The sequence below is a fragment of the Maniola hyperantus genome, chromosome 12 (assembly GCF_902806685.2).
Source record: "Maniola hyperantus chromosome 12, iAphHyp1.2, whole genome shotgun sequence".
In the NCBI taxonomy this organism is placed as follows: domain Eukaryota; kingdom Metazoa; phylum Arthropoda; class Insecta; order Lepidoptera; family Nymphalidae; genus Maniola; species Maniola hyperantus.
The window spans coordinates 11,781,423-12,246,099 of NC_048547.1; the positions used below are offsets into that span (position 1 = coordinate 11,781,423).

General features: G+C 37.7%; 16 protein-coding genes, 2 long non-coding RNA genes and 1 pseudogene across 47 annotated transcripts in view; 9 read left to right on the top strand and 10 right to left on the bottom strand.

Moving 5' to 3' along the window:
- The window catches only part of LOC117987101 (tachykinin-like peptides receptor 99D), an 81,344-nt gene extending 61,677 nt beyond the window's left edge, over window positions 1-19,667 (top strand). For 2 of the 3 annotated variants that reach the window (XM_034974059.2, XM_069502335.1), the window contains exons 2-11: window positions 2,375-2,522; window positions 3,190-3,343; window positions 5,170-5,344; window positions 10,588-10,743; window positions 11,008-11,067; window positions 12,161-12,311; window positions 14,284-14,480; window positions 14,746-14,882; window positions 15,500-15,623; window positions 16,128-16,213. In XM_034974059.2, coding sequence (XP_034829950.1) covers window positions 2,388-2,522; window positions 3,190-3,343; window positions 5,170-5,344; window positions 10,588-10,743; window positions 11,008-11,067; window positions 12,161-12,311; window positions 14,284-14,480; window positions 14,746-14,882; window positions 15,500-15,591 — 1,257 coding nt within the window. In that variant the 5' untranslated portion in view covers window positions 2,375-2,387 and the 3' untranslated portion in view covers window positions 15,592-15,623; window positions 16,128-16,213. Of the gene's footprint in view, window positions 1-2,374; window positions 2,523-3,189; window positions 3,344-5,169; window positions 5,345-10,587; window positions 10,744-11,007; window positions 11,068-12,160; window positions 12,312-14,283; window positions 14,481-14,745; window positions 14,883-15,499; window positions 15,624-16,127 lie in introns of all 3 variants that reach the window. The other variant, XM_069502336.1, reaches the window with a different exon arrangement.
- A 31,752-nt stretch (window positions 19,668-51,419) lies between these two features.
- On the top strand, window positions 51,420-54,201 carry LOC117987233 (cytochrome P450 6B1-like). The gene is made up of 2 exons (XM_034974190.1): window positions 51,420-52,770; window positions 54,020-54,201. Exons 1-2 carry the CDS (start codon window positions 51,420-51,422, stop codon window positions 54,199-54,201), a joined length of 1,533 nt encoding a protein of 510 aa, XP_034830081.1.
- Window positions 54,202-55,708: 1,507 nt separating this feature from the next.
- On the top strand, window positions 55,709-59,391 carry LOC117987099 (cytochrome P450 6B1-like). Of its 2 annotated transcripts, XR_011237403.1 has the most exons (3): window positions 55,709-57,097; window positions 57,775-58,718; window positions 59,251-59,391. XR_011237403.1 is itself a non-coding variant. In XM_034974057.2 (2 exons), exons 1-2 carry the CDS (start codon window positions 55,747-55,749, stop codon window positions 57,963-57,965), a joined length of 1,542 nt encoding a protein of 513 aa, XP_034829948.1. In that variant the 5' UTR covers window positions 55,709-55,746; the 3' UTR covers window positions 57,966-59,026. The 2 variants fall into 2 exon arrangements, 1 of the variants encoding a protein (XP_034829948.1); XM_034974057.2 differs by lacking the exon at window positions 59,251-59,391 and having other exon boundaries at window positions 57,775-59,026.
- A 29,952-nt stretch (window positions 59,392-89,343) lies between these two features.
- On the top strand, window positions 89,344-96,445 carry LOC117987100 (sorting nexin-4-like). Its single transcript, XM_034974058.2, has 10 exons — window positions 89,344-89,527; window positions 89,609-89,715; window positions 91,717-91,855; window positions 92,320-92,497; window positions 93,257-93,395; window positions 93,667-93,794; window positions 94,546-94,708; window positions 95,315-95,476; window positions 96,048-96,162; window positions 96,303-96,445. Exons 1-10 carry the CDS (start codon window positions 89,450-89,452, stop codon window positions 96,351-96,353), a joined length of 1,260 nt encoding a protein of 419 aa, XP_034829949.1. The 5' UTR covers window positions 89,344-89,449; the 3' UTR covers window positions 96,354-96,445.
- A 4,516-nt stretch (window positions 96,446-100,961) lies between these two features.
- LOC138403059 (uncharacterized) lies at window positions 100,962-102,166 on the bottom strand. The gene is made up of 2 exons (XR_011237349.1): window positions 102,039-102,166; window positions 100,962-101,093 (listed from the first exon to the last, which is right to left on the bottom strand). It is a non-coding gene; the product is annotated as an uncharacterized lncRNA (long non-coding RNA).
- A 1,737-nt stretch (window positions 102,167-103,903) lies between these two features.
- On the top strand, window positions 103,904-106,803 carry LOC117986812 (uncharacterized). Of its 4 annotated transcripts, none has more exons than XM_034973718.2 (3): window positions 103,904-104,337; window positions 104,509-104,742; window positions 105,242-106,803. In XM_034973718.2, exons 2-3 carry the CDS (start codon window positions 104,566-104,568, stop codon window positions 105,413-105,415), a joined length of 351 nt encoding a protein of 116 aa, XP_034829609.1. In that variant the 5' UTR covers window positions 103,904-104,337; window positions 104,509-104,565; the 3' UTR covers window positions 105,416-106,803. The 4 variants fall into 4 exon arrangements, with proteins under 4 accessions (XP_034829609.1, XP_069358169.1, XP_069358170.1 ...); XM_069502068.1 differs by having other exon boundaries at window positions 103,904-104,108; window positions 104,302-104,742; XM_069502069.1 differs by having other exon boundaries at window positions 103,904-104,108.
- A 449-nt stretch (window positions 106,804-107,252) lies between these two features.
- On the top strand, window positions 107,253-201,204 carry LOC117986807 (uncharacterized). 2 transcript variants are annotated; one of them, XM_034973712.2, is made up of 7 exons: window positions 107,253-107,634; window positions 193,510-193,706; window positions 196,274-196,402; window positions 198,595-198,714; window positions 199,433-199,595; window positions 200,329-200,457; window positions 200,916-201,204. In XM_034973712.2, exons 1-7 carry the CDS (start codon window positions 107,564-107,566, stop codon window positions 201,130-201,132), a joined length of 1,026 nt encoding a protein of 341 aa, XP_034829603.1. In that variant the 5' UTR covers window positions 107,253-107,563; the 3' UTR covers window positions 201,133-201,204. The 2 variants fall into 2 exon arrangements, with proteins under 2 accessions (XP_034829603.1, XP_034829604.1); XM_034973713.2 differs by lacking the exon at window positions 107,253-107,634 and adding an exon at window positions 135,030-135,178.
- Window positions 201,205-209,808: 8,604 nt separating this feature from the next.
- On the top strand, window positions 209,809-294,706 carry tmod (tropomodulin). Of its 11 annotated transcripts, none has more exons than XR_011237404.1 (12): window positions 237,897-238,295; window positions 273,493-273,645; window positions 276,427-276,594; window positions 276,856-276,979; window positions 279,352-279,467; window positions 280,539-280,643; window positions 281,610-281,861; window positions 282,351-282,498; window positions 284,678-284,933; window positions 285,636-285,720; window positions 288,556-288,610; window positions 289,972-294,706. XR_011237404.1 is itself a non-coding variant. In XM_034973702.2 (11 exons), the coding sequence occupies exons 1-10, from the start codon at window positions 209,911-209,913 to the stop codon at window positions 288,596-288,598; spliced, it is 1,443 nt and encodes a 480-aa protein (XP_034829593.1). In that variant the 5' UTR covers window positions 209,809-209,910; the 3' UTR covers window positions 288,599-288,610; window positions 289,972-294,706. The 11 variants fall into 11 exon arrangements, 5 of the variants coding, with proteins under 5 accessions (XP_034829593.1, XP_034829588.1, XP_034829591.1 ...); XR_011237405.1 differs by lacking the exon at window positions 285,636-285,720 and adding an exon at window positions 286,704-286,756; XR_011237406.1 differs by having other exon boundaries at window positions 237,898-238,295; window positions 284,678-284,888.
- On the bottom strand, window positions 257,090-259,853 carry LOC117986809 (uncharacterized). The gene is made up of 2 exons (XM_034973715.2): window positions 259,603-259,853; window positions 257,090-258,537 (listed from the first exon to the last, which is right to left on the bottom strand). Exons 1-2 carry the CDS (start codon window positions 259,775-259,777, stop codon window positions 257,867-257,869), a joined length of 846 nt encoding a protein of 281 aa, XP_034829606.1. The 5' UTR covers window positions 259,778-259,853; the 3' UTR covers window positions 257,090-257,866.
- LOC138403055 (uncharacterized) lies at window positions 257,090-260,114 on the bottom strand. The gene is made up of 2 exons (XR_011237344.1): window positions 259,847-260,114; window positions 257,090-257,543 (listed from the first exon to the last, which is right to left on the bottom strand). It is a non-coding gene; the product is annotated as an uncharacterized lncRNA (long non-coding RNA).
- On the top strand, window positions 257,181-259,240 carry LOC117986806 (uncharacterized; annotated as a pseudogene).
- On the bottom strand, window positions 291,997-302,659 carry LOC117987234 (terpene synthase-like). Of its 2 annotated transcripts, none has more exons than XM_069502340.1 (9): window positions 302,513-302,659; window positions 299,867-300,021; window positions 298,967-299,108; window positions 298,395-298,515; window positions 297,654-297,793; window positions 296,863-296,898; window positions 296,619-296,718; window positions 295,662-295,789; window positions 291,997-295,300 (listed from the first exon to the last, which is right to left on the bottom strand). In XM_069502340.1, exons 1-9 carry the CDS (start codon window positions 302,561-302,563, stop codon window positions 295,232-295,234), a joined length of 942 nt encoding a protein of 313 aa, XP_069358441.1. In that variant the 5' UTR covers window positions 302,564-302,659; the 3' UTR covers window positions 291,997-295,231. The 2 variants fall into 2 exon arrangements, with proteins under 2 accessions (XP_069358441.1, XP_069358442.1); XM_069502341.1 differs by lacking the exon at window positions 302,513-302,659 and adding an exon at window positions 300,309-300,412.
- A 3,115-nt stretch (window positions 302,660-305,774) lies between these two features.
- On the bottom strand, window positions 305,775-319,344 carry qm (geranylgeranyl pyrophosphate synthase quemao). Its single transcript, XM_034973714.2, has 8 exons — window positions 319,185-319,344; window positions 318,559-318,713; window positions 317,021-317,165; window positions 315,120-315,240; window positions 313,325-313,464; window positions 312,668-312,770; window positions 311,939-312,066; window positions 305,775-310,608 (listed from the first exon to the last, which is right to left on the bottom strand). Exons 1-8 carry the CDS (start codon window positions 319,227-319,229, stop codon window positions 310,513-310,515), a joined length of 933 nt encoding a protein of 310 aa, XP_034829605.1. The 5' UTR covers window positions 319,230-319,344; the 3' UTR covers window positions 305,775-310,512.
- Window positions 319,345-320,002: 658 nt separating this feature from the next.
- Window positions 320,003-322,470, top strand: LOC117986805 (uncharacterized). The gene is made up of 3 exons (XM_034973708.2): window positions 320,003-320,383; window positions 320,850-321,051; window positions 321,418-322,470. Exons 1-3 carry the CDS (start codon window positions 320,134-320,136, stop codon window positions 322,214-322,216), a joined length of 1,251 nt encoding a protein of 416 aa, XP_034829599.1. The 5' UTR covers window positions 320,003-320,133; the 3' UTR covers window positions 322,217-322,470.
- Window positions 322,471-338,143: 15,673 nt separating this feature from the next.
- Window positions 338,144-422,363, bottom strand: slo (calcium-activated potassium channel slo). 12 transcript variants are annotated; one of them, XM_069502301.1, is made up of 28 exons: window positions 421,473-422,361; window positions 370,324-370,385; window positions 369,267-369,363; window positions 368,741-368,852; window positions 367,568-367,719; window positions 366,894-367,061; window positions 365,945-366,036; window positions 362,529-362,639; window positions 360,918-361,023; window positions 359,393-359,545; window positions 358,506-358,661; window positions 356,872-356,984; window positions 355,881-356,036; window positions 354,854-354,930; window positions 354,458-354,493; window positions 353,499-353,564; window positions 352,895-352,945; window positions 351,442-351,504; window positions 350,576-350,611; window positions 349,534-349,666; window positions 347,255-347,320; window positions 345,035-345,206; window positions 344,468-344,692; window positions 343,901-344,192; window positions 343,160-343,296; window positions 342,635-342,771; window positions 342,041-342,266; window positions 338,144-341,406 (listed from the first exon to the last, which is right to left on the bottom strand). In XM_069502301.1, the coding sequence occupies exons 1-28, from the start codon at window positions 421,785-421,787 to the stop codon at window positions 341,320-341,322; spliced, it is 3,597 nt and encodes a 1,198-aa protein (XP_069358402.1). In that variant the 5' UTR covers window positions 421,788-422,361; the 3' UTR covers window positions 338,144-341,319. The 12 variants fall into 12 exon arrangements, with proteins under 12 accessions (XP_069358402.1, XP_034829565.1, XP_069358403.1 ...); XM_034973674.2 differs by lacking the exon at window positions 352,895-352,945; XM_069502302.1 differs by lacking the exon at window positions 347,255-347,320 and having other exon boundaries at window positions 421,473-422,359.
- Window positions 422,364-423,340: 977 nt separating this feature from the next.
- On the bottom strand, window positions 423,341-427,832 carry LOC117986810 (protein CutA homolog). The gene is made up of 3 exons (XM_069502348.1): window positions 427,554-427,832; window positions 426,415-426,572; window positions 423,341-424,563 (listed from the first exon to the last, which is right to left on the bottom strand). Exons 1-3 carry the CDS (start codon window positions 427,660-427,662, stop codon window positions 424,399-424,401), a joined length of 432 nt encoding a protein of 143 aa, XP_069358449.1. The 5' UTR covers window positions 427,663-427,832; the 3' UTR covers window positions 423,341-424,398.
- An 11,051-nt stretch (window positions 427,833-438,883) lies between these two features.
- LOC117987235 (uncharacterized) lies at window positions 438,884-444,658 on the bottom strand. Its single transcript, XM_069502053.1, has 6 exons — window positions 444,555-444,658; window positions 444,343-444,403; window positions 443,451-443,590; window positions 442,307-442,414; window positions 441,254-441,354; window positions 438,884-439,961 (listed from the first exon to the last, which is right to left on the bottom strand). The coding sequence occupies exons 1-6, from the start codon at window positions 444,615-444,617 to the stop codon at window positions 439,781-439,783; spliced, it is 654 nt and encodes a 217-aa protein (XP_069358154.1). The 5' UTR covers window positions 444,618-444,658; the 3' UTR covers window positions 438,884-439,780.
- A 3,379-nt stretch (window positions 444,659-448,037) lies between these two features.
- Window positions 448,038-452,163, bottom strand: LOC117987236 (neurotrophin 1-like). Its single transcript, XM_034974193.2, has 4 exons — window positions 452,044-452,163; window positions 450,983-451,102; window positions 450,328-450,431; window positions 448,038-449,383 (listed from the first exon to the last, which is right to left on the bottom strand). Exons 1-4 carry the CDS (start codon window positions 452,059-452,061, stop codon window positions 449,209-449,211), a joined length of 417 nt encoding a protein of 138 aa, XP_034830084.2. The 5' UTR covers window positions 452,062-452,163; the 3' UTR covers window positions 448,038-449,208.
- Window positions 452,164-455,700: 3,537 nt separating this feature from the next.
- Window positions 455,701-462,076, bottom strand: LOC138403115 (uncharacterized). The gene is made up of 5 exons (XM_069502344.1): window positions 462,009-462,076; window positions 460,315-460,457; window positions 459,548-459,661; window positions 458,958-459,058; window positions 455,701-457,919 (listed from the first exon to the last, which is right to left on the bottom strand). The coding sequence occupies exons 1-5, from the start codon at window positions 462,046-462,048 to the stop codon at window positions 457,742-457,744; spliced, it is 576 nt and encodes a 191-aa protein (XP_069358445.1). The 5' UTR covers window positions 462,049-462,076; the 3' UTR covers window positions 455,701-457,741.
- Between the last annotated feature and the right edge of the window lie 2,601 nt (window positions 462,077-464,677).

Sequence of the window (464,677 nt, forward strand, 5' to 3'; positions counted from 1 at the left end):
AGGTAACGGATGACAGCAATGCCTCTAGTAATAGATTTATCATAACAACTCTCTGTTCCCGTCAAATCAATGGAGCCATAGCTAACATGCGGTAACGATCACTTCCCATTATGCCGACAAACACAAACACTTGCAATTCGTAAACAAGAGATCAAAGGAGCCGATAGATTGGTTTCACGCAACCAAACGTTGCGAAAATATTAATTCAGAACTAGCTGGTGAACATAGTTTTGTCTACGTGGATTTAATTTTTTTGTAAACCCCGTAAGAGTGCCTGGCAGGGGGTTGCCACGACACTAAAGGTCTGTACGCAGTTGCGCTGCGCTGCGCGTCGCTTCAGTCCGACTGCAGAAAGCGTCACTTCAGGCCGCTCACGGTTTGTTGTAGCATCCTGGCATACATAAAGGTTCTATTTGTAGAGAACCTATTAGGGCTATTTACTTATATAAAGCTGTGATAGCCTAGTGGTTAGCACGTCCGCCTTTTAATCGGAGGTCAGGGGTTCGATCCCAGGCATGCACCTCTAACTTTTCGGAGTTATGTGCGTTTTAATTAATTAAATATCACTTGCTTTAACCGTGAAGGAAAACATCGTGAGGAAACCTACATGCCTGAGAGTTCTCCATAATGTTCTCAAAGGTGTGTGAAGTCTACCAATCCGCACATGGCCAGTGTGGTAGACTATGGCCAAAACCCTTCTCACTCTGAGAGGAGACCCGTGCGCTGTAGAGAGCCGGTTATGGGTTGATCATGATGATGATGACTTATATAAAAGCTGTAATTATGTTTGTGTTAGCCTAATTGCTGAATGTCGTGGTGCTAAAGTGAGTCTTATTGTTTAATTAAAGTTCGACCGTCAAACTTAGAGCCTTTACACACAGCGACATTTTCTGGTCCAAGCACATCACTGGGTCCAAGTAAACTTTTCACTTTGTTTCCACGTTTCGGCTAAAATTCTATTTAACTTTTAATATAAAAAAACCGGCCAAGTGCGAGGCACATCTCTAGTTATAACAGTACGCGGCAGAAAGTAATGTACATCGGCTTTTAGAATGACATTTCGGCTTTGTTGAGCGCTGTCTTTGACACTCATACCTATGTGACGTTTTGTCGGTCTCAACGACAGCGACTGTGCTCTACAAATCTGCTGTCTCCTTCTAAAGGTCGATGTACATCACTTTCTGCCGCGTACCTACTGTACAACGTCACCACGAACGTGTGTAAAGGCTCTTAGGACAGGCAGGACTTGGCACAGATAGAACTTTGTAAACATTTGGTCTATCAACACAAGGGTCAAACTGCTAGGCTTCTAATGAGTTCTATTTACTTATCTATCTTGTTAAGTCAATAGGATTGTATGTAGAATGTCCCTAGTCTAGAAATTAGGATGACGACGGTTCCTATGGTCAATGTTTACCAAAATACGTTTACAAAGCAAACAAAATTTCTAGTTGTACTTACTTAATATTTTATTGATACAATCTCCAGTCTAGGTATCTAGTTAAGTACTTCTTTCTAACTATCCGAAAAGGCGTTTTAAGTAGGTAATTAATTATCACTTGCTCTACTCTAAAGGAAAACATCGTGAGGAAACCTGCATGCCTGAGAGTTATCCATAATGTTTTCAAGGGTGTGTGAAGTCTACTAATTCTCTCTTGGCTAACGTAGTAGACTATGACCTTATTGTGAGGAAAGACCAGTTAAACTGTACGCCGTCGATGGGTTAAAATCACAGACCCCCCACCTATAGACACCTAGCTAATAGCCGGACACCCCCGATCACCACGCTTATGCAGTTACTTAGCCAACGCCCGTTCAGTACCTACCCTCATTCCGCACATTGTCTTGATTACGTGACTTTTGCGTCCACCAATCACCGCAAAGCCTCCCCTGTCCCCCGTCCCCCCCCCGCCAACATTTTACGATTTTTTTTTCATGCAAAACCTTGTATGTATCTTGAGGCTGAATTCAAAATTTTAATTATGATTAAACTATTGGAAGAGGCAAAAAGGTTTTTATTATTTTTTGGTATCCTTTTGATATCCATAGAAAAATATCCACCTTTGTTCAGTACCCTGTATTCTTTGCTATATTCGTAAAATGAATTGTGAGGATGAAAGATAAAAGAAAACAATAAAGCCAACGCTTTCCTTCTATGAAAGCTCTATCTCTGATTCCGTATGAATTGAATGAACGTTGTTCGATACAGGCTTTATTAATATAAATGGCCAAGCGTGAATATCATATAATTTGATACGAATATTCAAGGTCTGTTCTAAGGTTATAGCGGGACAACTATTGTTTATATTGAATTTAGTACATAATACTAAATTGCCGCACAGATTAATAATAATGAGTTTTTTTCTGTCTACAGGCATTGGCAATCTATGATGCTGGGCGAGTTGGGTCCAACAGCAGCCACCAACTGGACAACCACATACACCGACTTGCCGAACTACTACGTCACTTTCTACGACGAGGCCAGCAACAAATATGTTAATACTACGAGAAATATCACAGAGGTGAATAGTCCTTCTCTCTTATGATCATGTTCTTACTTCTATCCCTTCATTGTAGTCTCAACCGATCACGATATGCTTAGCTGGATAAAATCTTGTTGCGATTTCATCAACCCAGAGTCATACGCCGCCGCTTGTATCCAGTGGCCCCAACTTTTCGAATGGCATTTGTCAAGTCCGTCAAGATGAAAGGGGTATATAAACGATGCTGTAGCTGCACTTTTCTTAACGTTCTATCCAGTATCCTTGGATCTGACTCAAATGATGTTATGGTATGTAACATTGATCTATTAGAAGAAGAAGCTTTTTCCGTCTTGGTGACTCTTACACCTCGGGTATCTTCAAAACAAGAGTGAAGTTAGAATCTTTGAATAAAACGCATTCCGTTTTATGCGGCATGAAGGCGTGGATAGCTATGCCTTTATTTATCAGTCAAGAATAAATGTCATTCGAATTTTAATTGATGAAGTACAATAATTAAATGGGAAGCCAACGGTATACAAATAATTTTTTTTTAATATCTAAATTAAAAAAAAAAAAAAAACAACAACATTAAATTAGAATATGTCTATACTAAAACTAAAACCACTGATTCGGAAAGCCTTTTGCACCAAGTATAGAGCTGTATTTAATATGTAGAGCATATAAATAATTCTTCCTTTAATTTTAGGTATACCAGTCGTTCATCCTGCCATGGTGGCGTCAGGTGCTGTGGACGGCGCTATTCGCGGGCATGGTGGTGGTGGCCACCGTGGGCAACCTCGTCGTCATATGGATAGTTCTTGCCAATAAGAGGATGAGGAGCGTTACTAACTATTTCTTGGGTGAGTTATATCTCTATTATCCTGGTATACCAGTTCTTCAAAAGAATTCTTTAATAAAATATCTACTCCAAGATAGTTGGATTAGATCCAATCAATGTCGTCAAATTATCTTTCGGGGAAAAACAAAGCATGAATCCAATATTGGGAAAGGACTTATTGGAAAGAGGATTTTTATCGGCACTTTAAAAAATGTGAAATTTCCCAGACGAGAAATGCGAAAGCACTTTCAAAAATACTTTTCTCGGAATTCCTACCAAATTCGCTTTCACAAATTCCTATTTAACGCGTCTCTTATTATTTTAGGGTAAAATTTGCAAGCTGTTCATGCTGTTACAATCAACATTTAACACGAATCATTTTCCATTACCTACCAATGAATGTAAATTAATGGCTCAGTCCAAATTAATGAGCAATTTTCTCCACCAACCAACCACCGCTAATTACTGGAAGAGCACTCCAATTGGAGCCAAAACGGGCCATTAATAATAATGATTGGGGGTTAAATTACTTTGGCACTGAATCTCTGATTTTAAAGCCCTAAAGTCAACTTGGGGTTTCTTGAGCGCAACTCACACGTGTAGAGGGGAGTGGAGGAGAGGTTCAGTTTTTTTATTATTTTGCTATAAACACGGTAGAGAACCAAAAACTCTGACCCACTCTGTTCTAAAGAAGTCATCATAATCATCATCTCAACCCTTCGTCGGTCCACTATTTAGCTACTGGTTTAGCGAGAAGGGTTTAGGTCATAGTCTATCACGCTGGCCATAAACGGATTGGCAGACTTCCCACACCTTTGCAAACATTATGACGATATGCAGGTTTACTCTCCATGTTTTGTCTTCACCTTCAAGCAAGTCTTATTAAATCGTTTAAGGTCTTGACACGGGTCTGCCCGCGAAATTAAAATTTAATTTGGTTTTCCACAATTTGTAAACTAATGCGACACGAAACGAAAGCGAAGCGAAACGAACTATGTAGAAGTGAGTAATAGGTACGCCTAAAATAATATTCTCTATGAAAAGACTGCTTGAAGTCATCGAAAAATTCATAAAACCCAAGCAAAGTATTTCAACAATGAATACGAATACCGAACTTTCGTATTTTTTATAGAGCATTCTTTCATCTTCTATTCGTTTTTCATAAGACAAAAATAAAATATTATTTTATAAAAAGATGTGAATTTTTTGCCATCTCCTTTAAAAATGTTCGACATCGACAATAGAATGCTGAATCAAATATTCAGTCATTCATCAATATCATTCTTTTTTTTTACTTTCATAAAATAAAATGTTGCTCATTTTTAGGGTTCCTTAAACGGAACCCTTATAGGATCACTTTGTTGTCTGTCTGTCTGTCGGTCTGTCAAGAAACCTACAGGGCACTTACTTCCCATTGACCTGGAATCATGAAATTTGGCAGCTAGGTAGCATACAATAGGGGAAAAATCTGAAAACCGTGAGTTTGTGGTTCAACACATAAAAAAAATTAAATTGTGGTCATGAACTAAAAATTAGTATTTTCAATTTTCGAAGTAAGATTACTATATCAAGTAGGGTATCATATTAAAGGGCTTCACCTGTGCATTCTAAAACAGATTTTTATCTATTTTTATTATGCATCATAGTTTTTAATTATCGTGCAAAATGTCGAAAAAATACGACTGTAGTACGGAACCCTCGTTGCGCGAGCCTGACTCGCAATCGGCTGGTTTTTTGTATTTACCTAACTTATCAATCTGGAGGTAGGCGTCAACAACAGTAACACAGTTTCTAACTATCAAAAATAGATAATATTTCTTTGACATTAAAACTCAATATTCTTTGCAGTGAACCTGTCAGTGGCTGACGCAATGGTGTCAACTCTGAACGTGACCTTCAACTTCACCTACATGCTATACTCAGACTGGCCGTTTGGTCACTTTTACTGCAAGTTCTGCCAGTTCATCGCAGTGCTCAGCATATCTGCTTCTGTATTTACCCTCATGGCTATCAGTATAGACAGGTAAGTCCAGCAATATAGACAGTAAGACTAGCAGAGACACTGACAGACGGAATGGAGTAGAAGGAACTGAGTCCTTTTGATCACAACTACATTGGCGATAAATAAGACGCAGGCGAAATTGCTCAGTTAACAGCATCAACTCAATGTCGCCTGCATATCGGTCTTGTATCGTAAATACTTTGGAGCTTGTGTTCAGGAATTTCACAACCTTGTTTGTTCTTCAGCGTTCTTCCACAGAACGAGAAAACGACCTTAGCACCTTTATGTCGTCGACCTCCAATCTACTCGTAGGTACGAAATGTTTTTACTCAAGTTTCTGATGCGAACTGCATAATCACTTACCACCAGATAACACCGCAGTCAGTGGCTAACTTGTATCGAAATAAAAATAAATAAATAAGTTGATCGTTGAACAACGTATATGGACTGGTCAAGCAGTCGTTGTAAATTGCTCGAACAGTCGTTGTCAACTGCGCAAGTGTTAATAAAAGCAATGATGAGGTCTAGATTGTAGCGCGCTTGCCCAGAAGATGCTATTCACTCTTGCCTCGAAGGTATTTTATAGATTACTAGCTTATGCTCGCGACTTATAAGACCACAGTCCACTGCATGCACCACTGCGCCAGGGAGGTCGTCAACATAAACCAATAAACAACTTTAAAAAATAACTGCTTAAGCTGCTCGTATAATTTGACCGCTTTAATAAAGATGTGCCGATTGTAAACTGCACCAGCAAACATATCCGCTGGAGATTGGAGAAACTACAAAAATATTTCGAAGCATAAACTAAATCATAAAAAACATAAATAACGCCTACACAGTACTTATTAAGACATGTATTAGAGTATTTATACGCAAAATAGTTGTATACTGCGTCGTAAACTAGCTAAATATAAATAATATAACTATGGATAATGGATCCTTATATATTACAATCTTATGAAGAATGCCGGGGTAAAATCTCCCTAAGAAATCATAGATTCAAAGGGACACATGAAAATATGGGATCATTTTATAAGCTGCTGTAGGTAGGTAAATTTAAAATATCATGTGTACCTACCTATCTAACTTTCCTAAAAAATAAATTAAAAAAGACTCCCTACAAATTATTTTGTCTCTTCCTTGTCCCTTATGCTCACTCTCTCCCCTTGGGGGGTAGACGTCACAGCCTAGATGGTGGGAAGTAATAGGTAAGACTTCAGCCAGCAGTCTCCTATTCGGGAGGACTGGACTTGATCCCGTGTACGTACCTCTAACTTTGATTGAGCGCCATGAAAAACTAATTAATAAAACAAAACAAAATAAAAATAAAAACGGAAACAGAACCGTTCAGTCGAAAAAATTGCTACAAACAATTTAAAAAGTATCCCACGGCCCACCAAAAACGAATTTGATGAAGATAAACTTTGATGTAATTGGTAAATGTTCGCTGGAAAGCCTGAAGTTGTTAGATATAAAGTAATTTATAAAAAACAGATTGTTTCCAATTTATGGCTTCACATCTTTTGTATTAATAAACATTCACCGACAGCGAGATATTACTTACTAAACGTTCTAAATGTATAATTCTCTACAATAAACTATGATAATACTTTTGGAGGCCATCTTAGCGTGGTGGGCGTGGTACACCTACTAGGTATAGAATTCGTGAAACCGACATTAATCTGCGGGTTGCTAAGACAAAGTGGCAATGGACAGAGCACATAGTTCGAAAAACCGATAGACGTCGGGGTCCCAAGGTGGTGGCAAGGAAAGCGTAGTATTGGAAGACCCCCTACTAGGTGGATAGACGGCGTTGTAGGGAACCGCTGGATTCAGGCGATGCAAGACCTTGGCGTGCGGAAGTTTCTACAAGAGACCTATATATGTATATCCAGCAGTGGACCTCTGTCTGTTGGTGATGATAATGATGATTTAAAATCCATCCATAGACCTGTATGCGTCTACAGCTGGACATAGGCATTCTGAAGAGCAAGCTCATATTATGTCTTCATTCTTCCTAATCCACTTCTCACTACCTTTGGTAATCGGTTCAGCCGGCTGTAGGTCGTCCCACACTGCGCTTATTAGTACGCGTTCTCCACTCCAAAAAGTGTCTGCCCCAATGACCATCGGTTCCGCGACAGGTACATAAATTGCCTGCTGCCACTTCAGCTTGCTAATCTTTTAAAGTTATCAGTTACTTATATTCTCTAAACAAATTCTTTGCTGCTTTATCCCTCAAAGAGATACCCAACATGTTACACTGAGCAGTTTTGAATTTGTTGAGTATGCCAGCTCCATATGTTATCATGGATAGGAGGCACTCGAAAAATTTTAGTCCTAAAATTGTTGCTGAAAAAGACTTGAAAATTTAGATTGGTCCTCATTGTGTGAAATGTGTCCACAGTTTTCAGAACGACCTCGCCGATCCTCGTTCTAATTTCGTTAATGTAACACTGTGCAAATATTAATCACCATGATACATTAGCAAATACTCGTAGTGTAGTATGTCGTTATCGATCACAGTAATGACTGATGGTTGGATAATATTCTACTTTATTTGTACAGGTACTACTTTAGCTATTTCTGGGACAGATATCAGTACCGTTGCTATAAATTCGAAAGTGTGCTCGTTTGTTGGTTTGTCCTTCAATCACGTCGCAACGGTGCAACGGATCGACGTGATTTTTTGCATGGGTATAGATAAAGACCTGGAGAGTGACATAGGCTACTTTTTATCCCGGAAAATCAAAGAGTACCCACGGGATTTTTAAAAACCTAATTCCACGCGGACAAAGTCGCGGGCATCAGCTAGTTTAGAAATATTTTACTAAGATAATCTCTAAATTGACTGTGGTCTGATCCAACTCCTTCGTTTAGATTTTAGTATAATCGTGTCTGTAGTATCGGCATACCTATTATAGTGATTCAAAATTCGAATCAAAGTCAAAATCTCTAAATAAAATTGAGTTACTTTCCAATGGAACGACTGTGCTAAAATTGAGTCCAAAGTTTAAAATTTCAATCACCGAATACTTTGAACTCATTTTAAGTAAAACAGCTTTTATTTTTTAATTTATTTTATTAGATCAACCAACAGAATTATACATATAATTTTTTTACAATTTTTTACATAATTTAAGACTTCGGCCGCGTGGATTTAAGTTTTAAATTCTCGTGGGAACTGTTTGAATTTCCGGGATAAAAGTAATCTATGACTCTTTAACTATATCCATGCAAAAAATCATGCCGATCCGTTGTTCCGTAAGTTTATCGTGATTGAAGGACAACCTAACAAATCACTAAATCAATCAACCAACAAATATACTTTCGCATTTATAATATAGGTAGGTACCTAGTGATTCACTAATAATTAAATTCCGCCATCAAAACAAATACTGACACGATTTATTTACACAGATACTCATATAACATTAATTAACTTCAGTCGCGTGTAAATAATATGTAAGTAAATTTAATTAAAACCGTGGTAGCCTAGTGCTTAAGACGGCCACTTCGTATTCAGGAGGTCGGGGATTCGATGCCGGGCACGCAGTTAACTTTTCGGAGATGTGCGTTTTAAATTGCGTTTTAATCAATTAATTAATATCACATCTTTAACAGTGAAGGAAAACATCGCGAGGAAGTCTGCCGATGCACAAGAGGCACTTGGCCAGCGTGGCGGACCTAAACCCTCCTCATTCTGAGACCCGTGCTCAGCAATGGGCCGGCAATGGGTTGATGGTGATGTGGTGAATTAAATTAAATACTTACTCAAAATTCTAACAGAACTTCGTAAATAATTCATCAATTGAATTCTTTAGGTAAATTAACGGTGGCTCGGAGAATTCTCGAGATGAAACCGTCCTGGAATAATGCGCTTAAAATCATAAAATTATTTCGCATAAAAGAATTTCGCTGTTCATTTCGAATGTTAGGTCTAATGGTATTATCTTTTTTACTGACAATCGCAGTCCTAATAAGCTTTTGCCTGCTACGTGATTAACTGTAATTTATAAAAGAAGCCAGCAAGTGTATTTTATGTTTTCCTTGATAAAACTTTTCTATTTCCAGAGGCATTTTAAATCACAGTTTTGTTCCGCCAAAAATTTTTACAATACGTGTACAATTTAAAAATGGGTGGGAAAAGTTAAAACAAGAATTTATCACCGATTTTTTTTTGTGTTTATCTACGATCAGTGGGCTGACATTAAGCAGATGCGTTAAAAAGATAAATTGGGGTTGAAAATATACTTCCCCAGTGAGGCACTCCAAACTACCAAAATATTATTTCATGATTCCATATTACTCTTCATGACAGACTAGACAGATACAAACTACATACACATAATATACAGACTAGACCCGTTCAAAATATTCTGATAACGATATCTTACAGCATGTTCAACCCATCGCCGGCTCATTGCAGAGCACGGGTCTACTCTCAGAGTGAGAAGGGTTTGGCCATAGTCTACCACGCTGGCCATGTGCGAATTGGTAGACTTTACACACCTTTGAGAACATTATGGAGAACTCTCAGGCATGCAGGTTTCCTCACGATGTTTTCCTTCACCGTTAAAGCAAGTGATATTTAATTACCTAAAACGCACACAAATCCGAAAAGTTAGAGGTGCGTGCCTGGGAGCGAACTACTATAGGCTATCACAGCGTATACTATATCTTCACTCCAATTTCAGCTGCCTAGTGGCAACAATAATTTTTTAAATTGCGATTTTTGTACTGAATGCTGGCAAAATTAATGTCAATCGTCATCATTATCATCATCATCACATCAGTGTACAGGGGTCCACTAGGCCTCTTGTAGAGACTTTCACACGTCACAGTCTTGCGCCGGCTGAATCCAGCGACTCCCTGCGACTGGTCGGATGGACGACCCCAGAATCACTTAGCGGGTGACGGAGAGAGCTAAGCTTAGAGTTTCTCTACGTGATTAAATCAGATATCAGGAGATCCATAGGAGAACCAGAGTAACCGACATTACTCAACGAGTTGTGAAGCTGAAGTGGCAATGGGCAGGGCATATAGTTCGAATAACCGATAAACGTTGGGGCCCCAAGGTGCTGGAATGGCGACCGCGCAGCGTTGGAAGACCCCCATGGACAGACGAAATCAGGCGAGTCTCAGGGGGCCACTAGATTCAGATCGCGCAAGACCGTGGCGTGTGGAAGTCTCTACTAGAAACCAATGTCCAGCATTTGGGCCTATCGATAGATGATGATGATGTGTGTGTCTTAAAACAGGTATGTGGCCATAATGAGTCCCCTCCAGCCACGACTCGGCAAGAGAGCCACTCTGGGCATCGCTGCAGCCATCTGGGTGGGCAGCTGCATCATCAGCAGTCCTAACCTTATCTACTTCACCACTGAAGTGGATCTGTTACCCGATGGCACTACCAGGTATAGCTTTTTAACTTTTACTTACTGCTTCAAAGCAGCGATAGCCTGATAGTTGGAAAATGAGCATTTTGAAAATCATTTCTTTTTGCTTAAAAATTATTTGTCATTTCACAATTTTATTCTTCTCGGCCCTATTCGGGGGGTCAGGGGTTCAATCCGGAGCACGCACGATCTTTTAAAATATTGATTAATCTCATTATCAAAAGCAGGAGTGGAGTTATTTTGTTATAAATCAGTCTCAAATTAATTTTGTTTGTCTAACAGACGCGTATGTTTTCCTGACTGGCCAGATGGTATCACCACGGAGTCACGGCTCGAATACATGTAAGTCACAAGCTTAGTACACGTTATCAAATTGATTTTAAAGTAAACTAGCGGGGAAGACGGAAGCAGGAAAGGATTCTAAACAGTGGCGGATTTGCCCTAAGGCCCAGTAGGCCCGGGCCTAGGGCGGCTAGATATTAGAGGCGGCTAATCATGACAAAAATAACTTTTTTTTAGTAACAAAAAAAAATTGCGCCTGCTGCGCTCGAGCTCCTATTTGTCATTGGATTGTATTTTACTGACAAATCAAAAGGTAAATTTTAATCCCCCTCCCCCCCCCCCCCCCCCCCTCAACTCATGACTACGACCATGATTAATGGGTGTTGAGAAAGGGGCGGCTGGTACTTACGAAATCCTGGGGCCTAGGGCGGCCAAGACTGAAAATCCGCCACTGATTCTAAATTCAATTATGGATAAAGAACTAAAACTATTTTGAGTATCGTCGCTGCGCATGAAGATTCTCCTATATGGAAAATCACAATATAAAGTTTTCAGGAAATCCTGTTAAACCTAAAAGTGAAAAATTGGCTTTACTTTTAGATCAAAATCCCATAGATAAAAAGTTATCTCTTGAAGTAACACAGACACTAAAGAATAGGTTTGTGCGTGCACACGCGCCTTTTAAAACTAATCTGACATATCAAAAACTATTATGTATAAAAATTAATAAAAATCTGTTTTAGAATGTACAAGTAAATCCCCTTCATATGATAACCCCACTTGGTATAGTAATCTTACTTTGAAAGTTGAAAATACCAATATTTTCTCATGAACTCATTTTAATTTTTTTCTTGTGATGTAACTACAAATTCACGGTTTTCGGATTTTTTCCTTTACTTGTGCTATAAAACCTACTTAACTGCCAAATTTCATGATTCTAGGTCAACGGGAATTATCCTATAGGTTTTCTTGATAGATACGACAGACGGACAGACGGATAGACAGACAGGAAGACAGACAGACAACGAAGTGATCCAATAAGGGTTCATTTTTTTCCTTTCCTGATTAAAAACTACGCGATTTTGAATGTGCAGCGATGGTATGTATTGTAGGTTAGTATGTGAGTTCCTTAAAGAATATTTAATTTCTACAGATACAACGTAACATTCATGGTTTTGACATACTTCCTGCCGATAATTTCGATGACGTACACCTACGCTAAGGTTGGTGTGGAACTGTGGGGGTCAAAATCTATTGGCGAGTGCACGCAACGGCAACTGGACAACGTCAAGAGTAAACGGAGGGTAAGCGTATTTACTTTGTTCTACAGTCTATGGTCAATGCTTTTTTGCGGCTTTTTCATCGACAAAGGTTTGCATAATAGCCCGGTCAAGTTAGCTCAAAAAGTAGGTATGTTAGGGTTACAATATTTCGCATCGAGCTAAAAATTGATATAAATGAATCGTGAAAAGTCCCTATCGATCCCAAATTTGCAAAATAAAATATTCATGGTTCGCTATATCTCAGAAATTGTGATTCTCAAAAAAAGTACAATTTTAGTTTTAGTAAGAACAATTTTTATAGATAATTGCCCTAGACCTTTTAATAATTAATCTAAGATAATTGCATGATCTATAATAATTGTGTGACCTATTTTATGATGAAACTTACTGTTTAGCTGGAAAATACAAAAAAACCCATTTCACCTTCAATTTTCATTATAATGGTGTTCTGAAAATTCGTATAAATATTTAGCTCTGCGAATTAATGTAACCTTGAATGTGTTATTTGACTGGACTATTTATTTCGTTTATAATTAATATTATGTAAAAATGACTTTTTCAAAACGGACCAAACGCTCCTTGTGTTTTTCAAGAAAAATGTGTCATTTGCGTCTTCTTGGCTGAGTGTAATTCGTGAACGGAACCTATTAGGCAAATTAAAAATTAAAACCAGTTACTAGACGCGTTTTTTCCTGATTCTGAATATAATATTATGAAACTCACTATTGCAAAAGTTGGCAGATACGCCCTTTTCTTTTAACGGCAGCATATCTTTGTTATACAATTAGGTACCTATTTGAAAAATGACATGCCATAGTGCGACTCATCTTGACTCGTAATCTCGTAATTGAAATTTTATACGACGCTTATTTCCATAAAAAGCTAATCGCCCAGCAATTTTACTCTGCTCTAATTACAAAAGCCCTTGGTGCGTCCTAAAGGATTGTTGGATTTCGTCTGCGCCAGTAATATTAATGTAGTGTTCTTAATTGAAGGATCAGTTTTATCTAATTCAATTTGTATTTTATATTTCTCTGACTTATAACTTTCTTTTCGTCGTAATGGAGCTTCTTTAAATGAAACCGCTCCCAAACCGCTTTATAAGCTCTTTCTTTTATTTCGTTTGTCAAATATTATTCCTTCATCTTAGCTTTTGTCGTCCATCAATTTGTTTAAAATTCCCGAAGGATCCTCTTGTTTTCGTGGATTAGTTCAGATCACTTCTTTTACATGCCTAGTATTATCCTTTTGTATGTATGTATGTTTGTATGTATGCCTTAAATTCAGTGAAACATTTTTTTTTAATCTATAGGATGAGACCAATATTTTATAGGTCAAAAACGGAAATATTTTAAGTAGGTACATAGTAGTAAGTAGGTAGTACTGTACAGGATGATAAATTTAATAAAATCATTGTAATATTAGGTTATACATTACAAATTTAGCTATTGTTATTGGTTAGAACATAACTTTAATAATTGCTTAAATTGTTAGTGTGGTTAGTAATTATTAACCAATTTTGTATAAATTATAAAGTTTATATTCTGTTTGCTTTGTGAGTGTAGTTGGTAACTACTAACCACGTTTGTATTAGTTATAAAGTGTATATTATTCTGTTATGAAATATGAACCTCTTTTTGCACGTACTGTTTTAATTACTTTCTCGTAATACCTACTTATTTGATTCATCTTAAAATCTTTATTATGGTTAACAAATAAACTATTAATAAACTTAAATCTAAAAAAAACAACATTAAATTAAAACTAAAATATATTAAATTAAATCTAAAACCTCATCGAGACCACCGCAGCGAGGCATTGTACCCAAGATGCTGGCAGCATTACCCCTTTGGATGGCCAAACTAATTCTTTGACCAAGGTAGCTGCCAGCTCTCGGGTCCCCGGTTGACTCGATAACTCTTTTCGCAATTTCTTCTTTAATTCATGTTGTACATTTAAATCAACATTATTTATGTATATTATTATTTCATAGGTTGTCAAGATGATGATAGTCGTGGTGTCAATATTCGCGGTGTGTTGGCTCCCTTTCCACGTCTACTTCGTTGTGACATCTTACTACCCCAGCGTGGTGAACTACCCTTACATACAAGAGATCTACCTCGCCATCTACTGGCTTGCCATGAGCAACTCTATGTATAACCCTATCATTTACTGTTGGATGAATTCCAAGTAAGTTTTTAGTATATATTTTTCTTTCGGTTTTAACTTCTTGATTTAGAATATTAAAATGAAATGAAATAAAATAATTTATTTGTATGAATATGGGAAGACAAGGAGTTTAAAATAGAGAGTTGAGCCAAAACAAACATTTGCCAATAAATCTGAGGTCTTTAAAATTTTCCTTTCACGATAGCTCTACTAATTTGTATTGGACATTAATTTGTATGTAGTTGTGGATTTTTTTACAAGTGTCAATTTAAAATTTTCATCGTAGGTTCAGGAGAGGGTTCAAACAGTTCTTCTGGTGCTGCGGTGCGATGGATCCTGGTATCAGACGGCATCGTGGTTTCGGACCCGACCGCCTCGATCGCTCCATGCGGTCACTCTCTCCTACCAGAAAGAATGGAACTAGTAAGAACCGCTTTTCATTTTGTAACCAAAACGTTTTATATTTAAGATAATTTAGTTTCTTATCTTCAATTTAATAGTTTTCATCTGAAAAGGTTTCATGTATAAAACAGGTTTCACGCCTAAAACAGACTTTAAAATATATGACCTAATGTAATTTCTTTAAGAAATTTCAACAAGCGGAATATTTTTGTTGGTAGTTTAATTTATTTTGTCATCATACCCTGTAACTCCTGATAAAGATTCCTTTTGAATAGTGAAATATGAAAACTTCACGTACAAATTTTATGATTTTCAACATAAATTCAGCTTCATCGATGAATACATTTTTGACTTTAAAATAAAATTCTGTTTTGAGGCACTGGATGCACATGGCATGTTTCTTTAAGCATTTAATAAACAATCTTTTGTAAATAATTTTCAAATTTACTCTCATAATCCTACTATCATTCACGTTTTCTACATTGTATATTTTTTTTCTTAATAACGCCATTTTCTCAAAACTATTATTGGTTTGTTCTTTAACATCGTTTGCAATATTTGCTTCTTTCTCTTCTTTTATGGCTTGTTCAACTTTACAAAGAGTTAAGATCATAGACAAAACCAATTGTTCTTCGTAGGTTTATTCAAGACCACGATCAAAACCACAAAATTCACCAAAAATCCACCCGGCTCTCCTCATTTGCTACACGCAAATAAAATACACAAGTAGGAGAAGCGCGGAGGCCAATCCTGACTATTTTGGTAAACTCTAACAATAATAAGTGTTCTAAAAGCAAGCCTCCCTTGCATTGCGGATTGGAATTAAATATGAATTGTTGTAGTTAGGCCCTTCTCACTTGCCCGCAAGTTACGTCGTATCGTTCGCTTTTTACGTAACAGCTTCTTCTGTTTTTAAAATGCTTTACTTGCTTAGCTTTTTTCCAAATTGATGTGGCTTACAATAAATACTAACTCTTAATTTCTGGTTTCGTTTGAATTGATGTAATAATTACGAGCAAATGTCTTGATTACAAGAATGGAATACTTAGTAACTTTGATAGCAATTTTTATATTTAAAATAATAAATATAGTGCATGACGTAATAATTAGTTTCTTTTTTTATTTGCTCGTAATTTTACTAAGTTTAATATGTGTAAACTCCAACTTAATGTTTTTCATTAAAATAAAAACTAAAGTAGGTACCTACTTAACGTTAAAAAATCTATACTTATAAATGGTGAGATTAACAATTTTTCATTTTGCTAGGTACGATACGCATATCGTTGCACAGCACGTACAATAATCCGCTGATGACCAGCACCTGACATCGGCGAGGGGCGTGCGGTGCCCACAACAGTCGCGGTGCAAATGACGCAGCGGCACAAGGCGAAGAGCGCACGTGGATTTGACGCGAGAACCGCCCGCGCCCCGCTCTTACCCCTCACGACCTTTACGGTTGAACGGACTTCTGATTCGTGAGTTCCGTGACCAATCAGAGCTTACCCTTCAAAATTCGAACGTTATTTTTTAAATGTTGAAAATACTCTTGAAACATGTTTTATGTGCTGCCTGGTGATTAAGGTGTTTAATTTAAAGTGTGTAATTACAAATTACGTGTCAATACATAATCATATCTCCTAGTCTTTATTTCAAAGGACCAATGTAAAATATGGTAGTTTGAACTATAAAATAATATTGGATAATTTTATAAAAATAAAGATCGCAGACTACCGCAAGATCCCGAAAAGGCGCATGCAACGTAGATTATGTCGTAACCTTTGATGACGTCAATATTCACTTCGATGCGATCGATACAGCTGACTATCACACGCATTTCAGTACGCAGGTTGGGCTCTCTTGGTTACGTGACCATGTAAAATAGCCAATAGAAAGAGACTCGTTTGTTAAATTTTAGAATGCAGCTGAGCAACCTGAATTGCAGTTTATTGCGCCGTAACGAGTCGCTATTTACTTAAACGTCTCTGAGGAGTAAGCTTGTCCACCTGTTAATGTATTATTAAGTATTCTGTGGTTGCATGCCCTTTACGCGGGGTTTACGTGCCGTCACTTGGTATGCGATCACCTTAATTCAGAGGAATTTTAACCGAATAATTTCTTTAGTAATTATGATCTACGTCCGCATTAAAGATTCCTACAAAATGAGAAAATTCCTCCGAGACCCAGGCCCCAGGGTATAGCATTTATTACGCGATAGTAATAAAGCTTTATGACCGTGATAAATGAAATCATAGGTTAGTTCAGATATAAGATTAATCTGGTCCAAGCTCGGCTTTCTTGGTACCTACTCTTGAAAGATTTTTTAAATTCCACTACAAGTTAGCACTTCAGTGCGATCTCACCTGGTGGTAATATGATGATTGAAGCGGGCTAACTTGGAAGAGGTATGGCAGTTTCATTAAATCTATCATACCCCGTATCGGATCCTAAACGGCATCGCACCGGAACATTAGTATTATACCTACAGATTTGCTGGTAGAGTGGTAACTAGCCTCAGCCAAAGCCTCCTTCCAGACGTAAAGAATATTTTGTACAAGTCCCGAAAATTGTTAATGCGCGTGGCCGCCATTTTAGTGACGTCAGCATTAGACTGAAGTTTCGAGTTGATGATAGGTATGTTTTATTTCGGCTGACGACATTTCGATGTTAATGAGACATGGCTCCAATGCAATAGCAATTTGCGGGACTCATATCTTGATGCAAGCTACCTCTGTATTTTTCATCAAAATCGGTTAAACGGATGAGCCGTAAAAAAGTAGTATCAGACGGAAAGACAGATACACTTCCGCATTTGTAATTAAAAGTGTAAATATATAATACTCAATTAAAAAAGTTACTATCCTTTATGTTTATTGGCAACACATAATAAAATTGTGAAATACTAGTGTAATGTAAGTAGGTACCTGTGATGTAAATATAAAGTTATTGTACTGAACTGAATGTGGACGGAAACACACTTTAGAATGGCGACGCCATCTTTGAATAAGTTTCGAAGCTATCATTACTATTTTCGTCCCGTATTGGATGGCGAGTTTTATAAGAAGTGTTTCTCACATAACTTCATATCTAATCTAAGACCTGTGCACGAAGTATAATTATGTAAACAAAAATACATTGTTTGTAAAAAGGTTGTATACGCCTTACCACTCTGCCACTACCTTAGGCTGTTTTACTGAAATGGATATAATAAACAAGTACGCTAGAAGAGGTATGCGTGTGCCAAACAAAATGTCAGTTATTTTTATGCCGATTTGAAGAGCAGCACCGAGCGTACCTACCGGGAATTATGTGTCAAATGGTCTTCGTATTGACACGTTGACAGATGTCTCATCACTAACATTTAGTTCCTGCTGCTATCAGCACCAAAATGACGAAAATCAAGTTGCTTGTAAAACAGGTTGGCGATTGCAAGTCCAGGGAGGTGGCTCAATTCGACCCGTTTTCACCGATATTTCGAGGTTACTAGACCGATTTGCAAAATTGTTTTTTATCAACAGGGGATGTTTCCGTGGTGGTCCCATAAAAATTTCTGGATCCAACTCCTCAATCCTGATGCTGCAGAGTTACTACCCCTACCCTGTCATAGCAGCGTATAAATGATCGAAGGTCTGTTTGATTATTTGTGATCTTTTATCTCTAAAATTTCAATACAGTTTCTATTCTGTATGATTTTCACGACGTGCTGTGAAAGCAAACACCCACAGACTATACTCGGTGGAAACGCCAAACGTGGAATTATTCTAATATTCTCTTTGGCGAATGTGAAGCGGAATCTCTTGGGAATTTTTACAAAGTGATAAAATGTTTCTCTCAATATGATGCTCTTATGAACGAAAACCGCACGTAGCAACGTGTTGCTTAGTTTCGACGCCATAAAGCTACGTTCACATGGCGACTATTCGAAACGATTTTATCACGTACTACACGATGCCCGCGACTTCATCCGCGTGGGTCAAGGTTTTTAAAAATCCCGTGAGAACTGTTTGATTTTCCGTGAAACCTAACCAAAGTCTCGCAAATTGCTAATGCGCGTGGGCGCCATTTTAGTGACGTTGTATATTTTATTTTGGCTGACGTCAAAATGACGTATATAATACTACTCATACCAACAAAATTTATACAGCTGGAGGGTACAATTTCACCTTTTGTTCGCTTGGCTTGGCACAATTAACTAGCCAAGTGGACGGGTTGGTTAGTTGATTGTGCCAAGCCAAGAAGAATAAAAATCGTTTTGACTGATTTCCAATACAAAAACTGTCAAAACCAACGATCTCTATGTACTCCACTAGACGGGTCATTCCGAACAAAAATATTTGCGGGCTGCAACTCTCTTTTGCTTATTAACTTGACGACCAGAGTCATACTAATTTAGGCAGCTTCATTTTCATTCGATTTTTGTTCTGGATGACCCATCTAGTGCTTAGTATTTGTATAATAGGTCGTTGGGCAAAATGTGCTTATGCCTCAATTAAACATTATTTTAATTAAATTAGAATTATTATTATCTGGTACTTGTTGAAAATATTTGGATTTTATTATTAAAATATTCAGAACTCTAATTTTAAATAATTTTTTATTATTCGTATTTTTAGAATTTTATTGGTTTATTACCTACTGGAAGCACTGCAGGCGTATTGAATTGCGTTCTTCATTCGAATCTCATTTTAGAATCTAAGATAAAAATAGCCCCAGAAGAACAGCGATGGTGTCTACGACCTTTTTACCATTAAATAAGGGGGCACACGCTTCAATTTGTAAATACCTTTTGTAATTTGTATATTTATTAAAATTAAGTCTACGTGTGACATTGTAAATTAAATGTTAAATATAAAATAAATGATAAAATCAGCTGTTTTTAATTTTCATCTTAAAGCCAGGATCTGTTTTTATGGTGGAAGGCTTCGGCCGTGGCTAGTTACAAGAACGACGCCACGTAAAAACCAATTAAGTGTATCAAGTCAATCCATTGACGGCTGGCACTCAGAAACAGAAGCGTTTAGACTTAGACTTCAGACACCTTTGAAAACATTATGGAGAACTCTCAGACAAGCAGGTTTCCTCACGATGTTTTCCTTCACCGTTGGCAATAATTGATATTTAATTGCTTAAAACGCACATAATTCCGAAAAGTTAGAGGTGCTTGCCCGGAATCGATGTCTGATCTACCGAATAGAAGGCCAACGTCTTACCACTAGGCTAGCACGCTATTATTTTTTACACTTACATAGCTGTAATTATTAAGGAATGCAGTCCTGGTATAATATTCCGGATGAGTTTTGCAGGAGTCCTCTAAGTAAATCGAGCAGGCTTTGTTCAAACAACTGAAATATCAATTTCAGAATACTACTCTGTTCATCATTTTTCCGTGCATTTTTCACGTCACGTTTCGGTTCGCAAAAATACACGACCAATATCTACTGGTCATGGCCAACAGAAATAGACTTGACGCGAATGTCAAAAAAGATTAAAAAGATTGCACCGTAGCTTTGGCTTATGAAATGTGAACTTATACCTACCTCATACTTGGCGGACTATGGCCTAACCGCCCTAAGCCCTTCTCATTCTGAACGGATTCATAATGATAATGATGAAGTGTAAATAATTTACAAACTAGAGACAATTTAAAACTACGAATTATCAAATTGCCCCTGCCGGGAATCGAACCTGAGAGCTCCAAGCCCACAGTGCTCACCACTGCGCCAGGGAAGTGGTCAAAAACGACATACGGAGTAACTAAGTGCATAATAATGTTTTCACGCTGAAAAGCAGCGCAAAAGTCAATTTATATCACCTATCTATTGACATGGCCTTATGAAAATAAATTCGTTATCAAATAGAACATGTCTGATCGATGAAAGGGGATGAAATTCCATACACACACCGAAGTGCGCGGAGCGGCGCGGATGTGAAAAAGTGGGTTTTTATGTCATAAATCAGATGTCGACCAGAGGGAAACCTAAACATTATGTTCGCCGGAAAGAGTTTTGGCAAAATGCAACATGGTTCCTCTGATATATTTTTTATTGTACATACCTACCTATTGTTTCATTGCACATGAGCACTGCTGCTTATAACACGGGTGTACATGTACAACTTAGGCATCAGTGGCTCAACCTAGTTTTGGATGTGGTGAAACAATAAATTATTTATTTACTAGATGATGCCCGTGACTTCGTCCGCGTGGATTTAGGTTTTTAAAAATCTCGTGGGAATTCTTTGACTTTCCGGGATAAAATATAAAATAGCCTATGTCCTTCCCCGGGATGCAAGCTATCTCTGTACCAAATTTTGTCATAATCAGTTGAATGGATGGGCTGTGAAAAGCTAGCAGATAGACAGACAGACAGACACACTTTCGCAATTATAATATTAAGTAGTATAGATTATAGGCACACGCTTGACCATAATCACACCTGATGGAAAGTGATGATAACTATCCTCTATATCTATTTTAAAAACAGGTGATACTGTATCATTTCTATTACCTTGTTCAGAATACCGTAGGTTCGACCGTATCATAAATTCAGTTAGTTTTTACAGTGATCAGGTCACAGGTGCGCAAAACGTGTACAATTTTCTTTGCCATTATGTAGAGCTTTGCTCGTTTAGTAATACAAAGAGACATTTTGACATGACAATATAATCCTTCGTTATAATAGGAACCCACCTTAAGCGCAACATTCACAGACCGCGTGGAGTGGCGCCGAGATCGGCATTTAAACTCAGCTTATTTCAGAGAAAAAAGGAACCATTATCTAGGATCACTTTGTTGTCTGTCTGTCTATCGGTATACCCTGACTGTTTGTCGTGTCTGTATAGACCCGTCAAGGGAATAAAACCTATAGGGTACTTCCAGTTGACCTAGAATCATCAAATATAGCACTGTAGCATTGTTTTGTAGCACGAATAAAGAAAATCCGAAAACCATGATTTTGTTGTAAAAAAATTGTGGTGCATTTTAAGATGTGTTTGTTTGTTTATTTTTTTAAGATGTGTGTGTGTTTACCTTTCGTGTGCGAGTCTGACTATACCACTCGACGCGTCTCTTCTGTACTCACCGCCGCCGTTCGCCGCGTATTGACTCCACCCGCTGTCACTCAACTCACTCGGTCCGCGTTGACCCTAAGAATTAATACTGTACGTGGAACTTTTGTTTTCTAATGCCATTTATTTTCTGACAAAAACATGACGTGTATAAAAACGAACTTTTTACGAGTAATGAGGCTTGTTGAACGTGACTTATTCCCCTTTCTGCTTCAATTAAGAGTAGCTTATGCCAGGAAATAGGTATGATAATAAACGGATGCGATGTAAACACTGCGAAAGCTTATATACTCTATCTCTCTCTTAGTTGTAGATTTGTCTTTACACTTTCAAAAAGGTATGAAAAGTATGCTCCTGAAAAAAGCACACCTACCTATTATACAATTGAAGTTGAAAATTATATAAATGATAAAAGAGCGGGGATTTGACTTGCAACCCGCTCCAGCAATGCGCAGGATAGCACGCGACATAATATATACCTAGTACGCGACAGGTCGTAATGGCAATCGGGATATGAGGCGGGGGACGAACCGCACACCAGCGTTTGACCGCACCGGGTTAGCGCGGGAGCTATGCGGTATGCGGGGCATTCCCTCCGCGATTGCCATCTCGACCTGTCGAGTACTACTATGACCTGCACGCCACAGCTGTTAATTGGCTGGACACAGTTGACTTGGTTCCCGTAGCCGCAATTAGGTTAGGAGAACAATATTATTAGCGAACATTTCTCACAGCATAGGTATCATTGTTAAAACTGCACGCCAATTGCACTCGGACTGCGTTGGCTGTCGGCAGTTTCTGTGTATTTAAATGTCAAATCCCATCCTATTGACATCCTTACATCCGTAGGGATGTCATAAGTCCCACTTGAAAATACTTCAATCACACTTAAAACGGGGCAACGGATTAGCGTCATTTTTTACATGGAAATATTTAAAGATCTGGAGTTTGTATTTTGGAAAAATCAAAGAGCTTCCACACACATTTTAAAAATCTAAATCCACGTGGACATAACGCGAGCATCATTGCCAAAGTCACTGGTAGTGATCTCCTATAGAGATAAGTCCTTCCCTATCAACTTTTTAAATTCTTATTTTAACAATTTTTGGTACGAATTAATAAAATAAAAAAGATATTTAAAACTAAGTCACGATTCGTGTTTGTCACGACTGTGTATTTATTTAACTTACTTAGTATCTTCTAGTAGATTTAAATGCAGTTTTAAACATCATTCACGAGCAACCTTCAATGAAGAAATTGAGCAACACTTATTATTTTATTCGTAGGTACTTACAATACTTTCACAGCATTCACCATCAGTCCAAAGAACAGGTAAGCTCACCTGGACTAAGCCGAAGGAGTTATCTAGTTTAATACTAAAAAACGATTTCAAAATAATTTGCAAAACTGTTTAAAATCCGCCCCTAGGCAGAGTTCCAACTAGGCGGACTGCATTTTAAATTCATGGCGACATCGCCCGCACTTTTGCTCTTTGAATACCGCCTCTATGGAAACTGCTATATAGAAACTGCTCTAGATACCGTTTATAGAGGACTAGCTTATGTTCGCGACTTTGTCCGCGTGGCCTACACAAATTTCAAACCCCTGTTTTGCTCTCTTAGGAGTTGAATTTTCAAAAATAATTTCTTACGGATATTTACGTCATATTGATTGCTATCTGCATGTCAAACAGTCCGATCCGCGAATAGTTTGAGCTGTGCGTTGATACATTATTCAGTCTTTCTAGTAACTATAGAAATATACTTATAAGCTCATCATCATCATCATCATCATGACTAACCCATCGGCGCCGGCTCACTCCACCGCCGGAGCACGCGTATCCTCTTAGAGTGAGAAAGGTTTTGGCCATAGTCTACCACGCTGGCCAGGTGCAGATTGGTAGACTTCACACACCTTTGAGAACATTATGTAGAATTCTCAGGCATACAGGTTTCCTCATGATGTTTTTCTTCACCGTTAAAGCAAGTGATATTTAATTACTTAAAACGCACATAACTTCGAAAAGTTAGAGGTGCGTGCCCGGGATCGAACGCCCGACCTCCGACTAGAAGGCGGACGTCCTAACCACTAGGCTATCACAGCTTATAAGCTCACCTGTATAAATTTAAAGCACGCGTCTATGTGCAAGTGTGAAACGTAGATAAGTCAATGGGTAGATTCATTATTTTCCTGTCAAAGCACCGCCAAGTTATTGCATTCAGGCGCAATGTACTGGTTATTAGATATCTGACACACATCTTATTGGCTAGTGCACTCAATCTTAGACTGCATCGTACCGTGGTCGCTTCAGTTTACTCCAATCCAGTAATCCAATAATTTCATTCCAGTAAATTATTGGACGGCGTCGTCTGAATTATTAGGAAGGTGTTCTAGATATTTATGACCGCTAGAAGTTCCTCTAGTGATCAAATAAGAAATGAGAAGAATTGTAGGAGAACCAGAGTCATCATCACCACCAAAATTAACCCATTCCCGACCCACCACTAAAATTAAATTATTTTAAAAAAAGTATTAAAAAATATTAATTATTCAAAAATTCACTAAATAAATAATTTTGTTGATTTTTGCTAATTATTTTGATTTCTTGAATTATTTACTAAAAATATTACAATATATCGAATTAAAATCATGCCCGCGTGGAATGGTGCCAAGAATACTGGCTGAATTTCTGCGCTGGACAGTCAGGCTGATCCGTTGCGCAAAACATGAGCCAGTCCTTCTTTCTTGACTTTTGTCGCAGAACAAAATAAGTATAGAGACCTTACTAAGCTCTCAACTCTTCGATACATTTCATTCAATTCCACTCTCGAACTTTATACCAGCGTAGCAATATTGGCAACAAAGTTTGTTTTTTGCACTAGTTTCAAGTTTGTATTAAAAAACTTACCTAGTTCGATAACTATTTTTCACAACCAACAACACTTGCCCTACATATCTTTTACTTGGGATGATAAGCAACTTTGTTCCCTTATAAAAATCATCCCTTCTTTTTCGAAGGATTCTTTAAGTAACCCGTACCAATAAAATTGTAAAAGCATGTCTGTCTGTTGTGTCCCTTTTATCTTTTCATAGCCCATCTACTTGACCGATTTTGATGTTTGGTACAAAGATTACTTGCATTGCGAAGACGAACAATTGATGCTACTTTTTTACTAGGAAAATCAAAGAGTTCCCACGGGATTTTTAAAAAAACATCCACGCAGATGAAGTCGCGTATATTATCTAGTACCTATCTAATAAATTTTCATCAACATCATGATCATCGCGGAATCATTACAGAGCACGGACACAAATTAAGATAAACGGGTTTTTTTAAAAGGACAATTAACAGGTTGGTTACAAAGAAACTTAAAACTACACAAAAAGAAAGAAATACATAATATAAATGTTATTTTGTAAACCCACTTAGTGATTGCCACAGCTTGCGATGAGAAACTAGATAGAAGGAGAAAAAACGGAAAAGGAAATAGAGACAAGAGAAGAGGTTTCGCGATAGTCTACCACGCTGATCAAATGCGGAAGAGGTTTCGCGATAGTCTACCACGCTGATCAAATGAAGACTTCACACACCTTTGCGAATATTATGGGGAACTCTCATGCACGCATTCCTCACGATGAAGGATGAAGTAGTAATGAACAAAAGTAAATAAATTATTTACCGAAGCGTACCCCGTAAAAGAAAATGTAGTGACCATGAAAGTCTGAATAAAATTGTCAGTGAAGCTGATAAATTATTCGTTTTATCCGAGCTGTAAGATATCTGTGCTAAGATTGAGCTCGGATGAATTATGCACAAGGACTTGCGGTACACTTGGCGCTAGATTGAAATGTATGGAAATGACAGACCTTACGAAATGTTGGAGTGTTTGGAGTAGTATTATTTGCTTTATACTTGATTTCATCCATACTAATATTATAAATAGAGTGGTGCCTGGGGGGCGGGAGGGGGGGGGGGCAGGGTTCGATCCCGGATGCGCAACTCTTACTTTTCAGAGTTAAGTATTTGCGTTTTATATAAATATCGCCTGTTTTGAAAGTGAAGGAACACATCGCGAGGAAACCTTCATGCCAGAGAGTTCTCCATAACGTTCTTAAAGGTTTTGAGAATATTTTGAGGGTTTTGAGAGCCTCAATAGCTCAACGGGTAAAGGACCCTGCCCGTTGCACTATTGTCGTGCCTACCCTTGACGCTTAGGTGGACAGGAAAGGGGAATATTAGTCATTTAACTTGGCTAATATACAATTGATATTCTAAACGATGATTAAAGAAAATAGAAATTTAAAGTCTAAGCAAAGCTAAAGTATGCTATACATTATATATAAAATACATGTCAGCCTGAAAGTAAATTACAATTATTTGGAATCCTATGTCAACGATTAGACAATTAACTTACATGTTACTTGTGCTCTAAATTTGTAACCTAACCTAACAATATTCCAACAAAATATGAAGACTGGGTTGGATGGTTCGCCAATAGTTTAAAAGTACAGCTTTTGTTGCAAAAATTCCAACCCACATACATATTCTCAGTGGTCATATAGGTATTCCAATAGCAGAATCGACAGTAATATTTCTACCAACGATTTATTTACCAATCCTTTGAACCGAAATATTCGAAAACCGGGTATTAATCTCCCAAGCTTTGTTGCCATTCCGTTCATTTTTCGCAAATTGTAGACAAATTCGCCTTTTTTCGCCAATCTGTCTGAAACTGTTCGATAAAGGAGATTTTAATTTGTCACACCGAACTGAAATAAACCCAATTTATGACGATAACCATTTATTACCAGATTGATCTAATATTTGGTAAAAAATTAGTATTTCCAATACAATATTATGTATCGGTATAAAGCATAATTAATGGACAGCGTGGTAGACTATGGCCAAAACCCTTCTCACTCTGAGAGGAGACCCGCGGGGTGATTACGTATCTCGCGACAGACTTGCGACAGTCGTAAATCTCGCGATCATTGCTGTCACAACAGCAAAGCAAAACAAGAAGAAGATGAGAGACAGCAAATGAACTATCGCATTGCTACTGCTGTCGCGTTGCTGTCGCTACTGCAACGGTTTACGTAATCACCCCGCCGCGCCGCGCCGTACTCTGAGTGAGCCGGTGGGTTGATCATGATGATGATGATAAAGCATAAAAAGGTATGATCAACCCATCGCCAACCATTACTGAGCACGGACTCTCTCTCTAGAAATACCACGCTAGCCCTGCAGTGCGGACTTTGACAGACTTCACAGACTTTTGAGAACATTATGAAGAACTCTGAGGCATGCAGGTTTCCTCACGATGTTCCTTCACTGTTAAAGCAAGTGGTATTTAAGTGTTCACATAACTCCGAAAAGTTAGAGGTACGTGTCCGGGATCGAATCTCCGACCTCCCGAATAGGAGGCGGACGTCTTAACCACTAAGCTATCACGCTATAATGGTCAGAAAATTCCACGAAATAAAGCACTGAGCCTGAAAATTGCTTGTGAAAAGTCCAGTTACCGGCGAACTACGTGATATTTTTCTTTAATGTTTTAAGGGTTCCGTAGCTCAAAAGGAAAAGGGAACCCGTATTGTCTTCCCACTTTATTGTCTGTCTGTTTGTCATGTCTTTCAAGAAAAACCTATAAATTACTTCGCGTTGACCTAGAATCATGAAATTTGGCAGTAGAGTAGGTCTTACAGTACAAGGTATTTTAGCACAAAAAACGAAAACTATGAATTTGTGGTTACATAATTTTAAAAAATGTGTTCATGAGCTTAATTAGTTTACTAAATCACATATAGATGGCGCTGTCCGTCATTAAATTGAAGTTTTGAAGTGTTAAAATATCTTGTACGATGGTACGGAACCCTTCGTGTTCGAGTCCGACTCGCACTTGACCGGTTTTCCCCCTTTTAGAAATAGCTGTACTCTGCACGATACAATGGGCTCTGTGTCTATTGTGAACTCGCTAAACTGTCATCGTTTATCACAGATTTAGTTCTGTAACAGTACGAAATATTGGAAAGGTTTTTTCGAGTATGAAACATGTTCTTCGAAAATTGTGATTTAGAATATTAACCTTGAATGCACTCATAAAATATGCACTCATAGCTTTGAAATATATAAAAAAAAAGAATATTAACTATACTATCTTGTTTCCGTGGAAACTTGCTGATGAAAGTGAAACTTGTTGCCGAAACTTGTTGAAGAAACTTTTTGCAGAAACTTGTTGCGGAAACTTGTTGACGAAACTTGTTGCTGAAACTTGTTGCTGCAACTTGTTGCCTAAATTTTTGCACTGGGATCTTCGACTTGTACTTACTTGTTAACACTTGTACATGCCGTAGTTGTACATGCTTCGCTCTGTAATGGTCCTGCAGACGAAACTTGTTGTTGAAACATGTTGACTGAACTTGTTGCGTAATTTTACACAATAACAAAATATGACGACGTTTCTCGGGTCTGGCTTACTTCATGTAAATTTAATTATTCTTTCAACTTGAGATTATGCGTTTGATGGCGTTTTCCACACCATTTAACTTATTTGATGGAGTCTCTCAAGGCGATGCTAAATTTCCAGGGTCAGTTTTGAGGGCCATCGATACTCTCGGAGTAAGATAACGAGATCCTTTTCAAATGGCTGAAACTGGTAAGCGGCGCAAGTATGCCTCTCTTATCGAGAGTTACATTTTTGTTCCGTTTTCCGTGGAGACCCTGGGGTCCATAGCCTTAGTGCTAAAAAAAATTACAAGACATATCTGGTGACAGAAGGGGTCGCGTACTATAACCTACACCACTAGGTCGATTTCATAAAACCCGTTACAATTACAATCTCAATTGTTGTGATTGGCTGAATTTGTGCGATTCTTGTTTGCAACAATGCAATATAGCCAATAGTGAGCGAGCGTCAACCAATCAGAAGTGATTGCGATTGTGATTTTGTAGCTGTCATTCTACCGCATTCGAGCAGCATAATGTCTCATCGTCAACGTTGCCAACGTCACAGTGGTAATGAATTCCTGAAACGCTGGTTTCGGCTGTGTACGTTGGTCTCACCCATTCATGGGTCCCGTGCACCCACCGTGCGCCATATCCAATAACACAAAACCGAAGTTTACGACATCGAACATGGAACACGTTACATTCGATAGCTAATGTTATCGACATTTCATCATATCAAAAGTTTATGAGCTCGATCGTTCATGACATCGAATGCTTATAAAATCGAAAGTCCAATAAATCGAATTTATAAGATCGAAGATCGTGATATCGATATAGCTTTATTAGGGATAGGTAGACATGGCGATAAAAAAATGAAATAAAATGATCATACTACCACCACACGAGCATCTACTCGTGTGCTACCACTGCCGGCAGAAACTACAAAATTTGATTTAAAGAATAGTAGATTTTGATATAGTACGCGACAGGTTGAGATGGAATCGGGGTGGGGACGCCCCGCACACCCGCACAGCCCCCGTTGCGGGATAGTGCGGGTGACGTGCGGGTGTGCGGTGCGTTCCCCCGCCTCGTCGCGTATTATATACTATTTCGTTGAAATTACTTTTGTAAAATCGAAGGCTAAATACATTAAAGGTATTACACAGATTTGAAAGGGAAGACGGAAAGTTTTCGTCGAATTTGCAGGAAGGTTTTCACTAAGACGTGTAAATAAAATAAATTCTATTTGTAAAAGGAAAACGCTTTGTGCCAATTGCGAGAATCGCTCCGATTTCACTAACAATATTTTTATTTGCTAAACTTATTTCGAAGGAGGTACGAGTAGGTAAGTACTAAGGGTAGATTTGATAGTTCGTAGCGAAGATTATTATAAGTAACTAGCTTATGCTCGCGACTTCGTCCGCGTGGGCTACACAAATTTCAACCTCTTAGGGGTTGAATTTTCAAAAATCTTTTCTTAGCGGATGCCTACATCATAATAGCTATCTGCAATGCCAAATTTCAGCCCGATCCGTCAAGTAGTTTGAGCTGCGCGTTGATAGATCATTCAGTCAGTCAGTCAGTCAGTCAGTCACCTTTTCCTTTTATATATATAGATAACGCTAGCTTGACTATGACGTAGGCATCCGCTAAGAAAGGATTTTTGAAAATTCAACTCCTAAGGGGGTGAAATAGGGTTTTGAAATTTTGTAGTCCACGCGGACGAAGTCGCGAGCATAAGCTAGTTTAATTACTATACAAATCATGCTCACGCGGAATGGTGGTGGACAACCAGGCTGATCCGTTGCTCAAAAAATGAGCCAGCTCTTCTGTCACGGTTAAATGTCTCGTAAAAATGTTTTAGCACTAAGACTCCAGGGCCCCAGGGTCTCCACGGGAAACGAAACAAAAATGTAGCTATCGATAAGAGAGGCATACTTGCGCCGTTTGCCGTTTTCAGCTGTTTCTGCTGCGGCTCCCGGTCTTGATGCTGTCTCCCTGATATGACACAGGGCAAATGTGTCATGGGTATGGTAGACCCATTTTTCATCGGAGTATATCCCAAAACATAGAATAAATTATACGCGTGTAAAGCAAAAGCTTTCACGCGGGGTCTAATTTTAGGATGAACGAGTAAATGGCAGTTCTGTAGAATAATCTCGGTAACCGTAAAAACTTCGAGACGAAATCTTTTGCACTTAGCCTGATCGTATGTGGGAGTCTATTATCGCAAGAAAACTCCTACTTATCCGTGATTACCACTTTATACGTGACTAAACGTTTAAATCAAGTGTCCATAACTACATGGATGTGGATGTACATGTACATGGGTTTCTTGTAGGGGCTTCCACACGCCACGGTCTTGCGCGCTCTTGCCTGAATTCTAGAATACCTATGTTTGATGTTGTTTGTCCACTTAGTTGGGGTGTTCCCACGCTGCACAGTCCGATGCGAGGTGCCATTCTGGCACCTTGGGACGCCAACATCTATCGGTTTTTCGAACTATGTACCCTACCGTAGAGCGGAGCGAGACCAATAATAATTAATCTATGACCCTACCCATTGTCGATTCAGCTTCGCAACGCGTTACGCCTGTTTAAATCGCGCCTTAATTTTTTTGTCTATATAATAATTATAATCTATGTCATAAATACTTGGATTAATTCTACACGATACTCAACTATTTTGTCGTCCATCTTACCTTTATTCAAGTGCAACATTGTGTAGGAGATAATAGTGTCGCATCGTCCATTATTTTCCTCACCTTTTCTTAGGATTGCAGCGTAAGATTTTTCAATTCACTTACTTCAATAAGGGCTAAATCACATGAGCGATAACAATAAATTGAATTTCGTCGTTTCAAATTTCTAAACTTGTCCTATAAGGACTAAATCACACGAGGGACTTGTGAAATAAATTGCCCCTCGCCCCTGACGTCATAACACCGATGCAATTCTGTCAACTCCCGATGGATGTGGACAGTTAGATGCAATGCCGTCGAGTTGACCCGCTGTCGTGTACAACGGAAACTTTTTAATTAAAAATACATAGCACTCCTCTTTTTCATTTCTCATACTATTCGTGTTACGTTTTATAATACTTATTTTTATTCTACACTGTACAAGTTGGTACTATTATAGTAATACTCTTATCTCGTCTATATGGTAAGTATAGTGGGGTAACTTGAAATTGGTTTGAAAGTTTTTTATTAAACCGATGAAAAATATTATAAGAGTATGTAACTGGGAAGTAAAACAAGGAGAAATTAAGAAATATGTAAAAGAAGTAAAATTTACGAACGTCACATACATCATCTACCGCTTTTTGGTCACATGTGTAGAGCCCTATCTCTTTTTTTACACGGCGTTTTCTTTTTATATGTTTTGTAATGTGAACTGTTACGTTCTTCATAGATTTTCTAGAGAATCCTAAGAAGCCAGAAACCAGCAGGAGGTTATCGTAAATGTCTAGATTAAGTGTGAGATGGATATCCAAAATGGAGTATAATACGTTGTGAAAGGACTTTCCATATTTGCTCTATTTGTCGACTGTCATGACTCATGTCAAAAGATTTGCCGTACTTGAATCGTACCTTTGACATGACAGTTGACATATAGAGCAAATATGGCGAGCCCTTTCTCAAAATTTACGCACTATATCAACTTTTTGTCGAGTGACGTGTCGCTAGCGAGTTTTTCACTTATTCTGACAAAAACAATCTATCACAGCACTTATTTCTCTTTTACTCGCAGGTTGCTTCCGTAGCAATGTGTATTCCTGACAATTATAAATGGAAGAACCAACGTGCATTCCGCGTTGATTTGTAATACATCTTCAGTACTATTTATCACCCTTTTCTTTTAAACTTAAGTGTAAAAATTTTCAGATAGCTTTAGAATTAATAGGTAAGTAGGTACACTGTTTTTCAATCGTGGTTCAAAAATACCTGAATTACTTTAAACTCAGCAACTTGGATGAATTCTAAATTTTTTAAATAATTACGTCTTCAGATTTGTGCTTTAAGGACACCGACCGTAGGAAGAAGACAAGCCATGTACGCGATAGCGAAACGATTAATGTTCTGAATCCTAAAAGAGTGTACTTGCTGACCTCCTAAACTTCTATATTCTTCTTTCTTTTATTTTGCCTCTCTTCTCTTCTTATCATTATAGCCCTCAGCATTTGGCTATATCATTGCCAGGCGTCTTGCGTTGCGACAGCATGCGAACTATAAGGTTACGGGCATTCACATCCTCCGAGTCGGTCGATCCTAGTGCTTATGACCTTCACCTAGGTCGGCACATCCAGGACATTCAAAGATTGCGTGTAGCCACGTACGTTGCGTTGCGTAACATGTTACTTATCTAAATAAATAATTTGACTTTGACTTTGATCGTGCGAGAAATCTACTTTAACTGAGCCGTACCTATCTAAACGTTTGATATAAACAACAAACTGTCAAACACTAAAACGTTGATACGAGTAGGTACAATAGTGCTATGGACACCAATTCGCAATTTGTGTACTTGCCTAGTATCTAATGTAATCCTCTCCGCATTCACTAGGGTGTGAAAACATCAACACTAATTTCCAGTACATAATATTCAGACACGTATGCTAACCTGTTACGTGACATACTCTCATTAATCGGAACCAAAAATAGACTTTCTAAATAATATTAATTAAAATACAACGCATGTTAGCTACAATCTAAAAGCAATTTGCTAATTAAAATTTATTATTTCTCGCCCGATGCTCAAAACAATGGTGCCTTGATATTATAACCTAAAAATATGTAAGAGACAAAGGCGCGGTAAACAATATTACCTTTTTTATTTTCCAAATCGTATAATACCTATGAGACTCAGTTATTTTAGTATACCTACGTAGGTACTTATCTATTCCTTTCTTCTTATCTTGTATGCAAGAATTCTACTTTCCAAGACATAAGCTGTCCAGTCCTTAATCACCGCAATACCGCAAAAATTCGCAGATTTAGTTTTTGTTTTTTTTAAACTACCCTCTTTTACTAACTGGCTCTAAACTTTATCGAATAAATTATCTTGGTAGTTTTGTATTGGAAATCTGTCAAAACTCAAAATATCGAATTTATACGTCAGATAAAGTATTTTGGTGATTATGAAACAAACAGGCACATAACGTAATAAACGATGCTTATGATCCACATTAAAGTTTTTTAAATCCTCAGTACTTAGATAAAAAGTTGAGAAAATTGCTGCAGTCGCGAGCCATTACCATCGTGTATTGCAGTACGTGCTTCGGCAGAGATCTACTTTCCCCCCCCCCCCCCCCCCCCCCCCCCCCGATAAAAGAAGCCCTAAGCACGTCCTTAACGATCCCGACGATCAAATCATGACCGACAATGCTCCCTATCTTGTAGGGCTACACAATACAACCTCTTCACAGTGTCTTCGCCGGCGAAGACGAGGTCCCCGATTTCTAACGTCACCCGGACGTGGACTCACGCCACGGCCTCGGGGGCGTACGGACTAACCAGTAGTCCAACAACTCCACCCATCCCAACGTCATCCTAAGCCGTGCTCGGAGTCTCACAGGAGGCGCCCTTAGGAGGATGTTGCCCCCCGACCTCTCGAATTATTTCTTCGAGCCCTAGGGCTCACCCCCAGGCGGAGCTTCGCGCTCGCCAACCCCCCCGGTGACGCTGTAGCGGCCAGTAGGGCCTACGCAGCATAGTCAATCCGAAACAACAAAAAAAAGAGATCTACTATAGCACAGAATATATGTATACTTAATCTACTAACGTATCTAGAGGACGTAGGTACCTACTTTGACTTTGCGCAGACTAGAAAAGTTAAAACGAAACAGATTTATGTAGAGTTACAGTCATCCATACTTACTTAGGCCACATCATCACTTCCCATCAGGTGTGATAGTGGTCAAGCGTGCGCCTATAACGAATAAAAAAAAAACTTACTATACTTACTATAAGTAGGTATACTGTAATATGATATATGCGAAAGTGTGTCTGTGAGTCCGCCTGTCTGTCACTCTGTCTGCGAGCTTTTCACAGCCCATCCATTACCCGATTTCAATGTTGGTACCGAGATAGTTTGCATCCCGGGGAAGGACATAGGCTACTTTGATCCCGGAAAATCAAAGAGCCCCACAGGATTTTAATAAACGCCACGAACGAACCACGCGGACGAAGTTGCGAGCATCATCTAGTATTTAATAATACCTACCTACTATATTTTAAAAAGTACAGTCTTTAATTTTGGGAGTTTTTTCCTTTTAAAATTTATGTCACTCTTTTAGCGTTTAAACTACCGTGAGTGATTTCCATTATAAATAACTAGCGTATGCTCGCGACTTCGTCCGCGTGGACTACACGAATTTCAAACCCCTATTTCGCCCCCTTAGGGGTTGAATTTTCAAAAATCCTTTTTTAGCGGATGCCTACGTCATAATAGCTATCTGCATGCCAAATTTCAGCCCGATCCGTCCAGTAGTTTGAGCTGTGCGTTGATAGATCAGTCAGTCAGTCAGTCAGTCAGTCACCTTTTCCTTTTATATATTTAGATATCTGTCCCGGCTTTACTCACGTATTTAGTCGACGTTAGGCCGACTAGTGCTAAGCTTTAAAGGCTTAACTTATCTGATCGTATAATGTGGAAATATTGAAAAACTTTGTGAAAAAGCTAGTTGAAAATTCAATTCAGGCTGAACTGAAATTCGGAATTTCATAAGTTCAATTTTCTCTAGTCAGGAGTTACTTAGTTCTGATTGGGTTTTTGGGTGCTATACCACAAAAGTCAAAGGTTTGTGGATTTGATCATGATCATGATCAATCCATTACATTACGCCGCACAAAATAATTTACATCGACTTTTAGCGGATGGGTTCGAAACTAGTCGAGCTAGCGTGGACTAAACACTTACGTTAGTAAAGCCGGTTTCTTCTACATTATAATGTAATATTCCTACATTATAAATTTTAGAATGTTGTAAAGATTTTTTTTATGAAAATTGAAAATATTACAATAAAACTTAAAGCTAGCCTTATTTAATTACTATACAAACCATGCCTGCGTTGAATATTGCCAAGTACTGGCTGCATTTCCGCGCTGGACAGTCAGGCTAATCCGTTGCGCAAAAAATCAGCCGTCGTGTTGTAAATGATGTTATATGGTGAAAAAGTCCATCCTAATTAATCTAATGGTGACGCAAAGCGCGCCTCCACGACGCGACGGCCTCGCGAGTTGCTAACCGTAGCGATGATAAATTATAGCAGTAGTCTCTACAATCATTTATCAGATTAACATCTGAATGCGGAATATAAATTACTTCAACTTCGCGACATTTGCTCGCTACCCTTTTTCATGTCGCACGTTTTTATTACAGTAATTACGTAATGGTTATCTAATCTATCTCATTCTGACATACCCTTTCCATAGTAATTAGCCCTAGCAGTGCCGCCCTTTCAATGTTACCTATGTTAGCGTGTATTGTCACTTACCACCAAGTGAGATCTTGGCTAACCTCCATTTTTTTTAATTAAAAAAAGGAATTTCAAGTAGCTATCACTACCCCTATTATAAATGCGAAAGTGTGTTCCTTTTTCACAGGGACTCCGTTTGCGAACGCGTCGCAGTTGAGACTGCGTACCGCACGCGCCGCGTTCCGCACGGCCCGCTGTGAGGGTCCTACACATATCCTCCTTCCTCATCCACATCCTTTACACCCTATAAAAAAATGTCGATTAAAATTTAATCATGACTAACATTCCCCTCCATTTAAGAGGTTGTGCTAGGACAATACGACAATAGTGCAACGGGTGGGGTTTGAACAGCTGACCTTTCGGATTTCAGTCCGCTCCTATGTCCGTTGAGCTATCATCTTCAGAATACCATCTTCAGAATAGTCAAAGTCTCAATAGACTTCGACTATTCTGAAGATGTGACGGCCTAATCTGAATCCATCATTAAATACATAATACACAAAAAGTTTTCGCGTGGGCGTTTGTGCACTCATTCAGTTCGTTTTCGTGATTCGTGAAAATACGATTCGAAGGCCGTCATACAAAACGTACACGTACCTACGCGTGTACGGTACGTGTACGTTAACTTATTCGATTCGTGTTTGATAAATCCGTCAAAATACTAATCGAATGAGTGCACAGTGCACACTCGTACGTTCGTTTTGTATGATGGCCGCTTCGAATCGTATTTTCACGAATCACGAAAACGAACCCGAATACGAATGAGTGCACAAACGCTCTAAGTGAAATAAATATTTCCAATGGCAAGCGGCAATGAGTTTCTGGACAAAGTAAAAAAACGTGAATAAAGATACGCCTTTTTTGGGTACGAATACACGGTGCATGTTTTTTGGCTACCATCCTAACGAGGCCAGATGGTACCTATTATTTACGCTTTCACAAACAAACGTAAAGGGAAAATTGTTATTATGCTATTTCAGAACCATTGTAAAATGAACACAATAACGTATCCAGGGCGAAGCGAATATGTTTTCAGTTCATTTTTCCATCAGCATATGAACTATTCCGAAGTAAATTTGATAAAAATGTATGGCCAGTTCTCTTGACCGCACCGGAGCCAATGCCAACGCAGAACAGAACATTTCGACCTGTCTCTAGCCCCGGCTAAATATAAAGATAAAAAAAAACCTTGTTACCACTGCACCGCCAGACGTCGTGGGGCAAGTTTCCATCCATCTAGCGTTTGAAATAAGCTCTTCCGAGATTACTCACTTTACAACAACATAAGTACCTACACTTGAACTTCTAGGTAAAAGCGTCCCCCCATCTTGGGTCACATATCCAACACCACATACATAGTAGTTGTAGTAGGTATACCTAATAGCTTATCGAAAAATAATAGTTTTTTAACAAATTCAAGAACCCAGCTTTGGCAGCCATGTTCTCGAAAAAAATTACGCAAGCGATCTTCAACTTGCCAGGAGCGTCATCTTAAGTTGAATAGGGTTACGACCCAAGACACATAGAGAGAGAGAGAGAGAGAGAGAGATAAGAGATATAAAAGATAGAGAGAGGTGAGAGAGATAACAGATATAAAAGTAGATATTTATTTTAATTTGTCCTTACCGTTACACGTAAAAGCTCTAAACCAAGTCGGCTTTAATGAGAGCGCGACGCGGAATTATTTTACGCTGTGACAAGACTCGGTAGCTTTCTAAGTTATTTCCCTGACTCATATATAAGCCTTTTTAGTACCACGAAATGGCTTCAATGTAGTGAAGATTTGCACCATTTTCAACCTATCTTTGCATTTATTTTGTCCGTAAGTACTAAAGACCCGATCTTATAATATGCGAGCAGGTGAAATTATTAAACTTTACAGAAGGAGTAAAAACTGAATAAAAGCTGTTGAAACTTTACTATAGTTGTACCGCAAAATCACGAACTTTGTACTCAATTTTAGAACAGGTTGTAGCCAGTTTTGCTTAAAAAAATCAATGCTATAATATAAAAATGAATCACTAAATGTGGTGGTCATCGCAAATCTCAAGAACAGCTGAACTGATTTCGCTAATTCTTTTTTTATAATATTCCTTGAAGTACGAGGATGGCTCTTACGAAGAGAAAAATTTAAAAAATTTGAATCTCCTGTTAGGCGGCACAAAGTTCGCCAGGGCAGCTAGTTTTGAATAAAACATTTGACTTTGACTTTGAAAAATCACACATCTAGCACAGGAATTTTATGCCGATACTTTGAACAAAAAACCTATAGTTAATTGCCATACATAATCGATAAATTTTAATATTTTAGTATACAAAATTAAATTTTAACATTTATTTCTCATCATGCCCATACATAGAGTTAGACTTATAAGTTGGTCATCATCGTCATGATCAACCCATCGCCGGCTCACTACAGAGCACGGGTTCCTCTCAGAGTGAGAAGGGTTTGGCCATAATCTACCACGCTGGCCATGTGCGGATTGGTAGACTGCACACACGTATGACAACATTATGGAAAACTCTCAGGCATGCAGGTTTCCTCACGATGTTTTCAGCAAGTGATATTTAATTACTTAAAACGCACATAACTCCGAAAAGTTAGAGGTGCGTTCCGGGAATCGAACCCCCGACCTTCGATTGGAAGGCGGACGTCCTAACCACTAGGCTAGCACAGCATTTTTTACAAGTAGGTAAAATAACTAAAATTGCACGCGGATTAAGTATATCGTTTAGTAAATGAGGCTAGAGGTAGGTAAACTCAAGATAGTTAAAACAAATGGTCCTAAAGCTACATCATTAAAATTCTATTTTCCAACCTATTCATAAGGGTACCTAGGTACGGGAAGTGCGGATGTTTGCGTGAACCCTTAGCAGTAATGTTAATCTTTTTAGAGGTATAGTTCGGCCGGCCGGCTAAAAACTAAAAGCCATAAAAGTTAACAAATTAGATAAGATATTCCAAAAGATCATAAGTCACTACTTACACATTCAAAACTTAAATTAACTTAAAATAAACTTAACGTTTATGTATTTGAAGAAAACAAAAACGTGGCAAATTCCTAGACTAATATTTTTTTGTCGGAAAAGCAAAGGCATCAAGCTCATACGGCCTCATCGGTTTTCGTAATTTTATTTAATAATCATAACTGCATAATAAATGCGTATTCCTTTTTCAGAAAGATGTATAATGCTCAATGGTGTAAACACATATGTATAATGGTAATGGTACAAATAATGGTAGTTCAGTATAAACGGTAAGTATTCCAATTTTAAATCTCTATTTAAATTTGGAATTTTCCCCCTAGAGGATGAATGAAATTCAGCACAATTTTCTTTCCTTGTTTTTAACAGATTAAAAATGACTGTTGTTATGTTCGCTTTTTGTGGCATAGAATGTCACTTTTTTGAGCAAGTGGTACGAAAAAAGTTTTATTGCTTCTAGCTCTAAGACGAAGTCGCGGGCATCAACTAGTCTAGCTATAAATACACTACTGGAATCACAACCGAGGATCGAAGGAGAACCTCATCTAAAACTAAAATGAAAAAAAATCATCAGTGTAAAAATCCTGTATTCATAAAACTACTTGGAGTGTTCATTTCTACGCAACTACCTAGAAACAAGATAAAACGAGACGGTTTAAACCACACGAGAACACTAAAGGTGAAACAGTTTATCTCTCTTTGAGAGCTTGCTTTAATGTAGACCCAGGAAACTTACTCGAAACGACCACAAGCAACAAAATAATGAGACTGAATGCGGTTGTAAAGTGTTACGAGTTGTTACTTATGTGTAAGTAAATGCACATAAAACATTTTCTGCACATTTTTCTTGATAGATTCAACCTTGTGAACCATAAGAAAATTCACTACCAACATAATAAGGAATAAAACTCAATCCTTAAAGCACCTAAAGACTGCAGTACATAAATGATTTTTTGTGTTGTTTCGGATGGACTATGCTGCGTAGGCCCTTATTTTTCGAGGGGTAAATCTTCTGAAGATACCCAATCGGGTTATGTGGGATTTCTACCCACTAAAACCCCCTCGGTGGCCTTCTCAGCGCGTTATTGAGAGGCTACGGGAACTCTAAAGAACGTACGCAGATGCCTCTCTCGCGCGACGCCCGTTGCACACATCTTGGAGAAAGTGCAGCCACTCGCGACCTCGAAATGCTGCGTAGGCCCTACTGGCCGCTACAGCGTCACCGGGAGGGGTGGCGAGCGCAAAGCTTCGCCTGGGGAAATGTTGTGCCAAGAGACGTATTTATATACTAACTAGCTGATGTGGATGGATATAGGTGTTTTGCGTCCAGTAGGTAATTTTGCGCGAAAGAGTAACAGTAACACACACACAAACAAACAAACTTTCGCCTTTATAATATTAGTGAGATGAACCAATATAGTCAAGTATCTTAGGCCGCGCCCTTTGCCTTAGTAGGTACCTAATATCCTCAATAGCCCAATGCATTTTTAATTGTTCTTTTGTTGAAGTAGTAGCTATAATAATCAAAACGACCATTGAATTTATTTTGAAGCTAATCTATAAAATATGCAGCACAATATGCAGTATTTTCTTAAAAATAATGACACTAAAAATAGCAAAATAAATCGAATTATTGCGATTTCCACATTTAATTTCCTACGTTTTGCGAATGAAAAATGCATGAGTCACGCTTTTACACTTTGCACAATTGTATTTACTAATGCACAAATGTATTTTAATGAATTCAGTGACGAACGAATTATCATACGGTATGATGAATTCATAAATAAGTAATACGAATATTTTACAAGAACTGCCCCCCAATTGTGTAAGAATAACCATTTCATGGCTATCGCAATCGTCAAGAATTCTGCCCTTTGATTGGCTGTGAAAAACTGTAAACAGCGAATCAACCAATCAAATGGCAGAATTTCTTGACGATTGCGATAGCCATGAAATGGTTATTCTTACACAATTTGGGGGCTGATTTAAATACCTATTACTACTACCGGAGCACCTGCTAATCCGCACAGGATTTTTGTGTGTGGGGGAACTGGGAACGCCACAGCTGACCGAGGTATGTTGAACGGGACAAGGACTTTGATAAATAAAATACTAAACTGAATACCATATTAAGAACTTACTACTCAGGAACCAGGAATTTTTAGGGAAGATTATTTATTGTACTAATATCCACTTAGAAAGAAAGAAAGAAAGAAAAAACGTTAATTTTTAAAGCTGTACCACACATTACCAGATTAGATAATTCTAATCTATCTATTCTATCTTGTACATACAATGCGTACCTACCAAATGAATTCTCACGCGCCATTTTTAACTTTATGCGTAAACTGTCATGTCAAAAGTACGATTTTAGTCCTTATTAATATTAATTTAAAGGTGAACCGTCAAAATATGGTCTGAAGGCTGCCTCACGCTGAGAGCTCATTCAGCTACAAATATAGTATGCACGTTTTAATACTTACTCCGGTTGATACAAATCTTAAAAAAAGTTAAAAAAATATATAAAAATATAGTAAAAAAGCAAATAATGTAATTTCTCGTTCAAAAGAGCTTCATTGTAATATGGGCCTTTGAAAGTAGTTTCGATAACTGCAAAGTGTCAGTACTAGATGGCATTAAACAGTCGCTTCAGTACTGAGAGAACATACGTATCACAAATTTCGTCACTGGCGGTAAGCGAAACCGTGGCCGAGTTGGTCAAGGCATCGGGCGCGAACCCAGAAGATGCAGGTTCGATTCCTGCCGGTTAGGCAATTTTTGATATGTGTTTAAAATTATTTAGTATAAAAATCTTGTTAAATGTAAACGAATAAACATAATGCCATCCACTCTACAGGGAACGTAGCAAATATAACCGTACTACTTGATCAACTTTTCCATCATTGATATTGGGATACAAGTAGATCCCACAGCGGATTTCTGTAAATCTTTTGTCAGTGTCTGTGTTGTAGAGATAAATTACTACCTGCGAAATTACAAGTTTGAGCTGTACCTATGTTGATATGAAACATTCAATATATTATATTAAAAACAGGGCCGGCCTAGGTTAGTTGGTGCAAGATTTCATTTTGGGGCCCCCCAGGCTCTCAATGCGTAACTTTTTTGCTCCATTTATTATTTAATGTACTTTCGCGATTTATACCTCCGATTTATTTTACTATTTATAGAGAAAAGATTGTTGGAAAGTACGTAGTGGTGGTTGGATAATTTGGACTACTTTGTGGTGCGGGCTCTGATGTCAAATCCGGGTGCATTCGCATCGCTCTTACCATACCAGCAAGGTGATTAGCTAACTCGGTGACCAACTCAGTGACTCAGTGATGATAGTCATTTGACATTGGTTGGTCATACATTGCTGCTGCACTGAGTGATACTTAAATAATTTTTCGTAGAAAACCTTTGATGGATAAAAAATAAATGTCAAATGAGCTCAGTGGCTATCATTCATTGTTGATGACTGAGTTAGCGAATCACCCCGCAGGTCCGGCCCTGTTTAAAATTATATTAATAAATACTCGTATGATCACAAACTTTCTATCGCTCTGTTCTAATAAACTTTGAAGCGCAAAAGGTAGGTACGAGTATTTTCCACAAAAATTCCACATGAGATGAAATTGGATTTCATTCGTGTGGGGGTTTTTCGCTTTGCTCGTGTACTTTTGTCACCTTTTTTTTTTTCAATTGAATAAAAGTGAAAACATGACGACGACGATTTAAATTAATTGTTTTTAGTGTTCCGTACCTCAAAAGGAAAAACGGAACCCTTATAGGATCACTTGGTTGTCTGTCTGTCTGTCTGTCGGTCTGTCAAGAAACCTACAGGGTACTTCCCGTTCACCTAGAATCGTGAAATTTGGCAGGTAGGTAGGTCTTATAGCAGACATTCGGGGAAAAATCTGAAAACCGTGAATTTGTGGTTACATCACACAAAAAAAACTAAATTGTTGTCATGAACGAATAATTAGTATTTCCAATTTTCGAAGTAAGATAACTATATCAAGTGGGGTATCGTATGAATCTTCATCTGTGCATTCTAAAATTTTTATTTATTTTCATGCATCATAGTTTTTGAATTAGCGTGCAAAATGTCGAAAAAATACGACTGTAGTACGGAACCCTCTTGCGCGAGCCTGACTCGCACTTGGCTGTTTTTTTTAATTATTTTCGTATTGGAATGATACCGTGCTGGAGGAAAATCGTGCTTGTATGTGGAGTTGTGGAGTAGGACGGGGTCGGGCTTGGTAACGTTTTGAAAGAACTTTTTAGGTTCCATATTACAAGGCACCCGTTTTGTTATGCCAGTTTTGTTTTGTCCACGCGTCTGTCTGTACGCAATCTACATATTTCAATCAGAAACTTTCGTGCGAATTTTTCGCGTGGATTTAGGCCCTTTAAAAATCTCGTGGGAACATTTTGATTTTGCGGGATATCTCTACATAGTAGGTATAAAATAAAGTCGTTTCCCGCGTCTGTATGTATGTATGAACGCATAGATCTTTTAAACTACACAACGGATTTTAATGCGGTTTTCACCAATAGATAGAGTGATTCAAGAGGAAGGTTTATAGGTACAGATTAATTCTCAAAAAATTAGAGATCCCTAGGGAAATTGAAATAATGTGAATTAGGTCGGAAAAAATCCTCTCATTTGAGAGTTTCCGAGGCGTGCGCTGCCTAAATGGTCAAAGTTACACGAAAACAATATATTATGGTAAAATTGTATCTCTTGAAAAGTTCTACAAAAAAGTCCGCGATGGCATATATTATGTATCTTTGAAGGTTGGCTCACAATACTCGATTTTATGATTTTCAAATGTGATCTGAAACAAAGCCTTAGTCCAAATCCCAAGTTACTTTCGAGGGTGTTTGTACTGACATACTATTAATTCTTATCAAAATAATAAGTTAATCATCTGTTATATTCAATTTAGACCAAAATTGCCCTTTTACATCATTTAATGTAGAATAATATCTTACGAGATATCACAAAATTAAAACAATATGAAATATCATAAGATTAAGTTCCGTTATTAAAACTAACACGCAACAAAACGAGAGGCGGCGGGGCGGTGCCGCGGCGCCTATAATCTCCCTACTGACACCACACGAGTAGATATCTGACACCACAAATTAGTATCTACGTTGCACCCATGCGAAGCCGGGGCGGGTCGCTAGTAATGTATACTATATTGGTGATAAGTACGGTGGTGGTGGTGGTAAGGGTTTTCATGGTTTAATAATATGGTGAGCTCACGCATCCTTCCGGGTGAATATCTATGTAGAGAAGCTGTGATTAAATTTCAAAACGCTTCGTATTGTTTAATTAAAGTTAGCATTAGTATTCGAACTAAGACGAGCGTTGAAGTATTGACAGGCCGCGATAGCAACTTGTACCGCAAGCTGGTGCCCTATTTCTAGTTCAACATTTAAATGTATAGGTACCTAGTCCGCGACAGGTTGAGATCGCAATCGGGGTATGAGGTGGGGGGACGCCCTGCACCCCCGCACGTCACCCGCGCTCGCCCGCACTGGGTTAGCGCGGGGGTGTGCGGGTGTGCGGGGCGGTCCGCTGCCCCATTGTCATTTCAACCTAGTGTTATAATCGGGGGCTTTAGATTCGATTGTAAGCAGGGTAAATACCGAAAATTATAAATTCCCAAATTTCCCCTTTCGGGAATCGAAACTGGAACCTCCTGCTTATAGGACCACAGCGCTCACCACTGCACTAGGGAGTTCGCCGGAGGGGCAGGTATAGTATGCGACAGGTCGAGATGGCAATCGGGGTATGAAGCGGGAGTCGCCCCGCACACCCGCACGTCACTCACGGTCCCCCCCGGCGCTGGGTTGGCGCGGGGGCTGTGCGGGTGTGCGGGGCGTTCCCTCCCCGATTGCCATCGCGACCTGTCGCGTACTATATATTATTATGGGGTCATCTATCTCAAACTGCTATTCATCACACACAAGGTGAAATCGTATTTAAGTATAAAAATTGTTTTCGTTTTAAAATTAAGCCGATTAAATATCAATCTGCCATTTACAATACAAACATCAGCGGTCAATCGTCGAATGGGAAATCGCACAATATTTATTTACGAAAAATCGGAAACCTCTTATTAACTTTTATACAATGGAGTGATGAAAACCTATCGACCATTTTTCATAATACGAGTCTTAAGGAGCATACACATTGGTAAACTCACGACCCTATACCCTGCATGTATTTAGATGTATGCAAATTAGGCATTTATATTTTATTTATGCCCGCGACTTCGTCCGCGTGGATTTAAGTTTTTAAAAATTCCGTGGGAACTCTTTAATTTTCCGGGGTAAAAAGTAGCACATGTCCTTCCCCGGTATGTAAGCTAACTCTGTTTCAAATGTCATCAGAACCGGTTCTGAACGGTGCTGGACCGTGAAAAGCTAGCAGACAGACAGACAGACAGACATACACACTTTTGCATTTATAATGAAAGTATGGATTTTATTTTAAAGGCATTTAATTTGTATGCAAAGGCACCTAGTGTCATCAAGTGAGAGCACAATAAACTTTCTTCACAAACAACGGTTCTTGCGCGTTCGATACACCCATGTGTATTCCACATTATATTAATGCGATCGTTTTACAGAGAGCCGATAAAGTGGCTTGGACCCTTTCCTATTGTTGACAATCGTAAACAAATACCAATATCGCTGCTAAAGTTGGGATAGTAAAAAGCGTACTTGAATGAAAAGCCTCTAAGCTTAAATCAGATAAAAATCTTCATGCCTTTATGAAAAGGTCAATAGAATCATAATTTTCAGCGAACGTAAGACTCGGAGTTCAGTACCTATTTAATTCATCATCATCATCATCAACCGATAGATGTCCACTGCTGGACTCTTGTAGGGAATTTCAGACGATACGGTCTTGCGCCCTATGAATCCATTGGCTCCCTGCGACTCGTCCACCTAGTAGTGGGTCTTCCAACACTGCGTCTTACGGTGCGAGGTCGCCATTCCAGCACCTTCCAGCAACGTCTATCGTTTTTACGAATTATGTGCCCTGTCCGTTGCCACTTCAGCTTTGAGCTATGTCGGTTAAGTACTCTAGTTTTCTTACGGATCTCCTCATTTCTGATTTGATCACGTAGAGAAACTCCAAGCATAGGTCTCTCCTATCTAATTATTATCAAAAAATAATAGACATGATACGGCAAAGGTATCTATTTAAAAACATAGGTACGTTTACCTCCGTTCGACAAAGTTTGCTACACTTTGCGAAATACTTCGCTAGTTGTTAGAATGTTGCGAACTTTCGATTGACATAGTTAAGGGAGGGGAAACGATAAAAGTGCTTCGTCATGGCTAGTTACATATCTAAAGAAAAATATCCCTAGATCAAGTTACGCTTGCTTACATTGTTAAATTTTCTTTTTTGTTTGATTGGTCTGTCCTTCAATCAGGTCGCAACGAGGCAATAGATCGGCCTGATTTTTTGCATGGTTATAGTTGAAAACCTGGAGAATGACTTAGGTCAGTTTTTCTTATGTCTACTTCACTTCCCACGGGTTGTTTACAAACCTAAACCCTTGTGGATGTAATTACGGGTAAAATTGTCCTCTATCAAATTAATTGATTCTCAACGACCTCTGGAAAGTACTATATCTACTTATTCAATGTTGTTAGATTAAACGCTTATAGTGAATGAAGTCACCATTCGGTTTCGCAGTTCGCACGTAATCTGATACAGCGGAGGTTGGTTTCATTTCCTAACCAATATTGACTCTGCCGCAATTAGTATGTGTGGGGGCGATTTGCATACGATTGATATACCTACCTCACGAGGTCATTTACCAACTAATGCGATGCCTGCGATCCCGGTCGTACCTTAAAAATTTAGTTCTAGAATTCGAGAGAGAGAAATATTAGAGAAATTTCCTTCTAAGCCTTGTTTATCTTTTTAAACTTTTAGATATCATTATACATGCCTCACACCCCGCTTTACTCACGTGTTTAGTCGACGTTAGCCCGCGACTTCGTACGCGTGGATTTAGGTTTTTCAAAATCCCGTGGGAATTCGTTGATTTTCCGTGATAAGAAGTAGCCTATGTCACTCTCCAGATCTTTAACTATACCCATGCAAAAAATCACGTCAATCAGTTGCTCCGTTGCGACGTGATTGAAGGACAAACCAACAAACCAACAAACAAACACACTTTCGCATTTGTAATATGGGTACTGATTGTGAGTGGGCGAGGATAGGTCCATGGGGCGAGGATCGTATTTTTTTGAGCAGAACTCCCGCGAAAACGCGCCTTCATTATTTTGTCCCTTTCATTTTAACCACTTATACCGCATTACGAAATTGAAAACGAGTGAAACCCAAATCTGTTTCCACATACCGACAGCCTACCCATTTTCAATGGGAATATACAAGCTACCCCTTTTCAGTTGGGATTATAAATTATCTGAGGTGGCCACTCAGTCGTGATCCTGAATGACAATAGATATAGATACCTACTATATTTTAGGTGATTACGTTCTAGTTAAGATTGTACGGTTTATCTATATATATATAAAAGGAAAAGGTGACTGACTGACTGATCTATCAACGCACAGCTCAAATTACTGAACGGATCGCGCTGAAATTCGGCATGCAGATAGCTAAATAATATCTGTCCCGGCTTTTCTCACGTGTTTATTCGACGTTAGCCCGACTAGTTTCGAACCCATACGGGGTCCTTTTTTAGTCACGGTAGTTTAAACGCTAAAATGCAGATAGCTATTATGATGTAGGCATCCGCTATAAAGGATTTTTCTCAATTCAACCCCTAAAGTGTCAAAATAGGGGTTTGAAGTTTGTATGAAATTCTGTCAGTTTTGAAGTTAGAATTGCGAAATTTTGCAATTTACACTAATCTATATATATAAAAGGAAAAGGTGACTGACTGACTGACTGACTGACTGACTGATCTATCAACGCACAGCTCAAACTACTTGACTGGTGGTGGGTAACGCTAATGGTGTTTGTAATGTTGGTCGTTTGAAATTTGTGTTGTCCACGCGGACGAAGTCGCGAGCATAAGCTAGTAATAATATGTACTTAGATAATAGATAATAATTTAGCTCAGCTTTTAATCATAATAATAATAATCATAATCATTTATTTATTGCTATTAATTATGCATATATTTATTTATTTATTAAACCTTAATGCTACATGAGCAAAGGACATTTTTCTTATCATTTTTATATTTTGTGCATGTTATTTGGAAGGAGATAGCTTCTAAACGCAATCGAATCGTGATCAGTCCTTACACAGTTTACATGAGCACAACTACTTAGTACTTACTTTCTATACAGTCACCAGCTATATCCATATCATGTAATTTTTGTTAACGATCACTCGTCTTTTAGGCGCCATAAATATGACAACCACTCAGCGCAGGCAGAGTAGCATATTTTGGCTTCAGAGAGTTGCCCTCTATCCTATTGGAACCCAGCAAAATCCATATCTGTGATGTTTACCAAATTTGATGTGACTCGCGCCGGTCTAATATATCACTGGTAATAATAATCCTTTATTTACCTCATATTTCAGAAGTGCCACCGGATGCGATTTCCATGTTTGCAATTTATTTCAGAATACTTAACATGTGAATAAAGTTGAGTGAGTGCTTTTTAGAGCTAGAATAACGTTAGTGTAACTTTCGCAAACCATTTTTAGGGTTCCATAGTAAAACAATAAACCCTAATATATTCTTTAGACCGTCTGTAGATACTTAGGGGGAAGTGGGGCTAGTAGATGAAAGGGGCACATTAATATACCAAAAATATAATTTTGTTGTCAAGCGAAAGCCTATCTCGCAAGAAAAAAAAAGATTATATTTAAACATCTACACTCGTTGCGTACATATATATCACATTTATGTAAATTAAAAACAAATCTACAACGTATAGTCCGTGACAGGTTAAGATGGCAATCGGGGTATGAGGAGGGGGGACGCCCCGCACACCCGCACGTCACTGGCGCTCGCCTGCACCGGGTTAGCGCAGGGGCTGTTCGGGTGTGAGGGCGTTCCCTCCTTGATTGCCGTCTCGACCTGTCGCGTACTTATAGGTAGCTCGGTTTATCGTATACCCTTCACATTTTTTTAGTATAAATGACTTTATCGGTACAAAGCTGACAGGTCTGACGGCTTACCGGCACGGAATTTTTACGTGAGTGTTTTTAGTCAGCGCGTCTCGTTTCCAATTTTTTTTTTAGCTTCGAGGCTTAGCTTATGTATGACACCTCTATCTAGCACAGAATACTTATAGAATACTTCATCATCATCATGATCAACCCATCGCCGGCTCACTACAGAGCACGGGTCTCCTCTCAGAGTGAGAAGGGTTTTGGCCATAGTCTACCACGCTGGCCAAGTGCGGATTAGCAGACTTCACACACCTTTTGAGAACATTACCTATGGATAAATCTCAGGCATGCAGGTTTCTTAGGCACCTTAAAAAGATCTTTCGAATTGAAGAAAATTTGAAGACTATTAAACTTAAAAACACCTCAAAATTTAAAAAGATCCTTAAAATTAAAGAGACATTTAACACTTCAGAAAGCCTTAAAATTTAACAGTCCCTTAAAACTTAAGAGAACTTTAAATCTTAAGGTCTCTCTGTCTTTATAATTTCTAAAACTATTTTTTTAAAAACATCTTAACTATCTTCTTGAGACTAGTTTATCCTCGCGACTTCGTCCGCGTGGACTACACAAATTTTAAACCCCTATTTCACCCCCTTAGTGGTTGAATTTTCAAAAATCCTTTCTTAGCAGATGCCTACGTCATAATAGCTATCTGCATGCCAAATTTCAGCCCGATCCGTCCAGTAGTGAGCTGGGCGTTGATAGATCAGTCAGTCACCTTTCCTTTTATATATTTATCCGCACATTCATTTTGCCGCAGTCCTCGGTAATTCCCGGAGCATAGGTATTAGGTACTAACAAAATGCAACGTTCGGATATTCATGTAATCTGAAGATTTATCTGATATTCTAGGGAAGCGGTAAATCTTTGCCAGGATTATATGGGAGACAGATGGTACGAGCGGTCGAATTATCCAGCAAGTCATTAATATTGGTCTTGGTTCAGTGCAAAACTTATTGCTGGCAAACTTGAATTTCCCTGCGGTTTCAGGTTTTTAAAAAGATTTTAAAGTGTTATTCAATTATATTGTACTAGCTTATTCCCGCGACTTCGTCCGCGTGGACTACATACATTTCAAACGCCTATGTTACCCCCTTAGGGGTTGAATTTTCAAAAATCCTTTCTTAGTGGATGCCTAAGTCATAATAGCTATCTGCATGCCAAATTTTAGCCCGATCCGTCCAGTAGTTTCAGTCAGTCAGTCAGTCAGTCAGTCAGTCACCTTTTCATTTTATATATTACTTAGACTAGCTTATTCCCGCGACTTGGTCCGCGTGGACTACATAAATTTATAGGGGTTCAATTTTTAACCCTTAAAAAGAGCTCGCCCGCACTGGATTAAGCGTTCCCTCCCCGATTGACATCTCGAGCTGTCGCCGACTATATAGGTACCTTCGTGTGCGATTCCAACTCGAACTTGGCCATATCAGTATTATTATAAATGCGAAAGTGTGTTTGTTTGTTGGTTTGTTGGTTTGTCCTTCAATGTCGCAACGGTGCAACGGATCGACGTGATTTTTTGCATGGGTATAGATAAAGTCCTGGAGAGTGACATAGGCCCTTTTTCCCGGAAAATCGAAGAGTTCCGACAAGATTTTTAAAAACAGCTAGTTATAAGATATTTAAATTTAAGTTTAGGACTTCAATTCCCCGGTCGCCCTTTATGTAGAAGATAACAAATACGTTATAAGGTTAACAAAACTAAAGATAAGTATACAATAATACACCAGATTATGAACTTAATTCAGTTTAAAAAAATATTTCAAGTGCGAGTCCGACTCGCACACGATGGGTTCCTTTTCATCGTACAAGATATGTCTAACACTTTTATTATATTACTGGCTGATGGCCGCGACTACGTTCGCGTGGAATTAGGTTTTTGAAAATCCCGTGGGAACTCTTTAATTTTCCGGGATAAAAAGTAGCCTATGTCACCCATGCAAAAATCACGTTAATCCGTTGCACCGCTGCGACGTTATTGAAGGACAAACCAACAAACCAATAAACCAACAAACAAACACACTTTCGCATTTATAATAAGGGTACTGATGTAGAACAAGCTAATGACGACAGTGCCTTATATATAATATATTTAAGGGATTTAGTAAATTAATTATTTTTTTATTACATTTTAATTTTTTTTATGTGACAATATACATATTATGTGAGATCGATACTCGCAGTCCAAAGCGTGAAATTAGTAAACATCTTTCGCAATTTTAATCGTAGTATCGTAAGCAATTCGGTCTTCAATAATTCCTAAAAAAAATTGGCAATTTGGCTTACGGACTCTTATGAGATATTATGTATTATGTAAACCTCTCGATAAGACAAAATGAATTAATCATAACGTTCTTTTTATCGTCGCAAACAACTGTGCAAAATGTTACTTCTTTACGTGTTAGAACTGTTTATTTTATCCGTCTGCTTAATTTATTGTTATTTCACAAAAAACTTTAAGTACTGGAAATCGAGGAATATTCGAGGGCCACTACCATTGCCATTTTTTGGTAATGTTAAAGATTTTGTTCTAAGAAAATCGAATGCTGCAGTATTAAATAAACAATTTTATGATAAATATCCGAACGAAAAAGTTGTTGGTATTTTCAGAATGACATCACCAACCTTGATAATAAGAGATTTAGATGTGGCTAAAAATGTGCTGATAAAAGATTTTGAGTATTTCGAAGATCGTGGTATAGAATTTAGTAAAGAGGGTTTGGGAGCTAATCTTTTTCATGCTGATTCGGAAATCTGGAGGCCACTGAGAATTTTTTTTTCGCCGTTGTTTACTACTGCCAAATTGAAGAATATGGTCCCTTTAATTGTTGAAAAAAGTGACGCAACCATAAACCACTTTAAGAAAATTACGGAGTTACATAAAGATCAAGATGTATATTCACTTGTTCAAAAATTCACAATGTCATCTATATTGACTTGTGCTTTTGGACTAGATATCGCTATAGACAGCGAATTACTTTTGCAGAAGATGATGAAACTAGATCAATTATCTTTTTCAAGGAACATTGCAAGTGACTTTGATTTATTGTATCCTGGTGTGTTAAAAAACTTAAATGCTTCGGTTTTCCCCAAGGAAGTAAGTAAATTTTTCCTTGATTTGGTTAAAGATACTATAGAATCCCGGAATGGAATACCTTCTAACAGAAAAGACTTTATAGATTTAATTTTGGAAGCAAAAAATCAAGGCACCATTTTAGAAACAAAAAAAAGTGATGATGTAGGAAGTACGATCAAGTACGTGAAATTGACTAATGAAGTAATAGCTGCGCAAGCGTTTATTTTTTATGTGGCTGGGTATGAAACTAATGCGACTACTATGGCATACATGATGTACGAACTTGCCATGAATCCTCAAATACAAGAAAAATTAATTGCAGAAGTTGATGAAGTTTTACACCGACACAATGGAAAGATAACGTATGAGATAGTTGGTGAATTGACTTATATGGAAAAAGTACTTAACGAAACTCTTCGAAAATATCCTGTAGCAGATATACAACGGCGTGCGAAAGCAAATTATAACATACCCGGGACAAAAATAACTATTGAAAAAGGAACAACTATATTTGTGCCAACTTTGGGTATAAGTTACGATGAAAAGTACTATCCAAATCCTGCAAAATTTGACCCAGAGAGATTTTCCCCTAAGAATGAGAGTAATAGACATCCTTGTGCGTTTATTCCTTTTGGTGTCGGTCCTCGGTACTGCATTGGTAAGGCCCGTTATAAGGATATTTTATTATAAATTGTTTAATGCATTAATATAAATTCATACATCTAAGCACAATACAATAACTGTGATAGTGTCTTTTCGTCTGTCTGTTATTTTTACAGTAGGTATATCTGCTGATTTAATGTTTAACCTAGAAACGATCATTAAACTTTTCCCGGGAAACAGAAAAAACAGTTTGAAAGAACGTTTGAATTCCAACAAGACGGTATCGTACAATAATATACCAGACTAGCTTATGCTTGCGACTTCGTCCGTGTGGACTGCACAAATTTCGAAGCCATATTCCAGGTTTCTTAGGGGATGCCTACGTCATAATAGCTATTTAGCTAGCTATAGCTAGTTTGAACTGTGTGTTGATAGATTAGTCAGTTAGTTAGTCAGTCAGTCGACTGACTGACAAGGTGACTACCTTTTCGCTTCATGTATTTAGATTATGAACTTATAATTAATTCACTTTTGACATGACCAAAAAGTACATTCCATGAACACAACATAGTAAATATTTATTGAATATTAGAAATAGAAAGATGAATTAATACGTAGTGTTTAAGCTCTCTGAACTTGTCAGTTTTAATTTCAAAATAATAAGGAATACAAGATGAATTACTCAACTTCCGCCATACTGTACCAAAGAGAAATCTTTATAAAATAATGGACGTTCGAAGTATTATATTTTAAGTCCATTCCCACATTCTGCAAAATAATACATAAAACGGAACGCGTTTTACGTGTTTGACAATGTCTATGTCAAACGTCAATGTTTATGGTAGGCTGTTTGATTCTTGGATGAATGTTTGATTGCATTGCCGTTACTTTGTTGCGCTTGCGTTCGTTGTACCTACAGTGTGTTTGTGTTTTTGCGATTATCTTCTAATATTTTTGACCCCTGCTTATCTCTACGGACCACCACCTTCTACCACTCGATTATCTTGCTATTAACACTGGACTCTGATTCACATTGCTTCTGTTTCGAATTTGTTTTATGGAGATCATTACGGCCTATGGGGTGTATAAACTGCGGAGACAAGACAACTTGTTGTAGACAAGTTCAGTGAGTTTTATTTATACCAATTTAATGTCCTTATAATCACGAATTTATGACACCAAAAGTCATTGGTGTACACTAAGTTACTAACGCCCATACAAAAGTTGGCCATGTCATTTGTATCTTTAGTAAGTATTTAGGTACCAACGGACAGATATAAGGTAACAATGCAAAATTGTTTCAGGTATGATGTTTGCAAGAATACAGAGCCGTGTATTCTTGATGAAATTCCTGTCCAACTTCCGTGTAGAGACATCCAAAAATACACAAGCCACCATCAAATTTCACCCAGGGCGCGTCCTTTCTTCACCAAAAGACGGAATATATTTAAATCTTATTCCAAGAAAAGTCACAATAATATTATGATAAGAAAAAACAAACAAATTGACATGAAAACTTTTTAAGTTCATAACAATTCATTACTTAACATCGATTAGCGTTTCCCGGCCAAGAATAAACTTCAGTATGTTCAAGGAAAGAGTGAATGGGCATCTTTTAGGCAATCATGCTCAAACCCGTTCCTTCATGGACCACCCGGAACTTCATGGTTCCGTTATTTTCAATCGCAAGCCTATGTATACTTACAATAAAACTGTAACTGGATGATTTCTGTACATTATAATATATTTTGAAAATTTCAATCGGAGGAAGCATTATAATCATTTTGAAACCCAAAATAAATTTATTTTTTATTTTTGTAATATATGTCTGTGCACACTTAGTGCTGAAACGAATGAATGGATTTTGAAGCAATTTAGTATAATAACAGCTAATGCTTCGGGGGTCAACTTAAAGGATAATTGGTTTTTTTTTCACTACATATATCTTCTAGACACCGCCTAGATCTTATCATTAACTTCCATGACATGAACGTTGTTACGGGGAAGCTTATCTCGTAATCAATATCAATCATCAATCAATACTTATAATAAAACTGTAACAGGTCAAATTCTGTACATTGAAGATATTTTGAAAAAATTTTTTCGAGGGCACTCTATAATCGATACTGAACCCAAAACTGTAATTTTTTTCATTTTTGTCTGTCTGTCTCTCTGTCTGTCTGTCTGTCTGTCTGTCTGTCTGTCTGTCTGTCTGTCTGTCTGTCTGTCTGTCTGTCTGTCTGTCTGTCTGTCTGTCTGTCTGTCTGTATCACGGCCGCGCATCACGCTGAAACTACTGAATGGATTCCAATGAAACTTGGTACGATTTGAGGTCATACTATGAGGATACTTAGGATACTTTTTATCCCGAAATTCAGCATGGTTCCCGTAGGAGAGGGGACGAAAGTTAAAATGTATACTGAGTTGTAATTCATTAACGCGTAGTCCGATTTCATTCATTCTTTTTTTGTTAGAAAGGGGATATTTTAAACATTGTTCCGTAAATATTTCAAGGTCATCGGTTTTTAACCGACTGTCAAAAAGGAGGTGGTTCTTTTTTCTACATCGATTTTTTCGAGGTTTCTGGACCGATTTGCAAAATTTTTTTTAAATCAACTAAAAAAGTTTACGTCGTGGTCACATAAAAAATTCTGGATTCAACTCTTTAATCCTGATGCTGCAGGGTTACTGCCCGCCTGGGTCATCAAGATTCAGGAAGTGTTCATAGTGAATTCATATTGTAGGTACCAAGCAACGACAACAATCCCGAAAAATCAAAGAGTTCCCGCGGGATTTTAAAAAACGTAAATCCACGCGGACGAAGTCGCAGGAATCAGCTAGTGAAAATATATGTCTGGATCATTTGGACTAAAGAGGTAGGTAGGTATCTAGTATTCATTATCATTTTTTTTATAAGCCAGTCAGGTTATTATCAGTTTTGAGATAGGTACGTATTAAGTAAACTTCTAAATGCATAAGGCTATCTACTGAATCAGTACGTCCTGTTCATCATCGCAAACAACTGTGCAAAATGTTATTTCTACACGCGTTAGTACTGTTTATTATATTCGTCTGTTTAATATATTATTATTTCACAAGAAACTTTAAATACTGGGAATCAAGGAATATTCGAGGGCCACGACCATTGCCATTTTTTGGTAATATTAAAGATTTTGTTCTAAGAAAATCGAATGCTGCAGTATTAAATAAACAATTTTACGATAAATATCCGAACGAAAAAGTTGTTGGTATTTTCAGAATGACATCACCGACCTTGATAATAAGGGATTTAGATGTGGCTAAAAACGTGCTGATAAAAGATTTTGAGTATTTCGAAGACCGCGGTTTAGAATTAAGCAAAGAAGGTTTGGGAGCTAATCTTTTTCATGCTGATTCAGAAATCTGGAGGCCACTGAGAACTTTTTTTTCGCCGTTGTTTACAACTGCAAAATTAAAAAATATGATCCCTTTAATTGTTGAAAAAAGTGACGCAACTATAAACCACTTTAAGAAAATTACGGAATTACAAAAAGATCAAGATGTATACTCACTTGTCCAAAAATTCACAATGTCATCTATTTTGACTTGTGCTTTTGGACTTGATATTGCTGTAGATAGTGAAATACTTTTGCAGAGGATGATGAAAATAGATCAATTGTCTTTTTCGAGAACTATTGCAAATGACTGTGATTTATTATACCCTGGTGTGTTAAAAATAATAAATGCTTCGGTATTCCCCAAGGAAGTAAGTAAATTTTTCCTTGATTTGGTTGAAGATATTATACAAGCGCGGAATGGAATACCTTCTGACAGAAAAGACTTTATAGATTTAATTTTGGAAGCAAAAAATCAAGGCACCATTTTAGAAACAAAAAAAAACGATGATGTGGGAAGTACAGTCAAGTGCGTGAAATTGACTAATGAAGTAATAGCTGCGCAAGCATTTATTTTTTATACAGCTGGGTACGAAACTAATGCGACTACTATGGCATACATGATGTATGAACTTGCCATGAATCCTCAAATACAAGAAAAATTGATTGCAGAAGTTGACCAAGTTGTACATCGACACAATGGAAAGATTACATATGAGATGATTAATGAATTGTCTTATATGGAAAAAGTGCTTAACGAGACTCTTCGAAAATACCCTGTAATAGATGTACAACGACGCGCGAAGGCCAATTATAATATACCCGGGACAAACATAGTTATTGCAAAAGGGACAATTATAATTGTGCCAACCTTAGGCATAAGTCAGGATGAAAAATACTATCCAAACCCTACAAAATTTGATCCAGAAAGATTTTCTCCTGAGAATGATAGTAAAAGGCATCCTTGTGCGTTTATTCCTTTTGGTGTCGGTCCTCGGTACTGCATTGGTAAGGCCTGTAATAAGGAATATTTAATAATAATACTTGATGCGTTATGATAAATTCATAGTTACATACATAATACTATAGCTGCTAGTGTCTTTTCATCTGTCTGTTATTTTTCAAACTCAATCTTGATCCTAGAAACGAACATTAAAACTTTTCCGGGAAAATAGAAAAAAAACAATTTGAAAGAACATTTAAATTCTATGAGGATGAAATTCCAGGCAATAGTCAGCAATATAACAACATAGTATAAAACAAAGTCTTCCCACTGTCTGTCCGTATGTATGCTTAGATCTTTAAAACCACGCAACGGATTTTGATGCATTTTTTTATAGATAGAGGATGATTCAAGAGGAAGGGTTATATGTATAAACATGCATAATATAATAGAGGAACACCGATAATTTTAAAGGTTTCTAATGTAATGTCGTAAATAAACATGATGTCTTCATCTTTACTATTTAGGTACCAAAGCTCGTATTTGAAGATAACAAGGTGAAATTATATATATATTTTTTTTTGCAAATTTGTGGGTAAATAACAGATAGGTAATAATAATTACAATAGTTGGACCCGAACACAACCTACTGCCGCAGACAGTGTGCAAAATTATTATAATGCAGCTATATTCAATCAGTGATCACTGATTAATTTAAATTACATTAAAAAAATTGTTTCAGGTATGATGTTTGCAAGAATACAGAGCCGTGTATTCTTGATGAAACTCCTGTCCAACTTCCGTGTAGAGACATCCAAGAATACACAAAGCACTATCGTATTTAACCCAGGGCGCGTCGTTACTGCACCAAAGGACGGGATATACTTAAATCTTATCCCAAGAAAATCGCAATATGACACGAAAAATAAGTAAACTAATGTAAAAACTTTTAAATTAACATAGGGGCGGTAGAAGTAAAACTCGAGGATGAGTAGTAAATCTATATTCTCCCCTTACATAATAATTAACATATTAAACGTGAACAATAAAATACGAATCCTAAGCTGGAGGTGGAAGAACGGACTGCAAGCACATATCGCGTTCGTAACCTCGACTGATTGTCGGAGTTGGCTACAGGTAGCTACCGCTTTTAATATAAATTACGGATAGATACCAAGATTAATTTGATGTTTTTATTTGTCGATATTTCAACCTAATTGCACTGGTCGTGGTCCCGTCGTGGCCACGGTTGAAAAATCGACATATAATAATATCAAATTAGTGAAATGAAATGTGTCGTTAAACCATGAAATAAGCTTAAAATCATTAGTTTAAATTAACAGTTTTATTCATAATAACAATTATTATTATAGTGATAGCTTACTGTTTCCTGCCACTTATCTGCAATGTTAGATATGGCTATTCCTCACGATCAGGGTGAACAGTTACCTCTGTAATTTGAATTGAAGAGTTGGAGCTCGGAGTTCACATAACTGAAAATAATAATCGGTTTAAGGGTTGAAAATTACGTCTAGTTGTGGAAAAAAATCCAGGAATGAAGAAGAAGAAGAAGAAGAAGAGAAAACGGTTCAGGGGGAGGGGAAGATTCGTGTGTGAAGTTCCATAACTTTATCAATCAGTAACCTTATTATAAATGCGAAAGTGTGTTTATTTGTTTGTTTGTTGGTTTGTTGGTTTGTCCTTCAATCACGTAAGTGCAACGGATTGACTTGATTTTTTGCATTGGTATAGATAAAGACCTGGACAGTGACATAGGCTACTTTTTATCCCGGAAAATCAGAGTTCCCACGGGATTTTCAAAAACCTAATTCCACGCGGACGAAGTCGCGGGCATCAGCTAGTTCATTGTAAGTCATGGAAATTTTCTGTTGCTAGCTGCAAAGATTTTTATTATGTTTCTTATCAGTGTTTTTCTTAATAATTGTATCTTCTTATGTTATCTACCTTATGTCAATATAATATTTTTATTATAATTTTTTTTGTGTAAGTGTTTTTGTGGGTGTCGGGTGGACATATGATATTATGACGTATCTGCATGTGTGTTAGTGTTTATGAGTGTGTTTGATTTAAAGTTTATTATACAACTAGCTTTATTTTTATTTTTATAGCTGATGCCCGCGACTTCGTCCGCGTGGAATTAGGTTTTTAAAATCCCGTGGGAACTCTTTGAATTTCCGGGATAAAGTAGCCTAGGTAGGTTTGTTGGTTTGTCCTTCAATCACGTCGCAATGGTGCAACGGATTGACGTGATTTTTTGCATGGGTATAGATAAAGACCTGGAGAGTGACATAGGCTACTTTTTATCCCGGAAAATCAAAGAGTTCCCACGGGATTTTAAAAAACTTAATTCCACACGGACGAAGTCGCGGGCATCAGCTAGTTATTTTATAAGGCCGCGATTACACCTGTAAGCATTACTCACATAAGTATCTAGCTTGCGTAATTAATTGACAACTTACTATTGTAAAATGTACTTACTTATAAAAGTGTTTACATTAGTATAGATTTGTCATAAGTTAATCAAGTAAGCTACTTACGTGAGCAAAACTTACAGTCGTAACCGCGGTCTAACATCTACATCAATTAAAATTTCTAAAAGATATACTTAGACAAAACGATAAGCGAGTAGGTAAACACCTAAGATAATAATATAATATAGGTAAACACCGCATGCAAATAGAGAGTGGTAAAGATATCTGACAATTAAAAATAGCTCATTTGCACATCGTTCAGCCGATTTTTTTATTTTATTCAAATACAAGTTAGCCCTTGACTGCAATCTCACCTGATGGTAGGTAAGTGACGATGCAGTCTAAGGTGGGAGCGGGCTAACCTGGAAGGAGTATGGCAGTTTTTATTAAACCCATACACCTTTGGTTTGTACACGGCATCGTACCGGAACGCTAAATCGCTTGGCGGCACGGCTTTGCCGGTAAAGTGGTAACTAGCCACGGCCGAGGCCTCTCACCAGACCAGACCAGAAATTTGGAAATTATAAAATTCCAAATCCCTGCCAAGAATCGAACCCGGGACCTCCAACTAATAAGACCACAGCGCTTACCACTGCGCCAGGGAGGTCGTCGATTGAGTTGAAAACAATGGTAGGTATCTACAGTTCTTGCAATTCACGAAGGCGAGTGGACTTTCTTGTAGTCGTCGGATAACGCGGACATTGCGTAAGTGTGCGTGCATGTCGGACCAATCAGTCGCGAGCAAGCGCTCGCAAACGCACACATTTACTTTACCTTACGTATAACGATACGACTTGAACACAAGCATGAGTCACTCGCCTTCGTGAATTGCAAGAACTTTACCCAATTTGAATAAACGTTATTTTGGCACATACGACGAAGGGTCTTCTCGATCGATCTCCCAGGTATGAACCACTCCAGGGGACACAGTCAAAGTCTTTAATTGAAAGCTGCCGAGAAAGTACTAGCGCTTAGTAGGAAAAATGTATGTACTCCAGTACAGGCATTAACTTGACGAATACTTGCCTTTAAATGTACCTACTATTTTGCACTTATATTATTATAGTACTTACATCTATTTTGTAAAAAAAATAACATAGTATGCTCTTTGTTTAGTATTTTTTTCCATCTTAAAGTTTTTAATTAAAGTCGTATATTTTGTAAGGACAACGTTCGCGCTTGCTGCGCTCGCATTTTAATTTGGTGAATGTATTCATTTTGCTTTTTATCATAATATCTATTCCGAAAAAAAATTACAAAATGTATAGACATTTTCCAGCCTTTACCTGTCCTCAACTTTAGGAGTTAAAGGTAAAATTATGCCTCCCAGAAAAGAAACAAATAGTAAAGTTATATCTATATATATAAAATTCAAAGTCCTGACTGACTGACTGACATAGATATCAACGCACAGCCTAAACCGCTGGTCTTAAAGACATGAAATTTGGAGGGTCTATTCTTTGTAAAGAGTAAGTATCTACTAAGAAAGGATTTTTCGAAATTCCACCCCTAAGTGGGTTAAATGGGGGATGGAAGTTTGTATGAAAGTCCGTCATTTTTCAAGTTATTTGCATGAAAATTGGTATTTGGGTTTTCGGTCACAAATGAAGAAATACGTGTTTCAGGATTTTTGGAAAATTTGCCCATAAGGGAAGGGTGGTAAAATAGGGGATGTAAGTTTGTATGGGAATGTTTTAATTATTGATATTATTTATTAACTTGAAATTTGGAAAGTAGGTTTTTTCTTGAGGTTAGGTGTCAGCTAAGAAACGACTATGAAAAATCCCGCCTTAAGGGATGAAATGGGGGTTGGAAGGTTATATGTGTTATTCGGTGCTGTTCAGGGTGCGCGTCCTGATGTCATAATGTTTGTTTCTGAAAAAAATGCCATTTGTTTTTTTGTAGACCACGCGGGCGAAGCCGCGGGCAGAAGAATTATTTTACTTCTATAAAATAATAATTCCACAATATCTGTTATCGTTAATACCTACTGAGAAATAAAATGCGATACTTACGCAATAAAAATACTAATGGGAAAAATATAAGCGTTAAAAGATAAAGGAAAGTTTTCTGCGGATTTCGCAAAAGATTTACACGAAGATATTGTCTGAATAAAGTGAATTTTGTGCTCAAATCGAGAGCTTTGTAACAAAAAGGCGTTTACGCAAAAACAATTCACTATACCTACTTCTAAGAATTGGAACTAAAAACTAGAAAGAGAGAACTAGAAAGAGACATGTTCCAAATATGTCTATAGTTTTGATTTTAGAGGAGTTTAAAGCACTCGAATTATATAAAAATGCTTCTAAGAATTGCATTGAATTACAAACATAGTAATGGTTTACAAAGGTATACCTACCATACCTACAATTATTGAAAATTAAATTGAAAAGTTTAACGAGATAGGAATGCATAATTTCGTTTATGGAACAAATTAGTAATTTCAGTAAATGCAACACGAATACACTTTCCAAGTTCATTAAATGTGAATGTTACAGGTGAGTAGATACTAATTGCATAATTTGCTTTTGCATGGCCATCTCCTTAATTAATCATCCATTTAGGCTGACCTAATATTATGTAAGCTTTTAGCTTATTTTTCATATATTTTTAGGGTTCCGTACCTCAAAAGGAAAAACGGAACCCTTATCTCACTTTGTTGTCTGTCTGTCCGTCTGTCTGTCAAGAAACCAACAGGGTACTTCCCGTTGACCTAGAATCATGAAATTTAGCAGGTAGGTAGATCTTATAGCTGACATTTGGGGAAAAATCTGAAAACCGTGAATTTAGGGTTGCATTACACAAAAAAAATTAAATTGTGGTCATAAACCAATAATTAGTATTTTCAATTTTCTAAGTAAGATAACTATATCAAGTGGGGTATCATATGAAAGGTCTTCACCTGTGCATTCTAAAACAGATTTTTATTTATTTTTATGTGTTTTTGAATTTTCCCGCAAAATGTCGAAAAAATACGACTGTAGTACGGAACCCTCATTACGCGAGCCTGACTCGCACTTGGCCGGTTTTTTTATTTATAGACTAGCGCTTGGCTGCGATCAGAACTGGTGGCAAGTGATGATGCAGCCTAAGATGGAGCGCGCTTGCCTATATAGAAGATGCTTTTTCACTCTTGACTTGAAGGTACCCATAATATTATAATTGGAGGGGAAAACTGATGGTGTTCCAAATCTTAGCAGTTTGAATTCAAAATGAGGAGGCAAATCGCTTCGTACGTATCCATGGAATCACTACGTAAGGGTGCAGACCTTGGCGATGCCTTGCAGTACGATAGTAGAAAGGTGAAGGAGGAACCAGGTGGAAAAGTTCTTCGGCACACTCACAGCTAGTTATATAAGTATGTATATGTAGAAACACAATTTCCGATCCGTCTGACACTATCATTAATTCACGTCATTTGTCAAAGGAGTTATTTCCATGAATCAGGTCACTGCTTTTACTAATAAGCTGATATCATGAAGAATAGTCATAAAGGGAATTATTATTAGAGACTAGCTGCCCCAGCGAACTTCGTATCGCCTAACATTCGATTCATTTTCAGGATTTTTTTAAATTTTTCTCTCCGTAAGAACCATCCTCGTACTTCAGGGAATATTATGAAAAAAGAATTAGCGAAATCGGTTCAACTGATCTCGAGATTTGCGATCACACACATTTAGCAATTCATTTTTTTATATATAAAGATGCACACTATTGCTACTTTCGAATCATTTAATTTGGTTAAATCATTATTTCCTTCACAGTGATTTCACTGTGAAATATAATTTTACGGAAAATATGTTTTCAATTTTCACACTTAAACCGTTTGCTACATTAATTTAACTCGGGATGATGATCAAAATCAATAGCGCTGAATTTTCACGGGTGGTTCTACATGGAAACGGATTTCCCGATTTTCGCACTTACATCCTTGTTACATATATTATTTTTCTCTTTCTAACACGCCCAAATGTGTAGTCCACGCGGACGAAGTCGCTAGAATAAGCTAGTTGTCTATAAATAAATTAGCATCCACTTTATTTGTCATCAAATAAAAAAAGGAACCTGTGTTTGTCGACAAATGAGAACGTAGGTGGTAGGTTATTTGTTCCGTTTATCTTTCACGGGACAAATGCGGGACATCGTCCCGTGAGCGTAATAAATGAGCCGGTTTCAACTGAAATACCCATTTTAGCATATTATCTATCTATCGTTTTCTACTTCTAGCAGAGATTCTTTTATGAACGTGACTAGCTGATGCCCGCGACTTCATTCGCGTGGATTTAGGTTTTTGAAATCCCGTGGGAACTCTTTGATTTTCCGGGATAAAAAGTATCCTATGTCACTCTCCAGGAACTTAACTATACTTACCCATGCAAAAATCACGTCGATCCCTTGGTCCTGAAGTAATATTTAGTAAGTATTTTCAATTTTCAAAGTAAGATAACTATATCAAGTGGGTAATCATATGAAAGGTCTTCACCTGTGCATTCGAAAACAGTTTTTTTGTTGTTGTTTTTGATTTATTGTGCAAAATGTCTGTAAAACAATGTCAAAAATACAACTGTAGTACGGAACTGACTTGGCAGGTTTTTTGAGCAAAAGTGCGATATTTTTATTTTTACCAAAATACGAATGTAATATAAATGAAATGTAAATGTAATAAAAATACTATCCTGTTTATTATTCCACATTGTTAGATTTATATGCGAGAAAACATTTTCCGGAAAACGATTTCATTGTGTCCCTTATCCCTTCTCTCTTTTTTCTCGTTGCCTCTGAATAATTTTCCTAACCTTGCTTGCAAGAGCACTTTACTTAAATAAAAATCTTTCTATTCTATTCTAGTCTATTTGTTAGGGTTCCGTATCTCAAAAGGAAAAAAGGAACCTTCACTCACTTCATCGCTTTATCTGTATGTCTGTCTGTAAACCTATGGGCAGATGCCTATTTTCCGTTGACCTAGAATCATGAAATTCGGCAGGTAGGTAAGGCTTATAGCATACGTAAAAGGGAAAAATCCGAAGTTACATCACAATAAAAAAAAAATGTGTTCATGAAAAAAAAACTTTCGAAGTAAGATTACTATACAAGTGGTATATCATATGAAAGGGCAAGAAGGGCACATTCTAAAACAGATGTTTACTTATTTTTATGCATAATAGTTTTTGACTTATCGTGCAAAATGTCGAAAAATACGACTGTAGTACGGAACTCTCGGTGCGCGAGTCTGAGTCGCACTTGGACGGTTTTCTATTTCTATCAGTACCCTTATAATAAATACGAAAGTGTGTTTGTTTGTTGGTTTATTGGTTTGTTGGTTTGTCCTTCAATCACGTCGCAACGGAGCAACGGATTGACGTGATTTTTTCATGGGTGTAGTCAAAGACCTGGAGAGTGACACAGGCTACTTTTTGTCCCGGAAAACCAAAGAGTTCCCACGGGATCGTTAAAACCTAAATCCACGCGGACGAAGTCGCGGGCGTCAGCTAGTTATTTAATACTCCTATAGCATTTAATATCTTAATATATAAAAGGAAAAGGTGACTGACTGATTGACTGATCTATCAACGCTCAGCTCAAACTACTGGATGGATCGGGCTGTTTATCATCCATATAGCTATTATAACGAAGGCATCCGCTAAGAAAGAATTTTTGAAAATTCAACTCCTAAGGGGGTGAAATAGGGGTTTGAAATTTGTGTAGTCCACGCGGACGAAGTCGCGAGCATAAGCTTGTTTAATATAAAATTTAATATTTAGCATTCCTTCCCTAATAACATGACAGTCACACTGGTCAGTTAGTTTACAAAGTTTTACTCCTTTTTAGGGGTCCTTAGTCAAACAAGTGTAGGTAAGGAAAGTTTCCCCAAATAAAACTCCAACATTCGATAACTACTTACGTTTATTTGCCTTCGTTGTTCTACGATCTGATCAGTCCCCCGATTTAGTAAGAATAAAGTTTTCATCGTTATCGAAATCGTCAAAAAATTCCGCCCTTTGATTGGTTGATTCGCTGTTTACATTTTTTCACAGCCAATCAATGGGCAGAATTTGTTGACGATAACGATAACGATGAATACGTTTTTCTTACACAATTGGGGGGGCAGATCTCTTTACAAATATTCAGATCATGACAATGTATCAAAAGATCGACTTGATATTAGATGGACATAGTTGAAGACCTGGAGAATGACATGACAGCTCCTGGGTATCCGTAATCCTAGGGGCTCCTTTTTTGTCTGGTGGAAAGCTTCGGCCGTGGCTAGTGACCACCCTACCGGCAAAACTGTCATCAAACGATTTAGCGTTCCGGTACGATGCCGTGTAAAGACCGATCAAGGGTATGGTTATCTCCCAAAGCTACCATGATTCAAACAAACATCCAAACAAACGTTCCTCCCGTATCGGGGACAATACGCAGATAAACTTTCAGCTTTTTATAAAATAAGGAAGGTCTGGCACGCGCTGGCTCTCTCTATTAGTTTAAAAGGTAAATGAAAACCAAACTACGTTTGTATGTAGGCTTACCTCTCATAATCCTAAGTCCACGCGTAGGTACGAAGTCGCGGGCATCACCTAGTAATCAAGTAAGAGAAGCAAACTTGTTCCACTTATACAAACTATTCGTGTATCGATGATTGAAACTGTCTACACTTCCCGAAGATATTCTGCAATAACGTTGCAACTTGCAACGAACTCAAATAGAGAGGTAGGTAGCTGCAACTGCGACCAATTTATTCAAAATTCAAATTGAAGCACAAATAGATGAAACGTGCAAAGCAAACTGTACCTACACCACTACACGACACACGTTCCATACCAACTTCTGTAAATTCTGCATGTACGCGTGCAGTTTCCGTCGCACTTTGCTGATCGAAGAAAATTGTAGCTTCCTACATACATACTTGTAGTATACAATAGATCAACCTAGGTATACAGTACAGCTCAAGCCTAGTGGTTAGGACATCCACCTTCTAATCGGAGGTCAGTAGTTCGATCCCGGGCACGCACCTCTGACATGAAGGAAAACATCGTGAGGAAACCTGCATGCCTGCTAGTTCTCCATAATGTTCTCAAAGGTGTGTGAAGTCTACCAATCCGCACATGGCCAGCGTGGTAGACTATGGTCGAAACACTTCTCACTTTGAGAGGAGACCCGTGCTCTGTAGTGAGCCGGCGATGGATTGATCATGATGATGATGATGATGTGTAGTTTGCGACAGGTCGACATGGCAACCGGGGTGGGGACGCCCCGCACACCCGCACAGCACCTGCGCTTTCCCGCGGGCGCTGTGCGGGGCCTCCTCAGTCTCCACACGTTTCACACACTCCACACCGATTGCCATGACGACCTGTCGCGAATTATAGGTTATCACTTATCACTCTCTATAACCATAATTACAGTCATGCAAGAATGACTCTATCTCTACACAAAATGATTGATGCCTAATGTCTCCTTTCATTAATTATTATTTGTAGGCGTTGTAGGCAATGTTGGCTGTTTCCATTTGTAGCCCTCAAATATCTTACAACGACGACTGTCTTATCTTGAACGGCAAGGAGTTAATGGCTCGGGATAAATCTAATGGAATTCCGCTACATTTTGACATATTAAAATATCATTACGGCGGTTACTCACTCATCCGATCGAACACGTCAGAGTCCGTGAAAATACGTTCCTTTTTTAACCGATTTCCAAAAAGGAGGTGGTTTGCAATTCGGCCCGACATCGATTTTTTCAAGGTTTCTGGACCGATTTGCAAAATTTTTTTTGAAAATTTCTGGTTCTGGTACCAATAGGTTAACCTGTATTTAAATAATTGTAACATAACTGTCGGGTATCATTCATCTAAGGTTTCACATTAATGCATTATTGTCAGAAAATGACATGATCAATGGGAAAAGTTACGTACGTACGTACTACATTTTCTGCTTCGAATTTCAAAGTCAAAGTCATGACTTCTTCGCTCAATTATCCCGTCTGTCTCTGTACAGGAAATGTTAAGCCGGCTTCCCACGGTGCGTGATATTGCGAATGGACGCGGGCCAGCCCGTACCGCCGCACCGGGGGAAGACTATCGTCCGTGGTAGCGCAGACACATCCGTCGCGGTGCATCCAATCCGCGGCGAATTGGTAACTTCAAAGGTGCAGTGCGAGGTGGTGCGTCGTCCGTCGTGTGCATAAATACACACGAACATAAAACCTGTCCACGCTATGGAATTCTGCAGCACAACAAAAACGATTCATATGATGAATGGAACCAAATAAAAAGTATTTATAAATACCACAATAGCCGCAGCTGCAGGGATACGTTTTATTTTCACTTTGGAATGAGAATGAAATGAAAATGACTCCGAATCTTGAGATCCACACATACTGGCACGTTCGTTGGAAGAATCTTGTGCGCGTGGGTGCGTGCCTGTCCGTACTCCGTAGTCGTCGTTCGTTGATAATCCGCAGAATCACGCACCGTGGGAAGCTAGTATTAAACGACGTCAGACAGTCGACTTTATCCAATTAGGCTACTTAACTAGCCCTCTAAGCGAATTGAGTTACTCAAATGAGCTCATGCTGTTTCCTTTACCTATTCGGGAGAAAGATGAAATTAATTTACATTTAATGGCAATTGCGCACATTTTTATTATAAGCTCCCAGAAGACATTATTGGAAATGTCTCTCAACAAATTCAAAGTTTTTATAAAACCAAAATATAGGAAAATCCTGTTTAACATTAGGTACCTAAACGATTATTTAAATGACGAGAAAGCGTGAGAATGGGTTGTTCTGACTTCTGACCGCTTTAATAATTAAATGATATAAAATAATGGTGATAATAAAAAGAATATTCGGTTGAGTTTGCTGTGGGCTTCTTCTCAGTGGCTCGTAACTTTAGTGCTAAGTCTACGTAGTTAATTAGGTCCTCGTTTCCTGTCTATACGTCATCACAGATAGAGGACACACGTCTGGTTGAAGACTTTTGTTTTAAGGCTATCGACGAATCCAAGATCTGAAGAAGTCCTGACCTTGTGGTATATAAGGACAATAAAATTTTCCTTTAGACTTCGTGGCTTTGAAGTTCTTTAATAATTTGCTACAAGCTAATACTGAATTTTGTAGACGGAGACTCGCTGCAACGGTTCGCCATTGTAGCGAAGTATATAAAGGGCCCCATATACGGTACGATTCGTCGCTTCGTCGAAAATCGTGACGATCTATGACGATCAAAAATGCCGTTCACACACGAAACGATTGATCGTTACGATCGATAATTTACTTGTTTGAAACGGAACGATAAAGATGTGCCCAAATAATTCAATACATACCTACCCTAAATTCTTTATACTTTTACAATGAGATGTTTTTGAATAGTTTTCACTCAAATAGCACCTAGGTACCTCTAATCAGCCGCTACATTAAGATTAAAGTTACATACCTACCTAATAATGGAAAATGGCGGTAACTTTGATTTGGCACAGAAGAAAAGAAGAAAACCTTGAAAAGTATGGGTTAAGAAATGGGTTTTTAAGCGAAATCAGTTGATCGCATACACTGTCGATTCATCGGTACAATATTCATGATTGCATGGGTTTTTGTGGCGATTTCCGAATTATCGTCTTCGATTAAGTAAATCACTATCAATCTTGACGTACACTATCGATTCGTCGTTTCGATCGGTCTAAAACGACGAGCCATAAAGATTAAAGATCAATCGTATCGTAGTAATATATTCGCATGACTGGCTCCATACACTGTCGATTCATCATTAACCGACTTCAAAAAAAGGAGGAGGTTCTCAATTCGTCGGAATCTTTTTTTTTTTTTTTTTTTTATTTTTTTTTTTATTTTTTATGTATGTTCCCCGATTACTCGAAAACGCCTGGACCGATTTTAAAAATTCTTTTTTTGTTTGAAAGGGTATACTTCAAAGTTGGTCCCATTTCAATTTGGTGAAGATCTGATGAACATCTTCGAAGATAGATACTGGAACTCCTCAACGGATAAGAGTAAATTGCTCGCGATCAGTGTAATAGCTTAGTAAACAGTAGATTTTTAACCAGTCAGCATAATTCCATGGAGCCACTAAAAATTGTGAAATAAAAAATTTTTACAAAAAAAATAAAAACCGACTTCGTTACACAAACACTAAAAATTGAAAAATAATTTAATTTATTACCGAATATATTATGTATACAAGAGTTAATATAGTTCCATAATAATATTTTTTGGGGTCGGTGCCAATGAGGTGCCATTGTGGAGTCCTATAAAAATATGAAGTCTAGACGATTCGCGCAGCTAAAGCTAATTGGCACCGGAACCAAAAAATATTATTATGGAACTATATTAACTCTTGTATACATAATATATTCGGTAATAAATTAAATTATTTTTCAATTTTTAGTGTTTGTGTAACGAAGTCGGTTTTTATTTTTTTTGTAAAAATTTTTTTCAATATACATGATTGCGTGGATTTTTGTTGCAATTTCCAATATCGTCTTCGATTAAGTGAATCACTATCGATTCGTCGTTTCAATCGGTCTAAAACGACGGATCGTAAAGATCAATCGTACCGTATATGGGCCCTTTACTCGCATCACAATGAGCCGTTGATTGAGTGTATTGTGTAAAATGTGTATTGAAAATTTAATAAGGCAGAACTTGTATAAGCTTCTTCATTTATAAAATACTAGTGTAGGATTACGTGTAGGAACCGATGGGATAAAACTGCCTTCATATTATCACTTCCAGGTTATCCCAAAAAGGCGATTTTGTTTTTGGAAAATATCATAAGTACAACTAAGTAATTATAAAAATAATTAATAACTTTTTATACGAAATTATTATTGGACAAAAAATTATTTACAGAAATACTTAATTTTGGTGAAGAAAATGGGTGCTCCCGACATCTTTCTTACGAAGAGATGCTGTCATTCGCAATTAGTTCATTAAAATTTTAATGGATTTTCCACAAAGATCGCCCCAAAGTTTTCTTGTCACGAACTTTATGACCTGTCACTTATCATGAAACCTCGTATATAAAACTAGCTTATGCCCGCGACTTCGTCTGCGTGGACTACACGAATTTCAAACCAATATTTTACTCTCTTAAGGGTTGAATTTCCAAAAATGCTTTCATAAGGGGGAAAATCGCAAAACCGTGAATTTAGTGTTGCATCACACAAAAAAAATTAATTGTGGTCGTGAACTAATAATTAGTATTTTCAATTTTCGAAGTAAGATAACTATATCAAGTGGGGCATCATATGAAAGGGCTTTACCTGTGCATTCTAAAACAGATGATTTTTATTTATTTTTATGCATCATAGTTAGTGAATTATCGTGCAAAATGTCGAAAAAATACGACTGCATTACGGAACGCGAGCCTGACTCGCGCTTGGTCGGTTTTTAGTCGTCTTGCGACAAAAAAAGCGTCTGTTATATATCTAATACCTAACATTAAGTTAACTCATTTCAAGTCTGTTTAAGTTTGGTAAATGAAATAACTATCAGTGACGTTTAGGTATATTTACTCAATCTATCGACCTCTCTAGACACTCGTAGACGCCAAGTAATTGGATACACAGATTGTTTAAACAAGATACGGAGCCTTGGATGAGTTGGATGAATTAAAGACTACGGAGCTTACCTTTCCAACTAATTACGACGCAATTAAGTAAGTAATTATACCTACAATCTACATACTTAAATGTACGAGATTGTATTTAAGATAATTATTTACAACAAGTGTTTTTCAAAATCTAAAGTGAGTGAAGCCTATGTCGAAACTGTCGAGATCTGTAGGGAAACAACAGGAAGAGTAGATATCGGTCACGCAAATTGCTAATGCGCGTGGCCGCCATTTTAATGACGTCAGCACTAGACTGAAGTTTCGAGCTGATGGTATATTTTTATTTCGGCTGACGTCAAAATGACGTCATGTTAATGAGACATGGTTCCAGCGCAATAGCAGATTGCGGAACTATAACCGACATAGCTCAACCATGCAATTGAACAACGTCATATCACTACCCATAAATACACAATACACCGACGCCAAAAAATATATTTATAGACTGGAAGAGATTCTCTCCTTCAACACAATTGCCCCCTTCCAATCATCAACGCGCGCGGGCAGGATGTTTAGTGCAACTGCACTAAACATTAGAGCGTGCGAGGCGTCAGAGGCGCGGGGTGCCAGCCGACACCTGTCTTCGCGTCGAAACAAGAAGCCATTCGCGGTGCAGTAGTCTTCGCGTAATCGGGGAACATACATAAAAAATAAAATTAAATAAAAAGATTCCGTCGGATTGGGAACCTGCTACTTTTTGAAGTCGGTTAAAAATAACTAAACAAAGAGTTCCTCGATCAAGTACGATTACACCCGCAATATAGTTAAATGTGGTTAAAGCATAATACCTAGCTAAATTGTAACTTGTGACAATCGAGTTTGTGGAACTTGGAATACCAGGTACCGTTGTTTGAATATTCCCGGGGCCGGCCTGTCCATAAAGGCGAACTAGGCGATAGCCTAGGGCGCTCAAGTTTATATGGGGCGGCATCATTGCGAGGGTACAGAGCACAGGCACAGTATAAGGAGACACTGTAGTCCGACGCCTTTGATCTCGTGGTAAATGTCCCGGCATTACTATAGAAATCCCGGGTCGCTTGTCACCCCTTACCCTACGATTGCTCTGTCTAGACGGCAAACCTCTGAATAACATACCATCCTCGCACTGTGGTACAGGGATATGACAGGCATATTAGGCACGAGTTGACAGGCTAGTGCGAGCCGCTAAGTTGCTTGCTTCTTTCAAGCGTCATAGTATATCCGCCGCCCTAAGTAGCTAAGTTTGTTGAGTTACAGAAAATTTGCGCACCCACTTCGCTTGCGCTAAAATATTCCATGTTCAAAATTCGTTCTCGCACTAGGTCGTATCTAAACATTTATGAGAAATCAAGCTTGCTTGGCTTTACATATTATTCAGTATTTGAAAATGCCAATATAAATCAACGCTAGCGTGCCGCCCTATTGGACAATAGAAAATTTAACTTTCAGGATTGCGTCACCCTAAAAATCTTTAACCTTTGTTTAACTTCCTTGTCTTAAAAGTAAATTATTTGAAATGGTTATGTGGTTGGTTAATATTTTTGTTCCATTTATTTTGCAGAATTTGTGGTGCATGCCATACAGTAGTTTGCCTTGGGTGCCGAATTTGCTTGGGCCGGCCCTGAATATTCCTAACTCGGAACTGTTTCGGGAAACGTTGTTGAGGAACTCAAGTGTAACGAAAACATAAACATAACATTTGTGCTACAAATTCTTTAGCAGGAATACGAATTTCATACAAGTATTCACCAAAAGGGAGCGACATAACTTTGTAGATTAGGTACTAGGAACATTAGAATAGTTGGAAGACCTGTCTAGAAAAGCTTTTCGTTTTTGACAACCTCCCTGGCCCAGTGGTGGAGAGCCGGGTTTCCCAAAAAAGGCAATTTGAGGATTTTATCATTATCATTATCATCATCAGCCCATGGTCGGCTCACTACTAAGGACGGGTCTCCTCTCAGAATAAGAAGTTCCGACGCCAAAGCTTTAATAACCCTAAGAATTTCACTTGAAGATTCAAGGTGATTATAATAATGTTTTTTTTAAGTTTATACTGATTGTTGTCGTTTGAACTTGACATAAATATTAACACTTGGAAGTTAGAAATGATATCAATAAAATATAATAATACTAATAAAATAAAAACACTACAATAAATAATATATGTTTTATTTTAATCCCCATTCGTTGACAGTCATAACAGTTCCTTCAATTTCGGCGCTTGGCTTGACTTCGGCCTAGTTTTGGCCGAAGGCGGTCTTTTTGGTCGGACACTAGGTGCCAGTCTAGGATTTACTTTGTCATGGAATAAAATAATAATCTACACAGCAGTTTGCTCAATAAAGAAAATACCTTACACCCACCCTCGAGATTCTCAACATAAAGCGATAGATAGTGAGGACAAAAACCATTTCTTAACGTGAACACAGTGAGGCAATGAAAGCCCGTTGTCGTTTTTCCGACCCACATTTTTATTCCAAGCTACGGGAAGCCCCTCTTAACTACCATACTTACGTGAAATATGAACAATACCTATTATCCTGCTTTACAAATAAAAGTATTTATAGTGACTAGTGATATTATTTGAATGAAAGGTTTTCTAGTTTTAATTTCCCTTTCTACCGCATTAAAAAAAAATTAAGCTTTAATTTACCTACAATTTTTGGAAAATTTTAATTACTAAACATCTACCTAGTAGATTAAATAGCTATATAAGCAGGCAAAGATATTATCAGATAATTATAAATTTATTTATGCACTAGGCGATGCCCGCGATTTCATCCGCGTGGATTTAGGATTTAAAAATCCCGAGAGAACGCTGCTTTTCCGAAATAAAAAAAAGTTAGAGATGCGCGTCGGAGGGCACCCATCCTTAACCTTTCGGAGCTATGTGTGCAATCATACTATTTATTATTATATGTCTGCTTATCTACTTACAAGTTCTTCATAAAGGTCTCAAAGGTGTGTGAAGTCTGCCAATCCGCACTTAGCCAGCGTGGTAGACTATGGCCTAAGCCCTTCTCATTCTGTGAGTAGTCCCGTGCTCAGTATCAGTGGGCCGGCCATGGGCTAGTGATGATGATGATAAATAATTATAGTAGAGAAATTATCTTCGAGAATATTGTAATAATTCTTAAAAACGTAACTTATATAGGGCAGCCATACATCCCGGTACACCGGGACAAGTCCCGGTCTGAAGTGTTGTGTCCCGGTCAGTAAGTTAGTTGTCCCGGTTTGGCAGTTAGGGCGTTTGTCCACAGCACCGCCACCGTCTACGCGCCGTCAACAAAAAATTTTGCGCTCGCTTCGCTCGCGCTTTTATTTTGCATTGGTTAATGATTGTAGCTTCGTTCACATGGATTAAGTTTTTTAAAAATCACGTTTCCAAGTGAAGACAGACAGACTCCAAACCGGGACAACTAACTTACTGACCGGTACACCGGGACAAGGCCCGGTCTGAAGTGTTGTGTCCCGGTCAGTAAGTTAGTTGTCCCGGTTTGGCAGTTAGGGCGTTTGTCCACAGCACCGCCACCGTCTACGCGCCGTCAACGAAAAATTTCGCGCTTTCTTCGCTCGCGCTTTTATTTTGCATTGGTTAATGATTGTAGCTTCGTTCACATGGATTAAGTTTTTTAAAAATCACGTTTCCAAGTGAAGACAGACAGACTCACACTTTTGAATTTACAGTATCAACTATCATCAGTATAGTATCAGTATGCATAAGGCTGGATGTCCCGGTCATCCTTTCAGCAATTATGGCAGCCCTAAACTTATAGTAGATAGATTCTATCTACCAAGGAAATACGAGGTTTTAACCTTGAACCGTTTTATGTTAACCTATAAAACTGACATCGACATTTTTGTATCGCAGAAACTCATAAACAGAAAGATACGGGCGTAAAGATGGCGATAAAAATACGTGGTACGCTACGAACTATTTGCAAAGTCAAATCTATCGAAAAGCTCAAGAAATGCTCAAGACATTATGAGACTTTCACAGTAAGTGACTGGGCTGGCTACAATGATGATTTAAAATTGCATCAAAAATTAAAATCCACTTAAAAGTTTAAAAACTACTTATAAGCGAAATATAGCTTGTTTGAAATTTTAAAATTTCTCAATGGCATTTCCTAACTAACTAACTACCTAACATAGAGGCTAGAAACTTAGGTTATGCAAAATCTCAAGTTTTAGACATTATGGACCCCGTCCAGGTTATCTCCCTTCCATCTGGACTGCATCGTCACTTACCACGGTGAAAATAACAAATCTTTCATCTCATAAAATGGTGAACGTGAATGAAAAGGGCTGCTATTGCGGCAAAAGTCAACTCAACCGTTTTGTTGGTTATCACTGCAGCGGGGGTCGTAAAAGAGCTCGAATCTATTGGATTCGATTCTTAACTCCTATGGGACGACGCATATATAAACTGGGTTGATGTGACGGCCATTTTATGCGACACCTACGCTTGCTGTCAGACTATTTTTGCTAATAAAACATCAAATACTTATACGTAATTTAAATACACGCAGGTCAAACCATCAGCAACTTAAAGTGGGCCAGGCATTGATTTACCAAAAATCGATAACAGGCAATGATTTTCATAGGAGCGTATACCGCGTATACGTATAGGAGTGGGTGCAAAACAAGTGGTCCAATCTGAAGTTGCAACTTGCAACATGGAGGTTTGTGCAGGTCATAGACTATTAAGGCTGGGCTTTTTAATAATTTCTTTTGTACAATCATCAACATAACAAAAAACCATCGCTGGGTTACTAAGTTGAAAACGGGTCTCCTCTTAGATTGAGAAGGGTTTAATTATATAGTCTAGCTAGCTGATGGCGAATTGTGGATTGGCAGACTTCACACACCTTTGAGAACATTAGGAGAACTCTCAGCAGTGCAAGTTTTGTTGGTATATAAACCTTTGAACCACGTATGTATGAAAAGCGCAGGAAAGCACGGTAGGAAAACTTGTCTTAAATGAATCGACGGAACAAGTTCCTACAACAATCTCATAAAATCTCAGCGAAACACTTGAAGCCATTTCACCGTAAATTGTTTGACAATATAAATTGTATAGAGGAACTGTGTACTTGTTCTCGTAAAGTAGCTCAATTGGCAATATTGAAACAAAGGAGGCAATCGCGAAGAGAGAACTAGAAAGCTAGAAAAGATTGGATTGCACCAATGCACTGATGAATTAATCCAATACAGCCTTTCTATGAGCGTACTAGTTGAGTTGCCCCATATTGATTTTTTTAAATTATAGCCATTAGCCAGTGTTAGGGATAATTTTTAAGAATTCAATTTTTTTTCTGTGATGAAACGACAAATAGGTACACGTTTTTCGGATTTATTCCTTTATGTATATAAGACCTACCTATCTACCAAATTTCGTGATTCTAGGTCAATGGGAAGTACTCTATAGGTTTTATTGACAGACACGACGAACAGACAGACAGACAGAAATACAGACAGACAACAAAGTGATCCTATAAGGGTTCATTTTCCTTTTGAGGCACGGAACCCTACAAAATCATAAGTGATGCTGAAAACTGTATTAAAACAATAGTTAGGTATATCATCATCATCATCAACCAATAGACGTCTACTGCTGGACATAGGTCTCTTGTAGGGACTTCCACACGCCACGGTCTTGCGCCGCCTGGATCCAGCGGCTCCCTGCGACTCGTCTGATGTCTTCCGTCCACCTAGTGGGAGGTTAGGTATATATCTACCTATTCATATTATGTAGATCGATACATTAATAACCGTAGTATACAGTGCGACATGGCTCTTTTGGCGCATGGCGAAAATCGGAACCATCGTTGCCGTCAAGTGTCCCCTTTGGTCTTGTTATAGTCTAAGCCTTTGTTCTCCAACAGCGCCCCCCTGTCAATGTCATTCAAGTGCCAAAAGAGCCTTGTCGCACTCTACGTAGATGCTAGATACCTACTGTGTGACGTCCTTCCTTTTTGTTCTGAGGAGGAGGAGCGGGGACCCTGAGACACAGGTTTATCAAACTTACTTCAGGGTTCCCGACACTAAACTGTAAACCGACTTAGACGAGCCATTTTAGTTTAGTTTAGAGATTGTATACAACGGAATTAGCCACATTGTTGTCATAAATAAATTTTCATTTCATTTCATTTCATTGCTGTACCACAGCCGCAGCCTGTACATTGTAACTTGTAGTGTGTTATGAACTTGTATTAAGTAGGTAGGTATGTATATCTATTGTGAAGGTGCAGAGGGCTTATCTTTATTCATGGGCTTGTAGCGCTCAGCTTTTATACTTCGTATTCACACCGACCACAATATAATACGACCATAAGCGTTCAAAGACTTCACGAGAGATAAAAAGGAGCGATAAATTAGGTAGAGGTCATCGAGCATAATATAACCCTTAGAGAAGCGATACTGAATCACTTCTGTCAAAATCTCGATGCTAGCACTTACACCCGTATTCACAATCACTACTATGAGGTCTAGTCATGATCATCATCATCATCATCATTATGATCAACCCATCGCTCACTACAGACCACGGCCTCCTATCAAAGTCAGAAGGCTTTTGGCTATTGTCTACCACTCCGGCCAAGTGCGGATTGACAGACTTTACACATCTTTGAGAACATTATAAAGAACTCTCAGGGCTTGCAGGATTGAAAACAAGTCATATTTAATTACTTAAAACGCACATAACTCCGAAAAGTTAGAGCTGCGTGCCCGGGATTGAACCCCCGACTCCCCGATGAGGAGGCGGACGTCCCAACCTTCGTTGTCTGTCTGTCTGTCAAGAAACCTACAGGGTACTTCCCGTTTACTTAGAATCATAAAATTTGGCAGGTAAGTAGGTCTTATAGCAGACGTTAGGGGAATAATCCGAAAACTGTGAAACTACATCACTAAAAAAAATTAATTGTGTTTAAGAACGAATAATTAGTATTTAGAATACTATATCAAATGGGGTATCATATTATTATGAAAGGCCTTTACTTGTATCTACATTCTAAAATAGATTTTTATTTATTTTTAGGCAGAATAGTTTTTGATTTATCGTGCAAAATGTCAAAAAAATACCATTGCAGTAAGGAACCCTCGGTGCACGAGTCTGACTCGCACTTGGCCGCTTTTTTAGGGTTCCGTACCTTAAAAGGAAAAACGGAACCCTTATAGGATCACTTTGTTGTCTGTCTGTCTGCCCGTCTGTCTGTCAAGAAACCTACAGGGTACTTCCCGTTGACCTAGAATCATGAAATTTGGCAGGTAGGTAGATCTTATAGCTGACATTTGGGGAAAAATCTGACAACCGTGAATTTAGGGTTAGATCACACAAAAAAAATTAAATTGTGGTCATGAACTAATAATTAGTATTTTCAACTTTCGAAGTGAGTGACTATATCAAGTGGGGTATCATATGAAAGGTCTACACCTGTACATTCTAAAACAGGTTTTTATTTATTTTTATGCATCATAGTTTTTGAATTATCGTGCAAAATGTCAAAAAAATACGACTGTAGTACGGAATCCTCATTGCGCGAGCCTGACTCGCACTTGGCCGGTTTTTTGTAAATTATATAACCTCGAGGTTGTGTAGGTACTTACAGTAAACAAAAACAATACAACCGAAAATATTACCTATACTTATGACATTACTTTGTTATGGGTAAGTTGGGGAGGATCGCTAGTATAAAATAAGAGCAAGACTGTATGAGGAGAAGTTTTGGGATGCGATAATGTCTTTAATTTGTTTATAATTTATGACCCTTGTTATTATTACATTTCGGAAGTTACGCTTCCCCTCAGTCAATCTTATTTAACGTTACAACTAAAATCGCTTTATTACTTTGGTAGTGACCCCATATTGGCGAAACTTTAACATAGAGTCACCCACCAATTTAATAATATCAGAGTCGTAAGGGCCCCATATACGGTACGATTCGTCGCTTCGATCAGTCTTAAGAAAATCGTGACGATCCTTTGCGCTATCTATATGTATGTGATTTAGTAAATTTTTTTTCGTGAACACATTTTAACTTTTTTGTGATGTAAGCATAAATTCATGGTTTTCGGATTTTTCCCTTACTTGTGCTATAGGATCCATCTACCTGCCAAATTTCATGATTCTAGGTTAATTGGGAGTACCCTATACCCTATTGGTTTTCTTGACAGACACGACAGACAGACAGACAGCAAAGTGATCGTATAAAATGAAAATAAAATATAAGGGTTCCTTTTTCCTTTTGAGGTACGGAACCCTCAAAATGAAAACGATATAGTGTTATATCTTCAAAACAAAACCCTTCGTGTGCGAGTCCGACTCGCACTTGGCCGGTTTTTGACCTAAGTTAGGTATTTGTAGTTCAGTACATTTGCCCTATATTTTCATCGAAATTTTAAGCACAAATTCGAACAATTTATGAGTGTAGGTAAAGTTGTTTGCGTAAATAAATCATTGTACATAACACTAAATTTATGTAATCAAAACATTCTCACCGAAAAGTTTAGATACCGTGAAGTACATAAATGGCTTTTTGTCACGAAGTCACCATAAAGTAAAGGTAAAGTTTTATCTATATCTTTTTTTAACACGAAAGGCTAACGAAAGCCTTTTAATGATATTAAATGCCAACAAATTGATTGCTGATGTCCAAATAATACTAAACTTTCGATCTTGTGCCTGATCTCTCTACGGTCGTGTCGGATTTCCGTCCCATCGGGCTATGAAAGAGAAAATAGAGTGTTATTGCGGGCGATGCGATGGAGAGAGCTATGCTTGGAGTTTCTTTACGTGATCAAATCAGAAATGAGGAGATCCGTAGGAAAACTAGAGTAACCGACATAACTCAACGGGTTGCAAAGCTGAAGTGGCAATAGGCAGGGCACATAGTTCGTAGAACTGATATACGTTGGGGTCCCAAGGTGCTGGAATGGCGACCTCGCACCGGAAGACGCAGAGGACGACATCAGACGAGTCGCAGGGAGCCGCTGGATTCAGGCGGCGCAAGACCGTGGCGTGTGGAAGTCCCTACAAGAGACCTATGTCCAGCAGTGGACGTCTACCGGTTGATGATGAAGATGTATTTGTGCACACACTCGTGGACTTTAAATTATCTCCCGCATTGAGACAATAATAGTAAAACGGGTAAGGTTTGAAGCGCCAACTTTTCTATTTCATTCCCTTCCTTTAACCGTGAGATATTTATATACCTAATTGAGGCTATAAGATGGCCAATCTCTATGGAGAAATCGACCGCGCGCCGTGATCGTACTTCGGTCCGATTCTTTACAGTCTACTCTACTTCGTCTCAGTACGTGTACTTACCAAAAATAGAGCTTTATCATCCAATCTTCAAACGAGAGGCTGTAATCACACTTTCAAAACACCTTCAGAGTGTCAGGTCAAAGGACACTTTGCATGCTAACGATTTGCGACAAAGAAAACCGAAATAAAGGCTGCAAAAAGTTTTCCCGCTTTAAAAATGTAAATAGCCTGCCGTGCTTTCATTTTTTTCTTTTGTAACATTTTCAATTTTTTTATTTATGAAGAGTTATGAGAATCCTTTTCAAGGCACATCTGAGTTTTCTTGTTGCGTGTGTGAGATTTATGGTAAAAAGAAGTTAAGACAGTGGGCTTTAATAGTGATGATAAATTAAATCCAATGATTACTAATGAAAGTTATCATTTATCAATTATTTGTCAGGTAAGGCCAAATACTAAGTAATTAAAAATCAAGCAAAGCATCTGCCGTATTATTTCAAAGTAAGAATCCTAATCATCTAAACAGGCTTCTATAGTAATTAGAAGCTAACAACCTAGTGTTTACTTTTATCTCAATGTATAAAATAAATAGCACAAGAGGGTAGGTGATAAATACAGAAGTAAAACCAACCAAGTCGAATAATAACTGAATTGTATTTGTTCAGCATTGATCTATTTATATTAAAATGAATCTACCACCCATTTCGCTAAGGTGTTTAGTCATGGAGAAGAAAGGGCAAAGAAACTCCATAACACACATCTTTTAAAACATTATAACGTTGAGTAAAGTAGTAGGTACATATTTGGTACACAGTTACAACAGGTAACCTATAAAAGGCAAATGATTATATTACATTATAATAAAATATAAGAATACTTAACTTCAGTAAGGTCCGCTGTGTTTGCTCTGGGCTGTCGATACAAGAATGTCCCCTCTCTGTCGAGGTAGGGTACTTTTATAACACTGCCATCGCAAACAAGGCGGATATCGACTATCACATGATCTTAATATTAATCATTATTTATTTTAGGTTTGTTGACAAAAGGTATGTTGACACACCCAATTTACAATAATAAAATCAGTGACATTGATGGTCTACGTATTAATAATTTACAATAATAATAAGCGACTTAAATTGTCAGTTTACACAACATTATTATTTCACATAATAGCTATTGCCAACTGTATGTTGACAATAGCTTAATATAATGTCACTCTTAGTATATTGACAATATTTAATTTACAATGAATAATTAGTGACATGTATTGATAATTTATATAATATTATTTTTCATATTTTCATATTCCTAGATACCAAATTAAACAAGAATAAACAATAATAGTTTTACACTATTGTATTGTATGATGACAGTAAGAAACTAGGAACATTGACATTGGGGCCGATTCTCTAGTACACAATCTCTAAACTAAACTAAATTAACAGGTCTAAATCTAGTGCTTTCCTTTTCCGCAAGCAACATTATGAAAGGGATAGCAATAGATTTAGACGTGATATTTTAGTTTAGTTTAGAGATTGTGTACAAAGGAATTAGCCACATTGTATCCGGAAACGGAATAACGATTCTGTTTTAAACATCACAACAAACATTTACTTCAGACTCCCAAGTTTATGATTAGATGAATTTTAGCATAATAATTATGTATCCAATTTTATCGTAATATAACACGTGTGACTATATTATTATTTGTAGGTATTTCTTTTTAAGAAACTTTTTGTGAAGTTTTCTTAGGGCTTAGAGCAAGGCACACACCAATCACAACGAGTTACACAGCAGAACTTTTTATTTAAAGCCTATATATTATTTTATTTACTGATGCCCGCGACTTCGTCCGCGTGGATTTAGGTTTCAAAAATCCCGTGGGAACTCTTTGATTTCCCCTATGTCACTCTCCAGGTCTTTATCTATACCTACCCAAGCAAAAAAATCACGTCGATCTGTTGCTCCGTTGCGACGTGATTGAAGGACAAACTAATAGACCAACACACCAACAAACCAATAAACTAACCTGGAGAGTGACATAGGCTACTTTTTATCCCGGAAAAGCAAAGAGTTCCCACGGGATTTAAACCTAATTCCACGCGGATGAAGTCGTGGGCATCAGCTAGTAGTAGATAATTATTTCAGGCGAAAGAGTTAACGACTAAAAAGATTATTAAATATCTCATACCTACTTATCTCACTGGTTAAACTGTACTAAATTTAATGACTAATTTAAGCCTACGGTATTTATTCCTCCAAGCCTACAAGATATTTTCCACGACGTTAAACTTAAAAAATCGGTCAAGTGCGAGTCGGACTCGCACACGAACGGTTCAGTATCATCGTACAAGAAACCTTTATATTTTTTTCATTTGCGGCCGTTTTGGAACTTTTTAGGGTTCCGTACCTCAGAAGGAAAAACGGAACCCCTATAGGATCACTTTGTTGTCTGTCTGTCTGTCTGTCCGTCTGTCTGTCAAGAAACCTACAGGGTACTTCCCGTTGACCTAGAATCATGAAATTTGGCAGATAGGTAGATCTTATAGCTGACATTTGGGGAAAAATCTGAAAAGCGTGAATTTAGGGTTAGATCACACAAAAAAAATTAAATTGTGGTCATGAACTAATAATTAGTATTTTCAACTTTCGAAGTGAGTGACTATATCAAGTGGGGTATCATAGGAAAGGTCTTCACCTGTAGTTTCTAAAACAGATTTTTATTTATTTTTATGCATCATAGTTTTTGAATTATTGTGCAAATTGTCGAAAAAATACGACTGTAGTACGGAACCCTCATTGCGCGAGCCTGACTCGCACTTGGCCGGTTTTTTTTATAGCGGCTATAGATATACTACACATTCTGTGAAAATTTCACCTCTTTACCAGACGAACACGGACGGACGGACAGCGGAGGCTTAGTAATAGGGTACCGTTGGCACCCCTTGGGTACGGAACCCTAAAAAAAGTACATGCTTTACTTACAGCCTTTAGCCTCAGCTGGTGTTTCTTCCAACGCATTTTTTCAGTCTCCCAAAACTTTGATCATGAATAAAAGATAAGCAGGCTGCTGATACGGTAGGTAGGTAACCATTTTAATAGAGCTCCAGCCTACTAAAAGAATTTTTATCAGTTTTTATCAATACCAAGAAATAAAAGAACTTTTTGTGAAACAAAAATTACATTTTATTAAAATAAATAGAATCTTCCTACACTAGCGGCACGCTATGATGGCCGGTTTGACACATTACAATAGTGATGTGGAATGTCAATTTATTCTCGAACAAAAAACAATTAAGTTTTGTTTTTGTACCTGATTAAATAGGTTTAATAAAACAAAAATGTATATGTTTATTTAATTTATTTGAACGAACTGAATATTTGAACGAAAATGAATATACATACTTTATATGCACACAAGAAACATATGAATACAAAAGATACCGAAAAAGGTGCCACAAAAGGCCATAATTAATCAGATTCGTCCATACTACTATTTTCACTGTCGTCACTGCTATCATCACATACATTAATAATTATATGTTCGTTTTCTATAATATTATCTATTTTCACATCTCTTTCATAATCTTCCCTTATTAATTTAACAGTTCTATTCACAACCTTTTCCCAGTCTCCTTTAGTCACATGTTCACAAGCTTCTTCTAATAATTTTAGCATTTTTTTTGTGGTAAATGGGGGTTCTGTATTGTGTCTTGCAGCATATCCCTTAATTTGAGCCCACACCAACTCAATCGCATTATACTCACAATGGTAAGGCGGTAACCGTATAACTCTGTGCCCATGTTCTAATGCTATTTCGTCAATGACGTATCGGATCTTGGTTGGTTTGTTTTCTTTTAAAAGACGTACTAATTCCGCTTTTAACATATTCATGTTTGCATCTACGCCATTTTTACGAAGCCATGCGACGATATCAGCTTTCTTTTGGGATTGGGCAGGTGGCTTGTCAATTTGCATCGAGTGGTATGGGGCGTTGTCCATAATTATAATAGATGGTTCAGGGAGGCTACACAACATTGAGGTAAACCATTCAGTAAACTTTTCTCCATTCATGTCTTCATGATAGTCTCCAGTGGTTTTTGACGCAAAAGCCATGAGAGAACCTTCGACAAACCCGTTGATGGTTCCGGCGTGACAAATTATAAGTCGCGATCCTTTTCCTACAGGAACTTTGGAAGTAGATGCTGCTGTGTCATCGTTCCAAGAACGGCCTACAGTATGGTTAGCATTAAGCCATGTTTCATCCAAGAACACAACATTTTGCCAATTTTTGATTTCTTTCACTTGCCGTAAAAAAGTATACCTTGCCATCGCTATATCAAATCTTTCCATCAATATTTTGCGTTTGTTACATTTTTTGTATCGAAATCCAATGGTCTTCAAAATCTTCGTTAAAGAACTTTCCCCACCGAAGAATAATCCAGCTTCCTTCAGTGAATGCACCAACTTTTTTCTTGTTGGATACTCCTTCTGTAAATAGTAGCCGTAAACATGTCTTCGGATAGCATCGGCATCAAAGCTATCGATGCCTACGACTGGTTTTGCTCGTTTTCTCTTTTTTGGTGTGTGAAGTTTATTTTCTTCTGTGCCAGTCTCGCCATATTTTTTTTTAGTTATCCGTCTAACAGTTCGTTGTCCAATATTAAGCGCATCAGCTACGCGTTCAACCACTGACGTTATAGGTAAAATTGGCCCTCCATTTTGAGCTTCACGATCGAAATAGTTACGAAGGCGTATTAGGAACTCACGTGTCTGACTATTTAGAACAGTTCTCTGCGTACGTTCGGTCATATCGACGAAATCCACAACAAAGGGCTTGAACAGAGTCCAAATTAACGAGCAAGGGTCAACAGTAATGCAGTATCAATATTTGAAATCCAAAGCCAGGTCAAAACTATATCACAATCGCATTGCACTGACAGTTTATACTTTTCGAAGCAACGTCAATTCGAAACTGCTTTGTTTTGCATTGAGCATTGACGCGAGTTTGCCGGAGGTAGTAGTTGTGCTAGCCAGCGATCCTATGTGACGATCGTATTAGATTCCATTTTTAAAAATTTATTGATATTTTTTTGCGATTTCAGAGGTTTGTCCACATAGTGAAAATTGTTCATATTCACAAGTACATTCACCCCTTAAATGGTGCAAACTGATTTTTCTACACTTGTATACATTTAAGAAATCAATTTAATAAATAAATTTTGAGTCCTAAACCTAAAACTACATTCGATAAAATTTATGAATCTCTGCACATCACTATCGTCAATAAAGTAATACAATTATTTCCTTCAAAGTCGTTATCAATTAATACGGAACTTCATGAGCGGACAAACGTCAAACCGGCCATCATAGCGTGCCGCTAGTTTAAATACAAAAGGCGGGCTTTGAGAAACGAGGAAGCATTCTCTATGCCCTGTTATCTTATGGCAAAATCTTTTTTCCTTACTTTTGCTATTTGAATTTGGTTTTTTTTTTTTTGGAAAACAAACAGCTGTCTAAGTATACATTTTACATAATCTTAACCTCAGTCTAGATTATTCCACTAAGCCAGTAAAGTTTTCACAATAAAGTAGGTAGATTTATAAATTACCTACTAGTTTTAAAATTTTCCGATCGGGTAGAAATACTTTACAATTTTAATTTTGGCTCGCGTACAACAGATAGGAAACGGCTTGCAGCTGCCCATAAAGGGCCAGCTTTACGGACTTTTGTTACGGACTTTGATATAACAAGCTCGTGCCACCTTAATATTATGAAATCAGAAATACATTAGGTACTTACCTAATAGTTAAGAATGTTGGTATTTTATATTTCCCGCATTTCAATTATTATTTAATTAAGTAATTAAATTACGATCACTCTCAGTTCAAAGAACAAGGTGCAAGTGTCAAAGTACTTTGAACCTTTAGACAATCAACCTGTTAAACTCAGAAATATCTCAAGGGCTTTCGAGCACACAGGGGTTTCATTAATATCTTAACAGCAGACACCTGTCAGATCTGTCTGTTACCTGCCCCGAACTTGACTGGGTTTGTTTTTCTCGTCATTAGTAGGTAAGTACATAAAATGTGATAAGGGGAGGAATATTTAAGTAAATAAGTACCTAGGTAATTTTTTAGAATGTTTTCTGGATGAAGGGTTTTCTTAGAACGATTATGCAGTGGGTTTCCATTACATACAGGGTGTACCTTGTACCAGAACGCTAGCAAAAACTTAGCGTTACTACCTACCTAAACACAATCCAATACCAATAACCATTTGCCTCATTTTGTAATTTTAGTGATTTAGAATTTTCAAAACCACAATGTATAGCATGCAAAATTCTGGTCAATGCCCCACCTACGACGTGGTATTGACTCCGAATGGCCTACTTACGCAACGTTCGTAGACTGCTTACAGGGCGACAAGCCTCTTTTGCCACTTGAATGAAATTGACAGGGGGGGCACTGTTGGAGAACAAGGGCTTAGAATATTCAAACAAGAACAAAGGGTACACTTGACGGCAACGTTAGTTCCAATTTTCCCCACGCGCCAAGAAGCCTTGTCGCACTGTACGTTACGTTGTTTAATTAAATAGATCATTAGGTGGCATTAGGCAGTTACATAATGTTATTTATTCACGGCACTCAGGTTTATGTGTTAATGTTTGCTTTGAACACATAATATTTTGTCGGACATCAAAATATATAACTATATTTTGATGTCCGGCATTAATTAGGTAAAGCCAGACAGTGTTTTCGTTTTTTCAGAAGTGTTTAGCGCAATACCAGTAAGTACTTACTTAAATTTATATACATATTATAAAATTCAAAATCCTGACTGACTGACTGACTTATATTATATCAACGCACAGCCTAAACCGCTGGTCCTAGAGACATGAAATTTTGAGGGTGTATTATTTGTAAAGAGCAGGTATCCACTAAGAAAGGATTTTTCGAAATTCCACCCCTAAGTGGGTTAAATAGGGGATGAAAGGTTGTATGAAAGTCCGTAATTTTTCAAGTTATTTGCATGAAAATTGGCAGGTACCTATTTGGGTTTTCGGTCACAAATGAAGAAATACCTGTTTCAGGATTTTTGGAAATTCAACCCCCACCTCGATTTTCTAAATTCCACCCGAGCGAAGCCGGGGCGGGTCAGCTAGTATGTAATGTATTTCCGTCTTACCTATCAAGTTTTGACATATGAGAAATTATGAATGTAGATTGTAGTGTAGGTACCTATGTATATTGTATGTAGGTGTATAGTTCGCGCCAGGTCGAGATGGCAATAGGGGTAGGGACGCGCCACAGCCGCCACACTTCCGCACAGCCCCTGCGCTACCCCGGTGCGAGATAGCGCGGATGACGTGCGTACATTTCGAGGTATAATGGGGCCGATTCTCTTATACACAATCTCTAAACTAAACTAAATTAACTGCAGGTCTAAATCTAGTGCTACCCTTTTCCGCAAGCAACATTATGACAGGGATAGCGATAGATTTAGACGAGTCATTTTAGTTTAGTTTAGAGATTGTGTACAAGAGAATGGGCCCCAATGGCGTTGTTTCGCTCACTCTGGACAGTGTACTGCAGGTCCGTTACATAAAAATTAAAAAGCCTGTCACAGGCCGGCCAAGTCAGTATTACTAATATACTTTACTCTATGCTGGGCATGACCGTAAAAAACCAAAGATGTCCGTCTAAAGCCGCACGCATGGCAACCCTAACGTGGCCCAACGTTCTAAATACAACGTCATAAAACGTGGATAGACGATCCTGCTAACGTATAATACCTACTTCGTGACGTGCGGGGTGTCTCTACATAATTTTTAGGGTTCCGTACCTCAAAAGGAAAAACGGAACCCTTATAGGATCACTTTGTTGTCTGTCTGTCTGTCGGTCTGTCAAGAAACCTTCGGGGTACTTCCCGTAGAATCATGAAATTTGGCAGGTAGGTAGGTCTTATAGCAGATATTAGGGGAAATTTTTTATTTATTTTTTATGTATCATAGTACGTAGGTACTGGGTACTAGGTACTGTTTTTGAATTATCGTGAAAAATGTCGAAAAATGCGACTGTAGTACGGAACCCTCTTTGCGCGAGCCTGACTCGCACTTGACCGGGTTTTTTTCCTACCTATAGCTCTAACATACACCTCTAGTAGGTACATAATTATAACAAATACGTAATATAACTATAAGAAATTAATACTTATTATCAACAAAAATAAATAGAATAATTGCAAAGCTACGATCCCAGTCTTGATAATATTTTCCCAATTAAATCGTTAATTTATTAGCGGAACACGCACGCTTAACTACATCTTTGCGACCCAAAAAACAATCACAATGCTTCCAAATCATATTAATCAGAGATTATATTTCAAACTTTCAGTAAACAGAGGAAAGATTCTGGATTCTCATTTTCACTCAGTCCCTGGGTGAATCATAATAAACGTAAGTAGTTAGTTAGTTAACTAGTAGATAGAGATACAGACCTACTAGGTAGATACTTACACAGTACCTACACATTCTAGTAAATTAACGTCTTATTATTTATAATAATATAAAACTGATAATTATGAGAGTTGAGTTGAGACACATCATGCAGTTTACAAGGAAGATAAAAAATAATCAAAAAATTTCATCAGTATCAAAGTTACCGATAAGGAATTAACTAAATATAACTTGTAAGTTTTTAATTATAGCCGCTAAATAAACAAAGGTAACTAAATCGATTCTCATAATTCAAATGAAGCAATACACGAGACCTTGCACGAGACATTTAAATTATACACATTTAAGTTTATAATCTGTGCATAAGAATACATTTTTGTGCTCTGTGAAAGTAACATAACCTGTTAACTGTCAACTTTCACTCACATTGACAGATGGACAGCTGACACTTGACAGTGACAAATAGGAGTAAGTTCTTAGTTCAATTCAAAATGGCAAATTGCAAAAATTCACAGATTGTAAATTGAAGTTATTATTTTGAATATTTCCATATCTTTTTCTACACAAAACAAAGTATAACTATAGTGAAAAATGTCGGCCGAGGACTCGCCGATAAAATCATCGAGATCTCTAACCAAAATAGAGACTGTGGAGGACTTTGAGAACCAAGTACCTACTTTATTTGTTGTTTTCCCACCGCCTACTTTTGTTCTTACTTCCCATTAACAAAAATTGAATGTTTTCTTTTAGGATACGCTATTAAAACATGTTGATATATCGATTGTGGAGTCGGAGAAGCGAGCTAACGGCACGTTGCATGTGCGAGACCATTACACTGTTTACTTGATTGATTTGAAGTAAGACATTTTTCTTGTTCCTTAACTAGACTGACTGCACTGTCTTAACCATCGCGTGAGTGATAGTTGTTCGGGCTACTATTTTATATTCTATGACAATCTAGCCCTTGACTAATATAATATTGTTAGGCCAATCTGCAAGTGGTATGTCACAGTTTACCAAATAAATTCCTCAAGTAAATAACGTACCCCAACCTGTAGCCTCCCACCAGCACAGACTTGAGCTAATTCGAAAATTAATCTTTTGATGCAATTTGGTAAATAAATCTACACTTCATGATGATGGTATAACTCATGTTTTTTTCTCTTAATCTCTGAGATACTACTAACACCCATATTCACAATCATTACTATAACGTCTCACAGTGCACTGAGTGTACATTCCACTAATCAGATGACTGTGTCACAAAAATTTCCAATAATCTGATTGGTGGAATCCACACTGTTCAAGCGCACTGTAAGATCTCAAAGTATTGATGGTGTATACAGGTGTTAGTATGCCCAAGTAGGGTTGCCAGGCGTCCTGATAAAGATACATAGGTAGGCTTTTTGATTGTGTGTCCGGCCAACATACACGGTGTCCGGCTTGTCCGGCTTTTGTTAGGCTTTTTACATTTCGCAAACGAGAGTATAGTCGACGCATTTTAAACTGAGTCGTCGAGTTATCGAAACAGACATAACTCAACGACTCAGTTTAAAATGCGTCGACTATAGTAACTGTACAGACAGCATTAAACTACTTACCTACAAAAAGAGAAATTAGAGCATTACTCATTATTCAGTGAGACTAATTAGTGTATTGTCTCGTTAAGAAGCCAAATGGTTGAATTTTGTTACTAAAATTGCATGGTTATCGTAATAATTAATGCTTAGACGCGTAAAAAGCATAAATTAATTTAATTACAAGGGACATTTCTTTTATTTTCGAGTTTTTTACATAGAGAGTATCAATAAAATTAATTAATGACCAGTTTGTCAGAGGACGGCCACAGAGGAGATGGGAGGATGACCTGCCAAAGGGTTGGCGCGGACTAGCGTTAGATAGGAAAAAATGGAGAGGTCTAGAGGAGGCCTATGTCCAAAGACGACAACCTGAACTGTAAATTGCTGGTGTTACTAATTATTTTTTTTAGAATAAATTATGTAGGATAGGATAATTAAATAATAGGAAATAGTTAGTAATATAAGATGTATAACTAGTGTATCAGTGAATAAAGGCTATTTTATTTATTTTATTTCTCATGGATTTTAGGAGTTTAGTCTATATTTCAAATGCAAATATTATAAACCGGAGGGCTGGCAGTTACCTCGCTCAGCATATTAGTCTGGCCATTCAACGAGGTAACGCTGCCAGTGTTCTGGGCACCCTGCCTCGTTGCGCTGGTTTAGATGATATTTTCGATCTGTAATTTTTACGTTCAATTGCTTAGGATAGGTAATAAATTAAATTATTTTTCAGTAAAAATATTATAATTCACATAACCATGATTAACATAATGTTATTATAGAATGTTAATATTATTATAGAATACATATTATATTAAAACTTTAAATTTTGTGTGTAGGTTTTCTCTCTTCTCTCTTACGTAGACCACACTAAGAAAGGGTTTTAATAAATTTCAACTGTCAATTACTGTCATCTTATTGCAAGTTGTAACACACCCCCTGCCTTACAAGCTGTCTCAGTCCTATTATTATAGGATATATTTTTTACATAGTTAAACTAGGTTATGTTCGCGACTTTGTCTGCGTGGACTACGCAAATTTCAAACCACTATTTCACACCCTTAGGGGTTGAATTTTCAAAAATCCTTTCTTAGCATATGCCTACGTCATAATAGCTAATCTGCATGCCAAATTTCAGCCCAATCCGTACAGTAGTTTGAGCTGTGCGTTGATAGATCAGTCAGTCAGTCAGTCACCTTTCCTTTTATAAATTTAAGATAATAAGTAATTTGGTTCTTCAGTAGTGTTATACTATAACAAAATTGTTAATTTCAGGGTAACAGATCCAGATTACAAGATTGTTCAGTCAAAGATAAGTACAATATGGAGACGGTACACAGAGTTTGAACAGATTCACGACTACCTGCAAGTCACATATCCACATGTTGTCATTCCACCACTGCCTGAGAAAAGAGTAATTATGATTTTATTTTTTATTATTTTACTAGCTGATACCTGCAACTTCGTACGCGTGGATTTAGGTTTTTAAAAATCCCGTGGGAACTCTTTGAATCGCTCGTGGTTATAAGTGCTTAGCTGATGATTATGTACTTTTAATGTATATGGGGGATAATAATCTTTTGTAAGTCTAACTAAGTTATAAAGGTTCTTATAATATGAAAATTTACCTATACCTGAACAAAATAATATGAAAAAATTCAAATTGAGCCGTCTGGAAACTCGCACCGCAAACTAACTTGGGCCGGCTCTGATTGTTTACTTGTTTGTAACTATTAAAGTTGACCCTTATAACTGTACCATTAGCCAAGACCCTCAAAAACATTTTTTGATCTTGATGTTGGCTCTCAACTTTTTCTATTCTGTCTTAGTGAGCCTTCTCACTGAAACTGTATTCCTACAGTAATTGGTATTTTCTAGGTACTATATGGATGGCGTAAATCAGACACCACTGATCCAGAGTTTGTAGAGAGACGCCGAGCCGGACTGGAGAACTTCCTGCTTCGAGTGGCGTGTCACCCGCGGCTGTGCTTCGACGATCAGTTCATCAACTTTCTGCAGCAGGAACACGGCTGGAGGGAGACCATCACTGACAGTGGTAAGTTTAGATAAAAAGAGCCTCAGTCGATCTTCAGAGGTGATTTAGGACTTGGCGTTGGCCAAGTTGGCGTAGTATGTTGATACTACAGTACGCGGCAGACAATAATGTACATCAGCCTTTAGAATGACATTTCGGCTTTGTAAAACGTTGTCTCTGTCACTCATACCTATATGATGTTTTGTATGTCTCAACGACAGAGACAATGCTCTACAAATCCGCTATCTCATTCTAAAGATAGATGTATATTATTTTCGGCCGCGTAATGTACATGAGGGACGAGGGTAGGCAGAAAATATTAATACACTGGAATCTTGAATGTGTGACAAAGCATGTTTAGAAGAATTAGGCTTGAAGATCTTCCAATCGGAGCGCATTTGAGCTTCAGCATGCCAAAACTATACTGGTATACACGAATTGTGCCGCTTCTTAAAGATTTCATCCCTAAAGTGGTATCAATCCCGGCTGTACTCACGTGTCTAGTCGACGTTAGCCCGACTAGTTTCGAACCCATCCGGGGTCCTTTTTCAAGGGAGTCAGTTCGCGCACGCGCCGCGGCTGTGACTGCGGGCCGCGCGCGCCGCCGCCCGTAGAGCCCGCTACTACCGTACCGAAGCCGTACCGTACCGTATAATGGAAATCATTCACGGTAGTTTAAACGCTAAAATCCCTAAAGTGCCCTTCGCATTTTCAATAGGGGTAGTGAGGAAATTATTTACGAAATCAGTTGTTTAAATGACGATTTTTTATTAATTGCAGGATATTTGCTTCAAGCAGAAAACAAACTAAAGTCACTGTCAGTGTCAATCAGACTGAAGAAACCTGATCCGGAGATCGAAGGCGTCAAAAACTATGGAAAACAGCTAGAAACCAATTTAGGAAATTTTCTATACACAAGGTTCCCTTTCCTCCAATCTCTTAGCATAAATTATATTCAAGGTTGAACATGGTGACATACTGATTTTTAGCTCTGGGAAATACATCTTAAATACTCAAAAAATAAAGTTTTAATTGCAATCAATAAAAGGTTTAAGTTTGAATAAGACATGGTAAAATAATTCCATGATTGAACTTGCCAATAAAAATTGAAAAATTTCTCAAAAAATAGAGTTTTTTTAAAATAAAGAAATGGCCTAGTTTGTTTTTCTCAGAACAATTATATGTTTCAGATCCAAAATCATAGAGAAAAATTATGCGCTATGTAAATTGCACGCCAACTATGGAAAACTATTTAGTGAATGGAGCGTCATTGAGAAGGAAATGGGTGATGGATTACAAAAAGCGGGACATTACTTTGGTAAGAACTTTATAAATTACAAGCTGATGCCCCGAATTCGTCTGCGTGGACTTATGTTTTTAAAAATCAAAATATGTGGCAAAAATTGGAACTAACGCCGCCATCTTGTGAAGTGTCACGATATCTCCCATATGCGGTGTTGCTAAGAAAAAATCTGAAATTTAATGTTTTTGTTAACATAACATCACGATATATCCTGATAATATATACAGCATAAATGTGTCTGCATCTTATAGCTATATTTAGCACTAGGTAAATATAGTATTTGAGCAGGTAAACATGATAAGTTGCAAGTCTATGGCCTATAAATGCTTTTTTATTATTCTTTCTCGATTTTGAAACAGGGACGGTTTTCCCAATTTCTCATACAATTAAAATTAGATAAAACTTACTCGATTTTCGACATTGACATTTTCAATATATGCCGTTAAATTGAGGAGATTTTATTTGCTGGCAGCCTTTGTTCGACAACTACCCTCCTGTCAATGTCATTCAAGTGCCAAAAGAGCCTTGTCGTATTGTATTTACAGTGCGACAAGGCTCTCTTGGCACTTAAATGACATTGACAGGGGGGCGCTATTGGAGAACAAAGGCTTGGAATATTCAAACAAGAACAAAATAGACACTTGACGACAACGTTAGTTCCGATTTTCGCCACGCGCCAAGATAGCCTTGTCGCACTGTATTCGCTTTGCTTGCCTTCGCTACTTGGTGTACAGGGCCTTACATTGTGAGGTATGTTGTTCGACAGATTCAATAGCGGATTCCATAGAATCGGTGGCAGAAGATGAGGAACAGTTAGCGGACCAACTCAAAGAGTATTTGTTCTACGCGGCCGCCTTGCAACAGCTCTGCGCTAACCATGAGGCATTGCAGAGAGCGTTAGAAAATGCACATGATGCACTAAACAATCGGTTAGTGTGTACCAATACCAACATCATTTAGTTTAATGTCTATGATCGTCATGTCATCAATCGATAGATTTCCATATGCAACAGTCTTGCGCCGCCTGGATCCAGCGGTTCAATGCGGCTTGTTTTATGTCGTCCATCAAAACGTGCGCTTTTTAGAGCGAGATTGCTATTTCAGCGCATTCTTGGGATGTTAACAATTACTCTAGTTCTTTTTCAAATCTCCTCATTTCTGATTTGAACATATCGAGTGAAGGCTCTACGTAGAGAAACTATGAGTATAGAGCTCTGCCTATCGCCCGCTGAGTGACTCTGAGCTTTCTTATGAGGTCCATAGTTAGACCATGACCATGTTTCGGATCCTTGAGACATACAGTTTAGGTCCCACAAATTGCTAATGCGCGTGGCCGCCATTTTAGTGACGTCAGCACTAGACTGAAGTTTCGAGCAGATGGTATATTTTTACTTAAATATACGGCAAAATGACATCATTCCGATGTAAATGAGGCATGGTTCTAGCGCAATAGCAATTTGCGGGACTTATAGGAATTTTTTCGTGTGTTCCAAGAAAAGCTTGATAGAATTTTTTAAATTTTTGTGTGTGAACAGAATATCAGAACGCAACAGGGCCGCGGCGGGCAAGTCCGGCATAATGTCGCGTATCTTCGGCACCACCGACCCGGATATAGTGCGGGATCAGAGCACGCGCGCGCTCGATGCCAAGATCATCGCGGACAGAGAGGCCATCGAGAAGGCCAAGAGAGATCTAGAGTGAGTAGACTACACTTAGAACATAGAGGAGATAGATGTGTGTGTGTACAGCCTTGGACTCGTATTCAATAGTATTGAAATATCTCTTCACAAACGCACACATACACACAAACATTTTAAGCTTGAACTAGTTTAGTAAAGACCTGACACAGGCTACTTTTTGTCGCGGAATTTTTTTAAATCCTACATCCACGCTGATAAAATCACCGTTATCAACTACAGTAATAAATCCATCTCATGTTATAATTGCGAAAGTGTGTCAGTCTGTATGTTCGCTTTTCACGGCCCAACCCTCTAACCGATTTTGACGAAATTTGGTACAGAGATAGCTTGCATACCGGAGAGGACATGGCTACTTTCATCCCGCAAACTGTCTGTCTGTCTGCTAGCCTTTCACGGCTCATCCGTTCAACCGATTTTGACGAAATTTGGTACAGATAACTTCCATCCCGGGTACGGACATGGCTACTTTTTATCCCGGAAAATCAAATAGTTCCCACGTGATTTTTAAAAACCTAACCCCACGCGGACGAAGTCAAGGGCATCATCTAAAAAAAAATTCTTGTTACAGAGACTTCACAAAAAAGACATCAGTAGAGATTGAATATTTCCAGAAACAAAAAGACAAGGACTTGCACGAATCACTCGTCGGTTTTATTACTCTACAAGTCAAGGCGGCGAAAAAGGTAATTTTGAAAATGTTTTCTCGATCGATGCTGTCTGTTTCTGCTGTCCTTTTCATATTACATTAGTAAGAAGAGGATGCGAATACTCTAAAATTTAGTTGTGCTCAGAATCAGTACCATTATCACTCATATCGTTTCAGAACTTGCAAGCCTGGACACAAATCAAAGAATGCCTGCAAAACATGCCCTGAGCTGCCACACACCACGGCTGAACACCAAATTACCTGCAAATTACATATATTATGTATTAACACCATTGATATACAAAACCCTAGATACTATACAGTCTACCATAAAAAGTGTACCAAAAAATAACCCAAGGGCCACGGCTGTAAGCGATATTCGTTGAGCCTATTAGTTTGTCGTCAGTTGCAGTTTTTCGTAGCCTAATTTGTTAATTTTTAGGGTTCCGTACCTCAAAAGGAAAAACTGAACCCTTATAGGATCACTTTGTTGTCTGTCTGTCTGTCGGTCTGTCAAGAAACCTACAGGGTACTTCCCGTTGACCTAGAATCATGAAATTTGGCATTTGGCAGATTTTAGGTAGGTCTTATAGCAGACATTAGGGGAAAAATCTGAAAACCGTGAATTTAGGCTTACATCACACAAAAAAATTAAATTGTGGTCATGAACTAATATTAGTATTTTCAATTTTCGAAGTAAGATATCTATATCAAGTGGGGTATCATATGAAAGGGCTTCACCTGTGCATTCTAAAATAGATTTTTATTTATTTTTAAGCATCATAGTTTTTGAGTTATGGTGCAAAATTTTAGTTCTTGTTGATTGTCACAATACATTAAAGCCAAGTGCCAAGTGCCAAGCCATATATAGGGTAAGTGCTAAAATTCAACATTATTTCTGAAGATTTTTTAATCAATTTTTTTACTTAAAAAATCGGTTGCAATGAAGATTCAGATAGGTACATCTGATAAAAAATCTGTTTTAAGATTTAGGGCGTTTGTGCACTCATCCGTGATTTTACGGATCCGTAAAAAAATACGAATCGAATTAACGGATTTGTATGACGGCCACTTCGGAAAATCACGGGTACGAACCAAACACGGATAAGTGCACAAACGCCCTATGGCAAATTGATATTTTCATGTTGTAGTATGCGAATATAGCCAATAAAATCAGTTTATAGATTTTTTTTTTGCAAAACCGACAGACTTCGGTCATGACCATATTAACATACTGTGCAAGAAAACAATTAAATACTTTTACGAGGTACATTTTTAAGAAACTGTATCTTTGGCTTTTTATATCAATGATAAACCTACTAGATAAGGGCATCTAATACTTTTATATTATCACCATTTTGAATAGATACTATATTCAATATTATTGAATTTTTAAAATCTTTCGTTTCCTTTTGGCTATATTGTTGTTAAGTAGAATCATGAACAAAGAAATATTGAAGCTTTATTGGGGCTAAGATGGCGCTAGGAGTGACGACATATCCGTTCGAATAAATAAACTGGCGAGTAATAGATATAGGCTATTAGATGTTACGCAAAATTCCATGATATCCATGTATTTTACGAGCGGTCAGTGGGGAAAATATAGAAATTATCTGACCCGACCCGGCTTCACTCGAGTGGAATTTTTGAAAACGGTTAGGGGTGGAATTTCCAAAAATCATCCCATTCCAAATTTATTGTTCGCCAGTTTAATTGGGCAGCTATATTTGTTACCTTACAGTATTACCAACTGCCCCCCGATTGTGTAAGAATAACCATTTATTTTATTTTTATTTTATTTTTTTATTTTTTTATTAGATATGCCAACGATAAATTGTAACAACATTCACAAATATTAAAAACATGTCACAAACAATTCCAGTCCTACTACAATCATCAATTATAGACATATACAGCATTACGTAAGTTTCATCGCTATCGCAATCGTCAAGAAATTCTGCCCTTTGATTGGTTGATTCGCTGTTTACATGTTTTCACAGCCAATCAAAGGGCAGAATTTCTTGACAATTGCGATAGCGATGAAATGGTTATTCTTACACAATAGGCTACTTGACAATTTTTTTAAGTTGGTCTTAAATGGTTAATATTTGTCCTATTATATCAAAAAAATTAACACTATATTTTTTTGCGCCCTAAAAACCGTAAAACTTTAATTTAAAAAAATATTTTTCTTAGACAGGTGAAAACACTGTCGGCCATGTTTGGCCGATAGATTATCTGTGCTCTGACGTCATGCATTTGTAAACAACAGTATAACCACAGGGTTATACTGTTGTTTACAAATGCATGACGTCAGAGCACAGATAATCTATCGGCCAAACATGGCCGACAGTGTTTTCACCTGTCTAAGAAAAATATTTTTTTAAATTAAAGTTTTACGGTTTTTAGGGCGCAAAAAAATATAGTGTTAATTTTTTTGATATAATAGGACAAATATTAACCATTTAAGACCAACTTAAAAAAATTGTCAAGTAGCCTATTGGGGGGCTGATTTCATAATTAGTACCGAGCCAATCAGAGGCTGTGCTTAGTATGCGTTGATGTTGATATAATTCGACATCGAAACATAGTAACATAAGAATAAAATAGACCTAAAGTTTCTTGGTTGAAAATTGAAAATTGAGTACCACCAATTTTAATTTCACAACTTTTCCTCTTGGAGCGGTAGCTGTAGAAGTACGGATAAACTTGAGCTTTAAACCAAGTTTCTTAAGGTCTATTTTACTTTAAAGCTGAAGTGTGTGAATTTTATCAATAGGGATGATGACCACTAGTCGAATCAGCAACTTTTTATCAAACGTCAAAACGCTTTCTCAGTATGGGAGCTTGTATGAAATACATAGATGTGACGTCATAAATATTTGACGTACATTTTTAGTTAGATCGATAGTTTAAAATGGTTAGCAAACTTAAAACTAAGAGCGGACGTGGATTTTAAGAATTTTGGAAGACCCTTTATTTATTGATTCCTAAGAAATAATTTATTTTTTCCCAATAATTATTGTGAGATGTAAAATTAGATTCACGATCACTGCTAGCGACATCTTTCTTTTATTTAATAGAACCAGTCCTTTTAGTATACCTATACTGTACAGTTTAAAGTGTAAATTTTTATATTATAAAAACTATTTAAATATAAAATATTTTGTTTCTTTTGTACCTATTTTAGTTTTATATTTACCTTCGAATCTGGATAAAGTTATTTTACATTTATGAAATAAAATTAATTCAGAGACATCAGAAAACAAATTAATTTCATATTCTTTAGCTAGTTTAGTAAAATATCAAATCAAATCAAAATAATATCTTTCATTCAATTAAACTTTTACAAATACTTTTGAATCGTCAAATGCATAAATCACTGGTTCAGAATACCTTTCCTACCGAGAAGAACCAGCAAGAAACTCGGCGATTGCTCTTAAAGATTTGATATGTACTATATTAATTATGCCATATGTATAAAGGTAAAAGTAAATTGCAGTCCCGCGGATTACTGGAACGAATAATAATATTTACATTGTAAAATTGGATTTAATGATATTCAAATTGGATTTTTAATTTAATTTGTGCCAAAAACATCCATACTAATATTATAAATGCGAAAGTGTGTCTGTCTGTCTGTCTGTCTGTCCGTCTATCTGTCTGTCTGCTAGCTTTTCACGGCCCAACAGTTCAATCGATTTTGATGAAATTTGGTACAGGGTTAGCTTACATCCCGGGGGGACATAGGCTTTATCATGAAAAATTAAAGAGTATACGGGATTTTTAAAAAACCTAAATCCATGCGGACGAAGTCGCGGGCATCATCTAGTTTACAATAATGAGAAAAAGAGAGTAAAAGTGGACAGGAAAGCACTTATCTCTATGGGAGATCTCTACGAGTGACCCTTGGCAGTGCGAGAGGTTGTAGTAGTAGAGGGAGTAGAATAGGTACAAAAAGAAGATAGAAAGTTATTCATGGAAAGAATATAATAGATTTTTCTTCCATACTACGACGTGGGACCACACGATATATCTCCAGTTGTGAGAATAAAAAATGTATAGGTTTCTATTCTAAAATTAATAAGTAGATATATTAAGCTTATGACATTTGCAACGGTCACACGATATTAACTTAATCGCCTACCACCTGCTTCTATATTGATCTCATATATCACAAACTAAAGGCTGACCCACCGGCTTTATCATTAGAAAGAGTTCGCCGCACTTGGACATGAACCTATGAAGGGCGTACTACATGATCCTCCGGCTTCCTCATCCATCACTTCTCGCCATTTTTTAAAGCCATTAATTAGGTCCTTCGATAAAAAATTAAAATGTGTTTACGAAAAATAATTTACTAAATCACGTATAGATGGCGCAGTCCGTCATTAACTTGCAGTGTTCTACGTGTTCTATATAAAGTGTTAGGTATGTCTTGTACGATGGTACGAAACACAGACCAATAACATATAGGATACAGACCACCAACTCCATAGACGATGTTTGTTTCAGTAGTAAGGGGAAGTGGGAGGCAAGGAATTTATATAACAAATTGTCATTGTTGTAGTGATCGTCTGTCTCACATTTTATTGGTTTTTACTATGAGAATCCACAGGACCATCTCTTTCTAACTTTATATAATATATAGCAATTATATGCCCGGATTGTCGTAAATTAGGGACGACGTGACAGCAGGAAAACCGTAACTTTTTAGTGATGTCCTTTTTACAGATTTTAACGGTTTTGCTATTAATTACCGATTTTCAGTATTTATCGGTAATCCTACTAATAATTTATTTAGAAATTTAGTTTTTCAAAAAAAAATCAATCAAATTTATCAAAATATAAAAACTTTATTTAGAATAGACAATAACCATGTTCCAGTTGTAATTGACGATAAGTGTTCATCTGTATTCTTAAGCTGTGGGCCACATCTCTGCTGAAGACTTGCGCAGCAAGTTTCACCTGTAATGCATGGTTATTTTTTTATAGATAATTATGTTAATAAACTAAATTTGATAATGCAATTTAGATTTAAAGTAGACATTGGGTTTAAAATATAATTAAAGAATTTAAATGAGTAGTTTGGAAATTCATTAGGATTCAAATTTTTATTCAAAAAATTATCTTTTATGCTCATAATTATACTATCCTAAACCTAATTATCCTAATCCTAATGTTAATATTATAAACTAGCCGATGCCCGCGACTTCGTACGCGTGGATTTAGGTGTTTAAGAATCCTGTGGAAACTCTTCAATTTTCCGGGATAAAAAGTAGCCTATGTCCTTCCCCGGGATGCGAGCTATCTCTGTACCAAATTTCGTCAAATCGGTTGAACGGTTGAGCCGTGAAAAGCTAGCAGACAGACAGACAGACACACTTTCACATTTATAATATTAGTATGGATGTGAAAGTGTGGATGTTTGGATGTTTGTTACTCAATCACACAAAAACAGCTGAACGGATTTGGATGAAATTTGGAATGGAGATAGATTATACCCTGAATTAACATATAGGCTGCTTTTTATCCCGGAAAATCAAAGAGTTCCCGCGGGATTTTGAAAAATGAAAATCCACGCAGTCGCTGGCATCACCTAGTATGCTCATAATTATCTTCGTCACTATTGGGCGCCGACCCTGGTTATTGGTACTTCTTGTTTTTATGGTGTCTATGTGATCACGTGATGAGATTTTTGTACGCTGAAACTTAAAATTGACCAACAACAAGGTCTACAACCCATAGTTTCAGAGACAGTGCTTTCAAAAACGTGATAACATAGACACCACGAAAACAAGAAGTTTTAGTACCAATAACTAAGGTCTGCGCACCATAGTTTTATTGGATTTTTTCCATGGCAAGGACATTATCACAAAGCTATTGTTACAAAACAAATGTTCAGTTACTTGCCTTCAACTTGTCATATCAATTTGGTTTCACATGCTTGTCTGTTAATTTGGTAGACCATCCAACACCTGCCACACCATCAACAGCAAACAGCTTCTCGATGTAGTCCCACTGAGCACGCTGACTCCCGATAAGCAAGTCCTTCTTCTGAAAATTATTGTGGAAACATTTGAGTAAATGTGGGACATCATATATATGATATATTTATGATTCAGTGGTTGAGAGTAATGAGTAATAGAAGTTGTTGGCTCTAAAATAGAGTGCTGAATTAAATCTGGTGACTTCTGTTTGTCAGGAATCGGGATATTTGGCAAGGGATTTACTAAATCTATAGGACTTGAATTAACAGAAGCTTGCTCATTCCTACTTTGTTTGTCTGTTTGTGAAGTCGATGGGATATCGACTATGTTAACATCGAGGGGTTTACCAGTCTGTAAAGGGGATATCTCTAGAAATTTGTCAATTTTAAAATGTACTATACCAGGGTTTTTAGAAGACTGTGTAATATGCAAATTCAGTGTGGGAATTGAATCTTTTGTCAATCTATTATTTACGATATACCGAGGTAAGAAATGGGATTCGCAAATCCTGACATTTTTTAATTGCCTAAGGGAGTACTTACGCAAATACGTACAGTTAATCAACCATGCTTTCCATCTAGTTGTGTCGGTAAAAAGTACGGCGTGTAAATGTAGGGTGCTTTTACACTTAGGTACACTACACTGCCTCATATCAGATAAAAAGGATACTAGGTATTTAGAAACACTAACAATTATTACAAAGCCTAAATTAGGCAGGCAAGTTTAAAGAGCACATCCACTATATCTCTCAATTAAAACAAAAACATAAAAAACTGAAAATAGAAATATAAAACGAATATCCTGTTATAACTGCAGCACACTTCAAGGTTTAAACTCTCGCAATGGATTAAGGAGAAAAATTGAGTTTTTTAGGTTAGGTTATAAAATCTCTCAAAACCGACATGTTTTTATTTCGAAATTCTATGTAATGAAAGCCGATTGGATCTAATCACCGACCAATAAGATTTGAGCAAAAAATATCATAGTGTGCTGTATGTACATGTGCCTTTAATACTGTGTGAGTGGAGCGAGATAGTCCTGTGGATTTCGAAAGAGGAATAGAAAGTGCGAAAGAAATGGACTGATGCATCTTTTATGGCCCTCAGTTGACAGGGCCTGGTACGAAATGCTTCGTGTGCGAGTCCAACTCGCACTTGTGGACGCTGGCGCGAGTTTATAGGATTCTTGACATTTTCAAAACAAAGTCACCCTAAAAATCCTATGAAATCATAAACTACCTTTATGATTTCATAGAATTTTTAGGGTTCCGTACCTACCTCAAAAGAAAAAAAGGAACCCGTATAGGATCACTTTCTTGTCTGTCTGTCCGTCGCGTCTGTCAAGAAAACCTATAAGGTACTTCCTGTTGACCTAGAATTATGAAATTAGGTGGGTCTTATAGCACAAGTGAAGGAATAAATCTGAAAACTGTGGTAACCAGTTACATCACGAAAAAAAATCAAAATGTGTTCATGAACAAAAAATTAGTATTTTCAAAGATAACTATACCAAGTATCATAATGAAAGCGCTAAAATAGAATTTTATTTATTTTATGTACCTATTTGATTTATCGTGTAAAATGTCGAAAAAATACGACTGTTATACGGAACCCTCGGTGCGCGAGATTGACTCGCACTTGGCCGGTTTTTTTTGTAAACTGCAACTCAAATATGAGTATTATAACACAATCTCACAATGGTTGACTATCACTGGCACGTGAATAATTTGTCTGGCGTGTCCACCATGAATCGATACATGGGTCACTAGTCACTACTATCACGTCTGTCTGTCTTTGTAGAACGTTTGGTTAATTTTCTTACAACTGTACTAACTAGCTAGTACCACATTTGAAAATTCTAAATAATATCATAATGTAGGTTTATTGGTAAAAAGATATTTTCTGAATTAAAATTGTTCGCCCACTTTCCGGAAAAACAACGCTAGTAACGGGCAAAAACCAAGTTTCGTGTTTTGTTTTTGCTCTCTCTTTAGGTAAGGCGCGTTCTCTAATCACATCTCTATCTATTCTAATATTGCTTATTAAAAATTAAACCTACCTAACTAATAAAAAGCTCAATTCGTCAAAAAAGAGTTGCATTCAAATCCGTGCTGATATAGTAATTCATGTCGTGGAAAAAAAGTTTCGTGAATTAAAAAAACCCTTAATATGCTTTTTTTTATTCAGACACAAGTTAGCCCTTGACTGCAATCTCACCTGGTGGTAAGTGATGATGCAGTTTAGTTTAGTATACCTAGGGTAACATTCTTGACAGCAAGTTTGATATATGTACCTACTTAACAATACTAAAAACGTTTTTTTCAAAACTTTATTGTAAAACTCATTGGAATTTTTTGTGAATTTATTATCGAAAAACGTAATTTCAAACTGCAGTTAAAAACTGAGATTCGAACGCTTTTAAAAGCTATTAAACTGAGAAAAGGACCAAAAATGAAGCACCAGGAAGTGTCAGTGGATTACTGGGCGATGCTGAAGACGATGTTCACGTACGGCGCGTTGACGGCACTGTGTTGGATAATGCTGCGGCTTTTCCACGCTGTGTTTACACTGCCGAGGCGACTGCGATCCCAGCAGGAGAACATTCAGAACACACTGAAAGATCTACAGGTATGCACCTACATTATATACAACAATGGCTCATAGCTTAGGCTTCCTAGTTCCTAGACATGAAGCCCGGAGCTGCAGTGCAATGCGTAAAGAAATAAAAATCGCACCAGCGCGACGCCGCACGCCGTTCGCCTCCATTCAACAGTGCTACAATGGTACTGGATCTGACTGCAACTAAATTATAGAGTAAATATTCGTATCCTTTTTCTGACCAATGTGATAAGAAAAGGATAGACAAACTTAATTTAATTTAGAACTGAGAGGAAATGAGAAAGAACGCCAGAAAGGTGGCCGGTTCAAATCCCACCCATTGCACTATTGTCGTACCTACTCCTAGCACAAGCTTTAGGTACTTACGCTTAATTGGAGGGGAGTGGGGAATATTAGTCTGCAATTAACTTGGCTAATATTATTTAAAAAAAACTCTGGCTACGACCTTGCAGTATACCTACCTACTTATAATAATATAATTATGATCCTACCTAATTAATATTTTCAGAAAAGATTTCCTGATTTGAACATAACAGAAGAAGATCTGATGAACGCTGAAAAAGAGTTGGAGGAACTTACTAAAGAAAGTGAAGAAAACTCGGAACACCCACCTCAAAATACGAGCGACAAGAAGATACCAGAAATAGTGGAAACTTTAGAAGAGGACAAGAAAGACATTTAATTAACTTATTATTAGAAGTAGAATTGTAGAAATAGCAGTCCGCGTAGGTTAGGTTTTTTGAGATCCTGTTGGACTTGGAATTCATCGAATTCCACCACAGCGAAGCCGGGTGGAACACCTAGTACCTATTAATATAAAAAATACACCGAATTCAGATCTTCCTCTTTTTTGGAATCTATCGGCGAAAGAATTTTCAGAATCGGATCATTAGTCCCGGAGATTATCCCCTATAGTACACGACAGGTCGAGATGGCAACCGTGGTGGGGACGCCCCGCACACCCGCACAACCCCCGCGTTAACCCGTAGGCCGATTGTCTAAAACCTGCATCAATCATTATTACAATCTCAATTGTTCTGATTGGCTGAATTTGTGCCATTCTTGTTGCAACAATGCATTGTGGCCAATAGTGAGCGAGCATTGACCAATCAGAGACGATTGCGATCGTGACATTGTAGCTGTCAAACAACCGCGGTAGGGCCACAGGTGCGGGCGAGCGCGTGCGTGACGTGGGTGACGGACGTGACGTTCCCTCCGCCTCGTACTACGATTGCCATCTTCTGTGCCCCTACATCTAAACTAACTTTACCTCTATATAATATTAGTATCATGTATAATCTAGACCCTTTGTTTTTCCGGGATAAAAAGTACTATAGATCATTCTTTGCATAATAGGTCTGCTTGTCTGTCAAAGTATCATCCAAATCGGTTTAACGATTTCGAAGATCAGCTAGGACCATTTGACCAATCCACCATTTACAAAATGAGTATTTAGGTTTTGACAACTTGTTTGTAAATAATAATCACAGAAGCAAGAGAGTTAGATACTAAGTATTATTACTAGGTATATTGAAAACACTATTTGTCCCTGAGACCTATATCTAAAGATAGGTAGGTAAGTATATAAATATTAATGTAGGTAACTAGATAAAATTTTCTGTACTTACTAAATAGTTTTCAATGTGATAAATTAAAGGTTGTCTTTTACTTAGTACCTACATGCAGGAGAGTACGAGTCTCTTCTATGAATAATAAGGGGTTAGGTCATAGCTCACCACGCTGCCTAAGAGTAAATTCACAGAAGGTGTGTAAACATTCGAGAACATAATATTATGAAGAGCTCTCTGGCATGCAGTTCCTCACGATGTTTTACCTTGTGATTTTTTTTTTTTTTTAATAAAGAATATTAGCCATATTGAATGACTAATATTCCCCTTTCCTCTCCAACTAAGCGTGAAGCTTGTGCTAGGAGTAGGTACGACAATAGTGCAACGGGCGGGGTTTGAACCGTCGACCTTTCGGTTTTCAGTCCACTCCTATACCGGTTGAGCTATTGAGGCTCTAATTTAATTTCTTAAAACGCACATAAATCAAAAAAGTTAGAGGTGCATGCCCGTGATATGACCCCAGACCTGACGAATAGGGGGCCAACCTCTTGACCACTAAGCTATCATCGCTTCTATTAAGTAGTACGAGTCATCCCCGTTGGCCGTAAGGCTTTAAACTTCCCCGTTAACCGTTAAGGCTAAACGGGGGTACGCGCCTCGAGGCGTGACCTCCTTACCCGGGTAAATTGTGCTCGCTGTGCCCCTATGTGCATATTGGATATATCAAATAAACTTGTACAAGTACCTACTTTTAAATCCTCAATAACCAACAAGAAACTCGGCGGTTGCTCTTTTCAAAGTTTAAGGCTGGGTTTACACTGGCCTGCTACTTTTGGCTTGGGGCCCTAGGCTTCTATGGTACCATGGGGGACATAAAAATATACCCAGTTACCAAAAGATGGCGCTAAAGACTTAAATTTATATACCAGGAGCTCGTCCGACCGGGCGGTAGAGGCGGGGCCACATCGCTTTCACCCGGCTATAATCTTATTGATCGACCCATACCAAACGCGACCCAAACACTCTTAGTTACACTCACTTACATTTAGTTACAACAATCCGATTTCAACATTTTTATCATTATCAACATAAATATACTTACAAACCGATATATCGCAGAGTCCTTGATTAAATAGATACCAGTTATCAACTCATAAACAATGGCAGTAGTAAATGCGTATTGTCACATACCAGACGTGTTGAATTAGCATTGACTTATGAATGAACTGATAAGTGGTTAGTGTGTGGTGTAAAGTGGCAAGATGACCAGGTCCAGCTATAGGCCTCTTGTGCCACGGTCGTCGAACAATTCGCTGGAGACCCGGGAAATTGGGTAAGATTATTTTAAGGTTTTTAAGTATCAAGATGACCAAGTTTCGCTATTATAGATAGACCTTCCTTGCCCTTGGTCTTCGAACTATTATCACTAAAATCCAGGATCCTATTCCTATCGTAGTTTTGGTAAAGGAGGGAAATATATTATTTTATTATGGGAGTTTTTCACTAAGTTAAACCCTTTTAGTGTTCTTCCTGTGCATATTGGAAGGATACGGGAATCTTTTGGCTTATCTACTAAGATAAATAATATTTCTACCGAATGTAACCTAATAGCTAATAGTTATGTGAGTGCGAAAACATATTAAAATAATAAACTTTGTACTCTACCTACTGTTTTGCATTAGGTAGTTGCATGTATTTGTAATAGAATAGGTATAACGTTACAAGTGAGTAGGTATGAATAATTACACGCTAATAAGTAATCTGATAGCAACTTAGATGCTTATGTAGGTATTTCTCTATTTTGTGTTCTAAACAGCTAGACGGGAATCAATACGCTGATTAAATAGATCTCTGGATTAGAAATAGAACACTGTTCGCGTTATATTAGTAAGTAACTGACCAGTGCTGGAATCGCTGGAATGGAATGGCATTTTAATAGGTTACTACCTAATGTCAAGCTGTGTATAAGCCTAGTGGTTAAGACGACCGCCTTCTAATCGGAGGTCGGGGGTTCGAACTTCGAGGCCCGGGCACGCACCCCTCACTGTTCGGAGTTATGTGCATTTTAATAAATTAAATAAAGAAAAACATCGTGAGGAAACCTGCATGCCTGAGAGTTTTCCATAATATTCTCAAAGATGTGTGAAGTCTACCAATCCGCATATGGCCAGCGTCGTAGACTTTTGCCAAACCCCTTCTCACTCTGAGAGGAGACCCGTGCTCTGTAGTGAGCCGGCGATGGGTTGATCATGATGAAGGCATCCATTAGACCAGCAGCGGTCGGCAACCTTTTAGCAAGCAAGAGCCATAATATTATTATACAGGCAAAATTAAATTAGAAGCGGGTCGTCTAATCATCATCATGATCAACCTATCGACATCCCACTACTAAGGACTGGTTTTTTAGGATGAGAAGGGTTTTTAGGTCTTAGTCCGCCGCGCTGTGTAGCGCCGTGTAGAAACCAAACGGGCATGGGTTTAATAAAAAGTATTTCATTAAAGCCATGCCCCTTTGGTTTCTACACGGCATCGTACCGGAACGTTTATCGCTTGGCGGCACGGCCTTGCCGGTAGGGTGGTAACTAGCCACGGCCGAAGCCTTCCACCAGACAAGACCAGAAATTTAGAAATTATAAAATTGCAAACCCCTGCCAGGAATCGAACCCGGGACCTCCTACTAAAAAGCCCACAGTGCATACCACTGCGCCAGGGAGGACGTCAACGCTCAGGCATGCAAGGTTTCCTAATAATATTTTCCTTCACCGTTAAAGCAAGTGATATTAAATTTGAATCAAAATAATATAATGCTAATAAAAGCACATAAACTGCAGCCCAGCACAAAATAGTGTCAGTCAGTAAATCTCACTTAATTTAAATGCACACGCAAAGAAAATCGTTGGGAAAGCGAAGCTTAATAAATACAATGTTTGCATGAATTTCCTTTAAGCTTTAAACACACACAATGCGACGGAAATGTGTGCAACGTTGCTTTGAGGCGGAAGGTAGAGAGAGCGTCGCTGAACGACTTTTACTTTAATAGCTCTCGTCGCTACGACAAACTAAGTACTTAGTTGAGGGAGATTTCTCGCTAGATGTGTACACCTTTCGCCGGCTCATTAATAAGCACGGGTCTCGTCTCAAATTGAGAATTTGGTTCCACTTTAGTGGACAGTCCACCACGCTGCACAACCAGTGATCAACTAGTAATATAATTATTACATTTATCAACACGGCATCATACATCGACTGAACGTTTCTTGATCGTGAAAATAGTCGATAGCTAGTCGCTTCCTCGTCGCGGCAGTGAGACAGCTGCCTAAGGGTAGGGCGAAGGATGCGGTCTACCCTGTGCCGTCTAGGGGTTCTTCAAATTTTGATATTCTATAGTAAAATTCCAAATAATAATATGTTCAGTAGGTAAATAAGAGTAAGCTTTGAGTTAGTGTTAGTTAATATTTTGCTTATAAGTACATATTTCTTGATTAATTTCTTTTTTTTTTTTTTTTTTTTTTCCTACCATAAAGCACCATTATAAAATGGCAGCTTTATTACTACTACCATCTAGCCTATGGGCTAATAAGTAATATTATTCTAGCTTAAACTTCTACTTATGATTAATTTTTAAATCTAATTTACAGTCCAATAACTGTCCTTAGTTTATTCTAACACGTACTTACAGTTCACTATGTTCTTGTGACCTAGAAAAATAAAGTAGCACAAGCACTATTACACAAACGCTGCACTTATGTACTTTTTAACACTAATTCGAACGGCTTGGTATCCATGTTATCTAGAAGCTTCACAGCCTCCAAATTAACATGATGGCGAAGTCGATGTTGGTGAGCTTCTGCGTACTTTTGGATGATTTTGTTTACGAACTCTATCTTAAGGTCCCTGTGGAGATCGTGATTTCTTACATACCAGGGTGCATTTGTTATTTCCCTGAGTACTCTGTTCTGGAATCTCTGTATTACTTGAACATTGGTCGGTTTAGTACACCCCCAGAGTTGTATACCATACGTCCATACAGGCATCAGAACTTGCTTGTATATCATAAGTTTATTATGTAATGAGAGCGTGGAATGCCTTCCAAGCAGCCAATACATATTTTTGTAGCGTAATTCTAACTCCTCACGTTTCTTTTTAACATGAGCTTTCCATCGAAGCTTTGCGTCAAGCGTCATACCCAAGTACTTCGCTGTATTTACGTAGGGAATAAGTTGCCGATTTAGATAAATTGGGTGATATTTTGGTAACTTATTGGTAAAATCTATATGCATAGATTTCGACTCGTTTAGCTTAATTCGCCACTTTATAGTCCAATCGTTGACTTTATTTATGGCAGCTTGAACTTTTTCTACTGCTTCTTCGTGACTTTCTCCAGTTGCTATTATGGCAGTATCATCAGCGAATGTTGCAATAGTGTTATTTTCTAGTGCTGGAATATCACAGGTGTATAATAAGTACAGGACCGGACCTAAGACACTTCCTTGTGGTACCCCAGCTTTAATTTCTTTGAGTTCAGAATACGCATCTTCTTGACGGACTCTAAACCATCTATTTGAGATGTATGATTCAAGAATATCTGCAAATGACTTTGGTAGCATATTTCTGAGTTTATAGATAAGCCCTTCGTGCCACACTTTATCGAAAGCTTGCGCTACGTCTAAAAAGACTGTAGAACACACTTTCTTATTTTCTAATGATTTCTCTATTATGTCAGTAATTCTGTGGACTTGATCTATCGTTGAGTGTTTTTCACGGAATCCAAATTGGTGATCTGGTATTAATTTTCTCTCCTCTAGTATAGGTTTTATTCTTTTGAGTAACAGTTTTTCAAATAATTTTGAAATAACTGGTAATAAAGAGATTGGTCTGTATGATGTTGTTTCATGGGGTGGTTTCCCCGGTTTAGCGATCATAATAACTTCAGCAACTTTCCATAACTCAGGTACATGTCTTAGTCTAAATGATGCATTTATGAGATTGGTAAGTTTCACTAAAGCTTTCCGAGGTAGGTTTTTTAAAATTTCTCCGGTAATGAGATCATATCCTGGAGATTTTTTTTTGCTTAAATTGAACTTTATTTCTTCAGATACTTCCTTTGGTGTCACAAGTCTGATATTTTGCAGGTCATCTTGTCTTTCTTCATTCTCACTGAAATCAATTGTATGGCCCTCATTTGGTTGGAATATATCTTCCAGATGCTGAGCGAATCTATTAGCTTTTTGAATGTTATTGATAGCCCATTTTCCATTGATTCTTTAATAGGTGGTATATGTGTGATAGGTCTTTTTAGATTACCTGTTACTTTCCAAAGAGAATAGTCAGTTTCTCGGTCATTGGTCAAGCTTCGTAGGTAATCATTTAACTTAGTGTCATTATGACTTTTGATTGCTTTCTTGATTGTTTTCGCGAGTTTGATCAGTATTCTTTTGTCTTGTGGCGATCTCGAGGCATGCCATTTTTTTCTCTGCTTTCTCTTTGTTCTAATGAGCTGTATAATTTCCTTAGGATAGGTGGTACCCTTACTCCTTTTTTTTATCGATGGCGTATTATTCCAGGCTGATTTTTGTATGTCTGTTATAAATTTAGCTACTTCCATATTGAGCTGGTCTTGGCATTTTAAGGGGACCTTTAGGTTTATAGTACTGTCTAACTCTATTTTAAAGCTTTCCCAGTCTGTATTGTTATTCACTAGAGTTATCTTGGTTTCTTTGAATGCAATGTTATGTTTATTCAATATTAACAATATTGGTGAATGGTCCGAATTCATGTCATATTTTCCTTCAATATTTAGGTACCTTGGTGAGATGTTCTTAGTTATAAAGAAGTCTATCAGATCTGGGGTTTTTTGAGGATCAGTAGGCCAATAGGTCGGCATACCTGTACTGATCGCGTCGCATCCCAAGTCTTTGATCGCACTCAGCAATTCTTTACCTTTTGTTGTTGTTAGTCTGGAGCCCCAGAAAATATTTTTGGCGTTAAAATCTCCACCAATTATAAATCTGTGTCCATATTGTCTCAAGAAACGCACGTATTCATATTTTTTTAGAGAATGCCTTGGTGGGCAGTATATGGCTACAATTGTAATTGGGTATCGTTCTGTTTTAATATTTACTTGATGATTAATTTCTTGAATTATTATTTCCTTCCTTAACTATTGACATTCAAAAAGTGTACCAACATTGAATAAAATATTTTGTCTTTGACTTCATCAGTTTATTCAATATCATTACAGTAACTATGGTTATTGTAATACGCGCGTTCTATGTGACGTCCTCCCAACAGTTTCCGTCGCTCGTTCTGTGTGTTCCAGGCTTCAAAGTTGGCAAAATGCCATGATGGTTTAGCGAAAATGTATCAACCCGATAGCTCAGGTCATGGCTAGCCGTGATTAGTACCTACTTGACCTTTAGAAATATTTCACTGAAGCAGATAGAAGCTATTGGATTATTCTAAGGAATGAGATGAAAGTTACGATGACAATTCGTCATTTTACAAGTTACATCTACCTATGAACATTGATATTGCGGTTTAGGTTAAAATAATAAAGAAATACGTATTTCAGGAATTTTACTAATTCCATCCCCAAAGGGGTTAAATAAGGGATAAAAATTTGTATGAAATTCAGTCATTTTTCAAATTGTATCTGTAAAAATTGGTATTTGGGATTTTGGGCAAAAATGAATAAGTAGGACTTCAGGATTTTTCGGAAATCTCGCTCTCGCCGATTTTCAAAATTCCAGTGGAGCGAAACCGGGACAGGTCAGCTAATCTATTACAAGGTGTGAGATGATAAGCTTTAGATATACTTTCGAAGCTGTGATAGCCTAGTGGTTAGGACGTCCGCCTTCTAATCGTAGGTCGGGGGTTCGATCCCGGGCACGCACCTCTAACTTTTCGGAGTTATGTGCGTTTTAATTAATTAAATATCACTTGCTTTAACGGTGAAGGAAAACATCGTGAGGAAACCTGCAAGCCTGAGAGATCTCCATAATGTTCTCAAAGGTGTGTGAAGTCTACCAATCCGCACATGGCCAACGTGATAGACTATGGCCAAAACCCCTCTCACTCTGAGAGGAGACCCGTGCTCTGTAGTGAGCTGGTAATAGGTTGATCATGATGATGATGATGATACTTTCGAAGATATTCGTCGACAATCTATTCTTTTCGCACAACGACCTGAGCCATCCCACGCCGTGAGGAGGTACATTCTCAGAACATCTATCAAAATTAAAGCTCGCCTAAGTTATCAGGTTATCACCCTGACCTTAGTCTCCTTTATAATATTTAATACGTAGGAGGACGGACTGAGATAGACATTGATTCTAGATGTCTGGATGAAAAAAGTTACTAGTAAAAACTCTTTAGCAGCTGATACAGACCTACGACTTCGTAAGAGGGCATTTACCTATAGGTTTAAGTAAAATCCCGTAGGAACGGGGAATGCTTTGATTTTCTGGAATAAATCATAAACAGTAGGTAGGTACGTAGGTATCTTAACTATATGTATACGTTAACTATAACTGGCTCACCAGTTCGGCGAGAGAAAAACAATGTAAGTATTAATTGGTGTACGCTTGTTATAAATAGATTTAAAAAAAAACGTCTTCAGTATGCAAGCTAGGTTATTTATGCCCAGTGTAAGATGAAGTAGGTAAGGTAAGGAAGAAGGGTCCGCCACGCGCGCCGGCCAAGTGTGAATTGGCAGACCTCACATACCTTTGTGAACATTATGAGAGAACTCTCAGGCATGTAAATAAAATAACGAAGGTCTGGCACGCCCTGGCCACAATATGTGTGTATTTCCTGTATCTCATGTTTCTACTCCAGTGAGCTGGTACAGAGGTCGGCACTAGTATCGGGAATGGAAAACTCACTGAGCACGAGCCGTCGAAATAAAACTCTGAGATAGTGAAGCTTCATTATTATTACTGCAAACCAGCGCTGTATGTTTTTGTTCTTGTGTAAGACATAAAGCATTTAGGGCGGTTTCAGACTAGCGTATTTTTTGCGCGTATACGGTCGTTTCAGTATACGCGCTTACACGCGCACTACATTACGCGCTTCAAAAAATCTGACTCGCGTATACGGGCATATTTCGGCGTGTTCGCTCGAACCGGTGGTGTTGCGCTTATACGAGCTAAGCGCGATACGCTTCTAAGAAGCGTGTCAACGCTCGTACGAGTTGAGCGTGTGCCAAAAGGCGCGCCTAGGCGCCTACATGCGCTTCCAAAAACGAGCTCATACGCGCGTATAAAACGCTATTCTGCAACCGCCCTTATGCTGAGCCGGGACCTTTTTTTCGGGTTGTGCCACACATGACCACACATCTATTTCGGCGCTTCTTCTGCTTGAGGTGTTTTGACTTTACTGCTCAAGTACTTATTAGAGGCGCTGGGATGACCTAACTAGGCACAGGTGTGGCACAGCTTAAAAAATAAACGTTTTTTCTTTCTTTCTTTCTATTATGCCTGGATTACACGATGACAGTGACTGCATCCAGTGACTCGGAATTTCGGCACCAGACGTGCGGGCGTTCCCTCCCCGACTGCCATCTCGACCTGTCGCGTACTTATATCTCCTAGTCATCGCATTGCAATCACGGATTTTGCTCTTTTACTGCTTAGCACTAAAAATATGAAAAATCAAATAATCGTTATCTACGAATCTGATAATATTAGGAGCTCCATGTTTTTACCTCCTATATCTTATCATATCGTGCCTCAATCACTTCATTTTGTTTAATCTATGTCATCAACGTTGTCCTTGGAAAAGTTGCCCTGCATATTCAGTAAACAAATCTACCTGTAGTCTTCATCATCATTATCAACCGATAGACGTCCTCTGCTGGGCATAGGTCTCTCATAGGGACCACATACCACAGACACTCTTGTCTGTTCTGGTGGGAGGCTTCGGCCGTATCTAGTTACCACCCTACCGGCAAAGCCGTGCCGCCAAGTGATTTAGCGTTCCGGTAAGATGCCGTGTAGAAACCAAAGGGGCTTGGGTTTATTAAAAACTGCCATACCCCTTCGGTTAGCCCGCTTCCATCTTAGACTGCATCGTCGAAATTTGGCATGCAGATAGCTATTATGACGTAGGCATCCGCTAAGAAACTATTTTTGAAAATTCAACTCCTAAGTGGGTGAAATAGGGGTTTGAAACTTGTGTAGTCCACGTACGGACGTAGTCGCGAGCATAAGCTAGTTATATATGAAGTGCTTTCGCTCTGATAACATTGTCTGTGCATGCACCTACTTCGTGAAAGTTCGTTGACCATACAAACTACAATGTTTAAACAGTTAATGGATGGATGTATCACATGCCATTATCTCTGTAGCTAATAATTGATACCTAATCATAAAAGTAGTGACACGGTGATATAATATGATTGATATATTTTTGCTATAAATCGTTAGATAAGTGGGTACTTTTCCATTAAAACAACTAGTGCGATTTCCATTTTTTGAAATTTTTCTGTTTACTGAAATATGCCCAATGGCCTATGCCTATCTTAGGGAAGAATTTGGGAATCCACCAAAGCGTACCCGTTATCCTAACAAATCTCCTAACAGATACCCGTACATGAGATACCTACATTGAATTTGATTGAGGAAGCCAAACTATGTATATAGTCTGCGACAGGTTAAGATGGCAATCGGCGGGTACACCCGCACAGCCCCCGCGCTAACCCGGTGCGGGTGAGCGCGGGGGCTTTGCGAGTGTGCGGGGCGTTCCCTCCCCTATTGCCATTTCAACCTATGGCGTAGGTAAATAGTAGGATGTTGATGATGATGAAAATATCATATTCTATTATCTTTATATAGTTATCTTACATGACTTCGAAAATTGAAAATACTAATTATTAATTTCATGATCACAATTTAATTTTTTTGTGTGATGTAGGTACCTAACAACAAATTCACGGTTTTCAGATTTCTCCCCTAATGTCTGCTATAAGACCTACCTACGTGAATGATTCAAGGTCAACAGGAAGTACCCTGTAGGTTTCTTGACAGACAGACAGACAACAAAGTGTTCCTATAAGGGTTAAATTTTTAGTTTGCGTGAGGTACGGAATCCTAAAAATTATGACTAAATCTGAATCAGAATGTTCAAAATAAGCTCGATGCCTGCCTAAAAATACAACTGATTCCGTTAGGAGTCTTCTCATAGGTAGGTATTTATATCACACATGCCTATAAAGGCTACTGTGAATGAACAGTTAATTACCTATTTAACCAACAAACACACAGACCGTTTCTTTTTATGATAGCATGTGTTGTAATTGAGATAATGAGCTATTCTTAGTTAGATGAAAGTGGTACACATGCTCTGAGATGACGTCCGGCCGATAATACACTCGCATGCATGTAAGGATGTTAGATTGATAAGAGAATATCACTATCACTACCCATATTATAAATGCAAAAGTGTGTTTGTTTGTTTGTTGGTTTGCCCTTCAATCACGTCGCGACGGAGCAACGGATCGATGTGTTTTTTTGCATGGGTATAGTTTAAGCCCTGGAGAGTCACATAGGCTACTTTTTATCCCGGAAAATCAAAGAGCTCCTACAGGATTTTGAAAAACCTGAATCCACGTGTACGAAGTTGCGAGGATGCAACCGAATTGTGGGTATGGATTTAATTAAACTGCCGTTCCCCATCAACGTAGCCCACTTCCATCTTATCACTTACCACCAGGTGAGATCGCAGTGAATGACTAACTTGTCATTAACTATAATAAACAAACATGTCTCATACCTACTCATTATATTCACAAAATAAAAAGAAAGAGATGAAAAAGATAGAAGTAAAGTTAATACTTAAGTACTTATATCCTAACTTTTTGTTTGAATGCCCTCATTACGTTCGGTACGGAGCTTCAAAGTCCCTGCTCCTTGTTCACAGCATCATTATTGGACTAAGAGCTCGCCAGGCCCAGACCTTCGTTATTTCATAAAAGCTGAAAGTTTCTCTTGGTGTCTGGCAGGCAGTTGCCACGATACTAAAGTGTCTGGCAATGAATGACGTGATTTCTAATACTATTCCGATACTTTGTCGTAAGATTTTTTACACCTTTGTTACCTGTTATATTATGCCAAAGCCAACATGATCTAAGCTTTATAGTCGCGGATCGTTCCTCCCTGTGTTGGGAATAATACTGAACAATACGCAGAGAAAATTTCAACTTTTATAAAATAATGAATGTCTGGCCCTTACAGGCTCTCTCTCTCTATATTCATTATACAACAAATAACAACGTACACAGTAATTATACACCAGTTATTAAAATAATTATGTTGACGAAACTTCCTAATGATGGCATAGGAAGAACGGATTCGAACATAATAATAATGCTTAATCAAAGAAAATAATGCTTGAGTTTCAGAGTAAATAAATTTTCCAGACACACAGTACTTATCTTATGTTATATAGGTAGCTTATCTTATGTTATATAGCTGTGGTAGCCTAGTGGTTAGGATGTCCGCCTTCCAAACGGTGGTCGGGGGTTCGATCCCGGGCACGCACCTCTAACTTTTCGGAGTTATGTGCGTTTTTAAGTAATTAAAATATCACTTGCTTTAACGGTGAAGGAAAACATCGTGAGGAAACCTGCATGCCTGATAGTTCTCCATAATGTTCTCAAAGGTGTGTGTTGTCTGCCAATGCGCACTTGGCCAGCGTGGTACACTATGGCCAAAACCCTTCTCACTCTGAGAGGAGACCCGTGATCTGTAGTGAGCCGACGATGGGTACTATACTAGTTGATTTCCACGTCTTTATCCGCGTGGATTTAGGTTTTTCGAAATCCCGTGGTAGCTCTTTGATTTTTGGAACTCTTCGTAATATTATGCACTACGAGTCCGAAATGCGAAAGTGTGTTCGTTTGTTGGTTTGTTGGGTTGTCCTTCAATCAAGTCGCAACGGATAGACGTGATTTTTTGCATGGGTAGGTACTAGGTATAGTTAATGACCTGGAGAGTGACAAAGGCTACCTTTTAACCCGGGAAAATAAAGAGTTCCCACGGGATTTTTTAAAAACCTAAATCCACGCGTACGAAGTCGTGGGCATCAGTTAGTTTCGAAATAAATGAACTGATTTGCACCGGACCTTTGCAAACAGGTAGAGGGCATTGCAAAGAGTGATGTAGATTCTAGACTTATACTTTTTATCCTGGGAAAATCGCGGTCAAGATCTAGTTAAATTAAAAAGATATAAGATATAAGTCCCGCAAATACCTAACATTGACTAATCTGTGTAAAGCCAGAAGAAGAACAAAAAAAAAAAGTCCCGCAAATTGCTATTGCGCTGGAACCATGTCTCATTAACATCGAAATGACAACATTTTGACGTTAGCCGAAATAAACATATACCATCAGCTTGAAACTTCAATCTAGTGGTGATTTCACTAAAATAGCCGCCACGCGCGTTAGCAATTTTCATGCAGGAGTCGTATAGCACGCTGCACGACCCTTTATATTATTTACAGACAGCTGTTAATTGAAGAAATATAGGTGCTTCACGGACGGATAATGATCCAATTTCCGAAACCCTGCAATGCTTTACGTTAAATGATGTATTTGTAAGTGTGAGGGAGTTAGACGTCCATTCTAATCGCCTGAGCGAGATTATTTAACATTTCATAGCTACGCTAGAGAATCTTGAGCTTCTGTTTTAGACGCTTTGGCCTTTAGAAGTTTAGAACAACTAGACAGACGCTCAATAGATAGCGGTTAATGTGCGTTTACCTTAAAAGTTATACAGCTTATATTCAAAGATAATTTACAAACTACGAGAGACATACCAATTACCAATTCAATTTTATTAGATACTTAGGTAATTATGTAAAAAAATCTCAGAACTGTAAGTGAGACTGAAAAACTGCGAAATAAAAAAGTTTTTTCTTGTTGGATTCACCCATGCTGTACTACCTAAGTATATTTTATAGGCTGTGACAAACAGACAGGTACACGTTTTACTTAAGACTTTAGTTACAGGGCTTAACAACAAATGTACGAAAAATGCAATACGTAATCTGAATATTTAAAAGGAAAAGGTGACTGACGACTAATCTATCAACGCACAGCTCAAACTACCGGACGGATGGGGCTGAAATTTGGCACGCAGATAGCTAATGACGTTGACATCCGTTAAGAAAGGATTTCTGAAACTTCAACCCCTACGGGGGTAAGTAGTCCACGCGGCCACGCGGATGAAGTAGCAAGCAACAGCTTATGCTGCTAACAGCTTATGCTTGCTCCCTTCATCTGCTGCAGCGTAAGTTATATCATAATTTTACGTAAAGACAATTTTCACAATAAAGTGGCTGTTTTCATATTCACGGAAGTCGATCCAGATTCCAGAGTCATCTCCTGAATGTCTTCGACATTGCCAGGCGTTTACTACGATGTTAGAACGGTAATCTGAGTCACATTAGCTCTCAGAAGTCCAAAGACGAGCTTTTGGCTGCGAGCCAAATTGTTAAATTAAAGGCTGAGATAAACAGAACGCGAGGTGGAAGCGAGTTTAATGGGGTTCGTAAATATTGATACAATACAGGGAATTGATTTAATACAAGGAATTTTAGGTGTGTTCACACGGCAATATACTTACCTTGAGCTGCTGCTATAGTTTTTTTTAGTTTCCGATGGAGTATGCTGTGTACGCCCTACTGGCTTCTACAGCGTCACCGGGGAGAGTGGCGAACGCAAAGCTGCACCTGAGGATGACCAGGGTTCGAAGAAATAATTGGAGGGATCGGGAGCCAACGTCTTCCCAAGTCTCCTTTGAGAGGTTCGACCACGACTTAGGATGATGTTGGGACGAATGGATTGGTTGGACTTGATTAGTCTGTACGTACCCGAGATCATAGCGTGAGTTCAAGTCCGGGTGAATGACGTTGGAAATTGGGGATCTCGTCTTCGCCAATCACCAGTAAAGACACTGTGTTGTGGTTGTAGACGTATATTGTCCTAAAAGATGGAGCATTGTCATTTTTCGGTCATGATTTGATTATACGTCTGCGATTCCAACAGGATGAAAAGCAAAGGTTCACATGCGAACCAATACCGCGACAGTACAAACAACCACTAAATGACCGACAAATCACCTCCTGAGCAGAATGATCAATTTTCAGGAGATATTATTGGCCGTATAGACATGCTGCATTTTGTGTGACCAAGCCTTTAATGTGATTAACCGATTTTCGGTGGAAACTCGCAGTTTTTCTCACGTTATAATTATGAGTAACGAAAAATAATAATCAACACACTCATCTTCAGTTGTTTCAAAATAAGATTGCGTAAGTAGTTATTAAGGTTCGTCTGCACGCGCGCTGGCTTATTTTCGAGATTTGCGCCGCCAAGGGATTTAGCCACGATTTAGCGTTCCGGTACGATGCCATCTAGTAATTAGGTTCTAGTAAATAGGGTTTGGGTTTAATAAAACCGTCGACCCAGACTACATCATCATTTACCTACCACCAGTTGAGATTGCAGTCAAAGGGCCTAACACGCAGTGGCGTGCAGGTCATAGAGGCATAAATGCACTGCTTACCCCAGTTGTAGTAGCTCATGGCAAATTTTACATTATGACCTGCCAGTAAACAGGTTCCTACCTAACTAATGCCTACCAAACCCTGTGCACGCCACTGCTAACACGTCCCTTAAAAATTTGTTCAAAAAAACCGACTTCAATATTTAGCAACAAAACTTAAAATTTTAAAAATCTTAATTTATATTATGTATATACAAGAGTTAATGTAGTTCCATAACTAGCTTATGCTCACGACTTCATCCGCGTGGACTACATAAATTTCAAACCTCTATTTTGTGGCCCTTAGGGATTGAATTTTCAAAAATCCTTTGTTAGCGGATGCTTATAATAATAATAATCTTCATCTTTATTTCAGATATATCATATTAGGTACGTCATATTAGCTATCAGTCCCATATAAATTTGGTGAAGATCTGATGAAGATATACCTTTTCAAACAAAAAAAGAATTTTTCCAAATCGGTCCAGGCGTCTTCGAGTAATCGGGGAACATGCATAGAAATATATAATAATAAAAAGATTCCGACGAATTGAAAACCTCCTCCTTTTTTGAAGTCGGTTAATATTCAAGATTTATTTATTTTCATTCTAATGTTTTTCGTAATCCTCAGTAGTTTTATTAAAGAAAAAAATAGAAGTAGTGAAATATAATATGCAATATGCATATTATATTTCACTATTTCTATTTTATCTGCATTTATCCTACCTAAAATCAAGCGTAATTTTGGTGCTAGTAAAAGTTTGGTAGGCAGATCATATTATAGGATCTATCAAACTTTTTGTTGGTATGTGGGTTAAGTACCTTGTTGATGGTGTTCTTATTTGAAACGCATGGTAGACGACTACACCAAAGTATTTTTATCTTCGGTTCGTACCGGGAAGAACGCATTCAAAAGATTCGGGTCATATAAAAATATACGAGTAGGAATGAATGTAGTAACATTCAATGTTTTCTTGGATTCAAAAGCTTGAAGCGCAAAGAAAGTTTGAAGCTTTGAAGAAGAACGTTTTGTTCTTTTGAGCTAAAAATAAAATGGTTAACCAAGGCCTACGAGCGCAGCGCTATGCTCGGAGCTTAATAAGAGAATGACAATTGGGATGATGACTACGTCAAAAAGAAATTAATTCTTAGGAACTATTTAAATATACGGTCTTCCAAAATTCGTAAAATCTACGTCCCCTGTTAGTTTTAAGTTTGCGAACCGTTTTAAATTATTGTCATTGTCGATTGTTGTCGATACTAAAAAAAGTAGGTATACCTACGTCAAGTTACGTCAAACTATCTTCTGGGAAGCTGAAAGCAAAGCTGATTGATTTCAATTACTTACCTAGTACCTACTTACTTTGCGTTTACGTGTAATTTATTATGCACCCAACAGCAGCCAACTTGAATTGGTTTAAAAGTTAGTTAAGGTCTGTCAGTCTTGCAACAGTTGTAATGGTTTTATTGGCTAAGCTAACATTTAATCCCCCTGAAAACAAAACCGGCCCAGTGTGAGTCAGGCTCGCGCAATGAGGGTTCCGTACTACAGACGTATTTTTGCGACATTTTGCACGATAATTCAAAAACTATGATGCATAAAAATAAATAAAAATCTGTTTTAGAATGTACAGATGAAGACCTTTCATATTATGATACCCCACTTGATATAGTTATCTCACTTCAAAAGTTGAAAATACTAATTATTAGTTCATGACCACAATTTAGTTTTTTTGTGTGATCTAACCCTAAATTCACGGTTTTCAGATTTTTCCCCAAATGTCAGCTATAAGATCTACCTACCTGCCAAATTTCCCCGTAGGTTTCTTGACAGACAGACGGACAGACAGACAGACTGACAGACAGACAACAAAGTGATCCTATAAGGGTTCCGTTTTTCCTTTTGATGTAGGTACGGAACCCTAAAAACAACACTAGTTAAAGCCGACATTTTCATCCGATTTACCTTGTTACCTACTACGCCATAACTAGTCTAGTTTTTCCCAGAACTTTGTCCACATGATATAATATACATTATTGATAGATATTGACAGATATTGTTCTCAAAAGTGTGTGAAGTCTGCCAATCCGCACTTGGCCAGCATGGTTGACTGAGGCCAAACCCTTCCTATTCAAAGAGGAGACCTGTTCTTAGTAGTGGGTCGGCGATGAAGATTACTTATTTCTAACGCAGGGCCTCATGTGTTAGCTTTAAGCACCCATTATAATAACAGCTGTCCTACATGAATGCAAATGAATAAATCCTAATTCTACTAATATTATAAATGTAGTGTGTGGATGTTTGGATTTTTGATTTGGAAGAAATGGAGATAGATACCCTGGATTAACACAGGCTACTTTTTATTCCGGAAAATCAAAGAGTTCCCGCGGGATTTTGAAAAATGTAAAACCACCCGGACGAAGTCGCGGGCATCAGCTAGTAAATGAATAAAGGGATAACAGTATCCCTGTCTATCAGTGAATGAATTTTCAAAATCGGATAATACTAGTTCCAGGGATTACCCCCTACATGTACAAACTAACTGACTAATATAAGTACACTAGCGACCCGCCCCGGCTTCGCATGGGTGCAAGGTGATTATACTATACCTATAAACCTTCCTCTTGAATCACTCTATCTATTGGTGAAAACCGCATTAAAATCCGTTTCGTAGTTTAAGGTGACGCAGGACCCTCGACCGAAATTGGCAGCGCACGTGGGTAACATGTTTGCTTTTCACTTGACATCGTATGAGAAAGCTGAGAGGCACGATGATTTTCACCGAAATCAAGCGCGTGAAAGGGGTTTAGGAAAAGTATTTTTGAGAAAAAACTACTGAATTTATGTTTGCAAAGTAAAGTTATTTCAACTAATGAATAAATAAACTATGTCTTATATTGTCTCGAATTTTTTTTTTTTTTAATTTTCATTTCCCTAATCTTATTTATTTACGTCCAAAGTTGTCATAATTTTAGAGTTAAAATAGGAATCTTTCGAGGCTCGTAACTTTTAAATCAATATTTTTTCCAATGTTTTATATATCAAGGAACCTAGATAAAGACGAGATAAATCGATATAATTCTTAGTTTTGTGCGTACAATATCGAATATTGTTGTATTTTCCCTCCTACGTTTGTATGAAGAAAGCACTGAAGTGAGTCCCCTTAAAAGATCTACGCGTTCATACATACAGACAGAGCGGGAAGCGACTTTATTTTATACTATGTAGAGATAATCCGTATATAAATAGAAGCCGCGTTGTCCGCGTAGCAATCACTCATTCCGGGGTCATTCACCTCCACGCAGGAGATAATGGAATCAACACAATTGTATTGAAAATCTATTTCAAGCAGTTACCTACTTATTTCATCTCATAAATTTTATTACACAAAAATTTTGTATTGACAGAGGATCAGCTTTCAAAATTCTTAACTTTGAGATTAATAAATAAAGTTGAATAAATATTTAATTTTCATCATCATATAATACAACAATTTTTTTAATGAAGATAATTTTATCTAATAACTATACAAATCATGCCCGCGTGGAATGGTGCCAAGAATACTGGCTGCATTTCCGCGCTGGACAGACAGGCTGGTCCGTTGCGCTAAATTGAGCCAGCTCTTCTGTCACCAGATGAGGCTATTAATCACGGTGATGTGTCTCGCAAAAAAAAATTTGCACTAAGACTGCATGGCCCCAGGGTCTCCACGGCAAACGGAACAAAACATATGTAATTCTCGATAAGAGAGGCATGCTTGCGCTGCTTGCGTGCTGCGGCTCCCGGTGTTGATGCTGTCATAAAATAAATTAATAAATAAACTAGATATCTAATTTTAATCATCATCATCATCATCAGCGCATCGTCGGCTCACTATTGAGCACGGGCCTCCTTGAATGAGAAGGGTTTTGGCCATAGTCTACTACGATAGCCAAGTACGGATTGGCAGACTTCACACATCTTTGAGAACATTATGGAGAACTCTCAGGCATGCAGGTTTTACTGCAACAAGTTAGAGGTGCGTGCAGCGTGCCTGGGATCGAACCCGGGTCCCCTTGACTGCAATTATGGTAATATTATTATGGGCCCTTAAAAATCTTGATGCTGCAGGATTACTGCCCGCATAGGTTATAACGATTCAGGAACCGTTGGTGGTGAATTGATATAGTAGGTATAAGCAACGACTTCTTGATTAAACTCTTAAGTTCCAACTCCTGACCCATGATGATGCAGGGTACAAGCAGTCCCAAAACATGATGAAATAAAACTTTAGGTGCCGAGCGTAGACTTTATTATTAGAAATACTTACTTATTAAAAATACTTACTTATTAAAATATGTTTATCAGAACCTTGATATTATTCATATCTAAGTTTAGCTGGGTCACCGCTGATAAGGTGTCTCGGTTCACTTTTTTTACAGTTTTAAACGCGAATAACACTTTAGAACATCACAACAAATTCTACATTCCATGATACCTACTTAATAATAATACAATAAAATGTGATAAAAATTATTCTTTGGATCTTTTAATCTTTGAATTCATGTCTAAAAAGTCTCCTGCAAGGATTTATAAATAATTAGGTAGGTACATCAAATTCATCGCGTTGGGGAATTTATTAAAAGAATACTAAACGTCTTACAGTTCTATAAATTCTTAAGTAGGTATGTATGGGTTACCTGGAAGAGATCACTGTCATGATAAGGTCGCTCTTTGTTTTTAAGTGCGGCTCCCGGTCTTGATGCTGTCTCCCTGATATGACACGGGGCCAATGTGTCAAGTGTCAACAGTCACAAGTTGCGTCCCACACTAGCGCCCGTCCCTGTTCCCAGGGAACCAGCGTCAATCCATCAGGTCTCTTGCCATCATCCCGACCAATCCCTGCCGGCTCAATGAGCGCAGGAATGTCTATGGTGGCAAGAGCCCTTTTGATCGTAATAAGTAATTACAAAAATTAATAGCCCGACAGCGGCTTATATACACTACATCTGTCGGGTGTTAATTAAATCACTAAAGGAAAAAAGGTCATCGCACGATGTCAAAACGAATCTAATGATACCTATTTCAGTGTTGAATCAGTTCGGTCGCCTCTAGGAGAGAACATAGAAACAGACATACATGCGTATGGACTTCGTGCACGTATAGGCTTAAAAACACTATCTAGGCATCCTTTTGAGCTTAGCTTTGCCGCAATCGTATAGAAATAAAATAGCGCATAATCTAAGAATTTCTTAGGTAGGTATCTACTTTATATTTCCATCGAAAACTAACAGTCTCCACTTCCATTATACAGAATAAAAAAATAAAAAATATAAAATGAGTGTAGTCAAGCCAGAGGTTATAAAAAAATATTGATACCGAGAATCGAGATTTTAGGGCATCTCCACACAAACTAAGTATTTTGTAGACAATAATTTTGCAACAACTGTTGAAATGGCTTTAAATTTACGTGAATTATCCGAATAATTATGTCTTATTGATATTGAACCGGCGCGGGCGGTTCGAGGTACTTATTCCTCGGATGTCGATGGACGAAGGACCATGAGCAAGTTCAAGTTCTCTTTTTCTGTGTTTAGAATAAAATAGAGTTAAAACTCGCCATTAATGAAAAGACTTGACAGTCAGTGAGGACTGTTTGCCAATCTCAAAATCACCCAACACGCCTAAATAAATGTTCCCTTCAACAAGCGAGCCCGGCGAACGAGCGGGGCCGAATAATTTTTTTATTAATATTCGCGTCGCGTCGTTTTTACCCGACTGCAGCGGAGCCCAAAAGGAGGGTTGCGTGTTTGATCTGTATGTAAGTATGTCCGTTCCTATGTCCGCTCGTAACTACTCAACTCAACGGTTCAACCAATTTTGATAATTAATGATACATCATTAGATTCGTCTTGGTGGGCGCGAGTGTCACCCAAAATTCACACATTTCAGGAGATAGCAGATTTGTAGAGTTGCCTCTGTCATTGAGACCGACAAAACGTCATATAGGTATGAGTGACAGAGACAAAGCTCTACAAAACCGAAATGTCATTCTAAAGGCCGATGTACATTACTTTCTGCCGCGTACTGTACATAAAATTCTTAAAAATTGTATAAAATTGTTAAAGATGTAGCGCGAACCACAGTCAGGGTTTTTTTTAACTTTTAAATGACTTGTTCGCAGACTTATAAATCTGCATGGTGTGCTTTGGCCCTTATTTAGAAGCGTAGATGTAAAGTGATCCAAGTTTATTATGTAAAATGAGGGTGATGAAGAGGTGTTTTCAAAGTATTTGCTGTAAACACTCTCCAATGAGCAATGGCCGGATATTAGGCTTCCAGAAAATACTTATACAAATAGCTATTACACTTTGTTTCAAGGGAAAAGGAAAATTTCAGATAAGTTTAGTGGTTTAAACATACCGCATCATTTTCATAACCAACCCTTCGAGGAAACACTACTGAGCACGGGTCACCTCTCAGTATGAGAAGGTTTTAGGTCATAGTCCACGCCGCTGACCAAGTGCGGATTAAACATTATGGAGTGCAGGTTTCCTCACGATGTTTTCCTTCAGCGTTAAAACAAGTGATATTTTAATTGCTTGAGATACACATAACTCCGACATCCTTCGCCTTGTTCACTGTGCCTTGTGTCTACTCGTGTCAGAGTTTCTCGCGGAGAAACCTCCCCCCCCCCCCCCCCCCCCCCCCCCCCCCCGAGAGTATTAGCCATGCGGGGTGCACCAGCCCGAATACGCTCTTCCCCTCGGACGCATCCAAAAGGAACCAGCAGCACCCAGGCACGCTGGGAGGTTACCTGACTGGCAAGTGGCACCATGACTAGATCAATGCTAAATAAATAGGTAAATATTTAGGTAAATAAATAAATAGGTACACTGTCTAAAAGAATAGTACCTACCTACTATTACCTATAGCATTACGGATTCTGACGTAACACAGTGGAAACGTGCTGTTGTTACGTAACATAAACGTAGATACGGGTAAAGTGTAAACAACTGCGTTTTATCTACGCATTGATGTGGATTGAAAGCTGCCTTCGATGCGTGAAATAGATTGCATCTTAAGATTGTTTATTGATAGATACTTACCTACTTAAATCATCCATATACCATTGTCATACCCTCTTTATGGATATCTTATACATATCTGATTAGCTTATGCTCGCGACTTCGTCCGCGTGGACTTCAAAAAACCGACTATTTTACTCCCTTAGGGGTTGAATTAGCAAAAATCCCTTCTTAGCGGATGCCTACGTCATTATAGCTATCTGCATGCCAAATTTCAGCCCAAGCGTAAAGTAGTTTCAGCTGTGCGTTGATAGATCAGTCAGTCAGTCAGTCACCTTTTTCTTTTATATATTTAGATTTGTCCCGACTTCACTCGAATGGAATTTCTGAAATCTTTAACTTAGGGGGTTAAAGAAATATCCAAGCAAATTCATAAGTTTCTAGATTGAATAGTTTGAGGTGTGAGTTGATAATATGTTACTCTTAGTTAGGTTATGTTAGTTTAACCTGTTATATATCTGTCGTTCTTTAACTACATATAAGTAAAACCGTTAACGGCAAAATATTTTTCAAAAAAAAACGTGGGAATTTTCAAAAACTAATGTTTTAAAAAAACGTAAGACCAAACTAAAAAAAAACTACCTAAGAACCTTGTTTCTATATACTTAGCATTACTATTGGAAAAAAATAGTTTTGAATACACTCTTTGAAGCTTTTTTGAATTGAAGCTATTTTATTTATCCTCCATTTGATGTGTTTATTTATTTTTACTTTTTATTCCACTTATCTGTCGTCTATTCCTCTCTTATTTACTGTTGTATTTTCATATATATATATATATATATATATATATATATATATATATATATATAGTAAATACACATAATATACGTATATATATATATATATATATATATATATATATATATACGTATATTATGTGTATTTACTTTATTTTTATAATATCCTCTACCCTATGGTTGCCTGGAAGAGATCGCTATTTTAGCGATAAGGCCGCCTATTGTACATGCTGTATTTGTTATATGTCTATTGTTTTTGTTTTGGTGTACAATAAAGCATATTTTACTTACTTACTTACTTACTCACTTTTTTATCGATAACTCAAAAATTATTTTAGTACTTAACGGATTTTTGATATCATTGTAGATATTTTCTAGAAAATCTCAAGTTTGTAAACCTAAGTACTTAGGAGTTAAAGCTGTACTTTGATCAGTTCGTCAATTTCTCTTTACCTACTCGCAGTATTTTAATATACCTACTGATAAAATATTATCCATACTTAGATGGGTAGAAACTTGCAAATTGAGAGTACATAAAATGATCTTAGTAAGAAATGTGTTTAATAACCGGTACATTACGATTAGCCGTCTAACTACTTTCCTTTTTGCTTTGAACGAATCACTCTAACTCATATAGATCAGAGAGCACGGTAGTGCCCTCGCCAAGACGAGCCAAACTAAAGGACGGGGCACTACGTACCTTTTCTCGAAGCGTTTCGTCGTATATTATTTTACATCTATTAAGCAGTGTTTAATGCATGTGCTACTTTCGATATTATCTATTTGAAGTGGGGTGGCCTTATTACCTACTTTGTATGCACTTATACCTAATTTTATGTCCTATACATTCATGTATTGTGAAGTTGAATAAACAGCTGTTTTACTACCCTTTTACAATACAATACAATACAAATTTCTTTATTGCGAATATGGGTAAACAGTGGAGATGTTACAATAACAAGAAGGTACAGCCAAATTCTGCCTATTTATAGCATGAAATATGTTATGATATATTAATAATTGTCATTGATTAACTGTTTGCCTGCGAGTCTTTCGGCTGAGCCTCAATAGCTCAACCGGTATAGGAGTGGACTGAAAACCGAAAGGTCGACGGTTAAAATCCCGCCCGTTGCACTATTGTCGTACCTACTCCTAGCACAAGCCTGACGCTTAATTGGAGAGGAAAGGGGAATATTAGTCATTTAATGTGGCTAATATTCTTTTTTTTTTTTTTTAAGTAGGTTATGTACAGTACGCGGCCAAAAGTGATGAACATCGATCTTTAGTAGGAGAGCACTGTCTCGGTCGTTTAGACCGACAAAGCGTCATATGGGTATGAGTGACAGAGACAACGCTCTACAAAGATGAAATGTCATTCTAAAGGCCGATGTTCATCATTTTCGGTACCTATACTGTATCTAACTTACCCTTCGCAAAAAACTAATTTACTTAAACCAATTTTCGCTAGAACAGTGTTGTAATATATCTATAATCAGTACCCTTATTATAAATGCGAAAGTGTGTTTGTTTGTTGGTTTGTTGGTTTGTCCTTCAATCACGTGGCAACGGTGCAACGGGTTGACGTGATTTTTTTCATGGGTGTAGATAAAGACCTGTAGACTGTGTAGAGTGACATAGGCTACTTTTTATCACGGAAAATCAAAGAGTTCTCACGGGATTTTTTAAAACCTAATTCCACGCGGACGAAGTCACGGGCATCAGCTAGTTGTAGATATAAACAAAAATCAACACTGTGAAACCTTAACAGTTATCTGTTGTTCTATTTGTATTGTGTTGGACTTCGGGACATCACGTTTGTCTATTTACCTACCTAGTACCTACCTACTAATCGAATGAGCCGCCTCGATTGACTGAGTTGTTAGAATATAAACCTATACAATAGGATTTCTTTAAAATACAATGACAAGCCGCTCTGAAGGCTAACACGTGACGAAAAAGGCATCCTTAATTAGCTTAAAAATTATAGTTAAATGAGTTAGGTCTAATTAGTATTTTTGCTGGAAGTTCTTATAGTCCGTACAAAATGACTTCTCACGTGCCATTTTAACTCTATGGGTCAACTGTCAAAAGTACAGTTCACCTTTAAAAAAAATTCCACCCGTTTTATCGACTTTGACGATAGCTTGTATCCCGGACCTTTTTTACCTCGCAAAATCAGAATTTCCTGGGGATTTAAATAAAAACTTGAAAACCTATATGTAGTACTTACCGGTAAAGATTTTCTGCTAAGTACCTAGGTACTTATAGTTTAAAAATTAAGTAATATTACCGCATAGAATACGATTAGGTGTACCTACAGTACGCGGCAGAAAGTAATGTACATCAGCCTTTAGAATAACATTCCGGCTTTGTAGAGCGTGTCTCGTCACTCATACCTATATGACATTTTGTCGGTCTCAACGACAGGGACAACGCTCTACAAATTTGAGTAGGTACCTACCGACCTACCTACTGACTATATTTTAACAAAGTAAAATCCGGGTGCAAAAAGTTCCCTAATTTAATTTCAGTCCTGTTGGCCTACGTCAAACAAGATTATCGACCTTATCTTGTTTAAAACATGTCTGAGTCTGACATTATCTTAAAATAAACAAATAGTGGTGTTATATTGATGGAAATAACACATTCATTTATATATATTTTATTTCACAAAAACGCTTTTAGTGTTACGTAGTTACTGCAGGTAAGATAAAACAATAAGCGACCACAGCCTTCCCTTGAGGGGAGAAACAACGGATCCGGTTGCCCTTTACTAAATATTGGACCGTTTGGTCAGGAAGAATTTTTTGAAAATAGCATTAGGGATGATTTATGCCAGCACGAAGCGGGCGCGGGATGTGCCACGTACGACGCGCGGACGAGGCACGGATTCAAAACATCCGTGCTTCGTCCGCACGCCCGCCACGTACTGGCACAAATCACCATTTAGAGTATCCGTAATATGATATAATTTTTGTATGTATTTGTTGTATTTCTGTGCTGATTTTTGTTTGGATGTAAGAAGTTGCGTTAGTTTAAAAGTTAAAAATCCCGTTGGAGAGCTTTGAATGCTCTGGGATAAAAAGTAGCCTATGCCACTCTCCAATTCTTTAAATATATCAATGATAAAGTCACATCGATCTGTTGCATGGTAATCGAAGAAGAAATCAATAAACCAACAAACCATTCGTCTTTATAATTATTGTGGGTAGTCATAAACGCATTCAGTATGACTCCTGTCCTACACAGCCTGTCGAAGTCTTGCTTGAAGAGAAAATGCTATGTCCTCTCCTAGCTGTGTTGCTTGATAGGATGGAACATCTCATCTGCTGAGTGTTGACCTTAAGATAAACAAACACAATCGATGAAACACGCACTCCTTACCCGTTTCCAAAGCAATCGGCCTACCGAGAAATCTTGAATGTTCTGGTAATAGTATTATCGTAAATTCAGGGCCGGCGGCAAAGGGGGACGAATTATATAGTTGCACCAGGCCTCAGGCATAAGGGGGCCCATTGCTATCTCGTTTACTTGAACTTCTATGAACGAAAATCAAAGGCTTAGAAAGGGGTAGTCATCATATTATTGTCGACCTGCGGACGTCCACTGTTGAACACAGACCTTTTCTAATGAGCGCCACGACATCTTTTCCTCAGCCTTCCTCACCGAGCTGCTTCTGGCTACCTTCTTTATATCGTCAGTTCATTATGCCGGAGAGCGCCTCTGTCCGCTACGCTTGCTAATTATAGGTACGCGATCTCCACTCAGGAGTTTCAGCTGCAACGGCCATCACCACTACGACAAGTCTGCGATTTGGGCTATGTTAAAAAGGTTAAGGACCCTCAGTTTTAGTTTCACACTCAATATTATTAATTCTGCAGCATGTACCTAACATGCTGCACTCAACCAATTAGAATCTAAACGCACCAGATTAAAAAAAATTACGTCCTTAATTGCTAAAATAAATAAATAAAAAATTTATAAAAAATAAATAATAAAAGTTCCTCTGGGAAAACCCAGTCGGCCCCAAAGTATCGGATCTGGCCCTGGGTTTAAAAACAACGAATGGAAAAAACGGGAAAATACGTAGAAAAGCTACCAAGTTTCCTTTGTTGGGATAAGTAAGTAACTAGTTTCAATTCAAATCATCTATTTACTTACTCTGTAATTATTTGTTTATAGAAATTCATTCCGTAAAGCGATGTTCGTAAAGTATTGATTGTGGATAGACTATAGAGTCAATTTGATAATCTTTTGTTCCTTGACTTATATTAATAGTAGGTCTGTATGGTTCCAGTTTCGTCCAGTCCGTCTGACCACCTGTCTGTGTGTCACGGTCATTTTAAAAATAAAATGTAAATTAGACCTGTACGATTTAAATTTAGTACATGAAACTTATTCTTACCGCTATACAGAGAATGTTAGGCCTATCTCGGGAACATTAACATCTTTTGATTTACCCCCACGAGTGATACCTTATTAAATAGGTAATAGGTATATTAAAATCATCATGAGAATCTGACTTTATAAGATAGTTTTTGGACAAAGCAGTTCAACCCGCACAATAGTTGCGATCTAGGATCTATGTGAATGTGTAAAAATTTCCTTCATAGTAAGTAAACATTTTTTTTGCATAATGAAAACAATAGTTGAATAGGTAACGTATTTATTTGGTTTACCTAAAAGGCTAAAAGTTTGTTATCGCCTGGAGGCTGGAACACCTCTGCCATACCTTTTCTATAAATCGAATCTGTCTACGTATCACAAAATGAATGTCGGGATTGGATTGGAAATGGAATTTGGATATACCTATCTATCCCAATCTCCTCGCGGCATTGCAGAAGCGCTGACATTTGAAACCACTTCGAAACGACAAAAAGCCCGCAGCACTGAAAATACGCTTTCAAAACGAGATCAGTTAAAAATAAACTTTTAACGAATGAGAAATATGCTTTTGAATGAGATTTCAATTAATTAAAAGTGGTGCAGTCTTTAGAAAAAAATGATACTTAACATAAATATGACACGATAGTTTAAACGCTAAAATAAAACGACAACGAGTTACCTATTTCAAAAATTTGATTTTTTAAGAAACAAAAGACCGGCCAAGTGCGAGTCTCGTGCACCGAGGGTTCCGTACTCGATTTTTTTTTCATCATTTTGCACGATAAATCAAAAACTGGTATGCACAAAAATAAATAAAAATCTGTTTTAGAGTATACTACCCTTTCCAAGATGTTCCAATATTTTAAAAAAACTTAAGTAACAAATAAAACACTTACTTACCTACCTTCTAAAAGAGGCTAAGTATAGAAAAGTAAATAAAATAGACTTTTAATAATATTACAAGCATCTATTTTTTTATACATATAAAAGTTCCCAAAAGCTCTATTAGAGAAATTTTGAAATAACTAAACTATAACGCATGCCTAGATGAAAACAGTTCTAACTCTTAAATATGAAAAACTTTTTTCAGAAACTAAGGACATTTTTTTTTATAATAACTAATAAGTATACAAAATTTACTAAAATTGTAGAAATATTTAGAAGGAAATTATTGTTTTGAATATCCATATTAATATCATAAATGCGAATGTGTGTCTGTCTATCTGTCTGTCTCACTGCTAGCGTTTCATAGCCCATCCATGAATTTGACGAAATTAGGCACAGAGATAGCTTCCATTCCGGGGAAGGACTAGGCACTTTTGGTCTCGGAAAATCAAAGGTTCCCACAGGATTTTTAAAAACCTAAATCCACACGGATGAAGTCGTTTGCATCAACTAATAATATTAAATATTATGGAGAAAAGTTGCTACATTTCTATTCCCGTATAGATGATCGATCGAGTCAGGGATCAAAAATAAGGTCAACTGAAAAGGCGAGCTTTTTGAGTTAAAACAGTTTTCACGGGAGCGATAAATTGGGAAATAACTAAATTTTCTAACTCACAAAGTTCAAAGTAAAGTCATTATAAATGTAGATCCAGATGGTACAAAATGCATATTTTATTAAAATTACACCGCCAGATGCGACAGTTGACCGCGTCGCACGTAAATCCTAACCTAAACCTGCAGCATCCATGGAAATGCGCCTACTTACTTTCCTCCGCATCTAGTTTTAACACGCGATCGATCCGAACTGTTGTAAACACCGATCCGATACACACGACACACAACTTTTTCTCGTTAACATTAGAGTTTACTTTTAAAAAGCATGCCCCAATTTCAAGCTTCGTTAGAAACCAAACGAAATACAACTTTATATTCGTTTCAGCTAGAGTTACGTTTTCAACGAATCGATTTTACGTTAGGCATTTTGATACCGTAGTACACGGTACGGTATGTAGTCTGACTCGACGCCAGTCGTACGTTGGCTGACTCGGTGAAAAGACGAGTAAAAAGTGTTGTGGGCTTAATTGAATTTTGATCGAGTTTTGTGACAGAGATGACCGATTCGGATTATTTGTGTGTTTGAGGGTGATGCCCCTGTGTTTGGATAACGCCATGAAGGGACAACCGGTCTGGTAAGTTTGTATTAGAAAGCTCTAATCTGCTAAACTTACGAGTAAACGTGTTATGCTATGCGTATGACTTGCTTACTGGAGAAAAGCTTTTTTGTGTACATGAAATAATTCACTCTGAACGTTTGGCTGATTTATGTAAAACTAGCTGATGCCTGCGACTTCGTCCGCGTGGAATTAGGTTTTTAAAAATCCCGTGGGAACTCTTTGATTTTCCGGTATAAAAAGCCTATGTCACTCTCCAGGTCTTTATCTATACCCATGCAAAAAAACTACTATTAGATTTTTAACCCAGTTTTAAATAAAAATTATTTCATTTAAGTTTTTTAAACTTTGTTTTTCTTTTAGAGCGAGAGTAGATCAAAGGTAGAATTTAAAAAAATCATTAGAGATTGGAAAACTTAGATCAGTTTTAGTCTACTATGTAGCATATTATTTAACTAAATATATTAAGTAATTAATTAATCTCATTAATATTCACTATATATATTGAATATTACAGAATTCTCGTAGACATTTGCACTTGTGTAGATACCTAGTTATCTATATAAGTAACATTTAACAATTATGATTAGTCAGTTAAATATTTCATTTTTCATTGTGTCTACTACCTACTTTGGACTATATAAGGAACAACGCTAGAATAGTTTTTTTTTTTTTTTTTTTATTAAAATCATCGGAAATCCTCCGATTTGTGTCAGAGTTCTTTTTTGGGTATTACATTTTGTTATTCTCTTACATTATTTATTTACAGTTTGTTTTTCTATATTAACTATATTATACCTATAAATTTTAATCAAAGTATATACATTTATTCTTATAATAAGCATACAACTATAGATCTATATTTACAAGTATAATATATATTAAAATATTTACAGTTTTACTTAGTTTTATTTCTCTTTATAGTACATTTCGCTATTTTGGTGCAGTATTCTAAAAATGCTTTTTGGCACTTTTTGTCTCTTAGCAGTACTTCCAGCGTTTCTTTCCTTATTTGCACTTCTGTCTTTTGTTCCAGTTCAAAACGTTCCTTCCCATATATGGGACAGTCTAAGAGTAAGTGTAACACCGATTCCTCGTTTGCTGGGTCGCAGTCGCAAGCTGAATCATCCTTGCACTTGAATCTTTTTAAATACTGCCCAAAGCCTCCATGTCCCGTCAGCACTTGAACGTGAATCGGTGTTAACTTAGTCTTTCTGACAACTTTGAATGCGCCATAAACGTCCGGGAAGAACAGCCTAGTCAAGGCCGCCGTTTCACCATTTTGGTATCTTTTGTTCCAAGTCTCTATAGTTGTTTGTCTGATGGACTGTTTTATGAATGACAAGGGACACTGGTCGTAGTTGGGGGCAGTTTTCTTTTTTCTGGCTGCCTCCTTAGCGAGGGCGTCAGCTCTTTCATTGCCCTCAACTCCGACATGTGCCCTTATCCAAAAGAGCCTAATCGTGTTTCCCTTTTCTCTTAATAAAGTCAAATTTTTTCTAATTTTGAATGCCAAAGGGTGAAACGTGCCCGGATTCTTAATGCACTCTAAGGCTGACCTTGAGTCACTGAGTATGTTCACGGATGGTTTGTTGCTTTTTAGGACGTACTCGGTAGCTTTGTACAGTGCGTATAGTTCGGCTTGAAATACGGAGCAGTAGCGTTCCAAGAGAAATTTACTACTCCGTATCTCATTACCATCTTCCCAGCATGATAGCGCTGCACCAACTTTTCCATCTATTTTGCTTCTATCCGTGAATATACTCAGCCCGTTTATGCTGTTCTCCCCGATAGTTTCGGCACTCAAGTCCTCGAGGCAGACGAAATCCTCGATTGCCTCTCTGGCTGGATGTACTGCTTCCAAGAAACACACTTTGGTTTCCACCTCTCTGTCTCCGATAATACTTTGCGGCTTTCCTCTTTTAGCTTCGTACAGCTCTTTCGTCTCTAGAGCTCTCAAGTCGAGTGGTATAGTCCCGGTTAAGACTATCGCCGCGTTAAGGGACACCGTACGGTAGGCCTTGCACATTTTTTGTGCAAAGCCTCGCTGTACGGTGTTCAGATATTTTTGAACCGTTATTTTATTGGCAGCAGGAGCCCAGACATTAGACGCGTAAAGTATTATAGGCTCTATTACAGCGACGTACATCGTCCTAATGACCTCCGCGGACAGTCCCCAGTTAATTTTAGCTGATCGTGCAAGTGGTTTATAAATATTCAATGCTTTTTTACAAATGTATTTTATATGATTATTAAAAGTTAATTTACTATCAAGTATTAGGCCTAAAATCTTAATTTCTTCGACTAGCTGAACCAGGGTGCCACCCATGTGTATGCGTGGGGTGTCGTATTTGAGTTTTTTGGTTATCACCATTGCGCTTGTTTTATGTGGTGCAAACTTCAATTTGTGCGCTACACCCCACTCATACACAAGGCTCAGCACCCGGTTCGCTTCTTCTTCTATCACTGCGGCTGATCCGCCGGAGAACACCAGGACGATGTCGTCGGCGAACGCCTGACAATGTACCTTGGCCTTTTCTATTGTATCTAGGAGGGGATCCAGCAGGATGTTCCAGAAGGTGGGCCCCGCTATTGAGCCCTGGATACACCCTTTCGTTGTTGAAACGGTACATTCATTATCTGCATAGCGAACTCTGACTTCTCTATCATTCAAATAACTATTTACAATTTGCCTGAGATTCAGGGGGCATTTTTCGTCCAGTAAGCGACATCTCACCGCGGGCCACCACGCGCTGTCGAAGGCTCCCTCTATGTCTAGTGATACGACTACATTGATAAGCTTATTATCAAGATTGTTCCGTATATGTTGCACCAAGTCACAGAGGGAGTCCTCGGTACCGCGCTGCGGTACAAAGCCATACTGCCTCGGATTAGCCTTTGGCAACAAGTGCCATCGAATTCTCCTCACGATCATCTTCTCCAATACCTTTCCGAGCACCGGCAACAGTCCTATGGGTCTATACGATTTTACTTGACTATAGTCGGATTTACCGGGCTTCCTTAGAACTATTACCGTTGCCTGTTTCCAGAGTACCGGAAAAAATGATATTTCGAGGCACCTATTGACAATAGCCAAGTATATACTTGCGTCGGCACTTATGGCCTCCGCGCAAATGTCAGCTGTGAGACCATCGCTTCCCGGTGCTTTTTTAGGGTTAAAAGTTGAGATCACATACTTTAGTTCCTGTCTCGTAAAGGGAGGATCCTGTATTTCATTTTCCGTTGGTTCTATTATGCTTCTAGCCCTTTCACGCATTTTCCTGTGATTGGAATTATCGTCAGATTCCACATCCTGGGGAAAGAAAGTACTAGCTAGGAACCTGGTGGATTCAATTGGACTTAAAACGGTTCCTTCCTTTACGAGAGGTTGATCTTCCGATTTTCTGGCCGTACATCTTATAACCCTGTAGATGCCATCCCATACACTCTCACGGTCCTGGGCACTGCAAAACTCTTTCCAACTATTAATTCGCGCTGTGTCTGCTTCTATTGTATATGTTTCTTTTATTTGCAAATACTCGTCGATGACGTGCTGTTTCCTGCTTGGGGCGGCGCATTTAATTCTACGCTTCTTCGTCATCATTTCTTTTTTCAGGTTTTCTAGCTCTGGTGTCCACCAAGGTAAGTTTATTTTAGTTTTCCTTTTAATGGTAGGTATTGCAAGTTTACATGCTTCGATTATGCTGTTTGTATATTTGGTTACTATTTCCTCTAATTGTATCTCTGTTTGTATTTTTTCTATTTCTTCTACGCCTACATTATTCTTTTCTAATTCTTTTCTAAACTCTTGCCTAAATAAGTTCCATTTCGCTTTCTTTGTGTTGTATAGCCGGGTAGTTTTTAGTTGCCTCTTTAGTTTAGACTTATTTAATTTTATTGTGAATACGATTGCATTATGGTCCGAGCTAGTAATACCTTCGTCAACCCTCCACCCCTCAATTAGCCCTAAGAGTTCCTGGCTACATACGGTGATGTCCACATTGCTTTTGAATTCCTTGCCATTTCTTATTGTATAAAAGGTGGGAGTCCTGCCCTCGTTCAACACGTTCAGATTCATCTCCGCGAAAGCTCCGAGTACTTCTCTACCTCGATGGTTCTCTGAGTCACTGCCCCACCATGGACTCCATGAGTTAAAATCCCCCCCTATTAAAATATATTTTGTTTCAAAATTTTCTACTATCTTTTTGAGTTGTGTCAAATATGGGTCCAAGGGGAGGCTGTCCTCGAAGTACACGGAGACGACTCCAATTTCCCATGCATCCGTTTTGAGAATCGCTACAGCAATATTCTCGGTAGTGGCTGTAGGGCATTCAACGATCTGCATTTCATTATTGAAGACTACTATTGCCGCCTTTACTGGCTTTGTCCGGTTTTGCGATCGCTGATATTTAATCCATAAATGGTTCATGTCAAGTGCCCACTACCGGGAGTTGACTGTCGAGCGAGTAGAATTATTGTTTAGTAAAGTAGTAGAAAGACCTAAGTAAACTATACGGTCTATCTGCCACTAAAGTATTTGCTATACAGATAAGATATACAAAGTTAGATAAACCGTGATAGCTTAATGGTTAAGACGTCCGCCTCCTATTCAGGAGGTCCGAGGAACGATTCTGAGCACCATCTGTAGAGGTGAAGGTAATTTTTCAAGTTTATTGGCGTGATAATACTATTTAATTGCTTAAAATGCACATAACTCAAAAAAAGTTAATTGCTTAAAACGCACATAACTCAAAAAGTTAAAAATTAGTTTTAACTTTTTCCTAAGTTGTGTGCGTCTTAACCAGGTCTTAACCAATTAAATACACCTATCACGTCAAGAAACTTGACTTGAAATTTCACACGTGAGTATTTGGGTATTTAACAAAGGGGTTTGTTAAGTAAAAAACCTAAATCCAAGTTAGTAGTCACGGGAAAAGGTAGATTTATGTAAGTTTTTAGAATTAGTCTGGGATCTATAGAGTTTGGAGCATGTGAATACGAATAATAAATCGTATTACTTAGTGAGTGGGTAGGATACCTACGTAAAAATAAAAGTCCCTCAGATGAAACACAGACCACAGAGTCGGCAGTAAACATATAAATGGACATGCAATTAATTACGTCTCTCTACGCATATAAAAGTTACAGGCAGATATCTGCCCAATGTCGTCTTATTTCCTAAATAATTCCGCAAACGTTACGAGAATGTGTCAATAATATGGACGTAACTCGGAAATAAACAGAGATGACCAAGTTTTATTAAACACAAGGCGTAGAAAAGGATGGATTAAAGAGCCAACGAGAGATTGCGTTTTTGACGTTTCGTTGTCAGATATCACTTACTCTCTTGACACTTGAATAACATTGACTGGGGGGCGCGGCCGCGCTGATGGAGAACAAAGGCTTAGAATATTCAAACAAGAACAAAGGGGACACTTGACGGCAACGTTAGTTCCGATTTTCGCAATGCGCCTAGATAGTCTTGTCGCCCTGTAAAATGCGTGCGAGAGGGCACACAAAAATTATTTTGTAATGCACAGTATGTATGTAATGTAACTGACAGATGTCATAAACGCTATCTCGTTGGCTCTAGAATAGGCATAAGTAGTATAGCGCGTAAAATTTAACTCCTCACGCGCCATTTTAACTTTTTGTGTCAAATTTCAATTCCACGGATACGTACGAGGCGTTTTGCCTCCTCATTTTTAATTCGAACCGCTAAGATTTGAAACACCCTTCCAGCATCAGTTTTCCCCTCCAATCATAATATGGGCACCTTCAAGTCAAGAGAGAATAGGCATCTTTGAGGCAAGCGCGCTCCATTTTAGGCTGCATCATCACTTGCCACCAGGTCCGATTGCAGCTAGTTTAATTTAAAAAAAGAACGATTTTAGTCCTTAATTTAAAAGTGAACCGTACTTTTGACATGACAGTTGACCCTTAGAGTTAAATGGCGCGTGAGGAGTCATTTTCACGTACTATACAGATTTAGAATCGTTTCCATAGAGATCCGTCTATCCACTGAACATCAGAGTAGTTAGGTTCGTTAATTAGGTAATTGTAGTTGTAAGACCGTAGACGCTATGGGCTATGCAGTATGTAGAGACTACCTTACCATGTTAATCCTACTTGACTCACTACTATACTAGCGGTAATTAACAGTGAAGCTAAATTAAAGATAAGGAAAAGTACTTAAGCCCCCGCAGTAGTAAAAATATAAGCTACCGGCAAACCCTGTTTATGTTTATAGTTGTATATAAATGTTATTTTGGGTAATGCCACAGTTTAATATGGACTAACGCCAACATCTTTATTGTAAGAGTTGTATTATGTAAAATACTAGCAGATGCCCGCGACTTTGTCCGCGTGGAATTAGGTTTTTAAAAATGACGTGGGAACTCTTTGATTTTCCGGTATCAGTCCAGGTCAGTAAATAATGTACCTAAAACAAACAAGAAACATACGAAATGAAATACAATGTAACATACACCGAGGAGTTGATAGTCTCTGCTAACATAGCATAAATAAGCAAAAACTAAAAAAACTTCGGGTTATGTAGCATTTCTACCTATTAAAGGGGGTTCGGAGGCTACCCTCAGCACATATCGACAGGCTCCAAGATATTATACGAATACACCGGACTGCCAACGCACTGCCAACGCACTTTGGGTTCGTCTCAGAGGAAAATAACCTAATACTTGGGAAATGAATTCATCTGAGATTTTATGCATTCATAGAATGTATCCACGTGGCACGTACACTCAAATTTAAAGTTGAAAAACTAAAATCCTGGAAAACTATTGAAAATACCACTTTTCATCTAAATATATAAAATTCAAAGTCCTGACTGACTGACTGACTGACTGACATATATATCAACGCACAGCCTAAACCGCTGGTCCTAAAGACATGAAATTTGGAGGGTCTATTCTTTGTAAAGAGTAGGTGTCCACTAAGAAAGTATTTTTCGAAATTCCACCCCTAAGTGGGTTAAATGGGGGATGGAAATTTGTATGAAAGTCCGTCATTTTTCAAGTTATTTGCACGAAAATTGGTATTTGGGTTTTCGGTCACAAATGAAAAAATACGTGTTTCAGGTTTTTTGGAAAATTCACCCATAAGGGTGGTAAAATAGGGGATGAAAGTTTGTATGGGAAAGTTTTATCATTGTTAATTAACATGTGGAAAGTAGGTTCTTTATGAGACCTAGGTGTCAGCTAAGAAACGGTTTTCAGAAAATCCTTCCCAAGAGGGTGGAGTGGGGGTGGAAGGTTATATCAAAGTCCTATGTTTTTAAAGATAGATACATAAAATTCGGGATTTAGGTTATTAATTTTAAATAATAAAAACCTGTAGAAGTTATTCTGGAAAATCTCCCCTTAAGGGTGGTAAAATAGGGGATGAAAGTTTGTATAGGAAAGTTTTATTATTGTCAATTAACTTGAAATTTGGAAAGTAGGTTCTTTATAAGACTTAGGTGTCAGCTAAGAAACGGTTTTCAGAAAATCCTTCCCTTCCTTCCAGCGGGTGGAATGGGGGTCGGAGGTTATATGAAAGTTCTGTTTTTAAAGTAACAGACGTGAGATCAACATATTTTAGGTAGTCAGCTTTAAATAATAAAATCTGTTTAAGTGGTTTTGGAAAATCCCCCTTAAATGTGGTAAAATAGGGGATTATTGTTATTGTGAACTTGAAGTTGAGAAGGTAGGTTCTATTTAGAGGTAGTTGTCAGCTAAGATTTTTTACGAAAATCTTACGGATCTAAAGGGTTAAAATGAGGGTTGAAAGGTTATAAGAAAGTCCTATGTTTAAAAAAAATGCCATTTGTTTCCTGTAGGCCACGCGGGCGAAGCCGCGAGCAGAAGCTGGTATTCTATACAATAAGACCTTTCATTTGATACAAAACTCAATAATTATTCATTTATAGTTAATTTTCCCTTCCATATTTAAATTGTCACGTAGCCGTGTTGAACATGACTAATTAGTAATTATAATTACTAATGTTCTCTTTTTTCCTTCCAACTAAGGGATGATTTATACCAACACGTGGCGGGCGCGGGCCGTGCCACGTACGAGGCGCGGACGAGGCACGGATTCAAAACATCAAGAACATTTTATATGAAGCAGTTCATGCTTCACGTGTGGCGTCAAAGACTCCGCGTCTCGGCTCTACCGGTTGGCGTTACCCCTTAGAACCTTCATGCTTTGCCGTGTGGCTTCAAAGACTCCGTATCTCGGCTCTACCGGTTGGCGCTGTCCCTTAGAATCCCCCAGCTGACATCGCGGTCAGTCGCCAAACTGTTCACCCTAAAAAAGGGTTAGTTAACTTGACAAACGACTCGTGTTAAACAATAAATTAATTTAGACCGAAAAGGGGGTTAATAGTTTAGTTCCCGAAGGGTAATAGATACCTAGTAATTTTTATGTAATTTTTTATCATTAATCAACTGACTAATGATACCTTCTCCTAGGGGATTAGCAAATGATGCTTTCAATATACTTGTAAAAGAGAGTAAGCTAAAAGGTAGAGCGGCTATAAGGTTTTTTTTAAATTACCATTTTAGTTACAGCTACCTACATACAATTTAATCAAGATTTCGAAGACTGGGTGTTTGGTTATAAATATAAATGTATGTCAGCTAAACTCACGTGTTTGTCGAAGTATGGCCGACTAGTTTCGAAGCCCTTCCGGGCTCCTTTTTCAATAGGTCTCTGCTCGTGAACCGCGATGTCCAGGAGAATGCGAGGTGCGCAAGGAACAAAGGAATTTCTAATACAGCTATCTTTGTCATAGCTTACTAATGTTCTAAGGGTAAAATTTATAGAGCGCACTCTGACTTAGCTTAGACTTAAGACAGAGTTAAAACGAGACAGAGCTTATTATCTCTCACATAAATCTGTCTCGTTTTAATTCAATCTTAAGTCTGAGCAAAGTCAAAGTGCGTCCTATAGATCACAGCCTAAGTTATTTGAAAGTTGTCACTAAAACGAGAAGTAGCCAATGCGCCGCTTTTTCGTGACTGATGTTGCTTTGTCCTATTTATCAATACAATTTAAAGCAATATCTACTTTTGAAGCACGTGCAAGCCGAACTCCTGTGGGGGCATTAATGAATTTTTAATGAGTGCGCATTTCATTAAAGCGAATGCAAGCAATTATTTAAATAAAGGTCTCTAATGAGTATATTTTGATAAAAAATATCGTTAACTACATATTTTTAAAATTAAATTACATTTTATCACGTTATTAAAATAATCTGAATATAGTACAATAACAATAATAATTATTACTTTATTAGATAAGGATAACTATTTTTACATACCTAATATTACTAATTATCAACAAAGCAGAAACTTATTGACATTATAACAAACTTAATTAATTAACGCAATCTGACCACAAAAATTTATAGGATTTAGAAAACGGTTTTAAATTGATATTGGAGGTAAGTACCAAGTAAAGACTTTTTGAACTCGAAGACTCAACTCCTCAGCCCTGATGCTCTAAGGAATTGCATTCCCAAATCGTGGTGATCCCACGGGATTTTTAGGGTTCCGTACCTCAAAAGGGAAAACGGAACCCTTATAGGATCACTTTGTTGTCTGTCTGTCTATCTGTCTGTCAAGAAACCTACAGGGTACTTCCCGCTGACCTAGAATCATGAAATTTGGCAGGTAGGTAAATCTTATAGCTGACATTTGGGGAAAAATCTGAAATCCGTGAATTTAGGGTTAGATCACACAAAAAAAATTAAATTGTAGTCATGAACTAATAATTAGTATTTTCAACTTTCGAAGTGAGTGACTATATCAAGTGGGGTATCATATGAAAGGTATTCACCTTACATTCTAAAACAGATTTTTATTTATTTTTATGCATCATAGTTTTTGAATTATCGTGCAAAATGTCGAAAAAATACGACTGTAGTACGGAACCCTCATTGCGCGAGCCTGACTCGCACTTGGAAGGTTTTTAAAGAATAATGCGTTTAAATGTTTTTACGAAATTTGGTACTGAGATATCTTGCATATCGGGGACGGGCTACTACGGATAGGCTACTTTTGTCCTAGAAAATCAAAAGTTCCCACGGGATTTTTAAAAACCTAAATCCACGCCGGCCGCGTACATCAACTATATGCAATGTACCTAAAACCATTTATTATCTACGACGGTTTTAGTGAGTTGTAGGTATTTCTAGAAATGTCTCCTTTAATCTATTTGAAAGCTTTCGAATATTTCCATTTGGATTCTAGATGACAGTGGTGATTACAAATGTATGAAAGTGGAAAGAAAATGACGTTCGTTGACGTTAAGTGCTATATACTATGAATTATTGTAGGTATAAACTTGGCACGAATTGGATTCATCAATTTTATATGTAGTCCCGCAAATTGCTATTACGCTGGAACCATGTCTCATTAACATTGAAATGACGTCATTTTTACGTCAGCCGAAATAAAATATACCATCAGCTCGAAACTTACGTCTAGTGTTGACGTCACTAAAATGGCAGCCACGAACATTAGCAATTTGCGGGACTTATATATCATAAAGTATTATGACACCCTACTTTTCCTGGGTACATTATTTCACTGACCAAATAATATTAGTAGATAATAGGTACTCCATACTACTTTTTTAAAAATAAAAACCGGCCAAATGCGAGTCAGGCTCGCACAATGAGGGTTCCGTACTGCAGTCTTATTTTTACAACATTTTGCACGATAATTCAAAAACTATGATGCATAAAAATAAATAAAAATCTGTTTTAGAATGCACAGGTGAAGCCATTTCATATGATATCTACCCCACTGTTATCTTACTACGAAAATTGAAAATACATAATAATTATTAGTTTATGACCACAATTTAATTTTTTTTGTGTGATGTAACCACAAATTCACGGGTTTCAGATTTTTCCCCTAATACCAGCTATAAGACCCACCTACCTGCCAAATTTCATGATTCTAGGTCAACGGGAAGTACCCTGTAGGTTTCTTGACAGACCGACAGACAACACAAAAAAAAATTAGGTCAACGACTGCTGTGTTTCATATATATAAATATATTCCTAAAAAGTGGCACAAGCCACAATTTATGTTGAATATTAATGCTCCATTTGAAAAATTAGGGAAGCCTAAAAATAAAATGTTACTTGCGTAAAAAGTTTTCGCAATTATATACGAGTATGGTATAGGTATATGTACTTCCATTAGAACACTACTTAATATCATAAATGCGAAAGTATATCTGTCTGTCTGCTAGCTTTTCACGGCACATCCGTTAAACCGATTTTGACGGAATTTGGTACATCCCGAGGAAGATCCAAGAGTTCCCACGGGATATTTTATGGAAAACATAAATCCATGTGGACGAAGGTGCGGGCACCATCTAATTGGTACAACACATATAGCTTGCATCCTGGAGACGGGACATAGACTATTTTATATCCCGGAAAATTAAAGAGTTCCCATGGGTTTTTATAAGTCTAAATACACCCGGACGAAATCGCGGGCATCTATATCTATAAAAGGGAACTGACTGACTGACTGATCTTTCAACGCACAGCTCAAACTACTGGACTGAAATTTGGCATCCATCAGATAGCTATTATGATGTAGACATCTGCTAAGAAAGGATGTTTCAAAAATAATAATAAGCGGGTAAAATAGGACTTTGTTTGTGTAGTCCACGCGGACGAAGTCGCGGGAAAAAGCTAGTTTTTAATATTACTATCTACAGAATTTTCCTTTCCAACCTACTTTTCCTTGAATTTTAAATCTCGGTTGATTAGCATAGTTCGCACTTCATACCGCTATGTACAGGGCGTTTACCTCGATGTTAGGAAATGTATATTCCACAGAACAAAGTATGCCCCAGAGAGAGCCGTCAAGGGAAATTAACAAGTTTCTAAGGGAGTTTCTAAAATTTTGCATGCAGGTAATAGCTATTGTGACGTAGACATCCGCTAATAAAGGGTTTTTGAAAATTCAATCCCTAAGGGCGTAAAATAGGGGTTTGAAATTTGTGTAGTCCACGCGGAAGAAGTTGCGAGCATAAGCTAGTAATTAATAAAGTTTGAAGATACTAGGAAAAGCTACTTAGTTATTGGGGCTGATTCTCTTGTACACGATCTCTAAACTAAACTAAATTAACAGTTCTAAATCTAGTGCTATCCTTTTCCGCAAGCAACATTATGAAAGGGATAGCAATAGATTTAGACGTGTCATTTTAGTTTAGTTTAGAGATTGTGTACAACGGAAAGTCATCGTATGGGATCAAGACTGCGCCAGTGCTATTTTAATTATAATTTATAACATGCACAAGTCTGCAGTGCAGCGTTCGAACTTCCTTCCGCTTTCGTTAGCATGCTAACTAATAGAACCTCTTTTTAAGCCTGCATAAATACAATATTTAGGCCCGGTATCCACTCAAGCGGAGCGGAGCGGAGATGTGCACAGCAGGCAAAACAGATTTTTCGATTTTCCGAGGCAGTTTTTATCGACAGATGACATGAGAAATTATCACGTCATCTAAATCTAAAAATATAAAACGATAAACTGACTGACTGATCTATCAACGCACAGCTCAAACTCCTAGACCGATTGAGCTATTATGATATCCGCTAAGAAAGGATTTTTGAAAATTCTACCCCTAAGAGGGTAAAAATAGAGGTTTGAAATTTGTGTAGTCCACGTGGACGAAGTCGCGGGCACAAGCTATTAATATATAAAAGGAAAAACTGACTCACTGATTGACTGACTGACTGACAAATCGTACTGAAATTTGGCATGCAGATAGCTATTATGACATCTGCTAAGAAAGGATTTTTGAAAATTCGACCCCTAAAGGAGTGAAATAGGTGTCTTAAAATTTTTGGAGTCCACACGGACGAAATCGCCGGCATAAGCTAGTTCATCAATAAGTAAGTTACTTATCTCATTGGTCTGCTAAACACCTCCGCCCATCTTTTGCTTTAACGTGAAGGAAAACATCGCGAGGAAACCTGCATGCCTGAGAGTTACCCATAATATGTGAAGTCTGCTAATCCGCACTTGGCCAGCGTGGTAGACTATGGCCAAAACCCTTCTCACTCTGAGAGGAGACCCGTGCTCTGTAGTGAGCCGGCGATAGGTTGATCATGATGATGACATATCCTTCCTATTTTTGCACATTATCTATCCTAAATTCTCCTTATTAGTGTCAATTTCGATGTCCGCATAAAATTCACAAAAAAATAAAAATTTAATTCATCGCAGAATATTAATTTCTGGTGGCGACAGAACAAAGGGTTCCTAGACGAAAATACCTAAATGAGTTTGTTTATCCTTTCCTGATTTATTATACCTAGTATACAAAGTGTCAGGAAACTTCGGTACGTCGACCCCAGAGGTAATGTTCTGGAAAGTTATTTGAATATATTATGGTTTCAGTTTTATGGAGAACAATATTACGAGTAAATCTCGAGACAAGTGTTCTTTGATACGCCGCCGCCCTTTGGAACTTTTATTGAGATCCGACCATTCTATAATTATTTCGGTTTCGATTTCTCTCTCTTTGTTTCTCGGCTTCCAAGTTCCAATCAAACAAGTCATAATAGTACGGGACTGGTTGTGACATGAGATGGCAATCGGTGAATGAGGGCAAGGCACTGTGGTCTTGTTAGTGGGAGGTCCTGGGTTCGATTCCCGGGGCAGGGGTTTGGAATTTTATGATTTATAAATTTCTTTTGGTCTAATGGGAGGCTTCGGCCATGGCTAGTTACCACCCTACCGGCGAAGCCGTGCTGTCAAGCGATTCAGCGTTCCGGTATGATGCCGTGCAGAAACCAAAGGGTAACCAAGTATAGAAACCATACCCCTTCCAGGTTAGCCCGCATCCATCTTAGATTGCATCATCACTTACCACCAGGTAAGATTGCAGGGGCTAACTTGTATCTAAATAAAAAAAAAATCCAATGCTGCGCTTTCTGGTGCGAGCTCGCCATTCTAGCACACGAGTAGCATATTGTAGTTCTAGCACCTTACGACTCCAAGGCCTTTGGTTTTTTGAACTGTGTGGCCTGCCCATTGCCAGTTCATCTTCACAATCCGTTGACCTATGTCGGTTACTCTGGTTTATCTGATTTGATCACGTAGAGAAACTCCAAGCATAGCTCAAGCTCCATCGCCCGCTGAGTGACTAAGCTTTCTTATGAGGCCTATAGTTAGCGACCATGTCGGGATCCATATGTCACTGGAAACGTTTACTTGATCTGATTTAAATACCTCAATTTTAGAATTAAAACAATGCAAATGAAACATTAATATTCCAGCTAGGTGTAAATAAAATCGCTCTAAATTTCTTAATGTTTGCCCATTTGTTTACTAACTGTCGGTGTAAATAGAGAGTTCATATTTACTTAGTCTGCTTTACAAACCCAATTTTTAGAACGTCTTAATTGAAACTAGGTTCAGCCGTGTGTAATCGTCCTAAATATTTTAATTTTCACTTATCTGTTTACTGACTTCTGGCATAATTGAATTTACAGCTCAAAAATTCATCTGCTTAATTTTAAAGAACAGATTCTAAAATCTAGATCTCGAGTATAATGTTTGTCCAACATTAATTCTGATAGGTAGGTACGAACCTCTAAAATCTGGAACGCCTTTGGCACGTATAACCATCGATATAAATGATATGATGGGCGTAAAAAGCTAGCAAACAGACAGACAGACAGACGGATGACAGACAGACTGACAGACACTTTCGCATTTATAATATTAGTATGGATTCTGTATTGTACAGTTAAAGTTGAAAAGTTACACTCATCAGGGCTCTGGTCCAAACCTTTTAAACGAACACTTTTTTAAACACTGGCATAGAAAAATAGAGTCAACGAATTTCTCGTTTGTAAACTGTGAACTGAATTTTCTGGGTCACGCGACACTCGCCAGATCAATCGCGCCGAGAGTTACCGTATTGTATCTCTACCTATAGATAGTCACTTTCTATTTTTGTATCGTGATTAACAATAGCGTGACGTGTTCACAAAATATCGTTCCATATTTCTATACCCACGACGACGGAACAAAAACGGTGTATTGCATTTGGGTATACTTACCAACCAATTTTGAACCAATATTTGTATAGGCATCAGACATTTTTGAAGTTTAACTTTGCGAGTTAAGACCGGGTGCTTTATTAACTTAAAAAACTACCTTCAAAAGTTACATTCAAGGTCCGGACTCCGGACCCAGAGCCTCAGAATACATAATATCAAATCAAATCAAACATACAAAAAGGGAGTCGCTGGATTCAGAAAACCGAGTCGTGTGGAAGTCACTACAAGAGACTACGTCCAGCAGTAGACGTCTATCGGTTGATAATGATTATGATGATGATGAATGGCGCATCAAAAATGTAGAGTCAAAACTGTAAAATGTGTTGTCTAAATTTTTTTTATCATCGAAATGCACTGACATTTACGATCATCTGCTACAAATAGATCTACGAACTTTTCAGAATGGAGCCAATATTTTTTGTAGTTCCTCCACTACTAACCATACATTCTGGCATATTTTGGATCCACCTGCCATTGTAGTTTGACATTTATCAGTGGTCATAACGGTCTATTTTATAAATAGATCTTCGAACTTTTTAGGCGTAAACGGAGTGAACTACATTATACGATGCGATATTGGAGTTATCTCATGCTAGTTAAAGAATATTAATTAAAAGCCCTTAAAACGTTATTTAATACTTAATTTTTATTATATTATTAAAAATGATTAATGGCTTACATATTTTTTTTACTAAGTATGACACATTGATGGTTTCTCGCGCTTTTATAAATAAGTAAAAATCTTGCAACATTTTAGTAAAGATTAATGGACGTTCGAGTTAATGTTTCCATTCTTTTAAATAGATCTTTCAACGTTTAATAGTCTGCTTTATATCAGAGCTTACCCCTCTCAGTTGATTTCATTTTAATTAAGTAAATCATTGAACTCTTTATTAAAGTGTACCCTTCCACCTTTCCCCTTTGCTTTCTCGTTAGATCTTCGAACGGTTTAGTAAAAGTTACTGAATTTTGAAATTTTCCATCTTCGACATTTTTTCATGCTACTGCATTAGAATGTTAAATATCTTTGAAAAATAGTACCTACTTTAAACAAAACTCCAAAATGCAAAACCTTTACTAAAAAAATCGAGTTATTAAAATAGTACCTCCTCTACCTACCCCTAAATTTTTCATAGAGCTGCTGCATATTTATTATTACCTACTATTCCCATGCAGTTACTTTACTACCAGCAGGCGTATTCTTTACCTCATGAATGATGAATGAGAGGATGCAAAGATGTCTAGGAAACATTTTGCTTCCTATAGTTTCTATAGCGCGCATCGTATACTTAATTCTCATAAGAATATCCATGTTTTATAGTAAGCTATTAAGTAAACAATACTGGTTAAGATATCCGTCTCCATTCAGAGGTTCTGGGGTTTGATCCCGGGCACGCACCTATCATCATCATCATGATCAATTAGGAGGCGGACGTTCTAACCACTAGGCTATCACAGCTTATGCAGTAACGCACCTGTAACGTTTCATTCGCTTTACCGGTAAACATCATGATATTTTATTTTATTTTTATTTATTGGACACACAAAACCATCACAAAACAGATTATGTCAATAATTGATAATTGAGTAATACAAGCCACGAATAAAACTAGTCACTCTCCAAAAAAAGTGTGCACAAATGCAGTTATTAGTAACGGACGTGTACGTAGTTAGTAACGGACTCACTATAAAACAACACATATACCTACTATAATAAAAGAACATAGAACTAAAAATTTGTTAAAAATCGAACACTAAATATAGTACTTACGTGTTATTGTGTAAGTTATTATACAAAACAAAAACGTATTTATATAAATTATATGTAAATTATAAGAACCTTGAAAACAAAAATATATAAATGAATTTATTTAATTGAATTAAAAAGTACCACACATGATGATCACATGATGATTACACTGCTAATTACAGCAGACACTAAGGCTGAGAGAATAATTCATCTAAGGGCTGAGATCTATAGAGTGCACTTTGACTAAAACGAGACAGACTTATGACAGAGATATACCTACATCTGTCTTTTTTTAAACAACACACTGGAATTCGGGCTTCTTTAGAGGACGATCCAGACGACATGACGTATCATACACAACCTTAATGCATTGGATAAAGGTTGAATATGAGACATGTCGTTTGAATCGCCCCTATCTTGACTATGAATTCTCCTGTAAGGAGTCGCAGTTTGAAGCGGTCGTGAATCATGAGTAGGTACACTGCTTCAAGCTGCTCCGTACGCTCTCATTTCAAGTTTATCGGAAGTACAGTCACCATCAGAACCAGTTGTATTGATTACAAACGAGATCTATAAGACCGCAGAGTCCATCGACCCGACGTTTTGTTAACGTCAAAATCTTGTTTGTTTTTTTGCCCCAGAGTGCATTTTTGTGCTAGACGAATAAAAATTTAGGTAACATGATAACATTGGTTTGTTTTGTCTAGCCTTTTATTATTAAAGCGGCTATTCTGATTATTAAGAAAGTTTCGGTAATTGTGGTGGAAAATGGCAATTTTTTTCCCTAGATATAGGTAGTAGGTATATACTAATGCTATAAAGAGCATTATAAAGAGGAATAATTAAGTTTATACAGATGCGTACTAACTAATGTGCGCTAACTAACTAACAAATGTGACGGGCGCTAATGTGGGACGCAACGTACGTCGACACATTGGCCCTGTGTCATATCAGGGAGACAACATCAAGACCGGGAGCCGTAGCAGAAATGGCTGGAAACAGCAAGCGGCGCAAGAATGCCTCTCTTATCGAATATGACAGTTACATTTCTGTTCCGTTTGCCGTGGCGACCCTGGAGCCATGGAGTATTAGTGCAATTTTTTTTTACGAGAAATTTAGCCTCATCTGGTGATAGAATGGCTGGCTCATTTTTTTGCGCAACGGATCAGCCTGGCTATCCAGCGCAGAAATGCAGCCATTATTCTTGGCATTAGCCTTCCACGCGGGCATATTTTGTATAGTAATTAAACAGTAGACACTAATTAGATAAGGCTATTTTCAAGTTTTATCGCACTAACTTAATTTTCTTTATTTTCAGGTAAGTCATTATGTCTGAAAGGCCACAATCCTATATTGTATCTTCTTCTATTTCTACAATGGTCCTACGAGGTAAGTGAGAATAAAGGCAAATACCGCAAAACTTATACTAAGCCTTCAATTTGGGAGGTCGGGGGTTCGATCCTGGGCACGCACCTCTAACGTTCGGAGTTATGTGCGTTTTAAGCAATTAATTAACTCTTGCTTTGACGGTGAAGGGAAACATCGTGAGGAAACCTGCATGTCTGAGAGTTCTCCATAAAGGTGTGCAAAATCTGCCAATCTGCAATTGCAGAATTGCTGGCCAATTCGCCAGCGTGGCGGCCTATGGCCTAACTAAACCCTTCTCGTTCTGAGAGGAGAGCAGCTGCTCGATGGCAGCTACAATGTCACGATCGCAATCACCTCTGATTGGTTGACGCCCGCTCACTATTGGCTACAATGCATTCATTGTTGCAACGAGAATCGCACAAATTCAGCTAATAACAACAATAATTGAGATTCTAATAATGTTTTTTTTTTTAAAGAATATTAGCCATGTTAAATGATGATTGATGCAGGTTTTACGAAATAGACCTACTGTGCTCGTAGTGAGCGGGAGATGGGTTAATCATGGCCTAACAAATATTGTTGACGTCACAGCACAACTAAAACAATAAAGAATTTACCAAGAAATAATTTTAATGAAAACCAAACCGACTCGTATTGAAATGCAAATCCACCATGACATTACTGACGAGGGTTATCCAATCGATGTACTTATAAATAAGTATTATTATAATTAATTATATGCCAAAATGTCTGTCCATTTATCAGTCACTTATTCAATGCCAAATGGCTGAATCGATCTTGATGAAAGGCAGGGATCTGAAGCCGGGTATAAGAAAAAAACACTGTGAAAAAATAGAATAGCAAAAATATATTGCAAGATTTATATAGTCTTCCAGTAGCTTGCATAACCTAGAAATTAACGCCTTTTTAATCCGGCTAAAATTTACAATAATAATAATCAATAATAATAAATAAATATAAAACATATTCTTACACGATATCAAATAAACCAATAGGTAGGTAGGTACTTACATGATACTCTTAAATAAATATTATATTATTTCCTTATTTTTGTAGGTACCTAGTTAGGTAAATAACAAAAAACATCTGAAATAAAACATCTGACTGACGCTAGAGGTCAACGAACGTTGCGTTTGAAGGCCACTCGGAGTCAATGCCGGGTCGTAGGCGGGACACTGACCCGAGTTTTGCACGGTATACATTGCGGGTTTGAAAAATACTAAATCATTAAAACTATAAAATGAGGCAAATGGTTATTGATATTGGATTGTGTTTAGGTAGTATAACAATAACGCTAAGTTTTTGCTAGCGTTCTGTTTCTATACACATAGGTGCCTACCTACTCGTACTCACTTAGGTAAGACAGCTTTAAAATATTACAGTACTCAAACTCTAAGCTATAAATCCAGTTCAAACGTCTGTTTGTCATTGAAAGATTTACAAAACTATTATTAATCGGTTATTACAATATTACGTACGCAAATGGGTAACTTACATAACACTCTGGCACCGCTTTAACAGTTAAATAGAGACCCTTTTTCACTTGTATTTTTAGCTGGCTTATTTTTAGAACCCCGTAGTAGGTACCCGAAGGGTGATTGTGCACTCATCCGTATTCGGTTCGTATTCGTGTTTTTTGTATAAGCAAAAAAAAGCGATCCGTTTTTTACCTACATAAAAAACACGAATACGAATCAAATACGGATGAGTTCACTAACGCCAGGATGTCAACGCGACCATACTAAACCATACATCCGTTCTTCAGTCTGTCAGCGGGCAGTATCTCGTAGGTTGAGATGAAAATTTTCACAGAATGTGTATTTCTATTGCCGCTATAACAGTAATGATAAAAATTTCAAAGGTACATAGATAGCTTGCATCGCAGGGATGGACTTGGGTTTTGTCCCAGAAAATCAACGAATTCCTACAAGATTTTTAAAAACCTAAATGCACATGAATAAAGTCGTCGGCATCATCTATATTTTGGTATAGAGATTAGAGATAGCTTGCATTCCGTGTACGGATATAGACTACTTTTATCCCGGAAAATAGAAGACTTCCCTTAGGATTTTGAAAAACCTAAATCCACCGAGATGTCGTCGCGGGAATCATCTAGTACTAAATAAATAGAGTGTACTACACAACCACTGAGAGAATGCAGTTCGCGACCGTTAAAAATTACGTCATAGCCACGGAAAATGGTACGTACGGTTGACAAAAAATAATATTTTTATTTATCACCTAATTATGACATAAATATTGGTATGTAGGTGGATGTCTAGTGAATACCTTTTTATCATAGTACTGTAATACATCGATTGTAGACCTATTTAACAAAGTCTCACAGCGTGGTATGCTAACGCTGAGGGTGTGCGTTGCCGGGAAGTGGGAGTCGCGGTAACTGCATTCTTGGTGGCAAGTGTTTGTGTTGTTTGTGATAAATATAGACTGCTAAGAAGTGCAATGAAAACACCTCTTTATCTTGTTCAGTGAAAATGTCTCGAACTGTATTCTGCACGCAATTCATGTCGCGTTTCACACAAATCACTCTGATATAACACTGCTCGAAAGTTTAGATTGTTATTTAAACTCGCTAACACTTGGCATAGTAACTCAAAATTGATGTGCACTCCATACAGACAAATACACTACATACCCTAATGGGCCTAGCAGTAGAGCTTTTACCGGCAAAATCTTACAACACACATTCGTCTTTTAAAAAGAGCAAAGTGAGAAAAAAAAGTTAAAAAAAAAGAATATTAGCCATGTTAAACGACTAATATTCCCCTTTCCTCTCCAACTAAGCGTCAAGCTTGTGCTTGGAGTAGGTACGACAATCAATAATGCAACGGGCGGGGTTTGAACCGTCAACCATTTTCGATACTCAGTCCACTCAGAGGCTCTAAACCATTTGTACCAAAAACGATTACAGTAAAGAGAAAACGAGAGTAAAAGTGGACAGGAAAGCACTTATCTGTATGAGAGATCTCTACCAGGTTATGTTTTCGTATGTACATACCTACATATAATATTCGAAAAACGAATATAGGGCATAGCGGGTAATAAAATTCCGTTTTGTTCTCATGAGAGTTTGAGTAGAGTGAACGAGAGTGAGTGAACTCCGGCTTGACCTTGAATTGACGTTCTGTCAAAGATCCAACACTAGGGTTTGGGTTGAGCCGTGGCCATAGCTAAGTATAGGTATATTGTGCATTGCAGCCAATAGTGAGCGAGCGTCAACCAATCAGAGGTGATTGCGATCGTGACATTGTAGCTGTCATTCTACCGCTATAGAGCAATTCGACTGTCAAGCTGTCATCGATAAAAGAGGGCACTGAAAAATTATTAAAGTTTAAAGTCAATCACTGCTCCAATTAAAATTGGATTAAATTATTCAAGTTCGGCTTTTGAACGCAGCTCAGCGCGATGCATTTTTATTTTAAACCTAGGCTATAATTTAGATCACATTATGAAATTGTTTTGGGTCTGGCCCAGATCCAGGTCACGTTTAGGTACTCGCTACTCAGCTGTCATTTTATTTTTAACTAGCTTATGCCCGCGACTACGTCCGCGTGGACTACACAAATTTCAAACTATTTCACCCCCTTAGAGGTTGAATTTTCAAAAATCCTTTCTTAGCTGATCAAAGCATCTATCTGTATGCCAAATTTCAGCCCGATCCGTCCAGTAATTTGAGCTGTGCGTTGATAGATCAATCAGTCAGTCAGTCACCCTCTCGCTCTCGGACTCGCACAGGAAGTGTTGTGTACCATCGAACAAGAAATTACACTTTTTAATTTTTTTCAATTTGCATGGCGGCAATTTTGTATTTTTTGTTGTAGCGGCAATAGAAATTCACATTCTGTGAAAATTTCAGCTCTCTACCTATTATGGTTCACGAGATACAGCCCGCTGACAGACAGAAGGACGGACGGATAGACGAACGGACAGCGGAGTCTTAGTAATGGGGTCCTGTTGGCACCCTTCGGGTACAGATCTCCAAAAAATGCTATGTAGGTCCAAGATTTTTAATTTAGTCCTTTTTATGAACATATTTTTTTAGAAATTCCCGTATTTCTTATGTGAAATCATATCAGTAATCATTAGTACATATATCACTTGTCTTCGATTTTGCCAGCGTTCTTGAAAACATTGCATCCTGAAAACTTTTCTGTCAGTCGTAAAAAAGTTCGCCGTGTGCAACGACTCTTTAAATTAATTATGGTGAATAAAATTATTGCGCATACAAATTAAATTATTATTCATTAAGCGGGTAAGTAGACATAATATTAAGTTTTAATGAGGCAAATGTACCAGAAAAACGGTGCTCACTCGTCTATAATAAATCAAAACGTGCGCGCGAAATTGTTTACTTACCTACGGCAAAAATATGTGGTACCTACCTATAGTTACTGTGTTGTTATTTATTTATATTGTTATTTATATTGTTACTAGCTGATGGCTGCGACTTCGTCCGCGTGGATTTACATTTTTCAAAATTCCTCGGGAACTCTTTGATTCTCCGGGATAAAAGTAGCCTATGTGCTAATCCAGGGTATAATCTATCTCCATTCCAAATTTCATCCAAATCCGTTCTGCTGTTTTTGCGTGATTGAGTAACAAACATCCAAACACCCATTCAAAATATATCCTATATATTGGAGGGTCGATATTGAAAGAGTTCTTACTGTCTATAGACTCCGTGAAAAGAAACGTATGAGTTTTACTCTACGGAAGGTAGCCATCTTTATTTTAGTTGTCAGAGTTGGACTTTGACACGCACGAATTTTATTGTCGTTCACAATTTTCTCTCGCGTTAAATTAATTAAGTATCAGATTATAGCTTAGCTAATTATTATTCTTTGAGATAGGTAGGTAGTTTCTTAATCGTGATATTTAATTCGGTGATTGTGATATAGTTAGAACAGTAATTGTTCGATGCTAATGTACATTGTGTTAAATCGTAACATCTAGTGCCATCCGGTGACTTTGTCTGCAAAGCACTATTAATAATGTTCGCGTAGTTGTTTGACGAATATGGAATACTAATTATTGGTGAATATTAGAGTAATTCGTGAGTTAACGTTTGGCTCAGTGGATAGATTATTATAAGGACATCCGTTAAGGTTATTTCTGCAGACGCTAGTGATTTAGAGTGTAATTGGAGATATACCCGCAGTTGAGATAATGATTAGTTTGAAGTGATAGCTTAGTGTGATAGTAACTTGAAGTTAACTTTGATAGTAGGTACCCGCTTTAGAATCGTATAACCCGGTTGGTAAAGAATCATTGATGACTCTCGTGTAATGTTGAAATGGATTAGACAATGAGTTGCCCATGAGATCGAATAGCTTACATTCTAGTTACCTGGTTTCTGTTGTGATCGCTTATTTGGGTGGACAGTAGTCGTGGCGCGTGTGGCGCACGATGCTATGGTGTTCTGTATGCAGATGTGCACAGAGTGGAGAAGGTAGAGCTATTGCGATATTCTGAATTAGTAATGAGAAGTCAATTATAAGATCTGGTTTAGATCGTAAGAGAGTCGATGCAATGATCCTTTTAAGAGCGTTCATGAAGTTGTGATTGATTACCTTGAGATGATTAGATAACGGAGTAGGTCGTGACTTGATTGAGAGGTTGCAATAGCAATTGCGCCCTAATCACACGATGTAGTGTTTAGCTTAGGTTAGCTAGTTTAGAGTGAGGTGAGGGGTCGCTGTGAGGGGTGGTTGGAGGCGACCATAGGTAGGGTTAGGTTAGGGTGATCTGGTTGTGTTACGTTGATGGTTTCCATGTGCGATACGTTACTGAGAACTATTTGTAAAGAACATGGATTAAAGTTCCTACCTATTAATTACTACCTTCTGATGTCGGCTAAAGATGAATAATAATTATCAGCCATCCTCCTGTTCTCCGACATCAGAAGTGGGATACACGATTTATGCCCACATTTTCGAAAATCATTGCAACACTAGCTTTGTTTAAAAAAAAAAAGAAAAAAAAAAGTTACAATTTTTTTTTTTTTTTTTTTTTTTTTATTTATTTGTGCAAGACATGTTTTCAATTTTAATACCCACACGTGGTCTTTCTTGAAAAGCTTGATTTACTTTTGTGTGTTTTGAATAAAAAGAGAAAGAAAGAAGGATTATTTTGTGTAGAGATGCGCTAAAGAGTGGTGAAAGTGGCCGTGATTTAATGGAGTTAAACTCAAAACTCGAATCATTTATTCAAAATAGTTAAGTTTAGTTAATTTACAATTTTGACTGTCAGTTGTTGGAGTTGTGTGGTATGGTGGTGATGGTGAATTGCGTAAGCTTGGAGCTAAGGCTACGAGGGTTCCAAACTACTTGGTTTCCTTACTAAATGGTTATAGCATTGGGAGTGTGATGTCCCAGCACGGTTGTCATCTAATTTAATAGCTAGTGGTCTGATGTTTTCAGCTGCTGAGATTGACTATCTAGCACTCTCAGATCATGATGCTACTTGGGCATTGGCAGTAAGGGTTGAAAAAAAAGTGTGATATAGGTCTGCATGGTCTTAATATGGGAGGGACTACAACGGGGATAATACGAAATAATTTTATTCATGAAATTTATCTTGTCCCTTACATTTTCGAATATTCGGAAAGCGTCGGCGAGGCATTTGATTCCTTTCATGATGTTGTATAACTTTTCTATGTGCTGTGTTTACCCTTTAAGAAGGTGAAAATGGATAATTGTAATAATAAAACGGTATGGTTGACTGAAGGGATTTTTGGTATAATAGAGTCACCGAGTGACACTGAAGCTGGGCTAAGATGAGATGAGGACTGGCTCTGTAGAGGAGTGCGCTATTCGCCTATGCAGTGTATTTGCAGACATAGTGAATCAGTCGTTTGAATAAGGGGTTTTAGGGGTTGCTAGGCAACTTAAAAATTTCTATAGTTACCATTCCTGTAGCCCGTGTTAAAAAAAAGGCGATTGATGTGGCACCGTACTATAACATTGGTGCCAATATTAGCGGGAATGATTGGAAAGGTAATGGTGAAACGTCTCAAAAAAAAATTCGATGCCAATGGTGTGCTCGTGGATGAACGATTTGATTTTTGCAATGACAGCTCCACTGTTGAGGATTGTTTCTGTTTAAGTGGAATAGATAATGATAGCCTGAATGACAGGGTACCTATTGCTATTATTTTTCAGGATGTGACTAAGGCTTTTGACTTTGTGAATGATAAAATATTATTGGATAAATTAGATGGATATGGTGTTGAAAGAAGAGCTTATGAATGGATAGAGTCGTATTTGAATGGACCGAAAATGTGCGCTGGGATTGCTAGAATGAAAAAATGCGTAAGCGACGCGCTTTGCATGGCGCTTAGACATTCTTATAGCGAACAATTAATTAATCCGCAATACCGGACAAAGTAATTATGTTTAAAATTGCAATAGGAAAGATTGTACATAATTGAGACAATGCAAAAAGTGAGACCTTCGTAATTTTATAGTATCCTATTAGATTGGTTAAGTACTCTCAAGTCAACCTAGATTCATTATCACACTCTTCAAGCAAAGCGGAGAGGGGGCGCGAGCGGCTCGAGTCCCGCTATCTCCTACTATGAGCTCTTGAACTATCAGAATATCATTTATAACAATAAATTATCGAGTTATTGTAGTTATAAGTGTTTTCTTGGTTATTATAAAATGACAATAAGAACCTATAAAATATATGCGTACCACTACCCATGCATATATTACAATTTACAAATCATCTAAATATACATATGTCTGTGGTTGCAAAGGGGACAGACCACTGACCTCTACTAATACAAGTCCGCTGGACCTGCGGTTGCTGACCTGTTTTTGACTCCGTTGCAAAGGGAACAGACCACTGACCTCTACTAATACAAGTCCGCTGGACCTGCGACTGCAGACCTGTTGTTCGCGCCGCTAAGAACTAATCGTGTGTGTGTGTGCATGTGTGTGTGCGGACATCTCGCCATGCGAACCCCGATCATTCTTCGAGAAAACTTGTGCCCGCACGCCGGGCGTGCGCTAGTCAAATTTCGCCACTCAGAGCAGTCACATTATGTTGTATATCTGTTGTATATTTTTAATTTAACTCATTACAAGCCATATTTACAAAGTGAAGGTTTCATTTACCAAAAAACACAAACACGAGGAAGCCATCGAAGTTCCCAACACCTGTTTTTGACTCCGTTGCAAAGGGGACCTTCTACTATTACAAGTCCGCTGGACCTGCGATTTATGACCTGTTTTTGAAGCACCTTGGTTTTCGCCATAACTCCGGAATGTTAGAGGTGCGTACCCGGGATCGAATCCCGGACCCCCCTAATAGGAGGCTGACATCTTAGTCGCTAGGCTATCACCGCGTTTTGACGAAACTGTATAGAAAGAAAGAAAGAAAGAAAGAAAGAAAGAAAGAAAGAAAGAAAGAAAGAAAGAAGAAAGAAAATACAGTCATTTGTTGTTGGTGTCACAGATGAAATAGGTATATATTGTGATACCACACCAAATGTACCTACAGCTCAGCATATGGGTTCTTTTTATTACTACGGAACCCTGAAAGTCACAATAAATGGCTGTTTGTATCGATTTAACGGGCGGATTATTCCCAAGAGGCAATTTCTTACGACACCTAAACATGAGTGGGCCAAGTGCCGATAAGGATTTCCATTTTCCGCCGCCGTGGTCGCTGCTGCTTTATATTTTGTACACGCTTGGAAAAACATTTGATTTTGTGTTAAATTCGGAAGAAATATTTCTTAATTTGCCCTAGCCTGCAGTACCTAATAGCCTGGTCTTATATTAGTGAATGTGTTATAGATTTCCATATTTTTTCAATAATGTAGAAAATGTAGTGAAAATATCGATGAGTGCTGCGGAGCATAAAGTTGCATTATTTTCAGGGTTCCGTGCCTCCAAACAAAAAAAGGAACCCTTATTGTGTATGTGGAAGACACTTTGTTGTCTGTCTGTCGTCCGTCGTGTCTGTCAAGAAACCCTATAGGGTACTTCCCGTTGACCTAGAATTATGAAATTTGGTAGATAGGTAGGTTTAATAGCGCAAGTAAAGGATTAAATCCGAAAACCGTCAATTTGTGGTTACCTACTCACAGAATAAGAATTAAAATGTGTTCATGAAAAAATATTATTATTTTCAATTTTCAAAGTTAGATAACTTTAACTATACTTCATATTATGAAAGGGCTTTATTTGTACATTCTAAAACAGATTTCAATTTATTTTTAGGCACAATCGTTTTAGATTTATCGTGCAAAATGTCGATAAAATACAATTGTAGTAGGGAACCCTCGGTGCGCGAGTCTGACTCGCACTTTCTTTTGAATTAGTAATTTAGAATACCTGACTACCTACCTATTTTCATCAAGACTGCAGAAAGGGTAATATTTTATTAGACACGTAATAGCAAACGGAGTTATTAGACAGATCCATTAATAACAAAGCTTATTCGATCCAATAATTTAATTCAGGGTCAGTCAGTCGCGATAACATCTTATTACAAAGCTTTGACGTCGCAAGCTGTGGGGAAATTACCATTGGCATGGGAAATTTGCTAAACCTTACCGTAAATACATAAATGATTATTTTTTTGGCTTCTCCGTACGGTAATAGTCAAATGGTTGACAATGAACCAAAAGCTTAATTTGCTGTAATCCGCTGAAACAGGTCGAATCTGTATGATGCAACATGCAGCATGCGAAATGCACCGCCCGCCCTCCCACTGCTAACCATGCAGGAAAAGCAGCCACTCGGCAAGCAATACGCACCACCACCACGCAGCACCACACAAATCCCAAAACACATCGACGCACGTTTCGCCCCGACACCGGAGCATCCTCAGGAGATGTACACCTTACAATGCACAATTGCAAAGCGGATTACAGCAAATTAAGCTTTTGGTTCATTCTGTATCATGGACTTCCGCAAAGTAACGCCTGCTTCTATACAACATTCAAGTGGATAAGACGTTCGGTTACTCGGGAGATTGGGGGCTATGTGCGTTTTATGAATTAACTATTATACTCACGATTTCGTCCGCGTGAACTACACAAATTTCAAACCCCTATTTCAATGGGGTTGAATTTTCAAAAACCCTTTCTTAGCGGATGCCTACGTCATAATAGCTATCTGCGTACCAAATTTTAGCCCGATTCGTCCAGTAGATTGAGCTGTGCGTTGATAGATCAGTCAGTCAGTCAGCTTTTCCTTTTATACATAAACTAGCTGATCCCCGCGGCTTCGCCCGCGTAGATTTAGGTTTTTAAAGATCCCGTATAGCCTATGTCACTCAGGAATAATGTAGCTTACTACTGGTGAAAGAATTTTTAAAATCGGTTCAGTAGTTCTAAAGATTACCCCCTACAAACAAACTTAACGACATTACCTCTTTATATAATACTAGCTGATCCCCGCGGCTTCGCCCGCGTGGTTTTATGTTTTTAAAGATCCCGTATAGCCTATGTCACTCAGGAATAATGTAGCTTAATACTGGTGAAAGAATTTTTAAAATCGGTTCAGTAGTTCCAGAGATTACCCCCTACCTCCTCTACTACCTCTTTATAATAATATTACTAAACTCTCCCGCACGCGCACCCCCGCCTTGGTGACGCCCACTTCGCAACGGGCCGTGCAGCAGAAATCGTAATATTTTAATTTCGCCATAACTTCAAAACCAAACGTCCAATTTTAATCATTCAAAGACCAAATATTATCTCCATAAACTGTTCTTAGTGATGAAATCATTTATTTTGATAAGGATTAATAGCATGAGTAAAATAAACGCGTTTAAATGTAGTCCAAAAAAATTTCAAGATTTTTAAATAAAAAAATGGTTGCTGTGCCTCACTCGACATAGATGGGTATAGTGTGTCGCGGACTTTTTTGTAGATATTTATAAGATCTACAATTAATTAGAACATTTTATGGTTCTATCTTTTATAGTTTAGGCAGCGTACGCAAAATAAGTAACTTTTCTGGTTGATTTTTTACACCTTGTGTCCGAAAAACCCAAATATCTTACGGAACCCTATTTTTTTCCAAAATAAAATATAGCCTATGTTACTCGTGGATAATGTAGCTTTCGAATGGTGAAAGAATTTTTAAAATCGGTCCAGTAGTTTTTGAGCCTATTCAGTACAAACAAACAAACAAACAAACAAACAAACAAACAAACAAACAAACAAAGTTTTCCTCTTTATAATATTATATATAGTGTAGATAGTGTAGATAATATAGAATACTAGTATGGATTAACATTTACGCCTTTATCCATACTAAACTAGCGGCACGCTATGATGGCCGGTTTGACGTTTGTCCGCTCATGAAGTTCCGTATTAATTGATAACGACTTTGAAGGAAATAATTGTATTACTTTATTGACGATAGTGATGTGCAGAGATTCATAAATTTTATCGAATGTAGTTTTAGGTTTAGGACTCAAAATTTATTTATTAAATTGATTTCTTAAATGTATACAAGTGTAGAAAAATCAGTTTGCACCATTTAAGGGGTGAATGTACTTGTGAATATGAACAATTTTCACTATGTGGACAAACCTCTGAAATCGCAAAAAAATATCAATAAATTTTTAAAAATGGAATCTAATACGATCGTCACATAGGATCGCTGGCTAGCACAACTACTACCTCCGGCAAACTCGCGTCAATGCTCAATGCAAAACAAAGCAGTTTCGAATTGACGTTGCTTCGAAAAGTATAAACTGTCAGTGCAATGCGATTGTGATATAGTTTTGACCTGGCTTTGGATTTCAAATATTGATACTGCATTACTGTTGACCCTTGCTCGTTAATTTGGACTCTGTTCAAGCCCTTTGTTGTGGATTTCGTCGATATGACCGAACGTACGCAGAGAACTGTTCTAAATAGTCAGACACGTGAGTTCCTAATACGCCTTCGTAACTATTTCGATCGTGAAGCTCAAAATGGAGGGCCAATTTTACCTATAACGTCAGTGGTTGAACGCGTAGCTGATGCGCTTAATATTGGACAACGAACTGTTAGACGGATAACTAAAAAAAAATATGGCGAGACTGGCACAGAAGAAAATAAACTTCACACACCAAAAAAGAGAAAACGAGCAAAACCAGTCGTAGGCATCGATAGCTTTGATGCCGATGCTATCCGAAGACATGTTTACGGCTACTATTTACAGAAGGAGTATCCAACAAGAAAAAAGTTGGTGCATTCACTGAAGGAAGCTGGATTATTCTTCGGTGGGGAAAGTTCTTTAACGAAGATTTTGAAGACCATTGGATTTCGATACAAAAAATGTAACAAACGCAAAATATTGATGGAAAGATTTGATATAGCGATGGCAAGGTATACTTTTTTACGGCAAGTGAAAGAAATCAAAAATTGGCAAAATGTTGTGTTCTTGGATGAAACATGGCTTAATGCTAACCATACTGTAGGCCGTTCTTGGAACGATGACACAGCAGCATCTACTTCCAAAGTTCCTGTAGGAAAAGGATCGCGACTTATAATTTGTCACGCCGGAACCATCAACGGGTTTGTCGAAGGTTCTCTCATGGCTTTTGCGTCAAAAACCACTGGAGACTATCATGAAGACATGAATGGAGAAAAGTTTACTGAATGGTTTACCTCAATGTTGTGTAGCCTCCCTGAACCATCTATTATAATTATGGACAACGCCCCATACCACTCGATGCAAATTGACAAGCCACCTGCCCAATCCCAAAAGAAAGCTGATATCGTCGCATGGCTTCGTAAAAATGGCGTAGATGCAAACATGAATATGTTAAAAGCGGAATTAGTACGTCTTTTAAAAGAAAACAAACCAACCAAGATCCGATACGTCATTGACGAAATAGCATTAGAACATGGGCACAGAGTTATACGGTTACCGCCTTACCATTGTGAGTATAATGCGATTGAGTTGGTGTGGGCTCAAATTAAGGGATATGCTGCAAGACACAATACAGAACCCCCATTTACCACAAAAAAATGCTAAAATTATTAGAAGAAGCTTGTGAACATGTGACTAAAGGAGACTGGGAAAAGGTTGTGAATAGAACTGTTAAATTAATAAGGGAAGATTATGAAAGAGATGTGAAAATAGATAATATTATAGAAAACGAACATATAATTATTAATGTATGTGATGATAGCAGTGACGACAGTGAAAATAGTAGTATGGACGAATCTGATTAATTATGGCCTTTTGTGGCACCTTTTTCGGTATCTTTTGTATTCATATGTTTCTTGTGTGCATATAAAGTATGTATATTCATTTTCGTTCAAATATTCAGTTCGTTCAAATAAATTAAATAAACATATACATTTTTGTTTTATTAAACCTATTTAATCAGGTACAAAAACAAAACTTAATTGTTTTTTGTTCGAGAATAAATTGACATTCCACATCACTATTGTAATGTGTCAAACCGGCCATCATAGCGTGCCGCTAGTGTAATATTATAAATGCGAAAGTATGTCTGTCTGCTAGCTTTCACGGCCCATCCGTTCAACCGATTTTGACGAAATTTGGTACAGAGTTAGCATACATCCCGGGGATGGACATAGGCTACTTTTTATCCCGGAAAATCAAAGAGTTCCCTCGGGATTTTTAAAAACCTAAATCCACGCGGACGAAGTCGCGGGAATCATCTAGTTTTGTATAAAAAGTAACATTGCAATTGCGATTATACACGATTGAATCATACATTATTGAATCTACGATGTACAAATTAGTAATGCATACGGACTGTGACCAGACGAAAATAGAAGTAGCAAGTACTTAATTATTATTGGTCAGACACGCGACTTGCATAATTGAATAATATACACACGTGGAAACAAGTGACGTCTTGAGTTTTTGCGCCATCTTACTTTAAAGCAGTGACATCTTACATAGAAGCATTCTATTGTTGAGGTTTTGAATCCAGGCAGTAGGCACGCACCTCTAAAGGTACGATTCCGAACCACGCTGCACGCGGCAGTGCTGCCGCAACAGTGCTGTCGCGGCACTACTGGTCCTCATACAATCTCTATAAGCTTATATGAGATTACATTCCGAGCTAGGCAGTAATGCCGCGACAGCACTGTACCTACGCTGCGCGCAGCAGTGCTTCCGCAGCAGCACTGCTGCGTGCAGCGTGGTTCGGAATCATACATTAAAATTTCGGAGTTTTAAGAGTTCTTAATTTGTGACCGAAATTCTTAATTTGTAACTAAATAACACGTATTTCTTAATTTGTGACCGAAAAATTTTCATCCTCTATTTAGTCTAGTCCCCTTGGTAGTAGAATTTTCGAAAATCGTGAAATAGGTATTTTTTTTATTTAACTTTTTATTTAAAAATTGACGGACTTTCATACAAACTTCCATCCCCCATTTAACCCACTTAGGGGTGGAATTTCAATAAATCGTTTCTTCGTGGATACCTACTCTTTACAAAGAACACCCTCCAAATGTCATGTGTCTAGGACCAGCGGTTTAGGCTGTTCGTTGATATATAAGTCAGTCAGTCAGGGCTTTGAATTATCATAATATAAAGATTTCATGAGTCAAATTTTGCGTAGGTACCTACATGGGTACTTTTGTAGCTTTAAATAGAAGTCTAAATTCTAAGTATTTCATGTTAAATGGTAATGGTCGGTAATTTGTAAAGACGTAGCGTGTGGCTCTTGAAATTAGCCATTTTGCGTGGAGCCATGACCTTAGCCAAAGGTCGGACCTTGGCAGCGGTGGTTTAGATTCAGAAAAGCTTTGGACTGGATTGCTTTCTGCCTTTTTTCTCAACAGGAAGTACCCTATAGTATTGATTCTCTTGACGGGTCTCGACAGACAGACAGATAACGAAGTGATCTTATAAGGGTTCCTTTTTTTCTGGAGGTACAAAACGGAGCCCTTAAAGTTACAAAGACGTTTAGTTTTAATCATAACTTATTGTTAAGTAGATATTATAACGCGTAAAATTTAAACTTTTCAACTTTTTGTGTCAAATTTCATGTCAAAAGTACGATTTTAACCTTATTTTCGAGGTGAACCGTACTTTTGACATGACAGCTAGTTGACCCATAGAGTTAAAATGGCGCGTGAGGAGTCATTTTGTACGGACTACAGTCTCAACTTGACCTTTTGTCCCTGTTCACCCTCTAACTTGGCCTTCAGTTTTGTGTAGTCAAGACACTGACGCTGTTCGATTGAAAAGCGAAAATGTCAACAGCTTTCAAGAAATGCGCACTAAACTCTTGTCGAGAACTTATTCTACTTTAAAAGCGATGTTTTATACTTTGTTGAAAAATCCCCCAGATTCGATTCGAGTTTTAGTAAGACCTGTAGTTATGTAACTGAATAGCAGATTCACGCGCCATTTTAACTCTATGGGTCAACTGATTTTGAAAACTCACCAGTAGAAAGCTACATTATTCCTGAGTGACATAATATGCTATATTTTATTTTTAAGAAATTAGAGATCGCTACGAAAATTGTAATAATTGCGAAGCCGGGGCGGGTCGCTAGTATTGGAAAAGCTGATTCCTTGTTCTGTGTTTGCGAATTTTAGCATTTGCCAGTGTTATGTTTGGTTGGACAGCTATGTGTGTGTTATCGCACTTTTATTTGTCGCCTTTGAAACGGACGTCACGTGATCTGTTTCAGGCTTGTCAGGTGGTTTTTGGGTGGACCGACTATTAAATGCTTTTTGTGTTTAGGTTGCCATATTTTGATTGAGTGGTCGCAATAGCAATTGGGCCCTAATCAAGTTAATATTGCAGTTAAGTTATTATAAAAGGTAAAACTCTCTATAATCTCCTGTGCGCGTCGTGATTAATATTCAAAATTCACTTCTGGTGTGTTTATATGTGGCATGATTTTCGTTCGTAACAGATTATCCTCAACGCTCAGTATAAACGATCAACACGCCACTGCCATTTAAATGATCCGGAAGCGTCCATTAAGCGAGATGAGCCGACATTACGCGTAGATGAGATGATATTTTTGTATCGGAAACTCTTAACCGACTTCAAAACAACGTGGTTTTGCGCGAAATTAGTAGGACTTACTAAAATCTGTAGTTTCAATATGGCGATGGCAGTCAAGAATTAAATAGGTACACAAGCTCGCAGTGATAAGGTCCGTGTTCAGATTGGACTACATTAGCCGGCAGGAAATATTGTTAATCGGCCTTTAGAAAGTGATTTTGGCTTCGTAGAGCGTTGTCTCTGTCACTCATAGCTATGTGACGTTTTGTCGGTCTCAACGACAGAGACAACGCTCTACGAAACCGCTATCTCTTTCTTAAGGTCGGTGTACAATATTTCCTGCCGATGTACTGTAGGTATTTGTTTTGCGCACACTATACAACAAACGCTGAAATAAACTAGAATTTGTATAGTTTATATTATACTTTGATCATCGGCATCGGTTGAATTTAGTATGTATTATGAAAACAAAACATGGAAAATTCAGCTGTGGTACCTCATCGTCATCGCGTGCCTTCTTTAAAACGAATCATTATACGAAAAGCTTTATTTAAAGCCGCCTCTTTGAAACTTTGGGTAACTAGGCTTATGTCCACCGCCTCATATTGTCCAACCATTTGCGTGTTTCGCAACCTCGAGCCCTTTTGCCTTTAATTCTTCTTTCCAAAACTAATCTTGGGAATGAGAATCCTCTCTCCTCCCCTCTGTAAATGTCCAAAGCAAGCGAGCGTCTTTCGTATACCTAGTACAGTACTTATACGTATTTGAGAGACTGAAAAACTTTAACCCTTTGCCGATCACGTTTTGGTTGGCGTGATTTATTTTCTTCCAACCACGGGTATTTACAGTGTAGTTCACAGTGTCTTTATGTAATCCTGTTAGTGTGTATAAACACACCTGTTTCACGTGTTTTTTAAAGGCGCCTCATTGCTGTTGCAACTAAGCCAGGGTTAAGATAATTACTTGTTTCTACCCCACTACAGCGAAGAAAAGAAAACGCGTTGGCAATTTCGGACTTTTAATTTTTTTTATCTAGACGAAACCTATTTTTTTCAATTTTTAGGGTTCCGTACCTCAAAAGGAAAACGGAACCCTTTGTTAGGATCACTTTGTTGTCTGTCTGTCTGTCTGTCTGTCCGTCTGTCTGTCAAGAAACCTACAGGGTACTTCCCGTTGACCTAGAATCATGAAATTTGGAAGGTAGGTAGATCTTATAGCTGACATTTGGGGAAAAATCTGAAAACCGTGAATTTAGGGTTAGATCACACAAAAAGAAATAAATTGTGGTCATGAACTAATAATTAGTATTTTCAACTTACGAAGTGAGTCACTATATCAAGTGGGGTATCATATGAAAGGTCTTCACCTGTACATTCTAAAACAGATTTTTATTTATTTTTATGCATCATAGTTTTTGAATTATCGTGCAAAATGTCGAAAAAATACGACTGTGGTACGGAACCCTCATTGCGCGAGCATAACATCAGCTTACCCTGATGTTACGGACATAAATTCTAACACCTTGTATATTATTTTAGATATGTAGAATTTTATTAAATTAGATATAAAATGGATAAAATAACTGGATCTGAAACCCATAGGATTGTAATGGAAAATGTACCACTTCCTGTACAACACAATTTTTCAAGCATCACTGTCCCAATTTTCCCAACTGTACAGTGTATAGTCAGATCTCAAAATGGCCTTCTTCTTTTCATACCACCACGGAACGATAATAAGAGTAAGTAGGTATTGTGTAAAAGAGTGACACGCGACCTAGCTTTTGTTTCATGTTCACGTTTTACGCGTGCTAGATTTATACACGACGACCAATTTTACTCTACCTAACGATACGACTTACCTATCGTATCCTAATGTCGAAATTAAAAAATCGGGAGCCCCATAATCCAATACTTTTTGTAAATGTCATATCTAGCGAGTAGGTAGGTACCTTATTTAAAAGTTTGAAAAACCCAACTGTGGCTTGCTTGCACTGAAAGTCTGGTGTTTTAATTTAAATAGCCAGTGTCACTCGGAATGGTGGAAGGATTCTAGTGTATTATCTATATTCGTTAGTGTATTATTATGATTCTCACGATACCCCAAAATAAATCAAAATCTGTTGATTTTATAAGTTATTTATACTAACTAATAGCATAAGTTACCTACATTATATCAATATTAAAATGAACTGACTAAAGTTAACGCAGCGTTGAGTGTAGAAACAGGAATTTGATTTTGCATGTAGGTTGTCTAAGGCTTAAAATAGAGGATGTAAATTAGTAGGAAATTCGTAATTTTCTAAGTTAATTTCAAGCTGGTAGGTGACATGGCATGACTTTTTTAACACGATTTGAACACGAATATATGTGGGCGAAGTTTGAGGCAAAAGCTAGTCTGCATATTTTTCTAGTGATTTTTGTCAAAAGCATCATTCTGTAAAAATTTCATACTTTGAATTTCGCATTTTCCGACACATTTCATATCATAATAGTAACTGCAAATTAATTGCGACGTTACTTTAACGTATCGCGTGCGACTTGTCGTAAGTTATAAAAACTTCGAGTATATCACGGTAGCTACTCAAGGTCTAGCAAATATTAGCTGTAGGCCTTATTTGCCTCCATTTAACTTCTGTCCTAATAGAACGGTTAACTTTGAAGAATTTGTACAATATATAAAAAAATACGAACACGTTTTTGCAAAACTAATAGTATAGCAAATCCAAGCAAGCATGATGGGTGCACTAAAATATAATGAAAAAGTAATATAAACATCGACATTTAGAAGGAGATATCAGATTTGTAGAGCACTGTCTCTGTCGTTGAGACCGACCAAACGTCATATAGGTATGAGTCACAGAGACAACGCTCTACAAAGCTGAAATGTCATTCTAAAGGCCGATGTACATTACTTTCGGTCGCGTTCTGTACCTATGTTTAATGCGTGTTTCAATTCTAGAATAGAAGTGGCAACGTCATAAAATAATAATAATTATGTAGGCACATCTTTACCTACAGATTTAATTCATTCGCATTTGGCACCTGGCACAAAATTCAAGGTGCCACGTGTCTCAACATGGACTCAACACTGCGTACCTGCTGAGGTTAATGAACTTTTATCAAGATCGACGGATCTACTTCTTGCGTTGAGCTCTGCCAACCTGCTTTCAGTTCCTTTTTTGACAAATAAACTTTTAATGGACAGATTGCTTCCCAAAAATTAATCGACTCACAATAAAGCACCTTACTTTTGTGCTTGCCTGGGAAATCTAATAAGTAATACCCACAGACCACCGCCTATAGACGCCAAATAGCCGGACTAGGCAGTTGCTTAGCATAAAAGTCGGCCCACGCCCGTTCGGTACCCTCATTCCGTGACTTTTGAGTCCACCAATCACAACAAAGCATTCTCTCCTGTCCCCCACCAACATTTTACGATTTTGTTTTCATGCAAAACTTTGTATATACTACTACTATACTTAAATATTCAGCCGGGCAGCGTTCGGGAAGCTTCGAGATGTCTTCTCGTCCAAACGAGATCGCCCGTGAACGGGCCCTCCTTTGTGGCGCGCCGGGTCAAAACTTAAACTAATTTTTAAAAATGTGTTATTTTTTACGATTATATGTTTCGTTACGTCTTTTCTTTCACTCTATTTATTTATATTGAAAATATCAACAATTACAGTTAAAATCGTAAACATCCATTTATTTTGAAGAAGTATTAATTAAATATAACTTCAATATCGGCAATATAAAAAATAAGATTTCTTTATAACTATGGTGAATAAATGGAAATCGTTTGCAGAATATAAAAAGGTAATTATTTGTCTACAAAATAAAATTAAAACCATGATGACATAACAATTATATTAGGGGGGGCCTAAAGCTCCTAAGAAAATGGGCAATCTCCGAATTAGTGTTCGAAGACCAAAGTTTTTGAACAGAGGATGATACCTAAATAAATATAAAATACTAGAGGATATCCGCAATTACGTCTACTTGGATTTAGTTTTTCAAAAAAAGTAGGTAGTCTATTTCCCTTTCCCTGGACCAAACGGTTGGAACCGAATGGTTAAACGGATGGGCCGTAAAAAGCAAACACACAGACACACTTTCGCACTTTTAGTATGGATTACAATATCATATTATTACTTTAGAATACTTGAATACTTTTTACTTCTATCAATTGTCTACATAAATTATGTACAGTACAAACATAAACTATGTACGCGACAGATCGACATGGCAATCGGGGAGGGAACGCCCCGCCTCATACCTCGATTGCCATCTCCACCTGTCGCATTGTAAACCTACCTAATATGCATAACTCTTCAGTAGGCGCGTTTTAAAATAGTAGGTTGCTGGAATTGAAACAAAGTACCTACCTACCTATACTTTGTTTCAACTTTCAATTCCAGCAACCTAATATTCAGCTACGGGCTGCCTAGGTAGACAGACACTGAGTTTCATATTATACAATATAGAAAATACTCTGTGGTACTTAAAGGATCTATTCTTGTCGTGCATAACTACATAAAGAACATCGTAAGTATGGCTATTGTAGTAAATTGCCCTGTATTAAAGTTTCATATCAGAGCGCAGAATGTGGGCCAGCTTCATTATCTCAATAAGCCTGTTTACTCTGTTCCTATATCTTAGCCTGTGCTAGTTTACGTCGTAATCCTAAGATAATAGGGGCCGGACTCCAGAGCTAGAATTTATTAGGGTGCCGTACCTCAGAAGGAAAAAAGGAACTCTTCGGAGGATCATTTCGTTGTCTGTCTGTCGTGTCTGTCAATTCGGGGGAATCAAAACCTATAGGGTATTTCTCGTTGACCTAGAATGTGAGAGGTGGGGTTGGTGCAGCAAAGAAAAAATCATTTTAGGTCCTATATAGGTACTTTTAAGTCCTTACCTAAAATCTTTAGTATAATAACTCCAACACGCTGAATTATTCAGTCAAAGTCGCATAAAAATGAAAAAGAAGAACGACGATGATGCAACCGCAATCACATTACAAAGGGAGAGGACTATGAGTAATTCAGTATGTACGTTAACTCAAACATAGAGAGTTTTCTTTTGCGTGCGTTTTTTTCGTTTGTTTCATCGTTAAAGCACCGAAAAGTTAGAGAAGCGTGCCCAAGATCGAACCCCCGACCTCTGATTAAGAGGTGGATATAATAACCACTAAGCTATCACAGCTTGACCTAGGTAGATAGTCGTCTTCAAATCTTCAGCTCGCTCAAAGGTGCAGTTCCAAGTTCCAACACACTGAATCACAGTCGCGTAAAAATGGGAAAGAAGAACGATGATGCAACTGCAAATCTCAATCACATTACAAACAGAGAAAGAACCATGAGTATAGTGCATTCAAAATAAACTGGCGTGTTTTCATTTGAGACCGTCATTAACAATAACAATAGGATACACTTAAACAATAGGGGTGATAATACCAAACACTCATAGAGCCCATACATTTTTAAAGGAGCCGGTTCAACCTCATAGTGTTGATACTTTTGAATTCAGCTGCCACGACAATGACGGTTTCAAGTGGAAACACGCCAGTTTATTTTGAATGCACTATAATTCAGTAAGCACCTATGTAGGTTAACTCATACATACGTAGAGAGCTTTCTTTTGTGTTTAACAGAGTAACGAGTGGTTCATAGCGGACAAAGGCGAGCGGAACGATGCACTAGTGCGGAAAGGGAACGGGTTCATCGTACGGTCCCGTTCGTCCGCAACACTGTTCGATGTGAAATGCACTCTTTTATGAGAATAGCTTTATTCACTGTAATATACCTAACTTTCTCACCACAGACAATGAGGATAGCCTAGGAAATAGACATATTCCTATTAATGTAATTAATATTTATTTATTAAGGTTTTAGTTTTAGTTTTATTTTTTAAGATGTTCACTTTTAGATATTTTTTTTTTAATATTACAATAAAACTTAAAGCTAGCCTTATCTAATTACTATATAAACCATGACCGCGTGGAATGGTGCCAAGAATACTGGCTGCATTTCCGCGCTGGACAGCCAGGCTGATCCGTTGCGCAAAAAATGAGCCAGCCCTTCTGTCACCAGATGAGCCTATTAATCGCGGTGAAATGTCTCGTAAAAATTTTTTTGCACTAAGACTCCATGGCCCCAGGGTCTCCACGGCAAACGGCACAAAAATGTAACTCTCTATAAGAGAGGCATACTTGCGCCGCTTGCCGTTTTCAGCTGTTTCTGCTGCGGCTCCCGTAGATTAGTATCTTTTAGTTAGTACTAGATGAATACATTTTGTATATTAAAAAAAAAACTAGTAATAGATAATATTATGGTGTTGACTCAGGCCGGCCCTGACAGGAGGTACCTACCTACTAAACTTAATTTTTTTTCATAGCTTTAAGTTTTCACTTCTGTCGGCAATACTGCCAATTTTTTTTTTTTTTTTTACAAACGCGTGACGATGCTTCCAAAGAGCAAAGCATCCATATATTGTAAGTTTTGTATTGCAAATTTATAGACTGCATCGCTTGCCAGCATGTCTGATTGCAGAAAAGAGCTAGTATATAAATTTAAAAAAAAACATAGGCTTTTGTGAAAAATATCGTTCAGAAATAGAGCTTGTTTATAACTTTCTAGATGGCAGCATATTTTACCGTGTTTGCAAAATCATCGTGAATATCCCATCTAAAGCTATGAATATTTAAACGAGGCGAACTTAAGAGCGAGATAGGTCACGTAACACGGCGATATAATCACAGAATGCTATCGCTGGGAAGTTTATTTTTGCGAAAACTGAAGGCCAATTTCGTAAACCCTGCATCAATCATTATTACAATCTCAATTGTTGTGATTGGCTGAATTTGTGCGATTCTTGTTGCAACAATGCATTGTAGCCAATAGTGAGCGAGAGTCAACCAATCAGAGGTGATTCCGATAGTGACATTGTAGCTGTCATTCTCCCGCAATCGCGCAGCAGAACGCTAGCAAAAATGACGACAGGTGATAGTACTTGATTTTTACTGATATCATATCACAAAAAAAAACGCGAAAGAAAAAAATAAAAAATCCTATATTTTGTAAAAATCCACGACATATTCCAAATAAAATATCTAACTGACGCTAGAAGCTAACGATCGTTGCGTAAGTAGGCCACTCGGAGTCAATGCCGCGTCGTAAGTGGGGCATTAACCCGAGTTTTGCACGCTATACATTGCAGGTTTGAATCACTAAAACTACAAAATGAAGCAAATGGTTATTGGTATTGGATTGTGTTTAGGTAGTAAAACAATAACGCTAAGTTTTGCTAGCGTTCTGGTTACATCCTGTATAGGTATGAGTGACACTAGAACACGCTATACAAAACCGAAATGACATTTTAAAGGCCGATGTACCTACATTACTTTCTGCTGCATACTGTCCGTGCTTGACATCAAGTCGCTTGGCTATCTCGGGAGCCAATTACGTAAATTGGGTTAAAAATAAAATCCTGCAATCTATATTTAGCTCCACACGTGTGGCTTAGAGTGTTGTAGCGGTAATCCTACTGTACTAATCTTATAATGACAGCATTGATCTGTCTGACAGCATCATGGTAGTGTTTATTGAATAAAGTGGGAATGTCCGCATCGAAGCCACGTGAAACACCGAGTGATTATTATTAGCTTAGGGTTGGAATACATGGCTACTTATATAATATTTTAAAGTATTTTTAAGGCTTTTTTTTTTTGAAAATGTTACAATAAAACTTAAACCTAGTATGTACTGATTAGGCACTGTATAAATCATGCCCGCGTGGAATTTCCGCGCTGGGCAGCCAGGCTGATCCTTTGCGCAAAAAATGAGCCAGCTCTTCTGTCACCAAATGAGGCTATTAACGCGGTAAAATATCTCGTATTTTTTTAAACCACAGTGCCACTTTGATTTAAGGCTGAGACAGACAGACAAACAGACAGACAACGAACTGATCCTGTGGACGCTCCTCTTTCCTTTTGAGGTAGGTACGGAATCCTAAAAAAAATTCCTTATAGGATGACTTCGTTGTCTGTCTGTCAAGAAAAGGGAATCAAAACCTATAGGGTTCCAACTTCCCGTTCACATAGATTCATGAAATTTGGCAGGACAAAATCCGAAAACCGTGAATTTGTAGTTACATCACAAAAGAAAAGTATTATTTCTCGTACGATAGAACCTACGGAACCTTTCATGTATGAGTCCAATTCGTTCTTGACCGGTTTTTAAAATTTTAGTAACTATCGAGTTGGAGGTCTAGTATTTTTTATCTATAGAGAAAGGGTAAAAGTTGATGAAAGCGAAAAATAGAGTCGGCTGAATTAGGTTACCGTAGGTCCTCATTTTTAAATAACAAAAAATCCTTTGAAGGCTAAATGAGTCAACAAGAGAATTTTTAAATAGAAATTAAAGTGTTTGTGACGCAGCAGTAAAGTAATTATAACTCGTAACTACGTCATTTTGGAAGCTTTTTGTTGTCTAGCAAACATCCGTTTTGTTACAGTTTACTGTAAATTCAATGAAATTGAAATGGAAAGGTCACGTCACATGATAGACCGGCCCAGTAGTTATAGTCCACGACAGGTCGAGATGGCAATTGGGGTATAAGGCGGGGGGACGCTACGCGGCTACGCACACCCGGTCGTCAGCCGTGCTCGCCCGCACCGGGTTAGCGTGGGGGCTGTGCGGGTGTGCGGGGCATTCCCTCCCCGATTGCATCTTAATAATGTAATAGAAATGATGTCTCTTAATTCAGGCCACTGCGCAGATTTGTCATTAATTCGCCAAAACACATTAATATTAGCGATTCAATAGAATATTATACCAACTATGGACACTGTTGTATAGTTTTTGCATTTCACGAAGGCGAGTGGCTCATGCTTGTGTTTAAGTCGTATCGGTACTTATAAGTAAGGTACAGTAGGTAAATGTGTGCGTTGCGAGCGCTTGCTGACTGATTGGTCCGACGTGCACGCACACTTACGCAATGCCCATGTAAACGACGTTACCACAAGTAAAGTTCACTCGCCTTCGTAAACTGCAAGAACTGTACACAATCTATAATCTACATTGACAGGACCTGATGGTAGGTATCCTTTTCGGCAAGAAATGTTATGAAATGGAAAGCAATACATTTGTGCAACAAGGACAAATATTGGAACAAATATTTCTCCCATATTGAACCAACATAAGCTAACAATGACATATGGCCCACATCTGCACTGAACATACGCATTATAAACACAATAATAGCACGTTGCAGTCACTACTAGCTACTTCTTTCATAATACATGTTACAACAATTACTGTCCACAAGATAAACTTTTGCACTGTTAGTTACAAAATTTGTCAGCAGCCAAAAATCACTCATCAATAATACTGAAATTTCCCACTTTCATGTATCACTAGCCTTAACTCTCCCTCTCCGGTTGTTCCTTCATTGCTGAAGATCGTGGTCCTGGCAACCTGCCCTCGAATGGATTATCTGTTTCCATCGGCTTCTGTCGGTGGCCATTTTCGCAATGTGATAAAATCCACACATATAATATAAGTAAAATTACCTAAGGTAAGGACAAAAGAAATTACAATACCTAGATTGTAGCGCAAGCGAAAATTTCAGGTAGTAAAAAGTGCCCAATTTTGCGCAACTCGGTTAAACGGATGGGCCCGTGAAAAGGTAATAGACAGATACACTTTCGCATTTATAATAATAATGCCCGCGACGTAGTCCGTGTGGAATTAGGTTATTTAAAAATCCCGTGGGAACTCTTTGATTTTCCGGGACAAAAAGTAGCCTAATGTCACTCTTCAGGTCTTTATCTATGCAAAAAAATCCGTTGCACCGTTGCGACGTGATTGAAGGACAAACCAACAAACCAACAAACCAATAAACCAACAAACAAACACACTTTCGCATTTATAATTAGGGTACTGATAAGGGTACCTAGTACCTACCGATTAGTACGGATATCGGCTGTCATACAATAAGGCCCAACAAGCCACGGCGGAGATGTATTTAGTCAACCTATCAGATTTTTAAGAGATGATATGATAATTATTTCACGTCATCTATTAATAATATAATAATACATTTCAGACAAGATCGCAGTCCACTTCAGTCGACGTCTAACTTGTAATGGAATAAATAAACACGGATATAATATAAAGTGAAATCTTCAAAAATTTGAGATAGGGCATGTTAATTCAGTCAATATGACGTGACAGCCCTATAGACTGTACCGTAAAGCGGTACAATGGTACAGGATACAGGCAATTGGTGGGGGACGGTGCTATTTCTGTACCGTCTGCTCTCCCGCTAATGACGGCAAATTGCCCCCCCTGGGACGCAAATAGCTAGCAAGTAGCAACCTCCTACCATCTACTTCATACTTTACAGCAGAGATGTCACATCATCACTAGAGGAACAAAGTGATGTACATCAGCTTTTAGAAAGACATTTCAAGCTTTGTAGAGCGTTGTCTCCGTCACTCATACCCATATGACGATTTGTCGGACTCAACGACCGAGACAGGGCTCTACAAATCTGCTATCTTCTTCTAAAAGTCGATGTACATTACTTTCGGCCGCGTACTGTAAGTAACGTTGACCCAAGTCAGTAACTGCATAGGTGATCGAATTTGGAGGTCCGAATTTAGCCTTTACGTTCCCTCCGTACCTCGAATTTTTTTTATTACCTAACAAATTAAGACACTTAAAATAATTAAAATACACTTTAGTAAATTAAGTAGAACCCACGCCACGAACAAAATGAATTGAACTCTATATTATTAACTCAAATAATCATTTTATTATTCATGAAGTTGGCGGTAAATATTCCAATTTGTTGTCTTGTCTAATAAACCTAAGGTACAGTTCACTCTGCATTCACCATGAACTCTATTTAATAGGTAGGTACTTATTGAAGAGTACTTTATATATTTTTTTTAAATTACTTAGCTTTGCTCTTTTTATCTCATTAACAAGGTGACAAGATGCCTAGGAATATTTTAAAAAAATGATGGTCTGACGAACTGAAGCACTCCATGAAGCATTCGAGCCTGTTCTATACTATCGCTAAAATAGCCACCGAGCCAAGACAATGGAACCAGCCGATCCATTGGAGGTTGGGAGGGATCTTGCTGGGACCACGATCTTAAGTAATGGAGATCTTGTAAGAAGAACCGGAGAGAGAGAGAGGGAGAGATGCATAAGCAAAATAATTAAAATCAAACCGCCTGGATCTAGGAACTTTCGAACTAAGAAATGATTTTCAGGAATTATACCTACCCGATTGAAACTGGGGCGGGTCAGTTAGTAAAGTGAATTAAATAATTAAGTAAGTAATTACTTTAAAAACAATGTTGAAAATCTCTTGAGTAAAAAAAATATAGAGCGAGGACATTGGCGAAAGATAAAACAAAAATATTTTATCTCCAAGTATGCCCTTGCAAAAAATATTATCTGATATCATTGAAAATTATAATACTAATATAGCGAAAAAAAACACAATTAAAAGCAATGTACCTACTTAATAGAATTATTATGGTCAGGACCTATGGATTACAATCACAGAACTTTTATTAATAAGATCAGGTAGGTACCTAATTGTTTCTAAGTGGGTAACTGGATGGCGGCCATATTGGACCAAACAAACGTTCCTCCCAGTGTTGGGGACAATACGCAGACAAACTTTCAGCTTTTATGAAATAACGAAGGTCTGGCACGCACTGGCTCTTAGTCCATAAGCGTACGATGTATACCTAATGGGCAGATTTCACCTACCGAGTACAGTGGCGAGTCAGTGTCCTCGGCCGAGTACTCGGTTCGTATAAACACTTTAACGAGTGCAATTTCGCTGCAATTTCTCAGCCACAGCACTGTCTCGGCCGAGTGACATTTTACTGTCTCGCTTCACTACTCGGTAGGTGTAATCTGCCCATTTGTACTATTATATATTCTGTGCTACTGTCTTTTAAACTTTTTCCGTAAACAATCGCGGCCGCCGCCTCCTAAGGTAACGGATTGTATCGACATGGATTGGCTACGATTTACCGTACAATTTCCGATCCATTGCTCCTGGACAAATGAGTAGCCGGTTAACCACCGACCGTGCACCGTCGCGAATTCTATTCTATTTTATTCTTGTTAGGGTTCCGTACCTCAAAAGGAAAAACGGAACCCTTATAGGATCACTTTGTTGTCTGTCTGTCTAGAAACCTAGAGGGTAGTTCCCGTTGACCTAGAATCATGAAATTTGGCAGGTAGCTACGTCTTAGAGCACACTTAAGGAGAAAAATCCGAAAACCGTGAATTAGTGTTTACATCCTGAAAAAAAAAATGTGTTCATGAAAAAATATTAGTATTTTCATTATCAACTTTCAAAGTAAGATTAATATACCAAGTGGGGTATCATAATTATGAAAGGGCTTTACTTCTACTTTCTAAAACAGATTTTTCTTTATTTTTGTACGTCATAGTTTTTGATTTATTGTATAAAATGTCGAAAAAATACGACTGTAGTACGGAACCCTCGGTGCGCGAGTCTGACTCGCACTTGGCCGGTTTTGCAACTTTAGCGAATGATTGTCAAGGCCCATTCATTGTTGTTAGCTTCCGGAATCTCTGGCGACCCACTCAGGCACTCAGTTTAAATTTTTATGTAATTAGAAAAACTCTTTGCGAACCAAAGATTACCTTTTTCAAAAATCTTCTTTACTTTACTTTTTTTTATAAAAATAAAAAAAACTGGTCAAGTGCGAGTCAGAATACGCATAAGGTATGGCGGTCATTACTTACTTATGGTTACATATGGTAATTTTATTCAAAAAAGAAATGTAATAAATATTTTAAAAGAGAGGATTTTAAACCAAAATTCTTTTTCGACTCTCGCTTTTCATGTTCCCGCTGAGACGAAACCTGTTCCCGCTACACTATAAGATGCTGATTATTTTTTTCAAAAATTTGATATTATAGTACCTATAATATAATTTTTTTTAAAAAACAATCAGCATCTTATAGTGTTGCGGGAACAGGTTTTTTTATCTCTACCTACCTAGGTACCTACTCAACTGTATACGGAACCACCCAAAAAACTCGTACCTACCTAACTTGCATTCGCAAACAAAAAATGCTCTGCTTAGGTAATAGGTTTCCAAGATACAAGTTATCTCTGTGTCAACATCATGGCCTGTTCGGCGGATGAGGCAAGACAGACGAGCACACAATTTCATAATTCGTATTATAATAATACTAGCTTATGCTCGCGACTTCGTCCGCGTGAACTACACAAATTTCAAACCCCTATTTCACCCCCTTAGGGGTTGAATTTTCGAAAATCCTTTCTTAGCGGATGCCTATGTCATAATAGCTGCATGCCAAATTTCAGTCCGATTCGACCAGTAGTTGGAGCTGTGCATTGTTAGAGTCAGTCAGACAGTCACCTTTCTTACCTTCCTACCTTCCTTTTTAACCGACTTCAAAAAAAGGAGGAGGTTCTCAATTCGTCGGAATCTTTTTTTATACATTATATTTAGATTAGTATGGGTTGGTATGCAGGGAACACGCTCACTAAACACAAAAGGGATAAAATTATAATACAATGGACATTGACATAATATTTTATTTATCGTCTTATTATGCCGCCATATTTAGCGCGGGTCGGCGGACGTAATATTTCATTCAAGACACCTAATATACGATAGCCTATCTAGTGGTTAAGATGTCAATGTCCCTAATAGGAAGGCCCGGGGTTCGATCACGCACGCACTTCTAACTTTTCCGTTTTGTAGGTACATAGGTATGCTTTTTAGGCAATTAAAATATATCATGAAAAAATATCGTGAGTAAACCAGCATCCTGCATGCTTCTCCATAATGTTCTCAAAGGTGTGTGAAGTCTGCCAATTTCACACTTGGCCAGCGTGGTAACTTCTCATTCTGAAGGGAAACTCGTGGTCAGTAGTGGACCAGCGATTGGTTGATATGATCATGTTGGTAGATTACATACCTTCAAATTAGGGCTTGCAACTAAAATACTTTCCATAGGTATCTAATGATCATTTTTTCACCTCGTCCGCGCGTCGTACGTGGCACGGCTCTTGCCTGCCTCATGGTGGCATATATCATCCCTTAGGCTGATGGTACCAACTACCAATACGAAGCAATGTGCATACAAACCGGCTATAGGTAGCCTTTCCGTCAAAACGGACGAAAACAGAATAATAAATCTTCAGCACTGAAAATAAGAAAATTCCAAACTATAAAAACGAACTAAATCCGTTGCGATGTTTACAGAGTTAAGTGTTAAATCACGTTTTTGAACATTCGCAAATTTTTCTATTTCAAAACTCTAGAGAAATTTACTAAATTTCTAGATTTAGAGAATTAGATCATTTCAACTGAGCCTTAGCCGATTCGTATCGCCGAGAAGCATTATTTATCAATTATTATCTCAAGAAAACACCTACCACAATTAGGCCGTGTAGAAATACGACTCTACGTCGTCGTAGCAAGATAAATAATTAAATACAATGAACTAAAAGCTTAATTTGCTATAATTTGCTGAAACAGGTCGAATCTGTATGGTGCAACAATCCCCCTAAGGCAATTCATGAGGCCTTGTACGACGTACAGAGAAAAAACATACATGTTATACATAATAATATGATGAGCTCTACCAGTACTCTTCCACTTGAAGGGAAGTAACCTCAGTCTATTTTAATAGAATTTCGCGCGCAAAAAATTTAGTAAACAGCTGTCAAAAGATGAGTGATTTTAGTGTTTCTAACGATGTTTCTCACGTACAAGTATCGGAAAAATAAACTCGGGGAAAAGCTAATGTAATTAGTTATTATTAATAATTAATTATTTTTTACTAATAAATTGGCACAGACTACAGATGGGTAATTATGGAAATATTTACTGCTGAAGTAAATTATAATGGCTATTTTCAGTACGAAAAACTTCGGAAGTTTTTTGTACTGATATAAAAAAAGACAGATTTTCAAACATCTGAACAATGTTATTGAACAACATTTACTTGATTAAGAAATACATAAGTATAGTACGCGACAGGTCGAGATAGCAATCGGGGTATGAGGCGGGGCCCCGCACATCCGCACGTCACCCCGCTCGCCCGCACCGGATTAGCGCGGGGGCTGTGTGGGTGTGCGGGGTGTTCCCTCCCCGATTGTCACCTCAACCTGTCACGTACTGTACTAACATCATCATTATCATCATCTCACTGCAGAGCTCGGGTGCACCCAGAGTGAGCTTGGCCATAGTCTACCACGCTGGCTATGTGCGGATTGGTAGTATTCACACACCTTTGAGAACATTATGGAGAACTCTCAGGCATGCAGGTTTCCTCACGATGTTTTCCTTCACCGTTAAAGCAAGTGACAAACCATGCTCAGTAGTGAGCCGGCGATGGGTTGATCATGATGATGATGATGATATATTACTTCAATAATTATAAAATTTATAACAAGCCTCAAGTCGCAACCTTCAACTTGACCTTTCTGTTACATAAATTACATAAGATACGGTCGTAAGAGCTTTTACGAATAATTACTGGGTAAGTAAGCGGCGCGCGGTGTAGTAAATAGATAACGTTGTTTGAACATGGTAATCAAAATTCAAATACATTTTCAGGGGTTGTTTATAAAGCAATTATAATTAGTGTACCTATTTATTTAGACGAGAGTGCGCCACGCATAGTTAATAATTATACAATACTATATGGGACCCGCAACTTCATTCTCGTGGATTTAGGTTTTTAAAAAACCCGTGGGAACTCTTCGATTTTCCGGTATAAAAAGTTGCCTATGTCAATTTCCGGAATGCAAACCACCTCTGTTTCAAATTTCATATAAATCGGTTAAACAGATGAGCCTTTAAGAATCCTGTGGGAACCCCTTGATTTTCCGGGACAAAAAGTAGCCTGTGTCCTTCCCTGGGATGTAAGCTAACTCTGTACCAAATTTCATCAAAATCGGTTAAACTGTTGGGCCGTGAAAAGGTAGCAGACAGACAAACAGACACACTTATGCATTTATAATATTAGTATGGATGGATAGTCTGTCTAATGGCGTCCCGTATTCGGGAGGTCGGGAGTTCGATTCGGGGCATGCACCTCTAACTTTTCGGAGCTATACCATCATCGATGAGACTTATAATACGCGTTTTAATCAAGTAAATATCACTTAACTAGCTGATGCCCGCGACTTCGCCTCCGTGGGATTAGGTTTTTAGGGTTCCGTAGCCGAATGGCAAAAAACGGAACCCTTATAGATTCGTCATGTCTGTCTGTCAGTGTGTATGTCACAGCACTTTTTTCCGAAACTATAAGAGCTATACTGTTGAAACTTGGTAAGTAGATGTATTCTGTGAATTGCATCAAATTTTTACACAAAAATCGAAAAAAAAACAATAAGTTTTGGGGTTCCCCATAGGTACTTAGAACTGAAACTCAAAAAAATTTTTTTCATCAAACCCATACGTGTGGGGATATATATGGATAGGTCTTCTAAAATGATATTGCGGTTTCTAATATGATTTTTTTCTAAACTGAATAGTTTGCGCGAGAGACGCACTTCCAAAGTGGTAAAATGTGTGTCCTAACTTCACCTGCCCTGTAACTTCTAAAATAAGAGAATGATAAAACTAAAAAAAATATATGATGTACATTACCATGCAAAATTCCACCGAAAATTGGTTTGAACAAGATCTAGTGAGTAGTTTTTGATTTATCGTGCAAAATGTCGATAAAATACGATTGTACTACGGAACCCTCAGTGCGCGAGTCTGATTCGCACTTGACCGGTTTTTTCTTAAAATAGGTTCAGCCGTTCAGAAGATTAGCCCGTTCTTAACAGTTATAACTTTAATTTTGATTTATTAGTAAAGATATGTGTTTGTGTGTGTGTCCGTCTATAACAGCTGAGCCTTATAAGTGATTTACCACTTATGGCGTAATAGCATAGTTGAGTACATATACTTCTAATATTGAACTTTCTACGAATAGAATACGTAATTAGCAACCTACTAAGTATGTGCATAAAGGCGTTTCCCGTACATAAAATCATAATAATATATTGACGTGTAGAATACCTATAGCTGCTCGGTAAGTATTCCTGTGACGCATAACACCATATCACACGAGTAGATATTATAGACCAGAGGGGAAGCTTCACACTAGCTCACGCACACCACGACCCTTCGTGTGCGAGCCCGACTCGCACTTGACTGATTTTATGTTACCTTTTGACCTTATTAAAAATAATCTTTAACTATTTTGCATTTAACTCGTTTTCACATTGATTCTGATTTAATTCTTTGGCAATAGCATTTGTTAGAATTTTCTACCTGGTCTCTTTGTTGTGTAATTTTTTCTTGATTTTATAATTTTTTTTGTAATTTTTTTGTACCAATGGATACCTAACGAAACGTAGATGTTTTTAAAATAATCCGCAGGATAAGTGCCATAGTAATTTTTACAGAAAATTTGCAAGTTATTCAAAGAATTAAATTTAAAAATCGAAAACTTGTACAGTTTTTGGGCTGTAATTTTAAAATGCTTGACGTTTTTTTTAGTTTTATAACTGTTTATTATTAACAAGGATATGTACTAGCAAGAAATAAAAAAAAATCTGCTGAAATACATTGTTCCTATTTTTAATAATTTTTAAAGTAGCAAACACCCTTTTACCAAGAAAAAAATAAAAAAAATGAATAACTCGAAAACGATACACTTTCGCATAAGCACTTTAGGGGTCGTTTAATAGCTAATGTCCTGTACTATAACCCCTTAACGGGATCGTGTCCTCTTTTCCTGTAACCCTGTATATTTAGATAAGTAATCCATACCTAATTTGTTTGTTTGATTCCAATAAACAAAAGAGTATTCCTCAATATAATATTATATTATAATGAAAAATCGTGAGCCGTTTCCTCGCGCTGGCGTGAGGTGAATACTTTCTCAATAGGAACGATATTATTACGGCATTCTTTGTTTACTGCCCATATCTATTTCACAAAGCTTATTAATGACACACACGTTCCGTAGAACAAACAAGTCTCGGTGAAATACTGATAAACAGTGTAGGGTGCCCATGTTGAGAGGACCTTGATGGGACAGGCCCGTATTAATATTATGAAATTCGGCTATGATGAAAATTAATTAATGAAAGTTGGTGATTTATTTGTATTGAGTCATATAAGCCCCCCAATTATTGTGTAAGAAAAACGTATTCGTAATCGATAACGATGAATACTTTTTCTTACATAATAGGGGGGCTGCTTGCTTACATTTAATTTTTGAAAAATTGCATAAATCAATCCCTATTTTGTCAGAATAGAATATAATATGTTTTATTCAAGTAAACTTTTTACAAGTGCTTATGAATAGTCAGGTAGTTTTAATTTACCACTGGTTCGGAATGCCGTCAAAAATTCATCATAACCATTTTTATATAGGTAGGTAACTTATGGTTGCACTCTATATCATATTGTATCAAACACCGGCGCGAGGGTGATTACGTAAAACGTTGCAGTAGCGACAGCAACGCGACAGCAGTAGCAATGCGACAGTTCATTTGCTGTCTCTCTTCTTCTTCTTATTTTGCTTTGTGGCTATTGCTGTCTCTCTCTCTAGCCGCTGTTACGTGTGACGTTTGACAGCAATGATCGCGAGATTTACGCCTGTCGCAAGCCTGTCGATACGTAATCACCCCGCCGCTTTTACAATAATCACCACCAAGTTCATTACATTAGTCGTTTTTTTTCGGGCCCTAAATATTATTATAGCGAATAACTTCTGTTTTTTTTAAAATTCGTAACTTGCTTATTACATACAAACTTCTGTAGTTTCCCCGCCATTAAATATAGGTACATAGTGAAACAACAAGCACTCGGGTGACCTACTATGCGATTACAGCTTACAGCTGCTCATGACCAACTTCACAGCTGTGTAAAGCTACAACACGTCAACTTGTAGCTGTAGTGTTTATAAACACATACAATACCATATAACCCACATGTAATGTAAAACAAACCGAATAATATTGAACAAAGATTTTTAAACCGTTAATGATTCCCCAAAGTCTAAATCCGATCATAGATTTAAATTTAAAACAAACAGCGCTGATTTTATTAGCAGTAGGTAAAATAAATCAGTCATCGAAACAAATAAACGAAAGAATCGTAAAAGTGCCAATCGCGAAGTAACAATGTGAGAAACGAAAATATCTATCACTAAGGCGGCAAAGTAAGGACGAAACTTCGAGGCTGGGTTAAATTACAACACTAGATTTTATCTCCGGTTTTATTTATCTATAAACATGAAAGGATTAACTGACTGACATACTAAAACGTTGAACGTTGAGCGATGATGGGTCGAAAAAATAAACTTGAAATTTTGCATCTAGTTTCTCTTTATAATAATAAAGACTCCCAACTAAGAAAGGTTTTGAGAAATTCCATTGGGATTCTTAAACTGAAATTCTGAATCCATGGTGATGAATTTGCTGGTATAAGCTAGTCTTATGATAAATATTTGTAGGGCTATTTTTACTATACCTATTTTTTACTAAGACTCCAATCTTCCTCTTATAGTTAAAATATGAGTTACTGCCTTATTTTACAATTAATTTTGATGTTCTTGATGCACAGAAAGGTTTACAGAATGGAAGGTTTCCAGAAAATCTAGCATTTTACAATGAATAAATAATTGTAAAATCACAATCATGATGACCTGTCATGACCTGAATGACTCGGTGAATTGTCAGTGAATGATACAAAATGGTTTTTAGTTCACGAGAGTTTCCGCGTTTCACTAAATATAATATTTCATAAGTCTGAATGTCGTCGGTGCCATTGTTCGTCCGTCAGCTCCGCTTTATGCAACTTCCTGTGAACACATTGTTATATTTAGCGGTATGATGATAGAAGGACTATCGTAATTATCGTAAAATTGTTCAATTACATCATTAGTTTTTTTGATTTTTTTCTTTATTGAAAAGTTTAATTGAATAAAACGAATCTAAACAGTTGAACATAAAAATTACAGATCGAAAATATCATCTAAACCACCGCAACGAGGCAGGGTGCCCAGAACGCTGACAGCGTTACTGTAGGTTTAAATATTAAAACTCTACATGAGAATAATATATTTTAGTATCGCAACAATAACAAAACAAGAACCATTGTTGACAAGGATATTTTTCTTAAGTAAGATTGACAATAGGAATGTGTTCTTAGTTCGAAGTTTAAATAAGTAATATACCTGCCTAGTAAAAACTTCACAATCTCCTCCTAACGCATTCCTAAACTTTTGCTTAGGTTAGAAAATCTTTCAGATGGCAGTCCCTTAGTTAAAATGTCGGCCTCCATCCGTTCCGTACTTATATAAACGATATTGACTATTTTTTCTTTTACATATTGTCGTACGAAAAATGTTTTGATGTCAATATGTTTTGTTCTGTTGCTCACTATTTCATTTTTGCATATCTGGATAGCCGCTTGGCTGTCGCTATATATGAGTACACAATCTTGCTGCTTGCATGCAATGCTATTAAATAACATTTTTAAATGTATAGCCTCTTTTACGGCCACTGCTAGTAGTAATCTGAGTGAGCTCAGTTTTGCAACAGGTGCCCATGTCTCATTATAGTCTATCCCAGGTCTCTGCGTGAACCCTTTAGCTACAAGGCGAGCTTTCTTTCTCTGCCCTTTATCTTTTAGTATCAGCTTGAAGTCGATAACATTTCTTTCTTTATCTTTATTTTTAATAATCCATGTACCATTTTTAACATGTGATCTCATTTCTGACTTTATAGCTTCATGCCATTCTTTTTCTGTTCCCGAGACTAATTCAACATCACCAAGGTAAGTATACTCCTCCTCACTTAGTTCGCATACAGAAATATCAGAAGTTTCATCTAGAACAAAATCCCTGGTCCACGTTGGCGGGTGCCTCTCTCTTTGTGGCCTCCCATTTTCAGGTATCTCTATGACCTCTGGTGCATCTTCATAAGTCTCTATTTCATCTGCATCATCCTCTTGATTTTGTGAGGTGATTTCATTTTCATTATGAGTTATTTCAACTTCTATTGGTTCTACCTTTTTGTTTTTAGGCATCTGTGAGTTTTCTTCATCTACAAGTTTATCATAGTTTTGACCTTCTTCTCCGAAATACATTTTATTTATGACCTTGATGTCTCTGCTCATCACTACGTCATCATCCTCTGGTATATAAACTCTGTAACTTTTTGACGTCATCGAGTATCCCATGAATACGCCTTCTTTGGCATTCTGGGTTAACTTACCTCGTTTTTTCTTTTTTAGGACAAAAGTCTTTCTACCAAAAACATGAAGATGATGTGCATATGGTGTTCGACCTACCAATTTCTTGAATGGTATATCGCCATTTAATGCTTTAGAAGGGCTGCGATTTATTAGATAGTTTGCAGTCGCTACTGCTTCTGCCCACAGCTTTTTAGGTGCATTGGCTTCGATAAGTAGACATCTGGCCTTTTCCAACAAGGATCTATTCTTTCTCTCGCTAATTCCGTTTTGTTGTGGGGTATAAAACGTAGTCAACCTTCTTTGGATGCCATGCGATTTGAGAAAATCATCAAAGTCCTTATTGCGGTACTCTGTACCGTTATCGGATTGTAGATATTTTATTTTTTTGTTATGTAAAGTTTCTACTTCATTTTTATATTCTTTGAAGACATTCAATACGTCACTTTTTCTTTTAATAAAATAGACGTGACAATACCGTGTGAAGTCATCTATAAAAATGACATAATATTTAGAACCTGCCAGTGTCTCGCACTCAAAAGGGCCACAAACATCGCTATGTATGATTTCTAGCGTATCTGTTGTGTACAGGGCGGCATGTTTTGTGAATGGCACTCTGCACAGTTTTCCTTTGATGCAGGTTTCACATGTTTCTAACCTTTCGTTTGATAGATTTAACCCATACATAAGGCCATCTACAGCCATTTTCCTTAGGTCTGACTCATTTATGTGGCCAAGTTTTCGATGCCATTCCATGATGTCACTATGCACTTTTGGTGTGTATTGGGCAGTCTCTTTTCTTTCACATTCAAGATAGTAAAGCCCATTTCTTCTTTTCGCTGTCAGTGATACCTCGCCGTCTTTTCCTACGACGTAGGCTTTATTTTGTTCGAAAACGACCTTGTGACCTCTGTCTGTTATTTTGCCTACAGACAATAAGTTCATTGTCACATCGGGAACATACAGAGTGTCATTAAGGTTGTAACCTTGTTTTTCTATACTGACTATAATTCTTCCTTTACCTTGAATTTGGCTTGTGTATTTCTTTGATGCTAACTTTAGACTACCATTTTCAGGGGTTATTGTAGAAAACATTGATTTGTCACCACACATGTGAGATGAGCAGCCGCTATCTAGACACCAGATATTTTCATTAGTATCTGAAACTGCAGTGCTCAGACAAATGTTAAAATTTTGTCTATTGTTTTCATTTTCTTTCTCACTGGCGTTTTTCTTTTTATGCCAACAGGTCTCGGCACTATGACCTTTCTTTTTGCAGATCTTGCAGTACAACCTCCTTTTATTTTTCTTTGTGTAATATGCTTCTGAACTCTCAGGTTTTTCACCACCACTCCTGGCCTGGTATTCTTCCATAATTTTAATTTTTAGATCTTCAGGTTCAGGTAGTGTGTCTCGAGACTCAATGGCTATTCTAAAATTTTCGAATTGTGCTGGTAGACTGTAGAGGAGCATTATGCTTAGTAGTTCCGGTGGTATTTTTATATCCATATCTGCAAGCTTATCCACAATATCCATGAAGTTATTTATATGATCACGAATATCTTCCTCTGTGGTCATTCGCTTTAGAACAAGCTGTTTTAATAAAGTTGCTTTCCTTGCAGGCCCGGTGCTTTGGTAAGTAGCTTTTAATTTATCCCATACCGCTTTAGATGTCGTGCAGACTTTAATTTGTTTTAATTCGGAAGGTGACAATAAAAGTAGGATTTCAGCTCGTGCCTTTAAGTCCTCTTTGTTGTATGCCAACTTCGCTGCTGCATCCGCATCTGGTGGTAATGTTTTTTCGCCGCTTACGATGTCCCAATAATCGTTTTTAATCAGGACCGATTGCGCTTGTAGGCACCAAGTGTCATAGTTCGACTTGGTCAACGGTTCTATGTTGCGATAGCTCGTAGTGGATAACATTTTATTTATTTTTAATTAGAACCACGCTCTGCTACCAAATGTAGGTTTAAATATTAAAACTCTACATGAGAATAATATATTTTATTATCGCAACAATAACAAAACAAGAACCATTGTTGACAAGGATATTTTTCTTAAGTAAGATTGACAATAGGAATGTGTTCTTAGTTCGAAGTTTAAATAAGTAATATACCTGCCTAGTAAAAACTTCACAGTTACCTCATTAATGGCCAGACTAATATGCTGACCGAGGTAGCTGCCAGTCCTCCGGTCCCCCGTGGATTCCGCGAGATGGGATGAAAGGTCCTTAAAAAGGATCTAGCATCCTCGCCCCACGAACCCATGGTCTCCACCCCAAAAGGCACAAATATGAAACTATTTTCTATATTTTCATATTTGCGCCTCTTGGCAAAGGGCCGAGAATTTAGAAAATATCTTTAATCTTTTTGGTTTTTTGGTTTGCTATTACTTTCTTTATATATATGTATATACTTAATACTCTTCATCTTTGTTCTATTTAGGTTGTTCTTTTTTTTAAATACCCCTCCCAAATTAACCTACTGCCATTTTAGACTGCATTATCAGTTACCACTGGATGAGATCGCAGTCAGGAATTAACAATATCATCGAATCTTCTTCTATCTAAATATAAAAAAGGAAAAGTGACTGACTGATCTATCAACGTACAGCTCAAACTAATTGACGGATCAGGCTAAAATTTGGCATGCAGATAGTTGCTATGACATAGATATCTGATAAGAAAGGATTTTTGAAAATTCAACTCCTAAAGAGTTGAAATAGGGATTTGAAATTTGTATAGTCCACGCGGATGAAGTCGCGGGAATAAGCTAATAAATAATGAAACTTAATTAAATTCATCTTTTACAGGACGACATCACCGCCTGGTGAGCCCCTGGTCCGCGCACCAGTGGGGAAGCCAAGATGTCCGCCAGCCATATCGCGGTTGAGGGTGGAGAAAGTGGAAGGCGGCTTGGCGGTAGCCGGAGTGGTCGTGGCAGCCAACTGCCAGATCATATTGCCGATATTCGGTTTCCTGTTTATGCTTGTTGGGTGTGTTCTTACTGGTAAGTTAGTAGAGTATAACTTGGATGATAATGTTTATGATAGTAATAATTATGAAAATAATGATGGACAGATACGAAGTGGTCATCAGATGGTTATAGAATGTCCACTGAACTAGTATATGATTACTTATAAATACTTATAAGTTATAATAATATAATAATAATAAACAAAGCACTGCATGAAGCATGGTGGGATTTGGAAATCAGCTTAGTGATATGAAGTACCCTACGTTAAATATACAGGAGCGCGGCGAATACGCACGCTCTGTAGTGTGAATGCCTTTATACAGTTTATTGTATTACAGCGTACTGTGTCAAAAGCAGCTTCTAGAAGCTGCTTTGGACACAGTACGCTAGCATGTTGTTCTGTCAAAGACTCTAGTTTTTCAAACTTTAACGGGACAAGTAGGCTGGGTACAATATCATAATGTTGCTGTCAATAGCAGAATGAATTTAACATAGTTGATTGCTTCTTTGGTAGACATTTGAATTCAACCCAACACAATGCAACTAACTGCATAATACTAACAGATAAATTGTGACAGGACGAATGTGTTTCTCGATTATTCGTTTGGCTACAAACATTTCAAAAATATTACAAAAGTAGGTAAAATTTATCAGAGAGTGAAATGGATGAACAAACAGAAAGAACCAAAAGATCTACTAAGCGCTTGGCAAAGATCCCTTAAATATCAAGTTCACAAAAATGACAAAATATAAATAGACAAACGACGGACGGACATCTAGATATTGACAAAGCTAAATCATTTCCCACCGAAAATGTACTTGAGAAAAATTAAAATGTACAAATAGGCAGAGGTCAATGTCACAATAACACTTCGAAGCGAAATCATTTCTCGTTTGGCTATAAAGCAATAAAAACGATCACCAATATAGTATGGATGTATGAAATATTGCTTAAAGCCCTTTATCCGTTCAAAGATCCCTTTCGGCGATAGCAATTTTCTTGTCATTCCGTTCTGTGAGGATTTTGTGAACCAATAACTCTTTTCGGCCGCCCTTAAATTTTTTCCCTTTGAAAAAATATTTTTCTGCTTCAATATTTTGGGAAATGTCACAGGTCAGCTATGAGTAGCTAAATCTCTACATGTTTTATATATCCAAAGGCAGTAGTTCTTAACGTGATGATGCTGTCTTCATGAAAGTGCGCTAAATGCAAAAGATATGCCACAACTGTACACATACATGACTAAGACCAGTTTATACGTGAATTGTGCCGGAATGCTAAACTGCTTGTCGGTAAAACTTTGCCTGTAGGATGATAAATAGCAAATGCCGAAGCCTGTCAGCTATCTGGTGCAAGGCATTGGCATTTGGAAACCTAAGCCATGTCCGATCTTCTAAATTCTAAAATCGAATCGAACAGATTCGCTCAGTGTCTTACACTGAATTAGTGAGACTCACCGAGTTCATTTGACATTTGTTTTTAATCCATTGAAGATTTTCTAAGAAAAATTAATTTTAGTCACTCAGTGAAGCAGCAGTGTAGAACCAACGCATGTGAAATAAGCTTAGTGGCTATCATTGAGTGTTAGACACTGAGTTAGTGAATCACCCCGCGATCTACTTAGGTAGGTATAAGGCTATACTGCTATGGTAGACTGGTCATCTATTTCCTGTGCTCCAATTTATTCTACGATGCAAACTAAACTTAGAGATGTGGACATCGAAAAGCTTTCTACTGACTAAAAATATACATGTCTGTGAAAGCATTTTCACTGAATTTTAAAAACAAAAGCTTAATAAAATTCTCCTAGGTTAGACTAAATTTATTTCGACGGATTTAGTGATAGAGAGACATAGCGTGCCAGACCTTCGTTATTTTATAAAAGCTGAAAGTTTCTCTGCATAATATTGTCCTCAACACGGGAAGAAGAAATATACAAAAATTAGGCTTAAAACTTTGACGTAAGATTTTTTACACCTGTATTACCTGTTATCTTCCAACGCCAACGCCTCCCTGTGTTAGAGACAATATTATGCAGAGAAACTTTCAGCTTTATAAAATAACAAAGGTCTGGCACGCGCTGGATCTTAGTCCATGATTCAAATTAATTTGGGTTACCTACTTAATAAATAGACTTGACTCAAAACAACAATCAAAATTAGAAATAACAAAGGTGACGACATCTATTTTCGAATGGAAATTTTCTACGGAGATTATTTACACTTCTCCCTATAAATAAATGAATAAACTTCTATTTCGAGTAATAGCAATTCATTTAATTAGTCTCTAATACAATCTTATTTTCTATGTTAGTAACTGACCTAAACTTAGTATTAATATGCCTACATAATATTATATCATTTGAGGTTACGACCTGATAAGAACTTACTATTTCTGCACTTTCTTACTACCTTGGACATACAACCTATTACGTTGATGGTCAGAAACCTTCACGCAAGTGTTGACAACAACTATACAAAGTTGCAACTCGAAGCGCAAATATGTAGCGAAGGAATGCACATACAAACATCATATTTTTATAATAATAATATGTATAGATATAGAGTCGTTTAGTAATACTATATCTTATTTTTTCCAGCGGCGTCGTACCGAGGTTGTGGTGAAAATGAAGAACCTGACCACTATGCGGCCAGGATCGCCTTCACAGGAAACTCACGGGTGCTTGGCCCCGTGTGCATCGTCGCTGGCGCTCTTATGACGATAGCTGGTAGGTTCAAATTCGCTTAAATTATTCTGAGATACGCCATATGGAGGTTTCGATACGTAGAACCTGACAATGCGGTCAGGATCGCAAATGGAAAACTTCAGTTCCATATGTATCTTGGCGTTGCTCTTATGACGTTGATTAGTAGGCTTAAATTTGCTTAGTAATTGTATCTAAAAATTCGTTAACAAGTCTGGTATGACAGGTGTTTATGTTTTTACAGAAAACAAGGCCAAGAAATAAGGCATTAAATACCTATTTCCTAGAGAATAGACCCTTATTGGGCTTATAGTCATAGTAAACGACTTTAATCAACAGAATCCCAAATCCAGAACCCTAAAGCCCCGGAATCCGGAAATTGTTTCAATATCCGGGTCTTATTGGGACAAATCCGTAAAAATCCGACCGGATGGCAACCCTACTCATTTAATACTCTGTCTAATACTTATCCGGGTTGTATGTTTTCGACAAAGTCGGACTTTATTAGAAACTTGCTGACTTTTCTCAGTAGGTACCTAAAGATAATATTGACACTTTCAGTAACGCTATTAATATTTTAGGTTCAAGTCTTGTTCGAAAGCATTATATCCAAACTCGGTATAGGGGTATGAGGCTGAGGGAAGCCCTGCACACCCGCCCGTCGTCGCCCGCGTTCGCCCGCACGTATGTGGGGCGTTTCCTCCCCGATTGCCATCTCGTCCTGTCGCGAACTATACTTACCTACTATTAAATTTAACTATGGGTATAATGCTTTCGAAATTAGATTTAGTTTCATCTCAACTCTCAATGTTACCAATTAGCTATGACTTCAAATGACTTTCACGAAGTGCAGCTTTAGTTATAAGTAACTACATACTGAGAAAATATTTAATTATAGGTTATTTAATTATGCTTAGAACTATGGCCTTTGTTTTTTATTATGTAATTTTAATTAAGGAATAATAAAGGCTTTATTTATTTATTTATTATGCTCATTAGGGTTCCGTATCTCCAGAAAAGAAAGAACCCTTATAGGATCATTTCGTTGTGTGTCCGTCTGTCGTGTTTGTCAAGACCCACAAATTTAAAGGCCGATGATCTAGAATCATGTTTGGCAGGTATCAAAAATCCACAAACCGTGAATTTGTGGTCAGGTACATCACAAAAAAAAGTGTTATTTCTTGTACGATGGTACGGAACCCTTCGTGCGCGAATCCGACTCTGCGCTTGACCGTTTTTTTGTGAAATCTTTTATAGACCTACCTATGTGCTACCAAGTCGAAGTAATAATATCCAAGGCGCACTAAGCCGCAAGGAATGAGTTTGGTCACGAAACGAGAAGTCCTTGTTTTATTTTGATTAAATGAACCAAGCCTCTTTCCGATAATATACTTAGTTATAACTTGTCAGTTGGTCTTATTTTTCGACCTAAAATGTAGTACTCAGTAATGAAACCGTGATACAAGTTGAAACCCCAACTACCTATATAATTATATCATCATCATCATCATCATGATCAACCAATCGCCGGCTCACTGCAGAGCACGGGTCTCCTCCCAGAGTGAGAAGGGTTTGGCCATAATCTACCACGCTGGCCAAGTGCGGATTGGTAAACTTCACACACCTTTGAGAACATTATGGGAACTCTCAGGCATGCAGGTTTCCTCACGATGTTTTCCTTCACCGTTAAAGCAAGTGATATTTAATTACTTAAAACGCACATAACTCCGAAAACTTAGAGGTGCGTGCCCGGGATCGAACCCTCGGCCTCCGATTAGAAGGCGGACGTCCTAACCACTAGGCTATCACAGGTTCACTGCACACATAATTATATAACCCGAACTAAAGCGTCGGGGAAAGTGTATCGTTTAAATGCCTCGTTTCTCCAAGAATAGATAACTGCGATATTCGTAATAGATATTTGGATAGTTTTAAATTAGATAATATAATGTTTACTTATCAGTCAACTCAGCAAAAAAAGCTAGGTAGCTAATACTTTATTGGTAATGTAGGTACTTTGCGACACGGCAATATGAAGTACAACTTTTTGGCATTGAGAAAATGAAGTGAAAAACTGAATGATAAGTTTTCCAATTTTTCAGACATAATATAAGTACATAGGTACCTAGCCTAAAAATTGTAAATAACTAATTATTTTAATTAGTTAATTGTTAGTCTAATTACATAGTGAATTATGTTTTTTTTATGGTTTCCAGGTATAGTGCTGTGCATGCTGATGCGCTCGGCGCAGCGTCGCCAGCGCCGGCTCGCCTTCCACTGCCCCATCCACGGCGACTTCTATCCGCTCAGCCCGCAGATTGCTAGGAAATATTCACGTGAGTACATAAATAACCTTCATTTATAATTTTTATCAACTTATCGTGGCGTGCAGGTCATAGAGGCATAAATGCACTGCTTACCCCAGTTGTAATAGCTCAATGCATATTTTTCATTATGACCTGCCAGTAAACAGGTTTCTAATTAAGTAATGCCTACCCTGGCTTCAAACACTGTGCACGCCACTGACAGCAGTAGGTACCTACTGCGCTAGAAGTTTTTTTTATTATCTTCATTTATGTTTAAAGGGCTTTTATACAATAATGTACACGACAACCTTATCGTAGTTTATTAAAATCAAATTTTATATACCTAATATTCTATCTAACTAAAGTAACTTAAAAATTTTGTGTATATTCGGATCTCTATATTGAAAGTCATTAAGCATTTTAAGAATAGAAAAAGCTATCACAACGCCTCTGTGCCAGAGGCGCATCGAGTTAAATGCTGAATGGCATTTCGACTATAAGTACTTTCAAATAGTGACACTACTTTCTTCAAAACATCACGCTAGAAGTTAATAATACTGAAGTTTCCATGACTACAATACGTATTTTAACTAAAGGGCTGACTGAAACAAGAAGAACAAGCCGAAATTCAATAGGCTTTCTGTTAGCTTATTGAGGATATCAATCACTAGATATCTATGACCATCTCCTACCAGCCACGCCCACAGTGACACCTATTTTTAACCAAATCATTATAACATAATTCCAGGTAGCCCAGGAGGCCTCTGGCGCTGGCTGCGCGGCTGGCTGGGCATGATCGAAGAAGGAGAAGCCCCGCGCTGTCCGCGCTCTACGGAGCCCGCGTCACCGGCGCGAGCTGACGCGCCGTGTCCGCCGCCTTTACCTTTCCTAGTGCCTAGCGATTCTGTTGTGTGAGTATCATAGTATTGGGTCATACGGCATACGCCTTTGTGTAGAGCTTACGTATAGTGCGTTAACGCGAGTCGACGCGCCGTGCCCGCCGCCGCCCTTACCTTTCCAAAATTCAGAGCAGTATAACTTTTTGATGTTGTTTCACTCCTACCCACATGTGAAAAAAAGTTCTGTAGTGCTTGTGTATATTAGTATTTTCTATGACCGCATTATGTCTGTGGTCTATCGTCTATAGAGACCTGAATCTTGCGTAACACACGCGAGCCTAGGTAACATATTATCTGTCAGCACATTACATAGGCCACGAGAAAGTATTCTAGCAAAGATTGTTCTTGGGCTGCAGCCTGCAGTAATGCACATTCTGATCACACAAGTGATATGGTATAGAGAGTTTTGGTGATACGACGATTAGTGATATAGGTTACCTAAGTTATCTTTGATTTATTTTATACGAGATGATGCCCGCGACTTCTTCCGCGTGGATTTAGGTTTTAAAAATCTCTTTGATTTTCTGAGAAAAAATTAGCATAATAATATGTCACTCTCCAGGTCTTTAAATATACCTATGCAAAAAAACACGTCAATCCGTTACTCCGTTGCGACGTGATTGAACGACAAACCAACAAACCAATAAACAATCACACTTTAATATTATTTTGGTATTATTATAATAATATTATATTCTGTGCTTTCGCATAGTTTATAATATAGTAACGTTATATTTATTTACAGAGGAATGGCGTCGGTTCTGGGAGCGCCGCTAAGTCCTGAACAGACATTCGGCTCAATCAAATCACTAGCGATCTCCCGAGAGGTCGCCAGCTTCCCCTTGTCTCGATCTCCGACTCCGCCACCAATGAGGTAAGAAAAGAAAACGAATTAACCACTAATAACGGCGCAGTGGTGAGCGCTGTGGTCTTATAGTCTTATAGTTTAACTAGCTTATTCCCGCAACTTCGTCCGCGTGGACTACACAAATTGCAAACCCCTATTTCACCCCCTTAGGGGGAGAATTTTTTTCAAAAAACCTTAGCGGATGACTACGTCATAATAGCTATCTGCATGCCAAGTTTTAGCCCGATCCGTCAGCTAGTTGCAAATAAAACATCTGAATGACGCTAGAGGTCACTCGAAGCCAATGCCGCGTCGTGGGCGGGGCATTGACCCGATTTTTGCACGCTATACACTGCGGGTTAGAAAAATACTAAATCTACTCTATGCTAGTATTTTTGGCATCAACCATTTAAAAGCGCCTAGCTCAATTTTTTGTTAGGTTTGTAACAAAAATACAATGTTAAAAAAAGTTTCATTCGTTTCAGTTACCCACCATTCAAGGAAGAGTCCAAAGTCGAGTGTATACCCAACTCAATCCCCCCGCATACCGACTGTGGGCCAACGACCTACAACTACCGAGTAGTAGAGTGCAAATTCACTACCACAGACGAACTCTCCCGAAGCGCTCCGCCTTCCGCGCCGTGTGACCGACAAAGACCTGCTACTGTGTGTATATCCATACCTAATGAAGGCAAAGGCTAGAGATACAAAAAGTCTTTGAATATAGATAAAATAGTAATAATTCAGTGTTCAAATTTGGAATGGCTGTTCGTATTATGATTTTCGTTCGTTCGTGTTATTCGAACCGGAAACATTTATGACACGCCGCCCGAATGCCAAGCGTTCGCTGGTTAAAAACTTGTGGAAGGTGTAAGTCCAGCAAATTGCCAACGCGCGTGGCCGCCATTTTAGTGACGTCAGTACTAGACTGAAGTTTCAAGCTGATGGTATATTTTTATTTCGGCTGACGTCAAAATCACGTCGATCATTTCGATGTTAATGAGACATGGTTCCAGCGCAATAGCAATTTGCGGGACTTATAGTTCTGGCGAGTCACTTCCACGTCACTTGCATTGTGTAGCCCGTAGGTAAATCTAAAACACTCGAAGTGTTTACTGACAATAAAATTTACAAAAGTTTCATATTATGGAATACTAGCTGATGCCCGCGACTTCGTCCGCGTGGATTTAGGTTTTTAAAAATCCCTTGGGAACTCATTGATTTTCCGGGATAAAAAGTAGCCTATGTCCTTCCCCGGGATGCAAGCTATATCTGTACCAAATTTCGTCAAAATCGGTTGAACGGATGGGCCGTGAACGGCTAGCAGACAGACAGACAGACACACTTTCGCATTTATAATATTAGTATGGAGTATGGAGTATGAACTTGGGGGACGCACTAACGTGTGTCTTGATGTCCAAAACGTACCACATAGCTTGGTGTTGGATCGGATGGCGTGTTAAAATGTACCGTACGTAGGTAAACCTACTATTATAGTGTTAACATGAAACTAATTTAGTTAACGTCGAACCTTGGATGTTTGGTTGGATGGTTGGTAGCGATTTTAGTATTTCAGTACGATGCCAAGAAACCAAAAGGGTAGTAAAATATCCAAGAAAATTCCAAACAGAAAAAATGTTGAAGCTGTCTAACTGACACTGGTCATCAATTTATAAGAAAATGCTAGCTGTATTGTAACCATTGACTTATAAATTGCTTCGTATGGATAGAGCTATTGAACAAGCAAAATGGCACCGCTAAATAACAAGATATGCCCAAGTGAACAAAAATTTTCACGGTTTTGAAACCAAATAAATCAGCGGCCACCTCTTAGATACTAATAAACGACCCGTTTGAAATCCAGACGTCACTGTGGTTGCATTAGTGCTAAATAAACATTTTAGGACCAATGAATCGGTGCCATTGTGCTTGTTCAATGGCCCTGTCCTTACGAAGTAATATGTAAGTCAATGACAGTAACTAAATTGGTTTATCTGTTAATAGCATTTGGCAATCGGAGTTCACGATGGAACTTTTTTATTGTTAAAGAGTGTCGTAATGTTAAGATGTGTGTTGACGATTTGTTTTGTCGGTCGTCTCATAACGATCATAACATGGATGTAAAATAGCACAGGGTTATTTTGAAAATACCCACAAATGCTCAAAAATTTAAATACTATGTGACATCTATAAACCAAATATTTTTTGTTCTACACTTACCTACTTAGTTCTTGAAATTGCATGCAAACTGTGGAACCAACTCCCATCGGCGGTGTTCCCACTAGGCGGACCAACAAATTCCTAAAAGGCCGGCAACGCATCGGCGGTTCCTCTGGTGCTGCAAATGTTCATGGGCGGCAGTAATCACTTAACATCAGGTGACCCGACCTGTTCGTTTGCTCTTTTGTCTCTATTGTCTTGGAATAAACAGTTGGACATGTTACTAATCTTTATTGTGGCAAAAATATAGGAGCAAGAACATTTCAGAACCAAAGTTCTTAGGTAGTATATTTTTCAGCATGCAGTATATGTACTCCCTATTTAGGCATACAAATATTTTGATTTTATTGTCTCGCGAGGTGTGAAAAATAGAGTATTGAACTTGGGGGGGTAATACTGTCTTAATCTTGGGTGCTGCTAAGGCCTAAATCCCGCGCTTCGGCTTGGGATTTACCCCGCGCCCGTGACACCCATTACCCCCAATTACAATTATAATTAGTTACATTACCCATGTTGAATAATCTACTATTAATTTTATCAATATAGGTACAGTTATAGATTTGCCGGTATTTTCAACATAACCTTATTTTTTTTTAAATTACATTTATTTCTCATCAGTAACAATAAAATTAAATTATTTTATCTCTAAACGAATAAAATCGAATCTGCTCAATCACGTTGGTCTTCCGCTGTCTCTTATTTACCTACTTCAACCACAGAATAAATAATAATACATCGAAATTCAAAATTTATACTTAGCTGTTTTTGTACGTACATAGATTTTTTTATAGAAAACACCCAATTAACAAGTACAATACATTTTCATTTGTTGTGTTGTATGTTACTACTAAAACAACGCATTTGTAAAGTTGCGATTCAGAAGAATGCTAATAGAAATTTATGATACAAGTGTGCAAAATCGAGGTAGAAGTTTTAAGCCCGAGCCGTAGGTAAGGGTTTCAATAGCGCCGAAAACTCTATTATGTATCCATACACACGTTACATTTGTAAGTAAGAACCACCCAAAAGTACTTTATCCTACAAAGCACCTTGAATTACACACAAAAGTATTTTTATTGCAATTTATCTCCAAAAACTTTTTTACCGTGAGTTTGCACCAGAAAACATTAAATATGTGTAGATTTGACAGGTCGTCGTATGTGACAAATAAACTTATTTCTACCAAATCAATACCTACGTAAATAATAAGTCAGAATAATTAACACAAAATAAGTACTATTTGATTGCACTGAACTACGTTAATTTTATCGATGACTATTTAGTATTAAATACGTACCTAGAATTTAGATACCTACGTAAAAAAATCACAATGAATATTAACAAGTTTACCACAACTTATTATACTTTGTTATGAAACTCTGTCAAATATGCTTTTCATCAATGGAAAGTCAAAATAAATTTCATCAAACATTTTAAACAACTCTGTATCCACAATATTTCAATCAATTCTAATAAAATCAATATTGATCGAAAAACAATATTTTGTTTAATAATTTTTAGCATCCATAAAATAATTTTAAAAGATATCTAAATGGCCACATGCGGTCGTTTGATGAGAAAAAATATCCAGCCACAAAATATTGTTTTATTTAAAAAATTATAATTAAATCAACGCTTGTGGCTATCTAGATACATCCAGTATTTTATTAGGTGGGTGAGGTAGACTGCCCAATTTGTGACACTGTGGTCATGCTGTATAATAATGGGGCCGATTCTCTTGCACACAATCTCTAAACTAAACTAAATTAGAAGGTCTAAATCTAGTGCTTTCCTTTTCCGCAAGCAACATTATGATAGGGATAGCAATAGGTTTAGACGTGCCATTTTAGTTTAGTTTAGAGATTGTGTACAACGGAATTAGCCACATTGTATACCTATTGATATATTTTTATTTTTCGTACACACTAATAAGAGTGAATGTGGAATGTATTTATATATTTTCCACCAACGTTTTTAATGTGTGTAAAGTATGTAGAGCAGTATAATATGTATATTATATACCTATTACACAAATGACATGAACTTTAATTCAAGCTCACATTGAGACGTGCTATACTTTAAACTTTGTATTTAATCCCAATTTTATAATGAAAATATATATATTTTTTTTATATTAATACAGTTTTCATTGAACATTTGTTGGTCTAGTCCATAGTCACTAATTGTATTTTATAAAATCATTAATTAGTAAAATCATCATTAAAATGTAGTAATGTTTGTCGAGTGGTCTCGTACGATTTTTGGCTCAGTAGTTTAATATTGTTCCTAATTTAACACTTTTTTTTAATTACTACATTCTTTTCATTACTCGTTTTATACACTAGTTATTATATTAGTGTTGCCGGATACTCTGTAAATGCCAGTTAAAAAAAAAAACTAAATACTTATTATTATTTTTTAATAATATACGATAAATGGCCTGGTCATCTGGCAACACTTAGTTGTATAAAACAATATAGATAATATTTGTAGCATTACTGTCTTTTTATAAGAATAGTTACATTATAATCCGATAATATCCTAGTTATATTATACCCGAATTGTGATATTTTTCTTAATTTAGCATTGTTATCAACTTTCAAATCTTTAACTTTCATACCCATTTTTAATTAAAGAAGATCCATTAACAACGTCACTTTACTTTACCAAGAGAAAAGGATAAAATAACAATTTCTTGGATGTAATTCATAATGTCAAATATTTTATTAAATTATCCGTTAAATGTTTGTATGATCTAAATAATGGATGGTTTATTCTATTTTGTTTGTTGAAAAATCACTTGTCTCATTTAATTTGGGGAAGGAGCCAAAAATGTTGCCAAAATGCACGATTAATCGCGTCCATGCATATAACCCGTCGAAAATATCTGTGTATGGTATTGTCCGAAAGAAAACTGAAAATTATTGAAAACATTAAATTCGTTTCACACAACACGCAAGTAAAAATTTACATTATATTGTTTTATTTCCGTATATGGCATTAGCCATATAAGGAAAACACTAACGAACGCATACACAGGCATCAGTGATTGTATTTAACAATTTACACTGAATAGGCAGAGAGGCGTAAAATGTGATGGAAAATGATAAGGGAACACAAATATCTCCGACGGGTCATAACTTTTTTGTATTCTTTTTTACTAAAGAAGAATAGTGCTCACAAAAGACAATCGACTAAGAATGTGTGTAGGTAGGTAGGTATAGTAGATCATCCGTGTATACATAGGTGTAATGAATTTATTTATTTTACATTTGAAATATTATTATGTGGAACATCGCAATTTTTGTCTGGTAATGGATTATGCCTTTATTTTTTATCTGTGAGGAATCACTCACTTGAGTGCATTTGTACGATGTTTTAGTTCAAAAGTATTTTTTTATTGTTTTATCAAATTCATTAATTGTAAAATATTATTAAAATTGCTTAAAAATTCGTTACACCCTTGTATTATTAATAGGAAATTTCGTAGGTTAGATATTTAAACAATTTTCGTTTTGTGATGAAGGCATTTACTGGCCGAGTTATTGGATATAATGTTTAAGGTACGTAATTTTTATAATAAAATAGTTAAGTGCCACGCCTAAGTAATCTATTAAATTGTATACATTAAGCTTATTTAATATTGTTATAGATTTAAGGAAGAAATGAAAATACAAATTTGGTTTACAATTGAGTTTGTTTATTGGTGCACCTACCCTACACTTTCCCGCGGGGAGATTACGTATCTCGCGACAGGCTTAAATCTCGCGATCATTGTTGTCTAACGTCCGGCTAGAGAGAGGCAGTAATAGCCACAAAGCAAAATAAGAAGAAGAGAGACAGCTAATGAACTATCGCATTGCTACTACTGTCGCGTTGCTGTCGCTACTGCAAAGTTTTACGTAATCACCCCGCCGGTCTTCACTAGCGCTGCCACCAGCCCTTTTGTTGCGAAAATTGAACTAAATTAATTGAAGTCAATTTCGATAACCAAATCAGTACTACAGTAAAAATCGGTCAAGTGCGAGCGAACTCGCACAGCTGAAGGATTCCGTACCATCGTACAATAACACTTTTTTTTAAATTTCATCAACCGATTAGATGTTCACTGCTGGACATAAGTCTCTTATAGGGACTTCTTCCAATTTTGTCTCATTTAGCAGATTATAGCGAACTAGCTGATGCCCTCGACTTCGTACGCGTGGATTTAGATTTTTAAATATCCCATGGGAACTTTTTGATTTCCCGGGATAAAAAGTAGCCTATGTCACTCTCCAGGTCTTTAACTATATACCCATGCAAAAAATCACGTTGCTCCGTCGCTCGTTGCGACGTGATTGAAGGACAAACAAACACACTTTCACATTTATAATTATGGGTACTATATAAGCTTGTGGTTCCTTGTATGTCATGAACTTCCGCAACGAAACGCCTGCTTCTACTCGAAATCTTCATAGCATCTATAGTCCGCGATAGGTTGAGACGGCAATCGGGGTATGAGGCTGGGGGACGCCCCGCACACCCTTGCTCGACAGCACTGGGTTGGTGCGGGGCATTCCCTCCTCGATTGCCATTTCAACCTGTCACGTACTTATAGGCAGGTAGGTATAGTGCGCGCGAAACAAATAGTCATCTTAGAACTTAGCCGCAAGACGCGTCGCAATGGCATTTTTTAGGCGTCAGTGGGGCGCAACGTACGGGGGAGAGGAGCACACCAACCCGCGTTACACGCCGCACCCCGCATTCACCATCTGCATTAGTGTGAGTGCTATATCCGTACACAGTACACGAGCGCGTTGAACAATACCTGCCCGAGCTTGCACTCGCATCGTGTCAGACGCAACTATTTAACTGCCAGTAACTATAATACCTACTCAATTTGGAGGAACTAAATGAATTCTGTAAACGGATTTAACGGTATGTTTCTTGAATTTATGTTTCCTTCTAATTGTCTTAATCTGTAGGTACAGGTTTATTAGCCTTCGGCTTTAGGTAAATGCTCTTATTTATGGCGAGACGTAGTTGTTCGTGGCTTCGAACTTCTGTTACACGTCAATATGCTAAAATTATGTACTTGCTGCAAGTACTTACACAGATATGTGATTACTGATTAACTGATACCAGTTAGTCATAGCTACCTAGAAAAAATAAGCTAAAGCTAACCTTTTTTGCGGCGCTCCTATACGCGTCGCTTGGCGACTGGGTCACGGAACACCGTAGCAATCAACCGCGACCCAGCCAGCGATGTCGGCCGCGGCGGACCCTCCACTGGGGGCCCACTCCTGAGGTTCGCCCACCGCACGTCCGAGGAACACCGACGAAGTGCGCCCCCCGACGCGGGGACCCAACGGGCGACAACTACAGACCGACCGCCCGGTACTCCCACGGGCGACGGGCGGCGATCCCGCGAACTTCGCTCGCGTCCCATCCTTCGCTTCGTCTACTGTTCCCTCTGCTAGTCAAAGGGACACACGGTCATTAGCCAACAATATCCCCGAAGAGAAATTATTAGTCATGTTACCGGGGCGCATACTGCTCTTCCCCTCGGACGCATCCAAAAGGGACCAGCAGCACCCAAGCACACAGTTTACCTGGCTGGAACCCCGTGGTTATGCTTATCTAATCTAATCTAAGAGAAACTGCAACAAGGGTGATGATGAGGACAGAATGTCGGTACTGCTTCTCACTTAGCTTAAATACCACGTACCGTTCTCCATTTTCGTCTATACTAAAACTTGCAGTTAGCACCCCTAGCATTCCGCGTCTCCTAGGAATGCATGAATGCACCACCCCTGAATTGTGCCTAGGTCCTGGCAACCCTAATTCTGGTAATACAAAGTTGAATGAACTCTATGCCGTGCACAATAGAGTACTTAAATCAAAGTAAAATGCAGTCAAACTGAGTGACGAAGGATACAAATATACAGGTCAACAATGACCGTACAATGAACATCGAGATTTAGGGCATTGTACATCAGTGTAGCTAAATGGTATTCGCCTATATAGTCCGTACAAAATGACTCCTCACGCGCCATTTCAACTCTATGGGTCAACTGTCATGTCAAAAGTATGGTTCACCTTTAAAATACGGTCTAAAATCTAATTTTGACATGGAATTTGACACAAAAAGTTGAAGTGAGGAGGAGGAGGCGCATGAGGAGTTAAATTTTAGGCGTTATATTATACTTACAAATCTTACACTGGAAGTCATAGAACCAAGATAGGGGCTTCCTTGGGTCTTCTTTAGAAAACGGTTCAGACGACATGTTGTGTCATACACAACCATAATGCATTGCATAGAGGTTTAATAATATGACATGTCATTCCATCATTCCAGTGTTAGACACCAACTTGTTGTTGTGTTGTTGTTGTATAAGAATAGCGTAGGTAATAAAAAATACATGTGAAGTTTATAATAATGACTCTAAATTCCGTCACTGAAACAAAAGAGGCCCTGAATGAAAATGAGAATGAATGAGAGTTCAATAACTTAGGTCACGCTGAAACATTTTGTTTATTTTGTGTAAACAAAACGTTTCAGACAACACAAAGAGTGTCTCATCAGATTTAATGCAGTTGTAATAACGATAATGGAAAACAATTGATAAACTGGGTAGGTAGCTGTTGTTGAATATGCTTTTTACCCCAATTTTACAGCTCTTCACAGCGCAATGCCCAATGTGTAGACTATAGACTGTAGAGCCATGAAAATAAGGCACATTAACACTTTAAAATCGAGATAGAGCCAGAGTCGAGACGGAGACAAAGCATGATCGTAGGGCGCGGGCCAGACCCATAATAGGTTAAAAATCTAGGGGTGATCATGCTGTTTCACTCGTGAGTCGTGTAACATATTATCATCGTCCAAAACAAAACAACTAATGGCAATGGGCTCGAGGAATTCTCTGTTCCCCATCTTAGCTTCAAAGCCGTCTCGACGCCGCACTACCTCGATGCTGCCTCGACACCAACTCGATTCGATGTAGTCATCTCGAATCTGCCTTAGTTGAGGAGTTCCTGCCTTGTATTAGCCTGTGCGCCTGTTGAATGTTGATGACCCGCGCCATGCATCGACTCTTGACTCTGTGAGAAATACGCCTGTGTCCCGAGTTCCATCAACCCCAAATCCCGAGAACAGTGTATTCGGGCGATCCGACCGCTCCACGCCAACCGGCTGCCGAAAACTAAAAATAACCGCACACTCCTCAGTACCGCCGAAACTGCCGCGCGCGACGCCCGCGCACCTCGCGAATTGCAACCATGGCGGAGACTATCGAGGAAACTTACGAGAGCGCGGTCACCCGCAAGGTGGTCCGCAAGAGCCTCAAGATAGAGGAGGTGAGGACTGTTTTATGTAACCGACGACACAAATAGACCGCGCACGCGCCGTCCACACACCTGCTCACATAACAGATAACACGTCTGACAGTGAACACCGAACGTAAACACCGCGATAACCACAACCCAACAAAGACACCAACTCAAATCTAGAGAACTACGGATCATACCGCTCAGCTTATGAGCTATGACAAACCGGCTAGTTCCGCTCAATGTAGCTATAACGGTAAATGCTGTTTCCAATAAACTTCACAAACCCGCGAAGGTTCCGTACGTCAATGGAGGAAGTGCGATGCGCCACTAGTAATTTGTGGCGATGTAAATAGAACTGGCGGTTGAATGAAAATTTCCGTACCCACCTTGACGCGTGTGCATCGACCTATCTCGTGATATGGAATCACCACGTGCGACCTTGCAGGACAAACAGAAAACAACTCAACCAACGCAAAATTAGGTACACCACACATTTTTTTAAACTAAAGAGTAAGAAAAGCTCAACCAATAAAACAAAGCAACGTTCTTAGTTATGCAACAAGGCAACAGGCAGCGTCGTTTCTTTTGAACGAGCAGCCGTCTCAGTCATAAAAAACTACAGATATTTCTGGGAGATGACATTAGGATTAGATAACGCTGCATCTCCAGTTTACACGTGTAAGGATTTTAGTGAAACCGTTTATCGCGTTATCGCATACCATGAGCAAACTAACAATGGGCGTCAGGGGACTACTGTCCGTTTCCAAAGCGCAAAATCCAATGGAAAAACGCGCCGTGGCATATTTTCGTCTTGGCTCACATCCTAGTTTATCTGCTACATTACGATGTTTATTCACAATACGAATACGAACATTAATGTGTGCGTCCGTGGCACTTGTGTTCAGGTCTCTGCGAATCAAAGTAACCACAGCAAATATATTGATGAGAGTCAAACAGTCTTCAAGGCGAACTCTTGATAGGTTCGGTAATCGCGTAATGCATTCTGCTCCAGTGATTTGTTTCTAGAGCTTTGGCCGGTTCTATATGAAGCTCGTACTTAAGCCTCATATACATAAAGAGAGTTGACTCTACATTCCACTGTATAGGTACCTACACGACAAAACAGATTTTGTTAAATTGAATTACGATGTTCTGAAAAGTATAATTAACGAGCGTAGACATAGAAAAGTTACCGGTGACTTTTCGGCAAAATTTGGATCATATATAAAATAAACGTTGTTTGTAGTGTAGAATACTAAAGTTTGACCGTAATTTTAGGTAGGTACTCTTGTTTAAAAAACTAAACAATAACCAAGGAAAAGCAGTAGATAATTCGGAATTCGTTTATTAATAAATAGCTACAACAGTTGAGATTTTATTTTTCTTTGATTGTAAACGTAGACACGCTAATCATCTGTAGATTATTGGATACGATAAAAGGAATACAACTCTCACGATATAAATGAGGCTTAAAACACGAAGTACACGAATAATTACCTACATTTTATCTCGAAGTGGAAAATCTTAGGGTGGTGCCAAATCATTAGTTTGTTTACTTGGCAAACACTTGCCAACGTGTGCGTTACGCAGCAGATCTGTCTGAATCTGATGAAAAAGTTATTAAAATCGAGTCAACACTAATTATAAAACTAACAATCATAGTTATACTGAATTGATAGATTTTTCTTCTTAATGTGCCATGATTATTATTCCTAAGTCAATTCAAACAACAACTTCTTTTATCTTAGACTAACACATTTGTTCTATAGAAACATTGAGATAGTCATCAGCTGCGCTTTATAATATTACTAGCTGATGCCCGCGACTTCGTCTGCGTGGAATTAGGTTTTTTAAAAATCCCGTGGGAACTCTTTTATTTTCCGGGATAAAAAGTAGCCTATGTCACTCTGCAAGTCTTTATCTATACCCATGCAAAAAATCACGTCAATCCGTTGCACCGTTGCGACGTGATTGAAGGACAAACCAAAAAACCAACAAACCAATAAACCAATAAACCAACAAACCAACAAACAAACATACTTTCGTATTTATAATAAGGGTACTGATTTCTGTGTACCTACCTATAGAACTCTATTCAGTTCATCATTCAGATCATTGATTTCTCTTTCTACTAAGTGAGCCTTTATTCATTACTAGCTGATCCCCGCGGCTTCGCCCGCGTAGATTTAGGTTTTTAAAGATCCCGTATAGCCTATGTCACTCAGGAATAATGTAGCTTTCTACTGGTGAAAGAATTTTTAAAATCGGTTCAGTAGTTCTAAAGATTACCCCCTACAAACAAACTTAACGACATTACCTCTTTATATAATACTAGCTGATCCCCGCGGCTTCGCCCGCGTAGATTTAGGTTTTTAAAGATCCCGTATAGCCTATGTCACTCAGGAATAATGTAGCTTTCTACTGGTGAAAGAATTTTTAAAATCGGTTCAGTAGTTCTAAAGATTACCCCCTACAAACAAACTTAACGACATTACCTCTTTATATAATAAACTAAAGATTACCCCCTACAAACAAACTTAACGACATTACCTCTTTATATAATACAACGGGCCGTGCAGCAGAAATCGTAATATTTTAATTTCGCCATAACTTCAAAACCAAACGTCCAATTTTAATCATTCAAAGACCAAATATTATCTCCATAAACTGTTCTTAGTGATGAAATCATTTATTTTGATAAGGATTAATAGCATGAGTAAAATAAACGCGTTTAAATGTAGTCCAAAAAAAATTCAAGATTATTAAATAAAAAAATGGTTGCTGTGCCTCACTCGACATAGATGGGTATAGTGTGTCGTGGACTTTTTTGTAGATATTTATAAGATCTACAATTAATTAGAACATTTTATGGTTCTATCTTTTATAGTTTAGGCAGCGTACGCAAAATAAGTAACTTTTCTGGTTGATTTTTTACACCTTGTGTCCGAAAAACCCAAATATCTTACGGAACCCTATTTTTTCCAAAATAAAATATAGCCTATGTTACTCGTGGATAATGTAGCTTTCGAATGGTGAAAGAATTTTTAAAATCGGTCCAGTAGTTTTTGAGCCTATTCAGTACAAACAAACAAACAAACAAACAAAGTTTTCCTCTTTATAATATTAGTGTAGATGTAGATGAGGGTTGATACTCGTTCTGTTTCGAATAATGTACCATTGGTAGAAATAACAAGACAAATAAGGGTTTCGTTTTTTGCCATTCGGCTACGGAACCCTAATATATCCCTACTAGCTGATGCCCGCGTGAATTGAGGTTAATAAAAATCCCGTGGGAACTCATTCATTTTCCGGAATAAAATTTATCCTCTGTCCTTCCCCGGGATGAAAGCTAACTCTGTACCAAATTTCATCGAAATCGGTTAAACTGTTGGGCCGTGAAAAGCTAGCAGACAGACGGACAGACACGCGTTCGCATTTATAATATTAGTATGGATTTTGCGAAGACCAATAAAATATCACCTGCTTTAACGGTGAAGAAAGACATCAAGAGGAAGATCTATTTTCTTAACACCTTTTTAAATCCTTTTTAAGTTTCAATATTTCGTAGGTTATAAGCATCACACTTTATTGTAAGCTTTGACGATTATTTACTTTACTACAACCTCAACCAAACCATTGTAGACTAAAGTGCAACCAAAGATCTATTACGCGATACGCTCATAGCAATCCTATATTGAGGAAATATTGACTGCGATCCTAGATATTATACACCCCTCCTTGATAGTGTGACCCCTTCAATGACATTCACATTCCCGAGGCGAGAATTCCCTAACTCTTTCCTAATATTATATGGGTAGGTTAAAACTAAAATAAGATTCGACCTTGATTGTATTTGTTTTCATCCAAAGCGGAAAAATTATAATAAAACAAACAAACCATTCAATTCTTTAAAAGCGTATGATTCGCTTTTCCATTAAAATTATTAAGAACTAGCTTATTCCCGCGACTTCGTCCGCGTGGATTACACAAATTTCAAATCCATTTTACCGCTCTAGGGGCTGAATTTTGAAAAATCCTTTCTTAGCGGATGCCAACGTCATAAATAGCTACCTGCTTGCCAAATTTCACAGTCAACTTTTCCTTTTATATATAGAAGATAAAAGATGCTATTGTATAATCTATCTTCTTTTTGAAAATAAAAAGAATTGTTCTGTCTGATTGACTGATCTATCAATAGAATTTTGGTAGAAAATAGCGATTTGTTTTAGGATTTTTCAAATTCCACCCCGTCATCGATTTTGAAAACTTTCACTCGAACGAAGACGGAGCAGAACAGATAGGTACATACAGAAAAGTGGTTACATTGCCGTTGTATTTCAGGTCAGTCAACGTTCAATCTTAGGGATTAATCGTGCAATGCACTCCGAGTCGCAAGTGCGTTCCGTCGTCGCGCGGTCCATTGCCACACACAATCCATATCCATACTAATAGTATAAATGCGAAGGTGTGTCTGTCTGGCTATCTGAACTGTCTGTCTGATTGTCTGTCTGCTAGCTTTTCACGGCCCATCCGTTAAATCAATTTCGATGAAATTTGGTACAGAGATAGCTTGCATCCCGTGGAAGGACAAGGGCTACTTTTGACCCCAGAAAATCAAACAGTTCCAACAGGATTTCCAAAAATCTAAACCCACGCGAATGAAGTCGCGGGCATCATCTAGTTGATACGTAAGTAGTAGAGAGAGCCAGCGAGGGCCAGACCTTCGTTTTGTTTATAAAAGCTGCAAGTTTCTCTACGTTTTGTTCCCGACACAGGGAAGAACGATCAGCGATTATAAAGTTTGGATTATGATGGCTTTGGGAGATAACAGGTTAAAAACTTTGAAATGTTAAGGGTGTCTGGCAATGCATGACGTGATTTCTAATACTATTCTGATGAAAATATAAACAAACTACACTTTACACTTTATATGAATAAAAAACTCCAGTGACTATTTTTTAACCGACTTCAAAAAAAGGAGGAGGTTCTCAAGTCGTCGGAATTTTTTTTTTTTTTTTTTTTTTTTTTTTTTTTATGTATGTTCCCCGATTACTCGAAAACGCCTAGACCGATTTTGAAAATTCTTTTTTTGTTTGAAAGGGTATACTTCAAAGTTGGTCCCATTTCAATTTGGTGAAGATCTGATGAACATCTTCGAAGATAGATACTGGAACTCCTCAACGGATAAGAGTAAATTGCTCGCGATCAGTGTAATAGCTTAGTAAACAGTAGACTTTTAACCAGTCATAGCATAATTCCATGGGGCCACTAAAAATTGTGAAATAAAAAATTTTTACAAAAAAAATAAAAACCGACTTCGTTACATAAACACTAAAAATTGAAAAATAATTTAATTTATTACCGAATATAATTATGTATACAAGAGTTAATATAGTTCCATAATAATATTTTTTGGTGCCGGTGCCAATTAGCTTTAGCTGCGCGAATCGTCTAGACTTCATATTTTTATGGGACTCCACAATGGCACCTCATTGGCACCGACCCCAAAAAATATTATTATGGAACTATATTAACTCTTGTATACATAATTATATTCGGTAATAAATTAAATTATTTTTCAATTTTTAGTGTTTATGTAACGAAGTCGGTTTTTATTTTTTTTGTAAAAATTTTTTATTTCACAATTTTTAGTGGCCCCATGGAATTATGCTATGACTGGTTAAAATCTACTGTTTACTAAGCTATTACACTGATCGCGAGCAATTTACTCTTATCCGTTGAGGAGTTCCAGTATCTATCTTCGAAGATGTTCATCAGATCTTCACCAAATTGAAATGGGACCAACTTTGAAGTATACCCTTTCAAACAAAAAAAGAATTTTCAAAATCGGTCCAGGCGTTTTTGAGTAATCGGGGAACATACATAAAAAAAAAAAAAAAATAAAAAAAAAAAAAAAAAGATTCCGACGAATTGAGAACCTCCTCCTTTTTTTGAAGTCGGTTAAAAAATGGGAGTCAATGCCACGTGAGCGTGCAAAACTCGGGGCATTGATCCGAGTTTTTGATCCGAGTATACATTGCGGGTTTGAAAAATACTAAATCATTAAAACTACAAAATGGGGCAAATGGTTATTGGTATTGTGATTGTGTTTAGGTAGTACCTATAACAATAACGCTAAGATTTTACTAGCGTTCTGGTTACACCCTGTATGTGATCGTAGCCAACATTTTCAATGATAAAAACATGACGAATAATTTTAACTGGATGCAAGGCCGCTACTTCCTGAACGTCATGTTTCTGTAACTGCCATCAAACTAGAATTAAACTAACCAAATGATACAAGACTTAGTCTCAGTCTTAGTACAAGATTCAGTCTGGAAGGTCTAGGTTTTCTATTTTTTAGGGTTCCGTACCTCAAAAGGAAAAACGGAACCCTTATAGGACCACTTTGTTGTCGGTCCGTCTGTTTGTTTGTCAAGAAACCGACAAGGTACTTCCCGTTGACGTAGAATCATGAAATTTGGCAGGTAGGAAGGTCTTATAGCAGACATTAATACAGGGGGAAATCTGAAAACAGTGAATATGTGGTCACATTACAAAAAAATTAAAGTGTTTTGAACAAATAATTAGTATTTTCAACTTATAAAGTGAAATTACTATACCAAGAAGGGGTAGGTATCATTCTAAAACAGATTTTTATTTATTTTTATGCATAATAGTTTTTGATTTGAACCCTCGGTGCGCGAGCCTGACTCGCACTTGGCCGGTTTTTTTATCCACAGGATTTAAAATAAAATAAACTAAATCAACGAGGATGAAGTCGCGGGCATAGGTAATAGGTACAGCGTATTTTAAAAAGTCTGCCAAAAAGTGAAAACCGGGTTTTGTATCGTATGTGGTACATACGGTACTGTGTGGAATTTGTCTGTGACCTATTTTCGATAAATGTGCGAACCATCTAGAGCGGCGTTGTTTGTATTGATGTGTAACCATGATTCTTCTCACGATGCATATTGTAGAGGCTTACCAAATATGGGCATAGATATGTTTATTTTTGCTTCATTGAACTATCTATATTATCCAAACTAATATGATATTTATAAATGCGAAAGTGTGTCTGTCTGTCTGCTAGCCTTTCACGGCCCATCCGTTACGTACGTATTACTAGCTACGCGTCTGTGAATGAAACTAAGCCTGCGTAGCCACGAGTCACAATAATTTTCAACCGTGACAAATAATTTTAAACCTAGGCTTAAAATCTGCAAAGCTTAGGTGCGAATTTCTCATCCACTCTTAATCTGAGATCTATAGAGCGCACTCTGACTTAGCTTAGACTTAAGACAGAGTTAAAACGAGACTAAGCTATATCTCTCACATAAATCTGTCTCGTTTTAACTCAATCTTAATTCTTAAGTCAAGCAAAGTCAAAGTGCGCTCTATGGATCTCAGCTTTAGTCTAAAGTCGATTGACTTAAGGTCATTGACCATAACCAGCTGTAAAACATCAATTTCGTACCATAGCTGACCGAATTCGCGCGTTATTCCTCGCCAACGACTTGTCCGACCACATTTAATTATATCCGCTGTGTTCCATTTTCGCGTTGGGGCGAAACGTTTCGCTTCCGCGAGCTGACGCGGACCGATCGTCGATCGCCGCGTCTACACTTGACATGATCGACAATTTGAATATCGAACGCACGCCAATTTGCTTTTTTAAAATTGCATCGCGTTCTGAAAGCTGCATTGAGCTCAAGGATACCAAACACATAATATTTTTTTTTATGTTCTCTTGATCTTCTAAAATATCTCTACAAAAAAAAATGCAAATCGGTCCAGAAACCCCGAAAAAATCGGTGTACATACATTTTAAAAAACAGGCCAAATTGAGAACCACCTCCTTTTTGGAAGTCGGTTAAAAAGGAAAAGGTGATTGACTGCACAAGTGCACACTGACTGATCTATCAACGCACAGCTCAAACTACTGGAGGGGGAGGCATGCATATTAGACATCCCCTAGAAAGGAGTTTTGAAAATTCAACCCCGAAGGGGGTAATTCGATGGAATTACCCCCTTCGGGGAAAAAAAAGGGAATAAAACACTCCGAAAAGTTAGAGGTGAGTGGCCGGGATCGAACCCCCGACCTTCGATTAGAAGGCGGACGTCCTAACCACTAGGCTACCACAGCTTACTATCAGTAATCAGTATAGTCCAAAAATCGCGTCAAAGACTAACCGGCTCGTTGGAAAGCTATCGCCTTTATAATGGGGAGTGCTCTGAAGAGCTTTTAGACCTTATTCCACCCTCATTTTTCTACAACCGCACCTCGCGCCACCGCGAAGGAATTTCACCCTCACCACCTGGGTGTCTGGTGCACTTCGACCGTCCGTTGTGCCACATCCTTCTTTCCACGCACATGCAAACTGTGGAACCTACTCCCATCGGCGGTGTTCCCACTAGATTACAACATGGGGTTATTCAAGGGGCGGACCAACAAATTTCTAAAAGGCCGGCAACGCATTGGCGGTTCCTCTGGTGCTGCAAATGTTCATGGGCGGCGGTAATCACTTAACATCAGGTGACCCGCCTGCTCGTTTGCTCGCTATCTCTATTAAAAAAATAAAAATAAAAATAGCTTGCTTTAATTTACTTCTAATGTAGTGTACCTACCGGTTTTCGTTGGTAAGAAAACATCGATATAAACCCAGCAAGTGTTTCCCGAGTTTATTTGGAATCGGAAATCCGTCACAATCGTAAAATCACGATTCCAATTGGGTCAAACTGAATTTATGACGACGCTAATAAATAGTATTTCGAAACAATACCTACGATTATAGTCCGCGTTTCTGAACTATCCTTTATTGACTGCTTTAATACAGACTTACTGATTTCCGTAACTTCGATGGCGTGGATTTAGTTTTTAGGATTCCGTACTCAAAGGGTAAAACGGGACCCTATAACTAAGACTCCGCTGCCCCTCCAAAATGTCTGTGGTTACCAGAGTGTATCTCGTGATACTTAGTTAGACAGTTGAAATTTTCACTGATGATGTATTTTTTTTTTTTTTTTAAAAGAATATTAGTCATATTAAATGACTAATATTCCCCTTTCCTCTCCAACTAAGCGTCAGGCCCGTGCTAGGAGTAGGCACGACAATAGTTCAACGGGCGGGATTTGAACCGTCGACCTTCCGGTTTTCAGTCCACTCCTATACCGGTTGAGCTATTGAGGCTCATTTCTGTTGCCACTATAACTATTAAAAACAGAATAAAATTTATATTTAAGGGGGCTCCCATACAACAGACATGGTTTTTTTGCCAAGATTCTCAGTCATGACGGACCGACTGGAGAGAGAGTGCAAATCACTGAAAATCACAACACAAAGAGAGACCGGCATTCTAAACAATATCCCTTCATATTCCCATACAAACAACAATGTAATAAAAGCGAATAATAATAGGTATAAATCTGGCGAGTGTTTTATCCCCGAGCTAATAGCCGGCTGGAGTGCGATCAGACGGTTTGTAACGCTCGTCAATTAGGCGAATTCGCACATTTGGCATCCTTCCCGCCAGTTGTTGTGCAGCTAAATGCTTATTCGCGGAATAGACTGCGCCCGCCATGTCCTTATATGGTCCTAACTCGTTTGATCATCAGTACGAACCCAAAACACAGGCCACATTATTTTGGTGTACCTAGTCAAAGCGGGATTTGAATAAAATTACTTATTAAAAACTTATCCCGTTGTCCCAGTTGTCTGTCCTGTTATAATGGGAACAACGGTATTTGAATAAAATGATTGAAAATCAATCCCGTTGTCGGTTGTCCCCGTTCTCTACTCCTCTTTGGTGGGGTCACAATAATTTTAGTAGCGCGTGCGCTATTTCTTTTACTTTCGTGTTTAGTATCTTCCGTCCATGTATATCGATGATTCTGTCTTATTCATCAGCGAGGACGCATTGTACTTAACTATATACCTTATTGTGATAATACGAATGTAACACAAGTATCTATTGGTAACTTGCTGATGGAATTAGAAATATCGTGGGAACTCTTTGATTTTCCGGGATAAAAAAATTTAAAATGGTTCGTAGACAAGGAATAAAACCAGAATTTCCAAAATTTTCTGTATCCACACTACCTAATATTATAAATGCGAAAGTGTGTCTGTATGTCTGTTAGCTTTTCACGGCCCAACAGTTTAACAGATTTTGATAAAATTTAGTAAGAGTCCTGCGAATTGCTATATGTCTCATTAACATCGAAATGACGTCATTTTGTTTGTTTATTGTTATAATGTTTATTCTGAAATCGTTCGAAAGGTTCCTTACTTTGAAAAGCAGTGGTTCGGAAAGTTCATGTATTCTAAAATAACCACAAATCATAATGTTATTAGGGACATCGTGGGCGAGATGAGATGCCTGGCATTTTTGTCCGACGGAAGTTGTGATATATTTCTAGAGTAATGCATGTAATTAACCTTACTGCTGTAGCTCGAAACCTTCTGGTGTATATCATAAATATAATTGGGTATTTGACTCCAACTTTTTTATTACTTTACTATAAACTAGGATAAAAATAATGACATAAACTGAAAAAACTAATTAAATCGATCAAATAATAAAAAAGTTATATCATTTAATTATTTCTGATTAGACAGAGATAGCGCATTTTGACGTCACACCTTACAGTTACTAATGCCATAGTAGCTTCGTGCGGTTTCAGACAAATTTTCGTTTTGCGAGAAAGGGATAGAAGACCCTCCCACTCCAAAATTAAAATGCCTGTAACTTTGTAAATCTTTGTTGGATTTTAATATTTTTTTCAGCGTACGTCATTATTTTTATTCCTAGTTTATAATAAAGTAATAATACTTATCAAATTCAAAAGTAGGAAAATACCCAATTAAAGGGATACCGATAAAATACACTTTATTTAGAAACTAGATGATGCCCGCGACTATACGTCCGCGTGGATTTAGGTTTTTAAAAATCCGGTGGGAACGCATTAATTTTCCAGGATAAAAAGTAGCCTAATGTAAGCTAACTCTGTATAAGTCCCGCAAATTGCTAATGCACGTGGCCGCCATTTTAGTGACGTCAGTACTAGACTGAAGTTTCGAGCTGATAGTTTTTACTTAAATATAGGGTCAAAATGTAATCATTTCGATGTTAATGAGACATGGTTCCAGCGCAATAGTAATTTGCGGGACTTATCCTTACCTTACACTTTACACTTGCATTTAATATTATTTTATTAAAAGTGTGTGTATGTAGGTGTATCTGATTGTCTGTTACCTTTTACGGCCCATCCGCTAAACTTTAATCCGATTTTAACGAAGTGCCTATTAATTAATAATATTAATAATTAATCTAAGCCTTTGAGCTATATCGGTTGCTCTGGTTCTCCGACGAATCACCTCATTGATGATTTGATCACGTAGAGCAACTCTACATAAAGCTTACAAAGTCCTTCGAGTAGATATATTATGTAGATAGGTATAGTACTTTGTACAAGTCATAAACCCTGAATAAATACTAAATACCGAGTGATTCATGTCATCAACTAAACATCAGCTCAACACTCTCTAAATATGTTAATAGGTTCTTTGACTCGGTGAACTTTTTTTTTTCAATGTCACACAAAGTCATTGATAGCCAGAGCTTTCTATCCTAGCTGGTGCTGCCCATACAAACCAACTTCCACCCAAAACCAAGGATCAAGTTTACCCGTCAAGTTTGCAGCGAACTTGAAGCGGCCGTGGCGTACTTGACGGTGTATGGGCCTAGGGTTGCCATCCGTCCGGGTTTCCCCGGATTTGTCTTAGTTAAGAGGGCGTCCGGTGAGCGTCCGGGCAGGGCTTCATATTTTGTAGTCCGGATTTAAAAATGTAAAGTCTTGGGCCGCCCGCCCACGGGCCGCGACACACGCACACGCTACACAGGATTCTACTCTAGAATCCTTCGCTTCACTCTGGATTTCGTTCGGGGGTTAAATAAAAACCCCCTTCACTTCACTTGTGAGACAATCTACTACTGTCCAATTGCGAGTTTATTCATTACCATTACCTACGCTAAGTGTCTTCTATAGTGTTCCGAAGATCCTCATTATTCTCACTACTGAATTTTTTTTCATCCTTGCTAGACAAACTACCAAATCCCCAAATTTTAACCCGTTATTTTCAATAATGCAGGAGTTTTATGATGAGAAGGCGGTTCAGGATGCTCCATCATACTTTATCCATTACTTTATTGGCAAATCATTCATCTTTGCAAAACCAAATACTAAATCCTCAAATTTTAACTCTTTATGTTCAATGATACAGGAGTTTTCACGATGAGTTCAGGATGTTCTACCATACTTTGTCAATTACTTTATTGGATGATGATTGGATGACTCCACTATAATGACGGTTGAAAATCAAGCATTTTGCTATACACCGCGGTGTAGCAGTTTTAACTTTCATCACCTCCACCACAGAAACCAGGCTGAATTTCAGGATAAAAAGTTAATATGATGTTACATCAGTATAAGGGCTATGTCCATACCGAGTTTCATTTGAATCAGATCAGTGGTTTCGGCGTGATGCGAGGTCAAGATACAGACAGACAGACGGACAAAAACATTTCACCGTTAAAGCAAGTGATATTTAATTACTTAAAAACGCACATAACTTCGAAAAGTTACAAGTGCGTGCCCGGGATCGAACCCCCGACGACCGATTAGGAGGCGGACGTCTTAACCACTTGGCTACAAGCTATCACAGCTTTATTCTACTAGTTTGACTATAAGTACTTCCAAGCTCTGAAGTCTAAACAGACAATGCACTGAACAATCACCTCGACATTGGCGCTGTGGTGTCGCCGGTGCTATTTCTGCTCGCGATCGTTTTTCATTTTTGCTCGAGTATGAGGCGATGACGTCACAGTTATGCTTGTCATTGTTACAAGTTGCATCACTGCGTAATTATATTCCGGTTCATTATTTAAAGAGACAAGGAAAAGAAAGAAAAACGTTTATTTCTTAAATTGTGTCACACATCACATCCTATAACTGAGTTGGTTATCCCGGCGCTTCGTCCAGGTATGTAGGTATACACTATACATACCTGGACGATTAGGTATTAAATCCAACATGTGTTTTTAAAAATCACGTGGGAACTCTTTGATTTTTCGGGATAAGAAACCTATGTTACTCTCCGTCGTTAATTATACCCGTGCAAAAATCACGTCGAGCCGATTGATGGATTTATACCTGCACGGATACGTACGTAGCGATTTGCCTCCTCATTTCTGATTCGAACCACTAAGATTTGGAACACCTTCCAGCATCAGTTTTCCCCTCCAATTATAAAATGGGTACTTTCAAGTCAAGAGTGAATAGGCATCTTCTAGGCAATCGCGCTCCGTCTTAGGCTGCATCATCACTTGCCACCAGGTCTGATTGCAGCCAAGCGCAAGTCTATTAATTAAAAAAACCGGCCAAGTGCGAGTCAGGCTCGCGCAATGAGGGTTCCGTACTACAGTCGTATTTTTTCGACATTTTGCACGATAATTCAAAAAGTATGATGCATAAAAATAAATAAAAATCTGTTTTAGAATGTACAGGTGAAGACCTTTCATATGATACCCCACTTGATATAGTCACTCACTTCGAAAGTTGAAAATACTAATTATTAGTTCATGACCACAATTTAATTTTTTTGTGTGATCTAACTTTAAATTCACGGTTTTCAGATTTTTCCCCAAATGTCAGCTATAAGATCTACCTACCTGCCAAATTTCATGATTCTAGGTCAACGGGAAGACCCTGTAGGTTTTTTGACAGACAGACAGACAACAAAGTGATCCTATAAGGGTTCCGTTTTTCCTTTTGAGGTACGGAACCCTAAAAACAACAACAAACCAACACTCTGTCGCATTTATAAAGCAAGGACAAAGTCACAAGCTGTCCAAATAATATAATACTGAAACCAAACAAGCAGGGCCACGAGAAACCCAACGTCCCGTGTTATAGTAATTAAGATAATTAACTAATCAGATCAGAGTAGATTAACTCTACGGTTAATCCTCTTGGCAAAATATCCACCACGTCTACATACCGACAGTGGTGTAGAAGATCCGTTACATATTCTTACTAAGGTTTGCATTGGTTAATACAGGATTATAGATTTAAAGGGATTCATTATAGATCGGTACCTAGTTAAGTGTGCTCTCAAAGAAGCACCAAAATTATGGGACCAGAATAACTACTTAAATAAAATAAAAAATATTTTTATTCAATTAAACTTTTACAAGTATTTTTGAATCATCAGATGAATCTACCCCTGATTCGGAATACCTTTCCTACCGAGAAGAACCAGCAAGAAACTCGGCGGTTGCTCTTTTCAAAGATTTGAAATACAATATTATGCCATGTATAAAAAAAATATTTGCAGTCCTGCGCGTTGCTGGAACGACCTGCAGGTCAAACCCACGCTGTTTGATCATTTAGATAATCTTTCATTGTGTTATATATATGTGATCTAATAATATTATTATGTCACAGCAAAAAAAAAATCAGCGTATAAATACTTATCTGCCTAATCAAAATATATACTACTCGTATCTATGCGACATCTCATTTTATCGTAATATAATACATAATCTATAGCCCATTATAATTAGATTATAGCCCAGCTATAATCGCTTTGTTTATATAATAATATCTCAATTTTGTCTTGATTTTGTTTCTGGGTTGGAATGTTTTTCAGGACATACGTTCCATTTCCTCTAATGAAAAGCCGCAGTCCACACTCAAAACACAAGTCACAGATTTCAAAATAACACTAATTTGACAGCCAACTGACTCGGAGGTCAATGACACGTGACGACGATCACACTTCCTTTAACGCGATCAAGCTATAAATACCTATCTACTATTTACTTAGAATAGAAATAGAAAACTTCAGTATTTATGTAGCTAAAGGCGTTCTTAGGGTCAAAGCAGACACGATTGCTTTGAGCATCAGCGATGAGTTATTTAGTTATTTTTCTAAAGCTTGATGTCGCATTTGAATGCTTCACTTCGTACATCATCAACATCACCACCGTCAACCGATAGACCTCCACTGCTGGGCATACGTCTCTTAGAAATTGATTAAGTTGATTTAGAGAGTCTCGGCCGAAATAGTAAAGAACAGCCTGGTTTAGTTTAGAAGGACACACAGGGAGTGGCTAGCACTCGTCCTTTTAAAATCACTTCGGAAGTTTTGGCTTCCTCCTTCCAATATTACTCGGCCGTAAGTTGTTTTATTTCCGGTCAGGATAGTAATGTACTATTTTCCTCAGTACCTAAAGTAAAAAAAACGTATCGTACTGCTTGCAATATAACCCTTTGCACAACGCGGACTTAGAGTTTTAAAATCCCGTGAGAGTTCTTTAATTTTTTGACGTAAAAGTATCTTTCTCAAAGTCTTTATTCTATACCATTATGATTTCATGCAAAAAATACGTTGATCTGCTGCTCCTGAATTAAAGAACAAACTAACAAAGTAACGAATAAACATGTCATTTTCACATTGATAATGGAAAAAAACCTGTTAAAAATACTTTTATAATATCACGCACATGTCATGTTGTGCACGCCCAATGACGATTATAAAACACTTTTCTGCAGAACTTTAGATTTCTCAATTAAAAGTAGAGATTTTGTATTAATAAATCTGGAGCAACGACCTATTAGAGGTTACTGGAACGTGTTTACAGTTGTTATTAAAATAATGGACGTCTTTGAAATATTAGTCACAGGTCGAAATATATTATCACACAAATTGAATTAGTTCGTTCTATTATAAATCTCTATTGAATAAGGAAAGTGTTGCCTTTGTGTTTTTTATAATTTATCCCGAGTTTTCATTGATATTTCGTACATTTTTGATGATTAGGTTTTCAACATTTGTCACCCCTACAAGGGCATGACAAAACAACAACACGCACAACAGACAGGCCCAGGGAGAAGAAAGAAAGAAGACATAACAACAAAGATCTTTGTCATTAATCGCAGTAACCTAGCAGTAGCGTCTTCATATTGGTCACTCCCAGTACTGGGAAGGGCATGACGTCACGGGCGTCGTTATAGCAATTTTACACCCGACCTACATGCGCTCCCGGGGACGTGACTCACTCCAGAGACCGGTCACTGGACTCATACAAATGAGTGATTGCTTCAGAGGACATTCATCTAGCTGAAGATGAGGATGGTTGTTCAAAGAAAAAAAACCGGCCAAGTGAGAGTCAGACTCGCGCACTGAGGGTTCTATAGTACAATCGTATTATATCGACATTTTTCATGATAAATCAAAAACTATTATGCCTAAAAATAAATAAAAATCTGTTTTAAAATGTAGGTACAAGTAAAGCCCTTTCATATGATACCCCATTTGGTATAGTAATCTTACTTTGAAAGTTGAAAATAGCATTGTTCATGAACACATTTCAATTTTTTTCTTGTGATGTGTCTACAAATTCACGGTTTTTAGATTTTTCCCCTCATGTCTGCTATAAGACCTACGTTCTTACTACATTTCATGATTCTAGGTCAACGGAAAGTTGCCCGCGACTTCGTCCGCGTGGAATTAGGTTTTTTAAAAATCCCATGTGGGAACTCTTTGATTTTCCGGGATAAAAAGTAGCCTATATCACTCTCCAGGTCTTTATCTATACCCATGCAAAAAATCGCGTCAATCCGTTGCACCGTTGCAACGTGATTGAAGGTCAAACGAACAAACCAACAAACAAACACATTTTCGCATTTATAAGAAGAATACTGATGAAGAAACCTATAACGCCTATAACATAACTATCAAAACCTATTTATAAAATCGGTCCATCTATTTCTGTGCCCATTGCATAATGTGTCAGGGCGTACTAATTATATTATTTACGACTAGTTAACCGTAACTGTGTTCGAGGATTTCAAAATTAATTATAAATCTAGATTTTCTAGACGTGTACAATGTTTCGACCTGAATACAAGTGAATGGCAGTTTTTATTTGGTACTAGGTAAAATATTTAGCTCAATAATATTATATTTAGTAGATCCCATTATTTTTTATCCGTGTCGTGGTAGATTGTGGTTGCAATCATAAGATTCCCCAAGAAGGGCTCAGCGGCTAAACTATGAAAAGATAACAGATAGACAGACACACTTTCACATTTATAAAAAAATATAGGCAAGAATAAAAATAAAAACCAATAACAATAAAAAGGGATAAACATAAACGCACACTGAGCTGGAAGTGGGCAAACTGACTCATAATTTACCCAAAAGTGACCCAAAACACGTAGTTTTGACGATTCTGGAGCTTTATTTATTGTTACTGCAGCTGCTTTTCGATTTCAGACGAATACTATAACAAGTTTTTAATACAAACCTGTAAATTATTAATAAAGCATAAGTTCTAATAATGTTTACTTCAAAAACATACAGAAAGGTCGAATATCTTAGGCACGTGCTCAGGTACGAGAAATACGGACTCCTACAAATCATCATGATAAAGATAAAGATTTTGGCGTATTCTTTACAATAACGATATACGAGAAATACGAGAAATACGGACTCCTACAAATCATCATGATAAAGATAAAGATTTTGGCGTATTCTTTACAATAACGATATACGAGAAATACGAGAAATACGGACTCCTACAAATCATCATGATAAAGATAAAGATTTTGGCGTATTCTTTACAATCACGAACTGTACGAACTTTTTAAGGGACTGAATGTTGTTAAGACCATTAAAACTGTCAAGAATGTGATGGGCAGGACATCCGCAACGTACTTACGGACGACACAAGAGCGCCGAAAAAGTTGTTGAACAGCAAACCAGAAGGCCGTAGAGGTCGAGGAAGACCTAGAGGTCGGTGGATAGATAGTGGAGAAAGACATCAGGGTTTTGGGGGTTCGGAGCTGGAAGGAAGCTGCTTCTGACCGGTCCGATGGCGGAGTTTGCTTGACCAAGCCAAAGCCCAATCAAGGCTGTAGTGCTTTGTTGATGATGAAGGGTACAAAAAAATACGATTATTTGTATTTATCAGTTCCAAACATGACATTTTGCCTTTTTGACGTGCAAATATTGTATGATGGGGAAAATTGCTGGGAAAACACCGTAGCTACGCAACATCCGTGAGTGGATGGGAATCCTGAGTCGCCTCACGAGGAAACAGTAGAACAGAGTATTATAGAAAGGACTAGCAATCTTTGCTAGTAGTTACCCCAAGAAGAGCAGGAAATAAGTAGCTGAGACGAACTGTCGGACGAGGTAACACCCTAGAGGATGATTTTTCATTGATTTGGTACGGAAACCTAAAAACAGCCAAGCAGACATTTTATAAAGCTCTGATTAAGAGTTTATTAATATAAAAAGATAGCCCTAAAATGCAATTACACCATAAATAATTAATTACTTATTTTATCTTACCATTTGGTACAAAAAGATAGAAACTAAGTAACTGTTCTAAAAGAAAGTGACATCGGCAGAAGAATGGCGGACAAAAAATCGATTTTTCTCTTTCTCCCCTCTTTCTCAAGAATCGAAACCAGAACATTGAGGCATCATACGGCGGCGTTTCCACGTAAATTCGTTTTTACTGCATTGGCAGTAAAAGATGGTGATAAATCTTTAAAAAGAACCGAAGATTGCGAGTGCGCTCGTAAAATTGCGAATTTGTTGGCCAGCCAAATTCTCTCTAAACTCGTTAAGCCCTTAAAGGATTGTAAACCCGATTTGTAAGACACATTCATTGCCTTTCTGAAATCGGATAAATTTTAAAATTAATAAATTCAAATACTTGGCCCGATAATTTGGGGCAAAAAAGGATTTTAGTGCGGCAGCCTCGACCCTTGACAGCTTTTCTTTACCTCAGCAAACTTACTTTTTCTTGTTCCTTATGCAATGCTTTCCATTGGTACCTACCAATTAAATTCGTTTGGATATCAGAATTGCTTAGGTTGCCTAAACCATTTAAATACGTAAATCGTGACTTCGTCACAATCATCGCTTAGCAATTAATAATGAAAATTAAAATCTGGCTCCATTTCACAATCTCTCTAGCTAGATACATAATGCAACACAGGCAGGTTTGAAATCCAATTTTAAGTTATCTAGTATTGACCTTATATCTATCCCAAAACTTCTCCCCTTTAAGGAGTAAAATTTCTAATTTCTAACATATTTATTTTACTATCCGTCTATTTAATTATGAAAGCATGCATACCTACGTATGGTCAATAGGCATGCATGTATTTCAGTTATGCATGTTACGACATGGTTACGACGTTAGTATTAATCATACGACTTTGGGCGTGTCAATGCTCTGATTGATGGGACGGGAAAGGTTATTGGCACTGGATGCCACGTGGTTTGATTTATAGGGGTTTGCGACACTTTTCACTAAGGGCTTGGGCAGACACAACGTGTGTCGGAAACGTGTCGTACGTAAACGTAGGTTGGGTTGAAAGAAAGCAGCTAAGTGGTTTAGACGTCGTTGGCTTCCTATTTGAAGAGTCTGGAGTTCGATTCCGGGCTCGCACCTCTAATTACTTTAGCACTGAAATATCTTTTGCTTTAACGGTAAAGGAAACGCGTCGTGAGGAAGTTTGCATGTGTGAGCGTTCCCCGTAATGTTATCAAAAGTGTGTGAAATCTGCTAATTTGCACTTGAACTATGCTCTTTCTCATTCTGAGAGGAGACCCATGCTCAGTAGTGGGCCTGGTTGATGAGTTCAGATGGTGATGATGATCATACCAGATAAAGCTCGGCATGCGTTGCAATGCCTCTTTAATTTTCAAGCCGTAATAATATTATAACAAGCAATTAAAATCACTGGTGAAAATGACCTAACTCCAAAAAAGGAAATTTAAAAAAAGGGGATGGTGTTATTAAAATATGTGGTTAAATAGGCATTGGTTACACCTGTGTAATATTGGTGGCTATAAAATGTAAACATGTTGAAAAGATTAAGGTGTTATTAATAATAAACCAGAAATCTCCGTACCTACCTAAAAGGCATCTTTCGAGTGCTTATTTTTTAAACGGGAAAGTGTATGCCGAATGGATTTTATATCATGCCTAATATCTTATATCCATTGCTTTATACATTTAATTAGTCTTAATTAATTAACAGAACCATGATTTTTTTAAATATCTGTAATAAATCAATCACCGAAATTAGAACAACATACTTCGACATGAACCTACAGCCGGTAGTTCATTACCCGCTGGATAGATGGCGCTACCCGTATTAACATCTCCAGTACAGATGGTAATCTGTGCATAGAGCTACACGTGCTGGCTACGTCACTCCCGCGCAGCTGTCGCGAATCGAGATACAATTTACCGCCAATCGCCATTATGACGAGCGACGGTCTTTGTCCGCCTACGTCGAAGTGCAAAGACACTGTTTTTTAACAGTCTCAGTAAAGCTCATTTTGTAACGGTAAATTTTGTAATGTAGGTAGGTGCTGTTTTAGTTTCCGCTATATAAAAATTAAGCCGCTGAGGTAGGTAAGTAGTCACATAATATGACATACTCTGTTAAGGTACATAAGGTACATAGAATAAGTTACATAGGGACAAAGTAGCGCGTTTTCCGCTGTTTTAACCAAGTTCGAGAAATGTACTTACTTCCATACTAATATTATAAATGCGAAAGTGTGTCTGTTTGTTTGTCTGTCTGTCTGCTAGCTTTTCACGGCTCAACCGTACAACCGATTTTGACTAAATTTGGTACAGAGATAGCTAATTGCCTCCCAGGGAGGGACATAGGCTACTTTTTATCCCAATAAATTGAAGTTCCCACAGGATTTTTAAGAACCTAACTCCACGCGGATGAAGTCGCGGGCATCATCTAGTTGAAAATATTTTAAGAGAAGTTTCCCTAGCACGCTCCCCATAGAAACGTAGTTTGGTTTTTCAATTTGATTGGTTTCACATTCAAATGAAACTCAGTCTTAATTGAGAGCCAAACTAGATTGTTTGGAGCGCATTACGTACCTATTAACTCCTCTTAAATATATACCCACCATTAAAATAAAGAGTAATTAATACCTACTAAGACTCACTCATTCACTGACTTGGTTCAACAGTGATTAATTTTAATTCACAGTTAAATATTTTGATTGGGTGTTGAAACGAGGCCGACCCGCCCTCGTAGAAATAACAGAAGAAATTTTATGACATGTATCTAGCGCCCTATATCATTGATAACGAAGCAATGATAGCTTCAGTGTATTACTCCCTAGAGTCAATTAATCTCTGTGGTCATAAACGCCGTGCCAACGACGGATTAGCCAACTCATATTGTTCATAACAAAGAATTCAGTGCCAAAGTAAAAGTTGTACGCAGTTGCAGATTTTTTTTTTTTTTTTTTTTTAATAGATATAGCGAGCAAGCGAGCAAGCGGGTCACCTGATGTTAAGTGATTACCGCCGCCCATGAACATTTGCAGCACCAGAGGAGCCGCCGATGCGTTGCCGGCCTTTTAGGAATTTGTTGGTCCGCCCCTTGAATAACCCCATGTTATAATCTAAGAAATGAAAGATTTGCTGTGGCATGCTCAAAATACTTAAATCCTAATTAGTATCTGTGGTTATTAATTTGCCAACAATGGATTAGCTACCTAATATCGTTCAACATTACAAGAAAAGGGGTGTCAAAGAAACAGTTTGAAGTTGAACGCAATTCCAATACCATTGTGAGAGTAAAATCAAAAATTAAAAATTTTGTTCTTAGGTCACTTTAAGTCTGAAGCCTGAGTATCATTTTGATAAACCGGGGCTAAATAAGAACATAAACGTTACTTTTACCTAAGTAATAATTATTATTATAATTCGTAACTAATTTAACGAATTACTTACCTAGATGAGACAAAGAAATTAGGAAGACAAAGCCATCACATTGCAACCGCAAGAGTTCCGCCTCATTAGCAAAAAAAAAAGATTTTCTTGAGAAAGGCCATGTCATCACATGTGAAAATTACGATGATTGTCTGATTATGTAGGGAACTGCAGATGTTTATAAAAGAAGATATTTTTAGAAGCACAACAAGGAAAACAACTAGCAAGCTTTCAATGAGTCACAAGACTCATAAGCTCACATTCGCCAACCATTCTCCGTGAGAGCGATACGTTTGCTACGTAGGTACGTGGTACCGCGGTGTAGCAATCATACAGACAGTAAATGTCTTAGCCGCGGTCTGTATAGAACCTGAGAGCTTGATGTAGAAGCTAGTCTTAGCGCTGAAACAAAATTACGTAGCATATTCCCCTATGCCATACCTACTTGATTTATGAGAACATCAATTATGTCCACGTCACGTCTTTGCACGCTGGCGTTGACAGTTTTAATCGCGGAAGGCTGCCAACGCCAATATAATGTTTAACTTTAAAAAATATAACAAGCACGAGTTGCAGGTCTAGCATGATTTCATACCATGCTTTATGTACTGGGTTCTTGTCTGAAGTATGTACAATAAAATCAGGGTAACAATTGTGATTTTTTCATCAGTTTTATCTTAAAAACTAGTGCGTGACATGCCCAAAAATCTAAAAAGATGATAAAATTGACTGTCTAAGAAAACTTTTGACGTAATAACTAATTTTCGTATTGTTGGTATACGTAATGTATATTATATATTATGATACTTTATGTTATGTAAATTCACTGGGGTTACTTATTTTATTAAAATTTTGGCCATCGTGTGTAAGCTTCGAGCACACTTGATTCAAATTAATTGCAATCCGCGATGCCCGCTTCGCTTGACCACACCGTTGCTCTACGAAAGTACTTTGACGACTGTATGATTGCTAAACTGTGATATTACAGAATTATACTTACTCGTACATAATATTTGATTTACTTGCTATTTGTCGTAAATAGTCGACGCGTGACACGCTGATAAACGGTCTTGCGGTGGTAAAATTAATTTTCTTCTTAATAAGATAGCACGTAGTTAGTAATAAGATAGCGAAAATCGGAACTAACGTTGCCGACTGCCGTCAAGTGTCCCCTTTGTTCTTGTTTGAATATTCTAGCATTCTCAAGTGCCAAGAGAGCCTTGTCCCACTGTACAAACTTTATATTCACACGGAGATAAATTAATACGGGAGAAATCAACTGCAACAGACCTGCTGAGCTTGTTTTTGTTCGTGCTAATTTCAGAATTACTACCTACCTATAGTGGGAACGCCCCCCCCCCCCCCCCACCCGCACAGCTCCTGCACTAACCCGGTGCGGAATAGCGCGGGTGACGTGCGGAGGTGCGGGGCATCTCCCCGATTGCCGTCCGCGTATACGGATTTTCATACGGTTTTAATCAATAGAAAGAGGTATTATTTTACAAAGTTTTTAGGAAGGAAAGGATATAGTTTATGAACATTTTGCGAATAAAGCTACCGATAGGTATGATGATCACTTGCTTTAACGGAGAAGGAAAACATCGTGAGGAAACCTGCCAGAGACTTCTCCATGATGTTCTCAGAGGTGTGTAAAGTCTGCAAATCCTTATTGGTCCAGTGTGATCCTAAGCCACAGACCACCACCTATAGATGCCTAATAGCAGGACACCCCCGATCGCCAAGCTTAGGAGTTAGGCAGTTGCTTAGCATAAAAGTCAGCCCACGCCCGTTCGGTACCCTCATTCCGCAAATATGAATACTCTAGCTTATGCTCGTGACTTCTTCCGCTTGGATTACACAAATTTCAAACCCCTATTTGACTCCCAGGGGTTGAATTTTCAAAAATAATTTCTTAGCGAATGCCTACGTCATAAAAGCTATCTGCATGCCAAATTTCAGTCCAATCCATCCAGTCGTTTGAGCTGTGCGTTGATGGATCAGTCAATCAGTCAGCCACCTTTTCCTTTTATATATTACTAGCTTATTTCCGCGACTTCGTCCGCGTGGACTACACAAATTTCAGACCCCTATTTTACTCCCGGGGTTGTATTTTTGTAGTGGAAGTCTGCAATGTGGATGTGGTAGAGAATAGAGATGGCGTCATATTATTCATCACTCCCGATAGCAATCTCGAAAGAATTGGCCTAAGTTCAAAAGCTTTTAATTAAAAATAATTATTAACAGTTGTGTTGTTTTTAAAGCGTTTCAGTTTTCAAGTAAGTAATTAAGACCTCAAAAAAGTCAAAGGAAATGACGGATTCCGTTTTTCTCTGGGTATTTATTTTAAACAAACGCTAATGTGCACATGACATGCCAGCTAACCATAGAAAAATCATGAGGAATATTGCGTTATTTCAGAATTCCAATGTCACTTCGGATTTTACAAACATCATCATCATCATCAACCCATCGCCGCTCACTACTGAGCACGAGTCTTGTTAGAAAGAGAAGAGTTTGGCCAAGTTTTTTTTAAATTTATAGACTAGCGCTTGGAATCAGACCTGGTGGCAAGTAATGATGCAGCCTAAGATGGAGCGCGCTTGCTTAGAAGATGCCTATTCACTCTTGACTTGAAGGTACCCAATACAAGCATGCAGGTTTTCTTACGATGTTTTCTTTTTACCGTTAAAACAAGTGATTTGAACATACTTCGCGCATGACCATCATGATAAATTTCCTTCATCATCATGAACAATCGATAGACATCCACAGCTGGTGGACATACTCGTAGGTCTCTTGTAGGGACTTCCACACGCCGCGCGCCGTGGTCTTGCGCCGCCTAAATCCAACGGCCCCCTGCGACATGTCTGATGCCCGTCCGTCTTTAAAACGAAGTAAAACTTTTTTAGGCGAGGCGTGACTTCATAATCTATCTAAGTACATATTACAAATACTATATTATATTTATTTTAAATTAAATTCACAAATAACATGTACCTAGCTGTACATCAATGGCTGGCAGAGATTGATACGCACTCGATTTATCGAAACAAAAGGGTGAAACTGCCTTTTCTGACTGACTGCCATCTCTATGCCATGCCATAGCAGTATATTCCGTGGTCGAGTAGGCTGCAGTGATGTTTTGCAGTGTAATTTCATCGAGTAGGAAAAGTTCTTGCTGTAACATAAATAATACATCAAAATCGCTCTCAATGCAAATGTGGTTGGGAAATCTGTTGAAGTGTGTACGACTTTCCATGGAAGTGAACATCTTGTTAATATTGATGTGACCTAGTATCACGTGCCGATGATTTTCTTACTGTATTAATTAACGATTATGCAGAATTACACACATACAGTGCGTTAGGTTATCTTGGCGCGTGGCGAAAATCGGAACTAACGTTGCAGAGTAGGTACATATAAACATTCGAAGCCTTTGTTCTCCAATAGCGCCCCCTGTCAATGTCATTCAAGTGCCAAGAGAGCCTTATCGCACTGTACCTACACACTACACACAAAATGCGTATCGCGTAAACTGTAAAAAAAATATTTTTTAGGGTTCCGTATATCCAGAGAAAACAAGGAACCCTTATCGGATTCATTTCTTTGTGTGTCTCTGCTTATTTGTCTGTCTATCGTGTCAGTCCGGGGTTCGAGGCTGGGAGTGCACCTCTAACTTTTCGGAGTTAGTGCGTTAATGTACTTAACTTGCTTTAACGGTGACGGAAAACATCGTGAAGAAACCTGGATGCCTGAGAGTTCTCCATAATGTTCTCAAAGGTATGTGATGTCTGCCAATCCGCACTTGGCCTGCGTGGAATGCAACTAAGGTCTGTCAATGCTGCGCTTTCTGGTGCAAGGTCTGGACTCTGGAGGTGCTGGAATGGTCCAATTCCTTGAAAACTCAACATCGAAATGTGTCCGCTCATTGCCAGTTCAGCTTCGAACTGAGAAATGGGGAATAAAGAAGGAATGGAACTGAAAAAAGAGCTATAGACTGAGAAAACTAGTGAATCAAAATCTAAGATGTAGATAGTAATCTAAGATGAATATAATATAATATGAAACTCAGCCTTGTGTTTTTTTAAACACCCACAAATTTAATATTTTCGCAGTTTGCAAGCAAAACCAAATATATTTAACATTAAAGCAAAAAATGAAATGTGGCTTTGGGCAGGTCAATGTCACCAGGTGTAACATATTATTATGAAGTCTCTTAAGACTTCTTCACATTATAAGAACTTCTTACAAGAAAACACTCGCCAGTTAATTCAGTCTGTGGTTTCGTCCACAGTGGTCATTATATGGGTACCTTTTTTTGTTTTTTTAAAGAATATTAGCCCTGTTAAATTACTAATATTCCCCTTTCCTCTCCAATTAAGCGTCAGGCTTGTGCTAGGAGTAGGTACGACAATTTATAGTGCAACGGACGGGGTTTGAAACGTCGACCTTTCGGTTTTCAGTCCGCTCCTATACCGGTTGAGCTATTGAGGCTCTGAGTCAAGAGTAAATAGGCATCTTCTAGCTAGGCTTTTTCCAATATTGGCTCAACCGCACTTTTCTTATCCAGCTCTTTCGCACACCTCCTATAGCGCAGGTTCATATTACGTTATGGATATGCATTGATGAGGTCTAGGTTGGAAAATAATCGCCCAAAAGATACCTTAGATTTAAAGGTGCTCAAGGTTTCTCATCATCGCAAATAACTAACGGACAGAAGTAGCGATTCAGAATAATATTCAGAAAATAGCGTTAAGGAAACGGGCTATACTGAATCGCTGCAAAAAGTCCTAAAAACCTCCCTATAATGTCTATAAAACTCGCCATGGGCGACCTCCCTATAATGTCAAAGAGTTCTTCAAATCTCATAATGTAAAGGAGCTCTTATAAGACGAATGTCTGCCGCCAACGATCCTTCATTTACCTAATACATCCGCTTATCATGAATATTATGCTTACAGGTAAGTCACCACTCACCTTGACTGACGTCAAACCGTAAAATGGATGCTACTTCTGGAGCCCCGGCCCGTGGATTAGCTTTGATTTTTACTAGGTAGGTATCTAATTAATATTTTTGTTTGCAAAACTGATTTACTTTAATCACTGGATCGTGACATCTTACAGTTAATATTATAGTCAATGTTGTACAGGTCATAGAGGTATAAAAACACTGCTTACTTTAGTTGAATGTCTACCCTGACATCGACCCCTATACACATCACTGAATATGGTTAATGACTCATTCATTCACATTCTAAGATGGAACGTGCATTTTTAAAACTTTCAGTTTTACCTGCATAATATCCAGAGAAATCCTCAATTTTCTTTTATTTATCATCTGTTAGTCAGCGATATTACATAAAATAGGATTAAAATCAAATTACCGTTTAATCGTTTACAAAAATGCCAAAATATGGCAGATATGACCCATATTCGAGCGTCCCAAAAACATTTTCCGCTCTAGCACAAAGTTAACAAGATGCAATTTTGTGTTACACTGAACCGTTACTAGGAAATCTTGTAATTTAAATGACTGCTTGCATTCGATAAAGGACTTTATCAATGTGATGCTAGAATTGTTAATCGCATGAAATCTTACGGGAAATGTGGTACAGATTTATCGCGGAGTATTAGGAGAGCCGCGTATTTATATTAAGTGGAGAGAAGCTGTCGACTCCTACGCCGACGCCGCTTTTGGACGGCCACATACAAGATGTGACCCAAGAGTTTAAGGCAAATTATAAAGAAATAAAATAAAACCATGATCTATCCTAACATCACCCAATTAACAATTTGATACGTAGAAATGCTAATACTATAGCTTTAGGGATATGGTAGTTGTCAAAGAATTCGATGATATATTATAGGTGCACACTAAAGTTGACAGTAAGAAGCAATTTCTGTCGCAGTAAACTACGCGTAGATAGGATTCGATAGAGGAGAAACAGTAAAAGCACTTTGGCGTCGGACAGCAATAAAGTATCAATCTGGCTGTATTGTAGAGGCCGCAGCGACACTTCACTCTTTCGGCTAAATCGTCCAACTAATAATAATCGCGCATGTGAAATGTTTTGGCTGGTGCTTTTTGTTCGCCGCGGTTATTTCAGTTTTCCAGTAGGTTTCAGAACAAGATCCACTGTGGCCGTCTCCGCAGTGCTGCCGTATAAAAGTGTAAACCTGATCGATCATTTGCGAATCTCCACCAGAAATGGATGTAAGACACGACGACATAAAGGGACAAAACGAAAACGCATCCAAAAAAATGTATTAATGTTTTAAAAGTGTAGTATTCTGTGTGCTGTGAGTGTGTGAAAATCCTAGCGTATTTGAGTGGAATTAGTGGTTAAAGGATCATTATCTAACATGACGGAATTTTTCGGAGGCTGGAGTGGTGACAACGATGATGCTGACGAGATCGAAGAGTCGGTTGAAACTGTGGAAACAGTTACCAGAACAACCACCACGAGGACGAGGAAAAAATCGATGACTCCAGACGTAAGTCCGAGCTCCCTATAGCTTTGTTTACGCATGAGCCAGGCTACGCGCCCTTGATCGTGACTGGTGCAGGTATATTTTTGCCACAAACGTTTATTTAGCACTGCGCTCTGAATTCCGGTGATAATTTTCAGTCTACCTGGCTTTGATCTCCGGGAATCCTGTATCGCTTCCAACTTCCAAGCGTTCAACATAGAATATTCTAATTTAGGTGGCGGAATTGTCGAGGTGTTTATTTTGAACTAGCTGACCGAGTGGATGTCACGGGCGCCGTCAATGCAAGTGATATAAACCAGTGTCCCGCCAAGGTGAAGGCAAGACGTGGATGTCAACAGCAACTCTTTTATAAATCAACTGACGCACCGTCTCGGCAACTCTAAAAATACAATTTTTCTAATTTAAAATGCTGAGTCTGCTCGTATACAATATTTCTAATTCATGGGTGGTTTCCACCTGTTTCACAAAAGTCTCTTTTAATGTTCTTATAATCAGCACTTAGCGATTGTTTTCTCGGGCTCTTAAAATCTCGTAGAGTGTTTGTTGTGACAGTGACAAGTGAAGAGAATTTAATTTTAAATGACACATAAAGTTGCCTTTGAAAGTTAGTCATGCTAGCTCGTTAGTCGTTAACACAAATGCAATCTTATCCCGCAGTATAATGTGTTTGTTCAAAAGATTTAGCGTCAGCAATAATAATATCTATCATTTTATTTTAACTGCTTAGGTGTTCGAAGCAGATGAGAAAATGACGTCAAGTGACCTTTTCTTCAAAAGTAGAATAGTTATATGTGCTATACATAATATTATTCTTCGTAAGACATTATGTTACAGAAAATTTTAGTACCTACAAACGCATCTTATTATTTTGAATTAATTTCAAAATTCTGAGTGTAAGTTCTGGAATGTTTAAATTATTATCTATCTCTGAGAACTCGGCAGTTTCATCTTAATATGCGTATATTATAATTGTCAAGTTCCACGTAATTTTAATGTTAATGTTTTCACTTAACGCCACATGAAAGTGTCAATGTACCGTGAGACGATCTTTAATGAACGCTGTATATTAAGAAAACAGTTATACACTTAGTTAGTTGGCTTTTAAGATTGTATTTATTTCTCCCCGTGAGAAAAGCAAAAACACACGAATGCGTATAAAATCTCTCATCTATACCTATAGAAAATACGTAGTTATAGTATTTATTACCTTTTCTCTTTTTGCTTAATTCATCGACACCTCTTTCAACTTTAGAGAGTTTCTAATTGCAAAGTCACTTGTTTAATAATAATATGTGAAATTATAGTCAAGCTCATGTCTATCATCAATAGAAACTAAAATAGCTTTATATGACAAAACGTGATTATGCATATCGTGAGATTTTACAATCGTGACAAGATTAGCATTGATTTTAACAACAATAATGCCTTCATTTTGTTATTTGTATTCGTATTCGTGCGGTGATCGTCCATTGTATGCCATAGTCACGTTGGTGCGTTTAATTATTATAGCTATTTATACCTTACCTTATTTCAAAGTCGATAGAATCTCTACTGTGTTTCTACTGACCGTGTTGTTTTAGAAAAGTTTAAGGAGGTGATGAAAGTTGAAAGTTAATGTGATTAATGTTTATTCTTCTGCGTTACCTGATTATGGAAAACTGCTAGCTTGGTTAGTATTGGATTCAAAGGTACCCACCTTCTGTCACCTTTTTCAGTCTTAATGTATGATTCCGAACCACGCTGCACGCAGCAGCGCTGCCGCAGCAGTGCTGTCACCAGCTGTCACAATCCTGTCGCGGCACTACTGGTCCCCATACAATCTCTATAAGCTTACCTATATGACATTACATTCTGAGCTAGGCAGCAATGTCGCGGCAGTAATGTAGGGGAACATTGCTGCCAAGCTCGGAATGTAATGTCATATAAGCATAATATAGAGATTGTATGGGGACCAGTAGTGCCGCGACAGGACTGTGACAGCTGGTGACAGCACTGCTGCGTGCAGCGTGGTTCGGAATCATACCTTTACGCTGCAATTATTGGTACGTATTCACCACTCTAGAACCTGACTGCCCCAGCTGCAGTGTGTGCATGAGGTTTGAAGCAAGGGTAGGAAGCTCTACATATTTACTGGCGTCATATTAGCCATTGCTGAGAGTTGTGACCCCTATCACATGACTAATGCTAGGATTTTTTTTGGGATAATAATGTGGTTGGTTCCCAGATCCTTCCGCATTTTTTACTGAAAGGTCAAGGTAATGCAAAACATCACATAGGTATGAGGGACAGAGACAATGCTCTACGAAGCCGAATTCTCTTTCTAAAAGTCGATGTACAATAATTTCCTACCGGCTACTGTACTTACTAAGTTATAAGTAAAGCTGTGTATTTTAAGTGCAAAATGTTTATGATGATCTGCAGACTCGTTAAAAACTAAATTACTGGAAAATACCTAAATGGTCTTTTGTTTGTATTGAACAATGCTCACGCCTTGAGTTTAAAGAAAGGAATTGCTTGAGAGCAACTTGCATATACATATAAGCTTTATTGTCCATTCAATCTTTGTTTTCAACGTCTTGTGTGTTCCGACTTCGTATGAGCCTTGGCGATTTACCTAATACATTGTTATTTTATGTCATCATCATCATCATCATGATTAACCAATACCGGCCCACTACTGAGCACGGGTCTCCTCTCAGAATGAGAAGGGTTTAGGCCATAGTCTGCCACGCTGGCCCAATGCGGATTGGCAGACTTCACACACCTTTGAGAACTCTCAGGCATGCAGATTTCCTCACGATGTTTTCCTTCACCGTTAAAGCAAGTAACATTTGTTTTGAAAAGTTAGTGGTGCGTGCCCGGGATCGAACCCCCGACCTCCCGAAAAGAAGGCGGACGTCTTATCCACTAAGCTATCACTGCTGTTATATCTAAATCAATACACTATCTATCTATATTTTTAATCCTCTTCTTAGTTTAGATCTTAATCTATTGTTTTTGTATTCGGATTTTGTATAGTTGAAACCTGTTTTGTGTGCCTTTAAAATAAAAAACAATACACAATATTTTTCGAAATTCCAATAATTTACTAAACACATCCATCGATGTACCTAGTTCCAAGAATAATTAATGGTAAAAGGTAACAAAGGAAGTAACAAAGTGTTGCCACAATAGCGTCTTCCGCTCTGCTAATAGAACGACGAGCAAACAACTGAAACATGCCCACTGAACAGAGCCTTTCGATTCGGTTATTACTTAATACGAGAAATTGTTAACAAAAGAATGCAGACAACAACAGGACAGCTACTAGCTAACCCGCCCCACCCCGTTTTAAAATTTCCGGGATAGAAAATTCCGGGGAATCAGATAAAACTGGTTTTCCGTTATCCGGAAAAAGCCTGTTAATCAATTACATCGCTTTTCGCAGTATTATCGATTAACAACAGTGTTCACTCTATACATCGGCATTACTAATCGATTCATCACATCAGTTCTATGGTGCACGCTAGTTCCATTTATGTAATGAAATGTATTTAGGTATAAATGTTTACAAAATCATCTGCCGTAACGATTTGACCTATGGCTCAACAGTGCAGTTTTTCTTTCAAACAAGTAGGGCGTCCGATATTCACTAGCGTGACTAATCTTTGGACAGAATTTGATAAACATGTTAATGGGCATAGAATTATAAGTACTTACTATTTAGTATCTAAGAATTATTACTTCCTAAATCCATGGTATGGTAAGCTGTGATAGCCTAGGCCCTAGAGGACGTCCGCCTCCTAATTGGAGGTCAGGGGCTCGTTCCCGGACATGCACCTCTAAGTTTTCGGAGTTATGTGTGTGGAAACCTGCATGCCTGAGAGTTCTCCATAATGTTCTCAAAGGTGTGTGAAGTCTACCAATCCGCACATGGCCAGCGTGGTAGACTATGGCCAAAACCCTTCTCACTCTGAGAAGAGACCCGTGCTCTGTAGTGAGCCGGTGATGGGTTGATCATGATGATGATGATGGGTGTATTAATTAAGTGAATGAGTTTAGAGATTTTATTTTATTTGTATGGTCACCCCTTTGACTTCAGAATAGGTACCTACTGATTCAGCCTTATCTATTTCTGTTTTTTGTAGGCTCGCCGTTTTTTGTTGGTTTTTATACAAATCTTGGCATAATTTGCAAACAGCGCGTACACGTTGCTCGTCACTTGCCGAACGAATGTGGCGGTCTTCCAATGTATCGTCATCATCATCACCTTAATTCATTACCGGTCTACTACTGAGCAGAATCTCTTCTCAGAATGAGAAGGGTTCAGACTTTAGGCCATAGTAATCCACGACGCTGGCCAAGTGCGGATTGGCAGACTTCATACCTACATCTTTGAGAACAACATAGCGAACTCTCAGGCATGCAGGTATCACGTATCCTCTAGGCTTTCCTTCACCGTTATAGTAAGTGAACACACACATAAGATCACCCAGACGTCATAAACAAATTAAAAAACGACTGCCATGCGAAAAAACTAACTGAAAGCAAAGATAATATATTAAACAACTGAAAGTGAAAAAATCACATGTTAAAATGGCGCCAGTCAGATGTTTTATTAGCAATATATCGTAAACTTTTACAAAATTATAGGATTTATTTTTTCGTGTTTTTTTTGTGTGGTAAGTATCATATCAGAAATCATCACTATCACCTGTTTTCGTTTTTGACAGCGTTCTGGTTACAGCCTGTATACTTAATACGATTATAGAAACCTATTTATCCACTGTGTTCTAATTTCTAAAACAAAGTTTGATGTGGAAAGGCGTGTAAACAAGGCGGTATGATTTATTGAATTCGCTTGTTCCACTTTGCGCTACAGTGTAACATTTCCTTGGACAATGTAGAACAAAACAACTAGTTTTGAATGTGCATTTTGCCTTTAGTCATCGTTCGTGTAGGTTGCCAAAATATTTAGAAATTATCATAGTGAAAAAAATTATAAAGATATGAATAATTACAAAACTAGTCAAGTGCGAGTCGGATTTGTACACGAAGGGCTTTGTACCATTGTGATATAACACAGTGTACTTTTAATTTTATTATTTACTAGATGTTGCCCGCGACTTCGTCCGCGTGGATTTAGTTTTTTTTTAATCCCGTGAGAACTCTTTAATTTTCCAGGATAAAAATTAGCCTATGTCCTTCCTCAGGATGTAAGCTAACTCTTTACCGAATTTCATCAAAATCGGTGCATGAAATTCCTCAACATCAAAATGGCGGATTTTATCTGCGGGCTGAAAAAGGCTGTGGAAACTGCAGTCGGGATTTTCGAAAATTTTTAATGACTTTCCACTTCAATTAGTGCTAAAAAACGACAAAAACATAATGAAACTGTCATAAATCTGCATACTTATTACAAAATGACAAAATACTCATAGCGGACTTCATGGCAACTAAACTAACATTCTACAACTTTGATCCGTAATAATTACTCAAAACAACATATTTTGAAATGTTCTAGTACTGTTTTTGACTGACGATACCTACCTATAACAAAATGTAACAAAAACTGTGAAAGTTTTCACTCGTCATCACTCCAGCAGCCACCGGGGTCGACGCACCGGCGCCCCCAAACGCTAATGTTTATATTTGTGGAAACGCTAGAAATACCCCGGACATAAGGCATTCCACCATTAGCAGTTGGTACTCGCTAACCCACTTGCGCGATTGTCTGCCATTCGTCTGAGTTCCGCAAGTTCAAAGGTGCCGGCTTACACCAATATCGCATGTGCAACTTGCAAATATATTTTTTTCTGCATAGAATATATCAATCAGTAGAGGGGTGGGTGGCCTAACAACATCAATGTTTTTCTGACTCCCCCGATACCATATTATCCGTATAAGATCATAGATACTTACATTCAATCAGCAAGGAGCAGATCAATTTTATTGCTAGATTTTTTTCAGGATCTTCCATTACTTACACAATTTTTCACAAATATCCGTGTTTTCTTTATCAATCCTTTCCAAAACTTGGTTACCTACACATTTTTACATGAACACTAAGATAATGTTGGGCACTTTTACGAGTAAAACATTGTAGTTCTTTTCACCATCTTTGAAGAGTCACTTTTAATGCATTGTCGTAAATATCATCATCATCAATCGAAAGACTAGGTACTGGACGTAGGTCTCTTGAAGGGACTTTCACACGCCACGGTCTCGCGCCGCCTGAATCCAGTGACTCCCTGCGACTCGCCGCGTCGTAAATATCTTAACTGTATATAAGAAACAATTGGAAGATCTTCTAATTCTCAATCCTTTATGCATAAAAGCTCAGCTTCAACTCAGCTTATAGCATTCAGTGGTGTTGCAATTTCATAAGCTTTGTAATGTCTCTGTACATGATCTTACAAAACAAACGGTTACCATCTAACTCTTTACGCCAAATATTTTCTACTAACTCTCAACTAAGGACTATAACTGTCTGCAAGAGCATGTTTCGTAGTTCCCTCTGCACGATCGTTAACACGGCAATTTTAGCACACTATCCTTCACGCAATTCTGACGTCTTTCAGTGCGTGTTACGGCTTATTTTTGTATGAATGAAATTGTATTTTGGTTGTACATCAAACAGTTTCCACAACCCTCGATGACAGGCGATGAATGTGCTAATTGCTTGCGACAACCGAACTAAACACAATGTGCATGTGAGCCAAAATATTGGATTTTATGATTTATGTACGCCTTTGCGTTTTGAGAAATGGTAATTCATATTCGTCTCTTCTTTAAGGTCGAAACCTTACAATGAAAATTTTGGACCTGATGTCTACGTGTGTTTCCGTTGAATGATTGAGTATTTAAATGAATGATATAATATTATACGTACTACTGACTTTTGAAGTGTTTAGTAGATGGATGATAGATTTAAAGACGATTTCAATGGTGATACTAAAACTCTGAATCAGTTTTGGTATCACCAAAGCTGAAATACAGGCAACAAATTTATATCAGCAAAGTTTTTACACTTTTTTTGAGATTGAATGAATAAACCTGACTGGCAAACAAGCAAGAATGTGGACATTGGCCAAAAATATAGAACTAGGATGTACTGCGCAAAGGTAATAAATAAATTGCCTAGACGATATCCAAGCAATAACAGTTCAATAGCATTAACAGTTACTGCGAGAAAAACAATGGCTGCATCATCAAAATATCTGGATGATAATACAAAAGAAGCTTTAAAATTCAAGGATTAAAGTCGAGAATCTGTTGGCCGATTAAAATTTAGTTTCGACTTTGTTAAACCTCCCGCAATCGCATCTAAAATAGATCGCCCCGCTCCGTCCCGTGAGATAGGTACATTTTTGGAAATCAAATAAAACCGACGGCTATAAATAGAGCAAAATAAAACAAGGTTGTGTGAAAATAGAAAAGGCGGGGATTGAACGAAATGATTCATTTTCGGAAAGGTCATCTTTACGTTTTGTTTATCATCATCATAGTAATAAAAGAGAGTGGTCGAGTGTGTGACGTCATCGAAGCTTGTAATGAGCGTGTAACAAACACTGATTCTAACTATGATTGTCTGTAGTTGCGCTAAATCTATATTCCATCTAATACGCGTTCAGTTTGCAACACCTTGTTTGTTCAAACCAAATCAATTTATTTTTTGCAAGTTTTGCAAAAGGTGTTACAAATCAGGGTGTTTGCTTGGGTTTAGACTTACAATAATGATGTTAATAATCAAATTAATCTTAAATAAAATATTTCTAAAATCGAATGATTTTTCTTCTTTATTTTCTTATCAATTTGTTTTGCTTTGCATTAATTTATTGTTAAATATACCTACTGTTTTTTCTGTAAGACCATCTATTTATTTTTTCAAATATGTAGATTCCAGTCTTTTCTTAAAGTTATTACTTATGATCTTCTGAAAAATTTGATCTTCCCTCTCTTCATTGCTGCGTCTTGCTTTTAGGTAAATGTTTGCACTTAAACTTTATCTCGTAAAAATTTTGCATGCCAAGGGCTTTGGACTATTTTCACATCCATAAACACATTCATATAGGTAGATCTGATATTAATATAAGGCGCATTTCAGTACACTTTTGAAAATTGTTAATTTAGATTTAAACCGGTTGTGATGACGCCGCAGCGCGTCAAACTGTATGAATCAGTTGATTCAATGCAAATAATCCGTTGGTAGGTACCTCTTAAAGCCACTGGTAATTTTATGAGTACGATGATTATAAAGTTTTCATTCTTGACGTAAATATAAAGGAAACAACCAAAATGATTTGTAAAAACACTACACAAGAAATTCACGCTTATCGCGCTGATTTATTTGGTTTTTACTTACTCCATAAAAAGTTTAAATTATTATACCTAGTGATAAAATCAGTTTTACAAACAAGCTTTGAGTAAATATTGTAAGATGTTTTAAAAACTCTGGTTGTTCTGACAAGATGCAAAAGTCGGATTGCAAAAATTAACGACACATTCACAGGATCGAGGTAGATGGAGAAATAGACTTGAGTAGGCCCCAGGTCTGTAGCACCAGTAGATGATGATAATTAAAACCAGAGAGTATACTGAATCGAAGAAAGTGAGTAACTTGATAGAGGATTATCAAGCCAGGAATACAAGGTAAGAAACCAGGAAGCCGAATGGAGCCACAGCTGCCTACTCATTCGCTGACTCAATGTCTATCACTGAATGATAGCCACCGAGCTCATTTCACATTTATTTTTGACACATTGAAGGTTTCTACGAAAAATTATTTTGATATCACCCAGTGAAGCAGCAATGTAGAACCAACCAATGTCACAGCCGTGGACTGTAGAAAGAAACGTGCTATGTCGTCTTAGGTGGAGCTTTCACTGGTTGAGAATTGGGACGATAACAATGACGAATACTTGGATGTTGGTAACCAAGATTGCGGAACTGTTCTATTTCTTGTATTATTCAGTAATTTGGGGTCCATTCGTGGAAATTTACTTCTGTCTGTAGAGTTTGCCAACGATTGCCAAATCGTTACAATTAATTTCTAATTTTATGATTATAATAAAGTTGCTTTAACTGCGGAAGTCTGAGAGCGATCGTAAAATATTGAAAACAGTACCGTACTACGTAGTTCCTACCATGTAGTGGTTTGTTGACGAGGTTTGGCCCACGTTCAGTAAAGTTTCCACTTCAAGTACCGAAGTAGTTACCTACGATTAATAAAATTACACTCTAAAATGGACCATTTTGAAATAGACGACCATCGATATTATTTGGTAGAGTTAATATAAAACGATACGTTATGAGAGTTACAGTGCGACAAGCTCTCTTGGCACTTGAATAACATTGACAGGGGGGCGCTGTTGGAGAACAAAGGCTTAGAATATTCCTTATATTCAAATAAGAACAAAGGGGACACTTGACGGCGACGTTAGTTTAGATCTTCGTCATGCGCCAAGATAGCCTTGTCGCACTGCACGTTAATTTGCCAATTGATCTGTCAAAGTTGTATCATCATCATCATCGTCAACCGATAGACGTCCACTGCTAAACATAGGTCTTTTATAGGGATTTCCACACGCCACAGTCTTGCATCATGGTGTTGCGCAGTTTGTATCCAGCTGCAGCGGCTCTCTGCGACCCATTTGACGTTGTCTGTCCATCAACTGGGGTATCTGCTAACACTGCGCTTTTCAGGTCACCTGCATCCTAGCAGCTTGGGTCTAGCAGCACACGAGTAGATATCTGTGCTAGCAGGTTGGGTGACATAGTTGTTACCTAACCTGCTAGTTTTACGAACTATGTGCTCTGGCAATGGCCACTTCAGCTTTGCAACCCATTGTGGCTACTCTGGTTCTCGTCTCCACGGACCTCCTCATTTCCGATTTGAGTACCTACACAAAAAAACTCCAAGCATAGCTCTCTCCATCACCCGCTGAGTGATTCTGAGGTTTTGATGATGATGAAGCCCATATAGTCAGCGACCACGTTTTTAATATGCTTAATCATGACGTTTGCCCATTTTACCGAAACGTTCATGATCTGTGTGTATCATTCATTATAACTTAAAAACTATTTCGTCATAATATTAACATTGAAATAAATGTATCATCTATGTCGAGACTCGAGTGTAGGACAGCAAATGAAGATTATTTCAAGGCTACTTCATGGCTATTTCACATAAATTGTACGAGTAAATAAATACATTTTTCTTCTAATTTTTACAGTCACATAAGATAAACTACACCAATTTATTTTTACGTCATCCGTGAAAAGCGTCCAAATCATAATAGGATATTTTATTGCCTGCTGATGATTACTTATCAGCGCTTTATCATATCTGTCAGTTTCTAGTATTCCGCCAAAATGGTTCCAACTTTCTTTGAAGTCGCATTATACGATTTGAATTACCTCCTATGTAATATGTATACCTAGACCTACATTCGGGTAGGAAATGAGTCAAAATATTTATTATTGTGCCCAGTGGGTGGACTCGACCTTGGTAGCGATCGCGGCCGGCTCGGAATGTCCACTTTATTAGTTTCTTTAACCATCATCCATTGTGATGGATTTATTTCAAACTTTGTACCTATTTGCAACGAAATCAAACAAGCTTGAACACTTCTGTGAAATTTTCTTTGTTTCAATAAATACTTAATATTATTTTAGAAATTAAAGTAAGAGCTGTGTCGACAAACACAGCAAGATTAAATTTTATTGCATAACTAGCTGAAAAATCACGTCGATTTGCGAGTTGCGACATGATTGAAGGGCAAACCAACAAACACTTTTTAGTTATGCCGCACATTTTTGCCAGCGGTGTTACGAATTTTCTTTATCTCAGGATCTCTTTGCTCTTTTGTTTATTAGGCACTTCCCTACATTTAAAACATAGATTTTAAAGACGGAAATATTTCAATTTTTCAATTATTTTAACAGCTTTCAGGTTTTTTAGGGTGCGTACCGGTGGGTGCCAACCGGGTTGACTGGTTTTTAAATTATTTTACAGTACTATTTTAGTAAAATATAAAAACTCGAACACCGCTCGAATGCTTGGTGAATATTCCATAGGAAAAATCTACATAGTTATGTATCTAAATCTAAACATTGAATCATAGTTTGCCTAAACAATAAAAAACATTGTTGCAAAGTAAACAGTGATTTCAGATTTATTATTGAGACGTTATTGAGAATATATTTAAATTTTCTATTTAGAGGCACCATTAAACTTTGAGGTAGGTCCAACATTATTATTATAACAAAGTTGAGAGCTATTAACATTAACCCTCTAACAAATAAACCTGGAATAGCGGTGGAATAGTTATACTGTTTTGTCTTTTTCCTTCAAATGTCAAATTACTGATGACAGAGAAAGACAAAACAGAGTATAACTATTCCACCGCTATTCCAGGTTTATTTGTTAGAGGGTAAGAGGACTTTATTCTGATAAATTAATATCTGTGTTTGTGGCTTTCCAGATTTATTTGAAAAAAATTCTTTACGACGTATACCTACCTATCTATCTATGTGAAGCTATGATAGCCTAGTGGTTAGGACGTCCGCCTTCTAATCGGAGGTCAGGGGGTCAATCCCGGGCACGCACCTCTAACTTTTCGGAGTTATGTGGGTTTTAAGTAATTAAATATCCCTTGCTTTAACGGTGAAGGAAAACATCGTGAGGAAACCTGCATGCCTGAGAGTTTTCCATAATGTTCTCAAAGGTGTGTGAAGTCTACCAATCTGCACATGGCCAGCGTGGTAGACTATGGCCAAAACCCCTCTCAGAGAGGGAGACCCGTGCTCTGTAATGAGCCGGTAATGGGTTGATCATGATTTATCTATCTATTGGGTCAATTTGGAACCAAGTGTAGGCAACACAGAAAACCTGCCATCTGTCACCCGTGAGTGGAGGTGTGACAGTGGTAGCGGCGTCGGACGGACGCAGCGAGAGAAAAAGATGGACGAGATAAAAGTAATTAAGCGAGATATAAGTACTAGGTGATTAATTAAGCTAGATATAAACTAAGTGGATGTTACAAGTGTACCTGAATATAAGACTGTGGACATCGGAACTGCGTTTGATTCATATTAGGGTCATCCCAAGACTAATAAACCCGGATTGGAGGTTAAGTTGTTTATATCAGAAGATTGGATGTGATTCATGCCCAAAAATGCGGGTCTATCCTGGAAGATGTTAAAAGTGCCTGTACAAGACGCATAGCAACATATTTATTAGGTACTTATATCGGAAATTATATGAAGAAACCTACCTGAACGAATAACAAAGTGAATATGAAATATATACAAACTGCAATGGTGCTACACTATTACTTTGGGAGTACTTGAGTAGACCTGTGTCGAGTTGGAGGACTTGTCTCCAACGCAACTACTCAAGAGATTGGTTTGAGGAAAGCACCTTGCACTGTCTGGAACAAGCAGAAGTACGTAGGTCGATGGGTCCAATGCATCCATTGGTTGTATTGAAAGCGGTGAATCTGTGTACTTACCTTCTTACAGTGGATGTTCATTAAAGCATGGGTGAATATTAAGAGTGCCTAATGTTAGATTACTGCATCAAAATACCTAAGTAGGTATTTGATAAGTTACAATATTACCAATTGATACTTTTAGAACAGAGTAAGTGAAGGCTATAATTATTAATAGTAAGTAGATATCAGCATTATGACTTATTTGAGAGTTCAAAGTAAGGGATTATAGTTTTGTTCTGACCGCTTTAATGGATTATTATGTAGGGACATACCTAGCCCAAGATTTGATCTATGAAGTTATAAGTAGTATTAGTATTAATTTCAAGACTGGATGCAACGCACCGTAGTACTAACACCTTGTATTTTAAAATCGAAATAAGGTAATAAGTGATATGAAATACTTTAAACCAAATAGGCACCTACCTATATTAAAGTAGAATCAAGAAAACAATTAGATTATTATGTAGGTAAGTACTTGATACATGAGCTAGTGTAGAAATATAAAAAATAGAGTTTATTTGCTAGAATGTGGTACAATTTGGTCTTAAATCTGTTTTGATCTAACACATTCAACCAATAACTGAGTGTGCAAATTATTACCTATAGTACATTATCATAGCATAATAAAATGTGAAAATTTAGAATGAATATCTACTTAACTTTATCTATCTAGGAAGTAATGTTAACAATATAATTTTATTCAAGTCTTAATTTAAATCATTCAACAATCATTTTAAAAAAAGAAATATGTACATGTGCTTTAGTTAAAAATAGAAATAATAATCTTACAATAACAACGGTCATATCTACATCAATGGGTCAATCAATGGTTTTAGTGCAAAATTTGGGTTATATACAGGGGTCTGATATAATCAAGTAGGTATGTACTTGATACTGGTGTCACTTAAATGAAATATTTCCGAGATTATTCAACTGTTACCATTTTTTTCATGTTTTGACAACTTTTCTGATGATGTCCACGACCCTGTGACCCCGACTTGACGATGAGGTCGACGAATGTGAGATGAACAAGTGGTTTTGGCCTGCATCTGTGGTGGAGAAGTGCACATAACCTTCAAGTTGTGATTGGAAGCAGTCATGTACCTGCATGGATCGGATAAGAACACAGTAACTCTTGGTGTGAGGCCTGTTGTAATGATACAAAAGAAAAAAAAGCCATCCCGGCCTGCCTCATTATGATGGAGGCTGTAACCTCAAGGTATTGTTATGTAATACAGTAATAAGAAGGTAAGAAACATCTGAATACTACTATGGTTAATTGAGGCAAATCTAGTTTACCTAGTAACTAAAATAAAGTCTTAAAACTTTGAATTGAATAGTCTCAATATGAGTAGTTATTCTTCTTTAATTAAATAATTACATACTTAACTATACACATAGTAATATTTTAGTACAATTTAAGGATATAATGCCTGAAATATGTGTCAGGTGCATGTGTTTTCATTACCTACCATTTAATGTAAGATTTTTGGATTTGGGTCTATGGTAGGCATGGTATGGTTGTGAGAATGATAGACAGTGATAGGGAGACTAATAGAGTCGATTGCCAGATGCACCCATTGAATACCTATCTACCGACTGAATAGTCTGTATTATGTACTGACAGACATAGATCAACCCGCAGGCCCTGCATAATCAAATATGATTTGAGTTCTCTACTAAGCTACTACTGGACATAAAGAAAAGATTTTGGAAAATTAGACCTGGGGTGGATCAGCTAATAAATAATTAATTGGTCCACTAGATAAAGTAGGTAACATTGAACCTATTTTGAATCTGTAGGTTTACTTATTCGACCAAATTAGAGTTATTAGATTACTTTGAATACCTAGTAAGTATAGGGTATGAAATATCAGGTTTGAATTAATCTAACTATGTACATACCAGAAACAGAAAGACATACAACACTCATGCTCACGAAAGTAGCCATGTGGATGTTGGAATTTTATTTGATTCTTATACCAATAAAATTTATATTAAGTGCTAGTATGTACTTTTGTTCCGTTTGCTCACCCTTGTGGAAATTATAAATTACATTTGCTGCAACCACCATTTAAGGAGAGGTGAGGTTATGAAAGGAAAATGAATTGAATCATTATTATATTAACCTAAAGTGAATTTAACTGATCAGATCAGATGAAAATAAATAAATGGACTTGAATTAAAATATTTATTTATCAGCATAACAGTGGTTCTTTCAAATGTTCTTAGAGTTTTATAATTAAAAAAGGTAAAATTATGTGAGCTATCACATTCATATAAAGTCACTAGTAGCTGACATCCTCTTATACTAATAGATGACATGCATTCGTGATTTTTAGAATTTGGAAAATAAAAATAATAATAAAATAAAAACACGTTTCCACTTCTCATGCTCGTAAGGTTCTATTTTACGCAGGCTATAAGAGGACTAAAGTGCGTTTCATGCTGTTATACACAAGGTATTTAGAGGTAAACAACAGTCTCTCTGAATGACATATGGATGAGAAAGAATTTATGTAATTTCTATGGTGCCAGTGAACTTTTGCACTTGTATTGAGGTTGCGACCTATACCTACCTACAAACTCATTACAGCACCCTCATTTAATCCCTACTCTTTTCGGTCAATCTATAGATATGTACTTATAGTGATATTATATTGTTACATTTCCTCGCAATCGAAGTGAAAATCAGTGTTTATAACTCGGCTCAAGTGGCTTGTTTGGTGCCCTTGTTGTACAATCTGCTTTCATAAATCAAAGCCTTTAGGTACTTACTACCTCGGAAAAACACACACTGAACAACAGGTTAACTACCAAGTACATCATATTTACTGTTGTTATTATTGGATTGGCTTACCAACTTAATAGATGATACTATCTGCTGTAATAATAGAAATTAGAAAGAAATACTAAGTTACGAAGTTCAATTTTTATGTACGAGTAAAGGAAACTTTAAAACATGTGTCTCTAATAACAAAAGAGAGTTACGAAGGTGTTATTAAATGAAGCGGCAATGACTGTGGCAATGTTATGTATAACAGGGTCTGGATTGTTGTATTTCTTTATATAGCCTACTAACACATAATTTTATCATATCGTTGTTTCTCGGGTATAAATAATGCACGAATAATTCGATCTCTGACTTAGGTTTAGATCTGAAATAAGAAATGAAATTGTCAGTATACAGAGAAGTGTAAATCTTAACCTTGCAAGCCCCATCGGATAAATAGTGGAGAAACGGATTCCCTACCTTTACTGCCCAAATTTTGACTAGCTATTTGACTTTGGAAAAAGGAGCTTATGAGATGCATATTTTTACTAAATAAATAAATTATTAATATAATTATTATAAACAAAAGACGGATTTGTCTCTTGTGTGTGTGCCCTTAAATTATATTAAAATTTCAAACGAGTTGCACAATTATTATCACCTGCAGACATTACACGTAGGGCGATTGTCTAAAACCTGCATCAATCATTATTGTTCTGATTGGCTGAATTTGTGCGATTCTTGTTGCAACAATGCATTGTGGCCAATAGTGAGCGAGCATTAACCAATCAGAGATGATTGCGATCGTGACATTGTAGCTGTCAAACAACCGCGGTAGAGCCCACGGTGAACTAAAGATGTTTACTACTGTAGATACTCCACAAATAGTTGAGAATATCGATTTGAGTGTTGAAATCAATAGTCTCGATAACTAGTCTTTCAAATCATTAATCAAATTACTGAAAGCCATAAAGCAAATTAAGAAGAAGATTAATCAAATGAGATATTAAGGGAGCAAACACTTAGCGGGTTTGCCATAAACGTTGACACTATAATATTCATTCTATTGACTGTACACAAATAATCACTTCTGGTGGCTGTCTTGGGGAAGCTAATAAAAAAAATGGTGTTTAATATTGTTATGATATAACGTGTCATTGTTATGAATGTGATTATTATTTTTAGACTCTAAACGAACTGACAACCAGTGAATAAGAGAAAAGGATACCGACTTATGTATGGACTTAGTCCTGGTGCGATAAGCGGTGATCCCTGAGAATATTAGAAACGAATACCGACTTATGTATGGACTTACTCCTGGTGCGATAAGCGGTGATTCCTGAGAATATCTGAAAAGAATACCGACTTATGTATGGACTTATTCCTAGTGTGATAAGCGGTGATTCTTGAGAGTATTTTATGATAACCTAACGAGCAAATAAGAGAGAAGAATACCGACTTATGTATGGACTTATTCCTGGTGTGATAAGCGGTGATTCTTGAGAGTATTTTATGATAACCTAACAAGCAAATAAGGGAAACGAATACCGACTTATGTATGGACTTATTCCTGGTGCGATAAGCGGTGATTCCTGAGAATAGTTGAAAAGAATACCGACTTATGTATGGATTTATTCCTGGTGTGATAAGCGGTGATTCTTGAGAGTATTTTATGATAACCTAACAAGCAAATAAGGGAAACGAATACCGACTTATGTATGGACTTATTCCTGGTGCGATAAGCGGTGATTCCTGAGAATAGTTGAAAAGAATACCGACTTATGTATGGATTTATTCCTGGTGTGATAAGCGGTGATTCCTGAGAATATTTTATGATGAACCAACCGGCAAATGAGAGAAAAGAATACCGACTTATGTATGGACTTATTCCTGGTGAGATAAGCGGTGATTCTTGAGAATAGTTTATGATAAGCCAACAAGCAAATAGGGGAAACGAATACCGACTTATGTATGGACTTATTCCTCGTGTGATAAGCGGTGATTCCTGAGAATATTTTATGATGAACCAAGTGGCAAATGGGAGAAAAGAATACCGACTTATGTATGGACTTATTCCTGGTGTGATAAGCGGTAATTACTGAGAATAGTTTATGTAATATAACTTGTCCCAATTGTGTCAAAGGTTGTCTATTTTATATGTTCCAAATGAGACATATTGTTATTGGAAAATTTAATTCATGTCCCAATTGTGACATACAGCAAGTGGAAATTTTTGATTTTGTAGCAATCGTGCCAAAGGAGGGCAGCATTGACTATAATATAGACCTAAGAATAAGGAATCAAGAATGACAAATGGAAGGTGGCAATACTGACGTAAACAATGGATCGTATTCCGGTGACAAAAGCTGGTCCTAGTAAGAACCAACAAACGAATTGGAAAACGGCTGACGAAGCGTCTGAAAAATGACGAACAATAATAGTCTGGTAAAACCTGATTCGATAATCCCGATGCGAGTGGACGGTGATCTTCAGTATGAACTTCAGCAACTGATCGGGTCGCGATGGTGACAAGAGGGAGTCTAGTTAATTTGATGGAAAACAAGCAGACTAATTCGGGGTCGGCAAGTGGAAAGGGTGTATCCTTTTTATTAATAATAATAGATTTATCTACAGAATAGAGGTACAGAAGTAGATATCATGGTTGGAAATCACTTTACCTGTTCTAGCAGATACTCACTAATGTTCAAGGGTTACTTAAATTCAAATTAAAGTTCTTATAATTGACGTATTCCGTAATGATATATTAATTATGTCTTGCTGAATTCGGTACGTAGTAGCTAGAAGTTGTATAGACCCTTTAAAGTAGATCTAAAATGACATGCTGATTGTAAATGCTAAATATCGGTTCATGTTAATGTACATCTTCACAGTCACTCATTGTATTACGTTGATGTTTGGTGGAAACAGCACAGTAAAGAGCAAATTCTTAAATACTATTTCAAGTAACATCTATTCCAATAGACTATATAAGCAGTTCGCGCACGAAGGCTTGCTTACTTCACTCGCTAGGTATTAATGTATGGATCGCTGATATGTTATTAAAGCGTATAAGTACACCAATGTATCACGAAATAATTTCCTACATCTTTGTCATTCATTTGTTACACACTGACACGAGACAAGCAACGGTGACCGATGCGGCAATTCACGGCTCAGCATGACGCTGGGTTGGTGCAGCGTTTGGTGCTGTTTGTCCTCAATCACCGTGTTCAAGTTAACCATATTATCATAAGAGGACGAGGGTCTCTGGCATCGTTCGTCCTTACGCGCTCAAGAATGTACAAGAATGGAAGTTTCCAGAAATCAGATTTTATTGTATGTTACATCAATTAAGTCTATAGTGCCATGAAGGACTCGTTGCTTGCGAGACAATAAAATGGGGCAACAAAACGCCGTCTGTTGCGCTCTCTATCGCACTTACGGGGCTTATGGTAGACACAGTTAGGCTGTGTCCCCAGTATGCAAACTGTTAGCGGCCGACTGAGTGAGCCGCAAATTTGTGGCGAACTGAAATTCGAGTGAGCTGCAAACTTTTATGAGTTAGCCGCTTATTTAGGTCGACCGACTGAATTTTCACTTTACTATTGTTATACGAAGGGAGTGGTTGTGTTGGTGACGATGGATATTTTTGAAGTAATTGGTATCTTAGAGGCACTGAAAGAGGATAAAGAGAAGCACTGGGTTCACCCTTTAAACAAGAAAAGATTGAGCATTGGACAATTTCATGTTCTTTACCCAGAACTAAGGAAATATCCAGAAAAATTTTACCAGTATTTCAATATGACTTCTCATACATTTGACGAATTGCTGAACTCTATAACCCAGTACATTGCTAAAAATAATATCACAAGAGATACAATAAGTCCCGAAGAACGGCTTACTATAACTTTGAGGTAAGTAAATAATTGACGCTTTTGAATTTTAAAAATTTTAATATTAAAAATCAGCAACGAATGTAATGACAACTTAATATTTTAATTACTAGTGGGGTGGCCGGCGGCTCCGCTCGCGTATAAAATTTTAAGTCCCGCTGCTCCCGATCCTGTAGAAAATATCGGGATAAAAAGTAGCCTACAATATCAATCACTCATGTTCTATTTTACATATCTATGCTATTTTAGGACAATTGGCTGCGTTGTTGGCTCGCTATAGAGGTACAAACAAACAAACCCACAAACATACAGTCACTTTCGCATTTATAATATAAGTATTATTCTAGTTTTTAATTTAACAATCACTTTTCAAATTACAGTCTTATTAAATTGGATTAGGAACTAGCATGGTAACATTGAGTAGGTAACCAGTCATTCGTCATCCTCAATGTGGTCTGAACCACCTCGCAATATTGCTTCTATGTCTTCTACTTCCACTGAAGAACCTGTAGAGCTATGTGATGGACTGTTTCGAGGACTTCGAATGCTGCTACTTCCAACTGGGTTGTAGTTGTTTGAGGTTGAAGGATAGTTTTGCACATTTGGCGTACTGCTTCCACTCGTGTAGCCGTACTGATCTGGGTAGTTATTGGCATTCGTCCACCCAGTTTGCATCAAAGCACCGTCATAATTATTGTGTACATTATATTTAATATTTTTAATAAGTTTCATCACTTCAAACCGAAATTCAAAGTTCTGGGTTGGGGACATTGTCTTCATTTCCGGTAAAATATTTAGTAGAAAGTTCATATCTGGGTCGGATTCTCTATTTTTATCCATCGATTTAAGTAGTGCCTCCTGAAACACAGTCATCTTTTTCTTTTTTTCATCATACATAGTGCTACTGTTGCTAGACGTCTCGGCGCTAATGTTGCTAGATGTCTGGTTGCTAGCTCTAGAAACATTCAAAAACTGCAACATATCCAAGTATGGCGTCTTACGTTTTTTTGGTGCCCCACTTCCGCTTTTGAGTGAGGAATCCTTATTTTTTTCTCTGGTGTAATAGTCGCGCAACCCCTTCCATTTTTTTTGTAGGTCTTTTACTGAAACAAAATTAACCGGTACTTCATATTCTTTCTAGATTCCTGTCAACTGGATTAAGTTACAGAAAAATTGCCCAAGAGTTTCTTGTTGGAAAATCGACAGTATCGAAAATAATAAATGAAACTGCATGCATTATATGGGATCTTTTACAGCCACAGGAAATGCCGGAACCTTCTGAAGAACTGTGGCTAGAAATAGCAAAACGATATTATAAAAAAACAAACTATCCTAATTGTATAGGATCTATCGATGGCAAGCATATCCGTATTCGAAAACCACCAAAAAGTGGATCTAACTATTTTAATTATAAGAAGTTCTTCTCAATTGTTCTGTTAGCCGTAGCAGATGCAAACTGTTCTTTTATAGCTATTGATGTTGGTGCTTGTGGACGAAATGCTGACAGTAATATATTTAAAGAAAGTGCTTTCGGCAAAAAATTGGCTCGTGGGTCTCTGAATATTCCTAACTCTATTAAATTGCCTAATTCAAATGGATTGCCCCAGCCTTTCGTGTTTCTTGGAGATGAGGCATTTGGATTGCAAAAGCATATCTTGAGGCCTTTTCCTAATAAAAGTTTAAATAAGGAAGAGCGAATTTATAATTATCGCCATAGTCGGGCTAGGAGATGCGTGGAATGTGCATTCGGCATTCTAACAAACAAATGGAGAGTTCTGCATACACCGATTGCTACTAATGTGAATACAACCATCGCTATCGTAAAAGCTGTTTGTATTTTACATAATTTTGTCATAGCAAGGGAACAAGTACAATATACACATCTTTCGCGACGTACCTCAACAACTCTTACAAGCACAAGAAGCCAAATGATTACTGTATCAAATTCTGGAAAGACAACAAGAGATAACTTTAAAAACTATTTTCTTTACGAAGGAAAACTACCCTGGCAAGAGAAGTATTTTTAAGGTGTAGCTACAGGACGAAATGGTGTAACGGAGTTTGTAAAGCCGTAAATACTACGTAGTGATTATGATACTTTATTTTATGTAGTGAGTGATGCAAGTATATTGTTGAATAAATAATAATTTTATTAGAATGGAACTTACTTTTTTTTACTTTAGTGCTTTCTTCTAAGTTTTGCCAATCATCGTATAGAATAACAGCGATTTCATTCCAACCGCTCTGCTTTAATACTCTGTTGCTGTATTCTTCACTCGACAAGTTCCATATGCATGGTCTATTTTGTATTTCCGTAATGAACCTTTCCGTATCAAAAGGCATCTTGGATTTTCTGTGGTGTGTGTGCGTAGAGATTAGTTAGATAAGCGATGCAAAAAAACACGTCCGAACACGTCGATAGCTTCTTTCCAACTGTCCGCATGAACAGTTTGAGGCAAACGGACTCACTACGCCCGGCGAACAAGCATATCGCCGTCGCCGACTGCAACCGGTTTTGCTGTGAGTCGGCCACTACGGCGCACGTAACGCTGCAAACTGCGTAAAGTGAGCGCAAAACTAGCAATCTGTGGACACTCCATTTCAAATATATGGAAGGGCGTACTAAACCGGTACGCCGCAAACTCAGTCGGCCGCTAACAGTTTGCCTACTGGGGACACAGCCTTATGCATGCATCTGCCCCTAGTGCAAGGATGATATGGGGCATCACAGGTAACGAGTTTATAATAATACAATAATACCTTGGCTAACATCATTGTGACTTATTTTGTTATATTAATAATAGTATTTGTTGTGCTACAATCGAGATACAGTCAGAGGCAGTCGTCTCAGTTATTTGAAAATATAGGATTACATTTTACACATTGTAGATCTCATAGTGATCTGTACTGTGTGTATCATTATCAATTAGTGGATTCATGTTTCTTTAAATTTCTGGAATAATATGATTATTGGGGTCTCCTTAGAATACATTGTGGTTTGTTTCGATCTTAGTACTTATTAATAATAACAACTACATTTAACCATATTATTTATCTTGACTTCGTAGACATAGGTTCAATATTCAATAACTCAATTTGATCTTTTATTGTTATTCAAGTAGAGTACAAAATATGGTCACATAATATCTGTGCCGACATCTCTGCCTTTCTGGTCTGCAAAATTATTTTACAATCATTATTCATATACTTACCGATATTGCTTAGTATAATACTACATATATGCAATTAAAGATTGGCATATTGTTTTCTTATTATTTGTTTTACGTTACATACTTATATTGTAATATATATATATATATATATATATTTTTTTCAACGGTGTCAATCAGTAGGTACCACTTGAGAATAATTAAATGTCAATTCACGATAGTCAAATTGGTAATGCATGAAACACTACAAAGACATTATAATCAAGGTCAACTCATATCAAATATTCATCAATTGTATGAGAACATTGGATTATAAGATATTCTTTTAATTTATTTTTAAGTTTAAAGAAATTATGAAGTCTACAGAAGTAGTTAGGTTCATTAGTATATTGTAAAACTTTGTGATTAATTTTGTATAAAGTGTTAGTAATGGTCAATGGGATCCAACAACTCTTACCATATCTCTTAAAATGTATATACTAGTGAAAATATTGTAATTTGTGTTGCATTAGAGCATTATGTAGGATTAGAATTCATGTCATTACAGTGGTAAGAAGGAAAGGGCAAACAAACTTACTTTAATTGAAAACTGATAGTGACATTGTTTAAAATCATAGAGTACTTAGCACTCAGAATTCAAGTTGGTGATAATTCACTATCCTTCTTTTCTTTCCTCGTTGTTGTTTTGTTTAAGGTTGATTATATTTTATTCGCTTTAAATGCAAATTACCAAAGATGTTTTATAATTCTCATAATTAGTATTGCCACATTTGCCATGCAAATATTTATTCACGTATTACTAAATACAAATACAAACTTGAAGAATATGTAGTTCATAATAATATTTAAAAATAAAATTATTGATTTCACTATAATTTCCTTGTATTAAGTATTAACATAAATTGTGTTGATTTCAATATTTGATTATACTATTGTGAATTGGTTGTATACGTATATCACTAACAATAACTAGATCATACAATTTTCTTAATATCAAGCTTAAATCAGAATGACTTATAGTATTTACTATTTACTTATCTCAGTGTGATTTGTTGTGTATTTATAAGAATTAGACTTAAAGATGTTGATTGCAATGTACATAATGATTATTGATACCAGTATTTTGTAGGTCTCATTGGCACTTGTTTTGTGCACTTGTTAAATCTAACAATGTTAGCTTTGATCTGTTAGAGGAATTATTATACTAATCATATTAATTATAATATAGGACTGTTAAGGTATTCTATGTTGCTCCTATTGAGTTATGGGTATGAGGGCATTACCCTCGGTTGGAAGGCCGAGTGGTCAGATATGAGGACATATCTGGAGCAGGATGGACGACTGTAGGCAACACAGAAAACCTGCCATCTGTCACCCGTGAGTGGAGGTGTGACAGTGGTAGCGGCGTCGGACGGACGCAGCGAGAGAAAAAGATGGACGAGATAAAAGTAATTAAGCGAGATATAAGTACTAGGTGATTAATTAAGCTAGATATAAACTAAGTGGATGTTACAAGTGTACCTGAATATAAGACTGTGGACATCGGAACTGCGTTTGATTCATATTAGGGTCATCCCAAGACTAATAAACCCGGATTGGAGGTTAAGTTGTTTATACAAGGTTCAGTAGGTACCTACATTATAAATATTCATTTAAGTAGGTACTTACGCATTTACTCGTATTTAAAAGTTAAAAAAAAGTCGAAAAAAACGGGCCGAATTGAGAACCACCTCCTTTTTGGAAGTCGGTTAAAAAGGACATGAATCTTGCTTTTTTGTGAAAGTCCTTTAAATTTATGTGACTTTCAATTCGGAGAGCGGTCAAGATTGGAATACCAAAGAGTCAAAAAGGTTCACTTTCATTCAATAAGAATGTTGCAATAGGTACCTACTACAACATACAAACATACCCATACCTAATTACCTGCCATTGCCTACCCTATATGTTTTGCTAAATGACGCCTATGACTTCGTCCGCGTGGATTTAGGTATTTTAAAAATCCCGTGGGAATTCTTTGAATTCATTGAAAAATCTAAGAATTCTCACGGGTTTTTTAAAACACCTAAATCCACGCGGACGAAGTCACAGGCGTCATCACAGGCGATTTAATTTTTCGGGATAAATAGTAATCTACTACTACTAGTTACTACTTACTTCATACTATTTTTCTATCTATCTCTGTAGGTAACTAAATTTCGTCAAAATCGGTTGAAAGGATGGGCCGTGAAAAGGACAGACACACTTCCGCATTTACCTATTATTAGTATGGATGTCAAAAAATACCCATTATCATGCGTTTCATCATCATCATCATCGTGATCAACCCATCGCCAACTCACTACAAAGCACGGGGCTCCTCTCAGAGTGAGAAGGGTTTTGGCCATAGTGTATCACGCTGGCCAAGTGCGGATTGGCAGAGCTCACACACCTTTGAGAACATTATGGAGAACTCTTAGACATGAAGGTTTCCTCACGAGTTTTCATTCATCGTTAAAGCAAGTGATATTTAATAACTCAAAACGCACATAACTCCGGAAAGTTAGAGTCGCATATCCAGGAACGAGCCTTACATAGGTACTTATACTTAATTCTATGCATGTTTATCAAATTCTGTCCAAAGTTTAGTCACGCTAGTGAATATCGGACGCCCTACTTGTTTGAAAGAAAAACTGCACTGTTGAGCCATAGGTCAAATCGTTACGGCAGATGATTTTGTAAACATTTATACCTAAATACATTTCATTACATAAATGGAACTAGCGTGCAGCATATAATTGATGTGATGAATCGATTAGTAATGCCGATGTATCGAGTGAGTACTGCTGTTATCGATTATACTGCGAAAAGCGATGTAATTGATTAACAGGTTTATTCCGGATAACGGAAAACCAGTTTTATCTGATTTCTATTAATAATAATTCTTTTAGTTTTTTTGTTGAATGGATTGCGTGAGAGCAGATTTTCAATATGGTCATGCATTGTGTTGACTCCATAGAGGCAAATAGACATTGCTTGAACCAAATTGCAACTGTCTACGACACGTAGATCACTTTCACTTGAAAACCCTAAGGTTAGTTAGGTAACTTCTGTAAAATAATAAAAATTATAGAGATGCGTAGTGACTAGATACCTACTTTATTTTTTATTACCTACTTATACAGTTTATCTATTTCTCTGAGATAAATTTTGCCTTTGCCCATCTTTGCTAAATAAAATCTTTTGAAATACAAGTGACACGGTTTTTAAAATTTATTAAGCTCTCTGACCTTATAATATTATGTAAAGTTCAAATGTTATTTGATAAATACCTGCTTTCTCAATTTTAAATAGCTATAAAAACGTTATTAGATATAAAATAATATTATGTAAAGCAAACAAATTAGAAATCAATTGATCTGAATAAAACTATTTTTAAAATATTAAATGTTTCCTAAGTAGGTACCTACCTAAAGTCAGAAAGGTCGCTTTATGTTTTTGTGACATTTGACAGATAGAGGTCATTAACTTTTTTACTTTGAAATGCATTATTGGTAGGTACCCTCTTTTCGCACATTACGTCAAAGAAACGCACGTTTTTGTCGCAATAAAGACAAAGACTTTCAGATTGTCCGTCAGATATGCCGACCGGTTCTTTTGAACTGGACGCCCGGATACCTGTGGTCACGAAAAAGTTTTCATCTTAAAAATACACTTAGCAACATTCTTTTATGTCCACCATTACTCTCACAACGCAACTTGCTTATTTTAAAGTAAGTTTATGCTGCTGTAATGCGTTTTCATGCTACAAATACGGCATGATAATAATAATAATATAACCACAGAATAATAAGCTTATGCCCGCGACTTCGTCCGCATCTCTTCCGCGTAGACAAGACACATATCAAACCCCTATTTTACGTCCTTTGATTGAAGTTTCAAAAATCCTTCCTTAGCGGATGTCTACGTCATAATAGCTATTCTACATGCCACAGCCCGATCCATCCAGTAGTTTGAGCTGTGCGTTGATAGATCAGTCAGTCAGTCAGCCCAGCTTTTCCTTTTATATAAATAGAGAATACATATTATATATAAATAATATTATATAAATAGATAATAGTAATAGTTCCTGTTTCTTGGTGGTCTGAAAGCAGTAGTATTTTGGCTGACTAGTACTTATCTGAATTTTTCTTGTGAACTGGGTAACTTCGGTTTTAGAATCTAGGAAGGTACATGGTAGACACAGTAAGCTAGTTGTTCCTTGTTAGTCAATTAAGTTTCAGCTATGAATCTGTTGACCTGTGGCCCTACCGCGGTTGTTTGACAGCTACAATGTCACGATCGCAATCATCTCTGATTGGTTAATGCTCGCTCACTATTGGCCACAATGCATTGTTGCAACAAGAATCGCACAAATTCAGCCAATCAGAACAATTGAGATTGTAATAATGATTGATGCAGGTTTTAGACAATCGCCCTACTGGTCACGCTCGGCGACTGCAACGATCAATGATTACACAGCTACGCGTATTTAACTCGTACGTAACGGTGACCGTAAATTGCAATAGTTTATGTGTTCCTGGTATGGTTGCTACTTGCTCTATTGAGAAACTCTACAGTTTCTTGGTGTTCTGAAAGCAGCCGTATTTTGGCTGACTCGTACAATGGCAGGTTTTTCCTTGTGATCTAGGTAACTTCGGTTTTACAATCTAGGAAGGCACATTACTGACACTGTTATAGTGTTTCAGCTATGAATGTGTTGACCCGGTCACGCTCGGCAACTGCAACGATCAATGATTACACAGCTACGCGTATTTAACTCGTACCTACGTAACGGTGACCGTAAATTACAATACTTTATGTGTTCCTGGTAGCTTTGTTGAGAAACTCTACTACTTCTTGTTGGTCTAAAAGTTGACGAGGTTTTTTTTGTGCTTTCGGGGTTTAATCTCTCTGCGTCATAATTATCATTGCTAAGGGACATACCTAATCTCTTTTCATAATCACGTCATATTTTAACTATCGATAGCTAGTAATTAAGTACCTCGAATTTTCAATCACTGGTAAGACAATTTAACTGCTCCATTTTGATTGCGTGTCTACTAAAGGGCGGGTATTTATTGCACCCAGGCGCTACATAGGCTAGACCCGGGTACAGTTCTTGCAATTCACGAAGGCGAGTGAACGTTACTTGTGGTTACGTCGTATACATGGGTATTGCGTAAGTATGCGGGCATGTCGAATCAATCAGCTGCGAGCAAGCGCTCGCAAACGTACACATTTAGTGTACCTACCTTACTTATACCGAAACGAAGCCACTCGCCCTCGTAAAATGCAAGAACTATATCTGCATAGGAATATGAAATCCCAACAGAAGAGTTTGCAATGGTTTGTTTATTGTGGTTGCACGTTGTGGAAAACTTAAGAGAGGGCACCTACGTACAATCTCTTCAGTTTCAAGTCGGCCTCGACCATCAAAATCAAAACCAAGGCGACTGCGAGTGCGTTGCGTCTCCCCTCTGGTATTCATAAACCGTAACAGTACTATGAATAATTGTTATAATACCTATTAAAAACAGGCCAAGTACGAGTCAGGCTCGCGCACCAAGGGTTTCGTACTACAGTCGTATTTTTTCAACATTTTGCACGATAAATCAAAAACTATGATGCATAAAAATAAATAAAAATCTGTTTTAGAATGCACAAGTAAAACCCTTTCATATGATACCCTTACTTTGAAAATTGAAAACACTAATTAGTAAGTTTTATTTTTTTTGTGTAATGTTACCACAAATTCACGGTTTTCAGATTTTTCCTTTTATGTCTGCTATAAGACCTATCTACCTGCAAAATTTTATGATTCTAGGTCAACGGGAAGTACCCTGTAGGTTTCTTGACAGACAGACAGACAACAAAGTGATCCTATAAAGGTTCCGTTTTTCCTTTTGAGGTACGGAACCCTAAAAATGATAAGTAATAAAATTACGTGTAATGTTCCTATTTCAGAGGTGATAAAGTCGCTTTTCGTTGTTGTTTTCGCGAAAAACGTGCTTTTTCCGGTTATTAATTATTATGCATGGTAAGCAAGCACATCGCGATAAGTACCTAGGTACTGTTAATTAATAGGCCGGACACATTTGTAAGACAAAACAAACGCATCACGTTTTCTCATGTCATTTTACCTTTTTTTTTTTTTATTCAGATACAAGTTAGCCCTTGACTGCAATCTCACCTGGTGGTAAGTGATGATGCAGTCTAAGATGATAGCGGGCTAACCTGGAAGGGGTATGGCAGTTTTTAATAAACCCATGCCCCTTTGGTTTCTACACAGCATCGTACCGGAACGCTTAATCGCTTGGCGGCACGGCTTTGCCGGTAGGGTGGTAACCAGCCACGGCCGAGGCCTCCCACCAGACCAGATTAATTAGAAATTAAGAAATTATAAAATTCCAAACCCCTGCCAGGAATCGAACCCGGGACCTCCCACTATTAAGACCACAGCGCTCACCACTGCGCCAGGGAGGTCGTCAAAATTAGATACATTGCATTAATTAGACCACGTTCTCATTTAAACTAATGTCGCATCCAAAAAATAGATCAGTCAAGTTTACCAATCGAAAAGTCTGAAATAATTATAGTCAGCAGAAGTTTATGTTTGTTTTACAGAAAAAAAAAGACTAACGCAGAACGCTCTAGCTACAGTACCTACCTACCTACGCGGCAAAAGCCAAAAAGTAATGAACATCAGCCATTAGAATAACATTTCGGCTTTGTAGAGAGGCTCTGTCACTCATACCTATTTGACGTTTTGTCGGTTTCAACGACAGAGACAATGCTATACAAATCTGCTATCTCCTTCTAAAGGTCGATGTACATTACTTTCTGCCGCGTACTGTATCATAGTTTTTACGTCTACAAACAAAGTTAGTTTTGCAGTTAAAGTCGTTAACAAGTGATTCTTACCGTTTTACTTCTTCTGTAGTACGGAACCCTCAGTGTGCGAGTCCGACTCGCACTTGAGCGGTTTTTTTTACTCGTGTAATGTTGCACATCCACTCTACCGTCGCCTAAGAGTGAGACCGCAGAATTATCTATCTAGCTACCTATCCATGATAATCGATAGGTGCCTACAATACATGTACCGAAGCATCTAGGCAACGATCTCTAATGTAATTAGATAGGTACTTAGGTAACTACTGAGGCAAACTTCATAGAAATTCAAATCACGTCACATTATAATCGTCATGTTTAGCGTTTAGAGCACGTTCACTTTCGAACTGACGTGCGAAAGCCACAAAAAGTGAGTTTTCTCCACACCATAGCGTTATATACCTATCAAGTTGTCGCCAGTTTTAGGTAGGTTACTAGGTAGGTACAATGTCTTTGTCTAAGTACCTATATAACTCGACTGTCTCTGTTGTGAATAAACATGGTACACTTTCTATCATAGGCTTAGTGTTTTCTCTGACTACCTAGGTACTCTTTTATAGCCATTTGTTTGGCGCTGTTAGTCCATACACCGTTAAGTGGACAAGTTTGCAGTGGACTTGAAATACTTGCAGGACTTGACGGTAAGCTTGATCGTGTATGGGCAGCGTAAGTGGAGTACAGCGGAGATGTGTTCAGCAGAATGCAGGCCATATTACGCCGCTGCGCTCTGTTTAAACCTTAAATTGGGACAAATGTCTGTAGACGTTACGTCTTGGGTTGACCTTGGCACTTGAGAGTAGAGACCTAAAACTGGCTGACTAACTGACTGATCTATCAACGCACAGCTCAAACTACTGGACGGATCAGGCTGAGATTTGGCATACAGATAGGTTGCTATTATGATGTAGACATCCGCTAAAAAAGGATTTTTGAAAATTCAACTTCTAAGGGGGTAAAATAGGGGTTTCAAATTCGAGTAGTCCACGCGGACGAAGTCACGGGCATAAGCTAGTAGGCATAGATTAATTATTGGTCTCGCTCCCTAGTCGGTAAATAAATGATTATGAAAATAAATTCCACGAGTAAAAATTACTGCTTTACTTAAAAAGTTCCCCAGTTTCCAATAGGCGAACCGTCTCCTTTTCTTCCTTAGCTATCTTGGCTTTCACTATCGCTATTTCCTTGTCTCTTATTATTTTTCTTTCGGCTTCCTCTTCTCTCCAAGCATTTTCTTGAATGGAATAGATCTTTTGCTTCATGCTTCCGTACATAATTCCCGCCAACAAAAACGCATATCTTGCAGCTCTAATTAATGGTGATACAAGAACGGGTGGGCCGTAAGGCAACATAATTATTTTAAAATATAAATTAAGTAATTTGCAATTTAAAATTTAAAGAATCGACGTTTCCGCTAAAAACGCAAGATTTTAATGACAGGTGACGAGCACAGATTATTAAAAATTCGAACATTTGACAAAAGAGGTCGACGAACTCACGAGTGACACGAAACGGTAAAATGAATGGCACATCCCTTGCTATTAGGTCAAGTGCATATCGCGACAATAAAAATGTTTTTTTTTTGTTCCGGATTCACATTTTATGTTATTCGGAAGGCCAGTGGCCGAGAGTGCAGCTAAGAATACCGTTTGTCTCTAGTGTGCCGACCACCAATTATAGCAGGCTGGCGGTTCGCCAGCGATTTGACTAGCGTAACGTGGTCAATAGGAACTATCGTTAATCGAATCAATCATTTTGTGCGATGTTTTTGAAAGACAAATTTGATTAAAAAAATGTAAAACATGACTGATGTATGTTACGTACTGAGGCATTTTCAAGAATATAAATAAGCGAGCTTCATTTATATATTTTTAAAATAGAAAAATAAATAAGTGTGAAGTAGTTACTTTACTACCTAAGAGAGTGAGGCACGCAATTTTAGCTTTCAGAACAGCTTTAATTCATTGTTTTGATTTTAAAAGATCTTACACTCCATTTGAAACCAGACAAAAAAAAATAACAAATTATTTTGAGTAAGTACCTACCTACCTACTTACCTATTGTAAAAAAACTAAACTAAGTAGGTACCTAAATGCAATATTAAATTCAAGCAATAATAAAGTCGATGATATCACTTTGACTTTCATTATTATGAAGCTAGGCAACTTGCTAAATAGTGCTAAATGTAGACCTCAGTTTACATCAGGTTATGCAAATACGAGAAACTTCAATTACGTAGATATCAGACAATGATAATTCTTACTGTACCTATTTTGATTTCGGAGTTCGGACAATGTATTCTGTTTCAATTATACATTTGTCTATCTAATTAATATTTGCTGCAATTGATTTATGATGGAATTCACAATATTCAATGTAGGTATACCTGTCGTTTAATGGGTACTAGGTACCTTCTCAAATATCTGATTGAAAAACTAAGAGCATACCTACTAATAAATTAATTTATTATATTAATAAAATAAGTAGGTTTTTAGGATAATAATAATGAAATGCAATTTGCAGCGTGGGATTGAACAACGTTGGCAAACATTAGTCAGCACAGTTATAATATATTTATCAATTTATTGACTTGAACCTAAAGGCGAATTCACCCACGCTAAGTAACTAATTTCTAAATATTATAAATGCTAAAGTATGTTTGTTGGTTTGTCTTTCAATCACGCCTCAACGGAGCAACGAATTGACGTCATTTTTGGCATGAATATAGTTGGAAAATTATATACTAGGTTGCGTTTTATAGCGGAACATTGAAGAGTCCCTATAGGATTTTTGAAAAATCTAGTTAGAAATAACTGTAACTATACCTGGCTGGTTGATCATAATTTGTATAACTAGCCGTTTTTAATTTTAACTTATGGCAGACATACATTTACTTACTTGTAAGAGCTTATATTGCTGCTTATGGTATTATTTCTACCTATCAAAGTAACCACAAGCTTTATTTACATAGTTATCTATATTATACTTATAAAAGGAAAGGCTGACTAACTGACTTACTAACTGACTGATCTATCGATACACAGCTCAAACTACTGACTAAACTACTGAAATTTTGCATGTAGTATTATGACGTACACGTCCGCTAAGAAACTATTCTTGAAAATTCAACCCCTCAGGGGGTAAAATAGGGGTTTGGTGTAGTCCACGCAGATGAAGTCGCGGGGATAAGCTAGTAAATTATAGGGATAAAGGACTCACTACACAATTATAAAGCAGTGAATAGTCTAGTTAGAACTTTAGTCTCCTATTTTTTGGGGGCTCTAGGGTTCCCCGTACACGCACCTCTAACTTTTCGAATCACTTCATTAATGGTGAAGGAAAATATTGTGAGCAAGCATGTATGCCTGAGATGTTTCAAAGGTGTGTGAAGTCTGCCAGATCGCACTTAGCCAGAGTGGTGGACTATACTTACGTAAACCCTCCTCATTCTGAGAGGAGACCTCGGTTCAGTAGTGTGCTGGCGATGGGTTGATATAATGATGATGACACAATACTCTTATGTTACTTTAAAAATTAAGTAAGAACTAAATGCACATACCTACAATTAAATTAAGCATAAAATAATAAAATTATCATGTTTGTTTAGCGAAAGTTTTATTAATAATTGTTATGTGAATAATATGCATGCTAATCCGTTAGAAAGCTTGACTTAACATTAAGATAACCAGTTCTTAATCTCCATAGTGTTAAAAAATATTATAATTGAGCGATTGATCACTGTTATACTGTTTTGTTTTGTGTGGACTTCCTTCTTTAGCTCTTTGAAAGGTTTTTTAATTTAATCATATTATATTCTCTTTAGCATTATACCTATATGTAATACTTTTATTACGTATTAAGACATATTAAAATTTCTTCCGTTTAACTTTAAAGTATTATGACTTCCGCATATGCATAAAGGACCTAACTATTTAGTACTTATGCTATAGGAGACAATATTATAATATAGTGCAGGCTTGTATTTTTGTTTTTCTAAGACCAATACTAGATACCTACCTATCATAAAAACTTAAGTACCTTAGGCATAGTAGGTAGGTACCCAAGATTGCCTCTTTGGATTGTCAAACTATAATTCTTTGGCCAAGGTATACCTAAGCCAGCTCTTTGATTCCTAGGAGGCTCGACAACCCCTTTTGAAAGTTCTTCAAAAAGCGCAGGAGCCCAACGACTCAGGTGGGAACATTTCCACCCCAAAAGGACAAAAAGAAGCTTTGTTATATGCGCCCACTGTTGTACATAAGCTAAGATAGGTAGGTACCTATATGCCTTTATTTTGGAGAGCGCACTGGCACAGAATTTATAATCATTGCCAGTTAGTGCTTATTGCTTATCTCACATAATTTAAAATTGATACCTAATCGGAAATTACAATCAATAGAACCTAGTTAGTACCTAGCCACAAAATACCTGTATTATAATAATACCTAGATGTGAAATGCTACCTATTAGAAATACCTGCTAGCAGTAGGTGTTTAATAGGTAGGTTATAGGTGATTGTTATCGGTTAGTTCAATGTTACTAAATAATAAAAATAAGAAAGGTATATGGGTACGTTTTGGCATTGTAGATAGATCGTGACTTGTTAAGTTCAATAGCAACCTATTGGGAAGGCGAGGCATAAAATAGGTTATTACGTAATCTTTCCATTAAGAGGATTTAGTAGTGAAGAGCACACAGAAGAGCATTATGATAGAAAATGTCACGATTCACGATAACGAAGGTAGGTACCTACGGTTGAGTGGACAGTTCAAGCATTGCACTTAACTACTGTATAGTAGGCCGTAGTTCTCCTAACTCCTAACAAAATATATAAAAGACAAACATTAATCAATGCGCAGATTCCGGCAAAATGATATTCAACCCCTGAGTTTGCAAGTTTCAGATTCAGAGATAGGTACCAATGCTCTTAATATTTGCGCAAACCAATTCTAGGTAGTTACTAACAACTCCAAGAAATAATCTATCCAGAAAAACGTTTTTACCCATAGTTCCTATTTCGCAATCGGTTAACTTTATGCTTTAATTTACTCATTTTTTAAATCGGTTAGTCAAATAGGTATAGCATTGTCATAATAAATTATTTCAGCAGGGGGTTCGATCCCGGGCACGCATCTCTAACTTTTCAGAGCTTTTTATATGTGCGCTTTAAGAAATTAAATACCACTCGGTGAAGCAAAACAACGTGAGGAAATCTGCATGCCTGAGTTCTCCATAATGTTCTCAAAGGTGTGTGAAGTCTGCCAATCCGCACTTGACCAGCGTGGTGGACTATGGCCAAACCCTTCTCAGTTCTCATACTGAGAGGAGACCCTAGCTCTGTAGTGAGCCGGCATGATGATGATGATTTATAAACTTGATAAGAAACCGGTAATTATCGTAAAATGTTTTTTGTTTCCATAAAGTAATTGAATGCCCTTCCCTAGACACACTTTATCTCAGTCACACTCGCTGTAATCAGGCGCTCTACCTCTCTTTCATGCTACTTCATTTTTCCATCAGTTCGTAGCTGTCATTCGTCGTGGAAGCTTGTTTTACAGTGCATCTTTTCGAAACTACTTTTGTTCTTTAACCTTTAGAAGTATGAATTTAAGTTAATTTGTTTTGTTAAAGTGTACAGTTTAAGCTGTAGTTGAACGTAACCTATCGAGCCTTTTGTCTAATCTAAGTGCAGTCATATTTTATCGATTATTTTAAGTACCTAGCTCCTTTGGGTGTGGTGTAACTTGTGGAAACTGGTGTTTTATCTGATTACAGCGATTACACATAAAACAAACGTAGAATAGAGCAATAGTATCAGTTGTTATAGTGCTTACTTCTTGAATTTAGTAAAAAAAAATACGAAAAAAGGCTTATGAGTGGGCTGGTCTAGTTATCGATCTTTCCATGTCCCATACTGTGTTATTTAAGTTTTTAAATTCGTTTCAAAGTGCCAAGTGACCGAGTGTTGTGCATTGTGTTTTGCAGAAGTCGTCCACGACGAAGACGACGACAATGACGACACCGGCTAAGTTGTATGGACGAGAGTTGTCAGCTTACGACGAAGTAGATGTCGACGAGCTATTGGCCAAGTTGTCACAGGAGGAGCTTACTATGCTCGCGAAGGAAGTGGACCCAGATGTAAGTAAAATAAGTTTTCTGTATGTACATTGTATACTAAAGTATGGAGCAGAAAATAATGTACATCAACCTTTAGAAGGAGATAGCGGATTTGTAGTAGCCTCGTAGGTCTTGTTGAGACCGACAAAACGTCATATAGGTATGAGTGACAGAGACAACGCTCTACAAAGCATTATTTTCCGCTGCATACTGTAGTTGATTTGCCACGGCCGACTTCACTACAGTTGGAATTTCCAAAAAACTTTTCCTTACATGCAAAATTACAAGTTTCTTGACTCAATAGCTGGATATTCATGTCAGTTAATAAGTTAATCCCTTTAGCTTAATATGCAATTTAATTATGGAGACCATTGGCAAAGTACCTTGTGACTTGTATAATATAAATAGCTATCAAAATTGTATTGTTAGTACTTAATTAGAATTTACGAAAAGTTTTTAGGTAAGTAAGTAAATATATCAAAAATTCAGGTTCAGACACAAATAGTTACAGTATGCAACCGAAAGTAATGTACATCGACCTTTAGAAGGCAATAGCAGAATTGTAGAGCATTGTCTCTGTTGTTGAAACAGACAAAACATCATATAGGTATGAGTGACAGAGACAACGCTCTACAAAGTCGTAATGTCATTCTAAAGGCTGATGTACATTACTTTCTGCCACAACCTGTAAGTAGTTGAATACACAAGAATGATTTAAATTAGTGCTAGATGATTCCCACGATTTATTCAGCGTGGATATAAATTTTAATCTAATTATCAATGGGTAAGATCTATAGAACGCACTCTGACTTTGCTTAGACTTAAGACTGAGTTAAAACGAGACAGAGGTAGGTATATCTCTCACATAAATCTGTCTCGTTTTAACTCTAATCTTAAGTCTGAGCAAAGTCAATATGCGCTCTATAGATCTCAGCCTATGTCCAGTATAAATAACAAATTATAGTAATCGAAATAATCATGTTATTATGTTTTCATAAGTCATAACAGATTATATATAAATTATATGATACAAACAGGATGAAGGGGGAAACCTTGGTTACAATATAGTCATGATGTTTCCTTATTTACTGTTTAGATACATATATAACATTCAGATGACTGTAATGTCAGGTAAATAACTGACATCAATAATAAGAGGAATAAACTGAAGATGAATAACATAATAGACTATAGAAAAATTAGGTACTTATTTAAATAGTATAGAAATAGTACAGAGTAAGCTTGCATCCCAGGGAAGGACACAGGCTACTTTTTGACCTGGAAAATCAAAATATTCCCATGGGATTTTTAAAAAACTCAAGTTCAAGTGGATAAAGTCGCAGGCATCATATTCTAGTAATATTATAATGTTAGAGGTTTAAAGAGAGAAAAGAAAGGAAAAAAAATGTACATACCAGATTATTATAAGCTAAAAAGAATTAATTAAGATGTAGCTTTGTTCAATGTAACACTACCCAACAAACTGCACTTAAGTGTAGCAAGTAACAATAAATTACAGTAAAACGAAAAAAGGAAAAAAAAAGCCATTTGTAGTACCAACCTACAAAAGTCTCCGACCACCATGTTGGAGGAAAAAAGGAAGGAACACATTAAAAAAAAAATTATAATATATCATCACGAGATGTTGAAGGTTAAGTCCATTACAATGTGTGAACTAATTGTTGTTTGCACCTCGCCTTGCTAAGGCCAAGAAGTCACGTTCATTGGGATAACCTTGAACACTTAAAAGTTAAAATACTTAGGAAACATTTTGTGAACTCCTAAATGTTTCAATTTATTTCCTTGGTTATTATAAATTAGACATGATTGACTATAAAATATTACCTTTATGGGTTTTAGAATTTAACCTCCCAGTCACTATCAAAAATCAATTTATTAGTAACTAGCTGATGTCCGCGACTTCGTCCGCGTGGATTTACGTTTTTGAAAATCCCGTGAGTACTCCTTAATTTTCCGGGCTAAAAAGTAGCCTATGTCACTCTTCAGGTCTTTGACTATACCCATGCAAAAAATCACGCCGATCCGTTGCTCCGTTACGACGTGATTGAAGGACAAACCAACAAACCAATAAACCCACAAACAAACACACTTTCGCATTTATAATAGGGGTAATGATTACACAAAGGTACACTACGCGGCCAAAAGTGATGAACTTCGATCTTTAGAAGGAGACAGCTGATTTGTAGAGCACTGTCTCGGACGTTGAGGCTGACAAAGCGTCATTATGGGTATGAGAGACAGAGACAATGCTCTACAAAGATGAAATGTCCCTCTACAGGCCGATGTTCATCACTTTCGGCCGCGTCAATACTGTAAAGGCAGTAACTAGGTGTACCGTAAATTTTCATAGCCATTATGCATAATTGGCTAAAAATTATATGCTCTATAAACTACCATACTTGCCAATTTGTTCCACTTTATAATATCAAGTATTTGGGGCATTTTTAGCATAGTTCTTGAGCAAGTTTTTTGTAATACCTAACTAAGTAACTAGATAGCTACCTTTATAAACTAGTTTGTGTAATGTGGAATACATTAAAACTCAACTAAAATACTAACTTATTCTCTAAAAACCTAGCCTACCTAGCCTCTCTGTTCTCAAAGTTATGTGAAGTCTGCCAATCTTTACTTGGCCAGTGTGGTGGGCTAGCCTGACCCTTCTCATTCTGCGTAGAAACCCATGCTTAGTAGTGAGCTGCGCGATATAATATAACATAACCCATATTATAGTTAGTTACTTGATCTTGTATCTGAATAAAAAAAATATTTCTCTGTTTCCAGGATGACTGTCTCCCTCCCTCACTAAGGAATAACTATGCATGTGAGAAGGGCCCCACAGGTCCCTTGAACCGCAAGAAACTCATAGAACACATCAACAAACAGGCATTAGAAACACCAGATCGGCCAGAGGTCAAACCATATGTAGCAGGAGTGGTACGGGGGAAAAAGGTATGTGCCATTCTCCTTCTATGTTGATCCAAATTAATTTGATTGTTATGTAGCAAGAGGTTTGAAGTCTTTACTCCAAAGGACCATGCACATTTTCATATGAAGTCTGGCCTGATAACCAATAAAGTTCTAATGTATGTTACATTAGCACACCCGCACGTTACCCGCGCTCGCCCGCACGGGGTTAGCCGTCGTGTACTATACCCATCCGAGTCCCGACTACTAACTACATTTTTAAAAGGATTTTTATCTAATTTTCAGTGGATCCCACCACCTGTGTCTGACAAGGTTCGTGACGCGGATGAACAGATCACCATTGACCTCGGTGACGAATATGAAACGGCCCTCACCACCGCTACACAAGAAGAGATCATCGATCTTGCTGGTAAGTGCCATACCGATGAATAGTTTAGCCGAATATCACCATTGACCTCTGCAACGAATATGAAACGACCCTCACCACCGCTACACAGGAAGAGATCATCGATCTTGCTGGTAAGTGCCATACCGATGAATAGTTTAGCCGAATATCACCATTGACCTCTGCAACGAATATGAAACGACCCTCACCACCGCTACACAAGAAGAGATCATCGATCTTGCTGGTAAGTGCCATACCGATGAATAGTTTAGCCGAATATCACCATTGACCTCTGCAACGAATATAAAACGACCCTCACCACCGCTACACAGGAAGAGATCATCGATCTTGCTGGTAAGTGCCATACCGATGAATAGTTTAGCCGAATATCACCATTGACCTCTGCAACGAATATGAAACGACCCTCACCACCGCTACACAGGAAGAGATCATCGATCTTGCTGGTAAGTGCCATACCAACGACGAATAGTTGTGACGAATAGTTTAGCCGAATATTTAGCCGTATCTTCTTTTTCCTGGCCTTATTTAATGTACATCGGCCTTTAGAATAACTTTTCGGCTTTGTAGAGCGTTGTCTCTGTCACCTTTATGACGTTTTGGTCTCAACGACAGAGACGATGCTCAACAAATCAGATGTTTGATGATGTAAAGGTCGATGTACATTACTTTCTGCCACGAACTGTACGTGGGGCCGGCACAACATGTCTTCTTCCACTCACTTCTGTCATCCGTCAACGTATTATCCACCCCTTTTTATTGGTTCTAATTCGGTTGTACACAATCTCTAAAAAAAATTAGATTAATAGGTCTAAAAGAAGCATTGTCTTTTTCCGCAACGAACATTGTGAAAGGGATAGCACCACTCGCTTCGCTCGTGCTTGCTTCAACCTTGGAATTATTCGCTGGCTCAGAATTCAATATAAACTCTCGCGACTAAATAACAATTTTGGAGCCTTGCATAACAAATAACTATTATTCTGCTAGTCTCATAAGTCTGCTTTAGTGTATATTGCTGACTAATGTTTTTTGATGAAATGTTTGTAAATATTCATGATTGAAGGTAGGTGTGTACATTTTGTTTTCTAATTGACTACACCCATGTAATTTATTCCATCTGTACAGTTTTTTGCGTTCAATCAGACTAGTTCCTACATCGATAAAGAAACGGTATTTCCGTATACATGCAATTTGCATTGTATTATTTATAGGGGTTTTACATTCTCTAATAATAAAATATTGTCGAGAGTTTCAGATCAAAAGAAAATGCATCTCTAAAAATCTCTAAAAATAAATGAAATTTTACGTCCTTATAAAATTACCTAGACACTACATCAATTTTGGGCATCCAAAAATATTTTAGTAATTGCGTAGACATTTGTCGACTTATTATACTAGGTAGTTAGTACTTAGTATTTTATATCGTGTAGTGAATTTAATGGTTTTTGCTTTAATGGTTAAGGAAAATATTGTGAGGAAACCTGCATGCCTGAGAGTTCTCCACAGTGTTCGCAAAAGTGTGAAGAGATGGACTGTAACTCCTTCTCATAAGAGATTTAAAAGTCGCACATAAGACATTTCTGAATAATCACTTCAAATCTTTGTATTTGCGTAAATATTTCTTGTAAAATGCACGTAATAATAATAGCCTTCTAAACTATGCGTCAACGGGTTTCGAAGCTGAAGTGGCAATGGGCAGGGCACATAGTTCGTAAAACCGATAGGCGTTGGGGTCCCAAGGTGCTGGAATGGCGACCTCGCACCGGAAGACGCAGTGTTGGAAGACCCCCCACTAGGTGGACGGACGACATCAGACGAGTCACAGGGAGTCGCTGGATTTAGGCGGCACAAGACCGTGGCGTGTGGAAGTCCCTACAAGAGACCTATGTCCAGCCGTGGACGTCTATCGGTTGATGATGATGATGAAACTATGCGTATGAAATAACAAAAAAAATGGAAAACAATAATAATTATATTAAGCATTTTTATGATGTTGAAACGTCTAAAAAACTCACCTTTGTGTTCAACCGTTTGTCAGGAATTCGCGACAATCTGGCGACAATCCAGTACCGTGTAATTGATGGTCTTTGCCGTGACAATCTTTGATATCATCTATCTTGCTTGTTCCAATGTGCTATGATTAAAAAAAAACCGGCCAAGTGCGAGTCAAGCTCGCGCAATGAGGGTTCCGTACTACAGTCGTATTTTTTCGACATTTTGCACGATAATTCAAAAACTATGATGCATAAAAATAAATAAAAATCTGTTTTAGAATGTACAGGTGCCCTCCACCTTGCCTTGTACAACAAGGGGCTCGATAGAAATACTCTCACGGACCTATACGGAACCTAGTTGAAACATAATGTCATCTATTCCAGCAATTCTCGGCTTCCACTCGATGATGAACCAGGACCAGTACCACGCGTCGCTGCTCAATAAAGGACAACCCCTCGGCTTGGGCTGGGACGGCATCACGAAGGCTACCAAACCTAAGGTATACCTATACCTTATTACTAATTAAATGATGCCCGCAACTTGGTCCATGTAGATTTAAGGTTTTTATAAATCCTTTGGGAACTCTTTGATTTTCCTGGGCCAAAGGTAGCCTTCGATATTAGCTATCTCTGTACCAAATTTTGTCAAAACTGCTTAAACGGATGGGCTGTGAAAAGCTAGAAGACGGACAGACAGACACACTTTCACCTTTAAAATATTAGTGTGATGAATGGATATGTTTCATCATTTTGTGCATTCAGTCCCCTATAGATTTTTTTTCATTTATGTATTAGGTTTACCAACAGCTTTATCATCTACTAGCTGATGCCCGCGACTTCGTACGCGTGGATTTAGGTTTTTGAAAATCCCGTGGAAACTCTTTGATTTTCCGGAATAAAAAGTAGCCTATGTCACTCTCCAGGTCTTTAATTATACCCATTACCAATGCAAAAATTACGTCAATCCAACAAAATGAAGGACAAACCAACAAACAAACACACTTTCGCATTTATAATATGGGTACTGATATCAAGCTGTGGTAGCCTAGTGCAAGCTGTGGTAGCCTAGTGGTTAGGATGTCCGCCTTCCAATCGGAGGTCGAGGGTTCGATCCCGGGCACGCGCCTCTAACTTTTCGGAGTTATGTGCGTTTTTAAGTAATTAAAATATCACTTGCTTTAACGGTGAAGGAAAACATCGTGAGGAAACCTGCACGCCTGAGAGTTCTCCATAATATTCTCAAAGGGTGTGTGCAGTCTGCCAATCCGCACTTGGCCAGCGTGGTAAACTATGGCCAAAACCCTTCTCACTCTGAGAGGAGACCCGTGCTCTGTAGTGAGCCGGCGATGGGTTGATCATGATGATGATGATGACTGATATCAAATACAATATTAAAAATACAAAGTTCTTAGAAAAAATTAAAAGCTAATTACAGGTGAACACCGCATGCGAATAAAGAGTGTCAAGTAATTTAGATATAACTAAAACACATTATTTGCAATCGTTTTTTGTTCCATGTACGGAATCAAAACACTCTGACTTTGAGTTAATGCTTGCTGTTTGTGTTCCAGATTTTCCCCATGGACCCTCCCAATGACGCAGACCCAGAACAGAGCATCAGCAGGGTGCGAGACAACGACCAGGCCTTCCTTGATCTCAATTGGAATAACATTAAGGTAAGCCGCATAGTTAAGCTGTGATAGCCTAGTGGTTAGGACGTCCGCCTTTTAATTGGAGGTCGGGGGTTCGATCCTGGGCACGCACCTCTAACTTTTCAGAGTTATGTTGTTTTGTAGTTATGTAACGGTGAAGTAAAACATCGTGAGGAAACCTGCATGCCTGAGAGTTCTCCATAATGTTCTCAAAGGTGTGTGAAGTCTACCAATCCGCATATGGCCAGCATGGTAGACTATGGCCTTCTCACTCTGAGAGGAGACCCGTGCTCTGTAGTGAGCTGGTGATGGGTTGATCATGATGATGATGATGATGATGATGATGAAGCCACATTTGGGGTTCATAGTTAGAACCGATAGACGTTGGGTTCCCAAAGTGCTGGCGATCTCGCATCGGAAAGCGCAGCGTTGGTATATGCTATATTCCTATCTCCTGTATAGCGCTGTTTCTGTTACGTAATATCATACAAATGACAGAGACGAAAATCTCAGGGGACTTAACCATTTTGAGTCACCGACCAATCACAAACATGTTTTCAAAAAAAAATTCGAACTTCAATTCGAAAATGATTTTGTTTGTAACTGGTTGGTGACTCAAAATGGTAAGGGCCCAAATAGATTTGTGTCTGTCGTTTGTATGGGATTACGTAACAGAGCGTTATACTAATGATTTTAAGCTTATTTCTTGGTTTAGCGACATTATTGTATAAAACTGGGATTTATTTATATTTATAGTTATTTATATCGACATACTACGATTAATTAGGCTCTTTTTAACTGCCAATATTTCGAGTCGTGGTCACGGTCATACATGATGGTTACATCTTATATATTTTATGTCTACAACACTTATTCGGGCCCTTTTCGTTGGCACGACATATTTTAGGCGCTGATTAGGTTAAGTTAGATTTTAAGTACTTTAATATGTGTTGGATCAACAAATGAAAACAAATTCATTTATAATTTCAGAACATAAGCGATGAGAAATTCGAGAAGCTATTCGAAGCTTTAAAAACAAACACTCATCTAGAAGTGCTATCGCTCGTCAACGTTGGCCTCAACGACCGCACCGCCCAACTGTTGGCCGACGCGTTGGAAGCCAACCGCTCCCTGCGCGTCGTCAACGTCGAGACCAACTTCATCAGCCCCGGGGGAGTGGTCCAACTTGTTAAGTCTCTCCTAACCACCAACACTGTTGAGGAGTTTCGCGCTTCTAACCAGGTAACTAGACCTACTCAAGCTTTGGCGCAAATGTTTGTTCCTACATTTGACACCAATATCCAATCGAAACAGGTTAAAAGCAAACTTACTTTAATATGATAACAAAATATTTTTATTAACTACCCTTGACATTGGTCCAAATATTGGCCCATTAATCCAACATTTGACACCAGTATGGAATGTTGGATAAAAAAGTTGAAGTGTATAAGAAGAAAAGAATAACGTAGCTGTTTTAACTGTTTTGGTCACTTAACATTGGTATCAAATATTAAATCCAACATTGGGTTTTAGCACGAACATGAACTATAAAAGTAACATGAAATATACGTACGTAACGTGACACTTTAGAATATATATATTTTTTTACTTATCAGTATTTACGCAAGCAGATTGATTTAATTCGTTTTAAGGTTTATTGTAGTGTAGTGATCAAATAAAAAGTTTTCTTTCTTTCTTTCTTCTTTCTTTAAACGATTTGTTTTCCAACAGCGGTCGCAAGTGCTGGGCAACAAAACTGAGATGGAAATCACACGATTGGTCGAACAGAACCCCACACTGCTTCGGCTCGGTCTTCACCTCGAGTACAGCGACGCTCGCCATCGCGTCGCCTCGCACCTGCAACGCAACATCGACAGAAGTGAGTATCCGCCGACTAGTCGCTCGATCAGTTGAGTTGCAGATCGTGCAGATATCTGAACTGAAACTGCTTTGGCTTGGCATCTACCTCGACTACAGTGACGCTCGCTATCGCTACTTGAACCTGCACATCAGCGTCGGCAGGTGTGAGTAATCGCCGACTAGTCGTCCGATCTGTCGAGTTGCAGATCAAGTGTTTTGTGAGACAGAACCCCACACTCCTTAGACTTGACCTTCACCTTGACTACAGCGACGCTCGCCATCGCGTTGCATCGCACCTGCAACGCAACATCGACAGAAGTGAGTATCTGCCTACTAGTCGTCTGATCAGTCGAGTTACAGATGACGCGACTGAAGAAATGAACAAACCCCTGGAAGCTATGCCGTGGCTTTTACCTCAAGTGCAGTTTGAAACACTTGCAATGCAATATTGACAAGAGTAAGTATTCCTCGACTAGTCGCCCGATCAGTCGAGTTACAGATCACGCGACTGAGGAAAGGAACAAACCCCTGAAAGCTTTGGCGTGGCCTTTACCTCAAGTGTAGTTTGAAGCACTTGCAATGCAATATTGACAAGAGTAAGTATTGCGCGACTAGTCGCCCGATCAGTTGAGTTAAGAATCACGCGACTGAGGAAAGGAACAAACCCTTGGAAAGTTTGGCGTGGCCTGCACAGAACAGTTTGCATCTGCAACGTAACATCGACAGAAGAAAGTATCCGCCAACTAATCGCCTGACCAGTCGAGATACAAATTATGCAGTTGGTAGAATATTATAACCCTGTTGTTTACGCTGTTTTGGTCGGCCTCAACATCGAATGCAGCTTGCACCTGCAACGCAACATCGACAAGTGAGTATCCGCCGACTAGTCGTCCGATCAGTCGAGATGCAGTTCAAATGACCAGTGGAACAAATCACCCGACTACTTTGCCTCAGTCTTCACCACAAGCATGTTGTACACAGTACATGCAACATCGGCAAGTCAGTATGGGGAAATCGCCAACTAGTCTCCCATCAGTCGAGTTGCAGTTCACACAGGCAGTGAAACAAATCACCAGACTACTTTGGCTCGGTCATCATTTCAAGCACAACTTGTAAGTTTTTTTTTTTTTTACCAAGTTGTACCCACAATGCAACAACGGCAAGTTAGTATGGGGAATCCGCCAACTAGTCTTCCGATCAGTCGAGTAGGGAGACATGCGGAGCAGAACTTCTCAGATTCGCCAAATCTGTCGAGCAGCTCGTCGCCCGATGAAACAGCTATTGAGTAAAGAAAAATTCGGCATTTCACTTATCTAAAGTTTTTAAAAGATGTATGCATATGAGCTAATGTATGGATAAGTGATGTGATATCAAATAAAAAAATGACATTTTTGAATTATTTAACTAAACGAAGTTTGATTATTCACTACAAAAAATGCTAGAAAAACATTTTTTGTTCTTTTTTTTATTGACTTAATATAAATATGTATAAATTTTTAATGTAATTATAATTTTATCTTATTTTTCTGATTTCCAATATGTAATTCAGTCTATGCTTCGCCCGTATCATGTCATGAAAGCCATACAGCCATACATACATTGAAAGTCTAATTGCCATCCTACAGTTACATTATCAATTCACGGTCGAGTCTGCAGGCGCTCCGGACTACGCCACCCACGCCAGTAAAACACATTTAATGTCGTTCCCATAGATTACCATAGGTGCAAATAGATAAACCATAGCGATTTCACATCCTCGCTTACTAACACTAACTTGAAAATCGATTACTATCGATTATCATCACTATCATGAAACAGAACATTCTATGAAAAGCACTCACACTTCACTACAATCGAGAAAAAATATCGATATGAAAATAGCCTCAATAGTCTAACGTATCAGCGAACGAAATGCAATACGATAGTTCGATTTCATCACGTTGGACTATTGTGGTATCACAGACTTAATATAGCTGTCTACATTTCTTGAGAAAAACATGTCCATAGATGTGGAATTGCGTACGTGCGTACATATCTCCGTATGTGTTTTAGTCTGTGTGGTATAAAATTTATCGATATATCGATAAGTTTGTATTGTTGTTCTACTCCATTGTAAAAACACCCTTAGTTCGTGTGTGTAGAAGTAGAACTACCTAAAGGGGAGGACATAATCGATGAAATGGTATCGATATTGTCAGATTGCCGTTTGCAAAAGCGGGCTACCACGTCCTTAAGCTTGCGGCTGCCCCGCGGCCGGCCGCCCGCCGTGGGGGTCGACAGTAGCTTCTTTAACCTCACACCGCCAAGCGCTGAGACCACCACGCCAACGAGTGAGAGAAGAATAACCGATAAACCGTTACTGGTAACCGATAATGAATCGGTATTGGATGTACCGAATGGCACGGACAGGTTCGTGAGAGCGGCGCCACCCGACATACACCCAAAGCCGCACGCGTGAGTACACTCCACTCACACATGCACACTACGCGTGCTACCCCGTTACCCCCTCTTATTTGTTTAGAGAAACTAGAAGTCGTGGAAAATGAACAATTTATCGATGTAATTTCTTATGGAAGGCTGACACTTTATTATGGTATACATACAAAATTTAAGGCTGACACTTTTCATGAAAATGCAGCATTGAAAAATGCTCCTTGTTTTCTAGTATTTTGGCGAAAATGTTTCTTGAAATTGAAATGTCGAAAAATGTTCCTGTGGTTATAAACTTTAGCAAAATTATTGCAGTTCCATTGTGGAAACTCAAGAAATACGATCAAATACCGTATTTAGTCGAGTAGAATAAGACATTGCGGCTAATTCTTTTGTACATGACCTCATACCATGACCCAGACATAACGCATAACTGAATAGGTTGGTGCGGTAGTGGAGCTGTGCGGGAGGATGTGATGACGTGATACGAGAGCTTCGTGATTCGTTAACTTGTGACAACTGTCACCCTCCCGCACCACTCTACTACCGCAGGAGGCTACACCTGCGCTATACCTATAGTTAAAATCGAGCGAGCTTGTAATGTTTTAAAGTTTTGTTGATCAGTTGTTCAATTTCCCGGCCGACTTGTTTGTCAATGACATACCGTTGTGTGACACAGCACATGTGTATCGTGTTCCCATAGTCACGGTATTTTGTTCCTTACAGTACGGAAAGACCTAACGCTGCGACTTCAGTTCCGATTCTTTAACAACCTGCAAAAGGGGGCTCGTAGTCAGTAATTACTTTAAAGGTATACCCGTGAAGGGTTCCTCAAGTTGGCACGGCAGCGTATAACAAAACTTCGCTTCGAATAAAGCTTATTTTTCTTACAGTGTCGATTGAGTTTCATCACTGACAATTTAATATACGGATATAAGCGCAGACCGAGCTGAAATCTGTGCTTGTATACTCATTCTACGATTAATATTTGCCTTGTTAATAATAGCGTCTATAGCTCAACGGTTAGGTAGCAGACTGATATCCGAAAGATTGACGGTTCAAACCTTACTCGTTGCACTATTGTCGTACCTACTCCTAACACAAGCTTTAGGCTTAATAGGAGGGGAAGTGGAAATATTAGTCGTGGTAAAAGATTATGCCTAAAGGAGATGCTGATGTTAAAATCCAGAATCGATTGGGACAAACTGGGTACCCCATTGATCTCGGCATTGCCACTTGAGGTGAATTGTGCATTATAATGAACCTATTGGTACCCAGCTTTTCATAAAAGGTTTTGGGTTTTTTGGTCCATCTCCATTTCTTAAAAAAAATAGACATCGTCCTTAGCCAATTCAAATAGAGGCGTAAATTTAATGTAAGATCGAATTAATTTTATCTTGCCTACTGTTAACAACTCTATTTTGAATGGGATAAGAGCTATATTTAATTGGCAAGAGTAATCGAAGCACAGTTTGCAGCTCGGTCTGTAATATTCTATCTGTGCAGTTTTATCTATACCATTCAAAATCAATGTAATTTATTTAATAATTCTGAACCCGCATTGTGTATGTATAAAACTGCAACCATTATAGGTATGTTCTAAAAATACACTGTTTTAAACTCGTAGTTAATAATACACTTCTCTAACACTATAATAGTTTTTTGTTTCAAAATTTAAATGTCTGTACTTAATTCTTCAACAGTTAATACACTCAAAACACTTCATAGTTTTTTTTAATCATTAGAATTACATTTTTACTATAATATTTTAACAGATAACAATTTGATTTTTAGCCGAACGGGGAGCGTAGAACCAAATAATGTATAGATTCGTCGTTAAAATACCGGTAAAGGATTCGACTCAATTTGTCGCGAATGCCGAGGCCAAGTAAACTGTGTTATTCGCCGAAAAATAATGGTTTTTGCAGCTCTAAGGCCTGAGACGCGTTTTGCCTACAACGTGCACTTTAGGGCATGTGTCACAACCTTCAGATAAACTTTGTCTAACGATTAAATACGTGAAGACAGTTTTTGTATTTGGAATCTGTCAAAATGATTTTATCCGTCGGATAATAAAGTATACCTGGCGGTTGTGAAACAGGCCCTCAGGCTTTGCTAATCAACAGTTTCGCTTACAATAGGCCTTCTGATTAGCTGAAGGGATCTCAAACGTGAGGATAGACGTACTATCTGATTGTTGTTTACTCTGTGCGTTTGAACATCTTTATATCATAATATGACTCTGTGTACGAATCTCTACTAACGTTCACGCATGAGTGTGCGAACTAACTGAATGCAAAGAATGGATGTTTCTGAATGCACTGCGCGCCTTTGTACGTTTCGACATTTTCGGGTTTGTGAACGCATACAGTGAGTTTGATCTATAGAGCGTAGTTTGACTTCGCTCAGACTTAAGACACAGTAAAAACGAGATGGATTTATGTCAGACATATATGTCTGTCTCGTTTTAACTCTGAGTAAAGTCTGAGCAAAGTCAAAGTGCGCTCTATAAACAGCCTAAGGCTGAGATCTATAGAGGGCACTTTGACTTTGCTCAGACTTAAGATTGAGTTAAAACGAGACAGATTTATGTGAGAGATATACCTCTGTCTCGTTTTAACTCTGTCTTAAGTCTAAGCTAAGTCAGAGTGCGCTATATAGATCTCAACCTAAGAAACCCGGTGTGACTATTGCGTTCACAGATCGTTTAGTTGCTTTTGAAGCACTTCAACCGCGAGAAGTCGTCCTATGCAAAGGTGCAAGTCATACGCGTGAGCATGAAATTAAAAACAGACTACTTTTTCGTATTATAGTAATTCTACTTTCCCGTGTGTTTTTCATAATATGAATTCCTGTTTTAACATTATTTTTATTAAGTGTACCCTGAAAAATGTTGACGATATTGACTTCAGAAGTGACCCGATTTTCAAAATGCTTATAAATCTACCTAAGCCTTGAGTTTCCCGTCATTATAGTGGGCTTTAGTTCTGTAAATTTTTATGGATAGAAGAACGAATTGGTCGTGACAGAATTTGACAACTTTACTGTCAAATGACAGATTATCGTGATCTTCAGTAATTGCTTTCCAACATTGTTGTTTGTTGTTTGATGGACCAATTTTTTAATTTATTTTCTTCTCTAAACTGTCATAATAAACAATCTTTTCTGATCAGAACTGATGAAATCGATGCGATCTTAATAATATTGGTGGGTAAAATGTAGGTCGGTAGGTAATTAATCTAACATCTTCTCTTCTTCTTCGAATTAACGTTTACCTAGCTAGTTGAGGTTTTGAGCAGCAGAACTGCCATACCCCCTTCCATCTTCTATCTTAGACTAAATCACTTACCGAAACTTGAGATTGCAGTCATAGGCGAACTTGTATCTGAATAAAAAAATTAAAAACAAATCAACGCCCAGCTCGAACCGCTGCGTCTAGAGACTTGAGAATTTCCATGTAGGTTCCTTCTGTAATTTAAACTCCTATTAATCAGGATTTTCAAATCTTTGGTTGTGAGGATTGGCTTACTTATATTATGCATCCTCTTGGGTCGCATACTACTGGTCACATGAAGTGAATATCGCTGACAATTTGACGTATGTGTGTATATAAACCATTGACACTGTGCGTGTGTGTGCATTGCAGTACGCCAGCAACGCCAGAGCCAGAGCGGCGCTTAGACCCCTAAACGACACACGCGGTGAGTAGTTCACTCTTAGATTGAGATTTATGGATCGCACTTTGACTTTGCTCAGACTTAAGACACTGTTAAAGCGAGACAGCGTTATATCGCTGGCATAAATGACAGATTTAAGTCTTCTGAAAGTTAAGTCTGAGCAAACTCAAAATACGCTCTTTAGATCTCAGCCTTAGTGTAAAGCCTAAGAGCGATTACGCACTGCATCCGATCCGAATCCGTGAACATATGGTCCGAATTAGTCATAGAACTATTTGTATGGTAGCTTACGCACTAGCTCCGACTTTCGTCATCCAAGTTCGCACTGTCACCCGTGAGAATATCTCGGATGTGCGGAGTCAAATCGGACGTATAACGTAGATATGTCAAAAATGTCCACTGATTAGTTTAGATTTGAATCAGAGATCGGATTATTACGTAAGCAATATCCGAGTTCGATACGAGTTTTTTATATCCGTATTTTCACGGACTCGGATTGGATGAGTCCGTAACTGGTCTTAAGAGACCTAGACATAGGGTCTGTGCAGATGCTCTGCATTTGAACTGCAACTCGCAAGCCACATGTAAAATTGTGGATCCAGTTTAGTAAGAGTTTAATTGAATTATATTACAGATGGATTTATTTACCGGAATATGAGTGCAAAACTAGATACATAAAATTAATAACGTGGAATTTAGAAATTGTGCACAGCAGAAGTAACCACAATGTCAAGTTAGAGAACCTGGGTGAAAGAGTGCTTACATTTGGAGTTCAAGCTAGCTACAAAATTGTAGTTAAATACACAATGTAGTGCAGTTGATATAAAGATAATTTTACTTGCAAGAATAAAATAAGGGAAATAGTTTCTACATTAGTGTTACCTAAAGAAAAAACTAAAATGAATGAAAGTTTAATTTACTGTCCGTATTTTTATAATTAATCTGTTTAAAAAAATTACAATCTTATTTATGAAAATTATTGAGTTAGTTGTGATCGTTATGGGTGACTACGACACCATAAAGTCTATTTATAGGTCTCACGTTGTTTGAGAATTGTTTTCTGCCCCTTTAGTTTTAGTTGTTTAAAATAACCAATGTTTGTGTACCAAAACCAAAACTTACTTTAACCAACTGTCAAAAGGAATACCAAAAACACAACATTCAAAACTGCACTGTTAAAATACATACTGGCAATACAAAGTTCTTAAACAAAAATATTTCATATCTTGCAATAAAAAATAATTTAGTAGATAGTATTATGTATTACTGAACCAATTGGGATGTACAATGAAAAGTACTCATAGGTAGAATATTTTAATTTCATCGTTATGCTGTAATTTATTGTATTAGAACATAGAGAATAGAATATCTGTAATATCCATCAGGTGGGCGAATCCGGCGCTTGATCCAGTGCACGCGCAGCCCCAGCTACGTGGCGGGGTGGATCCCCTGACTGCCTCCACACCACCATGCTTATACCGTTTTGTTTTACCGTACTCTTTGTTACTGTGTAGCCTTTAGGGCGGTTTCAGACTAGCGTTTTATACGCGCGTATGAGCTCGTTTTTGGAAGTGCATGTAGGCGCGTTTAGGCGCGCCTTTTGGCACACGTTCAACTCGTACGAGCGTTGACGCGCTTCTAAGCTCGTATAAGCGCGAGTTGCGAGAGACACCTCCTCCTCCTCGAGCGAACACGCCGAAACATGCCCGTATACGCGAGTCCGGGTTTTTGAAGCGCGTAATGTAGCGCGCGTGTAAGCGCGTATGCTGAAACGACCGTATACGCGCAAAAAAATACGCTAGTCTGAAACCGCCCTTATATGTCCCGCACACCACAAACTTTTCATCGGTTGATAGTGCAGTTGGGTCTATAGACGAAAACACTAACGGCCGCACTCAGAGTCGCTTAATCGTTACTTAAGTTAAAACGAGACAGAGCTATCTATATCTCTGACATAAATCTGTCTCGTTTTAACTCAATCTTAAGTAACGATTAGTGACTCTGAGTACGGCTGTAAGGTCGATTTCGATTAGGAGTATTTTTGGCGCATCATCAATAAAAATCGCCATTGCGATTCGAGTCTTCAGCCAATCTCATCTTATTTTAGTTTACGGCTTTTATTAGTGTTAATCTCATACAAGTGGAAACGCGCATAAAACCTTTTATAAGACCTTGACTCATTGATGTCGGGGAATATTTTTGGCGCGTCATTGCGCGTTCAAAGTCAAAGTCAAATGATTTATTCAAAATAGGTAATAAATTACTCTTTTTGATGGTCAGATGTTGGATTTCTAAGATACAGTGGTGATCGTAAAAGCGCTTGGGTGATCAAGCCTTCGCTTTTGCGGTTTGCGCGAACATGCCTACGACGGACGTACTCGTACATACTCTTGAAAAGCGCATATCCTTGTGTATCAAAAATCCACCCAATGTAGAGCGTACTTCAATTTTGCTCAAACTTTACTTATGGCTAAAATGAGAGAGGATTAAGTCTGATATCTGTCTCGTTTAAACTTTAAGCAAGGCAGTTATATCTCTGACAAAATCCTGTCTCGTTTAAACTCTAAACACAGTGTGTGCAATCATTGTCAAAGCACGCTCTTTAGATCTTAGTGAGTTTCCTATAATAATAAAAACGTGATACGGGAGTTGCCCGTCATGGAATTTTGAAATCACGACGTTTGGCCTTCGATACGAAATAACGTATTTGTCACGTTAGTTCTCTTGGAAAGGTACACTGAGGCCTCTGCTGTTATCTGTCAAAGACCGATTTAGCAAAAGTATTGACTGATCAAAAATTTATGGTCTGTGGGTGCATATTATTATTAGTCTGTTCTATTTTATCTGATATTAGTTTTTTGTGAACTAAATGGATTGAGATGCCACTCAATAAAATAAATGTCAGCGAATAAAAGTGTTGTGCAAGCAGCTTCTTTAAATCTATCGATATTTGAACAAAAGTTAAATTAATCGTGTCTTGCTTGCCAGCGTGCCCTTATTAATAGACTTTATATTTGACATTTTTATTAGCAATTGGTAAATAAATATGTTTATAAATGTATAAATTTTTTGTAGATGAAATTATTTTATGACGCGATAACTTATGACATTGCTAATATTGAGCTTAATGTAAAATTTATATTATTGCATTATCTTAAAATGACGTCAACGGTGCTGTAAGCGTTGCTCTATAGTTAATGTTGAAATAAATATTTACGACACATGTATGATAATTGATATAATTAATCAAAAATTATGACTAATACATATTATTATCTAATAACTTTATGACTTTAGTTTATTGACTACACATTTACAAAGATACGGTATTGACGAAAAAAAATGTATGCTTGATGAAAGAATATTGTGCGCCGACAAGAATTATGATTTTATTTTGTAGCCAGAGATCATGGAATATCGATAATGCAACTGGATGGCAGGCCCATCACTAGTTGTAAATGAAATAGGTGTAACCCATCAGAAATATCTGTGCATCTGTGACGTGTCTGTGACGTCACGGCGTGAGTACTATCAGCGAGAAAAGTGAAAATAAATAAAAATTCTAAAGATACAAAATCAATACATCTTTAATTAAATTTATTTTACATAAAAGAGAACCATTGGTGTTTTTTGTTCAACATAACTTAAGAGACATACCTACATCAGCCATCTTCTAGAAACTTGGTGAGGATGGTCCACGATATCGTCAAAAGCCATAATAATATGGCGGTTGAAAATAGAGGATACGTCTTGCATCATTGATTTTGATGGCGATTGTATTGAGTGGACGAGAAAACCGCAGTGGGCGTGAGATGGACAGATATTCTTGACGAGTTGTTAGTACATTACGATACGTGTGACTTAATTAATGGGTTAATGCACGGCGTGAGTTAGTCATGCATTAATCAGCTATCTCGCTACGCTCGAGCGTTTAGCGTGCATTAATACTTAGATTAATTCAAACCATGAGTATTGTATACTATTTTATTATAGCTCGTGTGACCGAAACAGATTAATGCACGCTTAGGTCACGCAGAGCTATATCAGTTTTTACAGTGGCGATAAAATCATAAATCGTGTTACAAATTGATTGTTTCTTAAGTTTATAATATAATATTAATTCTAATTCTAGTGTGCTAATGAAATCGTATTAATTTTAATCATTAAATAATTAAATAAATTGTAATATATGTTTAGACTGCACATTCCATTAATGCATAACAGGCTTCTCTATTTAAATTTTTTAAACTAATTTTATAATCATAAGTCCTTTTAAGTTTTAACATAATAATACATAATATTTACATATAATATGTTATATGTGTTATCAACAGATATCTGACAAAGATATCTAACATTACTTTGTCCCATTTTTATTTATTTATTAAACCTGTACAAGTTCTCCTGTTTTATTTAACTTTTTTATATTAGCAGCAAGCCTACGAAATTTTGTATATTTAGGAGACAAAAACTGGCCAGAAAACTATATTCGTTATAACAGGATCATCTATTTCACAGATAGGTATAGAGAATCGAATCAAAGGCTCGCTGTATTTGTATCGATAAATGATTATAATAATCGATTATATTATGTATTATGCGATTCGAAAGACAGTAAGGCTGAAATCTATTGAGTGTAATTTAACTTTGCTCAGAATTTTCTTCAGAGCTAAAACTCTAATTAAAGTCTGAGCAAAATCAAAGCCCTATAGATCTCAGCCATAGGCTCAGCCGCTGACCTGTATGTATTACTCACGTAAGTAGCTTGCATTATTAACTTACGACAAAACTACTGTAAAGACCCTTTTAAGTACATTTACCTTAGTAAAATTGTCAATTAGTCACGTAAGCTACTTACGTGAGTAAAACTTAAAAGTCTAATCGCGGCCTTAGACTTACGACAGTTTAAAAAGATACTAAATGTGTCTCAAGTCTGAGCAAAGTCAAATTATCATAACTAATCTATCAATTATAAAAAAATAGTGTGATGGACAAAGTATAGAAAAATGTCATTACTCAAAATACTGCCAATTGATTAACAGTATTGAAGAGAAGTCATGTTTTGTATCAATGGATTTTAATTTTTAACATTTTCAATAAAGCACTAGGTTTTCGCAGTGCGCTAGAATTTCTTTGAAAGCTTTTTATACACTGCGGTTCAAGATTAAAGATAAGTGGTGTAATAAAACTTGCTTAAATTTTTTTTACGTCCACGTGAACTGTTAATCAATTCACGTCTGCGTGAGTTGTAAAATCGTTTACGTTCGAGTTGTTTTACGTTTACGTGTATATTTTACGTCCACGTGAACTATGACAATATTTTTATGCTTATGTGAGTTGGGAGATATGTCCGTGCGACGTGTGTACTATGAAATATATATACGTTCATGCGAGTTGTGAAATATTTTCACGTCCACGTAAGCTGTGAAATATTTTTGCGTCCTCATGAACTGTGAAGTATTTCTACGTTTTACTGAGTTGTGACATATTTTACGTTCATTTGAGCTGTGAAATATTTTAACGGCCACGTAGGTATGCCATAATATATTTTGCCGATGCAACCTGCGTATTGTGAAATATATTTACGCTTACGCGAATTGTGAACTTTTTACGTCCACGTGAGTTGTAAAGACGATGAGTAAATTTATCAATATCATGTCTAAAAGTTTTCTAGCATTACAGTAACCTTTTGCTTTCTTGAAATAAATATTTGCTTACCTTTTAAATTGTAACTGTATGTATATTTGAAGGTGAATCTACTGGGGAATGGGAGAATAGTGTCCGTAACATTGTGATAAACATCATGTTTTTCCATTTAAAAAAAATTAAAATATTGCTTTGTTTTTTTTTTCATTATAGTTTCATTTAAGAGAGATTATTTGTACATGATTTATTTTAGATTCTTAATGTATTTTTTTCATTGTTTTACCGAATGATGGAATTTAAAATTATTCTTAAATATGAATTGTAATTTTTTAAGTAATATTATGATGTAATAGATTTTATTTATGTGAATATAATTATTATGTATGGAGGATTTTGGTCCAACGAAAACCTTGACTAGTAGAGTCGCAGTTATGTAGTTTGTGACAAAAAATCAATAAAGCACTTTCAAATTTTCATGTCTATTTTATTTTTCTTAGGTTATTATTGAATACCCTTGCCCTTTGAAAGTGGAGTGAAGCGGAGATGTGTTGAGCAGACCAATTAAATTATTGATAGATATCGTGAAAAAGTTATCACTTCATCTACTTACCAATAAATCTGACTGGTTTGCTAAACATATTATCTCCGCCTATCTCCACTTTAGTGAACACTGGGCCTTATATAGTGTGTCTTCAATAAAGTGGCCATAATATTATGATATAGGATGAAACTAGAGCCATTTTGTCGTCGAAAAACATATTATCAAATAATCTATGTATGACGATAAAACAAAAGCAAAACAAATAATTGTAAATCACAGGCAAACAATTTAACACATAAAAAAATCCGTCACTCAAAAATAGACTAGGTATACGTAAAATCACAGAATGTAATATAGTAAAATCCGTCGCTCAAATAAAGAGTACGTAAAATAACAATGTATTACAATCCGGTTTATAGTAAAGTAATAAAAAAATTGGTGTCAAATACCCAATTGCGTTAATCTTTCCAGGACATAAGTTCGTCAAGAACAGCCTCCAAGTCCGGATTGCCGCCAAGACGAGCCACCTGAAAAAAAATCAGTGTGGGTAGTTAGTAAAATCACTCTTTACAATTTGAGGGTCCCGTTCCCGAAGGGTTATTACTAAGACTCCCCTGTCCGTCCGTCTGTCTGTCAGTGGACCTGAAATTTTCGCGTGAAATGTGTATTTCTTTTGTATTGCCGCTATAACAACAGTCCCGCAAATTACGTATGCGCGTGGCCGCCATTTTAGTGACGTCAGCACTAGTGCTAGTCACTAAAGTTTAAATATTTTTATTTCGGCTGACATCATTTCGATATTATTGTTCCAGCGCAATAGCAATTTGCGGGACTTATATTAAAATAAAATAAAAGAACGTGCACTATAATAGTTAGCTAGTTAGGTACCTCGGCTCTGGCTGATCGGTCTAGGTCCTCGAGCACGCCTCGCGTGTACTGCAAGCTGCCGGTTTTCTCCAGCAAAGACACGCAGTATTTCTTCAGATATACGTCTTCAGTTCTTTGGCGTAGAATATCTATCTTATCATTCAGGAAATTTATTTATAGAAATCTGTTGATTTCGGAGCCTAGCACTTGATGCTGCTATACCATTTCGTACATACCTACAGAATTACATACCTTTGCGGCGGTTGGCACAGTACAAACTAGATGGCGCTGTTCAATCGATGACGTAGTCCCGAACAAATGTACCGCCGACAGTACTCGCACTAACAGAGTGTTCGGCAATCTGGACTATATATAGAAGTTTCAAGAAACAACCGTCGGCCCAGCTGGCGCTACCGAGCACAACCAACCGCTCGGTGGGAGATCTCCCCTTTGGTACGGTCGAGCCTGCACACCGCCCCCTACACCTTCTATAATATCACAGTTTAACGATATAAATGCATTATTTTTCCAAGAAAGTATCTATACTTACTATAAGGTAATCTATTTTCAAAATGAAAATCTGGTTCAGGTACTGTGAGTTCTCAGTCAAGACCTCTAACTTAATAAATTTAAAAAAGGTATACTTATTATGTAATTGTGTTGAGTTTTTACGTTTGAATAAATGATTAAGTAGATATGGATGACACAATTATCTGTCAATTTAGGCTTTTTCAAAATCCCGTGGGACCGTAAATAGGCCACTCTGAATCGTAGATAGGCATTGATCCGAGTTTTGCACGCTATACATTGCGGGTTTGAAAAATACTGAATCACTAAAACTACTTTTCATCTTGGAAAATCAAAGAGTTCCCGCGGAAATTCAAAAATCTATACTTACCGCGTGGAGAAGCCACGCGGGCGAAGCCGCGAGCATAATTTCTAAAGTAAGTACCTACCTATAGAGTTTCAAAAGGATACGCAATATCTGGTTTCTTTCTGGAGACTTCATCGCGTGTATGATCGGCAAACTGAACTTGCCCTCCGAAATGTCTTCGCAAAAGCTGTTGTCCTTCCGAGCCTTCAAAAGGTTTAGTAAAATTATGATCGACTACGATTTAAGGGGGGCATAGCCACAATCTAAGTACTAAGCTAACTGTGGCTAATTTTAGTTAAAGTAAATATGAATATGTAAAATGAAACTGAAAAAAAATAAGTTACTTACCTGTTTATCTTCCAAGCCCGGCCACTCCTCTAGGGCCTGCAGGTTAAAAAATGGGTCAACAAGAGAATAGAAGTTACTTATGCCAATTTAATAAATGCAAGCAGAACATTTTTACTGGACTTTGAGCAGATTTGGCGCAGTTCGATTGCTGCGCACGATCTCGTAGAAACCCAGGGTGGGTCCTGGGAAATTCTCACTTCAAAAATTGCGAACCGGCAGGAATCGAACCCGCGTCTCCTGGGATCGCGCCCGACGCTCTAACCACTAAGCTACAGCCCGCTTACTGCCAGTGACGAAATTTGTGATGTGTATGCTCACTCAGTACTGAAGCGACTGTTCCGTGGTTTCTGCCATCTAGTAGCGACATCTTTTTAAAATTATTTAGAAATTTCCTTCAAGTGTAGGTGAAACACTATAAAAATTATAAAAATTCTCACTTATCTACTTTGGCTTGAAGATACTCGAGTAAGTCGATATACGATAAGTAATTTACCTAAGTTTTATGACTGGTTAATGGTTTTATGGGGGGGGGGCTTTTCAGAGTTATGTGCGTTTTAAACAATATCACTTGCTTAGCGGGGAAGGAACACATCGTGAGGAAGGTGGGTGAAAAGTCTGCCAATCCACACGTGGCCAATGTGGTAGACTATGGCCAAACTCTTCTCATTCTGTAAGGAGACCCGTGGTCAGTAGTGAGCCGGCGATGGGTTGATCACACGGAAGCAAGTATCCCGGAAAGTATCCCTGTATCCACACCTTAGCGGTACGTATCGGAAAAAAGAACTAAGTACCTCCTGTTGCCTGATATTGCAATAGTCATCTCTAATCTGGAAGTAAAGACCCATGTGCAGGACCAGTTGGCTCAAATCACGTTCATACAAGCTAAACTGCTGGCACAGACGAACCGCCAACAAGAACATGTGCCCAGTTTCTGCAAAGATAATTATATAAAAAAATTGACCGCCACGCCACGGTTGTTAGAATAACTTTAGAAAGATCTACTTTCATTATTTTTTATTTTTTATGGGCACAAATACTTATTTCTATTTACTAAAAATTATTAAATTTTTCTATAGTACCTACCTACCTAGGTATTCAAAAAACTTAAATAAACAGGGAACTCCCACGCAACGATACGACCGCGTCGGTCGTTGTTGGAGATATTTTAGGTACCTACTTACCTAAACTGTAATTCAATATAAGTATTACGAGTTTTAAAAACTAAACCAGAGTGTTATTTCATTTCAAAAGTTAGGCTGTGGTTATACTATGATGATCTCAGGTCTCAGGACTCTTATTTTACTTTGTACTAAGTAGGTACAGTACGCGGCAGAAAGTGATGTACATCGACCTTTAGAAGGAGATAGCAGATTTAAAAAGCGTTGTCTCTGTCGTTAAGACGACAAACATCATATACTTAGGAATGGGTGACAATGAGTGACAGAGACAACGCTCTACAAAGCCGAAATGTCATTCTAAAAGGTAGATGTACATTGCTTTCTGCCGCGTACTGTCACACTGTGCCTACTTACTTTGTTTGAGCATATCTGTATACTCCTCTTCAGTGGGACAGATGAAGTTGTCCCTCCAATAAATGTCAATGCCCTGGCCACGAATCACCTCTAAAGTTTCTTCAGCATATATTTCTGCTCCCTGAAAAAGAAGTTCTGTTTAACCCTTGATATAAAATGGAGAATGTTTGGTCGCTTCGTCTGTCTGTTTGCCACTTGGGATCAATTTGCTGCATGCCTGCTGCAAACTGGTCGTGAAGTTGGTCGACTTTGTCAAACTTTGGTTTGTTTTCATACAAATATCAAAGGATCTTGATTCTTGGTGCGATTCGGAAACACTTACACAATGCACACAATTTAAACACACACACACAATTTAAACGATTACACAAACACAACAATTTAAACAATTCCACACAATTACACAATTTAAACCATCCCACAATGCATTAGTGCTTTTTACAAGTGCTGGATAAAAAGCACTGGGTAAACCAATGTATAAGTACCTATTGGAGCCTTTATGCCATCAAGTATCAAATCAAGCTCTGAAATCGAACAAATCGAATAAATTGCATAGGTAACTAAGTAACTACCCTAGGGCCCAACTTCAAAACTCGCTCCAACACTAGGAATATGACGTGCAGCGATGTATTGATTGTGAGAGGAAGTCCATACACGCAGTGGGCTGACGGTAGGCCTCGTCGCACCTTAGAGTTGTCTTGAATATCGTCGATCCTTGAAAACGGAAAAGTTTCAACAATCAATCACAAATGTCTATGTATATTTAAGTATACTTAGTTGGTGCTAAATCTTGATGGTGCGGAGCTTTTGGTTGCGGTCGTGACGGAGAATCTTTACATTTTTTAACAAGCAAACGAGTAGTAAAAAAGCTGTGTTAAAAGCTGTTATAGCCTAGTGGTTGGGACGTCCGCCTTCTAATCGGACGTCGGGGGTTCGATCCCGGTCAACTTTCGGAGTTATGTGCGTTTTAAGTAATTAAATATCACTTGCTTTAACAGTGAAGGAAAACATCGTGAGGTAACCTGCATGCCTGAGAGTTCTCCATAATGTTCTCAAAGGTGTGTGAAGTCTACAAATCCTCACATGGCCAGCGTGGTAGACTATGACTAAACCCTTCTCACACTCAGAGGAGACCCTGAGAAGATCATGAAACGAGTAGTAGATTAATATTCGAGGATTTTGTTTAAATACGCCCTTTAGTATCCTTATATTAATTATAAAGTAGTGTTAAGGGAACACAGCAGATGGAAGCTGCTTCCACAATTTGCAGACCGTGGCAGACAAGATCTGGAATAACGGGAGGTGGAAACCCCCAGGCATCCAAGTGGGCATGGCTTTTACATTCAGCATTTACCTCCATTGTGCAGCATTTCCATAATATTGACGATATAGCGCAGCCTGTCCTGAAGAAATCCAACTCTGAGGTGGAAGAGACAATTTGCTCTCGCTGCACAACCGCGGTACCTACTTACAGCAGAGTTCCATTGTGCAGCATGTCCACAGTGTCGACGATGTAGTTCAGCTTGTGCTCAGGCAAGCGCAGCCAGTGGTTGAAGGCAAGAACGATCCTCACTCGCAGCTGCTTGCCGCGCACCTGCATCAGGTGGGTGTATGGAGCCAGCAACTCCTGACGATAAAAACAGATTTTTTACTACTTCTCTGGCGAAAGATTTTCGGTAAGAGGTAGAAACGCCACATATCTGGACTTAGCGGAAGACGTGAAGATGCTGCTCATAATATCTGCATCACATAGAAATTTTTAATTGAACGCCACAGAGGAAGCAGAGTCCATAATTTACCTATACATTTTTATATATATTTTTTTTTTAATAGGAAGCCAACGGTATATACAAAGAAAACTAATTACCTATGACGACTAATATAAACTTAGCACTATCATCAACGTATACTCACTTACAAGCTAACTCAACATGTTTAATCTAGAACTTCTAAATAGTAAAACTTAAACTAAGACAATCTTTGCGTAAATTGCGTGATTAAATTAATTACTCAATAAGCTAAAAGTACAATAATTCTTACAACAAACAATAAAAACTACAATTAAGACTAACAATAGTACCCTACAATTTCAAAATTTATTTATTAGATAACTTAAACTACTTATCATTACAGAGCTAAGTTAACTTAAATTATTTATACAAGACTTAAATATTACATACTTTTTACTACATAGATACAACTAACTAACTTAAACTTAAATAACCTACTTTAAATAAAACTTAATAAAAACGTTGTGGCCCTTATGAACTCGCCCAGCGAGCAACTGAAGTAGATATTGTGTTCAAAGTCGCGCGCGTAAGCGTCGCGACGCCCGCTGCAGTGTGCAAGTTAGAATTAATGACATTCATGTAACAATCACTATGGCACACGAGTAGATGGCCCAGACTCCAGTCTTAAAAGTATACCTAAGCGCCGCGAACAGTGTCACCTGCATTAATACCTACTTATTACTAAACAGTTGCTTACCTCGTCCTCCTTCTTTCAAAGTATAAATCAGGCGTGAGGTAAAGGTAAAGTTGGTGTGTTATATTAACCTAAATGGTCGGTAAATTTATGGGCCTCATATGGAAGCTCAGAGCCACTCAGCGGGTGATGGAGATAGCTATGCTTGGAGTTTCTCTAGGTAGGTACGTGATCAAATCAGAAATGAGTGGGTACAAGAGACCCATGTCCAGCAGTGGACGCCTATTGGTTGATTATGATGATTATGAATCTAAATTGTTAAATTTTGTTGAATAACTTTCAAGTTCGAAATTCAAGATTGGGTATACGTCCCTACTACCTACTACCTACCTACTACGTTCTCTCTCTTCACATTTGAATCGCATAGTTTATATTTACACAATAATATCCCCTCTGCTTTATTAGTGACTAGATGATGCCCGCGACTTCGTCCGCGTGGATTTAAGTTTTTTGAAATCCCGTGGGAACTCTTCATTTTTCCGGGATAAAAATGCCTATGTCCATCCCCGGGATATAAGCTAACTCTGTACCAAATTTCATCAAAATCGGTGGAACGGTTGGGCCGTGAAAAGCTAGCAGACAGACAGACAGACAGACAGACAGACAGACAGACAGACAGACACACTTTCGCATTTATAATATTAGTATGGATTTTGGATTTAAGGTAAAGCTTGTTTAACATTAAAAAAACCGACCAAGTGCGAGTCAGGCTCGCGCAAAGACGGTTCCGTACTACAGTCGTATTTTTTCGACATTTTGCACGATAAATCAAAAACTGTGATGCATAAAAATAAATAAAAATCTGTTTTAGAATGTACAGGTGAAGACCTTTCATATGATACCCCACTTGATACAGTTATCTCACTTCGAAAGTTGAAAATACTAATTATTAGTTCATGACCACAATTTAATTTTTTTGTGTGATCTAACCCTAAATTCACGATTTTCAGATTTTTCCCCAAATGCCAGCTATAAGATCTACCTATCTGCCAAATTTCATGATTCTAAGTCAACGGGAAGTACCCTGTAGGTTTCTTGACAGACAGACGGACAGACAGACAGACAACAAAATGATCCTATAGGGGTACCGTTTTTCCTTTTGAGGTAGGGAACCCTAAAAATATTAAAATAACCGACTTTCAAAACCACTACACAGTAAAAAACAAATTTTTGTTTATACCTACACGTGTAGGCTGTAGGCCGTGTAGCCGACTTCATATATACTATACACGTGTGTAAACAATAAATAGTTTTTACTTTGTAGTGGTTTTGGAAGTCGGTTTTTTAATTTATTTTTAAGTTTTTTAGTCTAGGTAGTAGACTAAAACCTAAAACGAACCTAAAATGTCAATTCATCAGCAAAACTTTCCAAATCCACACTGCTTAGGAGTTCAGTATACCTTGCAGCATCAGGATTGAAGAGTTGGGACTTGGAAGTCAATAACAAATGCTCGGCATTTAAAATAATATGTCACCACGAACAGTTTCCGAATCTCTATGGTTTAGGAGTGCTATACACTGCATCATCAGGTTTGAGGAGTATAAAGGATTTTTTTCAAACAAGTAGGTAGGTACTTAGTTAAGTTTTTTTTTAATGAAAATAGGGTCTTAAGTAATAAGGTAATGACACTTACGTTTTCTAAATATAATTCGCTATGCTCGCAATTCGATCCGTTGTTATCCATTTTATGGAAGTAAGAATTACCTAGGTACTTGTCACCTTTTGAAAAAAGAAAAGTGTACTTAGCTAGCTATGCACTTGAGGTATGAACACGAAATGCACAATAAAAACGGACCATAATGATTTTATAATTAAAAATCACCAGTTTTAGGTAGGTAGGTATACTTATTTAATACTTAACTGTAAACTGGTCAAGTACGAGTCGAGACTCGTATAGCTCATATGGTTCCGTAGTCATGTTCTTATTATTATTTACTAGCTGATGCCCGCGACTTTGTCCGCGTGGATTTAGTCTCAATCAGAAATCTCGTGGGAACTCATTGATTTTCCGGAATAAAAAGTAGATGCTACTCTCTGTCCTTTCAACTATACCAAAAATCAATTGGTTGCTTAGAGGGCGTGAAGAAAACGAACGAACGAAGGAACGAACGAACGGCCGGACAGACGGACGGATGAACAGGCAGACAGACAAAGACACTTTCACATTTATAATACTAAAATCCCGTGGGGACTCTTTGATTTTCCGGGGTAAAAAGTAGCCTGTCCTTCCCCGGGATGTAAGCCGTCTCTGTACCAAATTTCATCAAAATCGTTCAACAGATGGGCCGTGAAAGGCTAGCAGACAGACAGACAAACATACATACTTTCGCATTTATAATAGGTAGTATGGAAGTAGGAAGTACGGAGGATTAGTACCTATAGAGTTCTTCAACTTCTGATCCTAATATTGACGACATACCTGGCCCTGCTTGACTTCTGTGGGAAGTGTCGGGTTCGATTCCTGGCAGAGGCAATTTGGGAATTTAAATTTCTATATTATCTCTGGTCTGGTCTGGTGGTAGATTACGGCCGTGGCTAGTTAGGTAAGTACCACACTAGGGGCAAAGCTAGGGTTCCTTATTTTATTCATCATCATCATCAACTGATAGACGTCCACGGGTGGACATAGGTCTCTTGGAGGGATTTCCACTCGCCACGGTCTTGCGCCGCGTGAATCCAGCGACTCCTTGCGCTCTTCTGATGTCGTCCGTCCACCTAGTAGGGGGGGGTCTTCTAACACTGCGTCTTCCGGTGCGCGGTCGCCATTCCAGCACCTTGGGAACCCAACGTCTATCGGTTTTCCGAACTATGTGCCCTGCTCATTGCCACTTCAGCTTCGCAACCCGTTGAGCTGTGTGTTTACTCTAGTTGTCCTACGGATCTCCTCATTTCTGATTTGATCAAGTAGAAAAACTCTAAGCATAGCTCTCTCCATCGCCTCCTGACTGAGGAGTGACTCCTTATTTCACTACGGAACTTTAAAAAGCGAACAAAAACTTTTACGTCATCCGATGAGAAAACGCTGTTGCGCTTGCAGATAAAGTACTTAGGATATTATCTACAAACACTAACAACCGAAAACACGTCATACGAAAACCTGAGTAATGACTACAAAAACCTTCTTCTGATAAGTAACCAGGTTAACAAGGCGTAAAACCGAATTTTTAACCAATTTCCATCCCCAAGCATTTAAATTGTGAGCTTCCACAGATCTGGCTATAATATACACCCACGTCTACATGGTAGCCCCCCCCCTCCCATTGCCATCTGGACCTGTCGCATATTAGTATACTTACTTATAATTAAAGTTTATTCGAATAAGTAGGTACTTAATAAATCTTTCTTAATTATTATAATCACTGCCTGCGTTTTTGCCTAGTCTCCACGGTAAGCACTAATTTTCAGGGTTCCGTACCCCAAGGGTGCCAACGGGACCCTATTACTAAGCCTTCACTGTCCGTCTGTCAGTCCGTCCGTCCGTCCGTCTGTCTGTCTGTACCTATCTCGTGAATCTTGATAGTGCTTAGAGAGTTTACAAAATGTGTGGCTATTGTCAATGTCAATGTCTATTGCTGCTTAGCAACTTATTAACAAATGATAAAAGTTTCAAAATGGCCACCATGAATATTAAAAACCGGCCAAGTGCGAGTCAGGCTCGCGCAGTGAGGGTTCCGTACTACAGTCGTATTTTTTCGACGTATTGCACGACAATTCAAAAACTATGATGCATAAAAATAAATAAAAATCTGTTTTAGAATGCACAGGTGAAGACCTTTCATTATGATAGCCCACTTGATATAGTTACTTACTTCGAAAATTGAAAATACTAATTATTAGTTCATGACCACAATTTAATAATTGTGGCCTAAATTCACGGTTTTCAGATTTTTCCCCAAATGTCAGCTATAAGATCTACCTGCCAAACATGATTCTAGGTCAACGGGAAGTACCCTGTGGGTTTCTTGACAGACAGACAGACAGACAGACAACAAAGTGATCCTATAAGGGTTCTGTTTTTCCTTATGACGTACGGAACCCTAAAAAATTATAAAAAAAATATTGATAGATCAGTCAGTCAAGTCCTTTTCCTTTTATATATTTAGCTATATTATAACGATAAGTTTACTATTATGTAGATACAGTACGCGGCCAAAAGTGATGAACATCAATCTTTAGAAGGAGACAGCAGATTTGTAGAGCGCTGTCTCGGTCGTTGAGACCGACAAAACGTCATATGGGTATGAGTGACAGAGACAACGCTCTACAAAGATGAAATGTCATTCTAAAGGCCGATGTTCATCACTATAATAAAACATTTTAGAAAAAAAAAGCTTTATTTCAGTAAATCCAAACACACTTCTAAAGTATTTAACTAGTTACCTACCTATAGTCCACGACAGGTTTAGATGGCTATCGGGGTATGAGGCGGGGGGACGCCCGCACCGGGATAACGCGAGGGTCTGTGCGGGTGTGCGTGGCGTTCCCTCCCCGATTGTCATCTCGCCCTGTCGCGTAGTATAGGTACTTTATTACTACTTCTATGCATTCAAATTATTTTATATTATACTTACCTACTTCATTTCAAATCAAGCAAGTAGGTAGGATTTTCTGGGGACTGATGAACTGAACAGTGTCACAGCACAGTGCACAACAGTCAGGGAACTTCTTACTCGCTCTCTCTCACTCACTCAAGCCTAAAAATCTAAGCTATACTTGTGATTATTGCGTTGCTTGCTTTTCCAATCACACTGACCGTAATTATATAATATACTTACATATTTATTAATTTATAGATTATCTACTTAGTTAGCAAAATGGTATTGTCATCATGGAAGACTTATGTCTTAAGAAGTCTTTCGATAAAAAATGGGAAACAAAAAAGAAAACAGAACAAAATTATAATAAAAAATATATTTTTAAAAATGGTACAACAAAAGTGTGCGCAAAACAAATAGTCCAGTCTGAACACGAGGCGTATGACTGCATATTGTACAGTAACAGATCTCAGTAGGCTGGGGTTGACTTTGCTTACGCTAGAAGTTTTACTGAAACTGAGATAGATTTATGTCATAACGCTGTCTCGTTTGTATTAAGGGCGGTTACGCACTCATCCGATCCGAATCCGTAAAAATACGTTCCGAAGAAGTCATAGAACGATTTGTATGTTCGCTTACGAACTAGATTTGACTTCCGTATTATGACGTAGATATGCCAAAAAGTCCACTGAAATAGCTTGGATTTGGTAAGAAATATCCAAATTCGGTCCGAGTTTTTAATATCCGTATTTTCACGGATTCGGATCGGAAGAGTGCGTAATCGCTCTCAGTCTGAGAAAAGTTAAAGATCGCTGTTTAGGTATCTAGATCTCAGCCTCAATCTATGGACCTGCGCAAAACGCTATGTTACAACATCAGCTGTTTACATTTTTTCACAGCCAATCAAAGGGCAGAATTTCTTGACGATTGCGATAGCCATGAAATGGTTATTCTTACACAATAAGAATAACCATTTACAGGGGGGCAGATTGGACATGTTTTGCGCGCATTATAGTAAGTAAACCCTCAAAATTAAAAAAAATACATTTATAAAAAATGCAGATTAAGTTCTACACGAAATACATTTTTTTCTTTTACCTTTTTAAAAATAAAATGAGCAGAGAAAAATCTCAATCAATAGCAAAGATTAACATAATTAAGTTAAAATAAACTAGGTACATATAATAGTTTTAATCTTGCTCTGCGTTATCCATCTTCTCTTACTAATTACAATTAATATTATTTTAAGCATGCACTCTATGCTATAAATACGGCGGTTACGCACTCATCCGATCCGAGTCCGTGAAAATACGTTCCTTTTTATTTTGTATGGTAGCTTATGACAAATGTTGTAGATATTTTTTGTATCCGTATTTTCACGGATTCGGATCGGATGAGTGCGTGATCGCTATGCACGGAAACTTCCAGTGGCCGTAGCACCAAACTTGCGATTGTGATCATTACATTGAGATTGTCTCATTTCGGTAATCGCAATCGCTTTAGGCACATTGCGGAAGAGTGACAGAAGCAAAAATGTACAAAGTATATTAAACTTTATGCCCATTACATAAAGTAGGTATATATCACACACAGGTTTCATAACACACACACCTCTTTTATTTTGTTTCATTTAATTTGTAACATTTTATACTTTGCGGCAATGTCTCGAGCCTTATTGGTCGATTTTATGGCAAACTTTCTACAGCCGTGCCCTTTGGCCAATAGGAATTGCGTAATATTTTTATAATTTTAATGATAGTGTTTTCAAGGGTCAAGGCGTCGGGCGCGAACCCCAGAAGGTTCGAATCCTGCCGGTTCCGTAATTTTTGATATGTATTTAAAATTATTTAGGGATTGCGTAAACTGAAAGTTACGAACTATCACACTGAAAAATTCGGCGCTACGCCGCTAGCTGATAAATTGTAGTTATAATTATTGTCAGATAAAAACTAAGTACATATGGGCTTAATATTATAGTTTGTTTGATAATCGATAAGTGGAATACAAAGAAATAACTCATTAGTAATAATTTGCAAATACCAAACAAGCTTTTTTCCATAAATAGCCACCTTGACCTACCTCACGCTACGCATTTAACTATGCTTGGAGTTTTTCTACGTCATCGAATCAGAAATGAGGAGATGCGGCACAAGAGCGTGGTATGTGGAAGTCCCTACAAGAGACCTATGTCTAGAAGTGGATGTCTATCAGTTACGAAACATACAGTACAGTACATAACGAAATGACTCGAAGAAGTTTGCGAAACACTGCCAAACGTAGCTAAATCCTGCTATTGTATAACACAGTACGATTTCATTTGACGCAACAAGCGTCGAATGACGTCTGGTGGTGCGATTATGACTTTATGTTAAAAATGTAATATGTTAACATTCACAATTCACATATTTATTATACAAGCAAGACTAGTTCACCAAAAAACTAACGATAGTTTCAACATAACAAATAGTTGAACAAAACAAAAAAAAATTCACTCAAATCAGATGTTACATCGATAAAGTAAGGTGCAGTTTCAACAGTACGTAATTTCTGTCGTGCTAGAAACAATACGATCGCAAGGACGAGCGGACGAATCGTCTCCGTCTCTTTTACTTTCTAGTATTTAATTACTGAGTGAAAGAGATAGGACGTCATAGCAAGAACAGCGGTAATTTTTTTTAGAGTGGGTCTTGCTGGTATAGTGCGTGTGGCTAACCCTACTGTACACAATCTCTAAACTAAATGACAAGTCTAAATCTATTGCTATCCCTTTCATAGTGCTCCCTGCAGAAAAGGCTAGCACTAGATTTAGACCTGTCAATTTAGTTTAGTTTAGAAAATGTGTGTGTGTGAATTAACCACAATGAATGTTAAATAAAGTAAAAATGTAGTCGAAGACAGAAAAGGCAGTTACAACAAAAAATATACCAAACCACTTATTCCTATTATTTCTAATATAAATGTTAGTTTATAGGAACAACAAAAATACAAAATTGAGATTGCTAACAACAAAATTTCCGAGGCCTAAAATTAATATATAAACCAAATTTCACTTAATTAGAGTAAACTTTTTACAATATTCGTTTTTTTGTAGCAATAACTGACTAGTTCATTCTTCTTTAAAATTATTTTTTTATTAATCTACTAGCTTATGCCCACGACTTCGCCCGCGTGGACAACACAAATTTCAAACCCATATTTTACCCCCATAGGTTGTATTTTCAAAAATCCTTTCTTAGCGGGTGTCTACGTCATAATAGTTAACTGCATGCCAAATTTCAATCCGTCCAGTAGTTTGAGCTGTGCGTTGATAGATCAGTCAGTCAGACACCTTTTCCTTTTATATATTTCGATTAGTATGGGTTGGTATGCAGGGAACACGCTCACTAAACACATTGCGGGAGAATGACAGCTATAATGTCACGATCGCAATCACCTCTGATTGGTTGACGCTCGCTCACTATTGGCTACAATGCATTTTTGCAACAAGAATCGCACAAATTCAGCCAATCAGAACAATTGAGATTGTAATAATGATTGATGCAGGTTTTACAAAAATGACCTACAGTATTTTGATTAACGTAACTGCTCAATCAGTACCCTTATTATAAATGCGAAAGTGTGTTTGTTTGTTGGTTTATTGGTTTGTTGGTGTGGGTTTTTCCTTCAATCACGTCGCAACGGTGCAACGGATTGAAGTGATTTTTTGCATGGGTATAGATAAAGACCTGGAGAGTGACATAGGACACTTTTTATCCCGGAAAATCAAACAGTTCCCACGTGATTTTTAAAAGCCCAATTCCACGCGGACGAAGTCCCGGGCATCAGCTAGTACGTAAATATTTATAAGGCCGCATTGCATGCCTTTAATAAATACTACCTTCAATAAGTTCGTAAAATCAAATATACCCATTTATGTATGCCTATAAAGTCATTTTTGTGAGCATGCATCACCCTGGCTTTTCAACGCAGTTTTTAATTCAACAAATACACTTATTTACAACATAACATAAACTTTTACGAATCCATCATTCGAATTTGAACAGAATCCAAAACTAAGTCGAATTATTACTATTTTATAAGTACAAATCAAAATTTAAGTAAGTTTCATAACAATAAAATAAATTAATTATATTAGTTACTTACAGGTATTTTAACAACTTTTTCTTATTTTGTTAAACATAATAATTTTAATCAACCATACACACCTACTAAAAATTTAAAGAATTTCACCTTTCCTTTGGACCAATTACAGAAACCACAAAAATTCTAGCACCAATAAAAAAAAAACAAAAATGCGTCGATGTGTCATAAATCACAAACTATTATGCATAATAAAAATAAATAAAAATCTCTTTTAGAATGTAAAAGTAAAGCCTTTTCATATGATACTCCACTTGGTATAGTTATCTAACTTTGAAAATTGAAAATACTAAACATTTTTTCTGTGATGTCACCACAAATTCACGGATTTAGAATTTATTCCTTTACTTGTGCTCTGAGACCTACTTACCTAAAAAATTCATGATTCTAGGTCAAAGAGAAGTACCCTATAAGTTTTCTTGACAGACACGACGAACAGACGTACAGACAGACAACAAAGTGATCCTATAAGGGTTCCTTTTTTCCTTTTGAGGCACGGAAACCTAAAAATAGTGCGACTTTATGCTCCGTACTCATCTATATTTTCACTACATTTTCTATATTGAAAAAATATGGAAATCTAAAATACATTCACTAATATAATACCAGGCTATTACTGCAGTCTAGGGTACTTAAGGAATATTTCTTCCGAATTCAAATCCCTAGAAGCCTCGGTTTTAGCTGTGCGTTGTTCCTTTGTCCTTTTGAGATACGGAACCCTAAAAGTCTCCAAAAGCAGATTTTTTCGATCAAGCATTGAAGTGATCGCAAAAAAACAGTTTTCAAAAGGAGACTTTGTTACTTTTGATCCTGAGTTACTGAGTTTCCAAAAAACGTTCAATATTGCCGATGCAAAAAGTATCGTGTAAGTGGGCCTTTAACTAAAAATATACCGCATCGGTGTGGGACCGTAGCCCAAAACAATAGTAAGTAAAGTAAATTTTCTATGAATAGTCGTTTACTCTTCGTTGTTAAGTTTTTTGGAGTCCCGCCGCCAACTTAGAAGTTCATCGAGTAATTCTTCTAAGTGTGGATTGCCTCCTAAACGTTTTACCTGAAAAAATAAATTATTGTTATTGTTATTGGCTGAATTCGTTCATTTTCAATACACTTGCACGAAAAACACACTCACAGTAGAAATGCCAGTAAGATTATGCTATTTCAATGCATAATTATTTATGAACAACGCAAATCAACGTCTAGTATTAGGTTTTAAACAATCTTACGATATTAAGAAGAAAACAAGTAAAGAAATAAATGACTCCACGTTGTTAGTTTTGCAATTTTTATAATTAACTATAGTTTTTTTAAATTATGGGATGTATTTAAAACAAGTGAAAATAAATTCAAATTTTAGGTTTCAAGAAAACTGATTTTGAAATACTGAAATGTGAGAAAACTTGAGGGCGAAAACGGTGATTTAAACCAAATTTTCTACTTAAACCGACCAGTGTTTAAATTATAATATCGCGTTATTTCTATCGTGGCACCAGTGCTGCAGAAACGCCTCAAAGGATTAATGATGTGTATGGCGGCGGTGTCGCAAAAGAAAACGCAGTGCGGTTTTGGTTTCAACGTTTTCGTTCTGGAAATTTCGACCTGCAGAACAAGCCCCGTGGACGGCCGGAGACCAATGTAGATAATGAAGAATTGAAGGCTATTGTGGACACGGATCCATCGCAAACCACGTCCGAGCTAGCTGCAGGCTGCGGTGTTAGTGATAAAACTGTTTTTCTCAAACATGCATGGAAACACATATTGTCATTATTTTCGAAAAAAGAACACGCGAAGTATCCAATTTTCGGACAAAGAAAAGCGCCCATCACATTATCCAATTTGCAGAGCACTAGATGAGTTAGTGTGCTAAATTTGTATAGTGTAAAGGCAGTTAGACAGCTACCCAAAAAAGTGTGCTAAATTTGTATAGTGGAAAGGCAGTTAGGCAGTTAGACCCAATCTAGTGCGATCGCATGGACTCTGCCGCGCTAGCTCATTTCGTATACTAGCTAAAGCACTAAATTGCATAGTGTAAAGCGTTCTAGCGTGCTAAACACTAGCTATGCTATGTAAAACGCGCGTCGACTGCTGTGTTACATTACTCAACCGGCACAATAATGAAGGGATTTTAAATCGTTAAGTTTCGAAAGATATCTTTCACAACTAATGAAGTACAGATCTTATTGCTTGACGTTAAGATTTTAAACAAGAATAACAGATATTCGGGCGTACAAAACATGACACGTAGACAACAACCCATAGCGGACGGACGCGCGCTGACTGGCTGAGATGTTTTCGCACCATTCAAAAATAAGATTTCTGCGCAGGTACATCGGCAGGTACACTGTACTTAGAAGTATAAGGATGTTCTGAAATGATAAGATTACCTCCGCTCTAGCCTCGTCGTCTAATTGTTGCAAGCGTTCTCTCGTGTACTGGAAGCTACCAAACTTCTCCAGCAGGGAGATGCAGTACCTCTTCACTTCCACATCACGAGTCCGCTGTCTGAGAATGTCTGAATTTGGGGTTCAGGATCTATTTTTTGGAAACATTTTTATAATATCCCGGAACATATTTTAGAGATGTCTCTCAACACGTTCCAAGGTAAACGAGATCGAACAAACATTGTTAGGTACACACAACACCAGAGAAAAACATATTAATTATATTTTAATAGCCTCGATAGCTCAACGGTTATAGGAGCGGACTGAAAACCGAAAGATCGCCCGTACAAATCCCACCCGTTGCACTATTGTCGTACCTACTCCTAGCACAAGCTTTACGCTTAATTGGAGGGAAAGGGGGAATATTAGTCAGCAATTTGGCTAATATTCTTTTTAAAAACAAAATAAAAATAAGAGTAAAAAAAATTAAAAAAAGAGTAAAAAAATCATTAAAAAAAATTAAAGACAAAAAAATATGTATTGGAAAGATATAAAAAAATTAAAGAAAAAATAATGATAAGAAATATATAAAGAAGATATCTAATCAAAAAATTAAATAAATAATAACTATTAAATAAATTATTTTAAAAGATTAAAAAAAAATAGAAATTAGAAAAGAATATTTCATTCATAGCCCTGAATGTTAATGATGATTGAATACGAAAAGGATACGCAGTACTTGGTTGTCGCCCTTCTGGTTCTGTATGGCGTGTATGATGGGGAAGCTGAACTTGCCTTCCGTCAGGTCCTCGCAGAAACTCTTGTTTTCTGAATACTAGAATTTCAAAAGTAAGTACAGATAAGTTTTGTTTTTATCTCAACTTTGGACAGTACATCGAGTCCAAAGCAAAAACTGTTGGCAAGAAACTTGGCATCCTCAACAAAGTCAAACGGTACTTCACGCCGGAACAGCTTCTTACCCTGTACCAAGCATAAGTTCGATCGTGCTTGGAGTACTGCAGCCATTTATGGGATGGCTCTGCCAAGTATCAGCTTGATGCATTGGATTCGGTGGACCGTCGCGCTAGAAGACTCGTTGGTGACGAAGCTCTGGTCAATTCTAAACTTCAAAGTTTGGAACATCGGCGCAAAGTTGCCTGTCTATCGATATTTTACAGGATATATTCCGAAGAGTGTGCCGAAGAACTTTTCATCCTGGTTCCTCCTTCAGCTTTCTACTATCGTACCGCAAGGCATCGCCAAGGTCTGCACCCATACATAGTCGAAATTCCACGGATACGTATGAAGCGAAGACTGCCGGATCGACGCTACCCCCTCTGGAGGAGGGCTGGATACAAAGTACAAACACTACAAGGATTACTCTCTCACCTCTTGTAAACATAGATTGCAGTAGTCATCCCTAATCTGGAAGTAGAGGCCGAGGATAGAGGACAGTTTGCTGAAGTCCGACTTGTTGTCACTGAACAGCTGCATCAGGCGGATAGCCAGCATGAACAGACCTCCCGTTTCTGAAAATATTGAAATACTAGGTGATATCCGCGACTTCGTTCGCGTGGATTTAGGTTTTTTAAAATCCCGAGGGAACTCTTTGATTTTCTGGGATAAAAAGTAGCCTATGTCCTTCCCCGACATGTAAGCTAACTCTGTACCAAATTTCATCAAAATTGGATGAACTGTTGGGCCGTGAAAAGCTAGCAAACAGACAGACACACTTTCGCATTTATAATATTAATAGGGGCATATAATATTAGTAACACACTGGTTAGAACGATGCGTTTTATAAAAGCAATAAGCTGAATAGTTAGAGTCATCATCATGATCAACCCATCGCCGGCTCACTACAGAGCACGGGTCTCCTTTCAGAGTGAGAAGGGTTTTGGCCATAATCTACCACACTAGCCACGTGCGGATTGACAGTCTTCACAGAACATTATGGAGAACTCTCAGACGTGCAGGTTTCCTCACGATGTTTTGTTTTACCGCTAAAGCAAGTGATATTTAATTACTTAAAACGCACATAGTTCCAAAAAGTTAGAGGTACGTGCCCGGAATTGGGACCTCCGATTAGGAGGCGGAGGAATAAATAAAAAAGAAGGAGGCGGAGGTCCTAACAACTAAGCTATCACAGCTTAGTTATAGTAAATCTTGGTGATATGCAACACGCACCCTTGCATAAGAACGCACGTTTGCATGAGCTTCTAGTATAAGTATCTATTGTTTCTCTTCTTATCTCCCAATCTTTAAATTAATGGAAGACACTGGGGCCGATTCTCTTGTACACAATCTCTAATCTAAACTAAATTCACAGGTCTAAATCTAGTGCTATCCTTTTCTGCAAGCAACTTCATGAAAGGGATAGCAATAGATTTAGACGAGTCATTTTAGTTTAGTTTAGAGATTGTGTACAATGGATTAGCCACAATGACTCTCAAGATACGGGCCACCTAGTTTGGAAGGCAGTACTATAAATTTACAATAAACATAGCAAATAGCAATACAATAAAAATAGCAATAAATTACAGTCTTTAGACTGTAATTGCTTGACATAAAAATAAAATTTGTATTTTTATTAGCTAGTCGTTTAAGACATTACGTCTTTCCTCTCTGACCTTGTTCGCTACCCCTATTATAAATGTGAAAGTGTGTTTGTTTGTTGGTTTGTCCGTTCACATTGCAACAGAGCAACGGATCGACGTGATTTTTTGGATGGGTATAGTTAAAGACCTGGAGAGTGACATAGGCTATTTTTGTTCCCGGAAAAATAAAGAGTTCCCACGGGATTTTCAGAACCTAAATCCACGCGGACGAAGTCGCGGGCATCAGCTAGTTGGTAGGCAAATTTTTAGTCTTTATTTTATTTGTTTATTTAAAAGTAATCAACAGCGTAATTACATAATTATTATTTAAATCTAAATTTAGTTTTAACAGAAGGCCACAAGAGATTACTTAAAATTATAATGAAAACTATTTTAACAGAATAGATTTAGAATAAATGTATATACAATAATAAAGTTACAGCAGTGTGTTTGTATGCTTGCGCGTGTTGTATGTGTGTGTGTGTGTGTGTGATTGCATACATATTTAGATGTTAGCTATTTTTTTTGCGATGATGTTTTCTTATTTCTTAAATCTAAATTCGTCAACCATGGAAATGGAAACGTACTTTTCATGGTCATGTCGCTGTATTCCTTTTCGGTGGGGCACTGGAAATTGTCGCGCCAGTATATCTCGATGCCCTGCCCGCGGTGCAGCTCCAGCAACTGTTCCGTGTACACTGTTGTAGCCTGGAACAGAAGAAATCCATCTCTAAGCGCTAGTTCAGACATGGCGGGAATGAGTTATATGAGTATAAGTTAGTTAAGTACTTATTTATATGAGTTATAAGTAATCGTTCAGACATACCCGCGCGGTTACCGCATAAACTTTATGGTATGGTATTAAGTAATAATTATAAGCGCTAGTTCAGACATGCGGGAACCGCACGTTTACGAATCGCGCGGTTTGAACCCGCAGAGGCTTCCGAGATGGTTAAGCGGCTTGATGTCGAGCACGTAGTTTTGTTTTGCTTCTGTTGGTCAAACTGCTTGTTCAAACAAACGACACTTTTCTCATACAGGTTGTAACCAGAACGCTGGCAAAAACGAAGACAGGTGATAGTACTGATGATTACTGATATGATACCACAAAAAAAATGCGAAAAAATATAATTAAAAAATCCTATAATTTTGTAAAGGTTTACGATATATTGCAAATAAAACATCTGATTGACGCCAGACGGCAACGAACGTTACGTAAGTAGGTCACTCGGAGTTAATGCCACGTCATAGGCAGGGCATTGACACGAGTTTTGCACGCTATACATTGCGGGTTTGAAAAATACTAAATCACTTAAATTACAAAATGAGGCAAATGGTTATTAGTATTGGATTGTGTTTAGGTAGTATAACAATAACGCTAAGTTTTTGCTAGCGTATACACCCTGTATATCTCGAACACTGTCCGAACGTCGCGTCAAGCAAAAATATAAAACCGGCCAAGTGCGAGTTAGACTCGCACATCGAGGGTACCGTACTGCAGTCGTGTTTTTTCGTCATTTTGCACGATAAATCAAAAACTATTAGGCATAGAAATAAATACAAATCTGTTTTTGAATGTACAGGCAAAGCACTTTCATAATATGATACCCCACTATGCGAAACGACCTTCAAGCTTATCTGCTGATATATGTATTCCTATAGCATTATTATAAGCAAATCTAGCAATGTCATGCATAACCAAGAACAAAAACTTATTATTCGTATATTATAATCTTTAGGTATTAAACCATAACCACAAATGCAATCATTTGAAAATCGCAAGAAATCGGATTCATGGATTTATCATAATAAAAACATTATCCATAACAATATACATTAAACAAATATTTTTCGCACTGTTAACCAAATTTGAAAAATACCTACGATTTCTAGAGGACAAAGCAATTATAATTATTACGAGTACTATAACTAAAAGTTAGTTTACTTTTAAGGATTCGTACCTCGAAAGCAAAAGGGAACCCTTATAGGATCACTTCGTTGTGTGTCTCTCTGTCTGTCGTGTCTGTCAAGAAAAGGGAATCAAAACCTATAGGCAGTGGCGTGCACAGGGTTCAACTCTTTGTTCTTCCGCGATTGACGGACAAAGGCGTGAAAAATGGCATAATATTCTGGGTAGAAACTGTTTGTTTTACCGGGGTAACAAGTAATCTATGTCACTTTCTAGGTCTTTAACTATATTTATGCAAAAATCACGTCGATCCGTTGCGACGTGATTGAAGGACAAACCAACAAATACACACATTCGCATTAATAATAATAGGTATTAGTAAGTAAGTGTAGATGAAGACCACTAGCGCCATTTAATGGTACTAGCGATGAAATTGACTGTGCTACTGGTATGGTACAATTGATTGTAATAGCAATGCCATTTGTATATGGGATGTGCCACTGGAATGCCTCGCCGCAAGATCGAGTTGTCTTCCATGTTATCTACTCTGTGACCTAAAGAATTCGAGAAAGGAGTTACCATAGGATGGCCGAGTTGCAAGGTCCTGTCTAGCGCTATGATGACCACAAAGTTCGCCGCATTGATTGTACTAGCGATGCCATATATGGAGTGCGCCACTGGAATGCCTCGCCGCAGGATCGAGTTGTCTTCTATGTCGTCTACTCTGTGATAACAAATTTTATGGGTTTTCATTATCCATAATTCCATACTATTAATATCTTATATAATAAATGCGAAAGCTGTTTGTCTGCCTGCTAGCTTTTCACGACCCAACAGTTTAAAGGATTTGGATGAAATTTGTTAGCTTACATCCCAGGGACATAGGCTTTTTATCCTTGGAAATTAAAGAGTTCCCCACAGGATTTTCAAACACCTAAATCCATGCAAACGCAGTCACGGTCATCATCTAATGATAAAATAAGTGAAATGAGTTTCTTTTAAACTTTATACCTGTCCCAAGTTTGAATGCTACCATTTTAGACTGCATGAGGTTGCAGTCAAGGGTTGACTTGATAGCAAAAACATTGTTCAAGTACAAGTCGGGCTCACGAGCGGTTCCGTACCATTGTACAAGAAATAGCATCATTTTTAAAATTTCATGGCAGCCATGTAGTAATTTTTATTATTTTGTTATTATAGGCTATACACATTCAGTGAAAATTTCAACTCTACATGTTACGGCTCACAGGATACAGCCCGCTGACAGACAAACCGACGGGGGGACAGTGGAGGCTTAGTAATAAGGTCCCGTTGGCACCCTTTGGGTACGGAATCCTAAAAATCAGCTAATTCAGCAACAAGAATGATACCAAACTGCCTTAATAAAGTGGATTGATATTATGGGTTATCCAAGGCCGAGTTTATAATGCAGGGTACAGAACAATTGATTTAAATTGAAAGAATGTGTGATGAATCATGATTGTTACTGGAACTAATTAAAATAAATGATGTCAATTAATTCACAAGTCCTTGATGATCTTGCAGGCCCCATTATATTCTCATCACTACCCATAGTACCCATATTATAAACTAGCTGATGCCCGCGACTTCGGACGCGTGAAATTAGGTTTTTTTAAATCCTTTGATTTTCCGGGATAAAAAGTAGCCTATGTAACTCTCCAGGTATTTATCTATACCCATGAAAAAATCACGTCAATCCGTTGTACTGTTGCGACGTGATTGAAGGACAAACCAGCAAACAAACACACTTTCGCATTTATAATAAGGGTACTGAGGTACTGGTGTAAAAGTATGTTTGTTGATTTATATTGTTTTGTTCATTTGTCCTTTATGTGGTTTTTTGCTTGGATTTAGTTAGTTAAAGATCTGCAGAGTGATAAGCTACTTTTTACCCTGAAAAACCGGGAAAGAGGTTTACCTGTACTTTCCAAAACAGATTTTTTATTTAATTTTATGTGTAATAGTTTTTGATTTATCATGCAAAATGTCGAAAAAATACGACTGTAATACGGAACCCTCGGTGCGCGAGTCTGACTCGCACTTGGCCGGTTTTTTCCAACTCTTTCTATTACTAAAATAAATAAAATGGTACTTACAGTAAACTGGAATTGTGTAACATCTGCACAATCTCTCCAATGGCTCGGAGTTTGTCATCGCTAACTTTTAACCAGTAGTTAAAAGCTAAAGTAAGCTTTGCTCGGATTTGCTTGCCAGGCACTTGTTGGATATATGTGAACGGCATTAAAAGTTTCTGTAAAAAAATAAAATAAAAAAAAATTAATCTGCTGTTAAATAGGTAATATAGCGGAAATAGTAAGAGCCTTATGACAAGCCATTCTAAAAGTTAAAATATACTTAAATATAATAAATACAAATAAGATTATAAGAATTAAAACTGGTTATAATGTAGCAAATTATTATCTGGCACTGGAAAGTAAACAAATGATAAAATTTCTGAGGTAAAAAAGCATTTTTTTAAAACATTTATTTATTTTAATATATAAGTAGTAGGTACCTAGATATCTAAAAACTTTTCTACTTATACTTAGTATTTAATTTACTTTTTTGGAAAGTCATACAATACGTGTGGGCATGAATGCATACCCATACGTATTTATACTTTTAACACAGTAAAATTATTGAAGCAGACGTGACCAAAAAACTTTTTTTTTAAAAACTCAGTTCGCTATAGCAAAAATTTATTATAATTTATTAGGCTCACCTCGTCCTGGCTCGAATCGCCGCTTCTAGTTGTCATTTGAGACATTTTATTGATTGCTTTTCTTTTAATTTAATATTTAATTTAAATCAATTGAAATAGGTACCTAGCAAATTCACGGCAAAAAGAATAGGTACCTACCTACCTATAATCGATTTTTGTGATTTTTTACTTTTGACTTTGACAGTTGACTGCGGTATTTATTTTTTTTAAATATTTACGGCCCTGGCTGGATGCACTACAATTATTTAATGAAACGTAAAAACCATGAAAAAAAAATATGAATTTTGAATACTTGAAGAGACCACACACATTAATTAATAATTAAAAATAATTTCACGTTCATACATTATTAAAATTAAAATATGCAGAACCAGCTCAACCAGCAGCCAGCTAACTAACTAACTAGTTACTTGTGGGAGGTACCTAAAATATACGTCCTAATCTATGGAAGGTACCGTTTTACTTTTTGCGTGCCACAAGCGCTTGTAAGTGTCGGCAACCATGCAATGCATGCATGCAATTTGCAAAAAACATCCGTCGTGCAAGGCTTGCGATTGCTGTTGTTTTGCTGTTTGTTGCAAGCATGTGGTGTCAACACTACAGTCATTTAAACTTGTTAGGTATTACAAAGTACTCTGTGCTTGTTATTCATCTATGGACAGGGATTTCCGTTAGGCTAGGTCCACATCAGGATTGGGACTCAAATAATTATCGGTTATCACATGTCCGGAACAAATTGACACCGGTTTTTGTGTATTACCGGTAATTTTATTATATTGACTCCTTGACCCTTTTCATTTTCAACCGACTTCCTCACGCTTCCTCTTTTTCAAATGTTAATGTCATTTGTCAAATGAATCGTGATTTGTTGTTGTTTAGGATATTGTTTAAAAATTAGTGGATCTAAAATATGGGAGCTAAAGAAATCAATAGTAGTTAAAAACGTATTATGTCGGCTCGAAATTACATCTCGTCAGCTCGTGAGAGAAATATTAGTAAACTTATTGATTATTTGCCGCAAATAAATCAGCAGAAGATTGGATATCGTTCTGGACAAGAGCTACCGGCATTGTCGGCTAATGGTGGTAGTTTAATGAACAGAAATCTTTTATTTTCCTACAAGATACCATCGTACACGGCGGATAGCTTAGAGAGGGCAAGCACGCCTTTTTCGGACTTCTTCTCTGAAAGTGAAACAGGTAATATTCTTTTCTTATATTAATGATACCTTTTTTTGAATGTTTCATCATTCTAATAAACCTTTTTTCAAAAGATTCATTCAAAAGACCACGGGTGTATTAAAATATCCTGTGTATGTAGTGTACCTATGTTATTCAGCTTCGTGCCAAAGTCCTAACGATGCATATGTTAGATCCTTGTAGATGTATTTAAATATTGATGATGGTAAGTAGTCTTGCAAATATGGTGGTAAGAAAGGTGAAAGGGGTATTCAATTTTTTAAACCATTTGTCAGGTTCAGTTTTATAAAATAATAAAACTATCTAGCTGATCCACCAAAATTCGTTAAGGTGAAAATTTGATATATTACATAATAACAAGCCTATGTTACTGCTGGATAAAGTAGCTTTCTACTGGTGAAACAATTTATAAAATGGGTTCAACAAATTTCTCTTCTTTATAATATTTAAAACTCATGAATTTTAGGTACCCCAGACTTTAATAGTGAAGAAAGTGACAGCAGTTCTGGGTCGGCATTTAGACGGAACACGGCAGAGGCCACCAGGAGCTTGACAGAGGAGTGGAGGAGGATTGAGAGAACCTTGTATGATGAAGAGGGGGAGAAGTGTACCCGGCCACAGATACTCGAGGAGTGCAGACAATGGAAAGAATTACATCCACAGCTTAGGTAAGTGTATTGCTCATTGTGGCAAAGAATGAAAAAAGTGCCCTTTGTATCATTTAATCAGTACCCTTAATATAAATGCGAAAGTGTGTTTGTTTGTTGGTTTGTCCTTCAATCACGTCACATCAGTGCAACAGATTGACGTGATTTTTTGCATGGGTATAGATAAAGACCTGGAGAGTGACATAGGCTTCTTTTTATCCCACAAAATCAAAGAGTTCCCACAGGTTTTTTAAAAACCTAATTTCACGCGGACGAAATCGTGGGCATCAGATAGTTTAGAATGATATCTTGGGGGATATCATAAAATTAAAATAAACACTTTTCTCAAATTAATTTATATCTTAGAATTTTATTAACATGTTCCAGGGTCATTGGCAAAGCTGTACTCCTACCAGAGAAGAGACTTTGCTACCGTCAGATGGATCACGAGGAGGTTATAGCAATGCACTACAGCAATTATGAACAATTCAGTGAAAGTGAAGACAGACTGTCTCAAAGCAGTACAGATGTCACACCACAAAACTCTCCAAGAATACCTGTGACAGATGAAATTCACGAACCAAAGTTGACTAGGATCTCTGTTACAAATGAAATTCATGAACCAAAGTTGACTAGGATCTCTGTCACAGATGAAATTCACGAACCAAAGTTATCACGAGAAAAAGTTTCATTCAAACTTCACGAAAAAATTGAATTACCCGATACCTTTTGTTCTTTACTACATATAACTCCAATACAAATCCGAAGCCCTATATATAGGAAAAAAACAAATCAAGCCATTCTGAGATCAGATTTAGCATCATCCAAATGGATGCGGAATAGACCAGAGTCTTCTATCTATGAACGAAATAGTGCTAAATCCTTTGTTTCGTTGGATACCAGAAATTATTTGAGGCCAGAAAGTAAAATTGATAGTAAAATAGTTAATGCAAGAGTTTTAACGGCGAGGCATAGAGAGTTAGCGAGATTAGAACCTTTGTATACTCCGGAGTCACAAAATGACGGTAGTAAGTTAGGTAATGGATTGCAGCATTTTCAAATAAGAAAAGTATCTCTGCCTCCCTTACTCTTGGAAGAAGAAAAGAGAAAGGTTGGTTCAGCCAGAAAGCTTAGTAAATCAAGGAAGGGGACCTCGAAAATCTATTCAGAGAGAGTGAAACATTGACAGACTTAGTTCTGTAGTAATTTTTTTTTTGTTTTTATTTTCAAATGATTGTTAGAAGTTTTTAAAGGCGAGCTATTTTTGTTGGTAAGTTCTTTATTGTTGTAAATATTGAAAAGGAATTAATTGAAATTGTGCATATTTAACTGACCTCAGAAAATTACATTAATTTTTGAGATAAGTACTTTTTTAACAAAAACTGTCTCAATAATTATACATAATTATTTCCAGTGTTAATTTCATCAAAATCAGATTAGTAGTTGGTGACACAAGGTACCCAAAATTTCAAAACATTCCCGTTGAGTAACACTGTTACACAACGGGAATGTTTTGAACTTGTTGGCACCTTGTGTCACACCTACATAAATACATATTATTGCGCGTGTATCAAGTATTAACTGATTGTGCACTTTTCCGGGATGTTATTTATTTATAAATCCAAGATGGCGGACATGATTTTTTTTTCAAAAAATTGACATGGGTGTCGTTTTCAGGGTTTTCGAGGGTGCTGAATTTGATGATGACATTTATTCTGAAATCCAAGATGGCGGACATGATTTTTTTTTTCAAAAAGTTGACATGGGTGTCATTTTCAGGGTTTTCGAGGGTGCTGAATTTGATGATGACATTTATTCTGAAATCCAAGATGGCGGACATGAATTTTTTTTCAAAAAATTGACATGGGTGTCGTTTTCAGGGTTTTCGAGGGTGCTGAATTTGATGATGACATTTATTCTGAAATCCAAGATGGCGGACATGATTTATTTTTTTCAAAAAATTGACATGGGTGTCGTTTTCAGGGTTTTCGAGGGTGCTGAATTTGATGATGACATTTATTCTGAAATCCAAGATGGCGGACATGATTTTAATTTTCAAAAAATTGACATGGGTGTCGTTTTCAGGGTTTTCGAGGGTGCTGAATTTGATGATGACATTTATACTGAAATCCAAGATGGCGGACATGAATTTTTTTTCAAAAAATTTACATGGGTGTCGTTTTCAGGGTTTTCGAGGGTGCTGAATTTGATGATGACATTTATTCTGAAATCCAAGATGGCGGACATGATTTTTTTTTTCAAAAAATTGACATGGGTGTCGTTTTCAGGGTTTTCGAGGGTGCTGAATTTGATGATGACATTTATTCTGAAATCCAAGATGGCGGACATGATTTTTTTTTTCAAAAAATTTACATGGGTGTCGTTTTCAGGGTTTTCGAGGGTGCTGAATTTGATGATGACATTTATTCTGAAATCCAAGATGGCGGACATGATTTTTTTTTTCAAAAAATTGACATGGGTGTCGTTTTCAGGGTTTTCGAGGGTGCTGAATTTGATGATGACATTTATACTGAAATCCAAGATGGCGGACATGAATTTTTTTTCAAAAAATTTACATGGGTGTCGTTTTCAGGGTTTTCGAGGGTGCTGAATTTGATGATGACATTTATTCTGAAATCCAAGATGGCGGACATGATTTTTTTTTTCAAAAAATTGACATGGGTGTCGTTTTCAGGGTTTTCGAGGGTGCTGAATTTGATGATGACATTTATTCTGAAATCCAAGATGGCGGACATGATTTTTTTTTTCAAAAAATTGACATGGGTGTCGTTTTCAGGGTTTTCGAGGGTGCTGAATTTGATGATGACATTTATTCTGAAATCCAAGATGGCGGACATGATTTTTTTTTCAAAAAGTTGACATGGGTGTAATTTTCAGGGTTTTCGAGGGTGCTGAATTTGATGATGACATTTATTCTGAAATCCAAGATGGCGGACATGAATTTTTTTTACAAAAAATTGACATGGGTGTCGTTTTCAGGGTTTTCGAGGGTGCTGAATTTGATGATGACATTTATTCAGAAATCCAAGATGGCGGACATGATTTTTTTTTCAAAAAATTGACATGGGTGTCGTTTTCAGGGTTTTCGAGGGTGCTGAATTTGATGATGACATTTATTCTGAAATCCAAGATGGCGGACATGATTTTTTTTCAAAAAATTGACATGGGTGTCGTTTTCAGGGTTTTCGAGGGTGCTGAATTTGATGATGACATTTATTCTGAAATCCAAGATGGCGGACATGATTTTTTTTTTCAAAAAGTTGACATGGGTGTCGTTTTCAGGGTTTTCGAGGGTGCTGAATTTGATGATGACATTTATTCTGAAATCCAAGATGGCGGACATGAATTTTTTTTCAAAAAATTGACAATGGTGTCGTTTTCAGGGTTTTCGAGAGTGCTGAATTTGATGATGACATTTATTCTGAAATCCAAGATGGCGGACATGATTTTTTTTTCAAAAAATTGACATGGGTGTCGTTTTCAGGGTTTTCGAGGGTGCTGAATTTGATGATGACATTTATTCTGAAATCCAAGATGGCGGACATGATTTTTTTTTCAAAAAGTTGACATAGGTGTCGTTTTCAGGGTTTTCGAGGGTGCTGAATTTGATGATGACATTTATTCTGAAATCCAAGATGGCGGACATGGTTTTTTTTTTCAAAAAATTGACATGGGTGTCGTTTTCAGGGTTTTCGAGGGTGCTGAATTTGATGATGACATTTATTCTGGAATCCAAGATGGCGGACATGATTTTTTTTTCAAAAAATTGACATGGGTATCGTTTTCAGGGTTTTCGAGGGTGCTGAATTTGATGATGACATTTATTCTGAAATCCAAGATGGCGGACATGAATTTTTTTACAAAAAATTGACATGGGTGTCGTTTTCAGGGTTTTCGAGGGTGCTGAATTTGATGATGACATTTATTCTGAAATCCAAGATGGCGGACATGATTTTTTTTCAAAAAATTGACATGGGTGTCGTTTTCAGGGTTTTCGAGGGTGCTGAATTTGATGATGACATTTATTCTGAAATCCAAGATGGCGGACATGATTTTTTTTTTTTCAAAAAATTGACATGGGTGTCGTTTTCAGGGTTTTCGAGGGTGCTGAATTTGATGATGACATTTATTCTGAAATCCAAGATGGCGGACATGATTTTTTTTTTTTTTCAAAAAATTGACATCGGTGTCGTTTTCAGGGTTTTCGAGGGTGCTGAATTTGATGATGACATTTATTCTGAAATCCAAGATGGCGGACATGAATTTTTTTTACAAAAAATTGACATGGGTGTCGTTTTCAGGGTTTTCGAGGGTGCTGAATTTGATGATGACATTTATTCTGAAATTTATACTGAAATCTGACTATTATGATAATCGTCTTCAAAAATATAACGTATCTCGTAGCTTTAGTTTTAAGTTTGCGTAATAATTATCATCACTATATCTTAGAAATCCAACATCTGACCATCAAAAAGAGTTATTTATTACCTATTTTGAATAAATCATTTGACTTTGAGTTTAACATTTGCATAACAGAACGCATTAAAAATGTTTTATTTTTGAACGCATCCATAATTATTTACATTCCTAGAGAAGTCCATGCTTTTTCTAAACTTTTAATCGATTTTATTTCATAATCGAAATAGATCCAATCGCATGTTAACCGTATAAACTGATGTTAAATATTAAACTAAGACAAGCTACTAACATAACCTGGTGTTACAAAACCCTGAAAACGACACCCATGTCAATTTAAAAAAAAAAAAATCATGTCCGCCATCTTGGATTTCAGAATAAATGTCATCATCAAATTCAGCACCCTCGAAAACCCTGAAAACGACACCCATGTCAATTTTTTGAAAAAAAAAATCATGTCCGCCATCTTGGATTTCAGAATAAATGTCATCATCAAATTCAGCACCCTCGAAAACCCTGAAAACGACACCCATGTCAATTTTTTTAAAAAAAATTCATGTCCGCCATCTTGGATTTCAGAATAAATGTCATCATCAAATTCAGCACCCTCGAAAACCCTGAAAACGACACCCATGTCAACTTTTTGAAAAAAAAAATCATGTCCGCCATCTTGGATTTCAGAATAAATGTCATCATCAAATTCAGCACCCTCGAAAACCCTGAAAACGACACCCATCTCAATTTTTTGAAAAAAAATCATGTCCGCCATCTTGGATTTCAGAATAAATGTCATCATCAAATTCAGCACCCTCGAAAACCCTGAAAACGACACCCATGTCAATTTTTTGAAAAAAAAATCATGTCCGCCATCTTGGATTTCTGAATAAATGTCATCATCAAATTCAGCACCCTCGAAAACCCTGAAAACGACACCCATGTCAATTTTTTGAAAAAAAATTCATGTCCGCCATCTTGGATTTCAGAATAAATGTCATCATCAAATTCAGCACCCTCGAAAACCCTGAAAATTACACCCATGTCAACTTTTTGAAAAAAAAAAACATGTCCGCCATCTTGGATTTCAGAATAAATGTCATCATCAAATTCAGCACCCTCGAAAACCCTGAAAACGACACCCATGTCAATTTTTTGAAAAAAAAAATCATGTCCGCCATCTTGGATTTATAAATAAATAACATCCCGGAAAAGTGCACAATCAGTTAATACTTGATACACGCGCAATAATATGTATTTATGTAGGTGTGACACAAGGTGCCAACAAGTTCAAAACATTCCCGTTGTGTAACAGTGTTACTCAACGGGAATGTTTTGAAATTTTGGGTACCTTGTGTCACAGTGTTACACACGGGGGTGTGACTCAACGGGAATAACCCATAAAAATCACCTTCCACTTCCAGGTATTTAATTATTTCTATGCAAAAAAATATGTAGAATCATTGCTCAGTTGCGACGTGATTGAAGGACAAACCAATAATATATAAACAAATACACTTTCGCATTTATAATGGTATGGGTAGTATGGGTATGTTTTGTATAAGAGTGGAGGTGAGGTTGAAATTTATTCTTTTTAAAAAAAAATATTTTATAGACAATGGGCTTGTACAATAGTACTTATTATCACAATAAATAAATATCAAGTTATTACATCGTTTAATACTTTGTTTTAAATTAATCCTCAATATTATTTTATAGGGTTACTTTTTGTGTATCAACATTTTGCAACATGATGTTATGGAGAACTCTCGGCATGCAGGTTTCCTTTCAATGTTTTCCTTCATCGTTTCAACGTTAAAGCAAGTGAAATGTTAGAGGTGCAGATCCTGGATCGATCGGGGGGGTGATTATGTATCTCGCGACAGGCTTGCGACAGGCGTAAACCTCGCGATCATTGCTGTCAAACGTCCGGCTAGAGAGAGACAGCAATAGCGACAAAGCAAAATAAGAAGAAGAAGAGAGACAGCAAATGAACTGTCGGATTGCTACTGCTGTCGCGTTGCTGTCGCTACTGCAACGTTTTACGTAATCACCCCGCGGATCCCCTCGAATAGGAGGCTAAAGTCTTAACCACTCGGCTATCACCGATTTTTTGAGATTTATAGTAGGTTAGTATATAATATAGGATCAACAAAAACACACATTCAAATACAAATACAGAATTTATTTTGATATTTACATTATTTGCATTTTATTAACAATCAACATCAACAATATTAAATATTTTGTTTTCTGTGGTAATACATTAGTCGTACAGTCGGGGTAATATTACATTATACAGTTCTTGCAATTCTTGAAGACGAAGTGAACTTTACTTGTGGTTACGTCGTTTATATGGGCATTGCGCAAGTGTGTGTGCATGTCGGACCAATCAGACGCGAACAAGCGCTCGCAAAAGCACACATTTCGTGTATCTTACTTATATCGATACGACTTAAACACAAGCGTCTTCGTGAAATGCAAAAACTATACCACATTGTGCATTCGATTCGCATTGCTTTGGTCACAGACTAACTCTTTAGCGCACTGACGCATTCGCACGCGGAGTGCCTTCACGTCATAGACATAAAAGCGATAATCGTTTGTCTACCGCGTGCGGGTGCACCGATGTTCTAAAGGTGTATTAAGGGCACGATTTCACTAGACGTATAGCTGCATCTGACTGTTCTGGGTTTACTCTACACGTCAAACCGTTGCTGTGACAAATTAGACTGTTCGAATCTAAGAAACAATTTACCGTAAAGTGCGTACCTACGCGGTAAATTGCGTACGGTACGGTACGCATTTAGCGATAAATTGCGTACGGTACACACATTTACTGGTGAATTACGTGCGGTACGCATTTAGCGGTATTGCCTACAGTACGCATTTAGCGGTAGATTGCGTACGGTACGCATTCAGCGGTAAATTGCGGACGGTACCCATTTAGCGCTAAATTGTGTACGTAGGCAAAACTGCCGATTTGCTTGACCGTACTCGGCGTACGAAAGCTTTCGATCGGCAGCCCAGAATCAGCCAGAAAACTATACTATAGTAAAATGGCGCCCTATAAAAGAAAAATACAGACAAGAAGGCTGTCATATACTATAACAATGCGATTTGCAGTCGGTGACTATGGTGCAGTATCTGATGCTGATGTCGGTCACGCGTTTTAGTGACGTCAGCACTAGACTGAAGTTTCGAGCTGATAGTATATTTTAACTTAAATATACGTCAAATGACCAAAAATGACAAATGCCATTTCGATGTTAATGAGACATGGTTCCAGCGCAATAGCAGTTTGCGGGACTTATACGACGCAGTACGTGCGACCTATGTACATCAGCGTTCGGAAAATTCAGTCCTTGCCGACTGAATGTTTGTATCCGCGCTTCTTGTCTAACCTTTTCCTTTAGTCTGTGGCTCTTGGTGCACACAGCAACATTTCCGGCTACAAAATTATATCAAGCCGATGAGGCTAACAGCCGAATCCTAAACTCCACTTAAAATTAAAGGTCACCTCAAATCATGTGACGTTAGCTCTACGAACAAAATGCCAGAACTCTTCAATTAAAATTTGAGGGGATCTGAATTTTAAAAAGCGTTTCGGTCTTCAGGGGTTTTTGGTTCCACGCAAATTCGGAACTAAATTGACAGGAACTTAAACTATCATTTTCTTTAGGGAACTTTTATTCTAATACGATTCTACACAAGTCTGTGATCTTTAAAACCGTGTACCTAAACCGATTCAGTCGGTGAACACAACCAGCACAGCTATTTTTAGACCTGTGTGTGTGACCACTAGTACGTGTTCAGATCTCGAAAACTATGGTTTTCTTATAGTACGATTCAAACGTAAATGCGCCCCTGACGTTTGCGCACGACGTTGCGCAGAACACACATTTTGGGTGTCCGAGGAAGCGGGGAGGGTAACTGCGCACGTGTCGCAACTTCACTCAGACGCATTTAAGTTTGAATCGTACTGTACGTTTCGATAATGGTTTCGATAGATATTTTAACGTTAGAGTCAAATGGACTTAAGCTTTTTTTGAAGTCCTACATCTATGTTACCTTTTTTATTTTACAAAAGTTTCGCTAGGAGCGCTAGCTGTAAAATGTAAGGTCGAAATCTACATCGAATTTCGTTTTCGATAACTATAGTAACTCGAATTAGGGGTACTGTCAATTTAGTTAAGCTTTGTGTAAACCGAACAAGCATCTTTAATTGAATAATGAACTCTATTTCTTATGCTGTAAGAGCTATAATATTATTTAAGTTTTGGCAGTTTGTATGGGAAGTGTTGCTATTGTACAAGTGTCAAGGCTTACAATCAATCTTATTTATTAATGCCAGTTGACTATTCTATTTTTGAACAAAGGTTCTTAGGTTTTAAATATTTTTCTAGCAAATATTTATTTTCGTCTTATATTAAGTTTGTCACCGACTTACGCGGCACCACTCAAGCACAGCACACTTTGGATGACTGCTGTGGTTGGTCGGTGCGATACCTCAGTGACGTTTCAGCAAACGTTTGCTACCGATTCGTGGAGTAATTTAACGTTGTTAATTGTTATACTACCTATCGACGGTATTTTAATTTTTAATATACAAACAAGACTAGACATTACTGTTTCTTGTATCTAAGGGTACTGTATAAATATAGTACATACCTAACCAATAACCATAACTCCATTCTCACACGAGAAGAAGTAGATACATTTCTTGTTGCGTGGGCATTGGCAACTGATTTTCAACAAGTTGCGCCGTGTGACAATGATGGCTACCATAAAATTGCGTCACAGTTGAAAGCTGAAAATCTTCTAGTGTGCGAAATGCTATCGTACGCTTGTTCAGGAATACAAAGATAGCCGACCAGCACTATTAAATAAGTTCTACTGTTCTAATTCGGTTGTGCACAATCTCTAAACATTGTCATGTCTAAAAATAGTGCTATCTCTTTCGCAATTTGTCCTAGAGAAAAGGATAGTATGAGGTTTATACTTGTCAATTTAGTTTAGAGATTGTGGAGAACCGAATTAGCACCATTATGTAATATTACGTTAGAACGGCAACACACAAAATTCGACTCGCTAATCATAGGGTTAGCATGAGACTTTACATCTAATCAACGTTTGACAGAATTCGAGCATCGAAACGTCAGCCAGCCAATAACATCAGAGTAAAATGTACTTAAACTTCTTTGATTTAAAGTCAAAAATTCAGGTAGGTAGGTACACCCATTTTAATTTCGCAAGGTTTCCGCTTGGAGCGCTGGCTGTAAATGTGTGTACGAACATGGGATTTAAAACAAGGTGGTTAAGGTCCATTTTACTTTAAGTAAGTAGTTCGACCCAAAGTGTTTCGACGCTCGAATTCCGTCAACGGAGATTTAAAATCTTATACTAACACTACAGGTCTCTAGTCAGATAGTCACTATAAAAGCGATCAAAATGTCCGTCGCCTTTCGATTTTACAGTGCCAGCAAATTGGTCTAAGGGATTGTACAAGTTTCCGTTTTAAATGAGAAATTTGGCTTTAAAAAATTATATTTATACGTGGTTCTATGCGAGAGAGAATTTATGTGAGAAATGGAAACTCGTAAAATCCTTCATTAGGGTCGACACTAATGCAACACGGTCCAAGCGCAGCACAATTCATCATTCAAATATGTGCTTCAAATCGTGACTTGTAGATACATTTTACAATAACAGGAAAACAGTAGTGGTGTGCTGCTTAGTTGCTTACCGCGCGTCTTGTTATTAATAAATTATATCTTCAGAACACGTTTTAAAGCCCACATTTGAATGACGAGTTTTGTGCTGGGCTTGAGCAGTGCGTCGTAAGTCAGTGATGACCATTATGGTTGAAATCTATAAAGCGCACTTTGCCTTTGCTCAGACTTAAGACATTGTTAAAACGAGGTAGCGTTACATCGCTGGCATAAATCTGTCTCGTTTTAACTGAAACTTAAGTCTGAGCAAAGTCAATGTACGCTCTATAGATCTCAGCCTAAGCGTCTCGTTTTTGTATCCAACCGCATAAATGGTGGTTTTAATTTATAAATGGTCTTCTAAAAGCGGTGATATCATTATGGAGTTAGATTATGAGAAATTTGAGCAACTGCGAAGAAAGCTGTGAGCTTGAGTTCCTGGGCTGCCATGAGATAACAATTGTTTATTTCAATCAAAAAGAAACAAAAAGTTTTTTCATTTTCTTATATTTCAGGCCATGAAATAAAATTTGTAAATGATCACGCTTGAGCCAAACAAGGAGGTCGAACGTAATATGGCAACCCGTGACGTGTAATGGCGGTCCAAAATATGGTCAATTTATTGGACTTATTGCTCTGGTCTCGGCACTGGCGATACAAGTAGATTTTATTTAATATTAATATGACATTAAACGTACATAAAGCATTTAATATATTACTTAACATCTAAATTTCATAAGTGGCTAAATATTGCCTTAGGTTTTATCGACCATAATAACGATAGGCAGTCTAGTTTATCTTTGTGGACGCCTAATTCTAAAGCTGAAATCTATAGAACGTACTTTGACTTTGCTCAGACTTTGCTTAGAGTTAAAATGAGATAAATTTATGTAAGAGACATAACTCGTCGCGTTATAACTGTGAGGCTGAGATCTATTGAGTGCACTTTGACTTCGCTCAGACTGAAGACATTATTAAAACGAAACAGCGTTATTCGTTGGCATAAATCTATCTCGTTTTAATTGAAACTTAAGTCTGAGCAAAGTCAAAGTATGCTCTATACATCTGTCTTAGTCTGAGCAAAAGTCAAAGTTCTCTGTATAGATCTTAGCCTAACTACCGTACGTCAGTGCCAAGTAACAGCGTGACCGGTGCGATGTAGCGAAATATTTTCTTACTATTTTTAATATTTTCATTTACACAATATAAATTTAAATTATTACAATATTTACCTCACAGCCATCATTATATATATGATTCTACGTTTTAATTAAGAGAGGACTATGCGTATAACAACACGACAAGATGGCATTTGCTTACAAAAAGGGTCTAGCGTAGGTACATAATATCGTAATATAGAGCGTTAAGATTTTTTATTTATTTTAAGTACGTATATATAATACATAAAAAATTCATCATTCTGTTTCTAAAAACGTTAACAACCTCAAGCTATTAGCAATAGTCAACAATGTTGTTAATTCTAGTTATAATTTCAATGCACACAGAACATGGGACTAATACCCATTATAAGTTGCGAATAGGCATTTACAACCCCTGCAGACTACAGACTACGGTCGGCCGATTTTATAAGTCTTCATATTTCGTAAAATCCGGTTGTGGATCATAGAATATCGTATAAGTCACACCCAAAATCTTGAATTCTCTGAGGTGGTGACGAGTAGCATCGCATTAACAAACAGGTATCGGCGGGGAGCGGGAGTAGAGCATAATACACCCGCGCGCTACGCGTGTTCCTTGCAGGGTGGAGTAGTGCTTTATACTTATTGTACTGGCGTAAACACGCGGCCGTTGCAATTTCAGAGCGATCGATGCACTGACGTTCTTGTCAAGGAATACACAGGGCTTGCGATTTATGCTCTGCTCCCACTCCCCTCCGCCTTTCCAATGACACCTGCTTAATGCTGATGCGACGTTACTCCTCACCACTTCAGAGTATCCAAGAAGTTTGGTGACACCTGTAACTTAACCTAAACAATCGGCCGATCAAAAGTTTGAAATTTGCGAGGGCTTTTGTTGTATAATTTCGATTTTCGTGAGAGTAAGTCATAATCGCAGCACAATACAGGAACTAACACACCACCGATTTAAGTTTTTTTTTAAATAATTATTTTCCTTTTTTTGCTGTCTCTACTGATACTCTTTTTGCGTGTGCACGGGACGCAGTAACCTACTTATTCATAAATGTAATGCAACGTTAAAAATTGCTAGTGAACCCTGGTATCTGTTATTATACCCCCGACACAAATTAAAGTAGGTAGGTATGTAGTTTAGAAATTCCACTGTTTTTTTTTCTTTGCCTTTGGAAATGATGCCTACGTTTTCCGAGAATTAAAGCCCTCGAGCTCGCAAGAATAGGGGACTCACGTGGTTCCAAATATTAAGGCTGAGATCTATAGAGCGTACTTTGACTTTGCTCAGAGTTAAGTTTCAGTGAAAACGAGACAGATTCATGTCAGTGATATAACGTTGTCTTGTTTTAACTGTACCTGCCTGAGCAAAGCCAAGGTTCGCTCTGTAGATTTCAGATTCAGAAATATAAGCCTTTAGGAAAGAACTAGCTATTACCCTCATAATATATTTTAGTTTCGTTGTGTTAAGTATGTAGGTACTAACTCTTAAATTACCATATCAATAGGTAGGCAATTTGGAATGTCGCAAGATTAACTGATCACAACCACGGTACTTGGATGTTATTTTAGGGTTCCGTTAAAAAGGAAAAAGGAACCCTTATCGGAATACTTTTTAATTTTTACTCTGTGCCGGGGGATTTAATTTTTGAATTTAATGTTCAACTAAGTACCTAATTGTTTTTTAATTTTCATTTCGATCACGCATTCATTCTAAGATCCGATTCGTGACTTTTCGCCTCTTAACAATATTCCTGTAATTTATGCTAGTTTCAATATTTTGTAACGTAAATTCGTCCGAAATAACAAATAGGGTAATCTAATAATATAATTTTTATATTTATCTACACTATATTATGCTAGTTATTAAAACTCTGTTAGTGGTGTATCCAAGGCATCTATTGATATGGTGTTTAAAGTCAAGCGATTCGTAGATAATAAAATACATAAAGGGATAAAAAATTTCAAGAGTTAACAAAAGTTTAGAGTGTTCTAAATTTTTTAGATAATATTATAACAAATCGGAGCGTGGGACATTAATACACCTAGACTCGCGTTCGGCGTTGCGTACGCGAACAAGTGACGTCAGTCGTGTAAGGGAGCATACACATTGCACGACGCGTAAACAACGTGACGATAACATTAGACCTCAAGCAATCACACGCAGAAGAACTCAGCTATATTCTCTCTCGTTAAGGCGATTACAATTAGACACTATTTAAAATTGCACACTGAACCACCTCTATAAACTTTTAATTGCGATAAATATTTTGTAATGCTGTATAAAAATATTAAAGGAAAAATCGTCATTTTAGTAATTACCCTTAATTATTAACATTCATAATTAGTTCAAAATACCTATTAGCGTGTATTTTACATTTTTACAATGAGACGTCCGAACACTATACCTATCTAGCATACAGTGACATAGAAGCCTAATTCACAACAAACTACACACGACAGTATCGAATATAAACTTTAAAGCAGCCGTAGCTTCTATTTTTTTAATGCAAAGGAGTGTGTATCTTGAGAAACTCTTACGTAACATACAAAATTACATTTTGACTATTTACAACGAACTAGTTAAATGTTGAATAGAATTTCGAGCGTAGATGATGGCAGTAATCTATTAGTTAAAATAGTTTTGCGTCTACGAGCACCTGTGGCATGCAAGGCTCTACAAATCCAATGAAAACTAATTTTCTTTGTATTATGTGTATTTTGACTCGGTTGTACCCTCCAACTTTGGTAAGTCTTAAAGACTGGGACTTGGGTGTAGCCAACCATCGCTTGGCATTAAATATTCGGGAATTCATATTATACATAAATAAATGTGATTTGGACAGACCGATTCATTTATTAACTATCGTGCACAACCATCTCATTTTAATATTATAAAATTTACGATCGACAATGATTTTATTTTGCGTTGATTAAGTACCTACATTAATTTTGCGAATTTATATATACCTATTCATTTTTTTATTTTGCCAATTAATTTATCTTTTTTCGTGATATTATGAATTAAAATTAATCTTAAAGTTCGTGAATTAGTTTATTATATAATTTTGGCTTCATTGTACAAAGTACAAACCGACAAACCCTAATAAATCGTAAAACTTAGTGCAAAATTATTTCAGTGTAACTTACTTCAATAGTTACATTACTTAGTGAAAGTGGCTCAAAACAACAAAATGAAATATTATTGTTTTCTTGAATTAGGTATTAAAAAATTGGATATCTCTGACTAGGAAACATCTCCATAGTTATCTCCAGTATCTTATCGCAAGCACAAGTAATGTTATTTTAACACTTTGATCTTTTTCGTCCAAGTGTCAATATTATAAGATCGGAGCCAATAGAAATAAGATTTGGTTTGTGTTACGTTTTACTGTTCATTAAATTGTATCTCAGGCTAAATTTATAAATCTTACATACGCTTGTATGTTGTCGTTAAAATGAATCAAATTGCTAAGGACTGTATGTAGGTATATAAATATTCACGTTTTAAATAGGGGACATCTCTCCACATTTTAACATCCCTAATATTTTGCCCAAGAATCTTCAGCGCTCGCAAGCATTTTGTACTTTAGATTTAATCTTTCGCAAGGTTTAAGAAACTTTACAATTATATGGCAGTATGTTTGCACTCAATTCCATTACGAATTAGTGACGCGATTATTTGGACCGTATTATAAATTGGTACGCAGAAAAACTGGTTTCGTTAACCTACGTGTAAGGCCGGTTTTGCCTAACCTATTTAAATGACCACAATTTCAAAACTTGATGAGCCGTCGATTATCACAGCTTATCATTTTTGTAATCATTTAACCAATCTGTATAGAATACTTATTGGTTAAAAGACAAAAGACAAATTAATAAGAATGTCAGGCCAGATTTTTGGCGATCAGATAGCGTTTTAACCATCAGTGTAAATGCTCCTTAACTTCCAAAGCTTTTACTTGTATAAGTTAGACGGGTCAATTAACATGAGACAACAAATTCCAACAAAAGATTTGTAAACGGTTTTTTGCTTTCATCTACTAAATATAGATGACATCGACAGACATGAACTCTACCAAAATCGGACTAGAAGTAGGTTATTTTTCACATGACCGCAATTAACATTGAATTTTTTTTCTCTCGAAAATTGACCCACTTATTTTCGTTTGAGTTTCATTTTTTCTTATGGTGTTTCGCTTACAAAATGAAGAGCTCCAATTAAAGTTGTTCGATTAAACGGAACCCTTATAACGCGAGGCAATAAAGAAACGAATCGAAACGAAGCGGCGCTAATCGTTCCGTCTCACTCACATACTACACAATACTGTGCAAGCGAGATCGAATGATTGACGCTGCTCTTTTCGATTCTTTTCTTTTTTGCCATGCATTATACCTCCCCCACACAACCAACCAAAACATGTACAGTCAGCCAAAGATAGATTTTCCTCTTTAAATCGAGGCAATATCAGAAGCTGAGTGTATGCCTTGGTCCTTTAGAATGTTATCAGCATCACTCATCACAAACCCCGATAGTTTTCTTTATACAGGATGTTTGACAAACGACAATTAAAACGTTTTAACAATTATAAAAACAATTAAGTATCTACGTTTTGAGGTATTTTATTCGTTAACAACTAACGGTTGAGTAATTAGTGCAAACGCGTTTAGCATGATATTGTGATCCCTATTACTCTATTAAGACGGAAACATACTGTAAACATTATACTGAACTGACGACAAAACGCGACGCTTGTCAAGTGAAATCCTGACGTGATTTGATGGTGGTGTCTGCAGATACGTAGGTGATTCGAGCGCCATAGAAAATATTACCCCGTTCAAATGCGCGGTCGAAGTGTGCGGGAGGCTCTATGATTAGCGGTCAGATATCTCCTCGATTTATCATACAAAGTTCGGCAAAATTGCCACATGTCGTACTACAGTCGTATGCCGTATGATGCAGCGTTACGAACTTGACAGCTCATGCTAACATCACTCTAAGGCTGAGATCTATAGAGCGCACTTTGACATTGCTCAGACTTAAGACACGGTTGAAACGAGACAGCTTTATATCGCCGACATAAATCGTTGTAACTGAAACTTCAAGTCTGAGCAAACTCAAAGTTCGCTCTATAGATCTCAGCCTAAATTGTGGATGAAACATTCTATTTTTTGAACGGGGTAACACTGCGGCTTATGTGACAGCTCGCGTTGCGTGGCATCCGGTCGTGGCGTGTTGCAGTTATGTTTCCACCCTTATTTATCTTCATCAAACATCTTGTAATTCGATTTAGTAATAAATTATTGCATTACGTTCGATGACTAGATGATGCTAAAGGTATGACTTATGAGCCACTAATCACGTGAGGCGAATTTGACTAAAGTAGTAGTAAATACTACAAAAACTAACTCTAATTAACTGCGCGCTGTGTTCAGTGTATTAGGTACTAAGTTAGAATTTAGTTGCCGGTGCAGTTAATTAAAGTTTTCTTATCTAATACAATAAACTATGAAGTGTCCATAATCGTCAAAGCACCCGGAGTTAATTCTAATTACATTGCAGGCTTCACAAGCCACATCATAACAACGACGATTTCAAAATAATATCACACATTTTAAACAGCAAAATTACACTTTGCACTCTTTCCACGTACAACCCATTGGATCTTTGAACAAACTCGCAATGGCAATTTGTAGTAGTTTTTTTAAATATAATTTGTTTCAGTTCTTGTTTTTTTTTAGTGTGCAGCGCCGCAAATCACGTCCACTTTGACAATCCCCCGCCCTAGTTTGGGAAATAAAAACTAAAAAGAAAACGAAAAGTTGTTCTAAAAATTTATTTAAAAACTAATAATAAACTAAAAGAAATACTATGACCGGTGTGGTTTGATATAAATTGAGAACTCGACATTTTCTGTGCAAAGAGATAGCGTAAGCCAAGTACCCAGACACACACAGAAAATATGAAGCAATCACCAAGACAACTACTCTAAGATTTCAATAAATATAAAATAATATAAACAACTAAATATGAAACAGGGGTGAGCAAATTGGAACCATATACAAACTACCATACCGTGCATAATTTGAAAAGCGATTACAAAAATCTGTAGCACTGACGCCCTTGCGAGATTTTTATAGTAAGTTCCCGAGTTTTTTACTATTACCGAACACTATAAATTACTAATTATTTCACAAATGCGGAATCAATTACTCATATATGAAACTTCGAGCCTGTTTCACAACCGTCGGATAAGCTTATCTAACGAAATACATTTGACGTTCTGATAGATTTCCATACAAAAACTGTCATAACGTAAAATTTATTCGTTAGAGCTTATCTGATGGTTGTGAAACAGGCCCTTAGATGCCCTATTTCGAACAAGTATTAGTAAAAAACTCTAGCTACACTCGGCACTCGCAAAACACCATTCGTAATTTGGCGCCCAAAATGGAATCAGTAATTTGGCGCCCAATATGGAACCCAAAATTGGGTCAGCTAAAGTTCCCGAGTATGAGCTTTTTAGTATTACCGAAGACCACAATATTCCACATGATGTGGAAACAGATAAATGGAATATATGTAAATATTAACTTTTCAAACGAGTATTAATAAATAACTCACTTAACTCAACTCACTTAACGTAACTCACTTTATTTAGCACTCGAAAAAAAAACATTCGTAATTTGGCGCCCAAAATAGAATTGGTAATTTGGTGCCCAAAATGGAATCGGTAGTTTGGTACCAAAAATGAATCAATAAGTTGGCGCCCAAAATGAACTCAGTAATTTGGCGCCCAAAACGGACCCAGTGATTTGGCGCCCAAATGGAACTGAAGTTTTAGACAAAACTTTAAAATAACCTTGTAAAAAGCGTCAGTGCTACATTGTCTTAAAATAAGTGTTCGATTCAATGTAAATAAACAAACTAAATTACGTGTAACAAAGTAAATGAATGTGACAGTATGTGGTTGATGTAATGTAGTTGAACTTCGATCAGTCGACGACGATATTATAAATGCTTAAAATAATCTACGTAGTATAAAAAGAAATAATCTTAACCGTGAAATATAGTCTACTGGATAAGGAATGGACAATCTAAATTATAGACAAAAATATTTTAAATAATGCAATACCTTATATTTATAGGTCATCCTGTTAAAATAAAACCGGTCTTGCAATTAAAAGTTTAAAAGGTTCTCCTTTACATTGAGCATTTGATTAGTTACATAGTCCAAGTAAAATACACCTATCCGTTACCTACCTTCACTTTTGTATTTGTGTTTGAGTGCCTATTATAGATGGGTATATACAAGATCCAAGATTCTCCCTTACGTTTACGTTTTCGCTATAATCTGACATGGCACAATCTACATATTCACGACTAAATATATTGAAACACCGAAAGCTTTTCTATCTATAATCTTTGTCATCCTGTATATACGCACTATAAAGTGTTCAGTGTATATAATGCATGCAATTTAAGAACTCATACACCATATTTATTGTAAAAGTACGGCAGCTCAATTGGGGTAGAATGACAGCTACAATGTCACGATCGCAATCATCTCCGATTGGTTGATGCTCGCTCACTATTGGCTAATGTATTGTTGCAACAAGAATACCATAAATTCAGCCAATCACAGCGATCGCGATTGTAATAATGATTGGTGCAGTTTTCCCCAATAGGACTAATATCGTACTTTTGACATGACAGTTAACACATAGAGTAAATATGGCGAGTGAGTTCTCAAAATGCACGCACTATATTTTATTTACACGTTTAATAATAATCCTGTGTAGTTTTGACTGTTCCAGAATATTGTTTTGTTTTCAAATAACGAACACAACAACGAAGCAACACGGATCTTCTAGAATCTTCTAACATGTGCTGGAAGTGAGTGAAGGTTTTGCAGTGCAGTGTCCGATCGAAACCAAAATAAAAACTAAAAGGGGTCTGGTTTAGGTAAAATCTTCATAAGGTACATATGCATCGAATCCTAGCGCGAATTAATATGTTAGATAAATTAGCCTTTTCACTAAATTCAACGATCTTAAATACTGCGTATTTATTGGTTTCCAAAACAACTTTCGATAGATAGTGACTGCAAAGATAAAGAAGATTTTAGAGAAGAGGGTAGTTAGTATAAACTATAAAATAATTTTAGTATGAAAGTCAAGAAAATCGAAAGAGTCCTAGTTTTTAGGGGAACACATAAAAAACCTATACAAAATACGCGTGAAACAGATTATAAACGCATATCATGTCGTACTAGGATCCGCGATCATGGGTAAAATTGCTCTCAGATCTAGTGTTGAGTAGACCTTAGAAGAGGAAGCGATTTTCAATTATGACAGACCTTGGAGGAGAGGAGGGGGGAGAGAGATATTTTTTCGTGACAGTTGCATTTCGGTCGCAATCAGTCATCTGTCAATTTCAGCGACGATTGTGCAATGGTCAGATCATGAGTTACATATGCATAGGTATGACGGATCGCTGTCACTAATTGTCTGACACTGTCAGTAATTACTGTTAAGAAAAAATTCCCCCTCCGGGTTAGAACCTTGTTCAGAAGAATATTCTCATTTGAAATAACAGAAAACTCCTAGCCCAAAAGAAGGTCTCTACTCAGGGACCAGAACATATTATGGTTCCGTACCTCAAAAGGAAAAAAGGATCCCTTATAGGATCACTTCGTTGTCTGTATATCTGTCTGTCAAGAAACCTATAGGGTACTTCCCGTTGACCTAGAATCATGAAATTTGGCAGGTTCGTCTTATAGCACTCGTAAGGTGAAAAATCCGAAAACCGTAATATTCGAGGACATGCTTGATACTATAGAGGTTCGCCTCGTTCAAGATGCTACTCAACACTGAACTGGCGGGGTCACGCAATGAGGGACGGTGGGCGGTGCGGGAGGGGGGTCGTGGGGTCGCGGCGACGGGCCCGCCTAGATGTAGGAGTAGGGCCCGTCGGTGAGGGCGCTGCACAGCAATAGTCAGGACGCGTCGTCCTTGCCGCCCGCCGCCGCGCGCCGGTGCGAGCGGTACTCCACGCCCGGGTCGAATTGCATCAGCACGAAGACCTGCCCACAAAAAACCTTTGATGCCTTCGAATGAATTAATGACGAACGCTTCAACGATCGAACATCGCTTGTTGATTTATCAATCGAGAAGTGTAAGAATTTAAAAAACACCAATCAGATTGTCGTCATCAAGCGATATAAGTTCACTGCTGGATGTAATAAATGTGGCCTTTTGTAAATATTTCAAAACGCTACTGCCAGAATACAGCGGCACCCTGCGACCCCAAATACCATCGGTTCTTCGAATATGTAGACTCCGCCGATTGCCTCTTCAGCTTCGCAATTCGCAACCCGTTAAGCTATGCCAGTTACTTTAGCTCTACGGATCTCCTCATTTCTAATTTGACCACGAAGAGAAACTCCGAGCTCCGAGCCGAGAGAATAGCTCTCTCCATCGCCCGCCGAGTGATTCTGACCATTAGCATATCGACATCGTCGTCTTCTAAAAAATTAGTCACATATACCTGGTCAGTGGGCAGCAAACAGAAGTCATCAGGTGTGTTGGTGATGACGTATCGCTTGCTGCTCGCGTCGCAGGAAGATGACGTGTAGCGGAACCGGTACAGGCCGATATACAGCATGCCGTATGTCCTGAGCGCTGCCACGAACAGGTCGCTGTATTTGTCACATTTACCTGGTCAGTGGGCAGCAAACAGAAGTCATCAGGCGGGTTGGTGATGACGTATCGCTTGCTGCTCGCGTCGCAGGAAGACGACGTGTCCCGGAACCGGTACAGGCCGATACACAGCATGCCGTATGTCCTGAGCGCTGCCACGAACAGGTCGCCGTACTTGCCCGCCTCGCCGAACTGCGCCAGTGGACCGTCGTACAGGGAAATCTGACCCACTCTACACCTATCCCTGGGGTTGAGAAAAATTAAATACGTGATTGAAACGTTTTGAAAAATTATGCTAGAACTTGGATGAATTAATTGTTATTAGTTCACATCAATTTGAATAGTAAACATTTTCTTGAATTTTTCATAAATATGGGAAATGATCCCTAAACATTTGGCGACGTCCTGGAGGGTAGTCTTTGCACTATATTGTTAAAGCGACCATCAAAATATGATCTTAAATATTATTATTATCTTGTACAAAGAGCTGAATAAGGCTGGTCCGATCATTGTATCTTGGAACTTGTTGGAAAAGGATCAACACTATCTAAATTCCCATTTCTGGGTAAGTCAGTGTCTCATTTCTTTTAAGGCAGAAAAAGGCAGTCTTACCTATTAGCTAAGCTCTCGGGCGTGGAGTACCCCCCTCGGAGACCAGCTCCCTCGGCGAGGATCAGCTCCAGCTCAGGCGTGGCGCCGCCCGTGATTAACGAGCGGATCAGCGTTAACGCGTTCTGGTTGAAATATGTCTGGAACATTCACACCAAATCATACCTTAGAGTAGAGAAAGGAAATTGACAAGATGATGGAAACAAAGTAAGAATACGTTGCAATCTTTTTTTTAAATTATATAGGCTGGCGCTTGATTGCATCATACCAAACAGTAGGAGATGACACAGCCTAAGGCCTGCCTAGAAGGTGCCTATCCACTCATCTCTTTAAGTACCAATATTATTAAGTATAACTATTGGGGGAAAACGGAATCCGGAAAGGCATTCCATATTCTAGCAGTGAGTATTAGAAACGAGGAAGCAAATAGCTTTGCGTGAGTCCGTGGAATTTCGACTATATAAAGGGTCAGACCTTGGCGATGCCTTAGATAGTAAAATGGCGATGGGGAATTAGGTCGAAACTCACAGTGGACATGAGGGAGTCCAGCACGCTGACGGCGAAGGCGGTGCCGCATGCGAAAGGCTGCGTGAGGTACAGCTCGGTGTCGGGGTCGTCGTCGTCGTCCTGGTCCAGGAACTGTACGTTGCTGTCGTTCACCAGTTCTGTGTCAACAAAATGTGCAATCTTAGTGTTTTCCTGGCCGGATTTCGAAGACGGTTGCGGATCTCAATGGAGACTACTATCACTGGCTAGCCAATACTACGCTGGAGATAAAAAATGCACTAATATGTGCGTGAACTTTTTGTTTTCTGATTCTCACACTCCGATGACAATCCGAAGCAACGAGAGAAAGATTAGGCGCAAGTTTACTGATCTGTTAACCCGCCAACTACCCAACTACGAGCTGCTACTGAGAATTTTTTGACAGAAAAGCCTAATGACTTTTTTGGTCTCGAACTAAGAACCTCGAGATCTGCAGACTACTAAGTTTTCCAATATCCGCGAGAAATTTTTAACAATTAATATTCTTACGATAAACACAAAAAATCTGCTATGTTATGGAACATCCTGGACTATATTTTGGGAAAACATTCCTCATCCACTAATTTTCTCCAGGTCGTTAATCCATCGTAATTTTGATCGACACAAGATGCGCTTACCGGTATAAAATCTTTATTCCAGAACACGTCTGTCACAGCAGTTCTGTGAAAATCACGGCCTGCCCACATAATATTTCTGCTAACTAATCCAGTAGTACCTACTTACCCGTAATCATAGGCACATTGGCACCATACACCGACCCTCTTCTCTGCAGCAGCACCGGCGCGGCGTTGCCCCCGGCCGGCGGCTGCGTCGTCGCGCCATTCGTCACCCCAGCACTCAGCACTCCAATCGTATCGTCAAACGTCATAGCCTTGATGTTCAACGAAGCCAAGATAGCTTCCTTGTCAGCCAGCGTCGGGTCATCGTTGGATGGCACCTTCGCTGACAGGATGCAGCACATGTCACATAAGTTCACATTGACTGCACGCAAGTCGGCCCGGCTTAGCGGTGAACCCTGGAAATTTTTGGGAGGTTGAATGACAACGAAGACGGTAAGTCATGCACTGACTTTAGTACGTAAGTGACAAACAAAACTGACCAAAAAACGTGGCACTAGAATCACACTATTGCGCGTCTACAGTCAATACCAATAGAGTTGAAGATGTCTAGATTTAAGCAAACTTACTTATAGAAAATTCCTCAATAATTGTTCTTTGACTTGTCAATAATGTGAACCAACCATAACTCATAAAAATACCTACATATAATATGCCTTAAGCCTTAACTTACATTCAACACAGAAATCTTTGGCAGATTCTGCAACATCTTCCACTCCCGCCTGATGTAGTCCACGCTTCCCACAATCACCACATGCTTCAGCTCGTGGTAGTGGAAGTTGGAGGCTCTCAGCGGCATCACCAAGTTCCTCAGCCCTATCAGAGGCGAGTCCGGGTCCGCGAAGAGACACACCACCACGTGACCGTTGAGCACTGTCATCGCCGCTTGGTTTCTGTCCTGGAAAGGGTAAGTGAAGATTTTTTTTGTAAAATGCCTTGGTGATTCGTCTTGTAGATGGTGGTAGAACAAATTCTGTGTATATGTTTTCTATAACTTTTTGAGCACTAGTTTTCTTAGGAGTACGTTGTTTGATTTTTGACATTACGGTCTCAAATACTAAAAAAGCGCTCTCGGAGACCACACTATTTTAATTCGATAACAAACATTTTAGAGACTTAATTCAACTGCTTTTTGGTGACACCGCATACCTATGATGAAAGGTTGTTGTACTCTTGGTAATTGGTAGCAGGTATAAGGACACTTCTAGAAAAAATAACGAATCGGAAACACAATACGTACTAATATACAATCTTCTAGATTCCTCGCTGGACTCCAATGGAACATTCCAGTAGAGTCATACTTCATTTCAGTCTTTTCAAAGTCGAAGTCCTTCGACTGGTCGTCCGCCAGGCCCGCTGGCAGACTGACTCCGTTACTATTCTGGTTACCCCCACTACTTCTACTCGTTGGCCTGGATCATAAAAAGACACATTTAAATACTCCATTTCGGCGAAACTGTCATCAGAACTTCGAGTTTAAGTTTTTGCGTGAACTAGATTCGTCACTGGTGCTATTAGGTACCCTGTTCAAATGCTAACAGACGCGATTTAATGCCTCTTGTTATCTTCACTTACAAATTCATTATTACATTATTTGTGAGTGAAGAAGCCGGATGTGTTAAAACCTTACCTGATAGCATTTGATGAGCGTAATATTTCAACTATTTACAAATCCAAAACTAAAACAAATGTTCTTAAAGTAGTATTATCCTTTTTGCGGTGTTTTAACTTTTAAGACGAAAAGGATAGCACTAATTTTAAACCTAACTGTAGAATTTTAAAAAATTATTTTGCTTAAGGCTCCTAATTCTGATTCATCAGTAAATGAATATTCAGTAGTAAATGAATTCGGAACTATTTTGATTAATACAGTTTCGTATTTTTGTGCACCGATGAATTAGAATCAAGGGCCTTAGACAAAATGAATTTTTTGACTTGCCCTCCAAGCAACGAAATTGACATTGGCTTGAGTGTGACTGCAAATGTTTGCATTGCAATGCTTACTATTTTATTTTGATGTTTACTTACTGAAATTAGAATAAAATGTCTGTAGAGTCAGTTATAACTCACACTAGTGACGAGCATTGACACAGAAAGATAAACTCGACGCCCAGGTGCGACTTGTACAGTGTGCGTAGATTTAAAATTATATTTTTATCATGTGCATAGTTTTTTGTATGTCGAATTTTAGTTCGTTGGCGTTTGTTTTAATAGCGTCGCGCATAATTATTTGATGGGTCAATCAAAAAAAGTTGTCGGCAGAATTAATTCTCCAAGAATTATTTATAATAATCACACGATCTAGATTTTAGCAACTAGCCACTATAAGCACACGCGTGAGTTTCTTTATGATATTACTTGGAGTATTATTCGCGAAAATAATAAATAGATAAAGTATAAAATAAGTAGATCAAACGATATTACAAGCAAATAATATAATAATTGCATAATGCATTGTAAATAATAATTGGAAATATAGACATGTTTATAATTACAGGTGCGAAAATGATTTCTAATTCTTCTAGACATATATACCTACTACCTTGATAATATGAACTAGGTACATTTAACAATCAAGCTGGCCATGGTATCTCTATCTACTAATTCTGTTGTAGACAAGATCACAAGACTAAAATTCAGGATGTAATAAGCCCACTCTACTAATGCTCCGTTAAATTATCTTTGGACAAACAGAGACAAAGCAACGCTTGATCTCGGTTTCTACAAGTAGAGATAGAGCGAGCATTCACTCGTTTGATCTAAATTCACCTGAACTTATTAATGATTTTACTGTCTTGTTAATTTAGGTAATGGTCTGTGTACAACATAATCAGTTATATTCTGAATGGGCAAAGCTCTAACTTATGATATCTACCCATTTTGGACAATCGTACATAAACAAAACAATTCAAAATAAAGAAAATATTGTATGAAATTAGTAGTTGTGACTAAGTTAATTAAAATTTTAAAACTACTACTTACCTATTTGTTATTGCAATCGATTAAGATTTATGCAATATTTTCTTTATTTTTCATCCTAAATCACCTTCGATCTAACTTTCATCAGTGCCGTGCTTAATCTTAGTGCAAAAACCATTACGAATAAGTGAAAGATAAATTATCTACCATAAACCTACTAAAATAAACATAGGGTCCAACTTGTTACTTTTGTCACAGTGACAAAGAATCACTAGTACATTTTTAGTTGAATGTGAAGCTAAGGATAATGGGTGTGAGTGACAGGATATTACAGTACACAAAAGGTGATTTTTTGTCACCGTTGAAAACTATAATTTAAGTGATAGTGGGGTTTAGACAAAACTAAATAATAAGGTTCCAAGTTCTACGCTACACATAAGTTCATTCTCACTAAAACAGAAATAAAATACATCACTGACTGCATAACCAAACTACAGACCAGAAAAATATCTAGGTGATATATATAATTTTATGAAATTACATGAGTTTTTTCACTTCGTAGGCTAGATGATAGGCTTGGTAATTCGTATCTTGGTCTTGCGTATTCCTGCAAACAGGGCCAGAGTTCGTCTCCATTGTTTTAAGGAGTCGTGGAAGTGAGACAAAATATTAGACAGAGATAGACATAGATAACGTTGTGCCGTGCATACATAGTGCACTTCGTGCTAACAGCAGACATCAAATGCTTGTAAAAAGCAACAATAATATTAACTTGACATAATAAACGGAGTTTATACAGGGTTGTTTTGAGTCTTACACGGAGGTTCTACGTTCACTTTTGCATCAGTACCCTAAGTACTAGTTTTCATAGTTATCCAAACGTAATTTAGTATCGAGTTACATCTTTCCCCCCTTGCGAAGAGTAAGAAATAAAATAAAACCGGTAGTACTTGAGCTAGGTTCATATTATTCTGGCGCGGTTAGAATATTTTTCGAGATATTAAAACATATACTAAGGGTATTATTCAGTCCACCACCTTGATCACGATGAAACTGATGACGTATTGTCATAAGACTGATAAATTACCATTGTACATTAGGGTAACAGTCTGGTGTAAAATGATTTGTTATAAATCTCCATCAGTTGATCGTATTCAGTATGTCGTCATTCAGACAACAATAATGAACTGAAATGACGCCAAAATGAACGGGTAACCTGCGTATTAGTTAGGTAATTAAGAGGCGTGTCAAGTGAAGTACCCTCTAGTCACATTTTGTCACAGTGACAAAATTCACCTGCCATTTTGTATGAAAATATGTTGCTGATGACGTCTCTCTTTATGAGTGCAGCTGCAGCTTCATATCTTTCCATAGAAAATCATCGTGATTTTTGGTCACTGTGCCAAAATCAACTAGTAGGATCTAAGGCTTAGTTATTTATTATAGTTTCTAATGTGTTTGATTTATAATTATTATAATACTCCTAGCCAATAGAAGGAGCATTTCCAGTGCCTCTTACCTCTACAATGCATTTAGCATTACAATAATTGGCAAAGTGTACATTTACATTATTCTGCCGCAATAACACAGCGACAATTCACAAATATACCGGTACATATTATATTAGGTACAAGAAATTTGTACCGCTAGAAAACCTGTATACATATTTCTGTTAATTTTATAGGTTCTAACATTACTTATGGAACCAATAAATTATATATTTATAATTCCCTGGGTTTTCCGTTTCTAATCTATTATATTTTCCAATACCTACATAATATTATTAATAATAATCATAAACTGAGTGCTATTGTCGCAAATTATCGCGTTTGGCACTCCCAGATAGGTGAACAATTAACACCATTGAATTAATTGTATTGAAGGCAGTTTCAAGTCAACATTTAATTTTTTTTTGCCTTTTACCTTTTAATGACGTATTATTATGTTTTTGATGTTACATCTCAAATAAAAATGATAGTCTTTTTCAAATATAAAATCTCTTTTTGGCACTGTCACGATATGTAATGCGGCTCCAGACTGAGAACATCCGAGAAGACTTTGGATGCCATTCTTTTTCTCATTTCTTTCGACTGCGATCGCACCCTTTGTCATGCTATATAAACCACCTCAAAACCGAGAAAAGTTGAGAATACCATCGACATTCACGTTCTTGTCGGTTCTAGTCTCTTCTCAGATGCTCTCGGCTTGAGTCTGAAACCGACTTAGCATCTCGCTGTCACATTCTATTTTATCTAATAATTTAACAATTGCCAGAGATGGAGATGTGAACACATCAGGTGAATCAAATTCAAAATCATCAACATAATTATTGTTTTTCGGTAAGAAACTTTCCAATTCATGTATTGGTCTTGTAACTATTAAGACTAGAGACACATCTAGCGGAAATTCAGCGCAAGGATATTTCACTTCGGTTCTATCTCGTTGCATTAAGTAAAAGTTGTAGAAATTTTACTTCTGGCCAAAGACTGCCAAAGAATCTATAGTAAAAATGCGCGCGGCAATTTTTTCGGCGTTTTATCCGCATAAATGTGACGCTCTCCTAACATTTTCGTACAACATATTCGAGCCAATATCTCACGCAGTTTTCCGGCTGCGTAATTTCACTAGATTAGTAAGGCGACTTAACCAGTCATTTCGCAGGCGCCCGTAAAAATATAACATTGCTGCGAAATTCCGCTCACAAAATTCTGCTAGACTTGTCCCAAGCCAGAATGTGCCAAATGGGAATTACTAAATAAACAAAAACAGGGGTATAAATGGCTGTGTAGCGGACAGATAAAAAGCCAAAAGATCACTTACGTATCCGGTGGGGCTCTGTTGACGTTTGGCTTCACCTTGTTAACCTGCCTGGTAGTCGTGTTGTTCATCAGTTGATTAGCCATTGGTGATAGAAGAGCCGTGGGTGCTGCGCTCCGATGGTTCCGGTTTATTACTGGAAGTAGATTAAAAAATAAAGTAAAACGCTGCGCAAAAGTTGTAATGGTCTGAATTTGTAGTATTCTTACTACAATTCAATTGCAGCCAATAAGTCAGCTTATAAGAGGTGGTTGCGATCGTTACACTGTAGCTGTCGAACCAAGGTGGTAAACCTGTCGAGTCGGTGATTGTGACGATCACAATCACCTATGTTTGTATTGACTGAAATGTACTGTTGCAGAATACCATCGATTCAGCCACTACGAATTCACCAATGATTGTGCGGCTTTTCCACAATCGGTCAGTTGCTTGTCAATGATAGATAGAAAGAAGCAGTTTGTTACGTAAAAACTGCTTCTTTCTACTCAGTCTACAACAGACTTGTGATATTGTCTCAATTTTTTTTTGTTTTGTCGCTTAGGTAAGTGGGAAGAAAAATTCGAGAAAGGAAAGACGGTTGTGCCTTATTAATTAAGCACTTAACACTATAAATTAACACCGTTCAATTTATGGAAGTTTTTTATGTCGCCGAATAGTCTAGAAGAGCGTAAAGTGGACCACATAATTTATTTTATGGCATTGAGTAGTGGTGGTACCATACTAGGTTATTCCTTTTCCTACATGTATGAAAAGTGGGAGGGTATTACATAGTTCATTTCTATGATTGAATAGTTTTTTTTTTGCAGATTAAATCAAAGAACACTATAAGATTCGACTCACTGCTGTAGCTGAAAAGATCAAGGTACTGTGGACTAGGTACTAGCCAAAAATGGATGACTGACACAAAAGGAGCAAGATCAGTAATTTTCACATTATGACACACAGACACAGGTATGTTTTTCTAGCTATCTTTGATCATTTTGTCTTAAATACTTAATTTGAGTAAAGTAATCAAAAGTAGTTTAAGTAGTAACTTGATACTTACAACTGATATCTTCTCCTCTCTCGCGAGCGATTTCACCTTGAACAATAATTGTGATTATTAAACTCTTCCTTTAATTAATTTGATTATTACAAAGTCTCGTAAGTACAAAATTAAATTTTCAATTTTAAAAATGGTAAGAGATCTCTTCAGATTCTACGACATAAGCTTTTTACAGAACATTCAATATGGACAGACCACATATAATATAAAATAAACGGTAAGATGCAATGTCATGAGATAGGTCTGCAAGGCTGTAGGATACAAACCAGAAAATGATGAGAGTATCCGCTGTAGAGTTAACCAAGAAGCATAGATCAATGAAACTTTATCATTTCGGAATTGCAATTTCTTCGAACAGAAAACGTGATGCAAACAAACAATATATTGCAGTTGAAATCGTGGTAGAGTACTTCAAGAGACCTATAACTTTTTGCACAGGAAGTTTTCGCTCGCAAAGCGACAGTTATACCCCCGAACACTGAAAAGCATCTTAAAATTTAAGGGAACTTTAAATTTTAATTGACGTGGTTTTGGCATTTTGTCTACACAACTAACGTCATACAACAGTCAAATAATATGTAAGAAAGCTCTAACAATTAATTGCAGTTCCAGTATTCGGCCGATATCGACAGTCTATGCCGGGGTCATGCTTGATGGAAAAGCAAAAGTAGACCTTCCGATGGTCGTTCTCGGTTTTGTTCTCCATCCATTGTGCTCGCTATGAAAAGGCGTGGTGAAGCATCTAAGTGCGTTTAACTTTTTTTTACTTTTATTAACCTATGGGTAAGCAAATCTGGCTGTTATGTGTGGGCCGATGAAAAAAAGAAAATAATAAAATCACTCAGTCCTTTGAGCCTGAGATGTACCTCGAACATGGACCTTCTTGGGCAACTCTGGCGGCGTGAAGGTGGGGGGAGGATGGTGGTCATCTGCAAAACATCAGCACAGTTCGCATTCCAATACACCACTCAATGAAACGACCTACACATCGCATAATGTACCAAGTCGTATGACATTTTGATGATACATATTTATATACAGTAAACAAAGAACATACGGTTTCACCTTCTCATGGAAATGGTTGCAAATTTTTAATTGAGCAGCTATTTAGATTTTTTAAGCATTTGAAATTTCAAATTCAAATAATTTGGAAGTACCATTTAATATTGCTACCTAATAGTAGGAATAATTTATGTCTAAAAATGAATAGGTAAAGGTAGCTTTAAACATAATAATAATTTGTCGACCAAAATAGCTAATCAATTAAAAAAGAAATGATTCCTACAAGAATAACTTTTTAAGACATTGACTTGTTCAGAAAATGAAGACAAAACTAATAATTGAAATTAGTTGAAAGAGAAGTTGTTTAAAATGTTAATGACTTTGAATTTATTGAATTATAGCAAACAAAAATCTGACATAAGGTTTTGGTATCAAAGGTGAAACTGATGTATTAGAAGTCAACATAAACGATTATGAAAACATCAATATTTTAAATTCTCATTAGATTATAATAATATTAGAGTTTAATACCAATAAAACCATTCACATGCAACACACTACGACCAAAACAAACAAACAACATGAAACATTTGACAAGCGCTGTGTGGTTCTAAACTTCTAAACACTATACTACTTTTAAATTCAGTTACTCTATTAAATTATTTTTAAGATATGAAAATGACTAATGTTAGTAGGAAATGGAATGAGATTTTAAGAGGTGATTACCAGGAGATGGCACCGAGTGTTCTAGCATTCTAGGATAAATGTGTTTGAGCTCTAATGAAATTCTTAGGTCTTACACGATGTACAGTAGCGTATACCAAATTATCGACGGATTCTGAGGCATTGATCGACCACTGCAAGGTCCTTGCAAGTTGCAATTCTATTGAGGCGGGGCCATCTAATTTTAAATTATACTTTCCCTATGTAAATGAATAAGAATTAGAAAATTTCATCGTAACAAATTATAAGCACGTAATCACAATCTATGACGATACAACATCAATTTCAGAGGGGCTATTTATAATCGATGCAGAAAAATTAAGGTTCAAAGATACTCCTAGAATAAATGTCTGTATTGATAAGATAACAATAACAAGACCAAAAATAAAACGACATCACAAAATATTTCTCTCTATGTTTAAGGCTAATAGAGAGGCGGAACATCTAACTGCTGTATAAAATGCACATAGATAACGTATACAAGACAATGATAACAGGACACGGTATTGCTATAACCGGTGCGTGCGACCAACGACACCTCGCGCCGAACACCACATCGACATTTACACGTTAACGGATACTTGAGTTACGTACTTGCCCGGCCAACCATCTGGACGGCTCGTACGCCTTTCCTGAATGTAGCCACTGAATCGAGAAACAAACGTTTAATACTGATAAAGGCTTACTCGTTACATTTAACCATTAGCATCCTGTTTATAAACTGAAATAGGAACAGGAATAAGGCAGACAATAGATAAATATAGATAGAAATGCAAAGCTTAGACTTTTATAGATATAATTTGACTTATTAGATGGCCAAAAGTGTTCAGCAGCTTTTGGTAACCAATTCCCATAAATAGCATTAACATCATAATATTGTCCCAATCAATTTAGAAAATCTCCAGTTAATTTGTTGTAAAAAGACCGATAGGTATAGGCGATTGGTATCCAAAAGCGTATCTATAGTGTCCCTAGTTTGGAAGGTTCTTATAGTTCAGTTCTATCACTGTTAAGCAATAATATTATCGCAGTTAAAATTCGTGAAGTAGCATTGCCTCTTTCTATTTGCGTGTATTGTTCATCGGTGAATTAGCATACTATAGCCCAATTTTATAACAGTTTTGAGCGATTGTTAGTTAATGCAAAAAACTAGTATTGTGAGGTACGGTTCTTTTTGGCAATTCAATACGTTCCGTACCATCGACACTTCGATAAGTATTACTTTGTTTCACCATCCCCGTCTGCATCATCATCATTCCGACATCTGCAAAAATGTAAACACTGACACATACGGAAGACACCCTCCTGTTCGACTGATCGGGATTGATGCTTGAACATAGTAGAACCAAATTTACAACTGTACCAATATCCAACTCTATGAAACGTCATTTAGCAGAATTTATTGAGGCATTGTAAAATTATGAAATTGATTCTACTAAATGCGTTTGATGATATGAGTAGCGACCGGATCTCTCGACCGTGCGTTAGTCACTGTCATTAGCACAGACAAGCTGGAACTGTCCTATTAAGCCTTTGTATCGTTTCAAAGCTCACTCCCGATGAGAATTTTAGCGTCTTCGAATCACTCTGATTTTCTGAGACATGCTTTCATGGATTTGAATTTTAGACAGTGTTTAAACTAAGTGTTCGGGAATAAATGAAAGTGCAAATTGCGTTGCGAGTTTCAACTCTACTTTAATTTCATGCAGCAAGCCTCGTTGGGCTTCGTAGTGCATCATATCAATTTATATCTACGCCTTAATTCGAATAACTTAATAAAGTGTGCTTTGCAAAATAGTGGCTAAATCGTGTAACTAAGCACGTTTCGCTACGCGCTTGCGATATTCGTACAATATTGAATGATGCACTGGAGCGCTCTGATTGGAAACAAATCAGAACAGAGCGAGAAACTTTTCAAGAGGCATAAGTGAAGTGTCAAAGTGCTTTATTGTGTCGGGCGTATCCATTCACGAGCGAGCAGACAAACACAATGATCGCTAAGTATAGGGTGTGAACGAGCACGGATCGAGAATGGCTTGCAGCCGATCCAGTCAGTGAGGTACGGACGCAACACCACTAAAGCAACTCAAAATCATATAGACACGAAAATAAATTGAAAAACGTCAATCTGTATGCTTATTGTGTGGTGCAAGTTACCTATGTCGGCTCCGACCTTCCGCTGGTGCGCGGTCACTAAAAGTTTAGCCGAATATATCATTAATGTTTACAAAACAAGAACACATGGCGTGGCGTTAACTTTGCGCTTTACATGTTCCTAAGTGTAACACAAGTGACATAGATAGGTACATTGAAAAGAAAAACTTAATAGAGAAAGTGTTTTGTGATCACAGAGACAGCAAGTGATGTTAAGAGAGTCCCAGAAAGAATGTCACAGAATATTGGTTGAACTAAACACTTTTATTTTACTTACAAAATATACAAAAACGTTTATAAATCTGTCATGGTTCTCTTTGAAAACAGGAAAACAATTATAATATTATTAGGTACACAATTAGTAAAATATCAGGAAGTAAAATATTGTATGAAACTTACAATTTTTACATTTGCATTTTTTGATGAGTGTCTCGTCTTTGATGTCTTCGTGGCATGCTTTGCAATAAAACCAAGCCCTGAAAATAAAAACAAGGAAATTAACATAAAAACTTAAACCACATGTTTTTATCTATAAAATTATTCTAAATAAGTACCTATAGCTATTATAATAATCGGTAGATCCCCGCTCTCATGGTTTACGTAAACATAACCCCTAAAACATCATGGTTGAGAAGTTGTGATCAGTCTTTACATAACCCCACAATATCAACTCACAATTAGCAATGCTCGTGGTTTAGTACCCCTGTAGCATCAGGATTGTTGGAACTCAGTATTCACATATTGTTGTAGGTTCTGCCATGAAAGTATGCCAAGATCCATTACAATCGGTTCAGTAAAAAGTAACACCTAATGAAAAAGCCATCGCAAGCAAATACGAAAGTGAAAATGCATGTCGATTCAAATATTTAAACTTTAGACTTTTTTGAAATGTATCGATGGTTGTAGTAGTAGTAGGTAATTAGTTTAATAATATTTACAGTTTAACTCTGAAACTGGACATGAAACTGACACATTGTACTGACGAATTATAGTATCCTAAAAATTTCAAAGCTTTTTTCTATCTTTCCTGACCTTAACCCCAATTTTATGCAGCCAATGACTATAGGACCGAAGTTATCATTTAATAATTCAGGTACATTGTGGGTACATTAAAATTGATTGGCGTTTTAGTATTTAGTTCAATTAAACGGTTTACGCGGTGGTAGCCTAGTGCGTTCCGGGCGTTCGGTTCCCTCCCCGATTACTATCTCGACCTGTCGCGTACTCTAACTAAATATCGTGAAGAAACTTGTACGCCTGAGAGTTTCCATAATGTTCTCAAAAGTCTGTAAAGCGTCGTGGATTATGGCCACGACACTCAGTCTCCTTTCAAAATTCACATTTTGAACGGAGACTCGATCTCAATAGAGAGCCGGCGATGGGTTGATGATGAAATGGCTAGGCGTTAGTGAAATAAATGTGTTACCTTTTGACCTCATCCGCGGACTGTGCAATAAAGAAACCTTGTGTGTTCGCATGTATCTTAGCGTTGCGTGGGTTTATTGAGATTTTGCTGTCCGTCCCTTCCTCGCCTTTGATCTCGATCGCCAAAAGTAGTAATTTCAACTTCGTAAAACATAATCTGCGGAAAAACGCGTTATTTATCAATTTCACCAATGCTATAGGTCGCTTGACTGAAACAGCTCGTGGGGTAGGAGGGTTGCAATCTGTAACCTATGTGGTCTTATTAGTGGGAGGTCCCGGCAGGGGTTTGGATTTTTCTAATTTCTAAATTTCTGGTCTGGTCTGGTGGCAGGCTTAGGCCGTGGCTAGTTACCACCGTACCGGCAAAGCCATGCCGCCAAGCGATTTAGCGTTCCGGTACGATGCCGTGTAGAAACCAAATTTTTCTTTTTGTTAATTTCTTCTTCATTGTTGAAAAAAGAGGGTAAAAAGTAAATTCTCAGTTCTTTAAAAATCAAGCATCCACCTAAATTCTTCTTTACTGGACACCAATTGCAAACGCTTACTTCAGCGATGCCATGACGGTTATGATATAACGCTCACCTAACTTAGGAAACCAGAGCTTTAACACGTCATGAAGTTCCTATATTATAATAAACAATTTATAAAAATATTTAGCAAGCAAATATACCAGAAAAAGTAAGAGATTATTATGGACCACAAATATAAATCGATAGTAAATTAAATAGATTTCACAAAATAAGTACATGTTAGTAAACAAAACAAAATCATGAAAACACGGAATAAGCGAGTCAGTGGTTTTTAATTCTACATGATGGTTATATATATATATAGTATTTGTTGTAATTGTAATATTAGTAGGTATCTATTTAATATGATATGGGAATAATGGGAAAATGTATGGGTTATAGAAACGCCTCTTTCTTAAATGTCGTTAATTTAAAATAATAAATATATGCTTTCAAAAAATAGGCAAGCGAATATTATCTTACTCGCTAGCTTGTGAAAAGGTCATTCCCGTAAAGGAAGTCGACAGAGTTTCCGTGTACATCTCACAGCCTGTGCCCTGCAGGTAATCGTTCTGCCAAGCCTGAGTGTCGGGGGACTGCAATCAACCAATGAGAAATGCTAAAGCTCGTGCCGTATTAGTCACAGCCAATCACAGTCCTGGTTAAAGTTCCTATAGTGCTTGGTAGTTAAAGTTAAGCCAATGACGTAACAATGGTAGGGTTTTTGGAAATATCTTATGTTCTATTTATAAATGAGTTAGGGAAACGAGTGGGTCATTATTGTCATAAATCATTTGTCAGGAAACGTCGGTAATAGACATCAGAATCTCAGAAAATACTATAAAGTATAAAATATGAACTTTTACATTTTACATATTATTATTTGGAGTTCTTTGTTGAACGGGGTCGTTGAATTTTTTGGGACATTGACCAATTCAAAGCATTGCCATTATTGGATTGCATTGCATCACAGTTTGTTTGTCTTCTTCTGACGTGTTGTAAAATCTGATGTGTTGGAGGACAATGGATTATGGGGGTAGTTTCACAACATTCATAGGTCACTAAGTTTTTAACCCTTGAGGACGTGGTACACCACTACTAAACATTGTTATGCCACTGAACTTATCTTTCATTCTGAGGGTACTTAGCATCTATATTAGTATTATATTTTCAGACCTATTGCTATTCTAGTTTCTTAGTCTATTCATCAGGAGTCAGGACTGCTATCATTATTTGGTGCATATAACTATTTCAAGAAAACATGGACCTACTTAGGTAGAGACAGTAAGAGCCCCCGCAGATTACAATATTTGGACTGTCCAATTATTCAGATGTTATGTAAAAAGTACAAAAGGATTTAAATTAGCTTGATTCTCATACAATTCAGAAGTAGGATAAACTATCGGTTGATAGTTTAGTGTGTAGTCTGCGGGAGCGGTAAGCTTGCACAAAAACGAAGCCATGTGTACGATTTTTTAAAGTTAGTGACGTCTTCGTAGGCCACGTTATGGGATGTGATTGAACCGGTACATAAGTTCAATTGGCGTTGCCTCACAGCCTGTAAGCGTTTTCTAATCCACTTACTCCGCTGCGTGTATGAACACCATTCCAATAAAACTTGGACCGAGAGTGTCGGTGTACATCTCCATTCCGGTACCTCTTTTGTAGTCATATGTCCATTTAGCCTTTTTCCGTGACTGCGAAAATGCCGCATTAGGTTTTGTTAGACACCAAACATTCGAAGACATTATTGATATCTTTTGAATTAAGCCCTAAAATCCTTGAATACAGGGATATAGATTTGGTTAAGCAACTGGTTTCTTGGGAAACTCATTAAGATTTAAATTAATTTGCAATTGAGTATATTATGCTGTTCTTTGCAGTTTCGGTTAAAAACTAAGACAATTTAAGAATCAGCTTGAAATCGGCCAATGAATTCATTGGAAGTTTTTTAAACTGTGCCCATTTTTTTAAACGGATAAAAATTCCTTGCGCAAATATTTGCCACTCTTACCACAAACATTGGCGGGCATTATCAGAACATATTAAATTAGTAAAGGGTGTTTTGGAAACATCTTACAAGCTAATAGTGCCCAGTAACTGAAAAGAAAGCTGACCGTTTTAAAACTTCTCATAGCGAAAAGGTTGGCCATCATAGTGGAGAAGCCGGGCGCCAGACAGCTTTGCGCGATAAAACCCAACTTCAGCTCCGCTAAACAAATGACGTCATCTCCCTGCTTCCAGTCCCAGGATGGAATGTTAAGTAAGTAGGCCTAGAATTGGAGAAAATATAAAGTTAATCAAGTCGAGTTATAAGTCACTGAATTTATAATAGTGTCTGAGCGTTTGATACGTTAGGAGCGTTCTGACCAGTCCTAAAGCTTAAATATAAAATTAGTATTCCGAGACGAATATGGCTTACATGAATATCCATATGGAAGTCCATATTAGATCATATTGGCGGGGACAAATTAAAATTACTGGACATCTCAGAAAGTTCTGGCAAGAATCCATCTGGATAGTTAAAGAAGCACCTGTGCGTACGCCCAGATAAGGATGCTGAGTATCAAGGTATGGGAACGCAACACTCACAGTTTGGACAGATGAGAATAACTCACAAGTAAATCTACACTCAGAACTCAATAAGTTTGGAGTGCCCTTTGACTGACCTTTATATTGTAGTACCTACACTAGGATGATGATTCTGAGTCAGAAAATTTCATAAATCAGAACCCTCATAATGTCCGCTGTATCCTCAGCAGAATGGAAGTATTTGTTGAATAGCAAGAGACTCACAATTAAGCAACTCGCTAGATATTTCAGAGCGAACAAGAAGTTTGGGGTGACCTAATAGACCCTGATGTCGTCGGAGTAGTTCTTAATGGGGGGTGTAGGTAACACCCCTCATAATGTTCGCCGCATCCTCCGGAAGTATTTGTTGATAAGCACGAAACACTAAAACTTATCCACTATCGCTAAAACTTTGGAGTGACCTCTGACTGACCTTGTTGTGATACTGCATCAGCTGTATGATGACCCTGATGTCGTCGGAGTAGTTCTTAATGGATATAACCCTCATAATGTTCGCCGCGTCCTCAGCATCCGGGTCTTGACAGTATTTGTTGGCCAGAACCAAACATGCGTCCGCTTCGTGCACCTAAATATATGCAATAGTCTTAACAAGCTTAAGAGCAATCACGCACTCATCCGACCCAAATCCGTGAAAATATGGAATATCCGTGAATATATAAAAAATATCTACGTCATATGGCATAAGCTACCATACAAATACTTCTATGACAACTTCGGAACGTATTTTCACGGGTCGGATGAGTGCGTAACCGCCGTAAGGGCGGTACATTGTGATTGTACGAAAATTAATTGCAAAAAATATTTAAATGAGATAAGGAGCAGATAATTTTGGTATTCAAAGACAAATAATATCTTTTATTTAAACATCTTCATATCATGTATATAAAAGACAGTAGATTTGAAGATCAAGATACAATTTTATTTAGTTACTAGATGATACCTGCGAGTCCGCCTGCGTGGATTTTAAAAATCCCATAGGAAATCTGATTCCTAGGTTAGAATTGTATATGTCACTCTCCAGGTCTTTTACTATATCCATACAAAAAATCTCGATCCGTTGCTTCTTTGCAGCGTGTTTTAAGGGCAACCCAACAAACAGACACACTTTCGTATTCATAATATTGGTAAGTATATCGAAATTTCAGCAACCAATTTTATATAAACTCTAGCTTTGGCCTTATAGAAATCGACAACATACAATTAGCCTACAATTAATAAATATAGGTACATACTTAAAGATAAAAAAGTTAGACAAATCAAGGACAAAAGTTGGTTATTTAAAAATCTGTTAACTATTTACATATTTTACCCATACATAAAAGCAATATACCTAAATAAATTACAAGTGCGATGTTCATATTAAGTACTAAATTAATTAACAGCGCACCTAACGTTCATTAAGTAAAAGCAGATGGTTCTACGTGACATGCAACTGCTAGTAGCATTCCGTAACCAAGCCATGCAACTACGACTTACCGTAAACACTCGACAATACCTACAATCGACATCTGTACTTCGATCTACTGAATAAAAGCCAATTTTGTAACGGAAACTCTTTCAGCGGCAACCATTAATGCCAATTTGTTTTATTTAGCAGTTAGCACTGTTCGGAAAGTAAATGCGAGTTGTACAGTAGTTAATATCGATTGTTTAGAGTACACAGAGTGGGCAAACGCGCACACAACACCCAGGTTAGGTACAACTGACACAGGAGCCCAGTCAGTCGCGGGGAGCGACACAACACAGCGAGGCACACACACAGCCCAGTCATGGCGTTAGAAGGAACTGTACATCCCTCCAAATAGAACGCCGTCTCGTCTGAGAGGGTACGAACGAGCATCGCTCTACGAGTACGTCTATAGGAAAGACAAGTCTGCACAGCTTCAAACCGATACCACGCCCAAAGATCACATCGCGGAATGTGCAGTGCTACTTACTTTCACCCTCTGTAGATCGATTGGATTCATAATGGTGCCTTGAAAGAATTCCACAGTGGTAAAGTGTCTCTTGAACAGGCCTTCGAGCTCCAGGTCGGGCGGTTTCCTGCCATCAACGCTCAGTTAACTAGGGGCCACATCCGGCGCGGGCCGCGTTACCATGCACTCTAGGTAGTACCAAATACGCGTGCGGTGGGGCCGGAGCGCAGGCCGCTGCGGCCCCACCGTGAAGCAATGATTGCATTAAAGGAACCACAAGATCAAATTACCAAAGTGATAAATCCTACTGTGACTATGAAAACAGCATCTTTACATAAGAAAAATTCCGACTTATGCACATAAATGAATAAAAATACTGGTTCGATCGGACGCGTATCAATGATAAAAAGTAGGGCCGTGCGATAACTAATTGCCAGCGCTATTCGGTTACGCTAACCTTGACTCGCTCAAGGTCGACGGCATTCATCATTGTACCCTGAAAAAACTCCACGGTGGTGTAGTGGCGCTTCAGGAGGCCTTCCAGCTCTAGGTCAGGCTCCTTTCTGAAAGCGCCGTTTGATCACGTGACTCCCACGCTTACACTCCCGCTCAAATATATCCATGGCAACATATAATCTTATTTTGCATCTAATTTATTGTTCAAAACTTAAATATTTTATTTGCAAGCTTAAGGATTGGTAAGACAAAGCGCGTGACGGCAACTGCACGACAGGACGTCGCACTAACCGCGTGCATACGCGTACGTGATTCGTATTACAAGGAACTTTAGGAGGCACCAGCGCAGCATCTATGCTCGTCCCGTAGCGTGAACGCCTTCATACAATTCTTTACAGTGAGCAAGTTATAGGCGCCTAGCACACTTATATCCTCCCCAGGCTGGTGTTATGGCTGGAGATTAAGCTGGTCCCGTTAATACTTCTTGAAATTTGTATAAGTATTAGGATTATGTTGTACTAGCTGATGCCCGCGATTTCGTCCGCGTGGAATAAGGTTTTTTTTAAATCCCGTGGAAACTCTTTGATTTTCTGGGATAAAAAGTAGCCTATGTCACTCTCCAGGTCTTTATCTATACCCATGCAAAAAATTACGTCAATCCATTGCACCGTTGCGGCGTGATTGAACGACAACCCAACAAACCAAAAAACAAACACACTTTCGCATTTATAATAAGGGTACTGATTGCGTAGAGAAATACCTAGAGAAGTCGTTGTAAGTTGCTTCCTCGCAGCGTACGATATCTTAGTTCTACCGAATGTGATTCACTATGCAGTGCTTTTATTCGGATATCGCCACGTCTACTTAGAGAAATTTCCTGGGGTTTGATTTTCACCTTTTGTAAGGGAGAACTTTCCTTTACCAATATTGGTATTTGGTAGAAATCTCCATCGTAGTTTTCCGATTCTATAGGTACCTAATAATCGGTAAATGAGAAATCCTCCCTTTGGAAATGAGAAAATTAGAAGCAAATTTTTCTCAGTGTCCTTGTACTTATTATAAGTTTTAATGAAGAGTCTCGTTAGAAGAGCTGACGTCCCGCGTCACTGCCATCGCGCGTTTTATGTTTCAGGCTTTACTTTAAAAGGTTAAATTATATAAGGTCGGTCATATTACCTGTGTAAAAAAACAACCTCAACATCCACATCCTCTCGGTCCTCATGTAGGAAGTCTTTTAAGAAATGGCTCACTGATTCGTACGTTATATGTCCACATACGACTATATGCCTGAAATCGTACAAATATATTATAACATCCACTCGTAAAGTTCATTCGAATCTACTACGAAAATAACTGAAGAAGCAGATAAAGCGAATTTATTTTTCAGAATTAGCCTTTAGTTGTTACTTGAAGAGTTTGCAAAATTTCATTAGAAAATAGCCGAAAATTTCAAAGTTTCCAAAGCTCAAGTGTCTTTATTTACTGCTTTAATTTAATAATTACATTTTTAAAAGCAAAGTTACACAAAAGCATAGTTCTGACAATAAAGAAAGGAAGGAAGAAGTTCAGCAATTCGAAGATTTGTCTAACGTCCGGGACCTCCTAGAATTTAAAATGTTCAAATTATACTAAATTGAAGTCGCACCAGATGTTAAACAAAACTATAAATGATATAAGCGTGATACGACTACAAAATACATTTAAAACAAGGTCTTCATTCTGATCCAATTCTGTCAATTAATAATATTATTATCGATCCAATTGTTCAATCAAACCTTTATGAAAGCGATGTTTAAAAAATTAATAAAATGAAGACTTTGCTGCTTAAACCTCCATAATTCACAATTAGCTTTGTTCATTAATTTGTGGTAGCATTATCAATAAATTAAGTTAAAGTTAAATCCGTCTGGAAAATAATTAGATAAAATTATGACTTTACAGAAAATACAAAACACTTATACCACAAAAAAATAAACAATCTCAGTTTCGTTCAGGGATACGTAGCTATCTACCGCACTAAACACAAAAATAAAACACAGTATGAACAAAATAAAAAAATCTGGAACTATAGCAAATTTTTAAGTATATTATATTCAAAGCAAATGCACGTTTAAGGGCGGATTCGTATGTATAATTTATATTCAAATATATCTTTGATATTTTTTTGAGTCACAGAAATGTGACTTCAAGGTGAATGTCAAAGTTGGATCTAAAGACAATACAAGAATGTAGCATATTAAGGATCCAAAACGTTGGATTGATGTAACTAAATTCATGATTATTGTCTTCAACGTCGAAATAATATTCACGGAAGGGCGACGACACACAATAGCTTGCCTCTCAAGTCTCAGTACAGTTCTTAAAATTGAAAACATATGTTTGTAAGAATTACAAATGGATTTATTTATATGATCGAGACTCAATTCTTTATAAGTTCAATCAAAGTGGGTTAGGCACGGCATGTGATTAAGAGGTGTAGGTGTGTAGTGTGTAGCAAGATAGTAAATGTATATTATATACCATGATGGAGGTTGGTGAATTAATACATACAAAAACATACAAAAGAGAGCAGCAACCGTTAACGCGGCAAACACAAGAGAGTTTAGTAGTTGGAAATAAATAAAATTAGATCAAAAAAGTTGCCAGCTACATACTTCATGCAATCTATGTATTCATCTAAGGTGTGGCAAAGGAACTGAATTCATTTTGATCATAAAACGTAACAAATCTCTACTTCATTATGGCTGCATAAATTCGCAAATAATTTTCAAAATTATTAATTCAAAATTCTGTATGAATGATTCGTGTAATCTCTTGGCTAAGATGGGTTATTTACGGATGGTATGCCGAGAACTAAGCTAAGTTGGCATTAACAATGTCCTCAATGCACACAGCCTTGCCACGCTCTATGAATGTTTACGTTATACATATGTACATACACTAAACAACCGAGGGGTCGAGTCAAAAGTACATTACATATTACAAAACTGATAAAGAGGGTCAAATTACTCGTACAGTACATAGACGTGCAGGCAGGAGTCGGGGCAGGGTACGGAGGAAGCGGCGGAGGCCTCCAGCGGCCGAGGCTGCCGACACACTACGTACCACTCAACATGTACTCCCAACTAAGCTTACGTTACCATAGCATTCCTCATTACGCACGTACGACTAACAGAAATAATAATTACCTAGGTCACGATACACTAGCCACTATCTGCTGGTACTAGTCAACTGAATCAATACCAATTCATAGTAATACAATCAATATCGACTCAAAACAAAGACAACGAGCGGGACTCGCGCCCCGCAAAGATAAAGTGAGAACACAGAAGCGTGCTAAGAGAGGAAAAGGAAGATATAGATTTACAACACGGAACACATTCACGGAACGGAGTGAAGACAGCGGCTCACCTGCGTCCCCGCTCATTCTTGAGGGTGCCGCCGTACTTGGGTCTAGTGCCGATTAAGTCAATTATCTCTGGGATACAACTGGCAAATATCGCCTAGACGCCGACAGACAAAACAAGACATTCACATTCAAGTCTCGTGGCTCGGCGGCCGACGCTCGCCGCTGTGCGCGCTGGGCGGGCGGCGGCGAGCGTCGGCGGCCGCCGGGGCGGCGCGGCACTGGCTGTGTGTGTCGCGAGGAGTGCCGGAGCTAGCGCTACAGCGTGGCACAGGCACGTGTGCAAGCGAACAAACCAAACACTACGTCATCGACAGCATTACACAACGTTACTCGGCTCTCTCCTGATCTAGTCTCGTTAGAAGGATTAAAAAGCTCATGGTGTCTCGAGTGTGATTTACGAAAAAGGCATGTAGTAGTGCGTCGGCCGACCGCGCGCCTGTCTCTCTAGCGGGAGAGGGGCGCGGCCGCCGGGAGCTAACTCTTCGAGCATGCGCCACGGCACCGAGAGACCGATTCTAGTGAAGGATTAATAAATTTCATTAGCAAACTCCGCATTCAATCAACCAAGTCAGATCGAAACCGTGAGAGGAGGCCCTCGGAGCGGGGGCGTGAGAGCAGGGTACCTGCGGCGGACGTCCTTGTTGTACCGGCCGCCGTATTTGTTGCGCTGCGCCGCCAGCTCCGTGATCTCGGGGATCCAGCTGGCGAACACAGCCTATACACACAAACCCAGTGAGCGACCGCCCCGCCCGCCCCCCGCCCCGCCCGGCCGCGACCCGCGCGCGAGGCTGTGCGACTGAGGTGCGGGAGGTGCCGTGCCGAGCTACCTAGCGCTAGTGCAAGCGTGAGGGACGGGGGCATGCAGGCTGACGCTAGCTATCGATGAACAGAACTTAAAAAGAAACGGTGTCGCCGGACTGGCTAGCGCGGTATAGACGCATGGTAGTGCGCGCACGCGCGCCGGCCGCGCGCGGACGCGGCGTGCGTGGCGCCCGCCCCACGTGCCCGTGGCGCGGGCGCGGCGCGCGCCTGGCCCCGCGGCGGCGAGCGCGCGCGCGCGAGTAGATAACGCAATACATCTGACGGCACTGAGCAAGCTGCAGGTGATGGAGAGGGGAGCGACCCAGCTCGCGCGCGGCGGGGTGAGTCGCTTCGGCTCTCGAGTTAAACATCAATCTGATACCTTTTTCCGTGTTCGCGCTTCAGCTCGCCACTGTACTTGGACCTACTTCCTACCAGCTCTATAATTTCGGGAATGCTACTAGCGAACATCGCCTGCAACAGACCACGGTGTCGGTCGGAGGCGAGTCTGCGCGGGCACCGCCGTGGGCGCACGACGATGCCCGACGAGGCTCGTGTCGCTAGGTGACGGAGAAGTGTGGCCGATAGCGGAGCGAAAATAAAAGAAAAGGAACGGGTGTGTGTCTACCGGTGATGTGAGCAACTGAACACAGCCAGGCACAGGTGCGCATGCACGCGAGGGGGAGGGGGGGGCGCGGGCCCGGCCGCGGGCTGGGCGAGCCCGCTGGGCGCTGAGCGGGTCCCCTGCAGCACGAGTGGTCTTCACGTAACAAAGCAAAAGAAACAGAACATCCATGCAAGAAATCATCGATCGAAGGGAAGCTCGTCTCGTACGAAGATGCTCCTCGGAAAGCGTTAGAAGGTTGCACAGAGAACGGCGACCGGAGCGACCGGTCGGCGAGCGAGGGCGGCCGGCGTCGGCTCCCGGCCGGGTCGGACATGCTCTAGTGAGTGCACTAGCAGGCTTACGTCATTCAACGAGCTGTGCGTTAAACCAGTAAGTACAGATCTCTACCAAGTCCCATGTGAGCTATTATGGTAATCTTGTTATGGTAACAATCGTTATATTTCCTTTTGCTTTGTTATTCAATACGGCTATATTATGCAAGGAATCGCAAGCGCAACGCGTAACAAGTCTTTTCGCTTCGTTTCGGCAAAGACTGTCATATCGCTATATTCGAAACGATAAAATATAATAACGTAGATTAAAACAGTTGTAACCTTACTTGCCCCTCCTTGCAAATTAGAACTTTAAGAGATTGTAGTAAATTTAAGTAATTAGAATAGATATCGTTAATGTTAGTATAGAAGTATGTGGGAATGGAACTTACCAAGCCGACGAGAAGAAAAAAAACCAAAAATGTTCTGCCAAGCACAGTGTGACAGAACACATCACCGTAACCTACAGTGGACATGGTGACTATCAGAAAGTACACACACGTCCAGTACGACAATGACTGCGCATTGTCAAACTCCAGTGGATCACCAGAATTTTCCAACTGAAACAAGCCAATTTCATGTTATAGTTTTTGCATTTCACTAAGACTGCTCATTTCAAGCTTGGTTCATGCTTGCATTGGTTCATGCTTGTATTTAAGTCGTATCAGTATAAGTAAGGTACACTAAATGTGTGCGTTTGCGAGCGCTTTCTCTCGTCTGATTGGTCCGACATGCACGCACACTTACGCAATGCCCAAGTAAACGGCGTAACCACAAGTATAGTTCACACGTCTTCGTGAATTGCAAGAACTGTACGAGTGATTGTGAATACAGAGCTACCACTTTTATAAATCGCATCGGTAAAATACGTTTTGCGATTTTAACTATGATTGGCCGACACATTACTATTGGCTAAAATACACAGTGCAGCAAGAATACCATAAATTCAGTCAATCACGGCAATTTTAGCAATTATAATAATCACAATTATTTATGCTAAGGGAACAGGTTTCTGATATTAATAGATTTGTTAAAAATGTAGAGGATAAGAAAAAATACAACTTACTAAATGAATAATGCCGGCCGCTGTAAGCCATACTGATATAAAGATAGAAACTAATTGCGCCAAACGAATTGAGCTCGATGTCTTTAATATATTGAGGTACTGCAAAATATCAGGCACGGTCATTAAGCGTAGAGCTCGAAGAAACCTTAGCCCTGAGGAAGATAAAAATGAGGGTACCATAAGAAAAAATAGCAAATTTAAGTCATACAAGATGAGATATCAGTGAGGCAAAAACTGAATCTACTTATTGCAGTTTGATCTGACTTCTGAGGAACTATGCAATGGCCTCGATTTAAGAGAAAATGGAAAGTTTCAGCCATTTTAAAATTATATTGACGATAATAAAAGCAGATTAGAAAAGATAATAAGGACCACTTTTCTCAAAAATCAACGCCACTGCCTTCCTACCATTTAACATCTACAGCTGGCTGGAATTTCGCCCACCCATTACACCAGCCCCCCAATTGTGTAAGAAAAATGTATTCATCGTTATCGTATCGTCAACAAATTCTGCCCTATAATTGGCTGTGAAAAAACAACGAATCAACCAATCAAAGGGCAGAATTTATTGACTATTACGATAACAATGAATACGTTTTTCTTACACAATTGGGGGGCTGATCGTTTCTTTCACGTAGGTACATGCAAATTGTAAAAGATTTGTTTGACAATTCCACATAATTTTGATATGGGGGGGTTGTCCAAGAGACTGATTAGACAAATTTCTTAAGCATCGGTGAAGCCGATCACCTATAATATGCTCGTTATTTAAATTAGGACTACCTTCATTTTGCGTCGATTCAAATTTTGTATAGATCCCGTTAGAATTTATCTAAATCCTTTGTGGGGGGTCAACGTTATAGAAAGAACCTACATGTTAAATCTCAAGTTTCTAGATCCAGCGGTTTGAGCTGCAAGTTGATGACAGTCAGTCAGTTTCTCCTTTTATACCTACATATGGATAGCGCACGCGTAACAAATTGTTCCACGTGAAAAAGAGGGGTATGACCTGCATAATCGCCATGTTGCAACTTCAGATTGGACTAGGTATTTTGCAACCACTGTAGGTGATATGGGTCATATTGATGAAAAATAGTTTTCAAAACCAAATATTACGTCAATAGTTTCAGTTTTCGATTCACCGACCTCTCTCTCAGTAAGACAAAGACTTACCTATCCACGTTCTATCCAGGTATATTGATACAAAGGATGGGGGTATCGTGAAATAATCTACAAATGAATACATCTCGAGCATGAACCATAGTTTGTCACTAGCTGCTATAAACTGAAAAAGAAAATAACAAATAAGTAGTTAAGTCTCCAGAATACATCAATTCTCTACAACTGGAATAAATGAATACAAAGTGGGTGTGCCTATGTTAGTTCGAATTTTATATAACTATCTATCTAAGAGTCAGTTGCATGGCATGACAGTTAAACTTATGTTAGGTACAGTTACCGTTATCTAATATAACCATTACTGTCTCACGACTGAATACCTCCATTCGATTTTCTTTAAACCCTCTATTCTGTGCCACGTCATATCACTTAAATGAAAATTCTTATCATTATTTATTGTCATGTTTTAATTCTATGTATGGACGGCAAAATTTACAAAACGTAAATTCCTACCAAATTGCACATGTAATTTCTGTAATCCAAAACGCATCACAATTCCCCACATGTCATCATTACTTACTCGTATAAAAAAGTAGACCATAAAAAATATGTTAAAGGCAAGGTCGATTTGCTGAGTAATATTGTCACTCCATTTCTGGCATCGCTCCACCTCCTCGCTAGAAACAAATAATAATATGTTTATAAGAGAAATACACGAAAGGAATACAATAATACACTCCAACATACGGTTAAGCTTCTAATACAGATACCAGCTGTAGTTCAGGGCTAGCGGACATTAGTCAAGAGAGATTTAAGGGCCGTAACACAATACACAGAGAGCACCTCTAGTAGGTCAAATATTACACAAAGTTGCTACGACAGCTGCATAGTGCACATTATTTTTCAACACATATTACCAAGACAAATCAGAAATACCTGCAGGCCTAGCCAAGGTGCAAACTTTTTATGCAACTTTATTTTTACCCATAACCTTTGATATTTAACATTAACTATAGCGGGTATAACTTTGTACTGTTTATACTTATTGTAGAAAACTGCTTGTATTCTTCTTGTTTAGGTCTTTGTGACCCTTGTGTTAACAAGGGCATCGGCACCAAAGTTTAATAGCTACAGTGAATCGTAATAAATTCAGATTAGCTGACACTTTCTGTTCTTGATAAAAATGCATAGGCGTAACCAAATTACCGCAAATTCAGACAATAATAACAATTGCGATAATCTTAATATAATTATTACAACTTTGATTCTAGGCCTACAGGTACACACAGATTTCAAGATGTAGATGACAGCAAGTGACTTTTAAATCACCTGTGATACGGCACTTAGCCTACATATACAAAATTCTTTAGCGACCACAAATTAAGAAATAGCATAGGCTAGAGAGGAGTATGAACATAATACTTAGCAGAATTTCAGAGTAGATGTTTTAGTGTCTTGACTACTATCAGCACAAGCCCAGGTACAGAAGCTAACATTTACTATATCCAGCAAAACATTTGATATCACATTGATTTGTGGACTCACGTATTCCTTATGAATTCAGCATTACAAGATATTGTATAATTAATATTGTAACTACATTTTGCAACTAATCTAGTTAAAGGAATGGGCGTTACCTGGACGCGTCGATGAAGTAGATGATGAGCGATGCTATACTCAGGATGAACACCAACACTACCTGGAATGAGGGAAACAAATTCGGTAAGAACATTTGAAATATAACTTTTTCTAGTCCAACTCTTTAATATAGAGACAGGTTATTTTAAAGAAAGAGAAGAGAAAGTCTGGTGTTACTAATCCGCTATGAAGCCGCGAGGTCTCAGCTCCACATTAATTTCCTCTTTCTGAGTGAATATTTGGTTCTGGGATATTCATAATACGCTGTTGCTTTGATGGAGCTATCAAGAGTTGAAAAATAACCACATGACAGAAATCGATGGAGGATTCTTCTTTAGTGGATCCAGAAACCACAAAGGGTTGTTTGATCTCATTCCATCCTCCTTTTTCTACAACCGCACCGCACGCCACCGCAAACAATTCACCCCTCACCACCTAGGTGTCTGGTGCACTTCGACCACCCGGTGTGCCAGATCCTTTTTTCCACATGCAAACTGTGGAATCAACGCCCTTCGGCGGTGTTCCTTGTAGATTACAACATGAGGTTATTCAAGGGGCTGACCAACAAATTCCTGAAAGGCCGGCAACGAATTGGTGGTTCCTCTGGTACTGCGAATGTTCATGGGCGGCGGTAATCACTTAACATCAGGCCTGCTCGTTTGCTTGCCATCTTTATTAAAAAAAAGGGTTTTGGCACCGTTGCTGATGGTGATGTAACTTTAGGTACGTACTTGACCTTCCCTTATAAAGCGATCTACAACTCTGCATACAGATTAGAGCCCCTCTCATAACATCATTTTTCAATATTTTGACGCATTCATGGCGCATAATTCAAACTCAATTTTTTAACCTGATGCCCATCAAAAACCATGAAATCACAGCTCTTATTCAGAGATGCGAGTGATTCATGATCGTATCAAATCATAATGTTAACAAGATTAAATTAAAGTCTTTGTTTAGTATTCGTTGTTTGCGAAATGAGTCAGATTTGTGTATCTTAGGATTCTTAAGTGTACCTAATATTAAGATTCTGCAAAAGTTTATTTTATAACACAACTGCCTCAAAAAGGTACTTAATAATTTCAGGGTTTCATATAAAAGTATACTCGTAATAGTTTCATGCATGTTACTTCTAAATGCCTGAATAGATTTGGATGTGTGGCATATCGTTGGAATCCTTACATCATCTTGAATGACATTGGCAATTTTTTTTGAAAAAATCTTAATAGCGGCTGTATGACGTCATTTTCAAATGTGATTTTTTTACTTTTTAGTTCGGTTTTTGGCATGATAGTCGTGCTTATTATTTATTTTTACCCGACTGCGGCAAAGCCCAAAGGAGGTTTATGTGTTTGACATGTGTGTATGTAGATACATGTATGTATGACCGTTTCTATGTCCGCCTGTTGTAACTACTCACCATTTTAACCGATTTTAATAAATGATACGTCATTAGATTTGCCTAGATGGCGCGAGTGTCGGTACAAACAGTAAAATTCAATTTAAAAATCAAAATGGCGGATTTTGTACGCTTTAAAGTGCGGGCTGAAAAAAAATTCAATACCCTCGAGTGGGGTATCAAAATAAAGGGTTTTAAAAGGCAAGTACGACAATATATTAATTATACAATTATTACAACTACGAAGTTGTGGGCATCACATAGTTACAAGGTAGTAAACAAAAGAATAACTCTAAAGAATTATATAAGAAGAAGGTAATTTAAGAAACTATAATAATTAATTAACCACAAATCAGATTTATTAAAGACACTTTATCATGATCATTATCGTGATTGCAATTAGCGTTATGGCGACGCAATACCAGGAAGACTTCATTACATAAATAATGCAGGAACTGGCATTTGTCCACGATGTTCAACCTTCTTAATAACTCCAATTACGCAGTTGGTGTACTTACCTATACCTAAAATGTATGCAATGTAGAAAGCTGTGATAGCCTAGTCGGTAGGACGTCCGCCTTCTGATCGGAGGTCGGGGGTTCGATCCCGGGCACGCACCTCTAACTTTTCGGAGCTATGTGCGTTTTAAATAATTAAATATCACTTGCTTTAACGGTGAAGGAAAACATCGTGAAGAAACCTGACCCGAGCTGTGCTGAGAGTTCTCCATAATGTTCTCAAAGGTGTGTGAAGTCTACCAATCCGCACATGGCCAGCGTGGTAGACTATGGCCAAAACCCTTCCCACTATGAGAGGAGACCCGTGCTCTGCAGTGAGCCGGTGATGAGTTGATCATGATGATGATGACGCAATGCAAATCTTGATAGGTACCTACCTACTTATACACCACCACCAGGTGTAACCAGAACGCTGGCAAAAACGAAGACAGGTGATAGTACTGATGATTACTGATATGATACCACAAAAAAAACGCGGAAAAAATATAAAAAAATCCTATAATTTTGTAAAAACTTACGATATATTGCAAATATAACATTTGACTGACGGTAGAGGTCAACGAACGTTGCGTTAGTGGGCCAGTTGTAGTCAATTCCACATCGTAGGTAGGGTGACTCGAGTTTTGCACGCTATACATTGCGGGTTTGAAAAATACTGAAACTACAAAATGAGGCAAATGGTTATTGGTGTTGGATTGTGTTTAGGTAGTATAATAATAACGCTAAGTATTTGCTAGCGTTCTGATTATACCCTGTATGTATCTGAGGGTTCAGTCAAGAGTTTTTTATTTTGTGGAGTTCTTTTCGCACAGTGTGATCGATCAAAATGTATTTTCATCTCATAATTATTGGAGATTAATTGCAGCGTAAAATAATATCGATGTTATACTTTATGATAGATACTTATAAGCACAGTTTTATGATTGATCGTAAATCTGTACTATAACCCTCTAACAAATAAGGAATAGCGGTGGAATAGTTATACTCTGTTTTGTCTTTTTCCTTCAAATGTCAAATTACTGATGACAGAGAAAGACAAAACAGAGTATAACTATTCCACCGCTATTCCAGGTTTATTTGTTAGAGGGTACGTATCTAACAGCCTAATATGGAACGTCACGAAATCCATACGCATTTCGTACCTAGATACCTCATATTGGTGGAACAATACTTAATAATAAAATGATTGAATTACCATACAGCCACGCGTATCTACTGCAATAATAATTAATATTCATAAAGATCATTTATTATTCACTGCGCGAACCCGTGCGTTGAATGATAATGATTTCATCCAATAAGGTCGGGTGGTTGATGTAATGTTCTAAAATTGCAGTGCTTTGGTCATTTTTTAGCGATTATTCATTTCCAAGTCAACTGATCATTTCTTTAATGGACTTTTCGAAGTAACACTTCTTTAGGCGAGACTTATGTCTTTACTTCGAAGTTTTTGAAAGAGTAGGTAGGATTGTAGGTATGTGTATTTACTTTATTTAATTAGTACACCCCTTCCGCTTTCTTTAATTTTTATAATATCCTCTACCCTAAGGTTGCCTGGAAGAGATCGCTATTTTAGCGATAAGGCCGCCTATTGTACATGCTGTATTTGTTATATGTCTATTGTTTTTGGTTTGGTGTACAATAAAGCATATTTTACTTACTTACTTACTTACTCAATTTTTTTCCCGGACGGAACTAACATTTGCGTTACTTCCGTCTATATTATTTTAAATGACCGCCAAATAGAACAGCTGCTTAGAGACCGCCATCTTTTATCGATGTGTGTCAAAGTACGAAGAAGTTGCCAAGATATGAAGCTTTTCAACAATGACCCTAACAAAACATCGAGGCTTCGACGTCACTGACAGGTGTCAAATGTTGTTTTGTACATTTGACGCAGGTAGTCCTAATGTAGCCCTTTTTTCTATGATTTTATGTCACTATAGCCCAATATTTGACATATTATCGTCGATTCAGTAGGGCGATTTCGTAAAACCTGCATCAATCATTATATTTTTACAATCTCAATTGTTGTGATTGGCTGAATTTGTGATTTTCTTGTTGCAACAATGCATTGTAGCCAATAGTGAGCGAGCGTCAACCAATCAGAGGTGATTGCGATCGTGACATTGTAGCTCTCATACCGCAATCGCGCAGCTGGATTAAACCGAGAGTTCCCTCTCTCTAGTTCACTCTGACAAAATTCATAAGCCTGCCAAACTTTTTTAAAAATTTAATCACAATGTAGGTCGTGGCGCTAATGACGGGCGAGTGGCGATAAAATCAATCCGTCAACGTCCGCGTCGGTCACACTTGACCGGTCGGATATATTGAAGTTTTTTATGAATTCTACGAAAACGAAGCAGCTCCAAGTCCCTAAAAGAGACGTCCAATAACCATTTTTTTAAAAACGTTTTCTGCAAAGTATCCTCGCAAATATTTGATGACATCAGAACTTAGAGAAGGTATAGTCAGGCAGTACTGACGCATGCCTGTGAAATGCCGTTGCATATTCGACATCATGTAGGCGAGGTCTATTATTATGAGTAGGTAATAATTTAATGCGTATAGATACCTAATTTACAAGCTTGAGCCTAGTATGTCATATTAAATGGTTGAAATTGTCATAAGAGTACTTCTAATTAATGAATTAAGCTAAATTCAAATTTTATTAATCTAAAAATATAGTAGGTTAGGTACTGCTACCTACTGGTAATCGTCATTTTCGTTCCAACTAGGAATCGTAACTGAGACTCGAAAATAGCTGAAAAAGTAATATCGGGAGTCAGAACAGAACATTGAAACTCTACGTGCAAAATAGTTCGAAACGAAAAAAGTTTCTCCATAAAATTGTTATTCACGAATCACGAACCACCGAAGCACATTAATGAAATAAATTAACGGCTATAAATCAGGTTTTTTTTACCAATTTGTCGCACCGAATACTTGATTTATTGCGAATGAAAATACGGAGGGACCGGAGACTTTTTGCGGCCATTAGCTAAGATGATATCGGAGAGTTGCCAAGTGGGCGGTACTTCACTAAGTGGGGGCAGTAGCTAACTTTTTTCTCTCGTAGACATTTTAAGTTGGCACAATGAATGCTCGATTGTAGGTTTTTTATGAATGAAGCCGACTTTAGTAGACTCTGTTTAAAGACTAGGTACGTTCTTTTTGTTGTAAATTGTTTGCCAAAAAATTTTCGTTTGACTATTTTGTCGTGTAATTGTGTTTTAATTTTCTACAAAAAATATATTCGTCTAGCACGAGCAGACCGAGTGGAATACAAAATTAATATCGAGTGGAGTAAAGTTAGTATTATTACGAATCGCAAAATATCTAGGTAAGTTAAGTACAGTAATAAAATTGTTGTTTACTGTAAAACCAAATCGGGTTGACCTGTTTGATCCTGTAAATACAGGGTTACGTACTCGAAAGATGCCAACGGGTCCCTATTACCAAGCTTTCGCTGTCCGTGTGTCTGGCTGTCAGCGAGCTGTATCTCATGAATAAGTAGAGAGTTGAAATTTTCACAGAGTGTGTTTCACTATTGCCACTTTAACAAAAAATAATATTTTTTTTTAAATGGCCGCTTTGCAATTGAAAATAAAGAACAAGAATTTTTAAGTTACCTACTTAAGTTAGATTTGATTGTAACATAAAATAATTGTTAATTAAGTTAATCTATGCTATAAACTTTATCGTACTTTATACTGGGTATAAAGTACCATAAAGTTTATGATAAAATGGGTTGTCATGTAAGTACATATTGTATAAAAGCCCTTTAAAATTAAATAAAAATATTATATCTTGTATGATGGCACGGAACCCTTCGCGTGCGAGTCCGACTCGCACATGACCGGTTTTTTATTTTGCTATCGGAAAACTTTATGAAAACAACGCGCTGCGGTGGCATTTGAAACGGAAGTTGTGCCGTTTTCGCAGCCGTCAAATGTTGGTTCTAAAAATATTGTGCCACTGTACCGAAAACCAAAGTAGAAATGGAAAAGGAACAAAATAAAGTCGTTTACACTAAAACACTGACCAGGTGAACCAGCCAAAATTTCAGATGGAATCGATATAATAAAAGAGCAAACTACCTTCGAATTCATAATTTAATTTATTTGTGAAATACGCGAACATGACTGCTGATATGGACATATTATTGAGAAAATAGAGAATCAGGGGCCTAGAATCATAATTATAATTTATCTGGGGAAAATAGAAGAGACATCTAGTCGCTTGTCCCAAATTGGGATAATTAGCAAAAAAATGAATTTTGAAATATGGTACTACTTATGCAAAATTTTAAAGGCACAGTTGTCTAACTTGTAGATTTGTATTTCCGAATTTGCACTACAATAGGCAATGTATAAAATATATAAAAAGTAAGACACGAATTTCTGATGTGAACTGGCATATGCCAGTGTCTTATTTTTTCTCCACGCTTGTTTAGTGCCAATTTAAATATAAAATAAAATAATTTTGCAATATCCCTAGACATATATACCTAAATCTGTTTTTCACTTAATCTACTCTTAGGATCCCCATCCTAAGAGTAGATTAGGTGAAAAACGGATTTAGGTATATATGTCTAATTATTATAAAACCAGCGAAAGCCACGAATTTCTGATGTGAACTGGCATATGCCAGTGTCTTATTTTTTCTCCACGCTTGTTTAGTGCCAATTTAAATATAAAATAAAATAATTTTGCAATATCCCTAGACATATATACCTAAATCTGTTTTTCACTTAATCTACTCTTAGGATCCCCATCCTAAGAGTAGATTAGGTGAAAAACGGATTTAGGTATATATGTCTAATTATTATAAAACCAGCGAAGCAGAGGATATAAATACAGCCTTATTTCTGCATTATCTATTTAAATTCTCGCCTGAATGCAATGCTCTGAGGGAGTTTAGTCCGTTATTTATTGTGCTTCCGGATAGCAGAGAAAAAGAATTATTGTCCCTAGAGGAGCTTACCGAGTACATTGTTTAGTTCAGGATGGTAGTTAAAAAAATATTTTTAATCAAGGTTTATATTTATAAAAGAAAGAATTTCAATTAAGAAGTCCCTAGCAAGTTGCAGGTATTTTCCCCAGTGACTATTTATTATTTATTTCAAAGCATAGGTATTATTTAACTTGTATTAGATATAGTGTAATTTTTAACTGAGTTCAAAAAGGAGGAAGCTCTCAGTTTGAAGTATTTTTTTATGGGAAAACTTACTCACTTAGGCGATTGTCAACTAACAATATTATAACGTCTTTTTAAAATTGTTAATAGCTCAGGTTCGTCCATTAATTTAGTAGATATAAAATAGATTAGCTATATTCCAGTCTACTTAGATATCCGCACCGCAAGCACGTATGGGATATTTAAGGTAGCCTAGAATAAAAGTAGAAAATTCCCTCTAAAAAACAAAAACAAATCAGTACAGTACAGTTTATCGATCACAATCTAACAAATTCCAATCATGCCATACTGAGTATGTTTCTCCTCTCAGAATAAAAAGGGTTTCGGTTATAGTCTGTCATTCATATTGCATATTCACCGCTAGAATATGCAACGCCCTTCCGACATCAGTTTCCCCCCTCCAATTTTAATATGGGTACCTTTAAGTCAAGAGTAATAATCAGGCATCTTCTAGGCAAGCGCGCTGCCAGCAGGTCTGTGGAAGACAAGTGCTAGTCTACTTATAAATTTAAAAAAAATGCTGGCCAAGTGATATTCCAATAAGTTATTGAAAACAATAAAATTAAACATTCCTATCATGACCATGGTTATTAGATTAAGCTGAGTACGCATGTACGATGCAATCCAATTAAAGGAATCCTATTATGCAGATCTATAGCACGCCACGCCATCTTGCAAGGTTGCAGCCTTGACTCAAAAGGGCTGACGATTTGCGAACAGTCGTCATTTTATGTTGAGTAAGCAACCTTTTTCTTACTTTGATGTCCTATTGAGTAAAAGTTGTTAACTCGGCTAAGAATACTTATATGTACAAGGTTTTTTCTTGAGGTAGGTATAGCTATATTATTATGGAAACGGAGGTCCTCTTGAAGATTTAAGTATAGTCCGCGACAGATAGAGGCACACCCGCACGTTATCCGCGTTCGCCCGCACCAGGTTAGCACTGGGGCTGTGCGGGTGTGCGGGGCGTTCTCTCTTCGATTGCCATCTCGGACTGTCGCGTACTATAAGTCAAAACCCTACCATTATGTGTTTCATATACCTCAGTCATGATAGTTACGACCCAGAGGTAAATTAAAAGTTATATACAAAATTGGTCCTTCGAACCGGATTCATATTAGTAATACCAGTATATGTAATATGACTGGTTATGCCAGTTTGTTTAATCCTTTGAAAAACTAATACTAATTCTACAGGCGAGATTTTAATCTGCTTCTACCCACAGATACATACTCGACGGGCAAGCTTCATGAAATGGTCGACGTTGAATTGGTATTGGAATTTCTTTGAAAGCAAGTACCTATGGTAAATAAACACATTGAAAACCTATGAATACCGGCAAAGCCGTGCCGCCAGTTGATTTAGCGTTTCGGTGCGTTGCCGCGAAGAAACCGACCAGGGGTACTTATGGATTTTAATGAAATTGCCATAACCCTTCCAGGTTAGCCCACTACCACTTAGACTGCATCTTCACTTACCACCAGGTGAGATCGCAGTTAAGGGATAACTTGTATAAGATTCAAAATCAAATAAAAGAAGAATAGTCAAGAGAGAATAAATAGTAAATGAAATAAGAAAAATTAAAAAAGAAAACATTGCTAATTAATTTTAAAAAAGTCCGATACAATACAATGCAATCAGATGTATAAACTCGCTGGGCTGATGATAAAACGGCTCGGTCCGCCCTCATTCAACATCACTGGCTATTGAGATCAGAGTTCATTCATAATGTTTTTTATATTGAAATAGCTATTGCAAATACTATCTCTTTGATTTTTCTATATTTAGCTTTACATAAAGTTTGAAATTTGGAGGAAATATTCCTTGAATATCCTAGGGGTACTAAGAGGAAAAGAGATTTTGAGAAACTTCAACAGGATTTAAAAAAACGTAAATTCACGCGGACGAAGTCCTAGGAACGCTGAGGAATCCTAATTTCTAAGAATAGAAACGAGCAAAATTATTTATTACAAACTTACCTATTTATGGTAATTTATATTATTTTAAATTGTAGGTTCTACACTTAGAACTTACAAACGTGAAGTACCTACTTATTCTGCTAAGTTAAGTTACCAAAGAAAATTAATGATAGAAAGAAAATAGTTCAAAACTTTGTTACATTGCGAAATGAAGTCTAGGTAAGTATATTTTGCTTATATAAAGCCTGCATAAAACTTAGCTTAAGAATATCTTATATTATTCTGGCATTAATACCTACGTGATGCCAGCAGTTCCTACCTACTACTCTGACATTAATACCTACGTGATTTGCTATCGCAATCTAGATGCATACCTATAGGTAGGTCAATGTATTTTGAAAAAGGAACATTAAATAAACGTGTGCACCTTTTAAATAATAATAAAAAACAAAAGTATCGAAATCTGTTCAGTAGGTACCTACCAACATTGTAAAGAAGTCTCCTCTTTACAAAAAAACTTGGGGCTTCAATAAAAAGAGGCCTTTACCCAGCTATGGCACATTATTTTCTTTTCAAACCGAAAATGTATAAAAACGTTGAAACATCAGCTGGTGCGTTTAATTTCGCAACCGTAACATTTTAAAAGTCAAGATGCGTATTAATTGCAACAAAATAAACAAAACGCCCCGAGCACTGAACATAAAATAACATTTCCGCGGCCAATTAAATAAATACGTACACTTATACGTTACAATTTTACGAGCTTTTCACGAGGAAAACCTATGGGAAAGAACATGAAGCAAAAATTACCTATTAGGGTTGTGAACCAAAATGTAAAACATCAAACCGGGTTTTCCAAGTCTTAGGAAGTTGGGCTTACCGCCAGAACCACATGCATAGATTTACAAGTAACTCGATATTTTCATTACCTCTACCAAAACGTTGGGTTACCCAATATCTAAAATATTTTAACAGCCCGTTGCATTGTGCCAGATCTTTTTCCACGCACATGCAAACATTAGAAGCGTCTCCCTTCGATCGTGGTCCCAACTTACCACTAGAATGTTGAAATCTAGTCTAATAGGGGCGGATCAAAAATTCTGAAAGCCAGCTAACATTGGTGATCTGATGCTGCAACTGTTCATTCATGGGTGGTGGTAATCACTTATTATCTGCCGCCCGTCTGCACACAATATTATGGTCGCAATAAATCCTCTCAATGATAGATACGTTATTAGAAGCCTTTTATCTAGCAGTGGGGGTAGTTGTCAAATAACATAAAACAGTAGGGCGATAGTCTGAAACCTGTATCAATCATTATTACAATCTCAATTGTTCTGATTGGCTGAATTTGTGCGATTTATGTTGCAACAATGCATTGTGGCCAATAGTGAGCGAGCATTAACCAATCAGAGATGATTGCGATCACATTGCAATTGATGATTGCATTGTAGCTGTCAAACAACCGCGGTAGGGCCACGGATGCACTATACTAAGTAGGCGTGACGTCACCGCCTGTGTTTTTATGTGTAGTTTATTTTATTTTATTCTATTCGCCAGCTCCTCATTAATAATTGGCATCTACAGTCTACACTATTGAAGTGTATGGGAAATTATATATCAAGGGAAAACTAACATCACAATCGAATTTTCCATGAAAAGGCCCAACCCTATCCTATAAATTACTAAAATATTGCTCGTCCGCGAATATTTTCACAAGCGTATGGGTTTAAGTAAATGGGCAATAAAACGCAGGATCCGTAATAAAATTATCGAATAAATTTCATCAGTCAAACATCGTTCCGTGCCTTATTTATAATTAACTAGGTTATGCTCACGACTTCGTCCAGATGGACTATACAAACTTCAAACCCCCTAGATTTTACCCCCCTTTAGAGGTTGAATTTTCAAAAATCCTTTATAATAGCTATCTGCATGCCAAATTTCAGCCCGATCCCTTCAGTAGTTTAAGCTGTGCGTTGATAGATTTGTCAGTCAGTCAGCTTTACCTTTTATATCTGTTCCTATCTCTTTGATCGAGAAAAGCGTTACCCAGTCAAGATTTTTTTGTAACCCCACATTGGCACCGACTCCAAAAAACATACTAAATTATTACACTGATCGCGAGCAATTTACTCTTATCCGTTGAAAAGTTCCGTTCCCCATCTCCGAAGAAATTCATCAGATCTTCACCTTTGAATGGGACCAACTTGACGATATACCTACTTCTTTGAAATAAAAAAGAATGGTTGAAATCGTTTTAGATTTGACGGAGTTATTAGCACTAAGTGACGAAGTAACACCACTAAAAAGGTGAGTTAAAAAGATGATTCAGCGCGTAGGTATATTGTTTTCCACTCCCTTGACCCCTCCCATTAGGGGGTTAATCGTATCAGTGTCGGATGGTATTCGATGTCAGCTGTCCTCGTGTTTGTTCCACTTTTACCGTTAATACCAGTCCAAGTTGACGCCTATATTAAGTTAGCGTTGACTATAAGTTCATGCTAATAGGCTGTATTTTAAATTTGTATAATCACTAGTCACTACCCGTAAATGCGAAAATGTGTTTGTAACTTGGTTTATCCTTCAGCCACGCTGCAACGGAGTAACGGGTCGAAAATAAGTAGTTATAATTATGGACATGGATGACTGTCTATCTCTAAAAAATTACAGGTTTAAATTTCTGTTTCCGCGAGAAGCTTTATGGAAGGTAGGTATAGCAAAACATTTTGGACTGGTCATTTTAGTTTATAGGAATAGCGCATAACTGAGTAGGTTCCTGCGGTAGTGGAGCGATGCGGGAGGGCCCGGAGGAGTGACTGTAGGCCCGGAGGGGTGACTGTAAATTTGTCACAAATTGACAAATCACTGAGCTGTCGCGTCACGTCATTATACCTCTATATAGCACATGTCTAACCGCTCCACAACCGCAGGAACCTACTCAGTTATGCGTAGGTATGCCTGTAGTTTATAGATTGTGTCGTCGCAATTGTATTGCTCTGGCGTAAAACAGCCCTAAGAATGACGCTATAACAGCAATAATGTTATGATGAGATCCACGTATTATTAAATCTTTAGGCCTCATTAATTTTACATATTCATATAGGTTATATTATGCGAAATAACGAATTCTTCCTTACAGTCTGCCTGTCTGCCTCTGAAGCCTATTTGGACTGGGTCCAAGTGGAACGTATTTGGCGCTTCGATCAAGCCAATATTTACGGCTGAGTGGCCTTTCACAAACAGTGTGGAAAAAACGGCGACTCATAAAATTATTTCGTGGAGTTCTTCGTAAATAGGTATTCCTATGCGTCAGGCTATGCTATAGGTAGTTTTTAGGGTAGATAGTCTTACCTAGAGTCATCTGATCTTAAGTGATTGTCGCCGCCCATGAACATAATTTGCAGCACCAGAGGAACCGCTAATGCGTTGCCGGTCTTTCAGGAATTTGTTGGTCCGCCCCTTGAATAACCCCATGATGTAATTTATTGATGATAGTGACCATCTTTATTTTATTCACAAACTAGCTTATGCTCGCGACTTCGTCCGCGTGGACTACATAAATTTTCAAACCCCTATTTCACCCCCTTAAGGGTTGAATTTTCAAAAACCCTTTCTTAGCGGATGCCTACGTCATAATAGCTATCTGCATGACCTAGCATGCTATTTCAGCCAGATCCGTCCAATAGTTTGAGCTGTGCGTTGATAGAGTCAGTCAGTCAGTCACCTTTTCCTTTTATAAGTATATATTTTAGATAACAATTGCACTAAACGATAGAAATTCCGATATTGAAAATATTGTAGTCTTGGCTCGTGAATAGATTCGTAAGCGACATCCTCAATGGCTCGGAATTTTTATTAAATTCATATTCGTGTACGCCCCACTGTGCGATTTATTCCTCACGGCTGCAGGTGATGCCTATTTGGACCGCTGCCAAGTAAATCGTATGTATATGCTAGGTAAAGGTAGTATTTTTTGTTGATCACACTAATATTATAAAAACGAAAGTTTGTTTGATAGTGTGTCTCTGTGTGTGTTAGTGTGTGTGCATGTACGTGTGTATGTTGTTTGTTACTCATTCACGCAAAAACTATTGGACAAATTTGGCTGAAATTTGTAATGCAGATAGTCTATACATTGAATTAGCACATATACTTATTTTTATCCCGGAAAATCCCGGGAACTTTCCACGGATTTAGTAAAACTAAGATAATACTTTAGTAAGAGCCTATGGGTGCTTGGTGCTTAAATACATATGCAGGTTTTCAGTATCGACAGGTCGGTACGGGTCAGTACCGCGGGTAACATAGCCTTATATTACTTTACATAATATTTCGTACATACAAGTAATACGTACATATTACCTGTCTCTTTATGTCAGAGCTCATAAGATAATATGGGGCTAATTTACACGCACTGATCTCTTCTTCTCTCTACCGAAAACATGGTTCTTTATCATGGACATGGACATGGATCTCCTAGTGTGCTCACGCACAATAACACCCATATTCACAATCATTACTATGAAATTGCACAGTGTGCTCGAGCGCATAGTGTGGATTCCACCAATCAGATTATCGAAAATTGACGTGACAAAATAATCTGATTGGTGGAGCCACACACTGTGCGTTCAAGCGCACTGTGAGACCTAATAGTAATGATTGTGAATACGGGGGTAAGAGATCTTATATTTATTTATTACAGTATTCGGAGCCTTACGCTGCTACACTTTCAATGACGAAGCGTCGAGAAGCAGCGCCCAAGGCGCTTGTTACGTTTGCGCCTAAATAGCGCCTCCAGTTGCGCTACCCCGCCCTTATTGTTCAAAGCTCTGATATAAAGCGAGCAGCAGCGCTTTATACAATTCCGCTGAACGCCCCAAACGCGCCTAATTTAAACCTATTGTCGAAGCTCAAAAGAAAATTCCTCTATAGACACAGAAGTTTCATTCGTGTACCTACTCAAATTCTTTGTTCTATTTAATCACAAAAAGTAGGTTACAAACAATATCCACGAATTTGTTTGTGAGTTTTCCACGTTCCTATAGGGTACCAATTGCTCTCTAGATAATTTTTAGGGTTCCGTACCTCATATGGAAAAACGGAACCCTTATAGGATCACTGTGTTGTCTCTCACAGGACACACTTTTCTGTCACAGGAAAAAGTGGTTCGATGATATAAATAGGGGGGGGGGGGGGGGGGGTCATTGCACATGACCGCATTTTTTTTCCAGCTGATCGTCAAGCTTCAGTTTGAAGATGATACCTACTTTAGCATGATGATAAAACTAATGACGCTTGTTCATATCAGATCAGGGTAATTCAACGGGCTACGGAGGGAGCCCATGCTTGGAGTACCTACCTACTTCAACATGATCAAATTAGAAATGAGAAGATCCTTACTGCAAAATGAACTTATATAAGAACAGTTACTGCCAGTGTCTGTAGAGTAACTGATATCGACTAGCTCAACGAATCGCGAAGCTGAAGCGATAATGCGTAGCATGTAATATTTTAAAGAACCCATAGGTAGACTTTTCCAAATTGCTTGAATGGCGATATATTATCTTGGGAAAGCATAGCTTGGGAGACTTTTCTTTAGGTAGATGGATGATCTCAAGCAAGTTACTAGGAGTCACTGGACACTGGCACGATCTTTGTGATCTGAAGCATGAGGCATAGAACCTCTAAGACCAACAGTGGACGTCTCTCGATTGAAATGAAGACGACGAGTGAGTCGTGCGAACAGTCAATGGGACGAGGAATTCTTTTCACCAAGAATGTTTTACAATCAAAACCGGAGACGATGTCCACAGTCCATGTGAGTGGGCTATATTTATCCAACTATATTTAAACCGCGTGTCACACCATGCGACATCGCCGCGCGTCGATAAACTCCCGCCAAACAAATAACAACCTTATTTACCACCGGAATACACACTTGAAAAGAAAAAATCCCATGCACTGCAATCGAGTAAATAGGCCGCAGAACTAAGATATTTAAACGTTAGAGTTAGATGCGATAAAGCGATCAAAGTAATGTCCTAATCTAAACTCAGAGCCTGCTTCACAAACCTACAAGATTGCCGTGACCCACCTTGTATAGAAAGTACTAAAGTAGGTAGATAGTAGATACATATTTAGCTTTGCCACTATTGAATCAGATTTAACTTGTCTCTGCCTAGAACCGAGACAGATTTACGTAAAACGTAGATTGTAGAAATAAAAAAACTGATTCTAGCTACTACTGCAGACTTTCAAATTATATGGGACGGCGTTTAAGATTTTGAGGAACAGTCGATAAGCCAAGGAATGGAAAACTCCAGTGCAGAAACCGCTTATGAAAAATAAGTGGTTTCTGCACTGGAGTTTTCTGAAAGAGAAATAAAACCATCTGAAAGTCGAAGAAAATGTCCTATGTATTGTAAATATGAGGGTACCTGAAATTTTAGCCCTTAGCCAAAATAAAAAGGATTAGAATTATTAAGGGAAATAATTTTTAAGCTAAGTTGTATTAATGTTATAGATTTAAGAAGTCATTTAAGGAACTTAAATAAAGCTTTTTTACTTTTACTTTTTATTTAGCCAATAAAGAGTAAAGACGTGTTTAATGACGTTTATTTTAACTCCACTTTTATCGTAGATGTAAGGACGCTAAAATGTGTTTAACTGTTTCGATGCCAATGACTCAACGACGATTAATGTCTTTTGGTTAACGGCTTTGTAACCACTTTTATGCTGTATTTAAAAAAAGCGCAGTGTAGGGTTCCGTAGTCACAAATCCTCGAAAAATAGATATAACTCCTTAACCTGTGAACTTTACATAGCCCTGATAGTTTTCCTTTAAAATTGATTATATATACTACTGATGTGAATTTTTTTACGTTCCTATATATACTACCATTTGGCTTATAGAGGGGAGGACACTTGACTCTAATAAAAATTAGCACTTTAAAACATCATATTTTACAAACGAATCTAGAAATCGAAAAATGATGTTCCCACACCCACAACATTTTAAAAGACCTATTCAACGATACCCCACACTATGGGATAGATGAGAAAAAAAAATTCATCCCCACTTTACATGTAGGGGAGCTACCCTAAAAAAAATATTTATCAAAATTTTATTTCACCACTTTGTCGGCGTGATTAATGTTTATACCCATGCCAAATTACAGATTTCTAGCACTAACAGTCTCTGAGATTAACCGAGGACGGACGGACAGACAAACGGACGGACATGGCGAAACTGTAAGGGTTCCTTGTTTACTACGGAACCCTAAAAAATGAAGCAAAGGCAAAGCACAAAGTCGTCAAAGAAGACAGGCCTCATCATGAAGGGAAATTAACCCTCCAGTAATATGTTATAAGTACCTACATGCAAATCTAACGGCTAGAACACCACTTCAGATTTCTAAACATTCACGTTCAAGTGCACTCATCTCAGAGGGAAGTAATCAAGGCTTTGCAAAGGTTGCGCGAAAGATATGTAAGTACCTAGGTATATGTAAAGACTATAAGAGTCACTCTGAAAAAGCAGGTATTATTTAAATATTTTTACCGAATTATTCCAATAAATTATTCGAAACAGATCACAACGCGTATAGCTTATCCGAGAATTTAAATATAAAAAAAAACGAAAGGCAAAATAATTTTTTCAATCAGAGCGCGATTGCTATGGCAACACCTAGAATTATACAGTTCCACGATCTAAACACGGAAAATATTCAATAATCGCCCCCAATCTCGGAAGGAGACTAAAATAAAAACATTCAAAATTTTCGTATTTATACAAATTCACTCCAGATACCCTCCTTGCAACTGATCGTATGAATGAAATATTGATTTTATTAAACTACCTTCATTAGATACATTTATTATTTTTTATCATTCCTGACAATTCAAATCAATTTTAAAAATAACCTTACAACACTAAGGATTTTATTTTGAACAAGTCCGGCTAAGATCTTTTTTTTGTACAATGCGCAGTCACACGCCGCGTGTTCTGATTGGTTCAGCACTTGGGACCCCCAAAGTCTAGGGGGTCTTCCAACGCTGCGCTTTCCGGTTCAAGATCGCTATTCCAGCATCTTGAAACCCCAACGTCTATCGGTTTTTCGAACTATGTGCTCTGCCTATTGCCACTTCAGCTACTACTACTTTGCTTCTCCTACAGATCTCCTCATTTGTGATTTGATCAAGTAGAGAAACTCCAAGCATAACTCTAGCTAGTATAACTGCGATGCTATAGAAATGCGTTGCGCAATAACATTCTTTATGAATGCTTAGCGAGTAGTGCCCTTGTGGGCGGATGAATGTCGAGTGCGCCAGGTAGGTAGATCTTAAGCTTAAAATGTTAAATCTACCTACTTATAAATGCTTAAGATGGATGAAATTGCTGGCATTTTAATTTTGAAGGTGAATACCTAGTGCTATCTAAAATATTTAAATTCTAAAAAACAGAAAGAAAGAAAAATAAAATAAAAACGTTTATTCTTTGCAAATTGTGTCACACATTACTGTTGTACCTGGGTTTGGTTTACCCGGGCGGGCCAAAAGGCCTCAGAAGGAAAGACCTGACTCACTCATCAACACCCAACTTTTGGACCTAGAAACCTATGCAGAGAAGTTTACTTTATAAACGTATAGAGTAGGTAAGGAATGAGAATGGATTTTTCAAAATTCCCACTGGATAGGGAATGTAGTGTAGGAAACCTCAGAAACTTGCAACAGTGTGACAGGGCATTCGAAAAACAGGCCTTAATTTATAATTTCCGGAAAATCTGCATCAATCATTATCGCAATTCTTTTGATTGGCTGAATTTATGGTATTCTTGTTGAAACAATGCATTGTTGCCAATTGTGAGCGAGCGTCAACCAATCAGAGGTGATAGCGATCATGACATTGTAGCTGTCATTCTACCGCAATCGAAGAATTCAAGATGTCACATATTCTCCGAGTAGTAAGTAAACCGTTGTTCCCCTCGTTTTTGCCAATAGTTTTAGCTCAAAAATGTTCGCGAGATTTATGTAGCCAATGACCTCGGGAACTAGACATGCAAGCGAATAATATCAGTCGTTGGTGGAAATAAAACCACATTTCTCTCCCTTATGGCGATGGCGTGGCACTGAGCCACAATAAAGTTTCGAACAATCGTAATTTTGGTACAAATTATGGCTAGGTTGCTATCATATAATACATAAATAGGATCGTTAGGACTTAGAGGAAAGATATAATTTTGCGACTTTTGGAATAAAAAAATTTGGAGAAAAAAATACCAAACGAATTTTATTGATAACTTTGTCCTTTTTTGAAGTTTGTTAAAAAGAACTTCGTGGAATAAGTAAGTATCATGTCAATAATAAATTACAATAAAAAAGGTGCAAAACTTTAAGGTTCTTGTGTTACAAGTTACAACCTTATTAAAGGTGAAGGACGAACAAGGTCGTACAATTAATTCCTAGTAGGTATTGATTAATTGTCTTACGTCTAGACATGATATTTGTTGTTACATACATGTATGTTTATTAGATACATTTGCTAAGCAGAACTATAAAGCTCGTTTATATGATTCTCAGATCCATAGGTCTGTCGGATGATTTTAAGGGCCAAAATAATCAATCTCTCCGTAATCTATCGCTATCTGCGCACCTCGCTGGAATGCGCTTCCCCTCGCGCTTTCCCGCAGCTAGTCCATTTTCGCCTATCCAGTACCCAAAAAGTATCTATAGTAAGTATTTCACCTAATTGAGAGCATATAGCCACCATCATCTCATAAACTCTCATACCTAGTAAACGGGAAGGACAGTTCATCAGTTGTTTGACATTTGCAATTCATGATGCTCTTTTCGGCAAAGGAATACATTGAGGGTATAAGGACATATTTGCATAATATCTTAGAATTTTATGGCCACTTTTGTATTCGCTCCTGGCTTTGGAAGAGTCAAAGTGTTCCAGTATAATATTATGCGAGCCCCATAACATAATATACGGATCCAAGGGTTATCATTCATGCAGTGCTCAAGAATGCATAACTAACGAGTAACGAGCCCGTTTTCACTGCTCAATCTTGAGCAGAATACGTTCAAGTTTTCAACTTCCCTGATACGTACCCATGAATACCCCCTACATGATTTTTTGTCTTTCGCCGACACGTCTCTGATAGTTTACAGTACCTAGGCTTACTACTGACTTCCAAGGCGAGACAGAACTTGCGAATAAATAAGTAAAACGATTCTTGCAACAGCGGACGTCGTAGTCGGTGCGATAAAATATTCATTCGCATTTCAGACAAGACAGGATGTCTTTGAATATTCAGGCGTACCCGTACTTTTGACATCTTGAAGGTCCCTTTGTTGAACTTACAATATTTTTAGTTTGAAAAGGCATAAAATAGAACTATATTTTGTTTTATAACTAAACGATCACTGCCCATATTATAAATGCGAAAGTGTGTTTGTTTGTTGGTTTGTCCTTCAATAACGTCGCAAGTCGCAACGGATCGACGTGTTTTTTTTGCATGGTATAGTTAAAGACCTGGAGAGTGGCATAGGCTATTTTATATCCCGGAAAATCAAAGAGTTCCCACGGGATTTTTATAAACCTAAATCCACGCGAACAAAGTCGCGGACATCAGCTAGTTATTTATATACTTACTTCAATATCTTAGGTGGAACAGAATAAAAGATAAGTAACTAATAAGTTTTTTAACTGTCCACCAGGTATTATGATGGGAGTTTACCATAAAATAAGATAGGGAGCAAAAATATAGTAAGAAATGAATTTTTCTACGTGGCCACGATGACAACTTAATCTTAATCTGTTTAAAATAAATCAACAGTGGCATACTTAGTTAAAAAACCTTATATGTCTCATCAGTAGGTAATCAAATTTTAGTTCCGAGTAGGTAGCTCATAATATTATGATGCTCACAGCAGTTTGCTGCTATCAGCGCCAAAATGACAAAAATCAAGTTGCTTCAAAAAGGTCGGCGATCGTAGATCCAGCGTACCTACTTGTATTAGTTTAGTAGAGGTCCGTGTTTCCTAGTGTAGGTACAACTAATCTAGATAGGCAAATGAAACGGATTTGCTATATATAGTCCGTACAAAATGACTCCTCACGCACCATTTTAACTCTATGTGTCACTGTCATGTCAAAAGTACGGTTCACCTGGGTTCACCATTAAAATAAGGACTAAAATCGTACTTTTGACATGAAATTTAACACAAAAAATTAAAAATTAAAAAGTCAAATTTGATTTGAATTGAGTCAATATTCGTCCAATAGCAATACGTAACAAAAAGGGTTTATTTCAACAGATGACTTCCCGTTTCACTGCTCACTAGTTCACTACAACTACGTACATGACAAACGGGAACTATGCAAATCCTTACTTTGAAGGGACAAAGAGAAATGTCTGTTTATACTTTATACCTACAGTTTTTCCATTGTCACAATAAAAATACGCTGAACAAACTAGATAGACCCTCGGGAACAAAAGCGAATTATGTCAAGAACTACTAATGAAAACCCATAAAGCTTTTAGTTTCAATGAAACCGCGATACTTTGTGAAAAACATTTATATACCTAAACTAGCTGACCTGGCTTTGCTTGGTCTGTTCTCGCTTTAGTCATAACTACTCTTTATTCTCTACTAGATAATGCACGCGACTTCATTCGCGTGGATCTAGGTTTTTAAAAATCCTGTGGGAACTCTGATTTTCCGGGATCAAAAGTAACCTATGTCCTTCCCCGGGATGCAAGCTATCTTCGTACCAAATTTCATCGAAATCGGTTAAACGGATGGGCCGTGAAAAGCTAGCAGACAAACAGACAGACACACTTTCGTATTTATAATATTAGTATGGAAGTATGGATATTAGTATGGATTCTGTGAGGATTTCGAAAAGCCTGCTTTTCAAATTCTTGTAAGTGTCCGATGTACCTGCTCTTATAGTGAGTCAGACTTTTCTTTTTATATGTACCAGGTATCATAACCAAGTCATATATTCGCATAAAAAAATGAAATTAATTTTATAGTGCATGCGTTGTCATTGTAATGGTAAAACCATTAAAACACTTTTATTTTACTTCGGGCGGGACACTGAATACCTTACTTACTAGAAAAAGTTATATTAGCGCTTAACGGGTTTGGTTCGCAAAATTAGCCATGTAAATGCCTGGAACAGAGTAACGTTAAATCAATACTCGAGCTGCGGTTACAGGAAACATACCTATAACCAGTACGTGTAGAGGTTGTTTCAGATTAGCGTTTTTCTACGCGTATTGAGTTTCTTTTCGCATACGCGCTTATTTGCCCTACATTTTGCGCATCAATAAAAGGAACGCGCGTGCACACTGCACGCACTCAATTCAGGGTATTTGCTAGTATTAGCAGCCTCTGTTTTTGAAGATTGTCGACAGATGGCTCTAGAGTCTAGCCACCTGTTAGTATTGAAGCAGGGTTTTCACGTTGACCAATCAGAAGACGTCTCGCACTCCATTGGTTGACAAGCATCTGACAAGCAACGCCATATTGCATTGAACTACCTTCATTCATTAAATTAATTCATACATTACATTCTAACATTTATGCCGATTTTATCAACTTTAATATCTATAACCATTCGATGCTCAGCTTTTGCTTGAGTAGCAAGTTGTTCTAGCAAGTAGACCTATCGACACCTTGTTTGCGAGTGGTTATAGGTATAGTTGTTGCATTATTATTTTAAGTTATCTATATTCACTATAGTTGCTTGTTTTGTGCTGAACGAATGAAGAATTTTATTACTTTTGTTTTGGCATATTTAAGTCTCTATAAATAACGTATTCATTGCCCTAGAACTAGATGGTTAATCAGTTATTGCAATATAGATGCGGCTTGCGCATAGATAATATATACGAGCTTATTTAGTGTTTACGCTCGTATGATTTGCGCGCGTGACAAAAAGCACGCTTACAAAAAATAAAGCTTATACGGGCAAAAAACGCTAATCTGAAACCGCTCTAACACTTATACCGAATGAGCAAACAATTTTAGCGTGTCATTTAAACCGACACGTAGTTTAAACCAGCGGACATGCAACACCCAGCTTTTGATAAATGTCAACACGTTTTCACAGGGTTTTACAAGCTTGTATTTTACATCAACATGTCCCAATCTCCCAATCAAGGTGCTCGATTTTTTTAGCGGTAAAAAATAAAATCACTGCAATACAGTTACAGTTTAAAATATAAGTACCTACTCGTAATTATTTATATAACTTTTCCAATTATTTTTTGGCATAATTTGGCATACCTATTACCTACTAACTAGTTATTAGCGCTGTCACGTCGAAATAAGCAACTCTTTTCTCAACACTACTTCTAATAAAAGCTGGAACTTTTCAGAGTTATGTGCGTTTTTAAAACAATTAAATATCACTTGCTTTAACGGTGACGCAAATCATCGTTTATTCACAAAGAAGAATTAAAGCAATTTTAATTAAAGCAATCAATGCGATATGTAATAGCACTGGATCCACTTAAAAATAATTTATTTGAAAGTCATCATAAGCTTAGCCTACAATAAATATCGAGATGATCGTGATGATTTCCATAATTTTATCGAGAGAATATCGAACATGATATAGGTCAATGGATATGAAATGAAAGTGATCCATAAATTATTTTGTAAATATTGACATATTTACGAACACATAATTTGCCCTGAATGTTGTTTTTCCAGTCTAGTACTTATTTATGTTTACCGCAACCAACCGCAACGTGTTTTAATTATTTTCCTTCAAAAACACCTCCTATTCTCAAGCAGTCCTTGACGTTGATTGGCGTGTTTACTTCGGAGGCTTTTTAGGCTCTTTTTGCACTGTATACGATCCGAATCCGAGAATTCCCCCTTCCCTTCTTCCGAAAGGTTCCTTCGAGAACCTTTCATAAGTCAACGTATAAGGTTTCAACTTTCATAAGTAAAAAATAATGAATAACAGAGAATCAATGGGGAATCACTATATTCAATATCAATGAGCAGATTCTTTAGCTATTCAGAGCCTTTCATATACCTAATAGGAAAAGGTGACTGACTCACTGATTGACTGATCTAATCAACGCACAGCTCAAACTACTGGACGGATCGGGCTGCGCATGCAGATAGCTATTATGACGAAGGCATCCGCTAAGAAAGGGTTTTTGGAAATTCAACCCCTAAGAGGGTGAAATAGTGGTTTGAAATTTGTGTAGTGGACGCGAACGAAGTCGCGAGCATAAGCTAGTTTATAATAAAGGTTTTAAATTCAATGGTGTAGGTACTAAGAGAGACACATAATTATATTTTTCTATTCGAGAAAACCCATTGAACACGCGGCGTGACTACAATTTTAGTTAGTGGGGAGCAGATCTCGTTGAGTATAATAGCAGTGCTGAATGAAAAGCTCAGTGCGTTGTGTTCTTTAATGAGGATACGCGAACAAAATGCTGAAGTGACTACAAGCAGTGCTCGAGTACCTGTAGTTATTCTACATCTTTCATTTCATACAACGTGCAATGTGCATATTATATTGCTATATCCCTTTATACTTAACATAATTAACTTTTTTAATTCCATTACAAGTTAGCCCTTGACTGCAATCTCATTTGGTGGTAATGATGATGCAGTTTAAGATGGAATCGGGCTAACTTAGAAGGGGAATAGCAATTTTTTTTAAACCCTTATACTGGATTCAGGCGGCGCAAGACCGTGGGGTGTGGAAGTCCCTCCGGGAGACTTATGTCCGGCCGTGGACGGCTGTGCGTTGATAGATCAGTCAGTCAGTCAGTCAATCACCTCTTCCTTTTATATATTTAGGTAATAATCAATATTTCACTTATTATTCTAATGTAGTGGCATTCTAGCCAGCCCCACCTCCTAATCAATAATGATGGGGTTATATTAGAGCGGAAAAACACGCGATCCGTCGACTGCCGTCAATCGGCGGCCTTGTTCGCCATGATTGATTAACCATGTAAACTTCATCGGCTCCGCTGAAACGTTACGGTGAAAGATTGGTGGATACTGGATTTTATAGTCTTTTGATGTTTGCATCAAAATATTAGGATTAATGGAATCAACGAGTGTGTGAAAATAGTGTTTCCAACGGATTTCAAATGTATTATAAAAAATAGCTTACTCGTCGCGGCTTCGCTTGAGTGAATTTTGAAAATTGGTGAGGGAGTGGAATTCCCAGATATCCTAAAACACGTGCGCAAAAAAGTAACAATAACGCTCAATTTTTGCTAGCGTTCTGGTTACATCATTTATATCTTCTTCTTCCACTCGCTTCTGTCATGTCATTTACTTACCCTCTTTCATGCAATCCACCCATCTTTCTTTTGGACTACCTCTTCTCTTTTTTCTTCCCACATGCATATCAGAGAGAATGGTAAACCAATTTATGTTCATATTTTTGTTAAACTGACGTTGATACTATAAAAGTGGTATACCGCTGTTCGTGGTAGATCGGAAGCATCGGCTATAAAACGTAGGATTCTGTCTACCACGTGATTTTTAACTATCGATATTTATTTTAGATATTTTATTCTAGATAGTTATTACTTATTAATAACGCGTTCGTGCTGCAGCTATATTTGAAAAACATGATATGGTTTTATCAAAAAAGTTCTATTGGGTTGAAGATCTGTAAATAATATTTGTCTACGGTGTGAGCTACTAAATTGCTTTGCAGTTGGTGAAAACAATAATTCATCGGTGATCAGTAAAATTATAGCCTTAGCTTCTAGAGTTCAGACTAGGGACAAAAGTTACAGATTTAATCATTCTGAAATCTTGAAGGCACTCACAAAGAACCTTATGTATGGAATACCTACGTCGATTGTAATAATTAACCGTCTGCAGAGTGGGTCTTTTGTACTCTTAAGTATTATGTGACAATCATCACCTTCATCATCAACCGATAGACGTCCACTGCTGGACATAGGTCTCTTGTAGGGACTTCCACACGCCATCGGTCTTGCGCTGCCTGAATCCAGCGGCTCCCTGCGACTCGTCTGATGTCGTCCGTCCACCTAGTGGGGGGTCTTCCGACACTGCGTCTTCCGGTGCGAGGTCGCCATTCCAGCACCTTGGGACCCCAACGTCTATCGATTTTACGAGCTACATATGTGCCCTGCCCAATTGCCACTTCAGCTTCGCAACCCGTTGAGCTATGTCGGTTACTCTAGTTCTCCTACGGATCTCCTCATTTCTGATTTGATCACGTAGAGAAACTCCAAGCATAGTTCTCTCCATCGCCCGCTGAGCTGATTATGTGATAGCGTTACTGAAATTCCTACACCAATATAGAAGTTGAAATCTTTCAACGAATAGTACCTACCTACCTAACAATGAATTATTTATTATTCAAATTTAAGAATTTGCTTCAGAATATTTTATTGAATCAATTTCAAGCCAGTCTCACTTAATTTAATTTTCATTCATTTCAAATCGCCTATCTGCTCTAATCAATGCTAATTGCGATTGCGTTACGCAATCATCTATCACTTTAATTGATCAATCAATTACTTAACACTTAGGTGTTATTGAAATCAATACTCTAATAAATTATTCGAGACTAATTAAAGGTAGCTTGTGATAGCCTAGTGGTTAAGACGTCCGCCTTCTAATCGGGGGTTCGTTCCTGACCTATAACTTTTCTGAGTTATGTGCGTTTTAAGTAATTAAATATCACTTGCTTTCACGGTGAAGGAAAACATCGTGAGGAAACCTGTATGCCTGAGAGTTCTCCATAATGTTCTCAAAGGTGTGTGAAGTCTACCAATGCGCACATGGCCAGCATGGTAGACTATGGCCGAATCCCTTTTCTCTGAGAGGAGACCCGTACTCTGTAGTGAGTCGGCAATGAGTTGGTGTAGACACGGAGCCCTAAAAAACAGGTGCAATTTAAAAATGGCATCTGATAATGTTAATGAGAGAAAGACCGTCTTATGGCTGGCTTACATGATTGCAACGATCGACGCCGGCATTAATCTGCTAATGAAAACAGCCTAGCGAGCATGTCTACACCGGTAACCGAGTTCCGTGACGAGGTAATCTCACACAGGATTAAGCCATTAAGTCATCAATATGCCGCCGGGAATATGACGTCACATTACAGCTCTATAAGAGAGATTATTGAAAAAACATTTTAGCCACCCACAGACTTCTAGTTATACTCGTACCACTAATATTATAGAAAACCGGCCAAGTGCGAGTCAGGCTCGCGCAACGAAGGTTCCCTACTACAGCCGTATTTTTTCGACATGTTGCGCGATAATTCAAAAACTATGATGCATAAAAATAACGCCATTCTATTATCGAATCGCGCGGCTGCATCGTAAGGATCTGCTACCCTACATAGTTGAAATTCTACGGACTCGTATAAAATGAATCACTTCCTCGTTTCTAATACGTACCTATTTCTATTCCTAAGGGGGTAAAATAGAGGTTTGAAATTTTTGTAGTCCACGCAGACGAAATCGCGAACATAAGCTAGTCTAAATATGTAAAAGGAAAAAGTGACTGACTGACTGACTGATCTATCAACGCACAGCTCAAACTACTGGACGGATTGGGCTGAATTTATAGCTATTATGATGTAGGCATCCGCTAAGAAAGGATTTTCGAAAATTCAAACAAAGGGATGAAATAGTGGTTTAAAATTTGTGTAGTGCACGCGAACGAAGTCACGAGCATAAGCAATAGTCGACACATTTTAAACTGAGTCGTCGAGTTATCGACTGAGTGTCTGCTTCGCTCGAACTTACAGGTCGTAGGTAAGTGTGAGCGAAACAGACAGATAACTCAACGACTCAGTTTAAAATAAGTCGACTATAGTGGTTAAAAAAAATACAGCTCGTAGGGTAGATTTTCGCAACCAGCGCTCCACCTCATGAGCCATCTCAATGAAACGATATACCTACCGGCATGGGAGTTACTCATGACTTCATGAAATAGGTAGGTACAGCGATCGAAATAGGAACAGATATAGTGGGTGTTCTGGAGAAGTCACGTGCTTCTACGAAAGAGTGATTATAATTCAAAACAAACATTTTATAAATAATACGCATAATAATATGATCGTGAGTGGACGCGTGAGGACAGCTGACATGGCGCCAAGCCAAGGGAAACTGTGGTGTATAATGCCAAGCGTACAACTACCTATATGACGTAGATCAGTCGTTACATTTTATAAAAAGCTATACCTTTTGGAGAGGCGGAGAGAGCTTTATTATGTTTCACAAGACCCTTTGCAGCACCAAGTTGCAGCTCGAGCTGAGATGCTGCCTTGTCAAGTGCTATGTCTGGTCCATCTTCTAAGTGAACGCGTCCCATCTTAGGCCACATCATCACTTTCCATCAGGTGTGATTGTGGTCAAGCGTATACCTTTAATGAATAAAAATATGGACAGGGCTTAGTTACCCAAAGTTAAAAGAGGCGGCTTTAAATACAGAAGCTTTACACATGATGACCTCCAAACTTCGTTTCGGAGAAGGCACACTATGATGATGATGAGAGGGCTATGTTCCGAGTTAAATCGAAATAAGAGATATTAAGAGATAGAAGAACTCGCGTATCAGTCATAACCTAAAAGGTTGTGAAGCTGAAGTGGAAATGGGCAGGGCAAATAGTTCGAAGAACTGATAAATTTTGGGGTCCGAAGCAGCTGGTATAGCGACCTCAAGAAAGCGCAGCGTTAGTAGACCCCCTTACAAAGCTCACCAAGTTGATTTATCTGTAGCAATACTATACCAAGAGCGATACATGTGTGGGAGTATAAGTCGTGGAAAGAATCTTAAGCGCTTTATCGATAAATCCACAAATATTGATGAAACCATAAATGTTAAAGACACTACCATAATAAAAATGTTACTAGGAAATAAAATAATAGATAAACTTTTATATAGCGCACTATCGAAATTTTACGACAATGACAATATAAATAAAGGGTAAAGTAAGACACTTTGCGTTCTGGTTACATAAAATCTTCTTAGTAGGTCAGTTAAGAGGGTCCCTTTCATAAAATATGATCAGACGACCCACCGCACCCATTGCCCCAACGACCTCGCGGTTATAATATTACGAGCTGATGCTTTTGATTTTCCAGAGTAAAAAGTAGCCTATGTAACTCTCCAGGCCTTAAACTATACCCATGGAAAAAATCACGTCAATCCCTTGCTCCCTTACGACGTGATTTAAGGACAAACAAACACACACCTTTATAATACGAGTTCTGATGTGCCGAATCATGGGACCGGATACTTGCTCTTATCGCGTTACTAGAGCGCCTTATTGGCTCCCAACAAATATTTTTTCTCTACTTTCTTGTCCCTATTTTCCCTTTCTGGGGCACACAGTTCTGCTGTTTATCGGAGCTTCCTCCTCATACGAACTTCCGGAATATGATCAGATAGGGGAAATTATTCGTATTTTCAATTAGAAACATTACAACTTGAGTATAAAGAATATTTTGGTAGATTTTCGTCACGCTCAAAGGAGTCATTGAGTTGAGACACCTTTCAGCCGTGCGTTTAATTTAGACGAGATTCATTTGAGCAGCTCTTTGCCTCATGTTGAGGCTGTTCAAATAGATACGAAGCAAACAAACATTAGACTTAGTTTACCAAGGTACAGAGAAGACAGTATGTAATTTCGCTAATACCACAACCCGCCTTGTTTTCAGAACGTAGGTAGGTGGGTATTTACTTAATCCCGTACATTTAGAAGTTTCGAGCAACATGTAAAAACTTTATCTACTACACTTTAGAAGCAACTAAGTAGCGCTATTTCTTCGAAGATCTATTTTATTGGACGGGAACGCTAAATCGGGGGCAAAAAGTCTTCCGCTCTGACTAAAGTATATAACATCAGAGGCAAGATGTACGAGTAGCTGTACGCTTAGAAAAAGCTTAATGCTTCACCCCTTTGTACCGTATTTCTAGACATCGGTTATGCTGTCAGAGCGGACGCGTAAGCGGGTATAACATTTGAAACATTTTTTGGCAGGTTTGCTTTGCGCTCTTGATATATTTTAAATGGTTTTTTTGTCACTAACGCAGGTTGCGAGCGAAAACCTCTGCCTGGGGTTGAGTTTAAGCATTGAGTCATATCGAAGACAAAATAGATGGAATATAATTAGTTGGTCAGGCGCGTATATCAGAAGCCAGAAAATGCATATAAGGTAATCAAGCTAATTGCTCAAAAACTTTGACGGTTGTTATTGCGTAAATGATGTTTTTTTCAAAAACTGTCTATAGGTACCTGATAGCAAGTCCTAATTCCTTTGCATGTTAGCAAGTACTAAGTCCTTTTAGTACAAACTGTAGCGTAAAGACTATGAAATGAAATGAAATGATTTTATTTTGCCAAATGTGAGAAACAAAGTGACAAAGTAAATGATGGTATATTCATGGATGGTCTCTTTCACATTTTGCCATTTATGTATGGCGTGCAAAATATGTGGTTAGTTTAGTAGAGGATGGTTGTAAAAAACCGACATGTCTGCCAAGTAAGTAGGGATAATAACATATCCAGATGACATAATAGCTTCAGGGTAAGATCCACATACAGAAGGTATAAGTTAATTTATATAAACCAAGAAAATTTTCACGCGATCGCTTATTACATGATCTGGGTCTAACAGCGTTCCTGCAAACCGCACAAGCGGTGGCAATCGATAGGACTCCACCCATTGACCTATTTAGAGATTAGGCTCCCTCCAACCCCGTCTTATGTTTTTGTCTTGCAAACTGCTGAGTATTACCAGAGTATTACGGCATATCGTAACCGCAAAACAATGCGCTTTAGGAAAATTGTATTTACAGCGATATTTAGCTAGACTACACACATAAATGATGCGTGTGAATTTAGGTTTTATACAAATCCGGCTTGAACTCTTTGATTTTCCGGGATTAAAAGTAGTCCATGTCCTTTCCCGGGATGCAAGCTATCTCTGTGTAAGTCACGCAAATTGCTATTGCGCTGGAACCATGTCTCATTATCATCGAAATGACGTCATTTTGACGTCAGTCGAAATAAAAATATACCATCAGCTCGAAACTTCAGTCTAGTGCTGACGTCACTAAAATGGCGGCCACGCGCATACGCAATTTGCGGGATTTATACCAGATTTCGTAAAATCGGTTAAACGGATGGGCCGTGAAAAGCTAGCAGACAGACAGACACACTTTCGCATAATATTAGTATGGAAGTATAGATTACAGTAAGTATTAGGTACCTATCGCTATCGCTTGTAGGTATACACAACCAGAAATGGTACTAACGAGAATAATGAGTTTTCATATGGCAGTGAGAGTGAATAATTTATATTTCAGCGGGTACCTCCTTTATTCTTTTGAACCAAAGCGTGAGTTGCTGTGACCCATTTCTCACATTTATGTAACTGGCATATCGATTATCTTTAGATACGAGAACGTAGGTAGTTACATAGTTACATACTTGTATCGATAGTGGGACTGTAGTATTCCGCTGTTGAATCGAATAGATTTTTCGAACCGAATGTTTATAGAGCGAGACCCAGCGCGGGCCAGACCTTCGTTATTTTATAAAAGCTGAAAGTTTCTCTGCGTATTGTCCCCAACACAGGGAAGAACGATCAACTTTATACAACTTTAATCGTGCATGGAGTACTGCAGTCACCTCTTCGATGGCTCCGCTAAGTACCAACTAGCGGCTCTGGATGCTGTTGATCGTCGAGCTAGGAGACTCATAGGCGAAGACTCCCCTTTACTGGCGAAACTACAAAGTCTCGATCATCGCCGCAAGGTCGCCGGCTTATCAGTGTTTTATAGGATATATTTCGGAGAGTGTGCTCAGGAACTTTTCGATCTTGTCCCCCCTTCACCATTTTACCACCGAACCGCAAGACATCGGGCGAGTTTCCATCCTTATGTCGTCGACATTCCATCTACACGCACGAAACGTTTTGCGTCATCATTCCTCATACGTATGGCTAAGGTTTGGAATACTCTTCCGCGATATGTGTTTCCTACCAATTACAACCCGGGTATCTTTAAAACAAGAGTGAATAGGCATCTTCTAGGTAAACGCGTCCCATCTTAGGCCACATCATCACTTCCCATCAGGTGTGATTGTGGTCAAGCGTATACCTATAATGAATAAAAAAAAAAAAAAAAAATCTGCATGCCAAACAGCGCGATCCATCCAGAAGTTAGAGCTGTGCGTTGATAAATCAGCCAGTAAGTCACCCTTTCCTTTTATTTATGAAATAACGAAGCTCTGAGACTCGCTGGTTCTCTCTAGTACCTACGTACCTTTATTATCTGTTATCTCCCAAAGCCACATTGATCCACACTTCATAGTCGCTGATTGTTCCTCCCTGTATTAGGGACGATACGCAGAGAAACTTCCAGCTTTTATAAAATAACGAAGGTCTGGCACGCGCTGGCTCTTAGTCCATTACCGGTGTGTATCGGAAAATCATTTATTTATTGCCAGCTCGAGGCAGCGAGAGAATTAATTCGTTGGCTTAAAGAGTAAAATAAATTCTCGTTAGTGTTCTACAAACACATCGTAGAACATTTATATCGCTGTGGTGTTTTAAAACTGGGTAGTCACAGAATACTTAATAGCACGTATAAGTCTCGCAAATTACTATTGCGCTAGAACCATGTCTCATTAACATCGAAATGACGTCATTTTAACGTCAGCCGAAATAAAAATATACCATGAGCTCGAAACTAGTCTAGTGCTGACGACACTAAATGGCAGCCACGCGCATTAGCAATTTGCGGGACCTACCTTACAGTAAAAGTGTAGAATAAGGGAGTTAGATAAATAGTGTTTAAATTCGAGGCTGTTGCGTGTGACTTTTTAGGGTTTCGTACCCGAAGGTTGCCAACGGAACCCTAGGCCCTAGGGTGAGATCTATAGAACGCACTCTGACTTAGCTTAGACTTAAGGCAGAGTTTAAACGAGACAGCTATACCTCTCACATAAATCTGTCTCGTTTTAACTGAATCTTAAGTCTGAGCAAAGTCAAGTGCGCTCTATAGATCTCAGCTTAATAAGCCACCGTTCGTCGGTCCGTCCGTTTGTCAGCGGACTGCAGCCTGTATCTCACAGTTCTCACACTCATTAGCCGTGTCAAGCCGTGTTCACAAAATGTGATTTTTTATTGCCGCTATAACAACAAATAATACAAATTACAAAATGGCTCCCATGCAAATTAAAAAAGTAAGTAAGTACCTACAAAACAGTATTTAAGGGAAATGTCCCAATACTCGTCGGTTTCTCAATTTAGCTGACTTTGCAGCTTTGCCACGTTGCTGTTAGTGAATTTAGAACACAACAAATTACATGACAAGAAAGCAGATATTATAATGTATTTATTAAATATAATTTTGGAATTAATAAGTTTCATTAATGTTATTAAATAGTTAAAAAATACAAAAATGAGTGATTTGTACCAGTATCCGTCAGATTTGTCCTAATTATCGTCAATGCGTCCCAGAACTCGTCAACTTTTAACAATAATTTAAACTCTATTGCCGGAGACATAAGGTTTATTTTAATTTCATTTTCGAGTTTTGATTTTTTTTTACATCGCCACTCGAGCTGAGAAAATGTGTAAAATATAAATTTAACTAGTCGTTTTAAATGAAAAACTATTGGATTCTGGGCTTTCAAGCCATGGCGGGAAATCCGCGCCTCGTCCTTGGCCGTTTACGTTGTCTATGATATATCATCATCATCAACCGATAGACGTCCACTGCTGGACATAAGTCTTTTGTAGGGACTTCCACACGCCACGATCTTGCGCCACTTGAATCCAGCGGCTCTTCGCGACTCGTTTGATATCGTCCGTCCACGTAGTGGGGGGTCCACCTACGAGTATTAGGTAGCATTACCTACTAAGTATATTGTTCAAGTTGTTTTTAGATATTGTTCAAATAGGGATGATGACTTCTAGTCAAATAGGCATCTTTTTAAAATTGTTTTCCTGTTGCTTGTTATATTTTAATATTTATATTTATGAACCCCAAATTTTCTCGCTCTCTCATTTGAAACTCCACTCAATTCGATAGCAAAAAATACCGAAAGGGCTTCAGGACCTGGATCACATCCACACGCTGCGGCAGGTTATACAGAAGACTGAAGAATATAATCGGCCACTTTGTTTAATGTTTTTATGAAAAAGCCTGAGATTCCTTGGAAACATAGGCTGTATTGAGATCGCCATAGAGGTGCCAAATCGACTACTGGCATATTCAAGTGCTGAAGTGCTTGTACGAAAACCGCCACGATGTCAGTCCGCATTGAGGACCAGGCAAGGAGTCGTACCCCCCCCCCCCCCCAAGCCCTTTACCGCTGCTTTAGAAGGCTGTTTTAAGTTTCAGGATTGGAACGGTCTTGGCATTAACACTAATGGCGAGTACATCACTCACCTTTGATTTGCCGATGACAATGTATAGTCGTTATTGCAGAGACTCTGGAAGACCTTAATACAATGCTCAATGACAGCAGAGCTTCAGAACAGGTGGGCCTAGAAATGGACATGAGCAAGACAAAAATCATGACTAAGGCTCATGTCCTGCCCCACCCAGTAATCATTAAGAGCTCTGCACTCGACATTGTAGACGAGTAGGTATGTATACCTGTTGACATATGGTTCTGACAGACATGATTGCTAACTATGAACTTCATAAAAAAGCTCAGAGTCTCTCCATCGCCCAGACCCAATTGCAACGATCGTGCAATTGGGTCGAGATATCGACAAATAAAATTAATAAACTAATCCTGGAATGTAGCCGTTATCTACATAATAACATGTCGTAGAACCACGAAATAAGCTTGAAATCATTAAATCACTTGCTTTAACGATGAAAGTCGTGGTCAAAGGCCGGTCAGGCTTCACAGACTGTGGCGAAGCCCGGGTTAACTCGCAACAAGGTGATGCTGTGTGTGTGGTGGGATTAGAAGGGCATTATTCATTATGAGTTGTTATCACCAGGCAGGACCATCGATCCTGAACTCTACTGCGAACAACTGATAAGATTAAAGCAAGAAGTTGAGAGAAAGCGGCTGGAATTAATCAACAGAAGGGGTGTGGTTTTTCATCATGATACCTCACACATCTTTAGCCACTCGGCAAAAGTTAAGAAAGTTTGGCTGGGAGGTGTTAATGCATCCGCCGTATAGTCCTGACCTTGCACCTTCAGATTTCCAGCTGTTTCGGTCTCTTCAGAATTCTTCAGGCAGTGTCAGGTTACAACATCACTAGAGGACTGCCAAAACTACTTGTCGCGGTATTTTGATCAGAAGTCCCAAAATTTCTATAGCAATAGGATGTCCCTACCTACAAGATGGCAAAAAGTTATCGAATAAAATGGTACATACATTCTTTAGTTAAATGTAAATAAACTATACTAATTTTTTTTTTATTTTCTTAAAAATGCGAATAAACTTTGTCCCCAACCTAATATTAAGATTATTGTAAAGTTATGTTAAAAATACTGATGCCCATTAAAAATTAAATAATTTCGTTTCTTTATAACATATATCTGATTTTAATTTTTGTTGTTCAAGTGCACGATATCATAGATTAATTATTGGTCTCGATGCACGATATAACTGAAATTATACACACGTTTCAATCTCCAATATGTCACCGTTTTTCACATATAGCGTCGAATTCAATCGCCACTTTAAAACTCCCTATGTCATATGAGAGCCCCACTGAAATAAAGCTTTTATATTTTTGTATGTATTTTTGTAATATTCGGCTGAAGGCCGTCAGTTTTCATATTATGTTTAAATTTGAAGTAATTGCGGTCAGTAATTCAGAAGTTATAAGGCTCTGACGGACAGACGGACAAGTGCCATTACACTCAAGTAGACTCAGAGACCTCACTTCGCTCGGTCAAATATATACGGGAACAGATAAACATTACACAGCATGCTAAAATTATAAAACTTTAACTTCGTCGTAGTCAGGTTAAAAAATAAAAACATTGCATCTTCAATTTAAAGGTCAATTTAAGTACAGATTAACTGTCCAAAACAGTCACTGTCTGTGTACCGCAACTGAAACTCTTATCACGTTGCAATAAGGTTTAAAATTGAACAGTGTCGGTATTACGTTCATTTTTCTAGTGTGTCCCAGTAACCGTCAAAATAGTATAAATTTTGACGAGTATTGGGTCAAGTAGGGATTTCAAAGTACCAATAGATGTCACATGCGTTAAATCATAAATAATAATAAAATAAACACAGTTTTATAGATTATTTCGTTAGAAAATTAACTTGACTGTTGTATAAAATAATCAGATTTACCAGAGTGACCAATAGATGTTTCAAAACTTTCTTCGAATACTAGCATGTAGGACTACGATTGAGTGACTAAACCTGGCTAAAAACACAAATTTTGAAAATGCTAACTTTGAATGCGTTTTTCTCCAACGCTATTATAGTTTGGATTAAATGTTTTTATACTAATTTATGGAAAATACTATCACAAATATGTTGCCATAAAAAGTTTTCGTTTAGTTTTTGTTAGAAATTAATAACTGACCATTTTTTACAATCTGACGGGTATCGGTACACTGACGACTATACCAGCGTTTCCCTTATCTTATAAGACTCACACTTGACCGGTTTTTTTAATCATACAAACAAGAATTAAAAATAAAACCAAGAAAGCACGTTGTATGTAAGAAATTGTATTCTTCATTGAATACTCTCAGGGTCTTTCAAGAATCTGCATTCAACGTCCAAACAAGTGTCTTACTTAATACGTAGGTAACTCGGGAGAGAAACGGCCCCGCTCTTTAGAGACATTCAAAACCCATCTTACGTCGGGATTTCCGACGCTTTAGAGGCAGTAGGCAGTATTTATGTATACCTACTTAGTACCTACCCGTAGTTATTTATGATACTTAGACATAAAATGCAAAGAAATAATTCAGAATTAAATATTGCATTTTGTCTATTACATTACCTAAGCTGAAATATTTTTCAATAAACTGCACCACCCATCTTAATATTTCAAGCGAGCAATAAGTAACAAGAAGAAAAATATCAGACTATTTCGCAGGGAACGAACGAATGCAAAATCCATATCCACCTACTAATGAAAGTCAAAGTCAAATGATTTATTCAAAATAGGTAATAAATAACTCTTTTTGATGGTTAGATGTTAAATTTCTAAGATATAGTGGTGATAATTATTACGCAAACTTAAAACTAAAGCTACGAGGGTTCCAAACGCGCCCAGGTCTGAGAAGAGCCCACAACAAACCACAAAAACTAATATAAATGCGAAAGTGTGTGTCTGTCTGTCTGTCGTTCTGCTAGCTTTTCACGGCCCTATAGTTAAACCGATTTTGATGAAATTCGGTACAGAGTTAAATTCACGTGGACCGGAAGTTGCGGATATCATCTACTAGATACCAACTATAACAAATATATAGTAGGTACCTACTAGATGAAAGAATAAAGAAAAATCTCAGTGCCGTATATCAGAAATCAGCCTTGGAAGAGATTTTTCTGGAATGTTCAATAGTGTATAACATAACGGATCGTGGGCTCGGGCTCTTTTGTCGGATCTGCATTTAGGCCGATAAAATCGGGCATCCGAAGATAAATTAGGGTTGCCTTTTAAATAAATTCCGAGTCATGATCGAATGTAGGGCCTTTCATGGGGATTGCTTCCGATCTTTTATTTTCGTGAATGATATTTCTTAACTTAGCTCGTGTAGGTACTTATACCTAAAGATAAGAGCAGAGGCTACATATCTAATATTATCATACTAACTAACGAGCGCCAACGGCTTCGCAACGGCGATAATATAAATCGTCGTTATTCCACATCCCGTGGGAATTTCAAGAATGTATGTATGTATATTCTTTATTGCACCAGAAAATACAAATGGCAGGTTACAAAAAGAGATCCTAAAATGAAGGTAAAAAATCTATACATTATGAACTCTGTGCAAAATTTTTAGTGTTCTAGGTAATTCTAGGTCCAAAGTTTTGGGATGAACGTTGACGAGTCAGTCAATGAGTTAGTCAGGACTTTTCTTTTTTATTTGTATTAATTGATATACTTACCTACAGATAGTTACAAATTCACATTAAAGATAATAAGTATGTGTTTGGCAGTTTCTTTGTTACCTATCTTCCTACTATCTAAATATTTAAAAGGAAAGGATAACTTGAATACCTTCAAGTCAAGAGTGAATAAGCATCTTCTAGGCAAGCGCGCTCCAACCTAGACCTCATCATTGCTCTATTTCTGAGACATGTTTGTTGTCAAGCGCAAGTCTATCTCACAATTTTAAAGTTTTAAAACACACTTGTCGTAAGGGCGGTTTCAGACTAGCGTATTTTTTGCGCGTATACGGTCGTTTCAGCATACGCGCTTAAACACGCGCTTCAAAAAACTGCGTATACGGGCATATTTCGGCGTGTTCGCTCGAACTGGTGGTCCGGTGGGTGGTGGTCTCTCGCGGCTCGCGCTTATACGAGCTTAGAAGCGCGTCAACGCTCGTACGAGTTGAGCGTGTGCCAAAAGGCGCGCCTAAACGCGCCTACATGCGCTTCCAAAAACGAGCTCATACGCGCGTATAAAACGCTAGTCTGTAACCGCCCTAAGTGCTTACGCGGAACTACTTCAGTTCGGTTTCAGCTTCTAAGCACTAGAGTTCCATCAATATGCACTAGCACTGCCATTATTTTCACTTTCATTATTTCCTTAGTACTTGCCGAAATGGCAGAATATTATATTGGAACTGATCAATAATGACTGACTGACTGACTGACTGATCATCAACGCACAGCTCAAACGGATTTGGCATGCAGATACATATTATGACGTCGAGATCCGCTAAGAAAGGATTTTTGAAAATCCACCCCTAAGGGATTAAATAGGGTTTTGAAAATGTAGTCCACGCGGACATAATCTAATAAGTATAAAAATAAAGATACCAATAAATGTAAAAGACTAAACATCTTTCTAACAAATCCAATAAAAATTCTTTGTTTATTTTTATCTACATAACGAACGTAATTCAATAAACGGCAAGACAGCCTTCCACGAGCCTCGGTTCCCAACATAGCCTTCACTAGAATCCCGGCGCTTACAGATATAGACAGAGCCACGTCCAAAAGGTCACTCCATTTACCAAATGGGACAGATCTGGATCTAGAAATAAATATTAAATTCCATATCCCATTTTAGGAACCTTTTACCGACCTTTTCGAATGCTTCTGTCTGGGGCAAGCGGATTTGGACAAATAGATTTCCGGTAACAAAAATAATATGTTATGAAGAATAAACTAAATCTTTTTAGACCTAAACTTGATAGTTATCTATGTAAATCCATACTAATATTATAAATGCGAAAGTGTGTCTGTCTGTCTGTCCGTCTGTCTGTCTGTCTGTCTGTCTGCTAGCCTTTCACGGCCCATCCGTTCAACCGATTTTGACGAAATTTGGTACAGCGATAGCTTGCATCCCTGGAAAGGACTTTTTATTCCGGAAAATCAAAGACTTCCCACGGGATTTTAAAAACCTAAATCCACGCGGACGAAGTCGCGGGCATCATCTAGTATGTTATAAGGACTAAACCAAACATGTTTAGACATAAACTTGATAGTTAATTTATGTGAGGAATCACTACCTATATTATAATATTATGTTTATTGGTTTTTCTTTCAATCACGTCGTAACGGGGCAGCGGATCAACGTAATTTTTTTCATGGAATATAGTTAAAGACCTAGAGAGTGGCATATGGACTATGGTATACTTTTTATCCCGGAAAATCAAAGATTTTTCAGTTAAAAACTAAATTCACGTCACGAGTGGTGAAGATGTAGCGCCGACGATGTCTCCACCATAGACTTTTAATTACATAGGTAGTAAATACAAGTTGTATGGAAAAGACAAGTCTAAAAGCGTCTTTTAAATTGTGTCTTCAACGAAAAAACTTAACAAATTGTAAGATTTAGTCTTTACTTTTTCCCACCCTGACTCCCTCATAAACTTTTGTTTATATTCCCACCCTGACTCCCTCATAAACCTTTGTTTATAGTCTATCATCTGCGAAAGGATTTGGAATCCCACCTCATCATTATTTACATCATATCTACCACAGTGTGGAAAGGGGTCACAATTCTCAATAATGAAGAGTAGGTACGCTGCAGAGAAAAAAAAAGTCGCAAAGCATCAACAAATTCTATGGAGTTATTTAATGTCTGTAAAAATAAATGCAAAGACAGCCCTTTCCCAGTACCCGGCACCAACGAAAATAACCGGATCCACTTCCAAAAGGTCACTCAATTTACCAAACGGAGCTCTGAATATAAATATTAAATTGCATATCCCATTTTAGGAATCGTTTCGGATGCTCTGTTAACTTACAAAGGTCGTACCGTCTGGGGCAAACTGATTTCACAACTATCTTTAGGCTTATTCAAGAACATGTTTATTAAATACTAGCGTATGCCTGCGACTTTGCACGCGTGGACTAAACAAATTTCAACCCCCTATTTTACTCCCTTAAGGGTTGAAATTTCAAAAATCCTTTCTTAGCGGATGTCTACGTCATAATAGCTTTCTGCAAGCCAAATTTCAGCCCGATCCGTCCAGTAGTTTGAGCTGTGCGTTGATAGATCAGTCAGTCACCTTTTCCTTTTATATATTTAGATACTAGCTGATGCCCTGATGTATTGATAAATCAGTCAGTCAATCAGCCATTCATTCAGTCAGCTTTTCCTTATATATTTACTCGACAGTGCTTTCCGTACGATAGTAGGTACAAGAGAATATAACACTAGTGTACTTTTTAATTTTTTATAAACAGAAAAAATGTCTTAATCACAAACTACCATATTTTCTACGTTGTAACTTGTATTAACTAAGTAGTACCTACTTGTATATCTCGATAAGCACTTAGTAAGTATCTATCAAGATAGAACCACCTAAATACCTAAATGTGAAATGGATTTCAAAAGTTCTCTTCGAAAGCCACAATTCCAGATATAGCCTCAGAAAATGTCCGACCGAAGTAACTTCTACGAAAATAGCCCGATCCACTTTCGAATATCAAATTGGAAATCCGGAAAGACTATCTACATGAAATATATACTTAGATGTTTGTAGACCTTTCTAAACATTTGTAATATTCTGAGATTAGCGCTAATTCTGAACTTCGACGTATAGCTTAGGTTAAATTGAATTGACAAGCTCTTGAGATTAACTTTACTCAGACTTTATAAATAACTAGCTTATGCTCGCGACTTCGTCCGCGTGGACTACACAAATTTCAAACCCCTATTTCACCCCCCAGGGGTTGAATTTTCAAAAACCCTTTCTTAGCGGATGCCTACGTCATAATAGCCATCTGCATGCCAAATTTCAGCTCGATACGTCCAGTAGCCTTGAGCTGTGCGTTGATAGATCAGTCAGTCAGTCAGTCGGTCACCTTTTCATTTTGTATATTTAGACTAGCTGATGTCCGCAACTTCGTTCGCAGGGATTTAAGTTTTTAAAAATCCCGTGGAAACTGTGATTTTCCGGGGTTAAAAGTAGCGTAGGTATGTCACTCTCCAGGTCTTTAACTATACCTATACAAAAAATCATGTCGATCCGTTGCCAAGTGATTGAAGGACAAACCAACATACCAACAAACAAACATACTTTCGCTTTTATAACATGGGTAGTGAAGTAATTCTTGACATCATACACTTAATTATTTAAAATTGTGACACGTGTCTGGACTCTGGAACAGTAGAATTTTAAAATGACTTCATTAGAATTGATTGCTGTTTTGGGGACGAGATTCGGAAATAGAATTTCCATGGAAGTCTCATAATGCAAAGTGACTTCCAAGTTCCAACTAACAGCAGGTCAAGGAAATAGAAAGCGTCTTCGTGCGAAATATACAGGATGTAACCAGACCGCTCGCTGGCACAAACGAAGACAGGTGATAGTACTGATGATTACTGATATGATACCACAAAAAAACGCGAAAAAATATCTTAAAATTTTGTAAAAGTTCGCAAATAAAACATATGAATGACGCTAGAGGTCAACGAACGTTGCGTAAGTAGGCCACTCGGAGTCTGTCGCGTCGTAGGCGGGGCATTGACTCAAGTTTTGCACGCTATAAATAACTAAAACCACAAAATGAGGCAAATTATTATTATTGATATTGGATTGTGTTTGGAAGTTTCGAGCTGATAGTATATTTTTACTTAAATATACTTACGTCAAATGACGTCAAAATGATGTCATTTCGATGTTAATGAGACATGGTTCCAGCGCAATAGCAAATTGCGGGACTTATAATAGATATAGATAGGGATTCAAACTAAAAATAACTAAGGGTTCTTGACATAATTCGCGTTAAGAATAATGATAAATTTAAATTACAAAGAGTCATAATAGTTGTGTGCTTTACAATTTTGATGTTCGCAGAATACACAGTTGTTCAAAGAATTGCGATTCCGATTCACGGAAAGAAATAAATGCTCTAATTTAGTTGATATTAACTAGGTCAGGTTGTATTGTTCTGTAATTAAATAGATACAACATAAGCAGTAGCATGAGACCCCGTTCTCCTCAGACTAAGGGCCGGTTGTTTCAACAAACTTTGACGGACACGTAACCTTTAAATATGGCTCTAACGAACGTAAGTAAAGAAAAAGCGTTGATTCAGAATCTATTAGCGCTAACGTTCGTTAAAAAGTTACGTTTACGTTAACCAGTGCTGGCGCCATTGGTGATCGTCAAATCAGTTCGTAACTTCATACTTCTTACAAACGGAATATTTTATTTACAAATTATAATGGAATCAATTTAATTCAAAGCTTTTAATGATAGTTTTTTTGAAGATTTTGTAAGAAAGAAAAAGTGTTTAAAATGCGAAGTAGCAATATTAATAACTATGTATATAATTTAATATACTTAAAATGAAATAAGAAAAGGATACGGAGAAGTAAGTTAATTTTTAGGGTTACTTTCGCAACCAAAATAAAAATGACGAACAGTTTTTTGTACAATGAAGCAACGCACTTAAATTAACAGATGTTAAAGTTCGTCTACGTCCGTTAAATTTTAACGAACGGATCTTACGAAGACCAATGGTTTGAAACAACCGGCCCTAAGAATCAAGGAGACTTGGCATCAAAATAATACCTTGTTAGAGCAAGCTAGGTTTATAGAAAAGCTCTGAAGAGTGATAAAGACAAAAACACATTTTTTGTCTTTGTCATAGTTTAGCTTTTTGGGGTTCCGTACCTCAAAAGGAAAAACGGAACCCTTATAGATAGCATCACTTTGATGTGTCTGTCTGTCGGTCTGTCAAGAAACCTACAACCCGTTGACCTAGAATCATGAAATTTAGCAGGCAGGTAGGTCTTATAGCAGACATTCGGGGAAAAATCTGAAAACCGTGAATTTGTGGTTACATCAGACGTCAGACGAAAAAATTAAATTGTGGTCATGAACTAATAATTAGTATTGGGGTATCATATGAAAGGTCTTCATCTGCGCATTCTAAAACAGATATTTATTTATTTTTATGCATAATAGTTTTTGATTTATCGTGAAAAATGTCGAAAAAATACGACTAGTACGGAACCCTCGTTGCGCAAGCCTGACTCACACTTTATTTTCAGAACAAATCTTACAGGATAGGTGTCTACGTATTGGCGCATACGCCACAAATATGACTAATGGAAGTGGGTTATGAGTTATGACTCTCAGCAATGAGAAATACCTACAATGCACAGATGCACAGTTAATACTTATATCGAAATAATCCACAGAAACAAAGAAAACTTTGCACATCACAACAGGAGGTCTTGAACTAAATCTACAATGAGCGTAATCGATTTCCGTAATAAACAACAAAAACAAAATGGAAGCCGGGGTGTTTGTACACAAAAGTATTGTAAGTCTCTTACTTTGATATAAACGCCACGAGCACGCGATGCCTCTCGTCGAGGATTACTTAAAGAAATGAGACCCGCATTTAGTTCGTGCTTTTAAAATGGTTGTTGCATGCTTTTCCATTTTATGTTTTTACCAATTTTTAAGGGTTCCGTACCTCAAAAGGAAAACGGAACCTTTATAGTATCACTTTGTTCTCTGTCTGTCTGTCGTGTCTGTCAAGAAAACCTACTTATAGGCTACTTCCCGTTGACCTAGAATCGTTAAAATTTAATTGCATAAATTTTGAATTGCATAAATTATTTATTAAAAAACCGACCAAGTGCGAGTCAGGCTCGCGCAATGAGGGTTCCGTACTACAATCGTATTTTTCGACATTTTTCAGGATAGTTCAAAAACTATGATACATAAAAATAAATAAAAATCTGTTTTAGAATGCACAGGTGAAGACCTTTCATATGATACCCCACTTGATCTAATAATCTTACTTCGAAAATTGAAAATACTAATTCTTAGTTCATGACCACAATTTAATTTTTTTTGTGTGATGTAACCACAAATTCACGGTTTTCAGATTTTTCCCCAAATGCCAGCTATTTTTTTTTCTTGGAGGAGGAAGACCCTCATGGATTGCACATGGCATGCCCGACTCCACTGCAGGTGTTGGGCAGTGGCCTACGGACTAAAAAACCTCCTCCACTCTTCATCATTGGTATCAATTGGTACGTTGGTAGGTCTTATAGCAAAAATAGAGGAAAAATCCGAAAACCATGAATTGGGGGTTATATCACAAGAAAAAGAATCTAAAACATGTTCATAAAATAATTAGTATTTACTATATTCAAAGTAAGGTAACTATACCAAGTGGGGTATCATATGAAAGGGCTTTACCTGTACATTCTAAAACAAAGTTTTATTTCTTTTTATGCATAATAGTTTTTGATTTATCGTGCAAAATGTCGAAAAAAATACCCGAGTACGGGACCCTAGGTGCGCAAGTCTGACTCGCACTTGGCCGGTTTTTTACTTTCTGTGTTTATGGATTCAGTTACGAGCTATTTGGTTTCAGTTACGGAGCTCTTCGATGTTAACGAGCTCCATAAGACTGAGGTCACGCGGACTCACGCGATGCGTTTCCGGTGCGGCGCCGCAACGCATCGGAAACGCATCGCGTGAGTCTGCGTGGATTCAGTACTGGGTGCCAAACGAGCACTGCGTTACCGCTCCGTATGGTGTTGCAACGCACCACCCCTCTCCGCCTCGTCTCTGGTGCCAAGTCCGTTGCGCGTGCGGTGCGGCACCGCACGACGTCGTGAGGTATGGCACTGTGATTTCTGTGTAGGATGACGCAGCGGCGCCGCACCACCGACGCAAAGCATCGTGTGGCTTCACTCTAAACCAAAATATACGACAGGCTCAAAACACCTGCAGCAGCAATTTTAGATCTATCTGAGGCCTGAGCTATCATCAGTACCCTTATTATAAATGCGAAAGTGTGTTTGTTTGTTGGTTTGTCCTTCAATCACGTCGCAACGGTGAAACGGATTGGCGTGATTTTATGCATGGGTTGGATGGATTTAGATAAAGACCTGGAGAGTGACATAGGCTACATTTTATCCCGGAAAACCAAAGGGTTCCTATGGGATTTTTACAAACCTAATTCCACGCGGACGAAAGAAGACGAATATTTACTGTTTGGCTCAAGCAAAAGTACCTAAATACCTACCTATAAAGAGTAAAATCTTACTCTAACGAAAGTGGAAACGTCTGGCCGCTAAGCGGAAAGCGTTGCCAAAACGATGGGTTCAGTTCAGTTCAAACAAATTACAAATGCTTCCCGAGTCCAAAACTACTGCGGGGTCATGTTGTGGTGTCAAAGTTTGTTGATCGATTTGCGGAAGACTGCGATTTCAGTTGGCGGTAAAAGGGGTACTTTATTAGACGACTGTTTTCAGGGTTCATGTTCATGACTGAACAGATATAGATAGGTATCATCATATCAAATGACACTGGTACCAACTGATTCGAACGCAACTAAATTTTAGAGTATTCGCATTTCTTTCTTACCAATGTAATAAGAAAAGGACACACTCAATTTAATTTAGAACTGTCAACTTGAGCCTATTGTTTGTAGAGTGCGCTTGAGGCTTGAATCTTTTAATTTAAAATTCATAAAGGTATGGTTCCGAACCACGCTGCACGTAGCAGTGCTGCCGCAAAAGTGCTGTCGCGGCACTACTGGTCCCCATACAATCTCTATAAGCTTATATGAGATTACATTTCGAGCTAGGCAGCAATCATTGCTGCCGCGATATTGCTGTCTAGCTCGGATTTTTTTTTATCCTAGTTTATAATAATGTAGGTAATAAAAAAATTGGAGTCAAATACCCAATTGTGTAAGAAAAACGTATTCGTCGTATTCGGTAGCAAATTCTACCACTTCATTGGCTGTAAAAAAAAATTAACAGCGAATTTAACTAATCAAGGGGTACAATTTGCTGTCGATTACGACGAATACGTTTCTCTTACACAATCGGGGTGTCGAATATTATTAGCGTAGTAAGAATTCAGGCCTAAGATTGATCAGATTGAGGATTGATCTCTGAAGCGCTCAAAGCGCTGCAGCGACCAATCCTTAATCTGAGTATTGTTTAGTGTTATGAGTTTAAGTAGACATTTAAGTTAGAATATAAGTTTATAAGTAAGAATATAACTTAGAATATCATATTTTAATACGTAGATACTAATTATTTTTAAGGAGCGCCAGCTCAGCAACAAACTGGCTCACCAGTTTGGCGAGAGAAAAACAATGTATTAATTGGTGTAGGTACGCTTGTTATAAAAAAATAAAAAATAAAATAAAAAAAAGTAACTGGAAAGTCATAACGTCGCGTTGAAACTCACCTATGACCTTCACAGTCCACAAATTGACGCGTTTTTGCTTGTAATGCATAGTTACCTACTCGAAACTACATGTTATAATATTGCCTACCTTTTTTGCTACATTTGCATAACTGGTTAACCTTGAGACATCTTTAAAATAATAAGCAAAGTTGTTGCAATATACAGTAGAACGATTTTTAACCTCTGTGAATTCTATACTTTTTACAATTATAATTAGAATTCTATACTTATTATATAAAAGCAGAGACTGACTGTCATGTATCTCTGTAACTTTAGACGTTTACCAAAAAACAGAAAGGATTTTCAGAAATCCCAATGGGATGCTTGAAAAACTAAAATCGCGCTAAGCCGCAGGAAAAAACTATCTTGAATTCTAAAGTATGCAAGAAATACAATAGACTTAGGTATCTATAACATAAAGAAAGAAAGAATTTCGTACGGTTGTATAATAATTTTATCTTGTAGCCTGTATTTCGCTCGCTCGTTAATTATACGCGCTGCACAGTCAATAAGGTGCGTTTCATCGTCACATTGGAGGCAATACTTTTGTTTCACTTTTAGTGAGGTAGGTTTTTGAGTCAAGTACCCGTTAACTTCAAAAATTTCAACATACGTAAAGGAGGAGGCAAAGAAAAAATTCACGCAACCTATACAATTTAACGTCTATCAAGATAAAAATATCGTTCCGATTGTCGATATCCGATAAAATTAGGCGCATTGGTTGAATTATGGAAAGCGAACGTACTTGAACCAGGGGGTGCCACATCGATAAAGGAATTGGGTCAGGGTCTATGGGGATGCTTCACACCTGACCGCGGCGCGTCGGCGCGGACGGGCGCGTGTGTTGTTATGTAATGGGATCTTTAAACACTGGACCTTTGTGCAGTGCATTAATGTTGAATATGACACATGTCGTCTGAATCGCGGTATGAATGGTACTCTAAAGTAGCCCCTATCTTGACTATGAATTTTAGTGTAAGAGGATCAACAGCTCAACGGTTGAGGGGCGGACTGAATGCCTTAAGGTCTGCGGTTCAAATCTCTCTTCATTTCACGCATTTATTTTAGGCTGTATAGTGTATATTATGACTGTGACATGATGTATTAGACTTATAGAGAGAGAGAGCCAGCGCGTACTAGACCTTCCTTATTTTATAAAAGCTGAAAGTTTCTCTGCGTATTGTCCCCAACACTGGGAGGAAACTTTGTTCGGATGTTTGTTTGAATCATGGTGGCTTTGGGTGGTGTAAAAAATCTTACTTCAAAGTACAAAGTCTATTTTTTTGTATTTTCTTCGGAGTAGTTTTAGAAATCACGTCAAAAGTTTCGCTATAAAAGTTATGAGTTTTATACGTTTTGTATGAGAGGGTAACGAATCTTTTTATAAGCTTTCGGACGGACAAACTACGAATGATAACTGATAAGTCTGAATCATCCCCTATCGTCACGTGCTGAATGACGGCACGAGATCTGCCGAATGGCCCGAGGGTGTGGCTTATTTCTCAGTTGTTCTTGATAGCACGAGATTTTATGGCTAGGGAGGATTTTATACAACTTCTTTATGACTTCAAGATAAAATATCCAAAGGCAAAAGTTTAGGAAAGGGTCACGATAATAGCAACTTTAGCACAGAACAAATTTTGGAGTCCCCACTGTTTGGATGTAAGTAACATCAGTCAGATCGATTTTTTCGTATAAAATGTAGCCTATATCACCCTGGGCCTGACCATAACAACGAATCAATTGGGTATTTGCCTATATCAAAAATAAATTACACACATTACGATACATTTAACGTACCGTATTCAGAAGGTTTATATTGTTTATGAAATGTAACTATTGTTTGATAAAAGGTCGTTACACGTCCTTTGCATTGATATTAGTATTGTTTGGCTTAGATGGCTTGCGGATATTATCGGTTAAACCCTCATTTTCAGACAGGTACGATTTTTGTGACGCTGAGTGTATTTTTCAGTAATTATTAAATAGAGGGTTTACCCAAATACGTAAAATCCACGTCCTATGTTGGTTGTACGTGTGATAAAAAATTTAAATTATCGTTTAAACTAAAAAAGCACGTCAAATTATTGTGACGTCAGATGCCAGTATTTCATAGAAGCTCGCATACTAAGCGCACGTTTTGTCGTTTGATAAAAAGTTACTGATTTGACTAGTTGTCAAATACCGGATTGATACTTTATTAATTAAACTCAGCTCAATAGTTTAGGCGCTACGGTGGAACACACATAAAATACAAATATAACATACATACCTACATAGAGTGCAAAAATCATAACCCTTATTTTAGCTTTGCCATAATCGGGTAAAAAGAGGTCAATGTCAGCATTAGAAACAGGAGTGTCTGCCAGTACTGTCACAAAGTATTGAGATCTATGAGGAAGTGAGTGCCAAGTTTTACACGAGTCACATATCTACTACAGTTCCTACATCTACAGGTTCAACAAATTGTAAAAACATACAGTCTGTTAAGTGCTGCTACTAGATGATATTAACAGTCGCTTCATCATTGAGTGAAGATACATATCACACTAATATTTGACGCCTGCCAGTGACGTCGAAGCCCCAAAAAATTGAGAAGTTCCCAAATAAGCCTATACTGGCTGATCAAGCAGCTGAACATATTTTATCTAGCATAGCTAAGAACCATCTCCTCTTCTATGAAAAAAAAAACTGAGTTTAATGCAACAGAAAGACAAAGCGGTCAAACTTTTGATACTAAAAATATTTTGACATCAATTTGTCTAAAGTGACGTCGAACGTTATTGATTGCCTGGACTTGCCAATCTGCCATTTAGCATATATATTGAGTTATTCAGCCATTATTCATGCATTATATCTACCTTTTGTCTGTGATTTCAAGCATTTCAGATTTAGATTAAAGTTGCTTATTATACTATCTTATTTTAGTATCTGAGAACTCCCTTAAAAAAAAATAAGATTTATAGTTTTAGTATTAGGTATTTCTACGATAATACTTCACATCTGTGTAAAATGAAATCATGGGGTAAAGAAAAATTTTGACGTCCTACGCAGACAGTCGGGTATAAGTCTCGCAAATTGCTAATGCGCTTGGCCGCCATTTTAGTGACGTTAGCACTAGACTGAAGTTTCAAGCTGATGGTAGGTTTACTTTTACCTACGTAGTAGTACATACAAATTCTTTGATTTTTTCTTAAATATACGTCAAATGACGCCATTTCGATGTTAATGAGACATGGTTCCAGCGCAATAGCAATTTGTGGGACTTATACCCGACTGTCTGCGTAGGACGTCAAAATTTTTCTTTACCCCATGATTTCATTTTACACAGATGTGAAGTATTATCGTAGAAATACCTAATACTAAAACTATAAATCTTATTTTTTTTTAAGGGAGTTCTCAGATACTAAAATAAGATAGTATAATAAGCAACTTTAATCTAAATCTGAAATGCTTGAAATCACAGACAAAAGGTAGATATAATGCATGAATAATGGCTGAATAACTCAATATATATGCTAAATGGCAGATTGGCAAGTCCAGGCAATCAATAACGTTCGACGTCACTTTAGACAAATTACCTACAATTGAGTACATTTTAAAAACCAATTATGCTGAAAAACACTGTCATCTCGTCTATCTGAAATATATTGTAATCTAGAGGCTGTAGAAGAGCAACAATGAAGACAAGCGACTCGCGAAAATATTGACGAAAATAAATAAAAGTGGGTCAGTCTTAGGTCACTGCCATAAGCCATTGTAACAAGTGCGTATCGACCTTTTTAGAAGACATCTCGAAGAAATTCGTATTGAGTTGTAGAATACCCTAATTAATTTGAGCATCGACAACCAATATTGACTAATATAAAGAAATCTCTTGGTTAGTTATAACCATGATGGTGAATGTTAATTATATGTATTTCAAACCGCAACCATACAAAGAAAATATCGTTTGTCGAATAAATAATGAAGACTCGCAAAAATATTGACGAAAATAAATAAAATTGGGTCAGTCTTAGGTCACTGCCATAAGCCATTATAACAAGTGCGTATCGACCTTTTAGAAGGTAGCTCGAAAACACAGCTCGAAAAAATTCGTATTGAGTTGTAGAATAGATACATTAATTGGTAATGTCAGTATCGACAACCAAATTAGTGGTACAGTTAATGACTAATTAAATGAAATATCTTGGTTAGATATTTAATATTAACAATTTTATGTGGGTAGTTTTAAACCACAACCGTACATAGAAAATATTGTTTTTCAAATAATGTAATAGTTAAACGTATTTAAGGGTAGGATAGGTTTAGGTTTTTATTAGAATAAAAAAATAAATAGGTAGTTACCTTACCTTGACACAGATACCTACAGCTAAGATTTTTGGGACACGGCGATATCCAACAATTTGTAAAAATACTCTCTTATCAATTCTCTTATCAGTTTACATAATCGGGATATTTTGTTGAGTAACCTTAATATATGGTATTACATTAAAGAGTAGCAGTCACATTATTTTGACTGATGGAATACGGTTGGGCCCCGATTTGCTATGCTAACCAAACCTTGCACATTAATGGCTTGCCTTTACACAAGTTTAAAAAATGTGTTAAAAGTATGCTCCTAAAAAAAGCATATTATACAGTCGCAGACTATGTAAACGATAAAAAAGCTTGGATTTGACTCGCTCCAGCAATGCACGGGGCTGCAATGGCTTGTATAGTACGGTATAATAACATTGTAAATTGAAAAATTAAAAAGAGCAACCGCCGAGTTTCTTGCTGGTTCTTCTCGGTAGGAACGGCATTCCGAACCAGTGGTAAATTAAAACTACCTGACTATTCATAAGCACTTTTAAAAAGTTTACATGAATAAAAAAACATTCTATTCTATTCTATTCTATTCTAATGTAACGTAGTTTTGGCATCACATTTGACAGATTTTCTTAGAAGAACAGTCCAGATTGCCTTCGAAGAACTCGAAGAATGTATATACCTATCAATCGGTCAATATTTTAATTAATGCCAACTTTATAAAGGCCCAGCAATGTGAAGTGAAGGTTGTTTGTGTTTTTGTCGATTAGCAAGTTACGCTAAGGATACGCTTTGTTATGGCAATAGGTAGGTATGTTGCATACATTAATTATATTGTCGGTGTCAAATGAAGGTGGTATACTCAAGAGACACTGCTTCTGCAGCATGAATGTTATGGAACTACGCGGTGTGGTGGGTGTACTCACCAGTATTCGTCCGGTGGTGGTCTGGCCGGAGATGAGCTCGCCGGCCCAGTCCTTGGCCTCGGTCATGAAGGTGCCCTCGAACTCCTGTTTGCCCTGGCGCGCCGCTTTCTGCTCCTTCTGCTTGGGGTCGTTGGGCGACAGCTCGGGCTCGCGGCGGCAGCACACGAAGGCGCACGCGCGCCACACCAGCACCACCATGAGCCCCGCGAGGAACGTGAAGATCGACGACAGCAGGAAGCACCACCATTTTCGCACGCTGAGGCAGTCATCTTCACTGTTCGGCGCGGTTGTCGCCTCTTCCTCGGACGAAGCCATTCCCCGTGGGCGCGAGGCATCCAGACAGTCGCGCCATGCACGTGCAGCGACGCGCGGCTCGCACGCCGGCTCGCGCGCGACTGGGCAGAGCCCGCGCGCGCCCTACCTGCCTCCCGCTCGATGCCGCGCGATCGATCCGCGCACGCGCGCGCCCGCTACCGCGCGCCCATGCCGCCCTGCGAGACTCCCAGGCTGTCGGCCCACGCCACCGTCCTGCCTCACCACCTCAGCTACCGCGACTGCTGCCCACCACTGGTGTCCGAGCACCTGCGAGCCCAGATCTCTTTTGATGCGGAATTCGCTTCACACGAGCCTAGTCTACTCGATACTCCTCCGTCTATATAGCACGTCGATCGTGTGCCGTTTCTGACGTATCGATATAATATCACCTGTCACATTTATTTTATTAAACCGCCGCAATATACATTTCGGTATCGCAACTCGCACGACTGGCGCGATCCGCTGCTGATTACGTCTGCGACGGTTTTTTGTTGTCGTGACACTGCTCGGATTCGATTGGGCCGAGATTTTGCGGCCCGTTCATTGCTAAATTCAGCTCGTTACAGTCGGGAAATAACAAGCGTGGACGTCTCGACTCGACATTTGGTGGAGAATGCGGAGGTTCGAGGGGTCAATGTTTTAGGAGCTACGACGCCCCCTGCTTGCGTCACTGCGCGCTACGAAACTCGTAGACGGCTACAGACTACAGATTCTACAGTCTCTACAGAACAGCTACGGATTACAATAGAGGAAAAGGAAAAATCGGAATCCTATACGAACGTCTACAATATAGCTCGGCTCTCTCTTTGAATGCTGTTAACATTTAACAATGCCCCTTTTAAGCTTTTTAAATACTTATCTAGTTATTTTAAACATATCTACTTTTCCGATTGCACAATATAAGTTCAACTTTCTCGCGCTTTCAGTTTTATATTACGACTTTACTTGAAATTGATCCTTATTTCTACATTTTTTATGAATCGCTCCTTCAAATATGCGGTACCCTGTCAATGCATAATATAGGTTAGAATAAATGTAATCACGCGTAGAAGACAGTTTCGAATTATTTTGATAAGACTTTGTGTAAGTATGACATGTATCAATTTCTGTAAGAAATTTTAAGTCCTCAGATTTTCTATTTGTTTTTACTCGGGAACTTTGCATCGCTTGTAGCTTTAGTTTTGACCATCAGAAAGTGTATACAATAGTAGGTACCTACTTTGAATAATTTTTTGACTGACTTGAAATCTCAAATTGAATTACGGCGGATCGAATTCGTAAAACCTGCATCAATCATTAATACAATATCAATTGTTGTGATTGGCTGAATTTGTGCGATTCTTGTTGCAACAATGCATTGTAGCCATTAGTGAGCGAGAACCAATCAGAGGTGATTGCGATCGTGACATTATAGCTGTCATTCTACCGCAATCGAGCAGCTAAATTCACTGATGTCTTGAACGGAAATTCACTCAATCTCATAACTATCATTGTAGGTATGTATGTTAGTAGAATTGATGTATATTATAAAAGACATATAAAACACGAAAGATATTGAGCATTTTATTTAACAAATACATAAATAAGATATATATTTATTTCATAATTATAATTATTCTGTTCGAACTACAAATACAAATCATTTATTTGCTGATATACCTATGCATATATTTATTTGTATTTGTTTGTAATAAAATAGCATTAGACTTAATTTAATCAGACAAAATGTATATATTATCTAGGTATTAAGCTATATAAATATAAATTGCCGTTTTTACATTATTTATAAAAGCTTAGATAATTATATTGTGGGTAACAATTTGTATACATTATACATATTATAATAAGTATTAAGTATAAAACATTTTTTAAAGCGTTGTAGAGCGTTGTGTCTGTCACTCATACTAATATGCCGTTTTGTCGGTCTCAACGACAGAGACAATGCTCTACAAATCTGCTGTCTCCTTCTAAAAGTCGATGTACATTACTTTCGCGTACTGTACTTTTCAGGATGGCACTAATCTCGCGCGCTATCTATCACTATCACTATCTACAAGCATATTATCATTAAAAGCAACTTTACAGTGCGACAAGGCTCTTTTGGCACTTGAATGACATTGACAGGGGGGCGCTGTTGGAGATTGTTCTGCTTAGACTATTCAAACCATAGAGATATAAAGAGTTGCCCTAATGTCCTATAGAAAATAGCGGATCGGAAACTAGCTAGAGCTAGCTAAAGTTTACATGAATAAAAAAACATTCTATTCTATTCTATCGAAATTTTCATAAGTGTGTAAGAGACAACACTACATTTCAACATAACTATAAAAACAGGGTTTCGGCACAATCCGCCATTTGCTGTGCTAGCGTAAGTACTTGTTTTTCTTGTAAATAAATAACCTAATCTGTTGTTGACAGCTGATTAGCTGATACTATGAACAAGCGCCGCCATTTTCTGTGCTAAAAATACACGGTAAAACCATAGATATTTTCTCTCTATTAGTTTAAATACTCTAAGATTGAAACAAGAACAAAGGGGACGCCTGACGGCCACGTTAGTTCCAATTTTCGTCACGCGCCAAAAAAGCCTTGTCGCACTGTACACAGCATTCTAATCCTTCTCAGGCACTGTATCACCGATCCACTTCAAATATGGCGGGTTTCCATTCTTGATGGGCAGGGAGATCACCTCACACACCTCATATGGATGTACTGACCTGACGTACTCTGTTAGTTTGTCCACTTGCGATGTGCGGGTCTTTATCATTAGTAGGGCCTGGAAAATACGGAAAAAGTTCTTAGAGCACACTTTGGCAGTGTTTTCATGTGATTATATTATTCGGATTAACATAGGATTAACACTGTGAGATAAATAAGTTAAACATTAAAAGAAATGAGGATGTGACAATCAAATGGAATTTGTAATATGTAAATAGCGCCGATTTGTTGTCTTTACCTAAACTAAATTTGTGTCTGCATCTTTTTTCTTTCTAATATTGCTAAAACAAGGCGGAACATGAATTTTACATTCAAAAACACTAAATTTTAGTTCACGCTACAAATTTAAACAATAGGCTCGCGACTGGCAGCTAAAATCACACAGTTTGACGGCATTAAATTAAATTTAGCGGCCTACGAAAATACGATCATGTATCAGAGTTCCGTGCTAAACTAAAGTGGCTGCCAGTATCTCGGCGGAGGGAGATGCACGCTTTGTCGCTCCTATATCGTATTCTGTACTACCCTCAAACACCATCATACTTAAAAGAACGGTTTTCCTATCTTGGTGAGAACAATCAGTTCTCCCTCCGCTCCAGCACCGACAATAAGCTTATGACTCCACACAGCTGCACGGTATACTATGGTAACTCTTTCACCAGTAACAGTGTCAAACTCTGGAATTCACTCCCAGCTGGAATACGTCAGGCGAAATCCTTAAACTCCTTCAAAAATCGTTTGAAGAACTATATTTATCTATGTAAACAGAATTATGTAGTATATTATAGAGATATGTATATAGGTATATATATTTATATATATTTGTGTATTATTAGAATGTACTGTGTATGTAGTCTAATTTATAATAATATAATATACCTAGGGCCATTTTCGGCTGCCGCACCAACCCGTGCTTTCGTGATTCCTTTCGTCAAAGGTTGCCTGGAAGAGATCGCTTTAGCGATAAGGCCGCCTTTGCATGCTACAGCTATTAGATTAAGATCCTGTATTGTGTTTTTTCAATGTTTACTTTGTGTTGTGTGCAATAAAGTGTAAATAAATAAATAAATAAAAAAAATTTAAAACTGTCAAAGTGTGTCTGTTTTTTTTCATACTAAATTAGTAAGAAGAGGATGCGAATACTCTAAAATTTGGTTGTGCTCATAATCAGTACCAATGGCACTGATTCCGTTGTCCTTCTCTAAACTAATTTTAAAGTATCTGCATCCTTTTCTTTTTAACAATGCTAAAAAGGGCCAGAACATAAATGTTACATTTAAAGACTCTAAATTTTAGTTTAAACAGTAGGCTCGCAACTGTTCGCTAAAATCACGGGTTTTACCATCTAAAAATAAAATTTGAAACTGTCAAACTGCGTCTGTCCTTTTCATATTACATTAGTAAGAAGACTATGCGAATACTCTAAAATTAGGTTGTGCTCAGAATCAGTACCAATGTCACCCTAAAACGCGCCAAAAATCGCACGTCAGAGGTCAGTTGGCTGCGTGACGGCTGCGTTTAGAAATGGACGCAGTCGCCTAATGCATGTCACCCAGAAAACACGTCAAACATCGCACGTCAGATGTCAGTTCGGCTGCGTTCAGAAATTCATGGTTTTCGGATTTATTCCTTTACTTGTACTATAAGACCTACCTTCCTAAGTTCCTACCATGATTCCAGGTCAACAGTAAGTACCCTATAGGTTATCTTGAGAGACACAACGGACAGACAGACACAACAAAGTGATCCTATAAAGGTTCCGTATTCATTTTCAGGTATGGAACCCTAAAACGTGTTATTTCTTATACAATGGTATGGAACCTCTGTTGTGCGAGTCTGACTCACACTCGACCGATTTTTATGAGTATGATGAAATAAAAAGTTGATAATAGAAGATGATATAAATTACCTCACTGTCTTCATTGATTTCATCCTTCCACTCATAAATGGATGTAACTTCGGGCACAATGTTAACACAGGCGGCCAGTTTATTCTTCACTAGGCCATGCCCAATCGTCTTACCCACATCTTTGTTGGGTACAGTTACATATGCCACTGAGTATTTATCTGAAAATCCATACTAATATTATAAATGCGAAAGTGTCTTGTCTGTCTGTCTGCTAGCTTTTCACGGCTCAACCGTTCAACCGATTTTGATGAAATTTGGTACAGAGTTAGCTAATACCCCAGGGAAGGACATAGGCTACTTTTTATCATGGAAAATTAAAGAGTTCCCATGGGATTTTATAAAACCTAAATCCACGCATCATCTAGTATTAACATAAAATAAAATAAAATTAATTTTATTATTTTATTGTTCCATTTTCCCATTGTCTTCTTATAATAATAAATTGGACCAACAAACAACCATTTATTATAAACTAGCTAATGCTTGCGACTTTGTACGCGTTGATTGAGGTTTTTAAAAATCCTGTGAGAACTGTTTGATTTTCCAGGATAAAAATAGCCTATGTCACTCTCCAGGTCTTTATGTATACCCATGCAAAAAATCATGTCAATCCGTTGCACCGTTGCGACGTGATTGAAGAACAAACAAACACACTTTCTCCTATTTTATAATATGGGTACTGATTAAAAACAACTAGGTACATATAATTGATAATTATAATTATTTAAATTTAGTATATATTAGTGTGTGTAAACATACGCTGGTCAAGTGTGGATTAGCAGACATTGTATAGTAGATTACACAAAAAGCCAGCTATTAGTTGCTGAAAGGAAAATTTTCTGGAAGATTCTGGGACCAGCCAGGCAAAGGATGGTGGCTAGAGTCTAGACACAGAAAAGATCAGGAGATTGGTGTGGGGAGCAAAATAAAGTAACATAATTGGAGAGCAATTTGGTGTTTTAACTGGCTTGGATGGAAGAGGATTGTGCTGCAAGCAGCCAAGAGCATAGGTACTTGATTCGTCCAACAAGAAAACACTGTTGGACTTGGACGTTCCAGGTATTGCTGGATGGACGAACTGTGGAAAGACCTGCACTTAAAGCTATTTGGGGGTGAATAGGATTTGTAAGTATATTTACCGGCATCCACATTGCTCGAAGACATATTCGTTTGAATCAATGCGAAACAGGGCCGTAAAATTGAGAAATACAACGTAAAAAGATATTTCTTGTTTAAATTTATGAGCATTTTAAGTCCAAGTTTACTGTTTTTAGTTTTTTTTAGAGGCAAAATAATACATTCCCGGTGTTTCAATTTTCAAGGTGCTTTGCACAGGTGCTTTGGTGGTGCTTACATTACAATTATTTACAATCGATTTTGATTTCTTCAATTTTCCAATTTCGTTCGTATTTTTGTTTGACAAATGACAGTTGACAGTCAGTGTTTCCACTCACTATTTTGGTCTTACCCCAGCTGCGCGATTGCGGGAGAATGACAGCTACAATGTCACGATCGCAATAATCTCTGATTGGTTAACGCTCGCTCACTATTGGCTACAATGCATTGTTGCAACAAGAATCGCACAAATTCAGCCAATCAGAACAATTGAGATTGTAATAATGATTGATGCAGGTTTTAGACAATCGCCCTACTGTTCTGTATACACCATAAATTACCCTGATTTTTTCAAAATATCCTGATTTAGAGCACATAGTTAGTTAGTTATCTAAATAGAAAAGGAAAAGGTGACTGACTGATCTATCAACGCACAGGTCAAACTACAGGAAATTTGGCATGCAGATAGCAGATAGCTATTATGACGCAGGCATCCGCTAAGACAGGATTTTTGAAAATTTAACCCCTAAAGGGTCACCCCCAATAGGTGTTTAGTGTAGTTATAATATATTATAATATAATTTGTAATAGTTATAATTAAAAATAAAAACATCATAACTATTATTACATTTTAAATAATATAATTTCATTTTTCTAATTCTTGAGTCCTGAAACAAAGCATTTGTTTGGCAATAATTATTTTGAACTAGATGATGCCCGGATTTAGGTTTTTAAAAATCCCGTGGGAACTATTAGGTATTGATTTTAGGGAATAAAAAGGAGTTTATGTCCTTGTCCGGAATGTAAGCTAACTCTTTACCAAATTTTGGCCGTGAAAAGACAGCAGACTACAAGTCAGACAGACAGTATGGATGTATAAAAGAAAAATTATGGCCAAACTCCTGCTTCACATATTATGACCAACCACCATATTCGCATTTGACTGAGAGTTATAGTTAATAACTAGCTTATGCTCGCGACTTCGTTCGCGCGGACTACACAAACTTCAAACCCCTATCTCACCCCCTTAGGGGTTGAATTTTTAAAAAATCCTTTCTTAGCGGACGTCCTACGTCATAATAGCTATCTGCATGCCAAATTTCAGCCCGATCCGTCCAGTAGTTTGAGCTGTGCGTTGATAGATCAGTCAGTCAGTCAGTCAGTCACCTTTTCCTTTTATATATTTAGATTATTATAACTTATGCGAATAATTATGAATCTACTCAGCTAATGATTGTATCTATAAAAACGGGCCAAGTGCGAGTCAGACTCGCACTTGGCTGGTTTTAGGTTTTACCTCTAATTAACCTAAATACCTGTTAAAATCGAAAACACCCTAAGGGGTACCCAATATTTGTCATTTTACCCTAAAATTGGGTGAATTACCTAAAAGTGGAAACACTGTACACTTGACAGCACCTTGACAAGAAGGCAATGACAAATGAATGACAGCTTGAAGACCATAGACTAACAACTAAAAATCAAATACTTCTTAGGGCCGGTTGTTTCAAACCATTGGTCTTCGTAAGATACGTTCGTTAAAATTTAACAGACGTAGACGAACTTTAACATCTGTTAATTTAAGAGCGTTGCTTCATTGTACAAAAAACTGTTCGTCATTGTTATTTTGGTTGCGAAACTAACCCTATAAATTACTTATTTCTCCGTATCCTTTTTATTTCATTTAATATTAAATTATATAGTTGTTAATATTGCTACTTCGCATTTTAAACACTTTTTCTTTCTTACACATTCTCTTTCATCTTGAATAAAACTACCATTAATAGCATTGAATTAAATTGATTCCATTATAATTTGTAAATAAAACGTTCTGTATGTAGGAAGTATGAAGTTACGAACTGATTTGACGATCACCAATGGCGCCAGCACTGGTTAACGTAAACGTAACTTCTTAACTAACGTTAGCGCTAATAGATGCCGAATCAACGCTTTTTCTATACTTACGTTCGTTAGCGCCATATTTAAAGGTTACGTGTCCGTCAAAATTTGTTGAAACAACCGGCCCAGTATCTACTACTATCTTGGCGCGTGGTGAAAATCGAACCTAACGTCCCCTTTGTTTTTGTTTGAAATATTCTAAGCTTTGTTCTCCAACAGCGCCCCCCTGTCGATGTCATTGTCAAGTGGCCAAGCGAGCCTTGTCGCACTGTAGTTGTCAATCAAAATCTTAATAATCAATATTATTATATCCAAAGAAGTTGGAAGTACCAACTACAATATATCTCACGTCTTGGTAGATGCCGTAGATGCCCGAGCTGATGCGGAGGGCGGACTGTGGTAGGGATAGTTTTTTTGTTTGGCTCTGAACATAGAGATTAATTATTATGGTCTCGACTCTCGCGCCGCTCTGCTCTGAAATTAACTCAAAGCATAGGTAGGTAGGTAACTACACATAATTATTTATTATTATTCTAACTGAACTCAGTTAAAATGCCTAAAACAACAAAATAAACTAGGTACCTACTTTTTCTAAATTTCCCGCCACACATTATCGGTCCACCCCCCATCATAAAAGGAAATGAGTATAGAAAGAAATGGGTTGTTGATACTTGATAGACACATACACACACACGCACCCACACAAAACACACACATACACACTTAACACACGCACTCGCATACATGCACACCACTATCACTTGTAATAAACACGGTATAACATGTCCGACCTTAACGCACCAAATTGTAATAACATTTATTCAAGTTTTTAGAAATGGAGAAGGCAACCCACTGTAATACAGTGTTTACTAGTGCAGGGGTTGCCCATTCATACGTCTACTAGACCTAGGTCTACTTAATTATTACTTGTTTTTATCTGTATTTTATATGTAATTTAATATGTAATATGTAGTTAAATAAAGATTTGAAAGAGTCATATACCTAGGTACCTACTTAGACTTTATTTAATTAGATTTAGACATGATTTAGACCTAAAGCAAGAATACAATGATACCTACACTTATAATTTTGAAAACTTTATTACAATTAACATTTATTAGGTACTTTATACATTTACCTAGGTAACTAATTGATACGAAGTATTTTACACGAACAGCATATGGGTACTTCGACATAGTCTATTGCACTTTGATTTTTATCATTAACCATAAATCATTTCTCGCAGTACAGATTTCTGGATACAACACCTTTGTAGTTGGGTATGAATCCAATCAAGTCGCTTGCATTTGATTCTCTATACTAGAACAAAAGAAAAAGAAAATTATCTGTAAAATAATTCTAAAATATGTAGGTATTCTGAAATAAGAGCTAAATGCATTTAGCTATCTTGCTCTAACAGTAAGTGTCACAATAGGGTTCATTTCTAAAGGTACCTACCTAATTTATTCTGAGCTTAGAATATTCAAATCATCGACATAGGAATACCTACGTACGTAGGTAGTACTTGCAAATTCTTTGATTCAAATAAAGACACAAAGGGGAGTGGGGACAACTTGACGGCAACGTTAGTTCCGATTTTTTGCCAGCGCCAAGATAGCCTTGGCGCACTGTTTTCAATACTATCAACTTAGCGAGGCCTTCGAGTTTCAAAATCTTAGGAACTTACCTTGCAAATTGCAGTATTGAATTTTTTGGACAGGGTTAATTTTATCCTTCCAAATATAACGCATTATTCCTTTGGCGTCTTTTGCTTTCGTGGGAGCCATTTGCTGCAAACAAGAAAAATAATAAAATTAATATAGTTTTTATAGGTAGCCTACGTACATAGGTTCAATAAATTTACGTAGGTAGTTGTTAGGTGCGTTCCAGTACGCAGCAGAAAATAATGTAAGTACATCGAGCTTTAGAATGAGATTTCGGCTTTGTAGAGCATTGTCTGTCATTCATACCTATGTGTACCGTTTTCGGTCTCAACTCTCAACGACAGAGACAATATTGCCCTACAAAACTGCTATCTCTTTCTAAAAGTCGATGTACCTACCTACATTATTTTCGGCCGCGTACTGTACCTACTATATTTTTATCTTCATTGACATGTTCTTTGAAAGTCGTTACTTGTTGCAAATATGAAGCCGCATCCGTAAAAGCTCCGCATTAATTGATGCGGATGCGGATGTCTGAATTAATGCTAATGTTCCGCATTTGCGGATGCGGATGCGAATATCCGTAACACCCCTAGTATGCCCTAAAAATGGGCGATAAGAAACTTTCAGTGTTTTCAGTTAGGTAAGCATCGGAGTAGGTACCTATAGTACTCGTCAGGGCGAGAGCGCAATCGGAGTATGAGGCGGGGGGACGCCCCGCACACCGCACGTCACGCACCGGGTTAGCCCGGACCCTGTGTGGTCCCCTCCCCGATTACCATCCCGACCAGTCGCGGGTTTTACGTAGGTTTACCTTCTTTGTGATGTCACAGAGCTCTTCTCTACCATGATTGAATCTGAAGCCAAGATCTATTTCAACTTCATCTTTATTGAATAACGTATTTTTGCTTTTGAGCTGAAAGAAAAACAAAACATAGGTAAGTAATTATGTATTAAACTTATGTTAAGATGAATAATTTAAATTATCCCCGACATGTGAAATAAATGGGTCTGTTTGTGAATTGTGATGTACCTGATATCCTGCTTCCAAAGCCAGCCCTACCATAGGGCGAAGGGAGCGGCCGTGCCGCTCCGGGGGCGCCACGGTGGTAAAAAAATAAAGGGAAAAATTATATATTTTAAATGAATTCTTTACTGAATTTTTCATAATTTCTTTAAAATTGTTTTTGTTAAACAGTGATCGCTCGCAACTTTTCAGTATCGGGATGACGATTTTCTGTACGCGATATGGGTAACAGGAGACACCACGAACGGCGACGGGAATCTCCCGTAGGTATCTGTGACGTCTGCTCCAGAATGGGGGGAGTGCCTGATGGGGTCAGGAAGCGGAAAGCAAAAACTTGTAGAGAGTCAAGAAGGGCGCCCCGGGAAAGAGCATCGAGCAAGTACCGAACCGGGCGTCCTCCCCGCGTTTCGGCCCATATAACCGCAAGGTAGGTTGGGCCATGGGTGATGGTGGGTTGTCCCCCCGCCTCCTACCCCGAGTGGCCATCTACACCTGTCGCGTACTATACTTACCTTAACATGAGACCATAATACACAAAGAAGAAATGTCCTTACCTCTTTAATCAAGTCTTGTACTAACTCCGTGGGGTAATCATCCACGTGGTCACAGATCCGATTTCTTCGCATTCATCGTACGCGTTCGCTTGCAGTACAACAGCTGAAGGAAGTTTCTTTTAAGACATAAGTGCATTGTCAAAAAATAAGGACTAGCAGAAAAGTCCCTAAAATCAGATTCCCCTTCCTTGAATACAGACGTTAGTTGAACCATTCAAGCATCGTAAGATCTCATACGAGTACTTGGGCCATAACCAGAACGCTAGCAAAAACTTCACTCGAGAGTCATCGCTCGTCATCACCAACCGATATACAGCTGGACCTAGGTCTCTTGTAGAGATTTCCATACGCTACCTTAATCCAGAGACTCCTTGCGACCGTTTGATATTGTGGTCTGTCTCACCGGGGGGACCTAGCCTAGCGGGGCGGTATGCCAACACTTGCGCTTTTCCGATGAGAGGTTCGCCATTACATGCATCTTGAACAATCTGTTCTTCGAACTATGTTGACCCGCCCATTGCCCTTTCAGCTTCGCAAAACCCCTTAAATCGGGTAACTATTATCAGTTCTTGCATTTCACGAGGGCGAGCGGGCTCATGCTTGTGTTTAAGGTTCGTATCGGTAGAAGTAAGGTACACTAATGTGTGCGTTTGCGAGCGCTTGCTCGCGTTGGTCCGACATGCTGGCTGCGTGCGTCACTTACGCAATGCCCATGTATGTAAGACGTAACCACAAGTAATTTCACTTCGCCTTCGTGAATGTAAGAACTGTAGGACATATAATATACCTTGATTCTTTTCTGAGAAGAAGTAAAACAAATATTAATTTTAAACAATAAATAACTTACAATTTGAAGCGCAGTAGCAATACCACGTGATAGAGCCATGGGTAGCCTCCAAAGGCGAGGATTCACAACTTATTAATCGTTTGTTACTTGGTAGTACATTTAATTACACGCAATAACTCTGTACGTTTACGTCATGACTTTCTGACCAAAACACTAGAACTCTTATTTCTCATTTTTAGGGCTCCGTACCTCAAAAGAAAAACGGAACCCTTATATAGGATCACTTTGTTGTTTGTTGTCTGTCTGTCGGTCTGTCAGAAGAAATCTACAGGGTACTTCCCGTTGACCTAGAATCATAAGTTTGGCAGGTACGTAGGTCTTATAGCAACATTCGGGGAAAACTCTGAAAACCGTGAATTTGGATTTACATCACACAAAAAAATTAAATTGTGGTCATGAACTACTAATAATTAGTATTTTCATTTTCGAAAGTAAGATAACTATATCAAGGGGGGGTATCATGTGAAAGGGGTTCGAAAACAGATTTTATTTATTGTTATGAATCATAGTTTTGAATTATCGTGCAAAATGTCGAAAAAATACGACTGTACTATGTAACGCTCGGTGCGCGAGCCTGACTCGCACTTGGCCGGTTTTTATTTTACGATGTTTTACTTCACCGCTAAAGTAAAGTGATATTTAATTTATAAATATAAAAGGAAAAGCTGGCTGACTGACTGGCTGACCGATCTATCAACGCACAGCTCAAACCACTAGACGGATCGAGCTGTTTGGCATGCAGATAGCTATTATGACGCAGGTATCCGCTTAGAAAAGGATTTTTGAAAATTCAACCCCTAAGGGGGTAAAAAAGGGGTTTGAAATTTATGTAGCCTTAGCTATTAGGCGTAGGCTATCACCGGCTCTAATTAAAAGTAAAACTAAGTGTTTAATAATTGTTCTTTTAGTCGTGTTTCCTAGGCATATAGCTATTATTATTCGTTTAAATCTAAATAGCTACAATAGGTTCTTATTAGGATTTCCCAGAATGCGTATAAATAAATAATTGCTAAGTAACGGGAAAAATTTGCAGCAAGAGGATATGAAGAAGGAAGGTGTAAAAGATTGATTACAAACTAGCTTTAATTACGTAGATAACGACGTAACCACGTCATAGTCACGTAGCACTAGCTTAGCGTTAATACTCTGCTGTACTATTATATTACCGTAGTATAGTACTTTAGGTACCTTAACCAAGGTTATCTTAAATAATAAGACTATTTTTTTATTTATTCTGATGTAGAAGTTAGCCTGATGATGCAGTCTAGATGGGAGGCGGGCTAACTTGGAAGGGGACATCTGGACTATACATTTTTCAGTCAAGGTTCTAACGATGACCTTTGTCCATGGTATTTCCCATAGGTAGATACTACAAATTATATTCCAAATGTTAATGACCTGGATATATTAGTTTATAATATTTGTACAAATTGTTTTTCTTCAAAATATTAATTCGCTAATATTTTGTGGTTGGGGCATGGCATTTTGATTACTCTGGTCTTTGGTACATGATATCGCAGCTTAGAAATATTCTATACAGTCGGTGGACGAACACTGCCAGGTAGAGCAGCCCTGCGAGGGTCGTAGGGCAAAACGATGTATCACATTGAACGGCAAATGAGCTGAACAAACTTTAATTATATTTTTCTTCGGGGGGGAGAGGAGAGTTGCAGTCTATTTTTCGCACCCCGGGCGCCGAATATGCTGGCCGGCCCTGGCCTGGTTCCCACTAAGCTGATCGAGAGGATGTGGTCAGTCGACCAATCTAATTCATAATAAGTAGATGACGTGAATAATTATGGACTAAGAGCCCATGCGGGCCAGACATTCATTATTTTGTAAAAGCTCAAAGTTTCTATGCGCATTGTCCCCAACACGGGGAGAAACGATCAGCGACTATGAAGTTAGTATCATAGTGGTTTTGGCAGATAACATGTAACAAAGGTGTAAAAAAATCTTACGTTAAAGTATACCTAGTAATTTTTTTGTTTTCTTCGGATTACTTAGTTTAAAAAATCACGTCATGCATTGCCAGACACTTAGTATCGTGGCAACCCCCTGCCCTATCCTTAACTTTAACAGTTAATTAAACTGGATTTTACGCAGAGATAGTTTCAGCTTTTATAAAATAATGAAAGTCTGGCCCTCATGGGCTCTCTCTCTATTATTACGGGATATTTTTAACTACTTAATATTATAAATGCGAAAGTGTGTCTGTCTGTCTGTCCGTCTGTCTGTCTGTATGCTAGCCTTTCACGGCCCAACAGTTTAACCGAATTAATTTTGATGTTATTTGGTACAGAGTTAGCTTACATCCCGGGAAAGGACACAGGCTTTTTATCCGGGAAAATTAAAGAGTTCCCACGGGATTTTTGAAAACCTCAATCCACGCGGGCGAAGTCGCGGGCATCATCTAGTTTTAAATATCTGATTGGTTGATTGAACACATCTCTCCACTCCGCTCAGGTGAAAACCGACTCTAAGTGAGCTCGCCCGCAAATATCAAGGGCGTCGTCTCTCTGTATGTATTTATTTACTAGTTACGCTGTGGTATTATGTTTTAGCTGTAAATACGGTCTAAAGTCCAAATTCGAAATATAAACGAAAGAGATATCAACAAATAATTGTTTCCATGAAATTCAATATTATTTTGCAATTATAGCATGCAATCGGAACGTGGTAGGTAACTCTAATTATGCGAGTTATCAAAATGAAATACTTAGAAGTACTAGGTATATCATTAATTTGCGGTCAGGATAAATGAACTTTGGAAGCAGGTTTTAAATAGGTTGTCGTCCATAAACTGTAAATATGGTCCAAAGTCCAAATATTCCTTTAAGTTAATGCACATTAGGTGACTAAATTAAAGTTACCATCAAAGGTAAGGTTTGCTCAAAATAATAAATACTTAAGCTTTATTGTTTGCATTAGATTATTGCTAGGTATTTAGGTAGCTAAGTTGCTGGGATTTCAGCCAGGTAGCCTCCCAGTGTGCCTGGGTGCTGCTGGTCCCTTTTGGATGCGTCCGAGGGTAAGAGAAGTATACGGGCCGGTGCGCCCCGGTAACATGGGTAAAAAATTATTTTCGGGGATATTGTTGGTTATGGCTAATGACCTGGCAGGTGGGGGGGGGGGGAGGTTTCTTCGCGTGTCCCTTTGGCTAGCAGAGAGCACAGAGAATGAAGCGGCGGATGAGACGTGGCGACGCGACGTACGCAAGCTCTGCAGTCGCCCGTTGGGTCCTCGGGTCGGGTGAACACTTCGTTGGTGCACCTCTGAACTCTGAAGTGCGGTGGGGGGACCCCGCCAGTGGGTCCCCGGCAGACGTCCAAACTAGACCTCATCATTGCCATTCCAACATCAGTTTTCGCTTCCGCTCTTGCCTTAAAGGTATACCCAGTACCTTTAAGGCAAGAGTGAAAAGGCATCTTCAAGGCAAATGCGTTCCATCTTTGGCTGCATCATCACTTGCCAGCAGGTCTGATTGCAACCAAGCGCTAGTCTTTTATGTTTCCTTTATTTTAGTAAGCTAATGTGATATTGATAAAATATGACAATATACCTAGGTATATTGGCATAAATCGGGGGTTCTCGAAGGTTGTTTCTTAAGTTTCACCCCCGTGCCTAGGAGAGCACGTAAAGCCGTCGATCCTGCGCCTGATTTCTCTCTGGTCGTATCGGATTTCCGGCCCATCGGGTTAAGAGAGTGCCCTATGTTTGCGCACACACTATTAGACTTGTGCACTATTTGACTGATCTCTATGGAGATTGGCCGCCGTGGCTGGAATTCGATCGGAAGATTTTTTTTTTGAATTGTTATTCTTATGTTCAAGAGTTTTTAGAGATGGTTTCAGGTTTATCGAAAACGTTCGCATGTTAAAATGCTGAGAGCAATAAGGCACGAAGTTCGCTTCACCATTTTGTATTGTGAAGTTATGTTAAAAAATACTGATGCCCCATTTAAAATGAAACAATTTCATTTTTTTTTAATTTTTTTTTAAATAGACATAGCGAGCAAACGAGCAGGCGGGTCACCTGATGTTAAGTGATTACCGCCGCCCATGAACATTTGCAGCACCAGAGGAGCCGCCCGCGCCGATGCGTTGCCGGCCGGTCGTTTGTTTATAATATTTATCTAATTTTAGTATTTGTTGTTCAAGTACACGATATAATTTTTTTTTTTTTGTCGTAAAGCACTGTCACCAGTACTTTACTACCATTACAATCTAGCCTATGAAAGAGGCTAATAAGCAATATTATATTAACCTAAACTTATAAACGTACTTATACCTAAGAATCTGTCCATTGACTTAGCTTAGTTTATAGTTAAGATACCTTATTGGAAGACACTTTGTTCTTGTGTTCTTTAAATTGCACTAGCACTATGCTTTCACTTTGTTCGTGTGATCTTTGATTTGCACTAGCACTACACTTTCACTATAACTACACTAGCTCAAAAGGCTTAGTCCTCTTAAGTCTACGTATTAGGTCTGTGTTGTCGAGGAGCTGGATAGCCTCGACGTTAACATGTTCATAGAGCCTGCGTTCGTGGGATTTAGCGTGTTTGCTACGATATAAATGAAATTATACACAAGTTTCAATTTCTAATATGTAGGGGTTTTTGACATAATATAGCGTCGAATTCAATGTCCACTTTAAAGCCCCTCATTTCGTATGGCAGTCCCCCAGAAATAAAGCTTTTTATGTTTTTTTATGCAATATTTAAGGCCATATTCAGTTTACATAAGAATAATGTTTAAATTTGAAGTACTTAATAACGTTCAGTAATTAAGAAGTTATAAGGCTCTGACAGACAGACAGACGGACAAGTGCAATTTCACTCAAGTAGACCTCTTCGCTTCGCTCGGTCAATTATATGGTCGACACGAATTCCCTTTCTTAGTTTGGCGTAACACTTAGGTACAAATGTTTCATAAAACACCGATTCAGATGGGTGAAAGTTTGATTGTATAGCGGGACTTTAGACCATTACTTTAGTTCGTTTTTCAGGACTACTGCATCTATTTTGTGCCTACCTAGTGCCTATACCTAACCTACTATGCGCTTTTTTAAAATTTCGTAGTAACCCTGGAAAAAGCTAATAACTTGTAAGTGCATAAAGAAAACACATCATTTAAAAATAACAATCAGTTTATTAAAATAAAAATGATAATTTGTACAGTTTTCAAAACTTATAAGTTTGACTAATATCAACACAAACTTATACAATAGGTTTCGCAAATCGCAACACAACATAGCGAACAATAAACTGTTTTAGTGCACTGCGTGATCTTAACCCTCCTTTATCCGTGACTTAATTTCTTATATTATGTATTCCAGTACAATAATACAAGGTTTAGGTTACACGAACTATAAAATAAAAACTCGTGACTTGAAGAAAATCTATTATTGCACGACATTTAGTGGGCGCTAACTTACGCCGTGAAATAATGGACTATTTCAGTCACACGTGTCGTAATGTACTACTTTACAAACTATCTTATTTTAAGTACGAGTACATGGGCATAATCATTCATTCATTCATTCATACCTTTACCTTTCTTCTTAGCCACTGAGTAAGTAAGGAATCACATCTACGTCTGTTTCAGGACTTTCAGGGACTTTACTTTTACCAGGATGTTATATTAATTTATGAACCGACTGTTAGGTACCTATATAATATTATCTGCATAGGTTAGTTATCCAGCAGGTATTTGTACCTATGTAAGTAATAAATTCCCTCAAATTTCCTTTCAAATATTGTTATCTTAGAAATTTTTACAACCTTTCACCTCCCCTTTCATTTCTCCATAGGGCAAAATCTTTCATTAGTATTTCGTGTTTTTTCTGAAAACATCTATGCTTGCCTAGGCAATTCATTATTAGGATCTAGATCCTAATAATGAAATATAACGATAGTTACGTCACCTAAATAATATTTTTTTTTTCTAATTCAACAATTTACAAATTGGGTAAGTAGATACCTACTACTTTTTCGAATTTTTCATAAAACTTATTTTTAGCGATTAGATACATTCATTCAACTGGGTTCTAGATGGCACGTACAACAGCTGGGCACAGAAAAGTATCCTGTTTGAACTACTTTGCTGTCTAGATTTAGATATACCATTTCCCTTTTTGTAAATTGTTGCTCACATTCTAAACTGAAGTCGCTGTTGGTAATGTAGGCGACCTTGGAACAAGTCACTTTTGGAACGTCCCTGAAAAAAAAAGTTTGAGGGTTAACAAACATACAAAAAAACATACAGTCGAATTGAGAACCTCCTCCAAGCCAGTACTCCAAGACACCTTGCTAACGTATAATCGATGGTACCTACTGAGTTTTTACTTTGAAACATGGGTCTTTAGGTCCATTTTAATCTGATGCTCGAATTCTATCAACGTTGGTGAGATGTAAAATCTCACACTAAGCGTACGTCTACGTCGTAGACCCAACCTCTACGAAATCGAGAGAACTTGAAAAATCCCAAGTTTCTAATCAGCACGTACCTAATACTGTACGTAATGAGTACGTTTGACAGTCGGTCTGTTTCTTCTATTATGTTTCATCATCATCATTATCATCATGATCAATTCATCACCGGCCCACTACGAAGCACGGATGCGTTCTCAGAATAAGAAGGGCTTAGACCATAGTCCGCCACGGTGGCCAAGTGCGGATTGGCAGAATTCACACACTTTTGAGAACGTTATGTAGAACTCTCAAGTATCCAGGTTTACTCATGATGTTTTCCTTCACCATTAAAACAAGTGACATTTAATTGCTTAAATGCTGCAAAAGTAAGAGGTCGGGATTGAACCCCCTACCTCCCGAATAGGAGACCGATGTCTTTAACACTAGGATATCACTGCTCCTATTATGTTTAAGGTTGTTAAGGCGGGCTGTTCGACTCGTGGACGATCCCAAACAAACCGGCTCGTTGCTTGGAGCACAGCAGAGACCTTAGCTCTCTTTGCGTGTTCTATCGCCTTTATCATAGGGCCTTTATCATCGCCTCCTTTTTCTACAACCGCACAGCACGCCACCGCAAACAATTCCACCCTCACCACCTGGGTGTCTAGTGCACTTCAACCGCTCGCTGTGCCAGATCCTTTTTTCCACACACATGCAAACAGTGGAATCAAATCTCTTCGGCGATGTTCCCATTAGATTACAAATGGGGTTATTCAAGGGGCTGACCAACAAATTCCTGAAAGGCGGCAACGCATTGGTGGTTCCTCTGGTACTGCAAATGTTCATGGGCGGTGGTAATCACTTAACATCAGGTGGGTGCCTTCTCGTTTGCTCGCCATTTTTATTAAAATAAAAATATATATATTTAAAAATTCAAATTTATTTTATATTTCGGGCGCGATCCCAGGAGACGCGGGTTCGATTCCTGCCGGTTCGCAATTGTTGATGTGTATTTAAAGTTATTTAGAAATTTCCTTCAAGTGTAGGTGAAACACTATAAAAATTATAATATATATATATATATATATTTGTACTTACAGACACTCATGGACACGAAAGCTTTGGAAACGGTGTCCCTGCATATTCAATATGAACTGCCACTTCCTGTAGCGATCCTTTACAGCTAGTGGGAATATAATCTGCAAAATATTTAGCCGAATTAAAAACTGCCCTCTAGGTTGGTTGATTGGGTTGGATTTATCCCGGAATCCAAATTTCTGGGACTTAACACAAATTGAAACTTCGCAGCACCTGTTTCATCGTACCATGTATGACGTTGATTTTATATTATGTATTAGTAGTAAGTACTTAGTAAAGTTGTGAAACCAACACGGATGAAAGGCTAGCAAGTTTGGTTATACCGACTTGAGTTTTTGACAAATATCTCAAATAGTCAAGAATAGAATAGAATATATTTTACAATAGAATACATTTTTATTCAAGTAAACTTTTTCAAGTGCTTTTGAATCGTCACCTGGTTAAATTTACCACTGATTCGCCGTTCCTACCGAGAAGAACCAGCAAGAACTTTACTGATTCGCCGTTCCTACCGAGAAGAACCAGCAAGAACTTTATAACTTTTCGGAGCTGTGTGCGTTTTAAGTTTCTTAAACTCCACATAGCTCCGAAAAGTTATAGATGCTCGAGTTATAAAATATATCACTTGCTTTAACGCTGAAGGAAACACGGTGAAGAAAACTGCATGCCCGAGAGTTCTCCATAATGTTCTCAAAGGTATGTGAGGTCTGGCAATCCGCACTTGACCAGCGTGGTGGACTATGATCAAACCATTCTCATACTGAGAGGAGAGCCGTGCTCTGTAGTGAGCCAGAGATAGGTTGATCATGATGATAATAAAATAAATATTATAGACTAGATGATGCCCGCGACTTCGATTTAAGTTTTTTGAAATCCCGTGGAAACTCTTCAATTTTCCGGGATAAAAAGTAGCCTGTCCTTCCCCGGGATATAAGCTAACTCTGTACCAAATTTCATCAAAATCGGTTGAACGGTTGGGTCGTGAAAAGCTAGCAGACAGACAGACAGACACACTTTTGCATTTATAATATTAGTAGGTATGGATTTCCTTACCCTTTCTCTCTGAGTCTCGCACAAATCTTCAATCTCACCGAGATGATTAGAATATTCATTGTCATACAATTGATCATTGGTGAAACTTGTGATGTTTTTCAAACGGAGCTGAAATATATTGCTTATGATGATTATTTTAATACAATTGCAATATTTCTTCTTTCCTAAGCATAACCTTCCTCATTTGATTAAGTATTTGCATAATATTATAATAATAATAATAAGTATCAACAATGAAACCTAACTCATGACCTAGGTGCACACGTTTCTTTTTAAAGTCATTATGGCGTTTTACTAACCAAGGGTCTTAAAAGAAAGTTCAGAGTTAATCAGCGGGTGATGGAGCGAGCTGTGCTTGGAGTTTCTTGATGTGAACAATTTAGAAATGAGCAGTTCCTACTCTTGTAGAGAAACCGATTGAGCTGTAAAGTTGCAGTGACAATGGTTGACATATAGCCCGAAGGATCTATTAATTGTTGGGGTCAATCAGAAGGGGTTGTCCATACCTAGATGGACAGGCCTTACTTTATATTGTTAAAGTAAGTTGAAAATCTGCATACAATCAGCAAATGATAGTGGTTGGCTGATGACGATGAAGAGAAGGCTCAAAATTCGGGTTCCAGCTGAAAATCAGCGCTATTTGTGCAAGTGCACAGCATCATGCTGAGTTGCCTTTTTTTTCAGGTTGTGCTTCACATGACATAGTTTATTCCGGCGCTTCTTCTGCTTGAGGCCTCTTGGCTTTGATGCTCAAGTGTTGGAGGCGCCGGGATAATCAAACCCTTAGATTGATAGTGGTGATTGTGGCACAACTTTCAAAAAATAAACGTTTTTTCTTTCTTTCTTTCATAGACCGACAGAATAGATATGTACCTACTTATTTCGTTTTTCTTTAATTAACTGCTAGAGCTATATGATACCTGCAACTGCGTCCGCATGACCTAGGTCACTTAAAAATCTCGTGAGAACACTTTAATTTTTCGGGATGTAAAATAGCCATCTCACTATCTAGGTATATTTAATGTTTATCCATGAAAAAATCACGTCGATCTGTTGCGGCGTGAATGAAGGACTAACCAACAAGCAAACACGTGCATTTATAATATTTTAGAATTACCTAGTAGGAAAAGAAGAATCCACATACCTTATCCATTATGTTCTCCACGAGTTTCGTTGGATAGTTTTTCACGTTGTCACATATGTCAGATTGTTTGCAAGCATCAGGTATCGCCGGGGCCGCTATTGGAGAATCGTAGTCTTCCCAGGACAAAAGGACTACGGGCTCTATAATTAGAAAACGTTTTCAAAATTAAAATAGATAAATAAATGTAAATACATATCAAAAATTGCGGAACCGGCAGAATTTTTGATGTGTAAGTATTTAAAATTATTTAGAAATTTCCTTGAAGTACCTAGTAAGATTAAATATTAAAATAAATACTTTTTTATCTACATTTTATATCCCTAATCTATAGTTCCAGAGTTCAAAACTTGTACAGTGCGAAAAGGCTTTTGCATAAAGTGATTCCTAATACTATTCCGAAGAAAAAAAAAGATTAGACTTTATACTTTCGACGTAAGATTTTTTACACCTTTATTATCTGTTATGTCCCAAAGCCAGCATGATCCAAACTTCACAGTCTCCGTGTGTTGAGGACAATACGCAGAGAAACTATCATTAAAAAAAAATCATTAAGAAATTTAGGTTTGGTTTTTTAACCAGTTTTAACTTTAAATTCTTTAGGTAGGTATACATGTAGAGCGCCTGCGTTCATAGCACAGCAACTTTTGCACGACAAGCCGCACATAATTTTTTCATAAACATACGATTTCAAATATATTAAATGTAAGCCAATAAAAATTACTAAAAAGTTACTTATTTAGTAACTGTACAAATAAACACATAATATAAAATAGGAAAATCTTTTAAGGGACCTCCCCTATGTTAATAACTAAAAGGGGATTTTTTAAAACCCGCCCGAGTTCAAATTATAATTTACCTACGGTACGGTATTGAAATAATATTTTACACTTACCATTTTCTGAAAACATCATCGGCAGACCTTTTGCTTGTACTTGTGAGAATTGGGCTATAATCTGGAGAAAAAAAAATGCTTTTTTGAAACCTCGAGAAAATAAGTTGTAGTATTATTTTTTGAAAAAGCATCAACGTGTATTTTTCTATTTTTTTTTTAATTGAAATATTATACAAAAATAATCATTTATAATAATTAAATTAAATACTTACCACTATAACAAATACAATAAATTGAATATTGCATAGTATTAAAAAGTTATATTTTCCCGACATTTTTACAAGTCTTACAACACACCAAGTACCTACTAGAGATATAGGACACACTATAATGCACTAAAATATTCTGGCATGTATGTTATATATGAGAAAATTTTTCCTCATAATATGACATTCCTAATTACTAAGCCATTCATTAATACTGCCTATTGTGCGCCTACTATGAAGCATGCGTAATTAAATTAGGAAATCACTCACCATATTAAAATGCGAAAGTGTGTTTGTATGTGTTGGTTTAGGCTGCCTGTCCACTGGTGCGGAGCGGAGCGGAGATGTGTATTGTTGACCAATCAGAGTTTTGTCACATGACGGAATGAAATTATCACGTTATTTATCGACAATCTGATTGGTTTGCTTAACACATCTCCGCTCCGCTCCGCACCAGTGGACAGGCAGCCTTATTGGTTTGTCCTTCAATCACGCTGCAACGGAGTAACGGATTGACCTGATTTTTCGATATATTTAAAGACCTGAGAGTGACGTCATGAGCTACTTTTTAACTGACTTCCAAAAGGAGTTGGTTCTCAGTTTGGTCCATTTATTTTTTATTTTTTTGCACATTTTTAGGGTTCCGTACCTCAAAAGGAAAAATGGAACCCTTATAGGATCACTTTGTTGTCTGTCTAGTGTCTGTCTGTCTGTCTGCCTGTCTGTCGGTCTGTTAAGAAACCTACAGGGTACTTCCCGTTGACCAAATAACATCGGTATGGGATTATCTGAATGTTTTAGTGTCTAGAAATGTGACCTATAAAATAACACTTTATAATTTCTTAATTTATATGACGGCCATTTTGAATTTTTAATTATTTGTCGTTTTAGCGGCAATAGAAATTCATACTCTGTTAAAAGTTCATTTTCGCCCGCTGACAGACAGACGGAGGGACACCGGAGGCCTAGTAACAGGGTGCCGTTGGCATCGAGTAGGTACGGCACCATAAAATCTATGCAGATAGTGATAAACATGAATACCTATATTTTATAGTTAAATCCATATCAGTTAAACATTAAAAAATCGAAAGTCTGTCTGAACCCGAGGCGCGAGGTCGGAACAAAGGGACAACCGCTTTTAATCTAGGTACATCACTACTTACTTGGTAACAAGTAACAAGCGTAATATCATTGTGGATATTATTAAAATAGGTAATTAAATTAACTATGTCATAACGGTTACCTACAACATAACAAGTTATTACATCACAAACCATAATATTATGATTGTATTTGCGAGATGTTTGCATTGAGGGAATACCAGTGCTGCTGCAATGATAAGCTATGACGCCATCAATGACGTCCGCAGTAGCTGAAGAGAGACGTGGGAAATTTTAGCTAGGTGCTTGCTTAATGAAAGCTGAAAGCTTGAAAGGTAGTTTATAAGATCATTTTACACTTTCCAAAATCTTATCATCAGAGCCTTTAGGACCATCCATTTAGGAGATATATCAGGCCTTTAGGACCATTTAGGAGATATATCATGTGGTTACACACCAAAATCTGTATATAAGCTTATCCCTGCTACTTCATTCGTATGGACTACACAAATTTCAAAACCGTATTTTACTTCCTCAGGGGTTGAATTTTCAAAATTTTTTTCTTAGCGAATGTCAATGTCATAATATAGCTATCTACATGTGAAATTTAAGCCCGATCCGTCCAGTAGTTTGAGCTGTGCGTTGATAAATCAGTCAGTCAGTCAATCAGTCAGTCAGCCAGCTTTTCATTATAATATATTATATAGATTAAAAATCCTGACTGACTGATTTATATATTAACGCACAACCTTAACTGCTGGTCCTAGGGACATGAAATTTGGAGGGTGTATTCTTTGTAAAGAATAGGTATCCATTAAGAAATCATTTTTCGAATTTGTCTAAGTGGGTTTTAAGGGGGTTTGAAATTTATGTAATCCGTTATAAGTTCATAGTTTATACATTATTTCAAGTGGCATAGTTAAGTATTTCGGATTACATGCCGTCGTTATTGATACATAACTTATTAATAAGAGTGGATACGTATCTTTAAGACAGGCGCGCTTTACCTCAGACTGCATCATGTACCTATATCACTAACTATATAACGTAAATAAAAACATGAAACAGTTATAATAGAATTATTAAGTACAATAATAAATGTGGCATGAATGGCATAAATGAGGAAACGATAGGTGCTGATATTCCGAACTTTTATTTTTTATCAAGCACCTCCTCAAGATTCCCTACCAGTTCTTAGGCTAATAATGTCTTGAATAAGACATTTAATAAAACATAAACGGGCAAATTAGTCTAATTAATTTAATTTATTTGTATAGGAGGAAAAGGAGTAGATTTTTAAACTAAAATAGAATAATTATTATTAAGGTAAGGATACTTAGGAACTTAGAAAAAACAAAAAGGAGGATATTACTTAATTAAACAACAATAATAATTTATTGTGTAAGAATTGGGTCTTGACCTGTAATAATAAAAGAAGTCGGTTAAAATGACGTGATTTTTGTATAGTGGTAGTTATGAGGCTAGAATTCATTATATAAGAGAATAATTAGAAAAAACATGATATTTATTTATTTTTAAAATAATTTATTATCAACGTCGAACGCTGTACGGAAAATATTTTTCAATTTTTTAACTTAAAATATATATTTTTCCGCAGAATTTACCTACTATATTTACGAGTATCTATATGTTAAAAAATCGAGAAATATTTGTCGTTTACGCCTTGTGTCGTCGTCAATCACTTTCCGTACAGTGTGACGTTAATAATAAATTATTTTACAAATAAATAAATATCATGTTTTTTTAATTATTTTCTTTAATAATGAATTCTAAACCCATAAACTAGCGCTATACAAAAAATCACATCATTTTATTACTACTAGTCATTGATTATAGTAGGGTTCATATCACTGACTACAGTCCAAGACCCTATTGCGTTGACGACCTCCCTGGCGCGGCAGTGGTGAGTGCTGTGGTCTTAAAGTGGGCGGTCCCATGTTCGGTTCCCGGCTGGGGCAATATGGGAATTTCTAATTTCTAATTGTCTCTTGTTTCGTCTGACGGGAGGCTTCGGCTGTGGCTAGTTACCGACCTATCAGATGCCTCACGGAAACCACACAGGGGTGTGGGTTAAATTAAAACTGCCAACCCCCCTTCCATGTTAGCCCGCTTCCATCTTAAACTGCTGTTCAATGCAATGCTGTGGTAAGTGGCAATGCTTTGCCACTTACCACAGCATTGCATTGAACAGCATGCGATGTGTGAGATCGCAGTCAAATTATCGTCATTGAATAAATATAAAGAATAAAATTACTTAAAAATTATTTTATTTCAATACTTACCTACTGAATACAATGTAATCAATATATTTTTACTAGTGAATAATATTATAGACACTTATCAATACAAGGATACAATTGGTAAATAATATTGTTTAAGTTTTGAAACTCAGCAAAATCAAAAAGAAGAATTTTATATTCTATCTATTTGATCTATCAAAACCGCCACCTTTTTCTTTTATATTTTTTTTAGATACGCTGTTCTGTACGGATTTGGAGTAGGTAACTAGATACCGCTAAGAGGGTCGGTCGCAGGTGGGTCGTCCATGATCGCCGCCTACCCCCTTGAGAAGAGCTTCCAGGCGATAAACACGGGGAGTCTGTCGTCCGAAAAGAAACCAGTCCTCGAGTCGGGCGGCGCAACTTTGTGTTCCTGGTGCGCTTAAGATGGTGTTTAGGGACTCGATTGGTCTCCGGAAGAGGGTCCTCAGAAGACGCCGCTGGCTGGGTTGACGCGAACGTATTTGGCCCCGTAGCCCAGCCACCAGGCCATGCGTAGAACACAGTGGGATTTCAGTTAGTAAGAGTCTGACATAACCTCCGTGCCTCCTCAGCCGCGGGTGTTCATGAGGATTTCCCCATGAAAAATGTAACTATGTGATGCCGCAAGCAGTCTTCAAGCCGTCCGTCCAACGTGCCCGAAGTTTGCGTCTGTAAGTAGGGCGCGTGGGTGCGCGTGGGTGCGCGAGCATGATTTTTTTTTTTAGTTTGGTCGTCCATATATTTTGCATGGGAAAAATAATTTCCGCCATCTTGAATTTTTTTCTATTCATCGAGTAGACCTTCGAATCCTGATCATCTTTTGCTAAGAAACCACTCTTCCATCTTTTATACTCTCCGAGATGGACACCGACGAAATTTGTATGGCGGCCATCTTTTTTTCGCCATTTTGAATTTTTTTCAGCTCACTGGCAATCGGATGACGTTTTGAGTGACATTTGCTCAAGCACCCCCCAGCTATCTTCAATAATTAAGCGTGCTTTTCACTCGTCTTCGAAATCCTCAATCATCAGCTCTCTCCTTATTTTTGCTCCGAATGAATTTTTGTCTTCTATACGAATATATCATTAAAAAAATCATATAAAAATGTTCAGGAGAGGTGATCAATGAGTGAGTTAATCAACACGAGCAGCCCATATAAGGTATATAAGAGGTTAATATTTATTTTACTGAAAAAAATCATTGCTTTCATCCAGAAGCTGGTCATCCAGAATGAAAACAGGCGAGAGCGTTTGTATGGAGTAAAGACCATCCGCGTTTTTATGCTAATCGTCTTGCGACACAGGCGCAGCAGCTGGGAACGTCGAATAGTGTTTTAATCACTCCATAATCAGTGAGTCCATACATCACCCTCTTCATAAATTTCTGGACACACACCCCGTGGTAGAACGACTTCGAGAAGTGTGCCATCTTGGAACAATTTGGAGATTTGGGCCTGTAAAAATAAGTAGGTAAGTATTTTATCTGGTAGTCTATATCCATACTAGGTAATATTATAAGTGTGTCTGTCTGCTAGCTTTTCACGACCCAACAGTTTAACCGATTTTGATGAAACATAGGCCACTTTTTAGCCCGAAAAATTTAAGAGTTGCTACGAGATTTTTAAGAAACCCAAATCTACGTTGACGTAGTCGCGGGCATCTTCTAATATTAATATCATTTAATATAAAAGGAAATTCTGACTGACTCACTGATTTATCAACGCACAGCTCAAACTACCGGACGGATCGGGCTGAAATTTGGCATGCAGATAGCTGTTATGACGTAGGCCGCATCCAAGAGGTTTTGAAAATGCAACCCCTAATGGGGTAAAATAAGGGTTTGAAAGTGTAGTCCACGCGGACGAAATCGCGAGCATAAACTAGTCTAAATATATACAATGAAAAGCTGAGTGACTGACTGACTGATCTATCAACGCACAGCTTAAACTACTAAGAAACGCTAAGAAAGGATTACCCTGACATATTTTCAAACAAGATGTTTATTTGAACTGAAAACTTCTTGAATTAACTCTCGAATTTAAGACCTAACTCCGGATTTAGATGTTTACAGAAAGAGATAATCAAAAACATTACTAACTTTCATGTGTGTGTGTGTGTGTGTTTGTGTGTGTGTGTGTGTGTGTGTGTGTGTGTGTGTGTGTGTGTGTGTGTGTGTGTGTGTGTGTGTGTGTGTGTGTGTAAAGGCAAAAACTTGTGTGCACATGTTATGTTACTCTTACACGCAAAAATTACTGAACGGATTTGGCTCAAATTTAGAATGGAGATAGGTAGGCTACTTTTTATCCAGGATAATAAAAGGATTCGGAAAATCGCTGGCATCAGCTAGCATGAGCTAGTATGATTCTATGAGATAAGGTCTCAACAAAATAATCCTTACTGGCACTGCTCTCCAATATAGTTCTGAGTGGTGCGTGTGCCCTCAGAGTTCAATATCAAATGCCACTTGTTGCTGGCATCTCGTGCTGCTTGCGGAGTATATAACTAAAACATTTGCACAATATATTAATAAATAAGTAATAAATAAGCCTTTTATTGACTGAAAAAATAATATACTTAGAGAACTCTATTTTTCTAGTAGCTAGGTACTCACAATTTTCACCCTTATATTATTTTATTACATGAGTACTTAGTTGAAACACAATTTTAGTTCTATGCCTCTATGCGCAATATATTAGTCTAATCTAAATATATAAAAGGAAAAGGTGACTGACTGATCTCTCAACGCATAGCTCAAACTACTGGACGGATCGGGCTGAAATTTGGCATGCAGATAGCTATTATGACGTAGGCATCCGCTAAGAAATTATTTTTGAAAATTCAACCCCCAAGGGGGTGACATAGGGGTTTGAAATTCGTACAGTCCACGCGAACGAAGTCACGAGCATAAGCTAGTAATATATATTTTAAAATGACCGCCACGAAAAGTAAAATAATTAAAAAGTGTTATTTTTTCTTGTTCGATGGTACGGAACTCCTCATGTGCGAGTCCGACTCACACTTGACTGGGTTTTTAATTAATAAGTAGGTTTAACCTCAGGTTTACTCCTGCAGAGATCTTCGTCTTCTTGTATCCTTGGCGACTCCTCAAAGGAATTTATGTAATTGTCCCACTGCTTGATATCTTCATTAAATTTTACATTTCGTTTTAAAAGCTGTAAAATATTATAACTTCTGTTGAAAATTGTAAGACCCGGAGAACTTCGTACCGCCTAACAGTTGATTCTTTAATTTTTTTTAATACTTACAATTTTTTTAATTTTCCTCTCCGTAAGAACCATCCTCGTACTTCAAGAAATATTATAAAAAAGAATTAGCGAAATCGGTTCAGCTGTTCTCGAGATTTGCGATCAGCAACACATTCAGCGATTCATTTTTATACATAGAAAAGATGTCACTGTACTGATTATTATTATCGCATTTGCAATTGCCGCCTTTTGAAACGGAAGTCACGTGATCTGTTGCGAGAAAGCCATCTTGAGTCGATTGTATAAATACGAGTGGTTGATGGTTTTTAAGCTAGTCTCGTCCGACTCGAGACTTAACGACTACAGTCACACTATGACTTTTCCCCTGACGTTATATTTGGCACCATTGCAAATCACACAATAATAAACCCTAAGTTCTAAGGAATAAAGCAAACAAAGTAATGGTGCCAACATGTCGTCAGGGGAAAAGTTATAGTGAACGGACTGTAGTAAATTATTTTTGTGTTTAGGTCGCCATTTTGATTGAGTGGTTGCAATAGCAATTATTGTGCCCTAATCAAGTTAATAATACCTATTGCAGTTAGGCTATAATAAAAGGTAAAACTCATTTAATTTCCCTTCTGGTATGTTTAGGTACCTACCTATATGAACCCAATTTAAAATCTGTATTTGTTGGATTTTCAAAGTAGTTTTTTAAATGATAACAAAATATCAATGAATTACCTAATCTCCTACTTATATGATTGTATTTTCTGGTAGGTACTTACCTACTCCTGCCTTTTTTAACTATCATCATAACAAATATAGATAGCTGCCTTGATGAAATGATGCCAAAATATCAATTACATTGATCTCCTACCTGAATTATTGTATTTTTTGGTACTCACTGTTCTAATTATCCTCATAACCAATAGTTGTGGATAGTTAGGGACATGTTCACAAATTCCTAGTTCTTTACACTTTTTCGGGATGATGAGAGTAAAGTTTTTCAAAAGCTCATTTGAAAGTAATACTTCATCTGAAAAAAAAACTATAAAAGTCAATTCATCATCATTATCAACAAGTCTCCTCTCAGAATAAGTTTAGTTCATAGTCTACCACGCTGGCCATGGTGTGGATTAGCAGACTTCACACACCTTTGAGTACAGTATCGAGAACTCTCAGGCATGCAGGTTCCTCACAATGTTTTCGTTCACCGCCAAAACTCTGAAAAGTTAGAGGTGCGTGCCCGGGATCCAACACCTGACCTTCCAAACAGGTGTCTTACCAAAGCACTCAGAGTCGCTAATCGTTACTTAAGATTGAGTTAAAACGAGACAGATTTATGTGAGAGATATAGCTCGTCTCGTTTAACTAAATCTTAAATAACAATTAAGTGACTCTGAGTACGGCTGTTAACCACTCTACCGTACGTACGCACAAACCTATTATTAAGTATTACTGTAGGACAAAACAGATTTTACTGGTATAAAGCTCCCTCTATAAAATATCGAGAAATTAGTCAGAGTACCTATTGGTGAAATTAAATCGTTTCCTTTTTGAATTCAACTTATTGTTTACTAAATGATGCTCGCAACTTCGTCCGCGTGGATTTAGGTTTTTAAAAATCTTGTGGGAACTCTTCAATCTTCCGGGATAAAAAGTAGCCTTTGTCCTTCCCCGGGATGCAAGCTATCTCTGTACCTTTCGTCAAAATCGGTTGAACAATTGAGCCGTGAAAAGCTAGCAGACAGACAGACTCACTTTCGCATTTATAATATTAAGTATGGAAGTATGGATTGAGGCTGGATATAAAATAATTGAACCTTTATATTTTATGCGTGACGAGTTTGGTTTCAAACTTGATTTCTGCACTGGAAACGTCACTTTAGCTTCATAGCACCGCGCTATCATCTGAAAATTGATAGACCAATTTTTCGATGGTAAGTCATTTTCGCAAGTTTTGAGATAACTATTATGAAAAAAAAACCGGCCAAGTACGAGTCAGGCTCGCGCAACGAGGGTTCCGTACTACAGTCGTATTTTTTCGACATTTTGCACGATAATTCAAAAACTATGATGCGTAAAAATAAATAAAAATCTGTTTTAGAATGTACAGGTTAAGACCTTTCATGTGATACCCCACTTGATATAGTTTTGTTACTTCGAAAATTGAAAATACTAATTATTATTTCATGATCACAATTTAATTTTTTTTTTTTTTTTTTTTTTAATATATGAATATATATTTTTTTTTAATACAATAAAACTTAAAGCTAGCCTTATCTAATTACTATAATTTTTTTTGTGTGATGTAACCACAAATTCACGGTTTTCAGATTTTTCTCCAAATGTCAGATATAAGATCTACCTATCTGCCAGATTTCATGATTCTAGGTCAACGGGAAGTAGGTACCCTGTAGGTTTCTCGACAGACAGACAACAAAGTGATCCTATAAGGGTTCCGATTTTCCTTTTGAGGTACGGAACCCTAAAAATATTAAAATTTCCAATACTTGCCAGTAAAGTCAATATCACAATAATATGTTTTTGAAACTGAAACATTTTGTAGGTTAATGTGCCCCAGTCGACTACTCCTGATAAAATGTTTGAACGTGTAATGAACAACGTTACCTATACGATTAGGTGTTGTATATATTTTATGGAAACTTTATTATAAATCAGTGAGGTCCTGTCGGTACGTTGCATTTAGTGAGACTTTTTATTACAAAAGCTAAGTACTAGCTGCTCGATCCGGCTCGAAGGACCAATTTTCACAGTCTCTTTTGAATCTAACAACTGACTGACAACGCATAGGTACGCAACGGTAGATCTTACTGTTTAAACTGTTATCTCAGATTGAGGATTGATCTCTGAAGCGCTCCAAGCGCTGCAGTGACCAATCCTTAATCTGAGTATTCTTAAGTGTTTTTAGTTTAAGTAGGTAGGATGTAAGTTAGAATATTAGTTTAATTTGTAGGAATATATAATTTAGGAATCATTTATTACTAACTAGATGATGCCCGCGACTTCGTCCGCGTGGATTTAGGGTTTTAAAATCCCGTGGGAACTCTTTGATTTTCCGGGATCAAAAGTAGCCTATGTCCTTCCCCGGGATGCAATCTATCTCTGTACCAAATCGGTTAAACGGGTGAGCCGTGAAAAGCTAGCAGACAGACAGACAGACGGACAAACAGACAGACAGACAGACACACTTTCGCATTTATAATATTAGTATGGATTATTTTTAAGGAGCGCCAGCTCGCCAACAAACTGGCTCACCAGTTTGGTGAGAGTAGGTACAAATAAATTAAATTATAATAAATTAAATTAAAATTAAAAAATCTAGAAACATAAAATTTTGCACAGGAGTTGCAGTTGTTGCTGACTAATAGGGAAACCAGCATGACTCCACTAGTATAAAAAATCCATGACTGAATTAATGGTCATTATAACTATTATCAACTATTTATTTTATTGATAAGAAAAAAATAAGCTTTAATTATTGTTAGGAGCCATAAAGGTCATAGCTCATTAGAGACACCCGGCACCCGACTTGCACCGCCTCGCCTCGTGAGGTTAGCACTTACTATAATGGACGTACGCTCACTACATCAACTCCGTAACGTCGCACGTGTAATTAGCACAAGCCAGTAAGCCTAGGCTTTCTGGCCTGTGGCGGATTGCCTCGCTCACTGACGCTGATGTAGTGAGCGTATCTGGGTAAGTTCATAATATACATAACTAGCTGATGCCCGCGACTTCGTTCGCGTGGATTTAGGTTTCTAAAATCCCCTGGGAAGTGTTTGATTTTCCGGGATAAAAAGTGGCTTATATCACTCTCTAGGTCTTTGACGATACCCATGCAAAAAATCACGTCAATCCGTTGCTTTGTTGCGACGTGATTGAAGGACAAACCAATAAACCAACAAACAAACATACTTTCAAATTTATAATAGGGATGAATACCTACTAACCGTACTAGGCGAGGTGGTGCAGGTCGGGCGCCGCGCCAGGTGGCTCTAATGAGCTATGACCTTAGTTCTACAAGTATCTACGTGATATGAGAACAAATAGGAATAAAATAAATAACCATCGGATCTGAACCGTAACAAAATAAAAAACCTTGATTGGCTTTTTATTTATAGCTTGTTTTTAGATAGATATATACATATACTGAAGTACGTATGTCTCTCTCATCCAATTATGTACGAAACTTGTGGCCGGAATCGTTAGGACCACCTAGGTTGGGGGTTCTAGGACCTACATAAAGCCCGATCAAGTTGCTTGCAGACGGTTATGTTACGGTTACGGTTAGATATACTTTAACCGTCAATAAAAGCATAATGGGTTGCACAAGTCAGGGGTAGTTAACTGTGGACTAAATAAAAAAAAACATACACTTATACACAAAAAAAGAAAGCAAATCCCGTCGATTTCCCGAAAGACATGCAAATAAATTAAACCTCCCACAATCAAAATTAGTACTGCATACCTCGAGTCCCTACGTAATGTCTATAAAGATATATAATAATTTAGCAGACAAAATTCGTAACATAAACAATGAGAATAAAATCAACAAAATATTAAAAAACTTTTTATTAGAAAAGGGCTACTATGCCGTAAATGATTTCCTTAACGACGAACATAAAAATAAATAATAATATGGGTCTCCCTAATAAGGTCTAAGGACCAAATTGCGACACCCAAACTGGGTATCCATAATACTTTGTACATAATAATATGATATTGTAGTTTATGGAAATGCAATAAATGAAAATTGAAATTGAATTGAAATAAAATTTTACATTAAGTACCTACCCATCATTTCACGATGTAATAAAACTGTGAATTACACCCGTGTGAACTGTGAAGCTGGAGCGGGTAACTAGTAATATTAGTATGGATGGATTCACAGAGAATTGAGTCTAACGAATGAGATAGGGGTTTACAAATAAAATCAGAAGTAATTATAATTACTCTTTAAGGCGCTGTGTTAGCTAAGATGCTTTTCACTCTGACTCATTCTAATATATTCAACTAGCGTTTGCTTGCGATTTCGTCCGCGTGGACTACACAAATTTCAACCCCTATTTCACCCCCTTCAGGGTTGAATTTTCAAAAATCCTTTCTTAGTGGATGCCTACGTCATAATAGCTATCTGCATGCCCGATCCGTCCAGTAGTTTCAGCTGTGCGTTGATAGATCAGTCAGTCAGTCAGTCACCTTTTTCTTTTATATATTTAGATGACTGTGAAGTGTGAAAAAATCAGTAGGTACACTTTTAAAAAATGTGGGGCGGGCAAGTCTTAAAAAATAAAAATACTTACATTCATTTTATACATATATTTTTATTGTACTTTATATAGAAAAAAACCGGCCAAGTGCGAGTCAGACTCGCGCACTGAGGGTTCCGTTCTACAGTCGTATTTTATCGACATTTTGCACGATAAATCAAAAACTATTATGCCTAAAAATAAATAAAAATCTTTTAGAATGCAAAAGTAACGCCCTTTCATATGATACCCCACTTACTACCACCAGATACTTAGTTATCTTACTTCGAAAATTGAAAATACTAAATTATTAGTTCATGACCACAATTTAATTTTTTTGTGTGATGTAACCACAAATTCACGTTTATCAGATCAGATTTTTCCCCTAATGTCTGCTATAAGAGCTACCTACCTGCCAAATCTCATGATTCTACGTCAACGGGAAGTACCTACCCTGTAGGTTTCTTGACAGACTGACAGATAGACAGACAGACAGACAACAAAGTGATCCTTTAAGGGTTCCGTTTTTCCTTTTGAGGTACGGAACATTTTTACGGAGGTTTTTCCTTTTAAAAGTAGTTAAATTACGAAACAATGTGGCTAAAATGATCGTAATTTTTTTGTTTAGGACTCGGCCGAGCCACATTTGTTTAGTGTACCGATTCTTTCACAATCATTGAAAATGTAAGAAAGTGCGCGAGAGAAGAAAACTTATCTTAGAGCTGCAGGGTTAGCATGGGCGGGGATATAATTTTCTCCCCGGGGAAAGGATAAAATCTTTATCCCCTCCGACAGCTTTATCCACTCTCCGAGCATGGGCTCACGGGTGGATATAATTATCCATAGTGAATAAAACGGGGGACTTTTCGGTTTTTGGATCTTTTCCTTTACCTTTATTGGGTTAATGGTAATTGGTATTTGGGACCTATGTTGGGTTTATGTTGGGGTTCCCAACCATATTCCAAACATAACCCAAACACAACCCAAACATAACACAAACACAACCCAAACATAACCCAAACACAACCCAAACATAACCTAAACCCAACAGGTACCGCGAGACATGTTTTGATTTTTTAAGTTCTATGAGAATAAACTTAAACCCACGTCTAATGTCGAGGATAAAATTGTCCCCGATTTAGGGATAAACTTCTCCTCTCCCCTGTTGCCGTGCTTTGAGAGGTGGACAAGTAAATTTTATCCCTCGTCAGTGGATATAATTGGGGGATAAAATTTTTGTCTCCTGCCCATGCTAGGGGGGCAGCGCCTTAAAGTTATTTATTATATTATTAAGTACAATATGATACAGAGTTGGCTCTTCTAGCCAAAGTCACGCCAGGCTTCTGGCGACGCAGGTGCAGCAACTGGGCAATGGGACGAATATCTCTTTTGCTTTTTTCTCGTCGTCGCTTATAACAAACATTTTTCTTAATGTAGATTTTTGCTCACAAACCACCTTGTATCCTTGTTGGGCGTATCCTATCGGTGAGCACGGTTGTTCATTGGAACTGAAAATAAATCATGTCAGTGTTTTGTTATTAAGTCATCATCATTATCATCATCATCATCAACCAATAGACGTCCACTGCTGGACATAGGTCTCTTGTAGGGACTTCCACACGCCACGGTCTTGCGCCGCCTGGATCCAGCGGCTCCCTGCGACTCGTCTGATGTCGTCCGTCCACCTAGGGGGGGGGGGTCTTCCAACGCTGCGTCTTCCGGTGCGAGGTCGCCATTCTAGCACTTTGGGACCCCAACGTCTATCGGTTGTACGAACTATGTGCCCTGCCCATTGCCACTTCAGCTTCGCAACCAGTAGAGCTATGTCGGTTACTCTAGTTCTCCTGCGGATCTCCTCATTTCTGATTTGATCATGTAAAGAAACTCCAAGCATAGCTCTCTCCATCGCCCGCTGAGTGACTCTGAGCTTTACTTTTTTACTAAGTAAGTATTCTTCATAAAAGATGTTGTTCTGACTAGGTACTGATTTGCTAATTCAAATGATAGCTAAACACTGAATGATAGCCACCGAACTCATTTGATATTTATTTTTAACTAGCTGATGCCCGCAGCTTCGTATGCGTGGATTTAGGTTTAAAAAAAATCCCATGGGAACACTTTGAATTCCCGGGATAAAAGGTAGCCTATGTCACTCTCCAGGTTTTAACTATACCCATGCAAAAAATCACGGTTATCCGTTGCTCCGTTACGACGTGATTGAAGGACAAACCAACGAACAAACACACTTTCGCATTTATAATAAGGGTACCGACTATCTTATGCTCGCGACTTCGTCCGCGTGGACAACACAAATTTCAAACCCCTATTTCACACCCTAGGCCAGTCACCTTTTCCTTTTATATTTAGATTCATTGAAGGTTGACACGGCATTACAAAGCAGTGGTAAATTAAACTAGTTGACGATTCAAAAGCACTTGTAAAAGTTTACTTGAGTAAAATATATTCTATTCTATTCTGTATAGGACATAGACAGGGGAGATCGCAGTCAAGGGGTTTTGACATGTTCTATGGCCAATTTTACTTACGCGCATACTTCCACTCGAAACGATTGCACAGGCTTCTTCTTGCTGTTGAGTACCAGATGCCAGTCCATGTTCATGTCTTGGGCTGCCCGCGGGAAGAATAACTAAAATAACCAAATAAATTATATCAGTACCCTTATTATAAATGCGAAAGTGTTTGTTTGTTGGTTTATTGCTTTGTTGGTTTGCCCTTCAATCGCGTCGCAACGGTGCAACGGATTGACATGATTTTTTCATAGGTTTCCATTTTTTTATTTTATTTATTATTAACATACAAGAGAAAATTACACAGAATAATATAGACCTGAGAGTGACATAGGCTACTTTTTATCCCGGAAAATCAAAGAATTCCCACGGGATTTTTAAAAGCCTAATTCCACGCGGACGAAGTCGCGGGCATCAGCTATATCTGTATCTGATAGTCTGATATCTCCTGACATCACAAAATGTAGGATTTTGTCGGGGTAATCTGAAATGGTGCTGACACATGCAAAATCTCAATGTTGATGTCAGTAAGTCAGTTGCCATTTTCAAAAGTAATGCAATAAGAGTACCTATCTGTCTATCTGTTGCGTGAAAAAAAGTTTGATTACCCTCTCACGCGATGCACAAAGCTTAACATCTTCACCCTCAGGGCCTTGCCTTCTAACTGTTTCGCTATCGTTCATCAACATATCCTTGTTGAACGTCGTGTGATGGCTCATGAGCTGCAATATTCACAATAAAAAACTAATTATTCATTATTAAAATACCAAATCGACGTGCATTCTATTTCTAACGGACAAGAAGATTGGTTCAGTTCAGACCAATAAAAATTCTCGTCCGTTAGAAAAGTAAAACCGGCCAAGTGCGAGTCAGGCTCGCGCAACGAGGGTTCCGTACTAAAGTCGTATTTTTTCAACATTTTTCACGATAATTCAAAATCTATGATGCATAAAAATAAATAAAAATCTGTTTTTAGAATGCACTTAAAAAAATCCCGCTTCCATCTTAGTCATTATAGACTACATAATCACTTACTACCATGTGAGATTGTAGTCAAAGGCTTACTTGTAAATTAAGAGGGCTTAGTAAGTGGTACTGATTCTGAGCACAACCTAATTTTAGAGTATTCGCATACTCTTCTTACTAATGTAATATGAAAAGGACAGACGGAGTTTGACAGTTTTAAATTTTATTTTTAGGTGGTAAGTAAACCCGTGATTTGAGCGCACAGTCGCGAGTCTACTGTTTTTTGTAACTACGTAACGTGCACTAAAATTTAGAGTTCTTAAATGTAAAGTTCATGTTCTGTCCCTTTTTAGCATTGTTTAAAAGAAAAGGATGCAGTAGTAGTACCTAGGTAGGTAGGTATACTCACCTCATCAATCAATTTATCGGCCAGTTCTTCGGGATAATCGGGGATGTCTTCGCAAATGCCGACTTCCAAGCATTCTTCAGGAATTAGCAGGTTCACCTCACTCTCCTCCGGGTACTCTTGGGGGAACACGAACCTGCCCTCAACTGAAATAGAATACCGCTTTGGGCAATCACAACAAAATAAAGATGTTTTTCGAAGTGTTAACGTGTTGATCAGTCTATATAATTCTTTTTGTTCGTTTGTGGCGCTCTATCTTCTTTATATAAAACACAACAAATGTTTCTATCTATGTCCGCTAAAGATTTTGAAACTATCTCTCTTTCTAAAACGGTTGCATTAGAAAGGCAATAATGTGAAGATATTTTTAGAGTGGTATTGTTTTAGCGTAGCACGCTGGGGTACCCACGTATCCGCTAGTGTTAGATATAAATAATTATCGAGACGTAGTCGGACATCGAATACAAACTATTTTTTTTTAAAGTGAACCAACTTCAAAAGACTAAAAAAGTTTGAATATTTTTTAAATTATTTACTTCAAACCAATTTACTATAAACTGATGAACAAAATATCAAAACTTATATTATTACCTAGGTAGGTAGTTTTTAATGTCGGCGCGATAACACTTTTAATCCATACTAATATTATAAATGCGAAAGTGTGTCTGTCTGTCTGTCTGCTAGCTTTTCACGGCTCAACCGTTTAACCGATTTTGACGAAATTTGGTACAGATATAGCTTGCATCCCGGGGAAGGACAAAGGCTACTTTTTATCCCGGAAAAACAAAGAGTTCCCACGGGATTTTTAAAAACTAAATCCACGCGGACGAAGTCGCGGGCATTCTCTAGTTTTTTTATATTTTTATGGGGGCCATTTTGAAACTTTTATTATTTGTTTTTAAAGCGGCAATAGAAACAAAATTCTATAAGATATTTAACCTATTACGGTTCACGAGATACAGCACGCTGATAGATAGACAGACTGACAGCGGAAGCTTAGTAATAGCCATAGATACCCTTCGGGTAAGGTACCCTATAAACTAAAGCCTGACGCTGAAAAACCACGCTCTAAAAAGTGCGAAACAAGAAAATAATATTTTCAACTGAAATTGTTGAAACTGAAACTTACAAACTGTTCAATATTTATCGTCTATTGAATAAATCTATACTATATGTATATAGAAGGAAAAGCTGACTGACTGACTGACTGATCTATCAGCGCACAGCTCAAACTATTGGATGGATTCGGCTGATGCAGCGATGCAGTGATGCAGATCGCTATTATGAGGTAGACATCCGCTAAGAAGGGATTTTTGAAAATTCAATCCCTAAAGGGGTATAACAGGAGTTTGTTTGTGTATCCACGGACTTAGTCGCGGGCATAAGCTAGTGACTTATAATAAGCTGTGTTAACCTAGTGGTTAGGACGACTGCTTTCTAATCGAAGGTCGGGGGTTTAAATCCGGGCCCGCACCACAAATTTTTCAGAGTTATGTGCATTTTAAGAAATTAAATACCACTTGCTTCAATGGTGAAGAAAAACATGGGGAAACCTGCATGCCTGAGAGTTCTCCATATTGTTCTCAAAGGTGTGTGAAGTCTGCCAATGCGCACTTTGCCAGCGTGATAGATTATGGCCAAAACCCTTCTCACTCTTTATTATCTATTACTTTATCATGATGAAATAAACAACTTACACGTAAAAATCGAAACTAATATCAAAATTAAGGAATACATATTCTAAGTACGTCTCTCTTAATGTAATGCCACTTATATTATGAAAAATATTATATATGAATAATGAATAATATTATATTAGCATGAATTTAATAGCGAGTGAGAGTTATCAAAATGCAATTAACTATTTTTTCGCATTGCAATATTGAAATGACCTTCGTACCGTTCGATCCACTTAGTGAGAAAATTATATTGTCATCCATACCTACTAATCCATACTAATATTATAAATGCGAAAGTGTGTCTATCTGTCTGTCTATCTGTTTGTCTGCTAGCTTTTCACGGTCCATCCGTTCAACCGATTTTAACAAAATTTGGTACAGAGATAGCTTGCATCCCGGGGAAGGACATAGGCTACATTTTATCCCGGAAAATCGAAGAGTTTCCAAGGGATTTTTTTAAAACCTAAATCCACGCGGACGAAGTCGCGCGCGTCATCTAGTACTAAATAAGGTATTAAAACACTCGTGTTTTAATAACCCCTATTACGCAAACTAAGCTGTGATAGCCTAGTGGTTAGGACGTCCGCCTTCTAATCGGAGGGGTTCGATCTCGGGCACACACCTCTAACTTTTCGGAGTTATGTGCGTTTTAAATCAAATATCACATGTTTTAACGGTGAAGGAAAACATCGTGAGGAAACCTGCATACCTGAGAGTTCTCCATAATGTTCTCAAAGGTGTGTGAAGTCTACCAATCCGCACAGGGCCAGCGTGGTAGACTATGGCCAAATCCCTTCTCACTCTGAGAGGAGAACCGTGCTCTGTAGTGAGCCGGCGATGGGTTCATCATGATGATGATTACGCAAGTCCCTATTGTAAACTACCTACTATTTTTAAATAACCATTTATTCTGTGACCAATCATTTAATTTATTTAATAATAACCTACCATTACAAAGTAAACGATCTCAAAATCGATTTGGTTCTAACCTTTAGTGACTTGCTATTTAAAGATTATAAGGTAGGTAAATAGCGACTAATTTCGAAAAATGTACAAAAATTGTACAAGTCATGCCATAGTTTTTAGGGTTCCATACCCGAAGGGTGCCGACGGGAGCCAATTAAGTACTATGGTTCCGCTGTCCATGACTACCGCCGCGTACGTATCCGTCCACGTTTACTATATTCACTCAACTCACTTTCTATTCTCCGGTCAAGAAATCAACATCATGTGAAGCGAAACAACGAAATTTTTTTTTAAATTATTTCTTGGTTAATATATTATAGGTAGATAATTATTATGTGACATGTGATATTATATTATGTGATATGTGACTGTTGAACATTATACTTCTAAAAAAAAGTTATAAAATAGCTTATTAATAATAGATAATAAGAAAATAAATTTTGCATGCCCACTGTATGGCGGATTGTAGCTGTAAATAAACCACTGTAACACCATCATTGTACCTGCAATCGTGCAAATAAATGATTTGATTTGATTTGATTTGAAAACGAGTCAAGGCAAGCCTCAATGAGGTACCTAAATCCACGTGAACGAAGTCGCGGGCATTAGCTAGTCAGCTAGTAATTTATATATGAGTTTGTATGCAGCAAGGCGCTGCCGTGTCGCGCTGCACAGCGTAAGTGCGTTCGGACATTAAAATTATGTTACGGTTATACCTACTTAGACCGTATAATCAATCATCATCATGATCAACCCATCGCCGACTCACTTCAGAGCACGGGTTTCTTCTAAAATTAAGAAGGGCTATGGCCATAGTGTACCACGCTGGCCATGGCGCGGATTGGTAGACTTCACACACCATTGAGAACATTATCGAGAACTCTCAGGCATGCAGGTTTCCTCACGATGTTTTTCTACACCGTTAAAGCAAGTGATATTAAATTACTTAAAACACACATAACTCCGGAAAGTTAGAGGTGCGTGCCCGGGATCGAACCCCCGACCTCCGATTAGAAGGCGGATGTCCTAACCACTAGGCTATCATAGCTATAATCAATTTTGGGCTCCAAATGGGTATTTTCCTACTTTTGAATTTGCTAAACATTACTTTATTATAAACTAGCTGACCCTGCGAACTTCGTTCCGCCTAACAGTCGATTCAAATTTTTTAATTTTTTTAAAAATATCAATTCACTATCAGAAATTCTAAAATCCCCACGATTTAGGACTTCAGTACTTTGCAGCATCAGGATTGGGGAGTTAGGATCCGAAGTTCAATGATGTAGCCTATGCTTGGTACCTAAAATAATTTTGCATCATCCGCAGTTCCTGAAACATTATAGTTTAGGAGTGCTGTACACTACATCATCAGGGTTGAGGAGTTGAGACTTGAAGTCTGAGAATAAAGTCGTTGCTTGGTACCTACTACAATATAAATTCACTATGAACACTTCATGAATCTTGATAACTCAGGCGGGCAGTAACCCTGCAGCATCAGGATTAAGGAGTTGAATCCAGAATTTTTTATGTGACCACCACGAAAACTTTTTTTGTTGATTTAAAAAAAAAATTGCAAATCGGTCCAGAAACCTCGAAAAAATCGATGTAGAAAAAAGAACCACCTCCTTTTTGACAGTCGGTTAAAAACCGATTACCTTGAAATATTTACGGAACAATTTTTAAAATATCCCCTTTCTAACAAAAAAAGAACGAATGAAATC

Coding starts and splice junctions, on each gene's coding strand:
- LOC117986812 (XM_034973718.2), top strand. CDS start 104,566: ATGAAGCACCAGGAAGTGTCAGTGGATTACTGGGCGATGCTGAAGACG. Junction 104,743..105,241: donor ACACACTGAAAGATCTACAG/GTATGCACCTAC, acceptor TAATATTTTCAG/AAAAGATTTCCTGATTTGAA.
- LOC138403115 (XM_069502344.1), bottom strand. CDS start 462,048: ATGTATTCCTTAATTTTGATATTAGTTTCGATTTTTACGT. Junction 460,458..462,008: donor ATTAGTTTCGATTTTTACGT/GTAAGTTGTTTA, acceptor ATTCTATTTCAG/TTGAGGGCAGGTTCGTGTTC. Junction 459,662..460,314: donor CCGATAAATTGATTGATGAG/GTGAGTATACCT, acceptor TGAATATTGCAG/CTCATGAGCCATCACACGAC.
- LOC117987235 (XM_069502053.1), bottom strand. CDS start 444,617: ATGTCGGGAAAATATAACTTTTTAATACTATGCAATATTCAATTTATT. Junction 444,404..444,554: donor TTATTGTATTTGTTATAGTG/GTAAGTATTTAA, acceptor TTTTTTCTCCAG/ATTATAGCCCAATTCTCACA. Junction 442,415..443,450: donor TGGAGAACATAATGGATAAG/GTATGTGGATTC, acceptor AATATATTTCAG/CTCCGTTTGAAAAACATCAC.
- LOC117987236 (XM_034974193.2), bottom strand. Junction 450,432..450,982: donor TCTGCAGGAGTAAACCTGAG/GTTAAACCTACT, acceptor CAAATGTTTTAG/TTATATACTCCGCAAGCAGC. Junction 449,384..450,327: donor TATATTGGAGAGCAGTGCCA/GTAAGGATTATT, acceptor TTATTTTTACAG/GCCCAAATCTCCAAATTGTT.
- LOC117987099 (XM_034974057.2), top strand. CDS start 55,747: ATGTTATTTCTACACGCGTTAGTACTGTTTATTATATTCGTCTGTTTA. Junction 57,098..57,774: donor CGGTCCTCGGTACTGCATTG/GTAAGGCCTGTA, acceptor AAATTGTTTCAG/GTATGATGTTTGCAAGAATA.
- LOC117986805 (XM_034973708.2), top strand. CDS start 320,134: ATGTCGGCTCGAAATTACATCTCGTCAGCTCGTGAGAGAAATATTAGT. Junction 320,384..320,849: donor CTTCTCTGAAAGTGAAACAG/GTAATATTCTTT, acceptor CATGAATTTTAG/GTACCCCAGACTTTAATAGT. Junction 321,052..321,417: donor GAATTACATCCACAGCTTAG/GTAAGTGTATTG, acceptor AACATGTTCCAG/GGTCATTGGCAAAGCTGTAC.
- LOC117987100 (XM_034974058.2), top strand. CDS start 89,450: ATGTCGGCCGAGGACTCGCCGATAAAATCATCGAGATCTCTAACCAAA. Junction 89,716..91,716: donor GTTTACTTGATTGATTTGAA/GTAAGACATTTT, acceptor TGTTAATTTCAG/GGTAACAGATCCAGATTACA. Junction 95,477..96,047: donor AAGGCCAAGAGAGATCTAGA/GTGAGTAGACTA, acceptor TTCTTGTTACAG/AGACTTCACAAAAAAGACAT.
- slo (XM_069502301.1), bottom strand. CDS start 421,787: ATGGCTTCGTCCGAGGAAGAGGCGACAACCGCGCCGAACAGTGAAGAT. Junction 347,321..349,533: donor AACAGAGCCCCACCGGATAC/GTAAGTGATCTT, acceptor CCCTGTTTGCAG/GAATACGCAAGACCAAGATA. Junction 344,193..344,467: donor CAAAGATTTCTGTGTTGAAT/GTAAGTTAAGGC, acceptor AAAAATTTCCAG/GGTTCACCGCTAAGCCGGGC.
- tmod (XM_034973697.2), top strand. CDS start 238,164: ATGACGGAATTTTTCGGAGGCTGGAGTGGTGACAACGATGATGCTGAC. Junction 276,980..279,351: donor AGAGATCATCGATCTTGCTG/GTAAGTGCCATA, acceptor CATCTATTCCAG/CAATTCTCGGCTTCCACTCG. Junction 284,934..288,555: donor ATACACCCAAAGCCGCACGC/GTGAGTACACTC, acceptor TGTGCATTGCAG/TACGCCAGCAACGCCAGAGC.
- LOC117987234 (XM_069502340.1), bottom strand. CDS start 302,563: ATGGATAACAACGGATCGAATTGCGAGCATAGCGAATTATATTTAGAA. Junction 298,516..298,966: donor TTTTGAAGTTGGGCCCTAGG/GTAGTTACTTAG, acceptor CTTCTTTTTCAG/GGAGCAGAAATATATGCTGA. Junction 297,794..298,394: donor TACAGATATGCTCAAACAAA/GTAAGTAGGCAC, acceptor TTATCTTTGCAG/AAACTGGGCACATGTTCTTG.
- LOC117986807 (XM_034973712.2), top strand. CDS start 107,564: ATGACCAGGTCCAGCTATAGGCCTCTTGTGCCACGGTCGTCGAACAAT. Junction 193,707..196,273: donor TGTTGGGTGTGTTCTTACTG/GTAAGTTAGTAG, acceptor TATTTTTTCCAG/CGGCGTCGTACCGAGGTTGT. Junction 200,458..200,915: donor CCGACTCCGCCACCAATGAG/GTAAGAAAAGAA, acceptor CATTCGTTTCAG/TTACCCACCATTCAAGGAAG.
- qm (XM_034973714.2), bottom strand. CDS start 319,229: ATGTCTCAAATGACAACTAGAAGCGGCGATTCGAGCCAGGACGAG. Junction 312,771..313,324: donor GCAATCTATGTTTACAAGAG/GTGAGAGAGTAA, acceptor TTGAAATTCTAG/TATTCAGAAAACAAGAGTTT. Junction 310,609..311,938: donor ACGACGAGGCTAGAGCGGAG/GTAATCTTATCA, acceptor TTATTTTTTCAG/GTAAAACGTTTAGGAGGCAA.
- LOC117986810 (XM_069502348.1), bottom strand. CDS start 427,662: ATGCTCATAAATTTAAACAAGAAATATCTTTTTACGTTGTATTTCTCA. Junction 426,573..427,553: donor TTCGAGCAATGTGGATGCCG/GTAAATATACTT, acceptor ATGGATTTTCAG/ATAAATACTCAGTGGCATAT. Junction 424,564..426,414: donor AAATCAATGAAGACAGTGAG/GTAATTTATATC, acceptor CGTATTTTCCAG/GCCCTACTAATGATAAAGAC.
- LOC117986809 (XM_034973715.2), bottom strand. CDS start 259,777: ATGCCTTTTGATACGGAAAGGTTCATTACGGAAATACAAAATAGACCA. Junction 258,538..259,602: donor AAGCACTAAAGTAAAAAAAA/GTAAGTTCCATT, acceptor ATTTTGTTTCAG/TAAAAGACCTACAAAAAAAA.
- LOC117987233 (XM_034974190.1), top strand. CDS start 51,420: ATGTTACTTCTTTACGTGTTAGAACTGTTTATTTTATCCGTCTGCTTA. Junction 52,771..54,019: donor CGGTCCTCGGTACTGCATTG/GTAAGGCCCGTT, acceptor AAATTGTTTCAG/GTATGATGTTTGCAAGAATA.